This window comes from Aotus nancymaae, unplaced genomic scaffold (assembly GCF_030222135.1).
Source record: "Aotus nancymaae isolate 86718 unplaced genomic scaffold, 86718_ANA_hifiasm-v0.15.2.pri h1tg000020l, whole genome shotgun sequence".
NCBI lineage: Eukaryota > Metazoa > Chordata > Mammalia > Primates > Aotidae > Aotus > Aotus nancymaae.
Genome location: NW_026988432.1, coordinates 62,261,969 through 62,838,684, shown reverse-complemented (window position 1 = coordinate 62,838,684; position 576,716 = coordinate 62,261,969). Strand labels below are relative to the sequence as shown.

General features: G+C 39.7%; 1 protein-coding gene and 1 non-coding gene across 11 annotated transcripts; both read left to right on the top strand.

Moving 5' to 3' along the window:
* The first annotated feature begins 106,843 nt into the window (after nt 1-106,843).
* L3MBTL4 (L3MBTL histone methyl-lysine binding protein 4) lies at nt 106,844-568,494 on the top strand. Of its 10 annotated transcripts, none has more exons than XM_064379410.1 (19): nt 106,844-106,922; nt 212,134-212,192; nt 212,539-212,641; nt 221,515-221,569; nt 258,986-259,077; nt 276,258-276,362; nt 277,421-277,556; nt 279,412-279,503; nt 280,981-281,135; nt 282,198-282,274; nt 301,416-301,501; nt 303,923-304,033; nt 345,257-345,371; nt 373,504-373,606; nt 423,905-424,078; nt 436,802-436,872; nt 553,735-553,904; nt 563,265-563,327; nt 566,819-568,494. In XM_064379410.1, the coding sequence occupies exons 3-19, from the start codon at nt 212,570-212,572 to the stop codon at nt 566,984-566,986; spliced, it is 1,845 nt and encodes a 614-aa protein (XP_064235480.1). In that variant the 5' UTR covers nt 106,844-106,922; nt 212,134-212,192; nt 212,539-212,569; the 3' UTR covers nt 566,987-568,494. The 10 variants fall into 10 exon arrangements, 9 of the variants coding, with proteins under 9 accessions (XP_064235480.1, XP_064235479.1, XP_064235478.1 ...); XM_064379409.1 differs by lacking the exon at nt 106,844-106,922 and adding an exon at nt 106,977-107,058; XM_064379408.1 differs by lacking the exon at nt 106,844-106,922 and adding an exon at nt 107,350-107,460.
* Nucleotides 506,209-506,323, top strand: LOC135276201 (U5 spliceosomal RNA). The gene has a single exon (XR_010343745.1). It is a non-coding gene; the product is annotated as a U5 spliceosomal RNA (small nuclear RNA).
* Nucleotides 568,495-576,716: the final 8,222 nt, after the last annotated feature.

The window sequence follows — 576,716 nt, the reverse complement described above, 5'->3', positions numbered from 1 at the left end:
GTCAGTGGAGGCCGTGTTAGCACTTTAATCGCTGAAAAACCAAACAAAACCTTTCCTGACCCCGTTGATCCCCCTAGTTAACTGCTTCAATTCTTTCCTTCCTTTTGAAGCAAAGTACCTGAAAGTGGTACAACTCTTTCTCATTTCTCTCCTTCCATTCTGTCTTAACCGTCTTTCCCACAGGATGTCAAGTCCACTTTGCCAGCAAAACTGCTATTGTCAAAGTCAGCAATGATGTCTACATTTTCAAATTCAATGGTGAATTCTCAGCCCTCAACTTGCTTGGCTGATCAGCAGCGCTGAGTATGGTGCTTCACTCTCTCCTCTCTGAAGGACCTCCTCTCATCCCTCCCATCGCTCCCATGATGGTCCTAGTCACCTTCTGTCTCCATTATATTATTGGACTAGGCTTCTAACTGGTCTCCCTACTTTCATCCTCACCCACTACCTCCATTCCCTTCTATACTGCTTTCTGAACATAACAGTTAAAACATCTCATTCCTTAGATTAAAATCCTCTACTAACTCCCATGCCATTCAGAATTAAAGCCAGTACCTTTACAGTAGCCTACAAGGCCTTACACAACCTGCCCCTGACTCTGACCTCTCTGCCCACTTCTCTCATTCTATGCTACCATCTCTGGCCACACTGACTTTCTCCCTGTTCCCTGAACCTACCAGGCATGCTCCCCTCACAGAAGCTCTGCATTTTTTCTTCCCAGGCCTGGAAGCTTCTCCCCCAAACAGGTGCCTGGCTCACTCTTTAATTTCCAACAGGTTTGACTCAAATCCACCAGCTCCATGAGGCTCTCCCTGGACACACAATCTAAACTTTAACACAGGCACTCACTTCACACTCCTCTTCCCTTAGCAAGATTTCAACAAATTTAGCTCAAAAATACACTAGGTAGTCATATAAATGTATTTTTCAGCATAAGTTGTGATCCAAAAGTCTCTGGTGTAAGAAAACACAGCTTGAGCTAAGAACCTAGATTAACGTGGGCTCCCATTCGGCACTGAGCACAGCCCTCTGACTGGATTCTCTGAGCCACTACCCATGTAACTCCCTCCTTTGAGCCAGAAAGGTCTCTTCTCCACCCCACACTTCTTAAAGGACATAATCAAATTATTCTTTCAAAGACAGATCATCAATAAAATACTATGTAGTCATTAAAAATGATGTTCTAGAAGAATATTTAATGTTCTGAAGTGATAATACTAGCACAGTACTAAGTGAAAAGTCAGTTTATAGCTCCATTTATAAAAGCGTGTATATTGCCCCACAATTCTTGAGGAGTAATAAATAGTACATAATTAATTTGTCTACATTAAATTATGATTAGCTTGCCAAGGTGAGAGAAAGTAGAATATTCATCCCATTTTTGTGGTTTTCTTTCCACTTCTGTGTGGCCAGGACAGGGAACTCAGATGGCCCAAGGAAATGGCAGTTACTCAACACTCCTGCCCAGTGCTGAAAAGTCCCTCCTCTGGCCCCTTGTAGTTCATCAGAGCAAGAAATGGTGATGCTGACCATGTGCCTTCAAGGACAGCCCCATCCCTGGACCTCTGCGATCAGTGCCAGGCTGCCACAGATCTCCACACCAACATCTCCCCACCACGTGGCCTGTGAGTGAGGCCCGGATCTCCATCACTCCTGGAACCACATACTTAGCCTCCTCTCTGCATCTTGCTCCAATGACCTTGCTTAAAACCTTCTGAGATGAGATCATAACCCCGTACACAGACTTCAGACCCAGTCTCTCCACCATAATCTATTCATTTAAAGCAGGCATATATGGAGGAGTTTCCAGGTAGCCCATTCCACACACCTGAAACCCCAAAAAAGCTATTAACTGCTCTGATTCAAAGAAGCATGGAAGAAAGGAAAGTCTGTACTGTCTTCCTGTGGGAAGGGCAAGGAAAATAATGTGTTAAACATTTTGTTAATGAGTGTCTCTATAGCTGGACAAACAGATTTATTTTGTAAGTAATACCTACACTAATTGAGAGAGAGAGAGAGAGAAAATACATACCTCACCTCCTAGTTAGCTGGTGATGAGTTCTAATAATTTAGCTGTTTCTTTTCCCATTCACATTGTGTATGGAAATAACAGTGGTGACTTTAGGTAGCATAAGTGACTCAAGGAAGAAAGGGACACCGTTGGGTAGGGAGCCTTCGAGGCTCAGTAGCTCCATGCTTCCTTCATCTATTGTTAGAGTAGGTGGGACTGGTAGGGAACTTCTTCAGACATCTTTTCCACAACGAAAGAAGAATGGTTTTCTTAAAGAGACTCTATTGCAGCTGAAATGCAGAACTGAAAATATTCCAGGTGTGACATCGGCAGGATGGACTGCAAAGCTCCAGACCCTCCTTCTCCCACAGAGACATGGAGCTAATAACAATGTATGGACTAGAATACCTTTGTGAGAACTCTAGAGACCAATTGAGAAGCTGCAGCACCCAGGCCAAGGAAAAACCAAGAAGGAATTTCAGCAAATAGAAAAATGTATGTGCCCATGAGTGCCTCTCCCTCTACACAGTATAGCACAGTGCAACCAAGAGGAAAATCTCCATACTAAGGCTCCTCCCTCAGAATAAAAATAAAAGAGTAGACCATGTTTCTAACATTCTGGATTGTCTGGGGGCTACTTGATAAACTGGCTTCTGTCTCTCCTGATTTGGAGCACTGAAGGAACCAATGATAGAGGTGGAAGCTGCTGAAAAGAGGCAAGCTGTACATTAGAGTTGCAGTTCCACAGGTAGACAGCAGGGGGAACAAGAGATCAGAAAAGGTTTGCAAGGTCCTAGAGCCTCTAGCTGGGCTGACGGGTGAAAGTCTTCCCTGTATGAAGCCAGTATGTAAAGACTGGGAGATGTGATTGGTTTTTCAAATGCCCAGATCTCAACAGAAGGTTACAAGGTATAAAAATGAAAAAAAAAAAAAAAACAAAACACAACTTAATCAACAAAACAAAATGAATCCCAAAGAACTGGTCCCGAAGAACTGCAAATCTATGAGCTGCTTGACAAAGAATTTAAAATAACAGTCATAAAGATGACCAATGAGCTGAAAAAAAAAATAGAGAGAACACATATAGACAACTAAAAAGAAATCAGGAAAACTATGCATGAATGAGATGAGTATATCAACAAAGAGATGGAAATTATAAAAAAAGAACCAACCAAATATTTATTCTTCCTTTACAAGACAGTTATATTGAAAAAACGAAAAACCAACAATATCTGACCAAAAAATTCACTAAAGGGGTTCAACAGTAGACTTGATCAGATAGACGAAAAAAATCAGTGAATTTGAAGGCAGCTCATTTGAAATCATCCAGTCAGAAGAACAAAAAGAAAAAAGAAGGAAGAAAAGTGACATAAGAGACACAGTCAAGTGAGCCCAATGTATACATTATAGAAGTCTAAGAAGAAGAAGAGGAAGAGGGAGAGAGTAAGGAGCAGAGAACTTATTAAGGAAATATAATGGCCCCAAACTTCCCAAATTTGAAGAAAGAAAGAAATTCAAAAAGCTCTAACTAGCTTTGGGATAAATCTAAAGAAAACCACACTGAGATGCATTATAACCAAATGTCTAAAGTCAAAGACAAAGACTCCTGAAAGCAACAAGAGAAAGGCAACTTATTACATACAAAAGGATTATCAGCAGGATAGTCCTTTTAGAAATTAGAAAAACCCTCAAATATGGGGAATTTAAAAAATACTCTTAATTAATGGTCCAAGGGAAAAGTAAGACAAATTAGCAAATACCTCGAGACAAATGAAAACAAAAACACATACAGGATCCTTCAGGATCACATACAAGATTATTAGCAGATTTCCCAGCAGAAACTGTAGGCAAAGGAAGTAGAATGATACATTCAAAGTGCTGGCGCCAGGGGGAACTCGTCAAACAATGACACTGCATCTGGCAAAATTGTCCTTCAGAAATGAAAGACTTTCCCAGATAAATAAAACCCAAAGGAGTTTATTACCACTAGACCTTCTCTACAAGAAATACTACCCAGAGTCTTTCAAGTAGAAACAAAAGGATTCTCTTATGGCAACACAGAGTCATAAGAAAATATAAGGTTTTCAAGCAAAGCTAAACTCATGGACAAATATAATAAACTATATTATTGTTAATTTGGTACACAGAATTTAAATAATGAAAATATTTTAAAAACTATAAATCTATGTTAATGGGCATAGAATATATACAGGTATTTATTTATTGTATAAATACCTTTATGCAATACACATATCCGTGGCATTGATAACATAAAGTGGGGAAGGGTAGAACTGTAAAATGTATGTGATTGAAGTTAGGTTATTATCTGCTTAAAATAGTATCCTGTTTTTTCTTGTCTTTGTAGTCAGAAAAAATCAAATAAAATAGCATGCTATTGTTAACCCTAATAACATGTTATAGCATTTAACAAAATGCTATAACATTTTTGTTTTATGTAATTGCAATGGTAGCCACAAAAAATATCTGTAAAATAAACAAAATGAAATTAAAAGTGAATCAAAGCATGCCATTATAAAAAAACTAATGAAACACAAAGGAAGGCAGTAAGAGAGGAAAAGATGAACAGAAAAGCTACAAAACATATAGAAAAGAATGAACAAAATGGCAATAGTAAGTCCTTCCAGGTCAGTAATTACTTTAATGTAAATGGACTAACCTCTCCAGTCAAAAGATATAGAGTCATTGAATGGATAAAAATCACAGGATCCAACAATATGCTCACTATAGAAGTCACTTACATCTAACGATGACAAAGGGCTGGGAGTGAAAGAATGGAAAAAGATATTTGATGCCAATGGCAGCCAAAAGAGAACAGGAGTGGCCATACTAACATCAGACAAAATGGACTTTAAGTCAAAAACAGTTACAAGAGACAATGAAAGACACTATATAATGATAAAGGGGTCAATTCACTAAGAAGATGTAACAATTAGAAATAACTATGCACCAAATCAAAGCCACAAACACGTGAAAGGAATTTTTACAGAATCACCGGGAGAAATAGACAGCACCATAATAGCAGCAGATTTCAGGACCTCCTCTTTCAATAATGAATAGAACAACCAGAGAGAAGATCAATAAGGAAATAACAGACTTAAGTAACACTATAGACCAATGGGACCTGACAGACGTATACAGATATTTCACTCAATAACAGCAGAATATACATTCTTCTCAAGTGTACAGAAAACATTATCCAAGATAGCCTACATGTCTTAACAAATTCGAGAAAGTTGACATTATATAAAATGTCTTTTCTGATCCCAATGGGATAAAACTAGAAACCAATGGCACAAAGAAAATTAGAAAAACCCTGAAATACGGGGAATTTAAAACATATTCTTAACTGAAGGTCCAAGGGAAAAGTAAGATAAATTAGCAAATACCTTGAGACAAATGAAAACAAAAATACAACACACGAAAACATGAAATACAGCAAAAGCAGTGCTAAGAGGGACATTTATAGCTATGAACGCCTATATAAAAAATTAAAAAGGTCTTAAATCAAGAACCTAACTTTACAATTCAAGGGTCTAGAAAAAAGTACAAACTAAAACCAAAGCTAACAGAAAGCAGGAAATTGACAACAGGAAAACAACTTAAAAATCAATCAAACTAAAGTTGGTTTTATGAAGGATCAACAAAGGGAAAAATCTTTAGCTAAACTGAGAGGAGAAAAACAGAAAACTAAAATCAGAAATAAAATATGGGATATTACAGGGAATGCTACCAACATAAAAAGGGATTACAAGAGAATATTATGATCAATTGTGCATCATCAAATTGGCTAACCTAGAAGAAATAAGTACATTTCTACAAACACAGAACCTATCAAGAAAGAATCAGGAAGAAACAGAATCTGAACAAACTAATAACTAGGAAGGAGATAGAATCAGTCATCAAAAAACCTCCCAATAAACAAAAGCCCAGGACCAGAAGACTTTGCTGAAAACTCTACTAAACATTTAAAATTAGACTGAGCATGGTGGTTCACACCTATAATCTCAGCACTTTGGGAGGCTGAGGCAGGAGAATTACTTGAGTCCAGGAGTTTGAGACCAGCCTGGGAAACAGAGAGAGACTCTATCTCTACAAAAAAAATTAAAAATTAACCAGGTGTGGTGGCACATGCCTGTGCTCCCAGCTACATGGGAGGCTGAGGTGGGAGGATCACTTAAACATGGGAGGTTGAGGATGCAGTAAGCCATGATTGCACCACTGCATTCCAACCCAGATGACAGAGTAAGACCTTGTCTCAAAAAGCAAAAAATAAAAATAAAAGAAGTAACATCAATTCTCCAGAAACTCTCTTAAAAAATCGAAAAGTAGAGAACACTTTCAAGCTCATTCTATGAGGCCAGTATTATCCTTATATCAAAGTCAGATAAAGACATTATAAGAGAAGAAAACTACAGGCCAATATCTCTGATGAATATTGAGCAAAATATTCCAAAAAAAAACTAGTAAATTCAATACAAGACCACACTCATGAAACACACACACATGCACACACACACACACACACACACACACGACAAACTAGGACTGAAAGAAAACAACCTCAACATGGTAAAGCTCAAAGCTAACATCATACTTAAGGTCCAAGACTGAAAGCATTTCCTCTAAGATTAGCAACAAAGTTGTCTACTCTCACCACTCTTCTACTCCTCCTTCTCCTCTCCTCCTCCTCCTTCTTCTTCTTCCTCCTCCTCTTCCTCATCTGTCTCCTCCTCCTTTTCCTCCTCATCTTCATCCTCTTCCTCCTTCTCCCCCTCCTCCTCCCTTCTCCTCCCCTTCCTCCTCTTCCTTCTTCTCTTCTTCTTCTCCCTCTTCTTCTTCTTTCCCCTTCTCCTTCTCCTTCCTTCTTCTTCTTCTTCCTCTTCTCCTCCTCCTCCTCCTCCTCCTCCTCCTCCTCCTCCTCCTCCTCCTCCTCCTCCTCCTTCTTCTTCTTCTTCTTCTTCATCTTCCCCCCTCCTCTTCCTCCTTCTTTTTTTAAGACATCATCTCACTCTGTTGTCCAGGCTGGACTGCAACAGTTCAATAACAGTTCACTGTAACCTACAGCTCCTGGGATCAAGTGATCATCTGCCTCAGCCTTCCAAGTAGCTAGCTGCAGGTGTAAATCACTAGGCCCAGCTATTTTTTTTTTTTTAAGGTAGAGATAGGGTTATGCCATGTTGCTCAGGCTGGTCTCTAACTCCTGGCTTCAAGTGATCCTCCCACCTCAGTCTCCCAAAGCTCTGGGATTACAGGAGGGAGCTGCCATGTCCAGCCTCCCTTCCTACCACTTCTGTTCAACACAGTATCAGAAGTCCTAGCTAGAGCATTAGGCAAGAAAAAGACATTAATGGCATACAGATTGAAACAAAAGAGGTAAATGATCTCTGGTGACATATTCATAGATGACACAATCTTATATATAGAAAACTTAAAAGGTTTTACAAAGAACTGTTAAAACCAATAAATAAATTCATCAAAGTTGCAGGATACAAAAGCAATACACAAAAATCAGATACATTTTTATACACTAACAATGAGAAATCTGAAAAGGAAATTAAGCAAACAATTCAATTTACTATATCATCAAAAAGAATAAAATACTTAGGAATAAGCCTCACCAAGGAGATGAAAGACTCATACAGTAAAAACTATAAAAACATTGCTGAAAGAAGTTAAAGATAACAAAAATAAATGTAATAGCATCTCATTCTCATGGACTGGGAGATTTAATGTTGTTAATATATTCATACTATCTAAAATTATTTATAGATTCAACACAATCCCTATCAAAATCTCCATGACAGTTTTTGCAGAAATAGAAATTTTTTTTCTAAAATGTATATGAAATCCCAAGGACCCCCAAATAGCCAAAAGAATGTCTGGAAGATAAGGAAGTTGGAAGAATCACATTTGCTGTTTCAAAACATATTACAAAGCTAGAGTAACAGAAACAGTATGGTACCAGCATGGAGACAGGCACATACACCAATAGAATAAAATAGAGAACCCAGAAAATAAACTTCATAGATATGGTCAAATGATCCTTGATGAGGGTGTCAAGACAACTCAATGGAAAAAAGCAGTCTCTTCAACAAATAATATTGGGAAAACTAGACATAAACATGCAAAAGAATGACCTTTGACCTTTATTTTATACCATATACAAAAGTTAACAAAATGCACTAAAGACTTATATATAAGACCCCAAACTAGGAAACTCCTAGGAGAAAATCAAAGCTTTTCTGCTTTGATTTGGCAATATTTTTTGGATATGACACCAAAAACACAGGTAACGAAAGCAAATATAGACACATGGAACTGTGTCAAACTTAAATGTTTGTATATCAAAGGATACAATCAACAGAGTGAAAGGCAACCTACAGAATGGGAGAAAATATTTGCAAAGCATACATTTGATGAGTGTTTAGTAGCCAGGATATATAAAGAATTCCTACTTCAAAAAATTGAACTCCTATGCCAATTGAATTCCTAATTCAAAAAAAAAAAAAAAAAAAAAAACAATAAAAAACAGGCAAAGGACTTGAATAGTCACTTCTCCAAAGATGACATACAAATAGCCAACAAGCATATGAAAAGATATATAACATCATTAATCATCAGAGAAATTTGAATCAAAACCACAATGAGATATCACCTCCCATCCGTGAAGATGGTTATTCTATAACACAGAAAATCCATGTTCGTGAGGATATGGAAAAACTGTAACCCTTGTGCATTATTGCTGAGATTGTAAAATGGTGCAAATGTCATAGAAAACAGTATGGAAACTCTTCCAAAACTGAAAATACAAATATCATATGATCCAGAAATCCCACTTTTGAGTGTATATCAAAAAAATTGAAACAGTGTCTCAAAGAGATATTAGCATTCCTGTGTTCGTTGCAGCACTATTCACAACAGCCAAGAGATGAAAAAAACCTAAATGTTCATTGACAGATAAATGGATAGTCAAACTGTGGTCTCTACATATGATGGAATATTATTCAGACATCAAAAGGAAGGAAGTTCTGACACATGCTGCAACATAGATGAACCTTGTAGACATATGCCAAACAAAATAAACTAGTCACCAAAAGAAATGCGGTATGATTATGCTTACATGGGGTATGTGCCTGGAAGTGTCAAATTCACGGGAAATAGCATGGTGGTTCCAGGTACTGAGGGATGGGAAAATGGTAAGCTGCTGTTTGGTGGGTACAGAGTTTCAGTTTTGCATGAAGGAAAGGTTCTAAAGGTCTGTTTTACGACAATGTAAATACACTTAACACTACTGAACTGTCCACTTAAAAACAGGATGATAAATTTAATGTTATATATATTTTGCCACAATAAAAAAATCACAAAGGCAACTATATATCTTTAAGAAATTAGATGGTAGTGGTGGCACACATCTGTAATCTCACCAGCTACTGAGATGTGAGGATCCCTCGAGCCCAGAAGTTCAAGGCCAGCCTAAGCAAGAGTTAAGACTTTATCTAAAAGAAATAATTAATACATTTTAAAAGCAGATAGGGAATAGGTGCATATGTTTTGTCAAACAGCTATGTGTCCAACATTTCTTTGTCAGCTACTAGTTGATTTTCAACTGCCTTTCTTAGTTTCTACGTTTTGTGGTCACCGAGGAATTTATTATTAACTCCCACAGTCCAGTTCACTGCCTTTAGCCACTTGATATTTTTGTGTCAATTTCTGGGAGAATATGATAAGGCATAATGCTAATTTCTGGATGTCTTTTGTGCACAAAGAAAAGAAAAGCAGACGTCACCTTGGAGGAATTGCAAGTAGCACCAGGGTCCACCTCACTTCAGGTAACTATTTCTGCAGGGTCTCAGGGGACCTGGAGCTGCCAGAAGTCTGGAGGAGCATAATGAGCATTCCAGGAACAACCTTCCAGGTCTCACAGGTGGGTGGCTGCCTGCAACCAGTTGTCATTTTTCTATGCAGTAACCATTTCTATAAAGCTGACTGCTGCTAATGGCTGCTTAAGGGGAGCCAACGCAAACACCAAGCCCCTTGCCAAACATGTAAAACGGATCGCTTTATTTCTGCTGATCAGCCTGTAGATTTTTTCCTGGAGTGAAGAGGCTGGTGTACCTGGTGAAAACTGCTGTTTAATTTGCTTTTTCTCCCCTGAGGAAGGATAGCTTAGCCAAAAAGGCTAAATTCTGCAAAGATTAAATTAGTTTGCATAAAAGGCAGTGAATTTCTGGGTAATTTGTTCAGACACTAGTGTGTGCCACTTGGATTACTTCTCCAATTATGCAGCATGGTCTGCAGGTATTTAGGGGATTGGGTTTTAATATCCTCACTTTCCTAATGATAGCATCCTAGGGCTTATGTGCCTCTCCAAAGGAAATGCTGCGTTTGCAGATTTGGGGATGAGTGGAAAGTTTCAAAAGTTGACTAAACTTTTCCATATTATGAAGGCATATATAACGCTCCCTGTTTAAGATCTAATCACCACAGATCTGCGTGGGTGTCTGCTACTTTCAGACAATGTTTACGAAAGATTTCCTTTTTCGAATTATTTAGCCTTATAATAATCATACACCCCTCTTCACATCCAACTGCACAAAAATGGACAAAAACAAAGCATACAGTTGATCTCCCAGTTCCTGCCGTTGCCCGTCAGCTGCCTATCATTTCTCAGCATCACAATTTGTTATATTTCAGTTAGGACATATTAAAATCCAGAAACTAAGGTACAAGTTGTGTTCTTACTCTACAGAGAAGAAGGGCACCCACTCCATCCCTGAGAGGTGGCGGTCCCTCAGGCTTTCCTGACCCATGTGGCCCCCCTTCCCCCACAGACAGGGCCAGAACTGACTCCCCACTCCTCCACTGGCTGTACATATATATACACACATATATATACATATATATGTATAATACACTCTCTATATGTACACACATATATGTGTTTACATATGTGTGTATGTACATACAATATACGCATACATATTTACTTATTTATTTTCTAATATCCGTAGTACACTCTTGTGATTAGAAGCCTGCTGCTCACAGGGTAGAGTTCAGGGTGGGAGTTGGGTCTAGGTTTCAATCATGAGCAAAATAAAGACTGTTTTAAATTTTAGGATAGAGGCAAGAGGAGAGTTTCAGGAGTGAGAGGTTGAGAGGCGTATCTAGGAGTTAGGTAAGCGTGGAGTGGTAGGAGGGGAAGGGTGGAAGTTGTGAGACCTACAAGGAATATGAAACCTGGGCCCATCATGTGCTTAGGCTGGTCCTCAAGCTAGGATGATGAGCTACTAGGTTCTTACTCCCACCACTTTGCCCTTTTCCACTCATCCCCCGGGTTCCCTCCACTTTACTCCCAGCGAAGGAAGAGGGTGTTTACAGTGAGAGAGTTGCTCAAAACAACATACATCCCTCTGTAGACTGCTGTGGACATACACTGCTGGAAGCTGTAGGTCAGAGGATGCAAACCCAGTTACCTCTAGCCCAGGCGAGACGCCTCAGTAAGGGAGGTACTGGGCTCCCACCCACTGTGGGAGGTGGAGAACCACGGCCGGCTGGAGCTGGTGTGCCCTGCCTGATGTTATTCAATGAAGACAAGTCTGTGTTAAAAAATCAAAATATGTCTCCCGACTGCCCATCTTAAGACCCTATTGGTCTTTATAACTCACTCCAAACAACCAGCAAGCGGCAGCGGCCCTGAGAATGGGTCTACTTCCCATGAATGGAAATTCCTGTGCAACCTCGCAGGTTGAATACTGTAATCAATGTGCAGGCACCTGGAACACTGTTCAGCACATCGTGGGTTCACAGTGGAGGTTCAGATGAGACCTGAATGTCACCACCAAAGAGTACTTCTGCGTGCCCCAGGTGTAATCTCCGTAAACATCTAAGCATAACTTACATCGACCTTCAGTGTTAGAAACACGAGCCTGTATTGATCCAAGGATACTTAGATCCTTTCGTGGGTTTCCCAAGACTCCAAAGAAAGGAGGCCCTGGCACCATGTCCGTGTGTCAGTGTGTGATGCCCACAATTGTTACAAGATGAGAGGGTACTGCTCATCCCCAGGACCCAGAGAGCTTTGAAATACCCATTCTGGTAACTGTTGGGCCAGTCTGAAATAAGTCACAGTATTATCCCTGAGTTGTCCATAGAAGGAAAGGGTACAACCAAAGAAACAAAGTGTTCTCAGCTTATGTAAAATTTAATTCATTCATTCATGTATTCATCAACTTGGTTTGAACTCCCAAGTCCCAGGCATGGTCTAGGTGTGGGGTTTTGTGATAAACACAAAACACATAAAGGTGAGTGAGGGGAAGAGAAGAGCCTGTAGGAAGTAGTCTCTTCAACTGGTCAGTGACTTGCGTTTTGTGCACAGTAGTCATATGGAGCCCTGTGGTGGGGGCCTGGCCTGCCCCTGCCCCCCCTTACCTTTACACCACAAGGCTGCTTACCGTGAACACCTGCAACTCTGCCTGAGGGATTATTTTTCTGAAGGCAGGAATACACTTAGCTCTTATCTCTCTTATAAAGCAAGCCAAAGTGCTGGGAAGATGGACTCCTAGAAGCAGCCCTCAAAAGCAGATGAGCAGCTGGTGGATATATACCCCAAATGTCTCACCTCTCAATGAGGTAACTCCAAGGCATGCTCTATGCTGCCTCCCAGTGGCTGGGGAACTTTACAGGCTTTATTTCCCTTCCCCGTCTCATTTCCCCATTCCCTCACCAGTGTTTCCTGGGTTCATCTCTCAAATAAACTATTTGTACCCAGATCCTTGTCTCAGGATCTGCCTCTAAGGGAACCCAAACCAAAGGACCATATTGCTTATACTTTTCTGGACAGTTTCAGTTTTGAAAATTCCATCCCACACCACTATATGTCACGTCTTCAGGTTGAGAAAACCTAGTTGCCATGTATACAGGCCACAGAAGATACCTATGAACGAATAGTCCTTGTTTGAAATCAATGAAAGCCACCTTCCCCCTGCACCATCAAGATCTGTATCTGTGGATAATAGAAATTAAAATACGATGGTAAAGGTGGTTTTAAGCTTTTTTTTATTAAGTAATTTTATTTATATTTCAATTTCTAAAAATGGAGTCTGGCTTATTTTGCTCCATGCCTAGGACTGTAGGAAATTTTCTAGTATAAAGGTCAAGGCTCACCTCCAGTCATGGTAAAGCGTGCTGGGTTAATATGCCCCAGCGGGCTGGCTCTGCTCAGCCCTCACTCCTGTCTGCCCGCCCTTGCTCTCTTGATGGCCGTTGTCACCAAGTACCATGTTACAGAGTCTCCTTGAAGGCAAAAGAAAAGAAAACCATCATCTTGGTTCCAGACAGCCTGGAAAAAAAAATACATATATGGAAGCCAATATGGGAAAAAAGATAAACAGCATGCTTCAGAATTTGTTTAGTGTCATGTTACTTGTCTCCCAAAAGTCCTGATTTTAGCCAGACTTCCCTCAGGCCAGTTTGAAATACGGACATTTTGAACTGTTGAATCATAGCCAAGCTGCATAAAAAGCCTGCTGATATGCTATTTCTGTGTTTTATGCAAAGGATAGTGGGGAAAAAACATTTTTCAAATAGCTCTAAGCACAAGGAAGTCACAAAACTTTATGAAAATCTGCTAAAGAGAGTTGACTAAGTGCCTTGTCCTGTAAGGATTTTGTGCATCAGAGAAAACACAATGGCAGAGATAAACACATACACATACAGCCCACACCCTGCCTGGTTTCACATGTTCTCTGAGGCATCTATCAACAAGCAGCACGTCGCTTACTTATCTTACAAAAGGTGGATTCATCTACTACAGCCACCTGCTTGGCATCCCTAAATCTGCTGGAGCAGCCAAAACTGGCTTCCATCGTCACAGGTGATTCTGAGAGCCTGTCTCCAGGGGTTACATTCAGAAATGACACAGTAGACAGTTTTAAGAACAGTGACCTTGCAATCTCGGCCCCTGAAGACAAGAGAAGGAAAAAAAAGAGATTATAGAGAAAAGACTAATGGGTTTTGTTAAAATACATTGACCATCGAACACAAGATAGAATATGCTTAGAATGTGGAAAGGCAAAGGTGAAAGGTCTTTACTAATTATGATGAACCCAAACGACTGGAAAGATACTAAAACATTAGAAATTGTCAAATACATAGCACAAGAGTTCTATTTCATGTTGTTTTAAAATCATCATGTGCCACCCTTCAGATGAACATTGTGGAAAACACGTCAATTTCTGAAACAAGTAAAAAATCAAAATAGAAATATATTTTTTATGTATATCAAAATAGGATTAAGGCCCAGTACAGTGGTTCATGCCTGTAACCCTAGTACTCAGGGAGGCTGAGGTGGGTGGATCACCTGAGGTCAGGAGTTCGACACCAGCCTGGCCAACATGGTGAAATCCTATTTCTATTAAAAAAAAATTAGCTGGGCGTGGTGGCAGGTGCCTGTAGTCCCATCTACTAGGAAGGCTGAGGCAGGAGAATCGCTTAAAACCAGGAGGTGGAGGTTGCAGTGAACTGAGATTGCACCATTCAGCCTCTCTCCCCACCACCAAAAAAAAAAAAAAAAAAGGAAAAGGCTGGGTGCAGCGGCTCACGTCTGTTATCCCAGCACTTTGGGAGGCCAAGGCCAGTGGTTCATCTGAGGTCAGGAGTTCAAGACCACCTTGGCCAACATGGTGCAACTCTGTCTTTATTAAAAATACAAACATTAGACAGCCATGGTAGTGTGTGCCTATAGTTCCAGCTACTCAGGGGTAGGGTGCTGAGGCAGGAGAATCACTGGAACCCAGGTGGCAGAGGCTGCAGTGAGCCAAGATTGCTCCAGTGAACTCCAGCTTGGGTGGCAGAGCGAGGCTCTGTCTCAAAAAAACAAACAAAATCGGATTACGACTCACATCACTGAGCCTCTTTCAAAAAAGTAAAATTAAATTCAATCAATTCAATTTAGCAAATATTTCCAAAAATATACCAGAATCTGGATATTCTATGTAACCTCTTCATCCCTCAGTTTCCTTATCTATAAATGGGCATAGTCATAGTACCCCGCCTTCTAGGGTTGTTAATAAGTGAAGAACACGTAGAGTAATGCCTGGCAAACAGTGAGAATGACCTGTGTTAGCAACTGACAGCAGCAGCACCCAAATCGTCACCGTTATTAGAGCACAGAGCGCTGGGGGAGATAGAAAGTGAAGGCAGGCACAGCCCTGCTTACACAGGGGTTGGCATTTATCAGGGAAATATGCTAAATACGCAAGTGGAAGTTTCCCTCAGTAGCAACCACAACACACTCAGATGTGAAGGCCTGTTCAATAAGACGGAATTATGTAAGGGACATTGCTCACCTGGGATTGCTCACTCTGGGCGTCAGAACTCTGACTCTGTCAAAGGGCTGACCCAGTTTCAGGTATCTCATACCAAACACGTTCTTTCAACTTGGTACTTCATGAGAATGAAAGAGGGGCTTTTTTTTTGTTTGGATGTTTTGGTTTTTGAGATAGGGTCTTGCTCTTTCAGGCAGACTAGAGTGCAGTGGCATGATCTTGGCTTACTGCTGCCTCAAACTCCTGGGCTTAAGTGATCCTCCCACTTCAGCCTCCGGAGTAGCTGAGCTTGTGATGGAAAACAGCTTAATTGTTCACTGTGTGTAGAGTCCGGTTTATGACAGCAAGGCCTAGTACAAGAGAAGTGAATTTATTTCCAAAGCCAGCTTGGGGGCAGGGCACAAAGTTTTAAATGCACCACTTCACCTTAGGAGCAAAAAGAGGACACTTTTGTAAGATTAGAGGGGAAGGGATCCAGGCCAGGCCTCTACTGGACGGGGCTCATCTGCAAATTGACTGTCAGCAGAAATAAATTGTAGAAGTGGTCAAGTGGGCATGCTTTTGGCATGAGGCGACCCTCTGGAGGTCTGAGTTCCATGGGGACATGCTCTCATCTGCACATTGACTGTCAGGTCTGGAGGAAAGACCCGGCTTGGGACACATAGATGAACTTGCCCTGTATGGAATGTCTGGTGAAGGGGAGGTGAGAGGTTATTTTGCATTTTAAAAAGGGCTAAGTAGGAAGCAAGGGGAAAAGAGAAAGGGGAACAGAAAAAAAAATCATTAAACTACCTCTTAGAGAAATGGAGGTACTCAGTTACAGGACTATAGCTGCATGCCACCACACCTGGCTAATTTTTAAAATGTTTAAAGAGATGGGGTCTTGCGATGTTGCTTAGGCTGGTCTTGAACTCCTAGGCTTAAGCAATCTTCCTGCGTTGGCCTTTCAAAGTGCTGTGATTACAGCCATGAGCCACCGTGCCCGCCAAAGGGTTTAATCAAATGAATAAACCTGTGTTCTGTTACAAGAACCAAGTACCTTTATGCACAATGAGTAATAAAGAATATACACCTTTCCTAGGGGCGCTCATCATCAGCATGCCTCCTCTTCTGTAGTCTCCAGACACTGGAGTGTCTGCTTCTTACTTCAGTGCACTCAGGCTTGACTACAGATAGTTTTCAGCTCTTGCTTTTTTTTTTTTTTTTTTTTTTTTTTTTTTTTGAGACGGAGTTTCGCTCTTGATACCCAGGCTGGAGCGCAATGGCGCGATCTCGGCTCACCGCAATCTCCGCCTCCTGGGATCAGGCAATTCTCCTGCCTCAGCCTCCTGAGTAGCTGGGATTACAGGCACGCGCCACCGTGCCCAGCTAATTTTTTGTATTAGTAGAGACGGGGTTTCACCATGTTGACCAGGATGGTCTCGATCTCTTGACCTCGTGATCCACCCGCCTCGGCCTCCCAAAGTGCTGGGATTACAGGCTTGAGCCACCGCGCCCGGCCAACTCTTGCTTTTTAACCCAGAAATGGCTGCATAGTGAACACCGCAGCTCTGTCTATTCTAAGCGCATATTGAGATCCACCTGGCTGCCTGTCTGTCCCATCTGCAGGATGAGCAGTTGGCCATCCTGATCACCCTGTTCTCGGCCACAGGAAATGTATCACGTGGGTTGTGATGGAAGATGGTACCAAAGCTATAGGGTTTCAAAGGTGAGAGAGACAACAGGTGCATGGGTTGGTAGATGGAGGTGAAGGTTGGAACATAGGTCAGGAAAGGCGAGGAATTAGCATTTTATAAGGTCTTGAAACAATGAATATGAAGATAGAGAAGAGGTGAATTGGGAAAAAGAGAAACATTCTAGACACTGGCAGCTTCCAGAGAGCAGCCCCGCTCTCCACTACACACCTAGCACCTCGAACAGTGGCACATTGTAGGTGCTCGATAAATATTTATTGAATGAACAAATGAATGAGTCAAAGGAAGAGAACATGAAAGGTGCAATGTGACCAATGATAAGGCAGTTCCACACACTTTAATTACTCTACTTTGACTCTAATATGAAAGTCAAGTTGGATTGCAGGAGGAAATTTTAAGTGTTGCTTCATAGTGATACATCAGAATAAGCAAAAATCATTTAGTATTTTTCATGTCTAAGCATATATTTTTTTTTTTGAGGTGGAGTTTCGCTCTTGTTGCCCAGGCTGGAGTGCAGTGGTGCAATCTTGGCTCACCACAACCTCTGCCTCCCAGGTTCAAGTGATTCTCCTGCCTCAGCCTCCCTCCAGAGTAGATGGGATTACAGGCATGCGCCACCATGTTTGGCTAATTTTTTTGCATTTTTAGTAGAGATGGGGGTTTCTCCATCTTGGTCAGGCTAGTCTCGAACTCCCGACCTCAAGTGATCAGCCTGCCTCAACCTCCCAACGTGCTAGGATTACAGGCGTGAACCACCGTGCCCAGCTCAATTTTAAATTTAACCACAATCTCTTCTTTCCTCCTCAATTTCTCTTTTATTTCCCCTCCCTTTCTGTTCTCCTCACCCCCACAGTGTTTCATTCTTCAAATGCCTAATATATATTGCTTCATTTACAAAGCACTAATAAAACATTTAAAACAGAATCTATGCAGCAATGTATCATTGTCATAATTTCCTAACAGATGTGATTGACTGTTCCAGACAATGAGACAAAGATGACTCGTCTTTGCCCTTCAAATCACTGTCTTAAAGTCAGCCAAATGGAACATGGCTCCTAGGATAGATGTTCTGTAAGGTTAGAAATCCTCTATTATGGTTACAAATCTGTGTGTCATGAATAATACTGCATTTACAAATAGACTTGAGAAAGGTCAGTGCATTTTCTCTGCTCTTTTAAAGCTGTTCTCTTTATTTATTAAAGTGTTTGGGTTACAGATTAGCTTTCTAACTTTATTAATGTCTCGCCTGCCTTGAAACCAAAACTGTACTTAGAAACAATGAATGACTGACTTACTTTATTGCATATTTAAGTGCCTTTAAAAATCATTACATTTGTGATTTTGTTTACTGTGTTGGGGGAAAACGTTTACCAGCCAAGGAGAAGAGTCAAGAAGAGACAGATCCTAATGCTCGGCAAGAAGTGAAGTCTCTTCATAGGAAAGTATTAGACAAAAATGCAATCTCACCTCTCAGAAAAACAATTCATTTTTTTAAGTGTTCAGGGCTCTGAAATTTTATGTTATGGATAATTAATAATGAAAGTTGACGTTTCCACAGTTTTTTTAAACCATGGCGGTTTACTAGCATACTTTTTGTAAAAACTCCTTGAAAGCAAAAAATGGTGGCTCTAAGTAGAGCCTGATGGAGTTTTTCTTTTTTTCCTCTGGGACCAGCTGACTCATCCAACATCTGAGTCACTCAAATCCACCCCATACCCCTCAACCCTCCACCCTGCCCTGCCCTCAGAGGCAGAAAAGGTCAGCCACTTCGAGAGGTGGCTGGAGAGTCCCCCCTCTGCAGTGAAGTCATCTGTGGCAGAGCTGGGACTTGAAGCAGCTCTGCAGTTCTCCAGGCCTGTCCAGCAGAGGTGTGGCCTGCTGACCTGCATATCTCCCTCCCTTCCTCCCTCCCTTCTTCCCTACTTCCTCCCTCCCTTCTTCCCTACTTCCTCCCTCCCTCACTCGTTCCCTGCTTCCTCCCTCCCTCCCTCCTTCCCTGCTCCCTCCCTGTCTCCCTTCCTTCCTTCCTTCTCCTTCCTTCCTTCTGTCCTCCCACCCTCCTTTCTCTCTGCCTCTCTCCTCCTCCCTTTCTTCTTTCCCCCCCTTTCCCCTCTTTCTTCCTTCCTTTCAAATTTTCTTCAAATTTATTTTCTTCAATTTTATAAATCTATTTTTATTACATAATTAATATAAAAAATCTCCCTGTAGAAAAGTCAAAAATAAAACTATATCCAAATGTTCCTTGAGCTCTGTCTACATTGTCAGTCTTTCTCCTTAGATGTAGTCACCATATTTAGTGTGTGGACAGCCTTTTACACCTTCTGCTATGCAATGACATATTCACAGATGTATGTGGTTTTGTGTGTGTGAACGTTTTCACTTAGTGGGTGTTATGGTGTGTATTCTGCAATTTGCTTTTTAAAAATATTTTAATATTTTATCAAATCTCAAGTAGATATAAATTAATTTAATGTCTGTAAGGTATACAGAATAACACTACAATAGACACCTACATATCCAAAACCCAGTTTAAGAAATAGAATGTTACTTTTGATTTGGAAGATTTCTAGTTCTTTAATCCCATCCTCTTCCCTCCTCTTTCGTATGAATGTTGTGTTAATCATTTCTTTACCTTTTTTTATAGTATTTCCATATGTATTTCATACTAAAGAATATGTTACATAATTTTTCACATTTTTTGCACTTTATGTAAATGGGATCAAATCTAGTATGCATGTGTGTGTGTTTCTCATGGTTCTGCAGGCTGTACAGGAAGCATAGAAGCTTCTGCTTCTGGGGAGGCCTCAGGAAACTTACAGTCATGGCAGTAGGTAAAGGGGAAGCAGACACATCTTAGACGGCCAGAGCAGGAGGAAGAGAGTGGTGCCACATACTTTTAAACAACTAGATCTTGGGAGAACTCACTCACCATCATGAGAACAGGACCAAAGGGACAGTGCTAAAACATTCATGAAGGATCCACTCCCACGATCTAATCACTGCCCACAAGGCCCTACCTCCAATATTGGGGATTACAATTGAACATGAGATTTGGGTGGGGACAAAGATCCAAACTGTATCAGTGTGTGTTGCATGTGTAGCTGTAGTTTATTCATTTTCCCGACTGTATTATAGCCCATTGTATGATTAGAGGACTACTGAAGCATACATTCTACTATTGTCTATAATTTAGATTTCTTCTAATTTTTCACTAAACAAAAAATTATAAAAACAGGGGAGGTGGAGCCCCCACCTCTTCTTGTACAAATCCCTGAATGTATATGTACAAAGTTGAACTAGAGCATATACGTAGGTCCTTCCTGGTCAATGAGTGTGCACATTTTCAACTGAACAGATTTGCTTAACAAAAAAGCAAACTATGAAATATTTAAAGAGGTTTATTATGAGCGATATGAATGACCATGGCCCAGGAAACAGTCTCAGGTCCTGAGAAAGTGTGCCTGAGGCAATCAAGTTACGGTTTGGTTTTATACATTTTAAAAAGGCAGAAGATATAGGCAAAGACATAAATCAAACATGTAAAATATACATTGGTTCAGCCCAGAAAGAGAGGACATCCCGAGGGAAGTGGGGTTTACAGTTCCAGATCACAGGTGGACTCAAAGTTTTTCTGATTGGCAATTGGTTGAAAGAGTTAAGCTAAAGACCTGAAATCAGAACAACAACAAAATGCTTGAGTCAAGATAAAGGGGATTATGGAAGCTACAGTTTTTGTTATGTAGAAAAAGCCACCAGGTAGTAAGCTCTAGAGAAACAGATGATAAGTGTCCCATTTTGGACCTTAAAAGGCATCATACTCTTAATTAATCTCTTCCAGATCCAGGAAAGGACTGATTGCATTAAGGGAGACTCTTAACAGATGCAAATTTACCCTACAAAAGATAGCTTTGCAAGGCCATTTCAAAATATATTTTGAAAAAAATATGTAAAAAAAATATTTGGGGGTAAAATATTTTGATTTCCTTTAGGGTCTGCTATCTGTCTGTGATGCTATACAGAGTCGGGCTGAAATTTGGTATCTTATTACCAAAGGGTCTGTTCTGTAAGTCTATGATCTCTATTTTAATGTTAATACTGGTCAGTTGTGCCTGAACTCCAAAAGGAGAGGGATAAAATGAGATGTGTCGAATCTTCCTCCCCATCAAGACCAGGAATTAAAATTTTCAGGTTCTCTGGGGTCCCATTGCTCAGGAGGGGTTTCATTCAGTTGACTGGGAGCTTAGGTGTTTAGTTTGGTTCAGAAGGATATGCAAGGTGGTTTTCCAGAGTGGTTGTAGCGATAGACACTCCTACAAGCATTGTAGAGGCCTCTGGCTGTTCCACATCCTGCCCAATACTTGGACATTATCAGATTTTTTAATTTTGGCAATCAGGTGGCTGTGAAATAGCATCTCATTGCTTAAATTTTTATTTCCCTGATAATAAATGTGGTTGATCATTTTTTTCTTTTCTATAAAGGGTATATTCAAGTTTTGAATCTGTTTTTCTAGATGGTTATTTCTCTTTGCAGGGAGAGGGGATTGTAGGATTTCTTCATTTAACCCTCATTGCTCATGTGTTGCAATCATCTTTCCTGAGTTTTAGCATATCTTTTCACTTCCTTTTGATGTCTTATAATGAATGATTTTTAATTTTAATCTAGTTAAATGTATCAGTATTTTCCAGTTAAATCCATAACATTTTTGTCTGTTCTTAAAAACTCGTTCTGGAAGATCTAGCTAGAGCAATCAGGCAAGAGAAAGAAATAAAGGGCAACCAGATTGGAAAAGAGGAAGTCAGATTATTTCTGTTTGGTGATGATATGATCATACACCTAGACAACCCCTAAAGACTCCTCCAAAAGATTCCTAGATTTTGTAAATGAATTCAGTAAAGTTTCAGGTAACAAAATCAATGCACACAGTAGCATTGGTATACACCAACAACTATCAAGCTGAGAATTAAATCAAGAATTCAATCTCTTTTACAATAGTTGCAAAAACAAAAACAAAAAAACAAACAAACAAAAAGCCCAGGAATATACTTAACCAAGAAGGTGAAAGATCTCTATAAGGAAAATTACAAAACACAGCTGAAAGAAATCATAGATGACAGAAACAAATGGAAATACATCCTCGGCTCATGGATTCGAAGAATCAATATCATGAAAATGACCACACTGCTCAAAGCAATTTATAGATTTTTTTTTTTTTTAAACAGAGTCCTTCTCTGACACCCAGGCTGGAGTACAGTGGTGCAATCTTGGCTCACTACAGCCTCAGCCTCCCATGTTCAAGCAGTTCTCCTGCCTCAGTCTCCCAAGTAGCTAGAACTACAGTCATGTGCCACCTCGCCTGGGTAATGTTTATTTATTTTTAGTAGAGACTGGGTTTCACCATGTTGGCCAGGCTGGTCTCAAACTCCTGGCCTCAAGCAATCCTCCCACCTCAGCCTCCCAAAGTGCTGGGATTACAGGTGTAAGCCACCACTCCTGGCCGCAATCTATAGATTTAATGCAATTCCTACCAACATCATTTTTCACAGAATTAGAAAAAAAAAAAAATCTTAAAATTCATATGACACCAAAAAAGAGCCTGAAGTGTCACAGCAATCCTAAGCAAAAAGTAAGATTCCGGAGGCATTACACTGGCTGACTTCAAATTATGCTACAAGGATATAGTTACCAAAACAGCATGGTACTGTTATAAAGGTAGATATACAGACCAATGGAATAGAATAGAGAACCCAGAAATAAAGTCAAATACTTACAACCAACTGATCTTTGATAAAACATATAAAAACATAAACTGGGGAAAGAATATTCTATTTAATAAATGATGCTAGAGAAATTGGATAGCCACATGTAGAAGAATGAAATTAGATCTCTATCTTTCACCATATTCAAAAATTAACTGAAGTTGTATAAAATATTTAAATCTAAAACCTGAAACCATAAAAATTCTACAAGAAACTCTAGGAAAACCTCTTTTGGACACTGGTCTAGACAAATAATTTATGACTAAGACCTGAAAAACAAATATAACAAAAATAAATAAATAGGACCAAATTAAATTAATTAAAGTTTCTGCATAGCAAAAGAAATCCTCATTACAACCTAGAGAATGAGAGAAAATGTTTGCAAATTATACATCTGATAAAGAACTGATATCCAGAATCTACAAGGAACTCAAACAAATTTGCATCATTTAAATGCAAATTAAAACCACAAGGAGGGGCCGGGTGCGGTGGCTCATGCCTGTAATCCCAGCACTTTGGGAGGCCGAGGCGGATGGATCACGAGGTCAAGAGATCTAGACTATCCTGGTCAACATGGTGAAACCCCGTTTCTACTAAAAATACAAAAAATTAGCTGGGCATGGTAGCACGTGCCTGTGGTCCTAGCTATTTGGGAGGCTGAGGCAGGAGAATCGCCTGAACCCAGGAGGCGGAGGTTGCGGTGAGCCGAGATCGCGCCATTGCACTCCAGCCTGGGTAACAAGAGCGAAACTCCGTCTCCCCTCCCCCCGCCAAAAAAAAAACCACAAGATGTCACCTCACCCAAGCCAGAATGACCATTACTAGAAAAGTTGAAAAACGAGTTGTTAGCATGGATGTGGTGAAATGGGAACACTTATATACTGCTGGTGGGAATGTAAATTATTACAACCTCTATGGAAAACAGTGTGGAGATTTCTCAAAGAACTAAAAGTAGATATACCACTTGGCCCAGCAATCCCATACTGGGTATCTGCTCAAAGAAAAAGTAAATCACTATATCAAAAAGACACCTGCACAAATATGTTTATCAAAGCATAATTCTCAATTGCAAAGATAGGGAATTAACCTAAGTCCTCATCAACTGATGAATGGATAAAGATATATATACTGCAGAATATTACTCAGTCACAAAAAAAGCATGAAATAATGTCTTTGCAGCAACTTGTATGTGACAGGAGCCCATTATTCTAAGTGAAGTAACTTGGGAATCTAAAAGCAAAAACCGCATGTTCTCACTTATAAGTGGGAGCTAAGCTGTGGGTATGCAAAGGCACATAGGCTCAATGTATAATGGACATTGGAGACTCAGAAGGGATGAAGGTGGGAGGAGGATGAGGGATGAAAAACTACCTATTGGGTAGAATGCACACTACCCAGGTGATGGATGCACTAAAATCCGATTTCACCACTATATAATTCATCCAGGTGACCAAAAACCACTTGTACCCCTATAGCTATTGAAATTAAAACATTTCTTTTTTTTTTTTAAAGAACTCATTCTTTCTCCTGGGATTATAAAGAGAGTCTTCTTTGGTATTCTATAAATTTATGGTTTTGCCTTTCACATTAAAGTTGTTAATCTTTTTTTGTCTGATGAAAAATAAGATTCCATTTTCACTGTTTCCATCTGGATAATCATTGGACACCACCACATTTGTTGAAAAGGCCACTCCTCTGTTGATTTGCACAGCCAGCTCATAACTCAAGTTTTCACATACATGTGAGTGTGTTCTTGGGTTTGATATTTTGTTCTATTTGATTATTATTTTTGTGCAAATACTACTCAGTCTTAATTGTGACAGATGTATATTAAGTCTTGATAATTAGGGCAAATCTCTCTTAGTAGTGTTTTGTAATTTTCCTTCTTCCTCATTTTAGAATCACTTTACCAAATTCCATCAAAAGGAAGCTAGCTAAAAACTGTCGTGACTTTTGCTGGAAAGCATTGAATCTGTAGGTTATGCTGGGAAGAACTGATATGCTTATGTTATTGAATATACCAGTTTATGCACATGGCATATGCTTGCATTGATCTTGGTCTGCTTTAACCTCTCTCCATCATGTTTTATATCATTTTCATAAAGTTATTTCTCATTTTTTGCTAGATTTATTTCTATATAGTTTGTATTTTAATAGTTTAAAATGGTATTATATTTATTATAGTTAATATATTATTATATTTGTCACTGAGGTAGGAGGCAGGACTAGACTCTGGAGGCAGGGGTTGGACACTGGACCAAATCGAGGACTAGCTAAAACAAGTCTAGGGGCAGGGCAGTAATCCTGTAATTCCAGCACTTTGGGAGGCTGAAGCAGGTAGATCACTCAAGGTCGAGTGTTCAAAACCAGCATGGCCAACACGGTGAAACTCCTGTCTCTACAAAAATACAAAAATTAGCTGGGCATGATGGAAGGTGCTGGTAATTCCAGCTACTTGGAAGGCTGAGGCAAGAGAATCACTTGAACCCGGGAGGCAGAGGTTGCAGTGAGCCAAGATCATACCATTGCACTCCAACCTGGGTGACAGAGCAAGATTCTGCCTCAATAATAACAACAATAATAATAATAATAAATGAATCAATAAAACAAGTCTGGAGCAGAAGCACCTCCCTATAAGACACACCCATCAATGTACCGTATCAGCTCCCCATTGCCATGGCAACACCGAGAAGTTACTGCTCCTTTCCATGGCAACTATTCCACAATCCAGAAGTTACAACCCTCATCCTAAAAAATTTCTGCATAAACCGCCCCTTAATTTTTACATGATTAAAAGTAGGTATAAATATGAGTGGAGAACTGTCACTGGTCACACCGTGTTTGGGGTGGCCCTATTCTGCGAGGAGCAGTACCTCTGCTGCTGCTGTATGCTGCTGCTTCAGTAAAAGTTGCTGTTTAATACCACCAGCTTATCCTCGAATGCTCTCCTGGGCGAAGACAGGAACCTGCTCTGGCTAAGTCTCAATTTTGAAACTTGCCTGTCCTGCATCATCACTAACATATAGACATGTAGTTTGTTTTTATATTACTTTTAATAATATAAAATAATACTGTTCAACTCTCTTATTAACAGTAAACATATATCTGTGGATTCTTTTGAGGTCTATATGTAGACAATAATATCATGCAAATAATGAGAATTTTGTTGTTTCACAATTCTTGTAAACTTTATTTCCTGGACTCCTTATGTCAGCTAGGATGTCTAGTACAGTGTTGAATAAAATGGCAATAACAGGCTTTAACAAGCTTTAAGCAAAATGTGTTCATAGTAATGTTTCACATACCCTAAAAATAAAGAACTAAAATCAAAGGGGCTGTGGGAGGAACTCAAATGGAATACCAACAGAAAATTGAACCTAATAGTAATACAAATGAAAAACACACCCATACTGAAAAAGCTGGGATGGGGAGGGAAAATAACTAACTTGGTAACTTTGGAAAATAGTAACTTGACTGTAAACTGTAAGACTTAAGACTCCAAGCATTGCACACAGATCTTGCACTGAGATAGTACATTTGTTTTTCACAGAGGTATGGGTTAGAGACTCTGAAATTATTTTATGTGTGGATGAAGATTGAGAACGCAAGTAAATGTAATGTGTATTATGAGAGCTGGGTTTCTCACTGTCAGAGAAAGGAGTGACAAACACAGAAAGAGAGGAAAAGGCTAGAATGAACCCTGGGGTGCTGGATGAACTCGTGTTTTCTGGTATATACAAAGATAGACAGATATAGAAATATCCGTGTATCCTTAATACATTTTCAACCCTTCTTTTTTATCATATTAACACATTTAAAAAATATTCTATATTTGTTAAGTATAATATCTGAATTCTTTGCAAATCAGATTGTGGTCATGATTTCTGTGACTCTTCCTGATGTCTTTATGTGTGTGTGTGTGTGTGTGTGTGTGTGTCTGTACATATAATGATTATTTTTAAATGTGAGCTCATATTTTTCAGAACTTTATTTGTGGAAGTTCTCTGAAGACTGGGTTAAAGCTGGACTCGTCTGGAGGGTTTATATTTGTATTTCCTGGTTGACTGGGTTCCTTCTTAATTCTGAATCACTTGAATTTAAGTTCCTGGTTTGAGGTTTGTTGAATCAACCCAATAATGTAAATTCAGACTCAAAATATGTGGGTCTAGTTTGTGGTTATGAAGTATGGGAATATACCAAGGTTTGAGACGGACATATTTCTTTACCGGGGTGGAAAGGGAGAATACATTTCTGGCTCACCTTTGCATTGAAAATTTAGTCCTCTACGGTGCCAGATTCAGGGCAGGGGTGAGGGTTGATGTATCCTTATACTCCTCCATTTATCTGTCAGGATAAGTCCTGGGCTTTGATTTTTGTACTCATAAGCCTATACACACACATACACACACACACACACACACACACACACACAGGCAAAAAAGGAAGAACACACTCCTTCAACACAAAAGCCAACCTGCCTGCTTTGCTTACCTCTCTGGGTTCCCACTTTCCTTTTGTCTTTGGCTCAGGATTCCTTCACTCTTGCCAGCTCATCCACACAATTTTAAACACATATTTCTATATATTTTGCAGAATGTGTAGTTGTTTTTGGCAGAAAGACTGGCGCCATGCTGCCTCTAGCAATGCTAACAAAACCAAATGCGTGCTGAGGATTTAACTTACTCCTGGCCTGGGCTTCATGGATTATCTATTTCACAGCAACCCTGTGAGACAGGCATGATTATTGTTGCTGTTTCACAACCAGTGAGATGGAGCAGGGGCCCCTCTTAGGGCCTGTGAGTCCCCTTTCCCCCAAGCATGGAAATAAAGGAAAATACTGAGTTCTTTCAAGTAAAGTTCCAGGCACCTCGCTAGCCCTGAGAGGTAAATGAGCCACTTGATGAGCAAGAAAGTAATAGTAGCCTAAAACAATAGCCAAGAAAGTTAGAATCACAGGCTGTTTGGTTCTCTATAGAAATTAAAGATAGTATCTTAACATATGTTCTTGAGTTGTTTTTCAGAAACCCAGACCCCCACCAAATTGTTCCACTAGCACAGAGACCGCAGATGAGGCAGAACTGAGGAGCGAACCCTGAGCTCCGTTTTTGTTCTAAATTTCTTCCTGAAGGGCCTGGAGGAGGTCACACCCATGAGCCAAAGCTAACATTATTTTCTCCTGATCCCAAATTTTTAGACAAAGCTTCACGTTCTAAGCCAATCACAAGGCAGAAAATCTTTGAATCCACCTAGGACCTGTGGGCCCTCATTTCAAGATGCTCCACCTTTTTATATCCAATTGTTACTGGTAGTCAGATAGGTATGAGCAGGGGCAGGAGAGGGCTCTCTTCCTCCCACTAGGAATGTCAGGTGACGGTTTGGCAATGATAGCATTGCCTCTCTAAAAGTGATAAACCAGCAGCCGGTGCCAAGGAGAGATCATTTCCTGACGGTCCACAGCTGTTGTACTAAAGTGTTAATTGAACGTAGATACCAGGGAGAAGCAACTTCCCGGGCCTGTGCATTAAGAGACAAAATGGCATAGTCTGACCTCCCAGGGGCACTCCACCAGCAAAGGGAAGCAAGCCTCAGATGGGCATGCCTACAACTTCCTAAACACACTGTACGCTCTCTTCTCAAGGGCAAGGAGGGCACTGTGCATGCAGGCAGCCCATCCTAAGGGAAGAATCGTGGGAAAGGGACTGGCCTACAAAGCCCTAGGATCAAGGTCACTCGGATCTCTCCCAAGCACACTTTCTTTTTTTTCCTGCCCTAAAGCTTTTTAATGAACTTCCACTCCTGCTCTGAGCTTGCCTTGGTCTCTTTTCTGCCTTATGTCCCTCAGTAGAATTCTTTCTTCTGAGGAGATAGGAATTGAGGTTCCTGCCAACCCATAAGGGATTTGCTGCTGGTAACTTGATTACCCTCTACTGGTAACATATTTCCTGCCATGTGACTTGGATATTTGCCACCAGTAACAAAACCAATGTATAACTTTTAAGTATTGATTTATGAGTTTGGTTGAGGCAGAGGTTACTTTAAAAACTCTTAACTGTAAGCTATCTGAGAATTTGGGTCTTAGGCATTAGCTGCCTGATTCTCCTTCATTGGTGCCCTGCAAATAAGCGCCTTCCTTTCTCCTGCTGCAAACCTCAGTGTATTTGGGCATCACTGCAATGGGTGGGGGGACCTCAGTTCAATTTGCCAGCACTAGCTTATAAGTACTCATATTTAGAGGTCATATTTAAATGTTCCATCATAATATAGTTTAACTGTAGAATAAAGCTAGATGATGTGATTCTTGGATATATCAAGGCCAAGAGCTTTCTCTAGTCACAATTATCTTCTAAATAGAACCTCCATCAGCACAGGGAGAGAGCTTAAAGATGAGTTAAAATCCTGGCTAACTACCTCTGAGTGATTTCTTATTGGGTATTAGTGTGTCAAAACAAGAATTATTTGACCAGATGGAAAAGAAAGGCACTCCCTGAATAAGTAACAAGAAGCAGACATCTCACCTTAGAAGGAGACCACGGCCCCTTCGCAGTGGTCATTGCGAAAGGCCTTTGAGGATTATCCTGACAAATAGGGAAAATGTCTACTCATGACCTTGGCAAAGTGGAAGATTCAACCTGAAAATTGTCCATTTTTGAGATTGTTTGTCAAGTTAAGTTTCAATAGAATGCTCAGCATAAATATTTGTGTTTCATCATATTCAGGACATTACTCTTTTTTAAAAATTATTGCTTTAAAAACAATCCTGGAAAACAAAACAAAAATAAATATATCCTTGAGAATTATATAAACTATCAGGAATAAATAATTCTTGCAACAGACACACTAAATTGGACACTGTGACAGGCGCAGCCCGTAACTATCTTTGTTTAGGGCTGCGCTCCACAGAGCCTTATTCTAAGAACAAACACTTCAAGCAAAACATAGCACATTGGCTGTGTTTACTATTCCTGATGGCATTATGAGTCCAGCTATGATCTGACAATTTTTTATACTTCACGAATAGATTTCCTGGTAAAACTCCTAGGAGTTAAACAGTGTCAAAAGCTTCACTGGGATAAAGCTGTTCTTAACTTATCAGAACTGTGTCACGGGGTAAAATGTGTCTTATTTTTTGGTAGTGATTTATGTTTAGTAGAAACTACTTGCCACACACACTTTGGCAGTTCAGTGTAAATTTCTATGAGCAAAACCTTTATAACATAGCCATCACATATTGGGATGAATATGTTTCAGCGCAAGGAAAAAATAGTATTTTTAATCTCCATCTCTCCCCTATTTCATTTCATGTCATTGTAACAGTCAACATAACAGAGAGTTACTTTCTTATGAAGAAAAGTAATTCCTCCATGGAACTCGTCAGGGGAGTTAAGAAGCACACATGTGACTATACCCACTCACGTATGAAGTTAGAAAGTGACTGATACCACTAAGTACATACGTCCTCAAGGGCGTGTTTTCCTGCATTACTTGCATTTGAGTGAAAAGTGGCCACTTAGAAAACATTACAACTATAGCTAAAGAGCTAGTTCCCTTTACAGAGATGTGGAGCACCAGCATTTTGAAGATAGCCTTAATGTTTTGACTTAACTGCTTATCTCATTAACAAGCCAAGTGAAGTTTAGCTTCAAAGTCATCTGGAACCATTTGAATAATTTAAGTTCACATGTTTATCTGCTGTGTGTGCTATATTTTTGATTATTTTTGATTACTATATGATATGATGGAGTCATTTGAAATCCTTTCAGGAATAAATCAGAGTATAAATCTGCGTGCGCGCACACACACACACACACACACACAGACACACAAAGTGACATGGCATGGTGGAATCTCAATCCAGAAAAAAAAGAGACTTGATAAACTGCAACTATAGAAATATTTTTTCCAATTAGACCTCTTAAATTTTGAGAAGAGAAATTTTTGAGCCAGGCACGGTGCTCATGCCTGTAATCTCAGTGCTCTGGGAGGCCTAGACTAGAGAATCCCTTGGGGTGAGGAGTTCCAGGCTACAGTGAGCCGTGATAGCACCAGCACACTCCAGCCTGGGTGACAGAGCAAGACCCTGTCTCAAAAGAAGAGGAAGAGGAAGAGGAAGAGGAGGAAGAAGGAAGAGGAGGAGGAGAAGGAGAAGAGGGAAATGTTTCCATCATTTTTTTATTGTTGTTATTGATACATAGAGGTCATTTTTCTTTAAATCCTTAAGGATTTGGCCTTTTTAAAAGAAGTATGCAAAATAATAGTACCTTTTGGAAAACAAAAAGATAGTATCCAAAATCTGGGTAGCAATGTGTGCTGTCTTTGATTCGTAGAAAGGATGGCTCTGGACCGTCAATAGGATAAATACCATCAATTATTTTGCCAGGAACAGCAAGGATTGTGCTCTGATGAGCCCCATTCCCCTAAATCCTGTTGTGACCAATGGCACCAGTTTTTCAGGTGATCAACTGGAATTTGGGGCTTTTAGCCACTGCCATATGGCTTGACTTTTTAAGTGATAATTCTAATTAAATTAATTATTTTGATACCAAAAAGATCGTTTTCAGCTAGAAAAATATTTTTAAAATATAGATTATTCCCTAACTTGTAACCCAAACACTGACTAACTAACATATAACTGTATGATTAAAAAAAAAGAAAGAAAAGAAAAAGGAGGAGGAACAAGAAAGGGAAGAGGAAGAGAAAAAGAAGGAGACTGAATGTTAAACACAAATTTGCTCTTGTGAAAAGCAATGTGTACGTGTACAAGATATTGACACCATAGAGTTGTGGCAGAGATCCCTAGTTGCCCATAACACATCCATTGGCTCTTCCTCTCTCTTGTCAGTGGGTCCCAATTTATAGTTGTCATCTAACTATAAGACTATTTGTCCAATATTCTTTTGGAACAATAAGATATAAGTAGATGTTTCTTGATGTCCAGGGAGATTCATTCCCTGGACAGAGTGACACCAGGATTTCTTTATTTTTCAGGTTTTTTAAAATTATACTTTAAGTTTTGGGGTACATGTGCAGAACGTGCAGGTTTGTTACACAGGTATACATGTGCCATGGTGGTTTCCTGCATCCATCACCCCGTCATCTACATTAGGTATTTCTCCTAATGCTATCCCTCTCCTAGCACACTATTCCCCAACAGGTGCTAATGTGTGATGTTCTCCTTCCTATGTCCATGTGTTCTCATTGTTCAATTCCTACTTATGAGTGAGAACATGCATTGTTTGGTTGTCTGTTCTTGTGTTAGTTTGCTGAGAATGATGGTTCAGCTTCATCCATGTCCCAGCAAAGGACATGAACTCATATTCTTTTTTTAATGGGTACATAGTATTCCATGGTGTATATGTGCCACATTTTCTTTATCCAGTCTGTCATTGATGGGCATTTGGGTTGGTTCTAAGTCTGTACTATTGTGAGCAATGCCATAATAGGCATATGTGTGCATGTGTCTTTATAATAGAATGATTTATAATCTTTTGGGTATATACCCAGTAATGGCATTACTGGGTCAGATGGTATTTCTGGTTCTAGATCCTTGAGGAATCACCACACTGTCTTCCACAATGATTGAGCTAATTTACACTCCCACCAACAGTGTAAAAGCATTCCTATTTCTTCGCATCCTGTCCAGCATCTGTTGTTTCCTGACTTTTTAATGATCACCATTCTAGCTGGCTTGAGATGATATTCCATTGTGATTTTGATTTGTATTTCTCTAATCACCAGTGATGATGATCTTTTTCTCATGTGTTTGTTGTCTGCATAAATGTTTTTTCTTGAGAAGTATCTGTTCATATCCTTCATCCACTTATCAATGTGGTTGTTTATTTTTTTTCTTGTAGATTGGTTGAAGTTCTTTTTAGATTCTGGATATTAGCCCTTTGTCAGATGGATAGATTGCAAAAATTTTCTGTAGGTTAGCTGTTCACTCTGATGATAATTTATTTTGCTGTGTAGAAGCTCTTAAGTTTAATTAGATCCCATTTGTCAATTTTGGCTTTTATTTTTTTGCCATTGTTTTTGGTGTTTTAGTCATGAAGTCTTTGTCCATGCCTATGTCCTGAATGGTACTGCCTAGGTTTTCTTCTAGGGTTTTTATAGTTTTAGGTCTTACATTTAAGTGTTTAATCCATCTTGAGTTAATTTTTGTATAAGGTATAAGGAAGGGGTCCAGTTTCAGTTTTCTGCATATGGCTAGCCAATTTTCCCAATACCATTTATTAAACAGGGAATCCTTTCCCTATTGCTTGTTTTTGTCAGGTTTGTCAAAAATCAGATGGTTGTAGATGTGTGGTGTTATTTCTGAGGCGTCTGTTCTGTTCCATTGGTCTATATGTCTGTTTTGGTACCAGTACCATGCTGTTTTGGTAACTGTAGCCTTGTAGTATAGTTTGAAGTCAGGTAGCATGATGCCTCCAGCTTTGTTCTTTTTGCTTAGAATTGTCTTGGCTATGCAGGCTCTGTTTTAGTTCTATATGAAATTTAAAGTAGTTTTTTTCTAATTCTGTGAAGAAAGTCAATGATAGCTTGATGGGGATAGCATTGAATATATAAATTACTCTGGGCAGTCTGGGAGTAGCCCCAGGATTTCTAATGTTGCTTTGTCCAAATCTCTGATGTCACGGAACTGACGGTCTTGCTTTGGGACTACTTATTTGTGACTTTTTTTACATGAGAAATAAAATAAAATTTCCTCTTATTTAAATTGCTATTTGAGAGGGTTCTCTTATTTGTAGCAAAACAAAATCCTAACAGTTAAAGCTGCTTACCACTATAAATATCATAAAATACTTTCACATTTATTATTTCTTTATAGACTACAAGTAAATCTATGATATAGGTAAAGAAGATATTATTATCTTCATTTTATAGATGAGGAAACGAGGGCTTGGAAAACATGAGTATTATGTCCAAGGCCAGAAGTTTCCTTAGGATAGAAGCAAGTTTGTAATTCATGCCTTCTGTCCATAATCTCACTTTCTGCTATTTCATCAATTCTCTCTGCTCTGCTGAAACTGGCTTACTAGCATCTTCATTTACAAGTAGTGATTAATAGCTGTTGACTATTTACTATGTGCTAGACATTACTGTAGTTTATTTAGCTGTGTTATTTCAATGAAGACTCACAGTTTCATTAAGTGGATACTATTAATTACTCCCATTTTACAAGTGGGGAACTGAAACTAAGAGGTGAAATACCTTGAGGTTGACTTGATGATCAATAGCAAAACTTTGACCTGAAATCAGGCAGATTGATTTCAGAGTAGGGGAGCTTCACCTGAGTCCTCTAAGTAGGTGAAGGAAACTGCAGCCTGGTTGATGAACAGTGAACTTTCTCCAGAAGAAAAACTAAATATATACAGCATTATAATCCTAAATATTGAGAGTACTCATTTGAGAGAACTTTCTTATAGTCAGTGCCAAGAACAAGTATAATTCTTTCAGGCATTTTGTAATATTATGTTAATCATTCAGCTGCTTGGTATAAGAGAGAAAAGTACGGCTCGAAGTTCAATTATCTCTTTTTCCTCCCCTCAGTTATATGATGTTTTGATTTTTTAAGTCAATGAAGTTTTTAGGTCAAGAAGGTGGTAGCATAGAATATTTGAAGAATAGGAAGATATTTGTGATTCTAAGTTACCTATTGAGAGAAGATAAAATTTTAAAAGTTTAATATTAAATTTAATATATATATGTATGTATTATATCTAGACAATGCCTGGCATATAGTAGGTACTCAATAAAAATGGTAGCAATTCCTAAATTGGTCTCTGGGTGTTGTACTGTGTACCACCCATTTGTTTGATTAATTGTGTGGCTGCTTAGGCTTCATTCCTCCTTCTTCTGAAAATGTCACCAAACCAAGCATGGGTCCACCCAGCCCATGCAGCAAAGCCAAACAGTGATATCAAGACTACAGTGAGATAAAGCAAGGCATTTATTGCAGGACACCACACAAGGAGAATCAGGTGGTAAATGCTTAAGATCTGAACTCTCTGATGGCTTTCATGTGTTTTCAAGGCAAGGAGGCAGAGATAATGGGCGAAGTTATAAATCAATGCATGGAGGTTATATATTGGTTTGACCTAAAAAGGTGGGACATCTTGAACTGCAGGCCCACATGTCCTAGGTGTATTCAAAGATTTTCTGACTTGTGATTGGTTCAGGCAATGAAGCTTTGTCTAAAAACTGGGGATCAGCATAAAAGAATTTTTGCTCCAGCTAATGGGCGAGACCTCCTCCAGGCCCCTTAGGAAGAAACTTAGGACAAAGAAAGGTGCTCAGTTCAATCCTCAGCTTCCCTTCATCTGAGGTCTCTGTGCCAATGGAGATCATTTTTCAGTTGGTACAAGTCTGGGTTTCTGAAAAACAACTCAGGAACATATGTTAAAATGTTATATTTAGTTTGTATAGGGAGCCAAACATTTCGTGACTCTCATTTCCTTGGCTATTTTTTGCAACTATTATTACCTTTGGCTTATTAGGTTGTTCATTTACTTCTCAGGGTTAGCTGGATACCTGGACTTTCCCGTGAAGGAACTCAGAATTTTTCTTTATTTCCATGGTTGTAATTGGGGGTGCAGAAGAGGTCCCAGGGGTTCCTGCTCTGTGTCAGTAATAGCAGCTCAATTTTCTCTTGAAATCCATTCCTCCTCTGAGTGCATGTGATTCTTCTTCTAGAATTGAACAGAGAGGACTTTTTCAGAGATGAGTATAGGACCCACAGTTAGTCAACAAGAACTGCAATGAGTGGTTGAAGGATAGGCAATTAGACCACAAAAATTTAGGCCTTTGTAAACACACAGTAACAGAAGCAACAAGTGATTCGGATGATGGAACTCATTCTCTTCATAAAAGCAAAGTGAGGGTATTTCAGTGGGACTAAACATCCCACAGAAATAATGCTGCCATTAAACATTTGACTTCTAGCATTGTATTGGGCTCCCAGTCATTTAAGATTTTCTATAACACGAGTTGTCATGAAGTTCACACATATGATGGACTCATTTTTCCCTTATTTACATTGGTAAAGATCTTTCTCACTGGAGGGAAAAGAAACTTTCTCATATGTCAACAAAAAGAGTCAAACTCTGTAAAATATTTGAGAAGATTTATTCTGAGCCAAAAGTAAGAGACCAATGGCCTGTGGCACAGCCTCAGGAGATCCTGAGAACATGTGCTCAAGGTGGCTAGGCTGCAACGTGCTTTTACATATTTTAGGCAGGCATAAGACATCAACCAATACATGGAAGAAGTGAAATGTGGGACAACTTGAAGCGGGGGCTTCCAGGTCATAGATAGATTCAAAGGTTTTCTGATTAGCAGTTGGTTGAAAGAGTAAAGTTATTGTCTAAAGACCTAGCATCAATAGAAGGGAATGTCTGAGTTAAGATAAGGGGTTGTGGAGACCAAGGTTCTCATTATGCAGAGGAAGCCTCCAGATAGCAGACTTCAGAGAGAATAGATCGTAAATGTATCTTATCAGAGATGATTCTCTCCTGGACCAGAAAAAAGACCTGGAAAGGAACTGAGATTCTCTATAGAAAGCAGATTTTCCCCACAAGAGACTGCTTTGCAGAGCCATTTCAAAATACGTCAAAGAAATACACTTAGATTTTTTTCAGGGCCTGTTATCTGTTATGTGATGCCACACTAGAGTTCAGGCTGGAATTTGGTGTCCTATTGCTGCAAGTAGTCTTCTTTGCCAGTATTAAGACCTATTTTTTGTTAATGCTGATCAGCTGGGCCTAAATTCCAAAATGGAGGAGGAGGGCATAACGAGGGATATCTAACAACCCCTCCCCATCATGGCCTGAACTAGTTTTTCAGATTAACTTTGGAATGCCCTTGACCAAGAGGATGGGTTCATTCACATAGTTGGGGTCTTAGAATTTTATTTTTGGTTTAAACATATTGTCTCTAGAATACTATCCAGGAAAGAAGCCTACACTGACGATGTTGTCATCCTGTGTTGGCTATGGGCTTCAGGCTTATTTTCTACAATCAGCTAAAATCGATCACCAGCAGGACTGAATCCTAATTCTGTTACGAGAATGACATAAACCTAAATCTACATTCAGAGAGCCTTGCTAAAAAGGTTGTTTGCTTGCTTTCATAGGAAGAAATCCAGGCCTCTCAGAAAACTCTTTGGGGGAATTTTATGCCAGGACTGTCTGAAAATTTGCAATTTCAGCAGACATTGTAATGATTACCACTCTAACAACCAGACCCCAACCTGGCATGAGGCATGGTGTAGCTGTTGAACAAATGTGGGTGAGGGAAGCAGGAAGAAAGAGAACAAGCAAATACCCAACCTGGTTGACATGTGGAAAAAAGACCTAGCATCAGTAGAAGGGAATGTCTGGATTAATATAAGAGGTTGTGAAGACTAAGGTTCTCATTATGCAGAGGAAGTCTCCAGGTAGCAGGCTTCAGAGAGAATAGATTGTAAATGTGTCTTATCAGAGATGATTCTCTCCTGGACCAGGAAAAAGACCTGGAAAGGAACTGAGATGCTCTACAGAAAGTAGATTTCCCCACAAGAGACTGCTTTGCAGGGCCATTTCAAAATATGTCAAAGAAATACACTTAGATGTTTTTTCAGGGCCTGCTATCTGCTATGTGATGCCACACTAGAGTTCAGGCTGGAATTTGTATAGATACATACATAATCATGGTCAAATTGTAGAGAGATTCAGGTGAGGGGAAAATGTTGAGAACCACTGCCTTAAACTTCATTGTTGCAAACTCATTCTATGCACCCTACTGAAATACAATGATTTGTGTGCTAAGTTTCTCTGCTTTAGTACAATGTTTCCTTGGTTATAGGGTAGCATTGGTTACAAGGTGAACTGCAGCTGTTGCAAAGGAGATGTTCAGGAGTCCTCAAGGTCCAGGCTTCAACAGATGATAGCAAGCGGGTTCTCCTGAAAGCTGAGGGCTAAAGCAAGGTAGGAATGCAAATTCTCCTTGGGGAAAGAGCGGGGGGTGGGACTATGTTTAGCATAGACTGCCTAATGGTTGTGACCAACTTCACCTGGGAGAGTGGGAGTCTAGAGAGAGCAGAGTGCTAAGAAAGCAGCAATGCCTATTAAAGCTGGGCTTTTTGATTAGCTCAGAGGTAAAAAAGAAAAGGAGAGAGAGAGAGGCACTGACCATTTAATAAAGAAAGCAACCTCCCTCCCCAAGGAGCAGATAGACAAGGAAGGTTCCAAGCGTTTGCATACAGTGTGAAATCACAGAGCCTAGAGCCATACATAAGTCTAGGGGTTGTTGCTAAGGCCTGAGAGATGTTGCTAAGGATTTCTCTTTTTGAAGCTGCAAAGGAGGAAAAGGAGGAATCATCATCCTGAAGGATTAGTGAAATGGGTACCAGATTCTGACTTAGACCAGAGATTCTTAAGTGGAAATGTATGCGTCCCCAGGAGGGAGAATCAAAAAGTTTCGGATCCTGTAGCTCAAGGAGTGACTTAAAAATCCTTCGATTATTTCCTATTGCTTTAAAAATAAAATCCAAACGACCTCCAGGGCTGAGCATGAGCTGGCTCTAAACCTTTTCGCAGCCTCATCTCTCACCTACAGCCTGAATGAAACGAGGCTCACTATCCATCTTCCACCTGACAATCCTGATGAAACCCCACCCCTCCTTCCTTCAAAACTCCTGACTCTTCCTGTGCCATTTTACTTTCATCTATGGGTCTGGGCTTGTCACTTCTCCCAGGGGATTTCTCTAACCCCTCCCCAAAGTGGTCTCCCTAATTACCTTCTTATAACCCAGCATTTGTTACAACTTGTAATTATTTGGTTTATTCATTGGTCTATCTTTCCACATTAGAATATTTATTCACTCCAATAGTTATTCATTCAAGCTATTAGTATTGAGCCTATTATGTGCCTAGAACAGTGCTCACTTAGGATTTATCAGTGAACAAAACAGACAAAGTGTCTCATACTCAGGAACCTTACCTGAGAGACAGGAGAAATGTATAATAAATAAGTAAAGCACCTAATATGTCCAATGGTGACATTTACTACGGAAAATGTGAAGGGGGGAAGGTCAGTACAGAGGGCTGGGGAGGAGTTGCAATTTGATCAGTTTTGTAATATTCACCACTCTAACAACCATAGCACAGCCTGGTGTGAGGCATAGTGTAGCTGTTGCACAAATACGGGGAATGGAAGGAGGAAAGAAGAGCAAACTCCCAACCTGGGGACATTTCCACTGCATACATGATCATAGTCACATCCTAGAGGGAGGTGGGAGAGACAAAAAAGTTGAGAGCCACTGCCTTAAACTTCGTTATTTGTAGGCCAGGCACAGTGGCTCACGCCTGCAATCCCAAAACTTTGGGAGGCCAAGGGGGCAGATCACTGGAGGTCAGGAGTTCGACACCAGCCTGGCCAACATGGTGAAAGCCCATCTCTACTAAAAGTACAAAAATTAGCCAAGTATAGTGGCGGGCACCTGTAATCCCAGCTGCTTGGGAGGCTAAGGCAGGAGAATCATTTGAACTGGGAGGCAGAGGTTGCAGTGAGCTGAGATTGCACCATTGCACTCCAGCCTGGGCGACAAGAGCAAAACTCCATCTCAAAATAAATAAATAAATAATAAATAAATAAACAAACTTCATTGTTTGTAAACTTACTCTATGCACCCCACTGAAATACAATGACTTGTGTGCTAAAGTTTCTCTGTTTTAGTACAAGGTTTCCTTGGTTATATGCTAGAATTGCTTGCAAGACTCACCAGGCAATGTGATAGTAAATATTCACATCAAATCTAGGCCGCATTTTGATCTAAGGCATATTAAAATGGAAGAAAATGTTGATCATCTAATCAAGAAAATTTTAATTATATCTTTACAGGTAATCAATGGAGAAGCCATGATTTTCATTTGGATTTCAGCCAAAGCACTTGCCTTGTAATTCATCCCCTCAGAAATCCTTGCTGTCTGCAGGCAGTAAAACGGTCCTCAGAGGAAAAAGTGCTCATGGAGGGAGAGGCAGGCTTGGATGCTCACTGTGGAAACTCCAGAGTGCTAACAGCAGAGGCTGAAGAGTTACAAGGCACAGCTAAGACCACATAAGATGCTACCTAGGAGCCCCACTACCGCAACAAATTTTTGTTGTCGTGGGGAGTTTTAGATGCTAATCTCTGAAGAGGAACTTGTACAGGGAGAAATGTCCATTATAGAGAAATTCCAGTGTATTTTGCATTTCAAATGTCCTGTTTCTATTTAAAAAGTGGGTAATCTCCGGAAATGTGTGTGATAAATAACCCAACAATGACGACTCTCCCTCCCTGCCAAATGCCACACTAACAATGAAGCCATTGATTTGCTCCTGGAAAAAATATGCTTTGTTCACCTGGACAAGAAACAAACTGACTACAAAATGTATTTTTACATGACAGTGTTGAAAAATCCAGTGATTATTGCTCAAGGTCAAAACTTGTTATAACAAGCTCTAAGAGAATGCTGTCAGGGTTTGTGTGTCCTACAATTTGGTTGTATTGAACATTGCTTTTAATATGCCATTGCTATTGGCCTGGGAATCTTTCGCTGTAATGGAATTCAGCTTGTACTTCCTTTAGACTTCTTAATTATTCATGCTAAATAAAGAAGGCTATTAATTATTCAATTAATCCCCCTCTGTGGGAAAATGCTATTTGAATTCTTATTATGCATTTTAGCCACCTAGTTAGACATAATTAGCCAAATAAATGATAACTGTCTCTTCCCAGGAAACTTTTATGCATAGTCTTAGTCTCAAGAATAGATTTCTAAATATACTATTATTTACAACAAAACTGCAAAAGTCAGAGTCTAGCAGGGCACTGATCATAAAAAGTGAGTGTGAGTGCAGACACTCTTTTATAGACTATAAAGGCTGAAAAGTCACCCACCTTTATTTATTCCCAGCCTTGGCCAAACTTCCATGTTTTTCCACCTACCCAGTCAACCAATAATGCTACAATAATTTAGGAGGTGGTTATAAATCATCTGTAACATGTCCAAACTTTTGATTCCTGGGTAAATACTTGAACTGGGTGTCTGTTGCTCACCATTTCACAATGCTCAGGTTCTGCCTCTCTAGGGGCTCTGACAGTTTATCCCAGGTGCAATCTCACCCCTGCACACACCTCTTCTTTCTTGCCTTTGGGTGTGATGGAGGCTGCCATGCAGGATGCATGGAGCACGTTCTGGTATTTGTATCTGCATGATCATAACATAGGGGCCCAGCCACCAATTCCCTGGAGAAGACAGTTCTGAGGCATATTTCAAATGGCTCTTCGGAAGATCTGGGCTGGACAGAGCATCATCTGCCTGCCATGGTGCCCCAGTGGACACCTTCTTAATGCAACCTTCTTTCCTTCCCTCTTCTATGCCTTTGTCCCACAATGCTGTTCCTTCAAATAAGCAGCGCACATGCAAGCCTTCATCTCAGGCTCTGCTTTGTGGAAGAACCCAAACTACACACCACTATTTGGTTTGATAAATATATCATTTTCCCTTCAAAGTCAAAACAGATTCAATCGGAACAAAAAACCACTAAGCTAACAAACCGCCTTGGCAAAGTGCTAAGAGGGACTTTAAGAATTAGAAAAGATGGACCACAGAGGAAGTCTTGGTCCCTTCTTCATCTGATGAATACGATTGTGTGTCTGTCAATCCCAGGCTGTCTGCCAGGGCAGGTACATGGGGAATGTGAGCTGGTGCAGCCCTTCCATCCCCTCCCAGGCATCTCCACACAGCCAATAAGTATAGGACCAGTTGGAGTCTCACCCATAGGGCATGTGATTCTGTTACTGTTATCTTTATTGGATCATACACTCACAACAAAATAATAATTCTCTTCTTATAGTACTTAGAGCAATCATAGTGTTTCTTCTGTGTGAGGTCCTGCCTGGCTGAGTTGCTTACACCAGATGGTGTCGAGTAACCCTTCAGGCCTCATGTTCTTCCCAGCTTTCTTCACCAGCAAGAGCTACTTCCGCCCAACCTCTCATCATTGGTCCCTGCCAGGTGGTCTGTAAGATGGCCCTTGGGTGGGGCTGAGCAGACCCGACCCTTCCCTCGGGAGCCAGCGGATGGTGCTGAGGCAGCACAGGACCCAGGGCTGAGGAGGCCACGCACTTCCCAAGGAGCGAGGGTGAAATGCGATTTCTCCTTAGATGCTAAGCAAGAAGTGAACTGTGTAATCCTGAGTATTTCACACTTAAAAACTCCAGGGAATTTGTCTTGAACTCATTTCCAGCATTATTCATCCCAAAAGTTCAAAATCGTTTCAAGGTTCTTGGATAACCTATTAAGCCAGAGGCCTTGTTTACCTTGGTATGTCTGAGATATAGCATGAGGCCGGCACTTAGTAGGAGCTCTAGAAATGCTTCTGAAATGAACAAAGCATCTGAATAGATGAATTATTCGTACACTGGTAGCCAAGATTCAGAAGGGCAAAAGTGGCCTGTTCAAAGCTACAGCCACAGCCTTTAACCTGCCCTGGACTTAAACCCAGTACTTCCAAAGTCCTGTCTGCTACTGCACCCTATCTGCCTACAGTTTCAGAAGAGCTGAATTAGTCTTTTTATTATTGTTTATGAACATTTTAAAAGTTTTTCCAACATATAAATTTAACATATAAACCAGTGAGAAATTTGGATTCCATATACAGAGAAATTCACTTTACAGGAATATCTGTGTATTAATACATATGTGCCATATTTAATTGAAAGGGACATCTTCACATTAAGATTAAAAAACTTCAATGTCTTTCTATTTAAATCTTCAGCATGGTATCATTATACACAAGAGGAGAATTGCATGATGGTAAAACTTCACTTCTCCAACATCAGTGAGGATAAAATAAGCCAATTCAATTTTCGTAGATCTCAATGTATATTTAGAAAATGTTAACCACTTTGAATAGGTAGTTTTCTTAAATGTAGCACGTATTTCTCATCAAGAAAAACATGAAATAGAATCTAACTGATTCTTTATGATTGAGTATCCCCTCTGTGCAGTGATATCTTTGGGGCTACAGAGGTCATGTTTGACAATCCTGTTTGCTCCACCCTATTTTCTCAATCCTGTTTTGATAAAAACAACTCTGGGCTGCCTTATTGTTTCTGTTTCTGCTTATGTAGATTTCTTTCTCTTCTCTTCAGCATCATGCTGTCTGCTCTTCTCCACACTGTCTCTCTTTTTCATGTCCCTATCTCCAATGCTCTTCACTGACAGCCGACCAAAGCCACACACAGCAAACCACTCCTAATTCATTGTGGTTTATAAGGTGTAAAGGTTGGTAAAACTAAAAGAGAAAAACCTAAAACTGAATGTCTTGCATTAGAACAATGCTAGAAATGTTAATAGGATTGTTAGCATGCTGTATTTGGTCTTTGAGACTTGGACTCTGATTACCTATTTTAGGAGCTCACAGGCTATTTTTTTTTTTTTTTGGCAGGAGGGAAGGGTGGCGGTCGGGGGAGGGTTAGGAGTCAAGACGGGAGAAGGAAGCTAACTATGTTCTATGTAGTGAGATTGCTTGATGAACGACTTCCAGCTCTGTGAGGTTTTCATTTTTCTTACTTATTATGATTAATGTGTGTTAATTGTCCATTTGGCTGATTTTTAAAGTTCCATGTAAATATTTTTATTTTCATCTTACTAATTTTAAAAGTAAATTTTATTGTGTATATTTGAGGTGTACAATTGTATATAGGATACATATAAATAATAAATTGGTTACTATAAAGAAAAAATTGACATAACCATCATCTCACATAGTTACAATTTTTGTGTGACAAGAGCACCTAAAATCTACTTATTTAACAAAACTCTCTAATACAAGGAAATTTTATTACCTACAGCCCTCATGTAGCACATTAGATCTCTACACTTGTCTACCCACATTTTTATTTTGCATCCTTTGACCTACATCTTCCCATTTCCTCCCACTGGTTACCACTGTTTGGTTCTCTATCTCTGCGTATTTGACCTTTTTGTTTTCTTAGATTGCACATATAAGTGAGATCATGCAATATTTTTCTTTCTCTGTCTGGCTTATTTCACTTAGCATAATGTCCTCCACGTTCAACCATCTTGTTGCAAATGGCAAGATCCCCTTTTTTGAAAGGCTGAATGATATTCTGTTGTGTGTGTGTTGGAACATCTATTTCTTTATTCATCTGTTGACAAACATTTAAGTTGTTTTCATATCTTGATTATTGTAAATTATGCTGCAGTGAATGTGAGAGTGTAGATATCTCTACTAGTGGGTGATTTCATCTCCTTTTAGTATAGGATTACTAGGTCACATGGTAATTCTATTTTTAATTTCTTTAGAAACCTCCATACTGTTTTCCATAGTGGCTGCAGCAATCTACATTCCCACTAACAATGTATAAGTGTTTCCTTTTCTCCAACACGCTCACCATTTGTTACTTCTTGCCTTTTTGATAATAGCTGTCATAAAGGGTGTGGGGGGGTATCTCTTAGTGGTTTTAATTTGTGTTGTTATTATTTGTTTATTTTTTTCTGAGACAGGGTCTACTCTGTCACCCAGGGTGGAGTGCAGTGGCGTGATCACAGCTCACTGCAAACTCCTAGGCTCAAGCAATCCTGTCTTACCCTGCTATGTTGCCCAGGCTGGTCTCGAACTTCTGGGCTCAAGTGATCCTCCTCCTGTCTCAGCCTCCTCAGTGACAGGCACCACTGGCTTGGCCCCATTTCGGAATCAAGTTTTGTTTTCTACTATTGCATTGTTTGATTTCTGATTGATTTTGGATATGAACCCCTTATCAGATGCATGGTGTCCAAATGTATTCCATATTCCATAGATTGTCTTGACTCTGTTGATTGTTTCTTTTGCTGTACAGAGTATTTTATTTTAATGACATCCCATTTATTCATTTTTGCTTCTGTAGCCTGAGCTTTTTGTGTGATGCCCCAAAAAACCATTGCCCACGCCAGTGTCAAGGAGCTTTCCTCCTGTGTTCTTTTCTAGAAAATGTGTGGTCTCTGGTCCTATATTTAGGATTTTTTTTTTAACTTTGAGTTAATTTTTATATGTGGCATAAGTGTCCAATTTCATTTTTTTTGCATGTGAACATCCAGTTTTCCCAGTACCACTCATTAATTTTTTAATTTTTAATTTTTCAACTTTTATTTTAGGTTCAGGGGTACGTGTGCATGTTTGTTACATAGGTAAATTGCATGTCACTTGAATTTGGTGTATAGATGATTTTGCTACACAGGTAATAAGCATAGGTACTTTTTTGATCCTCACCGTCCTGCCTCTTCCCACCCTAAAATAGCCCTTGGTGTCTGTTGTTCATTCTTCGTGTCCATGTGTACTCAGTGTTTAGCTCCCACTTATAAGTGAGAACATGCAGTATTCACTTTTCTGTTCCTGTGTTAGTTCACTAAGGATAATGGCCTCCAGCTCAATTCGTGTTGCTACAAAAACATAATTTCATTATTTTTATGGCTGTGCAGTATTCCACGGTGTATATGTACCACATTTTCTTTATCCAGTCTACTGTTGATGGGCATTTAGCCTGATTCTATGTCTTTGCTATTGTGAGTAGCTCTGTATCTTCATTTATTGACGAGACTATACTTTTCCCATTGTGTCCTCCTTTAGCTGATTTTTAACTTTTGTAAGCTCTTGCCTAAATATTCTTGAAGTTCAACACACCAGTGGTAAAGACAGTCTAAACAACAGTAATGACAGTGTGTTTTAAGGACTTAAGAAAAATAAAATCTCACAATTTTTAAATAAAAGAAGCCAAGCCATAAATACTTGCCATAGTCCTGGAGAAAAGCCAGTATTTCAGGGGCAGCTATCACTGGAAACTGTAATTTTAGAAAAGGAGCTGAGAATCAAGGGAGCTGCTAGAGGACAGGATGTTCTAAACGTGCCCATACTTTCAGGAATGATGAGCAAATGTATGGCCAGACTCCAGACACTTTCTTTCTGAGCAGGACTTCTATTTGTCTCAAGACCTATATGGCTGTTCTGTAATTACTAGCCTTTTTATCTTAATTTTGGAACCACACTAATCTTTCTTATTATGGGACATGTCACATCCCTGGCTTAATTGCAAAAATTTCCATTTTAAAAAGCCCTATTTTTAACGATATTATTCAGCCAAATGTGCTAAACTGGATATTGTCTATACTGCTCTCAATTTTAAATACTCCAGGGTATATAAAAATCTTTGAGAAAACACAATTTCAATGTGATGCACTTAGCTTCTCTGGCTTTAAATTCTCTGGTCCTCCTCCAGCATCTTCTTTGGCTCTTTGTGGGTTTGGCATCTTAGAGCTTCTTCCTCCCCTAGCCCCAAAAGCAGAGGCTCACTAAGGCCCGGCCTCTGGCTGTCTGCCCTTTCCACCCACAGGCTCTTTGGAAGCACCCTTTCATGTTCTTGACTCCACCAATGGCGCATGCACAAAACTCCCAAGTGGACGTTGTGTGCCAGCCATGGTCTCTCAACATCCCTTCAAGGTCAGTTCTCCCAGCCTCCCAGCCAGCCAGCCTCAACATCTGGAATAATTGTTGACTCTGTTAACTATCTCCACAACCTTGGCATGTCAGTTTAAAAACTCACATCAATTTCCTGTTCAAAATGTCTCTAAATCTCATCTCTTTTTCTCCTTCTCTGCTACACCCACCACCATCTTCGCCCAACCCTGTACATTTATGGATAATTGTGCTTGACTTTTAAGTAATTTCTCTGAATTTAGTTTTCTCCTCCTCTAATCCCACCTGCATGTGACCACCAGGCTTATTTTAAAAATATACTACCTTAATTATATCACTTCCCTACTTAAAAATCCCCATTGGTTCCTTTTTTTTTACTTCCAGCCATGAATATACATTCCTCAGCCTGCCCTGCCAGGCTGTCATTATTAGCCAGGTATAGGCTCCAGGGTCAGCAGACACAGTTTCATATCCAGCTCTTGCACTTGCTATCTGTAAAATAGGGGTAATTGTACTTGCCTCAGAGGAGTTTGTGAAAATTAAATACCATTTGCAATGTCAAGAACAGAACCTGGAAGGTGATAAATGCGAAGGAAACATGAGCTATTTCCCACTCAACTTATTTCTTGATGAGATTGAAAACAGTTGCGTTACTGACACTGGAGCAAACTAGGCACTTGTGCCATGTTCTTGATGAGTGGAGATATGACCTCGGAATATTGCTCTGAGGGAGTGTTGAGATGGCACAGTTTCAGAGATGATGAGTTCTCCATTAAGACGGTGGCTATGGCTAACAGAGATGGTGGGGAATGGGGAGGGTTTTGATTTGATATTTCCAATGTCTCAGCAGAATCACTGTGGTCTGTTTTCTTGGACAGCTCCTGGTACCATTTGTGTTAGTTCTAGTCCTTCAAGAAGTAAGCACCAAGATGGGATTAGAAGCACAAAATATTTATGGAGGGAAATGCCTTTGACTCATAAATGAGAGAGAGCTGGGAAAGTGGTAAGCTGGTCCGACCATGATGCAGGTCTGAGTTCCATAAGAGCTGAGGAGGAGAAGAAAGGCATTGGGAAGTGAGGATGAGGATGAATGTGATCTAGGATGACAAGTCTGCTATCCCCCAACCCAGGGCTCAGATGCACATCACTAATGACCGATAGACCAGATGTCATGAGCCTTTTGAAATAATGCAATGTGAGTTCTTCACCGTTGCTATTCAACCATTTCAGCCCCAGATTCATAAACTGGATCTGTTAAAACTTTAGATAAAATGTCCAGTTTACAGGAAACACAGATGTGGCAACCAGGCAATGCACAACTCAAATGTGCTGGCTGCGGAATGAGGTTCACCAAGGCCTCTGGATCCACACCTGCATGGCTGACTACTCCTGAGTCAATAACTGGTTATCCCGGGCATCTGGTGCAGGCCCATTCCTGTCAACTGTGCAGTTCCTCTGGGTGGAAATTTGACTTTTTTTTTTTTTTGAGACAGAGTCTTGCATTGTCACCCAGGCTAGAGTACAGTGGCATGATCTCAGCTCACTGCAACCTCTGCCTCCTAGATTTAAGCGATTCTTCTGCTTCAGCCTCTCAAGCAGCTGGGACTACAGGTGCCCGCCACCAAGCCCAGCTAATTTTTGTATTTTTAGTAGAGACAGGGTTTCACTGTGTTAACCAGGATGGTCTCAGTCTCCTGACCTTGTGATTGGCCCACCTTGGCCTCCCAAAGTGCTGGGATTACAGGCATGAACCACTGAGACTGGTCGGAACTTTCTTAGAAATGCACTGCAGTCTGTGATTGCACTTCCCAATGCCTTCCTCCTCCTCTGCTCTTATGGAACTCAGACCTGCATCATGGTCAGACAGCTCACCACCTTTCCCAGCTCTCTCTCATTTTATGAGTCAAAGGCATTTCCCTCCATAAATATTTTGTGCATCTAATCCATCTTGGTGCCTACTTCTAGGAGGACTAGAACTAACACAAATGGTACCAGGAGCTGTCCAAGAAAACAGACCACAGTGATTCTGCTGAGACATTGGAAATATCAAATCAAAAAATTTTTTGTTTAAAAGAAAATAGACCACAAGATGAGATTTGAGAACTGGCTCATTTACCTCTCTGCAAGCAAAGAATGCCATTCTGAGTTTTATGTGAGACAGAGGTTGTCTCTAACCCAAAGAGGGGCCCAATTGCTAAGGATTTTACTGGTAATACCTGGGGAAAGTTCCAGAAAGGAGACACTTTTGCAGGTGAAATTCTTTGGGCATTTGAAAGAACATGGGGGCCTATGAAGATGGCAGAGTTGGCTGGCTACTGCTGGGTTGTATTGGTGCTCTGTGGAGGGACAGTGAGAGACCGAGAGCAAGTTAAGTGTGAAAGACAGAGCTTTCCTTTGTAGCTTACAAAGATGCCCTTATCTCCTGCAGCACAAGAGTGGACACAGCTGTGCAACAGATGCAGGCCCTGATTTAGAGCCATGGAGCTCCAGAGATGCTTATATGCTCAGCCAGTCTGTTCTTCTGAGGGCAGAGCCAATCATACACTGGACCTAGCTCTTTTTTAGCTCACAAGAGCCAATTAATCATTAGTGTCTCTTCAGAGCTCCTCATTCAATGACATTATAATTGATAGCTTGAAGTCAGCTGTGGTGTGATATTTGCACCATGGAAATCAGCAAATACTGTATGATTCAGAGGTTTTCTTCATCCCTCTTTTTGAAGAGCTACTTGTTAAATACTTAGAATCATGCCACTGGCCAGGGCCTTGGCTGGGAAAGCCTGGGATCCTGCAACATGGGATGGGAATGTGTAGACATTAAGTCCAAAAAATATGAGCTCTGTCTACCTGCCTGCACCATCAGAACCTGCTAAGGTCGCCCACCCTCCCTAGGAAGAGGGTGGGAAGAGCTGGGGCTTCCTCACACTTAAATGTGCTGCAGAGGCTTCTCTGCAAAGCCACGGAGGCTGCTTCCACCTCCTCTCTTGGCTGCCAAGCCAATAATAAGGATAGGGGTTAAATCTCAGCATAACCTAGCTGGGGATGCAACTGGATCTAATAAGGCAAGAAAGCCAATGTACATGGGAGAAGCAGCAAGTATCACCTACATGCCCTGACAGGGGCAAGAGGGCACTCCTGGAAGTGGATTTTGAGAGTGCTTGATCAAAGGACATGGAACATAAAACTGGATAAGCAAAAATACATTGGTGTGGGGGACACTTTCTTGGAATACAGGATTTAACACCCCAGGGAGGGTTGCCAGATAAAATTAAAATGTTTCATGTAATATTGGGGGACACATTTATGCTAAAAAGTATCTGTTGCTTATTTGAAATTTTAATTGAACTGGACATCCTGTACTTTTATTTGCTAGACTTGGCAACCCTAATCTTAAGAGATGGGCAAACTTGCCTCTAAGGGGGTTCTTTGAAGCCAAGAGAAAGTGATAACCAACACTAAGTGAAGTGGAAATGCCTGGGGTGTCCTACCAGAGGCATAAGAAAACATAAGAGGCGAGGCAAGTGGGGACGCTGGAACGCATCATGTAAAGCCAAAAGACCCCCCAGAAGGTGATGTTCCATAGGAGGGCCTCGAGGACACCCCATCCATTAAGATCATGAGCCCTGGTGAGAGGGGCAGCAGCATTACTGGGAAGTTCAGTGGCAGCTCCTCTACAGGCTAGGATGGTGGTGGGAGAGGCGAGCAGAGAGCTGAGCTCATTAACATCCATGTGTGTGATGGAGCTCTAAGGCAGCAAAGGCTGAGTGGTGGCCTTATAGCCATAGACTTTAAGTCCCCTAATAACCAGTGAGAGACTGGCAAGGGAAATTGTGGCGGTGTTCCCATAAGACAACAAAGAGTCCAGGCACAGTGGCTCATACCTGCAATCCTAGCAATTTGGGAGGCTGAGGCAGAAGGATTTCTTGAGCCCAGAAGTTCAAGACCAGCTTGGGTGACATACTGAGACCTCATCTCTACAAAATATCAAAAAATTAACTACCACCTGTAGTCTTGGCTACTTGGGAGGCTGAGGCAGGAGGACCACTTGAGCCCAGCAGACTGAGGCTGAGGTGACAGAGGGAGATCCTGTCTCAAAAAGATAAAAGACAGCTAGGAAACCCAGAATTTCCACTTTCAGTTATTCTCGTAAATGTGGTCACAGAGACTTGAACAAGGGTAATAATTGCAGCATTTTTCTAATAGTAGAACAATGGAAAAGGCCTAACAATCTTGGACCAGTGAAGTAAATTGTGCATTCAATCCTAGAATGGACCCATTAAATAGAGTGAGTTTAAAATTTGTTTTGGTAGCTGAGAAGATATTCACAATGGAATGTTAAGTGAAAATCATAGGTAGTGAGACAGTGTTGAGTGTGTGTATTCACTTTGAGATAATTTATCAGCTGATTTGCACACTTTTCTTATATGTATATTACACTTTTAAGAAAGTTTATTGATAAACTGAAAATGTGAATGACATGCTCTCATTGCAAGCTTGCATATGAGCATGCACTGGTGTGTGTATCATTACATAGTCACAGGTGTGTTTTTATTTGTCCTCATGTGTATGTATTTGTGTAAAGATGCAAATATGAGCCTGTGTATACGTATGTACACGTGTGCCCAGATGTTCATGTGCCTCTGCAGTGTACGTGCATATATACGTGTAGGTGGTTGAGCGAACACTCCGCTCCATCCCTCTCTTCCCCCATGACTTTCCTGTGCTTTCTGGAACTCCACTCAGGAATTAGCATATGAAAGCGAGAAGGGTGGTTGGGGGCTGAATTGTGGGGTGGAAAAGATATTTACTTCCAAATGTATTCTCGATTTGAGTTTTTGGCCACTTTTTTTCCCTTTTCCATTTACAAATTAAATTTTATAAACCTAAAAAAATAGAACAGAGAGCTGTGGTCAGGAAGTGGCATTGGAGAAAATAAAGAGAAGCACAAATTCTCCCTCCCAACCTTGATAAATAGAGTTTGAGAGTAGAAACGACTACTGCTTGAGAGGAATTGAAGGGGGTTACTGCCTCCAGGGGATAGACAGGTTTCAATTCAGGCAAAGTGGGAGAGGGAATATTCAGAAACAGGCCGAGGAATTTGCTGATCCCTGAGTGGGAGTTCCAGAAAGCACAGGAAAGTCATGGCGGGGAGAGGAGGTTGGAGTGGAGTGTTCACTCAGCAGGAAGGATATGCAGAGTAGCAGCGTAGGGATGAGAATGCTGAGAAAGGAGTAAAGTTGGAGTAAGCTTGCGGATTGAAAGAATCTGAATGGGGGTGCTTAACTGTGATAGCTATTTAAAGGAGGGTTTAGAAGCGAGACCCAATTAGGAAGAATCCCTGTGTACGCTGCTGTCACCTAGGGCAAGCATGTGGCTGCCTTTGATAGCAGTGAGCAAACAACCGTGACGTCAAGTCTTTCTCTGGGGTGTGTGTGGCAGATGTGTTGGGGCTGGCCGTGGAGTGGCAGTGACCTATGCAAGTCCATTCAGTCTCTTTGTTGGATCAACATGTCACCTAATCATGGGGTCAGATTTTTTCATGATCTCATGCTTGCTTTGCTCAGGGATGGGGTGAAGGGTGGGGTAGGATGTGATCTCCATGTTCTAGCAGGCATAGAATGGTACATGAGAACATAGAAGTCGGGCAATAATACCAAGGCTACCACTAAGAACATAAATCTTTAAATAAGGGAATCAAAATGATATACTACAAATGTTAAACTAAATGTTAAAAAGGCAATAATGCAGGAATTGAGAGACAAAAACATACACAGACATACAGAAAGGATGAAGCTAAATGGAAGCAGTAAATTCTTTCTTATCAATAATTACTTGTGTAAATAAATTAAATTGTTTAATCAAATGGCAGAAATTGGAAGATGGATAAATAACACATGATCAATTTATGAGACTCACTTAAGATACAAAATACAAAGGGATTAAAAGTAAAAAGATGGAAAAAGATAGATAATCTCTACAAATTGTAAACAAAAGACAGGTGAGTCAGCCAAAATAAACTTAAAGTTAAAAAAGTTTACAAGAGATGGCTCACGCCTGTAATCCCAACACTTTGGGAGGCCGAGGTGGGTGGATCACGAGGTCAAGAGATCAAGACCATCCTGGTCAACATGGTGAAACTCCGTCTCTAAAAATACAAAAAATTAGCTGGGCATGGTGGCGCATGCCTGTAATCCCAGCTACTCAGGAGGCTGAGGCAGGAGAATTGCCTGAACCCAGGAGGCGGAGGTTGCGGTGAGCCAAGATCGCGCCATTGCACTCCAGCCTGGGTAACAAGAGCGAAACTCCATCTCAAAAAAAAGTTTACAAGAGAAAAGAGGCACCGCTGTGGCCGGGCGCGAAACCCCGGGGTGAAACCCCAGTCTCTACTAAAAATACAAAAAATAGCCGGGCATGGTGGCACGTGCCTGTGGTCCCAGCTACTCGGGAGGCTGAGGCGGAAGAATCGCTTGAATCCAGGAGGCAGAGGTTGCAGTGAGCCGAGATTGCGCCATTGCACTCCAGCCTGGAGACAGAGCAAGGCTCTGTCTCAAAAAAAAAAAAAAAAAAAAAGAAGGACATTACATTTTGATAAAAGTCTCAAGCCAGCAAGAAAATACAATTATAAACATCTATACATTTAACAATAGAGCCCCAAAATATAGCAAGCTACAATTGAAGTGTTAAAAGAAAGAAAGACAGTTCTACAATAAGTGTTGGAGGCTTAATAGTTGGAGGTTAATAATCAGAACTAGACAGGAGATTTATAAAGAATTAGAGAACTTGAACAACACTGTAAAACAATTAGAGCTAACAAACATACCGAACACTCCACCAAAACCAGTAGAGTACACATTCTTCTCTAACGTACATGGAACGTTTTCTAGGATGGACCATAGGGTAGCCCACATAATAAGTCTCAAGACATACTAAAAGATATTTGAGGCCAGGTGCTGTGGCTCATGCCTATAATCCCAGCCCTTTGGGAGGCCAAGGCGAGCGGATCACCAGGGCAGGAGTTTGAGACCATCCTGGCTAACACAGTGAAACCCCGTCTCTACTAAAAATACAAAAAAAAAAAAAAAAAAAAAAAAAAAAAATTGCCAGGTATGGTGGCATGTAGTCCCACTACTCTGGAAGCTGAGGCAGGAGAATTACTTGAATCCGGGAGGCGGAGGTTGCAGTGAGCCGAGATCACCCATTGCTTTTCAGCCTGGGTGACACAGTGAGATTTCATCTCAAAAAAAAAAAAAAAAGATTTTTCGTGCCCTTTGTAGGGACATGAATGAACCTGGAAACCATCATTCTCAGCAAACTGATACAAGAACAGAAAATCAAACACCGCATGTTCTCACTCATAGGTGGGTGTTGAACAATGAGAACACAAGGACACAGGGAGGGGAGCATCACACACTGAGGTCTGTGAGGGAACTAGGGGAGGACCAGCGGGGGGTGGGGAGTTGGGGAGGGATAACATGGGGAGAAATGCCAGATATAGGTGATGGGGAGGAAGGCAGCAAACTACATTGGCATGTATGTACCTATGCAACAATCCTGCATGTTCTTCACATGTACCCCAAAACCTAAAATGCAATAAAATATATATATATGTAAAAAGGAAAAAAAAAGATTTTTGAAATAGTACTAAATATCTTCTCTGAACACAATGCAATTAGCTAAAAATCAATAACAGAAGGAAGACTAGAAGACTTACAAATATGTGGAAATCAAATAACACACTTTTAAACAACCAGTAGGTTAGAGAAAAAGTCAAAATACCTTGAGAAACATGAAAGCAAAAACACCACATGCCATTATTTATGGGATGCATTGAAAGCAGTGCCCAGAGAAAAATTCACAGCTGTAAATGTCTACATTAAAATATAAGAAAAATATCAAACAAATAACCTAATGATTTCAAAAGGAAATAGAAAAAGAAGAGCAAACTAAACTCATTGCTAGCAGAAGGAAAGAAATAAAAAATTAGTGTGTAGATAAATCAAATATAGAATATAAAAACAATAGAGAAAATTAATAAAACTTAAAGCTTTTCTTTGAAGATCAAAATAAACAAGCCGTCTGGGGGACTGAATAAGAAAACAGAGAGTTGTCTGTTACTCAAATTAGACGTAAACATGGGGACATTGCTACCAATTTCATAGAAACAAATTGCTTAAAGGAAAATACTGTGAACAATTGCGTGATAATAAGTTGGATAGCCTAGATAAAATGGATAAACTCCTATAAACATACAAACTAGCAAATTAACTTAAGAAGAAATAGAAAATCTGAACAGACCTATAACTATTAAGGAAATTAAATCAGTAGTCAAAAACCTCCAAACAAAGAAATGGCCGCAACAAGATAGTTTCATCAGGCAATTCTTCCATTTAAAGAAGAGATGGCCGGGGGTGGTGGCTCATGCCTGTAATCGCAACACTTTGGAAAGCCAAGGCAAGTGGATTATCTGAGATCAGGAGTTCAAGACCAGACTGGCCAACATGGTGAAATCCCTTCTCTAATAAAAATACAATGCCTGTAATCCCAGCTACTTGGGAGGCTGAGATGGGAGAATCACCTGAACCTGGGAGGCAGAGGCTCCAGTAAGCTGAGATCATGTCACTGCACTCCAGCCTGGGCAACAGATCAAGGCTCCCTCTGAGAAAAAAAAAAAAAAAAAGAAGATGACGAGAGAAATGTTCCTCTCAAACATTTCCAAAAAATGGAAAAGAACACTTCTGAACTCATTCTATGAGGCAGGCATTACCTTCACATCAAGGCCAAAGATACCACCAAAAACCAAAAAATGGCTAGGCATGGTAACTCATGCCTGTAATCCCAGCACTTTGCAAGGCCAAAATAGAAGGATTGCTTGAGCCCAAGGAGTTCAAGACCAGCCTGGGCAACACAGCAAGACTCTCCCTCTACAAAAAATTTAAAAACCTAGCTGGGAATGGTGGCACACACCTATAGTTCTAGCTACTTGGGAGGCTGAGGTGGAATGGTCACTTGAGCCCAGGAGTTTGAGGCATCGGTGAACTATAATCACACCAATGCCCTCCAGCATGGGTAAAAGAGTGAGAACTAGTTTCTAAAAAACTACGGGTCAGTATTTCTTATGAATATAAAGACATTATCAATAAAATACTAGCAAACTGAATTCAGCAGCATATTAAAAGGATTATACATCATGGCCAAGGAGTATTCTCAGAATGCAAGAATTGTTCAACATAAAATCAATCAATGCAACATAGCATGTTAAAGAAAAAATAATAATAATCTTACTAGGTGCAAAAAATTGGACAAAATGTAACACCCTCTCATGACAAAAACAGTAAACTAGGGAATGAAAGGAATTTCGTCAACATCGTGTAAATCTAACAGTTAATGCAGTTAATGGTGAGCAAATTCAATGATGAGTAAATGAAAATGGGCTTGGGGCATCCATGTCAGAATGAAAGACGTGAAAAAGTTTCTCTTAACTGATGATATGATCTTCTATATAAAAACCAGATGAAATAAAATAAAAAACTCAGCAAAGTTACAGGGTACAAAATCAATACTCAAAAATCTGTTGCATTTCTATACTCTAGCAATTAATTATTTTAAAAGGAAATTAAGAAAACCATTTCACTTATAATAAACATCAAGGAGAATAAAATACCAAGGCTAAATTTAACCAAGGAGGCAGTTGAAAACATTAAAAACACTTGTGCGTTAAAAAAACTGCTGATTGGCCAGGCATGGTGGCTCATACCTATAATTCTCGCACTTTAGAAAGTCAAGGTCAGGAGTTTAAGACCAGCTTGGCCAACATGGTGAAATCCCTCCTACTAAAAATAAAAATATTAGCCAGGCATAGTGGTGTGTGCCTGTAGTCCCAGCTAGTTGGAGACTGAGGCAGGAGAATCAGTTGAACCTGGGAGGCAGAGGTTGCGGCAAGCCAAGATTGCACCACAGCACTCCAGCCTGGCCAACAGAGCAAGACTGTCTCAAAAACCAAAATGAAACAAAACTATTGCTGACAGAAATTAAAGAAGAGCTAAATGAATCCTGTATTCATGGGTTAGAAGACCAATCTATGAACAATAAGAGATCCTTGATAAGATACATCACAATCAAATTACCAAAAGGCCAAAACAAAGAGACAATCTTGAAAGCAGCAACAGAAGTTACTCTTCATGTACAAGGGATCCTTAAGAAGGAAAACAGTCAATTTCTCATCAGAAACCATGGAGGCCAGACACAAATGGGGTGATAATTTTGAAGTCAAAGAAAACAAAATATCATCTAAGAATTCCATATCCAGCAAACCTTTGCTTCAAATATGGAAAAATTCAGACTTTTCCAGGTAAACAAAATCTGAGGGAATTAATTAATTAATTAATTCTTATACCTTTGCTACAAGAAATTCTGCAGGAAACCCTTTAGGCTGAAAGGAAAGGACACTAGACAGTAACCCAAAGGCATCTGAGAAAATGAAAAACTTTCATGAAGGAACTACATAGGCAAATGTAAAAATCAGTATTACTGTATTTTTGATTTGTGACTGTATTTTAAAACTTCCTCTGTGATTTAAAAATAGTGAATGAAATAATAATTACAAATCTGTGTTTATGGGCACACAATATATAAGGATGCAGTTTGTGACAATAACAACATAAATGGCAATGGAACTTTATAGGAGTAAACTTTTTATATGCTATTTAAGCTAAGTTGGTATAAATTCAAATCATATTGTTATAATTTAGTAACATAAATTAAAATATTAGAGAAACCACTAAGAAAATATCTAAAAATTATATGCAAAATGAAATAAGAATGGTATACTACAAAAAAGAAATTAAACACAGAAAAAGCAATAATGGAGGAAATTACTAATAAAAAGTTATAAGCCTTTTTTCATATGTTTGTTGGCCTCATGTATGTCTTCTTTTGTAAAGTGTCTGTTCATATCCTTCGCCCACTTTTGAATGGGCTTGTTTGCTTTTTTCTTGTAAATCTGTTTTAGTTCTTCGTAAATTCTGGATATCAGCCCTTTGTCAGATGGGTAAACTGCAAAAATTTTTTCCCATTCTGTTGGTTACCGAATCACTCTAATGACTGTTTCTTTTGCCGTGCAGAAGCTGTGGAGTTTGATTAGGTCCCCTTTGTCTATTTTGGCTTTTTTTGCCAATGCTTTTGGTATTTTGGTCATGAAGTCCTTGCCTACGCCTATGTCCTGAATGGTTTTGCCTAGATTTTCTTCTAGGGTTTTTATGCTGTTAGGTCTCATGTTTAAGTCTTTAATCCATCTGGAGTTAATTTTAGTGTAAGACGTCAGGAAGGGGTCCAGTTTCTGCTTTCTGTACATGGCTAGCCAGTTTTCTCAACACCATTTATTAAACAGCGAATCCTTTCCCGATTGCTTGTTTTTGTCAGGTTTGTCAAAGATCGGATGGTTGTAGACATGTTGTGTTGCCTCTGAGGCCTCTGTTCTGTTCCATTGGTCTATATTTCTGTTTTGGTACCAGTATCATGCTGTTTTGATTACTGTAGCCTTGTAGTATAGTTTGATGTCTGGTAGTGTGATGTTTCCCACTTTGTTCTTTTTGCTTAGAATTGACTTGGCTATGCGGGCTCTCTTTTGGTTCCATATGAAGTTTAAGGTGTTTTTTTCCAGTTCTGTGAAGAAGGTCACTGGTAGCTTGATGGGGATAGTGTTGAATCTGTAAATTACTTTGGACGGTATGGCCATTTCCACAATATTGATTCTTCCTAACCATGAACATGGAATGTTTCTCCATTTGTTTGTGTCCTCTCTTATTTCGTTGAGCAGTGGTTTGTAGTTCTCCTCGAAGAGGTCCTTTACATTCCTTGTTAGTTGTATTCCTAGGTATTTTATTCTCTTTGTAGCAATTGTGAATGGCAGTTTGTTCTTGATTTGGCTCTCTTTAAGTCTGTTATTGGTGTGTAGGAATGCTTGTAATTTTTGCACATTGATTCTGTATCCTGAGACCTTGCTGAAGTTGCTTATCAGTTTCAGGCGATTTTGGACTGAGACGATGGGGTCTTCTAGATATACAATCATGTCGTCTGCAAATAGAGAAAATTTGACTTCCTCCCTTCCTATTTGAATACCCTTTATTTCTTTTTCTTGCCTGATTGCTCTGGCTAGAACTTCCGGTACTATATTGAATAGGAGTGGTATGGAATATTATGCAGCCATCAAAAACGATGAGTTCGTGTCCTTTGTAGGGACATGGATGAACCTGGAAACCATCATTCTCAGCAAACTGACAGAAGAACACAAAATCAAACACCGCATGTTCTCACTCATAGGTGGGTGTTGAACAATGAGAACACATGGACACAGGGAGGGGAGCACTACACACTGGGATCTGTTGGGGGGAAATAGGGGAGGGACAGTGGGGGGTGGGGAGTTGGGGAGAGATAGCATGGGGAGAAATGCCAGATATAGGTGAAGGGGAGGAAGGCAGCAAATCACACTGCCACGTGTGTACCTATGCAAGAATCTTGCATGTTCTTCACATGTACCCCAAAACCTAAAATGCAATACAAAAAAAGTTATAAGTCATAGAAAACAAATCATAAAATGGCAGAAGTAAGCTCTTTCTTATCTGTATTTACTGTGAAAGTAAATAAATTAAGCATTACAATCAAAAGGCAAACATTAGTAGAATGGATTTTAAAACCTGTAGTTTAATTACATGCTATCTACAAGAAATTCATGCAAGATGCAAATAAACAAATATGTTGAAAGTGAAGGGGTAGAAAAAAGATATTTCATGCAAACAGTAACTAAAAGACAGCTGGTATGGTTATGCTTATATATAATATAGGGTTTAAGTAAAAAACTGTTAGACATAACAGAGCAGAACATTAATATTGGTAAAGGGTCCTTTCATCAAGAAGATATAGCAATTGTAAACATATATGTAACACAGAAAAGAGTCCAAAAATAAATAAAGCAATCACTGGCAGAATTGAGGGAGAAGTAGACAGTTCCATAGTAATAACTGGAGACTTTAATATCTCACTTTCATTAGTAAATAGAACATATAGACAGAAGATATGTAAGAAAATAGAGAACATGGAACAACACTGTAACTATCTTCAGCCTCATATATAGAACACTCCACCCAAATGCAAACTACACATTCCTCTCAAATACACAGGGAACATTCCTCAGGATAGACTACATATAAGGCCACACACTCAGTCACAATAAATTTTTTAAAATTGGAATTATACACAATTTATCTACCAAAACAATGGAATGAGCCAGATTACTGCTAGAAATAAAACTGGAAAATTCACAAGTACAGGCATACCTCAGAGGTACTGGGGACTCTGTTCCAGACTACCACAATAAAGTGAGTCACACAAGTTTTTTTTTGTCTCCCAGTGCATATAAAAGTCAGGTTTGTATTATACTGTAGACTATTATGTGTAGAGGAGCATTATGTCTTTAAAAAGTATGTATTTTAATTTAAAAGTACTTTATTGCTAAAAATGCTAATGATCATCTGAGACTTCAGCAAATCAAAATCTCCTTGCATGCGGAGGGTCTTGCCTTGATGTTGGGGGCTGCTGAGTGATTAAGTTGGTTGCTGAGGCTGGGGTGGCTGTGGCAATTTCTTAAAATAAAAAAGCAATGAAGTTTACTGCATCAATTGACTCTTCCCTTGGTGAAAGATTTCTCTGTACCATGTGATGCTGTTTAATAGCATTTTACCCACAGTAGGACTTCTTTCAAAATTGAAACCAATCCTCTCAAACCCTGCCAGTGCTTTATTAACTAAGTTTATGAAATGTTCTAAATCCTTTGTTGCTATTTCAATAATGTTCACAGAATCTTCACCAAAAGTAGATTCCATCTGAGGAAACCACTTCCTTTCCTCATCCCTGAGAAGCAGATTCTCACCCGTTCAAGTTTTCTCACAATATTTCAGCAATTCAGTGACATCTTCAGGCTCTACTTACAATTATAGTTACCTTGTTATTTACACCACATTGGCAATTACTTCTTCCACTGAAGACTTGAACCCCTCAAAGTCATTCATGAGAGTTGTAATAAACTTCTTTCAAACTCCTGTTACTGTTAATATTTTGACCTCTTTCCAGGAATGTTCTTAATGGTATCTAGAATGGTAAATCCTTCCAGAAAGTTTTCAATTTACTTTGCCCAGATCCATCAGAGGAATCACTATTCATGGCAGCTATTGCCTTACAAAACATACTTCTTAAATAATAAAACTTGAAAGTTGAAATTACTCCTTGATCCATGGACATGAGATTGGATGTATATTAGCAGGCACGAAAACAATGTTAACCTCCTTGTACATCTCATCAGACTTCTTGGGTGACCAGGTGTATTCTCAATGAGCAGTAATTTTTAAAAAATTTTTTATTTTTCTGAGAAGTAGGTCTCCACAGTGAGAGTAAAATATTCAGTAAACCATGCTGCAAACAGATGTGCTATCATTCATGCTTGCTGTTTCATTTATAGAACCCAAACAAAGTAGATTTGGCATAATTCTTAAGGGTCTCAGGATTTTGGAAATGGCAAATGAATGATGGCTTTGACTTAACGTCACCAGCTACCATTAGACCCTAATAAGATAGGCTGTCATTTGAAGCTTCGAAGCCAGGCATTGATTTCTCCTCTCTAGCTGTGGAAGTCCTAGTTGGAATCTTCTTTCAATAGGAGGCTATTTTGTTTACACAGAAAGCCTGTGATTTAGTGTAGCCACTCTCATCAATGATCTTAGCTAGATCTTCTGTATAACCTGCTGCTGCTTCTCCATTAGCACTTATTGCTTCACTTTGTACTTTTGGATTATGGAAATGGATTCTTCCCTTAACTCTCATGAATCAACCTCTGCCAGCTCTAAATTGTTCTTCTGCAGCATCCTTACCTCTCACAGCCTTCATATAATTGACACAACAGGGCCTTGTTCTGGATTAAGCTTTGGCTTAAGGGAATATTGTGGCTGATTTGATCTTCTTTCGGGATCACTAAAACTTTCTTCATATCAGCAGTAAGGCTGTTTTGCTTTCTAACCATTTGTGTGTTCACTGGAGTAGCACTTTTAATGTCCTTCAGTAACTTTTCCTTTATATTTACAACTCAGCTAACTGGCACAAGAGGCCTAGCTTTTGACCTGTTTCAGCTTTTGACATGTCTTCTTCTCTAAGCTTTATTATTTCTAGCTTTTGATTTAAACTGAGAAGCATATGACTCTTCCTTTCACTTGAATACATGGAGGTCATTGCAGTGGTATTAATTACAATATTATTATGTCTCAGGAAATAGAGTGGCCAAAGAGAGGAAGAGACATGGGGGAATTGCTGGCTGGTGGGGCAGTCGGAGTGCACACATTTATTAATCAGGTTGACCATTTTGTAAAGGCATGGTTTATGGCACCCCAAAACAATTACCATAGTAACATCAGAGATCATTGATTACATATATTATAATGATAATGAAAAAGTTTGAAATATTGAAAGAATTACCAAAGTGTAACAAAGAGACAGGAAGTAAGCACATGATCTTGGAAAAATGGTACCAGTAGACTTGTTCAGTAGAGGGTTGCCACAAACTTTCAACTTGTAAAAAAGAAAAAAAGTGCAGTATCTGTGAAGTATAATAAAGCAAAGAGCAATAAAACAAGAGCATATGCTTGCATGTGGAGTTCAAAAACACACTCTCAACCAATGGGTCAAAGAAGAAATCACAAGGGAAATTACAAAATACCTTAAGATGAATGAAAATGAAAGCACAACATACTGAAGTTTATGTGATGCAGTGAAAATAGTGCTGAGAGAGAAATGTATAGCTGTAAATGCCTACATTAGAAAGAAGAAAGATCTCAAATCAATACCTTCACTTACCTCTGAAGAATGAAAAGAAAGAGAGAGAGAGAGAGAAAAGTAAATCCAATGCCAGTAGAAGGAACGAATAATAAAGATTAGAGTGAAGTTAATAGGGAAGAAGAAATCAATAGAGAAAATCAACAAAAACAAAAGTTCAGTTTTGGAATATATGAAAAAACAATTGACAAACCTCTAACTAGACTAAGAATAAAGAGAGAGAGTACTTAAATAGCAAAAATGGAATTAAATTGGGGACTTTATTACTAACCTTCAGAAAAACAAAACAAATAGCTTAAGAGAATATTATGAACAATTGTAGTCCAACAAGTTTAATAACCTACATAAAGCAGACAAACCCCTAGGAACTTAAAAATGAACAAACTGACTCAAGAAGAAATAGAAAATCTGAAAAGAACTATGATGAGTAAGGAGATTGAATCAATAATCAAAAGCCTTCCAACAAAAAGAGCTTAGGACCAGGTGGCTTCACTAGTGAATTTTACCTAACATTTAAAGAAAAACTTAAGCCGAATCATTTTCAAACTATTCCAAAATATAGAGTAAGAGGGACTTATTTAAGGAGGCCAGTATGATCCTCATGTCACAAGCAGACAAAGACACTTCAAAAGAAAAAAACTATAAGCCAATATCCATTATTATTACAGATGCAATAATCCTCAACAAAATACTAGCAAACTAAATTCAGTAATATATTAATGGGATTATATACCATGAATTAGTGGGAGTTATACCCAGAATGGTTTTATACTCAGTATGCAAACATAGTTTAACATAAGGAAAACAGTAATATAACATACCATATTAATAAAATAAAGAAGAAAACACATAATCATTTCAATGGATATAGAAAAAGTATTTTTTTAAGTTCATCATTCTTTCAGGATAAAAACAGTCAGAAAACTAGGAATAGAGAGAAACTTCCTAAAAATGCTAAAAGGCACTTATAGAATTCCTACAGCTAACTAATGGTATTCAAAGGTGAAAGGTTGAAAACGTTTCTGCTAAGATCAGGAAAAATAAATATATTCTCACTTTCACCACTATTATTCAGCGTTATACCAAAGTTCTAGCCAGAACATCAGGCAAAGTAAATAAATAACATTCTTCCAAAGTAGAAAGCAATACGTAAAACTATCTCTATTTGCAGATGACATGATTCTATATATAGAGAACCTCAAACACACACCCAGCAAAGAACTACTAAAGCTTATATTAAACAAATTCAGCAAAGCTGGAGGGCACAAGAGCAACATGCAAAAATCAGTTGTATTTCTTTTTGCCAGCAATAAACAATCTGAAAAAGTAAATTGGGAAAATTTAACTAAAGAGGCAAAAGGTCGATACACTAAAAACTGAAAACTAGTACTGAAAAAAATTAGACACCTAAATAAATGAAAAGATATCTCTTTTGATGGATAGTAAGACAATATTATTAAGATGCTTATACTATCCAAAGCAATCTATAGATTCAATGCAATCTCTTTTTAAATTCCAATGACGTTCTTTCCAGAAATGCAAAAGCCAGTTTTTAAATTCATATAAAATTGAAGGGATCCTAAATTGCCAAAATAATCGAGAAAAAAAAAAAGAGAACAAATTTAGGGGGCTTAACCTTCCTGATTTAAAAACTACAAATCTACAGTAATCAAAACAGTGTGCTATTGGCATAAAAAAGAGACATAGGAGCCAATGGGCTAGAATAGAGTCCAGACATAAACCCTTACATATATGGTCAATTGATATTCAACAAGCATGCCAAGAACATTCAATGGGGAAAGAGTAATCTCTTTAACAGATGGCACTGGGATGACTGGATGTGCACATACAAAAGAATGAAGTTTGATCCTTATCTGACACCATATACAAAAATTAACTAAAAATAGGAAAATGGCCTAAAACTATAAAACTCCTAGAAGAAATACAGTGACATTGAATTTGGAAATGGTTTCTAGATATGAAACCAAAAGAATGGGCAACAAAAATAAATAAATAAATCGAACATCATCAAAATGTTAAAAATCTTTGTACATCAAAGGGCATTATCAAGCAAATGAAAAGATGACCTACAGAATGGATAAAATATTTGTAGATTATTTGCTAGCTAAGGGTTTAACATCTGGAATATATAAATAACTCTTACATCTCAAGAAAAACAACCAAAACCCAACTCAATTAAAAAATGAGCTAAGGAATTGAATAGAAAATTCTCTAAATAAGATGTACAAATGGTCAACAAGCATATGAAAAGAACCTCAACATCACTGGTCTTTAGGTAAATGCAAACCCAAACCATAATGAGATATCATGTCACACCCTGTGGGAAGCCTATAATGAAAAAAAATTTTAAAGGGAAAATAACAAGTGTTGGCCAAAATGTGGAGCAATTGCAACCTATACATATTATTGTTGGAAATATAAAATGGTTCAGCCACTGTGGAAAACAGTTTGGCAGTTCCTCAAAAAGTTAAACAGAATTACCCTATGACTTAGTAATTCTACTCCCAGATACATGCTTATATTGGAAACAGAATTTTAAACGAAATCCTATACGTGTATGCTCATAGCAGCATTATTGACAATAGCCAAAAGGTGGAAATAACCCACTGTCCATCAATGGATGGACATAAAAAGAACAAGTGATAGGCCAAAGGCGCTCACTTGGGAGGCCAGGCAGGAGGCTCACTTGAGTCCAGGAGTTCACACCAGACTTAATCCATTCAGGGAAGATCACTTAGTGGGACCCCATGTCTACAAAAAATAAAATAAGATATAATGAGCCAGGCGTGGCGGTGCATGTCCATAGTCCCAGCTACTAGAAAGGCTGAGGCAGGAGGATCACTTGAGCCCAGTAGGTGGAGGCTATGGTGAGCTGTGATTATATCACTTCACTTTAGCCTGGGTGATGGAGGGAGACCCTGTCTCAAAAAAAAAAAGAGAGAAAATAAAAACAAAAGCATGTGATATTTCTGTACAGTGTCATGCTATTCAACCATAAAAAGGAAAACAAATACTAATAACATGCTATAATGTAGATGAATTTTGAAAACATGCTAAATGAAAGAAAAATTCACAGTAGGCCACATATTGCATAATTTCATTTATATGAAATATTCAGAATAGTAAATCCACTGAGACAGAAAGCCCATTAGTGGTTACCCCAGGCTGGGAGGATGGAAAGATGGGAAGGACCTCTTCAATGAGCATGGAGTTTTGTTTTTGGTGATGAAAGTGTTTTTGGAACTAGACAGAGGTGATGGTAGCACAACATTGTAAATTTACTAAATGCTATTGAGTGGCTCACTTTAAAATGATTAATTTTATGTTGCATGGAATTTTACTTTTATAAAAATAAAAAACAGTGGGAGAATAGGGCCAGAGACTAGAGGCAGTGAATTCAGACACTTTTAAAAGGAGTTTTGCTGTAGATGGGAGTGGAGAAATGAAACTGTAGCTGGTAGAAGTGGAGTAAATAGTAGGTTTTGTCTATTTTCAGATGGAAGAAAAATATTTAAAATGTCTCTTTGCTCATGAGAACTATGCATACGAAAGCTGATTGACAGGCCAGGCGCGGTGGCTCACACCTGTAATCCTAGCACTTTGGGAGGCCGAGGCAGGCGGATCACGAGGTCAGGAGTTCAAGACCAGCCTGATCAACATGGTAAAACCCTGTCTCTACTAAAAATACAAAAATTAGCTGGGTGTGGTGGCGGGTGCCTGTAATCCCAGCTACTCAGGAGGCTGAGGCAGGAGAATTGCTTGAGCCCAGGAATCAGAGGTTGCAGTGAGCCAAGACCATAGCACTCCAGCCTAGGTAAAAGAGTGAGACTCTGTCTCAAAAAGAAAAAAAAAGGGGGTAGGGGCTGATGACAAAGGAGCGAGAGGAAAGAATCGCTGGGAAGACATCCTTGAGTAAGAGAGGGGCTGCCTGTTCCAATATTTACCCTTCACAGTATCTGTAAGGTGATCACAAACTGAGACAACCTTGGGCAAACAAAAGGATTAACCAGGGTTAACCTACACTGCATAACAAACTCAAAGAGATAAATACCCTGAAGTACATAAAATGTGTGAGTATAGCACTGTTGTTACGATGTTACTTGTTCCTGCTGCCTTGAGTACTTCTCTGTCCAGTGTGGGTGGGGAAACAGCTGAAAAGGACCTGTTTTTCCCTTTCTTGGTTCCACAGCTTATTGGCCTACTTCTTGATCTCACACTGGTTGATATCTACCTCATGCCAGTCCACAAATAGATGGTTACTTGCTTTCTTTTTAAAAATTTTTATTTGGTGTACGAAGAGTTAGCATGTTTGCTTTCATTGGATGGATGCCTTGGGTAATCCATTCGGGGAAGATCACTTAGTTTGACTTAATGAAACCCACATCCTTTGCACACTGGTGGCACATAAAAATAGGGCACACTTGGCCGGGCACAGTGACTCATGCCTGTAATCCCAGCGCTTTGGGAGCTTGAGGTGGGTGGATCACTTGAGCCCAGGAATTGAAGACCAGTCTGGTCAACATGGTGAAACTCTGTCTCTACAAAAAAATACAAAAATTAGCTGGGCATGGTGGCATGTGCCTGTGGTCCCAGCTATCCAGGAGGCTGAGATGGGAGGATCACTTGAGCCCAGGAAGTTGAGGCTTCAGTGAGCCATAACTGTACCACTGCATTTCTGTCTGGGCAATAGAGTGAGACCCTATCTCAAAAAACTTACTATTAAAATTAATAAAAGCATATGTTACCTACATAGCAATAGAGGTAGCACAGAAAGTTTTTTTTTAATTGCGGGAGGGACACATCATCACACAGAGAAAAAACTAAAACTGGAATACATACATTTCCCTCCATTTTTGTTCTTTATTTTAATTTTTAAAAAATAGAGACAGGATCAGCCAGGCACGGTGGCTCATGCCTGTAATCCCAGCACTTTGTGAGGCTGAGGTGGGCGGATCACGAAGTCAGAAGATCAAGACCATCCTGGCCATGGTGAAACCCCATCTCTATTAAAATACAAAAAATTAGCTGAGCGTGGTGGTGCGCATCTATAGTCCCAGCTACTTAGGAGGTTGAGGCAGGGGAATTGCTTGAACCCGGGAGGTGGAGGTTGCAGTAAGCTGAGATCGTACCACTGCATTCCAGCCTGGGTGACAGAGCAAGACTCCATCTCAAAAAAAAAAAAAAAAAAAAATAGAGACAGGGTCTCACTGTGTTGCCCAGGCTGGAACTCTTGGGTTGAAGCTACCCCTCCACCCTGACTCCCCAAAATGTTGGATTACAGGTGTGAGTCACCACGCCAGCTCTGAAATACATTCAGTAATTTAGTATATTTCTGGAATTCAGTCTTTTTTATTATATGGAAGCTATTTCAATAAAATATCTTTTGTTCCTAGTTTTAACAAAGGTGAGTATAGTGACCAAATTCTACTAAGAATCTGAATATCTTTCTTCTAATTAGTTGTGTCATTAAAATTTTGCTTGGAATCAAAAGAAATTTTCTTTTTAGTCTTCACATGGCTCATAAGAAAATTCCCTTGGATTCAACAAGAGCCTGGAGATTAGTTCTGATTATACACTGAAGATCCTATAGAAGATTTAATCACAAAACTAATTAGAAAGATAATTAATAAATCATTATTAACCCCACATGAAAGACAACTGAAAATAACTCTTGCTTTTCATTGTGACTAAAGTCTAGAGTTTCTTCATCATTGGTTAGTTTTTTTAATCTGATTGCAGAAACCGAAAATAAATGCAAAAATTGGATGTTAGTACAGTATTCAAAGCGGGTATTGTTTTAGGACAAATAAAACTGTGAGTCCAACAGTCTAGTGATCTGTGATCATTCACATTTAATATTAAATATTCATGTTAAAATTCTGCAGGTTTTATTTAGCTGTAAGCTGAATAACTCCACTTTATTCATCTATTTTCTCATATGACACAGAAAAGAATCTAAATTTATCGCAAAGTTACAAACCCAAAGCCCTACCCCATGAGTTAAGAGCTGAGGCACACCAGTCATGACATGGAGCTTGTCTCAGTCCCATTAAGTGGTTGCCCCTGGATGGGCATACGCGGAGCATGCTGACGGATCGTCAGGGTTCACAAAATTGGCTCTGAAACATTTCATTTTAACTTGATCACTTTTTATTTTATTTTTATTTTTGGAATTCCTGTTAAAAATATTTAATTGGCATAATAATTGCACATACTAATAAGAGACATAGTGATGTTGCAAAAAATGTATAGTGATCAGACAAAGTAATTAGCATATTCATAGTCTCAAACGTTTATCTTCCTTCAGGATACCTTCAGTATCCTCCTTCTAGCTATTTGAAACTATGTAACGCATTATTGTTAATTATAGTCATCCTACAGAGTTTAATACTTAGTTTTGCTCTCAGTTTGTCTTGTATTCTCTTGTCCACATAACCAAAACAACTTGATAAGCTTATTTTCTGCCCTTCCAGATCTTGACCTCTGGTTTGTTCTAGTTGGAATACAAGTCTGCTATATCAAAAACCAAAATAACAGTGACTTAACAAGATAGGGCTGTACATCTACCTCACATAACAGCGTGAGGGTGAACAGCCCAGAGCTGATACAGTGTTTCTGTGGCATTGAGGACCTAGATTCCTTGCTGTTATTCTGTTCTCCTGAACACATGGCTTCCATCTTGTGGTCTGCTAGCTCCTGCTTCTGTCTACTTTCCTGCTGGTTGGGAGGGTGAACTCCTTTCCCTTCCCTTTAGACACACAACTCAGAAGTTGCACACATTACATGGACACACATTTTGTTGGCTGGAATTTAGTTGCAAGGCCACATAGAGCTGCAAGGAAACTAGGAAATGGAGTTTTTGGCTGGGTAGCCATGGGCTCATCTTAAATTGGGGGTACAAGAAGAAGGAGAGAATGGACAAAGGGAGACACACTGGCTGTCTCAGCTACAGATTCTGTTTCCTGGTTTATTAGCAAGTATCCCTTGAGAGTGGTGTCTCCATGAACGAATGTTTCCATGTTAAGTGGCTGTCTGAGCCCAGCTCTGGGGATTTTGTGCACTTAGGTATGGCCTCCACATACAGCCCATGGCAGGTCTAGCCAGGCCCAATAGGTATAGTCTGGACACAGGCTGTATGTTAGTAGTGGATCTCTGATATAAAGGCATGGTCTAATCATGCAGAATATCATAACATCTTCACTGACATTTCTATCTTGAACATTTAGATATTGCTTCAGGATAAATGTGTGATAGTTTTGCTTGTGAGGATGCAGCGAAGCAAACATCTTTTGGCAAGCCTGCTTTGCCAGAGAGTTACATCATGAGCTCGTGGAGGCCAAGAGAACAGAGAAAGGAATGGAGATCCCACAAAGTGGCCTTGATGAAGATTGTTTGGGTCACTGAACGGAAATGTACAAACAGTTGTCCAGGAACCGCTGCTTCAGGGCTTCCAGCCACTTGGAGTGTGCTGAGAGCAGGTGGGCAGCTGCCAGTTTAATTTTTGGTTGAGTGGGAACATTTGGGGCTTCTGAGGTTACAGAGCCCTTTCATGAAGGCTATGAGATCACCTCATTCCAAAACTGCTTGGGCTATGCTTAGTAGAAAATCTTGAACAGTTCCCAAAAATGTAGGAATGACAAACCATGGACCTTTTAATAAAATTAAACATAGCTATACAAACGTTTATTCCCAGTCCATGATCACTAAGTTATAATTAAAGTTTAGTTGGGCTTTCTAGGGTCTTGGGAACCATGGTGTGGCCAATATTTTCCTTCTTCGGAATGAAAAAGGAGGCTGGCTGGAAATAGGCCCCAAAGCTTTTTTTATGGAACTAACTATAAAGCTAAGTAAGAGTCCTTATATAACTAAAGGGCTCCAGAGGGTACCATATATACCAAGAATTCCTCCAAGGAACTTGGTGACCAGACTCCAAATCCACCCTCACTTGCACAGAGACTGAGGATCTTTTTCTTTAGGAGTTACTAGTAACCATCTTCAACTGTCTTGCCTGATCTAAACATAAGTTTCTTAAAGCAACTACCTAATACATAATTTTAATTAATTTATTTTTTGTTAGAGGCAGGGTCTCCTTCTGTCACCCAGGCTGGAGTGCAGTGGTACAATCATAGCTCACTGCAGCCTCAAACTCCTGGGCTTAAAGGATCCTCCCAGCTCAGCCTCCTGTAGCTGGGACTATAGGCCAGTGCCACCATACCCAGTGAATTTTTTTTTCCTTTGTAGAGACAATGTCTCTCCATCTTTCCCAGGCTGTTCTAAAGCTCCTGGGCTCAAGTGATCCTCCTGCCTTGGCTTCCCAATGTGCTGGGATTACAGGTGTAAGCCATCACATCTGGCCTAATTTTAATTTTTAGTTAACTCAATTTAAAATATAAAGGCCAGCCTGGGCACAGTGGCTCATGCCTATAATTCCAGCACTATGAGGAGCCAAGGCAGGAGAACTGCTTGAGGCCAGGAGTTCTAGACTAGCCTGAGCAACTTAGCAAGACCCTGTCTCTAAAATATATATAATGTACACACACACACACACACACCCCTACACAGTCGTCCAAAAAGTGTGTGTGAATGGCACGAGTGAGTCAGCTTTTTAAAGATTCAGCAGCTGTGATAAAACTAAAACAGAAAATTCACTGAGCATTAGTAACGAAGCATACATTTAGGACCTTTTAGATTAAATGTTAATTAATCTTACTCATTTAAGTTTGGGAATAGCTTGAGGTATTCAATTTGGAATCAGAAGGGACTGTATGATCTATTTTTAAAAATGGTAATTAAAAAGTGAAGATAAAAGTGTAGTCACAAGAAATAGATGACAGTTGCAGTTAGGAACATTTAACTTGATTTAAAACAATGAAACCAAAGGAGGTCTAATGAAAATAGATTGTGTGTGGGTTTTTTTTATCATCTGCCTGCATGATAAGCCTGTCTGTTCCTTGCTCTGTGTTTTTCTCCCTAGAAAACAGTTTGAGGAATGACCCAGGTAGGCATGAGACAATAACTCTCCTAAAATATAAATTTGTTTTAATAAAGGTAACAAATAAAAGCTACAAAAGTTCTAGAAAATATTAGAGAAATAATTACCCATAATACCATTCCCATAGCACTGTTAATGTTTTATTTTTGGTGATTTTCTTTTTAAATTTTGCATGTATTGTTACACTCGTTCTTTCAATACAGTAGTGAAGAAGATTAAAAATATCCCTGCCCTCATGATGCTTGCATTGGTAGAGAAAGACTGTGAACAAATGAGTCAATTACGTACTGTGTTTGAGCTGATAAGTGCAAGGAAGAAAATAAAGCAGGCAGAGGGAGATGGGTCAGCGAGGTGCTTTGTAATTTTAAAAAATGGTGTCAGGATACAGCAGAAACTGAGAAATGACTTTTGAGCAGAGGCAGGAAGCAAGTGTGGCATTTGCTGTGACAATACCTGTGGAAAGATCCAAGCAGGGGAGTCTGAGATGGCCAAGGCCCTGCTGGGGAGCTTGCCTGGCAAGTCTGAGGGACTCCAGTAACACATGGCCCGGTCCCTTAGTGATGGGGCAGGCTGGGTGGTAACCTGCCTCTGCAGCCAGGCTACCTTGGTGACCCGCAGGTATGGTGTTCACTTACATCGCTTCATGCTCTTAATCTTTCTACCACTCAGTGTTTTCCCTGTTTTTCATTTAGGCCACAAGGATTTTCATGTTTTTTTTTTATTTTTTTGAGACAGGGTCTTGGTCTGTTGTCTGGGCTGCGGTGCAATGGTGCAATCACAGCCCACTACAGCCTTGAACGCCTAGGCCCAATTGATCCTCCCGCCTCAGCCTACTGAGCAGCTGGGACCCAAGGCACATGCCACTGTGCCCAGCTAAGCCACAACAATTTTTGTTAAGACTGTATATCCAGAAACACTGTCTATCATTGTATCTGTCTACTTTTATTATTAAGAATAAAAACTTGTTTTGGGCCGGGCGCGGTGGCTCAAGCCTGTAATCCCAGCACTTTGGGAGGCCGAGGCGGGTGGATCACGAGGTCAAGAGATCGAGACCATCCTGGTCAACATGGTGAAACCCCGTCTCTACTAATACAAAAAATTAGCTGGGCACGGTGGCGCGTGCCTGTAATCCCAGCTACTCAGGAGGCTGAGGCAGGAGAATTGCCTGAACCCAGGAGGTGGAGGTTGCGGTGAGCCGAGATCGCGCCATTGCACTCCAGCCTGGGTATCAAGAGCGAAACTCCGTCTCAAAAAAAAAAAAAAAAAAAAAAAAGAATAAAAACTTGTTTTGATTACAATTTTTGTAAAAAATGGCTATTGCTAACATACATGAACACTATTCATTTTAGTATATTTACCTTATATATAAATATTTCCTTGAATTTTAAAAATTCTCATAATTTTCCATTTGATTGTTTTACTACTTCCAGGATTAAAATGATGCCATCTACAAGGAACAATAATTTGATTCTTTTCTTTTCTTTACATATGCATCTAAAGTATGTTTCATACTTTCTTATAATTGTCAAAAAACTACCTAAAATATTAAATAACTATCATAGTATTGGGCTCCTTTATTTTATTCTGGATTTTCATTAGATTGTTTCTAGTAGTTTACCATACAACTTTTTTCATTATCTATATAGATGATTATTTTTAAAGTTCCATTTATTGATACAATATACCAAGACGCAAGCATCTCCTAAAACTGAACAAACTGTCCTTGATACAATGTTTGGTCGTGAAGGGAACCTATGATAGATACAGTGTTGGGTTGCCTTCAGGTATCATGAAGGATGTTCACGCCTATAGTAATGCCGTAGTTTTCTTTGGGAAGCAGGAATTTGAGCAGCATATTAAATAAGTAGGATTTTCTTTATAGGACCCCAAACTAGTCAATATAAGACAGAAACAGCACAAGTAAGGGACATATCCATTGTGATGAAGCAAGAACCATCTGATTCAGGGAGGCCCCAGGAGAGGGGTGGGAGAAGGGCAAGCTGTGTGTTCTTCCCTAGGGGTGGCGTGGAGCTGTCACATGGCAGGCATATGTCCCTGCCACACTCCACTGAAGAAGAGCGTAGAAGGACGGCGGAGCAGAATGGAGCAAATCCTGCTGTCCTGCTCGTGGAGTCAGAGTACTAGGGCTACTCCACAATCAGTTTGGGATTTTTGATATAAGATCATTCTTCATTCTTCAGTTTCCGCTGCCTCTGGCACTCACTGGCATAATCGATCTTTGTCTGGCATTATGCAGCTTGGGAAAGTTTAACTTTGGAGGGCTGTGCTCTGAGCACATGGAAATATATGTCACCTGTACAAGGTTTCATCACCTGCAGGCCCTGCAGACAGACGCTGGGCTTTGAGTTACTTTTCTTCTAGCAACAATTCTAGAGTTTCCTACAATTGCTTAGAAAATGTGCCCTGGGGAGACCGGAGGAAAGCTTTCTCCAAGGAAGTCCCTCCAGGGAGACACTTAGTTTGTTCTATGGTCATTTAATGGGTTTTAAAAAGTTGCTTGCTGACAGAAAGATGGTGAGAAGGTAAATTGAATTAATCCATCCAATGAATATTTATGGAACAGGAAGCGGGCACCACACCAGACTTGGAGAGCAAAGTCTAGACGTAGTTAATGAGGTAGGCGGGAATCTTTAAGGTCTCCACTCATCTTGTGCCCTTCCCCTACTTACTTTCTCTTTCTTCCCTACTGCAGGCTGCCTGTGACTCACTATATTTTAAGTTTCTTTTGAGTACACTGAGCCTGATACGTAATAGTAGAAATAATGATAACAACAATAACAACAGAACTAATAACGAATATTTATTGAACCTATACTTTGTTCCAGCCAGTGTTCTAAACGCTCCACGTGCATAAACTGTACTCTCCCAGAGACCCATGGGGGCCGCTACTATGATTATTACACAATATAAAGCTGCTGCCTCAAGTTCACAAGGATGGGAAATATCAGACCTAGGATTCCAATTTGACTTCAGTTTTTCTAGCAAATAGTTCCTGAGCCTAACTCCCAGCAATGTGAGGTGGGCACCTTCAAGCTACGCAAAGCAAAGGTTAATTCAGTGGGACAGTTAAAGTGCTGCTTTCACTCTAGTCTCTACTTTTTAAAAAAAATTTTTTTGGTGTTTTTTTTTTTTTTTTTTGAGATAGAGTTTCACTCCTGTTGCCTAGGTTGGAGTGCAACGGTGCCATCTCGGCTCACTGCAACCTCCACCTCCCAGGTTCAAGCGATTCTCCTGCTTCACCCTCCAGAGTAGCTGGGACTACAGGTGCATACCACCACACCTGGCTACTTTTTGTATTTTTAGTAGAGATGGGGTTTTGCCATGTTTGCCAGGGTGGTCTCGAACTTCTGACCTCAGGAGATCCACCTGCCGTGGCCTCGAAAAGTGCTGGGATTACAGGCATGAGCCACAGGCCCAGCCAAAAAAGTTTTAATTTCCATAAATCTATGGGGTCCAAGGGCAATATTGTTCCATGTACTGATTGTATGGTGGTCAAGTCAGGACAAGCTTTTTGGGTATCCAGCACAAGAGTAACATACATTTTACCCATTAAGTAATTTCTCATCATACACCCGATTCCCACCCTGGTCTCTACATTTAGAAGGTAACATACAAAAACAAACAAACAAACAAACAAATGAAAGTAACATACAAAATTTGGCTGAAACCAGAGAAAACAATAACAGCCCCAAATTAGAAGCTAATGAAAATTAGGGTTTGTGAAAAATAATATTATTAAGAGTTTGGATTATTTGATTCATGGAAGAGCAGGCACAGGATGATCTGAATGTTTTCAAGTACACAAAGACTCTCTTACAGGGTTCTGATAAGTGATTAGCCATTGCTACAGAAGGCGCAGTAGAAGGCTGAGCCATCTTTAAATAGAAGCAGTAGCTAAGATATAAGGTAGTGCTTACTGACGGTTACGGGAGACGCACTGGAAAACCTGTAAAGGGACATGGGGGAATTTATGAGATTTAGAGAAGAGGGCATACATTCCAGATGGTTAATGTGTCATCCTGTCAAAGATTTGGACAAATGAGTAGTTTTCACAGTGTTTTTTGTGCAGCTTTAGCAGTTAATTTATTCTCTCTCTCCCCATCTTCTCCTCCCTCCCTTCCTCCCTCCCTCCCCCTCTCTCTCTCTCACTCGCTCACTCTCTCTCTCTCTCTCTCTTTAGGTTCTTACCATTTGCCAGTTTCTGTGCATACTGCCTATGTGGGGTCCAGCCTTCACAGATTTTATAGTCTTAATGTGGCAGACAGAGAAAAATCATTTCCTAATACATAGAAAACTGCCTGGCTAGATATTTTGATAACACCCCCCCTCACCCCAGATGTCCCCTACTTCCCTTCTACTAGGCCAAGCATAGCCCACCCTTACTCATCATCTCAGAAAAGGCTTGGCAGGGCAGAAAACCAGGGATGGTTCCAAGTCTGATTGCTTTTGTAAAATAAAACAATAAACCCTGAAGGAAGGATGATGCCCTACTGTAGAGGAATTAGTTAGAGCAGATAGTCCTACAAATAGGAAGTGACATTTTTAGGCTTGGGGGGAAGGAGGGGGCAAACTGTGGTCCCTGGAGGGAGCCCTGTTAGAGGTGACTAGACTCCTAAAAGCGTTCAGGATCCCAAGAACAGAGGGATCCATGATCTTCACCCCATTTCAGGGACCCTCTGGAGGACAGTGAGACCACAGAGGGAGAAATAGTGCCAGAAGAATACCTCTGCTTTTTCATCCTGTTCATAAACTAGATTTCAAATAAACAAAGGCTAAAATCTGAAAATCATGTTGCAGGAAATCATTTCTTATACGGCTTTATTCTGAGCAATGTATGCTTCAGTCTCAGGCTAAATTAACCCTAGGACATTTATTTTCACGCTACACATGCACACACGCTCCAGCAGCCCAACCAGCCCCACGCGCATGTGCGTTTCTGTGCTGAGTTTCCCCTCCTGAGCTTATGCCCGCTCTGTAGTGGCGGGGTGCACACACTCACTGCCCCTGATGAGCCCTTCTTCTTACTTCTCTGAGCCTTTGAACACTCTTCCCTCTTAGCTTTAATTACGCCTGTTTACCTACCTTTGCATCGATGGATTGTTCCAGTTAGAAATACATACACAAAGTATTAGCTTATGTGGTATTTGACTAATTTACATTTTCAGAACAGTGATTTTTCTGAGACAACCATGATAAGAATCATAGTATTTACTCAATGTTTACTTTTTTTTTTGAACCAGGTATCAGGTTAAATGTGTTCAAAAGGATAATCTCACTTAATCCTCATAATAAGCTAAACAGAGCAGGCATTTTTATTATCCTCCTACTACAGAGAAGAAAATTAAGACACAGGAATGTTGGGTAATTTGCTCAAGTTCACGCAACTGATAAGTGGCAGTGGTGGAATTTGGACGCCAGTAATTTGATTCCAGAATCGACCCCTGTTCCTGGGGAGAGAGGAGTGGTCAGGGAGCTTTAGACTCTCTCCCATGCCCTTCTGAGGCTGAGTGAGGAGGCTCCAGAGTGTGGTCTGAGAGGCCAAAATAGATGCCCCTTTATCAACTAAGATGAGCCCTAAGGTTAAGGAAACAAAAATTATCTCTGGGTTGAGGGGTCAGGGCCTGGCTGGCATGGCAAATTTCTAAATTCCTTTGGCTACAACAAAAACCACACTCCTACTAAACTTCCTAATGCTTGGAATTATCAGAAAAATCCCAACTCGGATTTGCTGCTACAACTAAATGGACAGGGGCATGGCCTTTCAAACACTCTTTCCTGATAAGCAACTGTGGACCTTAAGCCAATTTCAGCAGCTCATAGAGGCTGTGCACAAAATGTCTTTGTGTCCTGTAGTTCACTTTTTGATATAAAGAGCCAGCATCCCACCTCATTTTAATGCTAAAACCCTGCCCCAAGGTGAGCATGGGATGTATGTTACATGTATGTTTACCCACTGCACATGTGCTTGACTCCCCTCATAAATATGTGTTGTTTTTCCCCAAACCTCAACTTTGTTGTGTGATACAGGCCGTGTGAGATGTAAAACCCAACCCACCCCTTTCCTCTTCGAAGATAGACAACCTTCGACACATGCCAGACTGTCTCTTCCTGGTTTATAAACTGATATCACCAATAAAGCTCTCCTTTCTACTAGGTAGCCATCCTGGTGGTCCTTTGCGAGACAGGGGATTGTCTTAGGCCTGTCTTGGCCTACACCAGCCCTACCATCACCACCGCACCACAGCTGCTGCAGAATTAAAGGACAATCTCAAGTCCTGCTTGCTTTAGCAACTTTCCTGAGCCTCACAAATGACCTCTAACCTGGGCCTTCCAAGTTTTCTGAGAGCTCTGCCACTGACCCCTCCCACTGCACACAGCTTTTGGAGCTCACTTGGTCTCAGTGGAGGGCTGTGAAGCCCAGGGCTTCCTCCTCAGCAACACCCAGGGCCCAGCCCAGGGAACTCTTTTCTATGCTAGGTGAAGAGTCTTGCTATTCAAATGTGTTCCCAGGTTATACTTGGACCAAGCATTTATCCGTGTTTCCATCTCCTAAAAGCAAAATACTCTGAGTTCTCTATTTTCTGGAGCACAAAAGACCTATATCTAGCAGTCAGAAAGGGGAGGAGCAAGGAGTTCAAGAAAAGAAATTTAATGATGCACCAAAGGGACTTAATATGGCAATTATTATCCTGCCACATAAGCTTTCATTTTGATATGGTGTATTCCTAGTTATGTTTTCTAGCAGAAAGAGCTTAGCTTGTTTTATATATTTTTATTGTTGATAAGAACCTTTATCCTCCCAGTGTCCATATCGTATCCTATTTACTATCTGGGTGCTTGGGAAAGTATGTTAACTTGCATGTGTAGAAAAATTACTCATTACCATGTTCCTATTTATGTATATTGAAGGATGCATTTGGGAAAGAAAGCAAATGGTTAATGATTAGTTATTAAATGTGCATATGAAGTTGAATACTTTCACAACAGAAAAATACCATTTGAACTCTGTTACAGCACATGGGTTAAAATGCAGTGGAGCAATGATTACCAAATCACCAGGGGTTCACTCTAGGTCCCATTGCTCACCGCAGAGAATGCCAATCACTGAGAGAACAAGTATTGCTAGGTGTATTAGGCCAATCTTGCATTGCTATAAAGAAATACCTGAGACTGGGTAATTTATAAGAAAAGAGGTTTAATTGGCTCATGATTTGGCAAGCTGTACAGGAAGCACTGGCATCTGCTTCTTGGGAAGCCTCAGGAAGCTTCCAATCATGGTGGAAGGCAAAGGGGGCAAGCATGACACATGGCGAAAGCAAGAAAAAGAGAGTGAGGAGAAAGGTGCCACACACTTAAAAAAAAATCAGATCTTCTGTTAACTCAGTGTGTTATCATTATTCTCAGGGGATGTTCCAAGTCATTCATGTGGCATCTGCCCCCATGATCCAAACACCTCCCCCCAGGCCCCACCTCCAACACTGGGAATTACATTCAACATGAGGTTTGGGCAGGGACAAATAGCCAAACTGTATCACCAGGGAAGAAGGCTTTTTATTTGGGTGACATCAACTGGGAGAATAGGAGACAAGTCTCAAATCCATCTCCTCCGTGAACTAAAATTGAGTGTTTCTATAGCAGAAGGAATGTAAAACAGGAATTAGGGTGGGGTAAAGAAGAGAAATGAGCCTGGCGTCTCATCATCCGGATGTGGTAAGCTGGTGAGTTTCAGGCCCTTGACAGAGGATTGGTTTCCTGAGGAAGGAACTCAGATGGGACAAATATAAGTTTCAAGTTTTAAGACTAGGAGGGTCAATTTCTATATTTATTTTAAAAAACATAAATATCAGCTCTATGGGACAATTAAGATGGTTTCACAAGCAGTAAAAATGATTAAGTAATATTTACTGTCTGTACTAATATTTATTTCATTCTTCAAAAATGCATGCAATTTGTTAGTATTTTTTTTTCAAGAAGTTAGTTTTGTTTACAGAAGGGTTTTTAAATCTTATGGTTTAAATTTTCTAATTTATAGAGGAAATTGAGGGACAGAGAATTTAAGTACTTGCCCAAGGTCATTCAGAAATCACTATCTTCTGTCTCCCTAGGCTAATCCTTTTCTTACTATAGTGTGTTGCTTCTTATGTCAGATTTAGAGTACTATTTATGAGGAAGTGTTGTTTAAGACATGTGCAACATATCTGCTAAAGGAGTAGTGGGAGAAAAATTGTAACACAGAGACAGAATCCAATTTGTTAGCGTCCTTTGCCATATTGTGCTACTGACATAAAATTCTGCAGAAATGTCATTCACAGCCATTCAGAGACATATTCCAGTGCTGTGTAAGCTATAAAGGATATGATCGGCATCTAATGGTACTTTTATTTTTTAACACAGCCTATAGTAAACAAAATAGAGTCATTTTACTCATACATAAAAGTAAACTGGATTGAGCTATTTGATGTTTTCATCCACTTTCAAAAATAATCAGTGATGCAGCTCTGAAGACTGAGAAGTAAACCATGTGTTACAGTATCATTATTTTTGGAAGAATTGTTAGCACATCAGAAAATGTAACCCAGGGAACATAAATTGACTTGCAAAAAACATAAAAACCAAAAAACAAAACAAAAAAAGAAAAGAAAGCAAGAAAGCAAGAAAAAAGAATAAATGGGGATTCTACTTAAATGTGTGAAAAGGGGAGAAGCTGTACGGTGCCTGGGATAGTGATGGATAGTAAGGTTTCTGAAATGGTTATCAGAGTTCCAAAAGATTATAATTTCGAGTCTATAACAGTAACCTATTTGTAACAAGGAAGAGTTCAAGGATTTCAAATACCATAAAGGATGTTTCCTGCCTGAGGAATATCAGTTTGAAAGCAAGATGTATCTTTTCTAAATTAGTAAAGCCCTTTTCTCTTTGCTAAATAGATGAAGAAAAAATCTTTTTGCCAAAGAAGGAATTGGGAAGAAGCATTGAAGAGAGCAAGGAGGAGAGCCGGTGGAAATGACACAGTGTCAGGACACACCAGCGCCCCAGCACTGGAGGGGCGGAAATGGCAAGAGCCCTGCACTACTTCTTCATTGGTAGAGTGGGGATAATATTCTTCCCCCTAAAGAGCTGTTGTGAAGATGAGATGAGGAAATGCACATGAAAGTGCCTGGTTTACAGTAGGAATTCCAAGAATGTATGCTTAAGTACACACACAACCAAATTTGAATGCAATCCATTGATGTCCAGTCATGAACTTGGTGTTTAGGTAAGGACTACTATGAACTATTTAGGCCATCGGTTATAAAAAACATTCATTATAAAACCACTGCCCAATGAGACAGGTGTGATTTGGAAGTGATGGCTGGCACTGAAGCAACTCTCTTGGACCATAAAGTAGAAGTGATGTGTTGAGGATGGCAGAGTAAAATGATAGAAAAAACCTGGTCTCTGATAACTCCAAAGATATTATACAACCTGGACAGCCCAACTCTGGTCCACAGTTATATGGGAAAGAAAGCAACTTCTGTCTTGTTTTAGCCACTATCCTTTTGGAATTTTGGCATTTAAAGTGGAGCCCAATCCTAACTTAGTACAGTGCCTATCCAAAAAGTTTAATAAATCACAGCTATATAGTACAGAGTTCAAAACTCAAAAAAGGTGCAATAAAAATAATATTTAGAGCAAACATTTTCGGCAAGGTTGCAGGGATACAAATACACAAAAATCTATTGCATTCCACTACATAAGTAACAGAAAGCTAGAAAATGGAAGTGATTTCATTCGTGACAAAGGCAAGATTTTTTATTTTTATTTTTGAAGTGAAATGCAACCAGGTACAATGGCTCACACCTGAAATCCCAGCACTTGGGAGGCTGAGGCAGGAGAATCAGTTGAGCTCAGGAGTTTGAGACCAGCCTGGGCAAATGACAAAAACCCATCTCTGTTTAAAAAAAAGAAAAAAGAAGTAAAATCCTCATGGGGAAATAAAGGAAGATAAGAAAAAAGAGATTTGATTATCTCTGTAAAGAAAGAAAAAAAAAAACAGAACAAAGAGAGAAAAATGTTATACTCCTAACTAACCTGATTAAAAAGACAAAAGTAAGAGACCGAGTAGAATTAGTTATAACAACAATAAACATGTAGCGAACTTACAAGGTGTCTAACGGTGTTTTCAGTGCTAGAAATATATTAACTCATCTACATACATTAACTCAGGCATCCTAAAAAGTAGACAACATTACTATCTGCGCATTACCATATGTGCTTTATGGAAAAGGAACCTGAAGTACAGAGAAACGAAGGAGCTTTCCCAAGGTCCCACACATGCTAGAAGTTTCTCTTTATTAAAAGGCACACACATATATTTAAAAAATAGCCAAATCCCCAATGACCTAGATAAAAATTCAGTTATATGTTTATTCTGTCTCTGAAATGTATATAAATCCATGAATATTGAAAAATAGAGCCTAACATTAAAGATGAGTATGCCTATTGGATAAATTCAATTATAGAGTAAAATGTGACAAATAGGAAGGACATTGATATTTTCATATCGCAATTTAAACTTAAATACTCTTTTTTTTTTTCAGACAGAGCCTCGCTCTGTTGTCCAGGCTAGAGTGCAATGGCACGGTCTCAACTGTAACCTCCGCCTCTCAGGTTCAAGTGATTCTTCTGACTCAGCATCTTGAGTAGCTGGGACAACAGGCATGTGCCACCACACCTGGCTAATTTTTTATATTTTTAGTAGAGATGGGGTTTCACTATGTTGGCCAGGCTGGTCTTGAACTCCTGAACTTATGATCTGCCCACCTCAGCCTCCCAAGGTGCTGGGATTACAGGCATAAGCCACTGTGCCTGGCCAAATATTCTTTCACTTCCCATCAGGATGATGCACTACATTCATTCTTTGAAAACTCCCTTAGCTTCAAACGGTTAACAAATCAATAAACAATAAAAATGTAAAACCAGAAGGAAAATCTGGGTTCCTAAACAAGTAAAACCTTTCAATGGATAAAAACTCAAAGATGATCTCAGAGCGGTGAATAGAGATGAAGACAGTCACTAGCTGTACTCCAGGTCTGGAATCAGGAAGTAATGGCCAGGAAGTTCCGTTTCCCAGAGGTGGAGGGAGTCTAAGGTGCTCACTCAATGCAGAGGGACCAGAGCAGGCTAGGGAAGGGCTCCCATGCTTCTGAAAGGAGGTGGAAGAAAAGGTTCCTTGTTCATACTTTAACCTGCCAATTCTAGCAAGCTATGGGCTTAGATAGGCAAGGAGACAGACACAGCCTGGAACCCAGGAACAGAACTATGCCAGCCATTGGATTTAGGACTAGATATGGGCTATCTCCAACATTCCCAAGACATATATGAGAAGACAATATTTAAAGCCAGCCATTCTTTTCAAATTGACCCATAAAATAAATGCAAGTGTTATTTTTTTCTGGAACTTGATAAACTGATTCTAAAATATATATGAAGGAGTAAAATATCAAGAATCGACATAAAAAATTTGAAGAACAAAGAAGGGAAGTATTTCTATTAGCTATTAGATTTATGTTAAGACTAAAGTTTGGTGAAAAACGAATACACCAATGAACAAGAAAGAGCCCCTTTGGGGCTATATAGCACAGTGTGTATGTATATGTATATGTATATGTATATGAATATGTATATGTATATGTAGGTTGTGCTTTTGGGAATTTCTTCTTGTATATATATGTTATACACACACACACACACACAAGTATGGAAGTTAGATATAGGAAAGAAATAACAAAATCGTGGGGAAAGGAAACTAGATGGGGAAAGAACCACTTAATTCAGTAAATGGTCTGCAACTGATTATCCATGATAGAAGAAAGAGTAGTTCTCTACCACCTACGCCATGAACAAAAATCAGTCAGTCCTCAGGTTTGGATTCAACATTTAAGTGTGAAAATCAAAACACAGAAACATACCTTTATGACCTCAAGCTTCTTAAAGAAGATGCCAAAACCAAAAGACATTTAAGATAAATGTAACAACTTTAAAACAAAAAACTTCTGTGTATCAAAAAACACTATACACTAAAAATCTAAGCCATAGATTAAAATAATATATGTGTGATGCACATAATCTACAAAGAATTTGTATCCAAAATATGTAAATATCTACACATTAAGAAAAATGACAAAACAATTCATCAGAAAAATGTTCCAACTATGTGAACAGGCCAGTGACAAAGGCAGAAACTAGGAAGGTATAAAAGACACCCAGCTTCACTTGCCATCAGGGAAATGTAAAACTGATATTGGTGACAAAATGTGAAATCTGCCAAACCTTGGCCAGGATGGTGGAGCAGACACTCTAGGTCAACCGACGAAACATCTCCAATCCCTGTGTCCTTGGCTGCCCCCTACTAGAATCTGGCCTCTCTTCTGGCTGGAGGAGGCCATGAGCTGCAGCTGTGGGTGTAGGAGTGGGCTGAAGAGTGCTGGGAAGCTTTGTGTCTTCTGCTGTCTCTCTCTTTGTCCTCCTTTGAGCAGAGAAGTGATGCCTCATATCGCTGCAGCCTTCATATAACCTTGGGAGACGAGCATGAAGATAAAGCCAAGCTCCTCACAAAGACACCATTTCTGACCTTATTGATCTGCTCCAATGGTAACAGCTGCTTGTCTCCAAAATGTTACGTGAGAAAAGGCAAACTCTTATTAAAGAAGTCACTGTTAGTCAGATGTCCTATACATGCAATGAAGTGCATTCCTGATTGATACAGATGTAGAGAAAATGTAACCCCTTTCCACTATTGGTAGGAAAGACAATAAAATGCAGTGATTTTTGTAGAGCAATTGGGCAGTAGGAATCAGCTGTATCACTTCTAGGAATATACATGTAAATTTCACTTTTTAGGTATATGCATAGTATGTGTGGATGTGTGTATATACAGTATATGATGATGCATACATGGAGACAGATGCATACACATATACGTATCATAAATGCATATGTAAATATAAATATATAAAGAGAAAAAGATGCAAGAGAATCTTCAGTTATAATTTGTAATCTCAAAAAATTAGAAACTGACATGATCTTCAAACAGAAAAAGATAAATAACTTGAAATAAGATACAGCCATTAAAATAAATACACTAGATGTACTGTTTCAAAGTGAATGAAACTTAGCATAATCTCGATATAAAAAGAAAAATTACAAGATGACATGTAGAGAAAATACCACTTAAGGACCAGGCATGGTGGCTCATGCCCGTAATTACAGCACTTTGGGAGGCTGAGGTGAGTGGGCCACGAGGTCAGGAGTTTGAGACCCTTCTGGCCAATATGGTGAAACCCTGTCCCTACTGAAAATACAATAATGAGCCAGATGCGGTGCCATGTGCCTGTAGTCCCAGCTACTCGGGAGGCTGAGGCAGAAGAACTGCTTGAACCTGGGAGGCAGAGGTTGCAGTGAGCTGAGATTGCACCATTGCACTCCAGCCTGGGTGACGGAGCGAGATTCCATCTCAAAAAAAAGAAAAAAGAAAATACCACTTAAATAATACTTGAAAACATATAAAACATGATTTTTTGGTTTGTACATATATGTAGAAATAGTATAAAAATGTGGGCGGTCATAATAAACATGACATTTGAAGTGATGGCTAGCTCTGGAGAATTAGGGAAGGGAACTGAGTCGGAGGGGGTTCCAAAGGGGCTTCAGTTACATCAGATGTATTTCATTTCTGAACCTGCCTCATTTGCTCATCAAAAACTAAAATAAGGCCACATGTGGTGGCTCACGCCTGTCATCCTAGCACTTTGGGAGGCTGAGGCAGGAGGATTGCTTGAGGCCAGGAGTTCAACACCAGCCTGGGCAGCACAGCAAGACTCCCTCTCTATTAAAACAAAACAAAAGCAGAAACAATTAAATATGAAAAAAGTGCTAAATTTATTTATCTATATAGTGTTTTCAGGATATATCTTATATTATTTTGTTTACATTTCAGAGTGCTCTAGACATCTGATGCTCTTTAAAAAGCTTGCTTTCTAAAATATGTAAATAATTGATACAAATGTATCACATTCCATTTGATAATTGGTTAAAAGAAATTAATGGATCATTCAATAATACGTAACTACAGATAAGAAATCATACAGATGAATACATAATCCTATCATTTATTTAGTAAGTGTTTGTAGTAATATTAAGATACCATTTTAGGCCATGCTCTGTGCTTCACACCTGTAATCCCAGCACTTTGGGAGGTCTAGGTGGGAGGATCACTTGAAGCCAGAAGTTCTCAAAACCAGCCTGACAACAAAGCAAGACCCTGTCTCTACAAAATAAAAATGAGAAATCCTATTTTATACTTATTTATTAAATAAGAAGAAATTATAAAATATCAGTGCTGTTGTCTCTGAGAATGACAAATTTTAAATGTTTCTGGTCACATTGTCAATTATTTTAGTTGTTCTAGGAAAAAAATGTGATGAGCTATGAAATTACTGGGTATGATTTGGCATGATAATCTTACTCTCTGGAACATTCTCCAAGGAAATACATATATTTAGAAGTTATTTACTTAAAAATATTTATAGTAATGCTATTTATGATTGCAAAAACAAAAACACAGCAGGGAAAAACCCAAATGACTAAGAATAGGAGATGGCAAGCAAAAAAGATCGTATTACAACCGAAGTTCACTGCAGAGCTATAAAAATGTCAACCATGGGGTTCATGCTGATGCATAAAAATATGAAATAAAATTAATTTTGTCAAGCCGAGTTATAAAAATGTCAACCTTGAAAACCATGTTGATATATAAAAATATAAATTAAAATTAATTTGGAAAAGCAGCACACAGCATTTTCTGATTTTTTTTTTTTCACTATGTGGAAACAACAATCTTTGGTAAACATAAGAAAAATATTTGGTGGGAAATACATAAATGGAGTAGGATTTATTAGATTCTTATTCGTTTCTTTAGTTTTGCCAAAGTTGATATATTTTCTGCAATAAAACAACACAACAGAGCTTTTAGCAGCAGCGCAAGGATCTGATGAATAAACAGATCTGAACCCACCTGGTGTGGTTAGTAAGCACTTGCATTCTGTCTTCTAACATCGTTCATTCTCCAGGCCTCTGACCACATGACAAATTGGGGAACCATATTTTTCCCACGTTAACATTTTTACAACACTAACAGTTTTCTATCAACTTTCTTATTTTGGAAAGAATATGGCACTATACAATAAAATGTTCAATCCATTCATATAAGACCAACTTGAATAGTTTATAACAAGCATGTCACCAGAAGCCACAAATCTGTATTTCATGAACAGCACCGTGGGTCATTCTGTATTATAGCAGATGTTAATCTTCCACCTCAATCAAAATACGTAAGTCAAAGGAACAAATAGCCCACAGACAATCTGGCTTCAATCACCAGCCACAACTCTTCTGTTGTAAATGACTGCATGAATGAAATTACAGAGGAGGCAAAATCCTAACAGAAGGACAATATTAGGATAATAAAATCAGCTTTCTAGAGATAGACAAGATGTAAAACATAATTTTTCCAGAAGAACAAAATTATTTGTGAGGCTTCCAGTTTTATCTTAGAAATCCAGGCATATTTTGCCTCTACTCTGTAATATATCCATGTTTATTTTAATATAAAAATAATGCTTTGGATCATCAGTTAAATGACTTTAGCCTCCCACCTGACAAAGCAAGAGAATAACAGTATTTCAGGAAGATGCTCATGAGTTTCTGTACTTTCAGCACATGAAGGCCCACTCCTGGGGGAACAACCCCCCAATCTGAGAAGCCATGGCACAAGATGGGGAGGATCTGAATTAGAACATTAGTCATGAAAGGAGGGGAAAGAACTGATGTTTGCTTTGCTCATAAGACCGGTTTTGCACTTAAGACTTTTTTTCTGAGAAGAAAATGAAATCAGTAAATCTTTTCCAAGGTAAAGGATGTTTATACTTATTATTAGAAAATAGTTTGGACACAGTTTTGTAAATTGTTTTACGAATGTTGAGTTGGACTTACACTTAGGGAAAAATAATATATAGTATTAACTTTTGCCCCATAATGTTACATTCTTTGTTGACCTACAAAAATTTTTAAAAGATGCCACTAAGTATTTTGCCATCAAATAGTTGGTAATTTAAGACAGGATGTCCTCAAGGTTGGATCAGCAGGGCGCAATGGAAGATTGAGGCAGTAGGATTACTTGAAGCCAGGAGTTTGAGATCAGCCTGGCCAACATAGTAAGACCCCTATCTTTGTAAAAACTTTTAAAATTAGCCAACCATGGTGGCAAGCATCTATGGTCCCAGCTACTTAGGAAACTGAGGCGGGAGGGTTGTTTGAGCCTGGGAGCTCAAGGCTGCAGTGAGCTATAATCATGACACGCTTCAGCCTGGACAACAGAGAAAGATAGTCTCTAAATTTTTTTTTAAAAAAGTTGGATTGTCAGAAATCAGTGAAACCTAATTAATAACATTGTAGAAAATAGAAATAATAATTATTTTTCTATTTTAAAAATAAGAAAAATGACGCTTATTGCATGGTGAGAGCTGATGTGAAGGTGGAGGGAAGCATTTAGAAGAAAGCGCTAAAAGAGCATTGACAATACGACAAAGGGCCAGCATTGGACAATTGCAATTTGCATAGTTTTCTACTTAAAATTTTCCCTTAGAGTTTAATGTAAAGATGATAAATAAGAATCATCTAGATAAATGTTTACAGCACCTCTATGAAGAAGATTATTGCACAAAAATCTTAAAAATCTGATCAGAGGCCAGGCATGGTGGCTCACACCTGTAATCCCAGCACTTTGACAGGCTGATGTGGGCAGATCACAAGCTCAGGAGATTGAGACCATCCTGGCCGACATGGTGAAACCCAGTCTCTACCAAAAATACAAATATTAGCCAGGCATGGTGGTACATGCTTGTAATTCCAGCTGCTTGGGAGGTTGAGGCAGGAGAATTGCTTGAAACTGGGAGGCGGAGGTTGCAGTGAGCCGAGATCACACCATTGTACTCCAGCCTGGAGACGGAGCGAGACTCCATCTTAAAAAAAAAACTGACTAGAACAAAGTCTGAGTATAGCAAAATATAATTATAGTGTAAGACTTTATCTACATGCTAAGTAAACAATGGAACAATTCGATGAACACGAATCAGTGCAAGGTATTCTGGCTCATTAGTACTTGTCCACATGAAAAATTTATGTTGATTATTAAGACTGCTAGTGATAAAGTAGGAGCTCCACCTTTGGATTTCTGCTTGCTGTTTCCTTTGGTGGTTGTTCATTTCCAGGTTTAAATCAGAGCCTGTGGAAGAAAGATGAGATCACAAGACTATTCTCCAGATTGGAGTGCTATAATAGAAGACCAATGTGAGTATCGAGATGTATGTGTTGAGTTGTAACCCAAGGTGAGATAATTTAAGATTCAAAAAAGTTGATCAGGTCGGGCACAGTGGCTCACACCTGTAATCCCAGCACTTTCGGAGGCACAGGTTGGTGGATCACCTGAGGTCAGGAGTTCGAAACCAGCCTGGCCAACATGGCAAAACCCTGTCTCTACTAAAAATACAAAAAATTAGCCAGGTGTGGTGGCAGGAGCCTATAATCCCAGCTACCCGGGAGGCAGAGGTTGCAGTTAGCTGAGATTGTGCCACTGCATTCCAGTCTGGGTGACAGAGTGAGACTCAGTCTCAAAAAAAGAAAAAAAAGCAATCAGACTGTGTTTTAGAAGGTGGAGATTATCAAGTCGCATGTCTAGAGCTCTATATAATAGCTCTTCTGGGATACTCTACAGCCAAAGATAAAAGAGTTGGCACTTAACAGAGACAAAATTTAAAAGCAAAAGAAATGAAAGGTACAAGGGAGGGGAAGGTGAGGGTAATTTACTAATATGAGATGTGGGAGTTATGACCTCTGGAAGGAATCTTGGTAAATGAAATTATGATTAAATAGGAGACTATAAGTTCAGATAAATGGGCTAGTTACTTGCATACATTTCACCGTAGCAATGATAAGTGAAGGCAGGCGGAGAAAGTATGAAGCTATAATAACGAAAGCATATGTAAGAAACATTAAATCGATTCCTTAGAGTTGAACTGTAGATGAAGCAACACTTCTTCTTTTTTTTTTTTTTTAAAGAGAAAGAGAGAGAGAGAATAGGAAGGAGGAAAAAGGAAGAGAAAGAGAGAGAGAGAATGGGGAGGAGGGAGAAGGAAAAGAAAGAGGGAGAGAGAATGGGAGTATTGCTTTCTTGCCCAGGCTAGAATGCAATTTAGTAATGGGTATTGAAAACCTCTTTTATACTGATAATTATACTTAATGATGTAGTCAGGAAGGAATAAGGGAAGAAGATAACAAACAAACAGCCAACCAATATTTAATTTAAACCTATGAAATGCTATGCGATTACTGAGGAGTGATTTACTTCCAATTATATAGTCACCTTTGGAATAGGTGTGAGGTGGTAATGTATGTTTTGTGTATTTGAAGTGGAGAGTTCTATAAATGTTTATTAAGTTTACTTGTTCCAGGTCTGAGTTCAAGTTCTGAATATCCTTGTTAATTTTCTATCTCGTTGATCTATAGAACACTTCTTATATCATCCTTGTTATCATCAACTATTTATTGAGTATGTGGTAATTGTCTGTCCTAGTAATTATCTGAATGTACCTACCTTTCTTTAGAGCCATTCTATGCATGTGAACAGGGACTGAATCTTGAAATCCTTCACACAGAAAGGATTAATTCATCTAGATCAAAATGGTATTGATGAATGGACTTCCTCCACAGTATATTTCCAATGAGACTTTACTCAGTTTCCAGTTGGTCATGAAATGGTTTCAATTCCAGAAACATTTTTGGAGACTTATGTGAAAAGAAGTATTCAAGGTTCTGACATATCAGAGGTGAGTGGCAGTTCCATTCCTGCCAAAGAATATTTCACAATGATGAAGGACTGGAGCCAGGCTCAATAGCTAAAACTGGGCTTTGGGTGCTGTTCTCTTATCTCTGAAAAGAGCCCAAAAACAGCAGCTTTTGCTGCCAGGGACTACTGCTGATGTAAAGTTGTATTCTTGCTGTGCACTCAGAAAGAGAAAGGCACAGTGCCTGGGCCAAGTTCCTCACTGTCTTGGTGGCTGCATCTGCAGTACGCTCAGTCTCACTACAGAATGAGAGGCCAGAGATGCCAATTCAAGGCCTGAAGCTGGACCAGAAGAGGCAGGCCAGGAGAAGGCAAAAGAGGGAGGGGAGGGAAGTGGGGAGAGAGGAAACAGCTCACTGCAAGGCCTCAGGACTATAAACACTGAGGAACAACAAACAGCCAACAAATCAAAATGGGAAGATGAATATACAGCAATAAAGCAAAAATAAGAGAAAAATATCAAAATGACTTTTAAACAAGTATGTTTATAATCTGCCCAGAAATAAACTCTACAAAATAAGTCGTTATGAAAGGAAAATGAAAGTGACTTATCTCAACAGAAGTTGAAAAAGCATCTAATAATATCCAAACATGTTTATGTAAAAAATAAAACCCAACAAAACTCAAAACGGTAACAAGAGATAATGGAACTCCCTTAACCTGAAAAAGCGTCTTTACCAGAGCCCATAGTAAACATGGTAACTTTAACACATTCCCATTAAAGTCAGGAGCAAAATAAGGCTGCCCACAATCCCCTACTATTCAATGTGTGCCAGAGGTTCTAATACGCTAAGATTTTAAAAGTTAGGGCTCACCTGTAATCCCAACACTCTGGGAGGCCAAGGTGGGTGGATTACTTGAAGCCAGGAGTTCAAGACCAGCCTGGCTAACATGGCGAAACTCTATCTCTACAAAAAACACAAAAATTTGCTGGGCGTGGTAGTGAGTGCCTATAATCCCAGACACTCGAGAGGGTGAGGCAGGAGGATCGCTGGAACCTAAAAGGCGGAGGTTGCGGTGAGCTGAGATGGTGCCACTGCACTCGTGCCCGGGTGACAGAGCGAGACTCTGTCTCAAAATGAATGAATGAGTAAGTGAATAAGTAAATGTAAAAAAAAAAAAGGAGAGAGAATTAGGCCAGGTGTGGTGGCTCACGCTGTAATCCCAGCACTTTGGAAGGCAGAGGCTGGAGGATTCTTGAGGCCATGAATTTGAGAGCAGCCTGTGCAACGTAGCAAAGCCATATCTCTACAAAAAATTTTAAAAATTAGCTGGACATGGTAGCATTTGCCTGTAGTCATCCTAGCTACTCAGAAGGGAAGGACCAGGAGAATGCAAGGTGAGAGAATCGCTTGAGGCCAAGAGTTCAAAGTTGCAGTGAGTTGTGATCATGCCACTGCACTCCAGCCTGGGTAGGCAGAGTGAGACTTTATCTTTTAAAAACAAAAACAAAACTGTAAGCCCCAAGACAAATGTGGTGGGTGAAATATTTCATGTGTAAAGCTCACAGCCTGCCTCCTTGCTTCTGCCTGATCAGCTCCATCATTCTATTTCCTGCCCAACCCCACCTACCCAGGAAGGGAAGCTTTGTCCCTGAGGGCGCTGGTCTTTGGGTGTTTGTAGTACAAGATCAAGAGGGCAGAGGGAGGGATACTGAAAGGGACAGACTGGAGGTAAAAAGCACAGGCTGACATTTCTTAAGGGGTAAGTTGATGTCCATGGCAAGTGCTGACCTGGGAAAGAGAATAGAAGAGAAAAGAAGGAGGGAGGGAGGAGTGTTTCCGCTGGTTCGAAGGGCTCGTGTAGATGGACTATTTGAATCTCTTCCACTGTCCTTCCACAGATAAAAGAATGAAATTTCTTTTTAATTACATCTACCAGTTGAATTCTTCCCTAATCCATTCCAAAAAGTAGTTATGTGGGTGTCCAAGGTAAAAATGTTCACATAAAGCTATATGTCAGGCCAGGCACAGTGGCTCACACCTGTAATCCCAGCACTTTGGGAGGCTGAAACAGGTGGATCACCTGAGGTCAGGAGTTTGAGACCAGCCTGGCCGACATGGTGAAACTCCATCTCTACTAAAAATACAAAAAAAATTAGCCGGGCGTGGTGGCACAGGCCTGTAATCCCAGCTACTTGGGAGGCTAAGGCACGAGAATCGCTTGAACCTGGGAGGCGGAGGTTGCACTCTAGTCTGAGTGGCAGTGAGACTCCATCTCAAAACAAACAAGCAAACAAAAAACCAACTGTATGTCAGGAGTGCTAACATAGTTCTGGAGAGACATGATCAGGGCCTGATGTAGGTAATGGGAGAGGAGGGCAGAATTTTTTTTAATAAGGTGGAGTGGGGAGAAAATGGTAACGTAGAAAATGTCAATAACAGTTGGCAATAGAGTTAGCCTGCAGGGATCAGGGAGAAGGGAATGGCTGGGATGATGATGGTCTCAAATAAGGGCCAGGGGAGGAGGATGAAAGAAAGAAAAGGATCAGAGAGCAAAAAATGAGGGAGGATGTGGATATGTCAAATGCCATGGAAACTGCATGCAGAGTTAGCAGGCACCAGGATGGAAGTTTGAGTGTGCAACTGCAGAGAATGTCGGGGTAAGATATATAGATTTTGGAGTAAAACAACAACAATAAACCAGTTAATGTCATATCAGTGGAACTGAAAGCTCAGGAAAAGAGCCTGGATTTAGAAGGAACAGAATCTTACCAGCCAGTTGTTGAGGATAAACGGAAGAGGAGAAGATCGGCGAAGGAGACTGAGAAATGGTCAGATAGGAAGGTGGGGAGTCCAGACAGGACTGCAGCACTAGTGGGAACCAGGCAAGATGCTGGAGACACATTTAGGGATGCCTGCCATTCTATATGCTATTTATGCCGGGGTGGGCATCTGTGGCATTCTGAATGTGTGTCTCTGCCCATTTATGGATTAACAGGAGACACCTGAGTAAAGCTGAGCCCATTAATTTTTCCCAAGAATGAGAAACTGGAATTCATGAAACAAATCAGTCTGTGAGGGGTTGAATCGGGCTTGGGGTGGCTGGGTTTGGCCATGGTACCTGCTGAGGCAGAGAAAGCGCACTGAGAAACAGAAAGTACAGTATGAAAAGGACTGAGAAACGGGAGCCCCTGGAGTGAGGGAGGGTAACCTCAGCCTCAGTGCCCTGCGAGCTTCCTGACTTTGTGTTTTGGGAAAGTCTTCTGATTCTGCCTGAGAAAGTTATCTTTTTTTCTAAGGAAACTCAGAGGGATTTTGTCCCTTATCAAGGCCAAAGGAAAGGATTTGAAAATTGTGCTCGGTGTCATCAAATGTTACAGAAGAGTCTGGTAATAATAATGATGTGATAAAATAAAGTTGGACGAGGTGGCTCATGCCTACAATCCCAGTGCTTTGAGAGGCTAAGGCAGGAGGATCACTGGCAGCCAGGAGTTCAAGGTCAGCCTGAGCAATATGGCGAATCCCCATCTCTATCAAAAATATGAAAATTAGCTGTGAGTGGTGGCTCGAGACTGTACTCCCAGCTACTTGGGAATCTGAGGTGGAAGGAATGCTTGAACCCAGGAGTTCAAGGCTGCAGTGAGCTAGGGTCCTGCCACTGCACTCCAGCCTGGGTAACATCACGAGATCCTATCTCAAAAATAAATAAATAAATTTGGACAATTCAAGGGCCATTTATGACCTTTCAGAGAGCTGTTTCAGTAGGGTGCAGGGAGCAGATGTCAGACTGCAGGGAGTTAAAGTGTAGGCGTCCTCTATAGACAGATTTCTATAGGGTTCTAGTAATTAAGGGAAGAAGAAGCTAGGGCTGAGGAAGACAGAAGCGAAGTCAAAGGAGGGCTTCTATTGCTCTCAGTCAGGGTGGAATACGTTTGCATATCTTTGTAAATTGAGGGGGGAGAATTAACAGGAAGGAGAGAATGGCTAGTTAGGGAGAACATAAGAGAAACGTTAATGGGCCAACACTGTATACTGCCCTACATTTGTACAGAACATAGCTGCATTTGCTTCCTATGACTTTGTCCCTGAAATCACAAATGCTGAACTTACACAACCTTCGAGTTTTAGGGGAGCAGAACATCTAGTTAGTTACTCATTTTACTACAAGAGAAAAGAAATCACGTTATTTTTAAAGTTTATTTTATTTTTGTAGTGACGAGGTTGTGCTATGTTGCCTAGTCTGGTCTCAAAATCCTGGGCTCAAAGGATCCTCCCACCTTGATCTCCCAAAGTGCTAGGATTACAGGTGTGAGCCACTGTGCCTGGCCAGAAACAACATTATTTTAATGTAATAATAAATAGACCTATTGTCTATCCTAAATATTGCTGTATAAAAAGACATCCCATTAAAATTATGTTATTTTAATGTAATAATCAATAAACCTATTGTCTTACCTAAATATTGCTGCATTAAAAAACACTTAAAACACTTGGAGATTTAACACTGTGATCTATTATTTCCCAGGAGTATTTAGGCTGGCTGGATGGTTCTGCTGATCTGAGCCTGCTCAGCTGACATCGCTAGGCTCCTTCATTTATGCTGACCACAGATGGCCAGCTGGTGGGCTGGCTGAGCACTGTGTGCTCTCTCATACTAGGGTCTCACATGGAGCAACTGGCCATGTACCATTCCCCAGTAGGCATGCTTATTCTTCTGGCGGTCACATAGAAGCATGGCATAAATAGGAATACGTAAGGCCTTGGGAGCCTCAGCTTGGAACTGGCACGCCATCACTTCTCCCTTTCTATTGGCCAAAGTAAAAAATAAGGGCATCCCTGATTCCTGCCTTATGATGGGAAGAAATGCAAAGTAACAGTGGAAGGGGTATGGAAAAGGGAGATCACTAATTGAAACCATTAATTACATTGATCTACCGCACTTACAAAGACGTGGGTTATTTTCTGTTTAGACAGAGTTAAGTGTGATCTGGGAGGGCTTTATCAACTAAGATGGGCCCTAAGGTTAAAGCTGGCCTGGCCACTTTCTAAATTCTTACAACTATGAGAAAAATCACACTCTTACAAACTCCCTAACAATATGAGCCATCTGGCTGATTTACAACTCGCCACAACTCTGATGGGACAGAGGACTGGCCCTACCACATACGTTTTTGATAAACGATTACAGACCTCATACCAGTTTCAGCGTGTATAGAGGCTGCACACAAACTGTCTTTGTGTCCTCTAGTTTATCTTTTGACACAGAAAGTGTCAAATTCCACCTCATTTTAATTCTAAAACTCTGCCCTGAAGTGAACATGTGGTATATGTTACGTATATGTTTACCCATTGCACATGTGCATGACTCCTCTCATAAATATGCATACCTGCTATAAACCTGCTAAATCTGTGTGACACTAGCCCTGTGAGGCATGAAATCCAACCTGTCCTTCTCTTGGGAAAGAGACCACTTTCCAAGGTGGAGACTTTATCTTCCCAGCTTGCAAGCCAATATCACCGTTAAAATACTCCTTTCTGGCCAGGTGCGGAGGCTCACGCCTGTAATCCTAGCACTTTGGGAAGCCTAGGCAGGAGGATCACAAGGTCAGGAGTTCAAGACCAGACTGGCCAACAGGGTAAAACCCCATCTCTACTAAAAAATACGAAAATTAGCTGGGCATAGTGGCTTGTGCCTGTAATCCCACCTACTTGGGAGGCTCAGGTAGAATTGCTTGAACTGGAGCCCGGGAGGCGGAGGTTGCAGTGAGCCAAGATCCATCTCAAAAAAAAAAGTACTCCTTTCTACTATCTAGCCATCCTGGTGGTTTTTTGGGTGACAAAGGAAATGTCAGAAGTATAAACAGAGGTTTCTTAAGGGGATCACAAAGATCTCAGTGGTTTAGTGCTGAAATACAAGGTTGAAGAACTAAAAACAACTTCCTTACTCTTATATTTTATCTTGTTAGCTCAAGTAGATTAAATTGGTGAGTTTAGTTCCATTCTGGGATATTACAGCTGGGGTGTTTTCCAATACCAACAACGAATTCTCTGATTCCTCTAACAGTAACTGGATGTTCAGCAATTCAATTCTGGCACTAACTCCATGGAGTTGGTGCAGACCCCACAGCTTAGGAGTTCAGTCCCGTAAGACTACCCTCCACTCAGACACTAGTCGTAAGTCCCAGGCCTCCATACTTCTGACCTAGTGAGTATAAATCAGGAGTTCCTCTGACCCCTTCCTCAGGCTCCCATAATTTGCTAGAATGGCTAACAGAACTCAAGGAAGCCACTGTAATTACATTTACCCATTAATGATAAAGGGTACAAAGGAACTGCTAGATGGAGAGGTACAGAGGATGAGGTCCAGGAAGTCCTGAGTGCAGGAGTTTCGGGGAGGTAGGGGGAGGGAGGTGGCTCTTTAGGGATACAAAATGACATTTCTATCACTCTGGAGCTTCTGAGAGTTTTAGGTGCTCTGTGACAGAAACCAACGACAAATATATTTCTTGTTATAACACAAGACAGTCATGCATCCATTAAGGATGGGTCCTCAGGCAATTCGGTCCTGGAATAAACATCACAAATTATGCATACACAATCCCAGATAGCAGACCTACTGTACACCTAAGCTTATTGCTTCTAGGCTACAAGCCTGTACAGCATGTGACTGTACTGAAAAGGCAATTGGAAAACACTGGTAAATATTTGTGTATCTAAACACAGAAAAACTACAGTAAAAATATATTATAAAAGATAAAAAATGGCACCCCTGTGTAGGGCACTTACTGTGTACGGAGCTATAGGACCGGAAGTTGCTCTGTGTGAGCCCGTGGGTGAGCAGTGAGTGGGTGAATGTGAAGGCCCAGGACCTTATCATTTGCCACTGTGGACTTTATAAACACCATACATTTAGGCTAAGTTAATTTATAAAAAATATTTTTCTTTCTTCAATAATAAATTAACTTTAGCTTACTATCACTTTTTTACTTTATAAACAGTTTTTATACCTGTTTGACTCTTGTCATAACGCTTAGCTTAAAACACAAACACATTGTACAGCTGTATGAAAATATTTTATTTCTTTATATCCTTATTCTGCCATCTTTCCTCTATTTTTAAACTCTTTTCAAAATTTAATTTAATTAAATTTTTTTTGGGGGAGTAGGGTCTTGTTCTGTTGCCTAGGCTGGAGTACAGGAGTGCAATCCTGGCTCAGTGTAGCCTCAAACTCCTGGGCTCAAGTGATCCTCCTGCCTCAGCCTCCTGAGTAGTTGGGACTATACGTGTGTTCACCACATCCAAGTAATTTTTATTTTTATTTTTGGTAAATACGGGGTCTCTCTGTTGGTCAGGCTGGTCGGGAACTCCTGGCCTCAAGTGATCGTCTCTCAAGCGATCCTCCTTCCTTGGCCTCATTTCCCAAAGTGCTGGGAAGTAGAGGTGTGAGTTGATGCACCCGCTCCTTTTTTTTTAAATTTTATTTCTAACTTTTTGTGAAAACAAAGACAAAAACACACACATTAGGGTCACCAGTGTGACACAGGATCAGGGTCACCAACACCACTGTCTTCCACCTCCACATCTCGTCCCACTGGAAAGACTTCAGGGGCCATAACATGCATGGAGCTGCCATCTCCTAGGATAATAATGCCTCCTTCTGGAACCCCTCCTGAAGGAGCTGCCCGAGGCTATTTTACAGTTAGCTTTTTAAAAAATAAGTAGAAGTATGCTCTAAAACAATAAAAAGTATGGTATGCTAAATACATAAACCAGTTACATAGTTGTTTATTATTATTGTCAAGTATTACACACTGTACATGATTTGTATGTGTTATATACAACTGGCAGCGTAGTACCTTTGTTTACACCAGCACTGCAAACACTTGAGTAATGCATTGTATGCAACATTATGGCTATGAAGTCACTAGAAATAAGCAATTCTCAGCACCATTATAATCTCCTGGGACCACTGTCCTATACACAGTTTGTCATTGACTGAAACATCATTATGCAGTGCGTGACTGTATATATTTATGTATGTAATATAATATACCCTATTTTCTGGGTAATATTAATAGCTCAATAATATAAAGTAATTAGGTGTATTCAATACAGAAATAGGGGAATCTAGAGTATTGAAGTTCAATACAAGAGTATAATACAGTACTCTCACTGTGTATGGGTAATCTGAATATCTAGAGAAACATGCAACTTATATCTTTATGAGGATGGATAAAGCCTTTTTACTTTTTCATGGAAATGTCATGTTAGCAGTTTTAGATCAACTCACATTTCTAAAGTTAGAAATGAGTTTTATAAGAATTTACATTTTGGGCATCAAAATGAAAAAGAACGAATGCATATTCAGTCTAGAAAAATTGGACAATATTTTTATAATGAAATATGAAATATTAAGGTAACATATTAAGCAAAAAAACTAGTCTTTTTTACTTAAAGGTTTAATAAAAAGTGGAACGTTTTAAATGAAAATAATTTGAACAAGTTTGGATTTAGGCAGTTAGTACATAAAGGATCAGTCAGATGCTTTCGGATTTTTGAGATTGGTTCAAGAAAAAGTAAAGAAAAAGCCATCCTCTGAGAGAGTCAAAATAAAACACAAGAGAGCTTATCATTCCGCAGAAGTAGCTCTCCCCAAGAGATGGTTTGATATTGCTAATGGAGTTTTAAAAAAAACACCTCAATCTAATCAAGTTGGTGACTAGGGAATATCCAAAGATTAGAATGCGAAAGAACATTGGAGCTCCATGAACAGTGTAGTATTCAGCTGACACAGCCCTTGAGTTTCTCGGCTGGAGACATCCCTCTGTAACTATTGTACCAGACAAGTTGTTCCTTGTTGACGCTACCCATTAAGAGCAGCCAGCTCTCCTCGTTCTGATTTCATGGTCACTTGGCAATCTTTTAACATAATTTGCCTTCTTTTGTACACTATGCTGGTGGGACTGTGCTGACCAGAAAACACTTATCTTCTGGGCATTTGCGTCTGTCAGTATAATTAGGCTTCTGTTTTCAGCTCCTTTCCTTAGACTGATCCCTTTTTGGAGAATTAACAAAGTTACATTTCTGGACCCTACAATGCTGAACTTAGTGATCTCTGAAGTAAGTGCTGTACCCTGAGACACGTCCCATGGAGCCAGCTGGTTTCTTCCCATGATGGCTCAAGGACAGAGATAGAAATAGCAGCCAACTTTGCTGGCTCCTAGCATGTACTTTATATACAGGTGTACCTCATTTTACAGCATTTCACTGTATTGTGCTTTGCAGATACTGCCTTTTTTTTTTTTCTTTACTAATGAAGGTTTGTGGCAACCGTGGATAAAGCAAATCTATGAGCACCATTTTTCCAAAAGTAGGTGCTCACTTTCTGTCTCTGTGTCACATTTTGGTGACATTTCAAACTTTATTATTATGATATCTTTTAGGATGATCTGTAACCAGTGATCTTTGATGTTACAATTGTAATTGTTTTGGGGTGCCAGGAACCAAGCCCATACAAAATGATACGCTTAATCAATAAATGTTGTGTGTGTTCTCGCTACTCCCCTGACCAGTCATTTCCCCCACCTCTCTCCTTCTCCTTGGCCCCCCTACTCCCTGAGACATAACAATATTGCAATTAGGCCAATTGGTAATCTTACAATGACCTCTAAGTGTTCAAATGGAAATAAAAGTCCTGCGTCTGTCAGTTTAAATCAAAAGCTAGAAAGGATTAACCTTAGTGAGGAAGCCGTGTTGAGAGCTGAAATAGATAGAAAGCTAGTCATCTTGTGCCAATTAGCCAAGTTGTGAATACAAAGAAAATCTTTTTGAAGGATATTAAAATGCTACTCTAGTAAACACATGGCTGTCAAGAAAGCAAAAAAGTCTTATTGCTGATACGGAGAAAGTTTGAGTGGTCTGGATAGAAGATCAAAGCAGCTACACCATTTCCTTAAGCCAAAACCGAGTCCAGAGTAAGGCCTTAGCTCTCTTCAATTCTATGAAGGCTAAGAGAGGTGGGGAACCTGCAGAAGAAAAGTCTGGAGTTGGCAAGGGTTGAGCTGCGAGGTTTAAGGAAAGAATCTGTCTCCATAACATAAAAGTGCAAGGTGTGGCAGCAAATGCTGATGGAGAAGCTGCAGCAGGTTATTCAGAAATCTAGCTGAGATCATTAATAAAAGCGACTACAGCAGACTACAGATTTTCAATGTAGAAGAAACAGCCTTCTATTAGAAGAACATGCCATTTAGAACTGTCATAACTGGAGAGAAGTCAATGCCTGACTTCAAAGCCTCAAGGGACAGGCTGACTTTCTTGTTAGTGGCTAATGCAACTGGTGACTTTAAGTTGAAGCCAATGTTCCCTTACCATTTAGAAAAATCCTGGGGCCTCTAAGTGTGGGGATCGCTCCAGCGTTGAGACCACTCGGTGTCCCTGCCATAATGGAGCTTGAGCCCGGACACATTTCCCACCCCCTGGAAGCAGTCGAGACCAGTGAAAGAGAGATTTAATAGAAGTTTGAGTGTGCAGAAGCCTATTTCTGGTCCACTGACCTAAAGGCTGGGTGAAGGCTGTGTGGTTTTACTAGGCATTGTTTCTTGAAGTACCTGCTCTGGGCTAGTTTTATGACTTTGTTTACCCTCTATTGATGGGTCCCATGCTTGTTCCTGTGACTGCTATTTGCAAAGTTAATGGGTCTATCGCCTCTCTGATGACTTGCATAGATCATTAACATTTTAACTATAGGTTTCCTCACCCTGATAATGAGACCCACCTCCATGACTTGATTGTACCCATTGTGTGTTTTCCACTGCCTAAGCTTGTAGCCGGATGGCTCTCTCTTCCCTTTATTAAGATAATGGCATCTGTTCTGATAATTGAGATGGGACTAAGAATGCTTATGTAAATGAGGTGGGGCAAAGAATGTTCCTGTAAAATGAGGTCGGAAAAGATATATATACTAACTCAGTGTACAATAAAGTTGCTGGTTTTAGGGCCAGCCCTCCAGACTCCAGCTGTCCTGTCTTTTCTTTTCTTCTGCGCACTCTCTCTTCCAGGTATTGGGACCCTCTTGCAGGCCAAGAGACCCCGGCAGACGTGCTGCTCTCACCGGCCCCCGACATCTAAGGTTGATGCTAAGTCTACTCCGCCTGTCCTCTAAAAACGGGGCACCAAGCTTGGATGACAGCACTTCTGTTTACAGCATGGTTTACTGAATATTTTAAGTCCATTGTTGAGACCTATTGCTCAGAAAAAAATATTCCTTTCAAAATATTACTGCTTATCAACAATGCACCTTGTTACCAGAAAGCTGTATGGAGATGTACAAAGAGATAAATATTGTTTTCATGCCTGCAAACACAATATCCATTCTGCAGCCCATGGATCAAAGAGTAATCTTGACTTTTGAGTCTTTTTATTTATTTAAGAAATATATTTCTAAGGCTATGGCTTCCATAAACGGTGATAGATCTGGGCAAAGTAAATTGAAAACCTTCTGGAAAAGATTTGCCATTTTAGGTACCATCAAGCACATTTGTGACTCATGGGAGGAGGTCAAAATGTTAACACTAACAGGAGTTTGAAAGTTTATTCTAACTCTCATGAATGAATTTGAGAGGAGGTCAAAATATCAACATTACCAGCAGTTTGGAAGAACTTAATTCCAATTCTCATGGATGACTTAGGCATTCAAGGGTTCAGTGGAAGAAATCACTACAGATATGGTAGAAATAGCAAGAAAACTAGAATTAAAAGTGGAGCCAGAAGATGTGACTGAACTGTTGCAATCTCGTGATAAAACTTGAATTGGTTAGGCATTGTGGCTCAAGAGTTTGAGAACTGGTCTCTACTTAAAAAATAATAATAATAATAATAAGATGTGCGTGGTGGCACTTGCCTGTAGTTCCAGCTACTCAGCAGGCTCAAGAAGCTGAGATGGGAGGATTGCTTGAGCCCAGGAGGTCGAGGCTGAAGTGAGCTGTGTTTGTGGTGCTGTACTCTAGCCTGGGAGACAGAGCAAGACCCTGTCTCAAAAAATAAATGAAAACAAAATTGACTGAATGAGGAATCCCTTCTTAGGAATAAATAAAGAAAGTGGTTTCTTGAGATGGAATCTACTCCTGGTGAAGATGCTGTGAAAATTGAAATGAAAACAAATGATTTAGAATATTATATAAATGTAGCTCATAAATCATTGGCAGGGATTAAGAGGATAACTCCAATTTTAAAGAAGTTTTAGTGAAGACAAATTACTATCAAACTGCGTCACATACTACAGACAATTTTTTTGTGAAAGCAAGAGTCAATTGATGCAGTAAACTTCATTTTTGTCTTGTTTTCAGAAATTCCCACAACCCAGCCTTCAGCAAGTACCAACTTGATCAGTCAGCAGCCATCAACATCAAGACAAGACTTTCCATGGTCAAAGACATCAGGACTTGCTGAAGGCTCAGATGATCATTAGCATCTTTTTAGCCATCAAGTATTTTAAAATAAAGGTGTAAAGGGGTGTGTGTGTGTGTGTGTATATATATATATATATATATATATATATATTTTTTTTTTTCAAGTCGAAGTCTCACTCTGTTGCCCAGGCTGGAATGCGGTGGTGCAATCCCGGCTCACTGCAACCTCTATTTCCCAGGTACAAGTGATTCTCCTGCCTCAGCCTCCTGAGTAGCTGGGATTACAGGTGCGTGCCACTACATCTGGCTAATTTTTGTATTTTTAGTAGAGACGGGGTTTCATCATGTTGGTCAAGCTGGACTTGAACAACCATCCTCGTGATCCACTTGCCTTGGCCTCCCAAAGTGCTGGGATTGTAGGCATGAGCCACTGTGCCCGGCCAAGATATGTGCCTTTTTAGACACGATGCTATTGTATACTTAATAGACTATAGTATAAACTCTATTTTTATAGGTATTGGGAAACCAAAACATTTGTGTGACTTACTTCATTGCTATATTCACTTTATTATGGTGGTCTGGAACCAGACTGGTAATATCGCTGACGTATGTCTTTATTATATCATCTACTATTTTTAAGAGAATTTGTGTCTAGCTACATTTAATTGGGGCATATTGCTATTCAAGAATTCCCACCATCAAATTTTCAACTTTCTTCTAGATCTTTCACTTTGGAGATAGCGTGGTTGTACCAACAATAAGTATGAAAATAGGATTAAAGAGATTGCTATCTTTCCTTCTGGAGTTTTCATGCCTTTCTTTAAATCCCATTAGCTTATTTGGTATTGGTGGTAGTGGGAGGTGAAAATTTTTTTATTAACAAGAGGATTCTTATCTTGTTCAGTTTATACAGATTCTAAGCATCATCAGAAATATTATGTCTCTGCTGGATTTTTAAAAAGTCAAAGAAGTAGACTGGAGTGCAGTATTTTTAAGCTACTTTTTGATAACTTTGTTCAACTAAACGAAAGCACAAATGTGCAAGTAAGTGGATTTCTATATAGACTTTAAGTCATTTGTTCAAAATAGCTTTACGCTTTTTGATATCATTTATTTAAAATTGGTTTTAGACTGGGCATAGTGGCTCATGTCTGTAATCTCAACACTCTAGGAGGCCAAGGCGGGAGGATGGCTCAAGGCCAGGATTTCAAGACCAGCCTGGGCAAAACAGTGAGACTCTGTCTCTATCAAAATAAATAAATAATAAAATTGGTTTTAATTATTCAGTATAATTTACACTTCTTTATGAACTAATATTTGCATTTAAATAGTATGCTATGCAATTATTTATACCTCAGTCCACTAAATGAAGCTTAATATTGGACAGCTCATGTAGAAAAACAGGACTGTAACATAGAAAATTATTAACAGTGGCATTAACATGAAAATAAACTTGATGATAAGAGTTGTTGAAGACAGTGACTAATAAAATATTTTTAGTTGCTGTAGACAATTTGCTTGTCCAAGCAAACATAGAATTCTGTTAAGATAACTTCTCCTCAGTTATACCAAAGCATATACAGGAATTCACTCTGTGTTAAACTCTCCCAAATGGTCATATTCAAAGTATGTGCTAAGAAACAATCTCAAGTCTTAAAAACATAGTAAACCCCATCTCTACAAATAATTTAAAAATTGCCCTGGCATAGTGCTGCACAACTGTGGTCCCAGCTACCCAGGAGGCTGAGGCAGGAGGATCACCTGAGCCCAGAGGTCCAGGCTGTAGTGAGTTGTGTCGCACCACTGAACTCCAGCCTGGGTGACAGAGCGAGACCTTGCCTCAAAATAACATATAAAAAAATCCACATTGATATCAACAGCCAATCCTGCTATTGATCAAATAATAAAGCAGTGTAATTTAGTCCTACTTAGAAATGAAATATAGGCCAAGCTTGGTGGCACTTTAGGAGGCTAAGGCGGGAAGATTGCTTGAGCCCAGCAATTTGAGACCAGCCTAGTTAACATAGTAAGACCTCCATCTCTACAAAATATTTTAAAAAATAGCCAGAAGTGGTGGCTACCTGTGGTCCCAGCTTCTCTAGAGGCTGAGGTGGGAGGATCAGTTGAGCCTGGGAGGTGGAGGTTGCAGTGAGCTGTGATCATACCATTGCACTCTAGCCTGGGCTACAGAGCAAGATCCTGTCTCAAGAAAGAAAGGAAAGAAAAGAAATATAAAGAACTAGCCAGAAAAATGTAAACAAATTTAGCACAATTTTTTAAATGGTGAGTTCCTTGAATAAAACCAGTCACTATCTTAGCAGGTGGGAAGGTTTCATTTTCATTGACAATAGATGGACACATTATAGGACTGCTGTGCCTCTGTGATGTTTTGATGACCTCCAGAAAGGGGTTCTCTGTATCACAGCATCAGGAATTTCTATCCTGACAATAAATCATCCTTATCTATCTGGATGGTTTATAATAATTCAGCTGAATCCAAGCAACTCTAAATACAAACGAACAAAGTTGTTTGCATTTAGAGTTGCTTGGATTCAAGTGAATTATAAAAGTAAAATGCCTATAACTACCAATGTTATAAACCCCTTTGCTCATGATGGATCATTGGTAAAGTTATAAAAATCAACAATGTGGCTATTTCATTTTAATCCGCAGCTGTCCTAATAAAAGGCATTTACTACAACAGTTTTCAAAAATTTTGAAAGAAGTGTACTAATACGTTCCTGCTTATTTATATTTCCATAAAATTTGAATAACAGTGTAGTTTAAAACAGATGTCAGCTTCTCTGAACAGAATCTCCTGTTGTCAGCACTATGCACCTATGCATTTACATTTAAGTAGCCATAGATGAGGCTTCCCGCCTGTTTCAACCTGTTTGATCGGTGTATCCTTTTCCTTATTTAAACTCAGCCCCTGAAAACAGTGTTTCTGCTTTCATAAACTTAAACTAAATATAATCAATAAATATAAAAATAATTGTTTTCCCCCCAAGATGTGAAGATAAGCTGATTTAAATTCACTTTATTTGGGTTTCAATCCAGCTTTCTTCTTTGATTTCATATATTTTAACATCAATATTCACTTCTCTGAAGGGCAAGTGGAATCAGAAGTGCACTTAACTCTTTCTGTGCTACAGGCATTTTGATATCTGTTGCTAATACCTAGAATCTTCAACGATAAACAAACACCGCTGGGATGGACCGGGGATACACTGCAATAATTGAAGCATTTTTGTGAATAGCAGGGAGGTGGAACTCTCATCTGCTGAGTCCCGTTCTCATTTCATCCAATCTGGTGAGCAAGTATCCAACCAAGGGTGGTACCTGCAGGTGTGGCCGTTATCACAGAAATGCAGCTCTATAAGGTCTCAGCACAACGTTAAAGTGGCCTGGAAAGAAGTACATTTCTTCCTTAACTGTGCTTCAAATGTTTTCCTCCCGCTACTGAGGTCTTTTACTTCTTTCTTTTTCTCTTTATCTCTAATATCTTTGTCTTTGTCTTTTTTTTTGAGATGGAGTTTCACTCTGTTGCCCATGCTGGAGTGCAGTGGCGTGATCTCAGCTTACTGCAATCTCTGCCTTCTGGGTTCAAGCTATTCTCCTGCCTCAGCCTCCTGAGTATTTGGGATTACAGGCGCATGCCACCATGCCCAGCTAATTTTTAGTAGAGACGGGGCGGGGTTTCACCATGTTGGCCAGGCTGGTCTTGAATTCCTGACCTCAAGTGATCTGCCCGCTCCCGTCTCCCAACTTGCTGGGATTATAGGCGTGAGCCACTGTGCCCGGCTAATAACTTTTTCTTAACTGACTAGAGCACAGAACACAAGTAGTGTGTGTTTGCACAAATTTCTATGATCATTGTTCTTGATTTTAAAACTTCATTAGCAAAGGTTTATATATCTCTTTTCAGGAAGAATATGAAATTATGTTTCTACAATGCCCAGTCTTGCTTAAAAAGCAAGTTTTCATTCTCGGTTTATGGTAGTCCACAATAAACCAAAAAGATCATTTTGGATGCTATCGTTGTTAATCCTGCTAAATTATTCAACTTCTTAAGGAAAGCAACAAACTAATATTTATATTGTACCTACTAGCTATTATTTGCATACTAGAGTTTATACACAAGGCATCCTATGAAAGAACATTTCATTCACAAGTCACAAAGTATAGTCCTCAGTTACCAGCTACCTTTAATAATAAGCTAGACGAACGATTTAATACAGTCCTCCCAAACCCGTTGACAATACTTTGAGAAAGGCCAAAGTTAGCCACTAAGGCCGTTAAGTTCCAAGAGGGCAGGATCTGCCCAGCTCCTGTTTCCTGCTCAATCCCAAGCAGTTAGAACACGGCCAGTAAACACTTCTCGCCACTTGGAAAGAGTATTCTTTTATTTTGAAATGGTATCCAGGTACGTGTGAGTAGCAAAGTCAAGAGCGGGAAAGGGGCGTGGGGGAGGTTGCAAAATCTGAGCAGCGGGACGGAGAGGGAGATCTGGTGGAGGGAGCTTTCGAAAGGTGAACACCAAGAACTGGGATGAAGCAAGGGTGAGCGCCTGGGACACCGCAGCGGGGGAGCAGGCTGACAGGCAGGAAGTAGCCAAGATTTGAGGGAATCCTTTCCAGGGAACAAATGCGGAGAAGGAGGCATCTGAAAATCCAGCCGCAGCCAACCCCCACCCACAGGAAAGCCCGGACCTAGGCGGGCCCAGCGCCACACGGCTCCCCGGGGAGTGGAACCCGGAGCGAGGCAGGTGCGGCGGGAGCATGCGCGCGGGGCGGGCAGGGGGCGGCTCCCACGCCCCCACCCCGCGCCTGCACCCTCGCGCCCCTCCCGCCGGGCACCGCCGGGCAGAGGCGCCGCAGCCTGGGCCAGCCGAACCTCACGCTCTGACTCGCCCCCAGCCTATCGCCCGGTCGGCGTTGCGGGCTGGCGCCGCTCCGCTGGGGGTAAGAAGGACGCCGCCGCCCGCGTGGAATGGTTGCGAGCCCGCGTGGGCGCCCACGGCCGCCGCCGCGCGGGGTGGCCCCGGTCCCGGGGCGGGCAGAGGGGCCTGCGCGACTCCCGCGGTGAGGGCCGGGCCGGGCCGGCGGGGGCGGGGGCGGTTGGGGATCGCCCCAGCCCCGGCCCCGGCTCTTTCTCTTTCTCTTTCGCCGCCAGGGCGCGTGCCGGGCTCCCCGCGAGAGGCGCTGCTTCACTTGTCGCCCACTTTGGACGGGCGCGGCCGCCGCAGAGCCCCGCGTCTCGGCTCGCCGCGAGGGCAGGGTCGGGGTGTCAGGCGCGGCCACCTGGGCGCCCCAGAGCCAGCGCAGCCCGGGTCCGTGGCTAGGGACGGGGCGGGACTCCCGAGGGCTCCCAGTCAGTCTTCCGGCCACCGAGCTCCGGGCGGTGGGCATTTGGCTTTTGTTTTCTCTGGGGACTGACGGCCCCCTCCTGCCCCCGTGTCCCCCTCAGCCGACAAGTGTCGTGTGCCCGGACTGGCTAGCGCTGCATCCCTCCACCCGCTTTCTGTCCTGTCTTCCTCTGCGAGTTCTGCCCAGCCTCGGGAGCGGGAGCTCAGGGAGTGCGCGCAGGGCAGGCAGGCGCCTGGCCAGCCTGGGACGGCGGCTCTCAGGCTCCTGCCACCGCCTGGAACTGCGGGAGGCGCGCTGGCCACATCCGCTCTTGCCGGCTCGCTGGGCCTTCTTGGGCCAGCTTGGTTCCAGGTGGACGCGAGCCGAGCTGGGCACACCTGGGCCAGCGCCGCAGTTTCCTGCGGGATTGGTGAGAGGGTTTTCGCGAGGTCGAAAACTCCGGGTGGGTTTTGTCCCCTGCCTTTGATCTCCCTTAGTCACTGGTTAAAGTGCAAAGTGTGCTTTAATTTATATACGCCCTTAGACGGACATTCTTAATGTGTCAGTGCCCCGTGGTGGAACTACATAAAAGGAAGGCCTGGTCATTGTTACTGTTGAGACTGCTGTACTTAATAGCCAGAGGAAGGCAGCCTGGTCACCGTGACCCACCTGGCCATTCACATGCTGAAGACTCCTCTCACTTCACGCTTGTTTGGACTCCACTATGACTTGCTGGTGGCCCATCTCCTGGATCACCCTGTTGGAGCTGTTCTAGAAGATGCTTGTGGCAGGCTCCAATTTCAGTCCTTCGCTGAAATAAGTGTAGTGGGGACTCTTCTGTTTTCTAGTCTCTTTCACCTAAAAAGGTTAAAGTGACAAACAGGTGGTGGTGGTGGCGGGGGCGGGTAGAGTTTGTTTTCCGTGCTTGGTGATATAAAAAACTTGGAATGCTTTTAGCTCTTCAAAAGATGCTAAAACTACCAACTTCGGCTATTCCTTATGATGCTACGGAATTAGGAGAAAGGTTGAAAGAGGAGAGGATTTTTTTCTTGGAGTATCCAAAGGGATTGGATTCGACTACACTGCTTTCTTGGTGTGTAATGGTTGAGTAGGAAGGAAGATGAACATAACACTGCTGTTAATTATGCTCTTAGGTGTGAGGCAACATTGAGGATGTATTGCATGTAACCTTTGACTGCGGAATTACTTAGCACTTTGCTGCACAATATTGGGGTCTCAAAAAATATTAAACTTGGTCAACCTCCGCAGTGCGCTCTCACTCAGTTTCCAAAGAAAGGGTATTGGTGGGAAGGTGATCTGGTGAAGACAGAGGTAAGGAAAGTTAAGGAACTGCCTTATTTTCACTTTTTAAAATGTTTTTTTTTTTTTTGTTTTTAGAGACAGGGTCTCACTCTGTCACCCAGGCTGAAGTGCAGTGGTACCATCATGGCTTACTGCAGCCTTGACCTCCTGGGCTCAAACGATCTCGCCTCAGCCTATTGACTGGGAGGGTAGCAGTTCACCACCACGCCTGGCTAATTTTCTAATTTTTTTGTAGAGATGGAAACTCACTTAACTTTCACTTTAAAGAGAAGTGAGTTTGCATATTGTAAAGTTCATCATAAGAATCTTAGGTGCATAACTTCATTGCAGTACCTGTGTGGTTTATATCTTAATTTACACTTCTCATCCCTCTTGGGTGGATATAAGCCGCCTGTGGTTGGCGTGGGACTTGACATGTGGGTAAGTGCATGCTCAACAAATACTCGTAGGACCGAATCCACATGTGAGCAGACGACTGCTGAGCAGAGGCAGGAGGTGATAAAAGCAGCAGCGAGGGAGATCAGGCTGATTGTGAAGGAAGATTTGCAGATGGAAAGCCCTTGTGTTTTTCCTATGAAGAACAGGCAGATCTGAAAGCCACCTTCGGGAGGTTGTGTAGGAAGCACCAGCACGCAGTCTGACCAAGGAAGCAGAAACCTCAACCCCTCCTTCCCCCATCACTCCTTCAAGGGGGTCAAGGTTTCCTTTCTCCAGAGGGCTGAAGGAGAGATTGAAAATCACCATTAGATAAGGGTTAATTCTTTCAATTAATTATTTTAATTAAGAAAAAATGGGCCGGGTGCAGTGGCTTAGGCCTGTAATCCCAGCACTTTGGGAGGCCAAGGTGGGCAGATCACCTGAGGTCGGGAGTTCGAGACCAGCCTGTCTGACATGGAGAAACTCCGTCTCTCCTAAAAATACAAAATTTCAGGCATGGTGGCGGGTGCCTGTAGTCCCAGCTCCTTGGGAGGCTGAGGCAGGAGAATTGCTTGAACTTGGGAGGTGAAGGTTGCGGTGAGCTGAGATCGCGCCATTGCACTCCAGCCTGGGCAACAAGAATGAAACTCTGTCTCAAAAAAAAAAAAAGAAAGAAAGAAAGAAAGCAAACAAGCAAGCTGCTGGTGAACTGGGAGACTGAGCAGCAGGAGAGGCAGGTTTGGTGGACTGGAGGCAGAGTGGAAAGGATAAGTTCAGTTTATACAACATTGGATCGAGAAAACCAAATACCTCATGTTCTCACTTACAAGTGGAAGCTAAATGATGAGCAGACCTGGACCCATAGAGGGGAACATCACACACTGGGGTCTATCAAAGGGTGGGAGGGAGAGGATCAGGAAGAATGACTAATGGGTACTAGGCTTAATACCTGGATGATGAAATAATCTGTACAACAAACCCCTGTGACACAGGTTTACCTATGTCTTTTGTGAGTACTTTCTTGAGTGACAACATATAAAAAATAGTATTTGGTCATTATTGTGGTTATGATGATCTATTTCTAACAAACCTGCATGTGTATCCTGAACTGAAAATAAAAGTTAAAACAATGTATTTATCAAATTACTAAAATATTATTTTAGTAATGCTTATATCATGTATTAATATATTATAGAAAATATACTTTGGTAAAAGCAAAATGGTTTTGCTTTGTGAAAAACTAAACATATTATTTGGCTCATTCTTATTAGAAAAAAACAACAGAAAACCGTTGAATCGAAGGAGGCCCTGAAATGGCTTTTCACTGGAGAGAAACACTGAAGTTGGGTCAGGGAAAAGCCGGCTAAAAAATACTCAGCGACTATGGGGGTGACCCTAAAAACATATGATAGGGTGAAATAAACTAGCACCCAGAGAAAAGAACAGTTCCATGACTATGGTCCATGCCCAGGAAGGGAGTCAGTGAGAGAAACTGAGAAGTGGTCCGATGAGGAGGGAAACCAGGTGTCACAGTCACAGGGAAGCCAGTGGAGAAGTAAGGGAGGGAAGGGAGGGAACGGTGTGGTAAGCCTTGTCGGTTGCTAATAAAAAATAGGAGCCGAGAAGATGTGGTTGAACTTGGCTAAAAAAGAGGTGATCTCAGTGGTAACGCATCCGTGCAAGCTCTGGGTAAATGTTTTGCTTTCTGTTTTAGTAATACAGATGTCCTCCTTTCGTTCGGATAGCGTTTTACAGTTTACAAAATATTTCCATCTTGTAACATTGGCAAAAATATTTTGAGGATGATTTATTATAGGAGCATACCTTCAATTGAAGAAAACTATTTAGGTTCATTTTAAAAAATAAAACAATGCACTATTTACTACACTGAATAAAACAACAAGCAGTATAAATATCGGCATCTTGCACTTAAGCAAAATAAAGCAGAACGATGAATTAGAAGATGCTTGGGGGAAATGAAGCTCTTCAGTTCACTCATACACATCTAATCTTTTGTTTAAGCATTTGCACAAATTTTTTAAAGGATAGTGACTTAGGATAATCTGTCTGTATTATTTGGCAAATAGAAACAATTTTTTTCTGCAGTAGCAATTGAAAAGAAGTGAAACCTTAACTCTGAGCCCATTAGAGTTGTCACAGCTCCATTCCCTTGACCTTTGTGTCCCTTTTGGGGATGACATCGCAGTAGTGGGGGCCCTGCTCAGTGTCACCTGGTGAACCTTCTTCATTTTGTGTTGATTTGAGCTCATATGGGAAACACTCTCTTAATGAGGCTGGAAGTAATGAGGCAAGCTCTGACAATGCTGATGTATCCCTCCTGAAGATGGATGTGAAATGATAAAAGTGTGGTCGCTGCCACAATTAATAATTGATTAATAAATTGTTTGAAAAGTATCAAGTGGAGTCCGCAGGAGATGAGCAGCAGTGCATGCATCTCATTACTTTTCACTGTAACTAGCCAGAGAGAAATGTGTTTAACTAGAGGGACAGATAGACAATACACTTTTACACCCAGTATTTTGGTTATGTAAGCTATTCTGATAGCTTTTAAGATGATCATGACATGAGCTTTCTAGATTAAATTGGCATTGCCCCAGTCCGTGCTTTATTTTTTTGAGTGAATTAAGGAACTTAGGGGTGAGGCATTTTTGTCTGGTGTCCGCTTTGCATCAGCTGTGTACTGTGTGTATGGGGGTGACTATGCAGACGTGATGCTCGCCTTCATGGAGCTTGTAGTCCAGTGAGGGGACAGATAGCAGCTAATCAGCCAAACACATATAAGTACAGACTTTAAGTAACTCTGAAAAAGACCCACATGAGTGCCTGATGCAGACTCGTGGGCTAGAAAAGGCACCTGAGGATGAGTAGCTGCTAGCCAGGTAGGGAATGGAAGCAAAAGGAAGTTCAGGCAGAGAGAAGCCCCTAAGCCAGTTTTAGGGAAAGAGCTCGGTGCCCTGGAGGAAGGAGAGAAGGCCCTTAGGCAGGAGGGTAGGGCCTGGGTGGGAGAGTGGCTGGAGGCCCCGGGAAGGCCTCTCTGAGGACTGTGTGCAGCTTATTTAGACGGGTTAGGACAGCATTGTAGGTGTCTACATGGGAGTCAGGTAGGTGACCTTGGACCGGGGAGCAGGGCATGGAGATGGGTAGAAGTGGAGGGACTTGGATATAGTGGAGGTGTAATGTGTGGAATTGCTGATGGGTTAGAGGGTAGATGAATGGGAAGTATCCAGGATTACTCCTTTGATCACTAGCATGAGACATGGAGTAAATTTTGGAGACAGGGGAAGGCTGGGGAGAAGTGTACCTGGTAACTCTGCTTGGCTCATTTCCCCAGTGTAAGCCCTAGGGGAAACAGGTTATTTTTAAGGGGACAACTTGATGTAGTTGTGGTGTGTGTCAGGCACTCAGCACTGTGCTAGGCAGATGATTTTGGAGTTTAGCAAATGTGGGCATTTCCCCTTTTCTGTGCCAGTGGGTTTTGATATTCTGCTTAGGCAGTAGGCCTAACAGCCCTCCTGAATTTGAACTGCCAGTCTGTCTGGCACATGCACCCAAACACATGCAGTCTTAGAGTGTGCCATCATTTCAGTCCTGACCAGATGGTCTAAATGATTGCATGTGCCGAATGGACCATTTTTTACTTGTTTTCCCCTGCAGCATGCGGCCCCAGCACTGATCCTGACATTGGGACCTTTCAAGTTCCTGAAGGGTCAGTGGTTCTGTAATTATGAGCCATTGCTTAATTTTCATCCTTCCTTCTTTTGTGAGTACTTTCTTGAGTGACAACATATAAAAAATAGTATTTGGTCATTATTGTGGTTATGATGATTTATTTCTAAATAAAAATCAAGGACCAGATTATAGCCACAATTCCAGGCCTGTGTGAATGGATATAGGTTAGTGCTGATGCCCATTAAAGCCCAGGTCATACACAAGCAGCTTTCTGACTCCTAGCTTTGATTTTCTAATTTGGTTACACCTGGTATACTCACTTGGTACTGTGTGGCAAATGGGGTTAAGATCTAAATCCAGGGCCAACAATTTGGATGCCTAAAGGAAGGTAATAAGGAAAGTAGGCAGATAGAGGAAAATTAGAGTTCTCTTGGTCTCACTTTTATTTTCCTTACCTTTGAAAACTGGGCAAGACTGGGCATGGTGGCTCACGCCCGTAATCCCAGCACTTTGGGAGGCTGAGGCGGGTGGATTGCCTGAGGTCAGGAGTTCAAGACGAGCCTGGGTAACATGGTAAAACCCCATCTCTACTAAAAATACAAAAATTAGCCTGGCGCGACACACCTGTAATTCCAGCTACTTGGGAGGCTGACGCAGGAAAATTGCTTCAACCCGGGAGGTGGAGGAGATCACGCCACTGCACTCTAGGCTGGGTGACAGAGCGAGACTCCATCTCAAAAAAACAAACAAACAAAAAAAAAAGAAAGAAAACTGGATATAAGTACTTGTCTACTATGAGAAATAGTGAGAAAATCCCCTTAGTGCTTTGGAAGCAGTAGGAAGTGGTGAAGACTATAGCAAACCGTGGGTCTTATGTGTTCTGAAGGAGGTGGCTATTGTTTAAAAAAAATAAGCAAAACTGAAGTTGGAAATTTGCAGTTTTAAAAATGTGAAATCTCTGTATTTAAAAATACTGCCTTAAATATGTCTGCTGACCAGATGCAGTTTGTGGTCCACAATTTATAAGCTCTCACTGGTGGGGTCAGCTGTATAAGTAGCTGGATGTACTCTACTCTTAGATTGTTTTTTTCTTATTTACCATGAATGTGGAGTGTGTGCAAACATTCTAACTTTTTATGCTGCTGATCCTGCCATTTAAGTGTAACTTGATGAAATCTGGGAGTTGGGAGTGGGAAGCTTGGCTAAGCCTGAGACTCTGTAAGCACATCCCGGTGCTGGGTTGAAAACAACATAGACTTTATAACACTTTCATTCATGTTTCTGTGAACTTTTTTCACAGTTTTCCATTGTTGAAGTCTGCCTTTTTTACTCCTTGTCTAATGGTTTGTGCAACTCATGGACATCCTCCTTTGTGTGTGATTGGAGGGGGATGGTGTCTTCTCTTTTGGTAGACTTTTGCACATTTGTGTCTGCTTTTCTTGTTTAATTTGCTCCTCAAAAGAGCCTCCAAGCCTCCTTGAAAGTGGATTATATGTGCTGCAGGCTTTCCTACCACGATGTACTACTGTTACTGTGCATGATTGCACTCTGAAGTGTGGAATTTTACTTTCCTGTGTTCTTCAGAAAAACTTGTCGGGTTGAGTAAGGGCTTGCTTGTTACCATATATTTCCAGAGCCTAGCAATTGCCTGGCACATGTTAGGTGCCCAGTGAATAAAGGATGAGTAATTTGTGTCAATTAGTGACAAGCTTATTCAGGAAGGAAATCTTACAAAATTCCTAACATTTTAGGATTCTGTGTGTAGGCTTCTAAGACTTTGGGTTCTATTGAAAACGTAAGCACTGACCTTTCAGCTGTTCATTTAATTATGGTTACATATCCAAGAAAATATAAAGGTTCTACTCTTTGCTTTATGGCAAAGAATATGCTTTAATTCCCTATCATTATGGCCTTTAGTCCTGGCCTTAGATATCATCAAGGTGAATTATTAGAGATGCCAGCATAGCACTTTCCAGTCTATATTTTATGCACTCAATTTCTGAGAATAGTTAGAACAGAGATTTTTTTTCCCCTTTCTCTTCCAAAACTATGAGCTTGGTGTGATTTTATTCCTAGAAGATATGTGACTGTTTTGGGGCAGCTTCACACATGCAATTCAGCTTAGAAGAGGAGCTGTTAAGGTTAACAGACCAAGAACTCAAGGGCGCATCCCCACTTCAGCAGTGGCTGTGGGCTTTGTGTTTTTTGGTGAATCAGTGATGCCCATCTATTTTATGGCAGTCAGTCATTAGTAATCTTTAGAGGCACTTTATTCTTTTACTATGAGGACAAAGAGAATATAATTGTCAGTCTTTTTAGAACTGGCTTGCATCTGTGTCCAAAACAAACAATGCCCATCGCTGTGGAGTAAAGAGAACAAAGAAAGGAAGCTGTGGAGGGTCCAGTTACACATAACCACCGCCATGCGCAGAGTGTGAGGTGAGTAGGCATGGCCTGAAGGCTTTACATTGCATTTATTTCCAAATACACTGGCTTTCAAGATCCTAGAACTTTCATCCCAGAGTAGCTGTAACTTCTACCCTAGGCCACCTTCTGCTTACGGAGAGGCTTCTGATGTCCCACGTTTGGCAACTTTGTAAGGTTTTTTTGTTGTTACACATTTGGATTCAGCATTTTTTGAATTTTAGGGAGTTTAAAAATAATGTCATCCAGGGTTTCTCAATCTCGGTACAGTTAACAGGGAATTTCTTGTTTCGCATGCTGTCCGGGCCTTGCAGGATGGTAAGCAGCAGTGTGTTCCTTGCCTCACCTCAGGAGACTCTGTAGCACCGCCCCCTCCTTAGTTGTGACAGCGAAAACTATCTCCAGACACTTCTTCCAGTCCCTTGAGGAGAGGCGGAGGGGTAGAATCACCCCAAATCATGAGCTGCTGATTTAATACAGCCTGTTTTGCAGATGGTACTGTAATATTGGGGTTCAGGGGTTCAGGGTGCCCTCAGTTCCTCTGAGAGGACATTTCTCCAGGTTCTTGGTTTCCTGCCCTCTCAAGAATGAGAGAGGGGACCACGGCGCAGTGCGCAGTAAATGCGGGACTCAAAAGTGTTTGTAGAAAGTGATTTATTTAGAGAGAGAGAGAAACAGGAGGAGAAAGAAAGAGCTAACGCTCACACTGAGTGAGAGAATCCAGAAAGATGGAATCCAGGAGAGGAAGGCAGCTTCCACACTGAGTGGAATGGAGTAGAGAGAGAGATAGAGTTTAGGAGGGGAAGACAGGCTTCCACGAAGGGAGTGTTCGTGGAAGGGAACTCCAGAGGGGAAATCCAGGATAGAGAAAAACAGCTTCCATGAGCACGGATCCAAACATGGAGTCCGAAGGGGTGTGGAAGAAGGGGACTTTTAACTTGGTAGGAACCCCCACCTTCTCAAAGACCCTGGGCCAATGAAAGGAGTTCCTTAGAACTTCCACTGGAGTGATTGACTCTTAGTTTCTTCCCGCGCCCTCGAAATTTAAACATTAACTGTTAAATCTCCCGGATGGAGAGAGATGGGAGGAGGCATGGAGCTGGGAAATTCCTGCCCTTACAACTACGCCCCTTCATGGACCCAGAAAGAGAACACATTCCCTCAGTACATCAGAGGTCCGGTTGTATTAAGCAGTGTTTCCAGGCTGAAAAGTCACTATGTCAGAATACAAATAGAAAAGCACATTATCTACCTGGAGGGAACTTCTTATCAATTTGAAACTCCTTTTCTCTTGTAAAATGTTATAATCATAGTAGATAGTCCCTGTTGATTCTTTCTTGCCATGCCTGGCCAAGTACAAGTGTCATTATTGTTAACCAAACTATGGTGAAGACATAAAATTATTAATAGCAGTTTGAAGGCAGATTTGCCCACATTTATCCATCTGAGTAATGGCATGGTTGGAACTGTGACTTGGCCTTCCTCTTCAGGTTCCAGCCCACGAGGTTTTCTATGATGTCATGGCAACCTTTGCTTTCAGAGCGAGGTTTTGCAATAAAGTTGTGTTTAGTAGCTTGGCAAATTTCATTCTAGAGCAATAATTAATATTTAGTGTGCTTGCACAGTTGGGAATTATGAAGCCAGCAATATAGACAGCTGCTAAGTAAGAGTACATTCCTTCATTCCCTGAATGCTTACTTAGTGTGTACTTTGGCTATGGCTATGGTAGGCCATGGAATGTAAGTGGTATTAGAAGGACCACACAGACACCCAGACTGGACCTGTTCCAGGAAACTCATAACCAGGTGCAAATTCAGATTTGAGACTTCTTTGCATGGTAGTACAGGAGACTCACTGGCTTATTAATAGGTTTCTTCCTCCAGGTGCATTCCTCAATATCTGTGATGGGTGCTGGCAGGAGGCAATGCCGATGGGAAGGGATGGAAGAGCTCTTCAGTGGGTCCTCAGGCTCATTCCCTGTGTTTAGTGGGCCCTCGGGCTCAGCCCCTGTATTTAGCAGGCACTCAGGCTCAGCCCCTGGGTTTAGTGGGCCTTTAGGCTCAGGGCCTGTGCTGCCACTGAAAGGGAGTGAGTGTGCTTTCCAAAAGTTAGTGAGAGTGACAATATCCTTGTCAAGGCCCTAAGTGACAGGCACTATTGTTCTGCACCACAGATGGTACATCAGGAGCTGTTTGTGGAGGTCGCAGCGCGGCAGGGCTGTGTTACCTTCACGCCAGCTTTTGTTTTTGTCAGCTGTATCATATTGCACTCCCTCCAGAGACCATGTGTTATGGAGGGAAGGAAAAGTGCAGGGTTTTAATAAGTCCCTTGCAGAGATGAGCTATCTTCATGGTTATATTATTTCCCTATTGTTTACGTGGCCACTGCTGGCATAGGGCACAAAAGAAAGATCTGTGTTACTTTTTGGAAATTGAAAAATCTCCGTCCTTGCTTTTGCATGCCCTAGTTGAGTGTTACACTGAAAGTGAAGATCATAAATTCACCAAAACATGTATGCTTTTGTATAAGAGCAAAAGTTCTTCAAGTTTTCCTGAGCTAAGTTGCATTTAAACATGTCAGTAAAACTAAAACTAAAAAGAAGTAGCTAGCTGGGTGTGGTGGCTCCCACTTGTAATACTTGCACTTTGGGAGGCTGAGATGGGAGGATTGCTTGAGTCCAGGAGTTCAAGACCAGCCTCGGCCACATAGTGAGACTTCATCTCTCCAAAAAAAAAAAAATTAACCAGGCATGACGGCATACACCCGTGGTCCCAGCTACGTGGGAGGTTAAGGCAGAAGGATCCTTTGAGCCCAGGAGGTTGAGGCAGTAGTGAGCTGTGTTTGAGCCACTTCACTCCAGCCTAAGTGACAGAATGAGACCCTATCTCAAATGAAAAACAAAAATAAAGAAAAAGAAATCGCAGGGCCGGGCGCGGTGGCTCACGCCTGTAATCCCAGCACTTTGGGAGGCCGAGGCGGGTGGATCATGAGGTCAAGAGATCGAGACCATCCTGGTCAACATGGTGAAACCCCGTCTCTACTAAAAATACAAAAAATTAGCTGGGCACGGTGGCGCGTGCCTGTAATCCCAGCTACTCAGGAGGCTGAGACAGGAGAATTGCCTGAACCCAGGAGGCGGAGGTTGCGGTGAGCCGAGATCGCGCCATTGCACTCCAGTCTGGGTAACAAGAGCGAAACTCCGTCTCAAAAAAAAAAAAAAAAAAAAAAAAAAAGAAAAAGAAATTGCTTATAAATTATTTTGAGATTATTTAATTTACTGACCTTGTTGACATTTTCCTGATTTTTATCCAGTCCACTTCAAGGTTTCCATAATGAAGGTCCCCATAGTCAATTAAAAGCACAGGGCTAGTGTGTCCTTCCGTAGGATAATGCTTTTCTACAGGCCATGACAAGCTTTTCGGACTCAAAGGAAAGGAACAAAAATTGAGCTTTTTATGTTTGTCCCCAGAGTCTGAGTTCCCTGCTCCCCTGCCAGGTATACAAATAAAAGCATCAGTGAATGGCTTGGGGTGCACCTGTCCGCTATGCTCCTTTTTCACTTGTTTGTTGAACCTAATATGGAAAGAACCAACGTGGAAGGACATTCCTGAGTGCCTATGGATCAGGGGTTCAAACTTAATCAGACTCTTTAAAAAATTATTTCCATAGTTTTTGGGGGAACTGGTGGTTTTTGATTACATGGGTAAATTCTTTAGTGGTGACTGGTGAGGTTTTGGTGCACCCATCACCTGAGCAGTGTACACTGTATCCAATGTGTAGTCTTTTATCCCTCACCCTCCTCCCACCCTTTCCCCTGAATTCTCAAATCCATTGTATCATTCTTATGCCTTTGTGTCCTCATAGCTCATCTTTCAGTTAGAAGTGAGAATATTTGATGTTTGGTTTTCCATTTCTGAGTTACTTCACTTAGAATAATGGCCTCCAGCTGCATCCAAGTTGTGGCGAAGTGCCTTATTTTGTTTTGTTTTATGGCTGAGCAGTATTCCATGGTATACATATGCCACATTTTCTTTTTTTTTTTTTTTGATGGAGAGTCTCACTCCATCACCAGGTGCCAGGCTGGAATGCAGTGGCATGACCTCGGCTCACTGCAACCTCCGCCTCCTGGGTTCAAGCGAGTCTCCTGCCTCAGCCTCCTGAGTAGCTGGGACTACAGGTGCACGCCACCATGCCCAGCTAATTTTTTTGTATTTTTATTAGAGACGGGGTTTCACCATGTTGGCCAGGATGGTCTTGATCTCTTGACCTCGTGATCCGCCCGCCTTGGCCCACATTTTCTTTATCCACTTGGCTGATGGGCATTTAGGTTGGTTCCATATTTTTGCAGTTGTGAACTGTGCTGCTATAAGCATGTGTGTGCATGTGGCTTTGTCATGTAATGACTTCTTTTCTTTTGGATAGATACCCAGTAGTGGGATTGCTGGATTGAATGGTAGTTTTAGTTCTTTGATAATAAGCATTTGTAACATTTCTCTAAGTACCCTGAAATGAAATTAACAGATAAACAACTCACCTATACATACTGTCAGAAAAGTGAATATAATATGCATCAATAATACAATGGAAAAATATATGTAATTTATGATAATATGATATATACTTCAAAATGTTTGGATCTGACTAACCTAGAAAATAAAATCAAGTAGTTAAATGCTGGTACCTGCATGTGGATTCACCATGAAAATGAATGTGAAAATGCTTTATGGGTGAACTATACTGGGGAGGGAGAGTCATTGAACAGCATTGGGTTCCATGATGTCATTTTCTGAAACGGCGAACAGTATTTGCTAAAGTTCTGTACAAAACAAAGCAAAGCCTTTACTCAGTATACAAAGAGTTGCATTCCTGGGAGAGATAGGAACTAGTTAAATAAGCAAAAATACTTTTTGATTATATGTAAAATGGAAGTAGGTTTAAGGTTTAGAGAAGCATAAATAGGTTTTTCATACACATAAATGTCAGGTGGGTTGCTCCAGCTGTGCAAAAGGCAAGATGATATTTTGCTGGGAAGAACTGTCCCACATGTGGGAATTCTAGCAAGACTGGCCCTGTGTCCCTTAAATGCCACTCAAGAAACACCACACATATTTTAAAAAACTCCCCTGGGGGTGATCTACTTCCCCCTTCTTTCCTACCTTTGTCTCTAGTGAGGACTACTGTTTTGATAAATAAAGTTGAGTAAATTCTACTGATTATTTGCAGTGATGAAAGATGGAGGGTTTAGAATAATCCCAGAATTTAGAATAACCATTCTTTCCCTTTAAGAATATTTTTTAATATAAAGTAACCTTTTTATTCCGTAAGAGTTCTGACACTCTCAAAGTTATCATCTTAATTATTCTAAAACCTCAGCCTTGCAATGAAAATAGGAGTGGATATTCTATTTTTCAGTGAATGACTAGGCAATACTTAGTCCACCAAGCAGTATTTGCATTCACTAGCGATTAAATTTCTGATTTGTGTACTTTATATTTAAACCTTGTTCTATATGGCACCAGAGGTTAAACCTTTTGTTTTTAGCTTAAAGTGAGTAAATTGTCTGAAGATGAAAGGGGCTGCCTTGTAGATAGATTTTGTAGAATAGAGAGAGGTGTGCAATTAAGTGACCACTTGTACGGATGTTATATAATATTTGATTGTGTGTGTGTGTAAAGAGTTGAACTTGTTATTTAAGACTAAGTTATATTTTCTTGTATTGTAGATACTTAAATTATTCCTAGAAGGCCAGAATAATTTATTAGAATTGTAAGGATACTTAGAAACTTTCTATCTTAACTTTCTGGCCAATACAGGGATCATTTCTACAGTGTCCTTGAGAGATGGTAATGTAGATTATGCAAGGAACTTAAACAGTATTTTTAATCGTGAAATATCAGTGGAATAAATACGTATAGCTCCCCAAGGTAATTATTTTGAAGAGATGAAAATAATCTGAATACATAAACTCTGGAATTTTGTTTTAAAGAAAATCCTGTTTAGACATTTTATGCTTCTATGCTGATGCAGGTATCGATCATTATGAGAAAAACAAGCAACGTAAATTCATGCCTTTTCTGCCTAGGCTCACTGCCACTTGAAGCCATGGGCTTAGAGAAATATAATACTGGCTTAAAAGTTATCTCTCCACTTTCTTGATTCCACAGTAACTTCTCATTGCAGAGGTTTGGATTGACGTTGTAGCCGTCCCTTGAAGGCACTGCACCCCTGGTTTTGGTTATGGAGCTCTTTCTGCACCCTTGCTTTACTGCACCCTTGCACACTGCACACTTGCCTTTTCATTTCTTATTGCCTTTGTGCCCATGTTAGCCTGGTCTTGGTGAAGATGGAGGTGTCAACACACAATATGTGGGGATGCTTTTCAAAAATTAAGCCGCCTTGCGTGTGCGCACAGGGCACACTTTCCCTACTGACTCTCACCTTATTATCCCAGAGAAAATTCATTGTAGTATATGAGGCTTACCACATATAGTTTGGCTGTAATATACTAGTCCTCATGTGCTTTTTGCTCCTCATTTGAACTTTACTTCTTATAAGCTGTACTTTACATTCTATAAGCTGTCTTCTTGCCCAGTGCATTTTTTGTCCTGGGCACTTTTTGTGGTTTGGGAAGAGGGTAAGGGTATGATTGGATTCCAGTACATTCTTACATTTGAATATGCTGTAAGAAGCAGCAGGGACTTAGATTTCCACAAGGTAATATTGTAATGGTTTTTGACAACTAGTCAAAATCAGAGTCTGCAGTGTTACATATAAAATGAATATGTGGTGATAGCTATAAATGGTGCTTGTAAGGTCTAAAAATTAAATTAGTATGTGCCATGTGCTGTTATTAAACACCCACACATCCTCATATGAATACGATAATTTTATTATTGATTTGATAGTCATTATTGCCCATGAGATATATAAAGGTGTATTTCTCTTGAGTTCAGTTTGCTTGCTACTGTATAATTAGAACCAAATATAATGTCAGATTGTGTCTAAAGGGTGGCTAGGGCATGTGGTTTTATGAAGTCCTTTGCTAATGATGGGAAATGGAAGTGTGAGTAGGCTAGCAGCATCGGGTAGCTTAGGATGGCGTCCTGCTCCAGGAGTGCACATTGAGGGCACCTTGTGAGTCTCAGCTTTGACACTCAACAGTGCCCAAGAAGAGAACACAAGAGTCAGGTTTTGCCTCAGTTGCTGTCTGCACTGCCCGTGGTCAGCACCTGAGGCCTGTAACAGGTGGCTTGTCTCTCTCTGAACCTCTCTGTAGATTACAGTTCTCGAGGTATGCCTTGCTTGATTTTGGGAGTGAGCATGAAGCCATTTTCTTGATTATTGCCTGTATGAGCAGAGATTTTGGGATACCTCCCAAATAGTTTACAAAAACCTGGGACAGGCATGGTGGCTCACACCTGTAATCTCAACAATTTGGGAGGCCAAGACAGGTGGATTGCTTGAGTCCAGCAGTTCGAGACCAGCCTGGGGAACATGTTGAAAACCTGTCTCTACTAAAAATACAAAAAAATTGACCAGGCATGGTGGCATGCTCCTGTATTCCCAACTATTTGGGAGGCTGAAGTAGGAGGATCACCTGAGCCCGGGAGGTTAAGGCTACAGTGAGCCACGTTTGTGCCACTGCACTCCAGCCTGGATGACAAAAGTAACACCTTGTCTCCAAAACAAAAACATATCTAACCCCTAGATTTTTAGTCACTCTTCTTCAATATAATCCGTGGACTTTCTGTCACTTTTTTGTCTCTCATTTAACTCTGTATCTACAGGATAAGTGTAGAAACACTAGGGCAAAGTGCATTCAATGGTTTATCAACTAATTTGGGCTTACACTTAAACCAGATACAAAGGGAAGAGAGGAAATTGGCATATTAAACTGTTTTAGTTTTAGAAAACTTATCAATAGTGTAATTTTTGAAACATTTAACATAAAATAACTTCTTAAGGTCATGATGCAGAACTTCTTAACCTTTAATTTTCTACCACATTTCTTTATAACACTATATTGGATGTATTTTTAAAAACTTGTTTTATATTTCTGTAGCACTTAGTACTTATAGAAATTAATGTAAAATTTAGTTGCTTTTCTTCTTTTTAAACATGTCCTGATATTGCTACACAGTGATTTCCCAAGGTCAGAGTCATTAGTGGTGGTGAACTCCTGACCACGAGTTTTGAAGATTTCTGTGTTTGCTTTTATTTAAGAAAATTGTAATTGACTAAAACCATTGTGTTTTGCAGGTAATCAAAAACTCAGAATTTCTGTAATAGAATAAATGGTTTGGGAAGGAGCCAAAATTTTTTTTATTCTGAATATTTCATTATATCATATAGAGACTATGAAGGGTATTATTAAGGTTAGCTGAGCAAAATTTACCCTGTTAATTCTCCATTAGCTATATTACCTAAAATAATTAGAGTTTGCTATTTTCTAAAATATAAGTATAGCGACACTTGACATTTTGCTGGCTTTTGAAAAGATAGCAACTGCTGAATGTTCTTTGCTAAATTATATCATCAATTGAGATGAAAATGAGTTGGAAATAAATGGTTATGGCGGACAATTAATATGCAGTTAACAAACCCACAAGAACAAAGCCACTTATACAGTTAGGTGCCACTGTTTCCTTTTTCTTTTCTTTCTTTCTTTCTTTTTTTTTTTGAGATGGAGTCTCGCTTTGTCGCACAGGCTAGAGTGCAGTGACATGATCTTGGCTCACTGCAACCTCTGCCTTCAGAGTTCAAGCGATTCTCCTGCCTCAGCCTCCCGAGTAGCTGGGACTACAGGCGTGTGCCACCATGCCTGGCTAAGTTTTGTATTTTTGGCAGAGACAGGATTTCACCATACTGGTCAGGCTGATCTTAAACTCCTAACCTTGTGATCTGCCCACCTCAGCCTCCCAAAGTGCTGAGATTACAGGCGTGAGCCACTGTGCCCGGCCTCCTTTTTCTTGCCAGAGGTTTGGCTAAGTGTAATGAAAATATAAAGAGGTTTCATGTGCCACATTAAAAATAAATAGGAAAAGTATATTAGAAACCAGTTTGAGGTGATGTGCTTTGATATGGTTGGTGTGTTGTTGAAGCATATCTTCCAACCCACCAGCAGAAAGTGACTGGTTGTTTTAGGATTGCTAGACAAACACTGGGGTGCCCCCTTGGGGTCTTCAGAGGCTGGCTTCTGGGTCTGACAGATAGCCTGAGAAGGTGAAGTGGCCTTAGGATGAGAAGGTGTGGTGGGCTTATGGTGCCTGGGGCACATGTCTTCAGGGCCTCTACAATGGATTGGTGCTATTTGGGAGTTTGAGTCCTCTGGTCTTTTTTCTTTCCCCCAACAGAAGTCTGAAATCCAAGAACAAAATGTGTGTGTGTAATTTCCTGGGTTTTGGAATAGTGTGAGGCACAACCATAACACCTATAGGCTGAATGAGGCACGGATCGCTAGCCTGAGACTTCTGGCATATGCTTTTATCAAAAGCAAGAAGGCGACGAAGTCAGACAGAGGAAAGGACTATTTCAGAGCCTTTATCCATTCTCTGCCTCTGTGATGTGCAAAGAACAGATTATGAGCTCAGCTCCGCAGAGAAGGCCCTAAGCCTGACGTGATCCCAGGCAGCCCTTGTCCTTGCTGTTGGCATTCTGAACCCAGGATGGAATGATGTTCCATTCTGCACCTGCTTGCAAACAGTACACCTCTTCCTGCAGAGGAGGGTGCTCTCCAGCATTCCGCTGTCTTAATCTGCCGATGGCCATTCATTATAGAGCCACTTCTCCCTTTTCTGTCGTCTGACCTCTTAACACTCAGTATCTGAAGCAGAGATGTCCGCATTTGGGGCTGTTTTCTGTACCCTTTAAACTGTATGTGAGCTCATAGAGAGTTGACAACTTTTTTTTGTTTTGTTTTTGGAGCAAGGTCTTGCTCTCTTGCCCAGGCTGGAGTGCAGTTGCACTGTCATAGCTCACTGCAGCCTTGAGAGAGTTGCCAACTTTTCATTTTCCATATGCAGACAAAAAACGAACAAGCGACCATTTATTACTTACCCTTAAGAAGATCACCTTAACAACAAAAATGTAAGAGGGAAACTCTCAGAATAATAGTTTTTTCTTCCAAAGAAAGGACAGGTAGCAATGTTGAGTGAATGAACACAGTGAAGAGGGGTTACTATGGAACTTCTCAGACGTGAGAAACTTTTTATCTTTTTATTTTTAAATTTTTATTTGAGACAGGGTCTTGTTTTGTTACCCAGACTGGAGTACAGTGGTGCAATCATAGCTCACTGCAACCTTGACTTCCTGGGCTCAGGTGATCCTCTCATCTCAGCCTCTCAAGTAGCTAGAACTATAGGTGCACACCACCATGCCTGGCTAATTAAAAAAATTTTTTTGTCAAGACTGGTCTCACTATGTTGCTCTGGATGGTCTGAAACTCCTAAGCTCGAGCAATCTTCCTTCCTTGGACTCCCAAAGTGCTGGGATTACAGGTGTCAGCCACCATGCCTAGCCTGAAAACTTTTGATATAAATTTTATAATGATTTTTACGATACCACACTGTGAGCAGTTGCTTTCTTGATAGAGATTTTTCAGTTTGGGCTCTTTGGACAGTGATATTTGAAATAAAGATTGGGAGAGAGATCCAAGATGGCTGATTACTAGCAGCTCAGGCTCGTAGTTCCCACTGAAAGCGCAGAGAACGAGAGGATGCCACACTTTCAGATGAATATTTGTAGCTCACAGACCAAGAGATTCCCAGCGGAGGAGCCCCACGGGTCGCCAGGGCGACTCTTGTGGCCGGTGCAGTGGTTTTGCTGGCGCCTTAGCACGGCAGTTCTTGGTGCAGAGTCCAGAGATTTCCGGGCAGAAAAGCACTATCAATCTTAACACCGCTGTTTTGCCTGGCGCAGTGGATTGCTCAGATTTCGGCACTGGGAATCAACAAGTTGGACGTCCGCTCAGAGACCTAGTTAGAAAGTCGGTAATTACAAAGACGACAGAGGGATAAATATGTAATGAAGGGAAGAAACCAGCCTAAAAAGGCAGAGAATACTCAAAATCAGAATGCCTCTCCCTCTACAGGGGATTGCAATTCCTCATCAGTAACGGAACAAGGCTTAATGGAAAACGAGTGTGTTCCAATAACAGAAGCAGGTTTCAAAAGGTGAGTGATAAGAAACTTCTGTGAATTAAAAGAACTTGTTCTAACCCAATGCAAAGAAACTAAGAACCTTGAAAAAAGGTTTGATGAAATATTAATGAGAATGGACAATTTAGAGAGGAATATAAGTGAATTGATGGAGCTGAAAAACACAACACGAGAACTTCGCGAAGTATGCACAAGTTTAAACAGTCGAATTGATCAAGCAGAAGAAAGGATATCAGAAGTCGAGGACCAGCTCAGTGAAATGAAACGAGAAGACAAGATTGGAGAAAAAAGGATAAAAAGGAATGAGCAAAGTCTCCAGGAAATATGGGACTATGTGAAAAGACCTAATTTACGTTTGATAGGTGTACCTGAATGTGACGAAGAGAATGAATCCAAGTTGGAAAATACTCTTCAGGATATCATTCAGGAAAACTTTCCCAACCTGGCAAGGCAGGGTAATATTCAACTCCAGGTAATACAGAGAACACCACAAAGATATTCTTCAAGAAGACCAACCCCAAGGCACATAATCGCCAGATTTATTAGGGTTGAAATGAAGGAGAAAATACTAAAGGCAGCCAGAGAGAAAGGTCAGGGAAGGTCAGGTTTCCCATAAAGGGAAACCTATCAGACTTACAGCAGATCTCTCAACAGAAACCCTACAAGCCAGTAAAGAGTGGGGACCAATATTTAACATCCTTAGAGGAAAGAACTTTCAACCCAGAATTTCGTATCCAGCCAAACTAAGCTTTATAATCGAAGGAAAAATTAAATCTTTTGCGAACAAACAAGTACTTAGAGACTTCACCACCACCAGGCCTGCTTTACAAGAGTTTCTGAAAGAAGCATTATACATATAAAGGAACAACCAATATCAGCCTTTCCAAAAATATATCAAAAAGAAAAGAGCATTAACACAATGGAAAATTTACACTAACTAATGGGCAATACAGCCAGCTAGCATCAAATGCCAGTATTAAACTTATATATATTCTAATTGGATAAAAAGCCAAAACCCATCGGTATGCTGCATCCAGACCCATCTCACATGCAACGATACACAAAGACTCAAAACAAAGAGAAGGAGGAAGATTTATCAACCAATCAGAGAGTAAAAATAAACAAATAAACAAAAAGCAGGAAATGCAATTCTCGCCTCTGATAAAGTAGACTTTAAAGCAACAAAGAGCAAAAGAGGCAAAGAAGGACATTACATAATGGCAAAAGGATCAATGTAACAAGAAAAGCTAACGATTTTATAGATCAACAAGACAGAAAATGAACAAGGACATCCAGGACTTGAACTCAGACCCGGAACAAGTAAACTTAATAAACATTTATAGAACTCTCCACTTCAAATATACAAAACATACATTACCACCTCACACCTATTCCAAAAATGACTACATAATTGGAAGTAAATCACTTCTTAGTAATCGCACCACATTTCATAGGTTTAAATGAAATATTGGTTGGCTGCTTGTTTGTTATTTTCTTCCCTTTTTCCTTCCTGTCTACATCAAATATAATTATTGGTACAAAAGAGGTTTCCAATACCCATTACTAAACTGTATTCTAGCCTGGGCAAGAAAGCAATACTCCCATTCTCTCTCTCTCTTTCTCTTCCTTTTTCTTCCTCTTCTTCTTTCTTTTTTTTTTCTTTCTTTCTTAAAAAAAAAAAATTCTTACTGCAGGGGTGCGGCAGTGAAGAATGCAATGACTTCTGGTACATTTGGGGTCCGCTGCTCTGATTCCTACTGAGGCACCAGCAGTTTTTCCCACCTTTGCTTTTGCACTATCAGGAAAATGTCAATACAGTGAAATGGCAAATAATACCAGTATAAAAAAAAAAAAAGAAATAAAGATTGGATGATAGATTGTCCTGGTGCTTTGATTTTTTTTTAATAAAAACTATTAAAAAAACAAGTTATAGCTATGGACAAAAAAAGGAGAACAGTTAACATTAGTTTTCTGAGATTGTTGTACTCAGCATAATATAGGCTGCTTGTAGCTCTTAATTTTTTTCTAAATAAGCTAATGTGCTTATTTACTTTTTTTTCCTGTCAACTCTGCAGAGAAGTACATTTACTGTGTGTAATGCTTGTCCCTGGGTCTTGTGCATTGTGTGCTCAAGATGTGACATGCACGCCCTGTGCTTTGGTCCTTCTGCCTGGCCCGTGAGGCCACTTGCTGCACTCCTTTCCTCTCTGTCTTTGGTGTCTCAGTTCATCTGCATTTCATCTTAGTCTGTATATCTGGTTTCTTTACTCATGCTTTATCAGCATTTTTTGTCTAGTTTCTCAGAATTCCTAAACATCTCTTTTTACACATAAAATGTTTACTTCTTTGATTGAATAAAGAAACATTTAAAAAGTCTTGCCTGGCTTGAACTCCTTGGTTAGCCTTTTTTAGCCGTGTGAATGGGGGTAACTTAGTTAATGTGCCTCAGTTCCCTGTAGAAGAGGGTTGTTTTGAAGATCAAATTACTTTATAAGCATAACATATTTAGAACATAGTATGAAGATAGCTACCATTAAGTAACTGTCAGAAACTGATTGTCAGTTGTTAGAAACACTTTTATGGTTGGTAATATTGCCCCAATGGGCGATATAGTTAGTAACACATTGCAGAAATCATGTGCTTATTCCGCAGAAGAATAAATAGACACATACTGAGAGGTACATTCTTTTCTTAGGAAGACCAGTGCCACTGTTTGCCTTTACCTGTCCACGTCACACAGGTGGTTTCCACATGGTCACATGGTGCTTCCTTACTAGTTTCTGGAGCTTGCACACAAAATCTACACCCTCTTGACCCTTATTTGTAGAGAGAAACAATTTGGACTATTCTGGGTGGTTCAAGAGGTGCCAAGCATAGGCCAACCACTTTCCAACCTGGTGGGTGGTGGCAGAGGAGTCTCCAGGTGTCTGGGCTGCAGAAGGGGCTGTGCCATCCCAGCCAGGGGCGCCTCCCACTGGGAGCCCGAGGTCCTGCATAGTTAGTCTGACACTGTGTAGTCCAGAAGTCAGACTGGTCTACATGACTGTGGTTCCTAGGAGCTTGGGATTACCCATAGTCTGTACAGTAACTGTGCATTCTTTGAATGATATTAAAAGAATGATTTAATCTTTATAGGAAGAGCCCAGTTTGAATCTTCATTTGGGAGGTGTTTCTCATGACCGAATGCTTAAATACCAAAAATTCAGTTTCAGAATGTGAGCTAGCTTCGTTTCCTATAAGATTAAAATAGCATTTTCTTTCTTATTTTTTTCTTACCTATACTGGCCATGCAAACATTTTATTTCTTAATTCATGTAGATTAGATTGTTTTTTAACCCTGGATGGAAGAAAACACAGATTAAGATGCATTGTGAACATGACAGTTTTAGTACTAGAAGTGCTTTGGTTGACGTCTCGGTCTTGCTCAGTACTTATTATAAGACGTTGGGAAAGAATTATTTTACAGTGTTTTGTTCTTTTCCGCTTCTTTATTGTAGATAATATCCATGGGAGTTAAATTGTAAAATGATCAAAACAAAACTGAGTGTAGAACACCCATGTGATATGGTAATATGTTTGGCTGTTGCGGAGCAAAAATGATAGCGACATCTCAATTTTTGCAGTGTTTAATTGTGAATTTACTCCTCCAAAATTGGAAGTTACCTTGGCTTTTCAAATTCTGCTACTACTAATCATATTTTCTGAGACCACGATTAAAATTAATACATCATATGGTACTGCCTGTTTTTAGGACTGAGAATAGCAAGTTGGGCATTTAGGCACATGTTTTGTGGCAGACACATCATTTTAGCTAGTAATACACTTTCAAAATAAAGGAGACGCTTTCTCTTCCTCTTGTTTTTTCCCCTTTATATGTTATTAAAAGGGGGCAATTAGTTTGGTCGCCTTTGCCAGGAGAAACCAGAACATTTGGTGAAATACGTGGAAAGGAAAGCAGAATATGATGGATGGGGTGGGACCGATGAGCAGCTGACCTGCTGCTGTGTGTTGGGAGAAATGAAGCTCTGGGTTCATGGATAATGATCATTTGCCCATATTGAAGGTGGTCCTAGAAGTAATAGTCTCATATATATATTATATTTTGAGACAGGGTCTCATTTTGTTGCCCAGGCTGACGTGCAGTGGTGCCGTTATGGCTCAATGCAGCCTCAACCTCCTGGCCTCAGGTGATCCTCCTGCCTCGAAAGGTGTTGGGATTACAGGCGTGAACCACTGCACTCAGCCTCATAGTATTTTATGAAGTAATGGAACAAGATATTAGGGAAAGACATCTACATGTATGTCAAGGTATTGAGAATCATTACATTTCTAAGGAAAGATGTATATTCTTTTGTGTATTGAAGGGAGGATAAATTTATTTTTATGAGATTACATTTGCAAACTGCAAGTGAATGATCTTTCCCTCTACCTCATACAGTCCCATGGCTGTGTGCTGAAGAAAGTTAAAAATAGTCTCATATGGGAGAATCGAGGACAGTTTATTCTTGGTGGTGAGGTGGGATCTCTCTTTTTTAGGGGTTGTTTTTTGCTTTTAGTAAATTTATAAAATTTATTTATAGTGGCATTATTTAAAATTAAATCATACAGTGTTTGGTGTATAATGCCTAGGGTTGACAGGGCTGGACCTACGCTTTATGATTATCATTGGCCGTGGAGGCCAAGGGACACCTGCTAGAAAGGTCATGTTCACAATTCGGGTGGGAGATGATGTAGCTCCAGCCAGGGCAGTAGCACTGTCTACAGTGAGACACTGTATTCTAGATTTATTTTGAAAGAGAGCCAGTGGGATTTCCTGATTGATTGGCTGTGGACTCCACCATGGTTCCAAGGTGTTTGGCTTAAGTGACTGTCCTGAGAGTGTGGCCACCTGAGATGGGGATAGTCTTGGGTGGAGAATAATGTGAGTTAGCCTGCAGAAAGTGCTTAGAACAGGTCTGCATGCGGTTGGTACTCAATAAATGTTAGCTTCTAGTGTTAACATTAGTCGTTGGAGCATTGCAGGCTTTCATTTTAAGCTTATTCCTGATCCTCTCTTGGTGTCGCCACTTGTTGCTCCCTGTGAGAATTAGGTGGCATAGAACACAGTCCAGTAGCCTGGACTCAGCAGGAGTCAGGTGAACTGGGCTCATCCGTTCCTCCCGCTAAATTCCGGTTTGGGGCTAAGTCTCTGTTCTAGCAGCATCACAGAAAGCTAACGCGAGATAGTACAGATAGAAATTAGTTGCATATCTAAAAAAGAAAATGTGTGTGATTCACATAATGTATGATTATATTTGGCCCATTGCTTTTGCATAAATCACATATGATGTAGGCTCTATAGAGGGGTTATTATTTTTATGGCTTAAATTTTTTTTTTTAATTGCAGTCACTTTTGGGTTATAAGTGGTGTTTGGTTACATGGATGAATTGTGTAGTGATGAATTCTGAGGTTGTAGTGTACCCATAAGCCAAGTAGTGTACATTGTATCTGACATGCAGTTTTTTATCCCTCATTCCCCTCCCACTCTCCACCCCTCTGAGTCTCCAAAGTTCTTGATACCACGCTGTATGCCATTGTATACTCATAGCTTATCTCATACTTATAAATGAGAAGCTATGGAATTCGGTTTCCCATTCCTGAGTTACTTCAGCTAATTCAGTTAGGTCCCATTTACTTATTTTTGTTTTTGTTGCCTTTGCTTCTGTAGTCTTAGTAATAAATTCTTTGCCTAGACTGATGTCTGGAAGAGTTTTTCCAAGGCTATTCTTCTAGAATTTCCATGGTTTCAGGTCTTTGATCCATCTTGAGTTGATTTTTGTATACGGTGAGAATTAGAGATCCACTTTCATTCTTCTACATTTGGCTATTCAGGTTTGCCAGCGCTATTTACTTATTTATTTAATGAGACCAAGTCTCTCCTTCTGTTGCCCAGGCTGGAGTGCAGTGGCACAATCTCTGCTCGTTGGAACCTCTGCCTCCCAGGTTCAAGAAATTCTCCTGCCTCAGCCTCCTGAGTAGCTGGGATGTACAGGCATGTACCATCATGCCCAGCTAATTTATATATTTTTAGTAGAGATGGGGTTTCGCCATGCTGGCCAGGCTGGTCTCAAACTCCTGACCTCAAATGATCCGCCCACCTTGGCCTCCCAAAGTGCTGGGATTATGGACGTGAGCCACTGTGCCAGGCCCCAGCATCATTTATTAATAGGGTGTCCTTTCTCCAATTTATGTTGCTGTTTGCTTTTGCTATAAGTATTTGGCTTTATTTCTGGGTTCTCTATTGGTTTGTGTGGCACTTTTTTACCTGTACCATGCTGTTTTGATAACTATAGCCTTCTAGTATAATTTGAAGTCCAGTAATGTGATGCCTCCAGATTTATTCTTTATGCTTAGGGTTGCTTTGGCTATTTGGGCTTTTTTTTGGTTCCATATGCCATATGAATTTTAGGATTATTTGTTCTAATTCTATTAAAAATGATATTGGTATTCTGATAGGAATTGCACTGAATTTTTACTTTGGGCAGTATGGTTATTTTCACAATATTGATTTTTCCAATCCATGAGCATAGGATGTGTTTCTGTTTGTTTTTGCCATCTATTATTTCTTTCAGCACTGTTTTGCAGTTCTCCTTGTAGAGATGTTTCAACTCCTTGGTTAAGTATATTCCTAGTAGTAATAGTAATAATAGTTATTGTTGTTGTTGTTTTGCAGATGTTGAAAAGGGATTGAGTTCTTGATTTGATTCTTGGCTTGATTGTTGTTGTTTAGTAGTGTTACTAATCTGTGTACATTGATTTTGTAACCTGAGACTTTACTGAATTTGCTTATCAAATCTAGGAATCTTTGGAGGAGTCTTTAGGGTTTTCTAGGCATATGATCATATCATTGGTGAACAGTGTTAGCTTGACTTCCTCTTTTCCAATTTGGATGCTGTTTTTTCTTTCTTTTGTCTGAGTGCTATGACTAGTATTTCTACCACTATGTTGATTAGAAATGGTGAAAGTGGTCATCCTTGTCTTCTTCTAGTCTCATGGTGAATGCTTTCAACTTTTCCCCATTCAGTGTGATGTTGCCTGTGGGTTTGCCATATATGGCTTTTATCATTTTGAAGTAAACCTCTTCTATGCCTAGTTTGTTGAGGGTTTTTATCATAAAGGGATGCTGGGTTTTATAAAAGGCTTTTTCTGTATCTATTGAGATGATCATATGGTTTTTGTTTTTAATTCTCTTTGTATGATGTATCACATTTACTGATTTATGTATGTTGAACCATTCCTGTATCCCTGGGGTGAAACCCACTTGATCACGGTGTATTATCTTTTTGATGTGCTGTTGGATTCAGTTAGCTAGTATTTTGTTGAGGATTCTTGCATCTGTGTTCATCAGGGATATTGGTCTGTAGGTTTTGTTTTGTTTTGTTATGTCCATTCCTGGTTGTGGTATCAGGGTGGTCCTAGTTTCATAGAATGAATTAGGGGGGATTCCCTTTTTCTCAATCTTTTGGAATAGTTTCAGTAGGATTGGGACAATTTGTTCTTTGAGTGTCTGGTAGAATTCAGCTATGAATACATCTGGCCCTAGGTTTTGTTGTTGTTGGTGGTGATTTTTGAATGTTGTTAGTCTGTTCAGGGTTTCTGTTTCTTCCTAATTTAATCTAGGAGGGTTGTATGTTTCAAGAATGTATCCATTTCCTCTAGATTTTCTAGTTTGTGTGCATATGGGTGTGCATAGCAGTCTCAAAGGACTTTTTTTGTATTTCTGTGGTGTTGGTTGTAATGTCTCCGTTTTCATTTCGAATTGAGCTTATTTGAATGTTCTCTCTTCTTTTCTTGATTAATATAGCTAATAATGATCTATCAATTTTGTTTATCTTTTCAAATAACCAGCTTTTTGTTTCATTGATCTTTTGTATTTTTGTTTTTCAATTTCTCTTCATTCTGTTCTGATCCTTGTTACTTCTTTTCTCCTGCTAGCTTTGGGCTTAGTTTGCTCTAGTTTCTCTGGTTCCTTGAAGTGTGACAATAGGTTGTCAATTTGTGAACTTTCAGACTTTTTGATGGGCATTTAGCATTATAAACTTTACCCTTAGCATTGCTTTTGCTGTATCCCAGAGATTTTGATGACTTGTGTCACTATTATCATTCATTTCAAAGAATTTTTAGGTTTCTATCTTGATTTCATTGTTAACCCAAAAATCATTCAGGAGCAGATTGTTTAATTCCATATTTTATACACATATATATATATATATGTATGTGTATGTATATGTGTGTGTATATATATATATGCATGTGTGTGTGTGTGTGTGTGTGTGTGTATATATATGGTTTTTAGGGCTCCTTTTGGAGTTGATTTCTAGTTTTATTCCACTGTGATCTGAGAAGATACTTGATATGATTTCAGTTTTTAAAAATATATTGAGACTTGTTTTTTGGCCTATCATATGGTCTATCTTGGAGAATGCTCCATGTGCTGATGAGAATAATACATATTCTGCAGTTCTTGGGTAAAATGTTCTGTAGATATCAGTTAAGTTCATTTGTTCTAGTGTGTAGTTTAAGTCCATTGTTTCTTTGTTGACTTTCTGTCTTGATGATTTGTCTAGTCCTGTCAGTGGAATGTTGAAGTCTCCTTATTGTTTTGCTGTCTGTCTCATTTTTTAGGTCTAGTAGTAATTGTTTTATAAATTTGGAGCTCCAGCATTAGGTGCACATATATTTAGGATTGTGATAGTTTCCTGTTGGACTAGTCCATTTGTCATTATAAAATGTCTCTCTTTGTTTCTCTCTCTTGTTTTTTTTTGTAGCGATGGAGTGTCACTCTGTCACCCAGGCTGGAGTGCAGTGGTGTGATCTTGACTCACTGCCCAACCTCTGCCTCCCAGGTTCAAGTAATTGTCCTGCCTCAGCCTCCCAAGTAGCTGGGACCCAGGTGCACACTGCCAAGCCTGGCTAATTTCTTTTGTATTTTTTTAGTAGAGACAGGTTTTCATTGTGTTTCCCAGGCTGGTCTCAAACTCCTGAGCTCAGACAATCTGCCCTCCTCGGCCTCCCAAAGTGCTAGGATGATAGACGTGAGCCACCATGCCTGGCCCCTCTTTGTCTTTTTTAACTTCTGTTGCTTTAAAGTTTGTTTTGTCTGATATAAGAATAGCTACCCCTGCTCACTTTTGGTTTCCATTTGTGTGGAATATTTTTTTCCACCTCTTTATTTTCAATTCATATGAATTCTTACATGTTAGGCGGGTCTCTTAAAGACAGCAGATATTTGGTTTGTAATTTTTTTTTAATGCATTCTGCCAATCTCTATCTTTTAAGTGGGTCATTTAGGCAATTTACCTTCCATGTGTATATTGAGATGTGATGTATTGTTCCAGTCATCACGTTAATTATTACCTAGCTACTTTGTTTGCTTTGTTGTGTTGTTGTTTTATAGGTTTTTGTGAGTTTTATGCTTTCAAGAGATTCTTTTCTGGTGTAGACTGAGCTTTTGTTTCAAGATTTGGAACTCCTTTTAGCATTTCTTGTAGGGCTATTCTGGTAGTGACAAATTCCCTCATCATGTGTTTGTCTGGAAATGGATTTATTTCTCCTTCATTTGCAAAAGTTAATTTTGCTGGATACAAAATTCTTGGCTGACAGTGGTTCTGTTTAAGGAGGCTAAAGGTAGGACCCCAATCCCTTATGGCTTGTAAGGTTTCTGCTGAGTTTATTATTTTTTAAATTTATTATTTTAAAAATGATGCCTATACCTTCCAGAAAAGCTTATGATCACAAACAATAGTTTCCTGCCTGCCTTCCCCTGTCCCCAGTTCACCCATTCCCTAGAAGCAAACTTTTTTGTTTTAAGCACCTTTTCTGGTTGCCTCTGCTCCTCCTTCCTTTCTCCCATGCCTTCCCCTGTTAAGTAGTACTGACTTCACTGCTCCGTTGCACATGTTGGGGCCTTAGTAGCCTGTTTGGAAGGACCTAGGGTATCTCAACACAACAGATATCCATCTGCTCTAGGCCTAGCCCCTTAGTTCCACATCTGGCTTGGAAAAAAGAACACAAAACAAATATCCATGAATGTTTTGTTCATTACACAAATAAACCCGTATATACCATGTTGCTTAGTCAGATAATTGTATGCTTACCTTTCTGTGCATTTGCAATTTCTTTTCCATTTTACCTTGTTCCCTCCCTCATCCTTTCCCTCCTCTTTGTTCATACCAGCATCCCCTGGCTCCACTAGAACTCACTTTTCTCACCCAGTAGTTCTCTGAAGTCAGCTGGGACAGGTTCAGTTCATTGTTTATAAGGGCTGCTAATATTTTATGATGTGATGATGTACCATAATTTATTCTGAAACTTCCGTATTGTTAGGTATCAACTTTTTTACTCTCAAAATTCATCTTCAAATAATGCTGGCATGTCCAGTGACATGTTTTATTCAACCATTCCCATGTTGTTGAGCAGTATATTTTTTCAGATTTTTCTTCTCAAAATAATGCCAGAATAACCATCCTTAATACATTTTTCCTACATCCTAGTGCTTTTAGTTTTATGGCATAGATTCCCAGGATTAAATTTTTCGTACTTGCATTTTTTTACATTGATGTATCCTTTCAGGTTGTTTGCTAAAATTACACGTAGGAAAGTGCCATTTCCCTCACATCATAGCTCTTTTTAATTTTTGAACAATCTGATGGGTATAAAAGGGTATCAGATTGTTATTTTAATGTGCATTTCCTTGGGCCTAGTGAATTTCAGCATCTTTTTTTTTCCTAATTACTGGCTATTTCATTTACTTCTCGATAACTCTAGATACTGTGTCTACACCTTTATGACTTGTTTATCAACTTTTATGCACTATCTATTGACGTTTGCATGGGAAAGGTGCAAGTATTTGTACTACTTCTGCTCCTCTTCTTTTCAGGATATTTGTCTATGTCTTTTCCCACCAGCTTTTGACAGCTTCTTTGGCTCCCTACTCATCACGATTAGGGGCTTTGCACCCCTCCTTGTCTTGCACCTTCCCCACTGCCACCATCCACCTTCTCTTGGCTGCCCGTACACATTGTGAAAGATGCTAACAATTAAATTTTATTTTCCAAAATCACATCTGTGTTTTGCCCACTAGATGCCTTTCAGGGTTGAAAACTAGTAAAATATACTTAAAACACAGAACGTTATAGCTGAAGGGCCCAGAGATATATTTAAATCAGAACATCTCAAACTCTTCCATTAAAGAGTGCCAAATGCCAGTCAAAAACATATGTACTTCTGCTCCCATAAATCCCTTTTGGGTAGATAGTTAGGCAGTATTTTCCCTTTCACTCATATTATACTAGATTTTTGTTTTAATAAATATAACTAGTGAATACAAATTACCCCTGAGTCTGTTAATATAACTAACTTTCTGAGAAGACTGGTAAGATTGTAGTGTGGCTTGCTCATGTGAGTATCCTAGTTTGAGAAGTACGAATCTAACCATTTAATTCATTTTGTAGACAAGGGGATTGTGGTAGCACAGAGATGACAGCCTTAGGTGAGGATGGCATGTTTCAGCATCTCCTGGAGGTTCCCAGACTTCAATTTGGTAGATGATTTGTCATCAGGCCCAGCCTCTATTTTTAAGCTTATTTTCTCTCATGTATGTTTTTGCCAAAAACCTGGGAGTCATTTCTCTTTCTCTGTAACTCTGTCTGTCACCAGTCCTGGATGCTGTACCTTCAAAATGTATCTGGATTCTGGCTCATTCTCCTGAGCTCTAATGCTGCTCCCTACCCCCAAGCCACCATCCTCTCTCCCCTGGATCACTGCTACAGACTCTTGAGTGGCTGCCCTTTGTCTATCCTTGCCTTCCATAGGGGCCCTTCAGAGCTTTCTTCTCTTCATAACCCTTTAGTCTCACTCTCATGTCATTTATAATAAAATGAAAGTCCTTTCCAAGCTCTGCAGAGTTGCCTGCAGTCTGGCTATTTCTTGACTTTCTGATCTCATCTCTTGCCTTCTCCCGCTTTGCACACCCTGCTCTGTCTCATTGGCTTCTGTCGTTCCTTAATAAGGAACAGCTTAATAAGCAGCCACCTCAGGACTTCTACACTTCTGCTTACTGGGATCATGCTTCACACAGCTGAGTTTTCCACTCCCTCATTGTTTCGTGTTCAGACCCTTCCGTGGCAGAGGCCTCCCTGACATTAGCACTCATCACTACCTGGCATAGGTATTATTTGTGTGTTTCTTTAGGTTCTGTCTCCAGGTTGAATGTGAGCTCTGTGAAGACTGCGACTTTGGTTTGTTCACTGCTTTATCTGCAGTGCCCAGCACAGTGACTCACATGTAGTAAGTGCTCAGTAAAATTGCTGGTGAGTGCATGAATGAATCTTGCTATGTTGCTTCTGGCCTTTGACATGTGACTCTTGTCAGACAAAACTGTTTCCAGTCAGTCATCCATTCCCCAAACATTGATGGCAGGCCATCTGCACCAAGGCCTCATGCTCTTCTCCCTGTCATGTCTTTGCTCACAGTGTTCACATTTTCTCAAATGTTTTTTGCCTTTCTCTACTTGTTGAACTCTTTCCTATTCTTCAAGCTCAACTCAGATGCAGTGAAACCTCCAATCCACAAGTTGCAGTTCACGCTTTCTCCCCTGTGTGCCCAGTGTGCTATCTGTCATTCTGCCTTGATTGCAATTATTTATATACATGGCTTAACTCTCCTACTGGATGGAAAACGCCTTTAGGAAATCCTTATCTTCCCTCAATGCTTGTTCTGGTACTTTTGCATGCCACATTCTCGTGAAATGGTTGTTGAAATGAATTATAGATGATATTTATGCCATTACCCATGGCATTGACTCAAATTTAGAGACAGGTTCAAATTCTGATTGACTGAGGGAGATTTTGGTGTTTCCCTAAAGATAATAAGAGAAAGGGAAGGACTAGCAGATGGACCATATAGGAATTGAGTTCATTCCTCTTTGGCCTTTCAGAGAGAGATTTAGGAATAAGGAAAGGGCATTCTGAAAGTAATGCTGGGCAATCATTCTTGCCTTCAAGAGGATAAAGAATTAATTTATATGATTAATAATCAAGACTTAACATGTGTAATAACTTTGAATGATTAATTTTAAAGGTGCGAAATATTTTCTTGGAGTGCTTGAAGAGTGGTTAAACAAGTGTTCTTTGAATGAAGGTGGTGGTAGTTTTAAAGGGATGAATTCTAGAACCTCATTGAACATGTTGCTTCTGAATGGTTAAATGAGTCATCTCTGTTTCCTCTGTTTTAGTGACTGTTGGGAATCTTAACCTCTTCTGTTAAGCTTGTCTAATTTTAATTTTAATTATATTGTTTATTTATTTTTGACACAGGTCTTTCTCTGTCACCGAGGCTGGATTGCAGTGGTGCATTCACAGCTCACTGAAGCCTCAAACTCCTGGGCTCTCGTGATCCTCCTGCCTCAGCCTCCTGAGTAGCTGGGACTACAGGCACATGCCAGTATGCTCAGCCAAATATATATATATTTTTTGAGATGGGGTCTTGTTGATTTGCCCAGGCTGGTCTTGAACTCCTGAACTCCAGCAATCCTCCCACCCTGGCCTGGCAAAGTGCTGGGATCACAAGCGTGAACCACTGTGGCCTGCCCTTTTAAGCTTTTTATCGCACCCTAAGGCCATAGAAATAATGAGATCTTTTACTTTGAACTTATCAACTTCTCTCTCTTCTACATTGAAGTTTCCATGTCATCTACTTCTTTGTTCTTCCTTCTTTATCCTACCTCAAAGGAAGACCTGTCGCTCATTCTTTCCAAGGCTGACAGAACTCCACCTTCTCCCTGTCTCTAGGTATGCCTCTATGAGTTGTCCCTTCTCTTTTGAACATTGTCTACCTCTTGCTCTTGCTCCAGGTGAGCCTCTCCACAGACTGCACATACCGTTGAGTGTCCTCATAACACAGTGGCTGGCTGCCCCCAGAGGAGACCATTCATGAGAGAGCAAGCCAGGCACAAGCCATTCTTTTATTAAGTAGGCTTGGAAGTCACTTCTGCCACGTTCTTTTCAGGAGAAGAAGCAGGTCACCGAGTCTGGTCTACATTCAAACAAGGGTTGGGAATTAGAATCCACTTTTGTTGCAAGAAATTATTAAAACATTTGCAGACATATTTTAAAATCATCACAGCATTGTTAGAAATAGTGTCCCAGATTCAGTGAAAGAAGAGAGAGTTTTTATAAGTTTATTTGTTTTTCAAAAGGTAATGTACAGGGTACACAATTCAACAGGGAAATGTGTCTGCCTTCCTCCCTGCTATGGTTACCCAGTTACACTCCCCAAAGATAGCTATTAGTACCACTTTGTGTATTTCCTTTCAGAGAGATTCCAATTCCATGTGACTACAGGTATATGTATATGCAGGTGTTTGAATAAACATTTGTATGTATGTTTTTTGTGTATACATATATATATGAGTGTGTGTGTGCATAATCCTTTTAGGCATGATTATATATGCAAGAAGAGAATTTTGATGCAGTCACGGGGCAAGGCCTCTGCCTACTCAGGTAAACAGGTCCTGCACAGTAGGGCAGTAGTGGGTTCCTCCATCTGTTGAGTAAAGTGTTCCTCTCTGAGGCAGGACAACTGTTCCCAGATATAGTTGAACATCACCATGACCAAGGAAGCTGTTTTTAAAAATTCAGTTATTGGGCTTCCACCTTTAGAGATTCTGATTTGATAGGCTTGGAGTAGGAATTTTTATGTTAAATATTTTCCAAGGATAAAAAGGTACACCCTCTATGAAGGCAATTTAGTAATATCTTTAAAAACTGTACCTGATTCTAAAGTCTTACAAGTTTTTTATCCTACAGTTAGAAGAGCCAGTGTACAAAATAATACTCATGCAGGATGTATGAGAAACTTACCAAAGCAAAAAACTCAGGACACTCACCAGTCAAGGGTGTGCACGTAGGTAGTATGGAGAAGAGTGGATAGGCACAGGAGAGGAGGTAAGATTTCTTCACCTGGACCTATTTGTGTGGTCTTGACCTGTGAACCAGATCAGTGTATAAGTTACCCAGTATGTGAATGGATGAATCTGCAACCAAACAAATAAATAAAACACAACACGGTGCTCCTGGTGGCCAGCCAGGTTTGCGACCCTTGAGACAGGAGGCCGGGTGAGGATCGTAGAAATCCACTCTCTTTCTTTTTCCTTTTCGTGTTTGTGCTCTGTGCCCTTCTCCAGAGCTTTATTTGCTTTTGGTTGATAGAACTTTCTGGAATTTGTGAGAGTCAGCATTACTAGTGTCCTTATACAGCTGGCACTTTGTGTCACCTTTTGTATTTTCACAACAATTTCAGTGGGAGGGCAGGATAGGGCAAATTGCATCTTGCTGCCTTCATTCTTCCATTCAGATACTCATTTAACAAGATGTGATGAGCTATTAGGAAGGGTCATACACTGTTCTAAGTGCTTGGGCTATGCTAGCGAAGAAAATGGTTGAGGAGCCTGATTACGCTTTCTGTTTGTTTTTTGAGACAAAGTCTCGCTCTGTCACCCAGGCTGGGTGCAGTGGTGCATTCAAGGCTCACTGCAGCCATAAATTCCCAGGCTCAGGTGATCCTCCCATCTCAGCCTCCTGAGTAGCTGGGCTTACAGGTACATGCCACCACACTCGGCTAACTTTTTTTTGTTATTGTTGTAGAGATGGGGTCTCCCTAGCCCGGCTGGTCTCAAACTCCTGGGCCCCAGCTATCCTCCCACTTCAGCCTCCCAAAGTGCTGGGATTATAGGCATGAGCCACTGTGCCCAGCTGGGGCCTTACTTTAGGTACCCTGTAGATAGGATAGGCAGACCACAAATATGCAAAACAGATGAACAGACAGTGTAAGTTCATTGAGTGTTTAGTGATGAAACTAAAACAGACTGATGAGACAGTGAGTCACGGGGTGCTACCATGGTGGATGATTTTCATGACTGACATGAGGAGGTGATGTTTGAAGAGGGACTTGTGTTAGGACAAGCAGGAAGCCCTGCAGGGATCTGGGTGCCATGCTCTAGGTGGGCTGCAGTGAGTGCACAGGTGCTGAGGAGCATCTTGGTAGGCACCCTGGGGGACAGTGGGAGGGCCACTGTGGCCAGCGAGGTGAGCAAGGAGAGAGCAGGTGGAGAAGGTATGGTCGGAGAGCTTGAGGGGCTGGACCCGGTCCACATAATGCCTCGCAGGACTCAGAGTTTACTTAATGTGCCGGGAAGCTACTGGCATCTTGAGCAGTGCAGGTTCGAGTTATTAGCCACAACCTCATAGGCACATGTCTTGGGACACCTCGTGTTCAACGTGTGCAAACCTAAACTTGTGCCCTCTCCCGAGTTTGCGTTTTTGCCTATTGCTTGGTGAGTGGTTCTGCTCACATTGCTGCCCAAGTGGAGATTTGATATCCAGGCCAGACTCTTCTTTCTTTATTATTGCCTATGTCTGTTCTGTCACCAAGTCCTACTGGATTCTTTTTGGGTTCTTCTCTATTTCTCATCCTGACTGTTGCAGTTAATCCACTGCCATCTCTTTTACTTAATTGATATTTATTGATGACCTCTTGTGCCCCAGATGTTATTCCAGGTGCTGGAGGTACAGTGACAAAGAGCCCTCCTGGAACCTGTGGTCTATTAGGGAAGACAGACAAAGAAAGGAACTGGGATGAAAAATGCTTAGTGTCATGCTGAGGGAAGTGCTGGCTGTGGAGTGTCCCTCACCTAGCCTGAGATCGGGGTGGTGGTTGCAGGAGGCATCCAGAGAAATGACATTTACACAGAGGCCCAAGGGCCAGCAAGGGCTTCCTGCTTGTCCTAACACAAGTCCCTCTTCAAACATCACCTCCTCATGTCAGTCATGAAAATCATCCACCATGGTAGCACCCCGTGACTCACTGTCTCATCAAGGTGGGAAGGTGGCTCCAGGTAGGAGGTGAGAAGAGAGTGCACAAGGTTGTATCACTGTCTGGCTGGGGAGAGAGGTTGGCTGGGCAGGTGGGGAGCCAGGTCAGGAGGTGCCTCAGAAGCCGTGGTAGACTGAACTTTATCCTTAGGGCAGGAGAGCCACAGAGTTGCTGTAAATGGGGGAGAGAGAGCCAAGTCATAGAGGCATTTTAGGGCTATATATGGACAGTAGGTTTGGGAGGTACAAAGACTGGAGTTACTGTATCGACTGGGGCAGATGCAGTGATCTAGGCAGCCGCCAGTGGAAGGCACCTGTGAGTCAGGGTTTGCAGTTCCCGTGTGGACATATGAATTACTTCTGCATATCAGACTGCGTTACACTGCAGCAGCAGCCCGTGTTTCCCAATGCACCAAAGCAGAAGCTTTTTGGAAACCTATATATTTTTTCATATTATTGGGATTTTCTTCAGAATATGAAGGCTTTATTGAATTGTGTCTGAAATGAATTTCATTTAAATACTGAATTAATTGAAAGCTTTGGTCTGAATATTTTTCCATAGATTTCACGGTGCTTTAGAAATTTCATTTTGCCTCATGTTTTAGTATTGGTAATAACTGCCAATAATAGAAATGGCAATGTTGAGGGAAATAGTGGTGGTGAGTGTGGTCTCAATGGGCAGCTTTATTACGGTGAGTAGAGGTGGGGGATGACTGGTTTTATGGCGTTACTGGGACCAGGACTCACTGTGGAAGGAGAGGAAGCACACAGCACGCAGGCTCCAGTTTATCATCGTGGTGGTTTGAATTTAATGAAGCTCTTTGGAATTTTGACTATAATCATGGAAGAGGTCATTTGTTTCTTTATTTGTACAGCTTTTTATATCCATCTGTCCCACGAATATTTGTTGACACTCACTGCCTGTTAGGCACAATCCCACAGAAGAAATGTGGACTTTGCTGATGAAATAGGCCTCAAGGTTGCCTTGCATCTAAAGGGAGAGACACTGCCAGGGAGTTTATTTTGTAGCTCTCTTGATAAAATGTTTTAGCAAACACTAGTGTGCCAGGCTTGAGCCTAAGCCCTTTGCCAGTGTTGACCCATGTAATCCTCGTGACAGCTCTGTGTGGTTATTTTGTTATTGGCAATTTTTTTCTTTTTTGAGACAGAGTTTCACTCTTGTAGCCCAGGCTGGAGAGCAGTAGCACAATCTTGGCTCACTGCAACCTCCACCTCCCAGGTTCAAGCAGTTCTCCTGCCTCAGCCTCCCAAGTAGCTGGGATTATAGGCATGCACAACCACTCCCAGCTAATTTTGTGTTTTTAGTAGAGACAGGGTTTCTCCATGTTGGTCAGGCTGGTCTTGAACTCGTGACCTCAGGTGATCCACCCACCTCAGCCTCCCACAGTGCTGGAATTACAGGCTGAACCACCGCACCCACCTTGTTATTGGCATTTTACACACAAAAGAACCAGAGAACAGAGGATAAGTGACTTGCCAAAGTCCCAGCTGTTCAGTGGCAAAGCTGGATTCGAACCCAGCCACTGCTGTTCCAGAGCTGGATTTTCAGTAAGATGCAGCAGGAGTGTGAAGGGCAGGTGTGTGCATCAGCTATTTGTTTGTTCACAGGGGAATGTGGGTGACCAGGGAGGGTTTTTATTTTGCATGAATTCTTCAGAGACTACTGATACACATGGAAGATGAAAAATTAGAACAATGAAGAAAAGTCCTCTCTTAAACTGATAAATTTTGTTTCTGCTATGATTTTCTAAGACCATCCTTTTAAAAAACCCAATAATTTAGATTTGTTAGTCTCTTAGGAACCAAAACAAAACGAAATAACACAGTTTCTGCTTTGAGTAATCTGTCACATTCAAGTTTATTATTTTTTTTAACATTTTAGTTTATGGAAATGGTCAAGTGGGGGTGTTTCTTTCTTCACTTGACATTTAGGCAGATCTGATGGAGTTTGTAAATCAAGGCCTGCGCTATCATTCCCTTGTACTTTCTCTGGGATTTTCCTGCTGTGATTCATTAGAAGATGTGTTTTGTACGGTGCATAATCTGTTTAATTGAGAGCTTGTTTTGCCAACACTGGGATGGCTTCCTTGTTGTGACAGGGTACATTAGGGCAGAGTGACTTCTCCTTGCACTTTGTCAGAGCTCTAAGATCTCACTGTGTGTAGGGGTGTGTGCAGGGCAGATAGGAATGGGGGTTTGGTGACAAGCCGGGCATGGCTGCTGTCCCTACAGCAGATCCACTAGAGGGGAGCCAAAGTCAAGGACGTCTAGTGGAGTGTTGGCCTGAGTTTTTATGCAAGTAGGAATGAAAGGGACCTTACTCCTGTTAAACCTGTTGGAGAGCACGCACAGGGTAGCTGAAAGCTCACACCTTCTGGCTGCCCTTTGGGAAGGTTTGATAGAGGACTACTTTATTTCAGGTCGTCTCTTTACTGTGCGGGAGACAAGCTCTCCAGTTCCCAGCATGGATGAGGTTGCAGAGACAAGGATGCGCAAACTGGATAGCTTCCCAGAATCTGCAGAGTCACAACTTCATGGTGTGGCCTCATTATATTTCTTAGAGAAAATTTTTCCCCAGAATATTGTGGGAGAGGGAACCATGTTTAAATATTAACATAACATTTAATGAAAGATCAGATGTATGTGATTTTTTTTTTTGCATCATTCTATTTTGGATGATAGTTTTCAAAAAGGAAAAAAATAGTGCATATTTAAATGTGCTTTGCAACAATAAAGCACTTAACGACAATTGATTGTCATCTTGCTTCAAGAGGATACTGAATTTAAACTTTCTTCCCATTATTTGCAAAATGTAATTATGGTGGGTTAAATTCCTGGAGGAAAAATGTTTTTTAAGTGAAAGAATTGAAGTCAGAATTGTTGTTCCTTTTAGTTTTTAAAGACAAATAATCACAAACAAAACACTGAAGCAATTTGCCTATTTTCAGAAATTACATATCTGCACATTGGGATCTAAATAGGTGATCATATAATTTAATGTACAGGTGAGGACACTTTGGAGAGTGAAAGGGGGCACTTATTGCATTGGAAACAGTAGGTCAGCAGGTGTGAACTGGGATTGCTTTGTTCAAAACCAAGAGCTTTCACCACTCATTGTATAAGAAGGCTTGCTGAAGAATGGATGTTAAAAAGCGGATAATGAAATAAAGAGTTTCAAATATTTATTCAATATTGAAGAGAATTATAGTTGATTTTAGGGTTTGATTTTACCTTGCTTTCAAACTAATAAGGTGCTGTGACAAATAAGCCTGTTATTTTTCATGGGTGCTGGTAGGAGACACAAGACTCCTGGGTCAGAGGCAAAGGGTATCTAATTCTTGGCACAGCAAGTATGCCATCATTGGCATATTTATGTCAGTTTCCCTTGCCCCACACATCCCATAGGGCAGCTTGCTATGGACCAGGTGGATGCTGTGCACGCAGTGTGTTTGCATCACAGCAGAGTTGCACACCCAGGCAGGGGCAGCCACCATTTTTATAGAGAGCAGTAAATAAGCCTAGTCTTTTCTGGGGCTGGGAGAAGGAGGTGGAGAAAGGAGGAGAGAAGTTAACTCATCTCTCAAAGTTACCAGCTGCATACACAATCATAGGAAATGGCCTGGGTAGAAAGGTGGTCAGGGCCTGCAGTCTTGGCACCCCTGACAAGAAGTGTAGGGGTGCAAGGGCCCAGGATCACTGTCTCCCAACAGTTCTGAGTTGTGACAGGTATCCGCTTTATGGCTTCAGGCCTGTATTCATTGCGTCAAGGTAGACATTGAAGAGAGGCTATTGTAGAGAGCCTCATGGAATTCATGGATGACTTTATGGTGATATTGATCAGCTTCTTGAGAAACTGAGCCTGGAATTAAGATAATAATTTCTTACAGTGTTCTGAAACCAAAAGCAAGGTCAAACTACTAGGCTTTCTGCTTTATTATAGGTTGGCATCTATTTTCTTAACAGTTCAGTGACATAGTCATTTGTAGCTAAATTAGGGAAGCTCTCTAAGCATTATTTGTTATTACCAAGCACCAGTGCCCTGCCTTAACAATTCAGTAACATTTGGGGTGGGAAAAGTGAGTGAGGCCATTTTTGGAAGATATGATCTGTAGTAGTCAGGTTTTGGTGAAATTGTGGAGGATGATTTGCCAGGCAGAGTTAGCTTTGCTCAGGATCCTTCAGTGTTTTATCCTTGAATTTCCTGGGTGTGTCGCTCTTTCCCAACATGAGGCTGGGCTGCCCTGGGCACTTAGCATCCTCCGAGAGGCTCTTTCTGCAGGGTCTCACTTACAGGGTGACCAGCCCTGGTGCTGTCTTCCACCCTCATCAAAGCCTGCTTTTCACAGGCATTTCCAGAACTCCACTCTGCTCTGGGTGTTCTGCCGAGTTCTCTGATGGTTTAAATTCTGGTTTATCAGTTCACAGTCAGGTGTAAGTCGGGGGTGGCAAGGCATAGCCTAGTGGCCACATCTGGCCCACCGCCTGCTTCGTCAGTATTATTACTGGCACACAGCCATGCCCATTTGTTTTCATATTGTCTGTGGCTCCCCTCGCGCTCTGAGGGCAGAGTTTAAGTAATTACCGCAGAGACTATGACCCTCAAAGCCTAAATATTTACCGTCTGGCCTTTCAAAAAAAAAAAAACTGTGCCGACCCCTGGTCTAAGTTAATAAATCAACTGGTCAGAACCCGTTCCAAGGCTTGCTCCTGTGCATTCCCCACAATGCTCTGTGCACAGAAAGTGCTGGGTCTGCATTTGATAAATGAAGAAAGATAAGCTCTGGTTGTGAAAAGCTCTGGCCTCCAGTTACGTAAACCCAAACATCTTTACTTTAAAAAAAACTTTCGGACTCTGCTTGCTAGGGAAAGCCTGTACATCTTAAGAGAGCATTTGGTGGGGACAGCGCTTCAGCCCGGTCCCTGTCAACTGGGGGCAGCGTGGCCTGCCTGTTCCTCAGAGCAGCTGCGTCTACCTTCCAGCGCAGTCTCCCGACAGGGAGGACCCTTCACCACTGCCGACCCTTCGAATCCTACGCACATTTAACTTAGGTGACTTCATCACTTCGGCCACCAGTAGTGGGTGTGATTCTGCCGCTGCCCCAGGTGGGAGGGGCCCTGCTGCACTCTCACGTGTGCCGGGTTCCATAGGCCCCCAAGGGACTGTGCTGTGCTGAACAGGAGGCGAGGTTTCCCACAGCCGCGCGTAGACGCAGGTCGGCGATTCCATCCCGGGTCCCATTCAAAAGAACCTGCACTGTCTCACTTGTTGGAACAAAAGCTGACTTTATTGCTCCTTTAGAGGCATTTATCATTTTCCAAGTTTGATTTGACGTATGTAATTTTTCCCTTTGCGTGAGGATATTAGAATCTAACTTCCTGTAACATGCGAATCTGCTGTGTTTATGATTCCTGTATCAGGATTTATGCCTGTCTCTGCTAGGCACTGTCCTGGGTGCACAAGCAAGACAGGAGGACAGAGTAAAAAAAACCTCACCTACGCCTTCCCTTTACCCTTGTGTCCAATAGTAAGTCAGGTCGGTGCCTTCGTGTGTGTTTGTGTGTGTGTGTGTGTATGTGTGTTTTAGACATAATCTCACTCTGTCACCCAGGCTGGAGTGCAGTGGTATGATCTCTGTTCACTGCAACCTCTGCCTACCATAATCAACTCATGTGCCTCAGCCTCCCGAGTAGCTGAGACTACAGGCACCACCACACCCAGCTATTTTTTGTATTTTTAGTAGAGACAGGGTTTCACCATATATTGGCCAGGCTGGTCTCAAACTCCTGACCTCAAGTGATCCACCCGCCTTGGTCTCCCAAAATGCTGGGATTACAGGTGTGAGCCACCACACCCAGCCTCCAGGCATTGCCTTTTATTAATATTAATAATTACACAGCACTGTTTGCCAGTTGCTTAAAGTGAATTAATCTTATTGCCACAATTGTGTTGTAGGCTCCTAAAGTCAGGGACCACATGTATACTACTTTTCTGTGACTTTTTGGAAGTTTCTTAAACTTTCTGTGGCTTCATTTTGTCATCTGCAAAATAAGGATAATAATACCTATACCCTAAAGTTCCACTTTCCATGCCCTGCCCAGCATGGAAAGTGCTGGGCAGGGGCCTTGGCAGACAGTAAGCACATAGTCAGCAGCTGTCTCCCTGCTGTGACTACTCTTCATCACCCAGTGTCTCTAGCAAAGTAGGTAACCCAATTGGTTCACTTTTTACCTCTTTAGAGAAGTGACTGGAATGGGAGTCAAGTTAGTTCACTTTTACCTCTTTAGAGAAGTGACTGGAATGGTAGCATGTGGGCTGTGGCCTCAACAAAGATCTTCTGGTGTTTTCTCCTCCCTGCTGGCACCCCAAGTATTTTTATGCTGTTGACATCAGTTAAAAGTATCCCCTGATGGCCGCCTCACTGTGAGTCAGGGAAGAGCAGCACAGAGCAGGTCATGGTGGATGCACAGAGCAGGTCATGGTCACTGGAGAGAGTGTAGGGGTGAGGGGAAAATGGTGCCTCCATTGGCTTTGCTGAGGGGAGTCCTGGGACCTTTATGCATTTGTATGTTTACTGTTTCAGGTGGCTTTCCTGAGCGCTCCAGGGAAATCATGCTGGCTTGGTATCCAGCAACTCAAAGCTGAAATGTGTTCAGCCACATCTTCCTTCCAAGCATGTTTCTCCCAGGACTTGGTTTTGAATTCCTCTTTCATTTGAAGCTTTGTGACTGTAACTTACAGAACTTCCATTTCTTTATAAAATGGTAATGATTCTAACATCTCCTTCCCAGGGTTGAAGTGAGGGCTAAAACAGGTAATGCTGAAACTGTATCTGGTGAGTAAAGCTCATGGCATCTGTTAAGAGGCAAATCACCATCCTCTGTGACCATTAGTACAGTTTATGATGTGTTTTCCTGGTGGTCGTGGGAAATCTGGAAATGGGTGGCATTCTGACAGCAGCCTTGGCCTCACAGTGCTTTATCTGAGTGCTCTGTCTTTAGGTCAGGTGGCTTCTGGAGCCTTCTGAGGAACATGCACAAGCTGCTACAGCTACTGGTGAAGGAGTGTTGAAAGAGGTTGTCGGGGATTGCCTGAGAACAGGTGCAGTGTGTTTTTCTGATTCAGTGGGTGAGGCCAGGTGAGAGGGGCTCTGTGTGAAGACACTCTCTGCAGGCCAGGGCGGAGAGCACCCTGAGGAGGCGGCACTGATGTGGTTAATTCTTTGGCCTCCTAGACTAGGTGGGAAGCCTGTCCTCAATGGGAGGCCACTCATTTTCCAGGAAGGACACACTCGCCAAGTAGCTTAGGCCTTCAGCAAGAGTTTATTGTAAAGTGAGGTCATGGCGATGGTAACAGGAGTGTCTGTGAGGCTATCTGCTTGGCCTTCACAGTGAGAGTTTCTAGGTAAGTTTTGAAAATGGGACACGTCTGTATTTTACTGCAGATTGAAGGGTGTTCTAGGCACATATGTAAGGAATAAGATTCTTGCCCACTCAGAAAAGATGGTATGGCACAGAATCAGAGGCACCTGACTGAAAGGTTAGCTCCAGGGTTAGGCTGTTGGGCTTGGAATCCTCTTAGCTCCTGCTGGGGAGCCTGTCTTCGGGCCTTGCCTTCTGGCACCTGCTGTGGGCTCTGCTAGGGACTTGGGTTTTGTGCCCTGTTTGGGTTCAGTGAGTCAGGTCACTGCCAGGCCCTGCTGCTGCTTCTCTTTCTAATGCAGAGATCTGCTCTCCAGACAGTCTCTTTGGCTAGAGTAGAAGGAGGTCTTCCTGTAGGTATACAATAAATTAATGTATTTCCTTTAAAAGCACTCGTTTGCATCCTTGAATCTTCTAGAAAAAGGTCGGCGAATGATGAGAGAAAGTCTGGCCTTTTGATGGCTTCCCAGTCTCCTTGGCATTAAACAAACATCTGTCTCAGCAGAGTTTTCCTGTCACAACGTAGTCCATCAACTAGATTCTGGCTGGGAATAGTCTTTTTGGGAACGTATGAAATTAGACGCCTATTTAAAGTTGTAGTCACAGCTTTGCTTTACAATACTTAATAGAGATACATAGAATTTGTGAATATCAATTCCTTGTATAGACATATTCATAGGTCTTCTCTAGTCCCAATATTATGCACGTCTTCCCTTCATTTTGAAAGAACTACTCCTAGATAATATCATTATTTAAAAAGACTAACTTTTCTGTCTTAAGAATTCAGTGATACTGTGAACACTTTTAAAGGTTGGAGGATGGCCTTAAAATAGACATTGATTCTATTATGCCATCTTTCTCTAGACATAGTAGCCACAATTTGTTCTCTGCCACGAGCACTTTTCTGTATTTTCTGTATGGCCACAGTTTTAGGAGCTCGGCATATTGCAAAGTTGTGCGAAGAAGAATGTGCTGATCATCTGTGGACAGGCATTTTCAAGTTAATACTATGTCAGGGAAAACATAGTAAATTACTTTTCTATATGGATAAATTATTAAATTTAGTTGTTATGTTTATGAATTTGATACATGATGTTTAAGTTTATGCATTTAGAGAAGGAGAAGACTATAGAATTAAATAAAAGACTGGAAATTTCTTTCCTTAATCTAGCCCAGGCATGTATATAATTCAGGTTACAGAAGTATGCTGCGACCACCTTCCCATCTGTGCTCCTAACAGAGTGCAGTCTGTTTGCTGTGCCCTTGTGAGGTGCCTTGGGCTAAGACCGTGTAATTTTTTTTCAAAGCTTATGCATACATTGACAGTGTCTTTCCTCTTTATTTAATACAAGAGAGTAACATTGCTTAAGTTAATTCAGCTTAGGTAATTATTGTTAAAAAAAAAGAGTGACTTAGGGCAAACTCTAATTCCTTGAAGAACTAGTGATAATTGAAGATCATTTTGCTTGCAAACAATAGTGTTTCAAGTCACTTTTCAAAAGCTGACATTTTTGCAGAAGATGAAATGGACTGTGGAGTCATTTTGTATTAGCGATAGTAGTCTGGATTCTGTTCTTTCCTTGATGTTACAAGCTCTTCTTGCTCTGCGGGTATTGTTTTCTTTATCTGGAATGTGGGATCTGACGATTCAAACCACACTATTGTTGCTGCCTTATCTTCCTGTGAGAAACCTGAACCATTTTCGTCTTTAGATGGCTAAAATGTCTGTTTTCAAATAGGACAGGGCCAGTAGAATAAATCTTCCATTTATTTCTTTTGAGGATAAAGCAGAAAGAATAATTTAGAGCATTATCGTGTATAATTATGGTTAACCTACTTTTATTTCTTCTTGAGTTCATAACATATGTCTTTACGTCACAAAGCTGGGAGGACAATAACAGCTCTGTAGACATTCCATTGAATGGTGACTTGATCTTTTCCTCTCTGTTTTTCTTCCTCTGTTTTTTGGTCTGTGTAAAACATAATGTTTACGCGTTTTATAACCTTTCTAAAGCTTTTTGTGTGGAGAGAAGCACGTTTATTACATAAAACATATTCATAGGTGCTTGATATCATGATATGATCATCTCAGCATTTAATAAATATTTTTGGTGATGATTTTAATTGCATTGATTATACATATAAATATTCAAGCTTAAGTTTAAAATGATACAGAAACATATTTAGTAACAGCAGCATGAATAAGCATTTTATTTAATTCAAAAACTTGCATTACAGTTTTGATTTTTTTGCCATAATATATATTTAAAAAGTAAACAATTGCCCTCACTCTTGGTTACTGGTCTTTTTTTATTGGTATGGAAGTTAATAGTACTGACGTTTTGTGTACCTGCTTTTGAAATATGCCTTAAATTTTGTTATAAATATAAGCTATCAACCTAAATTGCCTAGATATTAAAGACTTAACTACTGACATCTGAGATTACAATTATGAAAGCATTAGGCATTGTGTAGAAGTATATATGACAGATACAAGTTTAGAGTGTTATAATTAACACTAATGAATTTTAAATATGCCACAAAATACATTCTTTTGATTACACTTATGTAAATTTGTGTTATGTATAAATTTATGGTGAAATCTATTTTCACCAGTTTTAAAGTTTAGCAGTTTAGTTAATGATGAAAAATTTGATAAAAAGAAGATGTTAGCAGTGACTCTTTTACTTAGAAAGTAAAGATGAAGCTTTTAGGTTTGAATTGTGCACTTTCTGTTCTCTGTAGAAATGAAGAACTAATTTGTATATTTTAAGACAGGAATTCTTAACTTTTTGGTCTCAGGACCTGTTGCACTTTTAAAAACTACTGAGGACCCAAAGGTGCCTTTAGTATTATGTGTGTCTTACATATCAATATTTATGACATTAGAAATTACAATGGAAAAAATTAAGAATATTTATTAGTCTAAAAAAATAGTCTAAAAAAAGTCTATTTAAAATAACAATATAATCATTACTTAACATAAATTATATTTTAATGAAAAATAATTAAATTCTCTAAAACAAAAATATTTAGTGACAAGAAGGGCATCGTTTCACATTTTTGGAAATGTCTTTAATGTCTGGCTTAATACAAGATAGCCCAATTCTTGTATCTATTTCTGTATTACAGTCTGTTGCAATGCGTTGTGTTGGTTGAAGTAGAAGAAGAAAATCCAGGCATGTGTAGATATAAGAATCAAAAGAGAGGATGTTGAGGACCTCTTGAAAATATCATGGAGACCCCCAGGGGCCCTCAGACCACAATTCGGGAATGAGTTTTAAGACAATGTGTAGAGTTTCAGTGATAAGCCTCTTTGTTTTTTCCCAAATGTTAGATGTTGAGGGAGTATAGTAATAATGAGGAGTCATCTGAACTTGGAGTAAGGTATGCTGCCGTTAGTAGTTATGTGAATTAAGGCATGTCATACCTTTGAAGCTCGGTGGCTGTTTTTGCAGTGTGATTCAGAACAGCATAGCAGTTAAATGGGCATGGGGGCTCCAGATGGAGACTGCCGGGGTTCAAAGCTGGGCTCCTTCACTGAGTGGCTTCATAAATTGGGGCAAGTTTCTTAATCTCTGTAAACCTCAATTTGTTCCTCTCTAATATGGGAATAGAAAGAGTAGTTTCTTTTTGGAATGACTGTGAGGCTTAAGGGGTTAACTCACATGAAGTATTTGAAAGTTTGGCATGGAGTAAGCACTCAGCAAGTTAGCTGTTAGTATTTTTGTTACATCTAAGTTTCCAAATGTAGTTTAATGGGTGTGGCAGGTAGTAAACACCATTTTCTTTATCTTCTTCACTTCTGATGTCTTGCTTTTCCTTTGCTTTTTAATACATATACTAGAGTGGACTTTCCTTGTCGACTGTCATAATGTTGCAGTTTGGAGGTGGTGGGAAGTGGTTGAGAAGACACGGGGCTTCCTGGAGGGGCACTGGGGCACCCGCGGGGCCTGGGTGTGGGGTGGAGACGTGTTGTGAGTCATCAGGGGCTGCTCCTGGACGTTTCCTCCCTGGGTTTTCCTTGAAGGAGTTTGCTAGAAGAAATGCTTCCAAAGTTAAACCAGGTATGAAATCCACTTACTGCCAGTTTATGAACTGAGGAAACGGAGACTTGACTGTTTTTGGGTGATTTTTCTCTCACTTTTTTCCACTAGGAAGAGAAGAATGTCTGTGTCTAGCCTTTACCTTCATCCCTGATATTTGTTCTAGACTATTATCTCGGTAAGATTTCATAGAAAACAGCCTCTTCATTTTCACAGTAACTAGGGGAAAAGTGTTTTGGCATGCAGACTTTTCCTCTGTGGTTCACGGCAGATGAGTGCTTTACGCGGGCATCAGTGTACGGCGACTGAAAGGAAACGCAGATGCGCGCACACTTCCTTCTCCCCGAAAAAGCCAGCATAGCCTGGGACTTGTGATTTAACATTTCTAATAAAAAACTTGCGTTTTCCCCATATCTTATATTGCTTTCTTTACCACTGCTTTCCAATACCCTGTACAGAAAGTGCTCAGTAAATATTGGTTTATGAGTTGTTACTCATAAGATGTTGTAAGTTACCAGGGAGGGAAAGTGTTATATTGGAAAAAGTGCACATTTTAAAGTCAGAGATACTTGGTGCAGATACTGGCAATATCATTTCTTGGTGTTGTGATTTGTGGCAAGATACATAATTTCTCTGAGCCTCATTTAAAAAATAGTTATAATGAGACTTAACAGGGATGTAAGAATTTCAGATTATATAAATGAAGGTAGCCATCCTCCATTAGACCCAGGTGGCTGGGGAAGGAGCAGTTTTCCAGCAGAGAAGGGTGCTGTTAGCAGGAGAGAGGGCTATTGAGCAGACAAAATTATAGAGACGGTGTATGTGAGCTCTAGGGCTCATGTCTTCCTGCTCTCCTTTCTTTTCTTCTTTCCTTCCTTCCTTCCTCCCTCCCTTCCTTCCTCTCTTCTTCCTCCTCCTCTTCCTTTTCTTTCTCTTTTCTTTCTTTCTTTTCTTTTTCTCTTTCCTTTCTTTTCTTTCTCTTTTTTCCTTTCTCTTTCTTTTTCTTTTCTTTTCTTTTCTTATCTTTCCCTCCTTCGTTCCCCCTCCCATCCCCTCTCCTCATCTCCTCTCCCCTTCCTCTCTTCCTTCCTTCTTTCCTTCCTTTTCTTGTTCTTTCTTTCTTACTTTTCTTTTTCTTTCTCCACTTCCCCTCCCCTCCTTTCCCCTCTCTTCTTTACTTTTCTTCTCTTTTTGGTAGTATTTTGCCCATCACCCAGGCTGGAGTACAATGGCATGTTCATGGCTCACTGAAGCCTTGAACCCTTGGGTTCAAGGGATCTATCCACCTCAGCCTCCCAAGTAGCTGGGACTTGCAGGTATCTGCCACCATGGCTGCCTAATTTTTAGTAGGGAAATGTCGCTGTGTTTCCCAGGCTTGTCTCAAACTCTTGGAGTTAAGCAGTCCTTCTGCCTCTGCCTCCCAAAGTGCTGGGATTACAACCATGCCCAGCCACAATTTATTTCCATACTTAGGCCCCTCAGTTGCTCAGAGCAGAGGCCCATAGAGAAAGCCTAAGGAAAGAGATGGATGATGTACATGGGAGGCTTTGGAGGTCATCTGTGGAACCCATGCATAGAACTGCAGCCAGCTGAAGAAGCAGAACCTGACATTGGCACACTGTCCAGGACTGTCTCTTTAAAGATCTCCTTCATTCGGCCAGGCGTGGTGTCTCACGCCTGTAATCCTAGCATTTTGGGAGGCTGAGGCAGGCAGATTGCCTGAGCCCAGGAGTTCGAGATCAGCCTGGGCAACACGGTGAAACCCCATCTCTACTAAAAAATACAAAAAATTAGATGGGCTTGGCAGCGTGTGCCTGTAGTCCCAGCTACTCGGGAGGCTGAGGCAGGAGAATCGCTTGAAACCAGGAGGCGAAAGTTGCAGTTAGCTGAGATAGCGCCACTGCACTGTAGCCTGGGTGACAGAGCAGGACTCTGTCTGTCTCCAAAAAAAAAAAAATCTCCTCCATTCTCCCTTCTCACTGCAGTCTGGTTTCCTCCATTTACACATGAGGAAAATAGGTTCTGCCAACAATTCCTAGCCTGTGTGTTACAATCCGGCCTCCCAGAGAAGGATTAATCTGATCTACCTTAGTTCCTATTACAAATTCCTTGATAAGGAATCTTATTTGGCTAGCTCGAGTCTGGAGGCCACTCCTGGATCTGTGGCTGTTGCCGCGGCTATGATCATGTGGGTACTGGGCAACTTCCCGTGCAAAAAGTTGCACGGTGGGAACAGGCGGCCGTGGGGAGATGCAGCAGTTCCTGAAAAAGAGATGTTGGCAAGAGAGCCTGGTAGACTGTCATTACTATTTATACTGGAAAGAGAACTGAATTTAGTGTGAGAAGATCTGTGTTTGAGTCTTGGCTCTGCTGGTTTTGAGCTACCGTGGTCCTGAGCATTTCTCTTAATGGGGTGTGACTCTCAGTGTCCTGCTGGGTGTCACATGTTTTACCCACCACAGTTAAAAGATCAGTAAGGGTTTTTACTGTTGCTGCTGCTGCTGTTTCTGTGATTACTGGTGGTATCATAATCATCATTATTACTTACTTTGCTCACCCAGTATCCTTATTTTTTAAGAGTCTTATTCTATTGCCCAGGTTGGAGGGCAGTGGCATAATCACAGCTCACTGCAGCCTTGGATTAGACTCTTGGTTCAAGCAATCCTACCTCCTCAGCCTCCCGGGTAGCTGAGACTACAGGAGTGTGCTACCATGCCCAGCTAATTTTTAAAATTTAAATTTTAATTTCTCTTTTGTAGAGATGTGGTCTTGCTTTGTTGCTCAGGCTGGTTTTGAACTCCTGGCCTCAAGCAACTCTCTTGCCTTGGCCTCTCAAAGTGTTGGGTTTACAGGCATGAGCTACCACTGCATTCTGCCCCAGTGTCATTCGTGAGAGCACCAGATTGAATAATGTACGGGAAAGCAGTTTAACCATGTACACGTGCACATTAAGGGATTATGATTTAATCACCATCTCATAGTCTAATGTCATTCTCTTCATTCTTCCTGCTCAACCTTTGATCTCTTATTTTATCTCTGTGTGACAGTAAAGTGATAAATCTTCTTTTAGAGTTAATTAGCTTTTGTAAAGTTTTTGGATGTTTGATTTATAAGATCCTAGAAAAGTGAAAACCTCTAGAATAGAAAATAGAGAAGTGACTAATTTAATCTACTGTCTCATCTTTATTTAAAAAATTTTTTTTGAGACAGGGTCTTACTCTTTCACCTAGGCTGGAGTGCAGTGGCAATTGTAGCTCACTGCAGCCTAGAACTCCTGGGCTTAAGGGATCCCCCCACCTCAGTCTCCTGAGTAGTTGGGACTACAATGCACACCTCCACACCCTGCTAAATTTTGCAATTTTTGTCATGATGGGGTTTCACTATGTTGCCCAGGCTTGTCTTGAACTCCTGGCCTCAAACCATTCTCCCACCTTGACCTCCCAAAGTGTTGGGATTATAGGCGTGAACCACTGTGCCTGGCCTCAACTGGTTTTAACATGCTTATGGAGTTCTATTTCTCTATGAGTACTGTAATCACAAAACAGAATTACCTTTTACTTGCCAGCTTGTTGTTAGAATGTCATGTGGTGGTTCTGAATTAATAACTGACACCTAATTATGAAAACATGAAGAGAGGAAAAAAGGGAAGACCGTGAGTTTCCAATTCATACGCCCCTTTAAGCCATTGTGTCTGCTGCCTTTTGCTTTCCCTTCATACTAGGAGTAACATGACAAGTGAGATGCAGAGAACGTACAGTCTCTTTCATTGAAAACATAAATCTGTAAACCACTCACAGGTCTCCTTTGCATACAGATCTGCTTTGGTCACCTAGTGCTTCAACAGAGAGCTGGAATCTAAGTCAGTCCAACTCTCTGGGAATTTGTGAGAGGTTAAAATAGATTTGGTGTAAAATTTCCCCCAGAAATCCCTAGAACAAACAACTTATTTAGAATGCTTTAGATTTTTTTTTTTAATTTTAAATATGCTGTAGCTTCACAAGCGTTATCTATGCTCAAATGAAAAAATGTTTAATGAAAATTTATCTCCACCATTTTCTCAGGATTATACTAAGTAATTGTTTGAGATCATGTTTTTTTTTTTTTTTGAGCTGGAGTCTCACTGTGTCACCCAAACTGGAGTGCAGTGGCCTGATCTTGGCACATTGCAACCTCTACCTCCTGGGTTTGAGCCATTCTACTGCCTCGGCCTCCCAAGTAGCTGGGATTACAGGCATGTGCCACCACGCCTGGCTAGTAGAGACAAGGTTACCCCATGTTGCCCAGGCTGGTCTCAAACTCCTGACCTCAGGTGATTTGTCCACTTTGGCCTCCCAAAGTGCTGAGATTATAGGCATGAGCCACCGCGCCCAGCCATGTTTGAGGTTATAATGTATTATTAAGTGTTGGCCTGAGAATTAAGTTAGTTACTCAATTTTATACCTTTAAATAATTTCAGAATGTCTTAAATGACTGATTAAGCTTGTGTTGCAGGTCTGGGCTATGAAAATGGCACAAAATGAACACATTAGATTTTAATCAGTAAATATGGTATGAAAGACCCAAAATGTGATTCTTTGCAAGAACATTTTCATAACTGAAATTGTACCCGGGCAACCCACTGGAATATGGAACAGTCCAGAAATAGACATGGCAAGTTTTCTACTTGGTTCCTATCTGCACGGGGCTCTCCCGAGGAGCCCCCAGGCTGGCACTTCCTCTTATTCCTCTCCCCACTGGTCACCTTGCTTCAGGGAACTGGCCTCTCACTGCTTTCTATGTGCAAAAGGGGTAATCTCCTGTGTGTTTGAAGAACTAAGTTTCCTGAGGGTGGACACCGTAAACCTAGAATGACACAGACTTTCTGAAGCTTGAGCTGGTTAGATCCTAGGACGTTTTGGATTTGGTTCGAGGAGCACAGGAAGATGGGCTGGGGAACTGGAGTAGCTGGCATGACCAGGTGTCACTTTCTTATCCATAAGCCTTAGACTTTTGCTACAGCTTTCTTTCTTTTTGGGTGACACCCTTTGATACCCTGTTCTAAAACTACAGGGTTTTGGAGGGATCTGCTTTGAAGTGGAGCAACACTGATCATTTGATACCTTTTTGGAGGAGACTTTTGACTATGTAGTGGGCTAAGGTGCAGGAAGCCCTGGAGTGTGGGCTGAGCCCAGAGCTATAACCCTGAGCCTCTGGTCAGCTACATGTGTGACCTTGTCTCACTTGTTTGGCCTTCAGTTTTCCTTTCTGTAAAATAAGAAGGTTGGATTAATTTGTGTCCGTGTTTAAAAAAAGCTTTTTCATCAAACACAAGTTTGTTTAATAGACACTCTTAGTAAAGTATAAGTTAGACCCGGAAAAGACCTGAAAGGTCATTTTCTAGGGTAGTCTAATCCACTGATTCTACAAATGAGGTTGTTGACTCCCAGAATTTTGAAGCACTTGATTTAAAGCTGCATAATTTATGGTGAGTTAATTTTCTCCACCTTGATAGAGGGAAGGGTAGACGAGGCTGTGGAGGAGACAGACACTTTATGTCACATGTGCTCTGCTTTGTCTTCATCTGTCCGAGGCTAGGTTGAAGGCATTTTCTAGTGGCTATGGTTTTGTGTCTTCCCAAGGAACTGAAAGATAACAGTGAGAAAATGAGATTATGTTCTGAACTTTGAAGCACTAAATGAAGTCAGCATGGAGATAAAGCTTTTAATGATGCATGCAGGAGTAATTTCATTGTGATAGTTGTATCACAATTTATGCTTTTTACATAATCCACAAGGCTTAGGCAACTGACTTATCCATGAAGTGACCAGAAAATCCTGCCATTCTCTGTTGTTCATGCATATGGTTTGACTTTTCTCTAATCATTTTTTTTCAAAAGTCCTGATTGTGACAATTAGGCCCCAGTTGTGGAGGGGAATTTTCACAGTTGCTTATGTATATGCAATATCTTGATGAGAGTGATTTAAAACCTGGCAGTCAGCATTTGGAAGACTCCTGCATTTCTGCTAAGAACAAGAGGAATCTCTTTTTCTCTCAAATATTCACTATGTAGAATTAGAATAGATCATTGGTAGGGGATGATGGGGGTGGCTGGTTTTGTGGAAAAGATACAAAAATTAAACGAGCTACAGAATGGAAAGAAGGTACTAGTTATTTCACTGTTCAGGATTTTTTTGTTTGGTGCTTTTACATATTACTATTTTTTTTCTTCTGAAGTTCTACCCAATAAAGACTTAGGAATTTCACAGAATGTTTCAAGATTTGATGAGAAAGTAAACAAGAAAATATACAACAGTGTCAAAAACTCCAGCCTGTTGTCACTATTTCTTTTCAAGATAAATGGAGTTTCTTAATTGCATTTTTTTTGGAATAGACTTAAGCAGACTGAAACAAGGTTTCAGGTGGGAGCTAACTTGATATCAATGCTTTGGATGAGATACAGCAAAAGTCAGATACAGTCATGTGGTGCACAATGACGTTTCCATCAGTAATGGACTGCATCTATGACCCTGATCCCATAAGATTATAATGGAGCTGAAAAATTCCTGTCATCCTGTGACAGTGGGCAGCTGTGGCAGGGTTGTAGCGCATTGCATTGCTCTTGTGTTTGTGGTGATGCTGGTGTAAACAAATAATACTTTATACTTTGTAAAGTAAAAAGTTATAGTAAGCTAAGACCAACTTATCACTGAAGAAAGAAAAATTATTTTTAATAAATTTAGCATAGCTTAAGTGTACAGTGTTCATAAAGTCTATAATAGTGTATGACAATGTCCCAGCCTTCCCATTCACTCACTGCTCATTCACTGATCCACCCAGAGCCACTCCCAGTACTGCAAGCTCCATTCATGGTACATGCCCTCTACTTTTTATCTTTTGCACTGCATTTTTATTGTACCTTCCCTATGTTTAGATAAATACTTACCATTGCATTACAGTTGCCTGCAGTATTCAGTACAGGTTTGCAGCCTAGGAGCCATAGGCCATTCCATATAGCCTGAGTGTGTAGTAGGCTCTACCCAATAGGTTAGTGTAATTGCACTATGACGTTTACACGAATGGTGCGTTTCTTAGAACATATTCTGTTGTTAAGTGACACATGACTGTATGTTTATGTTGATCCAGGCAATCAGGGAAAATACCCATCTAGGCGGAGGATGAGCACATGATGTGTATAAGTCGTAGGACAAATAGAGTTTGGCAGAATGCTGGACTCTGTTACGTTGATTTCCATCTCCTCTTCGAGCTTTGGTCTGTGGGTTCTCCATGAGCGGGGAGCGGTGTCCTCTCCCTCTCCAAGCATTATTTGGAGTGTAAATGTCATCTTGCACCAGGTGCTGGCATGCCGACTCTGTGCTAACACAGAGAATACTACAGAATTATTTTGGATTTTAAAAGATACAGACACAGAAAGCCCAGATGACTCATAAGACTTGTATTAGTCACTAAAAAGAGAGCTGACGGCATCATTGCTGCCTGAAGTTCAGGCCTCTTTTTTGAGGGCTGCGATTCAGTTATAAGCAGTGAAGGCACTCTAGAGGTCTTAAGCCTGCTGCTATGGTGGCCTTTGATTGTGGTCTCATAGAAATGGAGGTGACCTGCTGGGGATGAGTCATGCAAACGCGTGTGAATCACTTATCCTGCGCATAGTACTAGCTTAAGAGCTTACTACTTTGTTTTTGTGTAAATTTGAATGAATGAAGTAGTTCAAATGAGGATAAAATGAGGGTGCTAAAGTTTATCTTTACTTAGCACCCTGTTAACTCATAAATTATGTAAGTTAATGGGTTTATAATATTTCAAGAGGTTGACTAACATACAGTTGATAGATTTTAAGTCATTGAGGTGAACTTATTAAAGCTAGCCATATGTCTTTAAAGGTAATCAAATGGTAATTCTTCAGAACAATTCAATTTTCCAGACCATTATATTCAGATAGTGGTTTCTGGCTGGTAGATTGTTCACATTGATAAGCATCTTGACAAGTCATCTATTTTGCTCAAGTTATGAAGTGCTTTGTAGACAAAGTGGATGAAGGTTGCGGCTGGTATCCAGTACTTTGACTTTCAGTTTGGCTTTCAAGATTTTCTTTTCTAAAGGAAAAAAAAAAACCACCTCAACAAATATGCTTGCCTTATAGTATTATTGAAAACATTACAGGTGAATAAAGAGTTAATTGATTAGAAATCTTAAATTTTTTATTTTAATTTTTGTGGGTACATTGTCAGTGTATATATTTATGGGATACATGAGATGTTTTGATACAAGCATGCAATGCATAACAATGACATCATGTAAAACAGGGTATCTACTCTCAAGCATTTACCGTTTACGTTACAAACAACCCATTTTGGTTACTTAAAAAACATAAAAAAGCATAGTGACTTCCAGTTCCATCCACGTTGTTGCAAATGACAGCATCTCACTCTTTATTATGGTTGAATAGTACTCCACTGTGTATAAGCACCACATTTTCTTTATCTGTTCCTCTGCTGATGGACACTTAGGTTGCTTCCAAATTTTGGCTATTGTGAACAGTGCTACAACAAACACAAGAGTGCAGATATCTCTTTGATATTCTCATTTCCTTTCTTTCGGGTATGTACCCAGCAGGAGGATTGCTGGATTATATGGTAACTCTATTTTTAATTTTTTTTGTGGGACCTCCAGAATGTTCTCTATAGTGGTTGTACTAATTTACATTCCCACTAACAGTATATGGGAGTTCCCTTTTCTCTACATTCTCACCAGTGTTTGTTATTGCTTGTCTTTTGGATAAAAGCCATTTTAACTGGAGTGCTATGCTATCTCATTCTAGTTTTGATTTGCATTTCTGTCAGTGATGTTGACTACCTTTACATATGTCATTTGCCATTTATATGTCTTCTTTTGAGAAATGTCTATTTAAATCTTTTCTGCATATTTAAATTGGGTTATTAGATTTTTTCCTATTGATTTTGAGCTCCTTATTTATTCTGGTGATTAGTTCCTTGTTGGATAGTAAGTTTGCAGATATTTTCTCCCATTCTGTGGGTTGTCTCTTTACTTTGTTGATTGTTTCCTTTGCTGTGCAGAAGCCTTTCAATTTGATGTGATTCCATTTGTCCATTTTACTTTGGTGATAGATAGGGGTCTAGTTTCATTTTTCTGCATATGGATATCCACTCTTCCAGCACTATTTATTGAAGAAACTGTCTTTTCCCCAGTGTATGTTCCTGGGACCTTTGTTGAAAATGAGTTTGCTGTAGGTGTATGGATTTGTATCTGGGTTCTCTATTCTATTCCATTGGTCTATGTATCTTTTTTAATGCCAGTCTTTTGCTATTTTGGTTACTGCAGCTCTGTAGTATAATTTGCACTCAGGTAATATTATTCCTTTAGGTTTGTTCTTTTTGTTTACGATGCCTTTGTCTATCCTGGGCCTTTGGTGCTTCCATATAAATTTTGGGATTTTTTTTTCTATTTCTGTGAATAATGTCAGTGATATTTTAAAAGAGATTGCATTGAATCTGTAGATTGCTTTATGGAGTATGGACATTTTAACAATGTTGATTTTTCCAGTCCATGAACATGGAATATATTTCCATTTTTTTGGTGTCCTCTTCAATTTCTTTCATCATTTATAGTTCTCATCATAGAGATTTTTCACTTCTTTGGTTAATTCCTATGTATTTAATTTTATTTCTGGCTATTGTAAAGGGGATTTAAAAAAAATTCTCTATCAGATTGTTCACTGTTGGCATATAGAAATGCTACTGATTTTTTTATGTTGATTTAATATCCTGCAACTTTACTCAATTTATCAGTTCTAATAGTTTTTTTTTTCTTATGGAGTCTTTTGGTTTTTCCAAATATAAGATTATGTATGGTTTATCCAAATATATAATCTCCAAACAATGATAATAAAAATCTTTTAAGAAACTTGCTTAGCGTGTTCTTGACAGAATTCATTTTAAAAACATATCACCCATATTTTTATTTAATCACATCTGTTTAACTAGTGTCCACAGAAGTCTTGCCTTATCCATAATTTCAAAATTCTGTGGTAAGAATGCTTATTGAAAATGATGAGTAGAATAATATATAAGTGATTAGTGGCAAAAAAGTATGTATGTTTTTTATTTTTTTGCCTTAATCATGGTCTCTTGAAAGTTTTGGTTTTACAGCTACCTCATGAACTATCAGTTGTGTTGATTTGCATCATACTGTATGTCAATGGCAGAAAGGCATTCTATTTTCCATAATAGTTTTTCAAGTGTGTATTTAATAGACACAAATATCTGGAAAGCTTAGCTTATGAAACAGAATGTGCCCTTTTAAAGAAACACTGCACTAGGTTTAATTTATTTGTGGTAAGTTATAATTTACATATGTTCAGTTTAGTTTATTGAAAAACTATAATTTTGTTCATTTAGTTTATTTTAGAAGGTTACAGGAGGTATTTGTCTTTTAAAACAAGAATTTATATAAACTGTGTGATATTTAACTATTCTTTCAGATGGTGTGAAGAAAAATTTAGGATAAAAATAGAAGAAAATATTTTTGACAGTTTGAAGTTCCTGAAAAAACTCTCTTCAGTTTCTTCCACTTTTGAGGCTACCAACTAGATCTCCTTTTTATTTTATTTTTTAAAGGTTCTTAGCACATAGGAAGGACAGTGAAGAAATGGATAAATTGTATGGCCATGATATGGCCTTTTGTGATATCCCTTTGCATTTTTCTGGCAGAAGCAAGGTCACTATCTGTAACCTACCTTCAGAGGAGTGTGGTTGCAAGATTTTCTGGCCTCTGCCTTGGGGAAGGCAGGACTCATAACGTGGTGAATGATCTAGATGTTAAGAAGCTGGCAGTGACAGATGTCACAATAAAGTTCATAGAAATCTCATCAACCACTTTTTATTTTTCTTCTAGATCAGAAGATAGAGCTTGTGATATAGAAGTTTTCTTGACTACCATGAGAATATTTACCATCTCCTTTTATCATCATAGGCTCTCAAATTTAGAATGACTAATGATAAATATTTAAAATTTATTGAGAGCCTGCTGTGGAATGGACTGTTGTAAGTGAATGCATTAATTTATAGATCTAAACTCAGCCAAAAGATTCAGCTCATAAAGATGAGGAGATTGGATTTGTAGAAGAGAAGGTAATTCCTTTGAGGTGAAATGATCATGATGTGTTGGGATCTTTGGTTGTGTCCTTTAAGTGGCTAGGTGCTCCAGATTTTAAAGATTTGGCAGAGAATGCTGAGAGTGACCACGTTTTGAGTAATTCGTAGGAGTGAGAAGGGAGAGAAGCAAAAAAATATAAGCTCACCTGTTTTTCCTCTTTGGCAGGGGAAATTCACTTATAGTACCAGCAATTAGTATAATACCCAGCAAATAATATAAGCACAATAAACTTTTTATAAAGAAATCAACTTTTGGCCAGGCGTGGTGGCTCATGCCTGTAATCCCAGCACTTTGGGAGGCTGAGGCAGGTGGATTGCCTGAGCTCAGGACTTTGAGACCAGCCTGGGCAAGATGGTGCAACCCTGTCTCTACCAAAATACAAAAAATTAGCCAGTTGTGTCAGCATGTGCCTGTAGTCCCAGCTACTCAGGAGACTGAGGCAGGAGAATTGCTTGAACCCGGGAGGTGGAGGTTACTGTGAGCTGAGATTGCACCACTGCACTATAGCCTGGGCTATAGAGAGAGATTCCATCTCAAAAAAAAATGATAATAACTTTTGACTTGAGTGGCAGCTCATGCCTGTCATCCCAGCACTTTAAGGGGCTGAGGCAGAAGGATTGCTTGAGACCAGGAGTTTGAGACCAGCATGGTCAACATATTGAGAGCCTGTCTCTTAAAAAAATCAGCTTTTAAAAATTGTGGGATAATATACATAATACAAAATTTACTTCCTTAACCATTTGCAATGTATCATTCAGTGGCTGTAAGCACATTCACATTGTTGTGCAGCCACCACTACCATCCATCTCCTGAACTTTTTCGTCGTCCCAAACTGCAATTCTGTATTCAGTAAACAATAATCTCCCATTGTCTCCTCCTCTCCCAGCCCCTGGTAACCACCATTCTACTTTCTGTCTTTATGAATTTGACAATCCTAGGTACCTCATGTAAGTGGAATAATTCAATATTTGTTCTTTTGTATCTGGCTTATTTCACTTAGCATAATATTTTCAACATACATTCATGTTGTAATATATGCTTTTTTTGAGACATAGTCTTGTTGTGTCTCTCAGGCTGGAGTGTAGTGGCGTGATCTTGACTCACTGTAACCTCTACCTTCTTTGTTCAAGCAATTCTCCTGCCTCAGCCTCCTGAGTAGCTTGGATTACAGGAGTGTGCCACCACACTCGGCTAATTTTTCTTTTTTTTGTATTTTTAGTAGAGATGGGGTTTCACCACGTTGGCCAGGCTGATCTTGAACGCCTGACCTCAGGTGGTCTGTCTGCTTTGGCCTTCCAAAGTGCTGGGCTTACAGGCATGAGCCACCAGACCCAGCCTAGAATTTCATTTATTTAAGGCTGAGTAATAGTCTATTGTATGTTGATACTACATTTTCTTTATTCATCCATAATGGACTTTTCGGTTGTTTCTACTTTTTGGCTCTTGTGAATAATGTTGCCATTAACACTGGTGCACTAACTTCTGTTTGGGTCTCAGCTTTCACTTCTTTTCAGTAAATATCTGGAAGTGGAATTGCTGTGTCATACGGTAACTCTGCTTCATTATTTTAGGAACCATCAGACTGTTGTCTATAGTGGCTGCACCATTTTACATTCCCTTTTGCAATGCACAGGGAATTAACTTCTCCATGTCTTTATCAACACTTTTTGTTTTCTGTGTGTTTTTTTTTTCTTTTTTAGAGTAGTCATCCTATGTGTAAAGTGATACCTCATTGTGGTTTTGATTTGTGTCTTTTCATATGCTTACTGGCTATTAGTATATCTTCTTTGGAGAAACGTCTGTTCAAATTCTTTGCCCATTTTCCAACTGAGTTGTTTGTATTTTGTTGTTGAGGGACCCTCCCATGTCAGCCTCCCAAAGTGCTTTGATTATAGACATGAGCCACCACACCCAGCCAGTGTGTATTCTTTCATGTTTGGCTTCTTTTGTTTAGTGTAATGTCTGTAAGATTCAGCTGCACTATTCTACAAAGCAGTAGTTTAAAAAAAATCTGTAGGATTTTATTGTATGAATACACCACACATTACTTATTCATTCTACTATAAATGGATGTTTTGATTATTTCCAGTTTGGAATATTAAGAATGATACTGCTGTGGACATTATTGTATATGTCTTTTGGTGAATATATGCATTTGTTTAGTTAACAGCCAGAAGTAGAATTGTTAGGTCATAGGATATGTATATGTTCAGTTGTAGTAGTTACTTCCAAATGGTTTTCTGAAGTGGTTGCACTAATTTACATGACAACTGCACTGTAGTAAATGAGAGTTCTAATTGCTTCACTTCCTATCTAGCACTAGGTATTGTTCATTTTAACCATTTTGGTGGCTATGTAATGGTGTAACTTTGTAGTTTTAATTAGAATTTCCTTGATGGCTACTGAAGTTAAGTATCTTTTCAGATGTTTACTGGCTGCTTGTATGCTTTCTTTTGTCAAGTTCCCATTCAAAGCTTTTGCCCATTTCTTTACTGGTAATTTGCTATCGTCAATGTGTGGGGTTTCTTGACATTTTGCGGATGAGTCTTCCATTTGACGTATGTATTGCAGATACTTCCTCTACTTTTTGGATTGCCTTTTCACTTTCTTAATGGAGACTTTTCGTGAACAGCTGGTCTTAATTTCAATGTAATCTGGTGTATATATTTTTTAATTTTATGGTTGGTACCTTTTTGTATATTATTCAAGTAATTGTTACCTACCACCATGAAGATATTTGCCGGTTTTGTTTTTTTCTATAAGCTTTATTGTTTTACTTTTTAACATTTAGATCTACAATACATCTGGACTTTCTTTCAGTGTATGGGTTAGGTGGAAACTGAGATTCTTTTTATATTGTATAGGCATCAACTGGCCCCAGTACTGTTCATTCAAGATCATCTTTTTCAATTACATGCCCTACTGCATTTTCTTATTTAAAATTATGTATCTGTTTCTGAACTTTCCGATCTGTTTCATTGGTGCCTATTTATCTTTCTATTGGTGTCATGCTGTTATAATTATTATAGCTTTGTAATATCATGCTATCTGGTAGTGTAAACCATCTAGATTTGTTCTAATTTTCAGCCCTTTGTATTTCCATATAAACGTTAGGATCTGTTTAATCAATTTAAAAAAAACTCTACTGCACTGTAGAGTTTTGGGATTTTTAGTAGATCACTTTATGGAGAATTGTCACCTTTGCTGTACTGGATTTTCTAATCCATGTATATCGTATATTCTTTCACTTACTTTGGTGTTTAAATTTTTTTCTTAATAATGTTCTATATATTTTCAGTTTAAATTTCTGATTCATCTTTTGTTAGATTTAGTATTAGATCTTTAATATTAATCAATGCTATTGTAAATGGCATTTTCAATTTTTTGTTGTTGCTGATATATGGAAACAAGATTGACTCTTTGTGTTGATCTTGCATCCAGCAATCTTGGTAAATTAACGTATTTCTAGTAGTCAATTTTCTTTTTTTGTTTTCAGATTCTGTTGTCTGCAAGTGTGGAGAATTTTTTTTTTCCCTTCCAATTCTTATGCTTGTTTTTTCTTTTTCTTGCATCATTGCGCTGGTTAGGACATCTAGTACAGTATTAACAGAAGTAATGATAGTGGGCATCTATGTCTTTTCTGGCTCACAAGAAAAGCTGTCAATAATTCACCATCATGTATGATGTTTACTGAAGATCTATGATGGATACTCTATCAGAATTAGGCGGTTCTTGTCAATTTCTGTTTCATAACAGTATTTTTTTAAAAGTCATGAATTGGTGTTAATTTATGTCAGTTGCTTTGTTGTATCTGTTGAAATCATATATTTTCCTCCCATGTTTTAATTAATTTTAGAATATTGAGGTATGATTGATATATAAAAAGCTGTCTGTATATAATATGTACATCTTGTTGAGTTTGGAGAATGTATACACCCATGAAGTCATTATCACTATCAAGGCCATAAACATAGCCATCACCTCCCAAAATTTCATCTTACTCTCTTTTTTATTATTATTGTGTTTTATTTTTATTTTTTTATTTTTTGGTAAGAACACTTAACATAAGATTTACCCTCTTAACAGACTTTAACTATACAACATAGTATTGTTAGTCATAGTAGCTAATGCTACTATGTTGTATGGTAGGTTTCCAGTACTAATTTATTCTATGTAACTGAAATTCTGTGCCCTTTCTCCATCACCTCCCAATTTCTTCCTTTTCTCAGCTCCTGGCACTATCATTTTACCCTCTGTTTCTGTGAATTTAAGTATTTTGGAACTCACATATAAGTGAGATCATACGGGATTTATCTTCCTGTTTGGCTTATGTGACTTCATGTAATGCCCACTAGATCCATCCATGTTGTTGCAAATGGCAGAATTTCCTTCATTTTAAAGGCTGAGTAATACATTGTATACGTGCACCACATTTTCCTCTCATCTGTCGGTGGACATTTAGGTTGTTTCCACATCTTGGCTATTGTGAATATTGCTGCAGTGAATATGGGATTACAAATATCTCTTTGGATACTGATTTTAGTTTCTTTAAATAAATACCCAGATATGGGATTGCTGGATTATATGGTAGTCATATTTTTAGTATTTTGAGGAGTAGCCATGCTGTTTTTCACACATTCCCACCAACAGTATACAAGGGTTCTGTTTTCTCCACATATTTGCCAATAATTATTTTTTTTAATTATGTAATAGCCATCCTGACAGTGTAAGGTGATATCTCATTGCAATTTTTATTTGTATTTCCTTGATGATTAGTGATATTGAGCACCTTTTTCTATACTTGCTGGATATTTGTATATCTTCTTTGGATAAATGTCTGGTCAAGCTCTTTTTCAAATTTAAAATCAGGTTTTTTATTTTTTATGCAGTTGAATTGTATGAGTTGCTTATATATTTTTTATATTATCCCCTTATCACATGTATGGTTTGCCAGTATTTCCTCCCATTCCATTGTTTGTCTCTTCATTTTGGTGATTGATTTCCTTCACTGTGTGGAAGGTTGTTGGTTTGAGGTAGTCCCTTTTATTTATTTTTGCTATCATTGTCTGTGCTTTTGGTGTCATATCAAAAAAGATTATTGCCAAGAACAATGTCAATACACTTTTCCTTTATATTTTCTTCTACCAGTTTTACAGTTTCAGGTCTTATATTTAAGTCTTCAGTTGGTTTTGAATTGATTTTTGTGTATTATGTAAGATAAGGTCTTTATTTTGTGTGTATGTATTCATTTTTCCAACATCATTTTTTGAAGAAACTGTCCTTTCTCCTTTGTGTATTCTTGCTGCCCTTGTCAAAATATTAGTTGACTGTATATACATGGCTACTTATTTATTTCTTGGCTCTCTATTCTGTTCCATTGGTCTATGTATCTGTTTTTATGCTAATATCATACTTTATGATCATTATAGCTTTGCAATGTAATGTGAATGCCTCTAGCTTTGTTCCTCTTGCTTAGTATTTCTTTGACTATTTGTGGTCTTTTGTGGTTCCATATAAATTTTAGGATAGTTTTTCCTATTTCTGTGAAAAATGCCATTGGAATTTTAATAGGGAATGCATTGAATATGTAGATCAATTTGGGTAGTGTGAAATTTTAACAGTATTAATTTTTCTAATATGTGAAAAGGGAATATGTTTCTCTTTGTGTCTATTTTAATATCTTTCATCAATGTTTTACAGCTTTCAGTGTACAGATTTTTCATCTTTTTGGTTAAATTTATACCTTATCATTTTATTCTTTTAATGTTATTGTTAAAAATTGTTTTTAAAATTTTATTGAATAGTTTGTTGTCAGGGTATAAAAACAACTCATTTTTATATGTTGGTTTTATTTTCTGCAACTTTACCAAATTTTAAAAATTAGTTTGAAGAGTTTTTTGTGAAATATTTATGGTTTTCTGTATATAAGACCTGTGACTTGCAAAGACAGGCAATTTTACTTCTTTCTTTCGGATTTGGATGGCTTTTTCTGTTTCTCTTTTGCCTAAGTGTTCTGGCTAGGACTTCTAGTATGGTGTCAAGAGTGGGCATCTTTATCTTGTTCCTAACTTTTCACCATTGTAAAAGATGTTAACTGTGGGCTTGTCATATACGGGCTTTATTGTTTTGAGTTCCATTCCCTCTATACCTAATTTGTTAATTGTTTTTTTAATCATGACAAATGACTTTTCTGCATCTGTTGAAATGATCAAGATTTTTACCCTTCATTTTGTTAATGTAGTCTGTCACATTCATTGATTTTGATATGTTGAACCATCCTTGCATACCAGGGATAAGTTCGACTTGATGGAACATATAGTCCTCTAAATGTGCTGTTGAATTTGCCAGTCTTTTGTTGAGTATTTTTGTATGTATGTTCATCAGGGATATTGCTTTGTAATTTTCTTTTACTGGAATGACCTTTTCTGTCTTTGCTATCAGGGTAATGCTGGTCTCATGAGATGAATTTGGAAGTGTTTTCTCTACTCTTCAATTTTTTGGAAGGGTTTAAAAAGAATTAGTGTTAGTTCTTTCACAAATTTTTGTAGAATTTACCAATAAAGCCACCAGATACTGGGCTTTCTTTATTGGGAAGTTTTAAATTACTGATTGAATATTACTTGTTATTTGTTCAGATTCTCTATTTATGTTCAGTTTGGGTAGATTGTATATTTCTAGGAACTTATCCATTTCTTCTAGGTCATCCAATGTGTTGGTAAATAATTGTTCATAGTAGTGTTATGATCACTTAAATTTGTGTTTCTGTGATGCTATCTGTTGTAATGTCTCTTATTTCATCTATGATTTTATTTGAATTATCTTTTTTATCATTGTTAGTGTGGCTAAAGTTTTGTCAAGTTTATCATTTCACATAATCAATTCTTAGTTTTGTCTTTTTAATTGCTTTTCTAGTGTCCATTTTACTTATTTTTGTTCTAATCTTTATTCTTTCCTTCCTTCTGCTAAGTTTTGGCCTAGTTTTTTTTTTTCCCTAGCTCCTTGAAGTATAAAGCTAGACTGTTTATTTCACATCATCCTTATTTTGTAATAGAGGCATTAATTGCTGTAAACTTTTTTCTTAGCACTGCTTTTGCTGCCTCCCTTAAGTTTTAATATGTTGTATGTTTCCATATTTGTTTGTCTCAAGATATTTTTGATTTCCCTTTTGGTTTCTTATTTGACCAATTGGTTATTCAGGAGTATGTTGCTTAAGTTATACATATTTGTGAATTTTCCAGTTTTCCTCTTGTATTGATTTTTAGTTTTATACCATTATGGTTGAAAAAGTTACTTGACATGATTTACAGCTTCTTAAATTTGTTAAGACTTGTTTTGTGGCTTAACATATGATCTACCCTGGAGAATGTTATGTGTATACCCGAAAAGAATGTGTATTCTGCTGCTATTGGATAGAATGTTCTGTATGTATCTGTTAGGTCCATTTGGCTTATAGTGTTGCTGAAGATTGTTGTTTCCTCATTGATTTTCTGTTTGGATGAAGTAGGCATTGTTGAAGTAGGCACTGAGGTGTTGAAGTTCCCTACTACTATTGCATTGCTTTCTGTTTCTCCCTTCAGTTCTGTTAATATTTGCTTTATATGTTTATTTGCTCTTATGTAGGGTGCATCTAAAATTCTTATATCCTCTTCATGAATGGGCCCCTTTATCTATTTGTAACGACATTCATTTTTGTCTGTGACTGTTTTTTATTTAAAGACTATTTTTTTTCCTTATATAAATGTAGCTACTCCTGCTCTCCTTTGGTTGCTATTTGCATGGAATTTTTTTTTGTCCTTTTACCTTCAGCCTATGTGTGTTATTCAAGCTAATGTCAGTCTTTTATAAACAGCTCATAGTTGGATCTTTTTTTTAAAAAAATTTAATTCTGTTACTCTTTGTTTTTGGATTGGAAAATTTACATTGATATTTGAAGTAATTATTGCTAGGCAAGGACTTACTATAACCATTTCAGTAAATGTTTTTTCACAAAGCTGTCCTTAAGAAAGGGAGACAGAAAGTCTTTCACAGAAAAACAAAAGCTGTGGGAATTCATCATTATTAGATTTGCTTTACAAGAAATGCTAAAGGGAGTTCTTCAAAGTTTAAACAAAAGGACACTAATTAGCAATGTGAAAACATATGAAAGTATAAACCTCACTGGTAAAGATAAGCACATAATTGAATTCAGAATACTTTAATACTATAATGAAGGTGAACAAATCACTTTTACTCTAGTATAAAAGTTAAAAGGAAAAAGTGTTAAAAATAACTATAGCTACAATAATTTGTTAATGGATACAAAATATAGAACATTGTAAAATGTTTGAATGCAATAAAGCAGTGGTTGACTGCTTTTTTTCTTTCAGCACTTTGAATATATCAACCCACTTACTCTTGAAGTGCAAGGTTTCTGCTGATAAATTCATTCACAGTCTTTTGGTGTTTCCCTTGTATGTGATGAATTGCTTTTCTCTTACTACTTTCAAACTTTTTTTTTTCATTTTTGACAGTTTGATTATAATGTGTCTTGGTGTAGAGATTTTTATATTCTACCATTTGAGGTTCTTTGGGCTTCCTGAATCTTAATGTTCATTTCCCTCCCCAGACTTGGGAAGTTATCTGACTTTATTTCTAAAATAAATTTGTTTTCTCTTTGTCCCTCTTCTCTTTCTCTGCTTCTTCTAGGACTCCTATAATTTTTATAATTTTTCATTCTTGTTTTATTTTTACTACTCTGACTAATTTTAAATAACCTGTCTTTGAGTTCGTGGATTCTTCTGCTTGATTGAGTCTGACATTGAAGCTCTCAGTTGAATATTTCAGTTCAGGTGTTATATTCTTCATTTCCAGAATTTCTGTTTGGTTCTTTTTAAAGGTATGTATCTTTTTGTTGAATTTCTAATTTTGCTTATGCATTGTTTCCCTTATATCATTTAGTTTTCTGTAATTTTTTTTTTTTTTCTCTAGTAGCTCACTGAGTTTTATTGAAGACAATTACTTTGAATTTTTTTGTTGGGCAATTCATAGGTATCAATTTTTTAAGGATCAGTCTTTGGAACTTTACCTTGTTCTTTTGGTGATATTCTGTTTTTTGGGGTTCTTTGTTTTCCTAGAAGCATTACATTGTTGCCTTGCATTTGAAAAAGTAGTCACTTCTTTTAGCCTTTACTGACTGGCCTCAAGAGAGAAAGACCTTCACCTGTGAGCTTGTCACTGGTGAGACCTTCTTTAATGAGTCTCTCTAGATTCTGGAGGTCTCTGAGACCTTTTCAGTGGATGCACATGCTCTACTGCTCTTGTTCCTTCTTATAGGAGAAGCCTTAGGATTGTGGGCCTTTTTTTTTTTGATCCTGCAAAGCCAGGCCTGGGAGGAGGGCCTCCTATTTATTTTCCCTAGTGCAGCAACCTGATGTATTCAGGTTGTATATATTAGCCCAATCTAGCAGAGTTGGGTTGGCTACTAAGATCTGCACCAACTGTAGAGATGTGTGTGCTATCTGCAGGGGGCTTATGTGCATCATTGTGGGGATATATAGGGAACTGTGCATGGGAATGTGTGGGGCACAGGCCATTGGCGAGTATGAGGTGCTGGTGGTGTGGGTTAACTGGTTGCAGGAGTCCACAGGAGAGTCATTTTGAGGGATTTGTCAGTGAGTCTCTTGGTGGAATTTGCTAGCTGATTAGCAGGATCCATGGCTGGCTGTTGTGACATGTGCACTGGTTGCCAGTGAGCCCCTGCCCCTTTTCCATGCTCTCAGCTATTCCCAGATGAGGCAATTGTACTGATCCCCTCAGTATTCTTGGTGAGCAAGACAGAAGTGGGCCTGCTAGGCAGCATCCCACAAGGGTGGGGAAGCTGGATGCTCACATTGCTCTTAGTTCTCCCTGTGGGAGAAATTCTGTGCCAAGGAGGCTTCTCTTGGTACTGAGCTGTGCCACCTTGGGGGAGGAGTAATGTGAGTAATGTGAAACTGCTTTTCACCCTTTTTAATGCATCTACTCTCAATTTTTTTTGCTTCATCAAGGTGCTAGAAACTTAGCTAGACTCTGGGGTTCTAACAAAGTTATTTTTGTTTGTGGATAATTGTCAAAATTGGTGTTTTTATGGCAGTATGAGGGCTGGCATTTGCTATTCTGCCATCTGGCTTATATCCCTCCCTCATTTTAAAAGGATTTTTGCATCCATGTACATAAAAAATTGGTCTATAATTTTCTCATAATATTCTTGTCAGGTTTTTAGGCTGTTGTTATTTTGCCCTCATAAAATTGATTGAGAAGGTTAATTCTTTTCTGTTCTCTGGAAGAATGTCAGTTTGGTATTATTTCTTTTTAAATATTTGGGACAATTAACTAGTAAAGCTCTCTGGGCTTGGAGATTTCTTTATAGAAAGGTTTTAATAAGGGCTTCAATTTATTTTATAGACAAAGTAGAATTCAGATTTTTAACATTTTCTTGATTTGATATTCCATTTTTAAGAAATTTTATTCTATAATTTATTTGTCAGATTAATTAGTGAGGAGTTGTTTATGAGGCTTTTATTATGTCTTTAATATATGTACAATCTGTAGTCATATTCTTCCTTTCCCTATCTGATATTGTCAATTTGTATTTTCTTTTGCTTTTTGTCTTGCTATGAGTTTATTACTTTATTAATCTTTTAAAAGAATAAACTTTGGCTTTGTCTATTGCGCATTTTGTTTCCATTCCATTGATTTTTTAAATTCTCTTTTAAAAAGTTATTTCCTTTTCAAAAAACTTTCTTGTATTTGATTTTTGTTCTTTTTCTAGCTCTTGATAATAATCCACTAAAGGCTTTACTTTCAGCACCCGATTTAGCTGTATCTCACAAATTCTGGTTCTTCATATATGAATTATCCTTCAGTTCAAGCTATTTTCACATTTGTATTGTGATTTCTTCTTTATTTTGGTATTAGAAGCATTCAAGTTCCAAGCAGTTGAGGATTTTCTGGTTAAATGTTTCTTATTGATTTCTTGCTTAATTGCATTAGATAATATTTTTTGAATGATGATAATTAAACTTTTTTGAAGTTTGCTTTATGACCCAGCATACACAGTCAATTTTGATAAATGTTTCAAGTGCATTTGAGACATTTTTTATTATCTTTGTTGGTGCAGTGTTGTATACATGATCAAATTTGTGAATTGCATCATTTAGCTCTACTGATTTGATGTTTTGGTCAGAGGCAGGGGTGGATCTGGTTGTTCTATAAGCTACTGATAGTGGTATGGTTCAGTCTCCAGTATATTTGTGGGTTTGTCCATTTATCCCTTTAGCAATCAATTTTTGCTTTACTTGTTTTGAAGTTCTGCTAATGAGTACACACTAATAGAGAATTCTTATTTCTTCCTAAGGGATTATTGCCTTTATACTTATGAGATGTTCTTTCAAAAATGACTCTGGTAATATTTCTTGCCTTACAGTCTAGGTTTTCTTATATTAGTATAGTTTTATCAGTCTTTTGAAAAGTTAGGTTTTTTTTCATTGTATATGTTTTTATGTTAAAACATACTTTTCAGTTCTTTTATGTACGTATATTTAAAGCGTTTGTCCTGTAGGAAAATAGGTTTAGTGTTTAGATTTCTAACATCTGCTTTGATAATTTTAGTTTTTTAATTTGAGCATTTGACTCCTTTGCATTTAATACAATTAATGACCTTTGTTCATATTTGTCACCTACTCTTTTTGTCTTCTACTTGATACACTTTTTTGACATGAAATTTATCTTTTTTTAACTAGCCTTTATGTTTACTATAGTGATTAGAAATCTCTATCCTTTCTTTATAATTATGTGAAACAATTTGTTGCTTAGTTTACTTTCCTTCTTTTTCCTTTGAAAATGTTAGTTTCGTTTTCCTTGTCTTCTTTTGTATTATTGTTGATATGGATGTTAATTCCAGACATAAATATAACTCAGGACCCAATATTATTATTAGTCAGTATTGATTTGTGTTTACCCACATATTTACCTTTTTTTTTCATTTCTTTTTGCATTTCTGTGTTCTGCCTGGGAACATTTTTCTTCTACCTGAACAACTCTCTCCTCTCCACCATCCATTTTCCTTCTTTCCCTTGTCTTCCTCCTCCTCCTCTTTCTCCTTCTCCATTTTCTTCTTCTTTTATTATGGTTCTGTTGTCAGTGGATCATTAAAGTTTTTATTTGTTCAAAAAGTCTTCATTGAAATTTTATTTTTTGAGAATATATTCATTGTTATAAAATTCTTTGTGGGTATTTAGGTTTTGTTTGGTTTGTTTCAAAACACTTTAACAAGGCCATTCTATTGTCTTATCACTTTCATTGTTCCTGTTAGAAGTCAGCTCTATGTCTTATTGTTGCTCTTTGAAAGTAGTGTATTTCCTTCTCCTTCCTCTCCAACCCATACTACTTTTTAGGTTTTTCCTTTGTGTTTACATTAGCACTCTTATTAGTACATGCTGAGATTTGGATTTCTTTATAGTTATCTTACTTAGGGTTTATGGAGCTTCTTTCATTTAGGTAAACTAGTCATTGAACTTAAACATATATATGTAAAAGTCCACTGAACATATGTGTTCAGGTTAGTGAGTTTTTACGAAGTAAACACATCCATGTGTCTGGCAACTATATTAAGAAACAGAACATTCCTAGAACTTTAGAAACCCCTTCTTAGGTACTATTGTGTATAAATTCTGTTTTCTAAAGGTAACAGCTGTCTTGACTTCCCATGCTTTAGGTTAGTTTTGCCTGTTATTGAACTTTCTATAAATAGAATTGTATGGTATGTGTTCTTTCAAGTGAATATAATGTTTGTGGTATTTATCCATGTACATACATGTAGTTATAGTTTGTTTATTCTCATTAATATACATTGCTTGTTCATTCTGTTGGATGACTGTATTATAATTTATCCATTCTTCTCTTGATGAACATTTTGTTATTATAAGTATACTATGAACATTCCTATGTATCTTTTGTTTGATATTTGTATGCATTTCTGTCCTAGGAATGTTGGTGAGAGTCTATTGTTTGGTGTTTTTCTCAGTTTTGGAACACTTTCGGCAATTTTCTCTTCAAAGATTGATTCACTAGTTTTCTCATTTTTTTTTCCTTTTTGGGATCCCAATTACATTTTATATCTTTTTATTGTGACCTATACATTTTATACTCCTTTTTTGTCCTTTTTATTCTTCCTTTCTGTTTAGTTTAGATACATTCTACTCACTTGTTATTCAGATTACTGCAATGTCAATCTGATTTTAAACCCATCTATTAATGAGTTTCAGATATTGTGTTTTCCAGTTCTAGAATTTCCATTTGGTTCTTTTTACATATTCCAGATAACTCTTGAAAAACACTATCTTTCATTAATTTAATTTCATCTTCCTTTATTTTCTCGAACATGATAATTATTTTAAGGTCTTTGGTATTAGCTCTAATATCTGAATCACCTATGGGTCTATTCTAGTTTTAGGTCATATTATCTTACCTTTTACTATGGCTGGTAATCTTTTTATTGAATGCTAGGCTTTGAGTTTAAAAAGTTATAGAGGCTGTAAATGTTTCAAATTGATATTATCATAGAGGCTGTAAATGTTTCAAATTGATATTATCTTCCTCTAGAGAGGTTTACTTGTTTTTTACAAGGCAGATGAATTGGGAAATGTATCACCTTAACGTAGTTGAGGTGAAGTTAGGTTACAGTTTCTGTAAGCCCTGGTCTATCTCTGGTTGGTTCCTATTTCTCAGGCATTCCCCTCTACGAATTTACTGAGAATTCTGTTGTGTTCACCTCGTCTCCTTGTTGAGTTTTCATTGCTGATCTTTATTCTTCACAGTACTATGCGACTAGTAGGAAAACTCTACTTTGCCTTATAATGATTATGGCTTAGCTTTTTTGCTTACCTTGCTAAATATCAGAGTAATACTGGTCATGCGTTTGAGGGTATTCAAGTCTCCAATTTCGATCCTCTAGCCTCCTAGGATCATATAAGCCCTGCCATGGTCCTTTACCTGTGCAAATATAACCAGGAAAATATATATTGACAACTGACCTCTCTTAGTTTCCCTTTTTTTTTTGGTTTTGGGTAATCTTATGCTTTCTCATTCTTATTTCTTTCATAGCTCTCTGATGCCTTCATTAGTTTAGTATTTTATGTAGTCTCTTTTGTCATTCAAGAAAGTATTAGTTTGCCTTAAAGTATTACATCCTACTCAGATGCCTTCAAAGAATGTTTATTTGCAAAAGTAAACAGCTTTTGGAAGCACTCGGCATCATAGGTCTGGCCTGTGACTACTTGTGACCTTTCTTTTGAACCTTTAACTACCAGATTTGATTCAATACACGAATGAAGGAATTAAGGAGTGATTATATGTGGCTCGTTTTTGTCCTTCTTTACACTGCTCTAAAGATACTACCCAAGATTGGGTAATTTACTAAACAAAGGAGGTTTAATTGACTCACAGTTCCCCATGACTGGGGAGGCCTTAGGAGACTTACAATCATGATGGAAGGGGAAGCAGGCATCTTCTTCACAAGATGGCAGAAGAGAATGTGAGCATGTGAAGGAGGAATTGTCAAACGATTATAAAACCATCAGATCTCATGGGAATTCACTCACTATCCAGTAACTTCCCACGAGGTTCCTCCCTAGACATGTGGGGAATTAGGGGGATTCCAGTTCGAGATGAGATTTGGGTGGGGACACAAAGCCAAACCATGTCACAGCTGTTGGAAGAATAACCCAGACTTGGTAGGTGATCTTTAATGCATGTTATTAGAGCAAAGAAGCATGCATTATTTTTAGTTTGCAAATTGATTTTAGAGCAGTCATGACACTCTAATACCTATATAATTAGTGTGCTGTGATAGCATATTATTTTTATCTCTAAAAGAGCAATTGATTTCTGAGAGCCTTGATACCTTAGAAAGACAAAATTTGGAGAGACAAAGGTAAACCCTTAATAGTTCATGAGTGGTCTTGGTACATGCTTTTTTGGTGTTGCTAGAGTTATATTTTTGTTTCAGTGACTTTGGACATATATAAAGGGGACATTTCAGAAATATATTTAATGATCTTATTTAAATCCAGACACAGGTTTGACAGAGCAAAGATAAAAATACATAATTGTCAATAGAGAGTTAAAATTACATGGGCAATATGGTAAGAAAGTCAGCTTATATCTTTTTGGGAATCACAGACAAACCTCCTTACCCCCAAACAAACCCTATCTTTCATAAACTAGAAAGTAGATTTGCTATGTATGACATTCCTGTAGAAAATACTGTATTTCCTCCACTAAACTATTGCATGTAAGCTGCTTCATTATTTTAAGGATGACTAGTAAGAAAAATGCCAATTAAACAATTATATTTTGATTTATTTAATCACCAAGAATGTATGCTCTTTTTTGAAGGAGCTCCCCTTTACTTTATAAAACACATTTTTATTATCATTTTTGTACATATTTAAAAGAAAATTATTATCTTAATAAACTGGATATTTTTTTAAAAAACTCTGTCAACTTCCAAGTCTGAGTACTGAATCACTTTTGACTCAGAGTCATTGATGCCTGTGTTTTCCTATACAGTATCAGCCTTTGTGCCCTTGTGGGTGTTGATGTTGAATCATTTCTTAAGAGGATGTTTTAATATTGCTCTGGGTTTTTCTTCCAAGCTATTGGGATGCATTCTGTACATGATGGTATCATCAGATAGTTTACCTGACAACAACTAGGACTCCTGTTCCTTTTTCAAATAGTCTGCAAATGGTTTGTTGACTAAGCATCAAAAGATTACACAGATGTTCTGTCAAGCTGCCAAGAGGCACAGACAAACCTGTGCTTAGGTAGGCAGTGATGACTACATAAGAACTGCTGCCTGGTTAGCAGCACTGCAAGACCATCTTGATTTCATGTGTCAAAAATGTACAGCATGTGCTTTCTCAGCAAATATGTCATACTTTGGAATACTTTGTGGCCACTTAATATCTGGCTACTTCATGCATGATGTGTTCTGTATTTCTGGATAGAATACAGGTAGCACAGATATATGTGACCTTTTGCAGACAGAATGGAGAGAAATGATGAGTTTAGTGCACTTATTGGTATTAACATTTGATATTAGAGGGTTATGGGGAAGATCATTTAACGTTATCGAATGACTAGGAACATAAAGAGACACAAGAGACCTTGAAAGTGGATGACAGAGAAAAGATGTTTTTGTTTCCACTGATTTGCCCGAGATGTTTGTAGTTGTTCTCTGATGGCTGGGGCTGTGCTCCCAGTTATATAAACACGTATGTGTACATTTCTTCCCACCCTACGTGCATCCTGCTCCTCTATGCTAATCTTATTCATAACAATGAGGTGTTTCCTTTTGGCACCAAAGCCTTACCTCTTTTTACTTCTTTGTTTTCTAAAACCTATTCATTATCATTATTATTGATTTCTACCTTTGAAAGTTTTGATACTTTTATTTTGTGGCAATACCTTAATTTTTCTAAAATTTTAAATGCCATTTTTTTTTACATTTTAACTGATTAAAAATAATTTTGTTTTAAATTGTTTATAATTTTTTCAGGACTTTTAAGGTAGTTGGAAGAACTCTAAGACATTACACAATGCAAATTGCATTCACAAAGTAGGGTATAGTTAATGAGTTAGAGTAACATTGGGATTACAATCCAAATCTTTCTCAGTGTTTTAAATTAGAGAACTATTTAGAGAGCATCTATTCTCATGCTGTTGCTGCTGCTACTGCTTCTGCTGCTTTCTAGCTTTCAAAATGTTCATTAGTCTGGATTCTTCTAGTTGCAAAGAACAGAAATGGCTGAACCAGAAAGGGAAGTTATTAGTTCACAAAATTAAGCAGTACTGCCTGGGGTGGAGTTGGACCAGTCATGGTTGGCTCCAGAGACTAGTTACTCCCAACACTTGGTTCCACCTTCCTCTGCGTTGTCTTTGGTCTGAGTGGACCTTTCTTTTACTTAGTGGTCCCTGCAGATCTAGGCTTACATTCTATGAACCTAACAGTCCTAGAAAAAAGATTCTTTTGTATAATATTTCTGATAAGAATTCTAGAATTGAATCTCTTTGTTTCTGGTTAGGTTACATATCTATCCTTGAACCAATCGCTGTGGCCAGGAGGGTGAATTTTATTGCATTGGCCATTTCTGAGTTACCTGCCTACCCTGGAACCATGTGACTCAGAATGAAGCTACCCAAAGTAGAAATCAATTAGCTGGATAAAGAAAGAGGATGTTGGGCTGGCTAAACTGATAGGTTCTTCTTACCGCATTGTATGCTGTGAGCAGAAGCCCAGTGATCTCAGAACATGTAAACTGTTTGACTTGTCTGAACTAAGAGGGGATAGTTAAAAGTGCAATAGCGAATCTGAATTAGATTCAGCAGAGTAGATCCTTACCTCAGCTCTGACTTGCTCAGGGCTTGTAGGGTAACAATGTTTCCCTGATTTCAAATTATGTCAGTTCAAGCCTGAAAGGTGAGAAGCTGATGACATGATATGAAGGCAGAATGTCAAGGTGGGGAGAGTTTTTTCCCTGGGAATCAGGAGTCCTGAGTGCTACTTTTAGCTCTGAGAACATAGGCCAGTGATTTTTCTGCTGGATTGTGAACTCCTAGAGATCAGGGACTGTGCTTAATCTTGCTTTTTACATATTTCCTCTTTATTTTTTTTAGTCTCACCTTGTAAATCTACTGTTGAATAAATGTTGGGACCTCTTAATTTATCCTCTATGTCTCTTCTCCTTGATAATTTTTAGCCCTTGATCTTCCTGTGCTTTATTTTGGGTGATTATCTCCAAGATACCAGTTTTTACTTCTAAAAGGTAAACTTGTTCAACATATCTACAGATTCTTTCATGCTGTATTACGCGTTTTATTTCCAGATTTTATATTTAATTATTTTCCAAATTTGCTCTTTTTAAAACAGAAAGTTGAAAATGTTTTGTTCTTGTCTTACCAAGTCTGTTTTTTCATGCATTTCATCAACAGTTTAGACATACTTAATTTTAAGTTTCTCTAGGCTTTTTCTATTATGAAGACTTATAGGGTATTCATGCTTCTGTTTGTTGCTTCTTATGACACTTAGGTTGGTGATTTCTTTGTGGGCTTTCTAGTTTTACTCCAAGAACTCATGTCAGTGAGACTATTTTTTTCATAGAAGTTTTGAGAGCATCCCAGGTTGTTGAGGTATTGCTGTGGGGTAGTTTTATTATATTTGATTTGAGCTTTTTGCATTGCTGGGCAGGGGGAATTGGACTTCCACACCTGTGTTTAGTACAGGCTTGGGTCTCTAAGTTATCAGCAATTCTTGTTCCAACAGTGTTTTAGCGAGGTGGTCCTCTTCTATGATACTGCCTAAGCCAGTGAGTGAAGGTTTATTAGTCCTTAATCAAAGACAGGACAGCCTTTTGGATTATAGAGACACTTTCTAGCTCAAAACCATGCATTTAGCTTATGGCTTCAATTTCTATCCCCAGATAGGAATAAAAGCAAAGCCCCTAATGTGTATATCTGATTTAGCTCCTCAGTTGTTTTTGTTGTTGTTGCTATTTCTGATATTTCTGTTTTTTAATAATCCAGAATTCAGTTGTGTAATGTAAATAATTTTGTTGTATTTTCCCAATATTTCTTTTTTTATTTGCATCTGCTCAGTTGACCTCTTGACCAGAAGTCACTTATTTTATATTTCTGTAGCCTCTAGTGTATTGTGTTGCACAAAGTGGAAAATAATTACATATAGACTTACAACTTTTAAAATTTATTTTAATGTTTAGTAACTGCAAAAAGATTTTTTTTTTAATTAGAAAGAAGAATTATAAGTCTACCAAGAAATTAGATCTGCTACATAGAAAGGAAGAAGCTTGAGTTTGTTTTATTGTCATATACAGTTTTTTTAATCACAAGTTTTAAAAACCCTTTCAAAATATATGCACACTATGGGAGGTAGATTCTTGACCCTCAAAGATGTCCACATCTTTCTGCTTGGAGACTGTGAATATGTTATATTGTATGGAAAGATGGAAATCAAGGTTGCCAATGGAATGAAGGTTGCTGATCAGCTGACTTTAAGGGAGATAGTCTGGATTATTCAGGCAGACCCATGTAATTGCATAGTTTCTTTGAATGTAGAAGAGGGAAGCAGAAGAATCCGTGTCTGGGTGAGATCTCCTGAGAAGACTTTATCAGCCATTGCTGGCTTTGAAGATGGAGGAAGGAATTATGAGCCAAGGAATAATGGAAGCCTCTGGAAGCTGCAGAAGGCAAGAAAATGGATTGTCTCCTAGAGCCTCAAGAAAGAACACAGCTTTGGTGAAACCTTGATTTTCAGCCTAGTGGAATCTATTTAGGACTTTTGACCTCCGTAATTGTAAGATAATACATTTTTGTTGTTTTAGGCCAACAAGTTTGGAGTAAATTGTTACAGCAGCAGTAAGAAAGTAATTCATTTACTCTGTGACCTGAGAGTTCCACTTCTAGGTATGGACTTAACAGAAATGTACTGAATGTATGTTTCAGCAAAAGAAGTACAGTAGAATGTTCAAGTAGCACTATTTGTAATATCCCAAAGCTGGAAATCACTCAAATTACCCATCAGAAACAAAATGCATAAGTGTGTTTTACACACTACAATACTATACAAGCGAAGGGGTGAACTGTCTACATCTGAATACAACAGTATGGGTGAATGTCACAAACATTATGTTAGTAAAAGAAACGAGACACAGAAAACTATGCATAATACGATTTGAATGTTCATCCCCTCCAAAACTCGTGTCAAAACTTAACCCCTATTATGGCGCTATTGAAAGGTAGGGTCTTTAAAAGGCAAGAGCCTTGAATGGATTAATCCATTTGTGGATTAATAGATTAATGGGTGAATGGATTAATGGGTTATCATGGGAGTGGAAATGGTGGTTTCATAAGAAGTGGAAGGAGAGCTAAGCCAACATGCTCAGCCCCTCACCATGTGATACCTGTGCCGCCTTGGGACTCTGCAGAGAGTTCCCACTGCAAGGAGGTCCTCACCAGATATGCCCATTCAACCTTGAACTTCTTAGCCTCCATAAGTAAGAAATGAATTCCTTTTCTTTATAAATTACCCAGTTTCATGTGTTTTATTATAAGCAACAGAAAATGGACAAAGACAGATACTGTGTAATTTCATTTATAGAGTGTATAAAAAGAAGTCCAGGCGCAGTGGCTCATACCTGTAATCCGAGCACTTTGGGAGGCCAAGGCAGGCGGATCACAAGGTCAAGAGATTGAGACTATCCTGGCCAACATGGTGAAACTACATCTCTACTAAAAATACAAAAATTAGCTGGGCATGGTGGGGCACACCTGTAGTCCCAGCTACTCAGGCGGCTGAGGCAGGAGTATTGCTTGAACCTGGGAGGTAGAGGTTGCAGTGAGCCGAGATCGATTGCGCTACTGCACTCCAGGCTGGTACCTGGCGACGGAGTGAGACTCTGTCTCAGAAAAAAAAAAAAAGAAAAAAAAGATACAGAAGTAATCTATTGTGTTAGAAGGTGGGATGACCATCAAGATTTGCCTTGGTTAAAGTAGTGACTGAAGGGGTACATGTTTGCATGTTCTGTTTCTTGATTTGGATGCTAGTTACATGTGTTGAGTGCATGAAAATTTATTGAGCTGTGCCCTAAGCTGTTATGCATTTTTCTGCATGTGTGTTACACTTCAATTTCTAAAAAAATAATGTATGTCCAAACATTTGCCAGCAGTGCTCTGCAGTGTATTCAGTGTGGGTGAGGCTTCAAGAGGCTGTGATTTGCCTTGGTCTCCTTGCCAGCTCAGCTGGAGACTCAGATCTGGAACCTGTGACTGGATGACTTTTCCACTACGCCATTCTAACTTCTCAACTGTCACTGTATCAGACTATAGAAAGTTTCCGTGGTACTAGTTTTCGATTTGCTGAATTAAAATTCTAATTAATAAATTCACACAGATCTAATGCTATCCTGAAATGCTCCAAGTAGAGACATGTTATAGCAACAAAATGGTTTTGATTTTATTTCTGCATATGATGTGTTTTCATGTCATTTAATGTATGTCATTTTGGCAGTAGTACTAGTTGTCATGATTCAAATGCCAGTGTATTAACGATATTCCTGGAAGGCAATTTATTTGAACAGTGCTTAGTGGTGTGGTATTAGGAACATTCAATTTTGGCAAGAGTTTAGAGAGGCATGTGTTGGAAAATCTGTTGTAATGAGTATAGTCTGTTCTTCTCAACAAGCTATGAAGTGGTCTATTGTTTAAAATTTAGATTCCGGTTCTAGCTCTGCTTACCAGCTAGTCACATGAGCTTAGGCAAGTCATTTATTTACACACTTTCCCAGTACCTGACAGTCAAAAATATATGTTAATATTACTCCTATGCATGAAACACATGCTTTGCCACTATAATGTAGCCAGGGGCAGCAGCAATATGCTTTTAGAAATGGAGCCATTAGGTAAGGTGTTAAATTTTGGAGATAGAAATTGCAGCTTTGCTGTTACAGGCAGTGCCACCTTGAGCTACTTCAGTGTAAAGGGGCTGTTGCCAGGCTGACTCCACATGCTTGGCACATAGTAAGAACTTACTTAATAAATGCAGTTACAGGGATGATGATAATTATGATTTGTTGAATGCTTTCCTTGTTTTGTAAGGTTCTGAGCAAATGATTGCTGTTGAGGGAGTACATAACTTGGTTACTTGATGATGGTATTCAGGGGCAAATGAGACCTCTAAAGAAGTAAATGTAAGAACATATAAAATTCCTCCCATAACCTACCCCTAATGTTGAATTTTTGTTTTAAATATTCAAATTTGCAGTGAAGTAGAATAAGAAAATTAACAACTGTATGCTGGCTCTCCAGATTTAGTAACTTCAGCATTTTGCCACACTTGTTTCTGACTTTTGAAAGAAATAAAGCATTGCAATTACACTTGAAGTCTCCTGTCCCCAAACCTGTGTATCTTCACCCCTCCTGAGACAGAACTGCTGTGCTGTAGTTGGTCTTATTCTCAGCAGTGTTGTTACATTTAAACTGATGTGTGTGTGTATCTGTGAGCAAACATTACATAAATGATGTATGGCATGTATCATCCTGCGCACTGTTCTTTTTGTTCAAATGTATTTTATAGCTTATTTAAGTGCTGTAATATTCCATTTTTGGATATATCGCAATTTATTTATTCATTTTTCTATTGATGGGTGCTTGGGTATTATCATATAGTTCCTGTTACAGACAAAAGCCACAATAAACATTGTACCTTTTGCTCACATGCTAGAGGTTTTCTATCTATCTAGAAACAGCCAGATTCTAGGAATGCATAGTGCCAGCCTTACTCAGCTTTATTAAATATTCCCAAGTGCTTCATCAAGTAGTTGTACCAATTTTCACCTCCCCAGAGCTCCTGATGCTTGCTTCACACTCGCTTCAACACTTGGCGAGCCTTATCTTTACTAGTCATATTCCTGCGTAGAAGAGGATATTTACATTTAATATGCATTTCTTTGCTTTCTAGTAACAGTACATTTCTTTTACTGTGTTGATTATTTTTCCTTTTTCTAAGTGTTGCCTGTATTCTTTTACAGTTATTTTCCCCTACGCATAACTGAAAGATCAGGTATGTGGTTATTACAGTTAAAGCAGGGTCATTGGGAGGAGCAGATAAGTTAATGGGCATTCAATGCTTATAAGATGTACTGTCTGTCCTATAGTAAGCAGCAATTAATGTTACCAATAATGACATCAACAATAATACTTATCGGTAGAACAGAACTTCAGACCTTGGCAACTATTCTACATTCTCTTGCATTGTAGCCATGCAGTTGGTTATGAAAAGTATGCACAACTAGATGACGACATCTCATAGCCCAGAGTGGGAAGCAGCCTTTCCTCTCCTACTCATCATCCATCTCTCTTGCTCATAGAACCCTGCTTTCCTTGAATTATGAGAGAAGACTTAGGGTTTTCCAGTGGGCAGATCCTCCATTTCCCCATTGTGTGATCCAAGAGTGCTGGAAGAAGATTTAAGATTGGTCAATTGGATGCTCTTTCCTAGGACTTTTGCCTCAGAGAGACTCTTGGAAGGAGGCAACAGGTGGAGTAGTTAGTTCACTTATTGCAGGGGCATCAGCAGCAGAAGAAATGGAGTGCCATGCTGATCGGCTGGTTTAGCCATGGGGTGTTTGGTCTGCTGTCTGCTTTCTCGATCTCTTTGTTTCTGTCTGATCTTGCCACAGATGTTGAATCTCCGAGCCTTGGATATTCTTACAGTAGACACCCTTTTTTGCTTAAGAGAATAAGAGTCAGTTTCTATCTTCCTTGTGATTTCCATCTTTTGTTCCCACTCAGATTTCACTCAGTGGAGTTAGAAATGCCAGGGTGCAGATTATGCCCTGTGTCAAGAAGGAGCAGGATGGAGGAGGCTGATGCCTTGGTTCAGTCACAGATTCTTCCTTCCTTGTGAATAGTGTAATGTGATGAAGGTGGATGGGTACAAGCTGACTGTACATGATATGTTCTTACAAAGGATCTGGTGAGATGCTTTTTTTTCCAATCGGAAAAGGAGTAAATCTTACTGAAAAGGGATTTCAAAGCAGGAAAAATGAACTGTTCAGTTAAAAGAGAATATACTGTGTCCATTCTTTTACCTGCATCAACTTTTCTTTTTTACATTGGATGACTAGGATACACCATTTCAAAGGACTTTAAGAAATCCTACAATATTTTATTTATACAAGGCAACATGCATATTTTAATACATAAGTATAATAAAGATATAACTATAAAGCCACCATCCATCTTGAAAACAAGACACCAATTTTCCTCCCCAACTGCTATGCTGAATTTTTTGTTTCCTATTACCATACTTCTTCAAGAAAACCTTACTGCATCAGTCAAGGAGTAGTTTACTTTATGTATACTACTTATATAGTTTACCATATATATCTAAGTACGTATTGAGTGCTTTTTCTTGATTTTGTATTTTAAAAATTGTAGTATAAAGCTGGGTGTGGTGGTGTGTATCTGTAATCTCAGTTCCTGGGGAGGCTGAGTCAGGAGGATCACTTGAGCTCAAGAGTTTGACTTCAGCCTGGGCAACATAGCAAGATCCCATCTCTTAACAAAGTAGTATATAGTCTACTGGCTTGCTATGCTCATTCAACATTATTGATAATATTTATGTTCTTGCATATATAGTTGCAGCTGATTTATTTTCACTGTGTAATGTTATATTGTCTGAATATTCCGCCGTTATTTTTTCAGATTCCTGTTAATAGTTGTTTAGATTGTTTTCATTTTTTTTCCCATTAACATGAACTTATCTCTTAATTTTGTGTAATTGCTGGTGTTATGGGGTCATAGAATTTGCTGGAATTATCTTCAACTTTCAAGTTCATGCTGAGTTCCTGTTTATGGTTTGTAACATTTAATCTTCTACTAGCAGAGTATGAGAGTTGTCATTGCTCCTCAACCTTGCCAACATCTAGTAGTGACAGACTTCTTAATTTTTGTCACTGTAATGAGGATGAATTGGTAGCTCATTGTGGTTTCTTTCTTAATTTCCCTGATTACTAATGAGGTTAAGCAACCTTTCATAAATTTCTGTGTGAAGTGCGTATTCAAAGTTTTGCCTTTTTTTTTCTGTATAGATTGTTATATCTGTCTGCTATTGCTATAAAAATACTGCAAAACTCAATGTCTTAAAACAACACATTAGTAGATCTTTAGGCCACTCATGATTGGGCTGATCTAGGCTGAGCTTGACTGCATAGTATAATAAAAGGCTTTAGGCTCAGGTGTGTTCTACTTGTGTTTATTCTGGGGCTCACTCTGAAGGAGCAGAGGCTAACTAAGGCATGGTCTTTTAATGGTAAGTAATTGCAGTGTCGTCAGCTGAAAACAAGCTGCACACACACACATTTTGAGACTCAGCTTGCACTGCATCTGCCATTGGTCAAAGCAAGTCATAGGCCAAGCCTGAGTTGAGTGCCTTTGGTCCAGCAAAGAGCCATGTCAAGAGAGAGGATGCCTAATTCTGTTACAGGAGAGGCAAGAATTCAAATTGAGGATTCAGTCTACCATAGGTTTTTTTTTTTTTTTTTTTTTTACCATGGAAACCAGATACATTTATTAAACCTACTCTTAGCCAAACAATTAGATACAACGATGTCTATACGGAATTCACAACCTGCAACACTTAACCAGGAAATGCTAGGTAAAGGCAACTTCAGTTTAACTGGGTACTCCATTTCATGTGGGCAACGTGTCCTCTGGTTGCAGTTACCCAGTTTGGAAAATTGTAGGAGATGCTGTTGCCACCCAGAATGTTCTGTTCAATAAGTGGGCCCGAAGCTTGAGCACAGTGTAGCCTGCTGTGTGGTGAGCAGAGGTCCACTCCATTGCTTCGGCAGCCTCCTCACTTGACTCCTCTTCCTCCGCCTCCTCATAAGCAGCTTCTTGTCAAGACTTCTGGATAACTTCCCGCTCTCCTTCATCAGTTTTTATTTCAAAAATACTTTCCAGAGGCCAGTCTGTGGCAGCAAGGCCTTCTTTCCTCTCTGACATTGATATCCACTTATCAGTTGATGGACTTTGGATTGTTTTCACTTTTTGTGTATTATGCATAATGCTGCTACGAGCATTCATGTACAAGTTTTTGTGTGGACATATGTTCTCGTTTTTCTTGGGTATATGCCTAAGAGTGGAATTCCTGGTTTATTTTGTTTAACATTGAGAAACTGCCAAAGTGTTTTCCTAAGTAGTTGAGCTAGTTTATGTTCCACTAGCAAACTATTAGGGTTCAAGTTTCTCCATGTCCTTATTACCCTCTGTCTTTTTATTATAGTTGTCTTAGTATATGAGAAGTAGTATCTCATTGTGTTTTTAATTTCCATTTCCCTAATTCTTAATAAGTGCTCACTGCTATTGAGGCATTGCTTCTCCCTGGCTTCTTGGTTGACCGAGCTGGGGAATATATGTATATTCTCATCCCGGCAGAGGCTTCCACTCCTCATGTGGGGCTCCATTTGTTGACTATTTTTTCTCCAAGAATGGTTTTGACACTCTTGATGAAAATCAGTTGACCATAAATATGTGAGTTTATGTCTGAAATTTCAATTTATTCATTTGGTCTATATGTCTGTACTTATGTCAGTACCACACTGTCTTGATTACTGCAGCTTCATAATATGTTTGGAAATCAGGAAGTATGGGTCCTCTAACTTCATTCTTCTTTTCAAGATTGTTTTGGCTATTCTGAATCTCATGCATTTCCATGAGAAATTTAAGATCAGTTATCAATTTCTGCAAAAAATCTAACAGGGATTTTGGTAGAGATTGTGTGGAATTGGTACATTAATTTGAGGAATAGTGCTGTTTTTCAAATGATTAATTCTTTCAACCTATGAACAAGTTACTATTTATTTACTTCTTCATGAATTTCTTTTTATAATGTTTTCTAATTTTTGGTTTACAAGGCTTACACTTCCTTTGTTAAATTTATACTTAAGTATGTTATTTTTGATACTACTATAAATATATTTTTAAAAATTTATTTTTGGATTGCTAGTGTTAGAAATGCAACTGATTTTAGATATTGATCTTATGCCCTACAGCCTTGCAAACTAATTTCTCATTTCAAATAGTTTTTTCAGTAGAATCCTTAGGATTTTCAAAATACTAGATCATGTCATCATAAATAGAGATCATTTCACCTCTTCTTTTCTTATCTGGAAGCCTTTTGTTTCTTTTTTATAAATAGAGATCATTTCACTTCATCTTTTTTTGTCTGGATGCCTTTTGTTTCTTTTTTCCTGCCTAATTTCCTTTGCTGGAACTGATAGCACAATGTTAAAAAGAAGTGATAAAAATGGACATCCTAGAATTGTTTATGACTTTAAGGGGAAGGTTTTCAGTCTTTCATTATTGAGTGTGATGCTAGTTATGGGTGTTTCATAAATGTTCCTAATCAGGTTTATAAAATTCCCTTCAATTCCTATTTTATTAAATTTTTAAATTATTAGAAGTTATTGACTTTTATCAAAACCTCTTTGTGTATATATTGAGATGATCATGTGGGTTTGCTCTTAATTCTCTTAATATAATATACTATTAATTTTTTTTTATTTTTGTGGGTACATGTATATTAGTAGGTGTATATATTTATAGACTATATAAGATATTTAGATACAGGCATACAATATGTAATAATCACATAAAGGTATTGGGTATATATCACCTCAGGCATTTATCCTTTCTGTTACAAATAATCCAATTACAGTGTTTTAACTACTTTAAAGTGTAATATAAATTATTGTTGACTGTTGTTTTATTTTGTTCTCACCCTGCTATAAAGAAATACCTGAGGCTAGGTAATTTATCTAGAAAAGAGGTTTAATTGGTTCATAGTTTTGCAGGCTATACAGGAAGCATGGTGGCACCAATGGGGAGGCCTCAGGAAGCTTCCAATTATGTCAGAAAGCAAGGCAAAACAGGCATGACTATATGGCTGGAGCAGGAGGAAGAGAGAGAAGAGGGAGGTGCTACACCCTTTTAAACAATCACATCTCATGAGAACTCACTATTGCCAAGACAGTACCAGAGCAGAATTGTTCCCCCATAATCTAATTACCTCCCATAGGCCTTACCTATGACACTGAGGATTACAATTTTACATCAGATTTGGGTGGGGACACAGACACAAACCATATTATTCTGTCCGAACCCCTCCCAAATCTTATGTCCCCTTCTCACAATACAAAATTCAATCATCCCTTTTTAACAGTCCCCCAAAGTCTGAATTCATTAAAAAATTAGCTCAAAAGTCCAAAGTCTAAAGTCTCATCTCAGACAAAGTTAGTTCCTTCCACCTGTGAACCTGTAAAATCAAAGACAGTTAGTTACTCCCAAGATACAATGGAGGTATAGGCATTGGGCAAATGATCCTTTCCAAAAGGGAGAAATTAGCAGCAAAACAGGGGCTATAATCCCCATGCAAGTCTGAAGTCCAGCAGGGCAGTCATTAAATCTTAAAGCTCCAAAATAATCTCCTTAGACTCCATGTCTCACAGCTAGGGGATACCAGTATGCATGTTGGGCTCCCAAGGCCTTAGGAGTCCCAGCTCCTGTGACTTTGCAAGGTTCAGCCCCTGTGACTGCTCTCAGGGATTGGCACTGAGTGCTTGCAGCTTTTCCAGGTGCACGGTGCAAGCTGTCGGTTGCTCTACCATTCCAGGGTCTGGAGGGCAGTGGCCTTCTTCTCATGGCTCCACTATGTAGTGTCCCAATGAGGACTCTGTGTGAGGGCTCCAATCCCATGTTTCCCCTGTGCACTGCCCTAGCAGAGGTTCCCTGAGGGCTCTGCCACTGCAGCAGGCTTCTGCCTGAGCATCTAGGCTTTTCCATACATTGTCTGAAACCTAGGCAGAGGCTCCCAAGCCTCAAGTCTGTGCACCTGCAAGCTTAACACCATATGGAAGCTGCCAAGGCTATGGCCTGTACCTGCTGAAGCAGCAGCACAAGCTGTACATGAGCCTTTTTGAACCAAGGCTGGAGCTGGAGTGGCTGGGATGCAGGGAGCAGTGTCCTGAGGCGGCACAGGGCAGCAGAGTTTCCTGAGTGTGGCTCTCAAAAACTCCAGGCCTGTGATGGGAGGGGCTGCCAGGAATGTCTCTGAAATGCTTTGAGGGCTTTTTCCCTATTGTCTTAGCTATTGGGACTTGGCTTCTCTTTACCATGCAAATGTCTTTAGCCTGCTTGAATTCTTCCCCTGAAAATGGTCTTTTCTTTTGTACCACATGGCCAGGCTGCAAATTTTCCAGACTTTTACACCCTGCTTCCCTTTTAAATGTAACTTCCAATTTCAGGTCATTTCTTTGCTCACATAATATGAGCATAGGCTGTTATATAAGCCTAGGCTGTTAGAAGCAGACAGGCCACATTTTGAAGGCTTGCTGCTTTGAAATTTCTTCCACCAGATACCCGAAGTCATATCTCAAGTTTAAAATTCCAGAAATCCTTAAGGCAGGGTCACAATGCAGCAGCAAAGCTCTTCACTAGTGCACAACAAACTGACCTTTGCTTCAGTTCCCAATAACTTCATTTCCATCTGAGACCTTCTCAGCTTGTATTTCACTGTTCATATCACTATCAGCACTTTTGTCACAACCATTCAAGAAGTCTCTAGGAAGTTCCAAACTTTCCTTCATCATCTTGTCTTCTTCTAAGCCCCTCAGACTCTTCCAACCTCTGCCTGTTACTCAGTTCCGAAGCTGCTTCCACATTTTCAGGTATCTCTATAGCAATGCTCCACTCCTTGATATCAATTGTCTGTATTAGTTCATTCTTGCATTGCTATAAAGAAATACTTGAGACTGGGTAATTTATGAAGAAATGAGGTTTAATTGGCTCACGATTCTGCAGTCTGTACAGGAGGCATGGTGGCATCACTTCTGGGGAGGCCTCAGGAAACGTACAGTCATGGCAGAAAACAAAGGAAAAGCAGGCATTACTTACAAAGCTGGAGCAGGAGGAAGAGAGAGGAGGAGGTGCTACACACTTTTAAACAACCACATCTCACGAGAACTCACTCACTGTTGCCAAGACTGTCTGACCTGCCCGGACCCTCGTAACTTGGACCCCAAGGCACGACCGAATTAGACCAGATGAAAGAGGAGTTCAGGCTTTATTGGAGAGTCTCCGGGCGGACTGGAGTCGTAACGGGGGAAGAGTCAGCAGTCTCGCACCGGCTTTCTTTGTTCTGTGGTTTTTATAGGGGTAGAGGGACTGGGGGAGTGGGAGAGCTGATCCGGCGGGTGGCGATTGGTCAGGTTGGTTGTCGGGCGGGAAGTCTGCCGGGTGGGGAGTTTGTTGGGCGGGAAGTTACTGGAGAGCTGATGAGGCAGATGGTGATTGGTTGGACCAGTTGCCGGGCGGGAAGGTTGCTGGAACTACGTCAGTCTGAAGTTATGCGGGCCGAGCCAGGACAGTAGACAGAGTGAGATAAGGGACCTTCCCTGCGAGGGGGAAGGGGCTTCCCCTATTGGGGCTTTCCCTGGGGCCTGAGGGAGGGAGGGGTAAAAGGGGCCCAAGGGTCCTCCACCAGACAAAGACAACACCAAGGGGGAATTCTGCCCCTGTGATCCAGTCACCTCCCACCAGATCCCACCTCCCACCAGATCCCACCTCCCACCAGATCCCACCTCCAACACTGAGGATTACAATTCAACATGAGATCTGGGCAGGAACACAGATCGGAACCATATCAACTGTAGTCACCTTGTGCTATCAAATACTGGATCTCATTCTTCCTGTTTTTTGGTACCCATTTACCATCCTTGCTTCTGCACCACCCTCCACTACCCTTCCCAGACTTTGGTAACTATAATTCATTTCTACCCATGTTGTTGCAAATGACAGGATTTCATTTTTTCATGTCTGAATAGTACTCCATTGTGTATACGTACTTCATTTTCTTTATCCATTCATCTGTTCATGGACACAGGTTGCTTCCAAATCTTGGCCCTTATGAGTGGTGCTTCAGTAAACATGGGAGTGCAGATATCTTTTTGATATTCTGATTTCCCTCCTCTTTGCCCCCTCCCACTCCTCCTCCCCCCTTCCTTCCTCCCTCCCTCCCTCCTTCCCTCCCTCCCTCCCTCCCTTCCTTCATTCCTTCCTTCCTTCCTTCCTCTGTTGGGTAGAAGGGGTAAAAGTGGGCATTTTTGTTTTAGTTCTCAAGGGTAAGTTCTTGCAACTTTTTCCCATTCAGTATAATGTTGGCTGTAAATCTGTCATACATGGCTCTTGTTATTTTGAGGTGTGTCCCTTCTGTGTCTAGTTTGTTGAGGGTTTTTATTATAAAGGAATACTGGAATTTATAGAATTTATTATTTCTACCTCTATTGAAATAATCATATGGATTTTATTCTTAATTCTGTTTATGTGATATATTACATTTATTATTTTGCACATGTTAAACCATCTCTCCATCTCTGTAGTAAAACGCATTTGTTCATGGTGTATTATGTTTTTGGTGTGCTGTTGAATTTGATTAGTATTTTATTGGGGATTTTTGCATCTATGTTCATTAGGGATATTGATCTGAAGTTTTCATTTCCTTTCTTTTCTTTTTCTTTTTTTTTTGTTATGCCCTTTCCTGGTTTTAGTATCAGAGTGTCACTGGCTTCATAGGATGAGTTATAGAGGATTTCCTCTTCCTCAGTCTTTCAGAGTAGTTTCAGTAGGATTGATACCTTTTCTTCTTTGAATGACTGGTAAAACTTAGCTGTGAATTCATCTGACTCTGTGCTTTTTTCTTGTTGGCATTTTAAAAATTACCGATTCAAATTCACTGCTTGTTAGTGGTCTCTTCAGGATTTCTGTTTCTTCCTGATTTAATCTAGGAGTGTTGTACATTTCTAGGAATTTCCTCTAGATTTTCTAGCTTGTGTGCATAGAGGTGTTAAGAGTAGTCTCAAATGATTTTTTATATTTCCATGGTTTTGGTTGTAATGTCTTCATTTTGATTTCTTATTGAGTTTATTTGAATCTTCTCTTGTCTTTTTTCGGTTAATCTAGTTAATAATGGTCTATAGATTCTGTTCATATTTTCAAAGAAGCAGCTTTTTGTTTTGTTGATGCTGTGTATTTTGTGTTTCTATTTCACTTAGTTCTGCTCTGATTTTTGTCATTTCTTTTCTTCTGCTAGCTTTGGGTTTAGTTCTTCTTTCTGTAGTTTGATGAGGTATGACAATAGGTTGTCAATTTGTGAACTTTCAGGCTTTCTTATGTGCATTCAGCATTGTACACTTTACTCTTAGCATTGCTTTTGCAATATCCCAGAGGTTTTTTTTTTTCCAGCTTCCAGTCAAGGATGTTTACAATCCCAGAGGTTTTAATAATCTGTCACTATTGTCACTCATGTCAAAGAATTTTTAAATTTCCATTTTGATTTCATTGTTAAACCAAAAATCATTCATGGGCTTGTTGTTTAATTTTCATGTATTTGTATAGTTTTGAGGGTTCCTTTTGGAGTTAATTTCCAGTTTTATTCTACTGTGACCTAAGAAGATACTTAATATGATTTTGATATTTTAAAATTTATCAAGACTCGTTTTGTGACCTATGATATGGTCTATCTTGGAGAATGCTCCATATGCTGATGAGAAGAATGTATATTCTGCAGTTCTTTGGTAGAATGTTCTGTAAATATATGTTAGGTTCATTTGTTTTAGCATGTAGTTTAATTCCATTGCTTCATTGTTGACCTTCTGTCTTGCTGGTTTGTCTAGTGCTGTCAGTGGAGGGTTGAAGTCCCTAGGTATTATTGTGTAGCTGTTCTATCTCACTTTTTAGGTCTAGTAGTAATTGTTTTATGAATCTGGGAGCTCCAGAGTTAGATATTTAGGGGCATATAAATTTAGGATTGTAATATCTTCTTGTTGGATTGATCCTTTTATTATTATATAATGACCTTCTTGTCTTTTTTTACTTTTGTTGATTGAAAGTCTGATATATCTGATATAAGGATAGTAACTCTTGCTAGCTTTTGGTTTCCATTTGTGTGGAATATCTTTTTTCACCCCTTTACCTTGAATTTATATGAATCTTTACATGTTAAGTGGGTTTCTTGAATATAGATATTTGGTTTGTGATTTTTCTATCCATTCTGCCAATCTGTATCTTTTAAGTGGAGCATTTACATCATTTACTTTCAACATTAATATTGAGATGTAAGTTGCTGTTCCAGTCATTATGTTAATTGTTACCTAGACGGTTTGTTTTCTTCATTGTGTTATTGTTTTATAGGCCCTGTGAGGTTTTTTCTTTTTCTTTTTTCTTTCTTTCTTTTTTTTTTTTTTTGATGGAGTCTTGCTTTGTTGCCATGCTGGAGTGCAGTGGTGATCTTGGCTCACTACAATCTCTGACTCCCTGGTTCAAGCGATTTCCCTGGCTCAGCCTCTTGAGTAGCTGGGATTACAGGCATATGCCACCAAGCCCAGCTAAGTTTTGTATTTTTAGTAGAGACGGGGTTTAACCATGTTGGCCAGGGTTGTCTTGATCTCCTGACCTCATGATCCACCTGTCTTGGCCTCTTAAAGTGCTGGGATTACAGCCCTGTGAGTTTTATGCTTTCAAGAGGTTCTATTCTAGTACATATTGAGCTTCTGTTTGAAGATTTATAACTCCTTTTAACATTTTTTATAGGGCTGGTCTGGTAGTGACAAATTCCCTCGGCATTTGTTTGTTTGAAAATGACTTTATTTCTCCTTCATTTATGAAACTTAGTTTTGCTGGATACAGTATTCTTGGCTCTCAGTTATTCTGTTTAAGGAGGCTAAAAATAAAATTCCAATTCCTTCTGGCATTTAGGATTTCTACTGAGAAGTCTGCTGTTAGTCTGATAGATTTTTCTTTATATGTTACATGTTGCTTTTTGTCTCACTGCCCTTTGAATTCTTTTCTTCATGTTGAATTTAGATAGCTTGATGACTATAATCCTTGGTGACCTCCTTTTTGCAGTGAGTCTCCCAGGAATTTTTTGAGCTTCTTGTATTTGGGCATATAAATCTCTAGCAAGACCAGGGATGTGTTCCTCTATTAGTCCATCAAATAATTTTTCTAAATGTTTTGTTTTCTCTTCTCCCTCAGGAACACCAGTTATTTTTAGGATTGGACCTTTTACATAATCCCAAATTCCTTGGAGAGTCTTTTCATTTCTTTTGATTTATTTTTAAATTTTTTATCTGACTGGGTGAATTCAAAAGCCTTATCTTTGAATGCTGAAATTTTTTCTCCTACTTGATCTCTATTGTTAAAACTTTCCACTGCATTTTTTAATTCCCTCAGTGTGTTTTTCATTTTCAGATGTTCTGATTGGTTTTTCTTTAAAATATCTATCTCTTTATAACATTTTTCATTTATATCTTGAATTTTTTTTTCATTTCTTTATGTTGGTTTTCATTTTTCTCTGGTATCTGCTTGAGTAGCTTAATAACCAACCTTTTGAATTTTTTATCTGGTATTTCAGAAGGATGTGACTTTAATGTTTATAGTTTATTGTTACCTAATTTGGCTCTTGGTGCTTTTAGTGGTGAGGACTCTGTATAGGTTCCTTGGTTATAGTAAATCTTTGTATTGTGGCTTTCCAAGATGCCTGTTGTAGGAACAATGTGCTCAGTGCATGAGCAAGTTCTGCATCTCCTGTGGGGTTGGAATGGCAGAGATCTCTTGAAGCTTATCTTGTTTCCCCACAGTGTGCACTTATTTATTTACTTATTTATTTTGTTCCCAGTATTTTATTTACTGGGTTGAATAGTTAAGGCTTCAGGTCAGTGGGGGAAGTATCCCTGGGTAGAAACAGGTTGTGGCTAAAGCAGGTGGGTAAACGCAGTACCCAATATTGGGCAAATGTCCCAGCCTTGACAGAGGTGTCTGGGGGAAGCTCTCAGTGAAAAACTGAGGTCTTGGGGCCGGGCGCGGTGGCTCACGCCTGTAATCCCAGCACTTTGGGAGGCCAAGGCGGGTGGATCATGAGGTCAAGAGATCGAGACCATGCTGGTCAACATGGTGAAACCCCGTCTCTACTAAAAATACAAAAAAATTGCTGGGCATGGTGGCGCGTGCCTGTAATCCCAGCTACTCAGGAGGCTGAGGCAGGAGAATTGCCTGAACCCAGGAGGCGGAGGTTGCGGTGAGCCGAGATCGCGCCATTGCACTCCAGCCTGGGTAACAAGAGCGAAACTCCGTCTCAAAAAAAAAAAAAAAAAAAAAAAAAAAAAAAACTGAGGTCTTATCGGGGGAAGGGTGGGAGCCACTGTAGCTCTTCTTCCAGGCCCACAGGAAAGTGATCCCAACTCCCAGATGCACTCCTGACCCAATGTTCCAACTACTCATATCAGACAGGTACCTGTTTTCATGTCTAGTAATGTTGATGTTCCTTATTGAGAGGAGTTGTGACTCTACTTCTTTTGCAAGCCTGAATATGGAGGGCACTCCTACTGTGAGGATACTCTCACTCTTAAGTGTTCCAGAAAGGCTATCTATATATACACCCATGTCAAGCTCTTATGGGAGAAGCCCCAGCTATGTTTGCAGTGATGGGTAAGAGAGAAAAGAAGTCTCCTCCAAGACCTTTCACGAGCACCAGCATTGCACTTATGCCTCTGCTGAGAGAAATTTCCCATAAGCAGAATGTACTGGGATTGAAGGTCTGGTACCCAGACTCTTTTGTCCCATGGTGTGTTCCCTTCATGTCCCATGGTGTGTTCCCTTCATGCACTTTCGTTTCCCTAGGAGTTGGAGTTCCTGAGAGCCAAACCACTGTGAACACTGCTATTCCTCTGGGAGTAGCCACCCCACAGGGCTGCCACACTTCAGTCTGGTGCTGGGGATTGTCTGCAAGGGGTCCAGTGATATCAGTGACCTTTCCAGCAGCGGGCATCAGTACTAGCTCTGATGGGGGTTGCATGAGAGTGACATAGACTCAGTGAGAGTAATGTAACTGTTTAGAACATTCTGAATTTCAGACAATCTCTGTGATACTCTTTGGACGCTGAATCTTGGGACTTATTGTGCTCTTCTCATAAAGTATTACCTGAGATTTGTGGGTGCAGAATTATTACATAATTAACTATTAATATTTTAAGATTCCAAAATAGGTCATAAAGGCAAAATTAAAAATAAAACTGATAGCAGTTGGCTTCCCTGACATAAGTAAAGTGACAATATGAAGCCAATATGCAGATGAGCTTCACATGATGGCCAGTGGTTCCCACAGGAAGTTTGGTGTCAGTTTCTGACTTAAATCCTTGTGTGTGGCAAGGATTTGGCTAGTGTAATGAGAGGTTAAGTTTCAGATGATGAAACTTACAAGATAATTACAAAAGTTACAGCATAGTAGTGTTCAAAGAGGGACCCTAGAATTGTACTATCTGATTACTTGTCTGTTGTATAACCTTGGACAAATTACTTAACTCCTTAGTGTTTCCTCTTCTGTGAAATGTGGGTAGCAGTGGTACACATATTGTTGGGCTGTCATAAGTGTTAATTGAAATTGTATATGTAGAGGACTGATAGCTATGTCTGGTACATGAGTACTCAAGTAATGTCAGCTATTATTATTAATACAATTAAGAAGGATCAGTAATTCATGCATAAGATAACAAAATGCATTCACTTGTAATCATTTATTAATTTATTCAAACACTATGTATTATTAACATCAAGTATTAACTTGATAAATAAATTCTAGGCTGGCAATATCTTTGAAATAGTGGGAAATCAGTAAGTGATCAGAAATTTGTATTCAATACTTTGATGATAAATTCATTTAAGATCTGTGCAGTATCCTAGAACCAGCAGAAATGTTCTTTCACCATGCGTGTCATTGGACATATTGTCCCTCCTGTGAACATCCAGGTCACTCTGTAATTTTTTAATGGCATGCACATTTCTTATTAATTTATGTATGTTTCTTACCTATATGGTGCCATATGATTTATTGTTTAAACTGGGACATTTTCGGGAGTGAAAGCAGTGCTGTTAATCCTTATGTTAGGATGAGTGGCAGAAGGCAGATGTACCTTGAGTTATCCAGGACATATGGTTGCTGTACTCACCTCCCTTTAGAGGGTGTGTGATTAATTGGCTTCATATTCCTCAAGGTACCTGTGACTATATCGGAGATTAATAGATGATCAATAAAATGTTTTTGAAAGAATTACCAAATAGCACCTGGACATAGACAGACTGTGAATTATTTTAGTTATTTATAGACTCCTTTAATTTGAAGTGTTCTGATGCTTTCTAAGTATCAATCTAATTTATCTCCTTAGTATTTGGCAATGTGCAGACAGAGAATTTTACTATGAAGGGAAATCATTTAGAGGATTAAATTGAAAAATTAGTACACTATTTTCAATTTTTCCACATAAATACAAATCATTTATATGTGCTTGATCTATGTTGTTTTTTTAAACTGTAAAACACTATTTAGAAGACTCTGTAATTAAGTCACAAAGCCAGAGGACACCGGATGCATCTCTGTCTAGTTGCCACATCCCTTTACTTACCCTGGATAATGTGTTTCTTTGATGTGTTTTATAATTTGATATTATTCTTTTTTTTTTTTTACTCTGAAAACTTTATATATTTTTTCAAAGCTCAGCATGGAGGCATGTGGCTGATGGGACATTTGGGGCTTCCTGGGAGTAGACCATGTATCATGGACAATATAATAATCCATGTATTTTGATACCATGCCAAGGATATCAAGTTAGGTTTATGTCAAAAGAAGTGTCATATTCGGTTGGTTAGAATATGTTCTGAGAATTGACATTATAAAGGATTATACAAAAATTCTCTTTAAGCCTGTTTTTCTGTGTGTTAGACTATCTATCTATCTATCTATCTGTCTGTCTATCTATCTATCTATCTGTTATCCATCTGTATACCATTCATCTCTTATGTATTTGATGGTATCTTGCGTTCGATTCCCTTTTTGTCTGGCAGCAAAATCTTATATGGATTGTTAGGTGACTTTTATATTTTTGCTTTATTATTTTTAAATCCAGAGGAAATTCAGTTATTACCAAATTGTATGTTGAAATTTCTCCTCAGTGTAAAAACTTTCCTTTTTTCCCCGATATAAAATGATATGAATTAAGGCTTTCTTGCTATTTTAAACAAATCAAGGTTATTGAGATAATTTCCAGGGATCAGCAAGGCAGATCATTTTGATGGTGAGGAGAAAAACGTCAGTAGCCAGATAATTTCAGTTTGACAAGCCATGCGATGTTATTCGCCGTGAAAGGCAGGCCAGCCTTGGCAGCACTTGTGTCTTGTGTGGTAATACCTTGCTACAGGCATCAAGTCTATGCTGTTCATTTGCATAGATGTTCAGAGTATTACCAGGAGCTAGGCATGAAAAATTATATTTATATTCTATGAAATGAATGTAATGTTACTGAATTTAGTACATAAGTTCCTGTCTTAAGGACATAAATATCATCTGACTAGAAGCAAAATGATATATGGAAAGGAAGTGTTTTTTTGTTCATTTTTTGTTTTGTATATTAAAGAAAAAGGGGAAAGAATTAACTTTGAGAATTGTGCTTGCTCTAGTCATACAGCATTCTAAAGGATAATGTATGGATCAAGAACTAATATTCACAGGATTTAAGGGCTTGAGGCTTCTCTGTAATTCAGATAGACATGTTTATGTAGTTCAAGTCAATAAACACATATTGAGAGACTGCTGGAGCCAGGTACTATCTAGACAGTGGAAAATAAGGATTAGTAATTCACAGTCCTTGTCATCAGGATGCTTACAGGCTCATAAAGGGAGGTATATCTGCAAACAAAAACTACAATAAAGTCATGCACAAGAAATGCAGTGTAGAAAAGGCACCCTTGGTTTACTTGGAGCCAGAGGTAGGCAAGGAAGACCTTCCTGAAGGCTGTGAAGTCTCTTTTAGTGGAGTCAGAAAAGACGAGTTAGAGGAGGATCCAAGATGGCCAATTAGACACAACTCCAGCGCACAACAGCCAGCAAGAGACATGCAGAAATCCAGAGATCTCCTAGCTCCAACTGAGGTACCAGGTGCATTTCAATGGGTCTGGTTCAATGGTGAGCAAAGCCCACTCAGGGCAGACCAAGGCAGGGAGGGGTACTGCTTCACCCAGAAAGTGCATCTGACTGGTGAGTCGGAGACTCCCCATCTGGCACTCCGGTCCAGATACAGCACTTCCCCCAAAGCCTCAGCAATACACAGAACAGGGGATCTTTGCCAGTCAAGCACCGGGAATTACAAGCGTGGAGTTGAATAAGAGCCTGCAGACTGAGCTATCGCCCCCTCCCCTCACCCAGAGAGAGAAGGAGCTGTAAGTGGGAGCAGCTGGTCGGGCGCTTACCCCATGACCAGAGAGAGAGGAAGCTGAAAGGGGGAGAAGGCCAGGTGCGGCTGGGCAGGTCCCTACCCTCCCCCACAAACCCCAGAGGGCTGAAGCTCTGACTCTAGTGGGTTGCGCAGCCAGTGCCACAGTCTGAGATGAACCCTGAATGATCCAGCCCAGTGGAGGAAGGACACAACCCACCACTAGAGGGGTGGGACTGGGCTACATGTTTTAACAAAAAACACAGGAAGCCGGCCGGGCGCGGTGGCTCAAGCCTGTAATCCCAGCACTTTGGGAGGCCGAGGCGGGTGGATCACGAGGTCAAGAGATCGAGACCATCCTGGTCAACATGGTGAAACCCTGTCTCTAATAATACAAAAAATTAGGTGGGCATTGTGGCACATGCCTGTAATCCCAGCTACTCAGGAGGCTGAGGCAGGAGAATTGCCTGAACCCAGGAGGTGGAGGTTGCGGTGAGCCGAGATCGCACCATTGCACTCCAGCCTGGGTAACAAGAGCGAAACTCCGTCTCAAAAACAAAAAACAAAAAACAAAAAAACACAGGAAGCCTACGCATCAACTGGACGGCCTTCTTGACAACCCAGCAGCACCTACAGGTCAGCAGAAGAGACGGGCCTAATCTCCCAGTATAAACAAAAAAGACACAGGAAGCTTCCCTAGTAACCTGAAGGAGTCCCTAGAAACCCAGTAGCTCCTCCACAGGCAGACAAGTGACCTCATCAAGCAGCTCCCTAACACCACAGCCAGGTAAATCCACAAAGATGGGGAAAAAACCAGCGCAAAAAAGATGAAACCATCAAATACCAGAATACCTCTTCTCCTTCAAGGGATCACAACTCATCAACAACACAGGATCACAACTTGACCAAGGAGTGTGACGAATTGACAGAAACAGGCTTCAGAAGGTGGATAATAACCAACTTTTCTGAGCTAAAGGAACATGTTCTAACTCAATGCAAAGAAACGAAAAACCTTGAAAAAAGGTTAGATGAAATGTTAACTAGAATAACCAGCTTAGAGAATAACATAAACAACTTGATGGAGTTGAAAAACACAGCACGAGAACTACGTGAAGCAAACACAAGTTTTAATAGCTAAATCGATCAAGCAGAAGAAAGGATATCAGAGATGAAGATCAACTCAATGAAATAAAAAGAGAAGGCAAGACAAGAGAAAAAAGAGTGAAAAGAAATGAACAAAACTTCCAAGAAATATGGGATTATGTGGAAAGACCTAATCTATGCCTGAGTGGTGTACCTGAATATGATGGGGAGAATGAATCCAAGCTGGAAAACATGCTCCAGGATATTATCCAGGAGAACTTCCCAAGCCTGGCAAGGCAGTCCAAATTTCAAATTCAAGAAATACAGAGAACTCCACAAATATATTCCTCAAGAAGAGCAACCCCAAGGCACATAATTGTCAGATTCACCAGGGTTGAAATGAAGGAAAAAATGCAAAGGGCAGCCAGAGTGAAAGGTCAGGTCACCCACAGAGGGAAACCAATCAGACTCACAGCAGATCTCTTGGCAGAAACCCTACCAGCCAGAAGAGAGTGGGGGCCAATATTCAACATCTTTAAAGAAAAGAACTTTCAACCCAGAATCTCATATCCAGCAAAACTAAGCTTCGTAAGTGAAGGAGAAATAAAATCCTTTACAGACAAGCAATTGCTGAGAGATTTTGTCACCACCAGACCTGTCCTACAAGAGCTCCTGAAAGAAACACTAAGCATGGAAAGGAACAAGTACCAGTCACTGCAAAAGCAAACCAGTTGGCAAAGACCAAAAATGCAATGAAGAAAATGAGTCAACTAATGAGAAAAAAAAAAAACCAGCCAGTAACAAAATGGCAGGATCAAATTCACACATAACAATATTAACATTGAATGTAAATGGCCTAAACACCCCAATCAAAAGACACAGACTGGCAAACTGGATAAAAAGTCAGAACCCATCTGTGTACTGTATTCAGGAAACCCATCTCACATACAAAGACACACATAGACTCAAAATAAAGGGATGGAAGAAGATTTACCAAGCAAATGGAGAGCAAAAAAAGGGGGTTGCAATCCTAGTTTCTGATAAAATGGACTTCAAACCAACAAAGATCAAAAGAGACAAAGAAGGACAGTACATAATGGCAAAAGGATCAATCCAACAGAAAGAGCTAACTATCCTAAATATATACGCCTCCAACACAGGAGCACCCAGATACATAAAGCAAGTTCTTAATGACCTAAAACGAGACTTAGACTGCCACACAATAATAATGGGAGACTTCAACACTCCACTGTCAATATTAGACAGATCAACGAGACAGAAAATTAACAAGGATATCTAGGACTTGAATGCAGAGCTGGACCAAGCAAACCTAATAGACATATATAGAATGTTCCACCCCAAATCCACAGAACATACATTTTTCTCAGCACCACATTGCACTTACTCTAAAATTGACCACATCATTGGAAGCAAATCACTCCTCAGCAAATGCAAAAGAACAGAAATCATAACAAACAGTCTATTAGACCACAGCACAATCAAACTAGAACTCAGGATCAAGAAACACACTCAAAGCCGCACAACCACTTGGAAACTGAACAACTTGCTTCTGAGTGTCTACTGGATAAACAATGAAATGAAGGCAGAAATAAAGATGTTCTTCAAAACCAACCAGAATGAAGATATAACTTACCAGAATCTCTGGGACACCTTTAAAGCAGTGTTGAGAGGGAAATTTATAGCAATAAATGCCCACCAGAGGAGAGAGGAAAGATCTAAAATCAACACCCTATCGTCAAAATTGAAAGAGCTATCAAAAAAACCTCAAAAGCTAGCAGAAGACAAGAAATAACTAAGATTAGAGCAGAACTGAAGGAGACAGAGACACAAAAAACCCTTCAAAAAATCAATAAATCCAGGAGCTGGTTTTTTGAAAAGATCAACAAAATAGACTACTAGCCAGATTAATAAAAAAGAAAAAGGAGAAGAATCAAATAGATGTAATAAAAAATGATAAAGGGGATCACCACTGATCACACAGAAATACAAACTACTATCAGAGATTACTACAAACAGCTCTACTCAAATAAAACAGTAAACCAGGAAGAAATGGATAATTTCCTAGACACTTGTACTCTACCAAGACTAAACCAGAAGGAATTTGAAACCCTGAATAGAGCAATAACAAGGGCTGAAGTAGAGGCAGCAATCAATAGCCTACCAACCAAAAAAAGTCCATATCCAGATGGGTTGACACCCGAATTCTGTCAGACATACAAAGAGGAGCTGGTTCCATTCCTTCTGAAGCTGTATCAAATAATACAAAAGGAGGGAATCCTCCCTAACTCATTTTATGAGACCGATATCATCCTGATACCAAAACCAGGCAGAGACTCAACTAAAAAAGAAAACTTCAGGCCAATATCCACGATGAACATCGACACAAAAATCTTCAATAAAATACTGGTAAACAAATTGCAACAGCACATCAAGAAGCTTATCCATCACGACCAAGTGGCTTCATCCTGAGGATGCAAGGCTGGTTCAACATATGCAAATCCATGAATGTAATCCATCACATAAATGGAACCAAAGACAAAAACCACGATTATGTCAATAGATGCAGAGAAGGCCTTCTATAAAATTCAATAGCCCTTCATGCTAAAAACTCTCAATAAACTAGGTATTGATGGAATGTATCATAAAATGATAAAAGCTATATATGACAAACCTACAGCCAATATCATACTGAACGGGCAAAAACTGGAAGAATTCCCTTTGAAATCAGGCACTAGACAAGGATGCCCTCTCTCACCACTCCTATTCAACATAGCATTGGAAGTTCTAGCCAGAGCAATCAGGCAAGAAAAAGAAATAAAGGGTATTCAGTTAGGAAAGGAGGAAGTTAAACTGTCTCTATTTGCGGATGACATGATTGTATATCTAGAAGACCCCATCATCTCAGCCCAAAATCTTCTCAAACTGATAAGCAACTTCAGCAAAGTCTCAGGATACAAAATCAATGTGCAGAAATCACAAGCATTCCTGTATACCAATAACAGATAGAGAGCCAAATCAAGAGTGAATCCCATTCACAATTGCTACAAAGAGAATAAAATACGTAGGAATACAACTGACAAAAGATGTAAAGGACCTCTTCAAGGAGAACTACAAACCACTGCTCAATGAAATAAGAGAGGACACAAACAGATGGAGAAACATTTCATGCTTATGGTTAGGAAGAATCAATATCATGAAAATGGCCATATTGCCCAAAGTAATCTATAGATTCAACACTATCCCCATCAAGCTACCAATGATCTTCTTCACAGAACTAGAAAAAACCACTTTAAACTTCATATGGAATCACAAAAGACCCTGCATAGCCAAGACAATCCTAAGCAAAAAGAACAAAGCCAGAGGCATCACACTGGTGGACTTCAAATATACTACAAGGCTACAGTAATCAAAACAGCATGGTATTGGTACCAAAACAGAGACATAGACCAATGGAAAAGAACAGAGACCCCAGAAGAAACACCACACATCTACAACCATATGATCTTTGACAAACCTTGGCAAAAACAAGCAATGGGGAAAGGACTCCATGTTTAATAAATAGTGTTGGGAAAACTGGCTAGCAATGTGCAGAAAACAGAAACTGGATCCCTACCTCTCACCTTACACTAAAATTAACTCCAGATGGATCAAAGATTTAAACATAAAACCTAACACCATAAAAACACTAGAAGAAAATGTATGCAAAACCATCCAGGACATAGGCATTGGCAAGGACTTCATGACTAAAACACCAAAAGCAATGGCAATAAAAGCCAAGATTGACAAATGGGACCTAATTAAACTCCAGAGCTTCTGTACAGCAAAAGAAACCATCATTAGAGCAAATCGACAACCAACAGAATGAGAAAAAATTTTTGCAATCTACCCATCTGACAAAGGGCTAATATCCAGAATCTACAAAGAACTAAAACAGATTTACAAGAAAAAAACAAACAACCCCATTCAAAAGTGGGTGAAGGATATGAACAGACATGTTTCAAAAGAAGGCATATATGAGGCCAACAAACATATGAAAAAATGCTCGTCATCACTGGTCATTAGAGAAATGCAAATCAAAACCACACTGAGATACCATCTCATGCCAGTTAGAATGGTGATCATTAAAAAATCTGGAGCCACCAGATGCTGGAGAGGACATGAAGAAATAGGAACACTCTTACACAGTTGGTGGGTGTGTAAATTAGTTCAACCATTGTGGAAGACAGTGTGGCGATTTCTCAAGGATCTAGAAATAGAAATTCCATTGGACCCAGCAATCCCGTTACTGGGTATATACCCAAAGAACTATAAATGATTCTACTATAAAGACACATGCACACATATGTTCATTGCAGCCCTGTGTACAATAGCAAAGACCTGGAACCAACCCAAATGCCCATCAATGATAGACTGGACAAAGAAAATGTGGTACATATACATCATGGAATACTACGCAGCCATAAAAACGATGAGTTTGTGTTCTTTGTAGGGACTTGGATGAATCTGGAAACCATCATTCTCAGCAAACTGACACAAGAACAGAAAGTCAAACACTGTGTGTTCTCACTCATAGGTGGGTGTTGAACAATGAGAACACGTGGACTCAGAGAGAGGAGCATCTCACACTGGGGGCAGTTGGGAGTGGGGGTAGGGGAGAGACAGCGAGGGGTGGGGAGGGAGGGGAGGGTGGGGAGGGATAACATGGGGAGAAATGCCAGGTATAGTATGCACCGAAAGTTAAGTAAATAAGTTAAAAAAAAAAGGAAAAAGAAAAGACGAGTTAGAATTAGATAAGTTGAAAAAGGGAGGGCAAGCAATGGGGAAGATGTTCAGTGGTTGAGGGACCAGCAGAAGTGTGGAGTGGAGAGGTAGCAGGAACCTTGCTTTGCAAAGAACTTAAGACGTTTGGATTGACTACGACATAAAATTAGAATGATCAGAGTTAATAGTAGAGGAAGAAGGTAAAATCAATAAAGGTTTAGAAAATTAAAAATCAACAAAACCTGATGGCAGTTGGTAGGGTGTGATATAAAGGATGAAATGATGGCAACTCCTAGTTCTCTGGCTCAGACATTACCCAGAAGGTAGCATTGTTTGAATGAGAAAAAGATGTATTTTCTCCTGGGATGATGCAGCCCTGTGGCAGATGAACCATGGGTGTAGAGCCCACGGTGGAGTTCAGCCTCCACTTGCCCCTTGGCTTGGTACTCTTGGGTGGTGCACAGTTTGAACAACTGTAAGAGGAAGCTCTGGGCAAATAGGTGGCCAGTAATCAGTGCAAATAGGAGGAGAGCCTGGAATGGGGAGGCAGTGTGGAGGGAGATGGGCTCAGTTGCAAATATGTTACATTTGCAGTATCTGGAATGTCATTGTTCAGGTGGAAATATCAATGAGGAAGTTGGATATATCATCCTAACACCCTGTGGACTATAGTTGATTTAGGGTAATTAAATGTTTTAAAAAATTATATTTCAATTGTTAAAATGATTTCAAAGTGAATGACTTTTGAATTATAGCTCCAGTGGAACTCGTTTGGTGTTGGTCGTTGGTTCTCCAAAACGGTTGAGCTGCTCTATAAAAAAAAAAAAACTCATTTCAAATAACTTTTCAAAGAATGTATACCACTGTTTATTAATATACAGAAAAATGGTCATGATGAATTGGATTGGTGAAATTTTTTATTATTTTCTGTTTCAGATTGCTGTGCTATGCCTTGTATGACTAAGACCTCTTACCAAGAATACCTGTCAGACCACGTGAGTATAAAAGCTGTGTAGGCAGATTGCAGTGAATCCTAATTGGTTAGGACAGCTAAGCAAAAACGCAAACATTTTATCCCAGTTAAGACCAAAAGCAATAATATCTATTTTCCCCGTGATATAAATTCTAGATGAGGTAGAAAATGCATTTCTCTCTCCCTTGCCTTATTATTATATTAAGGGCTATAAACTCAATTGCAAAAGTTTTGTCAACTTGTTATCAGGTTTTTTTTTATAGCAACCAATTATAAGAAGTATCATTGAAAGCATTTTCTTGTTTTCTTCTATAATCCTGAAGGGGTCACACCCCATCCCCAACTTCTTATGTGACCCTGTTTTACAGAAAACCACTGCCAAGGAGTGCAGAGGTGGCAATGAAACAGCCCAACAGGAAAAGGAAGCTTAATATGGAATCCAAAGAACATTTGGATCAGGACGGACACTTGGTAAGATGTCAGTCCCTGGACCTTCCCTCACTGTGCGCACTACCAAAATGCACCATGGAATAATTCACATAACCACACTGAGGGGCTTTTCAGTGACTTGAAACAATGTGACTTTTGCTTGAGTTTTATGTATAGTGGTATAGAATACAAGCGTCATTAAAGTCTGATACGTTTTAAAAGGCAATCTTACTTTTGAAGGTGAGGGAGACCTTTTCTTTTACAAAGATGGAGGTAATTAGCCATTCTCAAGTAAGAGAATGGAGGCTCTGAACTGCAGGGGGTTGTATTGTATTCTCCAGAGAAACAGGACCCCCTAGGATGAGTGTATGTTTATACGTATGTGATATTTTCATGTGTTTGTGTACACACACTCAGAGTGCGAGAGAGCTAGCAAGTGAGAGACAGTGAGAGAGAGAGACTTATCTTAAAAAGAGGAATTGATTGAGGCACGTCGTGGAGGCTAACACGTCTGAAATCTGCAGGGCGGCCTGGCAGGTTGGAGGCCCCGGAAAGAGTTGGTGCTGCAGTCTTGAGTCCCAGGTCAGTCTACAGGCAGAATTCCTTCTTCCTTGGGGGACCTGTTTTTTTCTCTTAAGTCCTTCAACTGAATGAATGAGATCCACCTGCATGATGGACAGTGATCTGCTTTATTTGAAGCCTGCTGATTTGAATGTTAATCATATCTAGAAACATACCTTCACAGCAACATCTAGACACTTAGAAGGTATAATGTTCATTGTGCCTTTGATCGCCTTGCCTGTTCTGTTTCCTTATGACAGCTTTATGTATGCCTGTAAATTTAAAAGTTAGCAGAATGACCAGAAGACCTCCATAGTAACTATTTTTGGGGATGGTGGGCCATTACAGCATTCTCATCTGTGACCCTTCATTGGCTGTTAGCATTTATTTGGATTTGGATTTGGGGGTTTTTAGGGGGTTTGTGGTTATACATTCACACACAGTTGCTGAAGTGACATCGTATAATACATTTTCTTTTGGTTCAGTTTCAAGTTAGGTGTGGTTTGATGAACTCCAGACATGAAATGAAACATCTCAAGGAACGATCTGGTTTGAGGTTCATTTCAAGGTGTTCAGAAAAGGTCTATGTCAAGCCCTAGAGCCATTCATTCCCTAGGGATTAGCCTCACTGGGCATCAAGGTGATTAACATGGGGCCAGGGACCAGTTCCCTGGGTCCAGATTGGTTGCTTCTCTTAGATCAGTTCCAGGAGAGTTTAGAGCTCTAAATGTATGAGAGAATAACTTGGTATTTAAGAGGTGTCTTAGACCAGACTTGGGCAGGCCTACATCTGTCTTGGCTTAAGTGAAGATGCCATTCTTCTTAATGTTCTGCTGTGTCATATCCTCTGAGGAATCAGAACGTGAGGAGATTCAGGATTTGATGTGTTCAGAGTTATTCTGGGTACTTCTCCACATGTGGTCCCTGGACCAGCAGCATCAGCATCACCTGGAGGTTTGGTAGAAATGCAGATTCCTTGGACCCAGTTCAGACGTTCTGAAGCAGCTACTCTGGGGGTGGGGCCCAGCAATCTGTGTTTTAATGATCCAGGTGATTCTGATGCCCACTCATGTTTGAGAAGCATTGCCCTAGGGAAATGGCTAGATGCGTCTTACCTGCTAATCATGTTACAGTTAATCAATATTTTTCTTAAATTTTTTTGTTTAACATTTGAGACCATCTTCCCCCATCCAAACGTATTTTATGTTAGTTATCAGTATCATTTCTCTTTAAGCTGCTGAGATTGTTCCCACCCTCCCTTAGTACTCGGTTATCTTTCTCTACCATCTGAGTATTTAACCTTTTGCCTCTTCTGCATTAGCACAAATACCAATTTTCTCTTAAAGACCAACTCAGTTTCTAACTTAATCCTGATGTGTTTACCGTGATTTCTACCCACATTGAGATTTTCCCTTTATTGGACTCCAGAAGTGCTTAACACTTAGATATGCTTTTAGTGCAGGGCCTGCTTAGCTAGATTTTCAAAAATATCTGTTAAATGATGTTCCTGGTGCTTAATGACATCTCCATGCAAATGAATTTTTTCAGTCAATAGTAACAAAATAATATTTTAAAGGGCCATATTCTTAGTTTATGTTTTGAGATGTTTGGGACATATCATTATTTTAAAGGATGTTCATATAGAATTGAAAAGATGCACATTTAGTCCACGTTGCACTGTCAGTTTGGGGCTCGTTGCCAGTTACAATGTTCATTTTTATTAGTCAAATTTAACAGTTTAATACAGTAGGCTGTATTCACACCTGTGGCAGCATTCACTGTGGAAAGAAGGGTTGAGTCATGCTTGAATTTTGCTAGATTTCTTGAAATATTGATAACATCCTTTATTTTGTGTGTTATCCTTCTGGTTTACAAGTGACATTTGTAATCACCTAAGTAACATCCCATTGGCAGATCAAGTACATAAAACATCAAGCAAACGCACAGGTGGGTGTTTCTGAACATTTTCCTCTGAGATAATTTCATATGTTGGATATCTAATAATTGTAGATGATAATATTAATATCTGTCAATGAATGTCTTTCTAGACTAATATTGTCTATGTATTTCTATGTGGAGTTTAAAAAATATTTTGTTATGCTTTTCAGAACATAGGCATATGGTTAAAAAATCAAATAGTACAGATAGGCAGTAAAGTAAGAATTAAATTCTCTACTGTCTACCCTCACCCATATACTAAACCCCTAAATATTTTCCTGATCATGTGACCACTGTTTACAGTTTCTCATATGTCTACATAGGAAATAAACAAAAAAAAAAGAAAGCTGAAAATTCCTAAACCTTTTATGCACATATACACATACATACACACATCCCAATGGGCTCACATTCTGCTTGTTGTTCTGTACCTTGCTTTTTTTGCACTTAATTATGCATGTCTTAGAGATACAGGCCTTATTCTTTTCAGTGCTGCAGAGTATTTCATTTTATGAATGTACCATAATTTATTTAAATAGTGCCCTACTGTAAACATTTAGATTATTTTAATTTTTGTGATGTTATATCTAATGTTCTTACTCATACATCCTTTTTATATGAGAATACTTTTGCAGTTCATTCGTAGGTAATATCATAGCTGTGAAATTATTGGACAAAAGGGTATGCTTGTTTGAAATTTTGATAAACCATTCAATGTCATCCTCCAAAGAGATCACCCCAGTTCATCCTCTCCCTAACAGCATCTGAGAGAGTGCCTCTTTTCCTTGGGTTTTATTATATTTTTTACATCTTTGTTTCTACCACATGGGTAAACCTCTGCTTATGTTCTTGTCCCCCTGTAGACTCTTCAAGTTTTCTCTGTGTTTTTTTTTTTAGACTCTTTAAGGTATTTTGTCTTTTCACAACTTTCAACACAAAGATAAGTGTCATTTTGGGTGCCCTTTGCTAGCTTTATCTGCTCAGCAACTTTAGAATTGACTAGCGAAGTGTAGGCACATGGTGACTGGGGAAATGAAATATTTTTTTCCAAGGTGATTTCAGTGATGTCTAGTGTGTATGTGAGTGTTCTGGGCACAAAACCCTAAAATAATATACAGGCTCTGAAATTTAAAATTTCCTATATAAAAATGCAAGTTTCACAAATGAAAAAGGAAATTTTATTTGACTATATAATAATAAAATATATGACCTCTGTGTCATATATTTTATTTGTATATAATCAAATAAAATATAAAAAAATTGTATATAGTCAAATAAAATATAAAATATTTTTTATATTTTTATATTTTATTTGACTATATAAAATTTTGATACTGAAAAAGTATTATTTCCCATTCTCCCTCTCCCTGTGAACCTCTTAAAATTAATGGATCTTTATCTAAATAGGGAGTTATAAACTTTGAGAGATAGAAATATGAGACATTTTTCATTCTCAAAAGGATATTAGAGTAGTGCTGAATAAAGGAAAACTAACTTATGTAGAGTGATGGAGAACAACTAAGTTCATATGTAGCATGTCAGTGCTCTAAGGTATGGTCACCCTTCAGAAAAAGGTAGACTAATCGGGAGCTTGATTCTGACCTTTGAAGGATGAAGAGGATCTTAAGATACTCATACTGAATGTATTATTATTCTGTTGTAACAAAGAGATTTTAAATCCAATCTGGTAAATCTAATCTGAGAGAATATAACTTTTAACATATGAACATCTAGGTGCTCTCTAACCTTGAAAGGTAAGAAAATTGAGGGGTCAGAGTGGGAATTATCTGGGCCCCTCAAGGAGGCAGCATGAGTAGAGGTATGGGGTTGGAAGAGAAGGTGACATGTGTGATATATGGCAGGACCATAATGACTTATCTGACTGAAGCAGATGTTGCTATTGGCAGTGTAGTAGGTGAGCATTGGATGGGGTTGGGCCATGGGTCAGGAGATTCAGATTTTAGTCTTTGACTGTGCTGCTCATTAGCTGTGTGGCCAAGGACAGTCCCTTCACTGGGCTGGGCTCAGCTTCTCTGTAGAACAACAGTCTGAGATTGGAAGATCTTTATGGGTCTTTCCATTTCACTAAGTATAAGGTTTGGTGTGCAATTAGATTGCAGGGTGACTGGGGTAGATCTGGGTAGTCATGCTTGGTGAGGCTTGATGGCCAAGTAGAGGAAGTTGTACTTGAGGTGGTGGCCACTGGCCTTGAAAGAAATGACATCAGGGCCATGGTTGACCTCAACTTTTGCAGAGGGTAATGCAATCTTTCTGTAACATCCTTAAATAGATACTGAGAAAATGTTTGGGGTAGGTTTATTTTGGTTTCTATTTTTAAGTAATAGTTAATTCTTTAACATGCTGTTGCCTCATACAAGACTGATGTCAGTTTGCAACAGCCGGTAAAATTCATTTACAGATGGTAAAAACCATAAGAAGGTGGTGTTTATAAGGCTGTGTTAGATTTTTCACCTTTTGCTTTTTGTATATGGCTTAGCAAACACTTTAAAGAGATTTCATTTGGAGACTGTAGCTATATTATCAAGTGTTTGAACAAAATGGAAGCATTTCATTCTCCCTGAGTGTGTCTGAATTCCAGTAGAGCAATGGAGAAAAGTCCCACAAATTTCTGTATTTTTATCTAAAAGGTGAATTTTATTTATCTTCAGTTTATATCCCACATTGGATCAGAGCAAAAAAGAAGTTGAAAAGTGGACTTGAACCAGCAGGTGAAATTCAAATAGCAGTTTGTCACTGGGGTTATTAAATAGGATTTCACTATTTTCTACAATTTATGAAACCCATGTGTATCACCCTCTGGGGCGCAGATAGCAGGTTCTTATGGAAAAAGAACAGCAGAATTCTCAGAAATCCTTGAGTGCTCAGGAGTCTTCAATCTGACAGCGAAGGAGAGCAAAGGGGCATTATCTGGCAGTTCCAAAGTGATGATTCGAAATTGTCAAGCACAAATCAGTAGCTGAAAATCCTTCGTTTTGTTCCCTTGATTGGAATTCATAGACAGAGAAATGTAGACACTGATTAATTAGAAAATGTCACTGTGCCTTGTAGTAAAAGCGTATGATGCGTCCAGTGCCAGCAGGAGGGAACAGAACATTAGGCCTTTTTGGTTATTTTCCCACTTCATAATCCTCTCTTCCAAAATGATGGATTTTAAACTGGTGCGTGGAAATGTACCACAGCAAAGACTTATTTTATGTTCCTTAAACCATTATCTCCCTTTTTTTCAGAACACAATTTTTTTCTGGAACTTTATTTTCAGTTTTCAGAATTAGAGTTTGAAACCTGAGAAATTACAGTAATGGTTTTATTTTTTGCAATTCATATTGATTTAGTGTTCTGTCTGGAAGGATAAGATAAAGTGCTCATTTTTTCTCTTGTTTTTTAAAATTCATTCTCTGTTCATTAATAGCAGTGTATACACAATAATAGCAGTGTATACACAATATAATCTTTTGTGTGTGTATGTGTATGTTTACCCTTGATCCACCAAAAGAACATAGAGACGTTGGTAGCTTGGGCAATTTAAATCCAAAGTGAGAGGTAATGTTTTTGTGTGGAATGTCTTTTTCTTTCTAGGCAGAATTTCAATAGCAAATAAAGAAGTGTGAACCAAACACTCACTGAGTGACAGATAGCGTATTATATATTTCTTTTTATTTTTGAATGATACGGTGATTATAAAAATGCTTCAGTGCTGTAGTATGAACATAATCACTCTCAAATGCTGTTTCTTTTTACTGTTTCAGGTTTTGTAGTAGAAGAGAGTCTCTGTTTTGAATTACATATGTAAATTTCCTCTGTATTGAGTGAATGAACAGGGTTGGAACTGGGGTAAAGTGCTACCATGGAAAATTAGACCCAAAGCAGGAGTTCATCATCTCACTTGCAGTAGAACAGGGTAGATATGATTACATTACTGTTCCTGCTCCCACTGCATGCCCTGGCAAAAATTGGTAGCCTTGCCACTTGTGAGGGCTGTGTACTTTTGGCCATAGTATCTGCTGGGAGTTTGTTGGAATCTGTACTCTAAGGCCCTATCCTAGACCCACTGAATCAAGATCTGCATTTTAGTAAGATTCCCAGATGATTCAAATGCATGTTAAAGTGGGAGAAGCACTGGCTTATAGAACATCTTAGCAGAATGATAATTTGTTAATTTCACAAAGATATCCATGATAACTTTGGATATGAAATCTACCAGGCAGAAAAATACTCTTCTTGAACCTTTCATTCTTACCTTCATTCATCAAATACTTGTTAACCTAGACTAGGTTGCCAGGCTGTGTTTTGGGGATGAAAGACAATTAAAACACTGATACAATTTGTTACTGTACGAATGGTCTTTTATATCTTAAAGCCATAGACTTAAAAAGGGAACTAAAAAAATGGTAGGAAAATGAAACTAATAGTATTTATTTCATCAGTTAAAAACTGGTTTGCTTTCATTAAAATATTAGTATACATGATTCTTTTTCAAAAACCTGGTTTTGTGATACCATTTTGTGCAGTCTGTTTTTTAGATTTGGTTTTTATGGTTGTCAGAAGCTAGGGTGACCAAGCCTTCTCACTTGCCTGGGACTAAGGGGTTTCCCCAGATGTGGGGCTTTTCAAAGTGCTATGAACAGCTTAGCCCCATGCAGACTGGGAAGGACAACCACACTAGCCACAACTTAAAAATATCTATCCCAAAGCTATATAAGAATAAATTGAAGAAATAATTGTTCGTTGAATTTACTAAATCATGATACTCATTTTTCAGCAAAAGCTTTTGTGTAAATCAGCTGCTAAATTTTCATGTTCTCTGATGACAATTAGTTGTTTTTGGAAAGTAATGAAAACTATTGCATATTGGCTGGGCACGGTGGCTCATGCCTATAATCCCAACAGTTTGTGCGGCTGAGGTGGGCAGATCACTTGAGGTCAGGAGTTTGAGACCAGCCTGGCCAACATAGTGAAACTCTTCTCTACTAAAAATACAAAAATTAGCTGATGTGGTGGTGTGTGCCTGTAATCCCAGCTGGAGTCTGAGTCAGAAGAATCACTTGAACCTGGGAGGTGGAAGTTTCAGTGAGCCAAGATTGTGCCAATGCACTACAGCCTGGGTGACAGAGCGAGACTCCGTCTCAAAGCCTGCTTGAAACCCTTTGTTTAGAAGATTTTAAAATTGAGAAATTTTGTTCCCAATTTCTAAGTGTATATTATGAATTTTTAATAGGTGGAAAACATTGTTGATGGCTACAAAGTGATATAAATAAGACACATATCTGGATACCCACTTTCAAAATGCTCTTTGCTATCGTATCTTTCAAAACAGAAAGGCACTTTCCTAGTCTTTGTTGAATAGTAAATGTTCCTTCAAAAGTTGCAGGAAGAGTGTGCCTTGCTTGCACCATGGGGAGAGGCTGCACCATCTTGCTTATTGCATGTGCTTGTATTGTTCATCAAATGCAATTTATGGTTTCTTTGCAAGAATCTTTGAAGTCACTTGTCCATTCTATAAACGTTAGTTTGGTTAAAATTGAAGTCATTTTGGCCGGGCGCGGTGGCTCACGCCTGTAATCCCAGCACTTTGAGAGACCAAGGTGGGTGGATCACAAGATCAGGAGTTCAAAACCAGCCTGGCCAACATGGTGAAACCCCATCTCTACTAAAAACTACAAAAATTAGCTGGGCACGGTGGCAGATGCCTGTAATCCCAGCTACTCGGGAGGCTGAGGCAAGAGAATTGCTTGAACTGGAGCAGCAGGGATTTCAGTGAGCCTAGATTGCGCCACTGCACTCCAGCCTGGGTGACAGAGTGAGATGCCATCTCAAAAGAAAAAAAAAATTGGGAGAAATGCCACATATAGGTGAAGGGGAGGAAGGCAGCAAATCACACTGCCATGTATGCACCTATGCAACAATCTTGCATGTTTTTCACATGTACCCCAAAACCTAAAATGCGATAAAAAAATCATAAAAAAAAATTAAAGTTATTTAAACTGAGTACTTACAAACTGTAGTAGACCCAGATAGGCTGAAAATAAAAGTAGAATGGAGGGCTTGGCTTCAGTGTAGACCAAGCCTCTTCTGTAAGCCACTCCTGTGGAAGTGGCAGGCCCAAGGATGCAGTCAGGGAAGGTACCTGTGTCAACCTCAATATTAACTGTTATCGAAGCTTCCTCTCTCTTGTATTTTAGCCAAAAGCAAGACTTTTAATGGATTCCTTCCACGTCCAAATGAACCATGTGTGCCCTTCTTGGGCACCCAATGGAAGGCTCTGGGTACTTGTGCATTGTCCCCCTCAGTGATAAGGATCTTCACGACTTTCCTTCTTACAAAAAAGAAACATTAGTTTTCAGTGTTTCCACCAATTATCCAGAAATAGCGTCTAAGCCCTATTTTCTGTATTCTAGGAACAAGCTGAAGAAGAAAAGAAGCCCAAGGATGGCACAACCCCTTTGAGTCACGGTAATTATCACCAGTATATACAGTGTTAGTTCACAGTGAACAACTTCTAAGTGAACTTTTATGAGATTGCTTAGTTGTTTTAGGTTCATTAATTTAAATATGTAGTAATAGTATCTACCATTTATTCAGGCCGTTGCATACGCTTCTGTAGACTTTATCAGTGTCATCTAAGGTTTTCAAATATATACTTCAAAAACATCTGAAGCTCTTGTTATCTCATTTATTTGCTTTTTTAAAAGGCTTTAAATAAAAAACTTATTTGTAAATTTTCTCTGTGAGCAAGAAAATAAAGAGATGTTATTTAGTTTTTTAATAATCCTTTGTGTGAGCTTTCCCCAGATTGATTTTATCTTCTAATGATTGCATTGTATTAAAGTCATGTTTTAGAGGAGATTGTGCATTTGCTCTAAAATGAATATTCCTCATTATGGTTATTAATACATCAATAGGTTTTAGATAATAGCCTTTTAGTATTCAACTAATTCTCTGATGCTTTAAATTTAAACCAACAGTTGAAGATGCGATTTCCTGGGAATATACATTCCACATATTTTGTGATTATTGCTATACACGCAGACAGCTGTTACTAAATTTTCTATCAAATCTCTAGCATTTATGCTATTCTCTATGGAAAGGAAGCATATAAATTTGATAATGCTCCTCTAATTAACCTTTAAAGTACCTTAAGTATTTGCTGAGTAAGCTTTTGTGTTTGACTTTAAATAATGGAAACACCTAAAAATATCTTGAAAAAAATGACAAGAATGGAGATTTTTAAAGACCATTTTATGTGGCTTAGTCTTGGGATGCAGTATTGAGAATTTGTGATTTTTCTCCCTAAATGATTTTTAAAATAAAAGTTATCTTTTATTTTAAACAAATGGGTGCTGCTTTATATTTCTTTTCTTCTCTTGCTGCCTCCCCAGACCTGTCATGTTCTTTGCTGAAAAATCAAAACAGAATGCAGTCGTTTGATAATTATGTAACTTGGTGTTCAGCTCCATCAAAATATACTTCAGTTATGTAACACTGGGATTTTAGAAATGAATTTGGACTGTACCTGGCCCTAACAGCAGGAGTTTTTTAAAACAATTTTTTTCTTCTCAGAGAGAGGTTGTGATTTATGATGTTGTTGTATCTCCCCTGCAGCTATATTTTCACACTAATGTAAATTGTTCTGGGTTCTCTTATTCTGTGGTCGAAACATTTACTCTAGAAAAAGAAAAGCAAACTGAGGCCAACAACATAAAAATATTCAGTCCTTCAAACTCAGATTCTTTGCTGATTTAGTATTTACAGTTTCATTATATCTAGGTATGTATTTATCTCAAATAGCTTTTCAGTTTTATTTGATTTTTCTTGTTTTCAACAAGTTCGGGAAGGTCCAGTTGGAAGCTTTTTGGTTTTAACAGAAAGTAACTTTTTGCTGTGTTCTTTCATTGTTGGACTTGTTTTATAGATAATGGTCCATTGTCAAAAGTTCACACTGTGACTGACTGCTTTTCAAATTTGATATTGTATTGTTCCTGTTTTTCCTGGTTGTAGAACATAATAAATGTTTAGAAAAAGGTTGAGATTTGGTTTGTGTACATAGATGCTATGAACTGCTAGTTGTAATGCAAGTGGAATTATTTGAGGGGTCTTTGAGGTAATTTATATTTTTACCATTTTTAGTGGGACAAAGGAACTAATTTACAAATTGCTTATTGTCCTAGCATTATAATGGGGATTTTTCTCCATGAAAATAGTTTAATCTTTTATTGAGGTTGCTTAGGACAAAATAGATTTAGTGTCTTACCTCATGTCTTGGAAATAGTAACAAAAGAAAAATACTAAACAAAAACCCCACAGAACTGTGTATGTACACATAATATATTTATATGTGAACAGAAAATTGTATTGAAAAATAGGTCAGGCATGGTGACTCATGCCTGTAATCTTAGCATTTTGGGAGGCCAAGGCGGGTGGATCTCTTTAGCTCAGGAGTTCACAATCAGCCTGGGCAACATGGTGAAACCCCATTTCTACCAAAAATACAAAAAAAAAATTATCTGGGTCTGAGGGTGTGTGCCTGTAGTCCCAGGTACTTGTGGGGCTCGGGCAGGAGGATAGGTTGAACCCAGGAGGTTGAGGCTGCAGTGAGGCAAGATCTTGTCACTGCACTCAAGCCTGGGGTACGAAGTGAGACCTTGTATCAAAAAAAAATTATTTTGCAAAATAAACCTTAATTTTTAGTGGTGATTTTATAACAAACGTGTTTCTTTGGAAATCATTTTTAAAACATTTTATTGAGTGCCCAGTCTGTGCGACTGATACTGAAGCCCGTATTACAGCTGACGAAGCTTTAAGAGGCCGTCTGACTTACTTGGGGTAAACTGAACTGGTTAGTGCTGGATCCAGAATTTGAACCCACATCTAGCAATTTCTAAAGTCTGTGCTCTTTTTACTCTACCTCCATGTTCTTTCTATGTCAACATTTTTCTTTCTTTGTAGCTATTAACACAAAGGCAGAGAAAAGTAGAATCTTGCTTAGAAATGGGATGGGAAAAAATAACTGCTAATAATTAAAGTATTAATGGTGTCTACGACTCCCCTCTGTGCTCTTGGGGACTGACTGAACAAGATTTTCCCTGACATAGTCATGCTGAGATTAAGTTTTTGATTCTTTTGGAAACTCTCTGAGATAAGCTACTCATAGTAATTCTAGAAATTTAACTAAGATAGCTCTAAGAGAAGGCTTGTTTCAGTAAGTATTACTTGTTAATGATTGTGTGTGATTAAAGTTTTAGAATTAGTATTGCCAATCACTGTGTAATCCCAGACCTATGTGCCTTTACATTTGAATCTCTAAAGTAAAAACAACTGATTTATTCAGTTGAACAAGTTATCTGGCTTCTGTCCTTCTAAATGTGTAGGTGCTCTTTTTAACTAATACACTATTCATATTTATTTGGTTGAATGTTGGGGCAATGAGGATTTTTTTTTTTTTTTTTTTTTTTGAGACAGAGTTTCCCTCTTGTTGCTGAGGCTGGAGTGTGATCTCGGCTCAAGGCAACCTCCGCCTCTCAGGTTCAAATCATTCTCCTGGCTCAGCCTCCTGAGTAGCTGCGATTACAGGCATCTGCCACCAGGCCCAGCTAATTTTTTGTATTTTTAGTAGAAATGAGGTTTCTCCATATTGGCCAGGCTGGTCTTGAACTCCTGACCTCAAGTGATCCACCTGCCTCGCCTTCCAAAGTACTGAGATTACAGGCATAAACCACTGCACCCAACCCTGACAGTGAGCATTTTATAAACATAAAAGGAATATAAGAAATTGTAAAAGAAAATTAGATGTATTCATATCTAAATTAAACTCTGTACATTAAAGAACGTCATAATAAACAAGGGAAACAACAAACTAGCAAATATTATCCACAACGGTAGCTAATAAAAGGTCAGTAATAGATAAAGGAATTAGAGAAAAAAAACCAACTGCCCTAAGATCTCAGTCCAAAAACAGGCAAAGGGCACAAACAGGTAATTCGGATAAAAAGAAATCAAAATGGCTCGTTAGAGTGCAAATAAATATAAATTTAAAAGTAGTGATGATATTTTTAGATTTACCAAATTAAGGACAATTTTTAAAAAACTGCTAATACTCTCTGCTGGTAGGATGGGGAAACTGAGTCTTGGCATACTGCTGCTAGGAGTAGAATTTGGTTCTACAGAAGTGCTGAGCAAACATTTCCTTCAGCTGGACGCAGTGGCTCACGCCTGTAATCCTAGCACTTTGGGAGGCCGAGGCGGGTGGATCATGAGGTCAGGAGATGGAGACCATCCTGGCCAGCATGGTGAAACCCCATCTCAACTAAAAAATACAAAAATTTGCTGGCCGTGGTGGTGTGCACCTGTAGTTCCAGCTACTTGGGAGGCTGAGGCAGGAGAATTGCTTGAACCCAGGAGGCGGAGGTTGCAGTGAGCTGAGATCGCACCACTGCTCTCCAGCCTGGCACCTGGCAACAGAGCGAGACTGAAAAAAAAAAAAAACCATTTCCTTCAAGTCCACTTGTTGACATTTCTCCTAATGATATCAGCATGTGCATTCCATTTATACATATGATAGTCATTGTGGTACTATTTCTAAATAATTAAAAGTTGAAAATATTAATAATCTAAATGTCCAACAACTTAGGAATAGGTAAAACATTGTGTGTAGACAAGTATGTAGTCACTTAAATGCTTTGAAGGCATTTAAATTACATGAGAGGAAAAGCTTATGTGAAAATATTAAGGGGAAGAGACCCCCAGGGATTGGTCTGAATGATGGCTAAAAAGAATTCACTTATCTGTAGAATAAGAAAAGATGTTAACAATGATTATCTCTAAATTGTTAGATAAAAGGCATATTTTCTATGTTTTCCAATTATTTATTGCAATTAGTATTTAACTATGTTACAATCAGACAAATATTATTAAAAAATAAATTCAGAAACTCCTGAACTAAAAACTTTAATTTGTAGAATCAGGATATTGGAATATCTGTTCTTAGAATTTTCTAAGTAAACTTTTATTTTTGGAAAAATTTAAGATTACAGAAAAGTTGCAAAGATAGTGCAGAAATAGTCCTGTGTACCCTTCACCCAGTTTCTCCTAACATCAATGTCTTAGATGACTGTGAAACATTTGTCAGAACTAAGTAATTAACATACATTACTATTCACTGAACTAAAGACTTCATACAGATATCACCCGTTTTTCTAATAATGTCCTTTTTCTGTTCCAAGACAGCTCAGAATATCACTTTGCATTTAGCATTGCATGTAGGTTTTTTTCTACTCCATATTCTTATTTTGTTCTCTGATGTCCAGAAGTCGCCAGTAGCCTCTAAGTCTCTTAAGAGCTACAGTATTTCCTCATCTGCCATCAACTCACCATGTCCCCACAATCTGTGTCCACCTCATCATTGCAGTGAAACTGTTCTTGTGTAGCTCACCAGCACCTCATGGATAGTCAGTAATAGCGTGTTAATTGATGGAACCAATGACTTCCCAGATCAATGGAAGCTTTCATGTTCTTATTTTTCTTCATCTTGAAGATTCACTTAGACATTAAAACTGAATTCACCTTTGTTCCCCAGTGTCCAGTCTGCCTCTCCTGTAATCCCTCATCCTGTAGCACCATCATCAACCTGTAGTCAAGCTAGAGTCCTGGAGACATCCTTACTCCTCCCTCCCATTTACCTCTGACTCCAACGCAACTGCCTTTTCTCAACTCGTTCTTCTTGACATCTCTCAAATAATGTCTCCCCACCTTTGATTAGTTCCTGGTCACTTTTTAGTCTTTCTACACCCTCTCTTCCCCAACCAAAATTTATCTGAAATTCTGTTACTGGAGTGGCTCATAATCCCTTCTCTAGAATGTTGCTGGAGACCCCTCACCATCTGGCACTTGTTTGCCACCTGCCACCAGCACTCCTGTCTGCCTTGCTGCAGCTGTACAGAACATGCAGTCTAGAACTTACTGTCTGAAGAAGTGCTTTCTCTGCCTGGAGGGTCTTTCTTCTGGCCAACTCTTTCAAAACCTCATTATTGTCTCAACTTTTCTTATTTTGCATTTTTCTCCCTATTTTATTTTTCTCAGCATATCCTAGGGCAATTTGGTTTTTTGAAAATTCAGTTACATAATATGCCAAATCTCCTACCTAAGTTAGATGTCTTTTAAAAAGGCATGCAATCATGTCCAATCAGACCAATAAAATCTATCATTTACTATACTGAAATAATAATTTACTAAGGCTCTAGAGTATTAATTAGCTAAAAGGCCTGAAGAAACACAGCTTCTAAAAGTGCTTAACTTATTTTCGGGGAGTAGCTTTGGTGCTGGGGGATATGGTTTATTAAATAATTCTAGAAGCTTCAAAGATGATCTCTTGAATATTATCCTCCAGTCTTTTGTTGGAGGAGCTAGTTTACTTCCTGGGTGTAATGACAGAAGCATTTTCTTGCAAAGTAGTTATATGTCAGTGAATCTAATGTCTGTATTTTCTAAATTTTGTAAGGGACCTGTTTATTCCAACTGAGGTAATTCTTTACCTAAGAATGAATATCAACAATAGAAAGGGGAAAACCAAATCAGTTTTACTTTATTCAATTCCTACTAATACAGATGGCATTTACTATCATTACATAAACAGTTAAATATTTAGGCTGAACCCTTCATGAGAACTCTGCCTCCATGATCGTCACCTCCCACCAAGTCCCACCTCCAGCACTGGAGATTACAGTTGTACATGAGATTTTGTGGGGACACAGATCCAAACCCATCAGCTACTTTGAATCTAAAGAATTATGTTTCCCCTGAGCCCTGAAACTCCGTGGAGGATTAACAGGGGACTTCTTTCTAAGTAAAGAATTTTTGTAGGGGCACTTCAATAATTGAAGCCTCCACATGCATTTTAATGAAAACACTACTTTTTAACAAATAGTTTTCAGTATGTATTTTCAAATCATTTCTTTGCTCTTGATACTGGTTTATAAATGAGCTAAGCTTTCAATTTTTCTGAATTAAAGGCCTCCTTTATGAATTCTGTCCCTTTTGGGTGAACTCGTGCTGGGAATAAAGATGCTTATAAAGGGAAGGAACGTGTTCATTTTCTTCCTGGAGTCAATTAGAAGATGGTATCAATGAATCAGATTGTGTAAAGCACAAAGATAGGCCAAGTGCCTGTATTGAAAAGACTTTTTTTTTTTGTATGTTTTGTTTTGAGACAGAGTCTAGCTCTGTCTTCCAGGCTAGAGTGCCCACAAGGCTTGAAGACCTCACGAATGACTCCACTAGAACTAAGTGCTTCTCTGTGACATTGTCTTTTGATTGAGCAAAAGACAATCTGGGCTCACTGCAACCTGCATCTTCTGGGTTCAAGGGATTCTCCTGCCTCAGCCTCCCAAGTAGCTGGGATTACAGGCCTGTGCCACCATACCCAGCTAATTTTTGTATTTTTAGTAGAGACAGGGTTTCACTGTGCTGGCCAGGCTGGTCTTGAACTCCTGGCCTCATGATCTGCCCATGTCAGCTTCCCAAAGTGCTGGGATTACAAGTGTGAACCACTGTGCCTGGCCTCATCAAGGCTGTTTTATGAAGACAATTTTTATGTGCCAGGAGGGATTATTTAATATATGAAAGCAAACACCATATTAAAAACTTTGCCTTATTAAATAACTTCCTGTGACGCCATCAGATTATTCATGTTTTCATGCATCCTACAGAGGAAACCCCTCTGAAGGCAATACTAAGTCCCTTCTACATCTGTGATTTAAGATCTCTGATGGATAGTAAGAGTGCTGAACGCTGGAAAAGAGACTAAGTACCCTGTTTTTTTGATTGATTGAGCAAAACACAATCTCACAGAGCAGCACTTAGTTCTAGTAGAGACATCTGTGAAGCCTTCATGCCCTGTGGGCAGTGCAGTTACATAGGGAGGGCCTGATGGTGGCCGGACACCATCTCTTGCTGAGTAAACATCCCCGTCTTCCTTCCTGTGGGTTTTGCTTATTCTCTTCCTAAAGCCAGAGGTTTCTGTTTCATTTTGAGTTTGAATCAAAGGATTCTTTTCACTAATGTGCTTGATTTTTTAAAGCATATTTGATTTTTGCTCAGCATAATTACCTTTTGCTACTGAAATTAAAGCTGCCACTTTGGGGCATTTTAGTATTCACTCAAACGTAAACTTTTCATGTGAAATATTTGGACCACAGGTTTATTTGCTGACTTCCTATTTTAAGTGACTTCTTCATCTCCCTGTGTACCTCTCTCTTAGCACCAGAGTGATTTTGTTCTCCTTTTCTAATTGATATTTGGTAAAGATTGGAAACCTTTTATATCAGACTTATAAAAAAGGCTGCAAGTACAGGACAAATAATTTTTTTCCTGAATTAGAGAGTAAGTTCTCAGTCTGATACCTCATCAGCACTGTACATTATTAGGTATTTCCTGCCAATAAGAACATGCTCTACCCAACCACAGTACAACCAACCCTTCCAAGCAGGAAATTAGCATTGATACATTACTGCCATCCAAGCTTCAGGCCTCATTTCGGGTTTCACCAGTTACTCCAATAACATCCTTTATAAAAAGGATCAGCTCAGAATCATATGTTACATTAAGTTGTTGTGTCTGGCCAGTCTCTTCAGTCTGGAACAGTTCCTCAGCCTTTCCCAAACTTTCATGACCTGGACACTCCTGAAGATTATAGGCCAATTATTTTTGTAAAATGTTGCTTAGTTTGGATTTGCCTGATACTTTCTCATGATTAAATAAACTCAGGTTATGTATCTTGGGGGAAATATCACAGGAGTGATGCTTTCCCTGGCCATTGCATCATAGCAGATGACATATGATTTTGGTATGTTCCATTTTTGAGAATAAGTTTGATTTCTTGATTAATGTAGTGTCTTCCAGGTTTTTCCACTATAAAGTCACAATTTTTCCTTTGGAATTAGTAAGTGTTTTATAGGGTGTAATTCAAAATTACAAATACCATGTTTATTTTACAAATTTCTTTTTATTTATTTTATTTCTTTATGGACTCATGGCTTCCTATTTTATTCAATGAATTTTATTTTTTCATTATTTTGGTGCTAAAGTGGTCCCCAGTTTGGCCAGTGAATGAATCCTCTTCAAACTGGTTTTGGTGTTCTTTTGATATGTTTCTATTGGTCTTTGAGCACTTCCGTGTTTTCTGACACAAGATGTTTTAGGCTCTTCTTGTGCTCTCCTTGCCCCAGATGTTGAATCAGTCATTTCTTTAAATAGCTGTGGCTCTTTTTGTATAGCTGGGGCTGGGTGTGTTCATTGCTATTAGGATGTTATTACTCCTAGGCCCTCTCAGTGGACAGAGCTAAAGAAAGTCTGTTTGCATGTTTATGAACACAGATGTCCATATGTTGAAGCTGAGTAAAATATAGAGATGAATTTTTATATTTTATTTTATTTTATTTATTTATTTTTGAGATGGAGTTTTTCTCTTGTTGCCCAGTCTGGAGTGCAATGGCCTGATCTTGGCTTACTGCAACCTCCACCTCCTGGGTTCAAGTGATTCTCCTGCCTCAGCCTCCCAAGTAGCTGGGATTACAGGCATGTGCCACCACGCCTGGCTAATTTTGTATTTTTAGTAGAGACAGGATTTCTCCATGTTGGTCAGGCTGGTCTTGAACTCCTGACCTCAGGTGATCTGCCCACCTTGGCCTCCCAAAGTGCTGGGATTACAGGCATGAGCCACCGTGTTCAAGCAAATTTCCATATTTTCAGTGTTTTATTTGGGAAGCAAGAATTGTAGTTTGGGGTGTACACACAGACTGCATGGTCTTCATTATGTCTGAAGAACAAAGAGAAGGTTGGAGGTATTGTTTTAGAATAGAAGGAGAAAGGTTAGATATTGTTTTAAAAGAAAGTTCATTGGCACTAGTCAAGTTTTGGGGAACTGGCAAGTCCTGATTAGTGAGCAATGGCAGAGGATAAAACTAGTCTTAGAGTTGGAGGACATGGTTTCAGTAGCCATTAAATAAAACTGGTTTAAGGTTACAGCAGGTGGCTTCAGCAGCCAGGCTTCCAGAGATTAACACACTTGGAGCAATGGTGTGTGCCCTGAGTAATTTGTCCCCCTGGCTTCTTGATTCTGTCTTACTTGGTTATGAAAAATTTTGATCAACTTTCATATTTCCCCCTTTTGATCAAAATCTTTTTCCAAAAGTTTTGGTGAATAACTTATTTTGAAGTTAGGTTAATTGTCCCTGGATACTAGGACCTGTCCTAGTTGTCTCTGTCATACAATGGGGGAAAGGTATGGGGGTCTATATCAGGGATCCAGGCCATATTTGAATAACAAAAGGCCAGAAGGAAAAATTTTATCAGGGAAAATTTATCTGGAATCCAGCATCAAATTCCTGCTTGTCAGTTTCATAGGCATCAGCAGTGTCATCTCCAGGTGTTGAGCTAACATTATTCTATGAGGAGAGTTGACTTTACAAATATAGACAGGCAATGAGAACAATGTGTAAAACTCATAGTGCAAAAAATAATTAGCAACAGTATAATAAATATGATTTGAATAATAATTCAAAACCTCAAACCTAATTTTGAAGGTAATCAACTAAAGAAACCAAAAGACCATGGGAGAAACTTGGTGAAACCTATTGTAGCCACTGAATAGCATTTTATGACTGTGCTGACTTAATTTTTTTATTTTTAGTTGGTGCATACTACATGTACGTAGTTTGGAGTACATGTGATAATTTAATGGATTGATATAATTTGTAAAGATCAAATTAGTTTACTGGAGATATCCATCACTTTAAATATGTCTTTATGCTTAGAAATTTTGAATTATTCTCTTCTAGCTATTTTGATTTATATGTCTTCTTTTAAGAAATGTCTATTCAGATTTTTTTGTTCATTTTCTAATTGAAGTATTTTTTTTTTGCTGTTGAATTGTTTGAGCTCCTTATATAATCTGGTTATTCATCCCCTGTCAGATGGATAGTTTGCAAGTGTTTTCTCCCATTCTGTGGGTTGTCTCTTCACTTTGTTGATGGTTTCTTCTGCTGCACAGAAAGTTTTTAGGTTGATATACTCTCATTTGTTTATTTTTGATTTGGTTGCCTGTGCTTTTGAGGTTTTACAAAGAAAATCTTTGCACAGACTAATGTTCTGGAGGATTTCTTCAATGTTTTCTTCTAGTAGCTTCATAGTTTCAGGTCTTAGATTTATGTCTTTAATCCATTTTGATTAATGTATGTTCTTGGTGCCTTTTGTTGAAGATAAGTTGGTTATAAGTGCATGGATTTATGTCTGGGTTCTCTGTTGTGTTCTGTTGGTCTGCATGTCTGTTTCTATGCCCGTACCATGCTGATTTGGTTACTGTAGTTTTGTAGTAAATTTTGAAGTCAGGTAGTGTGATGCCTCCAGTTTTGCTCTTTTTGCTCAGTATTGCTTTGGCTGTTCCAGGTCTTCTGTGGTTGACTGGGTTGAATTAAAGCAAACAATGACAACTCTACTAAAGGGATCAGCAGTACAATTTGAATACACAGCTGTGTCAGGGATATTGTCAAAGTTGCCAACTAGATGAACTAAAGGATTTCTTAGGCTGGGGTTTGTCAAGTTACCTATAGCATTTACTGATTGTGAAATTTTAATTGCAGCATTATTTTTGCCAAGTCAGAAAGGTAGAAAGAGTCTCATGTGATAGGGAGCCTTGTTCCCACATCTTGAGAAAAGCTGTCTACAATGCAAAAAATGTCAGTTTCTCCTCCTGGTTTGCAATTTGCATGTCTCTAGTTACAGCTTTGGGCAGTTTGGTGAACTTCCCGTGTGGCCTATACATCAGGCGTGAGAGTTGTCCTTAAAATTTATCTAGTTTAAGTTTATATAGAGCTTCAGAATACAGCAGTGCCTGTTTTAGTAATTTTATGTTAGAAAGTTGGATGGGATGAACCTAGAAGAATTTAGGATCTAGTCTAGCCCATAGGTAGATAACAAGAGTTTGCAGCTGGCTAGGCACTGTGGCTTATGCTTGTAATCCCAGCAGTTTGGGAGGCTGAGGTGGGTGGATTAACTTGAGGTCAGGAGTTCGAAACCCGCCTGGCCAACATGGTGAAACCTTGTCTCTACTAAAAATACAAAAATTAGCTGGCCATGGTGGTGCATGCCTATAGTCTTGGCTACTTGGGAGGCTGAGGCAGGAGAACTGCTTGAATCTGGGAGGTGGAGGTTGCAATAAGCTGAGATTGCACCACTGTACGCCAGCCTGGGTGACAGAGCAAGACTCTGTCTCCAAAAAAAAAAAATACACACGCACAAAAAACAAAAATGATTCCAGTCAATTTACTTGTAAAATAAAAGTCATTCAGGTAGCCATAGTGATAATCAAAACACTGTAAAAAAGCAATGCAGAGAATTAAATGGAAAACATCCTTAACTCTTTTAAAGCTTAGTTTTTGTTTTTGTTGTTTTGTTTTCAAGTAATCAGAAACCTAATAAAAGCAACACAGGAAATTATATTGATAAAACATAAACTCTGTTTCTTAGGCAAGCTAACAAAAAGGTAAAGAAAAACTTCCTGCTGTCTGACTGTTCCTTTTTACGGGAAGGTCATTTAGATAACCTGGAAGTAGGCTGGGCATGGCACCTCATGCCTGTAATCCCAGTACTTTGGGATATCCGGGTGGTAGGATAGTTTGAGCCCAGGAGATTAGCTTGGGCGACTTAGTGAGACTTAGTCTCTACAAGAAATAAACAAAATTTGCCGGGTGTGGTGGCATGTGTCTGTGGTCCCAGCCACTCAGGAGGCTGAGGCCGGAGGATTGCTTGAGCTCAGGAGGTTGCAGCTGTGAGTTATGATCACGCTATCGCACTCAACCCTTGTCTCAAACAAACAAAAACAAAAACAAAAAACAAACAAGCAAAAAGATAACCTGGAAATCAAACCTGATGAAAGGGTACTTGATCAAACACAGGAAAAATGTGTCCAAGGTTATGGGTGTAGCAATTCAGATACGTCATGAGGACAGAATCCAGTTACGATGCATGAAAACATTGCTTTTCTAGCCCTTCAAGATAAATGTTTCACTGTCAGACCATAACAGCTGAGTTAGAATTGTAGTAAAAAGTTACAGAATCTAAAAAAAAGAGCTATAGTAGAGAGTTATCACCCCAGTCCTTCTCAAGGGGAGAAAAGGTGAAGGCAATGATGCATGACTTGTTTATCACATGTAGTGAGATACAGCAAAGAGTAACCTCTGAGATAGGAATCTGAGAAATTTTAAAAGGGAGATTTGACCCTAAAGAAATCAAATTACCATTTTAAATGAAGAGGACAACATTTTAAATCTGAAACTAGGGAAACTAAATGAATCTCATGAAGAAATACGTTAGGAATAGGAACTGTGCAGTTTAGAAGATGGCCATTAAACAGATTTTATAAATAAAAATCAAAACCTCTTGTAATTTTTTGAAGAGCAGATCAGTACTTCAAAACAATCTTGTTGTTTTAAATATAGAGGACTAGAATCTGGTCCTGTGTCAGCACACCCCTCACACTAATGTTTAACTTTTAGAAAAACAAGCAAATTTTTCCCAATGTCTTCAAACCGAGTCACACATAAAGCTTCCTTCCTAAGACCCATTCTTTAGAAATCTTTTTTGACTTGTTTAGATCTTTATCATTTTCCCCAACCCTTAGTCTCAGTCCAATAATTTATCTCATTAAAAAAAAACTTTGGGACATCCAATCATTTTATCTTAGGCCATGAATGTACTGTATAAGATTCTTTCTCATACAAATCTTTTTCTTTAAATTTATATTTTGATTATTAGACCTAAGTATATTTAGTCTTTTTACAAAATTTAAGGAGGCAAGAAGGGACTTATATTTATTCAGCAATTTGTTTCATTTTTTATACTATTTGGATATGACACGGAAACTTAATGACTTATTATTTAACAATACTATAAATTTAATATTTTAAATTATGCAAAAATTTCATTTGTAAGCTTTATTCCATTTACATTTACCTAATTTATTTATTTTTTAAATTATTATACCTGGATTACTTATAAAAAGTGAGAAATTAGAGCTAGTCATTATTTCAAGTTTTTTTTTTATTAATCAGTTTTATAGCCTGTTAATACCAGGTAATTACCTAAGTAAAACCTTAAAGCTAAATACATGGGTATCTTAATGATAACTCAGAAGACAGCTGTTCTTATTAAACAATGATGTTAAATTGATCTTATTTATCAAAGAATTGCATAAATAAGATCATTTTGTTTTAGGCTGGGTTTGTAGGTTTGTGACCTTAAAACATTTAGCAGATATTTACTATCTGACCAGTAAGCTCGGGCAAAAATATATGTTGACAATTTTGAAGATATTTCTAATTTACCAACAATTTAAAAACCAATTAATTTTTTAAAGGTTTACTTAAGTCATGTGAACTAAAAATAAACATTTGGGTTAATTAGTGTATATTTTATATAAGCACTCATTTATTTAAATCAATTGCAATAACATTTCTTAAGGAATTTCTTGATGACTATGCCAGATTTTATTATGTTGACACAGCATAATACATGTACATATGCATAAACATATTCTAAAAACATATAAATACACATAAAAAAGGATTGTATAGCTTTTACTTTAGAAGTTTAGTTATGAGATTATAAAGCAGGTACACTCACCAGTACACTCTGACAAAATGGAATAGTGTTAAACTTTAATATTTCTCTTTTATTTTTCTGAGGTAGAGTCTCGCACTGTCACCTAGGCTGGAGTGCAGTGATGCAACCACAGCTCACTATAGCCTTGACCTCCTGGGCTCAAATGATCCTCCTCCCTCAGCCTCCCGAGTAGCTGGGACCACAGGCATGTAGCCACCATACCTGGCTAATTTCTAAAGTTTTATAGAGACAGGGTCTCATTATGTTGCTCAAGGTAAGACTTCTTTAAATAGGTAATCTTATAAAGGCTGTGAACCAAATTTTGGATAAAGCAGTTTGAATCATATACTAATATCCTGCATTGGACACAGGATAGTCAACTGTGAAATGTGACTGAATTATATGAGGAGGCCCACAAGCTAAGAGTTATGTTACCAAGGTCTGTATAGTATTTTCTTGGTCTTAATTATTTTTCCTTGAAGATAAGAATGTTGCCATACCTTTTAGTGTAGGGAGGGTGTTATTTACACGGGAGTTTCGCCTTTTGCTTTTAAGAAATAGCACAGTGATCAAAATGATTTTCTTCTCTATCTGTTGGCTTTTAAGTGTCTTGCTTGTGTAGTATGCCAGAATAGCTCAGGCGTTTTGGAAAAGGGGAGTTTAGCTTAGAGAAGGAGAAAGAGGAGAAATTTTAGGGTTTTAGGAAAGAGAGGGAAAGCACCAGAAAAGAGAGAGCCTTAAGACAGTCGTTTGTAGTAAGGCAATATTTTAGTCTTTATTTTATTTTATTTTTCTGGAGCCTTGTGTATCAATTGAGATGTGAGTCTTATTTGGAGTGTATGATTTTATAGCTGTGATCTTTCAGTTTAAAGAAAAACAGCCTGTTTAAATGATCCCTATAATGTTTGTACGTGCTATCAGCTGGAGTCCCAGAAAATATCTTGGCATGCCTTTGAACTTTGAAAGCCCATTCGTAACTAAATTTATCTAAGTGATTCAGTTTAATGCCGAATATGCAAAAGCCAATTAAAATGCAAGCACTGAATACACAAAAGTCAAATTAATATGCAAGCGCCTATGGAAAAGAAAGTACAGAGTTAGAGAAAAGTTCCTTCACTAAAGCCTCAACCTGAAGGGAAAAATTCCTTCATTCAGCTCTCTGATGAAAAGAACCACTGTGAACAGAGCTCCCAAGCAGAGGGGGAAGGACCCCTCTCAAATAGGAGGGGGAACACCACTCCCCAACCCACTGGCAGATGAACATAACCAAAATCAGGAATTCAGTCTAAGAAAGACTCAATGAGGGTGGGGAGGGAGAGGAGACCTTTAGGGAAACTGTTGTGGGTGGGTCCCTTACTCTGTGATTCCAAAGCTGGTGATTCTTCTTGGCGTGAGTCAGCTTTGGAACTTTGCTCCTGATGTCAGGTATGGTGAAACGAAATAAAATATGGAGATTTAAAATGTTTCATTTTAAAATGTTTTGTTTGGGAAGAATTGCAGTTCAAGGCATACATACAGACCAGGTAGTGTCTGGTATATCTGAAGAACAAAGAGAAGGTTGGAGGTTTTATTTTGTTATTTTTATTTTTAATTTTTTGAGATGGAGTCTTGCTCCCAGGTGAGTGCAGTGGCATGCTCACTGCACCCTCCACCTCCTGGGTTCAAGCAATTCTTCTGCTTCAGCCTCCTGAGTCACTGGGATTACAGGTGCATGCCACCACACCCAGCTAATCTTGTATTCTTAGTAGACAGGGTTTCACCATGTTGGCCAGGCTGGTCTCAAACTCCAGACCTCAAGTGATCTGCCCGCCTTGGCCTCCCAAAGTGCTGGGATTACAGGCATGAGCCACTGCGCCCAGCTGGAGGTTTTATAAGAAGGAGAAATGTTAGGTATTGTTTTGAAAAGTTCAGGCTGAGTGTGGTGGCTCACGCTCTTTGGGAGGCAGAGGCTTGCAGATCACAAGGTCAAGAGATCCAGACCATCCTGGCCAACATGGTGAAACCACGTCTCTACTAAAAATGAAAGATTAGCTGGGCATGGTGGCGCGCACCTGTAGTCCCAGCTACTTGGGAGGCTGAGGCAGGAGAATTGCTTGAACCTGGGAGGTGGAGGTTGCCATGAGCTGAGATACACTCCAGCCTGTTGACAGAGTGAGACTCCGTCTCAAAAAATAAAGTAAAATAAAATAATTAAAAAAAAGTCCATTGGCACTAGTAAAGTTTTGGGGAGCTGGCAAGCTTTGACTGACGAATGATAGGGTGGGTAAAACTAGTGTTAGAGTCACAGCAGCTTGCTTCAGTATCCATCAGGTAAAACTGGTCTCAGGTTACGGAAGGTGCTTCAGCAGCCGGGCTTGCAGAGAATTACATCCTTCGAGCAATGGTATGTGTGCCCTGAGTGCTTTTTCCCTGACTTCATGACTGTGTTTTAATTAGGAATGACAAGAATGACCCAATTTATATGATTATTTTCACATATAGTTAAACATTTATATATCTATATATACACATACACTTTATAGCACTATTTAATATAGGTGCATGTCTATATATTGAAATCACATATTGAAATGGGAATTCACAGTGATGCCTCCAGTTCCAGTGTGATCCCACAGGATTCATTCTGTTAACAGTTCTCCCTCTTGGGATATTTGAGTCCCAGTCTTTGACAGTGAGAAACGTGGGTCTGTTCCCCTTAGCTTATAGTTGCGTATTTGTTCAGTGACCCCAACGTCTTTCAGTGTTGCCACCAACCCCTCTCTGGCATCCATAGCCACCTCATCCCACTCGGGCTCCCTCATCCGGCTGCCTCTCCATGGATGCCATCCTCCCGTGGAGCATCCTCTCCTTTGCTCTGAGAGCTGGCAGAGGCCACCTCTCTGCGGGGTGCCTTCTCACCATACTGTGCACAAGGCTGCCCCGCAGAAGCCACCCTCTAGGTGCCCTCCGGACACTGACTCCCCTTGCTGGGTCAGCCTCAAAGTGGGTGCCGTCAACGCCTTGTTTAGGGCTCATTCCCGCCCCTGCCCATGCCAGGCCACCCTGCCAGGCTGTGATGCCTGTGCTGACTCCCACACTTGTGGATGTTTTCCCTCCCACTTCCAGGCTCCACCTTCCCTCACAGGGCAGCCCCCGCGCAGATGTCCTCCTACCAGTTTGGCCTCCTCCAGCAGGCTTTGGGTCCAGGTCGCTCTACCTGCCTCCACCCCTGTTCTCCTACCTTGCTCTGTTGCACAGAATGGCTTCAGCATGGTATCATAGAATTGCTCAGGAGGGAAACAGAGGGAAAGGAGAAGGCTGAGAGGATGAGGCGGAATATGATACTGTCATGAAGAAGGGCACAGACGACATGGAGGAGAGCCTGATGTGGAAGAAAGGCGACGGGGGGCTTGGGAGGAGCCTGTGTGCGGGGCCTGCCCATGTGTCCCCTCCAGGTGGCGGCGCTGGCGCGGTCCAGGAGCCAGTGAGGGAGCTGAGTGCCTGCCTTCTGCCTTGCCTGGCTTCACTGCGGGCCCTTTCCTCCTCCTGGCCCTAGTGCTTGGCCTCCTCTTTCATGTTGACTTTCCCATGATGGACAGTCATGTGATGGGCATATTTTGAGTCTGGATGCCCAGGTGGGTCTGATATGTGGGACCCTGGAGAGCCCCTGTGGGATTCTCCTCCACAGCAGGAAGAAGATAGGAATTGGTGATGTGGCTCTGCTGCTTTGCTAAAGTTGCTGTTATTTCAGCATGTAAGCATCGAGCTGTGTTTGTATAGTTGCTCACTTTGTAGAACAGATTAATTCCTTAAAAATTCACTTGAAAATGAATGTTCACTACTGGAATCTTATTTTTCCCCTGACTTCGTATGCATAATTGAATGATACCAAACAACAACAAAGATTTTTCTGAGACAGAATCTAACTCACAATTAAAACATTATAGTGCAATACACACAAACTTCCCTAATGTTTATGCCAATGCCTGGCTGCCACCAGATACGTAGAGAATGATGGCCCAGACTTTGGGTATTCATGATTTTGTCTTCAGCCCTGGGTAAATGTTATCTTTCAGAAACTGGAACTTTTAGTTATTCCTTCTGAAGCGTGGCTTCTTTTTATATTTAAAAGGAAGTGTAGTGTGTGTGTTCTTAGAATTAAACAGACCTCTTTCGAATTTTGGTTTTGCCACTTAATTGGCCATGTGACTTCCAACAAGTGATTATACTTAGCTTCTCTAAGCCTCAATTCTCTTGCTTGTGAAATGGGAGTAATAGATAATATATATTACCCCATAAAATTGTCAAGAGTAAATGAAAAAATGTTTGTAATGTGTTTGACTCCAGGCAGATACACAATAAATGGTGTTTTTTGGAGCAGCTTAAATAGGGAATTTATGTATTAGTTTTTAATAACTTTGAGGCTCTTTTTTGGTGTAGATGCTCATATTTTGCTTAGGGGGTTCCTATAGGACTGTTTTTAAAACTATTTAGACAATTAACGTTAGGTGAAGAATTTTCTTTAGTATTTTTATCCTGCTTAAGAAAGAACCTATTTTTCTATGAGGAGTAGTCAGAGTTGAAGTTTAAACCTTTAAAAACTCATTTGCTTTTTCTTTTCTTACATAACCAGAAACAGTACAGTATGTTTCTCACAAGCCTTTCCTGAAGCCTCTTTGGGATGTAGGTATGTGTAGAAAATAACTTTTTCAAAAAGCACTTTAAGTGAAAATACATTTTTGCCAATAGTTTGTGACTCTCCTGATGAAAGTGAAGAGCACGTGAAAATGACAGAGGCATGTGCTTGGCCTTTAGTAAGTTAAACAGATTTAAGAGATATATGGGATTACAAAAATATACAAACTTTCCAAAAGCATGAGAAATGTGTTAATTATTTTGGGATGAAAGGGCTCTTACATGCTGGATTTCAAGTCACTCTCATCTTAGGAAAGTCTGTATCCATGGGTCTTGGAGAGGAGCAGTTGTTCCCAAGTTCAGTGAATGCGCTGCCCATAAGCAGCGCAAGTAGGACCTCGGGGGCAGCCTGGAGGTTCAAGGGACCTTCTTCTTTTCTACTTCCTTTGGGCAATCTGACAAGGGAGGCTGTTGCTTCTGTTTCTGGAATATTTCTCGTCTGTCCACTTATTTTCATCTTCCCTGTACCAACTGGAGTCCAAGCTGTCATCCCTTGCTTGGACTATGCAGCTGATCTCCCCAGGCCCACTCTTGCTACCACCTAACCCAGGTGCACAATGCCAACTACATTGTTCTTTTCAGAACATGAGCCTGATCCTATCCACCTCCTGCCTTTTCTTTGCTCAAAACCTTTCCAGTGCTTCTCATTGCCTGTAGGATAGGATGTGGGCAAAATCCTTACTAAGGCCTCTAATCTCTGCATCATCTGGCCCTTTCCAGTCTCCTGAGCCTCATCTCCTGCAATGTGCCCCCTTTCCCCTCCTGCTCCCATAGTGCTGGCCTTATTTGAGGTCCTGCCATGGGACCCTTGTATCTGCCATCCCTTCTGCCTGAAATGTCCGTCCTCTCCCTCTCTAAATCCTTCCTTTGCTTAATTATAGGTCCATGCATTGCTAAAAGCTCTGGCTTCCATGCCTCTCGTCAGGGACGCTGTTCCTGATTTCTCAGACAAGTGTTGGCCTCCTACTCTGCGCTCTCATGGCCTTGTATTCTGTGAAAGCACTTACTTAGTATAGTTTGGAATTAAATTTCAGATTATCTGATTTCTGTCCAGTAGATTTTAAAGCTTGTGAGGGAAGTGTCATGTCCAATTTTGTTTCCTTTTCTGCCCATAGAGCCTAGCACACAATAGATCCTCCATGAGTATTGATTTAATTAGTAACTAGAGAGAACAGTTGATGAGGCTGAAAGTTGGTTTGGGCATGGAGAAGCACTTGGTTTGCTGTGCTCAGCTGGTTGGACACTGTTCCATAGTTAATAAAAGAACTTTGAAGCTTTCAGCAGGAATGTGATAGTGTCTCTTGCAGAGAGATAACTCTTGTGTTGGTAACAGATAACCCAGAATGAATCTGTTTTGGTGATAATGGATTTTCAAGTCGAAACATATTTTTTTCCCAAATAAGCATCAAGTTATCTAAAGCCAGGTTTTAAAAGTTTATGATACTATTATTTTAATTTTGCTACATGTTGATAAATGTATTACTGTGGTTTGCTATTTTCCTTGCATTTCTATTTACCTGTGGTTGTCTTCATTGTGCTTAGGATTTTAGGAGAAAATGGTTGTAATTTTTCTCAGCTAGTTGTTGTCATAATTAATTTTTTATAATAGCAAATCTTAATTAAGTAGTTCAGGATTTAATTTGACCAGGAAATTGTATTTTATTGATGATTTTTAAAACACAGAAAGGATGCTTGAGAATTGAAACCAGTTATTCAAATCAGTGGCACATTTGTGGCTTATTAGGGTAATTGGTCCATGAAATAAGACATTACTGCCACAAGTAAACCTTAGGGGGAATCATCCTTTTTGTTCTTTAAAATGGTTACCTGATTTGTTAAATACATTTCAGCCCTGATACTTTATAACTATATTTAAAATTATTTGGGAGAGTTAACATCATAAGCTTTATGTACAAAAACAATAGGGTAGTGAAGGCTTGTTTGGTACTGTCTATGTATGCTACCATTAATTATTTCCCTGAACATCAGCTCAAAGAGAGGAAAATGTTAGCTATGGATGTTTTGTTTTATATTTCATATAGTGAACCTCAGTTCAAATCAGAGAATACAGTACCTACCATGTGATAACTATTGTGTTAAACTAATTTATTATTTAGGAATTCGTTCTTATTTTTCCAGACAAATTAAATATGACTATTTTGTCGATTCTCCCAGTTATTGAGCATTTAGAAAATTTTTGGTGGAGAATTTGAACAGTTTACTAAATATCAACACTTATTATTCCTGATATACATTCTGTTAGTTTCCTCTTCCTGCCATCAATACAGACAGAAGTATTATTATCTTACAGTTAGATATTATTATCCTACAGTTAGAAGTATTATTATCCTACAGTTCTGTAGGTTAGAAGCGTGATATGGGTCTCACTGGGCCAAAGTCAAGGTTGAGCAGGGCAGCTTTTCTTCGGAAGGCTCAAGGGAAGGATCTGTTTCTTGTCTTTTTCAGCTTCTGCATTCCTTGGCTCATGGCCCCTTCCCCCATCTTCAAAACTAGCAAGGTTGCATCTCTCTTGTGCTGCTGTCATAGTCACTTTTTCCTCTGGTCACAGCTGGGAAAGCTCTTCCACTTAGGACTCCTGTGATTACATTTGGGCCAGTGGGATAATCCAAGACACTCTCTCCATCTTAAGGACCTTAGCTTAACCACCTCTGCAAAATTATTTTGCCATGTAAGATAATGCATTCACAGTTTCTAAGGATAAGGATGTGGACATCTTTGGAAGGCCATCATCCTACCTATCACACATTTTAAGCTACGGAAGAATCACTTTAGGTTTCCTTGAAGGAAATGGGAATTATCTTGTATCTGTTGCTAAGGGAACAGTGCTATTATGGCACTCCTTTACCACATAGTTTAGGGTTTTTAGTCATTAGGTCTATCAGCTATTTCACTTTCTTGTTACGTTGACACAACATTGTAATTCGAGTCAGGACTAAGGGACTCTCATTCCAGAAGAGTCATAAAAAGCTCAGTGGGGAAATGCCCCTGTGAACTAATAGAACTCTTCACTGGCTGCTTCGAATGCACTGTCCAGGAATTTTATTTTATGAAACTGTTTTCAATGTTTTCACATTAAAATTTTCTTTTAGACAGTACTAATTTAGCTTTCAACTAATAAAAAATACCCTCCTTTTACCCTAAATGATCTGCTAGTGAACTGAAATTCAGTGTTCCTTCACAGATTTTGAATGTACATTCACTGAGAATGACTAGTGTTTCGAAAGGTTAGCAAGCTGTGGAGTTGAGATATGATTTTGAAAAGAATTTATTTGAAACATTTTTAGTGTCAAGAGGAAAAATAATGTTGAATAATATTTTAAGAATGTCCATTAATTGAAACCCACCAGGGGATGACTTGAATAGAGGAAAATCTAAATTCTGACTCATAGAATTAAATTAATGAAAGTAGCAGTAATAACTGGAGCTATATTATATTTAATCTATTACATTAGATGTCTCTAGGATACATAGAGGAAAAAGGTCAAGGGAAATATGTAGTTAATCACTTTATGAAGTGAATATTGCCATCTCATATAGGTGGTTGTTAATTTGATGACTTACAGGGTGGTATTCATGAGGGATTATCTTAATATTAACCTCCTAGATATACAGAGTATATTTTATGGAGTCTCAGTGATGCGAATTATATTAATAAACCTTCCTTCCTCACATCTACTACATGGCAAGGGAGAAATCAGTTAACAGTGGGAAATCTGCACACAGATGTGCTCTTTACCACAGGCTTCACCATCACATGAATATCCCAGTAAGAAACCTGAGATTCCTTAGTTCTTGATTCCCCTCTAGTGACAGGACTGGACCCACTCAGGAATTCTAATCAGCATTCAATCCTGTTGTTTAAGTGACCCTCCATCTGTTTGGCAGTTTCTTCTTGTCTTTATCCCTGTGTCCACACTCACCCATCTGAGTTGACCTTTCAAGTGAGGTGCTGACTATTTCCTCTTGTTCTCCTTCCCCTCTTCTTCCCCCTCCTCTTCTGCTCACTCTTCTCTTGTTCTTTCCTTGTACTGATAAATCAATCTGTTCTGGCTTTTTGTTTTATCCATTCTTCACTCTCTGACTTCCATTTACATGTTGGGATTCCTTTGTGTTTCAACTATGATTTTCTTCTCATTTTGCACTTTTTCTCTGGGTGACTTTTGTTATCGTCTTGACACTACTCTGGTTATGCTACCTAGCTGCAGATTTGTGTCTCAACTCTATGCTGAAAGTGAATTCCACCTGGCTATCCTTTACCCGTATCAAATCACTGCCTCTGCCCCCAATTTTTTCTCTATGTTCCTGGTCAATTTTAATGCTGTTACCGTTTGCCCATTCTTGCTGGCCAGAAGCCAGTATGTTCCATAAGATCTTAAGATTAATTACTAAATGAGAAAGAGAAAACCAAAGACATGGAAGAAGTTTTTGTTTTTAAAGTAAAAGTGAGAAAGAGTAATACATATGTTTCTAAAGAAATTCATTTGAACACCTGGAAGAACCGGGTGATTTCCTAGCAAACTAAAGATCATCACAGGGAACTCAAGGAAAGGCTGAACATTGGAATAGACCAATAGAAGACATTGATAAGTGAAGTCCAGAGGGGTCACAGCAGCACTGATCTTTATCTTTAAAAGAACAGATAATTCCAATGACAGTCAAACTCTTCCAGGTCACAGAAAAAGGTGAAAGTTTCTTTGTGAGGCCAATAAATGAAACCTGAGGAAGATAGTACAAAAAGCAAAACTAGATACAGATGCATCTCCCACATAAATACAAATAACGAAATTCTAGATAGAGATTGGCAAATATAATCCAGCAATATATTAGAAAAGTGATATCCTAGTATATTACTAAGGAGGTATAATGATGAGTAAAGTAAAATTCAGTGATAAAACCAGGTTCAATATTATAAAATCTGCCATCATAATTTATACAGCAACACATTAAACTACATGACTAGCCATGTAATGATCTCTAGATACTAAAATGGCTTTTGATAAAATTTCACTTCCATTCCTTGCAAAACAACTTATGTAAATAGGATTGAATATTATAAGAATGATTAACCAAAATATAATAGCAAATATATAGTCAAACATTCAAACCCTTCAATTCAGTTCAGGAAACAGCTGGGGATACCCACTATCATCATTAATATTCATTATTGTCTTGGAATTTTTAGCAAATGAAATAAGCAACAAAATTAAATGAGTACTACAAACTTTGGAAAGAAGAGATTAAAAAATACATATATATATATGTGCTTATATATACATATATGTATTTGTATATATGTATGCATGTATATATAAACACATATGTATGGTTCCTCCACTAAGCTGCATATTTACAGATAATAAGACACATATTTACACATGATAAGATTTTATATCTAGAAAGCCCAGGAGAATCTAATGATAAATTATTGGAATTAATACAAGAATGTTGAGGTGGTTAGATATAGTATAAATACAAAAACTTATTATTACCTTTTCTGTATTTCAACATTCAGCACTTAGAAATTGAAAAGGGAAAAATATTCCATTCATAGTAGCAATACAATACGAAACATTTACAGTATATTGAATAAGAAACGGGAAGGGCCTTATATGAAGAAAACTGGAAAATCCCACTGAAGGATAGAAATTACTATCTGAACAAATGGAAAGCTATACCACAAAAATGTCAGCTCTCTCTGCATTACTATTTATTTCACTTCTAAAATAGAATCTCAATTGGTTTTAATTTCAATTGAATAAAATGTTTTTATGCCTAAATCCCCAACATTCTGGTGGTATTAATAGAAACAAAAATCTACTGGGATAGGGAAACCAGAAGGAGATATGTGAGCATGTAATATATGAGAAAGATGGTAAGTCAGTTCAGGAGGACAAAGCATAGATTTTTTATTTAATTGGTTATGCTTGCCCTAGTGGCCTTTGTCTATATAAAAATAAATTTCAAATAGATTAAAGACTTAGAAAAGATTTTACAAGAATATGTTTAGGAGACAAACACTTTAGGGTAAGGAAGAACTCAATCAAGAGTGGAAACTTGTACTCTAGAAATGAAATTATAGACATATAAAAATCAGTTTTCATTTAATCTGAAAATTTTGTTATTTCACTCTCATTTTTGAAGGATATTTTCATTGGCTATATAACTCTTACTTGACAGTTTTATGGCTTTCAGTGCTTTAAAGATGCAATTCCATTCTTTTCTTGTCTTCCTTGTTTCTCATAAGTCACTACATCTGAAATTTACAGAACCCCTACTGCTATTTCTTTTCTTCATCTTTATTTTTCTCCTTTACACTTACTGTTGTCTGACATGCCATGTATTTTACTTCTCTGTCTTGTTTATTGTCTGTCTTCACCCACTATAATTTATGAAGGATACAGGCAGGGTTTTTGTTTTGTTTTGTTTTGAGATGGAGTTTCATTCCTGTTGCCCAGGCTGGAGTGCAATGGCCAATTTCGGCTCACTGCAACCTTTGCCTCCCGGGTTCCAGTGATTCTCCTGCCTCAGCCTCTTAAGTAGCTGGGATTACAGGCATGTGCCACCACAGCTGGCTAATTTTTGTATTTTTAGTAGAGATGGGGTTTCATCACATTGACCAGGCTGGTTTTGAACTCCTGACCTCAGGTGATGTGCTTCGGCCTCCCAAAGTGCTGGGATTACAGGTGTGAGCTACTGCACCCAGCCTTTTTTTTTTTTTTAATGGTTTGTTTTGTGCTGGATTATAAGCTCTGAGGACATAGTAAGCATTCAATTAATATTTGTTGAATGAAAAATGAGTACTGGATGAATAGTGTCCTCATGACAATGTGGATTACTCTGTTCATGGTATTCTTAGCCCTTAGCTCATATGTTTGCAATTGGATATTCCTTATTGTATGATAGTTATCTAGTTCCTCCACTAAGCTGCAAGCTCTTTAAGGGCAAGAACCATATCTTATCCTTATTTGAATAATTATCACCTGACACAGAGTGTGTCTCATAGAAGGTACTGTAAGCCAAAAGGTATCGAAGACAGGTCTCAATCAATTTAAAAATTATTTTGCTAAGGTTAAGGATGCGCCCTCAGGAGGTCCTGATTACATGGGCCCTAAGTGGTCCGGGCACAGTTTCTTTTTACACATTTTAGGGAGACATGAGACATCAATCAATATATGTAAGATGTACATTGGTTTGATCCGGAAAGGCGGGACAACCTGAAGCTGGTAGGGAGCTCCCAGGTCATAGGTAGATAAGAGACAAATGGTTGCATTTCTTTGAGTTTCTAATTAGCCTTTTCAAAGGAAGCAATCAGATATTTATTTGATTTATCTCAGTGAGCACAGGGATGACTTTGAGTTCTGTCTGTCCTTTGTCCACAGGGGATTTGTTTGTGGACAAATTGTGAAGGAGGTATGAAGCTTTTTATCTTTGCAGCTATCTTATTTTGGAACAGAATGGGAGGCAGGTTTGCCAGAAGCAGTTCCCAGCTTGACATGTCCCTTTGGCTTAGTGATGTTGGGGTCCTGAGATTTCTTTTCCTTTTACAGTACTTAATAAGTGTTGGTTGAACCAATGAGTGCCTAGCTCAGATTTTTCTCCCTTTGTCTGGTCATACATGAATAAAACATTCATGATTTCCCTATTGATGCAATCTCATGACTGAGTAGGGCTAGAAAACATTGATGATTTCCCATTAATGCAATGTCATGATTGAGTTTGCCACATGTGAAGGTAGCATTGTAGTACACATTTCCACATGCACACCTGTGAGCCTCGTTCTCATCACACACTGTCCTCCAGTTTTCTCCTGCTCACCTCCAGGCCTGCCTGCACCAGCACACATTCCCTGCTTTCTCAGTGGAAACGATCCCGAGGCAAATCCCCCTACTTGCCCCTGATCTCACCTCTCTCTCCAGCCTCACATCCCTGCTTTTTCCTGCATCTTCAGTCAACCTCTGTACCCAGCCGCAGGTAAATGCCACTTACATCTTTCCAGTTAACTGAATTCAGTGGTCTTGGTTCAGTCCTCATGTTGCTTTACTTTCTAAATCAAATTTGACAGTGAAATTCTCTACCTGAAAGCGTTTCCACCTGCATTCCTTCCGTTTCTCTGGCTGCCCCTTCTCGCTCTCCTTTATGGTTGTTTTTCCTCTACCCACATCCTAAACGCTGCAGGTCGCTAGGCTCCTCTTCTTGGCCCTATGTGCCCCATGCTCTGTGCACACTCCCTGGGAATCTCCTCTGCTTTAGTGCCCTGCATACTGGTGGTCACTCAATCCATGGTTCTAGCCTTGAACTTTCTCCTGCAGCGTCTCCAGAGGGTTCATTCTGAATCTCCATTAGATTCCTTTGGATTTCAAAGATTCAGCATCTTTGAAAAGGTACTAAGCCCACTCCTCTAGTTTTGTCTTGCTTAGTGACACATCATAAATTCAGTCTCCTAAGCTAGAAATAGCAGAGTCCTCTTTATTATATCACTGATTGTCCAGTTTTGTCACGTCTCTTTCAGATGGCTCTCTGCATTCTTTCCACTCCTCTCAATTCTCACAGCAGCTATCTCAAATCAAGACCTCCTCATATCATGCCTGTGCGCGTCATGGTCTCCTTCCTGATATTTCTATGATCAGTCTTCCTTTCTTATTCTATTCTATCATTCCTACAACTGCCATCAGCAGTATCTTTTTAAAAAAAATCAAAACAGCCACAAAAGCAATAGGCAGGGCAGAGGAGAAACAAGTCCAAAACTTACTGTGACATTTCTTTGCTTAAAAAGTATTCACTGGCTTCACAGTAAATATAGACTGAAGGCTGAAATTCTAAGCACAGTGTTTAATCAGATTCTTTCTTTTGCAAGAAAGAGAGATTGCTCAAGCTTGCTCAAGTAATGGGCTGTAGTGCAAAAATACATGTTGCGGGAGTATGGAGACTCATGGAAATTAAGGAACAGGGTCTGTAGTCAGAATTCTGAGGCTGTCCTGTCTGTAGGGCCACTTGCAACAGGAACCTGGCCCTCATAGGGAGCAATCATTCTTCAGGATAGCTGCATCAGAATCACCTGGAGGCCTTGCAGAAACAGATTGCTGGGCCCCACTCCCAGAATTTTTGATTCAGTATAGGCCCACATTTTCACTGATGCTCCCAAATTTGTATTTCTAACAATGTTCTGGGTGACACCGATGTTGCTGGCTTGGGTCCCACACTTTGAGAACCTTAATCCTTAAGGCATGTAAAATGGTTTGGGAAACCCTTGATGAGCTCCTTCAGAATTAGTTGTTCCTCTACTTCGCAGGTTTCTTCACGTTATAGTAGAACAATGGTTCTCAAACTTTAACATGCATTATAATCATTTGGAGAGATTGTTTGAGTGGATTGCCGGTCCCAACCACAGTTTCTCATTCATTAAATTTGAGGTGTGGCCCCCACATTTGCATTTTTAACAAGTTTCCAGGGATGGCCACACTTTGCATTGGATGTATAAACTGTTGAGTCACCAGATCTGGAACTCTGAAATCCCCTTCTTGATCACACCCTCATGCCTCCCAGATCTTCCGTCTCCTTCAGTTCTGTGGCATCTTCTTAGAAAATTGTGTTTTGCATTTTAGCTTTTCCATTCTTTCTTGTACTTTGTTGGTTGTCTTCTGACTTCCTTCGCCTCTCAGGCCAGCTGGGGCCCTTCAGGCATTTGATCTCACATTCTCATGGCTTTAGAGCCTCTCAGCCACTTGGCCATCTCCTCCTCAGCCCCCAGCTGTCCACAGACATAACCATCTTCTCCCACTTTCGACTGCCAGGAGCTGCTGGAGAAAATCCCTTGGTGCCAGTCGCCTCCGCGGCAGAACCACCAGTTTAATGGAGTGGGGGTGTCAGGACTGTTCTATATTTCTTATATTCAGTCCTAGCTGAATTTTCCTAACTCTTCCTTTCCTCATGCTCCTGAAGGCACCGCTGTGACCTTTACTCTTAGCAGATGCCATCCTACGTCATGAACGAGGTGAGGGTATTTGGTGGGGTGCCTTCCCATCTTCTTCCCTAGCAGCCTAAAAAACGCCTCTGCTTTTAATCTCATTCACCACCTCGCTTTTTATCTCAGGGTCCTGCGTTCCTAAAGCCACGAGTCTGTTCTACCTCTCCCTCGTCTACTATCCCTCTCTTCTGAGAGCCTCCTTTTTTTCTTTCTCCTGGTGCATTTCCCTCAATGGAAGAACTGAGAAGCCCTGTCTTCTGATATGCTTTACAACAATCAACAAAGACTTCCTTTCTCTTCTTCCTCCTGAAGCGCTTTTGTCACCTGTCTCCCAGTTCATTTGCAAACCTCTCCAGTTGTTTCTTTCATGTTTCGACCTCTGAAGTCTGACTTTTGATCTCATCCCTCTGCTGAAACCTTTGCCCCTGTGGTCCCAGTGACACCCTGGCTGTCAGATCCAGTAGCTTCTCCCATCTGCATCTTATGTGGGCGAGCAGAGCCTTTGATGGTGCAGATCTCCCTGCTCCTAGAAAACCCTCTCCCTGGGGCCTCCAGGTCTCTGTCTTCTGGAAGTCTCCTTCCAATACTCCCTTCCTCATGCACCTCCCCGACCTCACTCACATCTGAGGAAGCTCCTCCCCTGACCTCGGCTGTTATTCCTCGGTGTCATCCCCGTGGCTGCGTCTTTATGAAAAGCTTTGCCTTGCCTTTTGTTGAATGTGTGGTTTTTATAGATTATTATATATACTTATCATAGATTCTTCCAAATAGCAAAAATTTAACATCTCAGAAAATAACTCCGAGTTTCCTCTGCATTCTGCACTCGTCCCTCCAACTGCTCGGCCTTTTCTGGCGTCTGGCAGCTTTGGGACGATTTTGCCTTCTCCCTTTGCCACCTCACCCTGTGCCTGTTGATTGTATTTCTGCATTTTCTCTCAATTTCCTTTCTACTTTTTTATTGTAAATTGACAATTTATAAATTGTATAAATTTAGTGTGTACAAAGTGATACTATAATTTATAAATGCAATGTGGAATAATTAAATAAAACTAGTTAACTGGCCATCACATCACATACTTAACATTTTTTTGCAGAGAGAACATTTGAAATTTGCTATCTTAACAGTTTTGAAATGTACAATACTCCATTAACTATATTCACCATGGTGTGCAATAGAACTGAAAAAAAAAAACCCACCAAAACAACTGCAAACCATTTCTGTGGTCTAACAGAGACTTTGGACCCTTTGACATTCATTTCGCCGTTCCCCTCATGCCCCCCCACCCTGTTCCCCTCACGCCCCCTCCGGGTAACCACGGAGGGCACCGCATGCCCCCCTTTGTTTAGGGCACACCCACACTGTTGCTTGTTTGGACCATTGTGTTATCATTCTCAGTCTCCATTGCCTGTCTCTCCATCCATTTCATTCTTACCTAGTGCTGATTCGTAAAGGAAGTTCTGATGATACCATCCACCACTCGGAAGTCTCCAGTGGTTCTCTAAACCACATGCATGAAGACCAAACCTGTGAGGCCGACTTTGAGGAACCTGCATGATCTTGTGTTTGCCCCTCCAGTCCCTGCAGTGCAGCCTTCTGCTAAGTGGATCCCTGCAAGCTTTGTACGGAACCCTTCCCAGCCTCTGGCATTTGCAAAGGCAGCTCTTTCTTTCCAGTTTCCTGGCTTTGCCCATGCTGCTTCTCCCTGGATTGCGTACCAAATTTCTCTTCATCTCAAAGAAAGTTGTCCTCGGGGAAGCTTTCTGTGTTCAGAGTAAATCCTCCTTCATTTTGTTTCCAGACACATCATTTGAGTTTCTTAAGTAGTGCCTATTAGCACTTGTGTCTGCTTGTTTATTCATCGAAATGCTGAGTCCCACCATATGTCAGGTTATGGGTGATGTTTATCTGTCTACACGCCTGTCTCCCTGACTTGAGTAAAGGCGGTGTGGGGAGAAGCTGGGTTCTCTCTGTACCTGCTTTGCCTGGGGAGAGGAGCACTAAAGGAGTTTAAATTCGGTGATGCTGAAATGAAAAACAGCCTGACTGTGCACGTGAAAAATGCAGGGAGAGCATGGAAAGGTTCCCGCCACAGTGGCCTGGCAGAGGTACTGAAATGTGAGTCTGCAGGTGTGACCTCAGCGGGGTATTGTTCAGCAGTGATCAGTTGTTAAGATTAGGAAGACTGTATCATTTCCAGTTGGTACCACAAAAGAAGGCATTATTTATAATGGCGTGGTTGGTTGCCACTGACAGTTGTTTGTCAAATATTCTAAGGCATTTCCTGACGGAGTCACATGCAGCATAACTTTTGAAATGAAATGGAAATATCACCGTGAAGGGTTGTGCTTATGACTAATGGAATTGGGATTTTTTTTTTTTTTTTTTTTGAGACAGCTCTCGCTCTGTCACCCAGGCTGGAGTGCAGTGGCGCGATCGTGGCTCACTGCAACCTCCATCTCCCAGGTTCAAGCGATTCTCCTGCCTCAGCCTCCTGAGTAGCAAGGACTATAGGCATGTCTATGCTAATTTTTGTATTTTTAATAGATACGGGGTTTCACCATGTTGGCCTGGATGGTCTCGAACCCCTGACCTTGTGATCCACCCGGCTCACCTCCCAAAGTGTTGGGATTACGGTGTGAGCCACCACGCCCAGCTTAAAAGGATCACTGATAAGTATTGTGCAGTTTCCTAGAACTGGTTGTTCTTATGGCCAAATCTTTCAGGCTTTGTCTTGCTTTGCTTCACAAATTTCATCACCTTAACACATGGTCTTCATTTTTTTCTTAAGATTTTTATTTGTATATAAACATGTGTGGTTCTAATGATAATATACATATAAACTGGGCTTAATTAATATTTAAAAATAGTATGTGATCATAACCATAATTTATTTACTTCTGTTGTTGGATATTTAGATATGTTCCTAACTTTGTACTGTTGTAAAGATTGCATTTATTCCTTTTGCATTTTTAGAATAAAATATTAAAGTTGGGATGAATAGATCAGTGAATTCTCCTTAATTTTGGGCTATAAATATGTATTATCAACATGATTTTCAAAAGTTTTAATCAATTTACAAAGCCACCATCAATGAGAGACTTAATTTTAAGGTGATTTTAAGCTTAAAAGTTACTATTTAAATAGGCATTTCTGTTCCATTTTGACTGTGTGTGCTACAGTGAGTCAGTAGTGGGTAGTGGGGGTTGCCCAAACTAGGGATTTTGTTTACATATGGACTTTTCCAGCTGTGTGAACTGTGTGATCTCTGTGAGCCTCAGCTTCTCAGAACAATAAAATAGGGTTGTTAATCTAATATTCAATATTGTAAGTAACAAGTAAAAATGTATACATTCACACACACACACACACACACACACACACACACACACACACCCCCAATCAGTACCTGGTATATAATAGGTATATATTAAGTGACAGGTAATATTTAATCAAATGTATTTTGTTTATTATATAATGTTTGGCAGAAGGGTAATAAATTGGAACATTTTGCTATAGCCAATGAATATACTGAGAAGAATGGAATTTAGGGTTTATAAAGCTGCACAAATATCTAATATTCCATAAATAAGTGCCATATCTGTAGTATGTCTGAGAAAAGTGCATAAAAATTAAATTTAGTGCCTGAAGTAGTGCTGTCTCATAACTGGTTCCTTCTCTTTAGGAAACCGATAAATGAATTCATCAAAATAGGTATCTTTGAATTCATATTTAAGGCCCAAGGTGCTATTCTGCCTGCCTTCCTTTCCTTTAATTTATTAAACAAATATTTATGGCCAGGCATGATTGTAGCTCCAGAGAAACAAATGATGAACTATACCAAGATGGTTTACCCTCCTTTGTAGAAGTTTATATTCTACTTCCAAGTAAGCAAACTGGTTAATTTCAGCTAACGTCAATAATGAAACAACATGGTGAGAAACAGGGGTGAGAGAATTCCTTTATAATTCAGTAACCAGGGAGGATCTGTCTACAGGCTCCGAGGTGCAAGCAAACTCGGTTTTCCCTCATCTCACTTAAAGGCACCATATTACTGAGTAATCCTCTTGCTTCACCAAAAGATGTAATTCAATGAAAGTTTTTATTGTTTGATATTATGTATTCTTATTTTTGATCAATTTTAAAAGGTTCGTTGGTATGTATGTGATCATAAAAAGAAGTCTTAGATATAGTTTACTTTTTGTGAAATGATAATGTGTGACAATTGGAAATATGATTAAATTGCAAAATTACGGCCGGGCGCGGTGGCTCAAGCCTGTAATCCCAGCACTTTGGGAGGCCGAGGCGGGTGGATCACAAGGTCAAGAGATCGAGACCATCCTGGTCAACATGGTGAAACCCCGTCTCTACTAATACAAAAAAAAAAATTAGCTGGGCATGGTGGCGCGTGCCTGTAATCCCAGCTACTCAGGAGGCTGAGGCAGGAGAATTGCCTGAACCCAGGAGGCGGAGATTGCGGTGAGCCGAGATCGCGCCATTGCACTCCAGCCTGGGTAACAAGAGCAAAACTCCGGCTCAAAAAAAAAAAAAAAAAAAAAAAATTGCAAAATTACATGCAATCTTTTAAAGAACACAGCTGTTGTAGAAAATGAGATATCTGTATTTGTTTTAGAGCCAACACTGCTGTAATGTTTTTTGTAAAGCACATAATTGTAATGTAGCAGAATGCTTGTGTGGAAATTGGGATGTTGAATAGTCTTCCTGGAGCATCCTCACGGTTTGTCAGGTTTCTGCTTTCTCTCTCTGGTAGAATAAAACATCTCATGTGGCAGAAACAGTGCAAACCTTTAGGCGTTCTAATGGGCCAATGGACTGTGAGCTCCTTGATGGAAATCACACCATGATGTCTCAGTTTTTCCAAACGATACAAGAAAATCTGCTAATGACAATTCTGATGTCTTATTTGATTATGAAAATGCTTTAAAAAATTCTCAGGCCGGGTGCAATGGCTCACGCCTGTAATCCCAACACTTTGGGAGGCCAAGGTGGGTGGATCTCCTGAGGTCAAGAGTTCAGGACCAGTCTGGCCCACATGGTAAAACCCTGTCTCTCTTAAAGATACAAAAATTAGCCTGGCGTGGTGGTGTATGCCTGTAATCCCAGCTACCTGGGAGGCTGAGGCAGGAGCATAGCTTGAACCTGTGAGGTGGAGGTTGCAGGGAGCTGAGATCATGCCATTGCACTCCAGCCTGGGCAATAGAGTGAGACTTGGCATCCCGCTCCCCCAAAAAATTCTCATACATTAGTAAGTGTATTTAGCAATAATAAGTTAGTGTTGTCACAGACAGTGAATATTAATGTCCATGCTTTTTTGAGCCTAATTTTTAGCTATAAATTGATATGAAGTTTTTCTTTATTAGCTGACTTTAAATTACTTCCCTTTGTTGTTAATGACATATCTGGATAGCAAAAGAAATGAAATGTGTATGGTTTATTTTTCATCTACTAGACAACAGATTTTATTCATTTCAGTGGAACTGAATAAAATTTCCACATAACATGTTCATGCACACTTGTCACATTAACAGGGGCTCAGAAATTATTATTATTATTATTTTATTTTATTTTTCTGAGATGGAGTTTCACTCTTGTTGCCCAGGCTAGAGTCCAATGGCACAATCTTGGCTCACTGCAACTTCTGCCTTCCAGATTCAAGCAATTCTCCTGTCTCAGCCTCCCAACTAGCTGGGATTACAGGCACGTACCACCATACCTGGCTAATTTTGTATTTTTAATAGAGATGGGGTTTCACCATGTTGGCCAGGTTGGTCTCGAACTCCTGACCTCAGGTATCTACCCTCCTCAGCTCCCAAAGTGCTGGGGTTACAGGTGTGAGCCACTGCACCCAGCTAGAAATTTTTAAATGACTAAAAGTTCACATGAATTATTCCAGCACAACTTGATGGATTTTGTGTTTGTTATTCAGTCACGTTGTTGTATTGTCTCGAGAGGTTTCAAATGTTTGAGTGAGAGGTGCATTTTACCTCCTGTCATCCCCGGTGCTGATGCATCGCTGACCTTTTACCATCTGCATCTTCTTCTGGAACATTCACAGCAAGATAGATGCTAAAATTAAGACTCAGATAGCACTTTCTGATGAGTATTCTCCAAGGATATGTGTGTGTGTATGGCTAAGTAATAATACTTGTAGATAATTTTTGAAATGTAGATTGTGTTAAATAAGGAAAGCGTATTTACATCAATCTTGCCATCCATGTGTAGCTACTGTTGATATTCTGCTGTTTCTTTCCGATTTCTTTTCTACATGAATGTGTTTGGTTTTGTGGACACACATAAACCTATTGCCTAGCACATAAAACGTGCTGTATAAATATGTGAATAAATGGATGTCTTAATATATGGACTAATTTGTATAATATATATGTATGTATGTTGTTACTTTATTTTTAATTGACAAGTAATAATTGTATATATTCATGGAGTACAATGTGATGTTTTGATATATGTTTGTGGAATGATTACATCAAGCTAATTAACATGTCCATAACCTCATGTACTTACATTTTTGGTCTTGAGAATATTTAAAATCAATTCTTTTTAGCAGTTTGGAGTATATAATGTTATTAACTATAATCAACATGCTGTCCAACATATCACTAAAGCTTACTACACCTGCTGTCTAACTGGAAGGTTGTATCCTTTGGGCAACACCTCCCCATTCCCAATTCCTTACTCGTCCAGCCTCTGGTAACCACCTTTCTAAGCACTGCTTCAATGAGTTTACTTTTTTGATTGCATGTCTATCAAATTGTGCAGTATTTATCTTTCTGTGCCTAACTTACTTCACTTAGCATAAGTAAGGACACAAAACATCAGATAAGATCTAAATAGACACTGTTTGTGTCCTTAGTTTTTAACTTAACCCAGATAATTGTCAAAACATTCTATTAAATATGTAAAACATAAAAATACACTTTTTGATAACCTCAGAATCATATAGGTATATATGGACAATAGTTTATTTAACTTCCTTCTCATATTAATACTACTTTGCATTTTTGCTGTTATTTTGTGATGTACATTTTTACTATCAACTTTTATTAGCGCTTTGACTAATTTGTTAGTATGTAATCCTAGAGAAGGAATTACTGGAGAGTAGAATGTAAACCTAAGACAATATTAATCTTTTTTGTCAGAATTTTTATCAACTTTTATTAGCGCTTTGACTAATTTGTTAGTATGTAATCCTAGAGAAGGAATTACTGGAGAGTAGAATGTAAACCTAAGACAATATTAATCTTTTTTGTCAGAATTTTTAAATTCAAAAATGATAATTTTGTTGAATTACAGAGATTAGCTATCCATCTAGAAAATTTGGAAAACAAAGCACAAAGAAAATTGGGAAGGAATTATTTATAATTCTGGCACCTAAGGTGACTTCATTTAAACGTTTTTGATTTATATTTTAAGTTTAGTTTTGTTTAATCCATTACACATTTACCAAAAATGATCAATTTGTTTTCTTAACTGCTTCTTTTTCCTACTTAGTAGTGTATCATTACGTAGTCCTTCTCTGCCTTTAGACAGTCGTCTACAACGCAATTTACTGCCTGGTTTTGAAAGGACATGACCATGTAATGCATTTAATTACCTCCTCCTTTGTGGACCTTTACTTTGTTTCCAGTGTTTCATTTGACTTGGGATTTTAGGAAACAAAATTCTTGTGTTTCGCCCCTTGGGTGCATCTACTGTGGTTGCATTAAGACAAATTCCCAGGAGAATTGCTGGTTCAACTTGTAGGAACGATTTTTTTTCCCCAAGACAGAGTCTCACTCCTTTGCCCAGGCTGGAGTGTAGTGGTATGCCCAGGCTGGAGTGTAGTGGTATGATCTCAGCTCACTGCAACCTTCGCCTCTTGGGTTCAAGCATTTATCTTCCCTCAGCCTCCTGAGTAGCTGGGATTACAGGTGCCCACCATCATGTCCGGCTAATTTTTTTATTTTTAGTAGAGAGGGGATTTCACCATGTTGGCCAGGCTGGTCTTGACCTCCTGACCTCATGTTCCATCCGCCTCAGCCTCCAAAAGTGCTGAGATTACAGGTGTGAGCCACCACACCCAGCCAGGAACAATTTTTAAGCTTTGACAAATACTGCCACATTACCTTTCCACAGGTTGTGCCAATTGACATTCACAACAAAAGAAGTATGAAAGCAGAAGATTGTAAAACATTTTAGATGATTCACTGTAAACTTAACTAAATCACTTTCCAGAAAGTCTGTGCCTATTCCTCCTCTTTGAGAGGAGCAAGATGGTGCCTAATTTGAGAGTTCACTAGGCATTGACTTGAGGATCGGACATATTCACTAGCCTGGTCTGAAACAGGAAAAGCTGAACATGGAGTGGTTAGGCGATTTTACTAAATGTTCACAGGAAGTGAGAGAGAAGACTCTTCTTAATTGCTGGGTCTTTCAATTACCAGTTTCACTAATCAGCCTGTTTCTTGAGTTTATTGTCAAGTAAGTTTTATTATTTTCCTGTCACTAATTGTTTTGAGAAAAGTCATTGTGTTTTCTCTTCCAGTCCCTTCAGCGGCTGCGCAGGGAGCATGGTCTTGGGAGTGGTACTTGAAAGAACAGAAGGCTGTCGCAGCACCTGTTGAGCTGTTTTCCAAGGTCAGCCACTGAAGGACTTGTATTTTTGCAAGGAAGCAACACTTGAGAAATTTAGTTAAAATGACATGACTTTCCTAGATAGCCCACCAACTTGTTTGAATTATTTGTAGGCTGTGCTGGAAAATGACCCCACAAACTTAATTAGAGCCTTAGTGTTTCAGAGTGGGCTGGAGCCCAGTGCTGCCATCTGCCAGCTCTGTAACTGGGACAAGTCATTCAATTCAGTTTCCTCACCCATGAGGTGGGAAAAGTCCCCTGCCTTTCTCCTTGGGTGGCTGGAGGACTGAAGCAGTTGTACCCATAAAGGATATAGGATGCAATGTGCACACTATACGTGCTCAATAAGTGTTAGGTTTTATTTTTATTAGCCTGTATTACCTGCAGTTAGAGGGATCTGTTTTGATGAGTTGCTGAGAGTGGTGAGTCGAGCAGGATGTTAGAGAAGACAGTAAACCCTTGAGTCCTGGCATACATGACTAGAAAGATGAACAGAGCAGCCAGTGTAGACTTCCTTGACCATCTGCTAGCACGAGGGCCTTACAGGGGATCCTCTTTCCCCAAGACACCAAATCTTCTAATATTCTTTCTGCTCTTCTTAGTCTGAGTTTTAGATATTTTAGGGGAAATTTATACGAAAAATTGCATCAGATTTGCCTCATTACTTTACATTTTAACCTGTGGCAGGAAGCTTTGCTTAACTTTTTATGACATCTGTTGAGTTACATCTAGTATTTGTTAGTGTGTGAAAGGGCCAACATTTGTAATCCTGGACATGCCAGTAGGACAGGAAGGAAGAGGTATAGCAAAGAGGAAAAGAAAGGGAAACCAAGCGCAGGCCTCTTGTGTTTAAGAAATGATGCGTGTCCTTTTGTCTTCTAGGTGGTATGCTTCACTAACAAACAGTATGAAGGCCATACCGTAGAAAATGAAAACGTCTAGGGCAGTGTTCTTAACCCATTCTTCATACCAGGTACTTTTGTGGAGCTTTGGAAAGCACAGCATGGGTCTTCCTGAGACCTTCTAAATGAGACCTTTAGGGGCTGGGCCTGGAACATGTGCAGCTTGAGAACCTCCTGCATTCTTTGTGCAGGTTTGGGGCCTGTTACTATGGAAGATTTAGGAACTGCCTAGGAGTCAGGCTCCTATTTCCCCATGTCACTTTCATTTGATAAGAGTTAGGGGTTTGTTCCATGAAAAGGTGCAAGTTCATTAAGGTAAGGGGTTTTCCTTCATGTGTCCCGGCAGTGCCTGCTGTGTTGAGTCTGCTCAGATGATCAGTCGCTGTTGAATGACTTCTAGGGAACCTCTTCTCACTTCTGAGTGTGAAGATCTTTGAAGGTGGTTGGCTTGGACCGGGGCAGTTCGGCAGAGCTCACAGTTACCTTGCCTTTTCCCCCCGCCCCTCTCGGCCCTTGCCGCAGGGCCACTGCATGTTGGGAGGGTAGAACAGAGTGGGCCAGAACAGGAGCTGCCTGAGACCTGTCAGGCACTGTGACACCCAAGGGCAGAGGTAGTGGGGTCAAGGTCCAGTATTTGAGCCAAAGAACATAGGTGAGGCTTGTGCCCCGATGGCTACTCTGGTTTAGAAGTCAGACCTGTGCTGTGTCCTCAGATCAGTCCTAGGGCAGGGTCCTCTCTTACACCCACGCAGGATTAAATCAGATATTTGGGTGTTAGGGGTGAAGTGTGGACTAATTTGCGGAGCAAAGAAAGTTTTGGCTGATGGCAGCCAAGTGTTAGATTCTCTGTCCAGCTCCTGTGTTGCCCCACATCTCAGTCAGTGCATTAACGTTATTCTCAGAGCTTCTCCTCTAAGATCCTTTAAGGCCCATCAGCCAGTGCAAGAACACCCTGCAGGACTGAGAATTTCTTCCTTAGATTTTCCCTCATGACCTGGTGTTTACCAAAAAAAAGATCAAGGGAGCAAATGTGGGATTTCTGTTTCTGAAATAAATCCTCATGATGGTATCGAGAACTGTGTAATCATAGACTCTGGGTCATATAACTTTCTCCCTTGACTTTACAGAGATATGACAGTAGAGGTGCTGGAAGGCAGTCAGTGGGAGGAGCACATGCTGTGCGGGCCCCTTTGGGAGTGGGCCCCCTTGGGAGGGTGGAGAGAGTCAGAGAGACCCTGTTGAGGGAGGTGGCTGGTGAGCAGGTGATGCACTCTTTGATGATTCTTTGGCTAAGAACACAACTTTGAAATTGCACTTTCTCGAGCTTTTGGAGTCTAATATTTGTCACCTCTGAAAGTAACAGCAAAGCATTAGTGTATGAGAAAACAGACATGTTTGACACGTTGGACCGACTTTCTCTCCACTCATAATCTAGCACTGAAGCTGTTCATGTGTTTAAGGCTCTGTGTGTGCAAAGTGCTATGCAAGACTGGCCAAAACGCTGAAGAATGTGTGACATGGTGTCTTAGAATCTTGCCGGCTACTTAGGATATCATATGCTCTTAGTAACACAACAACAATCCGAGGTAGAATGTGAATTGCTCGTGGAATGCACATGTAATGAATTTACTCGGCATTCCATATATGAGATGAGACCTCATTTGACCCTGAATGAGGAGGAGAATTAAGCTCACCAATTATTACGTCTGATTTGCCTTAATGACTAAAGAGGACGCTTGTGTTCAAGATCACAGTGTTACTCTAACTTGAATTTATATTTTCAGATGAAATAAGCATTGTCTATAAGTGAAAATAGGTTTTAATATAATCAAAAAGGCAGATGGTTCATGTCAGCTTACCAAGAAGGAGCATCAGACTGGACTCAATTTTTATTGACATTGTGCTTTTGACTAGTAATGTTCATTTTCATTGTGTAAATATTATTATAATGTTGTTAAGGTCAGCCATCTGAGATGGAACCCTTCAGCTTTTGATACTGAAATATTGAAAATAAAAGTTAATTTTATGCTCAGAAAACCCTAAAGACTCTGCCAAAAGGCTCCTGGGACTGATAAACGACTTCAGTAAAGTTTCAGAATACAAAATCAATGTGCAAAAGTCACTAGCATTTCTATGCACCAATAATGTTCAAGCTGAGAGAAAGTCAAGAACACAATCCCAATTACAATAACCACACACACAGAAAAATACCCAGGAATACATTTAACCAAAAAGGTGGAAGATCTTTTCAAGGAGACCTACAAGACGTGGCTAGGACCTTGGGTGCTTCCACCCCAGGAACCGGTGCCCCCTTTTCAGTTCACCCCATCTGCTGACCACACTGGCATAAGTCACAGTTGAACCTTCTCTGCAGTGGTGAACTTTAATCTCACCATCTGATCTTGTCCACTGTCTTTCCAGACTTTTCTCTCCCTTATTCTCACAGCATCAGTTTTTCTTTTAAGACTTGCAGTTCCTTTGTTGTTTCCCTCCTGGCTTCATATTTTCCCTGGCCAGCTCAGCCCAGTTCCTTCATGTCAGCCATTCTCTTGCCAGGATCTTCAGTCCCTTGCTTCCCTGGTGTCCTCTCCCCATCCATGCCCACTGCAATCCCAGCTCCTGACTGATGCATATTCACCGTCTAACTTCTCTACCTCAGGTGCCAAGCACTGCTGAGTAGGAACCACGAGGCCTTACAGATGGTGGCCTCGCAGAGGCACGGCCTAGCATGCAGGCATTGTCTGGCCATCCTTCTGTGTTGTTTGTCTGGGCTCTCCCTGCTGCGTAGGAAGGCAGGTCTATGCTCGCAGGCATCTTTCCTCCCACCTGAAGCCTTCATTCCCTTACTGCATATGGTGAGACCTTCCACTGCCCCCTGCAGACTGTCACTCAACATACCTGTTCCTGCCTCTTTCCTCTGTGGTCCTGGAAGAAGTGTCCCTTCTCTCCAGCCTCCCGTGCCTGTGCTCTGCACTAACCTTTCCATTCCTGCTTTTCTAGAACTCTTACTCCATCAGTTATCTCACTGCCTGCCTGTAAGTTGATGTTTCTTCTCTTCTGAACATTTCCTTTTAGAATGTAAATACGCTTAAAGTCTGTTCCATTTTTATGAAAAAATAGTGCCCCTGGGTTCTGCATTTTCCTCCCTAACTCATCTCCTTAGTCCAGTCTGTCTTCTTGAAATTTTAGACTGCATTTTTTTCTTTCTGGATTTTTCCAACCTTCTTTTCCACCTCCAGCCTCTATAACCTGACCTTTGGGTCAGTTCATCCAGCTCTTTAACTGCCATCCTACTAAGACACAACACAGCTCCTGCCTCCCTCCTGGGTCCTTCTCCTGGTGTTCGCGCTTCCTTACCTGGAGGGCGGGCAGACCTTAGTACATCCAGACCTTTCAGCCTTCCTCGGTGGAGCTAGCTCCTGGGGCTCCGTGTCCCTGTGAAGAGCCCTGTGCTCGGTTTCCCTGCAGCCAGCGTGCCCCACCCTCTCCTCTAAGCTGTGTGTGTTTTCGGCAATCTAATCTGCTCCAGTTTTGCCTCATAGTTATTCTATTGCTACTGTCACTCTGCCGCACTACTGCTTTCATTTACTGTGCACCTTGAGTTTTGTTCCACATGCATTTTACAGCCGTTCCTTAAGTGATTTCTCCGTGTCCAGGCTGGCCCCACCTATCACCATGCCTGCATGCCTTGCGGGAGGGATCTTCATGAATTGTGGTTCCTCTGTTTATCGGTTGTGTACTTAATACCTCTGGCTGCTTTTTGTGCCATTCTGTGTGGTTCCACGTGGATGTATTTTGTCTCTGGGTGGAATTGTGATCTCCTGGAAGCCTGACTGGGTTTCTTGCTTTCTGTTCTAGTTCCTGTCTGCCCTCTGGTTCCTGGTAGAGGTTCCTGTTGTTTGCTGGTGCTTTTACCTGCACTGCCTCAGTAAGCCTTCCACTGCTTCCCCTCACTGTGCGGAGGCACCTCCCTGACTCTTAGTTGATTTAACTGAAAACAGCAGATAAATATCACCAATTTCTCAGGGGTTTTCCTAAAGAGTTCCATCTAGTGTGTATCAGGTGTCCAGCCTACTAGTGTCTGGCATGTAGATGACTTTCTTAAGTACAAGCGGTTCTTCAAATCACTCTTTCTCTCTTCCCTTGCTCTTCCCACTGCCTTTTCTCAGCCCTTCTTGGTGCCCTGTGTGCTCTGACCTCCTGACCACCCATTTATTCAGAACATTAGCCCAGCCTGGCCTCCACAGACCTTATCCTTGTCAGGACTTGCCTCCCTTTGACCACAGTCTTCTTCCCTTCCAGCCTGGCCTGCCCACTGCAGGGGGTGGGGGGTTTCCTGTCTCAGTCTCCTGATCTGTGCTTCAGAGTGGGTGCCCAGCGGGAAACCCACTGTCCTTGGAGCAGAATCCTTGGTGGGTCACGTTGTTCCCAGCCTCCTCTCCCCTGCCTGATGACTCACCAACTTTATTCATGATGAAACAGAAGCAGTTCCTCATTTCATCCCCTTTCTCTCTAAACAAGGCACAATCGTAGCATTCCCACCACCCCCAACTTTCTTGTCCTGCTCTACCTCCTTCCCCTCTTCGTAGCTATTGTTATAATCTAGTATGATTTCAGAAAGAAATACTTTATGTCCTGAAAAGGAAATTCCAGCCTTCTGCAGGATGATAGGGTTGTATTTATTTTGGTAGGGGCTGGAGGTTGTTGGAACAGGAACAGAGGCATCTTCCTGGTTTAACCTCCTAATTGTCCTAGAAACGAGACAGCCTTATTTGAACACATTCCTATTCTCTCTGTGTCTTCTTTACTTGAAATCTAAGTAAAAGGAATTCACCTTACCCCAGATTTAAGTTCTTAACCCATGTCTGAGTTATATTTTAAGAATGGAATTTTCCTATCTATGCCTATGCATTAAATGGAATCTGAAAGACGTGTACGTGTGCATTTTGTTTTTGATAAAGTCTGGTATTGTATTTAGCCTTGCAGGTGCAGGAAGATGCTTCTGTGGAAATGCCTGTTTGTTAAAACTTGTGAAACTTGGAGATACCCAGAACCTTTCCAGCCAAAAGTGTTTAGTCAGATATCAAGTTTTTGTGCCATGAACATGCTTCCAAATTACTTGATGGTCACTGTGAATACTATCACCATTTTAATATAGATGCTTCTTAATACTTTAAATATTAAATCATAAGCCAAATGATGACCATGTATGGCTTTTTAGTACTTTTAAAAGCTGCACTGAAATACTTTATGCATTCTGATATGCTTAGAACCAAATTATAGCCAGAGCCTATATCCTCTTTTAATTTGCCTAAACTGTTTGCCTGTCTGCCTATTTTTTTTTTCTTTTGTATGTATTTTGTTGCCTCCAGTTTTAAGGTAACTTCCTTGGTATTTAACAGTATTCCCAGGGAGGGGGGAAGCATTTTTTGAAAGAATACTTTGTGCATTATATTGAGATGTTCGGTTGAGGTTTAAATTGCAAGGCATATTGAGACCAAAGAAGGAATTGTATTTTAAAAATAGAGTGTGGCCTTGTGATGTGAAGTCATTTAAGATGATTAATTGCTGGGGCTCTGAAGAGCAGAAAGAAATCCCATTCATGTTCATTTCCCGTAGTTTCTAAAGGTCTAAGTTCTGGGGCGGAATTGAAGATATATCCTGATGTGATTCAAATGCTTCTACTCTTAGAATCTGTGTCTCTGAAACGGTGATTGAAAGTACCAGGGGTACTGGGAAATAGTTGAGCAGATCTGAAGTCTGGAACCAGACAGTCAGATCAGGATTGCTTTTTAGTTCCTGGTGGGGGTTTGAAGCCCCTGTTACAGCTGCTTATCTGCAGTTCCAGCTGGAAGCTGAATGTCAAGTTCAGAGCTCTTCAGAAGGAGGAGAAATTAAAGAAGAAAATGGTGGCATTCGGAATCAAGGGTAGATATGATTCTCGTTCAGTTAAAGGAAAAATGTATTTGAAGTATCCTTGCCTTTTTTCCCTGGGAAGAGTTTAGTCATTGGGAAAAAAATATGTGAGTTTATTGTTTTAGACACTAGACTCAGAGGATTTGTGGAATCAATTCAGTGATGGCCAGTGAATTATGAAAGAACTTGAGAAGTCATTTAAAAAAGTTCTTTCTATGCAGTTTTCTATTATGTACGGTGAGGGCTCTTTTTCTTTGTTCATAAATGATCTTTTCTGGTCAAAGGTTGCCTGGATCTCGTAGTGTTTTACCTGCTCTGGTATGTGCTTTGTTGTTGTTTCTGAGACCGTAATTCACTCGGTGGTTAGGATGAGCATTAAAATGTTTATTGTGCAGCCAAATTTCTTACTATCGGTAGCTTCTAAGGGATTGAGGATTTTTGCAATTGAAATTCTAGAAGAATGGATTCCCAAAAAGCCAGGAAGAACTGCATTCACTTAACTTATTAAAGTATATTTTTGTTGAGCCCTAAATTCTGTTTCTCTATTTGTAGAATGCCTCTTGCTGTAATCTTGGCAGCAGTTTAGGATTCTAAGTTCAGAATTAATCTATGAAAAATGTTCAAAATAACAAGGAAGTAGTCTTTAAAATGAAAGTTTAAAAATATGCAATCAGCCATCCTTCACTGCCATCTTAACTGCAGCTTTGTAGCAAGTTCTGTTTAATTATGTAGGTGATGATTTTCCCCACCAGCCAAACAAATAGATGGCAAGAGAAAGGTGTCACTTTGAAAAAGCAGAATGTGAAGCATGCCTTGCTGCTTGACCTGTATCCCCATGATGAACAACTGCAGTGAACTGCTGTGTTCTGCTTACTGAAGGCTTCCAAATGTGTATTATTTAGTCAGTGGATTGATTAATGACAAATCCCCTTGCAGGATAGCCATGTGGCTCTTAATCTGTTTTTGGGTCTTAGACCTCTTTGAACATCTAATGAAAGCTATTGATAATATCCTTAGGGAATTAGGATATCCTTAGGGAATAATAACATCCTTGGGGAAATGCTTATATCCATTTGCACACAAAATTTTGTATAAAATTCAGGAGGATTCTAGAATCCCAGAGAACATCATGAACCCCACCCTGCTCCACTATATATTAAGGTATAGTTTGAGCAAGAATAGAAAAAGAGGCAAATGTGTATATATGCGGCGTGTGTGTGTGTGTGTGTGTGTGTGTTTTAGTGTATATAATATTTTAAGTTCTCTGTTTTCTGTGATTAAAACAAGAGAAATCTGGAAGAGAATCTAACATTCTTGCTAAATGCCACTGTTAACTCAGGTAAAAATCATAAAATTTCTCAAGGAAAAAGCAAGGAAGGAGTTTCATAGCCTCTCATAGTCTTCTGGTGTCTTGCAGTAAATAGACTTTTATGATGAAAGATGCATTGCAAGATGCCTGGAAGAACATTGGAGCTGTCATAATGCAACAGAAAGTTGGAAGGTGCAGAGTGGTCGTTCATGAGCTTCCCACGAAGCCTTTGAAATTGTTGTTAGATATCATTACCATTATCAAAGTGAAAACTAGCATTATGGAAAATTTGAGAATTTCTTTCAAGCCTGAAATAGGGGTACCACCTTAAAATCCTCTGCCTCCCTTGTCCTCTGCCTCCAACCAGTCGTCAGACACTGCCCATTTTACCCCTTAAGTATGTGTTAAACTTGGCCACTTCCCCCATTCCCAGTCCTGCTTGCATTAGCTGAGGTCCTCATTATCACTTGTCAAGGTTGTTGCAACTTTCTAAATATAGCAGAACGTGGCAGTTGAGTGCACAGGCCAGAGTTTGAATTTGAATTCCAGGTTTTGTACTGGTTAGTGTACAAACGGAGCAATTTGTGAACAACTGTGAGCCTTAGTTTCTTCATGTGTGAAATGGGGATTGTGGGGGCTTTATTCTAAGGCTTATGTAGTTGACTTAGATGCTCTACACGGCATATGGCAGATTCTCAATTATTGGCAGATACTTAATGCCTTTTTAACCATCTTCTACTTCTGGTCTTGACACCTTTATAATTAATTCCCTACACCGCTGCTAATAAGAGATGCAAGAATGGTTCTTGCATTTTTGCTGGTGCTTTAACAATTAAGAATGAAATAAAAGTTCCTTAGCAGGACGTACAAGTGTTCTCATGGCCTGCGTCCTGCCTGCTCAGTTAGTGTCACCATCACTTGATTATGTGTATGTGTTGATTTTTTAAGAATTGCTATGCCATTTAACATTTTTAAGAAGACAGAAGAGTGTAAAAATAAAGATCTCTCTCTGTTCTCCTCTCTAGATGAACCACTCAAAATAATCTGATGTAAATTTTTCCAGATCTGTTTATATGTAGTTATGTAGATATGTAAATCCTGTTTATATTAATAGCTGTTTTTTTGATTAAAAGTGACAACACACCTTATGCTCATCTAATACTTGATATTGATCATGGCTGTCATTCTGCCTTGGCAGATCCAGTGATGTGTCTTGCTTTTTTTTTTGAGACAGAATCTCACTCTGTTACCCAGGCTGGAGTACAGTGGTGTTATCTTGGCTCACTACAACCTCCACCTCCCAGGTTCAAGCAACTCTCCTGTCTCAGCCTCCCAAGTAGTTGGGTATTAAAGGTGCCCACCACCATGCTTGGCTAATTTTTTATATTTTTAGTAGTGACAGGATTTCACGATGTTGGCCAGGTTGGTCTTGAACTCCTGACGTCAGGTGATCCACCCACCTCGGCCTCCCAAAGTTCTGGGATTATAGGCGTGAGCTACCACGCCAGGCCTGTTTTGCTTTTGTTAACAGGTGTATTGTATTCCATGGTCATGTCTATTTCCTCTTCCTCTGAAAGTATTTTTATATATGATAATGTGGTAGGAATCTAACTTAATTGTTCTTCCAAATTGATAGTCGTGTGTTCTGATACCATCTTTTTGCTCTGTAGTCAACAGTGCCACCTTTATTTATATTAAATCCCTACATTTAGGAGTGCCTTTTAGAGACTCCCCATGGCACTGTTTTCCACTTTTGGCAACTGGAAATTACTTCATGGCCATAGGTGGTACTTATTCTACCACCAATTTTAGATACTAAAAACTGTATTATATTTGTAATAATGAAATAAAAAGTTAAAAATTAAGAAGTCTTTAATTAGCAAGGGAGATGGTGCTGCTTGTAACTACGGATAATGTTCTAGCATACTGACCAATCACTCAAACACGAAAGTCAGATAGATTTACGTGGTGGCCTTGGGCATATCATCTGTAAAATGTGCATAATAACACTTAATTTTATAGGATTTTTATGATGATTTAATGTGTTAATATTTGTAAGTGCTTAAAACAGTATCTGGTGCAGTGTTAAAAGGCATTTATATAAGGCTTGATAAAGGACAGCTTAGGCTCTATAACTCTTCCTTCTCATTCTTTATTCTTCATTTCTGTTACTGAGAAAATTTTATTTATTCATTCCAGGTTTCTGGCTACAACAGCAAGTGTTTGGTGGTTTCTCACACAGTTCTCAATCATCCTGTTTATTCAGACCAAACATAAACACAGATTCCTTTTACTTCATCAGATGCAGAGTCGACAAGACTCTCACACTTAAAACCTGGCAAGTTGATTCTTCCTACTTCAGAGAAGCCTGCAAATGCATTCCTAACTGTCTCTTTGGTTGTATTCATCTTGGAAAATATTTCTTCATGAACGTGATTGATTATTTTTCCCATTGAGTGAAGAAAGTCATTAAATTTTGTCAAAGAGTTAAATTCTCTGTGGTCAAGTTGTTTATATTACAGTTTGCCTACATAAGACTTCCTGATATCTCACCTTTCAAATTTACAATAGTACATTTTGTCCCTCGAGGGACACATTGGAACAATTTTTTGATGTGGAAGATGTTGCTGAGATAAACCATTTGAACAGTCTGCTGAATTCATGGCAAAGGTCTTTGTGTGATAATAAGTTTTGTTTTTGTCATCCGCATATAAAATTCCACCTGTGGACATCTTTCCCTTTGACAGCCATGGTGTGAAGGTTTGGAAATCAGTGGCCTGAGGTCCTTGCCCAGTTCTTTGTATAGCATGCTAAAACGTGTGCCTCAGTGGTCAGGATTTGATTGCAGGCCCAATTCCCCCCACCTCTATCAATGCTGAATTAAAATGAGGAAAATATTGTTGACTGCCTAGCCATATCTATGAATAAAATAGAACATTGAGGGACATTCAGATGGAATCTTGCAGTTATCACTGAGCACTCTTCTGTGATACGCCCCTAGCTGATGCTAGGCTAGTACTGATGACCATGGACCTTCCCCATTCTATCATGGTTTACAAAATCATCACGACAAAGCATCATCTCCTTGCTCGTGTAACAGGGGTTCTCAGTGGTAAAGTAAAATCAGAGCTTCTCACACACGTCTACCAAGTGTCTAAGAATTCTTCATGCTGCATGCTCATCACTTGTTTTCCATGGACTTTTCATCCATGGAGCGGCTGGCACACACATGTAATAATGATTATTTTTATGCACTGTATTCATAAAGGAATTCCGCCAGTAGCTTGTCTTCAGTTTCTCTAGGCATGGTGATTTTTTTTTTCCCCCTTCATGCTATGGCTCATTTTACAAGCATTTTAAATAATAGTCTATAATTTGTACCTGCTTTTGCCAAGAGGTGTGGAACTTTGAATAATGTTTCTTTTCCTTTATTAGTGACAAAATAAATCAACTTCATATGAGAACATGTCATTTTGTGGCTGTTTGGGAAAAGAAAATGACAAAGCAAAACACCTTAACTTCTGTTCTGTACTCAAGAGCACTGGCGCTTCTTTGGAAATGTCCCTGGGGCCTTCATGGCATCGAGGCAGGTTTTGTTTTGCCTTTTGAGTTGCCACTTCTATCCCTTTATGTGGGAACACACAGCTGGCAGGCTTCACAAGACACAGATCCTTAGTTGTACTTGGCTACCAAACTGGCTGTGAGACCTAGAGAAAGTTTATTCACCTTTCTGGGCTTGAGTCTATCTATGTAAGTTTTTTCAGATCTCTGAACCTTATGATTTTTTAATGACTGAATTTAATGGGCCCATTGTTTGCTTTAAGTGTGTGCTTCTAGTTATCTTTTCATACCATAAAGTGTACTCTTATAAACACAGCTATCAATGATATTCATAAAATATAAGATATTTAAAAAGGAAAAAAAAATTTAAATCTGTCAGGTCATGAATACACCAGTGAACAGAGAGACTGATGAAAGGCAGTGATATTTCTCACTAAATGTTGCCTTTCAGATTGCTAAAATGAACATTTTATTTTTTTTTGAAACTCTCCAAGGAATGCTGAGTCTGTTTTAGTTATATAGTGTTACTTGCAACATTATGGAAAGCTCCCAAATGTTCAATTGGGAAACCATTTTGAAAGGCTGACAAGAGTAACATCTTCACTTCTGGCTGGGAATTATTGCCAGTGTCTCAAATTTATCATTCTTGTGTGATAAGAAGATATAGTTTGCACAACACAACACTGTTTCCTCCCCACCCCTTACTGTGTAGTGTTTAAGTTTTGTTAAAACATGAACAATGTTCTTCCAGTTTCTATGGCTTCTTTAGTTTCCTCTCAGCATTATTAATATACTCTCCCTGTAGTCTGCCTTTTTCTTTGCATTTTATCAGCGTTGTGTGCGTGTGTATTTGTATATGTGTGTGGCACTTTTGAAGTCTAACTGAAAAATTTCAAAGCAGTGAACAGGAGGTAGTCACACAAAACTCGTTAAATACAATCTGCTGGAAAACAGAGTAGATGTGAGAAGAAGGCTGGGAGAGTTAAACACACACATGACATTTATTTTTGTAGAAATAAAATATTCCTGAGAAATCATTCATTCTTGCCATTTCATTTTGGGGTTTTTCATCTTTTAAGTTTTTCCTTAGAAGCTTCTAAAATGATCTCAGAATGTAAAAAAAATTTAACGACACTTTACAAGCCAATTCATAGGTTTTAAAATTATTTCATGCTTATATAAAAAAGGCTTGCATCCAAGTATAGAAGAAGGTTGAATGAGCTGTGGTACCTATACACAGTGGAGTACAATGCAGCTGTGAAAAAGAGTGTGTCTAACAGTTGGGAACAAACATGGAGTGGTTTCCAAGAGACATCAATAATGCAAAAAGCCATGTGTGAAAGAGCATGTATAATATGCTGCCTTTTGTGTGAGAAAGAAGGAGAAATAAGAAAAACCTGCATATAACTGCTTATCTCTACAAAAAGAAGTTTGGGAAGCATAAGCCAGAAAACAGTAAAGTTAGTGACCTCCAAGAGGTGGTGTGAGGGAATGGGGTGGATAGAATATGGGAGGAAGACATACATTTTTGAGTACCTTTTAGTAATTTTAACTTTTGGAAGCATGTTATTATTCTACATATTAAAAAATATCATTTAGAACTGAAAGTACATTTAACAAATTTGAACTCAGTGGTATTTCAAATGGACATTGTAACTTTACTGAAGAGAGAACAGAAATGAACCTAAGTAGTTCATGAACACAGTTTTTAACTATATACTCCATTCTTGGATGACAGAGGAGGGAGGGAAAATTGCAAAGAAATCTTGAACTTTTAAAATAGGTTTTCTTATTATGATAGAAAGGAGTGAGACAGTTCTGAAACTGTAAGAGACCCTGTAGGATTTGGTAAATGAGTAAATGTGTTGACTTTGTTCGAGCAGAAACACAAAGTGGTGGATGCAGGAAAGCAGAACTAACCTTTCGGGGAGGGATTAGACTTAGGTGTATCTGTTTGAACTTACGATTTATAAAATAAATATGTATGTTTGTATGAGTATACATGTGTACATGTCTATGTATGAATGTATGTATATGTGTATTTTGTATGTAACTATTTAGTGAAGAAATTGGACAACACTGTGATTGAATGATCAAAACTACCATCACCAGTGAGGGATAGAGAGACATTACGTGCGTCTGGATGTGGTACCTTGAGAAGGTCACAACACATCCATGTAATATTCCAGCAAAAAATGTACCACCTGAATCAAATCTTGAGGAAGCCACAGACAACCTGAAATGAGGAATGTTCTAGTTAAAAAATCAGAGGAGGGGCCTGTAATCCCAACACTTTGGGAGGCTGAGGCAGATGGATCATTGAGGTCAGGAGTTCTAGACCAGCCTGGCCAACATGGTGAAACCAGGTCTCTACTAAAAAAATACACACACACACACAAAAATTAGCTGGGCATGGTGGCACATACCTGTAATCCCAGCTACTCGGGAGGCTGAGGCAGGAGAATTGCTTGAACCTGGGAGCTGGAGGTTGCAGTGAGCCTTGTGCTCCAGCCTGGGAGACAGAGTGAGACTCTGTCTCAAGAAAAAAAAAAAATCAGAAGAGGGGTAAGACTGTATTCTAAAAATCATGTCAGTGCTATACAAGACAATGACATGGTATGCGAAATGTTTCTGATTAAGGAAGACTGAAGAGTCTTGTCAACTCATTGTAACATCTGACCCTAAATTGGCTCCTGTGCAAGGGGTGTATGGGGGAAAGTTGGAAAGCATATTGTTGGATAAATGGACAAAATTGGAATATGAATGGAAGATTAGATAAAAGTATTGATAAAAGTTAAATTTACAAAACTTTATAATCTAGTTGCGGTTTTGTAAGAGAATGTTTTATTCCGAGGGAAAATACACTACTCTTAGGGAAAATTATTTTGGGGTAAAGGGTCTTCAAAGTATTCAGAAAAAAATTTATCTGTATCCGTATGTTTCTCTATCTATGTATATGCTCACATAAACATATGAGAGAGATGAAGTACAAATGGTAAAGCAAAGCAGGTGACATGTTAACAATGAATGAATCTAAGCAAAGGCTATCTATGTATGTGCTCTCTATACTATCTTGGTTCAACTTTTAAATTTCCCAGTGGAATAATTTTTGTTTTTTTTTTTTTTTGAGATGGAGTCTCACTCTGTCACCTGTAGTGCCTGGCGTGATCTTGGCTCACTGCAACCTCTGCCCCCCAGTTTCAAGCGATTCACCTGCCTCAGCCTTCTGAGTAGCTGGGATTATAGGCATGCACCATCAGACTTGGCTAACTGTTGTAGTTTTAGTATAGATGGAGTTTCGCCGTGTTGGCCACGCTGGTCTCGAACCCTCGACCTCAGGTTATCCTCCTGCCTTGGCCTCCCAAAGTGCTGGGATTACAGGTGTGAGACACTGTGCCCAGCCCCTGGAATAATTTTTAAAAAGAATAAATTTTAACCCCAAAATAGACATTTAGATGTTAAGCAATATTAAATAATAATACAATTAGTGATTAAATGCAGCTCTAGATGTAATAGAACTAGATTCTAGTCATCATTTTCCATTAGTATATGTTTATTTGCAATTAAGAATAAACTGAATAATAATGCTGAATCTGTTCAAAACTGTGTGCTTAAAGAAAATAATGATGAATGGGAGCAAATTAGAAAGTCTGCTTTGAAAATATTACACTAAAAATAGAAATAAACATTCAAAGGTATCCAGAAATAAATATAGCACAGCATTTTGGCAGTTTTATGTGAAAATTAAAAGACACTTTTACAGACAAGAATGATTAGATTAAATGGGAGAGAGAACAAGTTTCTGAATTTAAAAAACTTAATATGAAAATGATTGCTCTCCAAAAAGACTCGTTATAAACAAATAAAACTATATGATACAGGCAATTAAGTCAATGAAACACAAGAGAGGGGTCAGAAATAAGACCTACAAGTATGTGAAACCAGATATGACAGAGCCAACTTTGCTGGTCAATTCAAGTACGGACTATTCAAAAAACTTTTCTTGAATGTTTTCCATGTGATAAAAGTAGGCCTCTACCTCACGCTATAGAAAACTCAATTTCAGTTGTAATACAAATTTAAATACGTAAGAAATTTAATTCAGTTGTAATACTAATTTAATTATGTAAGAAAGAAACTTCAACAGTTCTTAAAAAATACTAGGGCCAGGCACAGTGACTCATGCCTATAATCCTAGCACTTTGGGAGGCTGAGGAAGGTGGATGATTTGAGGTCAGGAGTTCAAGACCAGCCTGGCCAACATTGGTGAAAACCCATCTCTACTAAAAATACAAAAATTAGCCAGGCAGTAGTGGCACGCGCTTATAATCCCAGCTACTCAGAAGGCTGAGGCAGGAGAATTGCTTGAACCTGGGAGGTGAAGGTTGCAGTGAGCTAAGATTATGCTGCTACACTCCAGTCTGGGTGATAGAGTGAGACCCTGTCTCAAAATAAAAAAAAAAAAGGAAAATACCTATGTAGCTTCAGAGTTAAGGATTTCATAGGCTAGGTATGCAGAATGTATAGAAAATAATTGATAAATTTTACTATCTATCTATCTCTGTATTTTTGTTTTTTTGAGACAGAGTTTCACTCTTGATGGCCAGGCTGGAGTGCAATGGCACGATCTCGGCTCACCGCAACTTCTGCCTCCTGGGTTCAAGCAATTCTCTTGCCTCAGCCTCTTGAGTAGTGGAGTTACAGGCATGTGCCATTATGCCAGTCTAGTTTCGTATTTTTAATAGAGATGTGGCTTTTCCATGTTGGTCAGGATGGTCTCAAACTCCCGACCTCACGTGATCTACCTGCCTCCCAAAGTGCTGAGATTACAGGTGTGAGCCACTGTGCCTGGCCTATATTTTACTATATTAAAATTTTAAGTTTATCTACCACAAAGTCACTGTAAGCACAGTGAAGAGCCAAGTCACAGTCTGAGAGTAGGTAATTCAAATAATGAGAAAATGAAGTTATCCAGGGTACAGGAAGGAAAAATAGGCAAAAGGAACAAATGGGAAGTTCATAGGACACAGAGCTTCACAGAGGTACTATTTCAAAGCATATTAACATATGAAAGCATCCTTGAGCGCTAATTATATATAAAAACAGTCTTCCACCTTTAGCCAGATCACTGAGCTTCTAAACTATACAGTAAATTCTTTTTAAAAATTCTTATTTATGTTTTTGACAAATTATAACCATATATAATCATGGGATAGACTGTGATGTTATGCTGTGTGTACAGTGTGAAATGATTGAATCAAGCATACTCACATATCCATTACCTTAACTTTTATTCTTCCTTTCTAACTGCAACTTTGTACCCTTCGACCAGCATCTCCCCATTCCCCTAACTTCCAGCCTCTGGTAGACACCATTCTACTCTCCTTTCTATGAGTTCAGTTGTTTTAGACTTCACCTAGAGGTGACACCAAATGTTTTAATATAAAACTGTGAAGAAATCTCAGTGGCTAATGTTATGTTGTGAAATTTTGTAGGATCAGTCCTTTCCAGAGCATGAAAATGGTTTTCAAATTGGGATGAGATTAGAAGGCATCGATCCCCGACATCCATCAGTATTCTGTGTGCTTTCTGTAGCGGAGGTAAGAGGTGGTGTTATTGTCTTGGGCTGATTGCATAGTGACAGAAAGATACTTTTCTAGAGAATAATAAATTTGTTTGATATTTATCATGAACAAGATCCAGTGCATTATGGATTTATTTTAGTCAGCGATGGGTGAAAATATGTTTCTTAATAAATATTTTTCTTTCCCCTAAGATAAATTTTCTAGTAAGTCCTTTATTGACTAGCATTTACTCTTGAGTTAATGGGTAAATAATTTTCACTTGAGGTTGATTACAATCTGTTAATCCCAGTGTCGTTTTTGCCTATTAATGAGATGTACTTACTCACATTTGAGCTGAAATAATGAGAAATGTGTATGAATAATATTAATACATATGAATTATATATTTATATAAATACATGCACTTTACAAAAATTATTTAGAGTGGCAAGCTCCTGATGAATGGCTTATAAAATGTAATATTTACTAAACATTATTAAATCAATAAAAGATCTTTATATTTCTAATAGCATTGAACATAGTAGTCACATTTATTTACTTTACTGATTGATTATAGCTATTAAACTTGTACCACATGTCTAGCGGATGTATTTCTCTGACTGTTTTATTATTCTCTTTATTGAGTATGCTGGATACATATGTTAGAGTTGAAACAAAGCCATGCCTATGTTAGTTTTGCTTTGTACTTTAGCTTACACTGTCTTGGAGTATGAATCCAGGCCAGAGGGCAGAAAATAGGGTTGCTGAAGGGAATATTTGACAGATATTGAATTAATAAATAAATCAGTTAACTAATGAATACATGAACTGACCCTCAGATTCCTAGATTGGATAAAAGGGTTACTATTTTTGCAGAATGCACTAGATACCTATAAGTCGTGGTCTAACTTCATTACCATTTTGTCTTAATTAGATGTCATCCATAAATTTGTTCTCTAGTGGAAACATTTGAATAGCAGGACTGGCTCTTATATGTTGATAGTGCTGACAAAATATATGAATATTTTGTGAATTTTGTGTCTACTCCAAATATATGACACTTAACGAATGATTGTAAACCTTCTCTCTTGCAGGTGTGTGGTTACCGTCTTAGACTTCATTTTGATGGTTATTTAAGTTGCTATGATTTTTGGACCAATGCTGGTTCCCCTGACATTCATCCAGTAGGGTGGTGTGAAAAGACCAAACATGAATTGCACATCCCTAAGGGTAAGCCAGGATACATTTACCAAGTGGAAAGAGAATTAATTGGTATTTCACTTGTGTTTTAACAACATTTTATGAAATTCTAACAACAGATCCTGGTGTGAATTGATTTCCAAAATGAGATTTTGATCTACAAAGAACAGTAAGACTATAGTGGTACCATTTTTTGAAGTAAATATCTTTAAAGAAAAGCATAAATGACCATTTGGGTCACATTCTGATAATGTACAGAGGGCAGAAATAAAATATGAAAACATTTTATTTTATATAAAGTTTATTAAACCTTATAGGGAATGCCAACTAATATTTAAATCATGGGTGAAATGAAATATCTAATCAATGATAACACAAGGCAAGGAAACTTGATTCACTGTAAATAATTTGCTTCAACTTTAGGAATCATGGAAAACATGGAACTATGAAAAAAGTTCACTGTTTTCTTTTGATGGGAATAAAAAATATCATTATTTTGTTATATGCTAGAGGAATCTGGGCAAGGCAGATGTGACCAAAACCTCTTCTATTTGCTGTGTGCAAGTGAGGTGGGGATGTGGTTGAGGACAATGCTGATGGGCTCATTTCTTTGCACAGCAAATTTCTGTATACTGTCTCTGGCTTGTGTGTTAGACTGTTCGATGACTGTGGCAACTTCTGGAGTCAGTATATAGTCCTTTATTCTTAGTAATTCACTCAGGGTGTCCCTTGGCACCCTCCCCTGAGGCTGATGGCAGAGTCCCTTGAGTTTGCTAGTATCTAGGGAGCTGGTGACAGGTGACAGGCTCATTCATTCAGTAGGTATTTATGGAGCCCTTACTGCGTGAGGCACTGGGGGCCAACAGCAAGTAAATCAATGGTTCTGTCTCCATGGGACTTCATTTCAGAGGAGAAGGTCCTGGTGGTGGCTGCAGGGACACTCTTAGACAGAACGGTGGAGAAAGGCCTCTCTGTGGCCTAATGTTCCAAAGAGACGTGGGTGAAATGTGAGAGGAAGTAGTTTGGTGTCTGGGTAAGCCAGCTGAGGGAAGAATGGAGCAGGCGTCCGGGACGGGAGTGTGCTTGGCGAGGATGATACATCTCAGGGAGACAGCAGAGTAGCCCGGGCGGAAGGTCGGGGATGAAGAGAGTGGTGTTCCCAGGCCTGGAAGCCTGTGCAGGGAGTTTAACTCTTGTTCCAAGCCTGGTGCTCAGAACCATTTTTTGAGCCCATACTGTTTGGGCCAGCACTGTGAGAGCCATGCTAGGGCATGCGAATGGGAGGATGTGGCAGTTTTTAATGGGAGACTTGTAAGGATGTGGCGCAGAAAGCTGGAGCTGTTGAATGGGCTTTGGATTGAGAAGGGGTTTCTGTGCCTGGCATCCTGGATAGCTGCACCGTCAGGACCTCTGATGGTCTCTGTGATGTGGCTTCCTCAGGAGTGGGGACAGGTGTGGTAATTCTGGTCTCATCACTTTGCCCATTCAGGAAAGCCTTAATGGGAGATGAGACTCTTGTCAAGCCACCAGAATACTGACTCCGTATCAGAGAATACGAAATTGTGTAGGGAATGATGCACATGATGGGGAAGCACTATCAACAGTTTTGAACATAACACATTTTAAAACAGTGAAACAATTTGGAGATTTTAATTTAAATCTTTTGCAGGTGCTAAGGACATTGAATGGCAGGAGACTAATAATAATAATATTAGGTTGGTCCAAAAGTAATTGCGGTTTTTGCCATTACTTTTAAAGTAATTGTGGTTTTTTTTCCATTAAAGGTAATGGCAAAAACCACAATTACTTTTGGACCAACCTAATATGTTTAATATGCGTGTGGTTACATCTTGCGCGTATTTTGAGTAATCTGTGTTTTTTTTAGGTTATAGAAAAGATAAATTTGTTTGGATGGATTACTTGAAGGCCTGCAAATTGCAAAATGCTCCAAAGAAATTATTCAGAAACAGAAGTCCTGTAAGTATTTTCTTTCTCAGTATAAATCAAATTTCCCCCTAAGTTTAAATTTCTTAAAATTTACAGTATATTCTGTTTTATTTTAATCCTTTAAGAAATTATGGAAACTCTTAACTTTCTATGACTTTTCTCACCTAATTCATCAGTTTCTTATGGGCATATTTTGGTTTTCTTCTTTTAATATAATTAAATACTTCAATTAGTTGGGAAAAGTTAAAAACTTTGTGTATAAAGCCTACTAAAATTAAAGTGTCTTTTAAAAATGTTTTCTTTTACAGTGAGTTAATTCTTTAATGTCGGTTTTGATGTTTTGAAACCAGCAGATACTCTAAGTAAGCTTTGAATGTACCCAGCCTAGATATATTTAAGTGTAATGAAAATGAGAGTAACATTTTGTACTAATTGAAGGGGTGTTCTGAGGATCTGGGTAGAGGACATTTCTTATGCCATCTGTGTCCCCAGAAATCTAGTGAACCTTCAGTAGAGAAGGAGAATAAGTCGCAACCCCAGAAGCTGGCTCTGCCACCGGCAGGCGGTGTCACTGTGCAGGCCACTCACTGAATTTCTCCAGGCTTCACTTCTGTGATCTTGAAAGCAGTGTTACACAATCGTTACAAGTGTTTCATAGATTTGTATCAAGAAAAGGAAATATTAAAACAGGAAATTGCTGTAAAAATAGAATATGCTGAAGGAAAATGAAAATCAGGGTTTGATAAAAGAGAAGTAGAGAAGAAAACACTCTTGTAGTCCCCAGATATTGTGGGTACTCCCTAAATCCCAGGACTGGCTAGTTTGTAGGTATATGAAGGGTGGGTTTGTAATTGCTATGTTATTGTAAATCATAGTTCATAGTATATTTACACTGAGAAAAGTACAGATAGTAAAAAAAAGCATTCACATTTTTAAATTATAAATTTAAATTATATAAACATATATATGAATTATATATAAATTCACATTTTAAGTTACAATTTTATTTAAGCATGTGTTTCTTAAATATTGAAAAAGCCACTTATTTTCAGTTTGAGTAATCAAATTAAAACGATACTTTAGGGCTAATTAGAACATATCTTCACCATTTTTTCAAATAGTAGCATTTGGAAACTTCAGATGCCTATGGGGAGCAGAGAAGATTATTTGACACTATCGTGTTCAGTAAACATCACATTTTAAAATTAATACAAATTATTCTAAGAATCAAAGAGGGAAATACGAAGATGGTAAGGGAAAGAAGACGACCTTGCACAACAAAAGACAAAAGCACAGAGGAAAACTAGTTTCTGGGGTCTTTGCTATGAACATAAACTATATGACAGTTGGCGGATATTTTTACTGGCATTTACTGGCTTTGTCCAGAGACTAAGTGCTGACACCTGTAGACTTTGCTGATGCTAACCATAGAAGTTTTGACAGTGGCTCAGTCCTGTTTGGTGTCCTGTTTCTTTTCGTGCTTCTTCCCCTGCTGCTGCTGCGTTAGAACGGGCCAATGCCTAAAGAATTTCAGGTTGGAATGAAGCTGGAGGCCGTTGACAGGAAGAACCCTTCCTTGGTGTGCGTGGCAACCATAGCAGATATTGTTGAAGATCGCTTACTGGTGCATTTTGACAATTGGGATGATAGTTATGATTACTGGTGAGATACGAATGTTTTGTTTTATTTTTGTGTATTCATATGTCTGGTGTGAAGAATTTGTTTTCATTCTAGCACTTTCACCGTTCTTGCTGTTCTAATAGTGATAAACATCAGGAATTTGGTGGTTGACTGTTCACTATCTTCTCTTCCATGTGAATTACTCAATTAAAGAGCGCTAGAAACTTCTCCATATGTAGATTACCCAGTGAGGCCTCATCTGAAATAATATGACCAGTTGATGACACTGCTGTATTTTTTCTAGTTTGTGAGGAAAGCATTTCTGTGAAGAGGAAGCTAAAAACTTGCAGTATTTTTTTTTTTTTTTTGTCTAAAAAATGTTAAACATACCTTGTCACATTTTTAGAAGGAAAGATTCTGGGAAAATGAGAGTGAATTCTTCGAAAGCCTTTGGGGAGCAGAGAAAATGTATGCTGCCATGCCATTAGAATAACATGGCATGGGTTGAAAGGACTCTTTTGGGGGGTGGAATAAAAACCTATAATATGCAAGAAGTCATGGCAAAAATAATTTTTATAGCATTTCTCCACATATGTCCCGAGTAATCGCCAAGTTCTTGCCTGAGACAGTGGTTCTTCATGTGCCTGATGGGCCCTGTCTTCTCCTTTGAACTCAGAGGCAAAGCAGAGAGGAATTGTTGTATATGTGTCTTATGCAGAATATTCTGGGTTCTTTGAAAAGGACAGGGAGGAAAAATGTCATCTGGAGTCCGATTGGGCTGTTCTGTTAGTATTTTCTCTTGCTGCCAGCAAGAAGTGGTAGAAGTTTATTAAAATGCTCACTCACTGTTTTGGGATCACTAGCGGTTCAGGCCCTTGGCGACCCCCTGTTAATTTTATACTTTTAAATTTCAAGAAGCTTATGTGAAAGAGAAGTTTGGTAACTCAGCCTACAAATACAGTACTAAAAATTCCTTCTAATTCTCTCCAGCTATGAAGTACTGTTTTCTGTGGTATCTCTTGATATCCAGAATGATTGTTAGTCTTGAATTCTTTCTCTGGCATTAAGTAATATGGAACGTAAAAGAGAGTCCCATTTTTGCAGGTGTGATGTTAATAGCCCTTATGTCCAGCCAGTTGGTTGGTGTCAGGAGAATGGAAGAACTCTGATCGCACCCCAAGGTGAGTGGACTGCCTGGGTTTTCTTTGCAGTCATCTCTGTGTGAGTGGCAATCCTCATTTTTATTTTGTTTATGAAGACCATATTTTAATACAAGGTATATAATAAAAATGCTGTGTGAGATTCTGTTTACCACCAAGTGTCTGAACTCTCTATGTTCTTCCCCAAAGTGAAGACGGACTGTGTTTATAATTAGGCAGCCATTAAAACAAAGTTGCTAAAAATTATTATCCAACTAAAGAGTACTATTGTTGAATACTGATATTTAAAACTAGCTATTTCTACTTATGTAATTTATCTAATAACTTAATTCATTAATTGAACAATAAGATTATTAAAAATAATTAACTTTGGAGTTAAATGTAGAAATACAGAAATCTAAGCAGTAAAAACTAACTTAACAGTGGGTCTCTAGACTTACCAGACTTCCTGCACCAAACTAAATATTTAAATAAGGACTCCATCAAGTTATTTTTTTCTAATGACAAAAACATTATGAAATGTTTAGAGATTTGCTCTGTTAAATTCCTTTGTTTTCTAATTTTTATTTTCTTGAGATGGAGTCTCATTCTGTCTCCAGGCTGGAGTGCAGTGGTGTGATCTCAGCTCACTGCAACCTCTTCCTCCCGGGTTCAAGCGATTCTCCTGCCTCAGTCTCCCAAGTAGCTCAAACTACAGGTATGCACCACCATGCCCAACTAATTTTTATATTTTAAGTAGAGACAGGTTTTATCATATTGGCCAGGATGGTCTTAATCTCTTGGCCTCATGATCCGTCCGCCTCAGTCTCCCAAAGTGCTGGGATTACAGGCATGAGCCCCTGCCCCTGGCCTGTTTTTTAATTTAAAATGAATTAGACATACAGGCTTCATAATCTTAGTATAACACAAGCGTCCAAGCAGACATATATTTTCTTTCAATAAAAAATGTACAGAAAGAAATGCAGAGTAAGGGATATGCCATTCTAGAATGGAGCAAATGTTGTTTTGATTCAAAGGGTTCATAGTTTTGCTGTTTTTAAATCTTTTTTTGCCTTCAACATAGAAAAATGTTAGAATTTCTCATCAAATTCTTGAATTTGGTGAAGATAATTTTTAGAATTAAAAACAATAAAAAAGCCAAACCAAAATCACAAATTATTCAAAAATATGTACTTGAACTAGAAAGGTTTTATGAAATATGTAACATCTTAAATTCTGATTCTGATATATAGACAGATTTAAAGCCATTTGCCCTATTTTTCTGTGAAAATGGCTAAACTAACATTAGAATAATGTTCCTTAAGATGAGGTGAGGCCAGGCACAGTGGCTCATGCCTGTAATCCCAGCACTTTGGGAGGCCGAGGTGGGCAGATCATGAGGTCAGGAGATTGAAACCAGCCTGGGCAACATGGTGAAACCCTGTCTCTACTAAAAATACAAAAATTAGCCGAGTGTGGTGGTGGGCCCCTGTAGTCCCAGCTACTCAGGAGGCTGAGGCAGGACAATTGTTTGAACCTGGGAGACGGAGGTTGCATTGAGCCGGGATCCAGCCACTGGACTCCAGCCTGGCAACAGAGCAAGACTCCATCTGAAAAAAAAAAAAAAAAGATGAGATGAAATACTTGTCAGATCTCAGAATACGTGGGTTGAGTTGGTGTGCCTGGAGACATGGAATGCTTCTTCCGATTTTCGCCTAGTGAAATAACTTCACTGCTTCCAGCTTGTTCTCACTAGACTTCATGAATAGGCTTAGTGTGTAAGTCTCTTGGTGTTGTGTGAGTCTAGAAAAACTCTGTGCAGCACGTTTGGAATTAGAGGTCCAGAATTGTGCCGTCATTAATATGCTAGTACTGTCTAAAAAAGCATTGCCTAACCTAGGGTCATAAAGATTTGTTACAAAAGACTATTATTTCCCCATTGTCACCCTAATTGAAAATTCGTTGCTCATAGAGTATGAGTTTATTTCGGGACTCTCAGTTCTTTTTTGTTGGTTTGTATGTCTAATTTATACCAGTACCATGCTTTGATTACTGTAGCTTTGTAATAAATTTCCAAATTGGAAAGTATGAGTCCTCCAGCACTGTTCTTTTTCACGATTGTTTTTGCCCTTCTCGGTCCCTTGCATTTCCATCTGAATTTTAGAATTCATTTGTAAATTTCTGCAAAAAAGCCAGCTGGGGTTTTGATAGTGGTGCACTGAATCTGTAGATCAATTTGTGGAGTATTGCCGTCTTCACAGTTTTAAGTTTCTCATCCCATGAACACAGGACTTCTTTCCATTTATTGAGGCCACCTTTAATTTTCTTTCAGTGATAATTTGTAGTTTTCAATTTACAAGTCTTGTACTTCCTTTATTAAATTTGCTACTAAGTATTTTATTCCTTTTTTTTTAAACTGAGGTGAAATTCACACAGCATACAGTTAACCATTTTAAAGTGTACAATTTGGTGTTATTTGATGTATTCACAATATTATGCAACCACCAGCTGTCTCTAGTTTCAAAACTTTTTTATTCCCTGTAAAAAATCCTGTGCTTATTAAGTCGACGTTCCTACTTATTAAGTAGACACTCCCTAGACATTCCCAACACCCCTACTGCCCTGACACCTCTAATCAGCTTTCTTCCCCTATGAATTTGCCTATTCTTGATATATTACAGAAAAGGAATCATACAATACATCTCTTTTTGTGTCTGGCTTCTTTCACCTGGCATTGTGTTTTCAAGGTCATCCAAGTTGTAGCATGTATCAGTACTCTGTTCCTTTTTATGACTGAATAACATTCCATTGTATGCACATACCACAATTTGTTTATCCATTGATCTGTGAATGGATATTTGGTTTATTTGTACCTTTTGGCAATTATTAGAAATACCGCTGTAAGCATTTACATATAATTTTCTGTGTGGACATATGTCTTTATCTCTTTTTAGCAGATACCTAGGAGTAGAATTGCTTGGTCATATGCTTAACATTTTGAGGCCCTGACAAGTTGTTTTTCAAAGTACCAACACCATTTTATATTCCCACCAGAAATGTATTACAAAAAGGTTCCTGTTTCTCTACATCCTTGCCAACCCCGGTTGTTTTCTGTTTTCTTGATTAAAAACATTGTAGTGGTTATAAAGTGGTATCTCATTGTGGTTCTGATTTGCATTTTCTTATTGACCAATCTTATTGAACATCTTTCCATGTGCTTGTTGGTCATTTGCACATTTTCTGAAAGAAATCTCAATTCAGGGCCTTTGCCAATTTTTCAACTGGGTTGTCTTTTAATATTTAAATATTAAGTCCATTTATCAGGCTTTATTATATTATCTATATGTTATTGATATATTATTACTGTATATCTTTATATATTCTGAATATTAAACCCCTATCAGATAGATGATTTGCAAATGTTTTCGCCCATTCTACAGGTTGTATTCTCACATTCTTAGTGAGGTCCATTGATCTACAATAGGTTTTAATTTTGATGATATCTAATTTGTTTATTTTTCTATTGTTGCTTGTGGTTTTGGTATTAAATCTGAGAACTTATTGCAAAGTCAGAGTTATGAAGGTGTACCACTATCTATCAAGAGATTCTTCCACCTCAGCCTCCCAAAGTGCTGATACTGCTGGCATGAGCCACCACACCTGGCCAGTAGATCTGTTTTTATTCGATTTTTGTGTATGAAATGAGGAAGAGGTTGAACTTAATTCTTTTGCTTCTGGTTATCCAGTTTTCCAACACCGTTTGTTGAATGGTCTTGGCATCATTGTTGAAAATAAATTTACCGTGGGTGTTTAGGTTAATGTCTGGACCCTCAATTCTGTCGCATTGGTCTCTGTGCCTATGCCTATTCTTATATCAGTATGACATTGGTTTGATTATTGTAGATTTGCATTTTATAAGAATTTTATAATTTTAGTTGAAGTTTCATTTTATAACTTCAGCTAAAACTTCAGCAAAGTTCTCCAACTTTGTTCTTCTTCAAATGTTAAGACTTTGTTATGAGGATTTTCTGAGTATCTAACATCTTTTTGTCATTTTATAACTTCAACCAAAATTCCAGCAGCTTGCTTCTTCTGAAGGAAGAAAAGGTTCTGGCATGTGTTTAAGCCTTCTCTAGAAAGACACTGCAGAGAGTAGCTAACACCTGGAATTCGGAATTAGTTTTATATCAGTGAAATGATCTTTACATTTTATCATTTACGTGTTTTAAAAACTGACCTCTGTCTCTAAAGAAGCTCTTTTATCTGTAAACTATGAGACTTAGAGTATACACCAGGGGCGACTCTACAGATCAGCACATGCTGCTCTACTTTCAAGCACTTTAATTGCTCTCAGAAGTGCAATTACACACACACTGCAATTACACACACACAAACACACACACGCAGTGTAGCAGATATAGGAAACACTGTTTTCTGACAACAGTCGAAAACAAATCATTGGAACAAACAATATTTGATCTTTTTATGTTTTACTATATTTAAACACATTCTCTCTACGTGCGCGCACGCGCGCGCACACACACACACACACACACACACACACACACACACACACACACACACACATAGTCAAGCAGCCCAGATCTAGACTTGTCTTAGGAAAGAGAATATCTGAAGATCATATTAGTTGGTTTTCCTTTCTAAATCCCATGGTTAAGCTCCTGCTTGTGAATCACCTGAGTACACAGCATTCTATCATCGTATCTCAGGGGCCCTTCTGCTACCTCTGGCTCCAAGTATTTCCCCTCTTATGCAGTTAGTAGGGGCCTAACATCTTTGGTGCACTCATGTTTTCACACAATCCCAGAGGACATCATGATCATTACTCATCATAAACTTTAAGCGATTTTGTTTACGGCTGAGCTTTAATCATCTTCACCTCAAATTTTTACTCACAGTTCCTTTGAATATATTTTTGTTACACTCCACTATCTTGTTCATACCTTGATTAAATGACTGATCTATTACATTTTCATTTTAAATATCATCTAGCAAATGGGAAGTTGCCTGGAGTTCAATGAAGGCCTCTGTGAAGGGTGAATCCCCTTGCAATATTGTAAGAAGAAACCCTTTTATGACAAGCTTGAGTCTTTCCTAAAGACACATAACATCCTGTGGATAAACATGTTAAATAACAAAACTTTTCTGCTTATTGTTCCTCTTTTTTTTGGATCTAATTTTTCTTAATGCCCAATATGTCAGTTAAATTCACATACTTACCTATTTTCATGGCAACTTTGTCAAGTGGCCAATTATTTTAGTTTCATAGCTGAAGAACTGGTATCCAGAGAGTCAGGTCCCTTGGCCCAGGCCTCCCACATGTGGGCTGACTTGGTAGCAGGCCCTGTGAGTTGACATCATGAACTCCTTTGCCCTTTCCTCTTCACAACACTGCCTGAAGTCCTATACGTGGCTTCTGAGAAGGAAGGACAACTTTCAGTGGAGCTGCAGTAACGCAGGGAGGGAGATGTTAATTCCAACTTCTTAATTGGACAGGTTCACATTGGAAGTCATGTTTGAATTGGTCTTTGAAGGGCATGCAAAATTTTAACTGAGAAATGGAGTGGAAGAGAATATGAGGTAGAAGGAACCGTATGCACTAAAGCAAGATGGCATGAAGTTGCCACCATACTTAGGAATTATGAAAATTGTGAGTGACATGCCGGGCTACAGGATGTGGATGAGGGAGGGAGATAAGAGGTGAGAAGTGATTTAGAACACATTAGGCTCGGACTAATAGTGATTGACCTTGTGAATATTTTTACTTTATTTAAAATTTGAAATGATTTTAATGATTCAGAAGAGTTACAAGAATAGCAGACAGAAAGCCTCCCTGACAAACCATATGAGATTAAGTTGCCAAAATGAAAGTTTTGCCCGTCACCCAGTAATATGTTTTGCAAAATAAAACAAGCAAACACAAAAACTTACAGATTTAATTCATGATCACACGTTGCATGTATTAGTCATGTCTCCTTTGCATCCTTCAGTCTGTAACAGTTCTTCAGTCTTTCCTTGACTTTTTTGACCTTGGTATTTTTGAAGATTACAGAACAGTTCTATAGCATGCCCCTCACTTTGGGTTTGTCTGATATTTCCTCGTGATTAGATATGGGTTATGTATCTGTGGAGCGGTGTCCAAGAGGCAAGGCTGAGTTGTTTTTGTACCATATCAGGTGGTTTGCAAATTCCATCATTCCCTTTCCTGTTCATGGTAATTTTGGGCACTTGATTAACGTGTTGTGTGCCAAGCCTCTCCACTGTGAAATTACTCTTTTTCCTTTTGTAATTAATACATATTTGTTCGGGAGTTACTTTGAGAATATGTAAATACTCAATTTCTCATCAATTTTCACCTACTAGATTTTAACATGCATTGATCTTTATGACATGAATTAGGTATTAATGTGATGTTTGCCAAATGGTGATGTTCTAATTTCATTATTTTTTCTATATTTACTAGTTGGCTTATCCTCTTTCTTTCTTTCTTTTTCTTTCTTTTTTCTTTCTTTCTTTTTTCTTTCTTCTTTCTTCTTTCTTCTTTCTTTTTCTTTTTTCTTTCTTTCTTTCTTTCTCCCTTTTTTTCTTTCTTTCTTCTCTTTCTCTCTTTCTTCATACAGTGTTATGAAGTCCTGGATCCCTATTCACTGTTATTATGATAATGTAGAACATTGGTAGGGGAAGGTGGGACAGAAAGGTAGGTGAGCCACCTTCTTCTGTGACTTCAGCAAGCTGACAGTCAACTGAGGACTGTAAGTTAAGACCTAACTGTTATAGGGTTAGCAAGGGAATTAAAGAGGTAACACCTGGCTAGAAAGCATAAGAAATGCTTCATGGAGAAAATTACATGATGTTATACTGCTCTGTAGCAAATTACCATGAACTTGGCCGCATAAAACAATACAAATTTATTATCTTACGGTTCTGTAGGTCAGGAGTCTGAAATGGGTTTCGCTTCAGTTTTGGAATATTAATAAGGAACTAATAGGTTAGGGACTTCGACACCATATTATGAAGGGTCTTTAAAAGCAATAATGAAGAATTTATAGTCAAAGCTATGATACAACTGTGTTTAGGGATGCTTTATTTGGCAATAGTAGGCCAGATTAGAAAGAAGGAGTGGGAAGACCATTAGGGATATTCAAGGTACATGGAAATGAGGGGCAGGGGCCTTATCCAGGGATATGAGAATGGGTTTAGGACAGTGTGTGAGACACTTTGGGATTGCTGCTTAATTTATTTAGAAAGTGTCCAAAAAGGATGCATGTATGAGCTCTTTTGTTCAGTTTTCTGTAGTCTTGAGCACTCTGTGAATTGATGGGCTAGGGAAATAAATTTAGTTCTTGACCTCGTAAGGCTCTCTTTTCTTGCAAATACCATTTCGTTTCACAGTAAGTGCATTTTACTATGATAGCAAAAAGGAACCCGAAACAGGAAAAAAAGTAAACTTGCATATTTTGCTAACTGGGGGAAAATTTTCTGTGGCCATTTGATACCACATGCAATTTTTTTTTTTTTTTTTTTTTTTTTTTTTTTTTTTTTTGAGACAGAGTTTCGCTCTTGTTACCCAGGCTAGAGTGCAATGGCGCGATCTCGGCTCACTGCAACCTCCGCCTCCTGGGTTCAGGCAATTCTCCTGCCTCAGCCTCCTGAGTAGCTGGGATTACAGGCACGCGCCACGATGCCCAACTAATTTTTTGTATTTTTAGTAGAGACAGCATTTCACCATGTTGACCAGGATGGTCTCGATCTCTTGACCTTGTGATCCACCCACCTCGGCCTCCCAAAGTGCTGGGATTACAGGCGTGAGCCACCGTGCCTGGCCCCAATATTTTTTATATTATTATGTTTGTGCCTCAGGTAGACATTCAGCTACCAGAAGTCTCACAAGACAACTTTACTGCAATTCCATCATATCATTGTCTTCTTTGTCTTTAACTTGATTACAAATCATGTCACCGTTTCCCCAAGGTACTTCACAGAGAGTGAATACCCTACACATTTCGTAGAAACATTGTAAAAAGATACTGTTCTCTTTCTCTGTAAAGAGTGCTCAGTCAGCCAAGTTCTACTCTTAAGAATCAGTTTATTTTACCTTTACAGTCTTACACATAATCACCAGTGAAGTGAAGCTGTGGACTTCACATAAGTCAAACTTCTTTAAAATAGAAGTTAAATACATTTTTATGTAAAATTGCAGGAAATTTATAAAATATGAAACATTATAATGAGTAAATTGAAAATATTAATCCCATTGCCAGATAGAGCTTACCATTATCATACTATTATATTTTTCCAATTATTTTATCTGTTCATTTGACTATATATAGGTAATTTAAAATTAAAGTTGTGATCTTATAGTTAATACTGCTTTTATAACCAGTTTTCTTTACTTGGAAATCTAATTTGAACATATTCTCTTTCTTTCAATAGTCTCTGAAAACATGGCTATGAATGACTGCGTACTTATCTTTTATGAGTACATCACAGTTTCATCAAGTTTTTCCTTTGTATTGACACTTTTTCTAGTTCTTATAAATAATCATGAGGAGGAAATTAAAAACAATTGTATATGTTTGTAATTTTTTTGTGACTGTTGTAAGTAGAATTACTAGATTACTGAGTATAGAAACAATTTTTAAGTATTTTATAAATATTTTCAGATTACCTTCCAAAACTTTTTTCTTTTGATAACAGTATTAGAAAATTCAGAAATAAAGAAAATAAAAGGAATAAAACTCTCTTAAGTGTAGGCACAATTTTCTGTGAACATTGTGTGAGCAAGAACTATGTATTTTTGGTTGGTTGGTTTGTTCTTTGAGACAGAGTCTCACTCTGTCACTCAGGCTGGAAGTGTAGTGGCATGATCTTGGCTCACTGCAACCTCTGCCTCCCGATTCAAGTGATTCTCCTGCCTCGTAATCCTGAGTAGCTGGGACTACAGGTGCATGCCACCATGCATGGTAATTTTTTTGTATTTTTAGTAGAGACAGTGTTTCACTGTGTTAGCCAGGATGGTCTCGATCTCCTGACCTCGTGATCCACCTGCTTTGACCTCTCAAAGTTCTGGGATTATAGACATGAGCCACTGAACCCAGCTAAGGACTATGTTTTGCTCACATTTTATTCACAACTTCTAGTTTATAAAATATGCAATAAATCATATTTATTTTATTAAAATATTCTAAATAAAATAATTCATAGATTGAATCAGTAATGTAACAATCTCCTGACAAAGAAAAGCCTGGACTCGAAGGCTTGACTAGTGAATTCTACCAAACATTTTAAGAACCAGTGCCACTCCCTCTCAAACTTTTCCAAAAAACAGAAAATGAGGGAACACTTTCTAAGTTATTTTATGAGACCAACATTATTACCATAATACCAAAACCAGATGAAGAAACAACAAACAAAACTGTAGACCAGTATTCTTCAGGAACATTGATGCAAAAATCTTCAATAAAATACTAGAAAACCCAAAAGCAATAGTATATAAAAAAGATTACATACACCATGACCAATTGGGATTTTTTACTGAAATGCAAGGATGGCTCAACATATGAAAATTGATAGGTGTAATATACCACAGTAACAAAATGTAGGGAAAAACCACATGCCATCTCAATTAATGCAGAAAAGCATTTGACAAGATTCAACACCTTTTAATGACAAAAACCTTCAACAAGGTAGAAACAGAAGGAAACTACCTCAACATAATAAAAGATATATATGAAAACTCACAGGGAATATCATAATGGTAAATTTCTGAAAGCTTTTCCTGTAAGATCAGGAACAAGGTAAAGATACCCACTTTCATCACTTTGTTTCAGCATAGATCTAGCCAGACTAATTTGATAAGAAAGTGAAATAAAAGGCATCCTAATGTAAAGGGAGAGATAAAATCATATCTGTTAGAAGCCAAAATGATTATATATGTAGAAAACCTAAGATTAAAAAAGAACCTGATAGAACTAATAAACCAATTCAACAAAATAGTAGAATACAAAATCAACACACAAAAATCAATTGCATTTCTTTACTCTAACAATAAACAACTAGAAAAGGAAATTAAGAAAATATGTCAATTTGCAGTAGCATCAAAAATAACAAAATACTTAGGAATTAACTTAACCAAGGAATTATACTTGTACACTGAAAAATATGCAACATTGCTGAGAGAACTTCAAGATGACACAAATGAGTGGAAAGGCATCTCATGTTCATGTATTAGAAGATGTGACATTGTTAAGATGTGCCATTACTAGACTTCAAACTATACAAGTCTACAGTAACCAAAACAGCATGGTACCAGTACAAAAACAGACACATAGACCAATGGAACAGAATAGAGAGCTCAGAAATAAAGCCACACAGTTACAACTATCTGATCTTTGACAAGTAGACAAAAACAAGCAATGGGGGGAAAGACTCCCTCTTCAATAAATGGCGCAGTGATAGATGGCTAGCCATATACAGAAGATTGAAGCTGGACCCCTTCACTATACCATGTACAAAAATCAACTCAAGATGGTTTAAACACTTGAAAGTAAAACCTACAACTATAAAAACCCTGGAAGATAGCCTATGAAATACCATTCTGGATATAGGCCCTGACAAAGATTTTATGACAGAGACACCAAAAGCAACTACAGCAAACCCAAAAATTGCCAAATGGGAGCTAACTAAACTAAAAAGCTTCTGCACAGTAAAAGAAATTATTAACAGAGTAAACAGACAACCTACAGAATGAGAGAAAATATTTGCAAATTGTGCATTGACAGAAGTCTAATATCCAGAATCTATAAGGAAGTTAAATTAACCAGCAAAAAACAATCCCAGTAAAAGAGTGGACAAAGGACATGGGAGGGCCAAACCTGGAGGTAGCTTATGACATCATTTCTACCCACGTGGGTTGGCCTGAACTCAGCCACAGGATTACATGTAGCTGCATAGGAGCCTAGGAAATGCAGCTCAGCCTTCTCTCCAAGAAGAAAAGGAAAACAATTTGAATCATTAGCCATCATCTTATACTGTACATAGTTTGCGGATTCTCATGATTGCATATCCACGTGCACATACATGCTCATATCCATGTGTTCATGAGCCAGTGTTCTTTTTTTGTCATTGTGCTGTAAAAATTGGATTATATTAGGTACATATTTTACATTTTTTTTAACCTTGCTCAACTGTGTCTTATGGCAAATTCCTTCCAACTAATTTGTATTGTTCTAATTCTTTCTTTATAATAACTGCATAATATTTCATAATGTGTTATATCAAAATTAACTCAATATTTTTGTGTTAAACATTCATTTAAAATTCCTTTATTGATACTCTGATGGCATTTAGAAAGAACACAGCTAAAAGTATGTGTTTATTTCTGCATTTTAAAACTGGAAATCAGGCATTTGAACTTGTTGACTGAGTGAACATTTATATTTAGAGAATAAAGCTATAATAATTGGTATTCTGGGAGGTAATGAAATGTACTTTGTAGAAATAATGCAGTTGGTTTCTTTAGATTCTCTAGAATCACCAATTTGCCAGACCTACTTAGAAGATATTCTAGATGCTTCATGAACACATAGAAATATTTAACTTAGCAAATTAATGTTTTGATACCCAATGACCACTTTACCTCATAATTTCCTTGCAAAGCTTAAATTACAATAGAAAAATTTACAGTCCAAATAAATCCTTCATTTAGGTGCAATCTTAACCATTAACTTTTTTTAGCCAAAGAAAACATTACTGTATTGTAAATACTATTGTGCTAGTTCCTATAGGTAGATTCTGTCAGCATAAGGAAGATAAGAGTTCAGAGGAGAATATAAATTATTAATTAGTAAATTGGACAGATATTAATTGAGCGCCTACCAAGTGTGAGGCATGGCTAGATGCTGAGGTTGTAACAAAGAACAATCAAGATAGAACATGTGAGGATTGCTAGGGCTGTGATAGAATATTACTCAGTGGAATATTATACAGTTAGTGAAACAGAAAAACAACCATACCTTTTTATTTTAAAATGTTAAGTATTGACACACAGAGGGAAATGGAACTCATTACACTGCCTTGAATGCCTGCCAAAACATTGGGTTAGATTAGAACTCGCAGGAGCTGTGGTATTGAAGACAGTTCTGCTGGGCGCTCAGCCAGTGCAACACGGATAGATTGTTTTCTGGTCATCTCACTAGACACAAAAGAAGAGTTTATTTCTTTACGTAGTGTATTCTGGATTTAGTACAGCTCAGCCATACTTTGAGCAAAACAATCAGTTATAAAACGAGCTCTTTGACAAGCTCGTGAGGTGCTGATATTCCATACTGTAGATCAAAGAGTTCTCTCTGTGCTTTAGAAACTAATTAATGATCAAATAACAAATCTGACATCCTGTTGTAAATATTGGGGAGTGTAACTTATGTTATTTTGCCAGAAAGATATTTTAACTTTAATTGTTATGAGCTGAATATAAGTCTAAGACTTCTGGTATCTAAGGTACCATAATGTGAGGTCATTTTCAACATGTTTTTTGAAACAATAAAGGGTGAATCTGAATTAGGCTTAGCTGTGATTGAAGTGTCTGATTTTCTTCAAGTCTTGTATTTCTTTAGTCGTATACTGAACAGCATGCCATTATCTAATACAGGACAATTAGTGACCACTTGGTCCTATGATTGTTTCCATAAAGAGCCCTTCTGTATGTCCAGAACCTACCGGCAGAATGGCAGCTTTCAGGTAGTGGTAACTTTCCTCAGTCTCTATCATTGGGAGGCCTGGGAATTTGGATGATTCACTGCCCTACCTTGTGAGAGATACCTGAAACTAATGAATAAGTGACTTCTGAGGGGCTTTCTTAGACAATTCAGGTCCTTAAAATGATGGTGAAAGCCAGCCAGGGCTGCATTGGTGCTAGTCTTATAATCCTCATTCTTCTCTTGATGCTTTCTCTTAGACTTCAGGCCCAGCAGCCTAGAGCACTCAGTAGACTTTGAAGTAGCTCTTTAGAAGTTTTTATTTCTACAGATTGCAAGTCACACAGGCTCTAGCTTTGACTTCATTGCTAGTTGTCTTGCCTTGTATGAGTCACTTAAAATGCTAGGTCTCACTTTCCTCATCAGTAGAATTGAGTTTGATGAGGTGTCTATCCAGCATGGGTGTTCATGCTGAACATTCTGTCTGCTGTGATAGAATCTTGGCAGATCCAATAGACAGATCGATCTGTCCATTTTGATAAACCTTTAGCAGATCTCTTTTATTGCTGGTTATTAATAGGACTGTTGGCCACTACTTAAAACTTGTTTGTCATACAGCCATGATTTTGTTTCCTGAATTGGCCACCAGTATAGTTATGGTTGTTCTGCTTCTCCAGGTCCTAAAGGACAGGTCACCCAGACTAGGATGTCAGAAACTTTTAAGGACTTGTGCTATTGATTCATGATCTCAATTATTTAGAAAGAATGTTCCACTGGAAGAAATAGGTTGCTGCTTAGGCTATTGTTCCTAGAGGGAAAATAATTAAGGGTGCCTTTTAAAACATTTCTGAAACCAGTATCACACTTTCTTACATGGCCTTCTAATACGGAACCAAAAGCTGAGGATGTTTGCATTGTATAGATGCCACAGATGGCTTTTTCTTGGCATCACCTAGTTTACAGTGCTGTTGGAACAGTAGCCAGTATTGATACACTAGCACCATTTTGTTCAAATGGTACTTCTGATGCCACCAGCACCAGTAGGTGAAGAAACTTGTATCAGAGTTCCTTTCAGAATTTTGAGGCTAGACTGATATCAATTTGGCTTAATCTCTGTCATTCTTGGCCACCACAATATGAAATGCAAATGTTTCAGGAAATATATTTGACTCATTCAACAAATATTTACCAAGTACTTACTGAATACCAACTGTATGTTGTGAGGAAATAGCAGTGAAGTGAACACATTCCTGTCATAAGACAGCCTCTGTTCTAATGGCGCAAGGGAAACAAGAAATATGCAAAAATATACACTGTGGTAGGTGGCAGTAAGTACTGTGGAGAAGAATAAGGCAAGTAATGGGGTTAGGAAGGACACATAGATTTGGGAGGGGCTCCTTATATAGAGAGAGTTCAGGGTGGGGACTGAGTGAGAGGTGACAGCTGAGTGGCATTTGAGATGAGGTGGCAAGTCTGGAGGATATCTGCGTATAACTCTCTAGGTAAAGGAACAACAGGTACAGGAACTTGAAGAGGGAGGATGTCTGCAGTGTTCTAGTTACAGCAGGGGAGTAGTGAATGGGAGATGAGGCCAGAGCAGTAGTGGGGTCAAGTTCTGTAGAGCCCTGTAGGTCATGGTAAGCATTTGCTTTTCCCCTGAGTAATGGAGGAAGCCATTGGAATGACACGGTACAGAATGTTTTCACTTGTATTTACCTTAGTTTGGCCCTTAAGCGTTTCCCTTTTTGCTTCCATATTTGCATCCCTCAGAGGGACTTTTTTATTGACTCTGAATGTGTTCCACTCCAGGTTCTGAAAATAATCTTCCTATCCCAGTTTATTTTTCTTTGTTCAAAATTTTATTTTAAAATAGAGGTGAGGTCTCGTTATGTTCCTAGGCTGGCCTCAAACTCAGTGGCTCAAGCGATCCTCCCACTGCAGCTTTCTGAGCAGCTGGGACTACAGGTGTGCACCACCATGGCAGTCTGATCCCAGCTTTTTCACACACGGCTTCCTCCATTGTTCCTTTTGAGGCCACCACTTCCCTGCAGCCTGTAAAGGAGATGGCTTATTCTGTCACATCCCAAGTAGTTCTCTTCTTCTTCTAAAACAGTTCTCAGCTGTTTGGAAAAACCCTTCTTCCTGATGGCTCAGGCTGCTCTGCTCTACCACATCTCACCCCTAATTTTGCCACCATCTAGATGATTTTTAGTTATTCTTCATCATTAACTAAAGATATTTGTCACCCAGATCTACCTTTTTACCGGAAGAATTGCTAGCATGGTGAGGAAATCCAGGGCTGTGTGGCAGACACCCTAGCTTAGTAATTCCAATTTCTGGGATACTTTTTCCATGCTTTGGTTCAGCTACCCATGCGCACAGCCACAGCTTGAACCTCAGTTTTCTTCAAAGAATGAGGTCCAAGCTGTGGCTGTGAGTATGGATGACTGAACCAAAACATGCAAGTTTTAAACTCAAAATGGCATGGAATGGGGTGGGCCATGAATAAATAATTTAAGTAGTGTAGTCCAGTCTCCAGTCCAACTGTCTATATTCCCGCCTTCTCGCTGCCGCAGTTCTATGCCGTGGCCTCCAGGGGGAGCTCGGCCTCTCAGTCCCGCAACCTGAAAGGGGCTGCCTTGGACCACGGATGCGCTGGGTTTTCAATCTTAGCAGGTCTAAATGATAAGCAGGAGGGTGATGGAGCCACTTCTCATTGTTCAGATCCCATTTCTTCCGCTTTCTAACTGCACAGCACTTGGCAGGCTGCTCAGGTTTCAAGCTCTAACCTACAAAACGAGGATAAAAAGTGTACCTCACAGGGAATAGATGAGGAATAACTGACTTAACGTGAGTACAGTGCTTACCAAAATGAAGCCTGTTAGCGGTGGATTTTCTTTTCCTTTTCTTCTTCTTTTTTTTCTTTTTTCTTTTTTTGAGGCGGAGTGTCGCTCTGTTGCCCAGGCTGGAGTGCAGAGGCGCGATTTCAGCTCACTGCAACCTCCACCTCCTGGGTTCAAGCAATTCTCCTGCCTCAGCCTCCTGAGTAGCTTGGTCTACTACAGGTGCCCGCCACCATGCCTGGCTAATATTTCATATTTTTAGTAAAGACGGGGTTTCGCTGTGTTAGCCAGGATAGTCTCGATCTCCTGACCTCGTGATCCACCCACCTGAGCCTCCCAAAGTGCTGGGATTACAGGCGTGAGCCACTGCGCCCAGCCTAGAGGTGAGTTTTCATTGAGAGGAGTGAAGAGGTTAAAAGCTATCCTTGTTCCATGGGATGGTCTCCTGTATTCCATTCTTGTCTCAAGTGGGAATCTAAATCTTTGAAAAGCTTCTGCCCTGATGTTGCTGCACAGCTGTGTGCATGGAACAGCCCCTCCCACTCCCCCACAGCCCTACGTCTTGCTTCCCAAGGTCTACAAGGACTCGGGTGGGGCTGGAGGAAGAAAGTGGAAGGAGGTGGCTTTTGCAAGTCTCCCTGGGCCATATGACATTCTTCTCTCCTTGGGTTCATTGAACAGGGAATATACAGGTAATACAATGTTTTCCCTTTTTTGCATGTACATACTTATTTCTGAGAGTGGCATAGAGGCAATTGTTGCTTAAGAAGCGTCTAAAACGGTCATAGCCTTTTTCACTTGTTTATTACAAAAAGGGGAAGAAGGATAGTGCCTCTCACAGTAGCATGCTGAGTTTCTTTACCAGGCTGGGACAGGACGGGTGCTGCCTCTCTCACATCCAGTCCTTAGTCCCCTGCACTCAGGTTTCCTTTCACTACATCCAACCCCATGGTCCAGTCAGGTGCCTGGGTGAGGAAGCCCAGCATGGAAGGGACTGGGTGTGGGCATGGTTCAAAATCCACACAGAAATGTGGAGATCCAAAATGTAATGAATGGATTTGGATGAATTTAAAAAATATCAGCTATAAAAGTAAATGCAGAGTTGGGTGTGGTATCATGTGCCTGTAGTCCCAGCTACTCAGAAGTCTGAGGTGGGAGAACCCTGTGAGCCCCGGAGTTCGAGGCTGCGGTTCTCTATGTGTGAATGTATAGCCACTTCATTCCAGTCTGGGCAAACTAGCGAAGCCCCATCTCTTGAAAAAGAAAAAGTAAATGCAACTGCAGAAATACTTACTGAAACATGAGATATATAGCATAGCTCATAAAGGAAAGGACAGAAAGCGAAGGAAACCTCAAGAAAGCTTTAAAAAATTCAGCTTAAAACATGTTTACAGATATTAGATGAAAAAAACTAGTGATGAAAACAAATGTAAATTAATTTAATTTTAAAGTCTATTTAGAAAGTGTTTAAAATAGATATGTTGGAGCAAAATAATATAAAAGTAAAAACGATGGGCAAACTATTATCAGCAAACACAAACAGAAAATAACAGGGTGACAATATAATTTTTAGTAAAAATAATTTGAGACAAAATACATAAATGCATCCAAAAGAGAAAGGGAAGTTTTCTCTATACTAATAATAAATAGAAACATTCGTGACAAACATTTTATATACAGAATGACGTAACATCAACATATGAAGCAAAGTACTCCATGATCTAGCAGTTTTACTCCTGGATGCATTCCAACATAAATGTATATTTCTTATCATTAAAAAGAATATAGTAGAATGTACATAGCAGCATGTTTAATAATAGCTCCCAAATAGAAACCACCCAAAAGACCACAGTCAGTAGAATAGATACATTGTGAAATATTCACATAATGGAATATTATACAACGATGAACATGAATGTTTTGAAGGCAATAATCTGCATGACCCTCACATTCAGAATGCTGAGCAGAAGATGCTCAACACAAAGGATCACATGCTGTGTGATTCCATGTATGTAAAGGGAAAAACAGAAGAAAACAAATCTCTGTGGTTGGAAGCCAGGGTAGGGATTTCTCTTTGAGGAGGCTGGTGTTGGGCCTAGAAGGGAGGATGATGGGAGGGGTCCTGGGGCTCTGGAAATGTTCTGGTTTAGATCTGGGTCTGGTTATATGCAGGTATGCTAGTTTTTTGAAAAATGTTCAGTCTGTTCACTCAATTTGTGTACTTTAAATATATTTTAGTAAAAAGTATAAAAATAAAGGAAAATGATCAGAAATATGGGAGAATTTTAAAAAATAGAGACTTAGCTTATTGCTTCAGACTTTCTGCTTAAAGAACAGATCTTTGAATAATATAGCTAGATTGTATTACTGCAAATGGTACCACATTTTAAAAAATATATGTGTGTATACATGTATACTCTATTTGTTGCCTCTATTTTATACTAAAAAGAAATCCTGAAGTCTCCAAAGCAGGAATTGTATATATCATGTGACATTCTGGAACTACAATGTGGTAAACTAGGTATTAGTACTACTATTTTAAACAAATATGAAAATTACTTGGAATATGTCAAATAAATATTTAAGGATTAAATTAAGGCAACACAGATTACAAATGTAATTGGTTTTTAGAAAGTAAAAAGTGAGAAGAATGCATATTTTTTTAAAAAACTGTCCAGCTGTCTAAACGTGAATTTAGTGGCAACAGTTGCAGGTTCATTGTCTGTTATTTTTTTTAAATGAAAATAAATTATGTTTATAATTCAATTTGACAAAACAAGTATAAAATAAACCTAAGAGAGGTAGGAGGGAGGAAGTAATAAGAGTAAAAGCAGTGAACAAAATAATTAGGAAAGAAAAAAGAAAAAAAAATAGAGCTGATAATAAATCTAAATACTTATTGCCTGGAAAGATAAAGAAAACTATACAATATAGACCTCTAGCAAATTTAATTAGGAATGAAAGAACACAAACATAAAGAGAAACAAGAAGGAATTTTAGGGAGTTGGGGAGAGATAGCATGGGGAGAAATGCCACATATAGGTGAAGGGGAGGAAGGCAGCAAATCACACTGCCACGTATGCACCTATGCAACAATCTTGCATGTTCTTCACATGTACCTCAAAACCTAAAATGCAATAAAAAAATAGTTATTTATATCATGTTTAATATATATTTTTAATTGCAGTTGTAGGAAATTGTAATTACAAAGATTTAATAATGAGACTAAAACTCTAATAGATATAGAATGATTAGAGAAATTTGAAAGATTTTCAGTCTTTTTTTCCAATTTATGGTTTGAGACTTTTGTTGGAGCTTGGGAGTCAGTAACCTGGGTGTCACCTGGTTCTGTGGAGTACTCATGTGACCTTTGACCTTGAGCAACCCACTTAACCTTGTTGAGTGAATGAGAGTACCAGTGAGTAAGTGCTTGAATGCAGGCATGCCTTAGCCTTCTCAGAGGTTATGGTGAACTGAATTAATATATGTGAAGTTCTTAGCATCAGGCCTGTTAAATGGTGAGTATTCAATTAACATTAGGTGTTACATCATCCAATGTTTTGTAGAATATGGGAATCAGAACATCTATGAGTAATCTCTTGATATTTATATATATATTTTTAGGTTATCCCGATCCAGAAAATTTTTCCTGGACAGAATACCTGGAAGCTACTCAAACCAATGCGGTTCCTGCCAAAGTTTTCAAAATGGTAAGTTATATGTGGGTATGTACTCTCACCTTTAAATGTTTGTATTGAGTCGTGCCTTCATTTGGCAGTTTAAATTATTCCAGTTTTTTCCTTCTAAATTCAAGTAGTAGTTTTGTAACCAGTATGCTTTTCTTTTAGTTAAAAATACAAAGTAGGTGACTCATTGCTGTTGTTCTAATATACAAACGTAGATGACTTCCTTCCTTGAAAAATGGAATATCAGAGGATCAATTGAAAGCTCTTCATCAACTGCTGATGATCCATTCCTTACATTTTTGTTTCCATTGTCTGCTCAGTGGGAACTCTGAATTTTTACTCTCTCAGGGACTACTTGAATGTCTGTGATGCCATAACAAAATAGTTGAAATGCATAGCCTTTGTGTGAATAATTTTATATGTTTTGAGGTAAACCCTTCTTTTAGCACTTGATACAATACTAATTTTTAAAGTTCAAATTTGTACTTACATATTTATTGCAGGATTGAACTAAGTATAAATTAATTTCTAAAATGAAGTGCATAGGTAGTACAGTTAAAGATATTCATATCCTAAACCAGTGGTTTTCAAACTCTATTCCCTTTCAGTTCTCTGTGTGTTTGAGACTGAAAGGTACATATTTTAAATTATTATGCTATTATGTCAGTTTCAAGTTGTTTCCCAACTTGTCTTTAATCAGAATTTTATATATTGGGTTTCTACATATGATTTCATTTGCTGAAAGTTTTCTAGAGATCAAGAGGGATTTGAAACAAAATGATGTTTCATTTTTTGAAAATTGATTATAACTGACTGCATTTGAGGTAAGATGTCCATATAATAAAATCAGGAAGGTAGAAGTTCTGGAGCACTAAGAAGGGCTTTAAGAAGAGCGAAGATTCAGTAAGCAAAAATGCTTACTGTGCTTTACTTTTCCAAAAGGAAAATGACCAGAAAATAAAATTCTGAAAAGTAGCTAAGAAGGCAACTTTCAGGCTCTGTTCTGGGTTATTGTGGATTCAGCTCAGGTATGTATCTTAGGCATCTATGATACTAAACCTTTGTTGTTCAGGACAGTGACCTCGGGGAGAACAGAAAGATTCTCAGGGATCAAAGACCTAATTATAGTCCATATACTCCATTTGGTAGATGTAATAATGCATCTTACAAAGAAAATGTGTTTCTATAAAAGCTGGTGAGAAACATTCCAGATAGTGCAGAAAGATTTGACTGTTTATTACTGACGTATTAGTAGGGTTTTATTTTCCTTTTGCCATTTCTAGACTTGAAAAATTCGAAACATTTTTGTTTCTAATAAAACCAATTGAACACTTTCATGTGTAATAGCTTTCGAAGTGAAACTTTTTTCCAACCTATAGAAACTGTCAGAGTTGCCTTTGACTTTGATTTTTCAAAGTTGAATTTCCTTAGTTTCCATGATTTGGTAAGTCCAGTGTCTTTTTTCTTACTCCGTGATGATGACTCCCTGCGTGTCTGTGGTTATGGACTCTTGGTTCCTAGCATTGTAAGACTTGAAAGAAACCTTAACACAGATCACCTGTCTCATGTTACAGATGAAATGACAAAAGCATAGGTTATGGCTTTAAAGTACATCATAATATGATTTTAAAACAGTTTAACAGCTGAAATTACACAGCTTTTATCTAAGCGTATTTTGGATTTGTAAAGGATCATGTTTATCCTTTCTGAGTATTTATTAGATAATTTTGCCTTCTGGGCTATACACTTTGAAACTGGGCAATTGAGAATAGTCAATAATTGATGAAATTATAAGGTCAGTATTAGAAAGAATAAAAAAAATCTAAACTAACATAGGAACTGTAATAAGATGATTTTTGAACTTCAGTGTAATCATTAACAAATTTATGATATAATCTGTCTTTGTCTTTTTAGCTATCTTTCAAATGGCAGAAAAAAAAATTTTCTCACAGGTTTTTGTGAAATGAATGAAATAATATGCATACAGTCCTGTGTGCTCTTAAAACTAAATTCCAGCCAGGCACAGTGACTCACGCCTGTAATCCCAGCACTTTGGGAGGCCGAGGTGGGTGGATCACCTGAGGTCAGTAGTTCGAGACCAGCTTGGCCAACATGGTGAAACCCTGTCTCTACTAATAATATAATAATTAGCTGGGCATGGTGGCATATGCCTGTAATCCCAGCTACTCTGGAGGCTGAGACAGGAGAATCACTTGAACTCAGGAGGCAGAGGTTGCAGTGAGCTGAGATAGCACCATTGCACTCCAGCCTGTTTGAGAAGAGCAAAACTCCATCACAAACAAACAAAAAACAACAAAAAACTAAATTCCAGTTGTATTAAAGATCTGAATACTAAAACTAAAATAGTAGTATTTTAGAAAAAAATTAGAAGGATATCTGAATTACTGAATTTTGCATGACTTGTTGCACTTATGGTGTTTACAGAGGTTGCCTCATGGTTTTCTGCCAAATATGAAACTTGAAGTTGTGGATAAACGAAACCCCAGGTTAATTCGTGTTGCTACGATTGTAGATGTTGATGACCAAAGAGTAAAGGTACGTATTTCAAATTATTATATTATTTTATCAGTATTTTTCCTACATCATTTTTGTTTCCTCCACCCTCCCATTATCTGAACCTTCCTCGTTTTTAAATTCATCTGCACAATAATTTTTTTGGGGGGAGGGAAACATTCTGGATTTGCCCTTGAAGACTGACCCTGGCCAAGATGGGACTAGAGGATCCCTAAGAAAAGTAGGGGGTGTAACTCACACCTGAAGCTGTCTACAAAGGCTCTGATGTTTTGGATCAGCAGAAGAATAAAACAGCAACTGTCTTAATTTCTAGTCACATGTCTTTGGATGGAGAGATTCTCAGCTTATGTGTATGTTTGGGGGAAATCTGCAGATAGACGTGACTGTTTTGAGAGATATTCTAATACATTTCTGTTTGGATTTGTTGTTTTGACTTTTACTGTCAGTTCTTTTTTTAAAGCTTCTCTTTATTGACATTATATTTTTCTTGAAATCATTTTTGTTAAACAGCTTACCAAGAACAATTGAATCTTTTTTTCCTGCTTTTATTCATCAAATAAAAAAATTAAAAGCACTATATTCACTGTAGCTAAAAACAAAAGGTTAGATTTCAAATTAAAGATTTGGTTAAAAGATTTCTATACTGTCCTTTATTTTTCTCAGACAGCTGAAAGCTCTGTAGAATTTATTAAATTTTCTACAACGTATTACAGTTCAAAAATTATTTTCCACACCAGCATAATTTCTTTTCATAATAATAAAGATTGAAGTCAACTAATTTTAAAAGGGATTATCTTAAAAGATAGAGTTAGGTTTGATATAATTTAAAAGAAATCTTATTTGCTGTATCCCTAATTTGAAAATAATATCTGATTCAATTTATGGAGAATAATCAGTACACACATTTTAGTAAAATTTAGAGATGAGTGTCCAGCTTGGCAATAGATTATCAAGAGTGTACACTGTTCTTTATTCTTCTGATGAATGAAAGCAATTAACTATGTTAAATAATATTCAGGAATAATATAGACATTTTTCCATATACCTTGTTACTAATGTTTTAAGTTTAATTTTAGGTGTATTGCTTTAATTCATATTTATTTGTGGCATTTTACTGTTTACTCTTGTGGCATTTTCAACGGAAATGACTTTTGCATATCATAATTGCTTTGTTAATTCAGTGACATTTTATTATTAACTTTTGTTTTAAAAGCAGGCCAGGCACGGTGGTTTGTGCCTGTAATCCCAGCATTTTGGGAGGCTGAGGTGGGTGAATCACCTGAGATCAGGAGTTTGAGGCCAGCCTGGCCAACATGGTGAAACCCTGTCTCTACTAAAAGTACAAGAATTGCCAGATGTGGTGGCATGTGCCTGTAATTTCAGCTACTCGGGAGGCTGAGGCAAAAGAATCACTTGAGCCAGGGAGGCAGAGTTTTCAGTGAACTGAGATCGCAGCACTGCACTCCAGCCTGGGCAACAGAGCGAGACTCCGTCTCAATAAAATAAAAGTACTACATTTCTAAGATAAGCTCAATCTTAACAGCACATCAAATCTGACTTACATTTTTAGATGACAGACTATTTTCTTATTATGCAAAAGATATATACTATAGCATTGATTGATCCTTCATTGCCAGCGTATAAGCAAGCAATTGAAGTTCTTCTGCTCTTGGCTTTGCCCAGTACATTCTTCTATTCTTCAGTTAATGTGTCGATTATATCATTGTTTTGATTTTATTTTTCATATTGTTCTATTATTCTCTAATTTTCTTTTAAAGTCAATATTTTTCAAAGAAAATTTTTATCCCAGCACATTATAGATGCTTACTGTATGTGTGAGTGAATTAAGGAGGGTGTGGAGGAGTGAATGGCACTGAATGCACTTTGGCATTCTGACTGTCAATCTGAATATGATTATTTTGGTCCACAAGCACTCTTATCTTATTTTCAAATTTACTCTTCTCTTGGACATCTGGAGTAACAATGTACTGGAAAATGCCCTCGGACAAGACTGATCTGGATTCAAATTCCAGCAATGACTTACTTGACTGTATAGTAACTTGGTGAAATTACTCAACATATTTGAACTTTCCTTATCTGTAAAGTGTTGGTGTCAACAATACCTGCCTCAGAAGCTTGTTGTGAAAATTCAGTGAGGTTGTGAATGTACAATTCCTGAAACTCTACCTGGCTCTTTATACTATAGGTACTTCAGCAGTAGGTGCTGCTGTAATTAGTTGATGCAAATACCCTGTGCTGCTCTCCCTGGGTCTATTATTTTCTGTGTTAATGAAGGGACCTCATGGAAGCAATTGTCATCAGTAGATGGACAAAGCCTACACTCCTTGGTGACAAAAGTAGGAAGTTTGATTGGAATTATGTGGGGGATGTTAATGGGAGCAGATATTACCATGCTGCATGCCTGTATTTCACTGTGAGAGCAGAGTCAGACTGTTCTAACAACAAGAACTACATTTTCAGCAATGCCTCTGGTGGTGATGGCACTTAGTCTTGTCAGACACTGTTCTAAGGGGTTTACATGTGTTAACGTATCCTCCTGCCACCATGTGAAATAAGGTGCTGTTGTTACACCCATTCTGTAGATGAAGAAACTGAAGCCCATTGAGGTTAAGTAATTGGTCCAAGGTCACAAGATAGTATACATGGGAGCAGGGTTTTAAACCCCATAGAGCTTATAGCAGTCCTACTCTTCCTACTCTTGTGTTCTAATTTCTATACTAAATAACTCATTTCCTAGTGGGAGAGCAGGTATGTAGGATGAGGATTAGTGACTGCCCACGACCCCACTCGCTTTGTCACTTGCGCCTAAGTCCACATTGCCTGTCCTGCCTGTGGTCCTGTGTGGCACTGGTAGTCCTTGACAAAGCACAGCATATTCACTCAAGATGACTTCATTTCCTTCTGATGCTCCCCTACTAAAAATACAAAAACTTTTTTTATTTTATTAGTTCTATTTTTATTACACTTTTTAAAAGATACAAGTCACATACCTTAAAATTCATTGGTCTTAGGTATATTCACAAAGTTGTGCAAACATCACCGCTAAGTTTAAACATTTCATCACCCCCAAGAGCAACCTTGTACCCATTAGCAATCACTCCTCATTCTACCCTCCTTCTACCCGACAACCCCCCTGGTCATCAGTAATCTACTTTCTATATGGATTTGTCTAGTCTGGGCAATTAATATAAACACAGTCCTATAATATGTGATCTTTTGATTGGCTTCTTTCACCTGGCATCATGTTTCCAAGGTTCATCAATATGGTACTATCAGTACTTCATTCCTTTTTATTTCTGAATAATATTCCATTGTATGGATATACCATATTTTATCTCCTTATCAGTTGATGGACATTTGGGTTGTGTATTTTGGGCTATTTTGATTGCTGCTGGTATGAACATTCACATATGTTTTTGTGTGGACATATGTTTTTATTTCTTTTGGATACATACCTAGGCTTGGAATTGCTGGGTCATATGGTAACTCTATTTTTGAGCTTTTGAGCAACAGCCAAAATGTTTTCTGAAGTGGTTGCACTGTTTTACTTTCCCATTAGCGGTATATGAAGACTCCGACTTCCCCACATCTTCACTACCACTTGTTATTTGTTTCATTTTGTTTTGGGGTTTGTGTGTGTGTGTGTGTGTGCTAGTTTAGTGGGTCTTATGGGCTTTGGGTCTAAAAAAATCAGGATTATTATTTATATGGGCTCACTAATAATATCCCAGCTAAGAGAATTGGGATGAAATAACTTGCCTAGTGTTTGTAGTAGTAGAAGCAGTAACAGTCAGTAGTGGATGTAGTGGTGCAAGTATCAGAAGTCGTAGACATAGTAATAGAGTAGGCACTTAGCAAGTACGTTATCTATCACACTTTTGGCTTCACAGCAACTCTTTTAGGTAGATGTTATTTTTTTGTGTGCAGTTGGCATGGAGAACTTAAGTAATTTGATGAAGATTTGAAGGATAACCATGTTTCTAATCCAAAGCCAGTATTCTCTACATTTTAGCAATTGCCCTGTAGCTGTGATAAGCCATTGGAACTGGAGATCATACATGGTCAGTGCTGGGGCATAGGACCATAAGCAGTCTCATCCAGGATCCTCTGCTTGCTCACCCTTATAAATCCACTTGGACTAGTCAGGCCAGATTTTCTGATTTTCATACTGAAAATACTCATTTGGTGATGTGTGGTTCATTGGAAGGTGAGTGGTGAAGTTTTTCTCGCCATGGCAGGGTTTTAAGATGCTAGGTTTATTAATGATGATGGTTGCTCTCTAATAAATATTTATGTATCTTGTTCAATTTATAGCCAGCGATTATGTTTAATAATTATTCTTTTGTTTGGTTGCGCAGTGTATGCTGTTATATCTGAAAGCCCATGACTGTTGCCTTATCAGAAAATGCACATTAAATTACAATAGATAGATGGATGCTTTTAGGAAGGTTAGCCATTATTTGAGGGGAAAGTATTCTACAAATAAATGTAAAGGAAGGACTTAAAACAGTAATATTTGATAAATATTTGCCATGTGGGAACTGCAGCTAAGCTCTGAAATGAATTATAAGTGAATTTCAAATAGATGCTTTAAGAAGTTCTAGTGAATCATTAATAAATTGAGTCTCTTCAGCAGGTCTTTTCATATTTAATACATTAACTGGACATATTTGTGGCATTTCACAGTGAAATTAGAGCATCATGACCTAGAGAAGTTGTTATGACTGTCTAATTATATGACTAGAAACTATTTTGGATTTTATGTCAGAGCAGTAAGTTCAAAAGCTCTTGTTTGAGAAAAACCTACAGGAGTATTAATGCAAAGCAGAAGTCCAGATATGAGTCAGTGATGTTCACCTTACTAAGGGTCGCCTGTGCTTCCAGAAAGCCACCTGTCCTCTTTGAGTCCTAGTTGGATAATCAGCCAAAAAGGGTGCAGAATCTGGAATATACCATCCTGCTTGCCAAAGTCTGTAACTGGCATGCATTTGTTTTTAAGGATCTCGTTCTGTCTCCTAGGCTGAAGTGCAGTGGCATGATCTTGGCCCACTGCAGCTTTGACCTCTGTGGGCTCACACTATTCTCACACCTCAGCCTCCAGAGCAGCTCAGACTATAGTGTGCACCGCCACACCTAACTAATATTTGTAATTTTATTTTCTTTGCAGAGATGGGATTTTGCCATGTTGCCCAGGCTAGTCTTGAACTCCTGAGCTCAAGTAATCCATCTGGCTCAGCCTCCCAAAGTTCTGGGATTATAGATGTGAGACATTGTACCTGGTCTGGGATACATTTTTGAAAAGAGCTTTGAAATATGAGGATAGAACAAGATACCAACATTAAAAATAACTATCCTTTGAGCTAAGCTTGTAATTAATGGCCATCACAGTGTCACAGTGATTGATGGCTATCTTCACTTGGGAAGGAGACTGGGACAATTTTCAGAAGTGTTATGACCAATCAATGAAAAGATAATTTTTTGAGTAGGTGAAACTATAAATTAGTGTCAACCATGAATTCCAGAAAAGTTGAAGCAGGGACAGTGCTCAACCAGGTAAATGTGCTTCAGTAAATTCCAGGTAAAATGAAGAACAGCAGTGACAGGACTAGAGCTGGCTCACTCAAGCCCCCATGCTGCCAATCCTTGCCTTCCATTTTCTTCCTCTCATTCCTCACACCAACCCATAAAGTAGCATATGAAAGGAAATAGGCACAGAGAGCTTAAGGGACTTGCCCAACGTTGCACAGCTTATAAGTGGTAGAGTCAGGTGGGAACCAGTTGGCCTAGTTCTTCAGCCTGAGCTCTTAAACCAGGTGGCAGGGCCTTTTCTGTAAGGAGCCAGAGAGTAAATATTTCAGGCTTTGTGGGCCATGTGGTCTCTGCAGTAACTGCTCTGCTTGACTCTGCTGTTCATCACAAAAACAGCCAGAGACAATATGTAAACAAATAAATGACTCTGAGATTTGCATCTCACATACTTTTCACATGTCATGAAATAATCCTCTTTTGGCTTTTTCCCCAGCCATTTAGAAATGTCAACACCATTTTTAGCTCATGGGACACACAAAAACAGGGGGTAATAAGGGTCTTCTAGGCCTGTGGGCTGTAATCTGCCAACCCCTCTCTTAAGAGATACTGTACTGGTTAAGCTATTAGATGAATTTATTTAGTTGTCACCTTTAGCATAAGTAATTTTGTATCCTTGTGTTATTTTTTCCAATATTTGATTTTTGAACCAAAGCACATCTATATTTGATTTTCAATCTAGCTTTAGATAAATTTTAGCTATTCCATAAAAAAAGGTAGAAGAAATGAGGGCTGCCATGTAATCAACAACTTCTAGATTTAAAAAAAATACATATATTTTTTCCCATATCAATTGATAACCCTCTATTTATTTGGTTTTCAGTGTGAATGTAGCCAAACCCCTGAAAGGATGTATAGTCTCTTACTATATTTGTATTCTCCAAGAAGTGTAGTAGGGACTTACCTTTCACATTTTTATTAAAGTCAGTGCACCAAGAACTCAAACACATGCCTAGCAGCACCACAGAAACACGTGGCCTTGGTAATGAATTGGAGCCTACTCTAGAACTCCTTGGATAATTCCCCCACCCTATGCCCATCTTACCAGCCTGACCTGCGAGATCTAATGAGATCCTGACGTGATCATTTGGCTAGAGACATCAGCTTAGTCATGAGCCAGATAGAATAGAAATAGAACATTTTACAGTTTTCTACGCAGAACACTGTAGAAACTTCTTAAATTAAAGATGATGATGTAGCCCTAGTTGTTCTTAATCCTTCTCTTTTAGGGTTATGCATTTCTTTGAGTGTCTGAGGGAGCTACAGTTAGCTCTAATGCAAAATGCACATACACTTGTACTTGAATACAGGATTCTATTTGTGTTTCAAGGGTTCATGGGCCTTGGAGTAAGGACCTCATTTTAGACTAACGGTTCTTGATAAAGCTCTTCATTCTGCATACTCTTGGCCCTTCATTCAAAGCTGTATATTTGCTCAAAAAGTATAAGACCCCTGACCTGCTGTGATAATGAAGCCCCCTCATTTCCCAGACCTTCAGTCAGAACGTGCAACATGTACTCACTCTATTCCTTCAGAGCAAACAAGAGTCTGTGGGATTTGTCTTAGCTTTGGAGGAGACCTACACATTCCCTGCTGTTTTCCTAAACAGAAGTGTACTATGTCTGACCAGCTGCAGTTCTGACATTCCAAATACCCTTACTAATACTGATACTTAGCTAATTATGCCAAACATCATCTCTTTTGCTCACATACTGCTTTGTAGGCACTCTATTTTTAACCATTGGAAGAATATCTTTTAAAAATAAATAAGTGAATAATGGACTAACTAAGCAAAATGGTGACCACAGTCCTCCCCGACCCCCATTCCAAAGTCTATGCCATTTCTTGTGAATACAAGAAAGGATGATGGACTCAGGAAAAGGAGACTTTTCTTTGAGAAGACGATGAGTAGATTTTTATACAAGATTAATTTATTTCCAGAAAGTTAGTTGTATTACTTTCCTATTACTACTTTAACTACCACAAATGTAGTGGTGACGGGTTGATGGGTGTGGCGAACCACCATGGCACGTGCATTACCTATGTAACAAACCTGCACGTTCTGCACATGTACCCCAGAACTTAAAGTAAAATGAAAAACAGAAAAGTAAAAAAGCACAAATTTACTATGTTACAGTTCTCTAGGTCAGAAGTATCTCTGGGCTAAAATGGAGGTGTCTGTAAGGCTGGTTTCTTCTGGAAGCTCTGGAGAAGAATCTGCTTCCTTGCCTTTTCTACCTTCTAGAGGCCATCTTTACTCCTTGGCTCCTGGCTGCTTTCTCCATCCTCAAAGCCAGGAGTGTAGCACCTTCAACCTCTGCCTCTGACACTCCTATTTTCCTTTTCTAAGCACTGTTGTGATTTCTTTGAGCCTACCGACTAATCCAGAACTCTCTCCCATTTCAAGATCCTTAACTTTACCACTATCGCAAAAATCCCCCTTGCTGGGTAAAGGGACATACTCACAGGTTTCAGGGATTAGAATCTCCACCTTTGGGAGCCTATTATTTTGCCTTATGCAATTGTTTTGGATACAATTAAGATATTCAGTAAAAAGAAGTGGAAGAAAGGAGGTCTACTGTGTAATCGACAGCTTTTATTTACTGCGCACTCCTAAGGTAGAAGAAAGAGACCATCCCAGGAGCCGAAGGCCTTACAGATACAATGCTTACCTGGATGCTGCCCTCACCATCTAGCTGGAGAGAGGATAGCGTGACAGTTCAGTGTAATTGTGCATAGCACAAACCCTCAAGTGCTTAAAAGCCATTGCAAATGCAGGGAGCATTGTGTGCAAAGATGCTGAGGGGCAGATGGCTTCTCAAAAACAGTTTTTCTCCTCTTAGAAAAAGTATTTAACATGCCTTGTTTTATTTGCATTTCCAAACACCAAATGCTTTTATTTACTATCATGTAGAGACAAAAGGGACTTTGGATTTAATTCATTTTAATGTGTATCTATGTATACATACATGTATATATGGATGGATGCACATTTTTTTTCTTTTAAAACTATCAAAAGCCCCTTGGACAGGTGGTCTATGCAAGATCTTTATTTGGATTGTGACCAGAGGACTCGTGGGGAGTTGCATGGCTGTAAGAGCCATCAGGGCTCAGCTGTGGGAGAGAGAATGGGGGTCCCAGCCCAAGCAGTAGCCACAGAGCCTTTTCTTTTTCTCCTGCCACTTGGTAAAGACTCATTCCCAACATCTCCATTCCAGGACTTCATCTGGAGTGTGTGTTCTTGCATCCTTGGCACTGCCAGTGCTGGACCATGGAAACAATAGGACCAGGACATATTCACAGGGAATGGTCTTCCTCCAACCCCAGGGGGCGTGGCAATAGAAAAAAGGGGGTGTGTAGCTTCTGTAAACACAGAGGATAGAGTCGTGTTTCAGGGTGGTTGGACCAAACCAAGGGGACGAATCAAAGCTGAATCAAAGCTGAACCAAAGCTGGGGTCCCGAGGAGCAGGCTGGGCAGCATGCCAGCCCCAGGAACGAGTGGTGACGTGAGGCAGGCTGGGCGCATACCCTAGACAGGTACAGCAGAAGGTGTTCAGGCAGATTTCACGGCCAGGCTCGGGGCAGGCACATGGCAACTGAGGGTTCATTCCAGAACTGAATGTGGCCTTGGAAAGGCTTGGTACAGGTGAGGGCTCTCTAGAGACTTCCCAGTCAAGATCAGCAGAGTATAGAGTCTGCATCACCTGGGAGCTGGTTAGAAATGTAGAATCTGGGGGTGAACCTCAGACCTCCAGAATCAGAATCTGCATTTTAACCAGATCTCACCTGGTTTATATGTGCACTGAAGTTTGCATTGCCTGTTCTTAAACAGGAGCAAGGAATGACTGTTTTCTCCTAGGTCAGGGTGGACTGGCTGTTCTTTGCCCTGGTTTGTAATACCTTTCTCCACGTGAACCAAGGAGGGTGGTAGGTGTTTGCTGCCCTCCCTCCACAGTGAGTCAGGTATGAGTGGCTTCTTTTGGTTCTGAATTCAGCAGACATCAGGCTCTCCTGCCTCAACACTGTTTTAAGGTTCTCTGGGAAGTCCTCCCATCTCAACAGTGTTGTAAGTAAAGGAAGTCTAGTCAATTTTATGAGCCAATTACTCCCTAATTTTGGAATAAACTTCAGGTAAGCTTGAAATGTACACTCCCTACTTTGGGTTGGAATGTGAGGCTCTGTGTTAGAGAGCTGAGAGTCTGAAGCATAGTCTTTGAATTCTTAATGTGATGAATGATGTGGGAGGAGTCAGCTATCCCACGTCAATCAGTGTGTCCCTATCTAGCCTGTTTTTTGTTTTTTTTTTTTTGGTGAGGGGCAAATGGGAATAGTAGTTATTATTGTAGATTCTATGCCATTATGTTTACTTGTTTTCTTCAACCTCTTTGTTCCTTTTGAGTACTCTTGTTGGCTTCTCTGCTCTTCTTAAACTCTGAGTACTGGCATTGGCCAAGGCATTGGTCCTAGGCCTTTTGCTGTTCCCGCTCCATGCTGTGTACTCAAGCGTGACCACATGAGGTGCCCAGGAGGCATCAGCATTTTGTACAGCTCTCCCAGGTGATTTGATTCATGCCTGGGCTGAGAATGTTTGCTCAGTTCTCTCTCACTAAGTGAGGTCATCCATTCCCTTGGTTTTCAGCACTTTATATTAGCCAGTAACTTTAAAAATTGTATCTACTGCTGTAACCTCTCCCAGAGCTCCAGGGTTAGGTATGTAAGTGTTAGTTTTGACACCTTTTGTATGTCTATGTTAATATTTCCTGGGCTGAACTCCTCAATACACAACTTTTTCTTCCCTAGGCAGCCTCAACTTTAGCAAATGGTAGTCTGATCTACCAAATTGCTTAAAACAGAAACCTGGGGGTCATTCTTGCAATCTACCCACCTCAGAGCTACCACACACGGTCAACCACCATAGTCTATGGACACCAACTCTAGACAATATATTCCTAGTCTCTTTACCTCTCTCCATCCCTATGACTGCTGTCCCCCTGACTGCCACCCTAATGAAAGCCAGCAACATCTCTCACCTGGGCCACTGCAGTCACTTCCTAGCTTGTCTCTGCACCCGCTGCAGACCCTCTCAATCTTTGCTACCCAAAGATGCCAAAGTGATCTTAAACATATGGACTGGACCATGTGACTCCTTTGCTTACATCCTTCCATGACTTCCCATTGCATTTAGGTAAAAAAAGAATCAGCTCTTCAGTGTGTCCTACTAGATCCTGCATAATCAAGTCCTGACTTACTCCTCCAACCTGTTGTTCAAAGACAAACTTTAAACAGATTTAACAGAGTTTACTTGAATGAAGAATGATTCACAAATTGGGTAGCCCCAGGACCAGAAGAAGTTCAGGGTGACTCTGTGCTGTCACATGGTTGGAGATGATTTATGGACAGAAAATGGAAAGTGATGTGCAGAAAATGGAAGGGAGGTACAGAAACATATAGATTGGTTGCAGCTCTGCGTTTGCCTTATTTGAATGTGGTTTGAACAGTTGTCTGCCTTTGACTGGCTGAAATTGGTGACTGGCACAAGAGTAGGTTACAGTGTATTTACGTATCCAATTAGTTGCAGTTCACTGTGTACGGAGAAACCTTTAGGCTGAACATAAAATATGTAAGGAGGCAGCTTTAGACTAAACCTAATTTAGCACTGTCTTATTCCACACTTTTTTGGGATACATTATATTTGTACATATTTATGGGGTGCATATGAAATTTTGTCATGTGAATAGATTGTGTGATAATCATCAGGTTATTGCACACTTTATCACGTTGAATATAAATTTGCATTTCTCTTTCCAAGTTGGTTGTCTTGTCCTTCTTTTTGAGTCTCTCTGTAATCCCTCACTTCATTGGGAATGTAATTTTTGTCTATTCTCACATAATTGCCTGATAATAAATTTCTGAGTGAGCCAAAGTTTAATCTCATGGCTAGAGAAACACAAAGAGCCATGCCGAGAGATTTGCCTTCAAATTTATCTCCATAAGTGTCCAAGAGAACCCTAAGCCCACTCCTGGCATTCTACTCAGTTGTCCTAATCATTTCATGTTCTCGTTCTCCAAGAGAACTGTTTCGCACAACTTTGCTCCTCACAGCCTTCTCCTCATTCTCTTCTCGTGATCTTGCCTATCATTCCCTGGGAAAAGAGAAACTCACAGTAAAATTGCTGATATTCCCATAACCAAATCCACCTCTCAATCCATGTCGGAACATGCACACTTGGAGTTTCTACTTGTTGCAGTGGGAGAATTATTCCTGCTGCTGTTGATGCAGTTCACTGTCTTCTTACATGAATTTAGTTTTCATCATAGGTATTTATGGTTATCTGACATTAGGTTACATATTTGTTTTATTTATTTATACTTTGTTTTGCCTCTAGAATATAAGTCAGTGGAAGGAGCATTTTTATCCCTTGATTACCCAAGTACTCTTGATATCCCTACTGCCTGTGGAATAGCACCTGGCATTTCATGGGTACTCAATAAATATTTGCCAAATGAATGAAGAAAGGAGTGAATGTGAGCTGCAAATAAAAGTGTACTGATAGGTTATTTATCAGTGCAAATTACTGTTTGTTAAGGATTATTTATTCATTACGCAAAACAAATGTGCATTAGCCCTTGGTATTAACTAAACGCTCTCTATGTGTTCCTTAAAAGAGGAGCTATTTCTAACATCGCATAGAAAATTGGATTCATTAGTGTTTCTGTATTATGCATATACCTTTAAGAAGCAACATGCTTACTTTAAGCATGGCTGAGAATTACATAGTATTTGAATAATTTAATTCATGTATTGTTTCGTTGTATGTGATGCTTTCTCCCTTGAAATATTGACAGAGTAAACCATGGCAGAACGGTAATAGTGTCAAAGAAGCATAGTCCATTATGAAGCCATTATACTAATAACATCTGACAAACAGTGGGACTGTGGAGTAGTAATGGATGGATAATGGATAATAAATGGCTGGAATTCGGAACAGTAATGTTTGCTAGTGATTTTCCAGTAATAATAACCTCTTCTCTTAAAATAAATGTAATTCTAATGGCAAAACCTGCCAGTAGCATGAAGGATTCAGATTGTTTTTTGAGTGTGGCCTACTTCACTTGGCTTAAGGCATCTAGAGAACCAAGTTAATCTTTCTGCTTCCTGGCCAGCTAGGAGAGTTCCTCCTACAATGTGTGCCCACAATGACTCCAGTGTATGCTTATCAGTGTATGAACATGGTGTATTTTAATAAATGGAAAATCCCCAAGCCCCAAACTGATATACAAAATATTGTTACATCTTCTTATTCACTGTGTTCCACGGTGATTATTTCTCATTTGCGGCTAAGATTCCAAAATGAAGAAACAGGTTTGTGCCACTGTGCTTTGCTGCTGCCTTCAGGAAGTTTGCAGCAGTGGCCTTTGTGAATATACCCCTTAACCCCTCTTGTTTACCACCCCTTGCTGTTATTGAGCTTCCATCGGTGGCTTCTGCTGGCAGCATCCTCTTTCTAGGGGTGTTGTCCATCACTGTGCTGGCATTCCTGCCTGTCTTGCCTGACAGCTTCCTGTGGGACACTCCCAAAGCTCTTTCACTGCACTTGGGCCCTAGGTATTGCAGTGAGAGCCCACAGATTCATACTTTACTCTGATCATTCTTTAATATAATTATCTGCTATCATTCATAAGCAAATTTGGTGCTACAACAGTGACTCCACTCTGTTTAAGCTTATTTGAGTTTTTTCATTTCAGTTGCCTCCATAAACTACATTTATTCAAGAACAAGGTCATAGAGGTCTCTTTCTGACCCCTAAAACCATCTTTCTCCCTTATCCTTCAGAGTTCCCCTTCTGCCCAGAGCTGTGGATAGCATAGCTGCATCCTGCCCTGGATCCTGCCGTTCTTCCTGTCTCATGGCAACAGGGTTTAGGATCTTAGCTTTCCACCCACTTTTCCAGGCAGTAGATTCTACTTACATGTACTACTGGTGGTCTCTGTACAGTAATCCCATCACCTAGGCCAGTGCTGTCCAGCACAACTTCCTGCAGTGATGGACATGGCCTTTCCCTGTTCTCTCCAGTGCACTGGCCACTCGACACATGTGGCTGTTGGGCACTTGAAATGTGGCTAGTGAGGCTGAGGAACTGGAGTTTCCATTTCAGTTGAGTTTAATGAATTTAAATGGAAATAGCCACATATGGGCAACAGCTGTTACATTAGATGGTGCAGTTTTAGGGTGTCCACTTGCAAGTAGAAATAGTAGCCAGTGCATATCTACCTTAAGAAACCCCCTATAGGCATGAGGGGGCTGATTACCTACTCGTAGGAAGCTTATGCTGTGTTGGATTGGAGTTAGCCATAGTTTATTCATTTGTCTTCTCAGTCAACTTCTGTCTTTAGGTCAACTATTTGCTATCTCTTAAACATTACTAGTGAAGATTATAAGCTTAAAACATTTAACAGATCTTTCCCTCTTTGGATATCAAAAATGTAATTTAAATGAGCAGGGAGAAACTGGTTAAACACTTGGAAAATCAGTAATTGCATAGTGATTAATTCTCAAGCTTTAAAATTGTCTAAATATTTAAATTGGCCTTTCTATTTTATTTCTACCCTAAAATATGTTTTCAGGATTGTGAACATCATAATGCGTAGATGCTACCTCATCAGACTAAGAGAACATGTCTGAGGTTCAATAGTTTAATAACTATTCTCTAGTATTACATGTGACCAACCTATCATTGCCAACATTTAAATTCCTTGTCAGTTAGACAGCGATTACACTGTGCACTTTGAATAGGCTGAGAGATCTTCATTTAATAATTCTTACAACACATGGTCATTTCTTCTCATCATTTTGAACTGATTTATAGAATTTTAGAATTTAGGTTTTTTGGGGGATTGATTTTGATGAAGCTCAAAGCAGGTGGCCTGGAATGGAGAAACAGATGAAGGAACATGAAGAAAAATGCACCCTAGAAACTAACGTCTTTAGACCCATGATTATTCTATATATATATATGTGTGTGTGTGTGTGCATATATATATATATATATACTTTTTTAAAAATTGTGTTTTAGGTTTTGGGGTACATGTGAAGGAACATGCAAGATTGTTACATAGGTACATACATGGCAATGTGGTTTGCTGCCTTCCTCCCTATCACCTATATCATGGTTATTCTTTAAAAATATGTGTTATACAGTCAGTATCAGACTATGGTACAAGATGCAGAAATAAGGCAAAAGATTTCCTTAGACATGAAATCTCACCAGAGATTAGGATAAATGAAGTATGTTGAGAGTGGTGCAGAACTTCTGGGTTTTGATACAGTGTTTTTCTCTGATAAAGATCAGAAATCTTATTATCAACAGGGAATACATCACATTAGCATGTGGGGAAATAAAACAGACATGGAGCTAAAATGACTGCTTCATTGCTGTGAGAATGAGTGCTTGCAACCCTGAGATTATGCTATATTCAAGTTGTGTTATTGACATTTTCATTGTGAAGATGTGTTGATCACAAATAAGATAATTTTTCATCAGCAGTAAAATATCCACAAGGAGAGACTGAAGAAAGATGAAAGCAATATTTAGATTAGCTTAGGTGATCACAGTGACATCAAGAAAGGGAGAGGGGATCAAAGAAACAGGCTGAATTAAGAGGCACTGAAAGTGAATGAGTGCAGAAGGGAGAGAAGGTGCGCCACCCCAGCCCCAGTTCTGTCTGACCTGCACCACTTAATGTAACAGATTCTTCCAGGCTGTGGGCTTAACAGTGTCAAAGCTTTGCATTACTTCCTGCAAATACTTCTGAGGGCAGCCGTGATAACAAATGAGTTTGGCAGGAACCTTGGCTAAATGGAAGTCTGGGTCAGCAGGAGGAGTGGATGACAGAATCACAGACAGTCTGCAGCTTCACAGATGAAGGCTGCCCAGGAAGGCCAGTATTGGCAAAAGGCAAGCTGTACCTGGAACCAAGTAGGGGCCTGGTTAGCACAGTCAAGACTGGATATATACCCAAAGGAATATAAATTATTCTATTAAAAAGACATGCACACATGTGTTCATTGCAGCACTCTTCACAATAGCAAAGACATGGAATCAACCCAAATGCCCATCAATGATAGACTGGAAAAAGAAAATGTGGTATATATATACCATGGAATACTATGCAGCCAAAAAGAGGAACAAGATCATGTCCTTTGCAGGGACATGGATGGAGCTAGAAGCTGTTATCCTCAGCAAACTAATGCAGGAACAGAAAAGCAAACAATGCATGTTCTCACTTATAAGTGGGAGCTGAACAATGAGAACATGTGGACACAGGGAGGAGAATAGAACACACTGGGGCCTGTCAGGGGTTGGATTAGGGGAGGGAAAGCATTTGGAAAAATAACTAATGCATGCTGGGCTTAATACCTAGGTGATGGGTTGATTGGTGTAGCAAACCACCATGGCACATGTTTACTTATGTAACAAACCTGCACATCCTGCACATGTACCCCAGAACTTAAAAAAAAGAAAGAAATAGTTGAAGCATGAGGGCCTTTAGCACCAATGGTAGCTATCTGATTTAGGCGCACTTTTCTAGTTTTATCTGTAAGCTACTCAGGGCCTTGCATGGCCTTGTCTTTCGGATGGAACTTCAGATTATGGAGGAATTCAAGGTTCTTGTGTTGCAGGTGAGAGAAATCCAGGTCTAACCTAGCCTAGAAAGGTTAACTAGCTTAGTTTATTGGCTCTCTGAATAGGAGGACTTGGGTCTGTCTACAGACATAGCTGAATTCAGGATCTCAAACAACATGGTTGTGGCTTCCTCCTGCTTCTCCAGCCCCGCTGGGACATCTTAGGCTTATTACCGGGACAGTAAGATGTTCAGAATATTCAGGCTCTGCATTTACGTCACTCAGCCCCTCTTTGAGCATTTTTCATGCTGAGAAGGGGATCAGAGTTTTATAGTTAAAAGGCTTTGGACATTTTCTTTTGGATAGATCGCCCCACGGAAGCACGTAGGTTTCATAAATGATGTGACTTTTCTAGTGAATATTCAATTTACAACTTGAACCAAAACCCCAATTTTAAGAGTAAGAATTATGTGTATCCAGAGTCAAGTTAAGATGATAGGATCGTATTTAAGAGGAACTCTAAATAGGCACAAATTAGGCTGTTTCTTGAAGTTGTGGGGAAGCAGATTATCAGTGGAGCTGTTGGTGGTTGGACGTTCTTCTAGGGGTGTGGCGGGCACTCCGGCTGGTTACTGTGTGAATGGGAGGGGAGTGTGGGACAGGGAGAGGGGATGAGGGATGAAGAGGGTTGGGGGGAAGGGATCTGTGAACGAAGAAGATGGAGAGGAGCGGAACTAAGCCAACACAGCTTCTTGTCTACTGACCTTAGGGTCCACCAAAATATTACATTGTCTGCTCTGGGGTGGTTTGCAAAGAGTTGTCAAAAACCCTGCTCTGTTACTCTGGTACAGGGAAGCCAAGCTTTATGGGACAAGCCAATAAGGCCAATCAGATAAGCAGCAAATATATGCAGAAATTAAACTGAACAGGGGTAGTGATTGCATGGTGTTCTAAAAATGTTTCCCCTCAGCAAAATATTTTATCCTTAAAATAATGTTTTCATAATAAAAACAAATTTCTGCCTTTTTCAACTGCAAAAATTGTGGCGAGGCTTTCTCTGAGTGTGCTGTTTGCAGACATTTGTGTGCATGTTCCTCAGACAGTCTGAAGCTTGTAGTGGAATGACTCACGCCAGTCTATCTACCCAACATGGAATTCATGTGAGAAAATATCCTGTAGCTTCCGTGGGCCACTCATGACTCTACCACTGAATAGAAAACCTTGCAAATCAGAGAGCTCTCAGGATTTACAAGTAAGTAATCAAGTACCTAGTAGCGGGTGGGATATTAGACAGCCTGTCTTCAGAGTGCAGGGGCACAGGGTAAGGGGCATCCATGTGTGTAAGTGATGGGGAATTCTGTGGCCAAATGCAAACGTGCCCCCCTCTCCCCTCCAGAGCATGGCTCATGTAGGTTTGCTCTCTCAAGACCAGGACAGAGCCTGGTTACTGACCAACAGGCAGCTCAGATCATGGTCTCCTGATGAACTGTATTACTCTCAACCAAACATGAGAAGATTTCTTTTCCCGTCTTTATGTGATAATATCATCATCCATAATCATTACGTCCTGAGTGCCTACTATACACTTTTGTATGTTACACCTATTAGTTAGAAACTTTACACTTGTGGGCAAATTTGGTATCATTCCCTTCATTCTACAGGTGACGAAAAAGGAAGATTGGGTTGTATAATCTCTTACTCGTGGTCACTCAGCTAGCAAGAGGCAGCACTTGAATTTCATGTAGGTCTGTCTGTTTTGAGCAGACTCTTCCTACCTTGTGCTGGGAGGAGCTGGTCCCTGGCAATGGCATTCCTTCTGCTGTGGCACTGAGAGCTCTTTTCCACCCCGAGGACCTCAGCAGGGCCCCTAAATGCAGGACGGCGATTCATCAGGGGTGCTCAATGCCTTTCCTGTCACCTGTGTCTTCATTGCTGATTTCTTGTCTGTACTCCAGGGAAGATGGAGTGCTGGGCTCTTCTGATCCTTTGGCAATCTCTCTGACTGTGACTTGCAGTTCACAGGGAGCACAGCACGAGGAGGGGAGAAAGGGAGCTTTCTGTTCGATGTTGTTATGTTGGGGTAATTGTGAAGTTTGCCATTGTTGGGGCTGCACCACACATGGGCTATAATTAATCAAACGGGCCACTTCCCACGGTGCTTTCTTTTAAATTGGTAATGACTGTGATGCCTTAGTTGACACTTCACTGAAAAAATATTTTAAAAATAAATGGTAACGACGGCTGCGATGGTGGCATTTAGCAGCCTACGTGTTGTGTTCATTCCAAATGTGGCTTCTCATCGGGCCAGTTTCCAGAGGCGGGAAGGCTGCCTTGACCATCACCACCCCCTGTGGGAGAGTGGGCTCATTCAGACTCCCTCGCTGAGTCACTGTCCTCACTTGAATTCTGGGATATTTACTTACTTCAGTGATGACGTGAGGAGGTGTGCTACTGAATTTCAATAATGCAGGAAACTGATCACTGTTTGGTGGGAGTGTAACATTCACTGGTGCCTAAATTTCTTCAAAGTTAAAATTGTAGTTTTGTTGATTTTTTTTTCCAATGGGAAGGGATTTGCATAGGCTCCAATCTTTGTTCACGTCCTTGAATTAATTTTGGAAAGCTTGACTGGAGGACACTTAATGCATGTACTTCTTCCTCCTCGATCCCACAAAGTACTGCCGTGATGCTGCAAGCTCCTGCTGGGTTTTATTATATATTAGCAAGTTGGAAAAATCATTTGCCCTGTTATTCCCTGGTGTGCCTTTGGTCAAATAGCTCAACTTAGGAGGCATACAGTGAATTTGTGCTAGTAAAAGAACATTTAAGCATGTTCAAGAGAATGGCCCGTATGTCTGGACTATGACTCAGTCCCTCCAGTCTGCCTCACTTTCAACCACAAAAGCCACAGGGAAGACGCAGGCGGTCACTCCCCACTGACCCCTCAGACTCACAGCCTGGCATCACCTACTCCTTTGATACCACCAGCCCAACTGTATCTCGCCCTTTATCCCCAGTGATGTCAGTTTCATCAAGAAGCCCAGACTGCAAGGTCACTACTCAACTCTGCCCCACTTCTGCTCGCCACACTTTGCTCTGTCCCTCTGGACCCTCTTTTCTGAACATTCTCTTTACTTTCTGCTCTACCTCGTTCTCACTAAGGACATTGCTGCTCTGCAGTTCTTGCAAATGGTCCCTTTAGGGGCTGGAGGTGAGAAAATTGTAGTCTTTGTTCCTTGTGGTTATTTCCAGACCTTCTCCCTTTCCCTCCCTGAAGCCTTCCGGGTTTGACTCTCCTGTCTTCAAACTGTATTTGCCACTACTCTTCATATTTTTAGGTATCTGCCCATGCCCTTCTTGGTTACTTTAGCTGTTGGCTTCTGGTCACTCTCACCAACATAACTCTGGTTTTCATTCTTGGTAGTTTTAATACACCTATAGGCAATCCTTTGAGCACCCTGTTTTCTCAGTCTCTTGTCCTCTCTTGGATGTCCTTGCCCTACACCCAACCTCAGCCACTGACCCCTGTTGTAGTACTTTGGGCCACACCATTAACAATAATGTAACCCCTTTTTGTGATTGCAGTTTCTCATATCCTCTCTACCACTAATCTTCTTTCTAGGTAATTTCTGTGAATATCCCAACTCCGTCAATCTGCAGCCCTCAGGGCCTCTAATCCGTTGATCCTACTGCATTTTTATTTTCACCAGCCCTTACCTTCTTGTTTTCTGTTTTTTCTCTTTAAACAGCATGAAGTATACTCTAGCCAAACTAGACTTCTCAATTTTGCTACACGTCTGACTACCACCTCAGAATCTCTGCTCTGGCTGATCCGTTTGGCTGTAATATTCTTCCCCATACACCCAAATCTCTAACCCCCACATCCCTTTTAAGCCTACCTTTTCAACTTGATTTTAAATTTCAGCATGTCTCTACTGGCACACTCCTACCCCCCCAGCTCTGCTCTCACCTTTCCAGTTTTTATCATCTTTTAATACGTGAAAACATTCACTTATAAGATAGTATTTGATTATCCCTACTAGAATTTAAGCTTCAAAAGGCCAGGAGTTTTTTCCTTGTTTTGTTCACTAATATATCCCTAATGCCTAAAATAGTCTCAGACATGTAGTGAGTATGCAATTATTATTTGTGGCTAAATGAATATATGAATGATTGTTTAGAACTCTGCTGATAAATTCTGAATCTATCTCATTATGACTGGCAAGCATGGGACAAATATTTGCAGACCAATTCCTGTTGTTCTATAAAGGAAGGAATAATTTACATATAGTTAAACATACACAATTTAAGTGTACAGCTCACTGAATTTTTACATATGTATCTACCCATAACTATCCTCCAGGTCAAAACAGAGAACACGTCTATCGTTCAAAAACTTCTCTCAAAGCCTCTTCAGTCAACACTACAGCCCTTTCCCATACCTCTCCAGAAATAACCACATTCTATTTTATTATAGACTAATTTTACCTGTTCTTATGAATGAAATACATTCATATGTATTTCATATGAATAGAGTCATACAGTATGTATTCTTTTGTGTCATGTTTCTTTTCATGCTTTTTTTTTTTTATTCTGGAAATCTCTGTATCTTTCATTTTTGACATTTTGCTTAATGTGCTGAGGTGGATTTTTCTTTTTCCTTTAGGTTTTTTTGCTCCCATGTTTGGGATTGACTATGTTTCTTGAATACGTGTGTTGATGTTCATTATACATTTTGGAAATTTCTCAGCCATTATCTCTTCAGATATTGATTCTGCTCACTTTCTGTCTTCTCTCCTTGTGGGATAATAGTTGCACATCTGTTAGAGTATCTGAGAGGATCTCACATGTCTCTCATGATCTCTTCTATTCTTTTTTCTTTTTGTGTTTCAGATAATTTCTACTGATTTGTCTTTTATGCCACATGACTTTTTTCCTGCTATTTTTAGTCTGCTGTTAAGGTCGTTCAATTAATTCTTAATTTCAGATATGGAATTTTAAATTCTGGACTATCCATTTGGTTCCTTTACAGATAGTTCATTTTTCTGTTAAATTTCTCTAACTTTATATTCATTTTTCTTCATCTTTTAAAAATTTTAACACTTATAGTAATTAATATTCTTTTTTTTGCTAATTTTAATGTCTGGATCATCTGTGGGTCTGCTCCTATTGGTTGTTTTTTCTCTTGATTACAAGTCACATTGTCTTGTTTCTTTTTTCATGTATGCTGTATGTTGTGTATAAAGAACCATAGAGACTGCAGTAGGCATTGTTTTCCCTCAGAAAGGGCTGTGCCTTTTCTTCCATTAGGTGGCTAGTGTGAGGGCCTATAGTGGGTTGAATAGTGGTCCTCAAAAGATTCCTCCACCTCTTGACCTCCAGAACCTGTGATTGTGACTTTATTTGAGAAAATGATATTTGAAGATGTGATTAAGTTAAAGGTCTTGAGATGAGCTCATCCTGGGTTTCATGAGTGGGTCACAAATCCAATGACAAGTATCCTTATAAGAGACAAAAGAGGAGAAGGCACAAAAGGAGAGGAGAAGGCAATGTGAAAACTGGAGGCAGAGATTGGAGTGATGCAGCCTGAAGCCAGGGAGTCAACTGTAGCCACAGGGTACTGGAAAAGGCAAGGCGTAATGTTCTCATAGGGAGTGTGGCCCTACCATGCTTCAATTTCTGGTTCTGATCCCCAGAACTGTGAGAGAATAAAGTTCTGTCTTTTGAGGACACCTCAGAATTTTGGTAATTTAGTTATGGTGGACCTAGGAAACAAATGCAGAGATGGATCCCTTTGATCAAGTTAAGAATCAAGCTGGTCTGGGACAGGTTGCAGTTTTAGCTTTAGTTCATCTCTGGTTTCAAATGTGTTGATGGAAAGGACTTCCCTGTACTCCCTCTAGTGATCCCAGGACCAGAAGATTACAGAGGTCTCCCTGGGCCTTCCATGCCCTCCCCACAGCCTCTGTTCTGGTAAGCACTCAGTGACAGCCAGCTCAGGGTCTGAGGTTTCTGCAGATCTCAATGCAACAGGCCAGCCCCTACCACTTCTGAAACTTCACTAGCTGTTGTCTTCCTCTGACAGAGTCCATCCTCCTGCATCAGGTTTGATCTTCTGCTCCTCCAGGTCCAAACACAGCACAGGCCCCTCAGCTGGAGGAAACGGCTCATCTCTCTGCTCACTTAGGAAAGCGCCCTCCTTCTCCATCAGTCAGATCGTTTAGACTTAATTTAGACTTCTTGGTATCCACAGTGAGTTCCAAAATTATGGCTTTATGTATTTGTTTCTAGACATTTTCTAGTTCTAATATTTCTAATTGGCCTGTCTGGAAGTTTAACATCCTAACTAGAAGCAGAACTTCCTAAAATATCAGTTGTAGAGTTAAATTTATTAATAACTAAACTTTTAATGTTAATTATATTATAGAGTATATATAAATTTTTATATAATTACATTAAATTATACTTGTAAAAAATATTTAATTGGAAATATAACTAATTGATTGTCAGTATCATCCTACATGATCTTTGTGGAGGTTGGTGGGGTTGGTGTGTTACCTTTGTGAAGGCCAATAGTTTCTCATTTCAGATTCCAGACTCGAGGATTCCAAGGTAGAAAAGTGAGAGAGGCAGGGACTGAATGGATAGACTTGAAATACTCAGGGACATACATGCTGAAGTATTGGACATAGCATCCAGCTGGACAACAATGTGTTTTTTTTGTTGTTTCTGTCTAAAATAAATTAAGTAGAAAACTAGTCCTAGATAATTATATCTTTGATGATTTTAATTTATGTTATGTTTAGCTTTCACTACATACAAAATTGTAGAGAGAAGATGCCAGGTTGTGAATGGGCACTTTTGTGGGATTTTTTTGTGTTTTTTTTTGGTACCAAGAGCCTTGTGGACAATAAGTGTAATTTCAATGAGAATAATTTAGACTTCTGATATTGGATTATAGAAAAAAAATTAAAACCGTGAACAAACATGTTAATTCCAAACATTCATTCTCCTCCATTGCTTCAAAATTATTCGCTGGCTTGAACATTATTTATTTTCTTTAGAAAGTCAATCCATTTTTGAAACACTTCATTCTGGCTGAGGTAATTACTCAGTTATACATGAAAAAGATGGGAAGGCTCTGCAGTCAGCTGGATAAATTACCTGTTTGAGAGGGTGCAGTACGTGTAAACACGAGCCATTTGTGCAGAATTTTAATTCACAACATAGTTTTAAGCTCGATGTTCTTATTCCTTAGAAGCAACATGCATTTATTTTAATGACCCAGTACACTTCGTAAAAGGTGAATATAATGTAAATAGAATAACAGATTTTATTGTTGAAATAGAGCCAAGACTTTTGTCTACTATGATGTGATATTTTAGATGAAAACTTTAGAATTTGAGTAATACTGGATATTCTATAGGCACTTGAAATTGTAACTTTTTTTGTAAAAGAAACCACAGCCACCAAAAAGGTCAAAACTCAAATATATATGCTAAAAACAAGCATTTACTCTGAGTTTAAAACTCATATATGCTAAAAACAGCGTCTACTCTGAGTTTAAAACTGAAATATATATGGTAAAAACAAGCATCTACTCTGAGTAGGAATAGAAGTTCATATCAGTTTTCCAAGTAGATTTTTGTTTTCACCCATATCATCTATGACTGAAATAAGCAAAGAATTGTTGATGTCCAGACCTCGGGCATCGTCCATCACTGCTACTTGCCCCATCTCCACGTTTGGGACCTCGGCATCACACAGCACAGCTCTACCTCGGCATCACACAGCACAGCTCTATCTCTAAGATTTTAAGCTCTGAATCTTGGTTTCTGAGCAGAGCCTTCTGTCTGTGTAGCCCTCTCAGTTGCTTGTCTTGCTCTTCAGCCTCCTGCAGTCCCTCGTGCCGCCCCTCAAAGCCCCCACGTCTGCCAGCCTCCCAGGCTTCCCTGCCTAGAGCACTGGGGAAGCCATCACTGGGCACACACCCTCAGTGCAGCTCTCTGTGTGCCCTGCCTTTCTTCAGACTTTCATCCACCAACTGGAAGGAGGGTGCCTTTGCTGGTTTATGATTTACTGCCACAACGTGCCTTTTGCCTTTGGACCACCCTCCACCTCCACTGGTAGCCTTGCCTTCTATTTGCCTGAGAAACTAGAAGTTGCCTTGAGGTCTCCTCCCTCCGGCTTTCCCATGCTTATTGTGTCTTCCTTGCCTCTGAGAGAGCTGGCGCTTCTCATTTCCGAAACTCTTGCTCTTGTTTACCCCACGTCCTCCCCATTTCTTCAGTCTCTTCGCTTCTTCCTCATGGCCACTGCAGTTATTAAAAGTGCTGTTTTTGACCAGGCATGGTGACTCATACCTGTAATCCCAGCACTTTGGGAGGCCAAGGAGGGCAGATCACCTGAGGTCAGGAGTTCAAGACCAGCCTGGACAACATAGTGAAACCCCATCTCTACTAAAATAAAAAAATTAGCTGGGCATGGTGGTGGGCACCTGTAATCCCAGCTACTCGGGAGGCTGAGGCAGATTTGCCTGAGCCTGGGAGACGGAGATTGCAGTGAGCCGAGATTGCGCCACTGTACTCCAGCCTCGGCAACAGAGCTAGACTCCATCTCCAAAATAATAATAATAATAATGATAATAAAGTTTCCTTTTTGGTTTCCATTCCTGCCACCTATTCACTCTTGCAGCTGAGTCAGCCTAGATCCGGACCCCTGGTGGTGGCTGCCTTGCTCAGCTTGCCGTAGTCATTTCTCATGTGTCTGTTTGATGACCTCAGCAAAGTTTCCCCCATCTCCTGTTGCAATGGTCCTCCCTCGGCAGCCTCTCTACCATTCAGTCTTGGCTAGAATTCTTGTCTTAGAATTCTTTATTGCTTCTTATTCCTCCACTTTTCAATAGACTTCCTCAGGATTTGTTGTAGATTCATGTATCAGTCAGGATCCTGCAGAATCCAGCAGGCACATCATATAGACTTTAGTAGAATGACATTTGGGCAGGATTGAGAGGCTGAGGGATGGAGCTGGGAGAACCCAGGAGAGCTGAGTGCAGGAACCAGCCACAGGCAGGAGTGCCACCCTCGGGTGGGACCTTAGCCACTGCTAGCCTGCAGCCTCCAGCGAGGTGACCTGAGCATGACTTCCCCAGCCTTTCTCTCCTCCTGTCCTCCTATGAGTTCTTTTGATAACTCTAATTGGCCAAAACCAAAGGCTATTGATGCTGTCCATAAAGGGCTGTGTCCTAGGTGCCATGTGGATCTGGGCGCGGGGTAAGGGAGCATATTGGGTCCAGCACTGCTTATTTCGCAATCAAGTCCTCACTCTTTTTCTTTGTCAGCATGTGTATGGCCGTGGCCCCGGCTGCCCCCTGTTTGTTTATGACTCCTAAATCTATGCCTTAGATTTTTCAAGAAAGATCCAGGAATGACTTTTCATTTGTCTGCTGGACATTTTGACCTGCACATCCTGTAAGCACTTGGAATTTAATATGATCAAAATGGAATTCATTACATTTCCTCTTCAGCAACAAAATTAACCAAACAAAAAATCAAAACCCTGCTTCTTTTCCCATATTTCTCCTCTGGTGATGACATAGGCATTAACTGGGTTGCCCAAATTATACTGGCACAAAGAGCAAAAAATAATGCTACAAGTTTTGTTGGGGAAACACTTGTCCCAAGACTCTCTCTTCCACATTTTTTTCTCTGCAGAGACAACGACCTTCACTTATTTTAGCTGATTTCTGTGGTGTTTATCCTTGAGACTCTAAACATAGGCTTGTTTTGCAACTTCTTGACTTTTACGTGGGGTTCTGAATATATGAGCTGTGGGCGGAGCACTCGTTTCTCCTCTGGTCTCTTCCACATATGCACTCTTCTCTCCATCCATTCCTCAATATGGCTGGATCATAATTGTAGTTAGCTCCAAGTCCTTGTTTACCCACCACATCTTAGTCATTATAACCAAGAGGAACATGTGCCTGTTTTTGTATTCTAAAAGAAGAAATGGCTTAAAAGAATCTCAGAAACTTTCATGTTTCAGAATGTCATATTTCTTGAAAAATAATGTTGGTAGTTGAAAAGATAGATGGGTCTGTAAAAGAAATGGATAAATCAGTCGGTTTGGATTTAAACTTAAATAAATCCTTTAAACCTATCTGTTTGATAGTGTTTACATAATTTGAATGGACATATTTGGATTTATACATTCATTTATTTGTCCAATGAGTGTTAAAATGCTTCAACAAATAAAAAATATTGTATGGCATTGGAAACAAAAAAATATAGAAAATACAGTCTCCATCCTCAAATAATAGTCAAATTACTGTGACAGATGTAAAATCAGAGTCTAAATGGTCAGAAGTAATCAGGAAATTACTTATATGACTAATTTAAAAATTACTACTAACAAGATTAATGTTGTACTAATACATAAATTATTAGAATGAATAGGAAAAATGTGAACCTACACATGACTTTGAAAATTTTAGAAATAGTGCTCATGATGCAATCATTTCCTAAGTATATCTCTGTGTTTATATATTTCCATTTTGCTTATATTACCCATGTAGATATTATGTAATTACAGAAATTTTTGTGCAGGCACTATATCATATTGTCTATTGTGTTGTTCAAGTTTCTTTATTTAAATGTTTGTACAATAAATTCCTGTTGGGGAAATTTTGCAACATTAGACTAATGTGCATTTTTTTAATGTTATAATGAGAATTGTATGCTATTTCCATTTTGTTATTGGCTTACTGGGAATTGAATGTTTATAGCAATCTCATCCTTAGAATACTTAGGGTTATTGAATATCCTGGATTACATGGTTAGTCCTGGAGTACGCCTACTGTAATTGTCTAATGATTAATAGTGTTCCCTTTTACTCTCAAAAATATCCCATTTGGACAATAAATTATATACTCTCTCTGTATAATCAACTTTTCTTAGTTTAACATTCTTCATAAAGTCTTACTGTTCATATTCAGAAATCTTATATCTTCTTTTATTGTAAACAGTGTAAGTCCTTTTTCATGTCATTTAGTAGAAAAACCGAGATGATTTTCTATAGGATCCTAGGTGGAAATTCAGAATCTCAGGACAAATTGAGAGCACATATTGAAACAATGTCCCCTGAAAAGGCTTTTGTCCTGGGTGAACAGTCACAAAGGTGATGACCTTTACATCGGCAGTGAAGGTGCAGCATCTGCCACCTAGGTCCAGTGCACCGCTCTGTGCTTCAAACTGTATAAGCTTTATGGCAGAGATTATGGAAAGATTTATGTTAGTTATAGCCATAAACTGATTTGGAGATCATTTGTCCTTACACTGGTTATGAAGAAGGTTTTTCTTCTAAAAATATCACCCACAGACATGTAGTCACAGAGCCCCAGGAGGGGCTGGTATGCCTAATTCTGATGAAATATTTAAGGATTTTTTAACAAGAATTAAAACCCTGGGGATTCTATTAGAAATTTGGCATTTTTTATTTCTTGTGGGAATCTTATCTGAAAAACACATCTTATGGGAAAAACTAATTCTGTTTCTTATAACTGTAACCATAGAAATACAGCAATGGAAACTTGCATAGATATATTTATCACAAATGGAAACCTTTAGAGTTGAGTGGTCCTCTGCATTTAGCCTTCAACCAGATTTCTCTTGGGTTCATTGCCTTATAAAATTAAGGATGGTTTATGACTTTTTTAAAAAAGTTATTTTTGTGGCGTTAGAACTGCGGGTTTAATGGCAGTCAGTTGATAACCATAAAAAGCATTTGAAAAAGTTTTATCTAAAGGACTCTCTATTCAGTAAATGGTGCTGGGATAACTGGCTAGCCATATGTAGAAGATGGAAACTAGACCCCTTCCTTACACCATGTACAAAAATAAACTCAAGATGGATTAGAAACTTAAATGTGAAATCTAAAACTACAAAAGTCCTGGAAGGCAACCTAGGAAATACTACTTTGTATATACAACCTGGCAAAGATTTCATGATGAAGACACCAAAAGCTATTGCAAAACAAAAATTGGCAAATGGGACCTAATTAAACTGAAGGGCTTCTGCCCTGCAAAAGAAGCTATCAACAGAGTAAACAGACAGCCTAGAGAAGGGGAGAAAATATTTGCAAACTATGCATCCAACAAAGGTGATATTCAGAAACACATCAACAAGCAAACAATCAAACAACCCCGTTAAAAAGTGGACAAAGGATATGAACAGACACTTTTTAAAAAGAGACAGACACAGAGTTAACATGCATATGAAAAAATGCTCAACATTACTAATCATTAGAGAAATGCAAATCAAAACCTCAGTGAGAGACCATCTCACACCAGTCAGAATGGCTATGATTAAAAAGTCAAAAAATAACAGGTACTGGCGAGATTGCGGAGAAAAGGGAATGCTTATTATACACTGCTGGTGGGAATGTAAATTAGTTTAGTTATTGTGGAAAGCAGTGTGGCAGTTCCTCAAAGAACTCAAAGCAGAATTTCCGTTCAACCCAGCAATCCCATTATTGAGTATATACCCAGGGGAATATAAATTGTTCTGCCATAAAGACATATGCAGGTGCATGTTCATCATGACACTACTTACAGTAGCAAAGACAGACTCAACCCAAATGCCTATCAGCAGTAGACTGGGGAGAGATCCAAGATGGCCGATTACTAGCAGCTCAGGATTGTAGCTCCTAGTGAAAGCGCAGAGAACAAGAGGATGCCACACTTTCAGATGAATTTTTGTTGCTCACAGACCAGGAGATTCCCAGCGGAGGAGCCCCATGGGTCACCAGCGCGACTCTTGTGGCCGGCACGGTGGTTTTGCTGGCGCCCCGGCGTGGCAGTTCTCAGTGCAGAGTAAACGGGACTGCGTCCCCTTTAGGTTGACGTTTGGAACTCCAGGAAGGCAGAGTCGCCCATTCAGCTGATTGAAAAAGGGACTCAAAAGGGAAGCCAGACCGGAGATTCCTGGGCAGAAAAGCACCAAGAATCTTAACACCACTGTTTAAGCCGGCACAGTGGGTTGCTTAGATTCCGGTGCTGGGATCCAAGAAGTTGGACATCCACTCAGAGACCTAATTTGAAAGTCAGTAATTACAAAGACGACAGGTGGATAAATTTACAATGAGCAGAAGAAACCAGCCTGAAAAGACTGAGAATACCCAAAATCAGAATGCCTCTCTCTCTACATGGGATTACAGTTCCTCATCAACAAAGGAACAAGGCCTGATGGAGAATGAGTGTGTTCCATTAACAGAATTAGGCTTCAGAAAGTGGATAGTAAGAAACTTCTGTGAGTTAAAAGAACATGTTCTAGCCCAATGTAAAGAAACTAAGAACCTTGAAAAAAGGTTTGACAAAATCCTAACGAGAATAGACAATTTAGAGAGGAATCTAAGTGAATTAATGTAACTGAAGAATACAATACGAGAACTCCATGAAGTATGCACAGGTTTTAACAGTCGAATTGATCAAACAGAAGAAAGGATAACAGAGGTCGAAGACCAACTTAATGAAATGAAACGAGAAGACAAGATTATAAAAGAAAGAGTAAAAAGGAATGAGCAAAGTCTCCAAGAAATATGGGACTATGTGAAAAGACATAATTTACGTTTGATAGGTGTACCTGAATGTCATGAAGAGAATGAATCCCAGCTGGAAAATATTCTTCAGGATATTACTCAGGAAAACTTTCCTAACCTAGTAAGGCAGGACAATACTCAACTCCAGCTCATCCGGAGAACACCACAAAGATATTCCTCAAGTAGAGCAACTCCAAGACACATAATTGTTAGATTCACCAGGGTTGAAATAAAGGAAAAAATTCTAAGGGCAGCTAGAGAGAATGGTCAGGTTACTCATAAAGGGAAGTCTATCAGACTCACAGCAGATCTCTCAGCAGAAACCCTACAAACTAGAAGAGAGTGGGATCAATATTCAATATCCTCAAAGAAAAGAATTTTCAACCCAGAATCTCATATCCAGCCAAACTAAGCTTTGTAAATGAAGGAAAAATAAAATTTTTTGCGAACAAGCAAGTACTCGGCGATTCATCACCACCAGGCCTGCTTTACAAGAGCTTCTGAAAGAAGGAGTACACACAGAAAGGAATAACCAGTATCAGTCACCCCAAAAACTTACCAAAAGGTAAAGAGTATTTCCATGGTGAGGAGTCTGCATCAACTGATGGGCAAAATAGCCAACTAGCATTGAATGACAATATTAAACTCACAAATATCAATATTAATTCTAAATTTAAATGGATCAAATACCTCAATCAAAGACACAGGCAGGCAAAATGATTAAAAAGTGAAAACCCATCGGTATGCTGTATCCAGATCGATCTCATAAGCAAGGACACACAAAGACTCAAAACAGAGGGTTGGAGGAAGATTCACCAATCAGATGGAGAGCAAAAAAAAAAAAAAAACAAAATCAGAGAAACAAAAACTGGAATTGTAACTTTCGTCTCTGACAGAATGGACCTTAATAGTAACAAGGATTAAAGGAAACAAAGAAGGACATTGCATAATGGTAAAAGGATCAGTGCAACAACAGGAGTCAATGATTATAAATATATATGCGCCCAATACAGGAGCACCCAGATACATAAGACAGGTTCTTAATGACTTATAAAGAGACTTGGACTCCCGCACAGTAATAGCGGGAGACTTTGACACCACATTGTTAATATTCGACGGATCAACGAGATGGAAAATTAACAGGGACATCTATGATTTGAACCCAGACCTGGAACAAGTAAACTCAGTGAATATTTATAGAATTCTTCACCCCAGGTCCACAGAACATATATTTTTCTCAGTATTACATTACACCTATTTTGAAAGTGACCACATAATTGGAAGTAAATCACTCTTCAGCATTTGCATAGCATTTCACAGACTTAAATGAAATATTGGTTGACTGTTTGTTTGTTACTTTCTTCCCTTGTTCCTTCCTGTCTCCGCTGTTAAGCACAATTATCGGCATAGGGGAGGTTTTTAAAGCCTATTTTTAGATTGCATTCCAGCCTGGGCAATAGAGCAAGACTCCTGTTGTCTCTCCCCCTTTCTCTTTCTCTTTCTTTCTTTCTTTCATTTAAAAAAAAAAAAAAAAAGCAGTAGACTGGAATGTAGTACATATACACCATAGAATACTAGACAACCATAAAAAAGAAGGAGATAATGTCCTTTACAGCAACAGAAATGGAGCTGGAGACCGTTATCCTAAGTGAGCTAATACAGGAATAGAAAACCAAATACTGCATGTTCTCACATATAAGTGAAAGGTAGAGATTGCAGTGAGTGAAGATTGAGTCACTGCACTCCAGCCTGCCAATGGAGTGAGACTCCGTCTCAATAAATTAAAAAAAAGTAATGAAATAAAATAAAGGTTTTTTAAAAAAGAATGTAAAATGCAAAAAAAAAAAAATTCCTCACCTCAAACAGAAAGTCTGTGCCCCAAAATCAGTAAATCCTCCTTCTTACCTCCCTGCAGACCCTGCTAACCTCTAATCTACTTTTGGTCTTTATGAGTGTGCCTATTCTAGATATTTTATATAAGTAGATACTAGTAGATATTTGTCCCTTTGTGCCTGGCTTACTTCACTTATGATGTTTTTAAGGTTCATCTGTGCTGTAGTATGTGTCAGAACTTCCTTCCTTTTTGTGGCTGAATAATATTCCATTGCATGTCATACCGTATACCTGTTTATCTGTTGACACTTGGATTGTTTCCACTTTTTGGCTATTGTGGATGCTGTTGCCATGAACATCGCCATATACACATGGAAAAACAGCAAATAGTCTAGGGTTTTTGGTTAAAAAATACAGATTTTGACCTTTATTCTTGACTCCCCACTGAATTAGATCATGGTTGGATTCATATTTTGCTTACTAAATTTTGAAAACACTGCTCTAAGAAACGTGATGAATGTGGGCAGTGGCCCTACAAATAAAAATAGGTTCAGTGAAAATCGCTATAGTGAAAATGACTATAAATCACTAAATTTTCCAGTTTCGTGATTAAAAGTTTTTCTACGATATTTGTTGTGTGAAGGACTAAGTGGAAGATGGAAGCAACTGAGTTTGTGGAAGAGCAGATGCGTTTGAGGGAGGTTATTAGCAGAGACAAGGAGTTGAGTTAATCGACAAAGAGTGAGTGGGGAAGCAGTGGTAAGGAACAAACCTAGGGGCAGCCAGTTCCAAAACCACAGAATAGCGTGTCAGGCATGAGGCCTGGGGGAGAGGGAGGGCTTGGGAATCACAATCATTTGGAAATTGTGGGCATATTTCGTAATCCCTGTGTATCTCAGGAGCCTTATATGTAAAATGGGGATAATAACGTGAGAGTAAAATGTCTTGAAGGTGTATATACATTTTTTCTTCATGCTGTCTCCTTCATTACCCTTGCCTGGAAGCAGATGGGCTGAATGTGGAGTTAATGTTTAGTGTGGACAAGTATAGGTAGCTCTGGACTATATCCCTGAATTAGTCAATGTTATATTGTTTTCCTTATTTATTTTCTTTCATGGTTTTCTCAGAAAACTGTTCTCAGGTTAAGTCTGCTTTTGCCATTGACTGGCTTGTGACTTTGGCAAACCTCTTAATGTCTGTGAGACACCTATTAATCTGTTAAAGTAACACCTGTGAACATTAAATGAGGCGATACACAGGGCTGCATTCATTGCCTCCTGCCTGTAATCCCAGTGCTTTGGGATGCTGAGGCAGGAGGATCACTTAAGAACAGGAGTTCGAGACCAACCTGAGCAACATAGTAAGACCTTGACTCTACAGAAAAACAAAATAAAATAATTGACCAGGTATGGTACATGCACCTGTAGTTCCAGCTACTTGGGAGGTGGAGGCAGGAGGATCACTTGAGCCCAGGTATTTGAGGCTGCAGTAAGCTGTGGCTGTGCCATGTATGTGTATGTGTGACACACACACAACTATGCCTGGAATATATAAGCACACAATAAAAGTGTGTCTCCGCCATACCCACCACTCATGCTCTTGGATTATGATGGTGTTCTGTAAAGGCATGGTGCAAGCCTTCTTGCCCCACAGCAGAGCAGATGTCTTGCCTCAGTACTATCCCTGAGTGCCCCTTTGCCATCCCTCAACAGAGCCCAGAGCCTGGCATCACAGGAAGTAAGATGAACTATAATCTTATTAGCACCAATAGTTCTGAGCAATAGGTATCAGGATTAGATATTAAAACCCAGTTCTCCTTTGTAGAATGAAATTCAAGCCTGTTTAACTCAAAATGTATTAAATTAAAGCTAGAAGAGTTCGGGCACAATAGAGGCTGTTTCTGAATAAGTTACCATCATATCTGTGCTTACCATCATATCGTATTTGCCATAAGCATGTAAAATAGATTTGAGGAGTCTGACAATAAAATAAACATATCCAATAAGCCGGTTAAAGTGGAAATTAAAAATTTAAAAACCATATAGCAAAAGAAAACAAGTGCAATAATCACTTAGGCAAATAAAATTATTGTGATTGAGCATTAAATTTAGCCCCGATGTTCCTAAGTATTACGATAACTGCCTTATCTTCCAACTGCCCAAAAGAACAATGAAGAGATGTGATTACTGTCTTGCATCTTATTCAGACAATGGGCCTTGAGCCTTTAAAATCTGTGAGACACAGTGCTAAGTGCCATGGGAGCAGCAAAGATGACTGAGGCGTTGGGGTACATTTAAGGGGCTCAGGGCGAGTCTTGCTGTGGGCTTTGGAAGTAAAGATAAGGAAAAGCAGAGACATTGTTGGTGCAGATGGTTGGAAGTGTTGGATTTATGCTAAGGAGTTTCTCTTTCTTTCTTTTTTTTAATATGCTGTTCCAATTTTTCAATGTCCAAGTTAGTTTTTACCACTTTTAATAACTAATGTGTAATGTTAATACCGTCAGGAAGCATTACTGTCTGTTTAAGGATAAGAACTTGAGACAGTGGTTGATTCAGTGATCTGACCTTTGTTTTCTAGTTTATCAAAGCTTGAGCAAGAAGGATCTGCATTTTTATTTTATGCAAACCCAGATACGCAAAAAAAATCATAAATGTATGAAATACAACGCTGGAGATGATTTGGTTTTCAAAATGAGGCTTTGCTTTACAAAAGGACTCTAGGTAAACAGACTTAAATGCCAGTCTCTTCTATTAACTTGACCATCTGGTTAGAATTTTTTAAATTGGAGTTTTATTCCACAGATCCAAAGATATGTAAATATCTTTCATAAAGATCTATTATATATAGGCACAGATTTTGATTATAAATTCGGAGAGTTACACCATTGGATTAGGGGGCTATTTTTAGTTCCCATGGTTTAATTGTAAACAGTTATATACAACCTGGAAATGATAATTTAATATTTATTAATGAACATAAGAGGAAAATGTCGAATAGGGTACATAAAAATATTGTACTTGCTGTCAAAAACAAATTGAAAAAAGATTTTTTTTTCACTTCTTCAGTCGAGGCCTAATTCTGCAGTCGGTTTCCCAGGTCCACCCCAATAGTTAAAATAAAAAGGCCCCACTCCTCGAAGCAGGAGTTTGCTTGGGTGTTTGGCCTGCCTATCCCGTTTGTGCTTTGACAGGACTTCCTTACTTTCAAAACATTAAAAAATTCCCCCACAGACTTAAAAGGGGAAGGGCATTGAAATTAGCTGAAGCTTGGGAAATTTATTTTATTTCTTCTTCACTCCCTTATATGGACTTACACGAACTTCTTTCTGTTGGTAAATCCAGAGCAGGAGGCATCATTCCGAAAAGAAACATCAGTGTTGCTTATTCACACCTCTAATATTCACTGGCCTGGTACTGACAGTCCTAGGGTTTCTGGCTATGTCTTGAGTGCTGCAACATCACCATTAGTAGAAGATAGTAAGAGACAGAGCAGCCACATGTGACAGAAGCTGAATGTGGAAATGTTTTAAATAAAGTAACCATATTGAGATGCAATTTGCAAATGATAAGATGTACAGATTTCACGCATGCATTTTGATGCGTGTTGAAAAATGTGTAATATATCCTGCATAGCCACCATCCCAGTCGGGATGCAGAACACTTCCAGCAACACAGAAGCTTCCTTTGCGCTCCTTCTCAGCCAGTCCTGCTACCACCCTCCTCCCAGACAACCATGGACCTGGTTTCTATTGCCTGTTGTCAGATTTCATATCAGTTGGGTCATACAGCATGCACTATTGTGTCTGCCTCCTTGCTCAACATGAAGTCTGTTGATCCCATGTTCATGCATGTGTAAACAGTTTATCCCTTTTTGTTGCTGAACTCATATTCATTTTATGGACATAGCACATTTGTTTGTGAATGTATGTTCACCGGTTGGGCATTTGGGCTGTTTTCAGGTTTGGGCTGTTATGAATAAAACTGCAAGGGACATTTGTTTACACTTTATATTTTCATCACTTTTGTTGGAATTACCAGGAGTCACAGGGTAGGCACATGGTTTAAGTTTCTTTAAAAAGTAGCATAACATTATTCAAAGTGGTTGTGCAATTTTACACTCCTCCCAACATTGGCATGAATGTTTCGGGAGCTCCACAGCCTTGGCAATAACCGATGCTGGGAAATTTTGGCTGTCATTTAAGTCACTTGAGTGGTTATGCAGTAGTATTTCATTTTGGTTTCTCTGATGAAGAGTGATATTGAGATTAAAAGTTTGTTTATTGATAATTCATAATTTTTTTTGAAATGTACATTGAGTCTTTTGCCCATTTTTTGCTTTGAATTTTTTATCAAGTCTCTTGTCAGATAAATGTATTGCAAATTTCTGTGGCTCATTTCTTATTTTTCTTGATGATTTTGGTAAAAGTTTTTGATTCAGGTAAAAAATGAATTTATTAATTTATTACTGTATGGGTAGTACCTTCTCTGTGCTAATAAATTCTTGAATATTCCAATATCATGAAGACTTTATGTTAAGTTTTCTTGTTGGGTTTTGTAGTTTTAGCTTTTATGTTTTACTTATGTTTCATTTCAAATTCTTGTGTATGTGGGATGTGATGTAGAAGTCGGCTGCTCATTGTTTTTTTTTCACATGTGACTGTCCAGGCACCTAGTGCCATTTATTGAAACGACATTTAATACTCATTTAATACTCTTGTCGTATTTTTGAAAATCGATTGACTGCACATATATGGATCAATTTATGTATAGTATTTTTTTCTATTAATATGTTTGCCTATCCTAAGCCAGTACAACACTGTCCTAATAACTATGCCTTTGTAGTAATTCTAAAAATCAGATAGTGTCGATCCTGCAACTTAGTTAATTTTTTTCCCAAAATAGTTTTGGGTAAGCTAGATCATTTTTCATTCCTTTGTAATGTTGGAATCAGATTGTCAAATTATACAAACAAAAGGCCTACCTTTTTGAGTGGGATTATATTGACTTGTGGAACAATCTGGGAAGAGATGACATATTAATAATAATATTGAGTCTTCCAGCCTGTGGGCATGATAGTTCTCTTCACTTATGTGGGATCATCTTTTAATTTTTCTTAGGAATGTTTTCTAGTTTTCAATGTGTAGGTCTTGCACATTTTCTTATTTTCTCAGATGTTTTGCTAAGTTCTTCATTTTTTAATGCTATTCTAAAGGAAATTTTTTGAAAATTAGTATTTTTTCAGTTTTTTGTTGCCAGTATATATTAATACAACTGATTGTTTTATGTTGACTGATTTTGGAATTTTCATGCCTTTTGTTAATATTTCTTTCTCTTGCCTAAATGCACTACATTACAATGTTGAGTAGAAACAGTAAGAATGAATAAATTTGCCTTATTCTTGATTTTGGGGGTGAAGCATTCTATAAAGTATTTTTTCGTATAATACTACCTGTAAGTGTTCCACAGACGCCTTTTATCAAACGAAGAGAGTTCCCTTCTATTTCTAATTTGTGGCAGTATTTATCATTGTGTATTGAACTTTGTCAAATACTTTTTCTATATCCATTGAGATGGCGTAATGAATTAATTGATTACAGTTAGAATGCAGAACTAGCCTTGCATATTTCCCCACATATTTGCCATTGCTAGTGCTCTTCACGTAGATCAGAGTTTCCATCTGGCATCACTTAGCATCAGCCTGAAATACTTCCTATAATATTTCTTATAGTATAAAACTATATGTGCATATTCTTCTGTTTTCGTTTATTTGAAATTTTCTCTATTTTACTCTTTTTTGAAGGTTGTTTTTGTAGGAATTGAAATTCTGTTTGACAGCTTTTTATGTTTCCTCTTAGTGTTTTAAAGATGTCACTTTATTATCTTCTTGCCTGCACTGTTTCTGGTGAGAAGGTGGCCCACTTTCCCATCGTGGCTCTATTCTTTGTAATGTGTTGCATTTCTCAGGTTGCTTTCAGGATTTCCCTTTATCTTTCACTTTCAGTGGTCTATGATTTGCCTAGTTTTGATTTCCTTTGTGTTTGTTATGCTCAGGTTTTGCCATGCTTAAGCTTGCAAATTGGTATTTTTGGCCAAATTAGGGAGTTTTTTTTTTTAAAACCTTATCTCTTCTATGTTTGTTTTATTTGACAACTATTCCTGCTCCATTCCCTCCGTGTCCTAAATATGCATATGTTGGATGAGTTGATGTTATCAGGCTCTATTTATTATTTAAATCTTGCATCGTCTGTTGTTCTTCTTCCTCTTCCTCCTCTTCTTCTTCTTCTTCTTCTTCTTCTTCTTCTTCTTCTTCTTCTCCTCCTCCTCCTCCTCCTCCTCCGACAGAATCTTGCTCTGTTGCCCAGGCTGGAGTGCAGTGGTGCAGTTTTGGCTCACTGCAAACTCTACCTCCCAGGTTCAAGCCATCCTTGTGCCTCAGCCTCCCGAGTAGCTGGGATTACAGGTGTACACTACTACACCAGCTAATTCTTGCATTTTTAGTAGAGGTGGGACTTCACCATGTTGGCCAGTCTGGTCTCAACCGCCTGGCTCAAGTGATCTGCCCACCTTGACCTCTCAAAGTGCTGCAATTACAGGTGTGAGCCATCACACCTGAGCATCATCTGTTCTTTAGATTAATAACTTCTATAAATCTGTTTTTATATTTTATATATAATTCTATGAATCTGTTTTTCTATTTTATATTCACTCATCTGTTTTTCTGCCATCTGCAATCTGCTATTATTGCCATCCAGCAATAATATTGCCATCAAGCAATATTTAATATATTTTGCTATTGAGTTCTAGAATTTCCGTATACTTCTCTTTTATAGTTTCCATTTCTCTCCTGAGATTCTCTTTTCACTCATTAAGACCATGTTCTATTATGTTTTTTAACATATTTCAATAACTACTTTGAAGTCCTTGCCTGCTAATTACAACATCTGGGTCATCTCAGGGTATATTTCTGTTGACAACTTCCTTACAAATTGAGTATGGCTCACAGTCTCCTGCTTATTTACATGTTTAATAAATTTTTGTGTGTTATACATAATGAGTGTTACAGTATCTAGTGGGAATATTTATTTTCTTTTAAAAAGAGTAGATTTTGTTCTGTTGGGGAGTTAATTACTGGTAATTCTTCATCTTGCTGAGGCTTGACTTTATCCTTTTTTTAGGGCAGTTCATGAGTAATGCTTAATCTAGGGCATCTTTCTTTTCCCAAAAGTGTGAACTTGGTGGTATCTCAGTCAAATTGTCAATGTGTTATTGAGGTTTCTCCACGTTAGTCTCTACCCTCTCCCAGGAACGTGTGACCTCTAGTATCTTTGTTTCATTCTCAGCCTCATATTGGCTATTCTCTCCTTGATTTCAGAAACTCTCACCTGGTACATGGGTAATCCAGCCCTTGATCAAGGTCTTGTGAATAACCCCACGTGGGCTTTTAGGTCTCCCCCTTTTTTTTTTTTGAAATAGAGTCTTGCTCTGTCTCCAGGCTGGAGTGCAGTGGTGCAATCTCGGCTCACTGCAACCTCTGCCTCCTGGGTTCAAGCAATTCTTCCACCTCAGCCTCCCAAGTAGCTGGGACTACAGGTGCGTGCCACCACACTCAGCTAATTTTTTTGTATATTTTTAGTAGAGATGGGATTTCATCATGGTGAGGATGGTCTCATCTCTTGACCTCGTGATCCGCCCGCCTCGGCCTCCCAAAGTGCTGGGATTACAGGCGTGAGCCACCACGCCCGGCCAGGTCTCCCCCTTTATTGAGACAGGGTCTTACTGTGTCGCCCAGGTTGCAGTGCTGTGGCACAATCATGGGTTACTGCAGCCTCGACCTCCCTAGGCTGAGGTGATTCTTCCACTTTAGCCTTCTGGGTAGCTGGGACCACAGGTGCACACCACCACACCTGGCTAATTTGTGTATTTTTTGTAGAGACGAGGTTTCACCATGTTGTCCAGGCTGGTCTGGAACTCCTAGGCTCAACAATACTCATTCCTTGGCTTCCCAAAGTGCTGGGATGACAGGAGTGAGCCACCACTCCCTGCCTTTGGTTTCCCTTTTTTGTAGTTCTGTCTTCTCCAGTACTTTGTCCTTTAACTTCCAGCTGCATCATCAGCTCTGATCTGCAATCTGTGTCTCTCTGACTGCAAAACTGCTTTCTTTATGTTTCTCCTCTCTGTGCTGCAATCAGGAAATTGTCTCCAGGCTGATATTAAGGGCTCATCTGGGATGTTTTCCTTTACGTAGGGATTGCATTTCTTTGCTGCCTGTTGTCCAATGTCAGAAAACGTTGCTGCATATGTCCAGTTTTATAGTTACTACTATGAAAGGGCACTCTGTTGTGGTCAGAAACCTAAGTTTGGTAGAAATACACTTTTGAAAGTTATTACTGTAATCTCTGGTTCTCAAATTTAGCATATAGCAGACACGTAGAAAGCTTGTTAACACACATTGTTAGGCTCTACTTTTAGAGTTTCTGATTCGGTAGGATTGAGGTAGAGCCCAAGAATTTGCGTTTTGAACAGTGTCCAGGTCGGTGATGCTGATAGTCTGGGAATCACACTTGGAAAACCACTTGCTTAGAAAGATGACTCTTGAGAAAAAATATTGGGAGTTTATTTGGGACTGAATATATAGAATTTTGCTTTTTTGGTCTTATGTTCTGCATAATGGATTTATATTTCAGGTTGGCTTATTATAGCACTAGGCATCTTGCTCTTTTTATTCAAATATGATTTTCAAAAACTTAAGTGGGCTTCATTGCATTGGAAAGGATATACCTTTTTTTTAAATAAATAATTATTTTTATTTTAAGAAAGAAGAATTAGATTTTTGTTTCAGAAATTGGGATTTATTTAATTATTCTTATATATGTGCATGGTATATGTGTGTGTGTTTTGTAGATAAGATACAAGATAAATTATCCTTGCAATAATTAGCCTTGCTAGAGCCTATGCTGGTAGGATGACTAGACCTGGGCCTTACCTCTTCTTTGAAAGATTTCTTGATAGCTTACACCTGGTCTTTCAATAGCTATTATGATAGCTACTAAAATCTGTCTACCCCTGTAGCATATTTTGTCTACTGTTTTTGCCTCCTTGTTCCAAAGGGGCCCATCTCTCATTTGTGAGGTTTTAGCAATTAATTGTTTCTTTATATTCTAATCTGTGTATTTCCCATCATTACAGGCCTTGTACTAATATCAAGTCGGTGACTCTTACTGTTGATGATGCTGACATGGTTCTTGAAGTGGTTACTAGGACAGTTGTCCGGGACAGAGAGTGTGCCCTCAACAGCATTCCAGTATTTGTCTTAGTTGAGAAAATAGATTGGTCTTACTTCTTCAAATTCTAATCAATCCCTGACAAATGTTTTATTTACCAACTTCTTTAATTTTTTTTGAAAAATTGGTCCAGTCGCCTTTGTTGGCTGGATTAGGAGGCTGTAGAATGACACATTTTAAATATTATTTCAACTGCAAGGTGTGATTAATAAAATTTCAGTCTCAACTTCAGAGATCTATACTTCAATACAGCAGTAGTGAAATACTAAATACTAAATACTAATCGCTCAAAACTCTTTTTAACAGGTTCATTTTGATGGTTGGGACCATAAGTATGACTACTGGGTGGAGGCGGACAGCCCTGACATCCACCCGATCGGATGGTGTGATGTCACAGGACATCCCCTGGAAGTGCCGCAGCGTGAGTACTTTGCTCTTTGTCGTTGCTCTTTAAATACTTGGCCTGATTTCCAGCCATAATGTTGCTTATTCATGCCATTATAGGCATTTGAAAGATAAATATCACATAGGCGAATTAATCATCACTAGGAGCTACACTGAAAGCCAATTATTTAAAATTTAGCCTCAAAGGGCATGCGTTATGTTAATGAAAAGTGATAATCATTAAAAAATTATTTTGATAGTGTTTTCCATGGGAATCTTCATTTTCTACATTTTAGTTTGGAAAACTGAGCTAGCACATCTAAATCCATCTAATTTTGGTCATTGCTTTGAACAAGTTCATCTTATTTTTTTAAACATCTGATCTTAATTTTATTTTATAGAATAGACTACACAAAGTCTTTTGGAAAATTAAAATGCTTTAACTTCCAACAATTTTCAGATTTTTTTTACTTGTAAAAAAATTTTAAAATCCTCTACTTTACTTGCATCTTTATTATTTCTGACTTTCTAGCTACCTAAAGTTAAGTAGGAAATTAACCACTCTAAATTTTAATGAGCTGCAAACCAAACTACCTTATTTTTTTGTCTGAAGGAGTCTGCTGATGTGATTAGGTTGACATGACTAATAACCAGCTCCAGATGCAAGTGCAAATGTTCTCCATTCTCATGTTCGTTTTGTTCCCTCACTGCTTCTCTTTCCCTCCCATTGGTTTCTTAAGGCAAAACTAGAATGCTTTTCTGTTAATGAGGATGTCTTACATGGAGCCAGCCTAATGATGCTTGAACCTTAGACCTTAAAGGACTTCTTGTAAAAATGAGAAGAATCCCTGGCTAAATAATTGGAGAAACAGTTTTACATTGTGCTAGGTTCTTCAAAAACTACAAAATCAAAGAGATGAAGGCCCTTATGGAGCCTACAGCATATTGGCACATGTAGGACCAGTACCCCAAGAGTGTAAAATGAAGGAGACCATGGTCAGCACCATGTGGAGAACTCCAAGTAGGGAAGGGTACCAGCATTTGTGCTTTGTGGTTTCTTCCATCTTGCTTTTCATTCTACCTTGTTTCACAGCCCAGCATGTCAGGGAGATGGTTCTCACTTTATGTGAACCCCCCAATACACCCTGAACATCCATCCCTCATCCAGGAACTTTCTCATGTGTGAATAATCTCCACTGGGGCAGGCCTGGACCAGCATTGCAGGTACAAGGACAGCTCTCTTCACTCCACTCCAACCATTGCCTGCTCCTTTGTCACTCTACCCACCTGACTTTTCTACTTGAATGTCTCAGAAGCATCCCAGAGTCTATGCATCAAACCCAAACTCCATCCCAAGCCAAAAACTTACTCTTTCTACTGTAGTTTCTGTTTGTTTCCTAAGTTGCCATTCCAGATGCTGCTCCCTCTTCCCCTCTTCCTTAACCCATGCATATAAACAGTCATCAAGTACCCTGCTGGTCCTCTTTCTTAATTCTCTGGAATCCATCTTTGACTCCCAGTGCATCTTTTCAATAATATTGCATTATTTTGAGGTGTCATCATAGTTACAGATGCTTCTCAGAATATGGTCTGAGGTCTGCTAGTGAACTGCACGGGTTCTCCTGATGAGCCTAGAATGAATCTAAAAATGCAAGTTCTAGAGCAGTATACACTAGTTGTTAAAAATGAGATAACTGGAGTCAGAATGCTGGGTTTTGAATCTCAGTTTAAAGCTTGCTTAGTGTGTATCTCTCTATGCCTCAGTTTCCTCATCTATAAAATAAAGATAATATTAATCTCTACCTCGTGAGTTTACAATTATCAAATGAGATAAATGAATGGATAGAATTCAAAAACTGCCTGCCCCATAGTATGTGCTCAATTAATGTTAACTGCTCTCAGTAAATAATGTGACATTTTCTAGATTTCCATTCTAAGTTATTAAGTGGGAGTTACTAAGAGTTCTAGATTTGAAATTGAGCTAAAATTAATGTGATTAGGGTTTTCCAAATACTTTAATTCATTTTTTGTTAAGAAGTTTGACTTATATGTGTTGTTGGCAGTATTACGAGATTAGTATTTTGTGTATTCACAGGTAGGTAATTAGAGTCCCTAGAACTGGGGGGAAGACAACTTGTAATTAGCTGCCTTTGGTTGGTTGTGATTTTCTGTTTTTGCTGTGCTTGACTTTTTTGTTATCAACTTGTTTAGATTAATCAAGATTAATATAGCTTATTATAGGTTTTTTGGTTAATCTTACGGTTTTAATTATTTATATCTGCACCATAAATATTTATGTTTTATTGATTTTGAAATGTCTAGACTTAAAGACATGCTTGTGATGTGGTTCAATATGTGTCGCCCCTGCTCCTACTGTGAAAGTGAAAATACACACACGCACACCTCCCCACCCCCACACACCCCTACTCCAAAACCGATTCTGTTACTTATTTATTTATCACTGAATTCTTTTTCAACTGGGAAGTAGAAACAAATAGTTGCTCTAGGCACTCTAACAAAACATTTGAGGGCCTGTCATTGATGGTTGCAATGGCATTACGATTGTTTTTTCCCTCTTCTTTCCTGGAATAGTCTGTATCAAACCCAAAACTCACCTCATTTTTTTGTGTTCTTAAAACTCTTCTTTGGCATGAAGTATCCTATCAGCCTGAGACTCCTTTGCGTGCACACAAAGCCCTTCACAGTCTATGCATTACTCACCTCCCTACCTTTATCCTCCACCATTTTCTCTCAAAACCTTTCATTTACATCACACATTTACTCACAGCACCTTGAACACTGGCCTCCTAAGAATCTGAAGACAATATATCACCTTTCTATAGCTTTCCTCCATATCTTTGCTTTTTTCACGGGAAAGTCACAGCGCTCAGTTGTTGTCAAATGCCTGCGATGCGTGGAGGCTGCAGGGCACTTGCTCTACAGAGGAGTCACGTGTATTTATGGTATGTGTATAAACAACCATATCCAATCATCTTTTATTCTGAATGCCAATTTAAGTCAATGAGTTAATCTTCTTTACGCATGTAATTCACACTAAACTTTTCTCACTATAATGTCCTGTATCTTTGAAAATTAGATCAAAATAGAGTTTTGTAAGTAGATCTATACAACCACACACAGTATTTTATCACATAAAAATAAAGTCAGCTGACCAACATTAATTTCCAGATATATTAGAGGTATTTTAAGATATTTTAACTTTCAGAGTTTTTTGAACTCTTTTGTTCTATTTTTATTGTATTTGTGTGACTCAACAATTGTGTTAAGTACTTATGTATGATAACTTGATTGGTCAAATACTGCAAAGACTACTAAAAGTTGAGAACTTGGGAAAAAAATGTTAGAGATCATGTAATCTATATTTTGTAGAGGTGTAATCTGACTTGAACTTTATTTATTTTATTGATTTACTTTAGTGGATTTTTACAAAAGTTATCACAGTAGGTTGTCTACCAGTGATACTATATGAAAAAAGAATGATCAAGAGAAAATATGAGGTAGAGAGTTTTAAAATCTATTATTCTCATCTGTTTTTCTTTATGAATATTTTTCTTATTTTCCTACATATTAGTAGTTGTTATTGTAATAAAAACCTTGGAAACGAAGAAAAATGCATGTCTGTATATTTATCTGAAGATATATATATATGCACACATGTATGTATATACACACATATATTCTCTCTTAGCTTGCTTAGATATATATATATATATATATAATATGTAAGCATTATATGTATTTTTTTCAGTGAGCTTCTAATTTATGTCTGAAGGGGCTGTGGTTTACAAATGTATGAAGTAGAATAAAATCACACAGCTGCCTATGGATGAGTAAAAATGAAATCTAGATTGCTACTGTTGTTTTCCAGAGTGAGCAGAATGCAGTGGGGTGAGTCCAGGAAGGAATCTCAGAACAGTGTTGAGCTGGCCTCAGAAGAGCACCCTGGACCTGGGCTAGTTAGTAGCAGCCTCTCTGGAGGTGAAAATGGCACAAGTGTAGGCAACACTAGAACTTGTTGGCCTTCCATACACATTTTATTAGAACTTATTACAATTTTAGGTCTTTCTAAACAAGTAATAGTCCCCTTAGTTTGTTTCTATTTTTCTAGTGCCATTTAATCTCATTGCAGACATTGAGCCAAGATAGAGTGCACACTGTGGACCCCAGCTTCAGCAGAAATGCTTGTGCAGTAAACTTGAGCCAAGACCATAAAATTCAAGCCCTAAGGCCCGGTGTCAGTTCTTGAAAAGTTAACCGAGAAAAGCCTCTTGAGAATGAAAATAAATGTTCCTATTCAACTAGGAAGAGTCCAGTTTGTATGACCAAGTAATGACAGCTTCCTCTTAGCTGCCATTCCTAACTACAGATGATCACCTGCAATTCACCCTGGTGCCCAGCTGCCAAGTTAAACTCTCCTTTCCTCATCCATGAGGACGCGATTTGTCTGCTTTATTTGACATGTAGTCCCTCATGATGGGCTTTTCCTATAATTAGAATTGAAATTAAATACTGATGACTTAGCCCTGTTGAGTTGTCAGAATCTTTCTATCATGCTTGTGTTTTCTGAATGTCCTTAAAAAATACAAAAATATCGGAACCTAAAAACCATGCCTGCTCTGGTCATCTAACTGGGTTGCATTTTGGCAATCTTTGTAGTCACATCATTTGGAGACTGTAATTGTAGTCAAACTTGATGTGAACTTTCTTTATATGAAGCTCATTTCTTTTACTATGTTATTAATTATTCACACACAGATTACCTACTTTATTGGACAATGGGATGTCCAGTTTTTCTTGCTTTGGAAATTAACCAAGTTTGAGAAGCTAGATGGTAGACTCTAGAGTTAGGAGGACTTGGATGTGTATTTCCATTCTGCTCTGACTAACTCTGTGCCTTTTTTTGTTAATTTTGAGCTGGATTTTCACTCTTATCACCCAGGCTGGCATGCAATGGTGTGATCTTGGCTCACTGCAACCTCCTGCCTCAGCTTCCCGAGTAGCTGGGATTACAGACCCCGTCACTGTGCTTGGCTAATTTTTGTATTTTTAGTAGAGACTCGGTTTCACCATGTTGGCCAGGCTGGTCTCGAATTCCTGACCTCAGGTGATCCACCTGCATTAGCCTCTCAAATTGTTGGAATTGCTGGCATGAAACACCGCACCCAGCCAACTCAGTGCCTTTGGATGAGTTCCTTGATCTCTAGAACTCGCAGGCCTGTGAGATTAAACATGGCTTTGGCTGCTTCCGAGCTGCCTGGCACACAGGGACCCTAAGGAAGTGGCTGCGCTGGATGAGGAGCACAGGCACATCTGTGTCCCATGCTGCCGATTCGCTTCAATGATCCGGAAAATTAGGAGCTGACTTTGTTTCCTAAAACATATACAACCAGCGTGGTTTTCCCCTAGATACTTGTTATAATTGTACCATCCATCAGGGGGTTGCTGATTGCAGAGTGGATGTTGAATAACATTTAGGACAGTTCACAACATTCAGAATTACTGAGTGAGATAGAAGATAAGCAGGCCCTTGAAGCAGAATTCAACTGAGAATTGTTTGCTGTTCTTAAAAAAAAAAAAAAAAAGAATACATTTTAAATATATTACAAGTGAAATAAAATTATCCTTACTGAGTTGTTATGGAACTTTCTAGTCATCAAACCAAATGGACATAACCAATCTTCACCTGAGCCTTCCACTAGAGTCTCTCATTCTTTTATTTCTGATTTAGGTAACAGAATGGTCTTCGAGCTCTTCCTACCTCTAGTCATAGTCTACGCTGACACCTCTTCTTCTGCTGGGTGGGTCTGTGTCCTTGTGCCCAGTGCCAGTCTTTTCTAGTGTTAGAGTAGAACAGATAAAGTCCTTTGCATGCATGTGTCACTTCCTCTCCAAAGCTTGGTCTGATGTCCTTGGGGAAATGAATTGCCCCTTCATCCTCATCATCCCACAGTAATTTATCCTCTCTTCTGTCATATCACAGTTACATTTTTTCTTAAGTCCGAACCTCCTAGTGGCGTTTCCCTGTCTCACAGAATTTGTTGCAAAGTGATGATCTTCACGTGAGGCCCTCCCCAGCCCGATCTCTGTCTTCTCACTCAGCTCCTGCCGGACTGGCCTTGTGCAGGGACTGCAGCTCACCTGCAACACTTCCACTTCTGCAGCTGCTGTTCCCTTGGCTTGGAGCTTGGTGCCACCACATGTCCTCAGGGCTTTGTTCTAGTGTCATCTCCCAGAGATGCCCTCTCTGACCAATCCACCCATAAACAGTAACCCCGCTAATCTCTAGCCCCCATCCACTTTTATTTTTCTTAATGGTAGTTCTCCCAGGCTGACCTGATAGTGCATGCTCTTTGTTTACGTTCTCATCCTCTGCACCCTGCTCCACGGTGGCAGGACCTTCTGCTGCTGTTGGCTCTCCCTCTCCCTGTCTGGAACACCTCCAAACAGTGCTGACTCGCAACGCAAAAGGTAGTCACTGAGTAAGGGAATGGACGCCGGCTTGTCTTTTAGACCAGGAGATCCCCTAGGGTGGGGTCCTTGTATTTTCACCCTTGCTCCTCACTCCGTGGAACCTTTGCAGCTCTTGCAGCTGCTAAGTGCATGTCGGGAAACACTTGATGAAGGGTCCATGATGGAATGTGCCAGTCCACCAGCAGGGCAGCCCCCCAGGACTGCACACCTCTCCACGCTGTGGATGGGAATAGCTGTACTTATTTCACCCTCCCTGTCCCTTCAGCCCTTGTTTTAAACATTCTTTCAGAAATCAGAGCTAAACAATGCAAAATAAAATATTTGATTACATAGAAATGCTTTGTAAATGTTTTAAAGTAGGGAAAAAATGACAAAATAAAAATGTGACAGGTCCCAGTGCTTCCAATAAGGTAGATATAGCTTGAGACAAAATATTCACTTTTTAATTAAATGCAGATTTGGATGCACCACTTGGTAACTAATAGACTTTTCTCACCAGGGTACATGTAAAGTGTTTGCTATGAAATGACAAAAAACTGACATGCCGTGACAAGGGGTGGTGAGGTATGGAGCGGGCTAGTGGCGCCTGGCCCTTCAGAGAGAGCCATGTGGCGTTCCCTGGAGCCTCCCATGCAGGGACCATCTCAGCAGATTAGGCTGGGCTCTTGTTTAGATTGGCAACACCTTGCCTCTCCAACTTAAGAAGAACAATGCTGCTCTCCCAGCTTGGGTATAAAATTAAATAGATGCAGGAGAGATGTTTCAATTCATCTTCTCTTATCCTAGTCATCAAAGATAGGGGTGTAGAATATAAAACTGATGGAATCCTAGGAGTTTATCATCCAAACCACTCATGCAGAGGCCAGGAAACTAAATGATTCACACAGCTTGTTAGAGACAGAGTGGAGTCTCTGGCCTTGGTCAGAAAGCATCCTTACTTGCCTAAACCCTGCAATATGTACTTTTCTAATCAGATGAGTCTCCCTCTGGTTATCCTCTCTCTGGGCAGGAAAGTGGGTAACCCAGCCAGTGAGAGGTCCCAACCTTGGTCCACGCCTATGGAAGTGCTGAGTTTGGGTTTCCAGCAAGGGACGGCATCCTCTGCTTTGCAGGATCAGCAATGCTGCATGAAGCATGAGGGGAAGAGGGTGGCAAAGCCCCAAAATAGATGACATTGCAGCATAGCCTCATACCTGGAGGACCTGCAGTGACTTCACATCATTCCTGATCATCAGCAGCTCACAGGGCGCACTCTTCCCAGGGAGAAGATGGAGCCATACCTTTTCATAAAGAGACATTCCTGCTGGGACTTGCTCAAGATCCTTCCTCCAAGGAGTGTGATCCTAGCTGTTTGCTCTAGTCCACAGACTTCTGCTCACCTACCAGCCCTTTTAGAGACCCGATGCTTACTTACTGAGACACGTAAGAACTTCTGGGTTCCCTCCATGTACCACATAGGCTGTGCCAAAATGGAAGTATAGCCCTGGGCTCATTAACTTGGCCACTGACCTTCTGCCATGTGGAAGTAGCCATGTGGGATCTCTTTCTAGAGATGTACAGCTGCCCCTTAGTATTGCTCCAGCCTTGTTTTGAGGCCTCCTATGTATAAATAGATGCCCACTCCAAGGCCAGCATAAAGAAGGGGTAAATGAAAACAGAGGGGGACGCGTGAGAAGAGAGAAGGAGTGTGTACATACACACCTCTCGCCTCCTTGTCTTCTCTTAGCCTCTTGTTCGCTACACTTACTCCTTTCTTTCAACTGGTGAACATAAGCTCTTTCTACCTTAAGGCCTTTGTCTTCTCTGTTCAAAATGGTCTATCTGCTCTTCTAACGTATGGCTCTTTCTCACCTTTTATAATACATCTTGAATGATCCCTTCTTAGGCCTCCATGGGCCATATTATGTAAAGAACAGCAACCAATATTATTTTTCTTTCTTTTTTGAGACAGAGTCTCACTCTGTCACCCAGGCTGGAGTGCAATGGTGCAATCTTGGCTCACTGAAACCTCCACCTCCCAGGTTCAAGAAATTCTCCTACCTCAGACTCCCGAGTAGCTGGGATTACAGGCATGCACCACCTCATCCAGCTAATTTTTTGGGTGTATTTTTAGTAGAGATAGGGTTTCACCATATTGGCCAGGCTGGTCTCGAACTCCTGATCTTGTGATCCACCTGCCTCGGCCTCCCAAAGTGTCGGGATGACAGGCATGAGCCACCACGCCAGGCCCTCTATTGTTTTTCATTTTACCACTTCCTTTTCTCCACAGTGCATATCACAATATGTAATCATCACAGTTGTCTTTAGTTCTCATGAAACTGTAAGCTTCATGAATGGAAAGACAGTGAATGTTGTATCTCTTAGTGTTTTTCATGGTCTGACTTCCAGAAAACATTTATCAATATATTCATCTCTCTGTGATGTGTTGGTTAATCACTTAATGCAAAATCAACATGCATCTCTAGACGCCACCTTGGGCTCTCGCCTGTGACCTTCATGAAATGAGTGAGTTCTTGAGTAGTAGCTCTGGAATTGGTCTAGTCAATCCTAATAGGAGAGACACAGTCCAGAATGATCCTCCCTAAATGACAAAGGAAACCTTTATAAATAGGAAGTTGATAGGCAGAAAAATGAGATTTCTTAGCTGGCTTCCATGTCTAAATAATTGTGTCATTATTCTTTCTTTAGCTTCTGTTTGATTTGTATTTAGAAGTAATTATAATGCTTGATTACAAAGTAAATTAAATTATCCATCATTATGAAGTTAAAGTGTATATTAATAGAGTAATAATACAAGCTACAATATAATATATGTAACCTTTATAATTTATATTAATGGCCTTGAGAACATTGCTAATTTATTTAATGGTTAAACATAAACAAGCATAATAGAACATAACTTGATAAAAGGTATAGTTCATTTTTATCCAATTTCATTTATTATACTGCACATGTATAAATACAACAGACTGACTTGTAAATACACCATATGGCTGGTACATTGTTTATCCTGATAAATGAGATAAAATTCTTAATCTACACTAAGCAATGAATGATTAATAATGCCATCCTTCATGAGCATTGAAACTCTGTGGGATTAGAAAATGTTATTCAGAGATGGAAATTCACTTAGATTATAAAATAAAAGTTAATGCAATTTTTTGGCCAGATGTCGAGCAATTAATATGATGAGGGATGGATGTCATTCTGAGGAAAAAATATTGTTAGCTTATCCAGGTAATAGCACATTTTCAATTTCATTCTATTTTAAAGAGAATTTCACAAGGAATCTTTAGCCCTTGTTCTTCCAAATTACAGCAAGTAATCAGCAGTTTTAAGAGTCCCTAAGTACTCATTGACTTAATAGACAATTATAGCATATTGTATTTAAAAAAAAAGGTAGCTATTTTCAAAGTCCCTAATTACAGATCTACATGATAGACTTATCAAGAAAAAATAATACATTTCAAAATGTACTTACAGTCATAATGATATTGTTAGTTTTAAGTGTTCCTCGTTGAAGCGCTTATCCTGTGTCTCTCTCTGGAGGTGTGAGGGCAGAATCCATTTACTTGGTTCTAAAACTTAGTCTTTGGATGCCTAGTGCTAGCTCAGAACAATTCTGCAGATTATTTTCTCATTTTAGCTTGATGACTTTGTTCACAGTTGAGATACAACGTGGCACAGCGGTCTTTGTCATCACGTGCACAGACCATCGTAGATTGTATTAAACAAGGCACAGCTCTGTGCAAATTTACAGACCTTTAAAACAGGTCTAATAGCCAGTCACTTCTAAAACTGATGAAATAACTCAGTGGTTTGACAGTAAGTCTAAGCAAATTCGCACCCTATCCCAATTTATGCCTTATATCTGGCTACAGATTTATGCAAGTGAGCATATGGATGTTGAGTGGAGATCCTGAGTTTGCACACCTTTCAGGATTTTTCTCAGCAAGTTTTCACCTTTTCAGAAGACAATAATGCCTTCGTGGCAGAGAAGGGAACTGGATGCAATTATTACCTATATGTATATCTACATCACCCTACAATACCTGGTTAATGAAACCCTTGAGCAGTTGAGCAATCAAGTGATTGCCTGAAAATATTACATGCGGAAGGGTTTTATCATCTCAGTGTTGTTGTGATAATTGAATAGAGATTTATTTGGTATCTCTAATGTGCTAACCACTGTGCTAGGATTTGCAAAGTCCTGTGGGACGTAGTTCTACACTGGTGACCATGATGATAAAGGCAACAGGAAGAGAGAAAGTCCTGTGAACACTCATGGTGTGGTAGTGCCGTAGTGAAAAGACTGACAGAAGTCAATGTCTGGCTTTTTTGACTACTGCATGCACTAGTATTTAGTGTTAAGACATTAAAATTTCTCCTGTTAAAGATGCTTTTTCTTATTTATAGCAATATCTTCTTTCAAAATTGGGGGTCAAGAAGAATGGAAAGTGAGCAAGGGCAGCTCTATGTGTTGCTTTCAGGACAAGCTTAGTGGTATCAATATCTTGGAAAATCTTTTTTTGTCTTTCATGGTATTAGAAAGATTTAAAATACGTCATAGTTTTATTTCACAAGTAGAGGTATCCTTAAATGACTCCTAGGAATGAACATAGAATCAAGTATTTTTTAATGTAAAAGAAACATTATATATTTGCATTCTGAAAGAAAGCTGTATAAAGATGATGATGTTTTTCATTTCACTCTGCATGCTAAGCAACCAAGAATCAAGAAGTTGAAAATGTACACAAACCTAAAATTCAATGAACACTAAATGACAGACTTGGAGAACTGAAAATTTTTCAGCAAATTTAAGAACTAAGAGCCTTTGGCATTTGTGTTACTTTTCATTTATGCTTTGGTATTCATTTCAAACCAGAAAGTAAAAATTGGAATTTGTTTTCCTTAGCGAAGCAGTAAGTTTCACTTTAACACATAAGTTTTCCATAATTAGAGGGGATGGGAGAATACTTTACTCAAGTCTTTGGGATAACAGCTCTGTGCACCTGTCCATCCAGCCATCAGAACCATGGATCTTTTCCTCCATGACCCACACACAGGATTGCACATTCAGGAGCTTCTCATCCTAGGTGTTGCAGATGCAAAGTCAGATCTACTTTGAGCAGCCAGTAGCCTCGCCATACTGTATTTTAAGTGACCTTCTAGATTTCTGGCAGTTCAGTCTTCTGTTACATCTCACTCACTCTATAGCATTCTTTAGAATACTCTTAACTTGCATTAAGTTCTTCATAAATAATTTTCTATATGTAGTATTATTTCTGTAATCACCAATGAGCTAAAAGCCATGTAGGGGAGGGGGAGGTTACAGCTGCTAACCTCATGCCCCCCTTTTTTTTTCTGCATTACCAACCCTCTTCTCCAAGGCATTATTCTTTTTGAATAGCCCACATTCTCCTTGTTGCTATTTTACTTGACTCTTTTCTTGAACATTAAAAGCTTTTATTGTTCCAAGGAATTGTAAAGCAGAGTAAAAGAAATATGGTTATGGAAGTTTTTATACTTTAATGAGCAGTTTATGTTTTTTAGATTGACAAGAACATTTTCCATAATTGACTTTGAAGTCATCGTTTTTCTTTTCATGTCAATGGACCTATTTTGTAATGGAAGTCATTAGAAAAAGAGAGGAATCTTTTATGTAATCCCTCTGGCCAAATTTTATGTAATGCCAGGCAGCCAGGGAAAATTCTTTAACACAACGGAGTCACGTTTTATTCTATGGTTAGGGTCTAAATTCAGTGAGTAATGCAAAAAATCATGTTTAATCACAGTTACTGAAACGTATGTCTCAGTAAGTCCACCAGAGTGTATTACCTCCATCATGAACTGTACAGTTGGCATTGTTGAGCATTAGTTGAAGTTACTGGTGTGAATTGAGGGTCATGCTTTATGATAATCACACTGCATTTTTAAACACCAGGTTATTTGCACATTCAGAAAACTGCTCACATTGCAGGAACATATTGAGACTGAGAAGAGTAGTAGTCTCTGACTCCTGTCTCATGCTTGTGTCCAGAATCCTTGAGTACTGTGGTAGGATCACTCATACTTGTAGCTACTAGAATACATTTCTTTCCCCCTTTCTTATGTATATTTGTACACCTGGTGGAACTCCATTCTGTTCATTTCAGATATTTGACTGTCTTGATGTGCATGACTACCCTTGCCCTCTTTTAAAGCTAGGGATAGTTGAAATAAGAAAGTTTTGGCTGGGCGCGGTGGCTCATGCCTGTAATCCCAGCACTTTGGGAGGCCGAGGCGGGTGGATCACGAGGTCAAGAGATCGAGACCATCCTGGTCAACATGGTGAAACCCTGTCTCTACTAAAAATACAAAAAATTAGCTGGACATGGTGGCATGTGCCTGTAATCCCAGCTACTCAGGAGGCTGAGGCAGGAGAACTGCTTGAACCCAGGAGGCAGAGGTTGCGGTGAGCCAAGATCGCGCCATTGCACTCCAGCCTGGGTAACAAGAGCAAAACTCCGTCTCAAAACAAAACAAAACAAAAAAAACAAAAAAAAAGTTTTGTGTATATATTAAAAATTTGATTATTATGTAAAGCAAATATTATTAGACATGACTAGAGAAATACACAGCTATATACTAATAGTATTGGACTTCAGTACCCCACTCTCAACAATGGATAGATCATCCAGATAGAAAATCAGAAACAAGAGAAGGGTGCCTACTTTAGCTCACATCTATTCAACATGGTATTGGAAGTCCAAGCCACAGCAATTAGAGAAGAAAAAGAGATAAAAGGCATTCACATTGGAAAGGAACAAGTGACATTGTCTGTTTGCTGATAACATTATCTTTTGTGTATATCGAAAACTATGTTAGTCTGATCTCACACTGCTATAAAGAACACCTCTCTGAGACTGGGTAATTTATAAAGTAAAGAGGTTTAATTGACTCACAGTTCTGCATGGCTGGGGAGGACTCAGGAAACTTACAATCATGGCAGAAGGGGAAGCCACCACCTTCTTCACAAGGTGGCAGGAGAGAGAAGAGGCACAGGGAAAACTGCCATTTATAAAACCACCAGTTCTCCTGAAAACTCACTTACTATCATGAGAACAGCATATGGTAAGCCACCCCCTGATCCAATCACCTCCCTCCCTTGATATGTGGGGGTTGCAATTTGAGATGAGATGGGGAGGGGGGACACAGAGCCAAACCATATCAAAAACACAAATGATTCTACAAAGAAACTCTTAGAGTTAATAAATCAATTCTGTAAAGTTGCAGGATACAAAATCAATACACAAAAGTCAGTTGGGTTTCTATATACTAACAATGAGCTATCCTAATTCCATTTACAATAGCATCGAAAAGTATAAAGTGCTTAGGAATAAATTTAACCAAGGAGGTAAAATATCTGCAGGCCAAAAACTATAAGACATTGAAAGAAATTGTAGAAGACAAAAATAAATGGAAAGATATCCCATATTCATGGACTGGAAGACTTAATGTTAAAATTCATACTACTCAAAACAATTTACAGATTCAGTGCAATCACTGTCAAAATTCCAATAGCATTTTTCACAGAAATAGAAAAAGCTATCTCATGGAGCTACAAAAGACCCCAAGTAGCTTGAGCAGTTTTAAGAAAGAAGAACAAAGCTGGAGGCATTACATTCCCTGATTTCAAACTATAGTACAAAGCTATAGTAATCACAATAGTATGTTAGTAGCATAAAAAGAGACACATAAACAAATGAAACAGAAGAGAGCCCAGAAATAAACCCATGTATATGGTCAACTAATCTTTAACAAAGGCACCAAGAATATATAATAGGGAAAGGAAATCTCTTTAGTAAGTTGTTCTGGGAAAACTAGATATCCACATGCAAAGAATGAAATTGGACCCTTGTCTTATACATATACAAAAATTAACTTGAAATGGATTAAAGACTTAAATATAGGATCTGAACCCATAGAACTCCTAGAAGAGAACATAGGGAAAAGCTCTATCAAGACATTGATTGTGATAGTTTTTAAATATGACAACAAAAGCAAAAATAAATGAATAAGACTATATCAAACTACAAAGCTTCTACACAGCAAAGGAAACAGTCAATAGAAAGAAGAAACAATCTATGGAATGGAGAAAATAGATACAAGCATCTGATAAAGGGTTAATATCCACATATATGTAAGGAATTCATCTAACTTGGAGCCAAAAAAAAAAAAAAACCTGATTAAATAATTAAAAATGATCAAAGGACCTGAATAGACATTTGTTTTTTCTGAAGAAGCCATACAGATGGACAGGAGGGCCACAGCTATATGAAAAGGTGCTCAGCATCACTAATCGTCAGAGAAATGCAAATCAAAGCTACAGTAAGATATCACCTAACACCTGCTAGGATGATCGTTATCAAAAATACAAAAGATAACAAGTAATGGCCAGGATGTGGAGAAAAGAGAGAACCCCTGCATACTGTTAATGGGAATGTAAATTGGTACAGCCATTATGGAAAACAATATGGAGGTTCCTTTAAAAATTAAAAATAGAATTACCATGTTATCCAGCAATCCCTCTTTTGAGTATGTATCCAAATGAAGTGAAATAAGTATCTCCAAGAGATACCTGTACCCCTGTGTTCATTGCAGCATTATTCACAATAGCCAAGATAGGGAAGCTTCCTAAGTGTCCATCAATGGATGAATGGATAAAGAAAATATGGTATTGTACATAGAATACAAAGAAAATATGGTATTGTACATTCCACTCTATTGTACATAGAGTGGAATATTATTCATCCATAAAAAGAAAGAGATCCTGTCATTTTCAATATCATGGATAAACTGGAGTGTATTATGCTAAGTAAAATAAGCCAGGCACAGAAAGACAAATACTGTATGATCTTACTATATGAAATCTAAAAATGTTTAACTGATAGAAGTGGAGAGTAGAATGATGGTTACCAGGGGCTGAGGGGTGAAGGAAATGGAGAAATGTTGGCCAAATGTACAAACTTTCAGCTACAAAATGAACAAGTTACAGGAATATTATGTACAGCATGAGTGGTGATGTCTTGATTTGATTGTGGTAACCATCATACAATGTATATGTTTATCAAATCACCATATCACACATCTTGAATATATATTGTCTTTGTCAATTAAATATTTTAAAATTAGGCTGGACGCAGTGGCTCATACTTGTAATCCCAGTACTTGGGAGGCTGAGGCGGGTGAATCACCTGAGGTCAGGAGTTCGAGACCGGCCCAGCCAACATAGTGAAACCCCGTCTCTACTAAAAATACAAAAAAATTAGCCAGGCATGTTGGTGCGTACTTGTAAATCCCAGCTACTCTGGAAGCTGAGGCAGGAGAATTGCCTGAACCCAGGAAGCGGAGGTTGCAGTGAGTCAAGATCGTGCCACTGCACTTCAGCCTGGGCAACAAGAGCGAAAACTTTGTCTCAAAAAATATATATAAATTTAAAAACTTCATTGTAGCAGTTGCTTATTGTGCAGCATAGCAGAGTAAAGAAATACATATCTGCAAGTCAGACACCTTGAATTCTTGTCCTAAATACCATAATGTGACTTATGAGCTGGCACATATTATGTGACCATCTAAACCTTTATTTAGTTATTTACAAAAATAAGTGGGCAGACTAGGTCAGTGGTTCACACCTTGAATGGGGAACACAGAAATGATTCAAAGGCTTGCCACAGGAATTCTGATTTTGTGGGACCTGGAAACTGCGATCTTTAAGTCTCTTCCAGTTCTGTATGCCTGTAAGGGGATCTCTCTTCTAGTAGACTCCCAGGCTCTCCTGGTCCTGCTATGTCCGTGGCCTCTGACCTCATGGAGCCTGGTGCTGCTGTAGTCTGTACTGGGATGGCACTTCATGTGGTCCCTGGCACTTAAGCGCTCACTCAGGCATGGGAAAGTTAGAATTTGAGTGGTTAGACTGTATCATAGGAGCTTTCTCTCCTTCTCTGAATGGAATGCATTTATACCCACAGTGCAAACCAGCATTGTTATTTGCTGATTTGGCCAGGCAGCAGGTAGGAGGTCTGGTCTCTCACATCTCCTTGCAGGGAGCTCCCTCGGGGCGCCACTAACCCTTATACTCAGTGAGGGCTTGTTCTCTCTCAGTTCTACAGTGTAGACAAATTCAAAGTCACCAGTGAATAAACTAGTATAGGGGGGTTGGAGGGAAGGCAATTTGCTCCTTTTACATTATTGAAGCATCTGTTACAGGCATCAGGTGGAGGATTTTCCTTCTATTTAGAAACTTGGTAATTCTGCCAAGTCTATTCAAGTGAAATTCAATAATGGAATATCATTAATTGTAGAGTTAGATTTCAAGCAGAAGCCATGGAGAGGAATGTAATTAGAATTATACATTGTATAATTGTGTGTGTGTGCACGTGTGTGTATCCTCAAACAACTCATAACATTTTCTGTTAAGAATGCCCAAAAGCAGTGGCTCACGCCTATAATCCCAGCACTTTGGGAGGCCAAGGTGGGTGGATCACGAGGTCAAGAGATCGAGACCATCCTGGCCAACATGGTGAAACTCCGTCTCTACTAAAAATGCAAAAATTAGCTGGGCATGGTAGCGTGTGCCTGTAGTCCCAGCGAAGGTTGAGGCAGGATAATCACTTGAACCCGGAAGTGGTGGTTGCAGTGAGCTGAGATTGTTCCACTGCACTCCAACCTGGCAACAGAGTGAGACTCTGTGTCAAAAAAAAAAAAAAGAGAGAGAGAAAAAAACCGGAATTCCCAAAAGCTTACTGGTATGAGAATTTTTAATGTGGCCCTGTTAGGCTAGTTTGAGAAGGGATTATGGACACCATAGTTACTGCTTTAGATGTACTTTTCAGGTTACTGGAAAAATGGTATAGCCACTCCACTGGGAGTATGTTTCATTCTTATAGGTAACTTTCGTATTTATACATGTTTGGTTATAAGAACATATGACATTTTTATCAGCAATGATAGAAATTTGTTTTTTTAAGTCAGAAAATTGTATGTGACACTGTCAATGAAACTAAAATGTACTAAATTTCTCTTTTAGTAAAAGAGGAGAAAAGCAGTTCAAAGGCTGTTGCTCAAAACCAGTTTATAAGCTACCCTGATATGCTTATAGCTTTTGACCTGTCTGTTATCTTCCTTCATATGAATAAGAGCAAGCCTAGAGCTAAGGAGTGTACAAGTTATCATCCTTTTGGCTTGAGATTAGTGTCACTGTGCTTAAGGCAATGTGGAGGAAGGGGGGAAGAGAGAAAGAGAGAGAGAATGAGTGAATGAATGAGAGAGAGAAAGAGAGAAGGGGGATGGTTTTGCAGCATTTTTACTTGGGTAAAATGAGAATAATTCAATCACATAAACCAAGTACCAAATTAGGTTGCTTTTTTTTTTAAAGGCTGATTTCTCATAAAAGGCTAAAGGAGGTTTAGGGCAAAAGAAAGTAAAAAAGTCATCTTAGTTCTTTATAATTTCTTTGAAAGGTAAGTTTTATAAAAGGTAAAGTTAGATAAATCTATTTTAATCACTGTCTTATTTATTTCTTAAAAACAATGAAAAATGGAACAGGGTTATCTAGTGAAGTAGTGTTTGCATTCAGTACATTTAAGTGCCATCTGACTCTTTAGTTCCTCATAGTGAGTCTATTAGTTAAGGGTAGGCTTGGTACAATTTAATTTATTTATATGTAAAACATTTTTATGTATGCCAATAACCATTAACCTTTCTTCTACTCTTAAAATTCTTGCTTGGTGGCTGGGCATAATGGCTCACACCTGTAATCCCAGCACTCTTGGAGGCTGAAGTGGGACAGTCACTTGAGCCCAAACAAGCCCTTGCTGCTTTTTCTATCCTCTTCAATTGGTAAATAACATATAGACAAATTATTTATATTGGTGATCTAGAAACAGAATATATGGGTTGTTTGAGAATTAAGACTATCCTAGGCAACATAGCAAGACCTCCCCACCGCCCCTGCTACAAAGTAAACAGAAAAATTAGCTGGGCGTGGTCCTGTGCACCTGTGGTCCCAGCTTCTCAACAGGCTGAGGCAGATGGATCGTTTGAGCCCTGGAAGTCAATGCCGCAGTGAACCGTGATCACAGCGCTACAATCCAGCTTGGGTGACACCAGCCGACAAGTCTCAAAAAAAGAAAAAAAATAATCCTATGCTTCTACATTATCTATGTGGACCTCTCACAATTTCATCCCTTCTGTAAATTAGCAAAAAAGTCATTCTCCTTATTTTTGAAAGGTTAAAAACTGAATAATAAAACAATCCAACATTTTACAAAGGCCCATTCTGTACTATAAAAAAAACCCAGTTTTGCTGTATTTAAGTGCCTGTGGTATAAATACTTTAAAATACTAATGTGACATGTTTGAATGGGGTGATATCTAAAATCGAATCTACATTTTTTGCTTTCCTCTTTAATGTCATTTTATGCATATATCAGTTAAAACTACATATATATATACCTTCTTCACTTTCTTGTTCCTAATCCTTACAATGGCTCATACCAGCACACAGCCAGATCTCAGATGCTTCAATCAGAGGCTACAGGTCAAGTCATTCAATTTTCCACCAAGCCTCTGATCTCCCTGACACTGTACGTGTATTTAAATATGAGGTCACCTTTTTCTGGGATCCTTGAATAATTAGGCAATTACCCACTATATTATTATCTCTTAATTAAAGCTCAACATATGATAAATGCATTTTACTATATTTTGTTAAGAAAATATTTGCCAGTTCTCTATGAAGGAAGTGGTCTTCTGTCTCATTTTAAATAATAAGCAAAGGCCAGTACAACATGTTTTCCTTTTTGTCTTGACTGCTCTGAAGCTCTGTCAGATCTGGAAAGAGACTTTCAATGTTCGCATTCTTTTCTTACTGTATTATTGTTTCAGAGTGGAAGATAAGTATTACTATTATATCGACTCATCTCTTTCAGGATTCTACCGTATTTCTAAATGTATCTCTATGTCAGGCAGATGGTTAGGTTGCCTTTCTCTACTAATATTGACATTGTGGTACTTTAAAGATTTTTCTAGATCACTGAGTAAGTATAAAATTGACATTTTTAGGAATGTTTTACATTTTTTTGTTGCATTTTCATTTCACAAAATTATTGTTCTATTTTATTTACATATCATGAAATATGATATCCTGAAACCCAGGTACAAGCCACCATAGTGTTTGGTTATACTATTTTCTTCTTCTATTTGAGACACTAATTATTATAACACAATGGATATTTATTTTCCCGAATTTCATTAGGAGAGGAGAATAGGTATGATTAACCTATAATTTTAGTTTGAAATAACGCTTATTATTTGCATTCTCCAATGTTCAGGGGTAATTATTTCATTAAATCTTCTTAGCAAACTGTAATATAAATTTCCTAGAGGTGGCATGGAAAAAAACCAAGATACTAACCAAAAAATTTCCAATCCAAAATAAAGATAGTAAAAGCTTGATTATTTGAAGCAGGAACATGTCGTAATTGAACAGTTTGCTTTACAGATTTTCAGTTCACTTTCATACCTTGCTCCCCTGCCCCATTCTCAGGCTCAGCTGTCGAGCCTACTGCCTGTTTCACCGAGAACATAAAAGCTGTCAGTGGAGAAATTCGTCTTCCTCCTGCCATGGAGCCCACCAGTGCCCCTCGTTTGCACGCATAGACTTTGCCTTCATCAGGATTGGGACTGGAGACAGTCCTTGATTGCCCCACAGCCCATCCCTACTGGGATACTGACCTGTCACCCCAAGCTCACTCAAGGACTTTTTCCTACAATTAAACCACTTTCTACATGATCAAATTTTCCCTGTACTGAAATAGTCTTATCATCACTCAAACAAAAACAATAATAGAAATGCCATTTGGGGCATCAACCCACTTTTTATAACTACTTTGTACAACCTTTTATATAAAAACTTCTTAAAAAGTTGTTTAAACTATAGCTTCTCCCTTTTTCCTCTTGCACTTTCCCTTGAACCTCCATGAGGTTTGCTCAGACCTTTTCACTGAAAACATTCTTGCCACAGGCGCAGTAGCCCAGCACGTTGCCAAGCCCTGCGGCCAGGCGCAGGTGCAACCCTGGCTGGTCTGCGCACCTTCTCCGCAGCTTCCTCCTGGCTCTCCCTCTACCTGCCGGGCTCCTCCCTCTCAGCCGCCTGGCTCGCTCTTTCTTTGTGGTCTCTACATCTCGGTGTTCCCAGAGTTCAGTCCTCAGACTTCTCTTCTCCATGGACATGAACTCACCGTGGGTCTCATCTAGTGCGGCTGTACATACCGGGTGTGGATCTGCCTGTATGGGCTCTGAAGGCCTGATTCCAGACCCAGCCATGACGTAGAGCGCAGGGAAGGCCTTTTAAAAGGTGAGGTGCGGTGAGAAGTAAACTGCTTACAGAGGAGCGCAGTAGGTGTGCTCTCACCGATTCTCTCCTCACTCAGTGCTGGCCACTGTCTCCCAGCCAACCCAGAATAAACGGGAGACTCTGGCTCACGCGGTCTCATTTCCCGCCACTCTTCCCCTTGCTCAGGACTTCCGGCAGTTGTCCCAGCATGTCCCATGCTCTCACTTCAAGTAGAGTTCTGCTCAAATATCAGCACTCCTTCCCTGCCTCCTCCGCCTTAAAAATTTCCCCACGTGCATCCCTCACTTTCTCTTCCTTAACCCACTTCATCTATCTTCCTAGCCCCATCTGACCTACTGTCATGCTTCTTATCTGTTGGCTTATTCCATCTTTGGTACCAGAAGGTAAGCTCCCTGGGGGACAGAGTCTTTCTGTTTGTTTTGCTGCCATATCCCTAGCAGAGGGAATACCAGCATCTAATTAACGTGCTGTATCTCTTTACTTGAGTGGATAACCCTCAGCGATTAATTTTATGTTAAAAATAAGAAAAAATAAAATCTTAACTTACCTGTTGTCAGTGACATTTAAATCTATTTCCCTTTTCAAAGAAGCAGTGCTTGTGCATCTTCTAGTGGATATTATCACCCAATGCTAATGTCATTTCTCAATTACAAATAAAAATCCTTGCTAAATGAATCAGGTTGAACTGAGTACTGTATCAGCAGTGAGTAATTAGTATTGAAGTAGAAACAGGAATGCTCCTGATTCTTATTTTTTTTTATGCTGGCCAACATCAATCCATAATTCATCTATATATTTAAATGAATAGATCATCTTACTTTGCTTCAGAGTCAGCATTATCACTGTGCTATGGGCATCTGTATATTAAATAAAAGTACATTCTTAGAAGGAAGATGATGATCTCAGTCCATAACCCATTCTGGGTAGAATAATAAGTGTTTTCATTTACATCACTCATAGTCACCAATTTGGGTCATTTTAGAATAAGAAAAGACAGTCCCCTTTCTCATTTTCTAAGTACAAAAGCACAATCTCTTTTATTTCTTGATTTTGCCTTGATCTCTTACATCATTTTTACATGACAATATGTCTAAAATCCATATGCAACTTGAGTGTTTTCTTTTAAGGACAATTCCTTGATTTCACAAAAGAAAAATCAAAATAAAATTGCTGTTTTATTCTAGGAGTTTTTATCTGCTAGTAACACAAAAATTAAACCATTGGATTTAATCAAAGAGAGGGTTATTTTTCCCACATGACAGATCATTGGTGTAGCAGATCCAAGGCTGGCAGTGTTCTGGGCCCAGGCTCTGTCTTCCTTTATTCTCTTCTTCCCTTGACACCTTTGCGTTTGTCTCTGTGCTTATCATCTCATGAGCATGAACATCTGCATTCCAGGGACTCCAGTGAAGGGGGAAATGGGCAAAGCAGCACCAGTCTCATCTTCATCCTTTTAACAGGAAAGAAAAGCATTTGTCCTTACGGTGCCTTTCCCTTTGGTTCTGTTATCCAGGACAGTGTCAAGTGACAGTGACCAGATTTAAGAGAGACTGGGAAAGAGGATGTGTGTAGCTGGGCACATTGCTGCTCTGAGCAAAATCAGAGTTTGGTTGGCAAGGAAAGAGGGCTGCGTGTAGTAACTATGTAGAAATGGGGAATACCACAAGGACATCTTAATATAGTATCATGTTAGGGTAAAGCATTATTCATTATTCAGTTAATTCCTAGTTTACAAGCATATTTTCTTTCTTTTTTGTCCTTTCCTAAAGAATCTTGCCATTAGATTTACTCTGCCTGAGTAAAAGTTTTACTTGCCGTTACTTTTACTCCTGCCTGAGTAAAAGTTTTCAGAGAAGACTTGTAACGAATTAGGAGTTATTCATGCTGCTTGATATAGCAAGCAGCTCATAGTATTTAGAAATAAAAGATCAGAGAGGGGTTTCAGACCACTGAGCTCTTAAATAAGAATAAAATAGTGATGATCTCACAGCACCGATAAAATAATGCTTCCAGATATTAATTATTGCTGTCTTTATTATTATTTATATATATATTTCCCACTCATAAAACATACTTGTTGAGTATCTGTTACCTGTCACTCGCTGCTCTGGAAGGTACTGGGGATACAGTGGTAAACAAGTTAGGTAAGGTAAATATCCTCACTCCAGTGAAGGGAGACAGGTGATAGAAGCAGATAAACTACAAAACTAATTTCAGGAAAAGTAGTAAAAAGAAGGCAAGCATAGGTAATACCGTCAGGGATACTGTTTCTGAAAAAGTGATTTAGAGCTGAGAACATTTCTTCTTGAGACCTAATTGTCGTAATATCCAAATTATAGTAAGATATTCTTGGCAAAAATATGATTATTTTCTGAACAAAAACATTCATTTGTTGGTAGGTTTCCTTTATCTTAGAGGAATAATGTGAACTGTTGCAGAATTTCTTTTTCCCAGTGGATGGCTCCTTGTCTTATTTGCGCATTGATTCAACCTATTATACTTCATCATTCACAGTTTGATGAGGAAATTGCTAGGTCCCAGGCATTTTTAATTTCCCATTCTTCTTGACTCTTTCTTTGTTATGTATTTGCTGCAGTTCTTAATGTGATGGCTCTTCTCCCCCAGTTAAGGTAATGGCTTTCCTTCCAGCTCTACCTAGGAGAGAGTGATGGTATCCATCAGGATATGGAGATAAATATGCATTGATAAATATTAAAAACATCAGTTTAAACCTTAATTTAATAAAGTACATAAAATAGTACTGAAAACAATATTAAGTAGCATTCATTGAAAGGTCACTGTGTGTGTAAAATGTCCACACAGAGTTCCATCTGGGCTGGCTGATAGAGAGTAGTTTTTGCTTTTTTGTTTGTGGGTTTAATATTCTAGACCTTTATAATGACAGCTTGGGTAATGTATTGTGAGACGCAATTTAGAGAAAACTGTTTATATACTCTATGTTTCTTTTCTCTTAGATCCTTTTACTAAAATACTATATATTTATAGAATGACGAAAGCATATTTCTTAATGAAGGATTTGTTTATAAGTTTTTTTTTGAGATACAGTCTCACTGTCTTCCAGACTGGTTGAACTGCTGGGCTCAAGAGGTCCTCTCGTCTTAGCCTTCAGAGTAGCTAGGACTATAGTTACATGCCATCATGCCCAGATAACTTTCTAAACTTTTTATTTTATTGTTTTAGAAATAAGGTCTTTCTATGTTTCCCAGACAGGTTTCAAATTCCTGGCCTCAAGAGATCCTCCAACTTCAACCTCCCAAAATGCTGGGACTACAGGCATGAGCCACCATGCCTATCCTGTTTACAGTTTTTAAACATCACTTCCTCTGATTTGTTTAAAAGTTGTTTTTTAAAAAGCTGTCTCCAAAAGCTGGCTTTGAGTAGAGTAGCTCTGTTTTTCTCTATTTATACCTCAATGTGTTTCACAAAGTCATGAGAGCACAAGATGTACTTAAGACATACTTTCCTATGGTTCAGTAAATGTAATGAAAATGTATTTGAGGCTTAAATATTTGTTTTAATATCACCACACATTGGGACCTAGTCTCAGTGAGTATTTCCATGCAACCTAATTACACTGTAATGCAAATTTATTGCTAATATATAAGCTGCTTTTCTGGACTATGAGTGTCTCTCAAAGGAATACTCACCTATTCCACACTTACTGAGCACTAACTATGTGTCGGGCTAGAAATTGGTGACATCAATGGTGAACTAGACTCATGCTGCAGCTTATAGTCTAATAAGAGAGATAGACATTAAACAAATAATTATTTAATTTGTAATTGAGGTAGGTGCTATATAAAATGGGGACCTAACCTCCTCTCAGAAGTTAGCCTGAGGAAGTGAAATATAAGCCAAGACGTAAAAGATAAGCAGAAGTTATCCAAGCGGACAATGGAATGCTTTTTCCAATATGCAAATGTCCTGATGTTTGAATGAACCTGGCAGGTGCAAGGGACAGGAAAATGCAGAATCCTGAATGAGGAGAAAAATCAAGTCCAATCATACATCAGCTAGGCCAGGTTAAGAATTTGAAGTTTCATCCTAACAGCAAGGAGAAGCCGTTGAAATGTGCTAAGAGAGAAGTGATATGATTAGATCTGTTATTTTAAAGGATTACTCTGGTTGCAATGTGGAAAATACATTAGGATGAGTGAAGAATCACTACTGCAATTCTTCAAACAGGAAGATGGCTTGGATTAGACCATTCACAGTAGTGATGAAGATAAGTTGGTAGATAAAAGAAATATTTGAAAAATTGAAGACAGACTGATAGGGTGCTGTGAAATGAGGGAGAGAGGATGTCAAAGATCCAGGCTTCTTACTGGAGGGTAACGCAGTCATGGAGATGAGCTGCTCTAGAGGAAAAGAAGGCTAGGGGGACATGACAATAGGTTCAGTCTGAACATGTTGAGTTTGAAATGACTTTAAGAAATAACTATGGAGACATCAAGTGGAAAGGTGGATACATTGGTCTGGAACTTCAAGAATGTCTGAGTCTGTGAGCATCTGTAGCATACAATTGGTAAATGAAGCTGTTGAAACGGATGGCCCAGGAATCAGTGGATGTTGCCTGACATTTCAGATTGACTAGGGGAGGAAACGATGGCAAAGGAGATTACAAAAGAATGCTCATATGCAGAAGGAAAACTGTCAGAGTGCAATGCTGCCAAAGCCAGTGGACAACAGCAATTCCAGGAGACTGCCAACTATATTCTGAACTATATGCTGTAGCATATGGTACAGTATATAGTTTCAGTAAATACCTATTCTGCAAGTTAGTGATCAGTAGCTCAGTAAGTTCTTGTGGAATAGATGAGTATTCCATGGTTCTTCCTTTGAGAGGGACTCATAGTCTAGAAAAGAAGCTTGTATATAAACCATAAGTTGGCATTACAGTGTCATTAGGTTTCATGAAAATACTGACTGAGTCTAGGTCCCAGTGTGTAGTGATAGTAAAACAAATGTGGCAAAGGAAAGGAGCCCTGAGGAGGAGGAGATAACTACTTTGAGAAGTTTGCTCTGAACAAGGATCGAGGAACAGCAGCTAAGAGGGGATGTGGGATCCAAGCAGAGCTGCAAACTTTTGTTTTCTCTTTTGTCTTTGTTTTTATGATGGAAACTGGAGCATGTTTAAATGTTGGTCAGTAGTCAAGGAGTGATTGAAATGTATCATGGCTTGCAGATCCTGGAGAATGAAGGGTGATGAGATCAAGCATAGATGGTGAGGGATTTGCTTTGGAGAGGGGAAAGTGCACCCCGCGCTGCACTGGAAAGGAAGGACGGGAAGTACTGGGTCTGCGGTGAGGAGGCGCTCTGTCCACAGGCTCCTGGTCCTCAGTTAGCAGCAGGCAAGTTCTGCCGCGGAGGACTGAGGGCGCGAGTCAGTGGCAGTGTGGAAGGCTGGTGTTTTGGTAACACCTCGTCTGCACGATGTGCATTTTTTTCCCAGGAGAACTTCATTATGCAAAACACAGAGCAGCAGGTTTGTTTCAGGTGATCTGTCATTGGCTCTTTCTTTTTTCCCCACAGCGAGATGTGATTAAAAAGTCAGAGAGCAAGGGAGTTTAAGATCCTTGCAAAAGAGAGTTAAATAACAGTTGATAGACTCTAAGTTAGACAAGGGAAGGGATTATGGCCCCTGAAGGGAAATCAGTGGCCTGGAAACTCGATTGGCGTTGAAAACATCAGCAGCAATTGGGGCTCCTGAGTGCACAGTATGGACAGATATGGTTTTGTGGTCAGGTGGGGTTTTAGATGCAAAGCCATGTTGGGTGATTACAAGACCCAGAGGGTTTTCTTTGTGTGGCCCAGATGGATTGGGGGTCACTGGCCCCAGGAAGTGACTGACTGAAGTGATCGGGTGGCAGAGCCAGCAGAATGAGTGCATGGGGCCTGGGCATGCCTGAGCGATTGCCAGACTTGGGACAGAGCAGAACACAGAGAGCCAATGCCAAAGCCTTCCCTGCCTGATGTGGAAATAGTGGGCAGACAGTGGAAGGCTAAGCCGTCAGACTCAGAAGAGGAGACTCAGAGGCATGGCCCTGACTTCCCTGCAGCTCTGGAGGCGTGTGACCCCTGTGGAGGGCTGTGGGAAGCCACATCTTCAGGTCGCTGCCCCATGAAACCAGAGCTGGGAGATGGGGAATATTGAGATGATGATGAGGAAGCAGGAGTTTGTTGAACAGGAAGTGGAAGTCTGAGAGCTTGAAGGGGGAAAGGGAAGTGTTGGATTGTCAGGGAAGTAAGGCCCAGCAGAGTAGGAGGTATGGGATGGGACGTTCCAGGAACTGATATGTGTGAGTGTGCATGTGTGTGTGTATGCACGTGTGTATGTATGTGTTTAGAGGGTAGAGAAGACTGAGGAAAATCACAGAGCAGGGCATGAAGGTTTTGATACTGATAATATTTAGATTTAGACTGCCTCTTGGGCTTGACAGAATGCTTGGCATAGTTAGAGTACAGTGCAGTGCAATGCAGTACAGTACGGTATATAGTACAATATAGCACAGTGTAGCATATAACATGGTGTAGCATAGATTATAGTATATAGTACACGGTAGCTTAGAGTACAGTGTAGTATACAGTATAGTATATAGCACAGTGTAGCATATAGCATGGTATAGCATAGAGTATAGTATATAGTACATGGTAGCTTACAGTACAATGTAGTATACAGTATAGTACATAGCACAGTGTAGCATATAGTATGGTGTAGTGTGTGCTACAGCATAGTATTAGTATAGAGTAGCATAATGTCAGTTCTTTCTTTGCCTAGCTTTGACAGCCACTTGAGTAAGTGTGGGCATATTTGCCAACTTCAGCACGCCCCCTTTGCTAGCCCGGTTTCTGTCCAGTATTCCAAGATCCTTGCTCTGGTTGAGTGGAGGCTTCACTGAGGACCCAATAGCAGACCGTACATACTCGTGTTCTCAGCTCGTGGCTGTATTGCCTTTGCCATTATTAATCTCTGAAAGAAATAAGTGAATGTTCTCATATCTGTTTTTAAAAATTTCAATGCCTATTCATTTTCCTCTCTCTCTGATATGGGTTGTGCTGTCAGTGTTATTTATTACAGCACTGGTGTTTTCTGCTAAATCATTTAATATTAATAAAACATCATAAGTCACCTGTAAGTGGTTTTTGGTGATGGTTTGTTTAATTTGCAAAGTCTTAATTAGCATCATTTACATATTTCAGATTTGTGGTCTTCTTTAATTGAGGGTGTTTTCAAGGCATGTTCTTTTACTTCCTGAAGGAACGAATGATGTGAAACTCCTTCCAGGTCAAGCTGTCTGTCCTACTCCCGGGTGCCGAGGAATAGGCCATATCCGTGGTCCACGTTATTCGGGACATCACAGGTAACAATTTTCTTATTTAAGTTATTTTCTGGATGAATGGAAACATTGTGCATATTAGCAGGTACGTGGAGCATCATAAATGAGTCTCATGGAGCCAGCCACCCCTATGACACTCCCACCTCTGTGTTACCAAGGCCTTTCCTTGACATTTTCCTCTGCTTGCCAACTCGGCCCTTCTAGAGCTTTCTTGAAATTATGAGGCATTTCCCAGATCCACTTCATGCCCCAGAATCTCCTTTTTCTAACAATTTTCCTAACAAATGCATACTGTCATACACACCCACCACCCTGTCCTGAGACTTGGTTTCTTCTAGAGAAATTCCAGAACTCTTGCCTTTTCTACTCATTTTCTATTTACCTTGCCTCTATTTCTTTTTCTCTCTTTCTTATTTGTTTGGAGATAATTCTATAAAAGAACAGAAAACTAGTGTGATGTTATGTTGCAGAATATGCCCATGTTTTAAGTACTTGATAATATGCATATGAACAGATGTTGCTTTTAAAGAAAAATAATACAAATAAATATGTAAGCCCTTACTGCTTTTTTCATCCTCATTAATTGGCAAATAGTGTATAGATAAATTGTATTGGTGATCTAAAAACAGAATATATAAATTAAAACGGAAAAAATTAATATAAAATTTGTTCAAATACACAAATTTATAAACAAACATTGTAGAAAAGTTTATTATAAAGAGGAAAGAGTAAGTCATATAATACCTAAAGCAAGAAAACATTTGTTTGAATAGAGGATCTAAGTGTAATACAGGAAGTCTGTGCTTTATCAGGGGCTTATCTGGCAATCCTGGAAACTAATGCCTAATACATTTTTAATTGAATCAAAGGAAATGCCACTATAAGAATAATGATAAGCACTCCCAAGTAGCACCATGAATATACATGTGATATGTGTGAATCTATTAATACTTAAAAGAAAAAATATAGTATCCATGAAAAAGAAAGAAAGACATGAAAACTGCTTGGTGACTTGTACAAATCTGTGGGACTCCTATTGTGAAAGTGGAGCTGGATCCAGTGAAGACGTCTTGGTGTTAGCAGTGTTAAGTCTGTGCGGGTCTGCAGCAACTCAATTCTTGCCTCCTCAGAGGACAGAATTTGTCTGAGGGGCATAAGGCAGAGTAAGAGACTGAGGCAAATTTTTGAGCAAGAGTAAAAGATTATTAAAAAGTTTTAGAACAGGAGCAAAAGGAAGTAAAGTGCACTTGGAAGAGGGCCAAGAGGACAGCTTGAGAGAATCAAGTGTGCCCTTTAGAACTTGTCTTGGGGTATTTATACGTTGGCATAATTCCAGGAGTTGCATTTCTTCTCCCCATTTACTGGTGGAGGGTGTCCAGGTTCTTGGTGTCTTGCACAAAGAATTGGACAAAACATACAAACAAAGCAAGGAAAGAATGAAGCAACGAAAGCAGAGATTTACTGAAAATGAAAGTACACTCCACAGGGTGGGAGTGGGCCTGAGCACGGGGGCTCAGGAGCCCCATTACAGAATTTTTTTGAGGTTTAAATACTCTCTAAAGATTTCCCGTTAGTTACTTGGTGTACGCTATGTAGATGAAGTAGTGGCAACCAGTCTGATTGGTTGTGGAAAACAACAAATCAGAGGCTGAGTGAAGCTACAAAGTTACACTCCTATGCAAACGTGATTGGTTGCAAACAGCAACCAATCAGAGATACTTTCAGTTTTCCATCTTTCATGCAGAAAAGCAGGGGTGGGAGGTGCAAAAGGAGTAGCTTCTGGTCCTTTTGTTACTTAGTGTGGAAAGTTGGGGTTTTTCTTTTGATTTAGTTCTAGGAAGTCAGCAAGAATCGGCCTTAGGTTTCCTGGCTCCAGACCCTATTCTCCTGCCTCACCCTGATTCTTCCTTGGAGTGGACTGTCCACATGTGCAGTTACCTGCCAGCATTTGGGAGGGGCTGTGATATGGTTTGGCTGTATCCTCACCCAAATATCAACTTGAATTATATCTTCCAGAATTCCCACATGTTGTGGGAAGGACCCAGGGGAGGTAATTGAATCATGGGGGCCGATCTTTTCCAAGCTATTCTTGTGATAGTTAATAAATCTCATGAGACCTGATGGGTTTATCAGGGGTTTCCACTTTTGCTTCTTCTTCATTTTCTCTTGCTGCTGACATGTAAAAAGGGCCTTTCACCTCCCACCACGATTCTGAGGCCTCCCTGGCCATATGGAACTGTAACTCTGATTAAACCTTTTTCCATCCCAGTCTTGGGTATGTCTTTATCAGCAGTGTGAAAACAGACTAATACAGTAAAATTGGTACCAGTAGAGTAGAGTGCTGCTGAACAGATACAGGAAACTGTGAAAGCGACTTTGGAACTGGATAAAGGGCAGAGGTTGGAACAATTTGGAGGGCTCAGAAAAAGACAGGAAAATGTGGGAAAGTTTGGAACCTCCTAGAGACTTGTTGAATGGCTTTGATAAAAATGCTGATAGTGATACGAACAATAAGGATGAGGCTGTCTTAGGTGGAGATGAGGAACTTGTTGGGAACTGGAGCAAAGGTGACTCTTGTTATGTTTTAGCAAAGAGACTGGTGGCATTTTGTCCCTGCTCTAGAGATTTGGGAACTTTGAACTTGAGATGATTTAGGGTATCTGGCAGAATAAATTTCTAAGCAGCAAAGCATTCAGAAGGTGACTTGGGTGCCGTTGAAAGCATTCCGTTTTAAAAGGGAAACAGAGCATAAAAGTTCATACAATTTGCAGCCTGATGATGCAGTAGAAACGAAAAACCCAGTTTTTGAAGAGAAATTCAAGCCTGCCACAGAAATTTGCATAAGTAGCAAGGAGCCTAATGTTGATCACCAGGACCATGAGGAAAATGTCCCAGTCCATGTTAGAGTCCTTCACGCCAGCCCCTCCCATCACAGGCCCAGAGGCCCAGGAGAAAAATGTGGCTCTATGGGCTGGGCCAGGGTCTCTGTGCTGTGTGCAGCCTAGGGACTTGGTGCCCTGTGTCCTAACTGCTCCGGCTGTGGCTGAAAGGGGCCAACATAGAGCATGGGCTGTGGCTTCAGAGGGTGGAAGCCCCAAGCCTTGGCAGCTTTCACATGGTGTTGAGCCTGTGGGTGCATGGAAGTCAAGAATCGAGGTTTGGGAACCTCTGCCTAGATTTCAGAAGATGTATGGAAATGCCACCTGGTTGCCCAGGCAAAAGTTGGCTGCAGGCATGCAGTCCTCATGGAGAACCTCTGCTAGGGCAGTGTGGAAGGGAAGTGTGGTGTCAGAGCCCCCCACATAGAGTCCCTCCTGGGACACCGCCTAGTGGAGCTATGAGACAAGGGCCACCATCCTCCAAACCCCAGAATGGTAGATCCGCTGACAGCTTGCACCATGCACCTGGAAATGCTGCAGGCACTCAGCACCAGCCCATGAAAGCAGCCAGGAGGGAGGCTGTACCCTGCAAAGCCACAGGTGCAGAGCTGCCCAAGACCATGGGAACCCACCTTTTGCATCAGCATGACCTGGATGTGAGACCTGGAGTCAAAGGAGATCATTTTGGGGCTTTAAAATTTGACTGCCCTGCTGGATTTCAGACTTGCATAGGCCCTGTAACCCCTTTATTTTGGCAGATTTCTCCCATTTGGAACAGCTGTATTTACCCAATACCTGTACCCCCATTGTATATAGGAGGTAACTAGCTTGCTTTTGATTTTACAGGCAGAAGGGAGTTGCCTTGTCTCATCTGAGACTTTGGACTGTGGACTTTTGGGTTAATGCTGAAATGAGTTAAGACTTTGGGGAACTGTAGGGAAGGCATGATTGGTTTTGAAATATGACAATATGAGATTTGGAGGGGCCAGGGGTAGAATGATATGGTTTGGCTGTGTGTCCTTTAAAATCTCAAATTGAATTGTATCTCTCAGAATTCCCATGTGTTGTGGGAAGGACCCAGGGGTAATTAAATCATGGGGCTGGTCTTTCCCATTCTATTCTTGTGATAGTAGACAAGTCTCAGGAGATCTGATGAGTTTATCAGGGGTTTCTGCTTTTGCTTCGTCCTCATTATCCCTTGCTCCCACCATGTAAGTACCTTTCGCCCTCTGCCATGATTCTGAGGCCTCCCCAGCCATGTGGAACTGTAAATCCGATTAAACCTTTTTTTCCTTCCCAGTTTCAGGTATGTCTTCATCAGCAGTGTGAAAATGGACTGATACAGGCCATATATGCAGTGTGTTTACTGGAGTTGTGTACATGCTTATTGGAGGCATTTTTCGCTTACCAGTTGAATGTTCCTAGAGAAAGATCACATACCAGTTAGACTCCGGCATTTGCCTCTAAGTGAACACGCTTGGGCCTACTCACCCAGCTCCTGAGATCTTATCAGGAAGCTGCTGATAACCAGTTTCAGGTGTTTTCTATCTGTTGGGAGGCTGCCTTTCCCCGACACCAGCTGTGACCAATTATTATTTAAGCGGGACAGTTTAACAACCACCTGACCATCACCTGAGGGTTGCCTGACATTCCTGGGGTAGGGGGCCTCTCCTGCCTTGCTCATGTCTGCCTACCTACCTACATTTTTTTTCTTTTTCGCTTTACCAATACATTTTTATGATGTTCTGTTCAATGTTTTGTACCTACTATAACAATAGTGCTGTCTGAGGGGAGGAGGAAATGTGGAAAAAGGAAAAATAAAGGAAGAAGGGGAGAGGAGGGGAGAAGCCCATGATTAGGAGGATGCCCTGCTGGAGTTGATGGAGCCATCTTTGGGACAGCAATAGGAGGATATAGCTACAGAGATCTTCCTCAGGCCTTCTGTTTGTGTATAGGGGGAAAGTGCTGTGTGTGCGCGCGCGCATGCGTGTGTGTGTATGTGTGTGCGTGTGTCTGTGATCTAGAGCTGTAAAGCCCACTATGATACTCGCTAGTCACCTGCCTCTGTGTTCCTCAGGCATGCTTGGCCATATTTCACATGCTTAGCAGCTGTTGTGACCAGTGGCTACTGTATTGGACAGCAAAGGTATGGAACATTTCCATCAACCCTGAGAGTTCTGTCAGACAGCCTGAGAGAGTCTGGCACACTGCGCCCTCTCATTGTAGTATTTTGAGTAACAGGTACTTCCGGTGAAATGACTGGCCATCTTAATGCCTCCTTCAAAACTTGAATCGTTATCCTCAAAGTTAGTCACACCACAGTGTTGCAGTTGGTGTGTCTCTCATCACTCTCTGGTGATGCCCCTCCTGTGGAGCTGGTGCTAAAATAACACTGATCATTCCTGGACTGCTCTGAGAGGTAGCGGAGCATCCCACACAAGCCTCTCCTTCCACTTCAGCAAAGCCAGCTTGCCTCCTGCCTTGGGCATGTGTGTTGCTGACTGACCTCTCCCTGCTGGATTCTGAGAAGGCTATGGACGCAGACAGAATGGCCATGCTGCACTTTGTTCCAGCAGCTTCTCTGAACTTTTGCTCATCTGATATAATGTAAATGGGGTCTCGTCGATGTTCTTCTTTGTATTATCTACTTATCAAGAGAATATTTTACTTAATTTTATCTACCAAGTAGCCTTTAAAGGTTGGCCTCAGAATTTCTGAATGAATGAGAAGGATATAAACGTAAGGGTTTAGAGAAAAGTGTTTTGTGAAGCTTAGAGAAAAACATGAAATACTGAAGATGTAATAATGAGAAGAATGGGCATTTTTAGGGAGACAGCATGCCTGAGAGGTGATCCTGTCTCCAGGCCTCACACACGTGCAGGACTGCTGGGGTGATGAATTCTCATTGCTCTTCTCAGGTTAGGCCTCATTATTACAGAGCACTCAAGTGAGAGCAAGGTCTCCAAAACCTTCATGATTCCAGGGTCTTAGAAATGAAAATGATAAGCAACAGGTACCTGCATCTAGCATCTATCTAGAATGGAAAAGACAAAAATGAGAGAACTGGGTGTTCTTGACCTTGCATATTGTTGTTGAGGAGTTGTAAGGCATGTAAACCATTAGGTAAATGCATTTTAACTTACCTGTGAAAGGAAATGCAAACAGATTTTATTATATTTAATACTATTTTGTCTTAATACAAGGAATTCAAAATTCCTTGTATTCAAGGAATGAGGATAAATCTTTGATGGGTTACTGTTGACTGAAAGGGTGTCATTGAAGAGTGCGGGTCATCAGTAATGTAGGTTATTTCTAGTAAATGCTGGATATGTCTCTCTTCCTTTAATCATTTAATCATTGTTTTTTACCCAATCAATTTATGAATGTGACTATGTATAGCTTAAGAATTTACTAAAATTATCTTGCAATTAACTGTAAAATATTGATACCATTCATAATTCTTGCATTTTTCTATTTTTACATTATGGTAGTCTAAATTTTATATAGCTCTAAAAGATTGAAAGTATTGTTCTTCAGTACTTATCTTGGGTAGTATCTGTTGAGAATACTATATACATGCACATGCACACACACACACACACATACGCACCTGCCTACTAGAAATTTGCATTAAAATACCCGAGATTATCATTATACATTTTGTTCTTTTATGTTAGAGATGGTAAAGAAGAGATAAGATTTTAAAATCTTGGCTGTATTCTCTCAGATTCCTAGATGCAATATTAATATAATCATCACTTCTAGCCTGAGTTTCCTAATGAATTTAAATGAGTCAAGCTTGCATATTCCAAAATAAAAGGTTTTTTCCTCTTGTCATAGGTGTGTACCTTTACCAGAGAGGCATCATTTTACAAGACGCTTCTTGCAGTCTCTGGTCCAGAAAAGTCTTAGGCAAATATTCTTATATTTAAGAAAAAGAAGAAGAACAGAAAAAAAGAGAGAGAGAGAGAAAGTGCCTCCAGTTTGGCTAGGACTGGTATAAAACAACTTGGTTGACTTCTGCTTCCAAAGCCTGGGGGAAAGAGTGAAAATGTAGTGCTCCACTTTAAGGAAGGTGGCAATTTCAGCTGCTTTTCTATAAAATGCTCCCAGGCAGTGGAGCGCTTGCAAGTAGAATGTTGTTTTTACCATTTCAAATCAGAATTTCTGATTTTGATATTGAAGCCTTGGTGTTTTGAAAGGAAGTAAACAGTATTCTTAAAATAAGTTGTCAGCATCTCATTTTGTACAGCTGACAAGGAGAACGATGACATCAAGATATCACTAAGGACATTTGAAAATAATACATCATTTTAATAGATCAGGTGGACCCTGAGTGTCCTTTTTAGATGGATGTCAGACAGGTTTATTTTAATTTTTATTAAAATAGGGGGTTAGCAGTAATACTCAAACTTGTATGGAATTCATATAGAATATGCACAAATTATTATTTGAAATAAATTGCATCAGTTCTTATCTTTATGAAAATAGGACTTTGGCACACAATTATCACACAATTTACATTTTATTTGAATGAATTTACATAGTGAATAAAATGAAGTAGGTGTATTTGTTAACATAAGAATATTTAGAGATGACAATATTGGGACTACAAGATGTAAATTTACTTTTGAGCCAAGATCCAGGATTAGATATGAAGTCTTTTTTATTCAAAAGAGTAGAATACAGACTCCAGAAGACTTGATCTACCTCTGTGTCATAAAAAATACACAGGAAATTTGTTTAGGAACCAATAATTGTATCATTGACATTGAGAACCAGATATTGTTACAATGTGTAGACCTCTTGCCCCAGGACTTCTGTGTGGGACACAGGGTCAGCACACATGGCTAAAATGTCAAACTTTAAACAGTACAAATAGAAGAGGAGCATTTGCTGCTCAGAAGGTGGGGGCTGTCAGATAAATCTAAGGTATTTTTGGGTGCTCTTAGTGGAAACTTACAGGACAACTCACCCTCTATTCAGGATTTACCTGGAATAGTTATGTCGGCTCAAAAATAATGATGGAAATTATTTCAGATGTTTTCTTCTTTTCACATCTGTTCTTCTTTGTGAGTAAGTGTGTGTGTGTGTGTGTGGCGGGTGGGGGGCGTCAGTCTCACTAGTTATGTTCAAGGCCTGGAACTCACCTGAACTGAACATTCAGACTGACCATTCACTATGTAATATGAGGCAAATCGTCCCACTCTTCCTAACTTCATTTCCTCATCTGTAAATGAGAGCTCTTTAAACTACAAAAGATTTAATTTCATGATGAGATTCAAACAGACATAGTCTTTATTGACTGTCATGTTTTGGAAAGTATAACTGCAGAAAATATAAGGAGAAATAGAATAATATAAGTAGACTTTAATTCGCCCATTTCAGACAGTGATGGAGTAAACAGGCAAAACAGACATAAGAATATACAGACTCTGAATAACATGATTTAAGAAAAGGAAGAAGAGTGACTATAGATATACCTTAAGCTGAAAACAGAATAGATCTGCCCAAAAGCACTTTTCAAAACTCTACTGTTAGGCCACACACAACTCAGTAAATTCTCAAAACAAAAATCAGACCTATTCTCGATCAAAATGCAATGAAATAAGAAATTGTTGAGAAAAAAATCCAATCACTTAGAACGCATGCAAAAAATTTATAACTATAACTTAAGCAATCGTGGGATCAAAGGAGAACCCACACCTGAATCTCAGAAAATCTAGACTTAGCGTAATGAAAACACTAAAGAGATAAACTTTTAGGATATCATAGTACATATATTCAGAGAGAAATCTATACCTTTCTCAGTAAGAAAGAATGAAAATGAACTAATTCAACATTCAACTCAAAAAGTTATAAAATTTTTTAAAAATGATTACAAAAAGAGAAGGAATATCCAACTGAATGATGAAATGAGCAAACTGGAACACACACACACAAAAACAGTAAATTGTTAAGAGTATCCACGCATTGATTTTTTTGAAACAAAACAGTAATACTAGAGCAATAAAACAATAGGCACCAGTATAGCTGATAAACTGTTCTGGACAGTCCATGCATTATTCTGAGACTTAAGACACCCCTTCTGGAAGGAACTAGAGGTGCAGCTCTTGAAATTCTTGCTCAGTTGCTCTGACTTTACATGTAAGGGTTTGTTTTGCGTCGTTGACCTTCCTTTTAATTGAGGCCTCTGGGAACCCCTTCGGGCCCCTGATCTCTTAGGCATGTGTCTCTTGTCATCCTTAGAAGTAGCCTTTCCCATTCAAGGAAAACATTTCCTCAGCCATCGTCCTGCCTGTTGGGTTGGCTTTGACTGAACACCCTCTGGTTGTATCACAATGTGACCTAAAAATACAAACTTCTCCATCTGGCTTTTGACTCAGCTACAGCCAGACACGTCAGGGAGTCCATTAATCCCCCTCTCACCCCACAGATAGCCCTCTGTCCTTCCTCCATCTGAACTGCTTTCTCTCCAGACCTGCTGCATATCTGCCTTCCAGGTCTTTCCTCCATCCTGGAATTCCCTTTGCCTCCCTTCCCTTTGAGCTTCTATTCCTGGCTTGGAGACTTCTTTTCACCAATTTAAATTCTCTATTTCCTGGCTTTTTGGGATAGAGTTTGTGGGAGGGAGTTACTTTGCCAACTGAAATAGCTTGTGTGTCTCCTCAGCCATGTGTAGAATTCCAGTTGGAGATCCTTTTCCTTCAGAATATTGAAGGCATGTTATATTTACTTTTTTGTTGTTGAGATGTCTGCTTTTGATCAAATTTCAATCCATCCGTGGAATTGTTCCTCTTCCCATGCTCCAGCCACCCCACTCCCTGACCCTCTGCAAGAACTGCACCTCCCTGGGCATTTTTAGAACTTTCTTTTGTCCCTGGTGATTTGACATTAGTCTTTTGTTCATTCACTGTTTCAATCTGGAAACTTACCTCTTTTATTTCTGGGAGGTGTTCTCATTCTATTTCTTAATAATATTCTCTTTTCTATTTGCTCTGTTTTCTTTCCTCAACTGATGCTCAGAACTTTTTCACTCCTTGTCTTGTATTCTCTTTTATGAAACATTTCCTCAAGTTTGTCTTTTAATCCTTCAGTTGAAGTTTTTGATTGTACTGTGTTTTTTTTTTTTCAGTTTCTGAGAACACATTCTTATTCACCGATTTGTTTTTTATTGTATCCTGTTCTTGCTGGATAGATTGTGTATCTTTTCTCACCTCTCTGATAATGTTTGCAGTTGTTTTTCTGCTCCCTGCACTGACTCATTTTTTTTTAAATATTTTTGTTTTGATTTGTTTTTGGTTAGGTTGGTTGGCTTCTTCCCGTTATATTAAATGCATTTCTCAAATTCTGGTAGTCTTTGTTTTGTTCTCTTTTAAGAGTGAGGCACCAAATATGCTGGCATGAGGCTTTGTGTGCACTCCTGGAGCCCATCAATGGTGAACTCCTGGGAGGGGTGGCCGGCAGGACCCAGGCCCACTGCAGAGGAGACTCCCCTCTGCCACCTTCAGGAGACCTTGTCCTTGGGTTAAGAAAGTTACTTCCATCAAAGAAGATGGTTCCAAACTTTTCCTGGTGTGTTTTTATAGCATCCTCTGTCTGCAGACTCTTGGCTCTCAGCTTATCTGTTTTCTATCTTTAAAAATGTGTTCACTTCTCTCGTCTGCCAGCATCGTGCTTTGTCTTTATGAATTTATACTCTTTTATTCATTTACTGCTATTTTAGTAGAGAGAGAAAGGAGAAAGGATTAATTCAATTTTCCAATCTGCCATGTCTAACTTATTCTTAAAACTTTGTTTGCCTACCAAATAATAATTCAGTTAATAGTTTATGGTTTCATTTCTTAATCTCTCTAGTTTTTCTACCTGATCACAGTAGCAGGTTCATCAGGGGTGTCTGCTTTTTTGGCTTCCCTGGGCCATACTGGAACAAGGAGCATTGTCTTGGACCACACATAAAATACACTAACGCTGATGATAGCCGATGAGTTAAAAAAAAATTACCAAAAAAAAGTATAACATTTTAAGAAAGCTTACGATTTTGTGTTGGGCTGCATTCAAAGCCATCCTAGGCCACATGCAGCCATGGGCCACAAGCTGGACAAGCTTGATATAGAAAGTAAAAGCTCTCATAAATTTACTTTTTGTTTAGTTAGGCTCTGTAAATTTTTTGAATTTGCAGTGGCTGATTGAAACACTATGTTCAAAAGTGTTCCCGAAGGCATGGCTTTAATGTTTATGCACACTACTTCTTAATTTAGTGTCACCTTCAGTTAAAACTTTTATCATTGCCAGGAGAGCACCTCAGTGACATGTGCTTACATTTATCTGATTCCTTTGTCACTTGGTCTGTCATTTTCCTTGACATTGTGTTACCACACAGTGAAATCGAACTGGGTGGAAATTTAAAAATAAACTTGCAGATGTATTTTTACTTTAATAAGCAAAAGGAAAAAGAGTATCTGATTTTAAAGACCCTTTTAATTCTCAAAATGACATGATTAATCACCCAATTTAGTAAAAACATTGATAATGTAACCAAAGATCAGTCACGGGTCTTTAAATCAATTCTATCCATTACTATAAAATTCTTCAAGGTTACTGTATAGGTCTGATTTTGCTGAACTGGGGAATAATTATGTGAGAATTCGATGGCTTTTCCTAAATTCTTTAAGAAAAAAATTGCATATGAAATGCTTAATTTTGTAGCAACTAGGGCACTGGTTTCTGAAGGAACTGTATTATTTGATACATTCTAAGGATTTTATTAAGTGCAACATTCCAAATTACATAAATTGCCAAGGTTGTAGGAACTGTTACCTTATGAGGAAAGCAGATATGGCTTTGATTTATTTCTGTGTGAGAAGAGCAGTATATTGATTAAGGAGAAGGTAAAATGATGAAATCTGGTAATTTTAAATAACCTTGAGAACCAAAATCAAAGTAAAATATGGACAAAGAAACTTCATTCTCTTTAAAAAGTTAGAAATATTACAATCATACATTATTTTAAAATGACACCATTTTATTACAAGATTAGTCTATGGTCAATACTGAAAATTTAGACAATATAAAGAAGCATTTAAAAATAAATAAAAACCACTCATAATCCAACTACAAAGTTATATGCCTTCAATCTTTGTCTTTTTGGGTTTTTTCCACATATATACATACATATTTTTTTACGAGTAGAATCAGACAGAATATACAGTTTTTATTGTTGTTATTTGTCCTTCAATAAAATATGAAATAGTTTTTTATGTTGTTAAAAATTCTCAAGTTACATTGACCACATGTGGTATTATTTGGTGCATGAATTTTAAGACCGTTGTGTCTTTGGTCTGGATTCTATATTAGTTAGAAATGACTTTTAGTCCTTCATTTTCCCTTGACTTCTTCTTTGTCTCCTATTAATAGTGCCAAACCAAATTAATGTGTGTGTATGTGGATGTTGAAAAATTATTTGCCTGTTCTATTATTTTTAGCCTTTCACGGTATTTCATTTAGGTATGCTTTTTCTGAAAAGCATACATAACTGTCTTAAAAAGAGGGCCAGGCACAGTGGCTTACATGTGTAATTCCAACACTTTGAGAGGCCATGGCAGGAGGATTGCTTGAACCCAGGAGCTGGAGACCAGCCTGGACAACATAGTAAAACACATCTCTCCAAAAAATAAATAACATTAGTGGGGTGTGGTGGTATGTGCCTGTAATCCCAGCTACTCAGCAGGCTGAAGTGGGAGAATTGCCTGAGCCCAGGAGGTCAGGGCTGTAGAGAGCTGAGATCATGTCACCACACTCCAGCCTGGGCAACAGAATGAGAACCTGCCTCCAAAAGAAACAAAACAAAACAAAACAAAAATTATTTTAATAATAATAATTTTTTTTACAAAAGAAAGAAAATCCCATTTAAGAACATTTTCCTGTTGATGAGTTTAACTTATTTGCAGTTATTGTTAAAATTACTACATAAATTATACGTATGCCAACTTGCTTTATGCCTTAAATATTTTGTTTCCTTTGTTGTGTTGTTGCTGCTAGTGGTAGGACAAAGAAGGGGATCCTCCTTTCCCTACCTTTCCTCTTTCCCTCCCTCCCTCCCTCCCTCCCTCTCTTCCTTCCTTCCTCATTTTGTTTGTTAATAACTTCTAGTTTAGAAGTAAAAGCATCTGTCTGCTCAAATGTTTTTCATTATTCTATTGGTTATTCTAATGTTTTTTTCAGATGCATTTGTAAACCCACATTTATGTACTTAGCAAAGTCATTAGAGAACACTAACCTTTGGCTTTGTTTTGGGAAACAGGCAATGCTAAATGTTTATCTTTTCTTTTCCTAGTTCAGTATACCTAGTTGTGTTAATTAGATTTGAGGTTACATACCTTACTCTTTTTTTCCTTCCATTTTTAAAGCAATGGAGATCAACTATTGGAAAGGAAAAAGAAGGACACAAACAGAGTTTACAATCATATTTAAAACTACTATACACCTTTATTTCTATATAATTTACTGATTCCAGTGGTAATCTCTCATCCTTTCCAGCCTCAATTTCCTCCTTATTTCTTTACTTAATATCTTGTATTCCTTGTTCTAGCACACTTCTTTTCAAGGGTTATTTTGATTTGTCTAGGTACCTGCATATTACATTAAAATCTTTGCAGTTTAGAAAATGCATTTCACCCTTGAAAGCAATTTGATGGGAGACAGGTGTTTAAACCCAGACCTTTTTCTTTCACAGCTCTGCCCTGTTGCTTGCTGTCATCTTCTAGTTTTTATCATGATAACAAAGTCTCCTGCTACCATGTATTGATAGAATACTGCATGTATTGATGTGTATACTGTATATGTAATTTAAAATCACCTCATATATGTCCATATTTAGTTTTCTTTTATTAAATTTACCTCTAATACTGCTTTCAGTTTGAGGCAAATGTCCTCCTTTGTATGAGACCATTTTTTTCTCTCAGTATTTTTTCAAGTTCTATTTCTAATCTAACTACGTTCTCTCTAGAATTTCTATTAAATGACATTGGATCCTCTACATCTATCCCTCATGACTCTCATCTTTTCTCTCATCATTTTCCATTCTTCATCCTGTCCTTCTGAGTACTAGGAAAAGTGCTTGATTAAATGTTCTAAATTGCTAGTTTCATCTCTCGTACCTCCACTGAGATGTTTTCATGTGGAGACTGCATTATGCCTCCTGGACAGCTTTCCTGGTGTCTGTTCTTACCATCTTCATCAATGTTCACCAGCCTGATGTGGGTCTTCCTTACATTGGGGATGATGGAAGACATGGCAGCTATAAAGTCTTGACCCCAAGGAGTTCACACACTCGTTGATTCTAACACATAAACATCCCTGGAATGGAAAATGTCATTTCTTCACTTATTTTTTCTAAGGAAAAACAATTTCAAGTGGACCTAGCCATTAACTAAGAATAATTTAAGAATAACCCTTGTAATGCCAGGTATTAGACCAAATGACAAATTCACGTATCTCTGGGCCTTGGTTTCCTTATCTGCAAAACAGGATGATTGGATTAGGTGATTTCTTACTTCCTTTTTAGTTAAAATATCTGTGATATTTGTATTAGTCTGTTCTCATGTTGCTAATAAAGACATACCCAAGACTGGATAACTTATAAAGAAAAAGAGGTTTAATGGACTCACGGTTCCACATGGCTGGGGAGGCCTCACAATCATGGTGGAAGGTAAAGGAGTAGCAAAGGCACATCTTACATGGTGGCTGGCAAGAGAGCTTGTGCAGGGGAACTGCCCTTTATAAAACCATCAGTTCTCATGAGACTTATTCACTATCACAAGAACAGCACAGGAAAGACCCATCCCCATGATTCAATTACCTCTCACCAGGTCCCTCCCATGATACCTGGGGATTGTGAGAGCTACAATTCAAGCTTATATTTGGGTGGGGACACAGCCAAACCATATCAATATTGTTTACTCTTAGAGATATATCTCAACATAATCTGCAGCATACTGCCTGGACAGGACTTATTTCAGTTGCAAGAAACTTATTCATATGTGCATTTCACTGTTTAATGAAATGTAGATATCATGAGTCCAGGATCTGTATTCCAAATGTATGGCACATAATTGCAAAACGATTGCTAGCATCAGGAACTGGGTTAGAATAACCCCCTTTCCTAAAGATGCCTCAAGAATCAAGATTAATGACCCTTCCATTATCTACTAGGTACAGGAGAAAAGAAAATATAATTCTTTAATTAACTTGCTCTGATTTCCTGGAATTACTCAAATCATGGAAGAATTTATCCTAGCTAATCTGAATGCATGGAAAACTCTGTAATGTGAATTAAAATGGATTATTTTTTCCTAAGAAATAATATTTGTAAGCTTAGGAAGTTTGTCACTTTCTGTAGATTTTTTCTTATATATAAGTTAGATTTAAATATATAATTCTAATGGAGATTGTTTTCTTAAATTTTGGGATAAACATCATTTTTTAAAGATAATGGCTGTAATTCAAGGAGATAATGCAGCCATGGCCAATCTTCCTTTTATGAGTGAGGATAAGGTTGTATGTTAGTCCATTTTCATGCTGCTGGTAAAGACATACCCAAGACTATGCAATTTACAGAAGAAAGAGATTTAATTGGACTTACAGTTCCACATGGCTGGGAAGGCCTCACAATTGTGATGGAAGGCAAGGAGGGGCAATATTATGTCTTACATGGATGGTGGCAGGCAAAAAGAGAGCTTGTGCAGGGAAACTCCCTCTTATATTACCATCAGGTCTCGTGAGACTTATTGACTCTCATAAGAACAGCATGAGAAAGACCTGCTCCTATGATTCAGTTACCTCCCACTGGGTCCCTCCCATAACAAATGGCAATTCAAGATGAGATTTGGGTGGGGGCACAGCCAAACCGTATCAAGTTGATAGTACAACTTATTTTTGGAAGTTATTTGTAGTGCAGACAATAGGATGGGCGAAATTTGATTCAAAGTTTGAATGTTGATGTTTTTTTCCTTTAGAAAGTGTCTATTATATAAGCTAATAACAACAATCATAATAATATGTCACATTTGTGTATTATTTAACCACTTACAGAATATTTTCATATATATTATTTAATACACAGAGCAGCCTTATGATGTTTTATTATTTCTATTTTATGAATTAAAAGTGAATCTTGGACAGATAGTGTCTTCTCATCACTGCACAACTTATAAGTAGTAGAGCTGATTTTAAATTAAATATCTTAACTACTCATCTGATACTCTTTTTCCTATTCCCAGATGTATATGCAGAACTGGAGTGGTAGTTAAAATTATGCTTCTCACTTGTAAATTAGGAATATTTTAGATCAGAAAGGAAACTGATCATAAATGACCCACAAACCCACTACATCTGGAAAATCAGCTGTTAAGGAGACTGTTAAGATCAGTTTTCTCACTTGAGACAAAACCAAGACAAATGATCCTCAGAATTACTTTCAGACCATGAACTTTTGATTCCAACTCCAAAATACACACACACACACACACACACACACACAAGACAATGGTAGCTGTTACAATTTGTTTACAAAATAAAGAAGCAGCAGCTACTTGAATGTCTACCTCCCATTTAGTGTGTAGGGCTGTGAAAGTGCTCCTTATAAGACATGAAATAGCAATAAGAAACTTACAAATCAGCAATCTGGAATAAAAGCTTTAGTTACAAAAATATTAAGCTGGGTAGGATGATTTTAATTGTCCCTTTGTCTCAATTATTCTCATTTTGATGGTATAATAATTATAGCATCATAGTCCAATTTCTGTTATTATAATTCAGTGCCTGTATATGTCAGGTTTAATATTCATTTGCCTGTATTTACGTGGAGCCAGATGGAAGAGGTGCATTGCCTATTTATAAGAACTAGCTGTTATTACTGAATTTTCTTAATTTCTTCTTGATAGCAGTGGCTGCGGTGGAGGGTGATTTAGGATTGCATTAGAAATGCCAGGGCAATAATCCAAAGTAAATAATGTGGTACTATGCATCTTAAATGATAGTACTGCTTACTAAAATAGATACGGTGGCATTGACCTCGGTTATAATAGTACTACATGCTGCAGAAAGTTCAAGAATGAATGGACAACAGATAATTCTGTGTGTCATTAATGGAGACTTGACCTTGGGGCTTTTTTTTAACAGAATATTGTAAACATCAATTATCTAGTAAATGCCAAAAATAACTTTAAGAAATATAGCAATCCTACTCCTAGTCATAGGTCCAAAAAATATGTGCGTCAGTTCACTAAAAGACGTGTAACAGAATGTTCGTCACAGCGCTATTTATAATAGCCTCTACCTGAATCTACCCAAGCGCCCATCAATAGTGCCTGGATAAATTGTGTCTGATTCACACAGTGGGATGCTGTCCAGCAATGAGAATGAGTGGCTCTAACTACACACAACCTGGATGAAGCTCACAGGTGTGAAGCTCACAGGTATAAAGCTCATTGAAAGAAGCCAAACACCAATAGTAAATTGAAGGACCCCATTCATATAAGGTACAAAAGCAGGAAACATTGATCTCCTGTATTAAGATTCAGCCTGCTGGTCACCCCTGTGGGGAGTGACTGGAAGAGGAGGCATGGAGGGGCCTCTGGGTTTATGTTCTGTTTTCTGACCTGGTGGTGGTTGTAGAAGCATGCTCGGCTTGTGAAGAAGACAACTTAAAATCTGGGCACTCTATATTAAGTTCTGTTTCGATTTTAAAAAGGTTTTCAAACAAAAATGACCTCAAGAAAATCAAAGTAGCCTTCCTAATGTTACTCACAAGTTTCTCTACAAGCTGGCCCTTGCAGCCCAGGCAACAGTCTGATGTATTGACTTCGTAACACCAAGCTGGGAGGAGGCATCCAGTCTTTCTTCCCTCTCCATAGCCACCTCGTGACACTCCAGAGGAAACAGTGACAACTGGTGTAAAGGCCATTAGTGAGCAGGCCCCGGGCCCCTGGGCTTGTAGACCACCTTAGGAGGCACGTGGCCGGTTCCGAGGCTGACTTGGCAGGGCCCAGTGTTGCACAGTTTAGTGAGGTTGAAACGCACCTGTGCTGTTTCAGGCCCTCGGTGGAGGTTCACAGTCCGCAGGACTCAGCCTGGGCTTTAGTCTGCTTTGCACATCTCAGTCATGGATTGAAAATGAACTAACAGAACAGCGTGAAATGTTTAAATTTCCCTGAATTAGGAATTAGGAGACCTTACTTTTCATCCTCGTGTTCTGGAGACCATTATCCAGTTGTTGGTCTGTTTTTGCTTCCTTTAGGCTTAGCTTTTAGTCTTCTGACTACTCATCTGATACTCTTTCTCCTATTCCCAGACATACATGCAGAACTGGGGTAGAGAAATGATTTTTCTTTCTGTGAGACAACAGGTCTTGCAGAGAGACATATCAGGCATATCAGAAAAAACCCTGGTCTTTTCCCTTGAATTAAGCCTGCGACACATATGCCTCTACATATATGAGGAGGGCAGTGGTCTTCTATCAAATGGTGTTCCTTAGGCCGGGTTTCTGTACTGTTTAAACTAGATTACAAAATAGATGATATAAATCTTAGGAGGAATAAAATAGCAGATATCCCTATTTTGAGTATTTCCTCAACAGTGATCTATACACATTCAAGCCTAACACCCTGCCTCTTTCTCTCATCCCCACCACCCACATGTTTATCTAAGAATTCTTTGCTGCTAATTTACAAACACTAAAAAAGACTTTTTAAAAAGGACTAAATACCATGTTGTGTTAAGTAGCAAACTAATGTTATATCCTGAGCACCAGGAAAATCTCTGTGTTAGACTGTGCCCAGCATTTATGTGCCATCTGTAATTGGTCAGCTGTTTGCATTTTCATGGTTCCTTTTGCCAGTAGCTCCAAGCAGCTCCTAATTTTTGTTCACAGAGTTAAGTGCCAAGGATTTTCGTACAGTGTTTCTGGCTATCATATTTCTAAAAAATCAAGTCAGCAGCTGGTGGCAAAGAAACCAGGGCTCTCTCTTTCACTACCTGTGACTTCGTATAATTGTCATTGTTAATAACTGGTGGAAATTCAGGGATGAGCTGGCTGTGAGCCACCCAGCAAAGGTGGAGTTCAGTCTTGCAAAGGAAGCTCTTTGAGGGGAGGGATACTGCCCAATTTAAAAAAAAAAAAAAAAAAAAAAACTGTACCAAATCTATTAGGAAGTCCTGGCTAAATTGAAATGCGCAATTTTACCTTGATGTGAACATTTGGGCCGATTGATCAAAGTACTGCTCTTCTATGATACATGCAAACACATTGCAAGTCCCTAAAAAAATAAAACACTTGGTGTTCATTTAGTAAACCCCTTTTGGTGTTACTTCAGTATTTAAAAGTAAGGTCACATAAGTAGTTAATGAAATTTTTATGTTGCGTTTTAAGGGCTTCTTCTGAGTAGAAGAGATAGCTAGGTACTTAAATACTGTAGAAACTTAAGATTTGTGAATAAGTAAAAGAGTTTGCATTAATATCTTCAATAAAATAATTACTTAAGTCTTCAACGAAATTATATCACCCAGAAATGGTTTATGTTCCTTTCTTTTCTCAGTTTTTGTTCTTTCACTGAACAAGCGTGTATTGAATGCCCTTAAGCAGCCAGCACTGTGCTAGGTATAAGACCCAGCCCTGTTGCCAGAAGCTCAGTCGGGGAAGGAGATGAATGATACCTAGAAAGTTAATTTAGTGGTACAGAAAGGTGTGTTCTGAAAGCCATAGGTGGTCATGTAAGCATCTCTGGATCCAGTTGAGGGATTTCTGGAAAAGTTTCCAGGGAAAGTTGGTATCTTTGCCCAGTCCTGAAGGATGAGTAAGATTTAACCAAACAAAGGAGGATAGGAGGAATATTCCAGCAGTGCTTGTGTGTGTATGTGTGTGTGTGTGTGTGTGTGTGTGTGTGTGTGTTTGAGAGAGAGGAAAAAAATAATCCATATGGTGTAATGCAAAGGAGAGAGAGAGTTTGCATGCAGTTTCAAATACCTGAAGCTTGGTTGGGTGGTGATAATGGGGCATGGGGAAAAGGCCACAGATGGGGCAGAGGAGGTGACAGGAGCCTCTCTGACTGGAGCTGAGCCTTTGTAACCTTTTACCCTCAGAGATCAGAGTTTGGGAGTGTGGCCTGAGAATGTTCGGCCTGGCTCTGTTTTTAGGCACCTGTGCTTGTGGTTGACAGGTGGCCTTCCTGGCACATTTGATGCAGTAAATGTAAGGGCTGGCGTTTCCATCTTGAGTTATTAACACACAGAATTGGAAATTCTTTCTGTGAGTCTATCCAGCATTAGTCTAATACGTGAATATTAAGCATATGTCATTTCTAACAATGACATTGTGGTTTTATTGTTAATAATCCACTAAGAATTTTTTTTTTAATGATACGTCAAATATTGGGTTTCTGTTATGTGTCAAGATTTTGACATGGGACCCTGTACTTATCACCACAAATGTTTTACAACAGATCTTATGTCCGCTTTTTTAGATGAGGAAACAGATTCAGAAGGATCAGCTATCTTGCTGGTTCCTAGTAAGTAGCAGACTCAGCATTTGAACTTACATTCTTTAACTTCACCAGTTTCACAGCTTTTCCCATCCTCTTGCCCTCTTACTAAAGCTGGGATGCTGATGGCTGCCTGAGGGAATTATCCACTCAAATCAGTTGCTGTTGGCAGCTTAGAGCCGTGTTCTGTGACTCTGCTCAGGCCTCAGCTCTCTCTGCGAAGTCTCTTAACTTCTCTTCCAGTAGCTCTTTGGTAGAATTTTTGTGTTCTTTCCCTTTCCCACTTCACAAGGTCGACCTCAGCTCCTACTTCGCTGAAAAAATAATTGCCAACCAATCATGACTCCCTCATACTGGCAGGACGAAAACAAGTCATTCGTTCTGTTTCATGCCAGTCTCTGACCTCATCCCGCCTTTGCCAGTCGCCTGTCTATAAATTAGTCCCGCGTATTGACCCTCAGTCTCTTCCTTTCTAAGGGAATCTTATGCAAGATCTAAACATCTCTCAGTATATTTATACAAAGGAAAACTATGCAGCCATGCAAAGGAATAAACTGCATCCAGACACAACGATGTGCGTGGATCTCACAAAGATCATGTTGTGTGAAAAAGAATACAACATGAAAATAATGCATATGGTGTAATGCCAAGGATAGGAAGTTCTGGAACCCACAAAATAAGCAGTATTGCATAGGCATACATGCATAGATGGTAACAGTATGAACGAAAGCAGTGACCAAGCCAAGTTCAACACAGGTTTTGAAGGCACATGGGGCTTTTGTAAGGCTAGAAGTATTTAGTTTCTTGACCACCATGCCCCCTACACAGGTATTTGCTTTATAAATTATGTTAAAAACAGCATACATAGGTATTACGTCCCTTTTATTTGGGATATATTCAACAAAAAATAAAAATTTAATCATGCTCAAATCTCTTTAAAAACAACTTTTTTCTTTTCTTTTGTTTTCTTCATATCTTTAATTCTGGGATAGAGACATTTAGATGAAAAGGGACTCGAAAACAAGGCATTGGATGCATTCCATGTTAGTCATAAAGTTTCATTAATTTTCCCCCACAAAACTTCTGAAAGTGTGACCTATGTAATTCACTCCCAAAATCATGCTGTATTTAAACTAGTGCACTTTGTGAATCAAGAATAATTTTTTTTAACTCAAAAAGCATGAAAGAGACATGCAAGTTATATCCAGATAACATTCAAGGTGCTGCTAGTGTTCCCTTCCTGACAGAAAGGCCATTCTCTTCAGACCTTGGCGTTCTCTTTTTCACTGAGAATTGAGATTAGACTGTCCCTTGGTATATACTGCTTTTATCGTTGAGTGTGTGTGTGTGTGTGTGTGTGTGTGTGTGTGTGTGTGTTTAGCGTTATATGTATCCAATCTCTCAAAGGCAAATTGCAAACACCCTACCAGCCTAGCGTCCACTCGGAGACAGTATATCATCAACATATGTCCTTAAAGTGTCATTTTGAATCCTATGATTCTATGTTTTTGATTTGTTTCCTCCAAAATTATGCTACCTCCTTTTTTTTTTTTTTTTTTTTGAGATGTAGTCTCTCTCTGTCACCCAGGCTGGAGGGCACTGGAGCAATATCTCAGATCACTGCAACTTCTGCCTCCTGAGTTCAAGCAATTCTCCTGCCTCAGCCTCCCAAGTAGCTGGGATTACAGGTGTGCACCACCACACCTGGCTAATTTTTGTATTTTTAGTAGAGACGAGGTTTTACCATATTGGTCAGGCTGGTCTTGAACTCCTGACCTCAAGTGATCTTCCTGCCTTGGCCTCCCAAAGTGCTGGGATTACAGGCGTAAGCCACCATGCCTGGCCTGTGCTACCTATTTAAATGTAGTCATAACTTCATTGTAGTCTGGCATTGGTCTTTAATCATTGTAACAGTTGTTCAATTTAAAATATCAAAATTTTTATAATTAATCAACACTGATTGAATCATGATGGCATAGGTCATCCAGGAATCTTTACTACGGAGATTTTTTTATTTTTATTTTTTTAAAAATATGCATATATTTTATTGCACTTTAGGTTCTGGGGTACATGTGCAAAACATGCAGGATTGTTGCATAGGTACATACATGGCAATGTGGTTTGCTGCCTCCATCCCCCTGTTACCTATATCTGGCATTTCTCCCCACGCTATCTCTCCCCATCTCCCCACCGCCCACTGTCCCTTCCCTGCCCCCCGCAACAGACTCCAGTGTGTGATGCTTCCCTCCTTGTGTCAACGTGTTCTCATTGTTCAACATCTGCCTATGAGTGAGAACATGTGGTGTTTGGTTTTCTGTTCTTGTGTCAGTTTGCTGAGAATGATGGTTTCCAGATTCATCCATGTCCCTAAAAAGGACACAAACTCATCATTTTTTATGGCTGCATAGTATTCCATGGTGTATATGTGCCACAGTTTCCTTTTCCAGTCTATCATTGATGGGCATTTGGGTTGGTCCCAGGTCTTTGCTATTCTAAACAGTGGTGCAATGAACATACGTGTGCATGTCTTCATAATAGAATTATTTATAATCCTTTGCCCCCAGTAATGGGATTGCAGGGTCAAGTGGAGTTTCTATTTCTAGATCCTTGAGGAATCGCCACACTGTCTTCCACAATGGTTGAACTAATTTACACTCCCAACAACAGTGTAAAAGTGTTCCTATTTCTCCACATCCTCTCCAGCATCTGTTGTCTCCAGATTTTTTAATGATCACCATTCTAACTGGCGTGAGATAGTATCTTAATGTGGTTTTGATTTGCATTTCTCTAATGACCAGTGATGATGAGGATTTTTCCATGTGTTTGTTGGCCTCATAAATGTCTTCTTTCAAAAAGTGTCTGTTCCTGTCCTTCACCCACTTTTGAATGGGTTTGTTTGTAAATCTGTTTTAGTTCTTTGTAGATTCTGGATATTAGCCCTTTGTCAGATGGGTAGATTGCAGAATTTTTTTCCCATTCTGTTGGTTGCTGGTTCACTTTAATGATTGTTTCTTTTGCTGTACAGAAGCTCTGGAGTTTAATTAGATCCCATTTGTCTATTTTGGCTTTTGTTGCCAACGCTTTTGGTGTTTTAGTCATGAAGTCCTTGCCTATACCTATGTCCTGGATGATTTTGCCTAGGTTTTCATGTAGAGTTTTTACAGTGTTAGGTCTTATGTTTAAGTCTTTAATCCATCTGGAGTTAATTTTAGTGTAAGGTATCAGGAAGGGGTCCAGTTTCTGCTTTCTGCACATGGCTAGCCAGTTTTCCCAACACCATTTATTAAACAGGGAATCCTTTCCCAATTGCTTGTTTTTGTCAGGTTTGTCAAAGATCAGATGGTTGTAGATGTGTGGCATTGCTTCCGAGGCCTCTGTTCTGTTCCGTTGGTCTCTATCTCTGTTTTGATATCAGTACCATGCTGTTTTGATTACTGTAGCCTTGTAGTGTACTTTGAAGTCAGGTGGCATGATGCTGTCTTGGCTATTGTAAGGTATATTGCTGAGTCAAAATGAGGAAACTGAGGCCAGTGTGAGAAAATGAGAATCCAATTTATTCAGCTCCCGGGCGAGGTTCTGTGGTCCGGGAAGGGGCCAGAGAAGTCGCGCTGGGCTTCTTAGGGCGTGGGGTTTTGTAGAGAGTGGAGGTAATTGATTGGTCATTAGGGAAACAAAGAGCAAACAGTTTCATTGGTGAGGGGGGTTGATTGATTATTAGGGAAACAAAGAGAAGACAGTTTTATTGGTCAGGGGAAGTGTTGATTGATTATTAGGGAAACAAAGAGCAGACAGTTTTATTGGTCAGGGGAGGTTAAGGTGCTGATGGGGCGAGCTGCCATTGGTAGCCAGGCGGGGCTACTGGTGGGTTGACCGGCTGGAGAGGTCAATGTTAAGCTGCCGTTGGACAAATCTTTGGTGGGCTTTTTAAATTTTGAAGGGGTGGAGTGAGGAATGAAGGAGTGGGTGTGTGGAGCCTGCATGGAGAGGCCAGATAGGAGCAATGTGTCTGGAATGATGACTTCATTATCCGGCACGGGGAGAGATAAGTGTGTCCATTTAGCTCCTGGTGAGGCAGCTGGCCTTACAGCTATGCGGACTCTTTTTTGGTTCTGTATGAAGTTTATGGTGGTTTTTTTCCAGTTCCATGAAGAGGGTCATAGGTAGCTTGATGGGGATAGTGTTGAATCTATAAATTGCTTTGAGCAGTATGGCCATTTTCACAATACTGATTCTTCCTAACCATGAGCATGGTGTTTTTCCATCTGTTTGTATCCTCTCTTATTTTCTTGAGCAGTGGTTTGTAGTTCTCCTTGAAGAGTTCCTTTACATCCTTTGTTAGTTGTATTCCTAGGTATTTTATGCTTGTTGTAGCAATTGTGAATGGGAGTTCACTCTTGATTTGGCTCTCTTTAAGTCTGTTATTGGTGTGTAGGAATGCTTGTGATTTCTGCACATTCATTTTTGTATCCTGAGACTTTGCTGAAGTTGCTTATCAGTTTCAGGAGATTTTGGGCTGAGACTACGGGGTCTTCTAAATATACCATCATGTCATCTGCAAATAAAGACAATTTGACTTCCTCATTTCCTAAATGAATGCCCTTTATTTATTTTTCTTGCCTGATTTCTCTGGCTAGAACTTCCAATATTATATTGAATAGGAGTGGTGAGAGGGGGTGTGCTTACCTAGTACCAGATTTCAAAGGGAATATTTCCAGTTTTTGCCATTCAGTATATTGACTGTGGGTTTGTTGTAAATAGCTTGTATTATTTTGAGATGTGTTCCACCAATACCTTGTTTATTGAGAGTTTTTAGCATAAAGGGCTGTTGAATTTTGTCAAAGGCCTTCTCTGCATCTATTGAGATAATCGTGGTTTTAGTCTTTGGTTCTATTTGTGTGGTGTATTACATTTATAGACTTATGTATGTTGAACCAGCCTTGCATCCCTAGGAGGAAGCCTAGTTGATCATGGTGGATAAGCTTTTTGATGTGCTCTTGCAATTGGTTTGCCAGTATTTTACTGAAGATATTTGCATCTATGTTCATCATGGATAGTGGCCTGAAGTTTTTATTTTTTGTTGAATCTCTGCTGGGTTTTGGTATCAGGATGATGTTGGTCTCATAAAATGATTTGGGAAGGATTCCCTCTTTGTGGATTGTTTGGAATAGTTTCAGAAGGAGTGGTACCAGCTCCTCTTTGTACGTCTGGTAGAATTCGGCTGTAAACCCATCTGGACTTGGGCTTTTTTTTATTTGGTAGGCTATTAATTGCTGCCTCAACTTCAGCCCTTGTTATTGGTCTATTCAGGGTTTCGACTTCTTCCTGGTTTAGGCTTGGGAGGGTACAAGTGTCCAGGAATTTATCTATTTCTTCCAGGTTTACTGGTTTATGTGCATAGAGTTGTTTGTAGTAATCTCTGATGGTAGTTTGTATTTCTGTGTAATCAGTGATGAGATCCCCTTTATTGTTTTTCATTTCATCTATTTGATTCTTCTCTCTTTTATTTTTTATTAATCTGGCTAGCAGTCTATCTATTTTCTTGATCTTTTCAAAAACCAGCTCCTGGATTTATTGATTTTTTGAAGGGGTTTTTGCATCTCTATTTCCTTCAGTTCTGCTCTGATCTTAGTTATTTCTTGTCTTCTGCTAGCTTTTGAGTTTTTTTGATCTTGCTCCTCTAGCTCTTTCAATTTTTATGATAGGGTGTCGATTTTAGATCTTTCCTTGCTTCTTATGTGGGCATTTAATTAAATGTGTTCCAGAGATTCTGGTACGTTGTGTCTTCATTCTTGTTGGTTTCGAAGAACATCTTTATTTCTGCCTTCATTTCATTGTTTATCCAGTCAACATTAAAGAGCCAGTTGTTCAGTTTCCATGAGTTGTGCAGTTCTGAGTTAATTTCGGAATCCTGAGTTCTAATTTGATTGCACTGTGGTCTGAGAGACTGTTATGATTTCCGTTCTTTTGCATTTGCTAAGGAGTGATTTACTTCCAATTATGTGATCAATTTTAGAGTAGGTGTGATGTGGTGCTGAGAAGAATGAATATTCTGTGGATTTGGGGTGGAGAATTCTGTAGATGTCTATTAGGTTTCCTTGTTCCAGATCTGAGTTCAAGTCCTGGATATTCTTCTTAATTTTCTGTCTCGTTCATCTATCTAATATTGACAATGGAGTGTTAAAGACTCCCACTATTATTGTGTGGGAGTCTAAGTCTCTTTTTAGGTTATTAAGAACTTGCTTTATGTATCTGGGTGCTCCTGTATTGAGTGTGTATATATTTAGGATCGTTAGCTCTTCTTGTTGTGTTGATCCTTTTATCATTATGTAATGTCCTTCTTTGTCTCTTTTGATATTTGTTGGTTTAAAGTCTTATTTTATCAGAGACTAGGATTACAACTCCTGCTTTTTTTTTGCTCTCCATTTGCTTGGTAAATCTTCCTCCGTCACTTTATTTTGAGCCTTTGTGTGTCCTTGCACGTGAGATGGGTTTCCTGGATACAGCACACTGATGGGTCTTGACTTTTTATCCAATTTGCCAGTCTGTGTCTTTTGATTGAGGCATTTAGCCCATTTACATTTAAGGTTAATATTGTTATTTGTGAATTTGATCCTGACATTTTGATGCTAGCTGGTTGTTTCATGGATTAGTTGACACAGTTTCTTCATTGTGTTGATGGTCTTTACCATTTGGTGTGTTTTTGGAGTGGCTGGTACTGGTTGTTCCTTTCCATGTTCAGTGCTTCTTTCAGGAGGTCTTGTAAGGCAGGCCTGGTAGTGATGAAATCTCTCAGCAATTGCTTGTCCATAAAGGATTTTATTTCTCCTTCATTTATGAATTAGTTTGGCTGGATGTGAAATTCTAGGTTGAAAGTTCTTTGCTTTAAGAATGTTGAATATTGGCCCCCACTCTCTTCTGGCTTGTATGGTTTCCGTGGAGAGGTCTGCTGTGAGTCTGATGGACTTTCCTTTGTGGGTAACCCAACCTTTCTCTCTGGCTGCCCTTAGCATTTATTCCTTCATTTCAACCCTGGTGAATCTGAAGATTATGTGCCTTGGGGTTGCTCTTCTTAAGGAATATCTTTGCAGTGTTCTCTGTATTTCCTGGAGTTGAATATTCACCTGCCTTTTTAGGTTGGGAAAGTTCTGGATAATATCCTGAAGAATGTTTTCCAGCTTGGATGCATTCTCTCTGTCACATTCAGGTACACCTATCAAACGTAGATTAGGTTTTTTCACATAATCTCATATTTCTTGTAGGCTTTGCTAATTTCTTTTCACTCTTGTTTCTCTAATCTTGGCTTCTCATTTTATTTCATTGAGTTGATCTTCAATCTCTGGTATCCTTTCTTCCGCTTGGTCAGTTTGGCTATTGAAACTTGTGTATGCTTCACGAAGTTCTTGTGTTGTGTTTTTCAGCTCCATAAGATCATTTATATTCTTCTCTAAGCTGTTTATTCTCATTAGCATTTTGTCAAACGTTTTTCCAAGGTTCTTAGTTTCTTTGCATTGGATTAGAACATGTTCTTTTAGCTCAGAGAAGTTTGTTATTACCCACCTTCTGAAGCCTGTTTCTGTCAATTCATCAGACTCATTCTCCATCCAGCTTTGTTCCCTTGCTGGTGAGGAATTGTGATCCCTTGGAAGAAGAGAGGCGTTCTGGTTTTGGGTGTTTTCATCCTTTTTGCACTGCTTTCTTCCCATCTTTGTGGATTTATCCACCTGTGGTTTTTGTAGTTGGTGACATTTTCAGATGGGGTCTCTGAGTGGTCATCTTTTTTGTTGATGATGAAGTTATTTCTTTCTGTTTTTTAGTTTCCCTTCTAACAGTCAGGCCTCTCTGCTGTAGGACTGCTGAGGTCCACTCCAGACCCTGGTGGCTGCAGAACAGTGAGGGTTTCTGCCAATTTCTTCTTCTGTTATCTTTGTCCCAGAAGGATACCTGCCAGATGTCAGCCTGAGCTCTCCTTTATGAGGTAGCTCTTTGGTTATATGGGGGTCAGGGAGCTGCTTGAGGAGACAGTCTGTCCCTTATAGAAGCTCAAGTGCTGATCTGTGAGCTCCGTTGTTCATTCAGAGCTGCTGGGCAGGTACGTTTAAGTCTGCTGCGGCAGAACTCATAACCGCCTTTTTTCCCAGGTGCTCTGTACTGGGAAGATGGAGCTTTATTTATAAGTTCCTGACATGCTGCTGCCTTTTTTCAGAGATGCCCTGCCCAGCAAAGAGGTAGCCTAGTCACAGTCTGCCAGCAGAGGTGTTGCTAAGCTGCCATGGGCTCTGCCCAGCTGCTGTGTGAACTTCCTTGCAGTTTTGTTTATAGACGTATAGTTAGAACTGCCTCAGTAATGGCGGACTGTGTCTGTAATGGCAGACTGCCTTGGTAATGGTGGACTGCCTCAGTAATGGCGGACTGCCTCGGTAATGGTGGACTGCCTCGGTAGTGATGGACTGCCTCGGTAATGGCTGACACCCTTCCCCACCACAGAGCTGGACCGTCCTTGGTCCAGCTGTGCTCACTGTGAAACTCATAATCCAGAGTGTTTTAGATTGCTGGTCTTTTTAGGGATGGGAACTGCCGAGCCAGATCGCCTGGCTTCCTGTTTCAGCCCCCTTTTTTTCAGTTGAATGGGCAGCTCTGTCTTCCAGGCATTCCAACCACCAGTTGAAACCGCCCCCTAGATTTGTGTGAGTTTTTGTGCGGAGACCCACAGCATCAGCTGAAACAGATGTGCTGGAAACTTGTGGCACTTTTCAGCCCAGGAATCTCCTGGTTTGTGGGTAGTAATAACTCATTTGGAAATGCGGTGATCACTCACCCTCTGCGTTCTTCTCGTTGGGGACTGCACTCCAGAGCTGTTCCTATTCGGCCAACTTGGATCCCTCCCAAACAACTTTTTTCTAATTCAAGGTAACTTTTGCAGCCGGCCATGGTGATCCACGCCTGTAATTCCAGCACTTTGGGAGGCTGAGGCAGGTGGATCACCTGAGGTCAGGAGTTCGAGACCAGCCTGACCAACATGGTGAAACCCTGTCTCTACTAAAAATACAAAAATTAGCCAGGCATGGTGGTGCATGCCTATAATCCTAACTTCTCAGGAGCCTGAGGCAGGAGAATGGGTTGAACCCAGGAGGCGGAGCTTGCAGTGAGCCGAGATCACACCATTGCACTCCAGCCTGGGTAACAGAGTGAGATTCCATCTCAAAATAATAATAATTTTTTTAAAAAGCTAACTTTTGCTGTGTCCCTCCCCTGCTCTTCATCACACACCCTAGAAGGATGGCCTCTCCTCCCTTTCCCATGCCTTAGCACTGCTTGTTGCCCTGTCACATGACTCCAGTCACAGTTCCATTCCCAGCTCCAGCCAGGTCACCTTGAGCCTCCCTGTTGCTGAACACTGGTTCTTTTAAAATCCCTTTATGTCCTGCTCTTCTGCAGCACTGTTGGTGTTGATTTTGCTCCAGTTTCATTGGCACTTCAGTTGTTACAGCATCTCTGTCCTGGTTTCCATGACCTTGCCTTCTCTTGTTCTTCTCTCTTGCTCCTTAGTCTGCCTTGTCCCATCTGACCCACTCCCAAGATGCTGCTGCTTAGGTTCTTCCTGATACTCCTCTCAGCCCAACCCACACAGAGGTTCCTCACACTGGTTGCATATGGGACCACCAGGATGGCACTGAGCAAGCACAGAGGCCATCTTGGTGGTCCTATATGCAGGGACCCAGGTACTGAGGTTGCTTTAACATTCTCTGGGTGGCTCTAATGTGCATAGTTCTGAAAAGTGGAACTATGCAATCTACTGTGCATAGTTCCACTTAGTCACCATGCTTACTGTAAAGTTCTCTGAGTGATTCTAATGGGCATGAAGGAGGAAGACTACTTCCTGCTGTGCTTACTCTGTAAACCCTCCTTGAGTCATCCCATGGTTTCATTTGTGACCATGGCTTTGGATACATTTAAATGTGCATGGCTTCTGATAGACACCTCTGGCACAGGCTTCCTTGAGCAGAGACCCATATATTCAACTGCCCAATGAGCATCGTCTTGTAGGTAGTTGCTGGTAGTTCTCATATTCAAAGCTGAACTCATTCCCTCCACCCAAATGGGTGAGGTGGGCATAATCATGTGTCCAGTTATGAAGCTTGTAAAGTGAGATGTCATTCTTAACCTGTTTCCTCTCTTACCCCTGAATCTTCCAGTCTCATCAACAGATTCTGATTATGACTAATTTGTCCCAGATGTGGTGCTTCTTTGCCATATTCACCCATGCTTTAGTTCATGCCCATTCTACTGAATCACTCAGCCCCTCCCTAATTGGGCCACCAGGTAGTTTTTCTAACTGCAGTCAGACCAATTGTTCTCAAATGTGAATCTCACTGTCCCACTGTTCTGCTTTAAGCCCCTCCCAATGGCTCCCCATTCCTCAAAAAAAAACCATGAAAACAGCTTATAAGGCCTATTGATGCTGTAGCTGCACGCGGACTCTGGAATGTGCTACACGCCATCTCCTTCACAATGAATGAGCTGCTTCTCTGGCTGCTGAAGAACCTGTCACTGTCCCGCTCTCACAGACACTTCACTTGGTGAACCCCCACCCGTTATAATCAACGTACACATCACTCATCTGGTTTCCATGGCTGCTCCTCAGCTGCGTTCTGTGTGACCTCCTCTGTGCCCCGCTGTGTCCCCACCTCCAAGTGTACCTGCACCATCCTTGCAGATATCCTTTGACTCCTCCTCTTCCACCACTGAAGGCAGCAGTATGTAGTGACCGTCCCTGGGTCCTGCATCCTCACAGAGTGCCCGGCGTACCTGTGGATGGAAAGCAGTAAGGTAGTTTTTGTAAGCTGTTTTAAAAAATAGATTTGCGAATCCTAATTTTAGGAAAGAAATAATGGAAGAAAGTTTTCAGATAAATCAAATGGCAGATATTGAGCAAGGAGTGATGCAATTCTGGAAATGCCATTTTGCTTCGTTGATATTCTTGACTGATTATTTATTCTGGAAACATTGGTTGAAATATTGCTGTGTCCAAGGCACTATGACAGAATCTACAAGAAATGATAAAGGGAGTATACATACTATCAAGGAGCTTGTTTAATAATGTTGAAAGTATACAAAATATATGAATACAGAAGACTTAATACAAAAGAGAAAATTATGAGTATTTTAGAAGAAGCACAGAAAAAGACACCCAGGGATTTAGTACTAAGGAGAGAGAGATTAATTTGAAGTGGACTAGTGACAGAAAGCTTCCTAGAGGAAGTGGTGGTCAGTGTGGTATGTGAGTGGAGTCAGCCAACTGCATTAAATTAGAAGGTGGTGGGGAAGGGCTGTTTTTGGCAGAGGGGTGGCCCGGCCCTGCTCTCATCTCCTTCAGGTTCCCTCGGTGCAGCCATCGGAGTGTGGCCAGGTTTCTCCCTGCTTTACTCACTGTCATCTGAAATGTGCATTTTTACATGTTAATCTTATTTTATGTATAAGTCTATGTGTGATGTGTGATGTGTGGTGTGTGTGTGCGTTTGTGTAGCTTACCACAGTATCTCCAATGCCTGCAACAGTTCTTGGCATCTAGCAGGTGCTCAATTAATATTTTTGGAAGAAAGCAAAAGGAGGAAGGAAGGGAGGGAAGGATTTCATTTAGATTAGGTCTTAATCTCCAGGTAGGTAGATTGTGGACAAACATCGGTGATGACACTGTATTCCAGATGGAGGACAATTTCGGACATTGTATAAGTGTTCATTGGAACAGCTTAAAACACCTTGTTTCATGTTTACTGTTACTGCACTTTCAATATCCAGTGTTTAAAAAAATAAATATAGCCATGAACTCAAGTTATCTTTGAATTGTTCATTATTAGTAGGACATGAAAAGAAAACCACCCTGGGAGTGTAGTAGGGGAAGGCAGTGGGTTAGTGATCTTGAAACACCTGAATTGGTAAACATGTTTGAGAAAACTTTTTCCATTCTTTACTGTCTGCATTTACCAAATAGAGCAAAATAAACACTTAGAGCGTTCAAAGGAACCTACATGAGCCATTGTCAAATCATTCTGTGTAATCTTTCAGCATTTTGAAAGTGAAGTGTTATATTAATACAAATTGCTACTTTTTGTTTTTTATTTGCTTTTTTTTGCTGACATTTGCTTTCGATTAATATGTGTCACAGGTTTTCTTTAATGCAACAAAGCTTTATAAGGTTGGTTATACAATGTAGCATTTTCACACTGTTTTGAATATGCCTTCTTTTTCAGTCTTTGTTACCCTCTATCACAGTTTCTGAAAACAGAAGATACAATTCCCGTTTCCATCAATGAATGTGTTAGTCTTTGATACTAATTAGATACGAGTTAGTTGTGTACAAAACATGAAGAGTAATCTGTGTTTTTCCCAAGACTTCAGTCTGTCTTCTTTGTTTTTGTTATCAGTATATCAAGTTTCATATTTTCTTAAAATGTTATCATCCCTGAAATTGCTTTTTGGGAAACACTGAATGAAAGATGCAGTATATAAACAAATTGGATTAAATATGGAAGACAGATGATATGGGCTCTGTTCTGTGATGTGTCGGAGAGTTAACCAGGCACAGCTCATTAACACTAATGGAAAAATTCATCACTTACCATGTGCATTCCCAGACACCGTAGAGGCAATTTCTCCCCCTAATTTGCTATATAATTTGATTAATTCTAAATGTACTGAAAACTGAAAAGAAGCTATTGTATCAATCATGCATCTTAAAGATTACCTCTCATTAATTTAAATTTGAATTCCATTGAGAAGAGACTTCCCCTGCAAAAACCAACTTCTTTTTTTTATACATGTAGCTATGACATCCTAAACACTATATTCTTTAAACTTCCAAATAATGAATAGTACATATATGCCACATTTTAAATGTAACTGGCACTTTTATTGTATCTTAAGTATTGCTTGAGATTCAGACAAAAATTGGATATTCTCAATTTCAGGTTCAGAATCTGAATACAGAGCAGAGATTTTTAAATAGGGACATCCTGCCCTTATCCAGAGATTAGTTATTCACAGATCTGTGTATGTAGAGCAAAGCTGAGACATAGGGAATGAACCAGAAGAGGCCTCTGTGCAGCCAGAGAATATGCACAGCATCTTTGTGCCTTCCTTACAGGCTGTAGTTGTGATGCACTCAATTTGAATACTTCTAAAGACATGGTTATTTACTTTCCTAGTTAGTCAGGATGACGTGCCAGTGCAGAAAAGGGAGAGATTTCATTGGAAGGTAGACTAACTATGGAGAAAAGATGCGATCCTCTGTTATCAAATGTAATGTTAGGATCAATTCTTTTTTATAATGTGTTTTAAAGTATATACTATTATTTTAGAGACAGAACAGGACTGTTTTGATAGTGAGTTGAGGTCATTAGTTCAGTTACAGACTAGTGAGTGTGTGTGTATTTGCAGTAGTCAGGAAATTATTTAGCCTTATTAAGCAAGTGGGCATCTCTACTAGTTAATTGTCTATTTTCACCTAATAAAATTTATTTAAGAAAATTGATACTGCATGATCTCACTTTACAGGATGTAAAAAAGTTGAACTCATAGAAGCAGAGGGTAGAAAGGTGGTTACCAGGGTGGGGTTGCAGAGATGTCGACACAATATTTCAGTTACAGGAATAAGTCAAGGAGATCTATTGCACAATATGTTGACTATAGTTCATAATAATGTGTTGTATTCTTGAAAATTGCTAAGAGAGTAGATTTTAATTGTTATCACCATAAAAAATAAGCATGAGAGGTAATACATATGTTAATTAGCTAGATTGAGTCATTCCCCAATGCATCCAAATTTCAAGACATCATATTTTGCACAGTAAATATATATGTATATATACACTATATATAATTTTTGTCAATTATAAATAAATAAAATGTGTTCCAGCACTCAGTGGAGAAGGGCAGATGCTCAGTCATTCACACACTGGAGTGACTGGGCAGACACCCTTTGCAGCAGGCTGTTTCTTGTCTTCTGTCTCTCTCTTTCACATTTTCAGCTTCCTCTTATGGATTCTCCATCTCTGGTGACAAGGAAAGACCATCTGCCATGGAACCTCAATATGCAAGTGATATCATGGGCTGAAGAGGGGCTCTTAGCAAAGCAGCTTTGCTCTGCATAAAGTTGGCCCAAGGACTAGTGTACTTTGAAACAATAATAATTTTTTAAAAAACCCTAAGTCACTTTTATTAAAATTACAACTTTATTATAATTCAAATACAATGCAGTCCATTCATTTAAAGTGGTTAATTACACCCATTCATTGGTTTTTAATGAATTCACAGAGTTGTAGAACCATCACCACAATTTTAGAACACTCTCAGCCCCAAAGGAAACCTTTGTCCATTTGTGTCTTCCTTTCATTTTCATTCCTTTGTAACACTATTTATCTCATTTCCCTTTCTCACCTCTTTGGTTCCATCTTATTCTCCTTTTCTGATTCTTCTTTTCCTGCTTGCTTCTCTTTGTAAGTTCTTTCTTTTCCTTGAAAATGTTGAACACAACCCTTAGCCTAGGCATTGTTCATTGCTAAGGAAGGAAAGAAGGGGAGAAGAGAGATAGGACCTGGGGAGGTGAGGGGAGGGGGAGCCAAGGGGTGTAAGGAAGAAAAGAGCCATTGATCCGTAGGTGTGAGACCAGCTGGAAATGGACATGAACAAAATTCCATGAAAATACACCCAATTAGAAAATGAGAATGCACCTATCCAGCAATTTCCTCCTCTCTCACCCCTGTTCTTTTATTATTCTACAAAATAGTAACTATAGCAAGACAAGTGATGCTCACGTGTTGCTGTCATCAACCATGTCCTCTCTGATTCACACATAAACCACACATACACATGTGTACCCACATGCAAACATACCATATACATACACATGTGCATCCACATGCAAACACACCACACACATACACACGTGCACCCACATACAAACAAACCACACACATGCACATGTGCACCCACATGCAAACACCCACCCACCCATGCCACACATATAACCTCCCACATACACATGTATACCCACATACACACACCACACATACACATGTACACCCATATGCAAACACATCACACACATACACATGTGCACCCACATGTACACACACACCCCTGTGCCACACATACAACCCCCCACATACACATGTACACCTGCACACACCACACATACACATGTACATTCACATGCACACAGCCACACACACCGCACACACATACCCATGTACACCCACATGCAAACACACCACACACATACACATGTACACCCACATGTTAACACACCACATATACACATGTGCACCCACATGTACACACTGACCCACCTATGCTGCACATACAACCCCCCACATACACATGTACACACACCCCACACACATTGTCCACTGATATGCATGCACACACACACACACCACACACACAAGAGAGAAATACAAAAGCAGACGAGGTATGTGTATGTGTGTGTAAAAACTGATTCTCGTAAATGTACAGATGACATTTCCAAAATAATGGTAAGTGCAACATATTTTCACTCTATTACCATAGATTACATTTTGATACTCGATAGGGGTCTGGGATATACATAGCATAAGAATTTCCCACTAGAAACAGAGACACTCCCAGCCTGGGAGGGAGTGTGCAGACTGAGTTATTTTACTTCACCACAAAGTTGCTTTCCATCATTTCTGTGGGCCGTTAGTAAATATTTGTGGTAAGGCACATCCCTAGCTCTACAGACTGATGCCATCAGGTCACTCCTCCTTCACTCCATGTGAGAGTCCACTTTGGCCTGCCCTGGTCCAGATCCAGAGTCTATCAGCCCCACTGCCTGTGGGCTGACAGATGGCTCAGTGCCTAAAGGGTGCACTGTGACCTTCCACTTCTCTTTTCTTTAAGGAAAAAATGAAATACTGGAAAAAGATCCAATGAAAGTTTGAAGAAGTAATGAAAATCTCCCTCATTTTTAAAGAAAGAGAAAGGATCCGGGACACGTACTTGTTAGGGATCTTCTGCATGTTGAGGCTTTCCCTGGCCAGGCATCTTCTGGGGTGCATGGGGAGCTTCCAGGGGGCTGTAAGCTCACTGACAGATCTGCTGCTTTTGTGTAGGTTTGCACATGGGCATTTGTTAAGCCAGGGGATTCACAATGTTCAGCAGATTCTCACAAGGATTTTGATCCCAAACAGACTCTGGAATAGTATTAATGAATCATTCATAAAGGGCCTCCAAGAAGAGCATGTAGCTTATTAGAGCAGTGCTCAGGCCAGCAGAAGGGCGGGACGTCCTGGACAGCTGCTGTGTCACCCACAGGGCTGTCACTGGTGCCCAGGAGTTTGGAGTTGATTATCCTAGAAACAAGAAATGCAAGCCTCACAACAATGGTTATGACAGTGACGAAAGCCATCTACATACATACACATACTTGCATAATGCCTGTACACATGGTATAAAAAATAAAATCAGAAGGAAACAGAAAAACATTTCTTAAAAAGTGGTTCACTACTGATTTAAATTCATGCTTAAAAAGTGCCCACTACTGATCTAAAAGACATTGATCATTTTTCAGAGAAAAGATGATGTGATCTATTGAGAAAGAGATTGCATCTTATAAAGCCAAAAAGAAATCCTGGTTTACCTTCCCTAGTTTTCTTCTTCCAGACCATCCCTACCTTAGACTCTCTCCAAACGTACACATCTGCATAGGCTCACAGTCTCTTGAAAGTCTCAATTTAGTCATTCCTTGGCATCCATAAGGGATTGGTTCCAGGACCCTGGAGAAAACCAAAATTTGAAGATGCTCAGTCCCTTATATAAAGTGGTGTAGTATTTACCTATAACATATACATATTCTCCTGTGCACTTTAAATCATCTCTAGATTCCTAATACCTACTACAAAGTAAATGCTAAGTAAATAGTTGTTTTTTTTTTTGTATTTTTAAAAATTAAATTTTTTTTTTTTATTGCATTTTAGGTTTTGGGGTGTGAAAAACATGAAAAACATGCAAGGTTGTTGCATAGGTGCATACGTGGCAGTGTGATTTGCTGCCTTCCTCCCCTTCACCTATATGTGGCATTTCTCCCCATGCTATCTCTCCCAGACTCCCCACCCCCTCCTGTCCCCCCGACTCCCCCACAACAGACCCCAGTGTATAGTGCTCCCCTCCCTGTGTCCATGTGTTCCCATTGTTGTTTTTTGTGTTAGTTTTTATTGTTTGAGTTTCTTTTTCAAATATTTTTTATCTGTGGTTGGTTGAATCTGAGGATGTGGAGAGCCACTTGTGCCCCAAAAACCAAAAGAGGAGGTCTTCAGAAGACTCAAAGGAGGGGAAGTGGGACAGCCATTGAGCTAGTGCTTCCGGGTTCTAAAAAGCCCTGAGATTGACTGTTTCAATTAATATTTTTTAATAGATGGACTCCTAGTCATTAAAAATACTCGAGCTGTGAAATCCAATTCTATAAAATCATGATGAGAGCAGTTTATGGTCCTGAATAATCTGTATTGTTGCAAATTGGATGTAGTTTCAGTCTTCATAGATTGTGTAATTAACACATCTGGAGAGTTTAATATGCCAGCTTACCTACACGGATTTACCAACAACACATGCAACTGAAAAATTTCTATTGAAGCTGTTTTTCACAAGCAAATTTTTAAAAAAATGATAATTGACAAATTTAAAGACAAAAGAAAACTTTTTCTGTTGTTTTGAATATTATTTCCCCTCAGGGCCAGGCACAAGTCCCACATCCTCCTGGAGTCTTCCCCTGGCCGCAGTGATCTTGTCCATGTCTGAAGGACTCTTTAGACTAAAGCACATGTGCTCGATCATTTATGGCTGTCATTAACTATCCCCAACCGGAACTGCAGTTGGAGACCAGGGACCATGAGTGACACTCCTGTTTTAGTTAGAGTAACAAGGGCTGAGAGTCTCCTTGCTCGCATTAGATGAGAACCACACTCCAGGAGTGTGTTGCAAGTGAGGTAGACGGGGGAGGAAGCCTCTTCAGACCATGTCCTTCCTGTTGGCATGGTACACGATTTTTGGGGGCGCTCAGGTGGTTAATCCTGTTTCTCATTTGCCACTTGGGTAAAGTAAACCAGGTGAAGTGGTGGTCGGTAAAACCCTTGGAGATTTCCTGGCAACATTAAGCAGATACATGAAATGTGCAGTGGCCAATCTGTGAGCAGGCTGAAACTTTGAGAATACGTCTGTCCTTTATTTCGGCCACAGCCACCTGCTGGTGGTAACCCGAAAGTCATCTTCATGTCCAAGTTTTCTGCCTCTGTTCACACCTGCAGAATGAGTCCAAAATTGTACTGCCAGTCCTGTCACATAAAATGTTAATGACAAAATTTATTATCTTAGCCACCCATCAGCATCTCTGCCCTCCCCATCTTTTTAAATTTTATTTATTTTTTCAAAAAGTTTATTTATTATACTTTAAGTTGTGGGGTACACGTGCAGATCGTGCAGGTTTGTTACATAGGTATACACATGCCATGGTAGTGGTTTGCTGCATCCATCACCCCATCATCTACGTTAGGTTATTTCTCCTAATGCTATCCCTCCCCAATCCACCCACCCCCTGCTATTCCTCCCCTAGCCCCCCACCCCCCAGGTCCTGGTGTGTGATGTTCCCCTGTCTGTGTCGTGTGTTCTCATTGTTCAACACTCACTTATGCCCTCCCCATCTTTATCATCACACTCATGAGTTTCCACTCTGTTATTTTCTTTAACAACTCCCCAATTTATTAAGCTTCCAATTACCACTGTTTTTGTAGAATGCGTTCAGAACCAACATCTCCTTCTGTTCCAGCCACTTACCCAGACCCACCTGCATGCCGTCCAGGTCCTGCCCCCATCCCTCAGACTGCTCCTCACAGCCAGTGCAGAAGGATAATCTTCCAGATCTTTGTCTAGGCACTTTCCCAATTCAAAAATTGACTCAATAGTTGATCAGTTGAGCTCCTAGCCTGATACTGTCCTCCAGCACCCATCACAAGGAAGGGTCCTTCCTAGGCCTGCCCCTCAGCCCACTGGCTCTCCCCTCTCATCTTCCTGTCTGTCTCCTCCCTTGAACTGACTGAGGCCAGTCCTATTTTGAGAACCTTTCTCTGTCTCCTCCTCTGCAGCAAACTAGGAAACAACAAGGGTGGCAACAGGAGTAATTTTATGAAAACTTAACTTTTCTATATTATATCTACTTAGTGAAATAGTGTTCACTATTAATGAAATCATATGCACTATTCTCATTCCCAGTTTTATATTAAATGCTTAATAAGTATGCATATTGTTTTATCATTTTTTAACATATACATAAATTGTAATAAACCACAACATTTGCCTACGTTTACCTTCAGGTTTTTAATTCACTTTTTTTGTATCCCTGGGTCAAAGTCCCTTGAGGTGGGACCCTTGCCATATTTTGGGCACCACATCCCTAGTCCAGAGCTGTGCATACAGTGGCATTCTATAGAGACTTGTGGATGGAATTAAATGGCAGAGGCTTTTGCCTCCTCATCCTGGCTTTAACTTAAATAGGATACTATTTGGATGCTTGTAAAGCTGTGTTAGGTAAAATGTTGTATTTGACTATGTACGTGCAGCTTTAGTGTGTGTGTATGTGGGTATGAGGTATTTAAATTTCCATTTAAAACTTGCTAGGATAGAGCTTTAAAGTCTTTTTCTGGCAGAAAGTCAAGGCTCTCTTCTCTATTTTCTTCTCTTTCCTCATGGTTTTATAAATTACAGCTTGTCCCAATAAAAAATTATCCAGATGGCCAGTTCTCCGCATTACATTTCATCCCATGCAGAGAATGTGCCTTTGTTCTAAAGAATTCCTTTTTCACCACGTTTTATTCTCGCAGCAACTCAGTAATTTGGGAATGAAATTTTAAAAACACTAAACAGCTTAAATTCCCTCAAAGTATTTTAAGTTCCCTACTCATTCTTCTCCATATACAACCAACAATACCAAGGGTATTATATAAATTTGTTAATATCATCAATATCCATTTGGCAAAGCACCTAGTGTGTACAAGGCATTGTGCCAGGCGTTTCATCATTTTTATTTTCTCTAATGTTTTCAGAGAAAAATCTAGCTCCAGAAGCAGTTTGGCAGAGTAGTTAAAAGTCTAGACTCTGACATCAAGCTGACTGGGGGTCAGTCCTGTCTGTATACCTTCTTAGTTGTTTGGCTTAGAATGACTTCTTTAACCTCTCTGTGCCTCGGTTCCTTTATCCATAAAATGCAGATAATAATAGTCCCTACTTCACAGGGGTGTTTTGAGAATTGGCTGAGCTAATACATAAAGGAAACTTGTTTCCAGGTATTATGCATAGTAAAAACTATGGAAGTATAACCTGTTGTTGCTCTTAATATTAGACTAAGCAAGATGTGTTTTGATGATACCTTTCTTTGATTTTTCTATAACTTTACTATCTAAATTTAGTAGAAATTAAAATATCCATTCATATAATTTAGGTTAGACTGATAGTCCTTTTTCTTTTCTTCTTCTTTTTTTTTTTTTTTTTGAGACAGTTTTACTCTTGTCACCCAGGCTGGAGTGCAATGGCGCTATCTAGGCTCACTACAACCTCCACCTCCCAGGTTCAAGCAATTCTCCTGCCTCAGCCTCCCAAGTATTTGGGATTGCAGATGCCTGGCTAATTTTTTGTATTTTTAGTAGAGACAGGGTTTCGCCATGTTGGCCAGACTGATCTCGAACTCCTGACCTCAGATGATTTGAGGCCTTGAACCCAAAGTGCTGAGATTACAGGTGTGAGCCACCACGCCCAGCCTACACTGAATGCTTTTATAAAATATTGGCTGGGTTTAGTGGCTTAAGCCTGTAATACCAGCATTTTGGGAGACTGAGGCAGGAGAATCACCTGAGATCAGGGGTTCAAGACCAGTCTGGCCAACATGGTGAACCCCATCTCTACTAAAAACGCAAAAATTAGTGAGGCGTACTGGCATGTGCCTATAATCTTGCTACTTAGGAGGCTGAGGCAGGAGAATCTCTTGAACTCGGGAGGCAGAGGTTGCTGTGAGCTGAGATCGTGCCACTGCACTCCAACCTGGGTGACAGAGTGAGACTCTGTCTCAAAAAAAAAAAAAAAATTAGGTGTTGTTCTCAACAACATATAGTTGAAAAACTAATTATTTGAATAATATTTTAGAATAACATATGGTAGATAAATTAATATTGATCATAATCTCTTGAAAGAAATAGATGTTCATCCTTATCACCAATTATATTGATGTCCCCAGTCTTTAATATCTCAGGGTTGTTTTGTCTTTTTAAAACAGCTGTTTTTAAAGAGCTCCCTTCAAGGTTTCATGAAGATTTCTAATTTGGATTCCTATTTCTATTAAGGACAATATTGCTTTACAAACTGTAAATTACAGAATACATTTGCCTTTATGTGTTAATTAATTTGGAGAGAATATAATTGGGAATCAACTTATTTAATATGGAATATATCTATATATATTTGAATCTACAAATCAGTGTTTATTTGAAGACTATGGAGTGATAAAAGGTTACCTTCTTCTTTTTCTCAATTGTGGTAAAAACACTTACTATGAGATCTATCTTCCTAACAAAATTTTAATGTATACATACAGTATTGTTTACTATAGACACAATACTATACAGCAGATCTCTAGAACTTAATCATCTTGGTAAATAAAACTTTATACCCATTGAACAGCAACTCCCCATTTCCCCTCCCCCCAGTCCCTGGCAACCACCATTCTACTTAGCTCTGCTTCTTATCTATATAAGATACCTCATATAAGTTGAACCATGAAGTATTTGTTCTTCAGTGACTGGCTTCTTTTACTTAGCATAAAGTCCTCATGGTTCATCTATGTTGTCACATGTGGCAGATTTCCTTTTTCTTAAGGCTTAATAATATACCATCGTCTGTATGTACCACATCTTCTTTATCCTTTTGCCCATCAATGGGCATTTAGATTCTTTCCACCTCTTAGGTCTAGTATGAATAATTCTGCAATGAATGCAGGTGAACAACTATCTCTTCAAGGTGCTCATTTCAGTTCTTTTGGATAAATATCCAGAAGTGGGACTGCTGGACCATATGTAATTTTTTATTTTTTTTTAGGAACCTCCATACTGTTTTCTGAAGAGGCTGAATCATTTTACATCCTCACCAGAGGGTTCCAATTTTTTCATATCCTCACCAATACTTGTTATCGCCTGTTTTTTTGATAATAACCCTGACCCAAGGAGGAGCTGGGCCACCTTGTGAATCGAGATCCAAAACGCGTGCTTCAGCAGTGCCCCACAGGACTCTGCGGGGCATGGCTTGTTGTGGGGAGGGAAGCAGGACTTCTGCAAATCCTCCTGTAGCTGTTAGTGTTTGGGAACACTCAGCCCAGGCAGTGGAAGGATGGGCTAGTTTGGCTTTTCTTTTTCTACCACACAGACTGTACTCCTAATCTCAGTGCATAGGTTTGTCAAGATAACTGTGAATTTATCACATTGAGAAAGAACTTTCAAAACATTTTAGTGTGCTGTTGCCATTGGGTCAATATTAATGTTTAACACACAGGTCAGATGCTTGTGGGTATACATAAATACAAACCTGTGTAAACATAGCCTCATGCATATTCAGGTAACTGTTTACAATTTCATTGAAATTCAATATATTGAACTTAAAGGCCTTCCAAAGATGGAATTATGATTCATTGCCAAAATGCATACTTTTAATTCATGAATAATTTTTAAAATTATGCTTGAAGGCATTTTGAGTTATTTTCCAGGTGTCTTTTGAACAACTTTCCAAGAAAAATGCTTTCACTTCTGTGATATTTTGTTTAAAAACAATGCACTTTTTTTAAAAAAGAGGAAAAACATACTTTAACGGCTTTTGCAGAAACTAAATGTTTTTAAAACTGGAATATTCCAATTAAAAATAACCTTGACATGTTCATACCACTTAACCAAAATATTACAATTTAAAAGGTGAAACAATTTGTATATACTAACAAAAATGTTCATTGTAATAACAGAAACACAAACTTATCACTATAATTGTTTTGATTGAGCTAATAATGTAGCATTTTAATCACTTCGTTTGTTTAATTTAGTGCTTAATGTTAACTGTGTAGATAAGAGTTTTGGCAGACATTTTTAAACTGTAGATTCTATTCATCAGATCTTCATGCATAAGTTAGACAAGTTACTTACATAGTACATTAAACTGGTTTCAGCAAAAATTTTGAAAAGGCCGTTAGTGTTGCTACACAGCATACTATCACATTCCTTGAATGTACTTTATACCTTGGAAGTTTCTAGTAATCGTACACTAAGGTACTCTAGAGGAAGGATAGTACGCATACACACACACACTTTCACCTTCACTCTTAATGAATTTTTTCCTTCCTGTCTAGTTTACTGAAAATATTACCTATAACAAACAGCATAGATAATGTACAAGCTCAATTAAAGGGTGTCTCCTAATGCATACCAATTAAATGTCACATCTTGGGTTTGACTTTTTGGTACTTGAGTAGACATTAATGAAATGACTAAACTCATAGTTCCAATGAAACAAAAATAAATGGAGGTTGCTCTTCATGTTCATCTATTTTCTGTGTGCACCACCTGCAGAGTTCATCTTCTTGCCATGTACGCTAGTCTTTACACTTTCAAATTTGTGAATATTTTCAAAACTGTATCAGCAGCTCAGTGGGCTAAATTGTGATAGAAGATAAATCTTCTCCAGGATGGGACTAGTTCTCCAGTTTTGCAGTTGAGCTTGTGTTGTTTCTTCTAGAAAATGAGTAAAGGTGTCAGAATGTGAGAAAGACTCGATTAATCTTTCTAGAAGGACAAAGGTAGCGCCTCAGAGGAAGAAGTTGACCTGGGATGGCTAAATAGAGGGACTGGAAAGAGAGGAACCAACATGGGCTGAGTTTGGAGATATTGATTAAGGGAGTGAGATGAGAGACTGAGAACAATTTCTGTGCTGATGAAGATATGGGAAGGCTTTTCTCTAGATGTCTAAGCTTGAAATCCCACTTGGCATAAACTTGAGTGACATCAATAAATGAATAATTCGCCATATACCATATACATGACTTGTATTTCTTTAGACATCAATGTGCTGGTGAGCTGCTGAAGCATGAGGTAGCCCACTTTTACTCAGTTCACAGTGATAAACAATTATAGCTTCTGATTTTTAGAAATTTAGTTATAGTAGAGAAGACAGATATGTACAAATAATAGTATAACGAGGAAAATATAAAAAAAGGTGAAAGGTGTGTCTTAAAACTGGAGGGCAGTGATTATTTTGATGTGACCATAGCTTAGGTTTATGGGGAGTGAAGATGGAAATGGTTTGAGAAGGTGGCCTGGGGTCAGGTGGAGGGGGTCTTTGAATGCCATGCAGAAGAATTTCAACTTTGGTCTAAGGACACACATTTATAACAAGTGGAAGGAAAGGAGTAAAGAAATAATGGCTCCTCCTCTCTGGAATGCATCTGCAATGTGAAAATTGAATACCTGTAATCAACAGTAACATGAATCAGAGAAGGATAAATTAGAATTGGAGAGAAATTGCGTTTATTGAGTGCACGTATGCCATAAAGTGTACTAAGCCCTCTCCATTCAGAGTAGCTCTTACAGTGACACATGAGTGGATTCGAGTCTGCAGGTTGCAGCTAAGGAAACTGTAAGCTGGAGAGAATGAGGACTGGGGTAGAATCAGGATTGAAACTCAGTCTGGCCTGTATTGAAGGCCTCTTTTGCTACTGTAAGGCTTCATGGGTGCTTTAGTTGAGTAGAATAAGTTCTTCCTTTAGAAAAAGAAGTAGAGTGAGGGTGGTTGTTCAGGAGGAGTCTTCAATAAAGTCTTTAACATTAGAAGGATCATTAGGGGACCTCTGCTTCCAGAATAGTGGAATAGACATACTTTTCTCTATTCCTTCCACCCAAACCTGGACATTATACATAAAATGAACAAAGGAAGACTCTGAAAGGTGAGGAGAGGGATGGAGACCAGCTGAGGACCTGGAGACCCAGGGAACAGCACAGTGGTGACTCCCTGTGTTTTCTGTCTCCTCATATATCCTGGACTGGCTGTTGGAGAAGCTGAAAACACGGAAAAGCCAATGGAAAAGGCAAAAATAGCCCCAAGTAGAGCCTTATCTCTCTAGTTAAAGGACCAGGAAACGGGCAGTGTCACAAGATGGAAACTTTAGACAGTAACCACCTTTCTCTGGCCAAACATCCCAGGAAACACCCTCATCCCCACAGAAGACTGAGTGTGGAGCTGGAACAAGGGGCCCCAACTTCCCTACCCCAACCAAGGCAGTGTCAGCAGAGGCTGAGTGGGAGACGGGGCTTTCATCCATGCTTAGTGGTTACAGCCTGCCCTCAGCATCAGTGGAGATCACATTGGGAGCCTGGGCCTATGCCCTCATCCAGTGGTAATGCAGTGTCCCTCCCCATCTGCTAGGGTGTTGTCGCAGGAGGCCATTGGAGTCAGGACTTTCCTCACAGCCCAACATTAATAGGGCTACTGCTCCCCCACTTCCCCCCTCCCCTGATGCCAGTGGAAGCCACATAGATCTGTGTCCTCTCAGCTAGGGTGGCATCCGTGTGTGCCTAGGGAGGATGTTTACCTCCACATGACAACTACAAGGCTGTGCCCCCCTTCCCCTACTGAAGTAGTGTAAGAGGAGGCCTGCCACAACAGAAGACTGAATAGGACCTAGAGTCCCACAACACAATCCCCAAAATATCCAGGTGTCAACCCCAAATCACTCATTATACCAAGAACCAGGAAAATTTCAACTTGAGTGAGAAAAGACCATGAACAGATGACACAGATGTGAGAATCATCTCACAAGAATTAAAGCAACTGTTATAAAGATGGGCCAACAAGCATTTTTAACACATGTAAAACAAATGAAAGAATAGAAAGTCTTACCAAAGAAATGGAAAATAAAAGAAGAACCAAATGGAAATTTTAGAATTGAAAAATGCAATAACCACAACAAATGGGATAATTAGTATTTTGTATCAGAATAGGCCTTTTGAAAATGAAAAACTCATGAGCATTTAATTTGTGCTGGTCACTATGTGAGGACTGCATGGACACAAAAAAACCCTATGGATATTATTATAACTATTTTATAGATGAGGACATGAGAAACTGAGGAGTTCAATGACTTGCCCAAGGTTATAGAGTAAGTAGCTTTCTTCTAGTTTTCTCTAATTCTCAACTCCACACTTTCCACCACTGTACTAAACAGGTTAGAATGCTTACTCTAGGTAGTAACTATCTTCCAGCTTCCTAAGTGGCCATATTCAGACGACTCTAATGTCCAGGATTTCACAAGCTGTGTTAACCCAGTGAAATATATTTTTAGAACCAAATGCATTTCATCCAACTCTTTGAACTCGTTGAGTCATATTTTGACTCTTCTTATGAAACTTTAAAAAGTATTTATACTTTTTTTCTTACTCTGTGTGTACTAAATTTTTGAGGACATGAAGTGACAAATGACAGTATCAGCTATTTCGTGGACAAAAGTTAGTTGCAATAAGAGATAAATATCTTGGGTAAACTCATTTTAAAGCCACAGGAATCTGAAGAAAATGGACCCTGAAACCTGAAAATCTTCCATATATGTAATATTTAGCTTCTGCCTATCTCTGTGTTTGAAGACAATATACTAAAAATCATGTCACATGCTCAGCAGATGTTAAAAACTCCTGATGGCTCTTACTTCCTGGTCCACATCTCAACGTGTACCATCTGTACTTGCTCTTACTCTTCCTAGAGGTAAAATCAGCAACCATTTCAATCATATGAAAAGTATTATCACTGTTCCATAACTTCAATAATCTGCATTTTGGTATTTAATATGTCTTTTGGTGTCCTTTGGCCAATCAGTATTTTGTAAGAATAAAAGATGTTCACTTAACATCTTTATACTGTGCGAGAGTAGACCACGTCATACTAAAGACAATGCAGTTCTGAAAAGGGGCGGGTTATTTTTATGAAGTGAAAGGGCAGGGAGGGAAATAGTGTGGCAGGAAGGCATTGCTCTCCCATGGTGGGAGGCGGCCATGCTGCGTGCAACTTCCCAGAATCTTCCACAGGATCCACCTGCCTCAGGACAGGCTCTTGCTGCCATCAGGACCTAAGGCCACATGGTGAGACAGGCAGCATATACCTCTTCCTTCTCATTTCCATGGCTGAGCCCCTTTCTCTGCCAAGTCTCAGTGCCCTCTCTTGTTATCTGACAGGCATGACTACTCATGCTTCCTCCTGTCCTTTGGTTCTGGGAGGCCTCCGACCTTCTTCTCCATGAAGACTTCCCACATGGAGATGCCCCCCACCCACCCAGACATAGCACCTGTTAGAATCTGACCTCTCAGCTAAGAGAGGACTCTTCAGTCTTATCTTACCTGCCTCTTGAAGGAAAAGAATATAATTGGTTAGCAAAATAATTGAGACTAAAATATAAAATAATGTAGGCTTCATGGGAGGGGTGAGTTCGTTGCATTTAGATAACTCTTTATTGTCTGACTGTGTGTCTAATTCCTGGGCTACAGGAAGCCACATTTCCACATCTAAGCCCCTCTTGATAGATACTTGCCTATTTCATGTGACTTTATTTTTCAGGATCCCAAGAAAGATTGTTAATAACTTGACATCCTTCCTGAAATACTGCTGACTTCTGGGTTATTTAGTTATGTTTTGAACTACAGCACTCAAGAGGCTATTTCCTCTTTGCCATTTTGCTTAAATTTCTCATGCTTTCCAACTTTTTAAATGTCATGTCACAGAGAAAAAATGCATCAGTGTTTGGGAACAAGATGGGGTTTAGAGCCTTGAGGCTGCTGGAGTTCTGGAAGGGCTCATCTGGGACTCTGGTACCCCAGAATCCCCTGGTCACCTGATGGTGTAGCCGCACACAGGCTGGGAAGCTACCCTTAGGTAAGTCATGGCAACTTGGTTATAACCTCCTGCTGTGAGCTGCCCATCTCCAGGATGTGACAGAGCACCACCCACCATTTTAGCAGAGCAGGGCAGTCAGAGAGAAGTGGAAATCAAATCTGCTGCTTGGGTCTGAGAAAATGAAACATTGTTGATGCAAGAGGAGAGTATAGTTGAAGAGCAGAACCTGGTATCCAAGGAGTTTGGCAACAGTAATCACCATCTAGACTCTCGGAATCAGAGCCCCTGGGAAGAATCCAAGAGGAAGGGAGGGTTCCCACTTAGCGGGCACGGCACCTGGCAGGGAATAATTCAGGGCAAGAAGCACATAGAAGACTGGCCAGGTGGCATCTGGGAAGTGGAGCCTTACATCCTATGTTTAGGATTAGGAGGCAAAAGTCATGTCGTGGGAAGGGGATGGCAAGAAAAAAGTAGATTAATAAACCAATAGATCAATACCAATTATTACAAATTATAGAAAATGCATGTAAAGTGGGCCCTTCTTTCTGTAGTAAAGGTTGCTGATACAGCATGATATAGATCATGCTGAACCAGGCTGGTATCATCTTAACCATCCTGTCCCCAGTTCCGGAGGCCATTCTAGATATTGGTACTAAAGTCATTTTGGGGTTAGAACATGTATCGCCTTCTCCAGAAAAATCCAGTCTATTTTTATTATGTTCACTGGGCTCATGATAAAATTGTGGACCAGAAATCTGTTCTGGTCCACAATTTTAGCATGACCTTAAAATAAAAGAAAGCTTTCGTGTATTCAGAATGGACTTATTTTGTACCATGTATCAGCAAATTTACAGTGAGTAGGAAGTGAATTCTCAAAAAAGAATCAACTGCCTTGATGTTGATGCGTTTGACTACGTGCTCCTCTAGATGTAGCCGATTTAACAGTGTGATGGCAATAACAGCTACCATTTCATGACGTGCATGTATGAGTGTGTGCGTGCGTGTGTGTTTGCATGCATGTGTTTGTGATTTCTCAGGGTCACAACAACCCTTATGAGTTGGATCTGCTTTTCTCATTTCACTGGGGAGAATCTCTGAAGCTCTGGCATAAATATCTTCCCCAGGGTAGTGTACAAGTAGCCTGTCTTATGTGTATCTTCCCTGGTGTGGCTACCTCATTTCTGGCAATCGGAGAGGCTTGGGGCCTCCTTGGAGACAGGGATGCAGGCAAAGGGATCCAATGGAGACAGCCTATCAGCCTGCGGAGGGAACCAGGTCATTGGCCCTGGCAGATCCTTCTGCCCATAGCTTTCTCTTGGGCTCTGACAACATCCAGGATTCAGGACTCAGCCTTGACTTTGAGAGGAGAGAAGAGACTCAGCAGACCTGGGCTTGGGTCTCTCCTCTCTCACCTACAAGGTATCCTTTCACACCTCAGCACAAAACTTCCCAGCAAAGCTCTGGAAGATTAAGCAGAACTGCAGATAGAGTGTTTCTGCATACATGAATATTAAGAAATGAAAACACAACATTCTCTGATACCAGCAAATATGCTTAGTTACCCATAGTCTTTTCTGATATAGTCAAACCAGGGAATCCATATTGACGATAGAAACTGAGTCAAGTGTTATGTGACATTTGCATTGTTCCATTGGAAGTACATCTCTATGCTATTCTTAGATTTTTAAGTTTCCAAAATTGTAAATACCTTATGTACTGATGAATATGTGTATAATTCTTTGTGGACCAGTGTCTGTGGTTCTAGAACCTAAGATTTTCTCAAAAGGCAATATGAAAAGAAACTGTTATTTGAGTGTGCTTAGGGAAACAAGAATGTTTCTATGCAATTTTTAAATATTAGATGTAAGTCTGCTCCAATGACAGCAGCTCCCTGATTTATCACTTTATACTGACGACGGTGCTTTCATTTTTATACAAACCAGTGCTTTTGGCTGCCCGTATTCGGACATGAACTTGAAAAAGGAGGCAACACTTCATGATCGTTTGAGAGAACAAACACAGGCAAATTTGGAATCAGACTCTTCACATTCAAAATCAAAAAACCTCTGTAGTTTGAACTTCAATGGAAAACATGAAAAGGTGAACAGTCAGCCAAGGTAAGAAGCTTCTTGAAAATGTGAACCAGAAAGTAAACCATGTAGAATAGTAAAAGAACAATTTTGTTAATAGTAATAGTTCCTTATCTTTCTTCAAAATAATTATTTTTATTTCTGGATATTATTACGTTCGCTGGGCTCATAAAATTCATCTAAGACTTGACCTTCATTTAAAAAATACTTTCTTTTGCTTCATCCTTAAATATTTGAATTTACTTTTTTCTAAATGTAGATACTGTATGTAAGAAGTAGAAAGTATATCTCATTTGTACAGTTCCAAAAGATTCCCTTTTATCTTAGAAAGTCTTCATTCTTTTGAATCGTTTCATAGATATTACCTCTTTTGGCACGTGGATGAGTAGCTGTATCTTCTTATTCATATCAGGATTTCCTCTCTATTATCTGTTACTTGTCTTTGTCATCTTTAATACAAATATACCTCAGATATGATTTCTTCTTACACCATATAGTTTCCATTTTGATTTGTTGACAACACATCTTCCTTTTGTTCCTAAATGTAAACTTGTGATTCTAAACATCAGTTTTCAATTTTTGTTTACATATAACTATATTCTAAGGAGCTGAAAGTAAAGCCTTGTTTGATGTTTTTTAACTTAAATGAGTAAAACAATCCAAATAACATATTTTCTCCAAAGAGCTCCATACTCCATGCTGGGAATTATAAATATAGAAAAGTCTAACACTAAGTAAATAACTGGACACCAGACAGAGATTGAGCCAAGAAAGGCTAGACAGAGAGATAAGAAATGGGCATTTTTCTGACCCTGCTGCAGGCAAAAGGAATCATGTTCAAGACCTTGAACACCCTAGACCCTGAATGTGCAAGATTTGAAAGGACAACTGGTCGCTCCTAACCTCAGAGCCTTGCTCTTTGCATTCAGCAGGTGTAGAACAAAGACACACAGGCCTCTCTGTGGGTGCAGAATTTCCACTGAAATCACTGTCAGCCCATTTGCACCTCTATTACAGGTGGGGGTGGTGCTCCTTCCCTTCTGAGGGGGCACCAGTTTATTCGGAGAATTTGGCTCATAGGATACACTTTTCACATGGGTTCCACATCCTGGACTATGGATGTTCTTTTTATTCATGCACATGTTATCTGAGAGTGTTTGGGTGACATTTGATTTTTGTTAAATTTTGAATATTTTGACTTTATTTCTGTGCACATGATTGTAGATGAGTGCTTCTCTCTATTGCATGATCTATTTCCTATGGATACACACACTTCTCTATTTTTATAGCTGTATCTGGCATTTTTATTATTTATTATACACCCACCCCTCTTGTTGAAACTTCACAGGGCCTCGTTGTTCTTTACTGCTGTTTCACACCCACACTGTTTACAACTTTAAGTAGTTGAGAGCTTGAACGTCCTTTCCATCTCCTGGCTGAGAGAGAATTTTTTCTTTTTTAACTATTTTCCAAGAAATACGGTTTGTTTATCCCAGAATCATAGAGACCAGTACATCCATTTTCCCTTAATCTTTTTGCTAGAATCTGTTGTATTTTTAAAAATAAAAACCCAGTCAGTTTCACTTGTAAATATTTTAGACATTCATCCTCAATGTCAAAAATCACAGAAATGAAACAGATCTTTGAACTGCCTTAAAAATATATATATTGCTCTCAGAGGTTAGCTAAACTTTTCTTTCCAGCAAACACAGATATGTTGCCTCCCCTATCTTGAACTCCTCTTAGGAGTTTAGCCTTTTAAACTTATTATTATGTGTTTACCATTTATTAAGGGGCTTTGTGCTGAAATATATCAGATAGGAATAATTACTGCAGATAGAAAGGAGTAGAGAATGTTAGTTGATAATCAAGCAGACAAATCACAGATTGTCCTGTTCTACCAAATCCTATGTCACCTGTAAACAACTGTGGGGCAGGAATTGTATGATACACATTGTGAATCCTCAAACCTACTTTTGCTTTTATATCTCAAGACCAAAGTCATCCTTGCATTCCAGTATCTGTCCACTGTTTTTCCTAACCAATCATCTTAATAATGTTTGGATAAATCATATTAGCAACCATCCCCCTTTTGAGTCTCCTCTCATCTCTGTGGCATCTTGTTCATAGTCTTAAATTCCAGGGCGAGGGAAAAAAAGAGAACAAAGGAATCAGCAAGGAATGATATGTAGGCTAATTATGCACAGATAAAATGTATTTTAACTCTCTCCACGGCTTACTTGTAGTACTTTCCTGAGGCTGCTTTTTCTCTAACCCAAATATTTACTCTTAAAATCATCAGATATCAGATACAGGACATGGAGAATATTTAAATTCTCTCTCCCCTATTCTGCATGTTGAGGAGAAATAACCTTTACTTGGCTCTTGTCCAAAAAATAGGAGTGAGGGTTAAATTGGTGAAAATCCGAGCTATAATTTCCACTGGCCTCCAGTCAATCCATCCACCACTGAGCTCTGGACAGGTCTTCTGTAATTTTTTATACAAGCAACATTTGTCATGCTAGAATATCCAGAGTTCCAGTCTGGGCAACAACACGAAAACCCATCTCTACAAAACACACACACACACACACACACAAAATAGCTGGGCGTGGTGGAATGTGCCTGTAATCCCAGCTACTCAGGAGGCTGAGGTGGGAGGATCACTTGAACCTAGGAGATAGAGGCTACAGTAAACTGAGATCACACCATTTCATTCTAGCCTAGGTGACAGAGTGAGACTCTGTCTAAAAAAAAAAAAAGAAAAAAGAAATATATATCTATATATCCAGACTTCTTGTAATTCAAGTGAAAAATTTACAATTAACTTTGATATGCTTCCAAATTCAGTTTGATATTGCCCAACAATTTAGAGAATTTTTTTCTTTTCCTTAACTGCTGCATCACAATTTTTTGATTATTTTTAAACAACATGTTTGCTCTTGGATTATCTTTGTATCAGGGTTATAAGTAGTAAATGTATGACTCTATTACCTGATTTCGTGGTAGAAATAGTCTGTTTATATTCACATTTTTAGTAGTCATGCTTTAATTTTGAGAGATTTGTGTATGTTACTGCTAGTTGTTTACAAGACTTATTTCTATAACAGTAAGATATAGATGTAATATTAACTGTAAAGAGTCATACTCAGAATATTAAAGTCACCATTACTGCAAAACTTAATATATTCCTTTTTTATTTGTGCTAATAGAGTGAATAGTATTATATTCATGGTGCACTAAAGGCAAATGGCTTTACACTTGAGTTTCTTTCATTTGGGTATATACGGTAGAGGAGAAATACCTTAATTCATTTAACCATTTACAGTTTGCACATACATTACCTTTGAAGCCTCCCATAATTTTGTGATTTAGGCAAAGCAGACATTATTATCATCGTAATATTGCCATTTATAGATGAGGAAATAGTAAGCTGGTAAGCTTATCTGGGACTGAAATATAGGTCTTCTGACTAAATCCAGCATATTTCTAGTACAGTAAATAAATAATCATATTGCAGAAATATCAGTGATGATAACTATCTACTATTAATAGCCTATCCTTACTTGGGGGCTGCAAAGTGTTATGCTAAACAATTTATATACATCATAGTGTTAATTTCATTTCATCCACCCAACAACCCTGTATGTGATAAGTTTTCTTATTCAGATTTTATGACATAGGCACCTAAAAATTCAGAGAGGTTGGGCAGTGTCTGAGATCATGCAGATAATAAGTCAAAAAAGTCCCACGTGCAATACAACTATGTTAGACTAGTAAAAGAATGACAACTGAAGGCTTTGGAGAGGCCCAGCTAGGTTCATATTTAGTCTATTTCTACTGATGTCTAGGATTCTCAGAGTCACCTTGTAATGCATCTGTTTCTTATTTTGTAAAAATAGAACTACCGAAGGGAAGAATCTCACCATGTTTTCCCCAAACTGTTGGTTCTTATTTGTACTATATATATTACAAAACGTCCATGTTAAGCACATTTGATTATAATATACTAAAGGCTTCTACCTGCAACAAGAGAATAAAATTAGTCATTAAAACATTTTCAGTCATAAAGAAAATTACTTTGGAATGCAGCTCCTGCCTACTCCCCATATTATCTATTAGCTGGTTTCCCCAGGCCCAGGGGAACATTTTTTTTCAGGCTTTTTTTTACCTGCCTAAGTATTCTTTAATAACCTCCTTTGCCTCCCAGAAGCATTGTTTAATGTATTCTAATTCACACAATTGATAGCACCACCATTCGTTAAAATACTGTCGTATTCTATCATTACTATTAAGAAAATCTAAGGAAATGCACAATAAAGCTTACTTTGTTTTTCCTGATGCCTGCCATGTTATAAATGTCATGCACTTTTTGAAGACCAATATTGGTATAAAAATGCCTAGGGAAAATTGTGGTAATCAGAAAGAATGGCATGTAGTCAAACAGTTCCTTAATAATCTTGATGATAAGCTGCACAGCCATGAGCCAACTGGTTTATTTCCACTAGGCAAATTAGCTGCAGTATAAATACCTTCTATGACATCCATCCTCAGAATTATAACAGTGTTAGTCGGATGTCCCACACATTCACCTTCCAAGTGAGTAAATAGGTTCTTTAATCCACCAGCCTTTTCTCTGGCTGCTTACTTTCACTTTCTCACTGCTCACTTTCACTTTCTCTCGATTCTTTGCTTTGGGAGGTAGCATCTCCTCAGTGGCCCCACTCACTCTCCATCATGGCCTGCAGTGTTGTTTCATTCCTGCCCTTGTGCCTTTGTTTCCTTTCTTGGTACCTCCTTTACGCCTGCCTACATCTCCTTCCTTGCCCATGGCTCACCTCTCTCTTGGAGTTTTCTGTGGCAGTTCCAACCTTTAAGAGCTTCTTGAAGTTGGCGATTGTGTTTTATGTGTCTCTGTATTTCTCATACTTCATGTAATACCTGACACATAGTAGGCACTCAACAATTTAAATAATTGTTGAGCAACCTACTAGGTGCCAAGGACAGTGGCCAGGCCTGAGAGGCTGAGTTACTACAAGCCAGTCCTTTCCCTGCTCTCAGCTTTCCTCTGTCCTTTTGGTCTACACCACACATCAGCAACTTATTTGTGTGTCTGCATGTACCTTTTTAATACTTTGTTGTGTGTATGCTGTGTCTTCTTAAAAAAAAAGGAAGAACCAATTTATCTTTTTGCTTTTTCTTCATTATGGTTCCCATTATAGGTCTTTAGTGTACCTGAGTTGATTGATTTCATCATATGCATTTGTTTTTCTCTTAGAGTCTCAATTCCTTCACCTGTGTAATGGTCATAAATGTGAGGCTTATATAAGATTTTGAATATAGGAATATAGCTGTAGGTAGATATAGACATTGATATAGGTGTAGACACATGAATGGGCCTGGCACATAGGAGAGACTATTGAAATAATCGTTACATATCTTTTTTCCATTTTTATGAAAACCATTGATTTTAAAGTCTTGCAGTTGGGCCAGTTCTAGTGGTGTGTATAGCACACACCTCAACACCAAGCATAGGAATTTAGACCTTTACTTAGTCTGAGATAATACTCAGCGTCTATAACTAAATTAAGCCCCTTAATCAAGTAAGCAGTGTTCAAAATACCATGACAAGCTAGAGTCCTTCTTGCCCTTTGGGGGGTTTTGACTGGACAGGAAACCCCAAGGCCTTTCAGAGAAGCCCCCTCCGGCTCCCTACCTCCAATCAGACTCTGAGGAGCCACTAGCCAGGCATGACAACTTAGGAGCTCTACAGCGGGAAAGGACTCAGGAGAGTCATTCAAATTCTCCAATGTGGAGACAAAGGTATCAATGCCAGAGAATTCTGCTATTTCATTGGCACTGTTGTCAGTGGCCCCTTCGAGCCTCTGACACCCAGGTCATCACTCTCCTTACTATTTCATACCACCACCTGCCCCAGAATTAAGATGCAGTCAGGTTGAAATTCGGTTTCGGTATATAGATAGCTGACTAACATTTACCTTTCTGAATTCAGCCATGACCATAGCCAGCTCCTGAAATTAGACATATTCATTCATTCAACATTTATCTTTTGAATAAATATTTAGAAAATACTGTTCCAAACTCCAGTGATACAGCAGTGAATAAAACAGACCAAAATCCTTGTTCTTATCAAGCTTTTCCTTGGTGATAAGAAAATCACCCAAACTAGTAAGTGGCAGGACAAGGATTTGAACTCAGGTGGGATGGCTCTTGTTTGTGCAGACTTGGCAGTAGGCATGCTCACTTGCTCACAGCATCAGTATTCATTCACTCAGCAAATATGTGTGGAACTGCTGCTGTTGCCAAGTGGTAGGGACGTGGAGATGAGCAAAATAGTTCCATCTTTGTGTGGAACCGATTTGCAGGTGAGGGAGATAGAGGAGGAAGAAAGAAAGCAAACCATTAATGAAAAGAAAATCACAGATGGTGACAGGTGCCATAGGGAAGGAACACAGAGTAGAAAGGGTGATGCTCGAAATGTTTTTGGTAATCACCTAGCGTAAAGGGCTCAGCCATGAAGGGAAAAAAGGGTTCTGTTGAATATTGTGCAGATTGAAAATGAAATGAGTCATGCCCAGATCAGCTCAGGAGCATGGAGAGGATCTGGGATGAGATGGAAGGGCCCAGCCCTTGCCAGGCTCCACCTGCCTCACTTCGTTGGCACCTCACTACAGTCCCGTGTTTCCTAAATGAATGTACAGTTATGCTGAAACATTATTAAATAACCCATGGATGCCTCGCTAGGTCTTCAAACTATTTTTCTGAGCTAATTCTCATACCGAATTTTAAAATTTATTCTAAATCTCTGGGTTTCTGGAATCCTGCCTTGGCTCAGGCTCTCGGTGACTAAATGCCACAGAACAGTATGTCCTACAATGTCCAGAGCTCCTTGCATAGAGGAAATATTAGTGTTCCCGTACCCCAGAAAAACAAAACCTTGCTGCCTGAGCACCAGAAACCAATTTTCTCATCTATATTAACCTGGCTTTAAAATAGTTATTGCTCATTCATTGTAAAGAGTAAAGTTGGGACTTCAACATGATCTTTTTTCTCATTATTATGGCAGTACTTGCTTATTATGGGAAAAGAAAAAATATGGTTGAGTAGAAAGAAAAAATTAAAAACATTAATAATAGCTACACTTTTTTCTATCAAACAGCATAACATATAGAGGTTTGTGAAAATGTAAGAATATGTCCACCTTAATAATTCCAGTAATGTAAAAGTTTTAAGAAATTAAGAATTTCTCATTCTTCACTCCTAACTCTGATGCTGCATGCTTAGGTCACTAGGGTTAACAGACTGCCACCTGCTCTCTGTACCTTTTTGGTGTTCATGTATGCACATGTGGATGTAGATAATATGTATTAGTCTATTTTCATATTGTTATGAAGAACTGCCTGAGACTGGGTAATTGATAAAGGAAAGAAGTTTAATTGACTCACAGTTCAGCATGGCTGGGGAGGCCTCAGAAAACTCACGATCATGGTGGAAGGCAAAGAGGAAGCAAGGCACTTTCTTCACAGGGTGGCAGGAAGGAGAATGAACACAGGAGGAACTATCAAACACTAATAAAACCCTCAGATCTTATAAGGACTCACTATCACGAGAACAGCATGCAGAAACTGCCTCCATAATTTAGTTACCTGCACCTGGTCTCTCCCTTGACACGTGGGTATTATGAGGATTACAATTCAAGATGAGATTTGGGTGGGAACGCAAAGTCTAACCATATCAATGTACATTCACTCTTTTAAAATGATTTATATTAACATTTTATGAATCGGCAATGTGTTTTATTTCATTTAACAATATGTCATGGATAAATTGCCATATCAACACAAAAGACCCAATGCATTATTTTTAACAACTGCATCGTATTCCATAGTGTACGCATACCATAACTCATTCAACCATTCCCCTAACGACCATGGTTTCCAGTATTTCTCCTCTTGTAATGCTATTTACAAGAGGAGAAATGTTTACAAATTATTACAAATGTAAACATTATTACAAATGTAAACATTTTCATATGGATATTATAGATCTTATTTGCTGATGATTTTTACTGCCATATTTTAAAAGAGTTCGTTACTTCTTATGTATAAACTCAGCATATTGTATGAATCCTCCAGATTGATAGAATCTCACAGGTCCTTGGTCCATTTTGCTTGACTATGAGTAAATAAATTCACATATTCAAGCCTATATACATGCATGGGAACATAGAAAGCTTGTGCAGGCCCCATAATTTGTACCAGCTCCACATCTTACATCATCACACACCACACCCCATCACTAATTCTCCGCACCCCACCCACCCTTCACCTGCAGTGGCCCTCTCTGCGTTTCCTATGATAAAATTTGTTTAGAGGCCAAGTTCAAAGTCTTCTCCTGAAGACTTTTTCTAATATCTCCCACCTTGTATGCAGAAAATGTCCTCCTGCTGTGTTATCACATAGCACAGTCTCTGTCTCTCTGATGTAGCCCTTTCTGAGTCTACTTTGTGCAGAATCTGCCCTTGTACAAGTCTGCATCCCCTAATAGGTTATGAATGTTTTGGTGGTAGAAACCATCTTGGCTGAATGCAACACCTGCAGGCAGGAAAACCTCAGAGAAATGTCAATTGAGTTTCGAGAATTTGCCTAAAAAGTCAGAGCCCATTGTCTGCCTTTCAAGCCTTAAGTTATAACTAAACGCAGTTATTGTGGCAGTTTGGGGAGCAGCTTCCCAGATAAGACAATCACATGTTTTGTGTGTGTTTTTGAAGTTATGGATTTCTCCTTCTTCCTCCTCCTCATCCTCCTCTTCTTCTCCTCTTCTTCCTCTTCCTCCTCCTCTTTCTTCTTCTCCTTCTCCTTCTTCTCCTTCTTCTTCTTCTTCTTCTTCTTCCTCCTCTTCTCTCTTCTTCTTCTTCCTCCTCTTCCTCCTCCTCCTCCTCCAGGGGTCAGTGAGCTTTATTTTTGTAAAGAGCCAGATGGTAAATATTTTAGGTGTGGCCAGCTGTAGGGTCTCTGCTACAACTAGTCAATTCAACCATCATAGTGAAAGCAGCCCTAGACAGTAAGTAGAGGAGTGAGTGTGGCTGTGTTCTAGTGAAACTTTGTTTACAAAAACAAGCAACGGGCAGGATTTGACTCATGGGGCATAGTTTGATAACTGTCATTCTAGAAGGTGTGCAGGTACAGTTAGACTAACTGGAACTAAATTCAAATCCTAGTTCTTCTACTTATTATGTGACTTTGAGCAAGCTTCTTAACCTGTCTTTTTGAACACATAAATAGAAGATTAATATTTCCTCCTTCATGTTAGGCATCTAGTTCAGGGCCTAGCACTTAATGAACACAGAAATGATAGCCACTAGTATTGTCTTGTTAAAGGGAATGGAAGCCTAGAAAGAGGATCAGAGGGGGCCGGGCACAGTGGTGCATGCCTGTAATCCCAGCACTTTGGGGCCAAGGCGAGTGGATCACCTGAGGCCAGGAGTTCGAGACCAGCCTGACTAATATGGTGAATTTCCGTCTTTACCAAATACAAAAAAAAAAAAATAGCCAAGTATGATGGCACATGCCTGTAATTCCAGCTACTTAGGAGACTGAGGCAGGAGAGTTGCTTGAACCCAGGAGGCGGAGGTTGCAGTGAGCTGAGATTGTACTATTGCACTCCACCCTGGGCAACAAGAGCGAAACTCTGTCTCAAAAAAAAAAAAAAAGAAAGAAAGAAAGTGGGTCAGAGAACATGCAGGTCCCTTCATCCAACTGGAAGTAGAAAATCCTAAGTAAAGAGGACTTTGAAAAACAATGGATAGCAGAGACTCTTGGGTGACAGTGACAGCTTTTGCCTTTAGGTCATGTGCACCTCTCTGTAGAATCAATCAGGTATAAGCAGATACACAGGTCTCTTGACACTTGCCACAGCAATGTTATTAATAAAATACTTGGAAGATTGTTTAGGATGCCTGGAGCTATTATGACTATATAAAAGCTATGGGCCAGGCTTGGGGAGGAATAATTCGTGAAACAGTAATACATCCCCGGAGATTGAGACATAGATTGAGACTGTTTTAACTAAAACACAAATGAGATATTCATCTTTGGCTCCTGACTGGCCTAGTCATTTCCAAACATGTCTACTGGCTGTATGCAGTGGATTTTTTTGAGATGCACACTCCTCTGTGACTTTTCCCACTGCCCACAAGATGAAGCCCACATCCTCGAGAACCCATGCAAGGCCCTCCACAGCTGGCTTCAGCTTGTTCTGTTAAGCTGCCTTTCCTCTCATGGTGTTTCAGCCACATAAGTCAATTAGCTTATTCAGGTCCTCAAAACACTTCCCCCTCCCACGTTGCTTATGCTCATTCTATTCAACCTTAATTCTACAGACCTTTAGAAACCCATCAGTCACCCCCATCTCCATTCTCTGAAGACCCCACTGGCCCAGCACCAGTCACAGGCTCTGCCTGTGACTTCCCTTTATCCATGCCTTCCATAAATAATCAGTAAACCCTACATTATTGGAAGGTGATGTGCAAAGCAGAAGGAAACCTGGATTTGGAGTCCAAAGACTTCAGATTGAACTTCATTTTGGCTCCATTAAGACCTGATTTTGGCTCCATTATCGACTCATTGTGTGTCCAAGATGGGGTAGGTTGTTGAATGTTTCTGAGCCCAGTCTCTGAACTTGTAAAACAAGAGTGCTGTCCCAACCTCGTAGAGTTTTTGCGAGAATGAAATGTGAAATGAAAAGGCTACGAGTCCTTAGTAGGTACCTACCTCCTGGGAGTTCCTAGGAAATGCTAACTGAATCTGAACTGCTCACAGCGTTTGGCTTGGCGTAGCTCCCTAGTGATGTAATCATTTGAAAGCAAGACTGTACTGAAATATGATTAATTACAGTATTTTACATTTAAAAAAAAAACCAAAACTCAATAAATTTATTCTAAAATGTTTTTTAAAATACCCATTAAAGTTTTACATGTGACAGACTGGCTTCTATTTTTCAACTTTGTAAGGTAGAAGCAAGATCTTGATTAGCATATATTGCAGAAGGGTGCTTTAAGATGGCTTGAAAATCAACTCGAAGTTTCATAAAATTGGGAGAATTAAGGGGAAAATACCTACAGATTTGCCCGAAAACATGTAAGCAGAGCTAAAATTGTTCTTTCCCCGCCCCGAATTATTCTTTGCAAAATGGCCACACTGCACTGCTTAGTGCGTGTACTGTGCCTCCCAGCATCCCGTTTGAATGTGCTCTCTACCAGAAACTCGCTGCTTACATTTAAGCCACCTTTCTATAGTTTATATTCTCTTCTACAAGAATGTGCATATAAAGCATGATACAGGAAAAAAAAAGGATGTAAACAAATCCTGATGATACATATGTTGAATATAATGAAAATTACACATACCGAATTGATGAGAATATTATACACATTTTTATGCGTGTCCATGATTCATAAGCATTTTTACACTGGTTTTTAACATGTGATTTCACTATTTGCTCTGAACAACCCAGTGAGGCAAGTACTGTGTCCATTTAACAGATTATAAGCTAAGACTGAGCATTTAAATATTCACTCTGGATCACAAACCTAGGGGCTGCATCCTAGGCATGAACCCAGGTTTTCGCGCACTGAATGTACTGTCTCTGCATTGGCCCCCAGGTGATTTAAGTACATGTGCTTAGTATGCTCCACAGTAGCCTTGTAGGACCTATGGTAAAGTCCGAAATCGAGGGTTCAATAGAAATTTTCTCAGTTTCTTGCCTTTTTGATAAAAAGTCTTGATGATTGAGACATATCTAACTGATAGAATGTTTCTGCCATGATATACTTTTGTAAACATGCAAATAAACATATAGATAAAATTATCTCAAATTCTGTAAGTCATTTAGGTTTCTATGTAGGGTTTTGGTAACTGAATCAGTTTCCTCATCTAACACAGAAATTAAAACAGTACTTCCGTGACCAACTCGAAGGCTTGTCAGTGAAAATAAGATGAGAGACTTGCCGTTCAAATATAGTAAGAAAATACATGTGCAAAGCAAGATAAAAATTTTCATTGAAGTCATAAATATGTACAAATAAATTACTTGATTATCTCACAAGCCTATACTACCTAAAATTAATTACTGGCTAATTAGCAACCCTGGAAAAGTTTTATTGTAGAAACTTCCATATTCATTATAAAGTGTAAGCCTCAAGTTTTAATGAAGTTCCATGATGAAAGAATGACAAAATTAGGCCGTACTACGTACTGCAGCATTTTAAAAGTTAATTAATTCCCTGACATTCAGCAATGTAACTAAATTACTTTATACAGTTGTTTGAGCACAGTGTCTATAATCTTCTGATTAAAATAATGAGCCCAAAAATCATCAGCGGCAATTATTATTTACTCACCGACCATCCCATCACCCACCATCCTGCTAGCTCCTCCTCAGAATCTGAAGAGATTATTCTCCAGAGAGTTTTAGAAACTTTTTGCTATAATAGAATGAGGGGGGAAAAAGCCTTTTAAATTTCGGGATTCGAAGTCAGAGTTTCTGAACAGAAGTGTGTTTTTAAAATCTTAAACTGAAGAAAAATTCCAACAAGGCTCTGTGCAGCAGAATACCTGCCGATTCACTATTGTTTATCCTGCAGTTTCTATTTAAATTTGTGCTGCTATCATGATTTATTCCTAACTCACAGGATAATGAATCTAGATTTTATTTCTGTTCTTTGCCCAGACTTGTACAGCAGGCAAAGTGTTTGAAAATCAAAGGAAAAGAAGATATTGACTTGGATAATCTCTTCAGAGGTAAAAAAAAAAAAAAAAAAAAAAAAAAAAAAAACTAGCAAAAACACAGAATATACTTTTTGTTATGCGGAATGTCTTGTTTGTTTGGTTGGTTTTATCCTTCTAGCAGGGAATGGTGGAAAAAGCCTGACTAGAAGTCAAAAGAGACTTGTGTTCCAGTTCCTGCCCTGTGAATGGGTCCCATCACTGTACTAACTCAAATCTTGATTTTCTCCTTCTAAAAGTAAAAGGACTGGACTCGATCCTCTCTATGGTCCTTGATAGGAAAAATGTAACCCTACAGAAGTTAGAGTTTCAGTGGTTGAATCCCCCTCTGCCATCTGTGGAGGCCGTGGAGGGAAACCAGGAGTGTCTCACTGCACTTCATAAGGTGGGAGACTGTGAGATGCACCTCATTAATAAGAAAGGCTAGAAGGGTATTGGGCAAAAAGTTGAACCATCAGAGCTGAGGAATCTGTTAGAGTCTAGGAAGAAGAATTGCATGTGTTCTTTTAGTTATGATTCTTTCCAAGGAAGGCTCAATATAGACAGAATTTTGAGGTTAGATTATATTGTAGCAAGCTAAGGAATCAGTTTCCCCTGGACTGTGTTTTGATTTAGTCAGATGTAAACATTGATAATTTCTTACTAGTATCCCACCTGCATCCTTGGTAGCTCTGTACATTTGTATCTCCCAGAAGATGTAGATCTGTCTGCTTTCTAGAGGAAAGGAACATTGCTGAGCTTTCTGCTGACCTGGTGGAAGTCCAGTGAATTAGCACACTGTGCTGGACTGCGCCATTTCTAGTTATCTATTGGACTTAAGAGAAAGAGAGGGTGCTTGGCAGTCATTGAACAAAAGGGCCAAGTCTTTGAGCGGTGCTGAGCTGCTCACCGCAGACAGAGACGGAGCTCTTGCTTGTGTTGGAAAAACTGGATTTCATCTCGGCCACACAAAGCCTTTTCCTCAGAAGAGAGAGGGCAGTTGAATTACTTTGAATTCACTGTGCAGCTACATGTTTCCCCCTCATCAGAAGAATTTCTATCTAACATAACCAGAGCTCAAGCTTCCTTTAAATAAAATAAATCACTGATATTTTAGAAACTGTTCCATACAAATGTTCTCATCCATCTTACCAAGCCTTCATTCTGTAAACGACATATTTTGGAACCATGTAAGAAGCCTTAAAAAATGTGCCAGTGTTTTAATTCATACTTTGACACTTTTGAAAATATCTCCACAGAGTAATTATGTATATATTCTTGTTCAAACAGATACAAAATTTTGTAGTTCTTATCGTAAATGTAGTAATGAAGATCATCCCTGCAAAAATGGAAAATGTCATAGCAAAATGTATTTGCATACTGTGAAAGATGAAATCTCTTCCAAGTTGCTCAGAATGCACTTGTTCTTTTCTGCATCATGTATAAGACGTTTATACCCATATGTTTTTATTTATTCATGCATTTACTGTGCTCTTTAATTTAAACATATCCGTTTCCTCGCAGCAGAGGTCTGTGCTATCAGATATGGCATTTATGCCCGAAGAACATGCAGTGGGAGGAGCAGTCTACCTTAGGTGGATCACACAGCCGCCTGTGGATTCAGACCACTGTGTATTGGGGAAATGCAGGCGGGGTGCATTTCATCCCATGGAAATTGGCAGGCTGTGGTTAGCGCCTGCTTTCTAGTCTAGCCTTTTGTCACCCAAAGTGCCTCTTCCTTGTATGTTTGGGGTCCCCCACACGTAGGCCATGGACCCGTCTGTGGCCTGTTAGGCACTGGGCTGCATAGCAGAAGGTGAGCAGAGGGCAGGTGAGGGAGCAAAGCTTCATCTGTATTTACAGCTGCTCTCTGTCGCTCACATTATCACCTGAGCTCCGCCTCCTGTCAGATCAGCTGCAGCATGATTCCCATAGGAGCACAAACACTATTGCAACCTGCACATGTGAGGGATCTAGGTTGTGCATTCCTTATGAGAATCTATTGCCTGATGATTTGTCAGTGTTTCCCATCACCCCCAAATGGGACTGTCTAGTTGCAGGAAAACAAGCTCAGGGCTCCCACTGATTCTACATGATGGTAAGTTATATAATTATTTCATTATCTATTACAATGTAATGATAACAGAAATAAAGTGCACAATAAATCAAGTAATGCACTTGAATCATCCAGAAACTATCCCCCACCCCCAGTCTGGAAAAAACTGTCTTCCCCGAAACCAGTTCCTGGTGCCACGGAAGGCTGGGAACTGCTGTACTGTGGGACTAATCCCCATTATTATAAAGCTCATGTGCTTTGGTTCTAACCTGGATGAGACAAAATAATGAAAATAAATATGTTCTTATGGTCATATTAAATGATTATTTAATGTTTTCTTTTATTTTTCTTAAGCCTATAAATCTGAGCATTATGTCTAGTATCCATGCCCTTCCTTTTCTTTGCTGTTTTTTTTTGAAGATAGTCTTGCTCTGTCACCCAGGCTGAAGTGCAATGGCCCAATCTTGGCTTACTGCAACCTCCGCCTCCAGGTTCAAGTGATTCTCCTGTTTCAGCCTCCTGAGTAGCTACAATTACAGACATGTGCCACCATGCCCAGCTAATTTTTTGTAGTTTAGTATAGATGGTGTTTCACTGTGTTGCCCAGGCTGGTCTAGAATTCTTGAGCTCAGGTGATCCACCTGCCTCGGCCTCCCACAGTGGTGCTGGGATTACAGGTGTGAGCGACCACACCTGGCTGGTTTCCTTTTTTTTTTTTTAGTTCTGGGCATTGATTTGAATGAGTGACTTCTTCATTCATCAGGAGTTATTTATTTATTTAATTTATTTTTGAGACAAAGTCTCTCTCTGTCACCCAAGCTGGAGTGCAGTGGCATAATCTTGACTCACTGCAACCTCCACCTCCTGGGCTCAAGCGATTCTCCTGCCTCAGCCTCCCAAGTAGCTGGGATTATAGGTGCATGCCACCATGCCCAGCTAATTTTTGTATGTTTAGTAGAGACGTTTTCACTCTGTTAGCCATTCTGGTCTTGAACTCTGAACCTCATGATCCGCCCACCTTGGCCTCCTGAAGTGCTGGAATTAGAAGCCTCATTAGAGTCATTGCATCTGGCCAGAAGTCTTATTTTTTAAGGAAAATGGGCTAAAATTTGTTCTCTATCTCTTCTATGAAGGGAGGTCGTATACACTGGATTTTTGGAAATTGTATACACATATGTGCATGAACACAGATTCTGTTTTTTTCTTGGGCATGTTTTCCATTTTTACTTGAAAAACTTCTTTATTCACCATATATAGGCTTGGTATGTATAATAAAAATATTTTAAAGACTACCCACTATTTTCAAGTATAATTCTTAGATACTGAACCTCTTTTATCAATATGTAAGCATATATAACAACAATATATAAACATAAGATTGGATAAACATATATAACAACAACAATATATAAACATAAGATTGGATGATTAGAAATTTTAATTACTTTGTAATGATGAAAATCAGTTGAGGAAAGCATGATTATGTTAGAAGGATGTTTGATTGTGCATAACAGGAGTAGGTTGAAATTTGTCTTACTAATCTAAGGTTTACAAATAAGCTTATTGAGTGTTACTCCTATGACATGACAAGTGATAATTATTCTTTGTGCCTTTTGTGAAGTAAAATAATGCATGAACATAGAGTTTGCGTGTTTGGTGACACCGCAAGTCCCTTCTCCAGGACAGAGCTAGGCATCTGTGCCTTTTGGGTTGTTCCTTTGCTTAGACAATGGGACAGAACCTGCTCCCTGAGCACAAGCTGAGGGAGGCGAATTAAAGTGCATTTGCATTCATGAGGAAGGATCTGGCCGTCCAGGTGCTCTGTCCTCTCCTCCGTTAGACACTCCTTGGTCCCTCAAAGAGATGTCACTCTCATGGCCACTGCATTGTACCCCCTGTGAGACACCTTTGGAATTGTAGAAAGTTCAGCTAGAAAGTTGTTATTTTTTAAATATTTATTATTTTGGTCTCAAACCTATAACTAATGCTCATTTTAAAACAACAACAACAAAATTTCATAAAATGAAAAATAAAAATGCAAAGAGATAAGCATTGTTAATAAATCCTTAATGGATTTATTTTGGATATAATTATTCACACTTTTGTTTACCGTTGCAGAATCATATTATATTTGGTGATCTACAATTAGCTGTTTCTCCCTTCACTTACTGATATATTGTGGTTACCTTCTACGTCAGTACATATACATCTTCCGAGTTCTTTCCATTTCAAGTAAAAATTTTAGCCAAGTACACAGAGATCGGACCCATTGAATCATTACTAAGGTCAAGAAACATAATCTAACCAGAAGTTCACCTCATGCTCCCGACCTCTATCATTCCTTTGCCAGGGTAACTATTCTGATTTTGCTCACTCTCAGTTACTTTTACTCCATTTCCAAAATTGTATAAATGGAATCATATGTTATGTACACTTTTATATCTGACTTCTTTTGCTAATATTGTTTATAATATTCATTCAAATCATAGCTTGCTTATTCTCATTACTACATAGTATTCAATTGTGTAAAGACACTATAATTTATCCATTTTAAGGTTGGTTGTTTTCAGTTTTGCAGGCTTCCACTAGGAACATTCTGGTATCTGATTTGGTAGATATGTGTATCCATTTTTGTAGGGTAAATATCTATGAGGGGAATTTCTGGGCAGTTGGGTTTGCATAAATTCAACTTCAGGAGCTAGTGTCAAATACATTTACAAAATGGTCGTACCAGGACATTCCTACCAGCACAGTATGGAAATTGCAGATGCTCTACATCTTTGCCAGTAGTTACTATTTGCCAGTCTCTTTCATTGTAGCCATTCTTTTGGGCTTACAGTGGTATTTAATTATGCTTTAATTTTGGTTTCCCTGAGGCCTAATGAGCTTGAACATATTTTCATGTTTATTGGCTATTTGAATATCCTCTTTTATGAAGTATCTTTCTCATTTGTTTTTTACATTGTCTTTTTCTTACTGACATGTAGGAGTTCTTTGGATCAGTATATGAATTCACTGTTGTGTAGAAGTATTATACATATCTACTCCAGTCTATCATTTGCCTTTTCACTCTCTTAATGATGCTTTGCGATGAATGCAAATTCCAGATTTTAATATAGTCCATCAATTCTCTCTATTTTGATTAATGCTTTTAGAGTACTATTTACAATTTTTGTCAACTACATGTTCATGGGGATATTTTGCTGATTTTTATTCTAGAATATTTATTGTTTTTATCTTTCACACTTAGATCTACCATGTACCTGAAACTGATTTTATTCATGGTTTAACATAGGGGTGAAGATTCACTTTTTTCTATGAATATTCAGTTGACCCAGCACCATTTATTAAAAAGTCATTTCCCTATTGCTCAGTAGCAGCACAAGTAGTGCCTACTTGTCATAAATCAAGTAACCATATATGTGTGGGTCTGTTTCTGAACTCTGTTCTGTTCCATTGTTTTACTTGGCTATTCTTGTGCCAATTCTATGATGTCTTAATTACCATAACTTTATATAGTAAATTCTGATAGCTAAGAATGTCGCTCCTCCACTTTTGTTCTTTTTCTTTGAGGTTTCCCTATTTTTGTTCCTTTACATTTCTTATCAGCTTGTCCACTTACACACACACACGATACAAACTACTCTGATTTCAATTAGAATTGCATTGAATGTATAGATTTATCTCAGGTGAATTGGCATCTTTTAATTCATGAACATGATCATCCTTCCATTTAATTACGTATTCTTTAATACCTAATTGACAATTGATGTAGTTTTTTATAGTAGATTGAGGAAATTGCCTCCATTTCAGTTTTTTCTTTTTGTGAATGTTACTGAATTTTATCAAATGCTTTTTCTGCTTGTATAGAGATGGTCATGTGAATTTTCTCTTTTATTCTTTTAATGTGCTGAATTATATTAAAATGATATCCAAGGAAATTTTTAATTGAAATATATCATAAATTTGGAAAATGTAAAAATGATACTGTATTGTTCAATGAATTTGAAAAAGCAAACATCTATGTACCAGCACCCAGATCAAGAAAGAACCATTGTCTTTACTTGTGTAGGTAGGCCTCACTTTGCACACTTCTAATATGAATGAATTTCAGTTACCATCATTTAGTTAAATAACATCAGTCCCCTAACAATATAGTCAGGCTTCATTTATCAAGGTATGTTAACTGTGAATGATTGATTGCACAAAGCACTGGCTCTTTAGTCTACAAATCATTACATAAATAACAGCTTTCATCATCATCAGTGAACAATAGCATTACCTCTTTCAAAGTCTCTTGGTGATTGGTCACAGCATTGACCAATCAGTGTTGTTCAGTTCACACTTTGACAACATGACAGTCAAGTATATAGTCAAGTATATATGTAGCCTGCTTGTCACCCAGTAATAAACCCACATAACATTTTACAAAACTGGACACTCCAGAGAGGGCATTGGCCAACAAATATAAAAGTACAGCAAAGAAAGGAAGGGATAACACTAGAGTGAAATTCTAACCAAATGTAAACATATTCTAAGGAAAAATAGCCAACCATAGAAATGCTGACCCTGCCTCCATTCAAGATTCTAGACATGCAACCAGGGAACTTAGTGACAACAAGTTCATTGACATAAATGAAGAAAGGAGTTGTGATGAACAGCATGAAAATGTTCCAGAGAAAGTGATGCTGGCAAAAAAATCCTTCACATTAAAGGAACTCTCAGAGATATTTCACAACATTGCAAGTGCAAAGGATAAAATGCTAGAAGTGAATCTAACTTAAACTTAGGAATATGACAATTTACCAAGGAATGGAAAAGATGCTCACTTCATTTCACAGTTACAGGACAAAAAGAAAGCAAACACTCCTCTGAAAACTCTTGATAAGTTTTTTTTTTAATAAAGAAACAAAACACTTTATCTCAATGTATTAAATGTTATAGGCCACAGCATATTAATTAAATATTACTTTTACTAGTTTTAAATTTTCCCTAAATGTTTATGATGGACAATAAAAGAGTTGTTAATGTTTTGACTAAAAATTTGTGAAGGTCATGAAAAAAGAACTGCAGTTTTCCCATTGATTATTAAGCACAGTTTGTATGACTTCAGCTTGTATCATCAATTTTATAGCCCCTAACTACCATGCCAAGTGAGGATTCTCTTTATTTTATTAAGGACTGTTTCAAATATGTTCATAGGAGAAGCTGGTCTGTAATTTTCCTTCTTATAATGCCTTCGTCGTGTTTTGGTATTCCCTCTTTCCAGTATCACCGAGAGGTTATGTAAGATTCACAACATTTCTATTTTAGCTGTTTAGATGAATTCACTAGGAACTCTATCTGAGCCTAACATTTTTATATTAGGAGAATTTTACTTGTAGATTCAATTTAGATTGAGGACTTCAGATTTTTAAAATTTCTTCTTGTGTTAATTTTTCTAGGAATTTGTGTATTTCATTTAAATCTTCAAGTCTGTTGCTATAGAGTTGTTTATAATACCCTCTGAAGAGCTTTTTAGTATCTGCAGATTCTATAGTTATGTCCCTTTTTCATTCCTGAGATTGATGTTTATGTACTTTTGCATTCTCTCTCTCTCACTTTCTTTCTTTCTTACTCTGTCTCAGTTTTTGCCTCTGTCTCTCTCTTTCAATTAATCCTACTAAAGGTTTAGTCATCTTTACAATGGACCAATTTTTGGCTCTGTTGATTTTCTCTAGTGTGCATTTGTTTTCTCCGTTATTAATTTCTGCTATTATATTTCTGCCTTCCTGCCTTCCGCTCTCTTTGGGTTTAATTTACTATCATTTTTCTAACTTCTTTAAATTATTACTTAGATCATTTGTTTTTAAATATATTTTAATATATGTACCTAAAGCTATATTAATGCTAATTTAAGCATAGCTTTCCCTGCATTCCATGAGTTTTGATTTGTCAAATTTCTTAATCATTTAATTAAAATATTTTCTCATTTACATTGCTTTTCTTTTATATGTGGGTTGAAGAAGTATACGGATTCATTTCCAGATATTTGGGGAATCAATAATAAAATCAATAACAAAAATATTTTTGTATTATCCACTGTGGATATTTTAAAAAAAGATATTTTATTCCACTGTGGTCAGAGAGCATACTCTGAGCAATTGTTAATCATACTGTTAGATCTTTATTATTTTTACTGATACATTTTTTCCTGCTTGTTCATTTGATTCTTAAAAAAAAAATATGTTAAAAGTCCTCTACGATTGTGATACTATCTGGTTTTCCTTTTATTATACATATTTTTAGGCTATATTACTAGGCTTATGTAAAATTAGAACATTAGAATGTTCCTAATCGATTGACTCTTCAACATTTTGAAATATATCTTTTATTTCTCCAAATGCTTCTTGCCTTTAGGTTTACTTTGCCTGATATTAGCAGTATTATTCTGATTAGTGTTTGTATGTTGTATTTATTTCTGTCCTTTTACATGCCCCATAATTGTCCTTATATTTAATATGACACTTCTAAATATGATTTTTTCTTCCTTCCTTCCTTCCTTCCTTCTTCCTTCTTTCCTTCCTTTTTTTTTTTTTTTTTTTTTTTTTTGATGGAGTCTAGAGCACTGCAACCTTGGCCTCCCAGACTCAAGCAATCCCCTTACCTCAGCCTCTCAAAGTGCTGGGATTACAGGTGTGAGTTACTGCACCCAGTTGAGACCGTAGTCTCTTAGTTGAAGTATTTAATACATTTACATCTAATGTTAATACTGTTAAGTTGGATTTATGGCTACCATCTTTTTTTTTTTTTTTTTGAGACAGAGTCTCACTCTGTCTCCCAATCTGGAGTACAGTGGTACAAACCCAGCTCACTGCAACCTCCACCTCCTGGGTTTAAGCAATTCTGGTGCCTCAGCCTCCCTAGTAACTGGGATTACCGGTGTGAACCATCATACCCAACTAATTTTTGTGTTTTTAATAGAGAAAGGGTTTTGCCATGTTGGCCAGGCTGGTCTTGAACTCCTGGCCACAGTGATCTCCCCACCTCGACCTCCCAAAGTGCTGGGATAACATGTATGAGCCACCATGCCCAGCCTATTGCTACCATCTTTGTAATTGTTTTCTATTTTTCTCAGTAGTTTGTATTCAATTTTATATTTTTGCTTTATCTTTTTAAACCAAAATTCATGTGAGTATACTATTTTCCCTCTATTCATTTATTTGTCCATTTTTAATATTCTCTTAGTAGATGTCCTAGCTACTACAAAATGCATCTTTATCTTTATATGGAATCATTTTTCCTCTATCTGAAAAATTATCTTTTGCATTTCACTTATAGTATCTTCTAGTTATTTTTTTAATTTTAATTTTAGACAGAGTTTCACTCTGTCACCCAGGCTGGAGTGCAGTCGTGTGATCACAGCTCACTGCAGCCTCAACTTCCTGGGCTCAAGTGATTCTCTCACCTGGGCCTACAGGTATGTGCCACCACGTCTGACTAATTATTGTTCTTGAGGGGTTTTTTTTTTGTTGTTTTTTTGTTTTTTGTAAAGATGAGGTTTCACTGTGTTGCTCAGGCTGGTCTTGAACTCCTGGTTCAGTCTGCCTGCCTCGATCTCCCAAAATCAAGGGATTGCACACTTGAGCCACCATGCCTAGCCTAGCTGATTTTTTTTTAAGTAAGATTTTCTTTATCTAGAAATGTCCTATTTTTTCCCTAGATGTCTGAAGAATATTTTTACAAGTTATAGAATTCTAGATTGGCAGGTCATTTTTTGGAAGCTTTAAATATAATAATCCATTGGCTTCTGACTTCTATTATTTCTCTGAAGAAGTTAGCTGTAACTTTATTGTGTCTTTTTGAAAGATATGTCTTGGAGTATGTCACATTTTATCTGATTATTTATAAGATTTTTCTGTTATCTTTTGTTTTTAGCAGTTTTACTATGAAGTGCCTTATATTTGTCTCTTTCGGATTTATAGTACTTAAGTCTGTGGGTCTATGGCATTTTATCACTTTGAAAAATTTGACAATTATCTCCTCAAATATTGTTTATGCTCCATTCTCTCTCATTTTCCCTATCAAGACTCCATCTACAAATATATTAGACTTTCTTATTTGTATGTCTTAAGAGCTCTTTTTTTTGTTGTACTTTAGGTTCTGGGGTACATGTGCAGATCATGCAGGATTGTTGCATAGGTACATACATGGCAAGGTGGTTTGCTGCCTCCATCCCCCGTCACCTATATCTGGGATTTCTCCCCATGTTATCTCTCCCCAACCTCCCCAACCCCTGCTGTCCCTCTCCTAGCCCCCACAAAACAGACCCCAGTGTGTGATGCTCCTCTCGCTGTGTCCATGTGTTCTCATTGTTCAACACCCACCTGTGAGTGAGAGCTTGTGGTGTTTGATTTTCTGTTCTTGTGTCAGTTCGCTGAGAATGATGATTTCCAGATTCATCCATGTCCCTACAAAGGACACACATTCATCATTTTTAATGGCTGTATAGTATTCCATTGCATATATGTGCCACAGTTTCCTTGTCCAGTCTGTCATCGATGGGCATTTGGGTTGGTTCCAGGTCTTTGCTATTGTAAATAGTGCTGCAATCAACATATGTGTGCATATGTCTTTATAATAGAATGATTTGTAATCTTTTGGGTATATACCCAGTAATGGGATTGGTGGGTCAAATGGAATTTCTATGTCTAGGTCCTTGAGGAATCACCACACTGTCTTCCACAATGGTTGAACTAATTTACACTCCCAACAACAGTGTAAAAGTGTTCCTATTTCTCCACATTCTCTCCAGCATCTGTTGTCTCCAGATTTTTTAATGATTGCCATTCTAACCAGCGTGAGATGGTATCTCAGTGTGGTTTTGATTTGCATTTCTCTTAATAACCAGTGATGATGAGCATATTTTCGTATGTTTATTGGCCTCATGTATGTCTTCTTTTGAAAACTGTCTGTTCATATCCTTCACCCACTTTTGAATGGGTTTGTTTTTTTCTTGTAAATCTGTTTTAGCTCTTTGTAGATTCTGGATATTAGCCATTTGTCAGATGAGTAGATTGCAAAAATTTTTTACCATTCTGTTGGTTGCCGGTTCACTCTAATGATTATGTCTTTTGCTGTGCAGAAGCTCTGGAGTTTAATTTGATCCCATTTGTCTACTTTGGCTTTTGTTGCCAATGCTTTTGGTGTTTCAGTTATGAAGTCCTTGCCTATGCCTATGTCCTGAATGGTTTTGCCTAGGTTTTCTTCTAGGGTTTTTATGGTGTTAGGTCTTATGTTTAAGTCTTTAATCCATCTGGAGTTAATTTTAGTGTAAGGTGTCAGGAAGGAGTCCAGTTTCTGCTTTCTGCACATGGCTAGCCAGTTTTCCCAACATCATTTATTAAACAGAGAATCCTTTCCCCATTACTTGTTTTTGCAAGGTTTGTCAAAGATCAGATGGTTGTAGATGTGTGGCATTGCCTCTGAGGCCTCTCTTCTGTTCTGTTGATCTGTATCTCTGTTTTGGTACCAGTACCATGCTGTTTTGATTACTGTAGCCTTGTAGTACAGTTTGAAGTCTGGTAGCAAAACTCCAGATTTGCTCTTTTTGTTTAGGATTGTCTTGGCTATGTGGGCTCTCTTTTGGTTCCATATGAAGTTTAAGGTAGCTATATCCAGTTCTGTGAAGAAGGTCATTGGTAGCTTGGTGGGGATAGCATTGAATCTATAAATTACTTTGCATAATATGGCCATTTTCTCGATATTGATTCTTCCTAACCATGAGCATGGAATGTTTCTCCATTTGTTTGTGTCCTCTCTTATTTCCTTCAGCAGTGGTTTGTAGTTCTCCTTAAAGAGGTCCTTTACATCCTTTGTTAGTTATATGCCTAGGTATTTTATTCTCTTTGTAGCGATTGTAAATGGGAGTTCATTCTTGATTTGGCTCTCTGTTGAGACTGTTATTGGTGTATAGTCATGCTTGTGATTTCTGCACATTGATTTTGTATCCTGATACATTGCTGAAGTTGCTTATCAGTTTCAGGAGATTTTGGGCTGAGATGATGGGGTCTTCTAAATGTGCAATCATGTCGTCTGCAAATACAGACAATATGATTTCCTCCTTTCCTAATTGAATACCCCTTATTTCTTTTGCTTGCCTGATTGCTCTGGCTAGAACTTCCAGTACTATATTGAATCGGAGTGGTGAGAGAGGGCATCCTTGTCTAGTGCCAGATTTCAAAGTGAATGCTTCTAGTTTTTGCCTATTCAGTATATTGGCTATGGGTTTGTTGTAAATAGTTTTTATTATTTTGAGATACTTTCCATTGATACCTAATTTATTTAGAATTTTTAGCATAAAGCACTGTTGAATTTTGTCAAAGGCCTTCTCTGCATCTATTGAGAATATCATGTGTTTTTTTTGTCTTTGGTTCTGTTTATGTGGTGAATTACGTTTGTGAACTTGCATATGTTGAACCAGCCTTGCATCCCCAGGATGAAGCCTACTTGATTGTGATGGATAAGCTTTCTACGTGCTGTTGCAATCGGTGTGCCAGTATTTTATTGAAGATTTTTGCATCTATATTCATCATGGATATTGGCCTGACATTTTCTTTTTTTGTTAAGTCTCTGCCGGGTTTTGGTATCAGGATGATATTGGTCTCACAAAATGATTTTGGAAGAATTCCCTCTTTTTGGATTGTTGGAATAATACCAGCTCCTCTTTGTATGTCTGGTAGAATTTGGCTGTGAACCTGTCTGGACCTGGACTTTTTTTGGTTGGTAGACCATTAATTGCTGCCTTAACTTCAGACCTTGTTATTGGTCTATTAAGGGTTGCAACTTCTTCCTGGTTTAGGCTTGGGAAGGTGCAATGACTAGGAATTTATAAATTTCTTCCAGGTTTAGTGGTTTATGTGCATAGAGTTGTTTGTAGTAATCTGTGATGGTAGTTTGTATTTCTGTGGAATCGGTGGTGACATCCCCTTTATAGTTTTTTTATTGCATCTATTTGATTCTTGTCTCTTCTTTTTTTGTTAATCTGGTTAGTGGCCTGTATGTTTTGTTGATGTTTTCAAAAAACTAGCTCCTGGATTTATTGATTTTTTTGAAGGGTTTTTTGTGTCTCTATCTCCTTCAGTTCTGTTCTGATCTTAGTTATTTCTTGTCTTCTGCTAGCTTTTGAGGTTTTTAAATCTTGCTTCTGTAGCTCTTTCAATTTTGACTATGGGGTATGGATTTTAAATCTTTTCTTGCTTCTCATGTGGGCATTTATTGCTATAAATTTCCCTCTAGACACTGCTTTAAATGTGTCCCAGAGATTCTGGTATGTTGTGTCTTCGTTCTCATTGGTTTTGAAGAACATCTTTATTTCTGCCTTCATTTCATTGTTTATCCATCGACATTCAGGAGCCAGTTGTTCAGTTTCCATGATGTTGTGTGGTTCTGAGTTAGTTTCTTAATCCTGAGTTCTAATTTGGTTTCACTGTGGTGTGAAAGACTGTTTGTTATGATTTCTGTTCTTTTGCATTTGCTGAGGAGTGATTTACTTCCAATTATGTGGTCAGTTTTAGAGTAGGAGTGATGTGGTGCTGAGAAGAATGTATATTCTGTGGATTTGGGGTGGAGAGTTCTGTAAATGTTTATTAGGTCTGCTTGGTCCAGGTCTGAGTTCAAGTCCTGGATATCCTTGTTAATTTTCTGTGTCATTGATCTCTCTAATATTTGCAGTAGAGTGTTAAAGTCTCCCACTTTTATTATGTGGGAGCCTAAGTCTCTTTGTAGGTCGTTAAGAACTTGCTTTGTGTATATGGGTGCTCCTGTATTGGGTGCATATATGTTTAGGATCATTAGCTCTTGTTGTTGCATTGATCCTTTTACCATTATGTAATGCCCTTCTTTGTCTTTTTTGATCTTTGTTGGTTTAAAGTCTTATTTTATTAGAGACTAAGATTGCAACTTCTGCTTTTTTTTGCTCTCCATTTGCTTGATAAATCTTCCTCCATCCCTTTATTTTGAGCCAATGTGTGTCCTTGCACATGAGATGGGTTTCCTGGATACAGCACACCGATGGGTCTTGACTTTTTATCCAATTTGCCAGTCTGTGTCTTTTGATTGGGGCCTTTAGCCCATTTACATTTAAGGTTAATATTGTTATTTGTGAATTTGATCCTGACATTTTGATGCTAGCTGGTTGTTTCGTGGATTAGTTGACACAGTTTCTTCATTGTGTTGATGGTCTTTACCATTTGGTATGTTTTTGGAGTGGCTGGTACTGGTTGTTCCTTTCCATGTTCAGTGCTTCTTTCAGGAGCTCTTATAAGGCAGGCCTGGTGGTGACCAAATCTCTCAGCAATTGCTTGTCTATAAAGGATTTTATTTCTCCTTCACTTATGAAGCTTAGGTTGGCTGGATATGAAATTCTAGGTTGAAAGTTCTTTTCTTTAAGGATGTTGAATATTGACCCCCACTCTCTTCTGGCTTGTGTGGTTTCTGCTGAGAAATCTGCTGTGAGTCTGATGGGCTTCCCTTTGTGGGTAACCCAACCTTTCTCTCTGGCCACCCTTAGCATTTTTTCCTTCATTTCAACCCTGGTGAATCTGAAGGTTATGTGCCTTCGGGTTGCTCTTCTTGAAGAATATCTTTGTGGCATTTGCTGTATTTCGTGGACTTGAATGTTGCCCTGCCTTGCTAGGTTGGGGAAGTTCTCCTGGATAATATCCTGAAGAGTGTTTTCCAGCTTGGATTCATTCTCTCCGTCACATTCAGGTACACCTATCACATGTAGATTTGGTCTTTTCATATAATCCCGTATTTCTTGGTAGCTTTGTTCACTTCTTTTCACTCTTTTTTCTCTAATCTTGCCTTCTCATTTTATTTTATTGTGTTGATCTTCAGTCTCTGATATTTTCTCTTCTGCTCAGTCGATTTGGCCTTAGAAACTTGTGTGTGCTTCATGAAGTTCTTGTGCTGTGTTTTTCAGCTCCATCAAGTCATTTATGTTCTTCTCTTAGCTGGTAATTCTGGTTAGCATTTTGTCCAACCTTTTTTCAAGGTTCTTAGTTTCTTTGCATTGGGTTAGAACATGTTATTTTATCTTAGAGAAGTTTGTTATGACCTATCTTCTGAAGCCTGTTTCTGTCAATCCATCAGACTCATTCTCTATCCAGCTTTGTTCCCTTGCTGGTGAGGAGGTGTTCTGGTTTTGGGTGTTTTCATCCTTTTTGCACTGGTTTCTTTCCATCTTTGTGGATTTATCTACCTGTGGTCTTTGTAGTTGGTGACTTTTGGATGGGTTCTCTGAGTGGATGTCCTTTTTGTTGATGATGAAGTTATTTCTTTCTGTTTTTTAGTTTTCCTTCTAACAGTCAGGCCCCTCTGCTGTAGGACTGCTGGAGGTCCATTCCAGACCCTAATTGCTTGGGAATCACCCATGGGGCTGCAGAACAGTAAGGGTTTTTGCCAGTTTCTTCTTCTGTTCTTTGTCCCAGGAGGGTACCCACCAGATGTCAGCCAGAGTGCTCCTTTATGAGGTGCCTTTTTGGATATACAGGGGTCGGGGATCCACTTGAGGAGACAGTCTGTCCCTTATAGGAGCTCAAGTGCTGAGCTGTGAGCACCATTGTTCCATTCATAGCTGCTAGGCAAGTACATTTTTGTCTGCTGCAGTGGAACTCATAACTGCCTCTTTTCCCAGGTGCTCTTTCCTGGGAAGATGGGGCTTTATTTATAAGTTCCTGACATGCTGCTGCCTTTTTTCAGAGATGCCCTGCCCAGCAGGGAGGTAGTCTTGTCACAATCTGCCAGCAGAGGTGTTGCTGAGCTGCCGTGGGCTCTGCTCAACTGTTGTATAAACTTTCTTGTGGTTTTGTTTACAGAGGTAGAGTTAGAACTGCTTTGGTAATGGCAGACAACCTCCATAATTGTGGAGTGCCTCAGTAATGGCGGACTGCCTTGTAATGGTGGACTGCCTCAGTAATGGTGGACTGCCTTGATAATGGTGGATGCCCTTCCCCCCTCAGAGCTGGACCATCCTGGGTCCAGCTGCGCTTGCTGCAAAACTCTTAATCCAGAGCGTTCCAGATTGCAGGTCTTTGCTGGGGTCAGAGCCAGATCACCTGGCTCCCTGCTTTCAGCCCCTTCTTTTTCAGCTGAATGAGCGCGCATGTCTCCCAGGCATTTCAGGCACCATTTGTAACAGCCACCCATATTTGTGTGAGTTTTTATGCGGAAACCCGCAGATTCAGCTGAAACAGCTGTTCTGGAAACTTGTGGCGCTTTTCAGCTCAGGAGTCTCTTGGTCTGTGGGCGGTAAAAACTGTGGGAGAAGCGCAGTATGTAACCGGAGTGCTGGAGTGGATGGAAGAGCCCCCGATGGTCTCCGTTGGGTAGGTAGGGTGGTCCTCCAGGGATTGCACTTCCTGGGTGAGACAGCACTCTACACTGCCTCAGCTTGCCCTTCTTGAGCTACATCCACTGTGCGAACAGTTCTGCTGAGATGTACCTGGTACCTCATTTGGAAATGCAGTGATCACTCACCCTCTGTGTTGCTCTCGCTGGGGACTGCACTCCAGAGCTGTCCTATTTGGCCATTTTGGATCTCCCCACCAAAAGCTCTTTTCTTTATTTCCCCTCCTGTTTGTACTACATGCTTCAGCCTGTATATTTTTCTAGTAGCCTGTTTTTAAGATCAGTAATTCTCTCTTCAGCTGTCTCCAAACTGCTATTATATCCATGTAATTAATTTTTAATTAAATTATTATGTATTTCTTAGTTTAGCAATTTACCCACGTTTGATTTTAATACATCTTAGTTCTTGAGTAAAATTCTCTTTCTTTTCATCTAATTTCTTAAACACATTAGTCACAGTTATTAATTACGTGCCTTAAACACCAGTATCTGAATGATCTTTGCATTTGTTAGTGGAGCACCGAGTGAGTGAGATCACCCTCGCCAACTACATGGGAGCTGGGTTAGGCTTACTGCTGCCTGCTGCTCCCCCTTCCCTTTGCGAACTCTTCTGTGCAGCAGAGGCAGTTATAATCCCTTCTGGAACATTAGCCCAGTGGCCTGAGAACCACCTCCCAACCCTCACAGTAGCCGCAGCTAGCCCAGCTCAAGAAGAGTTGGAGCACAGACTGCCTAACCCTGTCCTCACTTGGTTGTACCCCTCCAGACCCACCCTGGTACCTTACACAAAGGACATAAACTTTGGGGAGCTTCATAGCCCTGCCTATCACTAGAGAAACAAACTTTCCCACAGCACTTAAGACAAGCTTAAATCTCATTGCTACTACTGCAGCTGGGTGCTCTTTTACAAATGTCACCTCCTGGCAGGAGGCCATCCAGCACAGTCCATTAAGCACTTCTAGGTAGAATGTGCCCAGGAAGGAGAAAATTGCTATGTGACCTCAGCTATCACTGCTGTGTACAATACCCTGACTAATCAGAGGTCCTGAGCCTGTACATGTGACAAGTTTACTGCAATTGTAACTATCATTTGAGAAACCCAGCACACTAAGCCTATCTCCAGCCAAGAAGTCTCACAGAGTGTATGTAACTCCCCGTCGGCTCCATCAGTGATAGTGCTGCTATACACTGCTGGGAGACATCATGAAGTCTTAGTTCACATTTCTGGATCCCTTGCAGACATTCCCCAGCACCAGCTCAAAGTCTGGTAGTTCCACTGGGTATCTACACCTAGAAAAGCAATAAAATCACTGTGGTCTGGGTTTCAGGAAGTCCCATTCCCCATTCCTGGGGAAGGGGGGAGAGCATCACATCAAGGGAACACTGTGGGAAAAAGAATCTGAATGGCAGGTCTTGAGTCCCAGATTTTTCTACTAGAGGGATGTTTCTTACAGCAAAGACAATTTCAGTGCTCGGTACAATAGGGAAAGTCTACACCTCTGCCCCAACAATCAGGAAGCATCTCTGATCATAAAGGGGCTTTGAAAGGGGGTCCTTGTTCCTCACTGGTACACTACTGCACACACAGCTGGGGCTTCTCCCACAGAAATGCAGTGTAGATTCACATATAGACAGCCTTCCGGGAACAATTTGGGGTGATGGCATCGCTGCAGGAGGAGCACTCCTCAGATTCAGGCTTTCAGAGTCACAGCTTCTCTCTACTTGGAACATCAACATTCCTATAGATGAAAAGAGGTACTCGGCCGGGCGCAGTGGCTCACGCCTATAATCCCAGCACTTTGGGAGGCCGAGGCGAGTAGATCATGAGGTCAAGAGATCGAGACCATCCTGGTCAACAAGGTGAAACCCCATCTCTACTAAAAATATATATATAAAAAAAATTAGCTGGGCATGGTGGTGCGTGCCTGTAGTCCCAGCTGCTTGGGAGGCTGAGGCAGAAGAATTGCTTGAACCCAGGAGGTGGAGGTTGCGGTGAGCTGAGATCGCGCCATTGCACTCCAGCCTGGGTAACAAGAGCGAAACTCCGTCTCAAAAAAAAAAAAAAAGAGGTACTCATCCGATCTAAATAGCTGGAATACTGGGATAGGAAGGTAGATAGCTTTTCTGCTGGCCTGGCAGCAGAGCTTAGGTAGCTTCCACCTTTCACCCTGATAGAATCTCAGTACATCTAATTTAGAGTTCCCCGGGTACCTTTATCAAGGCTGAGACCTCTGCCCACCATTAGGTATTACATCTACCTACCTCTTTAGCTACCACCAATGCCTACCCCAGGGATGCCTCCCCTGCTGGCCTGAAACCTGAATCATCAATTCAGTAAATAAAATACTGGACAATATTAAGTAAATAAAAAAGTTTACACCATGGGAGAATGAGATAAACTTCAAGAGATCCTTGCCATTCCAACCCCATAGGAGACAGTGAACTTGCCCACAGGCCAAATGCATAACTACAGCCACCAGCATCTGGGAAAGCCAGCACACCAAAACTCTGTATAACTAAGGAACTCCTACAGAGTCTTCCCCACTTAAAAGCATCAATAATCAAATTAGGCTATAATAAACTATAAACATCAAAGTGAGATCCTTAAGAGGGAAAAGAAGAAATTAAAGAAAAGACACAGTCAAATCAAAACTAAATTTAAGAACAATTTGAATAAATAGTCTACCAAGTGAGAAGGAACCAGAAAAGTAATTCTGGTAATATGACAAAACAGGGTTCTACAACATCCCCAAGAAATCACACTGGCTCCCCAGCAATGGATCCAAACCAAGATGAAATCTTTGAAATACCACATAAAGAATTCAGAAGGTTGCTTATTAAATTACTCCAGGAGATACTAGAGAAAGGTGAAAAGTAACATAAAGAAATTAAAAAAATAATTTAGGATATGAATGAAAATTTTCCAGAGCGATTGATATCATAAAGTAAAACCAATCAGAACTTCTAGAAATGAAAGGCATACTTAGGGAAATACGATGGAAAAGTTTCCTCAATAGACTAGAAGAAGTAGAAGAAAGAATCTCGGAGCTCAGAGATCAGGCTTTTGAATTAACCCAGTCAAAGATAAAGAAAAAAATAATCTCAAGAAATGAATAAAGTATCCAAGAAATATGGGATTTTCTTGGATACTTTAAATGGCCAAAACCTAAGGATAATTGGTGTCCTTGAGGGAAAAGAGAAGTCTGAAAGTTTAGAAAACTTATTTGAGGGAATAATTGAGGAAAACTTCCTTGGCCTTGGTAGAGATCTATATGTCCAATATAGGAAGCTCAAAACTGGGAAATTCATTGCAAAAACATCATCACCAAAGGACATAGTCATCAGGCTATCTAAAGTCTACATGAAGGAATGAGTTTCAAGAGCTATGAGGCAAAAGCACAGGTGACCTATAAAGGAAAACCTGTCCAACTAACAGCATATTTCTTGGCAGAAACCCTACAAGCCAGAAGGGACCCTATCTTTAGCTTCCTTAAGCAAAATAATTGTAAGCCAAGAATTTTGCATCCAGAAAAACTAAGCTTCATAAATGAAGGAGAGATAAAATCTTGCTCAGACAAACAAATATCCACCAAAATAGAACTTCCTTAAAACATAAATTTCACAAAAAATAAATAACACAATGAAAAAAACAAAGTATCTAGGCTACATCTAATATGATCACTAGAACAGTACCTCACATCTCAATAATAATGCTGAATGTAAATGGTCTAAATGCTCCACTTAAAAGACACAGAATGACAGAATGCATAAAAAATCATCAGCCAAATATGTGTTATCTTCAGGAGACCCACCTAGCCACGTAAGGAGTCATGTAAACTTAAAGCGAAAGGGTGGAAAAAATATTCTATGCAACCAGAAACCAAAAGTGAGCAGGAGTAGCTATTCTTATATCAGACAAAACAGACTTTAAAGCAACAACAGTTAAAAAAAAAAAAAAAAAGAATAACACTACATAATGATGAAAGGATTAGTCCAACAAGAAAATGTTACAATCCTAAATTTATATGCACTTAACACTGGAGCTCCCATATTTATAAAATAATTACTACTAGGCACAGAAATAAGGTAGGCAGCAACACAGTAATAGTGAGGTACTTTTAATACTTCACTGACAGCACTAGATCATCAAGACAGAAAGTCAACAAAGAAACAGCAGACTTAAACTATATCCTAGAACAAATGGACTTAACAGGCATTTACAGAAAATTCTTCCCAAATACAGAATATACATTCTGTTCATCAGCACATGGAACATTATCTAAGGTGGACCATATGATAGACTATAAAACAAGTCTCAATAAATTTTAAAAAATTGAAATCATAACAAGGATCTTCTCAGACCCACAGTGGAATAAAACTGGAAATCAACTCTAAAAGGAACTCTCAAAACGATACAAATACATGAAAGTTAAATAATTTGCTCTTGAATCGTTTTTGGGTTAACAATGAAATCAAGGTCTAAATTAGAAAATTCTTGGAAATGAATGCTAATAATGACAGAAATTATCAAAGCCTTTGGGATACAGCAAAAGCAGTGCTAAGAGGAAAGTTCCTAGCATTAAATGTGTACATCAAAAAGCCTGAAAAAGCACAAATTGGCAACCTAATACCAATCCTCAAGAAACTAGAGAAAGAAGAATAAATTAAACCCCAGGAGAAGAAAAGAAATATTAATGATCAGAGCAGAACTAAATGAAATTGAAACAAAAAGAACATTACAAAAGATAAATAAAAAGCTGATTCTTTGAAAAGATAAACAAATTTGATAGACCATTAACTAAGAAAAAAAAGAAGATCTATATAAGCTCAATTATTCAATAGAAATGAGACCAGGCGCAGTGGCTCATGCATGTAATTCCAGCACTTTGGGAGGCTGAGGTGGGTGAATCACAAGGTCAAGAGATCAAGACCATCCTGGCCATAATGGTGAAACCCCATCTCTACTAAAAATAAAAAAAATTAGCCTGGCATGGTGGCACATGCCTGTAATCCCAGCTTCTCAGGAAGCTGAGGCAGGAGAATTACTTGAACCCAGGAGGCAGAGGTTGCAGTGAGCCGAGATCATGCCACTGCACTCCAGCCTGGTGACAGAGTGAGACTCTGTCTCAAAAAAAAAAAAAAAAGAAAGAAAGAAAAGAAAAGAAAAGAAAAAAAGAAATGAAACTGGATATCTTACAATTGATACTGCGGAAATACAAAAGATAATTCAAGGCTACTGTGAACACCTTTATGCACACAAACTAGAAACTCTAGAAGAAATGGATAAATTCCTGAGATGTAGAACCATCTAGATTAAATCAGGAAGAAATAGAAACCCTGAATAGACCAATAACAGGCAACAAGATTTAATCAGTAATATAAAAATTGCCAACAACAACAACAACAACAAAAGAGTCCAGGATCAGATGGATTCACAGCTGAATTCTACCAGACATTCAGAGAAGAATTGGTACCAATTCTACTGAAACTATTTCAGTAAACAGAGTAAACAGACAACCCACAGAGTAGTTTCAAAAGGTAAAGAGGGAATCCTTCCTAAATCATTCTATGAAGCTGGTATCACCCTAATATCAAAACCAGGAAAGAACATAACAAAAAAAGAAAAGTACAACATCCATCCCTGATGAACATAGATGCAAAAATTCTCAACAAAATACTAGCTAACCAAATCCATAGCACACTGAAAAAATAATACATCATGATCAAGTGGATTTCTTCCCATGGTTGCAGGGATGATTTCACATATACAAGTCAATATGTGTGATACATCATATAGATAGAATTAAAAACAAAAACCATATGATCATCTCAATGGACACAGAAAAAGCATTAAATAAAAGTCAGCATCCCTTTATTATTAAAATCCTCAACAAAATAGGCATAGAAGGGGCTTACCTCAAAATAATAAAAGCCATATAAGGTAAACCCACAAGCAACATTATACTGAATGAGGAAGAGTTTAAAGCGTTTCCCCTGAGAACTGGAACAAGACAATGATGCCCACTTTTACCACTTCTATTCAACATAATGCTGGAAGTCCTAACCGGAGCAATCAAACAAGAGAAAGAAATAAAGAGCATCTGAATTGGAAAAGAGTAACTCAACCTGTCACTATCCATCAATGATATGATAATATACTTAGAAAACCCTAAAGACCCATCCAAGAAGCTCCTAGATCTCATAAACAAATTCAGTAAAGTGTCTGGTTACAAAATCAACATACACAAATCAGTAACACTGCTAGACATCAACAATGACTAAACCAAAAATAAAATCAAGAACTCAATCTCTTTTACAACAGCTGGGAAAAAAAGCCTAGGAATATACTTAAACAAAGAGGCAAAAGATTTCTACAAGAAAAATAACAACACTGCTGAGAGAATCATAGATGACACAAAACACGGGTAGGAAGAATCGATATTGTGAAAATGACCATACTGCCAAAAGCAATCTACAGATTCAATGTAATTCCCATCAAAATACCATCATTAGTATTTAAGGAACTAGAAAAACCTATTCTAAAATTAATATGGAACCAAAAAATAGCCAAAGCAATGCTAAGTCAAAAGCATAGCCAAGCAATACTAAGCAAAAAGAACAAATATGGAAGCATCACATTACCCAACTTCAAATTATACTACAAGGCTGTAGTTATCAAAACAGCATGGTACTGGTTTAAAAATAGGCTTGTAAGCCAATGGAACTGCATAGAGAACCCAGAAATAAAGTCAAATACTTACAGCCAGCTGATCGTCAACAAAGCATACTAAAACATAAATTGGGGAAAGAGCACCCTATTCAATAAACGGTGCAGGGAAAACTGACAAACCACACATAAAAGAATGAAACTGGATCCCCATTTTCACCTTATACAAATATCCACTCAAGATGGATCAAAAACTTAAATCTAAGACCTGAAACCATAAAAATTATAGAGAATAACACTGGAAAAACTCTTCTGGATGTTAGCTTAGGCAAAGAATTCATGACTAAGGCCCCGGAAGCAAATACAACAAAAATGAATATAAATAAATGGGACCTATTTAACTAAAAATTATGTGCAACAAAGTAAACAGACAACCCACAGAGTCAGAGGAAATATTTACAAACTCTGCATTTAACGAAGGACTAGTATCCAGAATCTACAGGGAACTCAAATAAATCAGCAAGAAAAAAAAATCCCATCAAAAAGTGGGCAAAGGACATGAATAGACATTTCTCAAAAGAAGATATACAAACTGCCAACAGACATATGAAAAAATGCTCAACATCAGTAATCATCAGGAAAATGCAAATTAAAACCACTATGAGATACCACCTTACTCCACAAGAATGGCCATAATTAAAAAGTCAAAAAACAATAGATGTTGGCATGCATGTGTTGAAAAGGGAACACTTTTACACTGCTTGTGGGAGTGCAAATTAGTAAAACCACTATGAAAAACAGTATGGAGATTCTTTAAAGAGCTAAAAGTAAGACTACCATTTGATCTAGCAATCTCACTACTGAGTATCTACCCAAAGGCAAATAAGCCATTATATGAAAAAGGCACGTGCACACACACACACACACACACACACACACAGATGTTTATAGCAGCATAATTTTCAATTGCAAAGATATGATAACAACCTAAGTGCCCATTGATCAATGAATGGATAAAGGAAATGTGGTGTGTGTGTGTGTGTGTGTGTGTGTGTATATATATATATATATACATACACATATATATATTCATTCAGTCATGAAAAAGAAACAAAATAATGCCTTTTGTAGCAACTTGCATGGAGCTGAAGGCCATTATTCTAAGTGAAGTAATTGAGTAATGAAAAACCAAATATCATATGTTCTCACTTAAAAGTGGGAGCTAAGATGTGAGGATATGAAGACATAAGAGTGATATAATGGACTTTGGAGACTCAGGGAAGAAGGTGGAGATGGGGGTAAGGGATAAAGGACTGACTGCATATTGAGTACAGTTTACATTTCTTGGATGATAAGTGCACTAAAATCCCAGGAATCACCACTAAAGAACTTATTCATGTAACCAAAAACCACCTATATCCCCAAAACTATTGAAATTAAAAAAAATAGAATTGGAAGTGCTGGAAATCAAAAATAACGTAACAGAAATGAAGAATGCCTTTGATATGCTCTTTAACAGACTCAACATGACTGAAGAAAGCATCAGTGGGCTTTAAGCTATGTCCATAGAACTTCCCAGTCTAAAAACCAAAGAGAAAAAGAAAATACATATAAAAAAGAGCTTACATGAACTGTGAAACTGTGGGATAATTACAAAGGGCATTGTAAGGCCGGCTGCCTCACCAGGAGCCAAATGGACACACTTATCTCTCTCCGTGCCGGATAATGAAGTCATCATTCCAGACACATTACTCCTATCAGGCCTCTCCATGCAGGCTCCACACACCCAGTCCTCCATTCCTCACTTCACCCCTTCAAAATTTAAAAAGCCCAGCAAAGGTTAACATTAACCTCCCCAGCCGGTCAACCCACCAGTAGCCCTACCTGGCTACCAATGGCAGCTCGCCCCATCACCACCTTAACTTCCCCTAACCAATGAAACTGTCTGCTCTTTGTTTCCCTAATGACCAATCAACCCCCCTCACCAATAAAACTGTCTGCTCTTTGTTTCCCTAATAACCAATCAACTACCTTCACTCCCTATAAAACCCCACGCCCTGAGAAGCCCAGCGTGACTTCTCTGGCCCCTTCCCGGACAACAGAACCTCGCCCGAGAGCTGAATAAATTGGATTCTCATTTTCTCACACTGGCCTCAGTTTCCTCATTTTAACTCGGCAATATACCTTACAGGCATAACATGTGGAATGGGAATACCAGAAAGAAAAGAAAGATGAAAAGGAGCAGAAGAAATACTTGAAATAATAATAGCTGAGAAGTTTTCAAAATTAACAGCAGACACCAAAACACATATCCAGTAAGCATAAAGAATACCAAGCAGGACAAATATCAAAACATCTGAACCTAGATATGTCGTACTCATGCTATACAAAATCAAAGATGAAGAGAAAATCTTGAAAGCAGCCAGAGGAAAATAATCACCTTACCACAAAGGAGCAATGATAAGAATTACATTGGACTTCTCTTCAGAAACTATGTGAGCCAGAAGAGAATGGAGCAAAATGTTTAAAGCATTGAAAGAAAATTCCACAATCTATAATTCTGTATGCAGTGAAAGTTTTCTTCGAAAGTGAAGAAAGAATAAAGACTTTCTCAGACAAACAAAAACAAGGAATGTGCCTACAGTAGAAATGCCTGCAAGAAATGTTAAAATAAGTTTTCCAGAGAGAAGAAAAATTATATGGGTCAGAAACCCAGAACTACTTAAAGGAAGAGCTTTAGAGGAGAAAAAATAAAGGTAACACAAAATATTTTTAGAGTCTTAATTGATAACAGTTTGTTCAACTATTTTTTAAAACAATTGCAAAACTTAATTAGGTGATTATAGTTATGGATAGGTGAAATGAATGCCAGTAATAACATAAGGGATGAGAGGGAGAATTTGGGACTATTTTGCTACAAGGTGCCTGCACTATCCCATGAAGCAGTATAGTGCTAGTTCAAAGATGACTTAGGTAAGTTGTAAGTGTATAGTGCAAACTTCAGGGCAATTACTAAAAATATTCTTTAATTAAAAAATATAATTGATATGATAAGTGAGAAGAGAAAGTGGAATCATATAAAGTGCTCAGTTAAAATCAGAGAAGAGAGAAAAAGAGAGGAAGACTAAAAAAAGAAAGAATAAGTGCAACAAATTCAAAATGAAACAAACTCAGGATGGATCATGGACCCAGATGTAAAATGCAAAACTATGAAAGAAGATAACAAAGGAGAAAATCTCATGGTCTTCAGTTTGGTGATGATTAGAATGAACACCAAATGCACAAACCATGAAAAATAAACTAGATAAGTTGGACTTTATTAAAACTAAACATTTCTGTTATATGAAAGACATCATTAAGCAAATGAAAAAAGTGAGTCACAGAATGGAACAAAAGATTTGCAAGACATTTATCTAATAAAGGAATGGTGCCCAAAATATACGAAGAACTGCTAACATTTAACAGTAAGAAAACAATCCAATTTTTAAAAGGCCCAAGATCTGAACCGACATATCGGCAGACACAGATGGGAAATAAGCATATTAAAAGATCAACATCATATATCACTGGGGAATTGTAAATTAAAATGAGATACCACTACAAAACCGATTAGAAGCGCTAAAATCAGAACACTGAAATACTGATGTGAAGCAAGAGGGATTCTGCTATTCATTGCTAGTAGGGATGCAAAATGGTACAGCCACTTGGGAAGATAGTTTGCAGTTTCTTCAAAGTTTCTTACAAAGGTTAACACAGTCTTAACATATGATCCAGCAATCACATTTCTAAGCATTTAGGTAAATGAATTTTAAACTTATATTTGTACAAAAACCTCCGTATGAATGTTTACAGCAGCTTTATTTATAATTGTCAAAACTAGAAACAACCAAGATATCCTTCAATAATCTGTGGTTATATTCATACAAAGAAATTTTATTCAGTGATAAAAGGGAATTAGCACCAAAAAAGGCATGAAGGAGCCTTAATTCCATGTTGCTAAGTGAAAGAAGCCAGTCTGAAAGAGCTATGTACACAATTCCAAGCCTATACAATATATGTGAATATGGATATTTTGTAAAAGACAAAGCTATAGAGATAGCAAAAAGATAATAGTGAACACATGTCATTATGCATTTGTCAAACCCATAGAACTGTGCAATATAAAGTCCTAATATAAACCAAAGACTTTTAGTTAACGGTAATAATAATGTGTCAATATGGTACATTAATTGTAAGAAATGTACCTCACTAATGCAAGATAATAATAGAGAGAAAATGTGGGATTAGGGAGGTAAAAGGGGCATATAGGAACTCTCTGTACTATCTGCTCAATTTTTTTTTTTTATAAACCTAAAACTGCCCTGAGAAATAATCAATTTAAAAAAAAAAAAAAAGAAAAGCTGATTGTGAGTACTTGGTATGACTCAGCAGTGTTTGCAGTACCTGAATGCGTTTTAATGTTTTAGGTATAGAGGAATAGGACAAACTGGAGTTGAGGGGAGTGGAAGGGAATTATTTGCAGTGAGCTGAAAGATCATTCTAAGGGAAGGAAGGGGCTTGAAAACCACATAGCTCAAAGAGGCGCTATACTGACAATTAAGAAAAAGAAACTGATGGTATAATAAGAATATGTAATGAGTAGTCTCCATTTTAGTCTAGAAAAAAATTAAACAGCTATTATAAATGACAGTAGTGTTGTAAGGTGACATAAACGAGATACTGGTTCTTACGGGGCATAGATATTGCACACATTCTTGATAAAACTCTCCTGCAGCACTCTACTACTTTCTTTAGATGTCGATTACAATATTGATAACAACAGCTTACAGGATAGAATAGAATGTAGTAAGTTTCTCATTACAAAGAATAGCTATTAGTCTTACTTCACTTAGAAAATAAATACTGGAGAACGTTATCCCAATTTAGATACCAGCTGGGATCAGAGACTTGGAGGTGCTAAGATTGAAATGATTAATTTGTTTCCCTGCCAGATCTTCTGAAAGACCTACACTCACAGGTCTGCTAGAAAGCATCATTACAGCAGCCAATGAGGCTTTAAATGAGAAGATGCTTGGAACTGAGTGGAGGGGTCTGGGTGCCCTCTTAGTCTCCTTTCTAGGATATCTTGAGCTTTTCTTTTTAGCTTGGTTTTTAATATATTCTGTATTATCCTTCAAAAAATTCCATTTGCCCTTCTTTTCATACAAAATTTTTTCTTATCAAATTCCAGAAGTACATGAAAATGAGAAAACCAGTTTTCTTGCTGGAATACAAGATTTTAGTTTTATGGTTTATGGATTTTGATTTATTGATTTTTAAGAATTATAAGCATTATTGACAAAAAATTTTGAAATTGTCAATGTGAAGAAAAGTTATACTGCAAGAATAAGAACGTCTGAGTAAAAATAAATCTACTTTAATAAATAGATACTTATTTTTAGGTACAAGGCTTGAGGGAGTGACAACTCTGAACACCACTTTCCACAGCAGCAAGTCTGGTGCATGTGGGCAGCCATGCCAAAGGCTTCCTTGGAGTATTCCAAAAATAACCCTCTCGAACTGGAATCTGTCTCTGACACATCCTCTTCTCCATGCTGACACTATCTCTGGTTATAATAGAATGCAATGTCACCTTTCCACATCACTCCAGACTAGATGAGTAATCAGTCCCTCTGACACCGCTGCTAGAATAGTGATCTGACACCCATCGTCAGCTGAGGGTCCTCAATATTGACTGTCCAGAGCCGTGGAAGGGTGGACAACCCAGAGACAACCGGGGAAGCAGATCTTATTACAGGAATAACTGCACCTTCCTGTTCCAACACTGCACAGTATTTTTTCTCTGGAGCCAAAACTGGTTCTAAGATTCTTGGATTCCAGACAAGGTGATAGAGAATTGTAATAACTTCACCTTATTCCCAGTATCAGATTAACATGCATGTTGGCTGGGATGGATGTGGATATTTCCATCCTTAGACTCTATGAACACATTAGGATTGTATGGGTGTAGAGGATGCCCCCAAAGCAAAGCAGTTCTCTCCTTTATTCGTCATTCCTCCCAGGCTTTGTCTTCTTTGTCTCTAATTTCAGTGCTAAAGGGAAATATCCCCAGGCTAGAGCAAAGAACCTTTATCTTCAAATATACCTTGCATCAAAGAGAGAAAGCCCCTGCATCCCTCCATCAGATTGATAGTGTGAGACACTTTCTCTTGATTATAGGTATTGTGGACTTAAAACACTTCCCTGATTCATAGTGTCCTTGGGGAGACAGGCCTATTTTGTATGAACAAGTTTTCTAAAGTTGGGATTTATATTCCATAAAGACACACACAGACAATGAGGAAGAATTCAAGGCTTGTTCTAAAGGATGCAGCAAAATGGTTAGGTAGAAGGTTCAAGATACTGGAGCAATGTAGAGAATGAGGCCGTGGAATTCCTTTTCTTAAAAACCTTCAGACAAAGATTGCCCTGGGATTCTCTACCCAGACAGCACTGCTATTTTGACATTTCATTAAATTTCTAAGAGAAAAAAACTTATAAATAGTAATGCCAAGCATCTTATGTATAAGGAGAATAACCAGGATTTGATGTATTGATTCTCACCTGTATTACTGGATAATCTATTTCAGTTCAACTGGAATTTGTTAGTGAGTAGAAAATGAGAGTTGTTGTTGGCCGCAGCACACTTGAGTTAAGTCATGTTGATTATTACTGAAGTTAAGAGGCACAATAAATTTTTCTCTCTTTATAAATGAAAGGAATAGCTCTTATGAGCAATTAGATAAGGAAGGGTATAAAATATCTCAATACCATATGAAAATAGGCTTAGGAACTATACCTTAAGTATGTCAGATGTTTGGTTGGGTCACTGTGAGTACACTGCTGTCTTGTTGCCATGGTTACTGTTGCTTTGTGGGGCTACACCGTGTATCGTTTATGTCATGGGCTTTACTGATTAGGATAGACAACTCTTTCTTCTATTATTTACATGGTTCTCCCTCATTCATTTTTTATTATGTTTTTCATTGTTGATTTGTTTTCTTTTTTTGAATACTTTTACTTGATGCATTTCTTTCTTCACATTTTGACTGCCAAGTTTTCAGTGATTTTGATGTGCAGAAAAAATCCAATTAAAAAATAATCACAAGAAAACTAATAAAGCAAATAATAAAATAATTATTTAAGGAAACTAGAAACTAAAAAAGGAGAGAAGTTTCCTGAGTTTTCTAGATATAGCTATTTTGATGACATTTTTCTCTTTTATTTGCCTTTAGAAAGAGATAATTAAAAAATAAAAAACAATTTTCCCCATTGGTGATAGATTGTTATACACTCTTGCCTAGTTTTTATTCTGTGATTATGAAAAACACACTTTTGGCCAGGTGCAATGATTCACGCCTGTAATTCTAGCACTTTGGGAGGCCAAGGCAAACGGATCACGATCACCTGAGGCTGGCCAACATGGCATAACCCCATCTCTACTAAAAATACAAAAATTAGCCAGGCATGGTAACACATGTCTATAATCCCAGGTACTCGGGAGACTGAGGCAGGTGAATCGCTTGAGAACGGGAGGCAGAGGTTGCAGTAAACCAAGATCGCATCACTGCACTCCTGCCTGGGTGAGTGAGACTCCACCTCGAAAAAAGAAAAGCATACTTTAAAAAACATTTCTTAGCAGTGGCATCCAATAACTGTTTTCTTAATGTGTTCACTATGATAGTAATAATGATGATAACAATGTGTTCAACTAGCACTTTTCATTTATAAATCAGTTTCATGTGTCCTGTTTTCCCTCTGAAAGATTGTGGTTACCATGTTACTAAGGCAGGTGATATGCAGAGTAGGTGATTTACCCAAGGTCACGCAGCTTATGAATAACAGAGTTGCAGCTTAGAGTGACCTCTGCAAATCCAGAGCTTTCTCCCCATGGCCCACTGTTTCATCAAGACACCCACGGAGTTAACTGACTGTGGCTTCGTGGGAAGTGCCATTAGAAGCAAGGTTGGAGACCTGACTTTAAGCCCAGCCACAAACTTTCTTTGTGGCTGAGCCCTGGGGGTGAGCCTGAGTCTCCTTGCCTGTCACATGGGAGAGCCTTTCTCTACCTCTCAAAGCAGCTGAGTGGATAAGAAAAGGCATTAAAAGTAAGGCACGCTATATATAAAGGTCTGACCAGCACTCAGACATTTCTCCATAAATTCATCAAAAGTAGACTAATAACACTTCAGAGGGAACCTCCTGCCCAGTGCCTCATGCCCAGCAGGGGCCCATGTGGTGTGTGTGCTCAGGATGTAGTAACTTTCGCTTCCTATCTGACTATAAACACAAAAGCAAACTTCTGCAGAAACTTTGAGAATTTTGCTTTGTACTGAATTATTGGTGTTGAATTCTGAAGGCAAAAGCCATTTCAGTGTCTCTGACATACTTGTTCTGTTTAATGACAGTCTCTTTTTTCTTCAGAAGAATGCCTTTCTACTTGGCCAGAAATTTCGTCTTGGAGATGACAGAATTGCTGCCTCACTGTTAATGAATTTTACGGCTCAGATTCCTTTTAGTTTAATGAAATATGGACATATCTCCCCAAAGCCATGCTTTAAAACAAAGTAGAGGAAACCAGCATTCCCTTGAAACACTGAGGTGTTTTCAGCCTGGCTGGCCAGTGCACCTTTGAAGTCATCGCCTTCTGGCCACTCGCATAGTGATTGGCTTATGGTTCACAGTTGATATTGGTATGCTTTAAAAATAAACACAAAGTACCTGCATACAGAGAATAGGCTGAAAACAAAAGCTTAGTCCTCTGTGATTCACATACATATCATGAAGTATAACAGAAGGATCCTTCCCTAGTGGTCTGAGAATCTGGGTTTCAACTCAGTCACTGTTTCTTTGGCACTGGGCACCCCTCTCACTGGACCACTGTCAGATGATGCCTTGTGCTTGGCTAAATTGCAGGGGTTTTTAATTGTTTCCTTATTATATTGTATATCAAAAGATCTTTTTTAAAAATCACTTCTGTGAACATGAGGGTTGGAGAATAACAAGTTTTCAAAGTTGTAACTCTTTTTTGAGTGTTGTTTTCTGTTTAGCCTTAATATCAAAAACCTTTGCTGACCAATCTGTCTAGATCGTCCCCATCCCCCACCCCCCGCTAAAAACAAATCTGCACCTTTAAAACATGCTATTGAAGAAAGCTAACTTTCAAATATATCTGCTCAGGTGAATGATTCTTCCTCTTAAGGGTCGGGATATAGAATCCTACACCTCTATCCTAGCCTTGGCAACTTCTACTTATTTGAAAGATAAAAAGAGCTGAGCACGGTAAACCTGGTCATAATACCAGATGTTATTAACAATATAAATTAATCTGAGAATGAGTGGGGCTTCATTGTGCCAAAGGTTAAAATCTCTTTAAACATCATGAATGTCTAGGAAATTCCTAAGAATGGCTAAAATGGTTTCTCTTTCATATGTATCTCAGGATGATATGACTAGCTACAAATTGTATGAGGTACAATTTGAGTTGCTTCTCCAAATTGACAGTGCTGAGGTATCTAGTCATACTGCCTCACAGATTCCTGAGGTTAAAGGTGCAACTCCTCTGAACAAGTGTTAAAATTATGTGTTCTCAACTGTATTTTAGTGTCTTCCCATGGAATCACGTGGAATAACCTGTAAGTGAAGCAGAGGGAAGCTGAGCTTCAGGGAAAGGGAAAAGAGCCCGAAGCCCAGCCACGTGGTGCCGCTTCCCTGGTCATGTAGGGACCTTGCAGCATTTCCGCAGAACCATGTCTGTGGTCCCAGCGTCATTCATGGGTTCATCCAGCACATATTCTTTACACATTCAGCTTTATTCTAGGCACAGGCCATACCACAGTAAACAAGAGCAACGCTACTCTGAGCTGTTGTGGAACTCCGTGGTGAAGCGTTAATCTGTGTGAGGTTACAGCTGAGATAAGTGCCAGGCAAGGGCAGCATGGGGCTGGGAGGTCAGGGCCTGTCTCTGGGAAAGTGACACAGCCCAGATCCAAAGGGTGAGGGGAATACAGTGTCAGGAAAGGCGCAGGGGCAAGGGCAGAGGGCCTGGGAAGAAAAGAAGGATGTTTGCTAAGTGTTTTCATTCACCAGCAGTAGGAGTGTTGGGTATGCTAAACCCCTGCAGGGAGTATCTGATTTGGTATTCTCACAGAGAGAGGAAATTGAGGTATAGGAACTGGATTTCATACCCCTGCCTCTACACCTCAGGAATGGAGCCAGGGATTGAATCCAGGCCTTACTAGAGCCTGTACCTGGGCTGCCATCCTGCACTGCCTCTTAATGTGAGCAAGTGGGCACATTGGGGGACTCAGGTGACAGCGATGTATGAAACAGTCTGTTTGCAAAAAATAAAAATAAAAGCTGTGACCATGCAGGCTGAGTCAGGTGTCTCAGTCCATCACTTCTCACACTAAGATCTACAGTGCTGTAAAAATGGAGTTTTTAGAGTCTTTAGTGGGGAAGATGTTATCACTAAGAATGGGCAAACACGCAAAAGCATTGAGAGCCTTTATCTCCCAGGTAGGAAAGAAGCAGAGGGACTTGAAGAGCAACATCAGAAGAGAGGTGATGTGTTTGCTAGCACCTGGTAAAAGCAGGCAAAAAAATGTTTTTTATAAATTCTGAAGTATAGAACTTAACCCAAGCATGTCAGTTAGACTTTGCAAAAGTATTTGCATGCCATGATTTTTTTCAGTGACTTTTCACATAATATTTAGTTCATCTGCCTTTATTAAACATATCATTTATGTGCACACTAGACTGTGAACTTCTCATCAACTTAAAATAACAACAGAGAGAGACAAGCTTTCCAAAGAAAGAGGTTTACTGGGGAATAACAAGAGATTGTCATTGGGATACACATGCCGCGGTGGACCATATGCGTAACCAGGGAGGCAAAGGAAGGCAAGGGTTTTTAAAGGGGAAAGCAGGGTGGTTGCATTCGTTGTTTTGAAGCAATTATCCTTAGCTACGAGGATTAATAACAAGGGTGAGTCAGTCTACTAGTAAACAGGCCGTTACTGCGCAGGCGTCCTCATAGAAGTCATCTCTGTGCAAGGTTGTGATGGCCTTTGTGAACGTTGTGGTTTGGGCAGTCTTTTGTGATAGTTCCAGTTATCAGGCAAATATGCATTAGGGCCCTCCCTTCATGGCCTCCTGGATCCATTTTGCTTGGATTTGACATAAGTGACTCCATTTTGGTACCAGCAACTTTCACATTGTCATAAGGAGGAAATCTTCACTTATTTTTGCATCCTCTTGGTCTAACCCAGTGCCAGTCCTACAGTAGAAACTCAGACCTGAGTGAATCCTGTAGCATTTCTGAAGCCAAGACCCTTGCCTCTTTCTCTGTGTTTATTGCCTTTGCAAATTTATACTTTAGCTATGCAAGCAGACGCTTTACTAATAAGCCTAACTAGATTAGAAATTGTCTACTGTCTTAGCGTAGTGTATTGTGAAGAGCCAACCCTAGCTGGAAATACATAAGACACCCCTTTTACCATTTAAAAATAGAAACAATGAACAAGGATGGATTGATAATAATATGTTTGTGTATTGGATTTGTTCTTCCAAATGATGAATTTGTTCTGGCAAATACAAATTAATGGGACGTCCTGCTGGAATCCTCTGAATTGTGGATGTTTCTGCCTTGCCAACAAGTGTGCACCATAGTTTAGGGATTTGCAGCACTCCATTTGTACAGCATGATTTCGTCCACTGCAGTACATTTTCCGGTTTGCTGGCCTGTTCTTTCCCTGAGAACTAGCAAGTTGGAATTCTTTATGTCCATTAGCCTACTAATGCACTGAGTCTTGAAACAGAAAATTCTCTACTATTGGCAAAGTAATAAAAAGTGAGCCATTTGCAAAATGTGAATTCAGATTCTCTTTCTTTTCTCAGAGGATTAGATGGAAAAAAATACATAAGAATTGTGTAACTTGCCCTTTCAGCTGCAAAGGCCAAACAAGGATATTTAACCTTTATTTGCATTTGCTTAAATGTTTGAAGACTGATATTTGTTATTCCACAAGAGGCGTATAAGTGCAGTAAGCCCCACTGTTCGCTGTAGCCAGCATCTGGCAGGGAGTAGGTTCTGATTCATAGTCATTGCAATCCAATATATTGATTTATTAAAAGTTAGCTCTATATAAACTGCCACATTCTGAAAATGTGTAAGTAATTTGGTGCTAAAATGCTGAACATATTTATATTGCTTTGTGATTCAGAAAGCACTCTGTAGACTTAACTCCAGAGCCATTGACATCACTTTAAATTGTATTGACCCATGTAACCATGCCAGTTAATAGGAAATTCCAGTTGGTAGCATGCTATCAGTACCTATGTATATGAATAATTTTTAAATCAAAACATCAGAGAGAAAATGTTTATGAAGTCGACTTAAAGGAAATTTTTAATCATTGCCAAATCTTTCTCTAAGTTCTTACAACGCCTTTGGAGCTGCTTCTAGTTGCTTTTCAGAAGTCCCATTTCTAAAGTGGAAATGTTCTCACTGAACAATCAGTATTAGGTAAACTGTGAGGGAAACACCTCAGAGCTCAATAGTCAAAGATGCACCATTGATGTTGAATGAAACAGAGTCTCTACTGATGGCAAATATCACAAGACCCCTCTGTTGTTTTCTGCAATGTCTGTTCCAGCACCACAATAGCCACTCTCACTTCATCCTGCCAAGATAATAATTCTTAATGTAATATAGTGAATGCCATGCTGAAAAACAGGCCCTTATGATGCCAGGGTCCATGAACATGGTTCACCACATAGAGGAGGAAACCTTTCCTCAGCACAGGCACCACCTCTTCAGACAGCCCTGCAAATACAGGAAGGTGGTAGGCTCTACCCAGGGCCATTGTCATTGTCTCCATCCCAGTCACAGAACGAATCCAATCTACTGTGGACATTTTGAAGAAAGGGCCAAATTCATCCAGTGAATCTGTCCTACCAAGGAAAGCAACTCCAGCACCAGAATTTGCTGCCCTATTCTTGAATGAAGATACTCATGCAGACTGTCATGACCTCAGCAGCATCTCATTGCTCCAGAGCCAGCAGAATTTTAGTAAAGATCCTTCTGGACTGGCAACCAAATTAGCTTGGTGCTCTGTGTTCTGTTGACTAGCAGACACTGAAGACACAGTGTGGAATGTGAGCAAAAGGAGTCTGCAGGGTGTGCCTCTGTCAGGCTGAGAAGGTGTCCATGTATCAACATCACAGGCTCTTGCAGCCCAGCACTGACCTGGTGGCAGCTGCCACCAGCACCTCTCACATCTGCTTCCCCAAGACCTGAGGCCAGAGAAAAACAGGATCACAAACTGTGTTGATACCACAGGTCCAGAATTCCTGAATATGTAGCACACTGAGAGCAGATGAATATACATTATCCAACAAAATTTGCTTTTTATTCTATTTTCCCCATTATGAGCTGGGAGAAAAACAAAATCTTCCCCTTTGTATTGTCTCCCTCTCTCCAGAACTCATTTCAGATTCATGCTATTTCCCTAAAAGAAGAAGAAAAACATTCCATTAAAAATCAGAAGTCATACACTTCACAGCAGCAGCCCATGGAGCTACTGAATTTTATTCAAGTAGCAAATATAAGAGCTATAGTGCACACTGGAGTCAGATTATATTTGCATTTTGGAAAATGTTAGGCATTGATTTTGCTGAGTTGCCCTCAGTTATATACTTTAGAAATTATTGTGCACAGGTAATAATAGAGGGTATAACCATTTATAAAGACTATGGAACTTGGCTCTTAAATTGTAAAAATTGCACAGTGAATTTATTAATATTTTTATCATTGTAAAGTCTACAAGGTTAATTGCTTTTCAGTGGTGAGTGTAACTAGTTTTTACAGTTTCTATTTAAAGGAAAAGGCTAAAGCTAAATCAGCCAGGATTTTATATGGTCCTAAAGCGTTTCCCTGACGTAGTGTGGGAAAGTATGGGGGAGAACAGGATTCAGTGGGAAGTCAGATTATGCAAGTTCTTTATCCAGATGAAAGGGATACAGAGAATTAACTTTGTACCCATCTTTTGACCCAGTGTCCTCCCATGTCATTTGGTCCCTATATCGCTATAATTTTTTGTTAACTTTGGCCTCTTATTATGCCAAATTGAGTGGCACGAGTGTTATGGGTAATTGCTTACTTATAATACTCAGAATGCTTTATTTACTGCCTTCCTGAACTCTCAACTATGTTTTGCGATCGCATTTTGCTAGCTCACATCCTGACTGGTTAAAAATTTGTATTAACAAAGAACATGATAGAATTGCATAGGTGTGCTCTGTGCAGTTACAAACTGAGCTTTGTATATTGTATGTGCAGTTACTTTCCTTTTTCAAAATAAGTTCAACTTTTATTTTTGATTGAAGGGTTACATGTACAGGTTTATTATATGGAAATATTACATGATGCTCAGGTTTAGGGTTTGAATAATCCCATCACCCAATTAGTGAGGATAATAACTAATAGTTTTTCAACCTTTGCCCCCTTTCCTCTTTCCTTCCTCTATTAATCCCCAGTGTCTATTGGTGCCACCTTTATGTCCATGAGTACTCGATATTTAGCTTCCACTTAATAACTAAGATTATGCAATATTTTATTTTCTGTTCCCGTGTTAATTCACTTAAGGGCCTCCAGCTGCATCCATGTTGCTGTAAAAGATATAATTTCATTTTTTGTGGCTGCATAGTATTCCTTGGTATATATGTACCAGATACTCTTTATCCAATCCACTGTTGATAGGCACTTGTATGTCTTCTTTTGAGAAATGTCTGTTTATGTCTTTTGCCTACGTTTTAGTGGGGTTATTTGTTTAAGTTCCTTATAGATTCTGGACATTAGACCTTTGCTGGATGCACAGTTTGAGAATATTTTCTTCCATTCTGTATGTTGTGTGTTTACCCTGTTGATAATTTCTTTCACCACACAGAAGCTCCTTAATTAGGTCCCACTTATCAGTTTTTGTTTTTGTTGCAATTGCTTTTTAATCAAATTATTACCCAAAGCCAATATTCAGAAAATGTTGTTTCCTAGGTCTTCTTCTAGGATTTTTTCCTATTTTGTCTTTTTTTTTCCTTTTGTTTGGAGAATGGGGTCTTACTGTGTTGCCCAGGCAAGTCTCAAACTCCTGGGCTCAAGCTATCCTCCCACCCTCCCACCTCTGTCTTCCTAAGTGCTAGAATTACATGTGTGAACCACCACGCTGAGATTTTACATTTAAATCTTTAATCCATCTTGAGTTAATTTTTGTATATGGTGAAATGTAGTGGTCTAGTTTCATTCTTCTGCATATGGCTAGTCAGCCATCCCAGCACCATTTATTGAATAAAGTCCTTTCTCCAGTGCTTGTTTCCGTTGACTCTGTTGAAGATCAGATGGCTGGAGGTGTGCAGCTTTATGTTTGTGTTCTTTATTCTATTCTGTTGGTCTATGTGTCTGTTTTTGTATGAGTACCATGCTGTTTTTTGTTTGTTTGTTTGTTTGAGATGGAGTCTCACTCTGTTGCTCAGGCTGGAGTGCAGTGGCATGATCTCAGCTCACTGCAACCTCTACCTTCTGAGTTCATGTGATTCCCCCACCTCCATGTCTCTAGCAGCTGGAATTACAGGTGCCAAACCACCATACTCAGCTAATTTTTAGTAGAGACTGGGTTTCATCATGTTGGCCAGGCTAGTCTCAGACTCCTGGCCTTAAATGATCCACCATTCTCAGCCTCTCAAAGTGCTGGGATTACAGATGTGAGCCACCACACCCAGCCAATGCTGTTTTGATTACCGTTGCCTTATAGTATAGTTTGAAGTTGGGTAGTGTGATGCCTCCAGCTTTGTTCTTTTTGCTTAAGAGTGCTTTTACTATTTGGGCTCTTTTTTGGTTCCATATACATTTCAGAATAGTATTTTCTAATTATGTGAAAAATGACATTGATAGTTTCATAGGGATAGCATTGAATCTGTAAATTGTCTGGGGCAGTATGACCATTTTAATGATACTAGTTTTTCCAATCCATGAACATGGTATGTTTTTCCATTTGTTTATGTCATGTATAATTTCCTTCAGCAGTGTTTTGTAGTTCTTTGTAGAGATCTTTTTCTCCTAGCTTAGAGATATTCCTAGGTATTTTATTTTTATTGTAGTTATTGGAAATGATTTGGCTCTCAGCTTGAATATTATTGGTGTGTACAAATGCTACTAATTTTTGTATATTGATTTTTGTATCCTGAAATTTTATTGAAGTTGTTTATCTATTCTAGGAGGCTTTTTGTGAAGTCTTTAGAGTTTTCTAGATATAGAATCATATTGTCAGCAAACAGAGATAATTTGACTTCTTCTTTTCCTATTTGGATGCCTTTTATTTTTTTCTCTTGCCTGATTGCTCTGGCTAGGACTTCCAGTACTATGTTAAATAAAAGTGGTGAGAGTGGGCATCTTTGTCTTGTTCCATTTCTCAAGGGAAATGCTTCCAGCTTCCAGCTTTTGCCTATTCAGATGTTGGCTGTGGGTTTGTCACAGATGGCTTTTATTATTTTGAGGTATTTTTCTTTGATGACTAGTCTGTTGAGGGTTTTTAACATGAAAGGATGTTGGATTTTATCAAAGACTTTTTCTACATTTATTGAGGTAATCATATGATTTTTGTTTTTAATTCTGTTTATGCTGTGAATCACATTTATTGATTTGCATTTGTTGAACCAATGTTGCATCCCAGGAATGAAGCCTACTTGATCCTGGCGAATTAACTTTTTGATGTATTGCTGTATTCAGTTTGCTAGTATTTTGCTAAGGATTTTTGTGTCTATATTTATCAGGGATATTGGCCTGAAATCCTTTTTTTTTTCATTGTGTCTTTGCCAGATTTTGGTATCAGGGTGATGCTGGCTGTGTAGAATCAGTTAGGGAGGAGTCCCTTCTCCTCAATTTTTTGGAATAGCTTCCGTAGGATTGGTCCTAGCTCTTCTTTGTACATCTGGTAGAATTTGGCTGTGAATCCATCTGCTCCAGTGCTTTTTTTGGTTGGTAAGATTTTTATTACCAGTTCAATTTTGGGACTAGATAATTGGTCTGTTTAGGGTTTCAATTTCTTCCTAATTCAATCTTGGGTGGTTGTGTGTTTCCAGGAATGTGTCAGTTTCCTCTAGATTTTCTAGATTGTGTGCATAGAGATGTTCATAATAGTCTCTGAGAACGTTTTTATTTCTGTAGGATTGGTTGTAGTGTCATCTATGTCATTTCTGATTGTGCTTATTTGGATTTTCTCTGTTTCTTTGTTAATTTAGCTATCTATCTATCAATCTTGTTTATCCGTTCAAATAACTAACTTTTGGTTTTGTTGATTCTTTGTATGTATGTTTGGGACTAAATTTTCTTCCATTCTGCTCTGATTTTAGTTAATTCTTTCCTTCTGCTGGCTTTGGGTTAGTTTATTTTTGTTTTTCTAGTTCCTCTAGATGTGATATTAGATCGTTGGTTTGAGATCTTGCTAACGTCTTGAGGTAGGTGTTTAGTGCCACAAACTTTCCTCTTCACAGTGCTTGTGCTGCATCCCAGAGGTTTGGGTATGTTGTGTCTCTGTTTTCATTTATCTCAAATACTTTTTTTTACATCTGCCTTAGTTTTGTTATTTACCTAAAAGTCATTCAGGAGCAAGTTTTCTTATTTCCATCTAATGTGTGGTTTTGGGAGATCTTGATATTGATTTCTATTTTAATTCCACTGTGGTCTGAGAGTAAGGTTGGTATGATTACTGTTGTTTTTTATTTATTGAGACTTGCTTTATGGCCAGTCATGTAGTTTATCTTGGACTGTGTTCTGTGTGCAAATGAGAATAATGTCTATTCTGTGTTGATTGGTGGAATATTCTGTAGATGCCTATTAGATCTACTTGGTCAAGTGTTAAATTCAAGTCCAGAATTTGTTGGTTTTCTGCCTTGATGATCTGACGCTGTCAGAGGCGTGTTAAAGTCCTCCAGTACTATTGTGGGATGGTGTAAGCCTTTCTGTAGGTCTAGAAGTAGTTGTTTAAAGAATCTGGGTTCCCCAGTGTTGGGTGCACATGTGTTTAGGATAGCTGAGTCTTTTTGTTGACTTGAACTCTTTATGATTATATAATGCTCTTCTTTGCCCCTGCCTTTTTTTACTGTTGTTGATTTAAAGTCTGTTTTATCTAATATAGGAATAGTAACCCCTGCTATTCTTTTTTATTGTTGTTGTTTTCTGCTTGCATGATAGATCTTTCTCCCCTCTTTACTTTGATTCTGTGGGTGTCATTATGTGTCAGATGGACCTCTTGAAGATAGCAGATGGAATTATCATGTCTCTTTATCCAATGTGCAACTCTGTTCCTTTTAAATGGAGAGTTTTAGACTGTTTGCCTTCAGGGTTAATATTGAAATATGAGGTTTTGATCCTACTGTGAAGTTGTTAGCTGGTTGCTTTGTAGTTTCTATTGTGTGGTTGCTTTGTAGGGTCTATGGTCTATGTACTTAAGTGTGTTTTATGATAGAAGATACTGTTCTTTAATTTCTGTGTGTAGACCTTCTGATGTGGTTTGGCTGTGTCCCTACCCAAATCTCATCTTGAATTCCCACATGTTATGGGAGGGATCCTTTGGGAAGTGATTGAGTCATGGGGATAGGTCTTTCCCATGCTGTTTTTGTGATGGTAAGTGAGTCTCATGAGGTCTGATGGTTTTAAGAATGAGAGTTTCTCTGCACAAACTCTCTTTGCCTGCTGCCATCCATGTAAGATGTGACTTGCTCCTCCTTGCCTTCCACCATGATTGTGAGGCCTCCCCAGCCATGTGGAACTGTAAGTCCAGTAAACCTCTTTCTTTTGTAAATTGTCCAGGCTCAGGTATGTCCTTATCAGCAGCATGAAAACAGACTAATGCACCTTTCTTAAGGATCTCTTGTAAGGCTGGTCTAGTGGTAATAAATTCCTTAGTAGTTGCTTATATGGAAGAGATTTTATTTCTTCTTTGCCTATGAAGCTTAGCTTGGTGAGATATGAAATTCTTGGTTGAAATTTCTTTTCCTTAAGAAAGCTGAAAGTAGGCCCCCAGTCCCTCTTGTCTCATAAGGTTTCTGCTGAATGGTTTGCTGTTACTCTGATGAGGTTCCCTCTGTATATGATCTGGGGCAAAGTTACTTTTCTGAAACTCAACTTTAATAATGCAAACTGGAAAGCTGCTATTGTTTCTGCTTTCTCCGTTTCCAAGTGCTGATCAGAAAAATGGAGAAAGGAAGGAAAAGAAGGATGCAAGGCTTATGAGCTATAGTGGTGGTTGTCAACTAGAACTTTGTCCACCAGCAGGTGACCTGAAGGCTTATTAAGACTCTTAACAAGTCTTCTGGGGAGGTGTAAAGTAAATGCACAGGGAAATAGATTGTGGAGAGTTGAACTGGAAAAATGATTTAGTTATTTGGAAGCAAAATTCTATGATCTTTAGGTGCAAAAGTTACTCTTCTAATAAACCACTTAAGGATAGGAAGAAGACATGGTAAAGGCAGGGCAGACCCCCTCTGTGCTAGGCTTCATGGTGCTTACTCCCACAGCTCTCCAAGATGAGTTATATTTTTTCTTCCCCTCCTCCTCTTCCTGTTTTTCTTCCTCATCCTTCCCTGTTTTCCCCTTTCTTCTTTTCTTTTTACCATGGAGAAACTGCAGTGCAGAGAACATAGATAGCCTTCATAGGCCCACACAGCCTATGACTGGCTGCTGGCACTAACACCTGTACTTCTCATTCACCATAGAAGCCAGCATGTTGAGCTAGAGTTCTGTCTGGCAGCAGAGGCTGAAGTCTCCAATGTGAGTTAACTCTACATGAGAAACACCTTCCCACATGCCAGTTTGAGACAAATTAAGAGACAGATAGGCCAGTTCCCTACCACGTTCATTTGTGGCCATGGCATGATCACAGACTCAAATGAAAGATGTGTATTTTCATCAGAGGATAATGAATCAGCGAAGTGTTTTCACTTTGCTTCAGAGAACTAGCGCTGTATATCAATATTAATGTTCCTTTAGCACATTTTTATATAGATTATTCTTAAAACAGTTATCTGAGGACTTGTATTCCAAACACAGTTCAGAATCCTGCCTTCTCCCACCTAGAAACAAAAGTAGTTATCCCTTACTAATGCTCTTGAGAAGACATTCATATTTAACTTTTATTCAATGAATGTACATTATAAAATAATGAACCTACTAAAGGATTCTCTTACGCAAAGATCAGCCATTCAGCATACATTTTATGGAGCAAGTACTCTGTGTTCAACACTGAATTTCAGTCAACCAAACTGCCCTGAGTAAAAAGAAAGAAATATAGAAGTGAATGATTTTTTAGTGGACAAGCTCTGGAAAAACCTAGTCATTAGAAGTGAGATTTCAAAAATCATTTTCCTATATTTTAATTCAAAAACTTAGATCTCTATTTGCATTTTGTTTAAGAGCACAAGTATTGGAACTCATTTATTCATTTATTTAGTAAATATTTATAGACAATCTACTACTTAGTAAATACTGTATTAGGCATTGGGATACATTGCTTACCCAAACCAGGTATAGAACCCATCTTCACTGAATCTTACATTCTAGTAGGGCAGATAGATTAATGGAATGACTGTATTGAAAGACATCAACCTGCACCTGTGGCAGTGCTATAATGAAGCTTGCATAGGAGGCCCTTAAGAGCCTATTTATTCCAAAGATATTTAATATAATTGAGGAACTGAGATGAAATTGCTGGAGGAAGTGATATCTGATCTAAGACATAAGGGATGAGCAGAAAGTAATGAGGCCTGGGGAGGGAGGAAAGAGCCTAGTATGGAGAGCAGCATGCATGGCCTGTCAAGGTGAACAGTAGAATCTCAGGCCTGGAATACTGGCTGTGTGAAGAGAGTGGGTGGCTGTGAAGGGAGCAAGTCTCAAGTTGAACCAAGAGAAGAAGAGTCTGTCCTTTGTTATGAATGTAGCAGTGAGGCATGCACAGGCTTAAAGCAGGGAGAATGGATGATCAGGGAGTAGGCAGAACAGATACATATTGATCAGTCAGAAACCCACTAAAATGTCCTAGGATGGAGGTAATGATACTCAGACTTGTACAGTGGTACAGAAAAGATGAAGAGGATACATTCAAGATGTATTTCAGAGGTGAGCATTGACAGGACTTGGATATTGGGGGTATGAGACAGGAAGTACTAAGGATGGCTTGGACAACTAAGTAGATAGGGGTGCTTTTCACTAAGATAGGGAAGCTTGAAAAGGATCAGATTTGGGATTTGGAGACAGCAGGAGAAGGGATGAGAGTATTGAGTTACATCTTAATATGTACCATTTTGAGAGGCCTTTGAGAAAGCCAAGAGGAAATGTCAAACAGCAAGTATATGGGTCAAAACCTCAGAAGTGAAGTTTGAGCTGGAGATTAACATTTGCAGATAGTGTGCAGAGTTGGCAACTGAACTTCTGCATCTGGATGTGATCGCTTAGCTAAAGGGTGTTGCAGAAAGGCCTAGACCCAAGTCCTGAGAGACTGACACTCAAAGGGTACCCAAAGGAAAAGGTAGAGGAAGGACAGGTCCTAGTATTGGACAATGCTGAGGGATCATGTGGGACTGAAACACATCGTGTTGGATTGAATGACACTGAGGTCTTTGGGGACACTAGTGAAAGCTGTGGTAGAGTCATGGGTCAGATTGGAGTCATTGAGGCTGGATGGGTGGCATGAAAGTGGCTGAGAAGCTCAGGAGAGAGAGAGTGAGGACTGGAGGCAGATGGGATTTATGTACTTGTGTGTGTGTGTGTGTGTGTGTGTGTGTGTGTTTGTGTGTTTTGTAAGTGAGGGCACTTGAGAGTGTTCCAGTGGCAGTGGGAAGGATCCTGGTGAGAAGGAGAGGCTGAACTTACCCAAGACAGAAGGGTCATTGAGGTCATAAAGTTTCTGAGACAGTTCAAGAGATGGGATTAACTGTGGGTGGAAGGAGGAATGGCTTCTGTAAACTTTGAATTAGTAAGGTATCTCAGTTTGATGGCTTCTGTTTTATCTGTAAAGCATGAGGCTACATCCTCTGTGGGGAGGGCTTGGGGAGGATGGCAGTTGGGGAAACCTATATGGGGACATTGAAGGAAGTGGTAGTTTGAAAGGGTTCACAGACGACTGGGCAGTAGTCCATGTCCATAATCTCACCACTTTGGAAGGCCAAGGCAGGAGGATCACTTGAAGCCAGGAGTTTGAGAACAGCCTGGGCAACTTCGTGAGACCTCCATCTGTACAAAAAAAAATTAGCCAAGCATGGTGGTGCACACCTATAATCCCAACTACTCAGGAGGTCGAGGTGGGAAGATCACTTGAGCCTGGGAGGTTGAGGCTGCAGTGAGCCACAGTCGTGCCACTAAACTCCAGCCTAGGCAACAGGGTGAGATCTCATGTCAAAAAAACAAAAGAATGAAACAGCCCACAGAGCGCATGGAAAAGCAGGTGAACCAAAGCAAGGCTGTGGGGTGGCTGCTGGTGCTGGACCTCTCTGAGCTTGGTAAGCGGGAACCATTGGTGGACACGTTCTGCCCTCTTATGACTGCCTTTGCAGGCATAGGAAGAGCAGGTAGTGAGGTTCTTCCTGACTGCCATTTTTGCCAAATGATCACAAAGGAAAGACAGAGAAATAAGGAGATGTGGAGCATTTGCAAAACAAAACAAAACAAAAGTCAATTTCAGCCAAAGCTGAAGAAAAGCATAATGAAGAAAGAAGATTAATAGGTTGGAGAAATTGGGGCAGGGGGCAATCCATTGAAGACCCCCCACGGGTGCTCACCTGTTGGAAGCTAGTTGGCATAGAGCAGGTGGCAGGTGTGGCCTCAGAGTCACTCTGCTGCATGCTCCCCTGGGCAGTAAGGTGAATCCAGAAGCAGCTGGGTCCAAAGCAGCAGGTTCCGTGGCAGGGATCTCCTGGTTCCACCACTGACAGCTGTGTGTTCTGGGCAGTCCAGCCCCATCTCCAGACCTCAGTGTCCTCAGCTGAGAATTGGGGTCAGCCGTGCCATGTTTTCAGGTTGGGAGGATTGAATAAGGTGATGGGGGTAAAACAGCACAGCACCTGACTCCTGTTGGGAATCTGTCAGAAGTGTCAGTCACTGCCGTTTCTTTGTTGTGGCACATTTTCTAAACAGACTACAGGTTTTGCTGTTGTTATTGTTGTTTTACTTTTTTAAATTCTATGAATCAAGGCAAAAAGCAACTCAAATTTTATAGAAATGATGTGATTTGTGAATATGTTATTGTGTGACTCAATCTCCTCCCCTGTGACCCTACAACTGAGAGTAGAGAGCAGGCCAGCCATAGGAGTGGAGGGATGATGGTCTAGTGGATCCAAGAATACGGTGGTTTAGGGGCTTGCCACCTTCGGGTGTCTCTCTTTATCAGACTAGGACCAAAGTCGGTTTTTTTCTTACACCCTGAAATGGAAGTTTCAGGCACATCTTTTTACTCACATCTCTTTTGAGACAGGCAGTCCTTTGAGTGACTTAAGCCACTCAAAGGACTCTCTGTCTCAAAAGAGATGTGAGTAAAAAGTTTATTCATTTAGGTTTATGTACTTGTCTGTCACCCAAGTCACAGAAAACAGAGACACTCAACAGAGATGGGACTGAATCATATCTATATTTGTATATACAGACCTAACAGCAGGTGTTCAATAATTGTTTGCAGTATGGAGTAGACTGTAATTAGTAAAGGTTTGGTTCTGTAATGGATTAGTGCAGGATTTCTCAATCGTAACACTATAGACATTTTGGGCCAGATAATTCATTATTGGAGCAGGATATATAGCAGCATTCCTGGCTTCTACCCATTAGATGCCAGAAGCCACCCTCCCACCCCAAGATGTGACAACCAGAAGTGCCTCTGGACATTGCTCAGTGTCTCCAGGATGAAGGGGACAAAATTGCCTCTGGTTGAAAGACCACCTTTAAAGCGATCTCGTGTGCTAAAGTCTTTTTTAAAGTTTATTGTATTTATATGCACAGGAAAAAACAACGAACTACAATTCATAATACTTTGCAGGATATATTTCTGATAAGTAAGATTCCAAGTTTTTTTTTTTTAATTTCTTTCTGTATCCTTCTGGCCTTTTGATATTTCTTATGTTTCCTACTGTATATGCATTACTGTTGTAAGTTAAAAGGGAGATAATAAAGTTTAATATTTGAAAATGATTTTTTGAAAATACAGTTTTTCCTGGTATCCTGACATTCCTAATAATCATATTACTTAAGCTAATGAACATTGTGTTATTTTTATTATTACTGTAAGTTTTATTTCATTATCTAATTTTTCAGAAACTTTATTTAGTATTTCAATCAGCAGTGTCATAATCTACTATTAATTCTAGTTCTAGGTAAGGATACATACTCACTGGTTAGGCAGGCACTGGAATTTAGTCTCAAAGACATTTGACCCTTTTTGAGAAAGGCAGAAGCTTATCCAGCAATCCAGCATAAAGTGACTTTGAGATAACCACATTTGTCAAGTGTCACTATGAGAGGCTTAGGGCCCAGGAAACAGGAAGGAAGAGGGTATGTGTGTATGTGTGTGCATAATGTGTTAATAAATTCACCAGCATACTTACTTTTTAAAATCAGTCCACTAAGAGAATCTGCGATACTCCAAATAAAAGAATTATCCAAAAGAAAGGATCTAGGACACTCTTTACCCTTTCATTTGCTTTGACTTAAATTGGGGGAAACTCAAAAAGTGAAGGCTTTCTTTTAGCACAGACGTTCAGAAAGGGAGCGGGGTGAATAGTCCTTAGACAATATGTGAGAAGATAAAGAGCCGACCCTAGCATTAAAATGTGGGTGGAGCAGAGTATTTTCTTTTTAGAAGCAAGAGAAAATTTTATTTTTCCTTCAGTGTTTTAATCACAGGAAATCTTAGATACAGACTATATTAGTCAGCTCAGGCTGCCAAGACAGACTACCACAGACTGGGTGGCTTTAACAACAGAAATTTACTTCTCACAGTTATGGAGGCTAGAAGTTCAGGATCACAGTTTCAGCAGGGTAGGTTTGATTCTGGGGCATCTCCCCTTGGCTTATAGATGACTGCCATCTGTCTGTGTGCTCCTGTGACCTCTTCTTTGTGCATGCATGGGACTGGGGGAGGGAGGATTTAGGAGGAGGGGGGTTGCAGGGGGGAGAGAGAGAGAGAGAGTAGGTGCTCTGTGATATCTCTTCTTATAAGGGCACTAATCCTATCATGAGGGCCCCATCCTTATGACACCATGTAACCCTAATTTCCTTCCCAAATCCCCTTCTCCAAAATCCATAGGGGGTTAAGATTTCATCATATGAATTTTAGGGGAACACAGACATTCAGTCCATAATACCTAATTAATGGTGACACGCAAAAATGGGTGATAAAATTGTTAATTATTTATGAGGCAAAGACCATCAAAAGTTCTCTCTTGAATAATATTTGCAGTTTAGTGGAACATAAGCATTTTTGTTGTTGTTGATTTTTTTCTGTTAGGTGTCTCCTCACATTGCTGCACTGTACTTCTTATCAGATATGTCACTCTTACCCATCAATGTTGCTGTCTTTTACAAGGATCACCAAGTCAGGTTAACAGTCAAAACATGATCAAGAAATTGATTTCTAGTATCCTCTAGAATATTTTTCTGGTATCTCTGTTAAAAATTTGTCCAGGTAAGTTATTTATATCTACATCAATATTGGTTAAATCTCATTGTGTCATAAATATTCAGTCAGTATCCCTGCCTTTCTTCTCTCTCTGTCATTAAACTAGAACATTACACAGATACTTCCCACTCCTTCTTTATCCACTTATCTTAACCTGTTCCAAAGTATTAATTCTCCTGTCTGTGCGTGCAAGAGTTATTTCAGAGTTATTTCAGCCCCTTATCCTCTCTCCAAGTTATCCTGTCAACTTCTTTCTTCCCAGTGCCAACTATTCCTCAGGAGCCTACTCTTCCTTTTATTTCCCTGTTCAGAGCAACTGGCACTTTAATACATTAGCTAAACATTTGTGCTCTCCTCACCTGGGAGATTACTAGAGAGTTGGGAGAGCGGGGGCAGATGGGGATGAGTAGCACACTGAGATCGCTGGAGAACTAAGTATTCCCTAATATTTATTATTAAGCCTCCCCTATATGATTTCAAATGTCATCATGCAGAAGAACAGAGTAAAATTTTCTAAACCATAATCCTTTAAGCCTGTGTTAACAGAGGCTACAGTTGTTGCAGTTGTGTTGGCTATAGTTACAGATTTGTGTGCTGCCAGTTATCTGTTTGCATACTACAAGCAAAATACTTCACCTGTTAGTAGATGTCAGCCTAATTTAACCTGAGATTTACAGAAATAAAATTTCTACTCTTGCATTATACTTTCAAGGGAAGTGCCCTGCACAAATTTCCATGTAGAACATGATGGCTGTATTTCAATGAATTTCTCCACTGCAAGAATGAGATGCTTCTTGCAGGAAGATTCTGGAAGATACTGAGTAGGAAGCACTAGGAATCCTTCTCCTGTGTAGAAAATAACTACACTGGCATAATTTGTTTGATGTAATTGTTTTGGAAGCCTGGAGTCTTGGAGTCAAATCCTTGCAACTTCCAGAGAAAGGCTTGCTTGGACAATAAGTAGTGGTTAACATGGTGGTAAACTGCAGTTACTTCCAGTCATTCCACTTCTTATCTTAGCACAATAGTAGTTACCCATTTCACACTTCTACTCCTGTGGCTGACAGGTATGCATGAGTTCCTGGAGCAGCTTATACACTGTTTGTGGGAGCATGGTGGGCAAAAAGGGTCTTGTTCTCCAAATATCTGGGATCTGTGCTCTGACTGCTGATTGCTGCTTCTGATCACAGAAGTGCAAAGAGGTGGTGAGCATTTATTGTTGCACTTCTCCCAACTGTTGCAAGCCCCACCCCTCCAGCTTAAGTGACTCTTAGAGAATAAAAACGGCCAGTGCACTTTTATTTTTGACCCCTTTCCTCTCATTTTTCTCTTTTCCTATTTTGGGATCAGACATTAAAGACTAAAACATCCAAAAGCAACCATATGGATGGAGAAGTTAGAAAATGACTATATATGCCCAGGGAAAGGTGCAGGCAGGAAAGACCTAAGAAGACCTTCTGTTTATACTTCAGGGTAATCGTTGGCACAGATTGCCTACAACAATCAAACAACAGCAATTTTAAATATAAAAAATTAGCAAACTCTGGGGAAAGGATGATATCTAGAGTCACCACATTATTAGATTTAAATGCTCACTTTTCAACAAGAAATCACAAAGCTTATAGAAAACAGGAAAGTTTGGCTCATTCAAAGGAATAAAAATGTCAACAAAAAAATGTGCCTGAAAAATAACCTGATGAGATTTCTACCAGACAAAGAGTTTAAAGTAACGGTCTTGGAGATGTTCAAAGTAAAGGAAGATGTAGAGAAACTCAAGAGAACAATGTATTAACAAAATGGAAATCTCAATAGAGAAATAGAAAACCTAAAAAGAAACCAAAAAGAAATTCTGAAGCTGAAAAGCACAATAGCTGAAGTGAAAATTTCACTGGAGGGATTCAAAGGGAGATTTGAGCAGGAAAAAACAGAACAGCAAACTTGAAGATAGGAGAGTAGAATTATTGAGTCTGAGGAAGAGAAAGAAAAACATTGAAGAAAAGTAAACAGGGTCTAAGGGGCCTGTAGGACACCATCAAGAGATTCAGCTTATTTATTGTGAGAGTTTCAGAAGACCAAAGAGAGAAAGGCATATAGAGAATGTTTAAAGAAGTAATGGCTGAGAATTTCCAAAATTAGTAAAAGACATGAATATAAACATCCAAGAAGCTCAGTGAACTCTAAGATAAACTGAGATCCAAACTGAAACACATCATAATCATACTTTCAAAAGACAGAGAATGTTGAAAGCAGCAAGAAAGAAGCAGCACATCACAAACAAGGAATTCTGAAGCTTGTCTTCAAATTTCTCATCAGAAATCTTGGTGACCAGAGATAATGGGCCAATATTCAGTGCTAAAAAAAAAAAAAATATTGTCAACCAAGAATTCTTCATCCTTCAAAAGTGAGGAAGAAATTAAAACATTCCCTTACGAACAAAACCAAGGGAGTTCATAACCACTGGGCCTGCCCTGCAAGAAATGCTCAAAGAAGTTCTGCACATTGAAATGAAAAGACACTAGAGAGTGATTCAAAGCCATGTGAAGAAATAAAGATCTCAATAAAGGTAAATACCTTAGACAATTATAATAGCTAGTATTATTATAACAATGGTTTGTAACTTCCTATTTTTCATAATTTAAGAGACTATGACTTTAAAATAATTATTAGTTTATGGTTTGTGGCATACAGTCTATAAAGATATAATTTTGAGACATTAACAACCAAAAGGGCAGGAGCAGAGTTTTTGTGTGCCATCAAACTTAAGCTGATATAAATTTAAATTAGAGTGCTGTAACTTTAGTAATCCCATGGCAACCTTGACAGTTGTAGAATATACACAAAAGAAAGTGGAAAAAGATTTTTTTAACATTTCATTACAAAAAATCAGCTAAACATTAATGAGAGTAATATAGGAAGTAGGAAAACAAAACTATAAGTCATATGAAAAACTAATAGCAAGATGACATAAGTCTCTAATTAATCATAAGTAATGATTTTAGATGTAAACAGAGTAAACTCTCCAGTCAAAAGACAGAGATTGGCAGAATAGGTTTAAAACAAACAAACAAAAAAATGGGATCAAACTACATCCTGTTTTCAAAAGACACTTTAGATCCAAAGACACAAGAGATTAAAAGTAAAAAGATGGAAAAGATATTTCATGCAAATAGTTACCAAAAGAGAGCAGAGTTAGCTAAACTAATACCAGAAAAAATGGATCACAAAAGGTTATGATAGGCAAAGAAATTATATATTAATAAAATATTTAATACTGCAAAAGGATATAAAAGTTATAAACATTTATGCACCTAATAACAGATCATCAAAATATATGAAGCAAAAACTGAAAGAATGGAAGAGAGAAGTAGACAGTTACATGATAATCAGTAATGGATAGACCAACCATACATACATAAGGAAATAGAGGACTTAACACTATGAACCAGCTATCTAACAGACATATATAGGACACTACCCAATAGCGGCATGTACAGTATTCTTAAGTGCACAAGAAACATTCTCCAGGACAGAACATACGTTAGGCCACAAATTAAGTCAAAATGAGGTATATACATACTGTGGAATATTTTTCAGCCTAAAAAAGGAAGGAAATTTGGACATATGTTACAAAATGTATAAACTGTGAGGTGAGATAAGCCAGTAGCAAAAAGACAAATACTCTGTGATTCCATTCATATGAGGTACTTAGCATAGTCAAAATCAAGAGACAGAAAGTAGAGTGGGGCTTTCCAGGGCTGGGAGGAGGGGTGAATGGAGAGTTGTTTACTGGATCAAAGTTTGAATTTAACACTTTGAAGAGTTCTAGAGATGGACAGCAGTGATGGTTGCATAACATTATGGATGTATATAATACCACTGAACTCTACACTTAAAATGGTTAAGACAGTAAATATTGTGTGTATTTTACCACAATAAAAAAATAGAAAAACCAAGTCAACAGAACAGTACAAAGGACCCATGTGCTGATTACAAGCCCCCTCAATCACCAACTCTTGGTCAGTTCTGCCCCATCTATACCCCCACTTGTATTATGTTGATGCAGATTGTGTGTGTGTGTGTGTGTGTTGTGTGTAACATATTTCATGAAAACAAAGATTCCATTCAGTGATATAAAACAGCATATCACAAAGCTTTTCCACACATAACTTGTTAGTTATTTTTTTAATTTAATTATATTTTATTTTAAGTTCCAGGATACCTGCAGGACCTGCAGGTTTGTTACAGAGGTAAATGTGTGCCATGGTGGTTTGCTGCATCTATCAACCCAACACCTAGGTATTAAGCCCTGTTGATGCAGATTTTAACCTTACATCATTTTATTCATAAACAATTACATATACAACTCTAAGAAAAACATTATTTTTAGCATAACCACAATACTATCATTATCATCTAAACTTCCAATTATCTAATAAATGACATTTTTTCACTTTGAATTAGGATCCAAATATGATTCGCACTACGATTACCTGACCATGCCATGTGTCTCTTAAGTCTCTTTTAATCTGTAGTTTCTCCTCCATTTCTTTCTCTTTTGCACAATATCTGCTGAAGACACTGGAGTTTATTTTTTAGTTGCTTTTTGAAGTAGAAGAAGAATAAATAGATAAATTAATAGATGGTTTTAGCCCCTAATCTCCCAGCCACTGTAACACTTTCCCTTTCCCTCTGCTGTGTTCCTTGCTGTGTGTCATTGGGATTATATGTCACCCTATTCCTTCTGCTAGGCAGGGGCTCTTAGGGCCAGCAGCTGTAGCTTACTCATTTCTGGATCCTCAGTAGCAATGACTGCTAAACATTTTCCTGGTAAAATACAGTCAGACATTCCTGCGCTAGTGGAACTCAGTGACCCAACACAGAAACAGTGGGTCTGGGAAGAAGGTTTGTTTGTGTGGAACTTGTGGGTAAGTGGTTTTCATCCAGCAAGGTGGGTTGTGGGAGAATCAGAGTGAGTTCCTGTAGCAAGAGGGAAGGATTCTGTGTGTGGGGAATTAGAAAACGTTCCCAGGGTAGCTCTGATCCCCACCCCGACAGAGTGCTAATCACCTCAATTCTCCACCCCTCACTCTATCCAGGTCCTCTCCTTGGTGACTTTTCAGTTCTTTTCTTAAAAATACCAGTTTAATTGGAGACTCAGAAAGATGGAGGGGGCTGGGCATGGGAGCTCATGCCTGTAATCCCAGCACTTTGGGAGGCTGAGGTGGGCAGATCATGAGGTCAGGAGATCAAGACCATCCTGGCTAACACGGTGAAACTCTGTTTCTACTAAAAATACAAAAAATTAGCCAGGCGTGATGGCACACACTTGTAGTCTTTGCTACTTGAGAGGCTGAGTCAGGAGAATCACTTGAACCCAGGAGGCAGCAGTTGCAGTGAGCTGAGATCATGCCACTGCACTCCAGCCTGGTGACAGAGGGAGACTCCATCTGAAAGAAAGAGAGAAAGAAAGAGAGAGAGAGACAGAAAAGAAAGAGAGAAAGAAAAGTAAGAGAGAAAGGAAAGGAAAGGAAGAAAGAAAGAAAGAAAAGGGAAAGGAAAGGAAAAAGGAAGGAAGAACGGGGGAGGGGGTGGAGAATTTCCCTAATGGGTACCATCCACGCAATGCAGGTGACAGTTACTCTAAAAGCTCAGGCTTTATCACTGTGCAATGTATCTGTGTAACAAAACTACTTGTGCCTCCTAAATCTATGAAATTTAAAAAATAAAAAAACATGAATCTGATTTGCTTTGGGCACCAGATGTCTGCAGAATGGCACACAGAGGTGTGAGACAGCACTTTCCATTTGCCCTTCCTCTCTTGTTCCTCTGCCATCCCCCATGAAGCCACGCTAGGGCTGACCTGCTGAAGAATGAGCCCTGTGAAGCTGAGTCAGCTGTCTTGGTCATCCCAGCCAAGGCCATGTCCCCTCTGCTCAGCCAGCAACTGTCCAACAGACATGTGAATGGGCCCTGCTGAAATCAGAACTGATCAGCCCACTTGAGTCTAAATCATTGACCCACAGATGTGTGAACTAAGTAAATACTTCTTTTTTTAAAAAATGAGATGCTGATGGTCCCTGAATTTCTCAAGAGGCAAAGAATGTTCCCACCTAGCAACTTACAAATGTTCAGAAGCTAGATGGGCACAGAGAAGTAGCACTTCTTGTATATTCTCTGCCTATCTGCAATAAAGTGAAAGAAGGCATTTATCTTCTCTGCAACCAGAAAACCTATAACCCAAATGGGCAAGAACACAAGAACACTGTTCACCGTTCTGCTGTGCTTATTAGCAGTAGATATATCAGCTCACAAAATTCCCTTTGAAATAGAAACTAAAGTCATGCTTAATGATCATTCTACTCCCATGGAGGAGGAGGAAGAGGAACATAAATCAGGACAAGATCTGGGTTTAGAACTTGGATCACATGTGGCTTTTCTCAATGATCACAAACCCCAGCCTCCTAATAAGTAATAATTGGATTTATTAAGTATTTTATGGAACAGTCTAGCCAGAGAGCATCTATAAAATGGAAACATGGAACCAGCTTGGTAAAGGGAAAGATGAAATTGCAGAATTAATTAGTTTGTTAGTGCCTTGAGTATTTCATAACAATAAGCTTATTGCATTTATAAAGGAGAAAACTCTGGATTTAATTTAGCTACCTGGTTGTTTATAACCTGTTGTGCAGTTTCAGTATGTTTCATCTTCATATGCCTGTTTTAAAATATTTTACTTCATTACCATAAGAAGTTTTTAAATGCAATGAAACTTCAAGCCAGAAAAAAACAGAGAATTAATGAAATAGGGAGTAGAGAGAAATGGAGATAGCATTAAACTAAATACAAAGAAAAAATTGAAACAAATTTTTTTATTTGACAGAATTTGAAGTGGTGGGGGAAGGGTAGAAGCAAATACATTGGACCTGCTTAGATAAGATCTTAGTTTACAGGCTTGTCTGAAACTTTGGAATCAAAATGATCATTTTTCTTTTCTTCCTTTTCCACGTCCTCTCTGCAATGCACTTCCAATGGCACTAACTGATGTTAAAAATCAGGTTAGTCTGAGAAGGCTGGTCCCCTAAACAAAAAAGTAAATAGTATTACCTTCCTTCCTTGAAGAGTCTCTTCATTGGCCAGGTGCAGTGGCTCATACCTGTAATACCATAACTTTGGGAGATTGAGGCAGGTGGATCACCTGAGGTCGGGAGTTCGAGACCATCCTGACCAACATGATGAAACCCCATCTCTACTAAAAATATAAAAAGTAGCCAGGCATGATGGCAGGCACCTGTAATCCCAGCTACTCGGGAAGCTAAGGTGGGAGAATCACGTGAACCAAACAGGCAGAGATTGCAGTGGTCAGCCAAGATCGTGCCACTGCACTCCAGCCTGGGCAACAGAGTGAGACACCATCTCAAAAAAGTAAAATAAAATGAAATAAAATAAAACAAAATAAAATAGCCTCTTTATGAAAATAAACCTAATACTTCACTTGTTTAGTAAAGCAATGCAAATTAATACCTAATGATAAAGTCAGAAGATGTATATACGTATATGTTCCTGCTATCTTTCATTTCACAGTCTAATTCTCCCAGACTAGGATTTTTGCTAGCTATTTGTTCTGTCACCCAGAATTTTTGAGAAGGATGAAAATCGTATTATTGATTTTTGGATAGGTAATACATGCACTTGGCACAAAATTCAAAAGGTATAAAGGTATACAGTAAAAAATAAGTTCCCTCCCTGAACCTGAACCTGATCCTTAGCCTTCAGTTTCATCCCTTGGAATAATCACTGTATCCTTTTCTTGTGTGTCTCTCCAAAAATATGTTCTGCTTATTTAAGTATATGTGTGTTGTGAATTTACACAAGTGATGGCATACCACATATATTGCTAAATAGTTTCCTTATGTCCTTTAGCAGTAAAATCTGACCAACAGTTCTCATCAGCACACGTGAATCTGTCCTGCTTTTTCTACTACATGGAGCCGCACACTGTAAATGACTAGTCCCTGCCCATGGTCACCTGGGTGGTTTTCAATGTTTGCTATGTAAAGGAGGCTTTAAAGTATCTTCTCTAGGTGTCAGCTTGACTGGAAAATGAAAATTGTCTTCTGTGCTCATCACTCACACTTGTGAGAATCTACTATACGTCAATCTGTGAATCTATCCTATTCTAATCCTTTTCAGCATTTCCCCAGCTACCATTACTTGTTCATTTTTCCAAATGAACTTTATTATTAGTTTTTCTAGTACAGCTTTTTTCATTCCAGTTGGTTTATTTTGAGATTGCAATAAATTTATGATTTAACTTTTAATTTTACCCCTTATGAATTTGAGCATAATAAGCTGCTCCCATACTCAAATGTTTCCTGTTCTGTAATTGCACTTAAAGTTTTCCTTCGTGTAGAACTTGCACCCTTCCTATGAAGTTTAATCCTAAGCACTTTATCATTTGCGTTGCTACAATAAACGGAAGTATTTCTTCCTTGATGTCCTCTACTTAAGATTGTTTGTATGGAAAAGCTGTACATTTCTGTGTATTAATTTTGATCCTGCCACTGTAATCTCTTCTTATTTGTAATGGTTTTCATGTAATTATTTGGGTTTCCAAGGAAATAAACACGTCACCTACAAATAATTGTCATTTGACCTATTGAAAGTTGTTTTATTCTAATTTTCCCCTAACTGAAATATCTTAATTACTTTAGGACAGTATATTTAAGCATCCTCTCTGGCAGACAGGGTCAGGGTCCTCTACGGCTGCAGGTGACTATGTCTCCTGTGTGACCAACAGGAACCCCGTACTGCCTTCACGGAACTCTACTTTTGCTTTTGTTTTAATTTTATTGGTTGTGCTTTTATTTGCTGATAGAAATTGCAGTAATTCAATTCTCATATTTGTTTAGCACTAAAGAACAGTGGGTGGGAGGTGGTCATGGCTTCAGTGACTTAAACTTTCACTTCTTAGGTTTCCGTATGAATTCTGTTTAACATTCAGAGGAAGCAAAATAAGTCACAGCAGTTTAAAATTATCCAGTTTAAAGGGTATGGAGTATTATTTTAATATTGAGTCTATTTTACTATAGTCCCATTATCAGAAAACTGGTAATCTTGTGGAGAACCAAATTAATTCTTTTCTTTCTTCTATAACTTAATTCAATGGTGACTCCAGTATCACAATGCTCCTAAGTCTCATTAGGATAAACGCTATTTATGAACTCCCACTCACAATTGCTACAAAGAGAATAAAATATGTAGGAATATATTACAAGGGACGTGAAGGACTTCTTCAAGGAGAACTACAAACTACTGCTCAAGGAAATGAGAGAGGACACAAACAAATAGAAAAAAATTCCATGCTCATGGATAGGAAGAATTAATATTGTGAAAATGACCATACTGCCCAAACTAATTTATAGATTCAGTGCTACTCCCATAAAGCTACTATTGACTTTCTTTGCAGAATTAGAAAAAAATACTTTAAATTTCATATGGAACCAAAAAAGAGACCATATAGGCAAGACAGTCCTAAGCAAAAGAACAAAGCTGGAAGCATCATGCTACCCAACTTCAAACTATACTACAAGATTATAGTAACCAAAACAGCATGGTACTGGTACTGGCACAAAAACAGATGTATAGACCAATGGAACAGAACAAAGACCTCAGAAATAACACCACACATCTACAACCATTTGATCTTTGACAAACCTGACAAAACAAGCAATGAGGAAAGGATTCCCTGTTTAATAAATGGTGCTGGGGAAACCGGCTAGCCATATGCAGAAAACAGAAACTGGACCCCTTCATTACAGCTTATGCAAAATTAGCTCTAGATGGATTAAAGACTTAAATGTAAAGCCCAAAATCATAAAAACCCTAGATAGGCAATACCATTCAGGACATAGGCATGGGCAAAGACTTCATGACCAAAACACCAAAAGCAATTGCAGCAAAGGCCAAAATTGACAAATAGGATCTAATCAAACTAAAGAGCTTCTGCACAGCAAAAGAAAATATCATCAGAGTGAACAGGCAACCTACAGCATGGGAGAAAATTTTTGCAACTTACCCATCTGACAAGGGTCTAATATCCAGAATCTACAAGGAACTTAAACAAATTTACAAGAAAAAAACAACCCCATCAAAAAGGGGGCAAAGGATATGAACAGACACTTCTCAAAAGAAAACATTTATGTGGCCAACAAACATATGAAAAAAAGCTCATCATCACTGGTCGTTAGAGAAATGCAAATCAAAACTACAATGAGATACCATCTCATGCCAGGTAGAATGATGATCATTAAAAAATCAGAAAACAACAGATGCTGGAGAAGCTGTGGAGAAATAGGAAGACTTTTACACCATTGATGGGAGTGTAAGTTAGTTCAACTATTGTGGAAGACAGTGTGGCAATTCCTCAAGGATCTAGAACCAGAAATACATTTGACCCAGTAATCCCATTACTGGGTATATACCCAAATAATTATAAATCATTTGACTATAAAGACACATGCACATGTATGTTTATTGCAGCACTATTTACAATAGCAAAAACTTGGAGCCAATCCAAATGCCTATCAATGGTAGACTGGATAAAGAAAATGTGGCACATATTTACCATGGAATATTGTGCAGCCATAAAAAAGGATGAGTTCATGTCTTTTGTAGGGACATGGATGAAGCTGGAAGTTATCATTCTCAGCAAACTAACACAGGAACAAAAACCAAACACCACATGTTCTCACTCATAAATGAGAATTGAACAATCAGAACACGTGGACACAGGGAGGGGAACATCACACACTGGGGCCCATTGGGGGTGGTGTCAAGGGAAGGAGAGTATTAGGACAAATAACTAATGCATGCGGGGCTTAAAACCCAGATGATGGGTTGATGGGTGCAGCAAACCACCATGGCACATGTATACCTGTGTAACAAACCTGCATGTTCTACACATGTATTCCAGAACTAAAAGTAAAAACAAACAGACAAACAAAACCCTAGCTGTTTTACTGGCGAGTGGACATGCAAGTCAATTTAAGATTCCTGGTTGCAAGAATATTAATAATCTAGGTTTTATTGTTGTTAAATTTAACATAACGTGAGGAAAATTAATGCAATAAATTATAGATTTGATCTTAGGTGAGAAGCCAATTCATTATATGACCTTTGGCAAACTATTTAACCTCTCGACTTTGATATGTTCAACTTATGAGTGTGACTATTATTAAACATTCAATAATAAAGTAAATGTTAATTAATATTCAACCCCTTATGTTTGTAATCATACTCTCAGTCACTATATTATGAGTCCTCACTAAACAGCCCATGGTGTTGATAGTATTGCTCACTGTGGTTATTCTGATCCTCACGTGGCATCTTAGATGGGGAAACTGGGTAGGTGTTCATTACCTCTTCCCTGGCACTTCGGCAGATGAAAGGAGTGGCTGGGATTAAAACCCAAAGCCATAGGTTTGTAATTAGCTGCTCTCTTTAGCTCACTGTAAGTTCATCAGACTGTCTCCTGCAGTTTATTGTCTACCACTTTCTCAGGAAGATGGTAAAGATTAACTCTTACCTCTTGCTAAAGTCATTGCAAATTTGAAACGTTGAATAATATAAATGCAAGTTGAGCTCCTGGAGATAAGACACTGCCATTGTAAAACACAGCGATGATATTGTAAAATATTTTAGCTAAGGAAAATAGCCCCATTTGAAATAATGGTCAAAAGGGGCACCGACCTAAATTTTCTTTAAATTCAATATCCAAGACTTTTCCTGTCTTCTAATCCAGCACACCAGTATTTGTCTTTTGTTCTAACCATACTTTGTTATGATGTAATATATATATATTAGATGAAATTTTGCTCTTGTTACCCAGGCTGGAGTGCAGTGGCACGATCTCAGCTCAATGCAACCTCCACCTCCTGGGTTCAAGTGACTCTCCTGACACAGCCTCCCAAGTAGCTGGGATTACAGGCATGTACCACCATGCCTGGCTAACTTCTGTAATTTTAAAAAAGAAGGATTTCACCATGTTGTCCAGGCTGGTCTCAAACTCCTGACCTCAGGTGATCCATCCACCTCAGCCTCCCAAAGTGCTGGGATTACAGGAGTGAACTACCATGCCCAACCCTATTTTTATATTTCTAAGGCTAAAAGAATATTCATTGCAGAAAGAGTCAATGGGAGGAAAAGACACATGAGAGAAGTCAGTCATACGATGAATCTGCCAATTTACTGAGTTCTTGTTCACCTGCAGCTGATGTAATTTAAGTGATAATGTATGACCAACATTTTTTACCCTAACAGCCATCAGATAGATAAAAGCAAAATATTCACTAACCTTCACTAACGGGTACTGGTCCGTGGCCTGTTAGGAACCAGGCTGCTCAGCAGGAGGTGAGCAGCAGGTGGGTGAGTATTACGCCTGAGCTCTCCCTCCTGTCAGATCAGCAGTGCCATTAGATTCTCATAGAAGTGCAAACCCTATTGTGAACTGCACATGCAAGGGATCTAGATTGCACACTCCATATGGGACTGTAATGCCTAATGATCTGAGGTGGAACAGTTTATCCCAAAACCACCCCTGACGCAAGCCTCTGTCTGTGGAAAAATTGTCTTCCACCAATCTGGTCTCTAGGGCCAAAAAGACTGGGAACCGCTGTTTTAGAATACAGAGCAGCATTCCTGAAACTAATCAGCAATACAAAACTACACATAGTAAAGGTTTGGAAGAGTTAAACAGAGTGAATGTTTTTAGAAATGGAGAAAAACTGAAATATATCCACACACAATTGCATTAATCAGACACTGGTAGCATGAAAAGGCATAAGCATGTCTGAAGGTTAGGATTCATTTTGAAAAGGAGATGAAGCTTGATTTTCATTTGATGTGATGAGGTCTGTGGGGTTTGGGGCCAGTGGATGCGCTGTCTGAATTTAGAGACCTCTCAAAGGAGAGGCAGCGGTGACTCTTTTAACCAAAAAGAGAGTGGCTTTAAAGTAGATCTTTTTGTTACATTTACCTGGGCGATCAATGGATGCTTAGCTCTGTGTTCCAGTTCTGGAATCTCCTTTTTCCAGGATTATGTCTTGTTTTGTTTTTACCAGATCCAGGAACCTTGTTTTCTCATGCTCTCTGCAAAATGGTAATTTTACTGAGGCATTTGGAGGCATCCTATCAGTATGGTCTCCCTGAGGGAGAGAGGAGGTGCTTATGGGAAGTCATGAGTAAATGGGGAAAAGAAAAAAAGCCACTTGGAAGAGAAGTATATAAATTATTTTTAAACACCCTCTGTGATTATTTAGCTAAATGCAGGAGGCGTAGTGAACTTTATTTTCAAGTATGTGACCTTTTCACAACCATAAACTGCATACCAGAATGTGCAGTGGTTTTAATTAACCATCCTGTTGTGTAAAACCAAAAACCAGACTGAATATGAGGGTTTTTTAAATACTCATTGATTTAAGTAATTAGAAAAAAGAATCATTGTAAGCAGCATTCTGTAACTGAATTTATCCCTGTCTTTTTACTTTTAACTAGAATTGGAGAAAAAATATAAATTACAGTTTTTGATTTCATTTCTTAGTTTAGAAAAATAAGTATGATTAGCACAAATTAATTAGCAGAGGCACTATCTATGTAACGGTGTCTTTCAGATAGCGCACCTTGAGGGGGAAAAGTAGGCAGCTTGCGTGTTTTGTGGGTTTTAGTGACTATGATTTAGCAAATCAATATCCGGGAATGTGTTAGGAAATAAAAACAACAGATTCATCTTGCTGTATTTGCAGCCTTGAAAAGCCATTTGTGTAAATATAAATGCTGTATTTGTATTGTAGTACAAAGCTGTAAAAAAATGGGCTCCTCAGTCACTGTTTTTGAGTGACAGTAAGACAAGGAAAACCAGGAAACCACCACCTGTGTTGTGATTATTAATTCCATACAAAATATGCCTGGATATGCCCTCATTTTAAGAAATTCCAATAGATGACCATCCAAACTTCAAAATGCATAAGTGAGAGTAGTTGTGAACATGACAAAAGAATGGTGTCAAAGAAGTAATAAGGCCTCTGCAGTGGCTCATACCTGTCATCCCAGCACTTGGGAGGCCAAAACGGGCAGATCACCTGAGGTCAGGAGTTTGAGACCAACCTGGCCAACATGGTGAAACTTCTGTCTCTACCAAAAATACAAAAATTAGCGAGGCTTGGTGGTGGGCGCCTGTAATCCCAGCTACTCGGGAGGTTGAGGCAAGGGAATCGCTTGAACCCGGGAGGTAGAGGTTGCAGTGAGCCAAGATCACACCATTGCACTTCAGCCTGGGCAACAAGAGTACAACTTTGTCTCAAGAAAAAAAAAGTATTAAGAAGTAACTTACAGTGGGGTAGTGAAAATTATCAGTTTTATATAAATGATAAATAGAGAGTTTATTTGAAAATCTATGTTACGTAGGGACAAAAAATAGTACCTTATTAAGAAGATGTAGATTTATAGACAACTTTTCAAGGACACATCTATTGTGTGAAGTGGGAGTACCTTTATTTTTAATCTTGGTGGGACTTCTTCCAATGTGGGAAAAACAATCAAATAAGTCACACAGTTAGGTTTTTAAAAGGAGACTAACAGACTTGTAAAAATTACTTTAAATACCTCTTCCAGGCAACTTCAATTGTTTACCACCCTCTCCCCTGTGTTTCCCACAGTGTCCTGCATGGTGCTTATCAAAAAGGGGTACTTAATAAACGCTTGTGGCATGTTGAATTATTTGATCCTGATTTACTTATTTTTATTTACATTTCATAGAAAGCTAAATTACTCCACAGAAAATTCGCCATGTATGTCTACATTTTCCAGTGGAATCTTCTTCATTGTGTCAAAAAGAAAGAAAAGCTGGCTCACTCTCTGTGGATTTTTACTTTTCCATTTGAGTTTTAAGGACTCTTAAATAGTAGGACTTTCTTTTATCTTTCCACATGTCATGAATCAGTACACTCAGATGCAAAGATCATTTTCCACTTTTCTTATCTTTTCCAGTTTTACTGTCATCTCCAAAGCTAATGAGAGCCTCTGCTCCCTCTCTATTCTCTGCTACAGAAGTCAGTATGTCTAACCACATAAATGATTTCTTTTAAACTCCTCCCTTTACTGGGAAGGAGCAGGAACCAGCCCCCAGGGAGCGACCTCACTGTATTGAGCTCTGCCCTCCTACCAGGCTCGCTGTCTGTCCTCGAGGCATTGCATCTATGATCTCACTTATCCTCACAGCATCCCACAGGTCCTTGTTTTACCAGTGAGTAACCAGAGGCTTAATAGGATAAGAAATTGACGCAAGGTCAGGAGGCTAGAAAGTGAGGGTGGGAAGAGTCCAACCCAGGCAGTGTGACAGGCAGCGATCTTAACCACCGCCTGAGGACTAGAGTGGCACCTCTGCCTTTGTACAGAAAGCACAATTATGTACTTAGTGATACTTCTTGATATATAAAAGTAAAAAAAGAAAACATTTTGAAATGTGTAAACTCTGGATTTCACTCCTGCCTCACTTGTGGCTGGGTGACCCTAAGCCAGATCACTTAACCTTTGTGCCTTAATTTTTGCAAATCAACAACAAATTAAAATATTCACCTTACAGAGATGTTATTGGGATTTGATGTGATAATCCTTATAAAAGCAAGCAAGTAGCACTATGCTTGGCACACAGGTGGATGATGAAGCTGTAAAGACTGATTTTTAAAGGCCTTTTGAGCAGTGCTAAATTAGAGCATCAACTATGATTTGCTGGCAGTAAGAAATCACTGAATGTGTATAAACTTGTCCTGGAGGTACATGATCAGATTTGTGTTATTGAAAAACTGAATTTAAAAGCATTGTGGAGGCTGTAATGAGTGGGAGCAAAATCAGAAATAAGGCACATGGTCAGAGGCTTCCCTGAGGTCTAGGCAAGAGGAGACGCAGGTTTGAGCAGAGCGGTGGTCATAGACACAGAAACACAGCCCCATGGATATTGCAGAGGGGGAGCTAAAGGGAATGAGCTGCTGCTTGAAGCTAAGGAGATGAAGTGGTTACACATGACCTTGTAACAGCAGCTGGGCAGATGGTGAATATGGTCATGCTATTAGCCACAAAGAAATACTTGAGGAGAAATAGATTGTATGGTGAAGATCATGAGTTTCATTTGAGAAAGGCTGAATTTTAGATTTCCCACCAAAAATCATGGAGAAAAATGTTTCTGAGAAATTGGCCCATGGTACAGAACTTACATCTGAGATGTAGACCAGCATTTGGGATTAATAGAGAGAATGACAGAGGATGCCTGGTAGTAAATGACTATCAGCAGCATCACCATCGCACTGGCGCTCCCGGCAGTGCTCAGCACATCTTTATGGCAGGAGGAGGAGGAGGTAGAAGGGAAGGACTAGAGAGGGTATCTAATGCCTGAAAAGAAAGAGCCTAGGAGAGGAGGGGGCAGGGGAGGCAGGAAGAGCTGGTCAGGAGGCTGAGAAACCCACCTCCCAGGAGAACCGGGACTTGAGGTACGCCTTGCTATGGCTTTGATTCTCAACTTACCTCTGTTTGTCTATGTTGAAAAAGATTTCACAGAAACCCTAAAGATCAGTGTTCACTCCTCACGAATAGTCTGAATGCTGCTATTTAGTCACTTCCATGCTGGGAGGGCCGCAAAAGGCAGTTGCCCCACTGGAGAGCAGCTCCTGTTGCAGGTTACAAAGGGGACAGGACGGCACGCCACGGTGCTTCCAACAGATTGTGTCTGGAAATAAGTGACTCACGGTCTTAGCTCTTTGTCTCCTTCGGTCTATTTTTCCATTGTCCTTTTCTGAATTTCTTCACCAAGCTTTATTCAACCCTTCAGATATACTCACTGGCAGTGTCTCCCACAGCTACATGGAAATACACTGAAAAAAGGGGAAAAAAATGTTTCACCAATGGCCTGCATTTCAATGAGGAGTCTTGGGTTCAAGATGTGCCTTAGACCCTGCAGAGCTCCTCCCCAGTCTCAGCCTGCAGCAGGTGAACTCCACTCTCCTCGTGGGCTGGCCCTATTGTCAAGGTCCCCACTGACCACCTCATTGCAAAACCCATGGATTGTGTCCAGGGCTTCACTTACTTGACCATAGAAAAGTGTTGAGCCCCATGAGACCATTCCCACCTTCTTGAAATCTACTGTGGCTTTCCAGACATCATCCTAGACTCAGTTTTCTGCCATCTGGCCTCTCCTTATTTCTCAGTTTCCTTTGCTGCCTCCTCTTTCTCTATCTGATTTCGAATATTCCGTGGAGCTCTCTTCTCTCCCAGTCTCTGAGTAATCTCACTCAGTCTTACGGCTAATGGCTTCCAAAGTTCTATCTCCAGCTTCTGTCCCCACCTTGACCTTCCTCTGCTTAGTGAGCACATCCACCCCAGACATTTGAAACTAGTCCAAACCAAATTTATTATCCTATCTTCCAAGCCTAGATTAGAAAATGTCTCCACCATCTAACCAATTGCCCAAGCCAGAAACCTGGGAGTGTCCTTGACTCCTCTCCTTCACAAATCACCTCTATCCAATTAGAATCCAAACCTATTGATTTTGCCTCCGAAGTCTTCTCTCCCTCTCTGCTTTTGCAGCCTAGTGCAGACCACGAGACTCTGTCGCACTTTGACTACAGGACTGTGTCTCCATATCTGCTCTTCCTGCTGCTCTGCTTACTTCCCTCCATCTTATTCTCCTTGTTGCAGTTAAAGCAATCTTTCAAATATAATCATGGCACTGAATGCTGAAATCCCTTCAGCAGCCTGTCCAGCAGCCTCAGAATAACCAACTTTCCAGGACCTTCGTGACCTGGTCCTTGCTCACATCTCCAGCGCCATCTGTCTCCTCTGCCGGCCCTCTTACCTCTTGCCTTTCCACACACTGTTTCCTCTTTCCAGAACCTGCTTTCCCCCTTCTCACCTCTTCCCTCTTTAGTCTGAATCATTCCTAGCTCCCCTCCCTTTCTCCTCACAATAGGAAAGGGAGATTTGCTGGTCAATCTCAGAAATCCTATAATCCCTATACCTCTCCCATCATAGCATTTATTATACTCTATTTTAACTGTCTCTCATGTAGATTGTGAGCTTCATGAGGGCAGGGACCATGTGTGTCTTGTTCCTCCCTATATCTGCAGTGCCCAACTTAGCGTCTGGCACACAGTAGGTATTCAAGATGCTTCTCCTGAGTGAAACATGCAGCCTGACAACACAGAGATGGACAAGAAGACATGCCTCCTGTCCAAGGACATGAACTTTTAAGAAAAAAACAGTAATAATTATCACATCACAAGTAGAAACATACACGATCCAAATTCGCACAGAAAAGGGAGTGGTTGACTTTGTCTGGAAGACATGAGTTGATCTTTAAAAGTGTGAGGAGCCAATATGACATCCATCTTTGGACTTAGCTCTGCTACTAATTAGCTTTTCATCTTGGGTGAATTAACCTGACTTCTCTGAATTTTAATTTCATTCTCTACAAAAGTGGAGATAATACCTCACTTTACAAAACCATAGGGAGGATTAAATAGACTAATTTAAATGACATATACAAAGCCTGGCTCCTAGTAGATGCTCTGTAGATAGTAGCTGTTTTATCATTTGATTGAATTTCATTTACACAATGCTTCTTGAACCACCTGAAGACGAATGAGGAAAAAAAGTAAGTTCCTTGAATGTGACTAAAATTACAACTTCAGCTGGGTCAACATGAGGGAGTTTCTAAACTACAGACTAAGATATAATTTATTGTTTGCCTCCATTAAACTGTAATGAACTATTGAGAACCAAGGGGACAGTCCTTACACAAAAAAATCTTCTCTTACCACAACCTAGGGAATTATTTGCGCTGTTGCCTTCGTGCTTGGAGTAACTTACTAGCTCTGGGTCATCTTTATTCATCCAGATATTGACTCTACGTAATATCACATAATAAACTCTCACCTCATCAGCCTAGTATTCTAAGGGAGGTATACTTTAAAGGTATAAAATCTGTGGCGGTCTGTGCAACAGCAAAAATGTGTTTGAAGACTGGCAATGAATATAATTCTGATCAAAAGCTCTAGGTAATATCCATGCATCTCACTTTATTTCCTTGGGGAAAGACTCATGCACTATAAGCCTATTCTTTATGATGTTGATCATTAATAAGAGATAATATGACATTTTTATCAACCACTTTCACATCACTTTCAGGATGCCAACAGGTTGATTTCAGTTAGTTTGGGGTCCCTGAGATAATGTTAAGTCATTAATTAACTTGCGTAGCCTGAGGCGTCTTTGCTGGAATCTTGCTGCTGTCTCTTCCTGAGCTAATCAGAATCTTCGATTGCTTCCAGAACTTAATTCTTTCAGAGCACAGACATGTCAGTGGTTTGACATTTCCTAAAAATTATCTAGTTATCTAAGAATTAATGCTACTGTTTAGATATTCAGAAGTCATTAGTTTACGAGAAGAACCAATTCCAACTGGCCCTCAGAATTCAGAGTAGAGCTGAAATGGTAGGGTAGAGCAGAAATAGTAGGGTTTTCCCTGTTTTTGAACATTAAAAGAATCGCATTGCATGCTCACAACACGTGGAACATATCTCACTTCTGGATGTAGTTGATGCCACTAAAGTCTTTAGTACACAGTCAGTGGTAATGGCCATTATAGATCTACCAGGCTTTCCATGGGTAGGAGAAGGGGTTTGGTGTAATCCTTCACTTCAGAACTTCTCATGGTTCCAGCCTGTGCAGTGGGGCTGAGCCCTGCTGTTCATCAGAATCACTGGTGCGGCCTTTGCTTACGTGCACATGCTTAAGCCCCATGTAACAGACCGATTCTGGAAACAGAGCCAAATATAGGTATATTTTTCACTTCCAGGGGCGATTTGGACAAACAGGAATGGTTGGCAGTCAGTATCCTTTGGGTGGGCACCCTTGGTTTGACTTTCCAGCTTTCTCTTCGGCTGCACTCAGGACTCTGCCCCCTTGGTCACTTACACATCCCCATCTTCCTGGTGTCACCTGAATGCTGCTATTTAGTCACTTCCATGCTGGGAGGGCCACAAAAGGCAGTTGCCCCACTGGAGAGCAGCTCCTGTTGCAGGTTACAAAGGGGACAGGACGGCATGCCACGGTGCTTCCAACAGATTGTGTCTGGAAATAAGTGACTCACGGTCTTAGCTCTTTGTCTCCTTCGGTCTATTTTTCCATTGTCCTTTTCTGTGAGCTCCTCTTCCTCTCTACTGAAATCCAGAGCATTTCTTAAAATGGTGGCTCTTATACCTTACTCTGCATAAGAAAAACCCTGGAACAGCTGAAAAAGTTGTGTTTCCAGCTTTCCCTGCCCTAGAGGTTCTGATTCACTGGGGCTGGGATAGGGTCCTCTTCGGTCAACTCCAAGGCAACCGTGGCTCTGCTCTGAAAACGACTGCTTTATGCCTGTCTTGGCACAACTTTCCCAAATCCAGCTCTCAGAATTAATTGCTCTCATATTCTGGTTTCTTGTCAGAACAAAGAAATCTTTCGCCTTTAAGAAGATTCCCATGGAAAGGGACAGTTGTGAATTCGTAACCAAACTTTTTAAGGCCTTGCTTAGGCAGGGCTAAATTAAAAGTAAAAAAAAAAATTTTCATTTTAAACGAATTGCTCTTTCCTCTGATCAGAGCACTTCTCTCGTCCCACTGGTGTGCACTCTCTGCATGATATTATGGGCTGTTACCCAGGGGTCTGTCTCCTTACTTAACAGGCAATCCTCAAGGGCAGGGACCATGCTATCCTCGTTTTTGTGTTCCTGCCCTTAATTCAGTGTCTGGCACAATTCAGAAAATTATGTCAAATAGACAGTAGTGTTTTATGACATAAAATGTATTTATAATTTAAAATTACAGTGTAAAATCTAGAAAAAGTAAATATTCCACAGCTGCTGCTCTGTGACTCACTGTCAGTGTCAAGAGGAGACTGTTTTCTTCTCGATTTGGGGCAGCTGCAATGCCAGCTTCTCTCACGCTGTCACTGCTTGAGAAGTGTCTCCAATCAGCAGCAGTCCCAGACTGTCCGCTCTCATTTCAACTGCATTTAAATCTATTTTGCATGTTTCTTTCAGCATCAGCTTTTGAAATCTTTTCCAAGAAGAAAACAATGCAGTCTTCTACTGGCGATACTGAATGCTTGCGGTCATTTTCTTCTTTCTTTCGGCCAGGTTTCTGTCATGAGCAGAACCAGCATCCTGTGGAGAGTGTTGTGTTCACCTGATGCCCACGGGCTCCAGGGAGACGGTGGGCTTTACACGTCAGCTCACATGGGCCATTACCACCCACTCTTCTCTGGGCCTTAGCTCTGCCCTGCGGGGTGGGGTGTCAGGAGGCCATGGTACCCCTGGCCTGGCTTCCTCTCCATGCCCCTTCCTCCACAGGCTCCCTCTCCACAGGGGTCTTTCTCTGCCCGCTGCACCCCTGCCCTCTGCCCACCGCTTGGCTGTTCACCCTTTAGGTCTCCGTTTAGCTATCATCCTCACCAGGAAAACTTCCCAATCCTCCTAAAACTGAGTCAGGGCCTCCTATGTTCTATTTTTTTATCATAGATATTGTAGACTTAGCAAATCATGCTATCAATAAAATCGCCTGTTTGCCAGGCATATGGAGTGGGATAATGGACTCTGGAGACTCAGGAGGGGAGTGGGAATAGGGGATAAGGGATAAAAAGCTTCGTATTGGGCACAGTGCACACTACTCGTTGTGTCTCTTTGCACAGAGACTGAGCTGTGTGCCCTCAGAGGCCACAAAGGTGTCTTTGCAGTTTCATTCCTATGAAGAATATTTGAGTTAGAAGATGCTGAACTAGTCCCTGTGGAACAATCAAAGGATAAAAAGACATGTCTCTTCCCCCCACATTGCTTTCAAAGAAATTAGAGCCATAATCACACAGGCAAGATTACACAAATCAGAGCCAAACTGTACCTAAGGAGTGACCATTGTAATGGGCGTCCTGCTATTTGCAGCATGAAGTTTGAAATTCCAGCTATCTCTCAAGGCCCACCTCTATCTGACTCCTTCCAAAGGCTCCACCCATGCCCCTACTGCTCCCGTACAAGAGTCCTCCTCTCTAAACACATGATCTGTTCCTTGCCCTCCAGATAAACCATGCTAATCCCACTTCCACACCTTTCAAGCAGTGCGGCCCCACCTGGAATATTCCCCTTGCCTTTGTCTCCTGACATGCCCTGTCCTGTAGGGGGTGTGGGGGTGGGCCTGCCCTGACCTCCCAGCCAAGCGTTCGTCTTCTTCAGCAGTCACAGAACACTCGGTAGAGACTACACCAAGTTGTGATGGATTTTTATGTAAGTGCTTTGTCCCCTTAAGCACCATAGTTTATGTCTGTTAAAATTCCCAGTGCTCAATGCAGAGAGTACTGGCTCAACAAATATTTGAAGATGGTAGTCACTTCTGGCTGGAGAAGTCAAGGAAGATTCCTAGAGCATGCAGCATAAAGGAAGTGTCATTCTAGATCCCACAATGGCTCCTGGGACCTAGAACTCCAAGTTCCACATTCTTGGCATTGTGGTGAGAAGAGCCTCTGGGTTTAGGTCTTATCTCTGGATGGCTCTGAGTGCTGACCATGGCTGGCCATCCACCCACACCTTCTGCAAGCTTCACAAGCACCATGTCCTTCTGGCTTCCCTCCCACATCACCACCCCTTCTTCTTGGACTCCTTAACTCAAAATTTGATTACTGGGAGCCCTCTCATTTCTCCAGACCTAATGTCTTCTCTATACAGTCCCTTTGAGGGATATCATCTACTCCATGACCTCAGTCAGCAGTGTTTGTGCAGAATACTTTGAAATCTACCTGTGTCTTCAGCCCTCATCTCTCACCTGAGCTCCTAACTCACAAATTCAGCCACTTGCCAAATACTCCATTTGTATGACCTCATCATCTTTCCTCCCCCAAAACCTCCCCTTCCTCCCTGATCTCTGGATCAGTAAAGGCATCCCCTCATATCCGCCCACTTCAGTCCACTCCTACTGTGACTGCCTGAATCTAAGCCACCAGGATTTCTCACTTGATTGCTATAAGGGCCAGTCCTCCCGCTCATCCTGTTTCCACCATTGCCCTGTCTAACTAATCCTTTCTTCACACTGCATGCCAAAGTGACGTTTTTGAAAGTCAGATATAATCAAGTAGTGTTTCTGCTTGAAGCTCGCCAAAGTTTCCCCAATATTCTTGGAGTAAGGTCAAGTTTTCCTGACAAAACCCTTCGTCGTCTATTCCCTTCTAGCCTCCTCTTCCCCAGCTCACCATCTCCTCTGCTCCCCACCCCACTCTGAGTCCCAGCCATGTGGACCCTCTGTTCTGTTGTCTTAGTCCTCCAGGCACCTCTCACCTCTGGCCTTGGATCACGTGCACACCCGCCCCTTGCTTTGCTGTCCCCTGCTAATCAAGATTTGGATTCCAGCGCAGACTTCACTTACCCTGCAGCCTTCTCTGACCTCATGATCTGTATGGGGCACCCTTTTCTCATCTGCCTGAGCAGCCTCCACTTCTCCTCCCCAGGACCTTACCATTCTATCTTGTAGTTGCTTGCGTAATTGTGTGCTCAGTAACAATTGGCCTACAGGATGGATGATTAGATGATCTGATTACTGAAATGACAGCTTCTCTGAAAATCAGCTTCTTCAAAGAAGAAGGCCTACATTCTAGAGAATGCATCAAATGGCACATGAAATTATAAGAGATGATAGAGAAATGCAACAAAGCATTTTGCTTTAAGGATACATTATGTTTGTGTAACCATTATCTTTATACAGCACCTTTCAAACTCAGTTTTGTCCCAACAATAGCCCCATATGAAGCAGAAGCAGCAGAAAGTATTGACTTTCATTTACCAAAGAGAAAATCGAGGCCCAGAGTAATGAAGTCTTTGGCTAAAGGTCATATTGGGCTTTTGGCCTTGAACTGGCAGAAAAGTCTTCTCATTGCCAGCCACGAGCCTCCACAGACCACTTCCCAGGCTGCCTTCCCTCAGGCTGGCTGTAAGGAAATGGAGAGACTTTCCTCTCTCTACCAGGAGAGAAGGAGAAGTTACCAAGAGAAGGAGAAAAATAGTTGAGAACGCATATCACGAGAAAAGAACAAACATCAGTCCCTTTTATCACTCAGTCATTCAGCAAATACTTCTGGTTGCCTAAGACGTGCCAGATCTGAGGATCATCGTAGACAAAACTGGAAGCTATGTCTGCCTCACGTGTACAGTAGGAAAGTCAGACTAATCCAAAACACGGCAAATCATGCAAAATTCGAATTGCGAGAAGACCTCTGAAAGGCAGGCATATGCAGCACTTCAAGAGCAGATGGCAGGGACATTGGACCAGTCAGGGAGGGCCGAGGACACACTGAGGAACTGTAGGTGTTCACTGGGCAAGGGTGGGGTTGGGGCTGCCACGAGTGTGAGCAGAGTGAGAAGATGGGGAGAGACCGTGAGCAGGAATCTGTGAGTGTCCTGGAAGTTGAAGGATCAGAAGAAGAGCACAGCACCTCATCATCATGGAAAAGTGAAGGAAGTATTTAACTGAAAGTTTTTTACACATTGCATTCTGAGTCAGCCCAAGAGTGTTTCCAGCCAATTGTAGCTGACAAGTGAGAGGAAGAACAAGACAATGCAGGAAGCTAGAAGGAGAGAGAGCTGGCACGGAGACGAAGCGGGTGAGTCTTCCCTTCGCTGTGATGTTCTGACTTTAAAAAGCTGTCTCCCATTGCCGGCGGCTGGGGTTTGCCTGCCAGTGCCTGTCTCTGGGTCCTCATTGCAAGTCAGTCCAAACTGGGACATTCCTCCTGGCATCAGAATTGGAGCTACAGGGACCCTGCAGGCAGTGACTGGAAGGCTTGCTAATTTGATTCCCCTTAAAAGAATGAGCATGTGTTTGAGGGAGCCACTTGGACACACTGCTCCATCAGGTCAGGAAAAGAAAGCCCAGACCTGAGGAACTATGCAGTGATGGGGACCTCTGGCTGCCCCCTTGGAGCAGAAAAATGGGAGAAGAGGAAAGGAGAAGAGAGGAGAGGTGCCAGGAGCAAATTAGAGATGGAACAAGAGAGACAAGCTTGCACAGACGGTACAGGCACAGCATGTTTAGTACACAGACCCACAAGAAACTGCACGTGTTCCCGTGGATTCTTACAGAGAATTTTTGTTTGTTTCTGAGAGACAGTGTCTTGCTCTGTTGCCTAGGCTGAAGTGCAATGGTACAATCATAGCTCACTGCAGCCTCAAACTCCTGGGCTCAGTCGGCTAATGTAAAAAAAAAAAATTTGTAGAAACAAGGTCTTACTATGTTGCCCAAACTGGTCTTGAACTCCCAGCCTCAAGCAGTCCTCCCACCTTGTTTTCCCAAAGTGCTGGGATTATGGGCATGAACCACTGCCCCCAGCCTCTTAACAGAGAATTTAATACAGAAAATTCCAGGGCATGCCATCACCACTAATCAAAAGAGAAAAATGGTGAATCCTGTTGATTTCTGACAAAACTGACATAAAATCTGATGCTTGTATATGCTTTTAAAATTATTTTCTACACCAGAGGTTTGAAACCTGCAATTCTTCTTTATCACCTTTTTGTCAACTTGCTTGTTTCCTGAGAGATTTTTCTCCTCCTTGATATTTACTTCATCAGTAGGCAAATATAACTTCACATTTCTCGGTGCATTTGCTTTGGCCCTTCCTGACAGCTCTTAGGATACCCTTTCCTCCATTCTTCATCTTCATGGTTTTGTGATCTTCACTCCACGTTTTCTGCTTTTCCTCTCATCTGTGTCCAGTTTCTAGATGTTAGCTGTGCCAGGCTTTATAGCGCAGGTACCTGAGCTGACTCTTGAAATGTACCTTCTCCCATCTTCATCATCCAGCAGCCTGCAGATTTAAGGAGTTATTTCAAATTTTATTTTTAAGGAAAACTTGAATTTAATGTGCTTCAAGCCAAAGAACAAAATAAAAGGTTTCTGTCCAGAAGCAAAGTTTACTACTAATGGGAATTGGAAAAGCAGCCCAGGTCACTGTTTCCAAAAACAGTGATGACTTTTTCCTTTACTTAAAAATATCCCTTTAACAATTCTACTTCAGCCAAAACTCCTGTCATTTATTTGTGTTACTACAAGAAACCATGGACATAGGGGAAATAGGCCTCTGTCCTCCATGCCTCACAGGTCAGTTGTATGCCTAAAAGCCACCGTGTTTCCTTTGAGCTGGTCTGATTGTCAATGGATACTTATTTGTCGAGGATGGAGGAGTGGAGAGGCACCGAAGGGTACGATATGTCACTGGCTTCACAAGGGTAAATAAATGCTGCCAGTACCTTGGGGTGGGGAGTGGTTCATTTTGAGTAGACTGAGAGAAAAGTAAAAAGCCTTGGTTTCCAGGAAATATTAGAATGGGTAAATAAAAATTCAGATGGGCTCAGTCAGAATAGTACCTGATGAACACCACACACTGAGCTTGTCATCTGTCCCCTCCCATAATTTTCCCTTGAAGTCCATAGAACTGTCTTTGTCAGAGATCTGTATACAAAAACTTTGGCCTCACCAGCAAATACTACAATTATTTCGAAGTCATGCGAGGATCTACCTTTATCTCTTGAACCTTTTTTTATTGTTTGCCTTTCTGAATATGCTACCATGACTGACAGACTAAATGAGGACTTGTCACATGCCACTTTAGCTTGTCTTCTTGTGTATTTTCAGCCAACATTAAAAACACATATAGTAGTAATTAAGTTTTCTTTAGAAATCATTTCTTGCTGGTGATGTGCTTTTTAGTTCCCTTGATGAGACCCATAAGTTGATAAATTATTCTGTTGGCAGCAGTAACAACAACAGAGTCTGCATAATTATAAACCCTTCCCATGCTGGCACTTAGCAAAGTCATTATCCAGGTTGACTTCCTCGCTTTGGAATAAGGAGACCAACATTAGCAGATTATCAGAAATATTCTCGCATTCTGTCTTTTGGAAGGTGTCACCAAGTCACTTGACATGTGAAAGGTGATTCTAAAGTCGTGGGCATATTAAAGAAATGGTCTCGTTGATGTCTAGCTCTGCCTTATACTGGTTTTTTTATTGAATTCACTGCTGTAGTGAGGGCTGGTTGGGTATAAACTCAAAGGGAAGATCCTATGTTTTATTTCGTGAGGAAAGACTTTCTATTTATTTTACTTACATTTTGCTTTTGTGTTTTTTTTAAATTAGACTTCTTCAAGGAAAAGATGTTATATTATGTAAATAAAAGGAGACAGATGGGTTAAAGCGGGTTGGTGGGGAGGATATTTCCATTTTCACTCGACTTTGGAAATCTAGGCCAACACTGATAAAAATTGAAGAAACACAGATTGAAACCAGATCTGTCACACAGGAGAAATGCTGCAGTTTTAATACCCTACATGTAAGTGACGCTGACTACAGTGATCATTTATGCAGGAGGTGGGGAGGTTGCTTTCCAGTTGTACTTGTTGAGGCTTCATTTTTTTTTTTAATAAGTTGAGTCATTACTGATCAAAATGAATCACAAACAATTTTTCACATGAAATTTGCAGGACATTTTGAAGGCACAGCACAGATCCTCTCTGAGCTGCCTGACCCTTCACATTCATCCTGGATTTCTTGTTAGGTTAGCAACATTTTAAAATCTAAACTCCAACTTGGTGAAATTTTTATTAGCACTTCTTATTTCATGTTCTGGCTTTTAAATTTTAATGCCTATCTTATCAAGAAAGAGAGAACACAGTCCTTTTAATCAGAAATGTATTACTTTCAGCTTACCATCTTAAAAAAAAAAAGACTTTGCACCTTGTTGAATAGCTAGTCATAGCTAGAATTTAAAAGCATCATGGAAAGCATGACAAAGATAGAGAAGGCAAACATCAGTTTTAAAGAGCCAAAAAAAAGACCGGTGGTGGAGGGTTAAAGTACGTTTCTTAAAGTCTAGGTAAGGAATGACTAAGGAACTAACTGAAATATGATTCTCAAATCCACAGCTGACTTATAAGAGATAATAGGATACTTTGTTTTTAGTCTCAGTTAAGGCTAAATAGAATAGAACTAAATTAAATTGACTTAAATATCAAAGATGGAAGTTGTGCTAAGAATTCTCGCACACATGTACAGGAAGCATTCTGTGTCCTCACCCGCAACCACAGCTTCAACCAACTGCTGATTGAAAACATTCAAGATATGTAAATAAATAAAAGTAATAATACAACGATAAAAATAAAATAAGTAAAAAACAATACAGTATAATAACTATTTACATTGTGTTAGGTATTATTAGTAATATAGAGATGATTACAGGTATACAAGAGGATGTGCATAGGTTATGTGCAGTTACACACCACTTTATATAAGGCACTTGAGCATCAGTCAATGGATTTTGGTATCCAAAGGGATCCTGGAACCAACTCCCTCATGAATACCAAGAGACAGTGGTACTGAAATTGGCCCTTTAGTACCTTGACTTCTCCGTGGACTTTGGAAACACAAGCATTAGAATGTCTCCAGTTAGAGAACCTTGAGTTCCTGGAGGAAACAGACAAATTCAAGGCTCCTGGGCAGCCTCCTGGGCCCTGACACTCAGGTCTTCACCCAGTCCATCCTCTACTACCTGGGGACCAGCGTCTGGCCTCATCCTGACTGGTCATTGCTCCTCCAGGCACATGGTGCTACTAACACCTACCTGTTCTGACAGCCTAAGGCCCCAGCCCCTTGACTCACTCTGGCCTTCACGTTTAGGTTGCCATAGACCTCTTGTCCTGCCTACCCAACTCCCTTTTTGTAACTAAGAATCTTTGTCTGCCAGATGCTCACCTTGCTTGCCACCCCCAGCCAAAGATATTTTATTTCTGAGATCTGAACCTACCTCGTAACTCACCCTCCCAAGGTCTCTGTGGTTCCTTGCACACCTCAGTGCCACTTGTGCAGAACGAGAATCACCAGTATTTATAGCTGGCCAATAAGTAATTCCCATCCCACTGAGAGTGTTACACCCTGAATGGGTTCCTAAAGGAAGTCTGTTGAAATAGGAGGGGCTCTCCATTTGTCTAAAATGGTTTATGTCAGTCTGTCAGACAACACACAGACTGTTGCCTCGTTCCTAGACTTAACAAACATCAGGTTTTATAAAGGCATTGGCAAAAGAAAAGGGCCACATTGTAATAAACAATACCCAGTTTAGGAATTTATACAAAATGCAAACCGGTGGTACTCTGGACTGAATGTTTGTGTCTTTCCAAATTCATGTGTTGAAGCCCTCATCCCCAGTGAGGCTAGTAGGAGGTGGGGCCTTCGGCAGGTATTTAGGTTCAGATGTGGTCATGAGGGTGAAGCCCCCAGACATGATTATGCCCTTGTAAGAAAAGGAAGAAACACAGGAGCTCTTTCTCCTTGCATGCACACGCCTAAGAAAGGCCACATAAGGATGCAAGAACATCCCTCTCGTTGGCACAGTCTCTCCTCACAGGGCTTCCTCACATGGTGTTGGAGCCGCCAATCTGTAGTATTTTGTTGTAGACCAAACTAAGACACCTGGATAGAAAGTCGTACTATCTCGGATTGTTGAGGAGCACACAGACATCTCTTGTCAGATACAAATCAACCTTCCTTGAGCTGTAACATACCTCTAGAGCAGCAAAAACCAAGCCAAGGCCAAGGTCACAGGCTTCCTGCGGAGGAAGAATGGGGGCTGTGATTACAGAGAGGAGTGTGGAGGTGGGCTCAGCGTGCTGGGCAGGAGGTCTCTCATTCTCACTCTGCAAGGATAGAGCTCCGTGGCCACTCACCACTGAGATCAAAGAAAAGTCACATTTCCTTATGATTTCTCCAGATCAAGAAATGAGGTCACAGAAAAAGAAAGTCCACATCTTACAGATCCTCTGGTAAAGCAAAACATAAAATACAACTATCTTAGCATTTTCTTTTGCCTTTTTAATCTGATTTTCGAATAGGTAGCCTGTTCACGTGGTACAAAAGTCTCATGTATCCTTGAGTTTCTTTTGGCGTAAACAAGCAAACATAATAGATTTTCTTATCCTCTCCATTTTTATAAACACAATAAGTAGTATGCCATATGTACTGTGCTCCCTGGAATTTTTTTCACATAACAGATTGTTTGTAATAACAGAAGACTGGAAATACTCAAACGTTCCATTGTGAGCATTTGAGTATTTCCAGTCTTTACAAATAGGTTGAAATCCACAGGATTGTAAAAAGGGAGCCTCTTCTCAGTGTCTAGAGGGTGGTTCTATAGCTCCATGGTAGTGTTCCACTGGATGGATATAACATTATATTACCACTCCTCCATTGTGAGTGTTTGAGTATTTCCGTCTTCTGTTATTACAAACAAGGCTATGGTGAATAACCGTGTACTTATGTTATTTTGCACACATGCCAGTAGGCCTACAGGATAAATTCCCAAAAGTGAAATGGCAGAATGGAACAGAATATATATTTGTTACTTTACTAACCAATTGCCCTACATACATAATATATTGATACACATTCTTTCCAGCAATTTTTAAAAATGCCTGTTTCTGAGTACCAATAAAATACGTTACCAAACATTTGAATTTTTTTCCAACATGGTAAATTGGAAAATGTTGTCTTGGTATAACTTTAATTTGCATTTTCTTATCATGAGTTATTTTTTTAAATTATGAGTAATTTTATATTACGAGCATTTTTTCTTATGTTTAAGGGTCATTTGTGTTTGTTTGGGCAACCTTTCTGTTGCCACCAATTTTGAAGAGCTCTTTATGCATTAGGAAACTAGATCTTTCTCCATGATATGAGTCACACATTTTTTTTTACCCCCCATTTTGTTGTTTTGCTCTTGACTTTGCTTTTTTATGAGCGTCGTGTCTGTTTATTTGGTTGGTTGGTGATACAGGCTTCACTTGTCTTTATTTATCAATTTTTCATTTACTCTTGGATTTAATAACATAGATCTTTCCCATGCTGTGACCGGATTCTGCTATATTTTCTTCAGCTTCTTGTATGGGTTTTACTGTTTACATGAAATCTTTTAGCCATTTGGAATTTGTCTTGGAATATCATGCCAGCTATGAACCCAACTTAATTTTATGTTATTTACTTTTTGTTCAGAAAGCTACCCAGTTGATTCAACACTGTTTACATCATTTCCTTACTAACTTGAGATGCCTCCTTAGCATGTACTAAATTTCCATAAATACTTGGTCTATTTATGAACTTCCTATTCTGCTCTGTTGGTCTGTCTGTGTATGTGTGCTGCTTTATTTAGGTATTGAAGTTTCATAACATGCTTTAATATCTGCGGGGTCAGTTGTAGGGGTGAAGATAATTTTCCTTACTCTCCTTCTGAAGGTTTGATAATTTGAGCCTATAAAACATCTGGCCCTCATTGGGTTATGGGGTAGTCATTTGCCTGTAATTCCTTCATACTTCTGCATGTTACTAAATTTGTATGCCAGTTTTTTCTATTAGTGGAAAAGTGATGTTTTCTTCTCCCCTACACACCAGATTTTACTCAATAATATTGCCTTAACTGAGGTTTGCCTTTATACTATTAAATTTCTATGTACTTCTCGTTTTGTTGGCTTTATATGATATCCTTTGACTCATAGTTCTTATGTATCAAGCAGTCCAAGAGCATATTCTGTCTTTGACCTCATGCCTCCTTTTTTTCTCCGGTGTTCTCCATTGTCAGAGCACATGTTCTTGAACTGTTCTGTCCCCTTGGTCTTCTTTGTGTTTCGACTTATACATACTCAGTGTTCAGCACCAGCCCTCTTACTGCAGGGCTTCCCCTCTGGGGATATCTTCCAGAAGCGCTAATGGGAACCATATTTCCTGAGTTCTTTCATGTTTAAAACTGTCTGTAGCCTGTATATTTGAAGGACAACTTAGACATAAAATTATTTCTTATGCTTTCTTTCCTTGAGTATGTTATAGATGTAGCTTCAGTGCTGTTTTTTTTAAATTATGGCAAAATATACACAATATAAGATTTTACCATTTTGAACACTTATACACTGCTGGTGGGAATGTAAATTAGTTCAAGCATTGTGGAAAGTAGTGTGGCAATTTCTCAGAGAGCTTAAAACATAACTTCTGTTCAACCCAGCAATCCCATTATCAGGTATATACCCAAAGGAACATAAATTTTTCTGCCATAAAGATACATGATGCATATGTTCGTCACAGCACTATTCACAATAGTGAAGACATAGAATCAACCTAAATACCCACCAACAGTAGACTGGAGAAAGAAGATGTGGTACATATACACCATGGAATACTACATGGCCGTAAATGAAGTCACATCCTTTGCAGAAACATAGATTAAGCTGGACACCATTACTGTAAGGAAACTAGCAGAGGAACAGAAAACCAAATATCACATGTTCTCACTTATTAGTGGGAGCTAAACATTGAGTATATATGGACACAAGGAAGAGAACAAGAGACAGCAGGGCCTATTTGAAGGTGGAGATAGGAGGAGAGAGACCTAAAAAACTACTTATCGGGTACTATGCTTATTATCTGGGTGATGAAATAATCTGTACCCCAAACCCTCATGACATGTAATTTACCTATATAACAAACCTGTACATGTGCTCTTTTTTGTTTGTTTGTCTGAGACAGAGTCTTGCTCTGTTGCCCAGGCTGGAGTGCAGTGGTGCAATCTTGGCTCACTGCAACCTCCGCCTGCTGTGTTCAAGTGATTTTCCTGCCTCAGCCTCTGGAGCAGCTGGGACTACACAGGCGTGAGCCACCACCTGGGTAATTTTTGTATTTTTAATAGACACGAGGTTTCATCATACTGGTCAGGCTGGTCTTGAACTCCTGACTTCAAGTGATCCACCCACCTCATCCTCCCAAAGTGCTGGGATTGCGGGTGTGAGCCACCACGCCCGGCTGACAAAGCCACACATGTACTCCTGAACTAAAAGTTAAAAAAAATTACCATTGTAACCATTTTTACATGTACATTGGCATTAAGTATATTTATGTTGTTGTGAGACCATCATCACCATCCATCTACAGAAGTTAGTCATCATCTGAAACAAACTCTGCACCCATTAAACAGTAATTCCCCATTGCCGCTCCCTGCAGGCCCTGGTAACCACTGTTCTACTCTCTATGAATTTGACTATTCTCCCTATCTCATATAAACAGAATCATACAGTATTTGTCCTTTTGTGTTCACTTAGTGTAATGTCTTCAAGGTTCATCCATGTTGAAGTGTGTATCAGAATTTCATTCCTTTTTAAAGGTAAATAATATCTCACTGGATATATATGACAATTTATCTGTTCATCTATCAATGGACATGTTAGGATTTCTTCAGTTTTCTACATATAAGATCATGTCATCTGTGAAGAGAGATAATTTTACTTCTTTTTCTATTTGAATGCCTTTCTATGAATTAGGAAATGTTCCCCCTTCAGTTTTCTGGAAAAGTTTAAGAAGAATTGATGATAATTCTTTAAATATTTGGTAAAATTCACTAGTGAAGCAGTCTAGTCCAGGGCTTATCTTTAACAGGGGGGTGTTGATTACTGACTCAATCTCCTAACTAGTTATGGGTCCATTCAGATTTTCTATTTCTTTATGAGTAAGTCTTGGTAGGTTTTGTGTTTCTAAGAATTTGTCCATATTGTCTGTTATCCAACTTGTTGGCAAACAGTCATTCACACTACTCTCTTATATTCCTTTTCATTTCTATAGAATCAGTATGAATGTCTCCACTTTCATTTATGATTTTAGTAATTTGAGTATTCTCTTTTTTCCTTAGTTAATTAGTTTAAGTTTTGTCAGTTTTGTTAATTCTTTTTGAAAAACCAACTCTTAGTTTCATGAATTTTCTCTACTATTTTTCTCCTCTTTTTTTTTTATTTTTCTCCACTATAATCTTTAATTCCCTTCCTTCTGCTAGCTTTGGGTTTAATTTGTTTTTCTTTTTCTGAGTCCTTCTGGTATAAAATCAGGTTGTTGGTTGGAAATGTTTCTTCTTTTTTAATGTAAACATTTACACCTATAAATCGGCCTCTTAACACTGCTTTTGCTGCATCACATAAGTTTTGCTATGAGGTGTTTTTATGTAAATTTGTCTCTCAATATTTTCTGATTTCCATTGTGATTTCCTCTTTGACTCGTTGATTGTTTTAAAACGTGTTGTTTAATTTCCATAAATTTGTGGATTTTCCAATTTTCCTTCTGTTATTGACTTCTACTTTCACTTAATTGTGGTCAGAGGAGATACTTTATATGATATCTAGCTTTTTCAATCTATTGAGACGTGATTTGTGGCCTAATATATGGTCTTTCCTGGAGAGTGCCTCATGTGCAATTGAGAAGAATATATATTCTGTTGCTGGATAAGGTGTCCTGTATATGCCTGTTAGCGCTCATTGGTTTATTGTTATAAAAGTCCTTTGTTTATTTACTTATCTTATTTTTGGTTGGTCTATCCCTTATGGAGAGTGAGGTGTTAAAGTCTTAAGCCATTATTTGAGAATAGCCTATTTATCTCTTCAATTACGTTCATTTTTGTGTCCTATATTCTGAGAGTCTTTTATTAGATGTATGTTTATAATTGTTGTATCTTCCTGTTGTATTGTATCTTTTATTAATATATCATGCCCTTCTGTTTCTCTTGTAATCTTTTTTATGTAGTCTATTTTTGTCTGATAGTAACGTAACTGCCCCACTTGTATTCTTTTGTGTTTGGTGAATTTTTGTTGCTACAATTTTTAATTCCTTTTTCAATTCCTTTTGTGTATAGTCTACAGGTATTTTCTTTGTAGTGACCATGTAAATTACACTTAAACTCCTAAAATTGTAGTATTTTAATTTAAATTTCTACCAGTTTAGTTTCAACAGCATAGAAAAATTCTGCTTCTATATAGCTCCATCCTTACTACTTTTCAGTTATTTGTATCACAAATTACATCTTTATGTCTTATGTGTCCAAAAACATAGACTAATTGTTTTTATGCATTACTCTTTTAAACCATGTAGAAAATAGGAAGCAAAGTGACAAACCAAAATTATGATAATACTGTTTTATAAATATTTGTCTATGTATCTTTGTTTACCAGAGAACTTTATATTCTCATATGCCTTCAAATTACTGTCTAGTGTCCTTTATCTCAACTTGAAGGACTCTCTTTAGCATTTTTTGTAAGGCAGGTCTACTGAAAATGAATCCCTTCAACTTCTGTTTGTCTGGAAATGACTAAGTTTCTCTCAAATTTTGAAAGAGAATTTGGCTGATATAGTGTTTTCAGTTGATGGTTTTTATTTTTCTTTCAGCACTTTAAATATATCATTCTACTGCTTTCTGGCCAGCAAAGTTTTGGCTAAGAAATTCTTTGATAACTTTTTTGAAGATCCCTGCAATGATGAGTCACTTTTGTCTTGCTGCTTTCAGGATTCCCTCTTTGTATTTGGCTTTTGAAAGTTCGATTATAATATGTCTTGTTTTGGGTCTCCTTGAAGTTTACCTTACTTGGAGTTTGTTGAGCATCTTAGATTTGTAGATCTGTGACCTTCCTCAAATTTGGGAGGCTTTCAGCCATTATTTCTCCAAATTATCTCTGTGCTTCTTGCTCCCTCTGTTTTTTTTCCCTTCAGAAACTCCCGCAGTATGTATATTAGTCTGCTTAATGGTGTCCCACAGGTCCCTTAGACGCTTCACTTTTCTTTAATCTTACTGCTTTCTATTCCTCATACTCAATAATTTCAATTGTCTTATCTTCAAATTCACTAATTTTTACTTCTGCTCAAATCTGCTTTTGAATCCCTCTAGTGAATTTTTCATTCTAGTTATTTTTCTGTTGATGTTTTTCCTTTGAGTGGATCATACATTCCTGTTTTTATATACCATGTATTTTTTTGTTGTTGAAACTGAACATTTGAATCTCATAATACAGTATCTCTATTAATCAGATTCCCCACCTTCCCCAGGGTTTGCTGCTTCTGTTTTTGGTTTCTGTTTTTTTGGTTTTTTAAATAGTTTTATGGTAACTCCATGCCAGACATCAGGATGAAGTGTCAACTTGAGGCCTTCTCAGGTCTTTTCTGAGGCCACTGCTTTCCTTGGTCATGCATGGTGACTTGCTAAATTCCCTCGTATATGTTATTGCTTTTAAATGTTCTAATCCTTAAAGGTTTGGCTTCCAAAATGGGGAAAACTAGGGGGAAAATTTTTTAAGGTAATTATCTTCACATATCCTAGAAGCCACTTTAGGCAGTGGGGATTGTTATAAAGGCCTCTGGACTGCACCTTTTTAGTCAGTTATAAGGACACTCATCCCCAATATTTGGGGGACCAGGTGCTCATTGCCTTCATCCTGGTTCTTGCAAGCCACATTCAAGTTGCACCTGAATTGTTGGCACAGCTGCCTGCCACAGGGCTAGAGGGTGGGAAGTGAGTAGTTGCTACTCTCCTAAAAACTGAAACTGACCAAAATTAGCCGTGATTTACCACTATCTAAGCCGTCCTTTGGAAGCTGCAAGACTCCAGAGTTCCCAAACAGTTCTATCAGTCAGATTCTGCCAGTGAAATTGTTGTCTAGGCAGAGAGACAGAGTCCTGGCACTTCTTACTCGCCATCTTCCCTAACATCACTCCTGTCTTTTATTTTTGAAAGTTTTGAGACAATGTGTGATACTTGACTGGATGCTCAAATGAGTGTTTATCTTTAAACTCCAATAACTTTACTCAGATAGGTCTTGTTATTGCATTCCAATTCACTAAATGTGGCACATAGTATTACCTTATGATATATACATTCAAGTACATTGATACATCTAGATTTGGGAAAAGGTTGTTTTTATTATATATTTAAATATTTGCTCTGTTTCATTGTTTTGATTTTTCCTCAGACACATTAATTATGTATTTGTTAAATCACCTTCTCTAATATTTTTTAAATTCTTTCCGAATTTCAATTTCATTTTGGTTGAGTTTCTCATTTTTATTTTTTATGAGTGTAATCCTTAGTCTGGGTTATACAAGGTCCATTCTCCCTTTCTGCTCCTTTGAGTTCCATCTTTATTCCTGTGATGATTTTATTTTTCTCGTCTACTTCTTTCTGAAGTTCTGCATTGCCTTCTGTTGACTTGCTGTCTCTTCCTCAAATTGTCACATTTTTACTTTGTTTTCTTCATTCCTGGAGATAATTGCCTCACTAAGCTTTGTTTTGTGTTTCCAAACTCATCAAAATGTCTGATCACTCTTTCATCTCCTCAGTGGCAACATTTTTTATGGATGAATTTTAAAATATATTATAATAGAGTTTACTGATCTCATTCACATTTTTCTCATGGCATCTTCATAACAATACCGTATCAGTTTTTTGTCTTTTTCTTCTTTCTTTTTTCTGAGATCACTCATTATTTAATGAGTTCAATTTTCCTGGACTAACTATTCACACACATCTATGTTGACAGGGAATGAGGGCTAGGCTTCACAACTAAAAGGTTTCTCCCTCTTGCCTGACACTGAGACAGAGTGCTTCCTGCAAATATGGCTCCTCTGGACTATTCTTTGTGTAGCCCTGACTCCTCTAACTCCATGAACCAAACTAAGTCCAGTAGGGTTCTTTTATACCAAACCTGCTCACCCAAGGTTCTGTCCCCATCTGTACAAGCAAGAAATATGCCTTTGCATTCTGGCACTGGGCACCCATGGAGATCTGCCACCACTGGCACACTTCTGGCCAATCACAGTTGCTTCTGACCCTTTTTGCAGATATATTGAATCTGGGGAATTTTTCTGCCTTCTAGTTTCACTGAAAATGGAATTTATGGTGTTTCCTTTATTTTCTTTGTTGTTTGTTTTTGTATGATTCCAGGAGGATGAGGAGAAATGCTCACAGCCATATCCTTGCTGATTAGCATGTTTTAAGTGACTTTAATAGAACCACATGTTCTTTTCTTGCGTCCAATTCAACACATTTTTATGAAGCAAAGCACATTTTTACACGCTGAGGAAGGTAAGGCATGCTCAGAAGAAGGAGTGAGCCCTTCCTTAGTGGGGGCATAATGATGGAAACAGCTATTACAGATACAGGGTAGCTTACAGTAAGTGCTGCTTTGCAACCTCAAACCAAGACATTTGGGAGAAGGAAACCAATTCATTCTCTTTGTGGGAATCAGACTTTTTCAGGAGAAGGTGGCATTTGAACTGGACCATAAATGGTGGGTGGAATTGCGATAAATATAAATATGAGAAAAATGTTTCTGATAGGCAGATTTGAATATCAAAAGCATAGAAGTAGGACAGCGTAGGCATCCTCAAGGCAATGTGGCTCTCTGGCTGCACTGCAGCCAGGGGTACATCTGAGACAGAAAGAAACTTGTTGTGAGGCAGTAGGTGGGACCATGAGAGTCAGGGGTCTTGAACACCATGCTAAAGAGTGTTCCTTCATCCTCTGCTTAATGAGAGAAAGTTTGGGAATCATCTTAACTGAGCATCTGATTTGTTTGTCATTTTATTTTGTTTTGATTTTGAGGAAAATAACTTGGTTAGATTTATGGCAGAGAAAAATTCTGAGGGCAGGTTGGAGGAGACTTGGAATAGAGGACCCTGAAGGCAGAGACTATCCCAGGTAACTGCAAGTGGCAGCTGGTCAGGCTGCTGACAGCAAGGACAGAAACGAGGGGACAGGGACGGACAGTGTTGGTTTTTACCTGATGCATGGATCCTGGAAAACAGCAAAGGTTAAGAAATTGCCCCAATCTTTGTGTCCTGGAAGATGGCTGATTGCAAAGAACCCCCCTTCCTCCTGTGACTTAGAGAAATCTGTTTGATCACCCCTTGTCTGCCTCAGACAAGGCCAGACACAGCCCTTCCAAATGCCTATTCTTTGGCTCATAAATGATTAGCTGACTTCTTTTGCCTAATGGGGACAAGGTACCTGTTAACCACCCTTTGGTTAAGTGACTCTCCTTCCCCCAGGCCCACCCTCAGCCTAGCAAGCAGACAGCCCTCCTAAAGGGGCCCTCCAGGAAAATATGTTGGCCTCAGGCAAAAACATTCTCTGAGGCTAACAGACCAGCCTCTTTCCCCAGGCCCCTCCTTTCTAGACTTGTTTGTTCCCATCTAGCCATAGAGCCTCTGCGGATACAATGCAGGGGTGGGGGCTTCTCCTTATTCCTAGTCTCCCTTCCCCTATGGCAGCAGTTTGTCACACCTTGCAACAATTTTTTCAGATGAAGTGCCTTTTTTCTTGCCTTTCATTTGACAGTAGCAAGGGTTTAGGATGCAGCATTGGCCATCCCTGATCACCGATTTGATGAGAGTTTGGGGCTGAGAGGAAGGGGCAGGGGGATCAGGCAGGGCTGAGATTTGGAGCCAGGGTGGCCCTGAGAGAGGAAGCACCATGAAAGCCCATGCTGCTGCTGTTTCATATCTGATTTTACTTTGGTTTGTTGTGGGGAGAAGCTAAATTCTCTATTTTAACTTTAGGAAGGAAAACACAACTGGGGAAAAAATATTTGTGGTTCTTACATCCCCGAGTATCCCTGGGGGATTGGTTCCATGGATTTTGTCCATGGATTTTGGTATCTCATGAGTACCAAAAGCAGCTACTAGAGTCCCTGATATAAAGTGATACACCTATAACCCATGAACATCCGCCATTATACTTGTGAACTCAAAATATCTGAGACAGGTCTCAACCAATTTAGAAAGTTTATTTTGCCAGGGTTAAGGACATGCTGGTGATGTAGCCTCAGGAGGTCCCAAGGACATGTGCCCAAGGCGATGGGGGCACAGCTTGGTTTTTTACATTTTAGGAGACATAAGATATCAATCAGTATGTGTTAAGATTGACATTGGTTCCGTCTGGAAAGGCAGGACAACTCAAGGTGGGGGAGGAGGCTTTCAGGTAGGTAAGAGTCAAATGGTTGCATTCTTTTGAGTCTCTAATTAGCTTTTCATGGAATACACAATTTACACATGAGAGGAAGATAGAGGGATAGTCACTTACGCCTTATTCTGGCTCAGTGAAACAACAGGGCCAAGGAAGCAATCAGGTACGCATTTATCTCTTGTGAGCCCTACAGGGACGACTTTGAGTTCTGTCTGTCCTTTGTCCACAAGGAATTTCCTGGTGGGCAAATTGTGAGGCAGGTATGTAAATCTCTGTCACTATTTTATTTAGGAATAAAATGGGAGGCAGGTTTGCCTGACATAGTTCCCAGCTTGACTTTTCCCTTGGTATAGTGATTTTGGGGACCTGAGATTTATTTTCCTTTCACATACTTAAAATCATCTTTAGATTGCTTATAATACCTAAAACAGTGTAAATGCAAAGTCCACAGTTATTATATTGATACTTTATTGGTTTTTTACTCGTAATGTTTTCATTATTGTATTGTTGTTTTTTATTGTTTAGTTTTTTCCCAAGTATTTTCAACCTGCAGTTGGTTGAATCCACAACGTGGATACTGCGGATCAATTGTGCTTCTAAAATGTCCCCGACCTGAGTTAGTCTCCTCCCTACCCCTCTTTTAAGTCCCTAAATATCAAGCATCCAAATGAACTGTATCAGGAGGGAAAAATAAAACTATTAAGAGCTGCTTTTGATATTGGTGATTTTAGCTTCATTTCCTTTGATCCATGTAAAGGATTCATTAATTTAGTATCTAGATAGGGCCTAAGTCCTGCCCCTTATAAAGAAACTCCTGCTGCCCCTCAGTCCCCTGCCCTCCAATGCTCCACTGGTTCGCAGCTGACTTTCTGCCACTTTCTGGATTCTCAGTCATTATCTTGAATTACTCACTCTTGGCAGCATCTTTTTTTTTTTTGAGACGTGTCTTACTCTGTCTCCCAGGCTGGAGTGCAGTGGTGCAATCTCAGCTTACTGCAACCTCCACCTACTGGGTTCAAGAAATTCTCCTACCTCAGCCTCCTGGGCTTCTTCTGTGTGCTTCATTATCTGCCCTGATGGTGTGATCAGGCCCAGTCTTTCCCATGGAAAAGCTTCTCTGGGCTTCATGTTAGGGATGATGACGGAGAGAGCAAGCACACTGAGTAGAACCCCAGAGTGCACCTACCATAGCCACAGCTGCTGTAGTGCTGCTCGCCTGTACCGGCGTCTGACCCAGATCGGTGTTTCTTGTGGTGTCTTAGCCCAGATCCCCTTTTAACCCTTTTCTTGTTTTGAAAAAAAAAAGTACAGCTCACTGCCAGCTCTCATTTTATTTTGCATAAACATGCTCTTTGAGGCTGAAGCAAATCTGACTGATTTTCAATGTGAAAATGAAATATACAAACTGTTCTTAGAGTTATTGCTAAACAGAACTAAGATCAGCATCATCTGAATCACCAGAATCATCTATTTCAGAAAAATCAGATTCATCAAGTGAGTTTTTGGCCAACCACTGTTCCAGAAAGGAGTTAACATCACCCATAGGAATGCTACGTTTTCTAGGATTTGACATTTTCAGCGATCGTCAATTACTGTATTTTGTAAATGAAGATATCACTACTTAAAACAGAATGCTAAATGATGTCTTTTGTTTCAAAAGTCAATATGCTAGAGTGATGCGAAAATGATAATAAAAGCAAGATATTCGCTGCAGAGTTATCTCGAGGTCAACACTGCAACCGCACGCACCTCGGGCGAGTATTCTCCAGGCAAACTGGAAAAGGGTTAATAAACAAAAATCTGCTGCTCTTTTTTCATGCAAATTGAAAACTCAAAATAACGAAAACAACGTTGCTAAGTAGTAGGGATCAGTGGACCCAGCCTGACTCCTCCCTGCCAGCCATGCCCTGCAGGGTGTCATTTTCCTGCCCCTCCTCCTCTGCTGTCATTTTACTGCATGTGTTCTTACAACTCCCAAATCTGTCTCTTGAGTATTCCCTCAGCTCTATTTACAGAGTTCTGTCTCTACAGAAGTGTGAAGGCTCATTCTTGGTCACATCAGTGAAATGATCATTCAAACTTCCCTGAAAACAGAAAGAAAAGAGCAAAGCTAGGTACACATCTAGCTTATTTGAGAACATCTCCCTTACAATAACCTTGACTGGATTCAGAGTTTCCATTTTCTTGTTTTCGCAAATAAAATTTTCATAAATCAGAAAGGCTACCCTGTAAATAACTTTTCAAAAACAGCTAGTCTGTAGTATGTTGAATAAGAAAAAAGAAATGGTTCAGGCTTTGGCCCCCAGCATGGCTTCCCAAGGCAGTAAAGCTGGAGACCAGTGTCACCATCACTGTCACCATGTAGGGACACACAATGGCGAGAACATTCAGATTTAATGAACCCATGAGCCCACTGCTGTGTTATTTCATAAGTCCTTGATTGCATCTTTACCTTGCATTATCCCTGCATGGCATGGTCGTTGCTGTGGAAAGCACAGATGGTGACTGTCAGACCCATGCATCAAACACGTAGCCCTCCTGGATGCACACATTTTCCCTAGCTGGCACTCTGAATGTGTCTATTTTCTAACCATTTTGAAAATTAACCTTAAATATGCTTTGGAAAAATCACATTTCTGTATGCACCCTCTTATAGTAATTATAAAGTCTCACTAAGTCAGAATGATGAACAAAAGGGAGGCTTATCTCAGGGTAGAGGGGATAAAACACCCTGAAAAGTTGTACAATGTTTGTAAAGGCATATAAATGTGTGACATCTAAATGTGCAAGATGATGATTTTTATGTGAAAGGAAAATTTACTGTTTCAAGGGTGTTACTGAGAACAGAATTTGGACAAAATGATAGAAGTTGAAGGAGACAGCTTTACTTCAGTCTAAGGAGAACCCACCTAGTATCAGAGGCCCTGCTTGGGTGGAATGGCTTACGTCCTGGAGGTGACCTCATGGAGGTAACTCTCTGTTGTTGGAGGCAGTCTGGTCCCTGTCTTTCCAAGAGGACAGTACGATGGCATGGGAGCCAGCATGAGTGGAGACTGAGCCTACAGAGCCTGGCCAAATCTTGCTTTTACTATTAATACTTATTAACTTTGCAACCGTAGGCAGCTTAACCCCTCTGTGCCTGCCTCACCTGCTTCCCCTGTAATGAGGCTGATAATTTTGAGTTGATATTTGTAAAAATTAGAACAAGGAGTGGCAGGTACATAGTAAGTGCCATGTGAGCATCTATTTAAGGTAAGTAAGGGAAATATTTTCTAAGGTGTTTGAGAGAAGTCCAAGAAGGTCTTTTTTGAGCACTTGCTTTGTACTAAGCATTAAACCAGACACTGAAGACACAGCAGTAAGTGAGATGGACACAGCCCCAGCCTCCACACAGCTCACAGCTCAAAGTTGTGCTAGAGAAGACATAAAGCAGGTGCCTGGCTGGTAGAGGCACTTTAGTGATAGGAGATGCCTGGGGTCTGGGGCTCACTGCGCAGTGCCTAGGCTCTCCAGAGGAGGGCTTCAGAGGAAGTACCTGGATGCCCCAGGAGCAGACGGCCTGGTGGACTGGACAGTAGATGGTGCAGATCATGTTCCTGGAAGAGGAAGGGGTGTGAACAAGAAGGGCCAGGGCCCAGCATCCCGGGGGGCTGCAGGCACTTTGAGGCTCTGCTGATTTTGTTTTGGATCACTGTTCCTTTTAACCCCTGGCTTATTCATTCATTCCTTCATCTAACTTTACTAACATAATAGAGTCTAAAACTTAGTGCAAAAACATGTGTTTTTTCAACTTTACCCAGAAAGAACTTTATTAAATATGTAAGTTGTCTGCATTGTTACAAATTCCATTCCTATGCTATTTGAATAAAACTATTGGGGAAAATACAGTATTTATTGACATTGTGTCCTTGTAGGAAATAATGGGTATAACCACAATTCAATTTCTTCATTATTTTTCCTACATAGGCTGCAATAACCAAAGGAATTGTATAATGATTATTATAATGCACAATTTTGTAAAATTTTTGCTTGAAGGATCTCTTAGTGGAATTATTTTCTTTGGTGAGCAACAAATGGTAAAAGTCATTTGGTATAAATTAACAACTCTGATTATGCTTAAACCTAAAATAATAGGGAAAAAAAAGGCTTGCTCTACAAGAGCTTGTCCAGGTTAACTCATCATATTTCAGTTCAGAAATAAAGAGTGAAATACCAAAAGCTGTTTCACGACCCAAAATAGTGGGCATATGCTCTGTCAGTTCAGTGAAATTGTTGAAGCTCTTCTTAGTTTAATTTGCAGAGCCCCACGGCTTGCTCAGTGGCACTTAGGCTATTCCTGAGTTCATGTTCCCCAAGCTGTGCTTTGCGCCCAGATTTATCTGGAAAAGTCATGCCATTTGGAAAGAAAGGGTTATTTCTTTGGAAAGAGTGACTTGGAGACATGGATGTCTCTATGGAGAGGTTTATATGGAAATGATCTGTGTGGAAACAGAGGGCAGTGTTTATGGGAGGCCCCCTCCCTCCTCACAGATGTACCTGTGCTCACTTTGGTGGGAGCGCAGGAAAGAGAACATGCCACGAGGCCACCAGGGCCACCTTCTCAGAACTTTCAGACATAGCTGGCAGCATGCTCAGTTTTCTCTCAGTCTTGCATTCCACCAACCCATCATCTGTGCCCCCAGGTGATCTTTCTGCAATCTAAATCAGATCGAGTTCTCCATTCATGTAACTCTACCTGGTTCCTTGTGTTAGGCTGTTCTTGCATTGCTACAAAGAAATACCAGAGACTGGGTAATTTATAAAGAAAAGAGGTTATATTGGCTCACGGTTCTGCAGGCTGTGCAGGAAGCATGGCGATGGCACCTGTGTGGCTTCTGGGGAGGCCTCAGGGAGCTTTTACTCATGGCAGAAGGCAAAGTGGGAGCAGACACATAACATTGCAAAAGCAGAAGCAAGAGGGAGAGAGTGGGGATGGAGGGCGCCACACACTTTTAAATGACTAGATTTCGTGTGAACTCAGAGAGCTCACTTATCACCAAGGGGATGGCCCAAGCCACTCATGAGGGATCTTCCCCCATAATTTAAACACTTCCCACCAGGCCCCACTTCCAACCTGAGGATTATGTTTCAGCATGAGATTTGGGTGGGGACAAACATCCAAACTATCTCGCTCCCCTTGAGCTTCTGGGAGTTGTTCAAAGTACTAAAGGTTCTTGGGGGATATCCTGGTCTGCACCCACCTCACTCTTTAGCCTCATGCCCCACATTGTTCCCGAATAATGGGGGATATGATAATGTGAGGCACTCTATCAAACATTGTATCATACTGTAGGTTTGATACACCCTGTGGCCCAGGCCCCCATAACCAGGTGCCATGTGTTTCTCTGCCCGGAAGACCCCAAGCCCTATCTGCCTAACAAGCTTCTGTCCACCTGAGGGCCCAGCTCAAGCCTCCCTTCCCGGGGCTCCCCATCATTCCCTCTTGTCTCAGCCTAAACTCAGCACATCACCCTGTCCTCCTCGCAGGTACCTCGTTGCTGCAACTGATTCTTTCCACATATGCCTTTCCTGCTGGACCATGCATTCATCAGGGCAAAAAATGACTCTCGTTCATCTTTGTGTCCCAAGCACCTGGCATAACATCATATGGATGGATGCACTGTTGGCCAAAGTCTACAGCCCAGGGCTGCACAATAGAGGTTTCTGGGTGAGAGTTGGGGGAAAGAGGAGGAGAGGTGTAAGAAATCCCTCCAGGGCAGTGGACACTCACCTCCGGGGGTTGGCTGGGCTCAGCATGTCACTAGGTTCAGCCCGTGTTGATTTTTTCGGATGACCTGGTATTTTACAGCTGAGCAGGACTCCCTAGACCAGAAGTATTTCCCAAACATTCTAATGTGGTTAAATTTTATATATTAATATTTGATTACAGAAATTTTAAAGGTAGGGCTGGCTAATTCCTTGCTCTTTCAATTCATTTTTTTAAAAACTTTGACATGGCAGCTGTGAATTTTTTGTTATTTTACATCTAAGATCTTCCTCTTTCCTTCCCTCTTGTCTCAGCGTGAACTTAGCACATTACTAGTTATAGAATAGCGTAAGTGTGAGAATAGTTAACAGGTTACTATTATAGCAGCTCTAATGTAGACAAAATGTACCAGGTAGCAAGTGACCAACCTGCCTTGTGACTTGAAGGGAGTCATTTAAGGGTCAATCAACAGAATGTTTATGTGCCTCTTAAAGACAAAGCCCTGTTCCTCTTGAGGACTGAATAAGAGATAGACTCTTCCGTAAGAAACTAAGCATTTGCTTAGCATGTATTTATTAAGCCCCTACCGTGTGCAAGGCACTGACGCTGTTTACAGTAATGGGAATACAGACAAACATGCACATATTAAGTATTGACTGTGGTAGGAAAAATGATGGAAAAAAACAAATGTGTTTTAGAAGGGAATGAAAGTCACATATGGGCATGAAAGGAACCTCAGTTATATTTGAGGGTCAGCATGGGCCTGTCTGTGGACGTGCCATTTAATCTGAACTCTTAGGAGTCAGCCAAGCAAAAAGAAGAGGGGCAGGCATTCCAGGAGGAAAGAACAAGAGAGACCACCAGCAAGATGCATTCAGGGGACCAAGAGGAGGCCTGCTGTGGCCAGGACCCAGAAACAAGGTGGACCGGGCATGAGACGAGCTCAGAGAGTGAGGAGACAGATGAGTGAATCAGAGAGGAAGAAAACGATCTTCCAATCCTAGGCAGTGTGTGCTTTCCACATGTGTCTCGCTTAATCTTTACAACCACCCCTTACTGCTGCTGTCATGTAAAAGGTACCATTGGTGAGTATTGGGATTGAAGAGGAGCCCATCTTCATTCGTTGTAAAACACACACACACACACACACACACACACGAACCTACTAAAGTGTGAAAGGAATTCCTTCAGGATTCAGACTTTGTAATAACTCTCTGGGCTGAGCTGGTGTCTATATTTGCTCTCTAAGTCTAGGTGATGTTTTATAGAGGAAACATGGGACTCAATTACTATCCATGCACATAAGCAAAATTAATATTGATGGGGTATAGAGAGTAGAACACATTCACTCTCTTCATCCCAGCCCTTTTTCATACATATGATACTGATGATTCTGGGTTTGTGACTAGATTCCATTTGTTTGGAGGTGAAATCGTCCACTTCTACTAAAGTGTAAGACATTCTTTTCTACAAGATGTTTTTAGTGTATCCTGCAGTCTCCCGTGTGAATTAATAACATGCCAAACATTTTCTCTCTGCACTATCGCTTTGTTCGGGTTTATTTTGTAAGGAGACATAGATTTCTTTGGGTTAAAGGCTCTCAGAAATCTATATATAATTAGGCACTTAAAAAGAGTAGAGTTATAAAGTAGTTGCCATTTTGAAAGATTTATTTTGTGTGGCAGGTATGGAAAACCGATAGTCTGGCAGGCCATGTAACCTTCCTGTAGAACAAAATCACCTGATTATAACCCTACTTCAGTCATCTTATTTCCCTGCCCAAAGGCCTTCCCTGGTTCCCCACAGCCAAAGGGACACAGCGCAAGTCCTTCTGAGTGAGTGCCATTCAGAGACCTTGCTTTGAGCCTGTTTATTTTGCGGGTGCACTCTTACGGATCCCCAGAGAGACCGCAAGCTCATCTCACTGCCACCTGTTACCTGGTTGTATCCTTGCCCCCACCCAGACTGTAAGACCCACTGTACTTGCCTTGTGTCCTCGCCCCACCTCCATTGCTCCCTGCCCAGCACTGCGCTTGGCTTGCAGTGGGGAATTCCAAAGTGGATTCGTTCCCTCAGTTGCTCGGGACCTACCAGAAATGGTGAAAAAAGACAGGGTGCAGCCTCCAGGAGTGAACAGTCCTATTGTTTGACATGTGGGGTGATTGTGGCCAGTGACGTTAGCCTCACCTGAGAGCTCATAATAACTGTGCAATCTCAGCTTTTCCTCCCTGCCCCAATTCTGCATGAACAAGATTCCCAAGTGATCTGCGTTGCATGGCAGAGCTTGAGATCCTCTTTAAGGCCCACAGACAGTCAAGCTGGTGGGTGGGTTGGTTGATCTGTTTTGGTTTGCATGTTTGCTCTACAATGGTTTATATCTACGGATTTAAATTGTCCTTCATTTAGCACACTGCTTTTGAGGGGCTGTTAACATGTTCTGCCATTAGGTTCTCGGGAGCACAACTAAATTATAAGTAAGCAAATCTACAGATTTATCTATATTGTTTCTAAAAATAAAACTTTCCACATACTGCTTGTGCTGTGTTCTGCCAATATTTTTTTAAATTTATGCTTTTGTTCAGGATATTGTGCTAGTTCAGAGGCAGTAAATTAGCATTTTGTAGGCCATATTTTGTCACATACGTGATTGTTTGGACAACACAGTTCTGATAAATTTTTAATTTATTGTATGCATTTAAAATTTAAGAGGTTTTCACATAGAAAGCACATTTCTAGCTTCTCTTGAAAACCAGGCAGTCCTGGGCCCACATTCTTGATGGCACAGTGAGCTGGAGCTAGGAGGCTCTCCTAGAAGTGGGACATGTGACCTCCGGTTCCCCACAGGCCCCCACCTCACTGTCTCCTTACTGGCCTCGTAGAACCTATGCGAGTAGCTGGAAGTCCTCAAAGGTGCACCACCAGATGGCTTGGTGGAGTTTGCCCCTTTCTAGTTACCTTCAGGGTCTTTGTACAGAAGCACTCCTCACAAAAGGAGAGGAGAGAATGAACTGGTGGTAAGGACAAGTTACAGGACTCTACGTCACAGCGTCTCAACCCTGGTTAATGGGACCTTGTAAAACTACCAGTTCCCGCTGTCCGTGCACAGCCCCCAGGAACTCTCATTTTAATCTGACTTGACAACCCAGATCTAGCCCACCTATATTACTTACAAAGAAAAGTGAAATGTGCCAAAAAAAGTTATTTTTTAAAATGCATATGCACATATGTATATTGACTCATTATTCTGGACATTGGTGATTGAAGATATATGGTAATTTTGTCTAGTGACCTAACATTTACCTTACTTATCTACAGAAAAAAAGAGTTAGCAAAGCAGATGAGTATTATATGCAAGATTCCTCCAAAATGCTTTATAGAAAGTAGTTTTTTTAGTGATTTAAATTCAAACATAGACTTAAGCTAAATATAATTTACATTTCTATTTTAAAAAAACAAAGATTTGGAAGAAACCAGCAAGAACTGTGAATATATCACACAGGCCCCTCCAACAACTGTAGAATTGTTTTTGTCACATTATCTGTTATCACGCAGCCTAAAATTTTATTTGTATTTCAATTAGTTTAGAATAATTGTTATGACTGTTGGAATTTAGCTGTGTATGACATAGAAGTATTCATCTAAGAATGACTTCAGAGGGTAACTTTCTGTGATGCTGCAGCTTTAATGGAAAATCACCTCCCTCCCAAGTCCACTGATTTGCTAATGGACTGCAGAGTCCTGGCAAGTGAAATCTCTGCCATCTCTGGCAGTTCTTCCTGATTAGGGGTCTGACAAGCACCAGAGTAATTCATGCAATGACTTTATGCAAGAAATTTCATTATTTCTAATAACTTACAGTGTTTTAATACTTTAATGTAATTATGCTTAATTATATATTGTAATATGCATTAGCTGAGTTTTGTCTCTGGATCTAAGTAAAATACAGCTAATGGAAAATTTCTTCCAGTTTTTTTTAAACAAGGAATTAAGTCCTGAAGTGAAACTACATGCAAAGCAAGCAAACAAGCAACCTCTTTCCAGAGAAAATATTGGTGTAATAGATTTGAATGCCCTAGCTTATTGGTTCACTTTGCTAAATCCCCAAATCATACACTGGTTTAAATTTTTTTTTCAGAAGTTGTATTGCTCACCTTTCCACTGACCTATTTTTAGTAAATTCTGTTTTGTCTTATGAACTTTTACTAAAAGGTAATCTGAGCAAGGGAGATATTGAGAAAGACATAGCAAAGAATGTGATATATGATGTTGGCTACTAAAGGTAGAGATGGGAGGAGTTGGAACCAGTGACACGGTGAGGTTTGGGGATTTATTTATCTGTGTTGCTCATTGTGGGTGGATGCTAAAGACAGATACAAGTAGCAAGAACTGAAATATAGCTGGCTCCTGTTGAGTGCATCCACACGCGCCGCGGATCCACGCGGGGTTTGCGAGCACGTTCTCACACTGCGGGACTTCGCCCCACAGTTAGGGCTGGAGTGAGGGGGTGGGGCACAGTGCAGAAGTGTTAGATTAGTGTGAATTTGTGCAGCGTTATGTGGCTTTTGAGAAATAAACCCATTTTAGAAGACCCTCCATTCTCTCTGCTTCCTTCATGCCTCTTCCAACTTCATAGTACCTTTTCCCTTCCCTAGGGAAGTCAAAAAAAAGACAAAAGAAGGGAACAAAATGGGGGTTTTAGACCCCTCTCCATCCTGATCCTCCTGCAAGCACCGCTGAGGCAGCTGCTCCTTGAGGTCACTGGAGGCTTGGTCACCTGAGGCTGTGGGCCAGACCTTCAGAGTCAGCGAAGCAGCAAGATGCAAAGGCATCGCAGACAGCTCAGCCATTCCACTGATCATGGGAGAGACCTGCTTGCTTTTCCATTTGGGAATTACCTGCTTCCTGGCCTGGGGGAGAAGGAAGAAAACAGAAAAGGAAGTAATTCCTAACATTTGTATAGCACAATCCCATACAAGAGATTTAATTTCCTTAGCAATCCTATGTTGGTAACTGTGAAGGCCCTGAAAAACTGAGGCTCTGGGAAGTCAGACGTCTAGATGAAGTTTCACGGCAAAGGCACAGTGTAGTTGGATTCGGGTCCATGCCCACTGCCTAAGCCTCTGTACGTTCCTCTAGGCCACTGCATGGAAGGCACAGGCTCGCTGGCATCGGTTCCGACTACACAGACACACTCAGGCAGTTCTCCGATAAAGGGAAGGCTCGCTCTGGCACAGAGCTATTGGTTTTGTTTTTAGCAGAATTTAACAGTGCCTATTTTGAAATCTTTGCTTAAAGGCACATTTTAAAGTTTAAGAAAGGAAAAATTAACAGCCATCAGAGGCAATGAAGGGAGATGAAAGCTCCAAGCTAGAGGCTCCCAGGGAATGTTTATTAAAGATGACCTCATCTTATGATGTTACATGTACACATTGACATATAAACTTCATAGAGATGAAAAAACAGAATATTAAGTTAATGGAAAGAGCAGTGAAATGGAAGTCAGGTTCCAGGTTTGATTCCCACCCCATATCATTTGCTAGCTCTGCGGCTGCTGACAGATTATGAGGCAATCTGCATATCAGTTTCCTCATTTGAAAATAGGAGCATGCTATAATATCTCACAAGGCTATTGAGGGCTGAAATACTATCATATATGAAATGGCTTTTAAACCTGTAGGCGAAAGGTATTCTCATTCATACGTGCTCACCAGTTAGGAGTCTGAGTGGAACAAGTCAAAGGCATGCATCTCTTTCAGCCTGTTAGCACCTTCCTATTTCATTCTCAGGTGATCCAACCCTCTCCAGCATCTCTCCCCAAGATCTCAACCTCAAAATACATCCTTTGAATCAGCTTCTCTCCCAGTCCATTTGTAGCATCATCCCCATCGCTCTCTTCTACTGTGATCTCTTGTTTTTGTCCTCAACGTGAGCTCTCCTTCCCTAGTCTCATGTGCTCTAAAACACTACCCCATAGACATCACATCTTAAGACTTTACCCCTACTCCCAGGTAGATAGGTAAATCATTCCCTCAGCATGCCCTATCCCTAAGCCCTCATCTCCAGACCAATTTTTGCCTATTTGTTAACAACCTTCCTTTATAACTTAAACATCCTTCGGGAATATAACATAGGATCCAGAGCACAGACCTGAGAGCCAGGCAACCTAGTTAGGAATTCCAACTGTGCTATCTTCTGGCAGATTCCTTAAGCAAATTCCATTCCCTTTTTGTGTCTCCTTTTCCTTACTTAAAATCCTTACAACAGTGCCTGTCATGTAGTAAGCACTGCCTGAGTGCTGGGCCATGTAGGACGTGTTCAGGCTTGAGCAGACAAAGGGAAGGAGGACTGGATTTTAGTCATTGAGAACAGAACAAGCAGAGACTCTTTGCCCCAGTATTTAATAATCTATTCTTTACCTGCAACATTATCTTACCTGCAGGGCTATTCAGGTCAGCCTTAGCTAAAATCTGCCTTCCTGTTTCCCACTGATTGCCTAGTATCATGTCTCCCATTCTTGCCTCTGATTCAATCCACTATGCAATTCTTTCTCAGCTTGTGTTTCTCCTTTGTATCTTCACTCGTTTGCTAGCACTCTTATTTGAACCTTGAGTAGGTAAGAGCTTTTTACTTACATTTTAGAGCAGTTTATAAATAGTCTGCTTAGTTTCAGCCAACGGGTACAAGCTTCATTAAATTCTTCCTCCTTCCCATAGTGCTGTTATCTGGAGCTCCCAGAAAAAAAAAAAAAAAAAAAAAAAGAAGTTGAGAATGTTTTCCTAGTCATTAGGAAAGCATAGTTTGAGGCCCAAGCAGCAGTTTTTCTTTTCTTTATCAAGAATTGACCAATGATTTTGACCAATAATCTACACCTATAAAAATTTTCCCCACTGAAAATAATACTCCTAAAGACACCTAGATCATTAGCTATGATTAAGAAAGCCAATGTCCAAAAATAATTCAGAAACAAGGTTCAGATTCACTCTGGATGCAAATTACTCTAGCATATCAATTGATTTTCTCACCAAGAAAGAAATAAGAATATGAGCAACAAAGCTACGTTTGATGGAAATAATGTATCAAGGTGGGGAAGAGGGACTCCCTTTTCTGTTCAAAACCTGAAATGGAATTGCCTCTGAAATACTTTAAAAGGCTTTCTCCCCCCAAATATTCAGTTATCTGAAGAATTTCTTGCATTGTTACAGCAGCACAATTAAGTATGTTTAACATTTTTTATTTATATTCATGTCATTATTTTCTGTTCTGAATAGCATAGTAGAAGCCGCTAAAAAGAGGAAGCCATGAAAGAAATCATTTTTCTGTGGTATATAAAGGCTGTCACCATAGTTTTAAGGTGGGAAATATTCTACGATAAAGTATAGCTCAAGAATGGGACTCAGCAATATTATCATACTTCAGAAATGTGGCCACAATCACTTATCCTTGCATTCCTTCAAAGAATTACAACAGTATGTCCTAATAACTTTATATGGCCTTTAAAAAAATTTAGATGGGCAGGGCATAGGGTAATCCCAGCACTCTGGGAGGCCCAGGCAGGCGGATGACCTGAGGTCAGGAGTTTGAGCCCAGCCTGGCCAACGTGGTGAAACCCCATCTCTACTAAAAATACAAAAATTAGCCAGGCATGGTGGCACACACCTGTAGTCCCAGCTACTTGGGAGGCTGACGCAGGAGAATAGCTTGAACCTGGGAGGCAGAGGATGTAATTATCCGAGATCGCATCATTGCACTCTAGCCTGGGTGACAGAGCAAGTCTCTGTCTCAAAAATAAATAAATAAATTCAGATGACCTTGCCATTCCCAGGTTAGAATAAAAAACATGTCACAATGAAGCCTCACTGTATCATTGAGGAGTATTTAATATGAGGAAATCAGCCTACAGAAAGACTGAAAATCCGGGGCAGTAAGTTCCTTGAAGAGTCCTGGGCTATTTGGGAAGTGGGAGGGGTCACCTGGCCTCAGAAACTTGCTGTGTCTCGTTTATTGCAGGCACATTTTCCATCACTGCCGTTATGTTCTGTCACTGCTCAAGCCTGTGCTCTTTCAAATGGTTTATTAGAAGCTCTGCAGAATGTTCCTAAATATTACCCATGATAACCAACAGGATCTTGAGAGTGTGGTGACAGCCTGCCCGAGTCAGTCTTCAAACGCTGACTTCAGGAAAATCATTCTATTTCCTAACACTGTTTGTGATTTAATCCCCAGCCACACAAATACGCACGTTAGCAGCTTGCCTTTTATAGTTGATACTTAAGAGAAGGTTTGTGTTGTGGTTTCAAGTGTTGGTGTTACCACTGACTTCTCTATTTCACTAGCAGTGATTCGGTTATCTACGACTGGGTAGTCTTTAAGCATTTGCTCCTTAAAACGTAACTGCATTCTAGTGAAACCACTTCCACAATGGCTATTCCTCAAGTAGAAAGTAGCCATGTAGAGAAAATTACTGATTCCAAACGCAGTTATTTTCCACAGCAGCGTAAAACAGGGTTTGATACAAGTGTCGTGTACTTGAGAAAGAGGCTTACCATATCGTTAGAAGTAAGGAGTTCCCTTCATGCTGGAAACGAAGGCCTTAGTTTACAAGACTGTGTTTGCTTGTGACATGAGCAACTTAAGGCTCCCTTAACAAAATCACAAAATCAGTTTTCATATTACTGTCCTTGGTAGCAGTAAAAGACCCAAGGAAATTGGCATCTTTTTGCTGAGGTGACGAAGCCTTCAGCCTGTTTCTTCAATGGCTCCTTGGTTGTTACTGGAATTTCTGATGTGATAGCTTCAAACCAGTTACTAAGAAATAATTACTTAGTAGTTATATTTACTAATATGGATAAAAAATATAATTTTCAAATTCTGCATCTTTTGATATATTCACATATGTAGAAAACCATAGTAAATTAATTAACTTCAGAGTAAATCATATCATCTCTTATTCCTTTTAAGTATACGTGTGATGAATATAGTAGCTTTGATCCAATCTCTTAGACTTTTTTAAAAATAGCAATGAGATAGACGTCATTTTGAAAAATTATGAGTATAAGATTAGCATCTGAAATGAACTAATTTACAACACGTTTCTCAACATGTATTTTCTAAAAGTATGCCATTAACTCTGTACAGGGCATTTTCCATGACCTCTGGAAGTCTTTATGAAACGCAGGTTTCTGAATGGCTCTGTCTGAGCCTCTGCTTCTGTGCTTCCTCAAAAAATTCTAATTGAAAGGTGTGAATTTCATGTTAACAGAGACCTTGCTTCAGACTAATTGAATGTTCTTGGCTCCTATGCTGACATGTCATGAAGAAATAACCTCTGGCTGTGTCCGCAGCTTGGCAGACCTGGGAAGTCTATTCTGCAGTGTAAAGAAAGCCAGTGGCTAAATGAAGAGACCAGATTGTTTAGGCCGTCTATCAAGTATAAGAAAAGGGCAGGTGGCAGGAGCCCTGCCAAAGTGCAGGGGAGTGGGCATCCTGTGTGGGAAGCAGGAGTGCAGGTCTCTCTCAGGTGGGAGCTCATAGCTCCACTGGCGGGACTCTCTCTTTTTAGATAGGAGGTTGAAATGCAACATGTAAGGGATAATTCCATTTCTTCATTATCCCTTTGCTTTATAATTTGTTCTTTGATTTGTGCAAGTTACTTGTTCCTGCCATTTAAACATTTCAAGTGTTTTTTTGTTGTTCCTTTTTTTCCCAAAACACACACACACACACACACACACACACACACACACACACTCGGAGAATATTAAAAGTTTTTTGTTCTTTTGAGTGTTGATAAATATAAAAAAGATACAGTGTCTGTGCATATTGGCATCAGGAGATATTTATTCTAGAAGAGAATAATAGCTGACTTAATAGAATAGCTTTCTTGTGACTTGGAACTGTAGTTTCTTTTTTAAAAATGTATATATATTTTTTGAGATGAGATCTCACTTTGTTGCTCAGGCTGGAGTATGATGGCACAATCACAGCTCACTGCAACCTCGAATTCCTGGACTCAAGTGATCTTTTGACTGTCTTCTAAGTAGCTGGGACTACAAGCAGGGGCCATCAAGCCTCCTTTTTTTTTTTTTTTTTTTTCAAAGATAGGAATCTCACTATGTTGCCCAGGCTGATCTTAAACTCCTGGTTTCAAGGGATCTTCCTACTTTGGCCTCCCAAAGCCCTGGAATTACAGGTATGAACCACTGCACCTAGCCCTTGGAACTTAGTTTCTGGCAGGACCTGAATCCCATAATGAACAGCACAGAGCCTTTTCCATGTTTGATCTTACTTCAGAGCAAGTCGATCTTCTTAAAAGTTGGTGTCATTTACTATTTCTTTTTCATAATTCTAAAAATTTTTAAAGAAAAGACTGAAATCTATGAAATACTAAGAATATTCATTTCTTTTACTTGTATAACAAAGAACTTTTCATAGGTCTAATAATTTTTAAAGAAAAGACTGAAGTCTGTGAAATACTAAGAATATTCATTTCTTCTTTTACTTGTATAACAAAAAAGACTAGCCTTAATTTTATTTTCTGTTTGACCCATGTATTTTCCAATCATCACAGCCCACTGTGCTTGCTGTATGTAATTATCAGGAGGTGAGACCAGGCCAAGGAGCCCAGAGAACACCAAGGGGTCATTGGTGGGAGGGCAGGGCATGCCAGCATGTGTGAGTACACACATTTGATTTGTGTGAACAGAGGGAAACCTGGAAAACAGGCAGGAGTGCCTCCTCAGAAAGCTAAGCAGTGGGAAATCTGGTGTGGGCACAGACACCTGGGCATGCTTCCCCAAGCAGCACGGCCAGCCATTGCCATCCTCCGCCTCACTAGTCTTGGTGTGTGCGGGAGGGAACACACATCAGCCCAGGCCAACTCATCCTGTGTGCGCTGCTGCGTCTGGCTTCTCTGCAAAGCCAGGAAAATGCTGGAAATATGCACAACTCCTACAAGAAGAAAATAGCCCACGCGCTACTTCTTCATTGAGTTTGCCCAAAAGTGAAATGTGAAAACAAGTGTACAGGCCAGATGTGGTGGCTCACGCCTGTAATCCCAGTACTTTGGGAGGCCAAGGTGGGCAGATCACCTGAGGTCAGGAGTTCGAGACCAGCTTGGCCAACATGACGAAACCCTGTATCTACTAAAAATACAAAAATTATCAGGGCCTGGTGGTGCATGCCTATAATCCCACCTACTCAGGCAGCTGAGGCAGGAGAATCACTTGAAACTGGGAGGCAGAGGTTTGCAGTGAGCTGAGACTGTGACATTGCAATCCAGCCTAGGCGACAAGAGCAAAACTGCATCTCAAAAACAAAAAGTGTACAAACCAATTTATTTATATATTTTCAACAAAAGAATCACAAGTAGACAATGTGATGTACACCTGAGACAGGGGTGCTTGGTTTCAGTTCCTGGGGGACAGCCTGGCCTCTCACTCTCCCAGAGTGGGAGGGACGACACGTGGCTTTAGGCCTAGGAGAGTTTCTGCTGAGAAGCAGGAAGAGCTGTCTGCAGGGTGCAGGGAACACATAAGCCTGTGACAACAGGTGGCTCCCAAGACAAGCCATTGGCCCTGAGAGCACCCCACAACACAGGCTGACTTCTCTAACTCTGTCAGCACGTTAGCTCCTCCATAAGGGGAGCCCTCAGCGGTACCTGGGAACCAGCATCTGTGCTGAGCTATGTACCAGGGACAAGGCACTTTCTGTGCCAGGGGCGAGCAGGGTGAGCAGCAGCCCCGTTTTCCCACAGAGGTGGGTGTGGCTCCTGGAGGGGGGGCGTATACCTTTACTTCCTGCCGGGCAGGGCCGAAGTGGTTATCATTCCTATAGCCTAAGGTGCTCCTTTGACCAGGTCTCCAAGGGTCCCACGTAGGATCTCTGGAAGCAATGTTTATTTTGAGGTGAATCTGACAATACCTCCAGGGACCTGTCTTGAGATTCAGATGCTGAGTATTGCAACACAGAGGCTTGCCTTGCTAAAGAAGGACAACCCTGTCTTTTTAGGATGATCAGGCCACACCCTGCCCTCAAAGTGTGACTTCTGCCTGTCACCCTCTAAACAGGAATGTACAGGCTGTGTGAGAAATAACCCACTCTTGAAGGATTGGAGGAAAAGAACATCCCTGGTGTGGCAGGCTCTAGGGTCAGCACCCCAACTCCACTCTGGGCTGCTGAATAGCTTCTGTCAAGTTACACTGGTGTCTCTGAGACTGCCATGTTATTTGTCAGAGAGGGCTAATAGCACCATCTTTCATGAAGTCACGTGGAGTGAATTAAACAGACGATTAAGAGTGGCCCCAGCACAGGCTTGTTCCCTGGCCCCTGGGAGGGATCATTCCATTTGATCCCATCCTTGTCATTCTGATTGTGCGCTCCTGGTTAACAGGTACGGTGCTGTGCCCTGGGCTGGCTGTGCGTCAACATGAGCCCGGGAACCTTGGAGACACACTGGACCTCAGGATTCTTTTCAGTCAGGGCTCTCTCTGATCAAGTTGACCCCTGCAGACCCTCTGCTCAAATGGTGTGTACAGGGGTTGGAAATGGGGCGGCCCAGAGAGAAGGGAGTCACAGTCCATGAGTCATTCATTCATAGCATGGACAGAGTAGGGGGAGCTCCAGGCTTTCCTTCATCTAAGAACGATCTGCTCTTTTGCCCCTTCCCAAGAGTTATTCCTACCCTGTTGGTTGTCAGCAAACAGCTATTGAGCACCTCCGTGTACCAGGTGCTGTGCCGGGGAGTGGAGGTTACCAAGACAAATAGAATATGGTGTCTGCCCTCCCAGAGGTAGGTCGTGCTACGATTTTAAGGTTGATAATTTACATTCGTTCACCCGCCCCTTCCGCTGTGGGAGCTGGGAGAGCGGCATGCAGACCTGCTCAGGTTTTTCACCAGTTGCACAGCACCCCGCCGTAGGCCTGGACACCCATACAACTGCCGTGAACTCAGGGCTTACTTCCACATCCATCAGCTCCTCTCAACCAGTGCTACTGTCGGAGTTGAAGCACAATTAAACCATGTCCTCGGGCACTGTAATATCTTCTTTTGTGTCCTGTTCACAGGTGTATAAAGCGGTAGGGCCTTTCAGTTTTGTGAATGTCCAGTCCAGCAGGGCTTGCTGCTCAGTATCTGCATGTGGAGAGCAGGGTAGGAAGTCACCAGGGGGGAGGACGCCTACAAAGAAGAAACTTCAAAAGCGGAGCCACTGCAGGCGCCTGGTCAGGTTGATGCTGATGTCCATTCAGTGATGATCTCTCCTCTGCCAGTAAAGGAAACTGGTCTTGCAAAAGGTCTGAAAATACATGCTGGGTGATTGGGTTGTGGTATCAATCAAAACAAGGTAAATAATGATGTCTCAAGCTGTGTGAAGTAGATATTAAACTAAAAGGTTGCTCTCTGGCCATCAAAAAATAAGCTGCATGGAAATCTTGTATTGGATGACCAACCTATCAAAAGTTACTACGGATTTTTCTGCACCTTTGTGAAGATGACACCAGGGATATCTGCTCCTCGAGTATCAGATTGAGGAGTGAGGAAGATTTCATGTCACGAACAATTTCCAGCCTTTCAGCAATGAGTATATTTGGCAAGTAAGACACCACGGGATAAAAATTCATTGTTTTCACAGGCGCAGAATAAGTCGGCATTTGCCGCTGCCTTATCTGTCCCCGTAGTACAATTTGTCAGAAGGCGCCACAGTCCCATTATGTGTTAAGCTCCCGTGCTACGCTGCCCCGTGTATCAGGTTTGCACTCTGCCCTGGGACTCTGGGGATGAATTGGAAATGACTGCCCTTGACTTCTTACTCTGTTCATGGAGGCTGAAAAAACAAATGGACAATTTCCATAAAGGGCAGCCAGTGGCAGGGTACTCAGGGGCGGCCCTGGGGAGGCAGGACTTACCTCCTCCCCGTCTGAGGGAGGCCACCGAGGATGATGAGGCCTGAGGGTGGCAAGGAGTCTGCGTCCAGCTCAAGTGCTCTGGCCAGGGCCTGTGCACCCAGAACACTGAGCCTCTGGGTCTAGAGAACCCTAATGATAGACTTCCTGGGGCTGGGGGCCCCTTAAAATAGTGCTTGCTGGAATAGCATCAATGGCAGGGACTCAAACCCTGCCCTCAGGAATGAAACCTGGAGGCTGAGCCCCTTCATAGAGTCGTGACTGCCTCTTGCTCTAGAAAGTGTCTTATCTGCCACTTCCCTGCATATTAAGTGACTTATTCCCTCAAGATTCTACTGTGTTTGGCAATCAGCCCCTTGCAAGAGCCTGTGTGGGGGCAGCAAGGTGCAGGGAGCCGGACGCTCTGGGCCAGTCAGCCTGAGTGGGAGAAGCACAGAGGACAGGGGAGGCTGTGGCAGCCCCTGGGGGAGGGAGGGAGCAGGCTCAGTTCCTGGATGGAGCCAAGGAAAAAGACGTGCATGGGAGAATGGAAAACTCTTGGGCCTAGCTTGGGTACCTGCTGAGGAAATCATGAGGAGATGGAGGCCCTCCTGGAGGAGTAGCTGCAGCTTTCAGGGAGGAGCCTGGCACCACAGGGCACGTGCCCATCTGGGAGGGGTCCTCTCAGTCTTCAGAGATGCCACTGTGAGGAGGAGGCAGCAGGGCAGAGGCTGGCCTGAGTGCAGAGGGACCACTTCTCCCTGGATGAGGGAGCGGGACTGAGGTGGGAAGGTTACCCATTGAGAGCTGTTGTACAGCCTGACAGCTGGAACCCCAAGGAGCTGGCTGCCCCTGGAGGGTGGAGAAGAATGCCTGAGAGATGCCCTCTGGAGTCCAGAGACTCCTAAGCTTGGCTCCCTCAGTCTGCCCTGCCAGGACCCAAGTCCTGGTAAGGAAAGAGCAGCTGGGTTGCCACACACTCCTGTAGCATTGAGTGATTTGGGGTTGGGCAGCCACACGTTTAGAGAAAGTGGCTCTAAATCTGAACAGTTCTTAACCTAGTTTTGAATGTCATTCTTTGCTTTTGTAGTAAATGAAAAATGTCCCTGCCTTCTGGCATGCACGTGTTCATTCAGTCATTCAATCATCCACTCATTCATGCGTCATTCAGTCGTTCACTCATCCACTCAGTAGGTACTTGAGCATCAGTTATAAGCCAGACAAACACGTGGCTCAGAGTCTCAGGGCCAACGAATCAGGGAGCCAACACAAGCACCCAGGTCATCCCCCAGACAGTCCCTTCCACTCCTCTAGACTGTCCATGACCTCCCATCTTCATGCTTTCTGTTACTGGGTTTCTGGGGCAGGGTGAAATCCAGGCTACTCAAGCCTTATTATCATTACTCCACAAGAGTCATGTTAATTGGATCCAGCCACCCAGCCTCTTCCTGCTCCCAGGGTGGGTCTGGAGAGAGGCCATGGGCTCAGCACTCTTCTGGACACACACTGTCCCAGTAGAAACAGAATGCCGGCCACATAGGGAGTTTAAAAGTTTCTTCTGGCCATATTTAACATAATCAGAAGAGATAAGTAAAATTAGTTTTAATGACATATTCTATTTCACCCAATAGATCCAAAATATCATTTCAACATGTAAATCAAGATTCAAAAAATTATTAAGGAGATATTTTACACTCTGTTCTTTGCTGCTAAGCGATCAAAATCCAGGACATACTACAGCACATCTCAATTTGCAGGCTTTACGTTTCAGGGGCTCTGTCGTGTGGCTAGTGGTTAGTTACTGTACAGTATGCAGAGCTAGGACATCCAACGCTCTTCATTCAACTTCTAACCCTCTTGATAGCCCACTGGGCAGTGGAAAATCTCTGACTCTTGTGTGCATCATCTCCCATATTTATATAAAATCAATTAAGAGACAGCTGGTGATGAGGGAAGACCGACAGCTAAAAGTAGAAAACACTCTGCAGATATCCGTGTATGAATTCTAAACAATAAGGGCATGAGAAATAGAGAAGACAGTGCAGCAGACAGGCCAAGCACGTGTCTGAGGAGCAATATGATTTGGCATCCAAGAAACAGCATGTGCTGAGTGCCTGCTGTCAGAGAGACGAGCGTTCCCGAGGAGCTCCTGTTCCCATACGGAAATAGACAGTTGTCCTGCCCATCACGGCGAGGCCACTCTTGTTCTGCTTTTTACTTTTGTTTTGGAGATAAAGAAATGGAAAAGAAGAGGGACTGAGTAGACTCAGAAGCATCAAAATCCAGAGAAGAAGATGCAGCTGAGAAATGACAGCTCCAAGCATGTTCAGTATACAGGGCATGAAAACAGGTGATCATGGGAAGAAAACAACGTTCCCAGGTGAAGAGCCATTTCTGAACATTTCCTTGCATCTCTGGTGGAATTCACTATGAGAGCACAGGACCTGGACAGAGTAACTTCCCAGTCAGTGCCAGACCAATTGATGGGACTCGGTCAGTGACTGCCACAGATTACACAGTGGGTGAGAATAATCACATAATTGGATTTGGGGACTGATTGCATTTTTAAAAATTTTCCTCCTTTTTGCAACGGAGAACACAGTAGAACTGTTACCCCTTTCATTGAAGAGAAGGTTACTTGTGAAATGGGTCTCCGTTTTTAGTGGGATTAAAAATAACTCAAGGCCCAGTCATGCAGACTGTGGTGTACCATTTATGACTCACTTGCTTCAGTTTTGTTTTGTGAGGCTTTTGTGAAGAAACAGTCATATTTTTAAAGAACATTTCCATAAAGGATTTTCCTTCTCATTTGTCAGGGTAGAGCAGAAGTGGGAAGGATGAGTGAGAGGGCAGAGAAGAAATCAGGGACTCACCTTTAAGTTATTTTCAGACAAATTAAAATCCTTTAGTCTTTAAAAACTTACCTTCCTCTCCTTTTTCAAAAAAAGATAGAAACAGGGTCTCTCTCTGTCACCCAAACTGGGATGCAGTGGTGCAATCATAACTCACTGCAGCTTCGACCTCCTGAGCTCAAGTGATCCTCCTGCCTCAGCCTCCCAAGTAGCCGGGACTACAGGTGCATGCCACCATGCCCAGCTATTTTTTTTTTTTTTTTTTTTTTTGTAGAAACGGGGTCTCACTGTGTTGTCAAGGCTGGTCTTGAACTCCTGACCCCAAGCAGTCCTCCTGCCTTTGCCTCCCAAAGTGCTGGGATTACAGGTATGAGCCACTGCACCTGGTCGAATACTTTCCTTTTTAACTGTGGAATGGGAAGCTGACGCTGCTGTGCCTCGTGTCACAAGTCTGTTTGGTCATTTCCCTGGAAAGGCAGCCCTTGGTCACACGCTGTCCACTACTGGGTGGTCTGGCTGTCTCAGGCCCTCTGGAAAAGATTGGCCTTTTCCTGGCTATGGAGTTCTGACTTTTAAAGTGGGCTTGCATCTCATCAGGGAGTCACCTGGATTCCAGCGTGTTGTTTATTGCCTCTGCAGGAAGGGTAATGACTTATCTTTGGAGACGGGTTGGGTTACTCCTCTCTGAGTGTTGCTAGACTCAAGAACCATGGCCAAGTCTTCCATTGCTGTGGTCCAGGGCCTCTTGGGACCCTATAACTGGACACAGAGCTGAACATGTTGGCCTTGGAAACTTGAAGGTGCAGCTCATCTCTGAGCATCTTGAATGAAATCATTAAACACTTTGTCATTCATATATATATATATATATATTTTTTTTTTTTTTCCTCAAATGGAGTCTCACTCTGTTGCCAGGCTAGAGTACAGTGGCGCAATCTCAGCTCACTGCAACCTCTGCTTCCCAGTTACAGGTGATTCTCCTGCCTCAGCCTCCTGGTTAGCTGGTCCCACCACTATGCCCAGCTAATTTTTGTATTTTTAGTAGAGACAAGGTTTCACCATGTTGGCCAGGCTGGTCTCAATCTCTTGACCTTGTGATCCTCCCGCCTTGGCCTCCCAAAGTGTTAGGATTACAGGCATGAGTCACCACACCCGGCCTCATCATATATTTTTTAAAAGCCATAAAATCCAAAAGAAACACCCACTGCAGGAAAAATGGTAGCAAAACAGCTCTTTCAACCAAACCCCCAAATGACAAACCACTGAAGTTACAAGTTTTGTGTATTCTGTTTTCTGGAAGGAGAAGGCATCCTACATGTAAGGATATCTCTATTTATTGTCACATTGGTGTTAGAGGCAAAGGTGGTATTGCATATACATTTCATTTTCTGGTGCAAAGGACATTTTGATTTTGATTAATTAAAATGTTAAAACCTCCAGTAGGAGGGCTGCTTTTGCTGGCTGAATTTCCTTGACTGACTTTTAGGGGAGCTGGGCAGGAGTCATGACTGCGGTGAGGTCATGCAACTGGGAAGCATCCCATGTCCCTCAGCTGTGTTAGGTGGAAACAGGGCTGTGATGCCAGCTCTGGTGGATGAAGTACACAAGTGACCCTTCTGCCCTGTCATTGTGGCAAACATCCTTATCAAATCTGGAAGGTTCAGTTTATTCAAAGTGCCCCAGGGTAGAAGAATCTGATTCGTCTGATTTATGAGAATGGTTTCTGGGAACAATATATGCCTTCATCATCAGCTTATGTTCTTTAATTTATTAAAAACATTTTAGTGAGTATCTGATATAACATAAACCATGCTGGGCTTTGTAAAAAGTTAAAATCAGTGTATTTGCATGTTACAAAAATTTATGCAAATTTTGAGTGGATGTTTTCAAAAGTCTAATTTTATGCACAGAATTTAAAATAATGCAAATCACCCTAAATTTTAAAAGCCTGTCAAGAGTCACATAATTTCCAAGCTGGCAGGCCGAGAGCATTTTAGCATCTGACACGGTTGCCACACGTCGGCAGCAGGCTGCCTGGGAAGCAGATGTCCACGCTGCAGTGGCAGATCTCACTTCCTTCCACTAGGACTTAGTGATTTCACTGACCACTGCACAGTCATTCCAGGACAACTCAGGTGTGAAATCTGAACACGGCCCTCAAGATCCTGAATCTCAGTCTGGACTTCGGATTTTGTAAGTTTCAGGCACATCCAGCCACATTGGCTTTGGAAGTGGTGTATGTCCCCACCTTCACTATCATTACAACTTAAAATACCTTTGTAACTTATAACAGTAACATAATATCTGACACATATTGAACACGTTATATACTGGGAGTTATCCAAATCACAACGACTCAATGAAGTATAAGTTCTGTTCTTAATTCTTTTCTATTTTTTGTCCCCCTCCTAGTACCCTATTTTGGTGCTAGAAAACTTTGATACGTAGAAATCAAGTACCTTATCCCAGGTCATTCATCTGTGATGTGGGGAAATCACTAGGCCACAATGCTTCTGAGGCAAGTACATGCAAGCATGTTTTCAGCTAGACCTGACTATCCCACCCCAAAATCATCAACTGTAGAAGACATTAGACCAGGTAAAGGGTACAAAGAAGGCAACACAACCACCACCAACCACTCTCCAAATGCAAATTAGTCTTGCATTGTGTTAATTTAGGATTAGGCCTCTTCCCTTTATCAATCCTGACCTCAAGAGGTTTGCAGATTGCAGTTAAAGTAGTACCAGCCACTGAGTGTTCACAGCATGCTGGGGACCTTGCTAAGAACCTCTGCACCTTCTCCTTTTCCCTCCCACCAGCCCCACATGGCAGACGCTGTCTCCTCCAGGCACGTCTTAGAGAGGACAGACTGATTATTCCAGATTCCCTATCCAGGGACTCCCTCCCTAGACCAACTCATGTGTTTTTGAGTTTTCAAAAGCTCAGCTTTCAAACTTTCTGTCTCATGATGTACAATGGATACAGTAAAATTAATAATCATAAAACATCATCTGTATTCAGCATATAACGGATTCTGGCAAGCATTTCCCAAAACTTGAGGTTGTAGATAAACAGACACAAGCCCTTATGCCCAGTGAAAACTCTGAACCCCAGGTAGGGGATCTACAGCCAGCAAGTGCCTGCAGGTCTTTGCCCACTGCCCGTGGGGGACTCCCTTTGGCATATAGAGCCTCTTCCCCACACCATTCGTGGGCTTTCAAATTCAGTTTTATTCAGGCTTCCCTTCAAATAGTTTGATTTAATAGGGACACAGGTAACTGTATTCAAAAGCCACAGATAATATAAAGCCAGCCTGAGTTCAAATGAACAGCATAAAGCTAGAACTCCATCTCTTCCGTTGTGATCTAAAGGCCATCTTGCTACTTGGACTAACTGAAGTCCCCATCTGTCATCTTCCAGAGCCCAGAGCCATCCCTGAGAGTGGCAAGCAGTGGGCAGAGGAGCCCCAGGACTACTCAGCCACATATTAGGTGTCTTTCCAAGGGTCTGTCCCAGCATCCAAAGCAGATAATTTACTTCCAGAATTATGGTGTGGACAATTTTCTTGTTGGGAGCACACAGATTTCCGGCTTTCTTGTGTTTTTTGTCTTTCACATTTTTAATGACTTCAGCCTTTATTTGTGAATCACAGAAATCTAATCACTATTATTTGACATCTTTGTTCTTCTAATATATACGATTCATTAATCGTGTCTTTTCGGAGTCCTATATATTTTGGATATTATGCATGATTAATTTACCCAGAGCATGAGTTTGAAATACATATATGTTGGGTTTAAGTCCACACTATTTCAGCAAAAACAACTGATGAAGTGATGTGATTATTCTTTTCCAGAATAAAGCCCAGTTTGGGCCCAGATCTTAATCCATAAGAGTGCAGGGCTTTAACTCCTGGCTTCCCAGGAAAGCTCTTGATCATTTCTATGTCACTGCAACTGCAGACTGACCCTATGATGTTCCTACTATGGGTTTCAAGGGCTTGTTTTGCACATGCCCCTTGTCCAGGCTGACAACTTCATTAAAGAACATTCACATTTGCCAACATACTGCTTTTTCAAGGAAAATTTGAAGTCTCCTTTCAGAACCTGCAGGCTTACATACTGTTGGCTGAACTACACAGAAGAGATAACCTATTTACATACTAAAAAGGTCAGTGTTGGACGATCCGCAGTTAGAGATGAATTTGCTGCTGCTTGCACCCGGAGCATAAAAATTGGGGAGAAGCTGGCAATTTTGCTGTCTCTTTATCTGTGTAGACAGCAAACGCTGGTAAATATGAGGATGACTGTTCGGATCCACGAGTGTGGTATTACACAGAGAAGCCCAATGATGGACAAGCTTGCTCATAGTTTAGAACCTTTCTGATTACTAACGAGTATGTGACTGTGACCATGCAGGTCAGCCTCACCTACTAAAATCTGTAATTAATTTGAGGTGGGAATATTTGCATAATGGTTTTTCAGATTTTGTTAGTAAAACACAAACCATCATAATAGACCTTAAATTATGTGACAGCTTATTTAAACTTCTCTTTGCATTACAAAAGGTAGACTTCTGGAGGGCTTGAAACATTTCCTTTCATGATCTTTTCAAAGTCTCTTCTAATATCAGCAGATTTATTTTGCTAATGTTTGTTGAAAGTATCTTAAAAGACATCATTATAATGGCATCAGTTTCCTCTGAAATCTCTATAATATTTTTGCTCCTCATCCATTTGTAAATTTGAGCTAAATAATTAGGGAATTGAGATCCATGCCTTTCCCTTAAATGTTGGAGTGTAACATAAGAGTAAAGTCACTTTTGAAGATAGAAAACCAGCACAGAAAACTGTTGATAAGTGTGAAGCTGAAGTGCACCGAGATCCCACCGAGGTCTCACTTGGTTGCAGCAGCTAATCTTGTGCAAACAGCCATTGTCCTCTGTACCTTAGAACCATGGTACATTCAGAGCTGCTCAGAAAAGAGCACCCCATCTAAGAGTGCCTGTGTTAGGGAGGTCATGTCTCAGCTTCAGCTGCTTTCCAACATCCCTGGCTGCCACAGGATGTCACCGCAACTGAGGTCATGGCGCATATCTGGGGATCTGCAGCAGCAGCAGCTGGTATCGCCCAGCTTCTCATGGGGACCCTTGCTACATGGCATGTTCAGTATCACCCAGGGGATTTATGAAGCCAGATGTGGATGGAGGCTTATTCTGTCTTTAGAGACATGTGAGGCTGCTTCCAGGAAGAAATTATTCTTTGTGTACATACACATCCCAGATGGTTCGATGTGCCAATCTGCTTAGTAGTCAAATTCTGCATGGTTCTTTGATTTCTCTGACTCCTGATTTAAGGAGAGATAAGCCAATGGCAGTGACAAACCAGCCCTTCCTTGGCCATCAAACAGCATCTCATAGAGATTATTTGAATGTGGCTGGCACACAGCCACAGTCTTCTGGACACGGGTAACATCTGTCTTCTATGACCACTGCTCAAAAACATACTGGTGGCATAGGGTATGCTTGGGGGTGATGCTGTACAATCAGAAGACCCGGGTTCTGGTGGTGTCTGTACTTTCCCTCCCCTGACTTGTGTTTGCTCGCTGGGAGCCTGAGCCTCATCCTACCCCACCTCTCTTGCAGAATACTCGGCGGAGCAGGCGCAGCAGGCGCTTCACCAGTCAGTGTTCATGTCCACGGTGTCAGCCCACCCTTTCCGGGACCTTCCCCTTGGCAGGGAGCAACACTGCAAACTGCTTCCAGGCGTGGCTGACATCCGGGCCAGCCAAGTGGCACAATGGACTGTGGATGAGGTGAGTGGAGCTGCTGGGGGCCAGGGCTGGGGTGTGCCTGCTGCTGAAAAACAGGCAGAAGGTGCCCACTGACCATTCTCTGATGCCTGGGACAGCGCCCTTTTTCTCTTAGGCATTGCATCTGCTATGTAAACTTGAAAACCCAAATTAGAGGGAGAAGCCAGGCATGATTTTGAGGAGATGAGGACAGCCCACCACTTGCCAAGTTAGTTTTGTAACTCCCCTCTGCAGCCTTATTCCAGTGCCCCCTGAGTCCCAGCACCATCAGCAGGGGCTAATTCAAGCAGAGGGGCTGAAGCCTCCCATTCCACATCGCAGATTTAATTTAGGAAAGCATGAATGTGCAAGCATCTGAAGCTTGCATCCCAGCCACGTGTGCTCTGGGAGAGGCACCCAGCATAGGACATCCTGCACCTCAAAGATCCATTTGCCAGTTCCCCTGTGGTTTCGTGGGATCCAGGCACACTCATGGCAGAGCAGGGCTCTGCTGTAGATTTGCTCATCCAAAGCTGCACTATGAGCAGGCCCAACTTTGGTTCATTTAGAAAGTGTATTTGGTTGGTCACAACATTGTATAAAAATGCACAGAGGGGACAAGTTGGATCAGATTTCAATATAAACAAGCCTTATAATATTGGTTATTTTAATTTAATTTTATTATTTTATTTTGGGACAGGGTCTTGCTCTGTTACCCAGGCTGGAGTATAGTAGCATGATCATAGCTCACTGCAGCCTTGAACTCCTGGACTCAAGAGATCCTCCCACCTCAACCTCCTGAGTAGCTAGGACTGTAGGCATGTGCCACCACACCTGGCTAATGTTTTTTGTTTTGTAGATATGGGGTCTCACCATGTTGCCCATGCTGGTCTTGAACTCCTGGCCTCAAGGAATTCTCCCACCTTGGCCTCCCAAAGCCCTGGGATTACATGCAGGAGCCACCTTGCCTGGCTTCAATATTGGTTATTAATAAGGATCAGTTAAGCCCCGTTGCTTTACAACAATGCTGTACAAATGCTTCATATTTAAAGCGGTATTATTTAAGGAATGTACCGCTTAACTGTAATTCCTTTTGATAAAGATACTGTTTTCACTAGTCAGGCCTTAGAGAAATTGTTTTTTAAATGAAGGAAAACCCTGTGTCACTCTGAGGGCAAGATTAGAGCTACAGCTGGAGTTAAATTAGTCACACGGTATTCCTGGGGCACTTACTGCAGTCAAGTTAATCTCGGTTTAAGCCCTCCTTCCTAGCCTTGGGCCAAGGAACAGGTGGGCCAAATCCCACCGAGAAATTGGAGCCATTCATTTGAAGCGCCACCTTTTAAAAGCAAGACTGAGAGTGTCTCCTCTGCTCTCCTGTGGCTGGGCTCATAGTCCCTGGCATCTTACTGTCCCACACAAAAGGATGCCCTGGGAAGAGCAGTGCCAGATTCCAGCCCAGCTCCACGCTCACTAGCATGTGCAGAGCAACAGAGTCCTAATTGTGAGGAATGTGGTGGAGAAGGCAGAATTCTGGGCATGTCTCTGCCCAGCTTACAACAATCCCTGACTCCCCGTTGTGCCCTTTGCACACCCTGAAGTCCTTCTTTCCGTCCCTGCCTGCCCCGCCATTCTCACCCTCCCCTCGTGCCCCAGGGAGTCCTGCCTGTTTTCATACTCACACAGTCCCTCCTTCTCCCACTCTCCCCACTGCTAGCAGCAGCCTGGGCTCCATGCTCACCTCTACCTCCTGCAGCCCCTCAATCTGAGCCAGAGGTCTCCTCTGGCAGGGCACCCATACTCTGACCTGACCCCTTACTCACTTGGCATGACATCTTGAGAACCCCTCACTACACCCAGCACTTAGGAGACACCCAGTAAATGTTTGTTGAATGAATGGTGAATGACAAAGAAATTAATTGTGAGCTGAATTTTGAAACAAAAGTGGAATGTATCTAATCAGAAAAAAAGAAGAGAAGCCATTCCAGTTGATGGGGAAACAGAGGAGATTGCAAGGTTGCATGGAAGTGAGTTTCACAGACTCAGTGATGACAGATGTGCACTACGCCCCATGCAGGCATTAATCATGATAAACCAGCTATATTAGTAGAATGACAGGAAGGCAGATACACACTTTACCATTTTACTCATGGGAAAGTTGAGATACCCAGAGATGAAGTGACTTGCATAAGACCACACAGTCAGAACCAGACCCTGAGCTGACTTCCTGCCCTCCATGCTCACTGTGGCCCGGAGCACAGAGGAAAGTGACTTAGGACCAGGAGATGGGCCCAGTGTGAAAGGCCTCAAGGCCAGGCAGACGGTGTGCATGACCCACAGTCTGCTGGACAGAGCCATTCCTGGTTCTTATGTGGAAAGTCACTTTGTAATGATGGTGTTTCAGGGAGATGAGAATTGCAGAGATTTGCAGAGAGTAAGGTGAGAAGTGGAGGAGAAGGAGACACCCAGGAAGTGGAACCATTAGGGCCTGGGTGGGGCACTGCCAGGAAAAGAACCTGGATTCAACAGACATTTCAAAGGCACAGGCAGTGCCTTTGAAAAGGCACAGGGAAGATTAGACACAGAAGAAGAAAACGTGAGATGCGCCAAATGCGATTCCATTTATAGTCTTGGCGCTAAACAGTTTAGTACTTAATTGGGGTAATAATAAGTGAGAGCTGAAGGCCCAAAGAAGTCATCTGAAAGAATGGGGAAAGAGTGGTGCCATTAGAAATGAAATTTGGGGGCAGAGTCCAGTTTGGGGGCAGGGGGATAACACGGTGACTTTGGTATTGGATATGTGACTCACGGTTAGCAGTACCTGTGAATCACAGTGGTGGACACAGAGATGCCCCAGTGGACATAAACTCAAGACGAGTGCCCTTAAAGGCTGCAGGCAGAGGGTACCAAGGGGCATTTCCCAAGGGTGTGAGTGTTCAGAGATAGGGTGAGGACGGGTCGGCAGGGCCGCAGTTACAAAGAGGAAAGGGGCTGCAAAGGGGCACTGACTTCCAGGGAGTCCCTGAAAGCCAGATGTCAGGGGAAGATGAAGCCAGAGCATGCAGTGCAGCAGGACAGGTGTCACAGCTGGTCAGGGTTCAAGGCTGGGTTCGCAGAGTTGTGCCTCAGGGAATTTGGAAAAATTATGTACAGTATGTGCATTTTTAATGGATAAGGGCCAGAGCTTGTATCACCTTCTCAGGGGTGCCATTATGCAGAACAGACACCACTGTTAGGGACATTAGCAGTGACAAGGAAATGGGAGGGAGCTCTGATTGGACAGATTTCAAGTGTGGCACTTAACAGAAGCAAAAGCACGAGATTGGGAGGTGATTCAAGGGAAGTAGCTGGTCTAGGAGAAACTGTCATTAGGACTGGGAAGATGTCAGAAGGAAGACCAGAGAAAGAGAAGGTGTTAGGAAGATGAGAGCCCCGGACCTTGGTTCTCTGTTGTGGGTACAGGTGGAATCTCAGCCCTTGCTGCTGGGATGAGAGCTTTTCTAGATTGAAAACAGCCATGGGAGAGGCTTAGTGCCTGGCATACAACGCTCCTGCTCCTGCCTCTTCCATTACCATGACTTCTGCCAGGGTTGCATTCCAGGGAAAACCATTTTCATTATTCCCTAGCATTGAGCATTTCTTAGTCTTGCTGTCTCCCTAACTAGATGCCCTGAGGACAAGGACCGTATCCTGAATTTCCTTCCGTGTCCTCACACACTACAGCACATTTCCCGGTACCAACAGCGGTCCTCAGGAATAATCTTTGATGGGTTGAAAATGCGGCCTTTGTGATTGCTGTATTTGTATCTTTGAAAATAAGGGAGCCACTTAGAGGTCCCCAGTGAATACCTACCCACGGCAGAGTGTGAGGCTGCTTAGAAAAGCCACAATAAAAATGACGAGCAGGACAGCAATGATGTGAAAGGCAGTTCCGGGCTGAGCTGGACTGATGGGGGCTCAGGGGTGCTTTTGCGTTTTGTTATCGGAGAGGAGCCTCCACAGTCAAGGACAGGGTGTGTTGGAATGAACTGGGCATCCTTGTATGAAGTGCCCTTCAGCAGGACTTAACACGGGGTGTCTGCAGCAGAAGGTGAAGTGAAAGCACCACCTCTTTGTCTGCCTTCCTGGCCTGGGAGGAAGACCTCTGCTCTGTTATGACACCTGCGAAGAGAGGCCAGCACCAGGCCGTTGTAACACTCCACAGAGCTGTGAGTCGCCTCCTTTGTTACTGTGCCTGTGTCTCCTAGAGCACCGTTTTTCAAAGCACAGGTAGGCTGTGAAGTCAACTTAGTGGTTATAAAATGAAAGACCAGACAAGATGAGAGCACATCATAGGTTATAAGGGTTGGTTGTTGGCTTGCTAAACTTTGGGGAGGGATGCGTGTGGGTGTGTGCACATGCGCAGTTATGGAGGTGTCAGGTATGTGTCTTACTCTGGGTCATGAAACTATCCTGTACATGAGTATAAGCTTTTCAGAGTAGGGACTAATATGGTTTCATATATTTTTATATCTTTTAATCTTGTGCTATCTTATAGCAAAGCATCTTGCAGAGAATACGCGTTTGACAAATGGCTGAGAGAGTAAATGAGTTGATGAATGAATGAGCAGGTGGGCTTCATGTAGTCCGTTCCCTGATTCTGCCAGGTATATATGTCTAGGCACACGCAGGCAGGCAGGGCGAGATATGTGGTATGCACATTTACCACCCTAGGTGTGACTCAGTTATGCTCAGTGCACGTATGGGTACTTTTATTTCTCTTATTAAAAAATGCTTCTTAAAGCACTACATATAAATTGCCCTAGCCTCAACCAAGTGCTCCCTAAATGTTCATTAACTTTAAAAGATGACAGTCACTTTAAAAGCAGCCTTTACGCAGGCAGGGGTGCTTTTGAAAAATTCAGGGTACTGCTAACTAAGCAGAGCAGCCTTATAAAATTGGGCTCTTAAAAAAAAGGGCAAATAAACTCTGCTGTTAAAAAATAAGACCCAGGCTGGAAACATGGTCCCCAGTGGACGATTAGCCAGTATAGTCAGGCACATATCTACAGGCTCAGCGAGATAGAGAACACCAGCATTTAGAAAGATTTAAGGCAACAGCAGCCCCACGAAGAACACGAGGCCTGCTGAGCTCCAGCAAGGATGCCAGGGAAAGTAGGTCGTGGGGGAAGTGAGGTCAGCTGGAGGGATGGGCTCCTCTCAGAGCCCAGGCAGTGTCATCCCTCCCAACCTCCCCAAACTGCTGTCTCATACTCGGAATTAACTTCCTCAGTGTCCTTCCAAAACAAAGCAGGGAATTTAGCTGTAGGACACTGCCTGACTGAGAATGTGAGAAGTGCCTGTGTGTCAGCGGTCACAGCACAGTGTGGGACACTTCCCAGAGCCAAGACCGAGGGGAGACACCCATGTGGCAGCCCCCACACCGCAGGGCGCGGCCCAGAGCCAAAGCCAAGGCCCAGGCCACCCACTGGCCTCCATTCCCTTTGAAAAAGCAGATGCCCCCCACTGCTATGGCTTCTGTGGGCGCAGAGCAAGTGGATGGCCATCTCCTCTTTCACAGAGGTCGTGCCGTTGAGGACAACTGTCCACGTTTTACCATAAACTTGAAGGAAAAAAAATCAATCTCTTTTAAGAGGAGAATGAGAAGGAAACTTCTTGATTATTCTATTCTATGCTAAAGCTCACCACTTTGATTGAGAAAATCTGCAGCAAAACTTCTTATGAAAGCTCAACATACTATTTCTTTGTAGGGGAAGTAATTACCGACGAATAATATTGAATCAAGGCCTTTGCATATTTTAAAATTCTTGGCCAGAAGTCTGTCTTAATAGAGTTCACGGAACTTTTTCCTTACTTTGGAAAAAGAAAGATAGGCTGAATCGAATGGGAATCTCTTTCCAAAATGGCAGAGCCTTTTGGAGCGGTGTGAAGCCAAGGAGGGTGGCCGGGTGGGGGGTGAGGCGGAGGCCACCATGGAGCAGGGCTGCGTCTGCTCTGTTGACACTTTGGTTTAACACATTATTTATTCCCTTTAAGAAAATCCAGTTTACCTTTCACACATGGACAGTGATTTCTTGGCCAACGATACTGAGAAGGGAGAATGTGGTCCTTTTTTGTTTGCCCAGTTTTAAAAGGACAGTTTAACATAGGCAAACCATCAAAGCAACTTGCAACACTTTTGCTGTGAACAGTTCCCTGAACCAGTATGTGAAAGAGACCATGTTTCTAACCAACCACTTCTTTCCCCTACCAGTGGGGAAAACACTGTCCCCTGCTGACTTGGCCTTCCCACTGCAGTGAGTGATTGAAATCGGACAAAACATGGGTCGTCAGCTAATTACTGGCCCCTCTTCTCTGTTTCTATTATTTCCTCCTATGATACTCAGCCCTCCTTCCTGTGGAAAAAGTGAGCCCAGCAAAACTGGGGCAATTTTGTGCCCCCCTCCAGGGCCATTTGGCAATATCTGGGCACATTTTGCGTTGTTACAACTGGGAAGGGGACTTTGCTACTGGCACCTCGTGCGTAGAGGGCAGAGATGTTGTTAAATAGCCCACAACACCCAGCACAGCCCTCATAGCAAAGAACTACCCGGCCCGAGGTGTCAGTATAGGGGTTGAGGAACTTGGTTTTATAGCATTTGTCTTTGATCCCTCTTGCCACCACACCCAGCCTGTCATCAGAGCCTCAGGATCTTAACCTTGCAGCACCTCCTGCCTCAGCTCTTTGCTGTGCCCCATGCGGAGTGTCCAGGCCCTGGTGCTTCCCACTGGATTGCTGCAAACACCTCCCAGCTGATGCCCTGTCTAGCCCTGAGGCTCAGCATGAGTCTCCAGCTTCCTGCAGCACCGTGGTCCTCAGCCCTCAGTGCACACTGGAACCAACTGGGAAGCTCTAAAAACATCTACTCAGTGCTTGGACCCAGTCCAACTCCATTAATTTGTCATCTGTGTAGCATGAGGCCTGGATTGCAGTCAGGACGAAAGCTCTACCGAGGATTCCAGTGCCTGGCCACGGTGGAGCGCCAGGGCCAGGGCTCCCCGCTGCAGCGCAGGAAGTGCAGGCCCACACCTGGAACCACGTGGCCCTCCCCATCTCCTGCCACTCCCTGTCGACTCCTCAGCTCAGCCAGACTGCACTCCTCCTGCTGCTCACACCCACCCTGTGGCCCTGCACTGTCCTGCTTTGGGGTTTGCTCCTGGGATTCTCTATGCCTTGAATTTCTTCCCCGCTCATCCACCCCAAATCGCCACAGTGGAAATACTATACATCATACAGTGACCCTCTCCCGGGCCCCCTTCTTCCTGATGTCCTTCCTGAAGGCCCACCTAAGCTTTGTGCATTCCCTTCCTAACGCCTGCAGCCTTCCCACCTCTCTCAAGGGTGTTAGCACATTTGACCACACGTATTGCAGTAAGCGAGAAGCTTTCCTGTTCTCCCTGTTCCCCTCAATCCTCCCACCGCTAATCAAACCATCAACTCATTGAAAATACCAGCGCAACCAGTTCCCGGGGCAGCTTTTCCAGCAGCCAGCTCGAGGCCTCACACATAGTCAGCGCTGGAGTATACATGGCCGGCAGAGCAGTCTGCAGAATGATGGAGCCAGCCGCCCTCAGTGTCCTGGGCCCCAGCCACTTGCCACCAATAGCACTGCCACTGCCATCACCTGCCACAGTTGTCCTGTCTGCAGCTTGACCAGCGGCATTGCACAGCTTACCTCAGCTCCCAGCAAATACTGAACAATGTGCTCTATATGATTCTTTCTCACCTAGAAAAAGAAAACCATATTAGTCCAGCAAACAGACTCAGCTTCCTCTGCCTGAACTGCCAGAATGTCGGGTTCTCAGGTGAACCAGCTCATAATGCTAAGAGCCCGGGCCAGCAGAGGCACTCATTAGCACAGGTGCTCCTGGGGCTTGGAGGTGTCCTTGCATGGCAGCAATATGGCTGGTGTGAAAGGTTTTTTTTTTTTTTTAAAATCCTTATCACTCCAAACTTTAGAAGAAGATTGCAAAATGACTGATGAATATATTTGCAGCACCAGGGGTGAGTAAAGCAGACATGGACATGCTGATCACCCCTAAAAAAAAAAAGATATTCTGAACTCTTCACATTTGCACAGACTAAATATAGCTGTGAGACCACAGGGGACAGAGCTCAGGAGGGGGCACAGGTGTTCAGCCCTAGGGTATGCCCCGTGGGAGTTGGCCCTGACTGCTCTGTCACCTGGGATCAGCAAACACCTGGTGCTGTCTCCTGCGTCGTTAGAGGAAGCATCTGCTGACTTCTCCTGGAGAGGCTTGGAGGGAGCCCGTGCTCACAGAGCTCTCTGTGGGTGGGAGCTGTGGATACCCTGTGTTCTCCAGCCTCAAGAACCTTCCCCATGAAACAAAGGACAAGAGAAGGGCCAGCACACACAATTCAGTTGACATGAGAGGCAGAGAACCAAAAAGAACGAAACAAACAGGACAGTTCCCTAGAAGTATCACCTCCCAAGATGACATTTACTGTGGCACTCCAGCCTGCGTTTCATCCCCCGCTGAGACAGGACCGGAGCTAGCCAGTAGTGCAGACCACCCAGCTGTCATATCTGTTGTTGGAGTCTACCCTTTGCCATGTTTGTTTAATCAGCTTCCCAAAGGCATCTATTAGGAACACTCAGTGGCTTCCCGAGCTGATAACCAGATCTTTGTCTGAGTTCTTTCTTAATAACAGGAAATCGGGGCATGTTGGGGCACGGTGAGGGTGGGAAGTTTAGGTGAAGAGACTGATTCTCCAGAACTTAGGGTCTAGAGATAGCAAAGCTGAATTCCAAAATGTCTCTGCTATTTGCCAGCCATATATGGCCTTGGGTAAGTGCTGGACCTCTTTGGGCTTCGGCTTCATCGTTTATGTGGGGATTCAGCTCCGCATAGAGTCACTGATCTCCTGTGGTTCACCAGGCTCCAGGTAAGGCACTGAGCTACGGAAATGGTCAGGAGAGGCCTTGCTTTCGGGTCTGCCTAGAGGCAAGTGGGCAGGTCCTCACTCCTGACTGTGCTGTGATAACTGCTGCACAAGACTTGCCCTCACTGACCCCACAGGGGAGTCAGGAGAATCAGATGCAGAAGCTTGCAGAATGCCAGAGCTTCACATATGGAGGCTGTTACTGTCATCATTATAACCACAACCCTATGCCAGTCAGCCCAGTGATAAGAAGACAGAAAAGATACTGGGGGCTGGTCTAATTTCTGAGTTGATGAATGCTAATACAACTTGATAGTTACTGTTTAAGTCCCAAGTGTTTGAGAGACTTGAAGTATATTTTACTCAAATGTGGAATGACTACAACCCCAACATTATTTCAGGTGCATGGATTAAATAAGACTTTTCATCTTGCACTGTAGGTGACTGAGTTTGTGCAGTCTCTTCTGGGCTGTGAAGAGCATGCCAGGTGCTTTAAGAAAGAGGTAAGAGATGCAAAAATTATATGTGTGTGTGTGTGTGTGTGTGTGTGTGTGTGTATGTATATATATTTTTTCTATACTTCTAGACCCAGAAGTGTTTTGTTTTCATTTACTTAAGTGTAAATCAGTACAGTTTGGAGCAGCAAGAGAAAGGAGACCCAGCAGGAATAGAGCCCAATGGTACAGTGTGGGACCAAGCGGGGTCAGTCTCCGCCTTCAGTCCTCTTATATTTTGCTAGGTTTTGTTGCAGAATATCATGGCACTTGGTGCATGCAGCATGCTCAGTACATGTGCTATTTGCTGGAAAAATAAACGAACAAGATAATTAATACCTATGGCTGTCATGAGGCCTCTTCATTGGCAGCATGAAGCCATTTGGGGGAAGGCAGGAATGCTCCCTTGGGATTGCACTTGGGAAAGAGAGGGGATTTGTCTACTCCAAAGTCAGAGTGGGACTATCCTCTCTATCCCTGCCCTGCGCTTGCTTCCAGAGAAGCCCCAAATCCTTCTATGGGGTTTCTGTCTCCTACCCCCTCTCGGTTGGGAATGTACTGAACTGCTTCACATATTTCCTGGAATTAGTATCCATAGCCATAGGGGCCCTGGAAGAGACTGGACGTCCGCAGCTACAGAATGATGCATATAGTAATCCCAGTGACTGTGTATCACGGGCTTGCCACGCGCCAGGTGCGGTGCTAAGTGTTTTACAACCGTTGTCCTTTGATCCTTGTGACAACTCTACAATGCCAGTTTACTGATGAAGAAGCTCAGGCTCAGGAAGTTTAGGCGGAGCAAGGAAAGGGCAGAGTCAGATTCTACCTCATACCCATGTGAGAGCTCAGAGCCTCTGTCGTTGCTCTAGAACTCTCCAAGAAAACCACCCTCCTACAAACTGAAAGGCAGCACACACTTCTCCCTCTCTCAGGTTCAGAGCATGCATGGGTTAAGGGACGTGCTCACTGAGTTTTGGGTTCTCGACCCCTCTGAGCACAGTAGAGGAACTCAGCATCAAGGGCAGATGGCCTCGGTCTGGGTAATTGCCACACGTGGGGTTCACCTGGTTCTGCCTGAGCTCAGCACAGCTTGGGCATAGTTGGCCAGGCTCACACATACAGTCCACTCTGCAGGTAGCGATGCCCAAAGCCTGCCTTGACCTCAAGTCTGTCCACGTTGGGGAAGAGGGAGTGGCTCTTTGCAGATTGAGTTGCTCACTTTGCAGATTGGCACTCACTGACCAATACTGTCACTTTAGGCAGTTTACTGAACCCCTCTTATCCCTCCTCTCTGAAACACAGATTTGCAAGAGGGCCCCTTAAAGATTAGGATGAGTCTGTTTGAAGCACTGAGCCCTGTTCTTTTCCCAAAGTAGGATATTAATAAAGGCAGCAGTATACAGCAGAGGATCTCCTCTGGGCTCCAATAAGCTCTGCCAGAAACCCCAGCTTTGCCCCTTAGAAGCTGTGTGAGCTTGGGCAAGCTTGCAATTACAAGTTTCCTCATCTATATTACAGGGTTATCAGGAGAATCAAACTCGTATAATAGATTATGATAGCTCCATAAACGTTAGCTGTTATCATCATTGCCGTCATTACCTTATTCTTAGGATAGCTGGCTATTTGGACAGCAATTTTTGCCTGAAAATGCTGAGGCTGAGCTCAGGTCAGGGCGTGGATGCAGGCTCATTCTCTCTCCTCTGCCTTGGGGAAAATACCCTTCATCCCAGGGGAAAAGTGTTTCCTCATCTAGATGGATGAGTCCTTATCAGACAATATATCATAAATGCACAGGAAGATTTTAACTTTTTTAAATGTTAAAACTTTGAAACCCTACCCCTGGGGTCCAGGGTAATTCTATCAGTGAGACATTGACACTATAGGATTTGTATTATTGTTAGGGCTTTTTTTTTTTTTTTGGTGGAGTCTTACTCTGTCACCCAGGCTAGAGTGCAGTGGAACGATCTTGTCTCACTGCAACCTCTGCCTGCCTAGTTCAAGCGATTCTCCTGCTTCAGTCTCCTGAGTAGCTGGGACTATAGACACATGCCACCACACCTGGCTAATTTTTGTATTTTCAGTAGAGATTGTGGCGGGGGGGCGGTCTCACTATATTGGCCTGACTGATCTCGAACTCGTGACTTCAATTGGTCTGCTCACCTCGGCCTCCCAAAGTGCTGAGATTATAGACATGAGCCACTGTGCCCAGCTTGGGTATGTATTATTAAATTTGAAAAGGTTTAGAACCATGATACTAAGTTCGTGGAAGAGTGTTTCCATAGAAAACCCTTCCATTCCTGCCTTCTTGGTTCTGGAGCTGGAATCATCTGAGCTAGGCTGTGTCAATCAATGACACTGCGGCAGTCCCACGAGTCGTGTTAAGGTCACTGGGGCCTCCAGAAGCTGGGAAAGCAGCCTGTACGGTGGCCACTACCATCCTGTGAGTCTTGGGAAAGCTGTTACATTTTGTGCTGTAATATATTTTTAATTGAAAAATATTTAATTGTCAAAACAAGACTGAATATATTCAAGATGTATAATGTGATGATATGATATACATATAAAATGCGTGATGATTACTACAGTCAAATTAACTCTTTCCATTACCATCCATGCCATACATCAGAGCCCCCAGATCTTGTTCATCTGGAGCCAGGAATCATTCTGTGCAAGTTTTGAAATATGTTTTAAAAGTTCAATAAATAAAACATTTATTTTGTATGTATTTTTCCTTATAATGCTATGCATTCTTTAAAAAATTTAAACACAGGAAAGTTGAAAGGATTAAATAAAAACTAACCACTCTTCTACAATCTAAAGATAATTTCTGTTAACATTTAGGGTAAAGACTTCAAATATTTTAAATATGCATATATATACATACAACTATGGGTGTTTAATTTTACAAAGTAAAGCTGAAATCTTTCTCTATCATATACCATGTTCTGTTGCTTACTGACTTTAAAAAAATCCTAAATCATTAAATGTTTCATAGAGACTTGATTTTGGGTGACTGCATAGAGGTCCACTCTGTGACTATAGTATTATTTACTTCTGCTATAATTGGGAACAGTGGATTACTTTCAAGATTTCAGTATTATAAACAATACTAGAGTATACACATTGCACATTATTCTCTTGGGAAAAATTCCTGGAGATTTACTTGGTAATGTTTTTAAGGCTCTTGATATAAATTCAAGCGAAGCTTTTTAAAACACAGCAATAGAAATTTAGCCTGGGAACAGTTAGTGTATATCGAATTCATATTTAACAGAGTGAGCACCTTTTTAATTTAGCTTCAAAGTTCTGAAGAAAGAACCGGAGTGGAGCAATGGTTGGAACTAAGCCGAGTGAGAGCTACCGTCATTTTCTCTGACTGCTGAGATCAACAGGGAGGCTGTGACGAGTTCGACGTCGTGCTCAGAACCTAAGAGTTACTGGTGAGTAAACAGGCTTCCATGGCAAAACATTTTTATTTGTGTCTATTTCTATATTTGCAGCAGATTGATGGCAAAGCCTTCCTGCTTCTGACACAGACGGACATTGTCAAAGTGATGAAGATCAAACTGGGCCCAGCACTGAAGATTTACAACTCTATCCTGATGTTCAGGAATTCCCAGGACCTCCCTGAAGAAGATACTGTCTCAGGCCCAGAAGTCAAGGGATGAATGTGCTCCCTGAACTTCCTCTGGCACCAGGACCTGCGCTCTTTCAGCAATAAAATTGGAGCACATTAATTTGATGTTAATGTCCCCATGGCCATATCTAAATCGAATCTGGACTTTTTAAAGTGTCTGTGATTTGTTTATATGTTTAGAGGATTTTGATGACTGGTCCAGTGCCAGTGACTCAGAGGCTTAGGCCCATCTGTGGGTTTGGTTTACAAACATTGTTATGTTTGGTGGGATCCGCTCAGCTCTGATGTGTTTGCAAGACAGACCAAAGAAGCCCACACAGCCACCTTTATTCTTCTCCGTCACCATGAAAGAAACCATTTTCCATTTTATAAACATACAACTGTCAAGTGGTAAAATATTAGAAAAACAGTATTCATGAATATATTGTTAATGTTTTTATCAGAACAACATGGAGCTTGGCTCAGATCTGCCATGGAGCACAGCTAGTCTAAGAGCTAGAGGCCTGGTGCTTTCAAAAGACTTCATGCAAGATTTTTGTGTACTTTACTCAGGAAAGTGTGAATCTCTAAAAGATAATAATAAGCACATGTTTTCATGATTCATTAATTCTCCTTTTGTTTCATTAACCATTTCTCGGTTGTGCTCCCAAGGTTTCCTGGAGCCTCCAAAAAGGAGGGTGGCCAGGAGTCATGAGAGGAGTCAGGTGGGGACTTCCAAAAGCTGGAGAGACCCTTCTGAGGACCCTCCACCAGCAGCGGGGACTCGGGGAACCCTGTCCTAACACTGGTGTGGCTGGTGGGCCAGATGCTCACCTGCACAGAACTCCTCCAGGCTCCCACTCTGAAGGGCATTTCAAAACTGACTAGTTTCCCTGCAGTCTGCCAGAACCCCTGTAATAAGGAGCTGTGTTGTATTACATCTGGGACTGAGTGTGCATCTTTACAAATGGAGACACACTACTCAAAGGGAAGATCTCTAATGTAGGGAGCGTGGTACTTATTCGTTTGAAACATTCCGATTTGTTGTCAGGCCTTATTTGTTTTTTCTAAGTGATTGTATCTGAAGCTTAAGTTGTGTGGAGGCAGTCCCACAGTTTTGAAAGACAAGTACCTCTTTTCTGACACTTCTTACTACTTTTACAGGTAGTAACAGCTACAAATGCTCTCCCGGAAATGGAGAGCCACCATTTTTGGGTGGGGAGAAAGAGGTAATAGATTCAAAAAAGAGATTCTGTGTCCACTTGCTTCATTAAGAATGTTATGTTTTAAGAAAGCTGATTCTGCTTGGAGAATTTTTCAAACTTTTCTTTTTCACTGAAGAAAATAAACTCTAAGAGGTGTGCATATATAACATTTCTTTAGATCCCTACCTAAATGGAATTTTAATATATTATATCGGTTGATGTAAATTTGTTTCTGTGGAGTTTTGTTTATTGTTTTGCTTTTTGTAGACTGCCACGTGCAATTAAAATTCCCGCTTCTGCCATGTTAAAATTTTAATATATTTTAAATGATAATAAACAGAGAAGACAAAATTTATACCTGACTAGTTGGATGCCTATGTTGTGATGACCCATGCTCATGCCACAGCCTGGAGTCTGGGTTCTCTCAGCCATGGAAGAACAGAGGTAACTCCGCCCACATTAGCTAACAAGGAAGTCAGCCATTTTTGAGTGCTGTCTTTCTCGGGATACATTTCCCAAGGGAAGCAGGTTTAGGTGTTAATAATTTGAGACATTAAATTGGAATTTTAAAAATTAATAAGAATTGCTCATCTCAAAATTATTCATTGCATAGGTTCCATGGAAGACTTGAGATTTGTGGTTCGTATATCAAACACATGTCATTTCAACAGAAGGGCCTTGAACAGGTCAGATAATACCAAGTCAAATGGAGTTGAACTATTGTGTTCATAGGAGATAGTGTGGTCAGACAGAAAGGGAACAATCCAGGTATCTAACTGCCTGCCAGACATCCCCACATTGTCACACAAATACCTCAACCTGGAGGTATTCAACAGGGAGTTTTGTTTCTTTCATTCTAATACTTCTCACCAAGTGAACCATGGCATATCGGCACAGCTACACAAGCCAGGAGCCTCAAATCACCGCCTCTGTGTCCCTTTCTGTGGTAGAATTCTTCTTCTACCAACACAACATCACTGCAGTTGGGAGGAGATGTGCGGTCAGTGCTGGAGAGCTGGCCCGGGCAGGCCCTGGCACAGTGCAGACACCACAACCCTGCCAGTGCCCACCTTTCAGCCATCCTCTGCTCCTGTTCACATCCAGGCTGGATTTGCACTGACCTTCTTTATTTCTCCAAACTCACCCTGCTCCTAGGCCCCACTTCGTATTTGTGGGTCCCCTGCCTGAGGCCGTCTCACCCCTCCTCTTCCCACTTCTTAGTAGGCTTTCTGGACTCCTTCGCTGTTGGGTTCCTGACTCACCCAAGAGCCCCACGGCAGCCTGCACCTCCCCATCTCATTGCTGTTCACTGTTGTTATTACTTGTTTGTCTCTCACCCTTAGCCTAGAAGATCTGAGCGGGCAAAGACTGGGTCTGGCATGCACATCACTTATTCTAAGCACCTAGCATAGGATCTGACACTCACTCAGCACACAGCAAGTGATTTGTTGTATCAATGAACAAAGCGAGCCAACCCAACTCAATGCAAATCCCAGCTCTGCAACTTCCTAAATAGGTGTAAGCTCTCTATAAATGAGAAAATAACACCTTCTCCAGGGGTTTTAAAATTTGATTTTGGAGATGTGTGCATGAGTGCGAGTGTAAACAGCACACAGAAGGTGCTGACACCTGACAGCAGCCATTAAGTAGGCGTCAGGAAAACAACCGGAATGACGGAATGGAACCTAAACAACGATCCATTCCTTTAAGTCGACAGAGGACCAGACTTCCAGGAATCTCCTGGAACAAACCCCTTGAGTTTGCATCAAGCCTGACGCAGCCTTCAAGGGTCCTGCAGGGCCCACTCTTCTAGGTGCGGCTCATGTTCGGAGGAGTCCCAGGAGTGCTGTCAAGGGGCTGCCGCTGCCTTGGACTCGGCCACCTACATCCAGCTTCCTCCACCCAGTTCCCTTCCCCCTCTCCTGATGCTCTGCAGGAAGGTTTGGAACATAAGAGTTGAGATTGTTCACTCTGCCAGGAGGACCCCCACCACTGTCAGGGGCCAAGCAGCATCCAGAAATGACACAGGCGGCGTGAAGACCTTGCTGCTCTTGGGCACAGCCTCAGCCTCTGACTCTGCTCCTCTTTTCCTTATCCCCCAGGAATGTGAATTGAGTCAGGGACAAAGGAAAAAATTATCAACAGGGCTTCAAGAAATACAAACTTCCAGGTTATTAGAAAGAGTTCCCCCCAAGGACCATTTGTACATCACAATCATAAGTACACACCATGAGGCTGGAAATTAGATCATTAGCATGAATCCTAAGGGAGCTTAGGACTTCTGAGACTAGAGTCTTTGGAAGCCTGTAATTTTAGATAACTCTTGCAAAAAAATAAATTTCTCTCACTTCCAACAGCCCTAGGATATTAAAAAAAAAACAAAAAAAAACTCTATCATTCACAATCTTTGAACACTTCCTCTTCCCTGTGATTAGAATTCCCGACCTTGTAGAACCCACATACCAAAGCATTTCTAAGAGTGACAGCAAAAGAGATTGACTCCTTGTTAACACAGGATTCCAAGTCATGACAGCTTCCTTTTGCTGAGCACTGACTTTCAAACACACCTGGGATTTCCTGGACAAATCATCTTTATCCAAAGAATCTCCATCTTTTGAGTAAGAGTTGGAGGCAGTGAAGGATAGTGGAAAGTGCTGAGGCTTTGGAGTGAGGACCAGGTTGAACCCTGAGTCCTGCATATTGTCTGTTACATCATGTGGAAGTCAGTTTTGACCAACCCGGCACAGTTACTTCTTTTGGAATGTTGAGTTTTGTTTCATTTTAAGGAATATTCAGTTTGTCTCTGCAATTCCTAAGGCTGAAGAATATGTTCTTGACTATGAAAGTGTTTTTATGAATATATTCTTAACATATTCTTAATTATTAAATATTCTTAATAATTAAGAATATATTCTTTGTGAATATTTTCTCTTATAAATATTATATTCATCTTAAAAACATTCTTAAAATATATTCATGAAGAACATAATTGTTAATTCTTGAATATTCAGAATTTCTATATATTCTTCCCATGAATAAATATATTAATGAATAATATATTCATAAGAAATCTTTCTTCAAAAATGTATTCCTACTAAACTTTCTCAATCTCTTCTCTCTCCACCGTTCAATTTCCAGCTGCAACAGGAGCTGGGACAGCTCAAAGTCTCGACATCGACGCTGTGAAGACAAAACAAAAACCAATTAATTGAGAGTTCCCAAGTAAATCTGCTGACTGAGTTAACAAGTAAATTTTCTGACTGAGCCATTTGGTGAATTGGCGATCAACAATTTGGTTTCTCAGTGAAATTGCCTGCTTCCAAGTCTTTGCACAATATGTTCCTTTCAGGCAGGCGATGGACTTTGAATCTAGTTATCAATAAAACACACCCCTGCTGCCACTGACAGGCTGGGATGCACAAGTGTGTCCAGAGAGTGGTCAGGAGGCTGTGAAGGCTCAGCTCTTGAATGATGAGAGCAGAGGACTAAGCAGCATGCTAACAGCAGGTGTGTCCCTCCCTTGGGCCCACGGTGCGCTGAGGGACAAAGCTGCAGCTATCCCAGTCACTGTGTGTGATGCTGGCCCATAGAAATGACAGGGAAATCGAGGCAGGTCAGGGAGAAGTGTGGCAGGGTGATAAAGTTTAAGAACAACCTTTAAAAGGGGGATGAAGAGTAAAAAGTGGCAGAAATGGGACTTCGAGTTTAAAATACTGAGCTTCTTTTTCTCCAAATAGTTTTATTTCATGCGATCGGACTAGTTGCTTTGTGCTATGTTTTACCTACGAGGCAATACCCATGGATTCCTCATTTACCTCAGTTGAAATTAGATTATGTTCCCTTTGATTTAGGAATCCAGGCATCAGGGCAAATTGACGCATGAAGAACACAAAGTGCTGTAAAATCCCAGGTTAAACCCAGATGTTCCTGCAGTAGATTGAACTGCTACCATTGAACTGCAACTAATGGCTGTTGTATTAAATATGCATGGAGATTATTTGGATATGCAGGAGCCTGTATTTTACTGTGAAATGCTGGGCCCTGAAAGGTCTTACAATAAGAAACAAACCATCAAGAATTATTAGCTAATATCAGCTCAGTTTCCTTGAAAAAAAAAAAATAATAAAAGGTGTTTTTATAGGATCTCTACCTGAAAATGCACAGGTGTCTCCACCAGCTAGTTGTGTGCATGGGTCGGATAAGGGTGGCATCTGGCTTGCGTGGAGGCAGTTGTTTATAAATTGTTTCATGATTTGAGGTTAGGATCTTCTCGACAGTTTGCCTCAGAAGGGAGTAAAGGTTTTGTTTTGTGTTGTTTTGTTTCCAAGAAGAAGTAATTTGAATTTCATTTGGTCTGGCTTCTCCAACAAGAGTCAACAAGCCAGTCAAAAATTCATTAAAGAAAAACTCACTCAGACAGGTTACTTGATGTTGGTGATTGAATTCTTCTTTCATTCATTTTTTTTTTCAACTAATTTGCAAAGTTATTCTCCAGAGCAGCCAGCTTTTCCTTAAAAAAATTTTTTTAAATGTCTTTGATAAGCCCCTGTTAACTACCGTTTAAAACCAAATATTGTCCTTCCAGAACCTTCAAAGAGATTTAGCCCTGTGCCTTTTAGGCTGGGAAAATTAAATCTAAGAATAGATGGAAAATATCATCAATATACATCCACATTGATTCTGAAATTTCCTTCAAACAAATCAGCAAATTCATCTGAACAGATGTCCCCATCTGTCCATTGTGGAAATAGTTAAATTCATTCATTCAGCAAATATTTATTGAGAGCCCACTGTGTGCCAGGGTCTATCAGCATTTGGGATATATCTATCAACAAATCATGTAAAAATCCCTCCTTTCATGAAGCTTAAATTCAACTGAGAGGAGATAGAGAATAAGTAATAAGCATAAAAAATATGAGGATGAATAGAGGAAGGATAAATAGGGCCTTATGTGATGGGTATATGACCTTGCCGGTCTACAGATCATAGAAAACATGGTCAGGTGGTTCCATTCAGTGCAATCCCTTGGCCTCTAGGTTCGTGATTCACATGGCAGGTAACTGCACATCCCCGGATGTTGCTGTGGTTCTCTCTAGGTCTTGCACACGCCCTGCAGTTGTAAACTGTAGAGAGGTTCTCCTATCTCCCCAGAGGGCCTAGACCAATCCTTCACACAGAGGTGCCTCTCAGCACATACTGCTAATCAACTGGCTCATGGGTGTGAATATTATTTTAAATACCAGTTTGAATGTTAGCAATTAAGTAACTTGTTACCTAGAAATTTCTAAATCTTTTCCCCCCTGGATTGTAATAAGTAATTAACAAGAAGTAAATCAGATAGACTCCTAATGTGATTAACTAAAATTGTCATCGGGCAGGTAATTTTAAATACTGCCATGCTTTAAATACAGAATCATTAATTTTAACTCAGTGATATTCTAATATTTTTATGCATACATAAGAATTTTAAGTATGAATATGTTTTCACATAACTGTGCTTGGTAATCTTGCCACCCCCAGAAATTATCCAACTAACACTTGATTCTCATAGCCCTCCAATAGGGTAGCTACAGATTAATGATATGATTTGAGAGTGCATATGATACTGAACTAAAAAGGATAACATCTTGGATAATATCTGGTTCAAGAAGGTGTGAAGACTAACCCTTTATGTGAATCAACAGTAAGTACCTAGAACAGGTCCTGCATTACAACTCTTTTCAGTGCCTCCTACAGAACACACTTTTCAGATTAGTCATTTTGCTGCATGTTAATTTGAAAATTGCTTTGCCTTATAGGACACACAATGTTAGCCAAAGCAATTTATTTTTTAAAACTTTATTTTGCTCTCGGCAAGTCCTCTTAAGTGGAAATGTCTGTAAGTGACAGCCATTTGTTAAGATCTGAGCTTGGAGCACACTTCTAGTCATAATCTTTTGGGGAAAAGATCAATTTTGCAAGTTTGGGTAGTTGTTTGAAACTTGAGAAGTCATTTGGAACTTGTGACAACTCTTAGCAGGGTTGGGTTGACAGAAACTTATTTCACAATTCAATCCATGTTATGTGCAGACAATTGGAATGTCTGCCTTCAGGAGGAAACAAGATATAACCAAAGAAATAAGACTCTGATTTTAAAATTTTAAGCTCCAAGTTCTATACTTGACTTTTTATTGGTTTTAAGCTGGTTAGAAGGATTTGTTCTCACAAATCCTTTTTCTTCCATTTCTCCAGAGACAATAAGTTATTACGCATACGCTCCTCAGAAGAAATGTCATAGCATTCTCGACCCTGATGAAGATCTGAACATAAAGTAACAGATGAATAGAACATGACTGGAATCTTTGACTCCTGTGGTTATAATCATTTTCATTATCCCATTTCCAAAAAGTCCCCAGGAAAAGCAATTATATGAGCTCCTTCAGGGACTCATTCAATGTAGCCCCTTGAAGAGAAAGATTATGTCTCGTAAACTTTTCCACCGCTGTAAGTGCTAGCACAGTGCATTGCACAAGCTGGGTAGATAGAATTTTATAATGAACTACTGTATGGTACAGAAGAGGCACTCAATAAATAGTTACTGAATAAACAAAGAAGAAATAAAGATGCACTTTTTCCAATTCGGTTTCTATTCTTCAAACTTCTGCTTAACATGTAAAACAGCTGGTCTCTCCTATTCCTATGAAATCATCTTTATATTTTTTGGAGATCCTAATGAAATCATCCCTTAGTCTTCTCTTTTCTGGATCAAATCCTCTTTTATCATTTAGTCTGGGTTTGTCTGTTTTGTTTTTAACTGAAATTTTCAGGTTTTGCCTCTACTATTATTTTTACTTTTTTTCTAATCTTCATCTCACTTACCTTCACAGCTGTTTGCTCCATTAGAAAGCCCTCTCTCTGTTTGAATGGTCCTTACAAGCCAGTTGTTGTCATTTTGACTGGTGTCTCGTTTCTACCAACAATGCCATAGATATTTTTACTTTCAGTCCAACTCTTGCAAAGGTGGAATCAGTGGGACAGGAGATGGAAACAGCCCAGAAACCCACTGAGTCACGCAGCAATGAACATACTAAGCCTGCTAATGCCCCCAGACAAATCCCAGAGACTGTTACGTTGCTAATGATTTGCTAAATGTTGCACCAAACAAGCCCCTTAATGAAGAGGCCTTAGGCAAATGAGAATGCAGCTTGTAGGCATTGAGGAGGTCACCTGAGTGCTTCTGCATTGCCTGTGTTTGGCATCCTACATGTCTTGCTATTTGAAGACTTTTCCACTGAACTCATTTCATTTTTTTTCTGCCCAATCTGGACATCTTTCTCACTTATCATTAGTATTGCATGATCTAAGCAACTCTGATACTTTCAAAATATTTCCTGCAGCACCTTGCCCAAGGCTGAGAACATAGTAACTCAATAAGTAATGGCTCAGTTACATAAAGTTGGTTATGTAGAGAATTAAAATGATTTTTTTAAGACCTGACTTTCAATCTTGGAACTGTCAATGAAATAACTTGCTTTGAATAAAGCTAGCCCATATCAGCCAAATTATTTATGGTTCTATCTTTTTTGAGTGACTTATGTCATGGCAAGTCACCCAGGCCAATGTGATCTGTAATGACATGGATGTGACCAGAATCTGCCTGGCCTAATCCAAACCAAGCAGATACCTCACTTGGATGAGTGCATTAGCAAAGAAGAAAGTCCTGTCTTGGTTGTCACTGAACTTAGGACGTCCATCTAAGTATTCTTGGTTGATTCTACTCAATGTAATTATTTAATTAGGAGCTTAGGGATAGGTGAGAAGAAAAACTAGTTTATAAAAATAACTCTAGGGAAAACTAGGCAAAGTGCTATTTATTTAAAAATTTAATCATTCGTTCATTCATCACATATTGAGCATTTACTTGCATCAGTCACTATGCTCATCAGATAAGCATAAATAATTACATGGAATTTTCTACCTTTGACTATGTAATGACTAAATAATTGAATCACCAATTAAGTGAACAAAAGTCAGAATTACAATATAATTTTTAAACAGTAAAAAGCCTTTAATAGTTCACACAAATTCTGATAAAGTGTTTCAGAAGGGCTGAAAAATCTGAGTTACTTAAGGTAAGAGTTTTCTGATATTTTGGATGACATCCAACAGAAAGAAATGTGTCTTAGACACGACAGGCACACACAAATTTCTGCTCAATTGTGTTGGTTTTTGTTGTCGCTGTTTGCTTGTTTTTAATTCTGCTCCCAAGCCATTAAGTTGATTTCCTAACCAAAGAGTTGTGACCAAAAATTGGAAAATGCTGCCATGGGTTACTTGACAGTGGTGGCTCCCAGCCCTGGCTCCACATCAGAATCAGTGGGAACATTTTTTTTTTAAAAATGCCAATGCCTGGGCCCTAACACAGCCAAATTGAATCAGAATCTGGAGGCAAGTCCAAAACTCCCTATACGATTCTAATGAGCAGAGAGGGTTACGAGTCAGTACTCAATATAATGGAAATGTTCTTTAAAAATAAACAACTACCATTTTCAAACATATAAATAATATTTGCACCTATGGAAAAATTCAAATGGTATA

Coding starts and splice junctions, on each gene's coding strand:
- L3MBTL4 (XM_064379410.1), top strand. CDS start 212,570: ATGAAACAGCCCAACAGGAAAAGGAAGCTTAATATGGAATCCAAAGAA. Junction 276,363..277,420: donor GTGTGCTTTCTGTAGCGGAG/GTAAGAGGTGGT, acceptor TCTCTCTTGCAG/GTGTGTGGTTACCGTCTTAG. Junction 373,607..423,904: donor CGTTATTCGGGACATCACAG/GTAACAATTTTC, acceptor TATACAAACCAG/TGCTTTTGGCTGCCCGTATT.